Raw genomic sequence first — 576,716 nt, 5'->3', positions numbered from 1 at the left:
GATTTTATTTCCTTGCAGTTGGAATACAAAATTCTAAGTCATGTTAGGTGGAGAGCCCTTCATATAGGTTCCTAGATCGTTGGACTTAATTTTCAGAACTTCTTTATTTGACAGAAGAGAGATTGACAGGCTGAGAAAGCCGATCTCCTTAATAACGTCTTCAAAACACCTTAATTTAAATCCTTATAGGATAGTGTTATTAACTTTAATGGGAATGAAAGCAATAGCATTCTGGAGAAATGAATAGAAGCTACTCCAAAGACCTATGAAATGTACTGGAGATGGGCCTCCTTTCTAGAGAACTTTTAAACAATTTCATAGAATTGAATAGAGAATTATATCTCTGCTGTAGAATCCTAAAGGTTGATTTAAAAATTCTATCAAAAGATTATCATCTATTAAATTCCATAGACCTATCTATCAGGATGGGTGTAGGTGTGCTCCTTTTTTTATACTGTGAAACAAATTAGAGGTCCAATCCTGCTTATGCTTCCTATTAGGTGTAGCACTTATTATTAACCAGCTGAAATCCTGTGCTGTCACACACATGTCATTTGTACAGTCCTATGAAGTGACATGAGAACTTAACCTGGATGGTAACAGACTGCAAATCCCAGGGAGGAATGAACTTGATGTTATGCTAAACAAAAAGAGCTCCTAACAATGCTTGTAGGTGTTTCCATTGTTTCATGCTGACTCAACAGAGATTGTAGGCTTCAGAGTGACACAAAGACAGAGTGACAATCCTGGCGTCTTCTCATAGCAAGTATTTGTATAGCTGGAGCAGCGAGGGGCCCGAGTCATAGACCAGAACCTCATTGTGCTCGGCACTGTACAAACACAGAACAAAAAGACAGTCCCTGCCACAAGGGGCTAACAATCTAAATATAAGACGAAAGACTACAGCTGGCTACAGACAGATGTGGGAGTACAAGTAAACCTTGGGTTCTCAAACTTTTATACTGGTGACCCCTTTCACATAGCAAGCCTCTGAGTGCAACCCCCCCTTTATAAATTAAAAACACTTTTTTATATTTAACACTATTATAAATGCTGGAGGCAAAGCAGGGTTTGGGGTGCAGGCTGACAGCTTGTGACCCCCCCCATGTAATAACCTCACAACCCCCTGAGGGGTCCTGACCCCCAGTTTGAGCACCCCTGAAGTAAACAATGAGATAACATTGGTCAGTATGGTAGGTGGTCTCTTTTTTGTGTAGGGATCATGGAAACAGAGTTTTGAAGAGGTATTTGAAGGTAGCTTGGTAGATGTTTATGGGGAGCACCTCCCAAACGTGGCGGGAGGGGCAGCATGGGAGAAAGCACTAACTTGTTTGAAAATGTAATGAGTGGGCAGTGGACACTGGCATCATGGGCCAATGGGAGGCAAATATCAACAGCTCAGTAGTGAATAAGCAAGAGTTTGCAGGTGTAGGCTCTACGATATTAATTGCACAGAGAGCTAGTTCCTGCATTTGATCCAATCTGCGCCAGGAAAGGGTCACATTTCTTCAAAGACGTGTCAGCTGAAAATATATTATTTTCTGAATGTTAAGTGTACCTAAGTAGCTGGTCCTGCAACCTTTATTAACATGGACACCCAGTGCTTCTGTGAGTAAGATCTGCAGAATTGATCCCTGGATAAATATTTCCCCAATTAATTAAGTCTCTACTCAAAACTAATGTTTTTTTCTTTGGAGTTTTAGGTTATTCCTCACATCTTCCTAAAGGAGCCCGAGTTTATTTTTGAATCCTGATCATTTAGTGAATAAAGCAGGGTAGGCAACCTATGGCACAGGTGCCGAAGGCGGCACGCGAGCTGGTTTTCAGTGGCACTCACACTGCCTGGGTCCTGGCCACCAGTCCGGGAGGCTCTGCATTTTAATTTAATTTTAAATGAAGCTTCTTAAACGTTTTAAAAGCCTTATTTACTTTACATACAACAATAGTTTAGTTATATATTATAGACTTATAGAAAGACACCTTCTAAAAATGTTAAAATTTATTATTGGCAAGTGAAACCTTAAATTAGAGTGAATAAATGAAGATTCGGCACACCACTTCAGAAAGGTTTGGAATAAAGCAAAACTTTAAGTGATTCATTTTATAAACAGTATTTTACAACGAAATCTTCTAACAGCTATCAGATTCTGATTCTGACAGCTGCTTTTCACCAACAATAAATATCCCCATTTGTGTTTGTCTATTCATTAATATCAAGCAATATCTGACAAGATCAGATTTCTAGCTCCCATCCTGCCTTGTTGTTCCCTCCTCTGTGATAATTTTGGACAGGCCCCTTCCATCATAGTTTTCATGTCATACATCTTCTATTAAAAAAAAAAGTGGTTGGTTCTATTATTGTAACATTGGCACATTTTGATCTCCCAACCAAGAAGAGTAACAAAGGCCCCTATGTACCAGAGCTTTTAAGCACATGCTTAATTGAAACACACGAGTAGTCCCCTTGGTTTTAACAGGACTCCTCACATACTTTAATTGAAGCACCCTCATTATTTTTATTCTCTACGTTATCTGAAATTCGTATCTAGTCCCACATCCTAAATTCATACAGCAACTGACAATCATCTTTATGATTTTATGAAACCCCAGTTGTACTTAGGATTGGTATGGCACCAAGAGCTTTGCAAAATGGAGTTGTAGCACTAATGCTAAATCAGGACTGTTAATTGGTTTTATGTTCTGAGTTTTTTCAAATTTAACTCCCACTTTATTCCTTTGGCTTTGTAATTACATTAAGGAACCCCTCCTCCCCATACACCTACAACAGGCCAACTTCTCCTTTCCAGTATATAAAGGCAATTGCCACTGAAGTCAATTGAAGGGATCATGACAATGCTTGTAGAATTTGTTCCTCTCATTGGATACTCTTAAACGACCACTTTTGAGGATGATTTTTCACCCCAGCAGTCAGAGTAGTTCAGAAAGGCGATCATTTTGTCTAGGACATGCACAAGATTGTATTAAATGGTAGTTATTGTCAAAGTATGATCACAAGGGATGATAATCATGGATCCTCATTACAGGCTTTATTCTCTCCCATTCATGCAAATGACTCAGTGAAGCTCAGTTACCCATTATCCCTCCCTGGTTTTGTTTGGTTTGGCCATCTATTAGGTATGATCTTAATTTAAGAGCAGATCCCATTCACATAAGTTAAGCACATGGGTAAATGTTTGCAGACTCTGCGAGCTCTTTAACAGACATGATTCATCAGTTGCCTCTTCAATGCATGTTCTCTCATAGGGCTTCATCTGAGGTCTAGGCTAATTTTCAAAACAACACTATTTACATACAGCATGGACAGCCTCTTCTGATGGTGTCAGGAACACAAGTACTGTATCTCCTCTGTGGTGGTAGGTGGTGGTGATAGCAGCTGCTGTGGCTCAGTAGCTAGTTGAAGGCAGTTTATTAGCAAGCTAGCCAAAAGTCAGCACCAAAAACTCAAACCACTGTCCTAGGAATTGGGTAGCAGTGCAATGTTCTCAGCAAATATCCCAGGGAAGATTTGGGATGCTTTAAGAATCAGATTTTGTTAAAGTTTAACTTTAAATTTGACATTTGAACTTTTGTGGATAGGAATTGTGGGTAGGGAGGCCAGGGTTGCTAATTATACAATAGCAAAAGTAATACAGTGGTTGAACGTTTGAATACTCCCTAAGTTACTCCGTTAACTTTTAAAGTACTTTCTTTTAAATAAAGGCTTTAATTGCTTTATTATGTTTTGGGATTTGTATATCACCCCTTTTTAGCATTAGGTTTTTTTAAGTTTTGCAGACATGTTTCGAGTTGGAGGAGTTAGGGTTTGATTTATATGATGAGGCTAATGGGACACAATCAAAGCTGTGAGGCTTAAAATTAGACAGCTGGGCTTTGCTTTGGTTTGTAGGTGACTGAACGTCCCACCATCTGATCAGCTTTGCCTTGGGAAATGGTGGCAAGTTGTCTGAAATGCAGAAGCATTTTGCTCTTGAGGATTTTGTGCATTTCATTCCCCTGTTGGCTCCTAGGGGACCTGAGCAAGACAAGCAGTGCCCTGAGTAGCACTGACAGGTACTGGAGGTAGCCAAGTCTGGGCGGTTGGTCAAAAGAAAAGTCATCCTGGGGTATTTTAGAGTCAGGGAGAGGAAAAGTAGGGAAATGCCAAAGAATCCCTCTCCCTCAAAACTAACTCATTAAAAAAAATAAAATAAAAATGGAGTAGGCATAGTGGAAAGATATAGTAACATGTATGTTATGCAAATACACTGTATTGCCCTGGCTTTATTTCTGATTGGTCACCCAGTTGAGTAGTTACTTTTAGCATGTTGCAACGTGCATGGTAAAGGCTGGTAGATTTTCTAGCCCTTCTTCCCCTCAACCTGGTAGAAATTTAAATGTTTTGAAGATAAACTTGACATTAGTCAAACTCGAGTGTCCCTTTTAAGTTCTAAAATCATTGTGTTGAACTAGCTTTGGAATTAAATGATTAGAATGAAAGGACACAGACATAGAATATTGGTCATTTTAAAAGTTCTTGCTTATTGATAAATAACCCCTTAGAAGCGTAAAACTGAAATCACCTTACTAAAAATGTTCCCTTTCCTTGTGCACAAGCTGTTTTGTTATTGTAGGGCCACATTTGTTTTTATGAGGGAAATGGCATCATAGAATTATCAGGACTTTGCAAATGGATGTAGAAAAACAGACAAGCCATTGCACTGATGTAAAGAATGCAAACACAAACAAGAAGAATGTCAGCTCTTCCCAGTGTCGCTTTGGAGGTCTAATCCTGCTCTCATTTAAATCAGTTGAAGTTTTGCCATTGTCGTCAATAGGAGCAAGGGTAAACCCCAATTCAACAAAAGATATAAGTATATACTTAACTTAAAGCTTAAATTATTTGCTAAATTGAGGCCTCAATTATAATTATATTTAAAATGTCACTTGTGGGTTAAAATATATTTGTTAAAAATCCACATTTCCTTACTAGAGTTTAAAATTCTTTTGCTTTTAATGATCTAGTATTATTAAAATCCAAATTATTTTCCGATGTTTGAAGTTCCTGTACTTCATCTTGGACAACAAAAACAGGCTAGTCACTTTCACTTTTGGATCTAGTTGCTCTTATTTTTGGTTCCTGTGCACTGTAATTAATACAATTCTGCTGTGTTTGGGTTGAAAATATTGGAGGAGATTACTTAAATCCAAACTAAAAATGGTTTTCAGTGAAATAAAAAAATCATAAATTCCATATTAGGTTTTGTAATTTTAGTTTGAACAAAACACAACGTTTGGGCCTAAAATATATGCATATACTTTTGTTAATATTCATTATGCATCAGGATGCCTACAGCTTGGTATAGATTCCCCCCACCATTATTTAAATAAAATAAAGTAAATAAATAAAACATTCAGTATTAGGGTTTGATTCAAAGGTAAGATTTTAAGGGAGTAGTTTATAGTTGTATTTCTAATTTTATGTAATCATTACGCAAAGTGGTATATGCCTGTCACACTCTGTATGGCACGTAGAGCTTTCTGACATAATAGCTATTTTAAAAATTTTAAATAGATTTCAACACAACTCTGCAGATGTTGTAACATGGGGCAGCTGCTCCTGAGCTGTGCTAACAATGTGAATGAGGAAGATTCCAAAAAAGTGAGTTTTTAAGTGTCTCATTTGAATATATATATATATATATATATATAATGTAAATACATTAAAATGAATCGCACATGCAAAAGTCTTTCCTCCTCCTTCCGTCAAAGGGCATAATCTTTCACCAATGAATTTGTGAGTTTTATCACTGTTGTCAAAGGTGCAGAATCAGTCAGAAATGGGTGAGAGACTTGAGGGAGAAAACCTGGGTTACATTTTGCAAAAGGCAAAATGAGGAATAATCATCAATGTTGCTTTTTTTTTTAATGGCAAAACATGCACATCAGAAATTTAATATTTAAAAAAGGAAAAAACAGAGCACCACAGGTACTGGAACTAGGGGTGCTGAAGATGCTGCTGCACCTGCTGGCTTGAAGTGGTTTCCATCATATACAGGGTTAACAGTTTGGTTCAATAGCTCTCAGCACCCTCCACTACACAAATTGTTCCAGCACCCCTGCATAGCACCACTATTTACATGTAATATTAATATGTTTGCCCTGAGAAATGATGAGAAAAGTCATGCTCTAGTAGGGTGACCAGACAGCAAATGTGAAAAATCGGGACAGGGGGTGGGATGTAATAGGAGCCTATATAAGAAAAAGACCCCAAAATCAGGACTGTCCCTATAAAATCAGGACATCTGGTCACCCTATGTTCTAGCTATAGAAAAAAGACAAAGGTCACAAATATATACATGAAAAATAGGAAGTAATTTAAAACAAAATATCTATTATTTTACCAAAAAAAAGCTTTAAGCCATATAATAATTATTTACTAATAGTTTAAATCTATTAAAAACTTCACACTCCTGTGCTATGACTATGGCTCTTTGGCACTATGATACAAGTAATAATAACAACAACAACTGGACAATTGTAGAGCCACATTTGTAGTAAAAGCCATGGAGGAATGGAGTCCTTTTGTCGAATCTGGTTCAGTCATGGGCTCACCTGTCTGACAAAGCCAAACCTCTAAATTCCCCAGAATGTTTATCACGGAAGTTGGGGCCAGAACAAACATACTGCCAGACCTGACCAACCTCTCACTTGTGGATTGAGATTTTGGCATGTGGGGAATTTCTCAAAACTGTCTCCAAAATCTTGGACTTTTGGTCGTGGTGCTGAGGTTACAGGTGCTGTGCAGAGGATGTATCCAGATTCAAATGTGAAATAGACTAAAGCAGAGGTTCCCAAAGTGTGGATCTGAGAAAACCAAGTGATCAGAGTATTTACTTAACTTTCCTATTATTACTTTCTAATGTAAGCAATTGCTTATAACAATCTCTATTAAAATATGGTCCATTTTGCACAAAAGTTTGGGAACCCTGGGCCAGAGGTGCAAGAAGGCAGCTGAGTTCCTGTCTAGCCAGGCCCAAAGACCTCACTATTGTCTTTTTAAAAAAGGGGGCAGATATTATTTTAGACAGTTCAAAAAGTTCTGACATTATCAATTCTTTTTCAAAGGAAAGTGAGCAAATTGGGAGTAGCCGGCCAAAGGGTACCAGTGGTGGCTGGTTCCTCAATGGGAAAACCTCAGGCTTTTCAGTTTCTCATTGTAGGCAGGTATCCAGAGAACCTCGGCAATCCCAAGTATTTCACTTGAAAGGTAAGCAAAATCCTCCCGCACAGGCAGCAGTGAGATTCCTTTACCGCATAAACAAACCCCACAACACACAAAAACCCACACTGAAGTGAGTCGTGAGTGAGCGTGACATTTGGCAGAAGATCTCCCAAGTAACTTGCAGAGGAAAGATTTGCAGCACCTGGCACCGTTCCCCCCACCGGGTACAGCACAGCAGCAGCACTCATTATTGTGATTCTATTTGCTACAATCTCCTCCTACTCCATTGAGAGGGGGCGGGGAGTGGGTTGTTTGTGTGAAGTCATCGCCACCGTCACAATGGGCCGCACCACCCCCTCCTCCCGGGCTTCCCGCGCGGGCCTTTCTCCCTTAAAAGGACAATGGGGCGCGTATGCAAAAGAACTCGATTGAGTAGAAATGAGCCGTGGGAACGACGCTTGCGCAGAGAGAGGGGGAGGAAAGTGAGCTATGCAAATGAGAATTGACTCTAGGAGCAGTTGCATGAAGACCTGGGGAGCTACACAACGAGGTTGCGCACTCCGCAGAGGAGGGGGGAGCTCATCGCACACAACACACCACGCTATTGATTTGTTGGGGGCTGCAGTTCGGAGGTAAGTGATTTCATGTTTTTCTCCGCTTGTGAATTTTTTTTACTAAACCAAAAAGTGCGAAACCTCTTTGATAAAAGCAAAACAAACCTGAAACCAATCAGCCGTTCTAGTCAATAAAACAAGTTATTTTTGGAGGCTGCCTTTTGCTGCAGGGAAAACACTTTCCTGTCTGAAACAGTTTTGACACGCACCGCCCTGTGTGCGGCATCGATTTTTCTTTCTTTTTGTGAAAGAATAACTTGAGAACTATCATTTTAAAAGCTAACAGTGTCGTGAACATGCCGATTGCATTGTTCCATATCCAGCTTCGCACTGGGACTTTCTTAAACTGAAATCAAAATGTTCTCTCCAAAGAGAGAGGTCGAGTTAATTCCTGAAGATATCACTGGACAAATGAACCCAGGCAACTCCGTTGGTTAGAGAAACTGTGTACCCAGTTCAAGGTGTTACCGGGAAATATCAGTTTAAGGGACCGTCGCTTAGTGAATGTTTTGCGTGGCTCGAGAACCTTTTCTTGGTGCTCTTTGTAAAGAGGTGGAAGCTGGAAGATGTAATGTTCCTTCCCGTCTGTAGATTCCAGTTAAGTGATTTTGAAAGAAGAACGTGGGCTTGTTTGGTTTATGGGGAGAGGGGGGAGATAGTGGGGCTGAGATTAGCTTGGCCTGTTGTTGGTGCTGCTTCCCAGGTCCGTTGCGGCCCGTTACTGTATGCACGCGGTTTGGCATTATTTGCTCAGCTTGGGCGAGAGATGCGGATGCGATAATGAGAACAAGAAGGAACCCGGACGCCTAAATCGTTCGGGATTCCAGAACCCGTTGGGGCTTTGGAATGGTTACGAGAGAAACGTTCCATTTTCGAAAGTTCTCCAGGACCTTGTACATTGATGTTACTAATTATACACCTGTAGCTTTATTTTGGAGCGCACAGAAGTTGTTGCGTCGTGAGTGGCAGGAGGCAATCATTGCAGTGTCAATGTACGTTTTCTCTCTTTTTTTTTTTTTTTTTGGTTGGGGGAGAAGAATGGGGAAATTGTTCTCTTGACCTGGCTTGTTTTTAGAAGGGTTGTCGGGTTTAGCACTCAAGTGACCTGAAATGGACAGAGAGTGTGTGTGTGGAATCTGACATGACACGTGCTACTAGGTGCGCAGGTTACAGGCTTTTTTTAACCTCTTCTTTGGAAAAGCCTTGTTATCGATCAGAGTGGTGTCCTGATAGCGTCAGGACAGTGTGACTTTATGGTGATGGCGTCTTACCACTTTCAAAGCAGAGTACGAGTGAAAGTAACTGCTTTTCTTGTCTCCTCTTTGTAGTTAAACTGTTTCCATGTAGAACGCAACGAAGTTTAACTTGTAGTTACATTCTCCATTTCGTGGGCGCTTGTTTTTTCTGGTCGATCACGAATCTTACTAGTTAGCAGGATCTTTAAATCTCTTGATGCATTCCGCAAAACAGTCGACATATCCTTGATGCTGCACGTAGGCAAAACCAGGCTGAAGGGAAAACAAAGGGCTTGCATGTGCTGCAGGCAGTGCTAGCTCTACAACTGCGTGTCTGCAATCCAGTCTGCTCACCGAAACACGGACTGTTATTGAACAGGGAGAGGACGGCTGGCGGGGGAGCTAGGGGGGAATTGGTGCGACAGATTCGTGTCTTGGGGAAGTTTTGAGCTTGACTTTTTGTGTCTGGAAGACTTCTGGGGGAGTTAAAGTTTAGGTGCGTGCACGCTCCTGTAAGGTTACCACGCTGTGTGCAGGGAGGAGGCGGCGGCGGCGGCGTGTTTGTGTGTCTAAAAGCATGCAGGAGAGGAAGCGCCTTTCACTTTTCTGTGTAAAAACTGCAGATTATTCAAAGCACGGAATTGCTGCTGCGCCGGTACCGAACGCCGCTTCATGCGGGGGGTTGGTGCGGACTCTTTAAAGGGCTCTTTGCAGCGGTTCCTCGGCTGTGTGTGCGTGTGTTTATGGGAGGTCTGTAGGTTTCCCTTTGAAGTCGAACTGTTGCCATGTTTGAATTACGTCAGGGTGAAGCCATGAGGAACCAGCTCCAGCCTCTCCGCAGCTTTAGCAGCAAGCGGCAGCAGCTCAGTGTAGGATGAGGTGAGTGAAGGGCCCTGTTGGACACCACGAGCTGTGTGTGTGGGGGGGTGGTGTGTGCAATATTCAGGAAGTGCTGCCGAGCTCGATGGTGGCGCGCGGCTGGAGGGGGGGGGGCGCGTTTTCGCCCCTTTTGTTCTGGCGGAAAACACTGTAGAGTAACTTTCACTCGAGGGCTTGGCCGGCGGGTGCAATCTTGCCCGCGGCCGTCACGCACCTTTTCCCCTGCCAAGGGCGCAGCCGCTAATGCACCTTTTCCACGCAGCCTGCGCCGTGGAAGACCTCAGCAAAGTAGCGTGAGAGAGGAAAGTGCGTGACTGCACCCTGCGTCTCACTTCTCCGTGCGTGTGTGTGGCTGGCTTCGGAAAATCACTGCCGGCGACTGTGACCCGATTTCTCCCCACCTAGACTGCAGCCAGCACTCGGGAGATTAGGAGATGGCTCGTGGAAATGCCCCCTTTCCCAAACCGCTTTGTCATGGCAATCCTTCCCCTCACCCCCGGTCCCTGCCTCCAAACACTGCTAGTCCTGAGGAGGACTCTTTTAAAAAGCCTAGTTAAAGGCTAGTTAAATTGCATCTACCGACTTTGCAGATAAAGAGTTAAAAGGTTGGGGCTGCGTGTTTAAATATCCAGCAGACGTTGCTGGGGTCTGATTCCAATTTCTGTGCTTGCCTGCTAGTGTTTGTTTAAATTTTGCCCCAGTCCTGAACAATTCTGAATGGTGCCTCTCCCTTATTAAATGGCAAGCCTAGGCATTTTACTGAGTCCTCGTGACAGTGACTGTGTTTTGCAATGTGTTCTCAGGAGCAGACGGCTCTTCCCGCAGCATACCTTAGCACACTTGATTTTCTCCTTTTTTAAAATCCTCTTGTTTACCTCTGAAAAGGACTTGGTCACGTTGGGACTCCTATGCCCGTGTGTGCCTCTGCCTCTCATGTTTGTTGTCTACCTGATCATCATGGCCTCTTTGAAAAGTAGGTCGTCCTTGCTGAGGTGACTGGGGGTGGCTGGTCTTTGTTCCAGCAGGCAGTGCTTGTAGTGAGCTGCTTTGCACTGGTGCTGAATGTCCTGCTGATATTTTTTGTTTTGTTTTCCTTTCCTCTTCACCTTAACTCTAGTTCTTCCCTGTTTGGGGCATGGCTGAAAGACAAAACTTTGCCTGGGTGTTCCTTTTGGTATCGCTGCGGGTTAAACATCTGCAGTGAAATCCTGGCCTCACTGATATCAGTGGGAGGTCTGCCATTGATTGCAGTGGAACTAGGATTTCAGTCCTGATGAAGGTTTTTTGTTTTTGTTTTTTTTCATCTAATTTTGATGGCTAGGTCATCTTCACATTATGTGATTTAGTACTCTGCGTTAACTGACAGTGTTGGTCCAATAACTATATAGTTTTCCATTTTGCTGCCTATGTGTTCTATCATGAGATTTGGAGTGACTCTTTACTGTAAGGATTTTTTTTGGCAGCAAAATTCTTGCAGTAAAGAGACACTCCAAATCTCATGATAGTTTTCCATTTTGCCGCCTATGTGTTCTAACTGTAGAACTCCGTTTTTGTGATACCCTGCTTTATCATGCCCGTTACAAATCTCTCTCTTCAGGGGGTTACCAGTTTAGTTGTGGGTTAAAAGCTGAAACAGAACTTCAAATTAAACCGATTTGTTTAATTCAAAAAATTACAAAAAAGTGTGTTAATTTGGACAGGCAGTAGCCTTTCCAGACAAACCTACTTATGTCATTTGTCATAAATGTCTATCTTCATTTCTTAGTATGTTCATCCCCCCCTTATATTTCTGACGTGGCTCTTCTTGCTTGCTTTTTTGCTGTACCATCTAGTTCAGCATAGTACATTGGTAGTATAAGCAGTGACTAAATCCTGAATTCCTTCTGTATCCAAAGCTTCCCCTGACTGTCTCACTCTTTGTGGGGAGTGTTTTTCCCCCTCTAGATTTTCCTCTATATGGAGCTTTCCAGTTCTAGGAGATATGGATAAGGTCTTTGAGTCCAGCCCCCTGCCTTCACTAGCAGGACCAAGCCACTGATCTTGCCCTAGATTCCTAAGTGGCCCCTTCAAGGATTGAACTCACAACCTTGGGTTTAACAGGTCAATGCTCAAACCACTGAGATATCTCTCCCCTACAGATTGGTAGCCCTCTGGGTGCAAGTTATGTGATATTTGTTATGACTGCAAATGAAGAAAACTTTCTAGTCTCACTGATTTAACATAGTTTGTCAAGCAATTGATCTATAACATGATCCAATTGCTTTGAGGATATTAAACAGTTTAAACCAGCTGACATATGAAGTGTTGGAAGATAGTTGTATATGCTTTATAGCATTTCATAAGCGAGTTTATTACATATGTAATATGGGTAGCGTGATCTCAGACTTGTAAGTTTTTTGCATGTATAGAATGTCTTTCATATAGTTTCTAGGTGCATTTCCAGTAAATATCTGGGGAGTGGGTGAGAAGAACCATTAAATGTTACGAGACCAGACTTTCAAAATTGCTCAGGTGTTTAGCATCCACAGCAGGAGCCAAAGAGTATACTAAAAACTATACAGCCAGAAATGTGTTTTTTCTTTGAGTGCTGGTGAACGGTTATAGGATGACACCCGTGGAGCTTACTGTTTATCCATACCCCAAGCACAGCCCAAGCAGTGGCAGTGCTGCTACATACAGTGCTCCCTTTGAAAGGTGGGAGGCTGTATGTAGAGCATATGCAGAGGTATTGTGGCTTGTGCATAGCTAGACCTACTGTACAAGGTCTTATGGGTTTTTTAAATAGTCAGAGCAGATTTCATGAGATCCAGAGTACAGTGGGTGCATGAGTTTCCTGACTAACTTCAGTAATGTTGAGAGGATTTGGGGCCTGATCCAAAGCCTATCGGAGTAAATGGGGGGGGGGGGGGGGAAGGAGAGAAAAAGACTCCCAACTTCTGAGAGCACTGGGTTAAGTCTTTGCCACCTAGATAGGGCCCAATTGTCCTTTCATTAAAGCCAATGGCAAAACTACTTTTTAAAGTTAGTGGTGCAGGATTAGGCTTTAGGTGACAAGTGGTGGAATTTTCAAAAGCACCTAAGGACAGTAGACCCCCAGCTCCCACTGAACATCTGTGGGACTTGTGCTCTGAAGTCCCTCTGTTGCTTCTGAAAATCCCCCTCAAGTGTTAGTTGGCAGATGACTGTCACTTGAGAGCCTGCAGCCTAACGTTTATGGGGTTTTACAGATAAAAATCCGTTTGTTATTTACTAGACGACTGTGTGTGAAAATGTAACTAAAATTCATGTGAATTAAAACAAACTAACAGATAACAAAACCACCTTTTAAAACCGTGGCAGTCTGGGGCCTTTTATGGTACATGCTGATGTTGAGCAGTTCCCCCTCTGTCACCAAACTGTTAGCAGGCAGGCAAGGGGGTGGGTTCCCATATGCAATATAATCATTCATTTTTATCAGCACTCTGTGACTTAACACATTGTTACACTGGATGAGATTAATAGTTCTTAATATTGCCAGTTTCCTTTAAGTCTGAAGCAACAGTTGTTCGTGAGACTTTTCACTGTTGGAAAACAGGTGCCAGAAGAAACAATAAGTATGTGGTTGGAAGAGGTGGTTTGAAAATTGAGGGGATAACCGGAATGGAGGGGTGGGACTCCATTTCACAACTCTCAAGACTGGTTCTCAGATTACCAGATCAAACACCAACATATTATCTATCAGCACAAAGTCCAAATGGGGGGGAGGTCCGATTTCTCAACTAAAAAGGCGTTTGTATCATAAGTAAAGCTCTTTACACTTTTTAACACAGTAATAAAAATCTTCACTGTTAGTGTACTGCTCCTGCTAAAGTAGCCATGCGATATTTAACGATCACAAGTGCTCGTGACACTGATTTTCAAATCTCATGTAAAAGACTGCACCTCAGAAAGCACATGGCCCCAGACAGTGCTGAGCCATTGGTTTGGTACTGACTCAGATGAGCTTCAGTAACTGAATCACCAGCACCACTCATACAGTACCTCATGTTTTCCTTGGAGATCTCCTATTCAAGGTTTCAGAGTAGCAGCCGTGTTAGTCTGTATCCGCAAAAAAAACAGGAGTACTTGTGGCACCTTAAAGACTAACAAATTTATTGTAGCATGAGCTGAGCTAAAAAGCTCTTTTTTTCTTGCGCATAGAATGGAACACACAGACAGGAGATATTTATACATACAGAGAACATGAAAAGGTGGAAGTATGCATACCAACAGGCAGAGTCTAATCAATTGAGATGAGCTAAAAACTTTTGAAGTGATAATTAAGATGGCCCATAGAAGGTGTGAGGAGAACTTAACATAGGGAAATAGAATCAATTGGTGTAATGACCCAACCATTCCCAGTCTTTATTTAGACCACAGTTAATGGTATCTAGTTTGCATATTAATTCAAGTTCAGCAGTCTCTCTTTGGAGTCTGTTTTTGAAGTTTTTTTGTTGCAAAATTGCCACCTTCAAGTCTGTCACTGAGTGGTTAGGAAGGTTGAAGTGTTCTCCCACTGGTTTTTGAATGTTATGATTCCTGATGTCAGATTTGTGTCCATTTATTCTTTTGCGTAGAGACTGTCCGGTTTGGCCAATGTTTTCATGTTCTCTGTATGTATAAATATCTCCTGTCTGTGTGTTCCATTCTATGCATCCGAAGAAGTGAGCTTTAGCTCACGAAAGCTCATGCTACAATAAATTTGTTAGTCTTTAAGGTGCCACAAGTACTCCTGTTTTTTTTCCTATTCAAGGGTTGACTGGATCTGACCCTGGTTAGGTTATAGGAGGTAATAAGATCATGGCTCAAGTTGGAATGGCTGCAGATGGAACACCCCCACCACTACATTTTTTTTCCCTCTGAAAATCCTGTTTTTGTGCTTTGCACAGCCCACGCCAGCTTTCCTGTAGTAGCAACTTTTTACAAAAGCACCAAAGTGACTTAGGCACTAAGTTGCGTTTTCAAAATAGTCTAAATAATTTAAGTGCCTGTGTCCCACTGAAAATCAATGAGATAGAGACATCTAGGTGACTTTTTTTTTTTTTTAAATTTTACCCACAATAGTTTTGACACAGCCAATATACTACATGTGGCTCAACCACAGTAAAGAAATGTCAACCAGTCTAATTTCATGACATTGGTTTGCCATTTGTATTTGGTACATGTTAAAATTTCATTGAGTTCTGTGGAACATCATAAGCACGGCACTGTTGCAGGGGACTAGCTGCACAGGAGTTAGCGTACATGTTCTTGAAGGTAAAAACATTCCAGGTGATCTAGTTTTAACTTTCCCTGGGCCTCATTGATCATCAAGAACAACATTCACAGGGTGAAGTTTCATTATAAAGTGTCGATACAGTTCTGACTGCAGAGTACCCTTGAAAGATTTCTTGATCTCTTCAACGCATATTGTGCGGGGGGTGGGTTTGTTTTTTTTGTTTTGTTTTGGGAGGTGTGGTGGGTAGGTGGGCAGATATTAAAGGAATTTATAGTGTGTGTGCATATATGGAGTTTCAAGGTTGCACACTTCAGATCCTAGTCTCCTCATTTTGCACTGGAACACTTTTACACTGGTATCTCTCTTTATGTGAAGATGAAAGTAGCATTTTCAGTTGACACTAGTTTTCTTGTTTATTTCCTTGGAGCCTTTCCACTTCAGACACATTAAAATACAACTGGTTAAGGCCCAGTTTTAACTTTACAACTTTGTAGTGAAGGTCTCCCTTTGGACAACACGCCTTTTCAGGGTGAGTTATTTCTTTATCAAAGATTCAAAGGCAGATCCTCAGCTGGTGGAAATGGACATAATGCCGTTGATTTCAGTGGGACTATACCAGTTTAGTCCAGCCAAGGGAGAGGCCTGAAGTATTTACTAGGGAGGCTGGCAACCCCGCTCGTGGCATCATAGGCTGTTTTGGAGGAAGTTATTGTTCTCATGTGCAGGTGTGCATTCCAGGGCTTATGGTCTTTCCTTTATTTCAGTGTCTTTTAAGAAAATACTCTTGAATATTTCTCTGCTTTATCCATGTGCAGTAGAAATCAGCGTTGTGAGATTTTGCTGACAGGAGCAGTCTGCATCAATATGTATGGGCCAGATCCTCAGCTGGTGTCAACCAGCATGACTCCACTGACTTCAGGGCAATTACGCTGCTTTACACCAGCCAAGAATATAGACCATTGTTGTGGGTCAGAGGAAGAAATCAGGTTAACAGCATGGTTCCTTCTTACTCCTCTCTGCCCTTCCAAGTGAAGAATTTGGGCTGCACAAAGGGTGAATGAGTTCAGGGCTAGAGCAGGGAGGCAGGAATAGAGCAGGTGCCGAGTGTTTGGAATGTCATCCCTCTGCTTTTCAGATAAGCTGCTTTCTTTGTGAAACAGCCATGGAATGTTTTTCTCTAAGTGTCACAAATTTCAGGTGTGTTTCTTTGTTTGTTTAGGTATAAAAATGGAATTATATACATCTTTGAGTTAGTCTTTTCTATTTTGGAGGTGTTTTTCCCTTCAACCTCTGTGGTCAGGAAGAATGCAGAAGGAATCAGCCACCTTTTTTTTTTTTTTTTTTTTTTTTTTTTAGAAGGCAACCAACTGAACAACAATAAATCCCTGAAAGTTAGCTTCTCCTTCCCTTGGAAAGATTAGAGTTCAGGATTCACCGTTTATTTCCAAGTTGAGAGGATTTCATGCACATCTGACACAGCAAGCATTTCTCTGTCTTCCTGCTTCTCATGCAGATGTTTGGGTCAGCATCAACTTTTGCAGAGGGAACTCTTATGAGCCAGTCAGGACAAGAATTGGGGATCAAAGAGGAAATAACTTTGTGTGTGGTGTAGGCTAGCTTTGTGCCCAGCCATGCATAGATGTGCAAGGAGTCTTTTCTTCCCACCTTCCTGTATCTCATGGACTGACCCCAGATCTCTTAGGCAGAAGGGGCTCTGCTTCCTGAAAGTGTTTCTGATGATGCTAGCCTTCTGCAAAGGGGTGGGGTGTTGGCCCTGTATCCCCCCTTATCCCTTCCAGCTCAGCTGGCAAAATTGCAGAGGAGAGTGCACCCTGCATCCTTTCAGATTGTGGCAGAGTTGCTGCTGAGCAAGAATTCAAGTAGATGAGAGTAAGGGGGAGTGCAACTCCATCTGCTTTGCTAAAAGCAAAGGAGGAAACTCCCACAGGTCCCCCTCCTGTGTGGCTGGTACAGTGAGCGTTCCCACACCTGCTTCAGTCTACTTCAACCACTGCTCCTGGAGTACAAGTGTGGTTCCCAAGATCCAGGAGGAATCCTGTCTTGCCTCTGCTGGAATTCATTGCTGCATAGCATCCCCTTCTGACTCTCACGTGGCTGGTAGTTTTAAAAGATATGATCTGATGATGTATACGTGGATTTAAATATAACAGGCCAAATCCTCAGCTGGTGAAAACTGATGCAACTCCCCTGAAGTTAAAGGAGCGACACCCGCTTACAGCAGCCAAATATCTATCATTCAGTATGGATGCATTTCAGTCTGCACGTTCAAGGCCAGATCCTCAGCCAGAGTGTAGATGCTGTGCTGATTTGCACTAGCTGAAGATCTAACCCAAAGTTTCTGATTTGGGATCTTAAGATACAAAACTTAACAAGATAAAAAAATGTTTAAGGTCCTAGTTATGCAGTTTTTAAGCATGCCTCACTCCCATAGAAACTAGGTGTCCAATGACTGGGCACATAATAACGGCTTAGAATGGAAAAGCAGACACTGCTTTAAGTATAGCAATGCTGGTCAGCGCCCGTAAACTCCAATGCGATCTATGTTAGCTATTAAATTCATCAGCTGACAGTATGTTTAGTGTATAGTGTTCAAATGGCAACTGTGTGGATTAAATGTGACTCTGCCTGACGCCTTCCATTTATAACACTGCATTTGGACACAGTTGTCAAAGAGAAATCTGTTATACTTGTGGTTTCTCTAGTAACTTTTTCTCAATCCAAGAATGACGTATGGTGATGCTGTTGCTGTCCATTCATCAGCTGGGAAACAGATGGCACTAGTTTTCCTTCTATTGAAATTTGGTGCTGAAAGGCTGTGCCTGTGAGAATGGAAGCAACAATCCCACAACAGAATATTTACTATAAATATCTGACGCCAATCCTTGTTCAAGTGTTAATTGTAAAATGGTGATTCTTGTCCCACTACAGTATAAATACTTGGTGGTAGCTGAGACATCCCCCATTTCCCAGAGACTCAAGCTTAGAAATGTTCCCCAAGTGAACAATCAAGACAAGTTTCCAAGACCAGTTCCATGCCTCTCCTGTAAAGATAAAAACCTTTATTACATGGGTTATTGGGTTCACCAGTGAGACAGAAGTACCAGCAGCTAGTACCAGACTGTGTAAAGTAAAGGACACCAAGCTGGAGGCTAAACATTGAGTTGCCGTAAACAAAACCTAAAATAACTGTTACAAACTCCCAGGTGAATATGATTGCTGACCATCTCAAAAAGCTTGGTAAATACCATACTGTCAAGAGACTTTTGAAGGGGCACATTGAATGGTAACATAATATATAAGCAGACATGCAGAATATATAACTCCTTAGTGCCTGGAGTCATGTGTGTGTTTTTTGTTTCTTTTTTGTGTGTGTTTTTTTTTTTCTTCACAAGATGCATCTTGTTAATCAGGGGAGACTAACTGGACCATACTTGGCCGTGTATAATGCCCAGTGGCGCTACATTGTCATAGTGGGAAGACAGCCTAAATCTTTCTTTGTGTTTGTCTTGCTGCCCTTCTTAGCTTCCCAACTCACATTTCATTGAACCAGATTTTCCTCCTTTCTTTGCCAGAAATTACCCAGTACTTCAACAGGCTAAATGCCACTGGAGATGTTTTTGTGAAAGAGCAAAGTAATTGTTTTGAGTTTAACCAACCCTTGACATGCCACTCAGGTCACTGGCCAGAACACTTGCCCAGTTTCCCACAGGCCTTAATTCATCAAAGTCCTCCTGGATGGTGGATGGCCCTCTTGGCAGTGAACCTGGGTGGCTCAGGAGTGGTGGGGCAGGATTTTGGGGAGCCTTTGCTGAAGATGTGCACATCTGTGAATGGCAGAGCCCAGCTCCTCCCATGGTAGCTCCTGTGCCACATTAGCACACCAGAATCTGAGGACAAGTCTGGTGGATCAGCTGCTTCTCTTCTTCCTTCATAGAAGTGAGTGAATGTCTCAAAGCCAAGTGAAGCCCTGAGGCTAGAGTGATGGCTGTGCAATGGGCTGGGTTGAGTGGAGAGAGCAGTGGAGACTGCTTTTGTTCTAACCCTGGCGGAATTCCTCAGCTTGCCTGCTTGGGCTGTGAACAGGAACCAGGATTTGGGCCTTAGGCAATTTCAGGCTGTCTGCCTGCAGAGTTAAGAAGGCAATGCTTTGTAAGTCACATTTGAGGACTTACCTCCTGGAGTGTAAGGGCTTGAAACCTCATCTTTGCTGAAAATGAATGCTTGGATTCTGTAGGATCGAATGGTGAAGTCCCTGAGACCTGGCAAGGAGTTGCCCATTCATCAGTGGCAAGGAGAAAGTGGTTTTGTCATACCCAGCTCTTTGGAGCCTAGATTCTGTCTTCCTATGTGTTTGTACAGCACCTAGTACAGACAAGACCTGAGTCTGATTGGTGGCGTGGGGTGCTACTGCAGCAGAAATAATTAACTGGTTTAATGAAGTACACCAAAATATAAACCACTTTGTTTGAGTTTAAGCTGCTAAAAAAACAGTTACTGTTTAGGCAGCTTGTGGTGAGAGTGTTTGCTTTATACAAGACTCCAAATTCTGGCCTTCTCCATTGAGGTCTTGAAGTGCTGTTGGTTAGCTTAAACCCTACTGTGATGCCTTCCTCCAGATCCTTTAAAGAGAGAGCCCTAAGAGCCTATGTGGGGCTGGAACTACTTACAGTGGGGTGAAATTCACCTGTGTGTAGAGGGCTAACACCAGGTCTAGGCTGGTTTGCAGCTTTTCAGTGGCACCTGTTAATTTGCCTGGTTTCTCCCAAAAATCTTCTGGTTTATGATGGAGTCTCTGACAACGTAATCACCTGGTCTCTTGGTTTGATGATAAAAACCAAAAACTCTCAGACCTTATCTTATTTGTGTCACCTTTTTTTCTTTTTTTTGGGTCTATAAATTGATATCTGTTGCAGCTTGAGAGATCCTGCCTGTTGAACCTTCCTGCTACTAAGCAGCTATTCCTTTTCTGTGTAGTTTGGCTGCTTGTAGTCCTTGATGATCAGCAGCAGAGGGCAAACCTTGCTCACTAAACTGGGTTGTATAAGCCAAAGTTATAACACTATTAGTTTAAAAGAGAACTTTTTTTTTTATGGGAACAGTACCTCTGTGTTTATGATAGAGACTACTTACAATTTTTGGATGGCCTGTAAAAACTTGTTTTGCATTAAGGGCTTGAGTCAGATAATAGCTACTCAGATGTTTAAAGTCATCATGCATGTGCATGTTCTTAAGTGCTTTGCCATATCAGGGCCTATGTACAGTTCCACTCTGGAAAGTAACTGGGGGATGAGGGCAACAACATCTTGGGGCTCCCCTTTTATTGTTTTTCAGGGACTCCAAAAATTGAGTTTAGACATAAAAAGTTGTTTTCTAACCGGAGGCTAACAAATACCTCCATTGCACATTAACTGCATCCATAATGTATTTCAGGATTACTGGTTGTGGTATGCAAGCCAGAGAGCCACAGCTTAGTTTGACGAGATGAGCAGTTAGGAAAAACTTGTGAACTGAATATTTGCTATGGAGTCGCTGAGCATCAGTAAACAGAGAACCCCCACCATGTCATTTCTAAAGTGGCTCTTAAACAATTTTTTAGGTGACCTTGTCACATGTCTGGGTTTGCTTAATACCTCTGCTTTGGGGTGCAAGAGACATCAACTATCTGTGCTTGACAAAGGAAGCATATTCTGAACACCCGTCCTCCTAAGAGGCACTGCGAAATCATGACAGTGCATACCTTAGCACAGTGGTCCCCAACCTTTTCGTCTGGCAGGTGCCAGACCAAGGACCATGGTGGCGGTGGAGCACCCGCCGAAATGCTGCCGAATTTCTGCGGCATTTCAGCGGCGACGCCTCTCGATGTCACTTGTTGGCGGCAAGCAGCGTCATCGAGAGGTGTCGCCGCCGAAATGCCACAGAAATTCAGCGGCATTTTGGTAGATGCTCCACCACCGGCCAGGACCCGCGGGCACCGCGTTGGGGACCTCCTGCCTTAGCAATTCCCGCTGAGTGTTGTCTGTACTGGACTGCGGTGTAACATCAATTTGCAAAGTTGCACATGAAGCTGCTCCTCCCTTTAAATTATCCTTGAGCTGTATCTTAAAGTGATAATGACTGTTTCTGCTTGTTCTACAGGCTCCAGCAGAGAAGAAAAGATGTTTGGTTTCCATAAACCAAAGATGTACCGGAGTATAGAGGGTTGCTGTATCTGCAGAGCAAAGTCTTCCAGCTCTCGTTTCACTGATAGTAAACGTTATGAGAGAGACTTCCAGAATTGCTTTGGGTAAGATCACATGCTATTCAAAATTGGGTTTACATTTTAGTTAGTCAGGATTTCTGTCTCAAAGCATGAAAAGTTACCAGCCTCACTCAAAGTGAGGTACTGAAGGCTCTGACCAGAATCAGGCCTAGTGTAGTCTTCAGCTGCCTCATACTTCTACCGCGAGCGGCAGGCAACATTGGGCCAGATCCTCAGTTGGTGTAAATCAGCACAGCGCCATTGCCTTTAGTCAACCTCAGCTGAGGACCTATGCCATTTGGTTCTCTATTGCAAAGTGCTGTCTAATCAGAGTGGAAACACTTTGCACTCCCTTTTTACAGGTGTCAATTGCTGTACAAGGTGTAAAAGAATGCAGAGGCCAGGCCCATGGGAGTCTTTCTGAGGTGTAAAACCTTAGATAGGGAAGAAATAAAAGTATTTATTTAGCTAGTAAATATCTTTAAAAGTCCAAACAGGTTTCGTAAGTAGTTAGGATTATCCAGAACAACCACATCAATCTGTGGGAATGTTGCCCCTCTCAGTGGAGGGGAGGGGTCTACTATCTTAGTAGAAGTTTTCCAGCCCTGTGCTGTGTAAAATAAGCCTGAAGAATTAGCTTTCCTATTAAAAAGCATTGGAAATTAGGCAGTTTCAAAGCCCTGGTGAGGGCCATTGTATAATTTTAAAAATAATTCAACAGTAGGTTTAACAACTCTCTTTAGCATTTTGGAACTACCTTACAAGACCGTTGAAACTCTTTCTGTCTTACTTTGTCTTACCAAATTGTAAAAGAAGCGAGTTCCTGCTTGACAGCTCCTAATTCTTTCTTTTATTACATTTAAAACTTTTACTTTGTAATTAGCCATAGCAATTAGTGCAACAAGATTGAGATTCCAACTTCCCATAAAAGTGTTTTTATTCTGGAGAAATGTCCACTTTGTCATATTTCTCCAACTTCCCCTTCTTAACCCACTTTGCTTAGCTATTGTGAAATTGTAGGCCACAATCCTGGGAAGACTTACGCCTATGATTAGTTTTACACACAATTAGTCTCATTGGCAACACTGGCAGTACTGACGTGTTAAAAATTATTCACTTGAGTGATTCTTTGTAGGATCAGGCCTCTCTTTGCCTTTCTTGTATTTCTCTTTGTCAAGAAATGATTTTTCCCATGAGTCTTTATATTGACTTATACTGACTGCTGGTGGTGGTTTTATTTTTATTTTTTTTAATGTAAAGCTGCACCTATCTGCATGCTTGCTTGCTGCTGACCTTGGCTAAAGGAAGGCTGTGCTACAGTCCACCACATTTTTATTTAAACTGGAGTTTTGAAGCTTGCTGTAGGCTTTATTCAGTATGGTTGGTAAGGTGGAACCTGCAGTCTTACACTGGGTCATCAAAGAATGACTTCTCTAACCCAGACACGTCATTCACTTCTACAGTATTTCAAAGTCCTTTTACTTAACTAGCCAATAAAAAAAAAAAATCCATAATCTATCTCCTTTGAATCATTCCAAAAAGATTTAACTGTAAGGGAAACATTTTTAATAGGCTTATTGAAAGCAAACAAGTGCAGTCTTCATGTCAATGTTTACAAGTTGTTGGGCTGTGCACAGAGCATCTATAGAGTTCAGCAGGAGTGCAGCGCATGGAACTCTTACAGGATCAGAGCTTTTATTTGAAATGTATATGAAAAGTTCAAGAGCTGAATGGCGTGTTCATCAGATCAACTGGGATTACTTAAAAATGAACTTTAAATGGATGAGGTTTGTTCTAATACAGCTAGGCCAAGATTCTCCAAAGTGTTGAGCACTTTTCTGTAGGGTAAGCACTTTTAAGGTGTCTCAAGTTGGACATTTAAAAATAAGTGAGGTACCAAAAATCACTAGTCTCTTTGGAAAAATCTTTGCCTGAGAATCTATTGTCTCTTTATATTAATTGGGTTGATTACAAGAGGTTAAATAATAAACAAGGTCTTCTCTTGTCAGGCTCCATGAAGTCCGCTCAGGAGATATCTGCAATGCGTGTGTCCTTTTGGTGAAAAGATGGAAAAAGTTGCCAGCAGGATCAAAGAAAAACTGGAATCACGTTAGTTGGCTATTTTTTCCCCTCTGTAATTCATGTTCCCCTTCTGTCCACTCCACTAGAGAGAGACCATCAAGTGTTTTCTCTTCACTCCTCAGCACCTGTAAAAGCTGCTCTGAACTTTCTGATACAAGATGCAAGTGATTGTTGGAGACAGTTCTCTTCTTACCCCCTCATTTTTCACATGCTCCTAAATTTCTCCAGAATTCTCCCTTGAGACTAAACATTCCAGACTTGGCCTCATCCCAAAGATGAATTCTTTTTTTGGAAAGTTTGAACAAGCAAGGTGACTTGCTGAAGTAACATATAAATCAGCTTGGCTGAGTGAAATACTTAAAATGACTGTGTGTCACAATCATTCCCACTCTCTGATTTGATATATTAATCTGCTTTGGGCCTGCGGTTGAAAAAAGAGCCATTTTCGTGGGGAGGGGGGGGAATTGGTCATCAATCTTTCCAGGAGAGTTTTTGACAGCAACAAGGGAGCTAAACATGCCGTTCATTGCTTCGGGCATGCCTAAACACAGAAGTTAGCATAAATTGATTTAAAAACCAGTGCAAACCCAGTGTGGACACTCTCGTCTGTTGGTTTAAATGGCCTTAAATAAAGGGGCGAGCTAAACTGAAGCCTTTTATGCACAAGAAAGTTGCAGTTGTTTAACTAAAGCTGTTATTTTAAACCAGTTTTACTTTCTCATGTAGACTAGGGGCATGGCTACACTTGCAGATGTAGAGCGCTTTGAGTTAAGCCAGCCTTTGGAGAACGCAATAGGGAAAGCGCTGCAGTCTGTCCACATTGACAGCTGCAAACACACTGGAGTGGCCACATTTGCGGCACTTGCAGTGGCATTGGGAGCAGTGCATTATGGACAGCTATCCCACAGAACACCTCTTCCCATTCTGGCACTGTGGCTTGTGGGAAGGGGGCGGGAGTTCGGGGCATTCTGGGTCCTGTCCCAACGCTCTGTGATGCATCAGTTCGCATCCCAGCAATCCCTGTGCTGCTGTCCACATTTGGCGCCATCTTTCAACATTTTTTGTGCTGCGCGCTCTGTCTTCCCTTTCGATCTGTGGGAATGGAGCCCAAACTGCTGAGGAATATGCTGATGAGTCTTGCCAGCACGTCACGTTTGGCAGTCAAGTTATTCCATAAGATCCAAACTGACAGTGAGGACTCCGATGATATCGACTCGAGTAATGCATACGACACAAGATTGCTTGTGGCATTTACGGACATGCTCACCACTGTGGAATGCTGCTTTTGGGCTCGGGGAAACAAGCACTGAGTGGTGGGATCACATCGTCATGCAAGTCTGGGATGATGAGCAGTGGCTGCAGAACTTTCGGATGAGAAAAGCCACTTTCATGGGACACTGTGAGGAGCTCATCCCCATCCTGCAGTGCAAGGACACAAGATTGAGAGCTGCCCTGCCAGTGGAGAAGTGGGTGGTTATTGCAGTCTGGAAGCTGGCAACTCCAGACAGCTACCAATCGGTCACCAACCAGTTTGGAGTGGGAAAGTCGACCGTTGGAATTGTGTTGATGCAAGTTTGCAGGGCCATTAATCGCATCCTGCTCAGAAGAACTGAGACTCTGGGTTACATGCATGATGTTGTGGCTGGCTTTGGCTTTGAACAAATGGGTTTCCTAACGGTGGAGGGGCGATGGATGGAACGCATATTCCAAATCTGGCACCAGCCCACCTAGCCTCCGAGTACATTAATTGGAAGGGGTATTTCTCTGTGGTTCTCCAAGCACTTGTGGATCACCGTGGGCATTTAATTGACATTAAAAAGGTAATAAAGGTGATAATTGGAGATATACCAATCTCCGAGAACTGGAAGGGACCTCGAAAGGTCATCAAGTCCAGCCCCCTGCCTTCACTAGCAGGACCAAGTACTGATTTTGCCCCAGATCCCTAAGTGGCCCCCTCAAGGATTGAATTCACAACCCTGGGTTTAGCAGGCCAATGCTCAAACCACTGAGCTACCCCTCCCCATTAACACAGACTGGCCCGGAAGGGTGCATGATGCACACACCTTTTGAAACACTGGCCTGTTCAGGAAGCTGCAAGCTGGGAGTTTTTTCACAGAACAGAAGATCACTGTAGGGGAAGTCGAAATGCCCATTGTGATCCTTGGAGACCCCGCTTACTCGTTAATGCCGTGGCTTACGAAATCCTACACAGGGAGCCTTGACAGCAGCAAGGAACGGTTCAACAACAGGCTGAGCCGGTGCAGAATGACTGTGGAGTGCCCTTTTGGACTTATAAAGGGCCGCTGGCCCTCTCTGTATGGGAAGCTGGACCTGGCCGATGACCGCATCCCTGCAGTTATATCTGTGTGCTGTAGCCTCCATAACATTTGTGAAGGGAAGGGTGAAAGATTCACTCAGGCATGGAACTTGGAGGCTCAACGCCTGGAGGCTGAATTTGAACAGCCAGAGAGCAGGGCTATTAGAGGGGCCCAGCGTGGGGCTGCAAGAATTAGGGATGCCTTGAGAGAGCAATTTGAGGCTGAAAGCCACCAGTAATGTCTGGTGCCCTGCATGGGAGTGAAGTGCAGTAGTTCCAATGTTAGTAGGAATCTGTGTTTGCTCTGCTGACTTGCAGTGCCTGTTTCTTTCCTGGGCTAAGGTATCTTTTACTTTATGCAAATAATAAAGACTGTTTTCAAAGCCAAAAAATCCATTTATTGAAAAGGAAAATACATTTGTTGAAAAACACAACTGCTTGGGAAACAGAAAGGGCAAAGGGGTGGGGTGGGGATTGGTACAATCAGATTTGCGTATGTCCTGTCTGGAGTGCTGTGCAATGAGTGCTGCACTTCAGGGTGGCTCTAATGCATGGTGATGGGAGTTGAGTGCAGTGGGTAAGGGTCTTGGTTTTCAGGGCTTGGTGGTGAAGCTACAGGTGTTGGAGGCAGCTGGTGGTGATAAGAACCCAGATAGAACCAGTAGAGTTTTCCAAGGGGAAAAGTGGGTTGGAGGTGACATGGGGGCACAAGGGAAAGAGTGTTGGGACAAGGGCTGCGGGGGGGCAGGGAGGGCGGGTGCGGTAGTACTCTGCCTGCATGGCTACGAGAGCCTGGATCGAGTCCACTTGGTGCTCCATGATGCTTATCAGCTGCTCCATGCTTCGTGGAGCTCCGTGCTTTTGTGCCAGCACTCCTCGTTCTGCTGGTGGATTCTCCTTTCACTTTCCCACCACTTCTTCACTTTTTGATTTTCATTCAGGGTCTGCTGCATTACTTCATGCAGCATGTCTTCTTTGCTTCTATGTGGCCTCTTCCTAATTTGTTGGAGTCCTTCGGCTGATGATAACACAGACGGCTGAGATCTCAAGGTTGCATCTGTAAAGGCAAAATGAACACTTAACAGAGGCAGCATTGTTCACACCAGACAGAGCAATGATTCCCTCATACTTAAGGGCAAGCACAGTCTACACAATAGCATAATTTGCCCATTCAAAAGTGAGTGCACATAACCCACAGGAGCCCCAAAATGGTGAGTAAGCACAGGGTCATGATCCTTTCATGGCTGTACTGTCCTCTGAGTTTCTGTGCCTTGGGGAGAGCCAACAGCTTCAGGGGGCCCCTATACTGAACACCGTCATCACATTTTCCACAGGAGTTTGTCCTGGAAGATCCCTTGCTGCTGAGGGTGACCTGGGAAGCAAGGGAGGGTCTTCTACTACAATGCGGCTTCCGGCCTGTGCCATATGCTTTTTGCCTGTGTGCAGCAATAGTCTGTGCCACGTTGCTGTGGGGGGCAGGGGGACATGTTAGCCTGACTGGGACAAGGACCACAGTGGCTCTCCCAAGAAACCTGCGCAAGCGCATTGCCCAACTTCTGGATGAGACCTTTGAAGAGATCGCTGAGGCTGATTACTGTGATGTGAGAGAGCACATCAACGCCCGCTTCCGCATCTAGGCATGCATGCAGCCCTAAACCTTCTCGCCCCAAGAGCCCGCACCGAATAACTTCCTTCCCAAAATAAAAGCCACTTACCAGGAACTTCCTCTGGTGTTTTGTCCTTCCCCAAGCACTGGCCGCCGTGACTGGCTACCTTCCTCCTGGCTTGAGAACAGCTCCTGGCTGCATGCATCTAGGGATGCCGGGGTGTCTTCCTATTCCTTAGCACCCTCGCTCCCGCTTTCCTCCTCCTCCTTCTCCAGAGCCCAGTTCAACAAGGCAGAAGAAGTGTCCATGGTAGTACTTGGAGTGGAGGTGGGGTTGCCCCCAAGTATTGCATCCAGCTCTTTGTAGAACTGGCAGGTTGTAGGGGCAGCACTGGAGCGGAGGTTTGCCTCATGGGCTTTGCAGTAGGCATTCTGCAGCTTCTTCACTTTAACCCTGCACTGCATCCTGGTCATGGCCCCTTTCCATCATGTCCCTTGATATCTGCCCGAAGGTATCGTAATTCCTACAGCTGGAGCGCAGTTGGGACTGGACAGCTTCCTCCCCCCCAAACACTGAGGTCCAGCATGTCGCCGTTGCTCCATATTGGGGATCGCCTGGCGCGTGAAAGCATGGCCATCTGGAAGGATTTGCTGAGAGCATTCCACGCCTGGCTGAGCAAACAGGAAGGAGATTTTCAAAATTCCCAGAGAATTTAAAGGGCAGGTCTGACGGTTGGTCACCTGAGGGCAAGGCAGTAGAGTTCCAAGTGATGAGCAGTGTGTCTAGAACAGGCATTGTGGGACACTTCTGGAGGCCGATCAGACCAGGACGTCCACACTGGCGCTGCAGCGCTCCAGTGGGGGCACATCAAATGTTGTTCCAAATGTTGTTACCAGGAGCACTCTAGCTGCGGAGTCCAGGCACTCTACATACCTTGCCAGTGTGGACGCATCGTGAGTTAGAGCGCACAAGGCTGCTTTAATGCACTCCATCTCGCAAGTGTAGCCTTGCCTTAGGCCTGATATAAGCCCAGCTGAAATGAGTGTCAACACACACAGTTGCACAAGTGAACTAAATTGGTTTAAAATATCTTGAATTAGACCAGAGCGGCTTTATCTGTAGATCAGGCCCTAGTTCTGATACAGAATTGTGGGCAGAGGGAATTAAATGTATCCATGCTGTCTTTCAGGTGGTGGATGCAAGGGCTGGACCCAGTCTTAAAACAACACTGAAACCAAAGAAAATGAAAACTCTCTCTGGAAGCAGGATAAAGAGCAATCAAATCAGCAAACTGCAAAAGGAATTCAAACGGCACAGTAAGTAGACAGTTTTAGGAAGGCAGTTTATTGCCAAAGTAGTTAATTGTTAACTGGTCTAATTAGATACTGTCCAGTGCAGTCAGTGGTTAAATGAGAAAATGTTTATGCAACCCTTTCATCCTTGAATTATTTGAGGGTGGAATTAGGAGGGGTTTGTGTGTGCGGGGGTAGATGATGTACATCTGAGCTCAGGGTGGGGAAGTTGCAGATGCCAGGAGATGAGTTGAATTGAGGGAGAAAGCACTTTTATTCTAAGCCCCTGATTTCAGTGATTTGAAACTGTCCCAGAAAATAACTTCTTGCGCAGAAGTTTCATAGATGCTAAATACTGAAAAGACCTTGTTAAGTTATCTTTTTTTTATTTTATTTTTTTTAATGCTTTGTGTAGTGTAATTTTAAGTGTCTCAAAGGATGGACTTCAGCCTCTTTTAGGCAACAATCATGTCAGCCCCATTGTGCTATTCACTGTATATATACGCAGTCAGAAACAACCCTTGCAGTCCAGTGCCCAAATTGTGCAAAAACTTACCTGCACACCTAACTTTGCACATTGTGAGTAGTCTCATTGGTAAGAGTAAGTCTTTGCAGGATCAGAGTCCAAATGGATAAGAGAAATGCAGGGTGATGGGAAGGAAGTATTATCCCCATTTTACAGATGGAGAAACTGAGTCACAGAGGGCCAAATCCAGGCCCTATGAAAAATCAGTTTTTTCCCATTGACTGCAATGGGTCCTGGATTTCACCCAGGAGATTGAAGTGACTTGCCCAGGGTCACACCAGAAATGTGTGGTGGCTCTAGGAACTGAATCCAGAGCCTTCTGAGTCCCACTTTGTCTTACCCCAAGATCCTCCTCCTTCATGAAACGTTTCCATAATGTTGACAAATGATCATCTCTGAAACTTTGAAAGTGCCAACAGAGAGCAGCAATTGTCAGCTTTTTTTAATATTCTCACTGGCCATAATAGTGCTGCTTGCATCAGACTTTTCCACGGTCTGAGGGAAGGAAAGAAGCTAGTTACACCCAATTAATTCTTCAGTTGTTTTTTTTCCCCCTATAGACTCTGATGCCCACAGCACCACCTCAAGTGCCTCCCCCGCTCAGTCTCCCTGTTACAGTAACCAATCTGATGATGGCTCCGACACCGAGATGAGCCCTGGGTCCAGCAGAACACCAGTCTTCTCCTTTTTAGATCTCTCATACTGGAAAAGGTAAAAAGCAACCAAACACACATCCGTGCAGCCAGCAATTCATTTTAATTACAAGGCTTTCTGTTCTGTTTCCTCAGCAATAAAACAGCATTCGCAAACAGCTGGTGACAAGCATGGCGTTTTAAGGATGTGGCATAAGTAATTTAACAGTACAGAAAGTATGGATTTGGGCTTGGAGAGAAATAATTGTTTGGCCATCTATTTTATTTTTGGTCTCTGCGTACCTAATGTTAGATGCAGTTAGTTCATAATGTCTTGTTGACAGACATTTTATAACGGACCCATGATCATGGTCAGAAGAAACTTGGGGGTTGGAGAAACTGTAAGGTATTGCCCAATTTTGCAGAGACTTTTATGATTTTGCTAGACACTATAAATGCAGCAATCCCTTGTTCAGCTGCCTTTCAAATTGAAATGGCTGTGATTTCATTGCCTAGCTAAATTCATGGAGGCTAGGGCCATCAATGGCCATTAGCCAGGATGGGCCGGGATGGTGTCCCTAGCCTCTGTTTGCCAGAAGCTGGGAATGGGCGACAGGTGATGGATCACTTGATGATCACCTGTTCTCTTCATTCCCTCTGGGGCACCTGGCATTGGTCACTGTCAGAAGACAGGATACTAGGCTAGGTGGACATTTGGTCTGACCCAGTATGGCTGTTTTTATGTTCTTTAAGTTGGCCTCTTACAGGTACATTTAGTCAAATACAGTTCAGCAAAGAAGCAGCTGTGTTTGTGTGTTGCTACTGGCAAAGTGGTAGACCTACACTTAGGCTGAGAATTTTTTTTTAATTAAAGCTGTCTAGTCGATTTTCGCACTCATGATTTTGTTTATTTGTTCTTAGTGGGCTTTTTACTTTGTGCGTGTAATTTCCCACCCTCCCACCCCCCTTATTGTTTTATGATGGAAGGAAACTTCCCCCAGAACTGAAATGAGTCTGAATCTCTTAGGCCCCATAAAAATGCTTATCACCATGATATCCAAGTGGCCCTGGAGGTTGTAAACTGTAGTGTCCTGGTGCTATTAAATTAACTTACTTACTTCTGGGTGTCTATGTATGTTTATATATAAAATTGTGTCTGCATCTCTCTTCCTACCCCACCCTTTCCTTCCCCTAGGCAAAAAGTTTGCTGTGGAATAATTTACAAAGGGCGTTTCGGGGAAGTCCTTATAGACACTCATCTCTTCAAACCTTGCTGTAGCAATAAGAAGTCAGCAACTGAGAAGCCTGAACAACAGGGACCCCAATCTCCAGCCATCTCCAACCAGGAAGGATGGTGACTTCCTTGGCTAACTGTAGGAAGGTGTATACGGAGCCTCTTATTGTCTGGAAAATGCTAGAAAGTGACCCTTTGTTCACTATGGACACCTGCTATGCTGCCAAAAGACGACTATTCCTTAGAACTGTTTTGGTGTTTTTACTGCTACAATTCCACAAACTCTCAAGCCGGTTTGTATCTTTTCAGAAATACTACATAATATTTAAGATACCATGGAACACTTAGCAAAGCTGAATGCTGCTGCGAGGTTGTCTTTAAGGGTTTTTTGTTTTTGTTTTTATCTTTTCCCCTACCCATCCCTTCCATGAATGAACTTTTGAGGGTGGGTTTTCTTGTATAATAAAGTGTATGTAGTTAATATTCCTGTACTGAGAGAAGCAGTGGTTGTGTTCGGCATTTTTTAAGTTGCTAAACCCCCTCCCCAACCAGAGAAATAATTTCATTTGATATGTGATTCAGTGACATGGACTTATACATAGAAATTTTTAACTCTTTACAATATTTTCATTTGTATGTATTTTAAAAGGTGTGGAGAGCTAAACCTGTACTACTGACATTTTAACCAAGACAAATAGTTTCATCATTCCTGTATGGCAAAGCCAGGTAATGTGAGCAATGCTAGTGCAAGAAGACCTAAATGTTCAATATTCACAAAGAGTGGAGGCACGCTGTGTCTAGACACCTGTATAGAACCTCCCAGTTCCTCCTGAATACAAGTGACCAGTAAACCAATAAATGACAACCCAAAAGCAAGCACTGGGGCTTGTGCAGTACTGCACATGATTAGATTGAGAGAGGAACCATGGAAGCCGCCTGGGGTCCAGGTTAGGTGCAGCTTCGGGGTTGGAATTGTTGAATTCTCACAGGAGGATCTCATAAATTTTCTGCCATTTCTAGGCACCTTCCTGGTTCTGAACATGACACAGAACCAAAGCCGTACTGTGTGGGGCCAGCTTTCTGCCCCAGGAATTGAAACAAAACAATCCAAGCATGAAATTCAGTGGGGTTACGATTCCTGTTTTGGACCCTTCCAGTCCTGTGAACTGTATGCATGTTTATACTGCAATCCCAGGGCGTGATTTAATCCAGCTAGCTCTGCTACCAGAGCAGTGAAGCTGTGGCAGCGTGACGCCACAGGTTGTCCAACTGAGTAATTACCCAGGATTGTGGGCAGCCTTGTACAGCCCTCACTGATGCCCATGCTGCCATGGCTACACTGCTATTGGTACCCGAGTTAGCTAGAGCAAAGCTAGCTGGGTGCGTCCATGAGCTGCAGTCACACCCTGTCATTGCAGTATAGACATGTCTTCTGTTACAGACACGCACACACCAAAGCAACACTTCCGTGCACACTGGACCTATTGTAAATTCTGTAAGTGCTGTTAAAAATTACTCCATTCTAAATAGAGGCAGCTCTGTGTGCATGTTGTTGGCAAAACAAATCCTATGCACATTCCTGGTAAAACTTGTGCACAAATGATTGTGGCATTCCTTTATGCTCCAGATTTGTCTTTAGGGTAAAAACCGCTTTCTCACTGAGTGTGCAGCAGTTTTAGCTCCTGGTTGTTCCATGTTACCTTTATGAAGATTTAACTTGCACAGTGTGGGAAGTGGACACTTGTTTAAAAAAAAAAAAAATCTTTGGGGATATTCTGCAATGGGCTGCTAGAAACTTGAGTTTTCTTCTGTTTGGCTTTACTATTAAATTTTTGGTGGGAAGACTGAGGGTTGGTTTATAGAGAAATTTTCAATGCAAGCTCACTTTCTGAAAGGCAAACATTCAGGGGATGAAAAGAGAGCGACAAAAATATTTTGCCCCCATCCTCCCTCACCCTCAAAGCAGAAAGTTAGTTTTGGGTTTTGGTTTCTTGGTTTTCCCCTTCTATTAAATAAATAAAATTTCTTAGTGGGATGTCAGAGAAAATGGAGATTATAGTCCCCCCTATTTGTGGTGGTTTCTCCCCCCCCCCCCCCCGAATACATTGACTAAATTCTAATGGGAGGATAAAACTACGTAGTGTACCTTCACCTGCAATCAAATGGATAGTTAGACTGGCTGCTTTGCTAAGTCTGTCTCCAAAGACTCATGCAAGAGTCTCAGCCAGCTGTATCTACACACCAACTTACATTTGAGTTAGTCTCCATGATTTTCTGTACTTATGGCTGCAGTACTGGTGGTAGGATGTGCTATAATGTGGATCATCTCTACTTCTGTATTTATTTATTTATTGCTAGACTTCAACCATAGACTGCTTCCCCTCCTCCTCCCATCTCTTCCTTTCCCTGTAGTAATGCAAGATGAACTGTCTGTAGTCATGCACTTTGTATTAATGTATTAGAAATCTATGGAACCTGTTTTGTACTTTTTATACTGTCCATACACTTGTAATCCAAACTTTTTTTTACTAGGGTGATGAATAAATTTAGACTTATTTAGAAAAATAAAGCATTTTTCTTCTGGATTTGTTTGAACTCTGCCCTGTAATGAGATTTCCTGACATGGCACAGCTAGTGCATGGTTCATGTTAAGCAAGCTTACCAGAGAAGAGACTGAAAGATAATTCTCTCTCTGCTCTGAAACAAGGAAACTCTTATTGAACTTTAGAAGAAAAAAGTGGGTTAGGGAAAGGATGCAGTGTCTAGACAGGTTCAGTTGGCTCAGTGCTTGATGGCAGAACTTCCCTTCAGGGTCAGGTTTGTACTTAGTAGGAATCCCTGTGCTGGAAACTGGTGGAGTTGATGATGCTTTTGAGTTCCTAGTATGCTTGCAATCTGTATTGCTCACCAGGACTCAGGCCAGCTGGAACAGTATTCAAGGTTTGAAGCTAAGGCCCAGGTCTTCAAAGGTGTTTAGGCACCTAACTCATATAAGTTTCAGTGAGCATTAAGCATCTAACTAAGTACACTTGAGGACCATTTGCAAAACTCTTGAAACCTGGAATGTGATGTTCACTTGTTTTGTGGGAGGAGAATTGGGAGGAGACCCTCAGTTGGTATGAATCATCATGGTGCCATTTTCTTCAGTAGATGTACACTGAGGGTCTGGCCATTTTGTGTTCTATAAAAAAGAGAATGATGAAAGTGAAACATTTGAGTGAAAGTTCTTTGGACTTGTTTGGTATCCCTAAGTAATCCCAAGGAGATGAAGATCCTTGGGGCATATACATGTGAATTTCAGAAAGAAATAAGTTGATTATCTAAGACTAATTCTTACTGTTAACTATATTGTCAAATTAGAATTGGTAGACAAAGGGCCCAGAAGCTAATCCCCTAGTGGACGTGTGTCTGGGCAAAGGTAGAAGCCATTTCAGTGAGGGGGGGAGAAGGGGAAGACAAGGCAGCAGTAAAGACACAATGCCAAAGCGGGCCTTTGGAATGAAAGGTGAAGGAGCGAGACCGCATGCAAGACTAGATTTCTTGTTAAACGCCCTGGGGAAAGGGCTTTGAGATCTGAACAGTTACAGCTATCACAATGCAAATGGAAAGCCTATTCAAACACTATCCAATACAATGGTTATACAAAACAAAAAGCCCCAAACCCAAAAACACACTTTCAGGAAAGAGCCCTTGATTCTTACAAAATAAGGCCCTACCCTCTGGCAAGTATATGTTCTGGTGGTGGTAATGCTATTACTGATTTACAATTCACTACAAATTAACACCCTGCTCTTACTTAGTACTTTTCTCAATAGATCTCATAGTGTTTTTTTCCAAAGGAACTCAGTATCCCTCTTCCCATTTTACAGAGGGGCAAGCTGAGACAGCGAGAGGTGCCGTGACTTGACCCGACGTCACCCAGCTGCCCAGTGCCACAACTGGGAATAGAACCCAAGTCTCCTGAGTCTCAGTCCACCCACTGGGCCGCACTGCCAATGGAAGGAAAGAAAGTCATACATTTTTGTATAATGATGCACACAGAGCTAGTTATTCTGGTTCATATGCTGCAAAGATGTTTAGATGCTAGTTACAGTACTGAGCCTGGAGCATGCTTTCAGGTTAGAATGCATTTATCGTGGTGTGATCCCATCCACACTGACGGGGTCGCCGTGTTAAAACCAGTCTATTCAGAAGTGCTTTAAAATCCTATTTCAATATGCGTTAGGAAATGGGTTGAGGGCTCAATATAAATGAGTCCCATGGTGAGTAAACTGATCGCCGCATTAAGCGTATCTAAAACGTGTATTACAGTTGACACCCTTGAGTTCTGCTGATGCTATGAAGGTAGATATACTAGGTAAATCTACTGTTTGCATGATATATGAAGAGTAGATGTTAATAGGGGACATATCTTGATATATAAAGCAGTTGCATTTTTATGAATGTTTAATATATATGTACAGCATGACAATAACATTTGATACAATTTATAGTGAGGTTTTTTAACCCACTATATTTAATTATGGGGTTTACTTTGGGGATTTTTATTTTTTATTTTTTTAAGATATCAACTAGTTGCCATTAATAACAAACAACTAAGAAAATCACCACTCATTAGCACTGTGTGAACTTCATTGGCTGAAACTTTTTATTCCCCACAAAATGCAGGCTTGGGTCAACTGAAACATTTGTCAAATTCATGTTGAATTCACTAGATTGTGTACATTGAAAAACACCAAAAACCCAAAAATAAATATGAAAAAAATCAATGCTTTGTTTTGACATTTTTTAAACAAATATTTTGGTTTTATAATTCAAAACAACTTTATTTTGAAATTACTTCAATTTTATCATTTTTAAAAAAGATTAAAAAGCTCAAAATGAGAGAAATGTTTGACTTCAAGCAATTTTTTGTTTCAGTTTGCTGAAAGTTTTGAAACGCATTGTTTCAGATCACCCCAAATTATTATTTTTTTGGAACAGCCAACAACCACAAAAATCAGTTATTCTCATAGCTCTGCTCTTTACCCCCTTTCTTTTATTCTCCTGCTCACTAATAGCGGTGTTGGGATGCAGTGGCAATACCTGGCTATATTTAGCTGTGAATTCTGAATAAAAAAGGTCAAGTAGCTGATACTCATTTGCACTAAGGCCCCTTTATGCTATCCTAGCAGTACATTTACACCCAGTTTAAGGCACCCCTACACTATTAGAGCAGTGTAAATGACAATTCTTTCCTGTCATCATCGCTGCATCAAAACTGGGTAAAGAAATGGCAGAACCTACCGCTGGAATTTCATCTATAGGCTTGGCAAGTTGCACACTTTTTAAAAAACCAAGCACTTTCTCTTGGCAGGCTTTTCACTGGGACTCGGACATTTTGGATGTTCAGTGTTTTCAAAATGAATTCAATTATTACTGATTTTCACATAATTGGAAGTACTCTTCTACTGGAGAAAACTATAACATGTATGGAGAAGATTTTGTGTGTCAGAGTATTTCAGAATATAAGCAAAGTGCAGGTTACTAAATAATTGACATATAAGGTAAGAGCAATAACCTCCCAGTGTGAATGGGGGCTCTTGGTGCCATCAGTTTTCTCCCTGCAAAAATTAATTACAAACCTGTCCTGGCCTAATGTCATCCATTTTCATAACTTTTAGGTCCAGAAGGGACATTAGGATGATTTGGCCACATCTGTTTCATAACACAGACCATAGAGCTTCACCCAGTGGCTTCTGCATCAAGTGTAGAATTTCTGGGAACTTTTACTGGAATGGCTAAATCACTTAATCCTTTACTGTGTAGTTCTCTGAAGCCAGTATATAGATGTTCTCAATATAAAACTGCTTGCTTGGTTGGGAGGTAAATTGATAACGCTTCATTGTATGAGGAACAAAAGTGTGCGGGGGGGAGAAGAGGTGTGAAGAAGAGGGCTTTAACTATGTACATATAGCTATTACATATTTTCACTGTTTGAAAATCCCATCCGTGAACATTAGATACCATAAACTGGTTATTGGTGCAGTTCTGCTAAAGACCACAAGGTGGTGCTGTTCTCATAGGATCCCCAAAGTCCACCAGGGCTTTTTATTTTTCTCTACTAATTTCAGCGAATTCCCAAGTGCTTTGCCACAAGGTTGTTTTTCCCCTAAAACAGAATGACGTGAAAAGTTTGAAATCAGGGTTTCTCAAACTATTAATTCCTGCATGGAGCTTTAGAAAAATAAATAGGATCCGGCTAATGCAATGTGTCTATACAGGAAAGTGTAGGCTAGGGGGAAGGGTTTTACACATACTGACATACCCTGACTGCCCAAAAGACACAGCATATTTTGGAAGTATATTTTAAACATGGGGACAGGACAGCCAGCCTGTTAATTGTTCTTTCTGGGCCATGACTCATTTGCACTCAGGACTTTGCAAAAGCTGTGAGTCATCTGTTGAATATTCAGTACTATATATTCTGCTTTCAGTAAACAGTTCTGCTTCTGAATGAGTGAGAAATAAAACCTTCCTTTTTTTCTGCCTGTCTTTTTCCTGAGCTTGCCTCCCAAGGAAGCAGATTGAGCAACATTGTATTAAAGAGCAGATATTGCAAATGACGCACATTTCAGAGTCAGAACCGCATATTCCTTCTGAATAGCCAGCCAGCTCAGATGGTCAGTGTATATGGAGCCAGAGCTATGGCCCCACCTGCTCCTCTCCCCTCTCTGTCATCTTGCCAGATCTGCTTCCCAAAGGCCCCAATTCCGGCTAGCATTCCTATGCAAGAAAGAATTTAAGCACATGCTTAAATCCCATTGAAGTCAAGTGCTTTTCGGAATAAGGATGGACATAAGCATGTGCTTAAGTGTCTGCCTGAATCAGTGCCAAAGCGATTCACCAGATGGAAAATGGAAATAAAGCTTCAAGTCTCAATCCTTTTAAAGCCCTTTCCTTCGGGCTTGCTCGTTATCCATCAAACAATAATTTTTAAAAAACCCCAGTCAACTGACAAACACTGGTAAATAATTCCCAGAAACCTTCCCTCCACTTTAGCCACCTCACAAAAGAGACAACACACCCTTTTCCTTTGAGCTAGCTTCTCCTTACTTTCATACTCCTACCAGTCAGCCAGGTGACCAGCCTGGACCTGTTAACCCTTTCTAGGCTGCAGTGTCTTTCTCCTGTTACAGGGAGCAACTTGAGCATAGCCTTCCTCACTCCCCTGAACCCAGGAGTTGTGATTGTGATCAGCCATTATGCAGGTGGCTCAAGAGGCCGTGGGAGTTGTTCCTCTCTTTCACACCACCTCTTGCATGGCCACGTAAGGGCTAACTACAGTCTATCCCTTCAAGTGTGAAAGATCCAGAGATGAAAGATACTGCAAAAATACAAAGGACTATTTTATTTTTATGAAGATGGAAGGGCTAGGGGCATTAGTATAAAATAGTAATAATGACATTTTTTAAAGCACATTATTGTATAACATTCCATGTACAGCATCAAGCCATCGCCCCCAGGGCCTGTACATCTCATTAGTAGAGCAGGTCAAAAGTGAGACTGCAGAAGCCGTATTATTATAGCAATGCCCCATAGCACCACGTTAATTAAAGGGCTTTTTGGTGTTTCTATATAAATGCCTACGTCCAGATTTTATAACTGCTGTAAAATTCACCTCTTTGCTGACACTGGGCACTTAAGGTCTCAGACTAGTAGCGTTTATGTCACTCAGCTCTTTGATTAAAGTAGAATTTTAAAAATCTCCCCATATTTTCTGTTTTTAAAAACACTGTTTTAACATTTTCAGTGCTTTAAGATGCTGAATGATGGGTGCTCTGTAAAGTGGGAAGTAGTCACATCTTCTGAGTTAAATACAAAACAGCTAAGATATTTGAATTTGAAAATGGCTACAGTGAAAGGAATCAAATATGTTTTGCTTTGTTTGTTACCACTCCCGCATTAAAAAATGTCTTTGCTGATAAAGGGTCAGATCCTGACTGATGCTGAGGCTCTGCAGCTTCCACTCATTTTTAATGGGTTGGAGGGATATTCCTGGGCCCCCACAGGGTTGCTTTACCCCAGCACAAAGGAGCCATTGAGTAGTAACCAAGAATCAGGCTCACTGGGAGGAAGGGCTATCAGCAGAGGGTGAAGCATAGCTAGGTAATGATCCGTTGCCAAGTCAGGGGGCGTACTCATATTGATTGACAGACCGAGACCCTTTGGACAAGCCTTTCTGTTACCTCCCTCTAAGACGCATGCCATACAGTGCTCGCAGCTTATCAAGGGAGCCAGGATTGTGGTGAACATCTTCTACCATGTGATGCAGAAACCAAGCAGTTATTTCAGCTGTTTTTTCCCAGCTTATGGGCAAGACCAGCCAGAATTTGGCTATTGAGTTTATTAACAGAAAGTGAAAAGTTAAAAAACAAAAAACAAGGAAGAGCCTGTGTAAGTAACTCCATGTATAGACCTGCGTTCTCAGTTATACTAGGCCTGCTTACACAGTGCCAGATGTAAATTACATGTACATTCACTTTAAGGACCCTGCACGTTGCCAGAGTGGTATAAAGCACCGTTAGCGTAACAGTGAATCAGGCCCAGAGCAAATTTAAACTGGAAAGAGTAAATCATCCTAAAAAGCTCATTGTTTTATATATTGTCCCAATCCCGCATTGCTTGACCACAGTGGGACTTTTGGTTGTACAAGCGATAAAACATTATACTCAAGTATGGCTTTACACACACTTATACCCAAGTATGACTTTACACACACACACACACACACACATAATTTTATTGCAGTCAATACCAATTTGCACCAGCTGAGGATCTGGCCCACTGAGAATAGTTGGAGACTCTGAAAGAGACATTAATGCCAGTAGGAACTTTTAGAAGGGAAGGAAGCTTAGTAGTTGATGCTCTTGCCTGTGTTTTCTAATTCCTGCTAGAGAGTGATTGTGCTGTATGTATGGTCATGGTAACAGAGACCCATGTCATATTTTGTTCTCAGTCATGGCTCTGGTACAACTTTGCAAAACCAGCAGTCCATTTGGCAGGCCTCTATTGTACATGCAGTAAAATAGCAAACTGTGATACAGAGGACCATTGGTGATTCAATACTGTTAGCAACTCTTGGCAGGCTTGACATACTCATTACATCTAATACACTGTTGTCATGATATATAAGTTGGCATGTAATATATCACTAGAAAGGAAATAATTCACTGATCATTAATGTACTTGCATGATGTATATACGGGGTATGTACAAAGAGGTATTGATATGTGTTAAAATTGTGTTCTTAAAATGTATGTAAGCAATGCATAAGCACAGTCTGCCTTAGACAAAAGAACATCTATTTGTTTGTAGGACCAGCCTGGTCATCATGCAGAGACAATGAAGGCACATGTGCATAAAAGGGAAATGAAATAATCAACCTAGTGAATGAAGGAGAAAAACCTCTTAACTATGAAGAAGATCTGAACCTTAAATGATAAGTAATTGGATCAAATGAGTGTATTCAATATTACTGTATTATAAAAGTGTATCAAGTAAGGTCTTTTCTTATATAATTAAGATTAAAATAATCTGAAATGTATGTATTAACACTATCTGAGAAAATATAGATAATTATATTTATGCTTTAAAGGCTGTGACCAAACTCAGGGAGAAACAGGTTTTCTTTCAGATAGGAGGGAAAGCAGATATTTACTTGTCTTTAGTGAAATTAAGCAAGGTGTGACCAAAAACAATCGAAGGCCCATTTACTTACAAATCCACAGGCAGGGAAGAACTGTGTGAGGTCATCCTGAGTCTGGGGACAAAACAGTGCATTTAGGAAGATATAAGGAGAAAGAAGAAAGAATCTTGGACTCCATGGATAGGCTGAAGGGGACAGATCTCTTGCAAACTGAAAAGAATGGTGTGATGGGGCGTTTGCCCCACACTGGCAGGGAATCGGTTAATAGAGCCCTAGGGAGGCTGCATGGGAAGCAGTCAATAGGAGAGAGGCTGCAAGGAGCAGCCAATCAGGGCCCAGTGGGCTCACATAAAAGGAGCTGCAGGGGCAAAGTCACTCAGTTACTGTTAGGTGCTTGAGGAAAGAAGATTGTGTCCTGAGTAGACTGCAGCCTTGTAGCACCTTGGACAGAGCAGTGTAGGCAGGGATCTGCAGAGTAGAGAAGGTGGGCTGCTGAGAGTGAGTAGGGACCTGTGCCTGTGGGGAAGTGGCCCAGGGAAATGCAGCAGTACTTGAAGCAAAGAAACATAGTAGGCAACTGGTTCAGAGGGTCCCTGGGCCAGGACCTGGAGCAGTGTACAGGCTGGGTCCCGCTCTTCCCCCCACCCCTGCCCCACACTTGCTATGGGGGAAGTGGCTGGACAGCTGATGGCAGATCCTCTGGAAAGGGGGGGCAGAGATGGTGACATGGCTGGAGGGCTGCATCATGAAGAGACTGCAGTGGTTCCTGGAGTGATGTGGGTCCAAAAGCAGCTGTGATGGTGGGTGAGGTACTGTCAGGAAAGGGTGTACTGACCTGTGAAGCTAATCCCCAAGACAGCCAGCAGGAGATGCCACTGTGGTGAGTCACACCCCATCACAGATGGGCCCTTCAACTGAGGGTGCTGAAGTTTCTGAGAACTGAATATAAGTGGGAAAACCTGCTTATCCAAAGATCTTTCACCTTGGAAGACAAGGGAAACTAGGACCTTGTACTTTTGTGGAAGGTCTTGAATGAGAGACAGTCAGCCATGGCTGGAAAGAAAAAGATTAGTAAGAAATCTATCTTGAACCAAGGCTGTTGCCTCTTGAATTAATTCTTAACCACTAAAAAGTGTCTTTTTACTGTTGGTTACCTGTTCTACCTTCAATCCCTTTTACTTAGTATCACTTAACCTGTCATTTTGTTAATAATAAACTTGTTTTGTTTTTTACTCAGTGTTATGTTTGAATTGAAAGGCTTGTTAATGCCAGTTAAAGTGGTGAACTGTACTTTTGTCTCTTTAAAGGAGCGATAAACCTTTATTACTTCCCTGAGTGTTCCAGGAGAGGGTTAGACACTACAAAATTTCCCCAAAACCATCTGCCCTGGACTGGCAATGTAATAAATAAAGTGAATGACTAGCTCCCTTTGATAGACATCTAGCCAGTTAGCTGTAAAATCCCTCTTGGTAGCTGTTCTTGACTTGCTTTACCTGTAAAGGGTTTAAAAAGTCCCCCAGGTAAAGAGGAAAAAAGTGGGCACCTGACCAAAAGAGCCAATGGGAAGGCTAGAACTTTTTTAAAATGGGGAAGAAACTTCCCTTTGATCTGTTGTCTCTCCAGGAAAGAGAGGAACAGAGGGCAGCAGGCGTGCTGTGTAAGGCTTGAACCAGGTATGAAAATTCATCAGATCACACCTAGAATTATTGATTTGAAACCCCCCAAATGTGGAAGTAAATTAGGAATGTTTAGGAAGATGTGATCAGGTTTATTTCTGTTTATTTTTAAGGCCTGTGAATCGCCTCTGTGCTAACCCCAGATGTTTTTGTTTGCTTGTAACCTTTAAGCTGAACCCTCAAGAAAGCTATTTTGGGTGCTTAATTTTTGCAGTTGTTTCTTTTTAAGATCTAGCAAAAAGCCTAAGTTCCAGATGTATTTTTTCCTTTTTGTTTTTAATAAAATTTATGTTTAAGAACAGGATTGGATTTTTGGTGTCATAAGATGTTTGTGCATGTTTGATTAGCTGGTGGCCACAGCTAATTTCCTTTGTTTTCTTTCTGAGCTCTTCCCCGTGAGTGTGTGTGTGGGGGGCAGCTTGAGGGTACCCCACAGGGAGGAATTCCCAAGTGCTCCTTTCTGGGTTCAAAGGGGGTTTTTTGCATTTGAGTGGTGGCAGCATTTGCCAAGACAAGGTCAGAGAAGCTGTAACCTTGGGAGTTTAATACAAGTCTGGAATGGCAAGGATTAATCCTTGTGGGCCCCCCACCTTCTGCACTCGAAGTGACAGCATGGGGATTTGGCCTTGATGGGGTGTGTTTCACTTCCTCACTAGGAGGGTGGTGAAGCACTGGAATGGGTTACCTAGGGAGGTGGTGGAATCTCCTTCCTTAAGGTTTTAAGGTCAGGATTGACACATCCCTGGCTGGGGTGATTTAATTGGGGTTTGGTCCTACTTTGAGCAGGGGATTGGACTAGATGACCTCCTGAGGTCCCTCCAACCCTGATATTCTATGTGTTGGGGTCACCCTGCAAATAGTAACCAAGGCTGGTGGAGACCAGGGTGGGGCTGTTGCATCATAGGCAGACAGTTGGGGTCAGCATGGTAAAACTGGGCTGTGCCACACACAGACAGTCCTGGAACTGCATGCTTGTCTGCGTCTTCTGTGTCCGGGCTGTGAGCCACAGCGGCAGAGCATTTAGGGCAACCAGGATTACAGGATAGGTGGTGACACAACCCTTCACTGGTCTGGGCTGAATCCCAAAACTTTACACAGTCAAAGCCAGAGTTGCTTGGAGGGGGGCAGAAGGGTCAGTTTGCTCTAGGCCCCCTATTTGGGGCCCCCAAAAATGATGGCAGAGTGGCTGGGCCAAATTTGGGTGAGAGCTATTGTGACCTGGCACAAGGGGTCACAACACCATTCATGTTCGGCAGCTGCCATCAATAATATGGGAAGCAACTTGCCAGGCCACGATCCTGCTGCTGCTGGAATAATTGTCCTAGACCCAAGTGACCTGCCATGCTGAGAGCTCGGTAAGACAGGGTCAGGGTACCACTCCCACCAGCAGCAGGGGCAGAGCCAGAGCTCAGGGAGATGCAGGACCAGGACTGCCCCCTTAACACATGCAGGGCATAGTCCTTCTTCCCCCTGTGAGGAGAGGGGTGACACCACAGGCCTGGGCCCTCTCTGACCTTTCCCCACCTTTTAAACTCTTTAGTCTTTGTAGTAATTTATTTATTTTTGGAAGAGTGGGGTTGTAGTTTGCCCCAGACCCCAAAAATCTCTGTGCCACCCTGCATAAAAATGTTACACGTCAGTCAGCTTTCTTGGTAGTTGGCAAAGAGATGTCAGATATGTTTCTGCTGCCAGGTCTGTCCTCAGATGTTTCCTTTGACACAATGCCTGATATTCTCTCCTAATGGGGGACTAATTTAATGAACTAGAACGTGTGCCGTGTTCTCTATGGGCTTAGTCATGAGATCCTTACTCACATTACTGAGTTCTGACTCTTGCAAGGAGTCCCACTGACTTCATCTATGTAAATGCTCACTGAAATAGGTAAGGTGGCACTAAGCATCCACTTACACTAGGAAAAATGACCTGTTGCTGACAGTGGTCTCCTCTGCCCCTCTCCACCCCCAATTAGTGTGGCACATGGACCATGGTCTCCACTGTGGCTTCAGTAACAGGGACAACAACAGTTTTTATTTATAGCCATTTTCAACTCCATTTCTGGGAGATGTGAGGGGTTACCAGATGCTGACAATCAAATAGAACATTGGGTCAGTAGATGCGGGGGGCCTTGTTGCTAGATGAAAGTATTGAGTTGGGAATATCCTGGCTTCTCCCTAATCTGATCACAGCCAGTGGGTTATTTCCTGATTTTTACTGATGTCCGTGTGCTTCACATCAACACATCTGGATGTGGAGACAGTTGTGGGAGCCTGCAGGAATCATGCTTGCTGGGATCAGCAGGCGCCTGCCAGCAAAGCAAAAGCAAAAGACATTCATGTGGATGTCCCCTGCCTCCTGCAAACCCTTCAAAGATTCAGATCCTGCCCAAGCATGCAGGTCATCCTGTTAACTTCAAAAAGAGTTCCCATACTTGCATCTAAACAGATATTGTGCATGGAATACAGAAGTAGGTTTATCTGGCAGGTTCTTAATGTTCTATAGCTATTTTTCATGCACTCCAAACTCTGCCCAATGGTATAAATAATATCATCCAGACAGAGAGGAATAAATTTAGTTATATCTGAGATTTTTGTAAGTCCTCTCCAAATAGGGGAACACAGCTATATTTTGTATAGAATTGGTAATCCCTCTATCTGCCTTATAAAATATATTAGCATCTGAGTTGTAGAATTGTTAGCAAAGGTGAGTAGCTGCTTGATCCAATCTGTTACTCATGCCTTCTAGTGAGGCTTGCTTTTAACTGCAAGATCAATTTGAGAGGATTTGAAGAGCCCTGAGAAAAGCCAGGCAAACTCACTAAAAGCATACGTTCAAAAGATCTATTTAATAAAAATGGTAAAGAATAACTTTTCAGCAGTGATGTTTTAAAAAAAAACACACACACAAAAAACAGATGACTGGTTTTGAATGTACTTTCCTTCTTATTTCCAAATCTTCAACCACTAAAGTCTGGATACCTGGATGCACTTTACTGCTGTGGTAGCACAGGTGTCCTAGAACCCATCTAGAAGGAATCAGTGGTTTTTCTCTTAAACCTACTATTTAATATCCTAAAAGAGCATCATATTTGATCATCTTCTCTTAATTTGGAGTAAGATAAAGTCAGAGGTGTAGGAACCTACATTGTTGCTGATGCCTGTTTCCAAAATTTAGGAAGAAAGAGTTTTCAGTGCTTGAAACTTAAAATTAAGCATGAGCAGAGGTCTAGATACTTTAGGGGAAAAAACTGAATCAGCATCGTGTTTGAAGGATTAAACTTGTCAAACAGCACTAAAAATATACATAAGATCACATTTACAAACATCTTAATGGGCAATAACTAAAACGAACAGTTAATCCTTCACCTCACCCACAGCCCTTATTGATTATGTAGCACTGGGGAACTATCTGAATCCCTGACTTTTTAATTTCACTTTTTTTTAAGATTGGAATTTTTTGTAAAGAAAATGTAACATTTGTTAGCTGACTCCACTGGAAAAAACTTCCAATCCTAGCTTTTTTTTTTTTAAATCAAGTTGTTTGTGTGGGTATAAAGTATTAAGCTACTTTTGAAGATTGTTAACTAATGATCATACACAAGTAAAATTTTGATTTTTCTACATTGTTGTTCGGACACTTTTTTTTCATGAGCCCTTAATTTAAAATGTTGTTTTTAGACTACTTGCCCTAACATAATTTATTTCCTAAACAAGATTTTCATTTTCACTTTAACTGGTCCTAGTATCTAGATAACAATAGGAATTTTAAAACTATTCAATGTGCAGTATATTCATACAGTAATTATAGACATCCGCTGGTCTACAGATACTTTAAAAAAAATTAAATGTACCACTGATAGCCTAGTGACTGTGCAACCAAATAAGCAATTTGCCTGCAACTTACACAATTTCTAAGCATGCACGTTAGTGCAATGTTCTCTATCTAGTTAGAAATCACTGTCATAACTCTTATTAACATATGATGTAGAAAATAAGATTACAATAATTTCAATCAACCCAATAATTTTCAAAAACATTGCTTTTAAGCTCTCTGTTATATACAAATTGATAAATGACTCCTTTGCTTAAAAATGGTTTTACGTGTTACCATCAGCATCATAAATAGTTCATTGTTAAACAGCTCTAAGAATAACACACTTGACACCCTTTCCCCATCTTTCTATCCTATCTGCAGACTACACATTTCAGACTGTGCGGTAATTTGATAAAAGTAGTAAGTAGATACTCCTTGTTAGTACATAGGACTAGCATAGATGGGAAACTGATTCCGTTATCTTCCCATATGGACAATGGGATATAACAAGGGTCGGAACCTTTCAGAAGTGGTGTGCCGAGTCTTCATTTATTCACTCTGATTTAAGGTTTCGCATGCTAGTAATACATTTTAACATTTTTAGAAGGTTTCTTTCTATAAGTCTATAATAGATAACTAAATTATTGTATGTAAAGTAAGGTTTTCAAAATGTTTAAGAAGCTTCATTTAAAATTAAATTTAAAATGCAAAGCCCCACGGACTGGTGGCCAGGACCTGGGCAGTGTGAGTGCCACTGAAAATCAGCTCGCATGCTGCAGGTTGCCTACCCCTGGGATATAATGATGGCAAATAGAAAGGGAGACAACAAAAATTAATCAGTGATAACCTATATCTTCTTAACGTCACTCTTTAATCCATGTGATACATTTTGCTCTCCCTACATGTGGGAAACTTCTGTTGACAAGCAGGGGAATTCCATGCAGTTAGGGAGAGAAAAATAACAACATAAAAATCCACCATATGGATTTTGCTCTTAGAGGCCCCAATTCAGCAAGATAATTAAGCATGTTTGTCTTTTGGCATGTGAGTAGATTGAAGTCAGTGCAACTACTCATGCACATAGAGTTAGGAACGTTTAGTAGCTTGCTGAACGGGGGTCATAATAGCTATATAAAATGTAATCTGCCAAGCAACCTACTCATATTTGTTCTTGGTCTACCAATGAAGAGAGTTTATGCAACAAGGAAAAACACAACCTTAGTCTCAGATTTCCCCCCCTTCCTGCCCCCCAGAAACTTATGCCCTGTACTGTTCAGTTCTCTGCTGGACAATACAAATCTTTTGAGTCCATTATTGCTCTCAGGGAACAATATGCACATAATTTATCACCCCAAATGGAGTTACCCAGACACTTCAACTTGAACATACTGGATTAGATAAAACCAGTTTATTAACTACAGAGAGATTTTAAGTACAAGTAATAAGGCATAAAAGTCAGAAATGGTTACAAGAAAAATAAAGCTAAGATGTTTACTAATACCTAACTTAACAAACTATATCTGTTTCAAGCAAAGTTTCTCACCACATGCTTTCAGCGGTCATACTAACCAAACCCTGTAGGTCAGGACCCCTTCTCCCAGAGTCCAACAAATGCTTCCTTTGTCACTTCATGTGCAGTGAATGAGAGAGGCAGAGGTAGAGAGTGAGAATTCCTTGGGGGTGTTTGCCCCTCTTTTTTTATAGTTTCAGTCCCTCTCTTGAGAAGCATTTCCAGCTGGGCACTAGACAAACAGTCTATGTGGAAGGATGTTCCCTGCTGCTTTTTTCTCACCTATTTGAGCTTTCTTTGTTTCGCTCCTTGTTTGAGTCTGTTTAGTGCTTAAATGCAAACTAAGCAGAGCACAAATTCCTTTGTTTACAACAGACCTGTTTTCCAATCTCTGTTTGGGAAGTGCTGTGGGTTTTGAAATGTGTTAATAACATACAGTGGAATCTTATAACTTCACATACAGTGTTGCCACACATTTTTTTAGGACTATACTGACCAGCAAATCATGAGTTTTCAAATGATACCTTACAAGACATGCCTGGTACAAAATGTATTACAATAGTGTATAGGTTGTGAACATGAGTATATTTCTGTCATGGGGTGGACCCAGGTTCCCCTATTAGCCATTGAGAAAATGGCACATGACCTGGAGATGTGGCATGGAAGACTGTCTGAGAGTGTCCAGACAGCTTGTCCACTGTGACTCTGTTACCCCAGAAAGTGGAACTATATAATGACCTGAGGGACAAGTCACAAAGAGGGCATCATGGAGAGAGAGATTGGGGCCACAGCATGAGCAACCAATGGAAGTGGGGGGCAGATGGGTTAAGAGCTAGTTCCCAGACCCAGCTACAAAGAGGCACACCTGCCTTGGGCAGCCCCTTTAACAAAGTGCTTTACATCTTCATAGTGCTACATAAACACCAATTAATCTTTGATTAGGATATGTAGCTCGAGCTCTGTCTATAACTTTTAAAAATTGATATAATATCAATAGAACCGTACAAAAAAATTTCAAAAATCTTAATGAAAGTGTTCTACCACCTTTTTCCCATTAGCATACAGCTACTACAGTGGGAAGCTGTCAAGGCCCTTGACCCAGCAAAACTCTTAAGCCTGTGTTTAATTTTCTGCACGAGTGGTCCCCTTGAAGCCATAATTTCTAGGGGGGAGGGGAGGCTAAAAGCCATGTTTCCCAAAGAGAAACAGTATTAACTTACAATAAAAACAAAAATGGTGTAAGGAGGTATCCTTAATAAAGTCAATGGAATCATTCAACTGCTTAAAGTTAAACAAATGCTTTGCTGGATCAGGGCCTAGAACAGCAGCCTGTGGGACCAAATGCCATCCACACCTATTGTGGTTCCTGAATGCAATGAAATTCCAGCCCTTGTACTCCTCTGACAATCATCAGTTTCAAACTCAAAGTTCTTAAACAAAATATTGCATTTCAAGATTGCATACTGTGGCAAAACCAATTAATACTCCAAGAAAAAAAAATCAGATTAGTTTCTACTCAAAGAGAGATTGTAAGAGAGCCTTTGAACTTCTACTCCCAATAGATGCTGCCAGGAAGTGAAAATAGGGGCGGGGAGGGGAGAAGACAATTAAAATAACATCCATTGCATTTATTTTAATAGCTCAGAAAAATGTAAAGAACCAAGTTCTGCTTTCATGTACTGCAGTTACACAGATCCCATTCACCCCACTGGGAGTTGTGTGTATTGAAGGGCAGAATGCAGCCCTAACAATTTAGAATTGTATTAGTATTTTTATTCATGATCTATTTAAATGATTTATTTAAAGGACAATGTTAGATTAAGTAACAACTTCATTACAGCTTTGATTTTCTTACACCAAGAATTAATGGATATTCCTAGACTCAATATAGAAAGCCCTTCATATTTTGAATCCTACAATGAGTCTTTGGTGATCTCAAGAAACACAGGCCCTGATCCTACAAATACATGCATATGCTTAATTTCCTGCATATAAGTAGTACTATTGAACTTCATGGGACTACACTCATGCATAAAGTTGAGCCTAAATGTTTTTAAGATCAAGACCATAGACATCTGTGATCCTATTAAGTAGCTTAATTTGATGTGCATCACATCTGACCTCTTCTCTACTCCTGCTATACCAACCCCAGAACCTTTGGGAACTTCTTGCTAATTTCTTCCAGAATTTTACTTCCAGTGACAATGATTCAACTAGATAAAGAGGATGGATTGACAGAGGGGAGGAGAAGGGTTGGTTTGGAGGCTTTTAAAAATCTCTCTGTACAGATATTGGAAAATAAAAATGAGAGAAGGGGACAAATAAAATATTTTTCAGTGCAATGATAAAATAAAGCTCAAAATATGGCCTCATATTATTTTAAAAGCTTAAATAGTTGAAAGCAAGCAGGTAGGTGAATGATAATTCTAAAACTCTGGTTATGTTCAGGAGGGGAGTATTGTCCTTTTAGTAAAAATTACAACCTCAAAGAACTCACAACTATGCGATGGTCAGATACGCCCAGCTCCATAAATTTTATTGCAGTTGTCAAAGAACTGCAGAGGACTCTGTTTTATTGTTTTGCTTATGACCAGTAGCTTACTCACTGGTCCTTTATTTTAGATTCACATTTAGCTCTGTCCCACATAAATATAGCGCTATTTCATGTATATTGTTATAAATTATTTACATGATAAATATAGAGTCATGAAACAGATTGTAGAAGATGCTCTTTATAATAAAAATCCTGCATTGTTCAAGCTTTCTGCACTAATAATTGTGCTTTAATCTCTCATTAGGACTTTAGGTCACAAGATCTGACAATGTATTCACTAAAACAGCTTTCCTTTATACAGTAGGTATTTGAGTGGTTTATCACATTTTGCACCTGGAATTGCTTGGATATTCATTAAAGCAATGACCTTGCACACACCTTTGTGTGTAAATTAGTTTAGATGCGTGCATAGTCCCATGTGCATAAAATTACTCAGGTGTATAACTGTTTGCAGGATTGCGGGTATCTGGAATTGTGATAACACAGTATTTCAACTAGCTGTGTCAACTTTTTGTTTATCCTCCTATGGAGATGGGAGGGAACATTGAGTGGGTTCTCAACCTGGGAGTCACAAGCAGGTCCAGGGCATGGCAACCACCCTCCCTTTCTTTGCGGTTAGATGGGAAAAGAGGGTTCTGGATTTTTTTCAGTTGTAGCCTTGGGTGATAGTATGGAAAAAGGTTCATGGACTACAGAGATGACTGAGGTATGGTCTGGAAGAATCATTGTTAAAATGAATCAGAACTGAGTCTGAGAGGGTAGCTGGGACCTCACTTAGATTGAAGTGGGGACACAAACAAGGATACTTTCTCCAGGCCCATGTGAAGGTCCCAGAAGATCAAAGCTGAGTGGGTAGTAATAAAAAGGAAAATGGATGTGACATTAGCATTTTCCCTGGGAATAATAAAAATCCTATCAGCTTCTTTGGAGGAGAGAGAATAGTGGCAGCATCTAGGTAGCCAAGTGGAGAGGGAAAGCGACCTCAGTTGTCATAGTGGAAGGTTTCTTTTTACTTTCATGTTCTTTGGGCAGTGCTTTAGGAGTTTCCATACCCATAGCAATGAGGATATGGAGAGTCCAGACTGGGAGATACTGGAAGATCATCTATAGGGGTCAGTTCCACAGGGGGATCAGGATTGTGAATCTGATCATATAGAAGAGCATTGGAACCCTGGATATCCTCCTTAAATCAGACTCTCAGAGGGAAAAGAAATGTTCAGGTGGGGGCTGCATTGGGGAAGATAGGTAGAATGGGTCCCAGCCAGGGCAACCCCTCATCTGCCCTCAGTCTTCTCATTTCAGCTTTACTCCATACCTGCCCCTCCTACTCTCTCCTCTCCTGCCCTATCCCTCTCACTTCCTTCCCTTTTCTTTCCATCTAGCTGATACCCCCTATCTGAACCCACCCTCCTAACTAAACCCAGCCCAAAATAAATATATATAAAAATAAATCATGGTTCCAATATGCCCTTTGCTGCCATAAGACTGTTCACTCTGCTTGTGTGTTCTACCCCTTCCCGCACCCCATGTCTGTCTTGTCGATTTAGATTGGAAGCTGCTTGGGGCAGGGACCATTTACTATTCTGTGTTTGTACAGTGCCTTGCACAATGGAGCCCCATTCTTGGCTGGCCTTTAGGCAATGCCATAATAAATATGATTAATAATAATGAGGCCCAAAGGGAAGGAACTTGAAGCTTAGGAATATAGTAGTTAATACTGCTTTAATGGAGGGCTCCAGATAGCCCTGAGAGAGAAAGGGGGAAGCATTGGGATCCCCTTGGAAGGGGAGAAGAAAGGAGGGGCCACATGTGCAGTGGTTGCAGGAGCCTGCCAGGGAAGCTGGAAATAGTGAAGGAGAAATCAGAGAGGAAAGAGGGGCTGCCAGAGTGGGTCTTTCCACAGTCAGAAGAGGAGCTGTGGAGCAAACTCAGTCTCAGGCACATCTGCATCTGGTGATACTGCTATAAAGCATTGGAAGTGGAGGCAGGGAGATGCTGGCTGGGCAGCAAGACAGGTTATTTCATCTTCTCCTGTTCTTTACCTTTTTGTTTCATCATTGTACTTTGTCCTTCTTTATCTTTTATTTTCTCTAGATTTTTTTTTAAAGGAGGCGAGCTGTGAGCAAGGTGAGCCTCCCCACCTAGTAGTAAGAGTCTGTGGTAGTGGCACCACCTAACGGTCTGGGAACCTGAGCACTTCCACTCCACTGGGTTCTGACCCAGCGGCCCTCATGAGCACCATAATGCAGGTGTCTGCTACGTGGGGGTCCAGCTAATGTTTTCCCTGGGTCTCTTCCTACTGTTCTGTCTCCTACTCCCCGGACATATCATGGCTTGCAGTTGTCCTTAGCAATCTGCTCTATGGGTCTAAGCAAGTTAGTGAGTCCTGGATCTATGCTGCAGACCGCACTCCTGGTGTAGTCCCTTTGCAGCAATGAGTGCAGATCTGTCTCTCTCCACCCACCACCCTGCTGTGCTGAAGACTCCCTTTTGAGTCCCTCCTCCAGCTGGAGCATGCCCAACAGGCTTGTGGGGTCAGGTCTTCCCAGGCCCAGAGTTGTTCCTGACCTCTTAACTCCACAGTGTGGGTTTGTCCACCTCTTCACACACGGACAGCAGAGGGACTGAAACAAAGGTTCCATGCTTCTGAGCGAAAAAATAAAACTGGAGAAGGACAGGGGATGGACGCAAGCCTACACAAATAGAGCCAGGGTCTCAGAATTCTTTTGCCTCCTTGCTTCTCAAAAGGTGGCAGTATAACGCTGACTGTTCTGCCTTCTCTGCGATATGATGGAAGAAGAGGGATGAATGACAATACTTACCATGCCTGCCTTGCTGCAGTGTTGTGAGAAAAATTTAGCTAACGGCTGTATGGAATTTTGAACACGTGAAGCACTAACGTTGTTATTAGTACTAAACTCTTCAGGGTAGGGACTGTGCCTTTTATATTTTGGAAGAACCTAGCACATTTTGGGCAATACCAAAAGTTAATTAATAAATAATTAATAACATAAATAAAGATGTGATGTGGAAAGAAATCAGTTGGTTTTATATTGATTCAATAAATAAACTGGGCAGTTTACTGAACTACACGCAAAAGCTATGTTAAAAGAACAATAAGGATGCAAAGTCAAGCACTCAAATTAGGAAACACCAGAATTAAGGTTGCCCATGCAACCATAATTTGTCCCCATTACAGTCTTTAATTATGTAATTATATTCCATTTTTCCACTGGATTTCTGCTTCATTCACTGCACAGGGTGGATGGTGCCCATTGAATAAGCAGTTAGTCAATATTTTGGTTTCTCATTACTGTTCAGTGGGGGACCCAGGCCTTATTTACTACACAATAGTAAACCCTATTCTAAATACAAAACTATTAATTGCTGGATGGACTTTTCTATGGTGCTCATCACTATAGCAAATACTTCAAACATTAATGAATTTATCTTCACAACACCCCTGTGAGGTGAGGAGGGGGTGCTATTATCCTGATTTTATAGATGGGGAACTGAGGCACAGAGAGGTCAAGAGTCCACTAATTTTAGGTGTCTAATTGAGATGCTTACGTCCTGATTTTTCAGAATATGTTCAATTGCATACCAATTTATATGTTCAAAGCACAGATCCCATTGACTTCAGTTGCAACTCTGAGTGCTCAGCACTTGTGCAGATCAGACCCCCAAGGTCTCGGGGGCCAGTGGGGGAGGGAGGAGGGCGGTCACCTTGAAAATGAGGAACACACAATTAACCACCTGTGACAAGTTTGGTTTAAGGGATTTACCAAACATCACACAGGAATGCTGTGGTATACATAGGGATAAATCCAGTCAGAGGTGAAAGTAAGCAGGTACGGGCCGGTATGGAGGACCGATAAGAAAAGGAGACTGCCTGAGGGAGGGAGAAGCCTGCCCCCTGCATAAGAATAGTTTAAACTCAGCTGTTCCCTGAGTGGTTCAGCTCTCGGGGTTAGGAGCAGTTTCTGGCATTCTTGTTAATTTCACTCACAGTAGCTGGGGGGAGTGGGGAGGATGTATTTGACCATAGCTGGGGCAGTCCTTGTCTGCCCCCGGGAAGAGAAGATCTCTCTCCAATACTAATATACACAACAAATATAAGCATTTGGCTGCACAGCTTAAATCCAGAGCTAATAAAAGCAGGTGGAAGGGAAAACTCACTATCACATTGGTTTCTCGTCTCCTCCCTCTCCCTCCTCCAGCGAGGCTGCAGACAAGGCTCTGCATTCCTTCCCCCCTTCTCACTCCCCAGCAGGGGTTCTCCTCTAGGCTCTAGCTTGCAGTAGGGACACTGGCTGAGATGCCTGCTGCTGTTGCCTGCATAAGAACAGTTTAAACTCAGCTGTTCCCTGCGCAGTTCAGCCTCCAGGGTTAGAAGCCCTTTCTGGCATCCTTGTTAATTTCACTCCCAGTTGTTGGGGGGGGTGGGCGAGGGTGTGTGTGACCATGGCAGGGACAGTTCTTTTCTGCCTCCGGGATGAGGGGATCGCCTATACACAAAAAACACAATCAAAATAAGGACCATTTTCAAGTTCAAATCTATCCCATTTTCTCCCCAGCAGAATATCATGGTTGTGATGTCCAAACTTCTTGCAGATCCTCTTTGAAATGTTACTGAACCGCACAGGGAACAGCTGAGTTTAAACTTTTCTTATGCAGGAGGCAGGCTTCTCCCTCCCTCAGCCAGTCTCCCTGCTGCAAGCTAGAGGGAAGCCCCTGCAGCTGGTAGCTCCGGGGGTGATTTAAAGGGCCCGGCTCCTAGCTTCAGCTGAATCCCCGAGCCCTTTAAATCATGATTTAAAAGCCTGGGGATTTAAAGGCCCCACCTCTTCCGAAAGAGGCCACGCCTCTTCCGGTTGAGGCCCCTCCCCCTCCACAGAACTCTGGAGTACTGGCAAGTCGTTAAAGTTACTTTCACCCCTGAATCCAGTCCCCAAAGGCAGCATTCAACTGCCTTAAACATGAGACTGTCTTTTGTGTTCCTGAAATGGCCTGTCTCACTCACTACAGCCTTCCAACTTCTGCAACAAATAAGGAAGGGATCATACAGACAACAGCCTCCTTCACTGCACAACCTTGTTCAACCCTGGGGCAGGTCTCTCCTGTGCACTGAATGACACAGGGATCCTGTGGGAAAATAACATAAGATCATGTAGTTAAAAGCTGTATAATAATGCATATGCACTAGAAAGCTGAATAAGGTTGGTTGCACAAGCAATCTTAATTCTGGCATTTCCTATTTTTTTAATGTTTTGGCAAATTTCAGCCAAAATATGTTTTTGCCTGTGTTAAAATTTTCAGAAGTTTTCTTTGAAATGCTCTAGCACCCCTATACTTGGGAGCAAGGATGTGAAATTTGGCAGGGGGTTGGCCCTTGCACTAAGGATGTACCTATTTCTGTCCCCATGAAAATCTGCCTAAATCTTGCCAAGTTATAAACCTTTGAAAAAAAAATCAGTTTGCACAAGTAGACACAGACACTTTGATTTCAGCAGCTAAAATCTCTGAAGAGTGCATCGGGTCAGAAGATTGCTCCATTCCTGCACTGCTGTGTAACCAAACTGCATGTGCTCTACCTACAGAGTGACTGAGCATGCTTCCTCCAGCCCAGTGCCACAGGGGTGAAGGTGGATGTGACCGGAGTCCTAGGGGAGCCAACTGAGGTCACTCAATTAGGGTGAACTGCAAAGAATGGGGCAGACAATCCCCAAAGCTGGTGGATATTCCAGTACTTAGATTTACCAAGCCAGCACAAAACAGCTTCATAATACCTCTCTGGTTACCCAGAAGCCAACAACACCGTTCCCTTAAAGCAACCCAGACTTAGGCCTCCACTCAGACACCCAAGTCAAATATGATGAGGATTACTGAAAATCTTATTCATCATATAAAAAAGTTCTACCAAACCCAAAGGATCGGACACATTACCTCCCAGGTTAATGAATATTCCAGATCTTACCCAAATACAAGCTTACTGCCAATTCTTATTAATTAAACAAAAATGTACTTAAAAAGAAAAGACAGAGAGAGTATTGGTTAAAAGATCATTATACATACAGACATGAGTATAATACTTAGTAGAGATGGTAAGCTTTGTAGTTGCAAAGAATTTTTCCAGAATTAGTTCATAGGTTATAGTCCAATGTTCATATTCACGGTGATTCCAGATTAGGACTGGAGATCTCAGTTTTGGGCTTAAGCTTCCCCTGCATGAAGCATCAAGCAGATCTGAGATAAAAAGGATCAGGACCCCAGACATTCTTATACAGTTTCAGGTCGTCTTTGACAGCTTGGAATCCTCAGGCTAATAATAGGCAATTATGGAGTCTTTGAAATAGATCTATTTCCTAAGCTTTGCCAGTAATTATCTACACAGATTAACATAAGGCAATTGCCCAGTTTCCATCATTCTCAGATAATTTGCTATATATTTCAAAGAGAGACAAACACAGTGATATCCTATGTTTACAGTTCATCTAAATGTTAATGTGTCCTTTTGATCTTGGAATCAATAGCTAGTGACAGACAGGAACTGTCTGTTTACATGGCTAACATTTAACAAGATGTAAGTACACACATACAATTAACATCACCTCCAATTTTCTAACAATATAGGTTTGCATTCTAGCATGGAGTGGCCCTAATTACCATTCACATACTTTTCTAATGTCTCTAATGGTTGACTTTGGGTTATTTATCCTGCAGGATGCTTAACCCTTTCTGGCCATGCATCACACTTTGTATAAGATTCATTGCAATTATATAACAGTGGTAGCCACAATGATTTGCATGGTCATATTTTAATCAGATAACATCACAGTGGACTTTTCCTATAATAACTGGTCTCAACTATTCTGGGCTGGAGGGGTGGGTATTGCAATTGAGAGCAAGAAGTCTATCTCTCCTGTGCACTCTATGACCTCCCTGCTGGCACCCAGGCAGCATGGAGAAGGAAGTTATCTGGTTTGGATGTAGAGGGGAGAAAAGCAGGTCTGGAGGAAGGAAAAGGAATAGCTTGGAAGTCTGGTGAGATGGGGACTGGAAGGGTGGGGTGAGAGAACTGTGACTGAGAGATGGAGGAGAGAGACTGGAACAGGCTGCAGAAGGAGATTGGGAGCCAAGGGGAAGTGCAGGCTGGGACTGGGAGCTGGAGACGGGGGAGACTGTGAATAGGAAATGGGGGACTGGAAGGCAATTAGTTGAGGGGAGGGGCATTGAGATTGAATGAGTAGGTGAGAGACTGGGGAAGACTGGGACTAGGAACCAATAGGGAGAGGGGTGCAGTAGATCAGATGAGAGGGGGACTGTGACTGGCTGAATATGAAGACTAGGCTAGGTCTGGGGAGGAGGCCAGACTGACAATCAGAGGTGGAGTGAGACTCAGACAGTGAGCCCAGAGGGGGAGGTTGGGGTCAGGTCTACACTACAGACCTACATCAGTATAACTATGTAACTCAGGGGTGTGAAAATCCACAACCCTGAGCTTCTCCCATTGACATAGCTTCTGCCTCTCAGGGAAGTGGATTAACTATGCCAACAGGAGTAGCATCTTCACTAAAGTGCTACAGCAGTGCTGCTACTGGCCAACAGGGCCTGTGCCAAGGGCCCCAGCCAATTGGGGGGCCCCAGGAAAATGGGCACCTCTGCACCCCAACCTGCTTTGCCTGCCTGGTGCTCCTGCTGGGGAGAGGGTGAGGGGGACTGCAGGTGGAAGGGGTGGGGAGGGGCCCCCCCACTTGCTCCGGCCCGGGAGCCCCACAAGACCCTAATCCGCTCTTGGCTGTAGTGCTGCACGTGAAGACAAGCCCTAAGACAGGCTGGGGAAGGAGACTGGAATGAGAAGCCTGAGAAGTGGAGACTAGGGATGGGTAGGCAAGGAGAATAGGACTGGGAAAAGGAGCCAGGGGCAGGGAAGAGACAAGATTGGAACAGACAGGTTGGAAGGGATAGGTTAGATGGCTTCAAGTTTGGAAGGAAATGGGCAGAACAGCCTGTGTCCAATGGAGCACACTCCCCTCCAGAGCCTGGAGTGGAATCCAAGACTCCTGAGTCTTGTGCACTGAATGAGGTCGGAGTCTTGTGAAACAAATAGCATGCAATTATGTAATTAAGGGCTGTATCATAATATATACATACCAAGGGTCCCAGTTAAGGTCGCCTAGGCAATTCTGACCTTTCCTAACTTTTGAGTACTTGACTTGGCAACCTTAATAATGTTCTTGTAATACAGTTTTTTTGTGCTCAATATTATAAAGACTAAATATATGCACTTTAAATTCACAAAGAGTCTCAACCTCAAATAACCTGTTTGCTCTCCATTCATTTCAGAATGAAGTTCAAAACATATCATTGGTTTTAAAATCCGGCATGGACTTATACCAGTCTTCCTCACAGATCTTTTTTCTCTTTTGTGCAATTTCCCAACTTCAAAAGTTCATTATAGACTATTTTTTCCACCCATCCTTACAATTTCTAGGCTCATTCCTGTTGCCTTCCTCTGTATTAATTATTATTGTTATTGTATTATTTGAGAATTAATTTTATAATTACATTGCAGGGCTTTGGACCCTTTGTGCTAGATTCTGTACAAACATATGCAAAGAAGTAGTCTCTTCCCTAAAGAGATTGCAATCTAAGGCCTAGCTTACATTTAAAACTTAATTTGACATCACCTATGTCACTCAGGGGGTATGGAAAATCTGCACCCCTGAGTTCTGTAGGAATGCCGCCTTAACGTCTGGTGTAGATGCAGCTAGCTTGATGGAAGAATGCTTAGGGAGGTGGTATTCCTACAGCAACAGAAAACCTCCTTCCATCACTTTAGGCTGCATCAGTTATGTCAACATAGCGACGACATTATAGCTATGCCGCAATAGACCCATAGTGTAGACATGGCGTAAGTCTCTGAGCCTAGAAAGATGTGCCAGCTCATTTTTGTGCACCCTACATGAAATCCTGGCCCCACTGAAGTCAATAGCTAAACTCCTATTAACTGCAGTGGGGCCAGATTTCACGCTGTGCATAGTTAAGACTGATCATGGTGTAAAAACTTAAGCATGCCTGTAATTCTTTGCAAGACCAAGAAAATCATATAGTGCTCACTGCCAGAGGGAACAAGACTGAATGCTGGTCTTATCCAGAAAGGAAAATCTTAAGGCATGGATCCAGTATTGCCGACCCCAAACATTCAAAAATCTTGATTCAGGCTCCCCAAAATAATGAGATTGGCTTAAAAATCATGAGATTTCTAAAAGTGGGGAAAAAAAGGGGGATCTTTTTATGGATCGTGTCATATTTTCAAGCTTTTCTCCACAAACATGAAGGATAGATATTTGCTTTTTATTTAAATGACCACTGAGATTCTCATGTAATCATTTGACTCCGGGAGCTTGGGCTCTAAGAAAAAAAGCACCAAATATACAAGACGTGATAAAATTGTAAGAGTTGGCAACTCTGCAGATCCTTCCATTGGATCTGTATGAGCGGACCTCTTTCCAGGATTGGGATCTATGTTTTCTATTCTCCTACTCTCTCTCTGATCATCCAGCACCAACCTCCTACTTCTCTACACAGTCTCTCAGTTGTGTGATAGCCTCCTTTTCTGCAGTTCCTCTATATTAGAGAAACAAAGTGCCACCTGTCCAACATAATATCTGAAAGACCGGTCTGGAAAAACCTCCTTGAATCCTTATTGACTCTCCATCTTTTTAAAACAAATCTCTTGTTTATACTTCTTTATTTCACCCTTTCTGTGCGTACTATTCATTACTTTTTCAAGTGGTGCTGACAAGAAGTGAACCACAGAGAATGTAACTTCAACTTATCCCTCTGGGCTTCCCAGAGTGTTGTCTTCTTCATTTTAACTTGTCTATTCCATTGCAAGACTGCAAACTATATGAGGTAGACGTTGGATTTTTATCCATTGTACAGAGATTAACAAATGAATGTTATTTAACTTTGTGACTTTTATTAATTATTTTCAATTTTAATTTACTTGGTGGGGCTACTCACAATAATAAGCACCGCTTCAACTAATTAGTGCTTGTATGATTGGGTCATATGTATATAAGACACATCTATCCTTCCCATATAGATGATCAGCAACAGTAAAAGTTTCACTATGAGGCTCCATTCTGACCTGGATCAATCTCTCCTTGGTAGGAAAGCAATGTAGCTGCCATTAGAAATGGGCATTAGGCAAAATCCCAAATTCAAAGGCCCTCAGAGAGGAACTTTGTGCCTGGTCCCAACATTGTAATAGGCTGAACTTGTGTAGAAAGGACACCTCCATTTCATATTTGAGCCTTTATAGAACAGAATTGGAGTATATGTCATAATCTCCTGATCTAAGTTGCTATGCACATGGACTGTGCTATAGGGAAGGAGCCACTTGGACTCACACGAGAGTCATGAGTCCTATTCATTGCATGACATTCAATTGTTACTTTTCTTCCCTGTGGAAGAAGTCATGGAGCTAAGGTCCTTTTCTGCACTGCACAGTCCGTCTGTCCTTGACACTCTGCTGAGGCTGCTGCCAGCTAAGGGGCCAAGCGTGCTGATTTGTGCAATACTGGGTGCAGGCTGAGACCCACCCAACTCATTACATCCAGCTCCCACCAGCTGGCAGGGAGCAGAGCCAGGCGCTGTAGCCCCGCCCCCCACTACCCCATAGGAGATGCAGGGGAACGAAAAAGGTGGTGGGGGCCATGCCCCTCCCCCCGCCCCCCAATAACGGTCCACCCGTCACGTGGGGGGCGGGGAAGGGCGCGTGGTGGGGGCCGGAGGGACGGGCGAGAGGAGCCGGCGATTGGAAGGAGGGCGGTGACCTCACATGAAGGCTCCGCCCCTTCCCTCGTTCCTCCCGGCCGGCGGGGCGGGAGGCGGGTATATAAGGGGGGAGGCGGGCAGCAGGGCGGGCCGGAGCCTGTTCGGCTAGTGAGGTGAGGGGCCGCGGGGAGGGAGGGGTTTATAGCGGCGCCGCCGCCGCCGCCGCGTCCTCCTCAGCCCCGCGGTGGCCGCAGCGGACTCAGGCGGCGGCGCTGCTGAATCCCGGAGCCAGCTGCAGCGGCCGGTGCCTGGCGCTATGGGTGGGGATGGCGGCGGCTGCAGCATCTTCTCTGCCCCCCCCCCCCCCGGGCGATCCCGGGGCTCCTCTCCCCGGCCCCCCGCGCGCTCCTTCGCAGCCCCCCGGGCGTTGGGTGTCGCCCGCCCCGCGCCCACAGGGGCTGCTGGAGCTCGGCTCTGCCCGCCCCGCACCAGGGATGCGGCGGGGCGTCCTGCAGCTGTTCCTTGCGCTCAAGTTCCCCGTTCCAGGGAAGGGCTCCGTGGGGTCCCGTGTGTTGATGATGATGGGGGTGGGGGTGGCGCCGGCTATCGAGGCTTCCTCTCTCCTTCTCCTCTAGTGTTGTGGGATGGGTGTGAGCCCAGGGCTGGGGGGACAGAGCAACCCCCTTCAAACTGCCCCTCCCTTGGCACCCTTTCGTGGCAGGCGCTGGCAACAAGCGCATGGACGATTGCAAGTTTCCTTCTTAGCTCTGTAGATCATCATGAGGGGGAGCAGTGGTGCTTAATAACAGCTGGTACTTTGCACGCCCAACTCTATTGCAGGTGGCTTGAGAAGGGAGTGAAAAGGGAAGGGGAATCTGCTACTGTCCCTATAAATTCAGTTTGGGGTTCCTGTGTGAGGCCCTTCCCTTACCAGGGCTTGGCCTGGTGGTTACAAGCAAAGTTAAGAATAAGCCTGATCGGTCATTACTAAAGACCTGTAGGTTGTGAATGTTGTATAGAAATGCCTACTGCTTTCAAGGTTAAATCCCTTTCCCTCCCCCGACACTTGTTTTCTTGTTGCAGCCTAAAGATATTCTTGGGCAGTGGATGTAGGCTGATTCTTTCTCAAGGATGTTGCTGCTGCTTTGGCTTTAGGGCTAAAGCTTTCTTTTTACTAGGCAACTCTTCTGCCTCTAATCAGTTGGATTTTAAAATGTGCATTGTTTTATCCAAATGTTTTCTTGGGTTGCTTATAAGGTCATGAAGGTAAGGAGAGAATTGCATCAAACCACTTTAATAGGAGTTGGGAGGGACGAGACTGAATCCTCAGTTACACCAGTTAAATGCATGTTGGGGCTGGCAGGTGGGAGTGGAATCTGCAGTTGCTTACATGCAGTTTTTTCCTCTGAGTGTGGGGCATTGGCCTAGTTTTACATGGACACTCGTGTTTCTGGAATCATCCCGCTGCACTGCCTAATACTGCCTGTGTGAAGGATTTCTGCTGTCTGGATGGGTGGGGAGATTTATACCATGTAATGTTTTCCCTGGTTTGAAATTCCTGCTTCTGATATTCTCAAGGGAATGAGGGAGAAGAGATGGGGAAGATTCTATGCTTATTTTTATATGGGTCTTTATTTCATGTTTTAAGGTTTATTAGTGTAAATACTTACTGTAGTTCTAGGAAAGGGGAAGAGAGCTAAACAACCCATTTTTTTTGGCAGGCCCATCCGTTTCAATGGTGCAGCTTTCCCAATCCCCTTTCCGTTGCCCGTCGCCTTCAGGCCACTCGGAAGGGGGGGAGGACAAGAGCATGAAGCCGGCCAAGCAGCAGGTGACCCCTGGCCAACCTGGGGAGAACCAGCCTCCCCTGAGCCCCCTGCAGTCTTCTCTGAATTCTTCTGCCACTCCTTCACAGGCATATGAGACTTACATTGATAATGGACTTATCTGTCTCAAACACAAGATCAGGAATATTGAGAAAAAGAAGGTAACTTATTTCTTTGCTATTCTGAAGAAATTGATAACTTAAACTTGATATTTTAATTAAGCTCCTCAATAGTAAACTTTAAATCCTGCTATAAGAATCTATCTTTATGTTTTGCATACCTATAGCGTATATAACATAATGGGTTTGCTGCAGCTAGTATAAAAATCAATAAAACCAGTTCATATTCAGCAGCAGTTCTCAATAAGGTGTCCTCTGTTTGGAATTTTATCAGAGGAATATCTAGCACTGTTGATTTTTGTACATTTTAGGTTTTGTTTAGATATTTGAAAAGAGGAATCAGATTAGTTGTGTTTAAAATTCATATGTTTGTAATGTTGCTGTCTCAAATATGGAAGCAGAGTAAATGTATGTAGATGGCTAGATAAGTCAACTTCAAACCTCATTTGTTTTCTGCAGTAGTTGGTTTTGCTGTACAGCTATTGTAGTTTTCAAAGCTTGAATAGTGTGCAAGACAATGTGTCTTTAATGGATTAAATTGGATTTACAAGTAGAATTAGTTTGATTATGGGTTAGATTTTAACTAGACTTGTGGAAAACTTTGTATTCCACTTGTATTGATTATAGGCATCTAATATTAAAATCCAGTGATGCATTTAAAAGAACAGATTAATAAAATTGCTTCCTCTGACTCATAAGTGCAAGGTCATATTAAATATGTATTGAATTTCACTTTTTATAGACTTTGAGGCCTGGTCTTCACAGGCATGTAGAATCTTGCAAAAAATTATTCAGCTTTTCATCTGTCATTTTGATTTTAAAATTTTTGAAGGCTCTATTAAAAAGCTTAGCAGTCTGTAAAGGAGCTATCACTTTGAAGGACTCAAGAGGTGCACTTTTTTGTGGCTTAGTGTAGGTGAATGTCAGACAAATCTTAAATTAGGAATTCAGACAACTGGATAATTCATAGCATTGCAACTGAAATGTTTGTTTGAGATGGCGCTTGCATTGTCAAACTGTTTTAACATGTAACTTTCAAACACTTGGGAAGAATCTTTTTCTATAAGTTCATTGAAAATCAGCTTGATTTTTTGTTTGCACCAGAGTGCAAACTTTTCATATTTTTGTGCTCTAAAATACCTTTTACTTCAAACCTGTATTTGGCTAAATAACATGGGATATGCATAGCTCATGTGTTAGGCAGCAGCCTAGTGCTCTTCCTTCTGTTAGAGTTTTTACTCCAGTAGCTTTAATTTTTTTAAAGCAATTCCACATACTTTACAGTGGTATTCCAAGGTTAAATTTATTTGTGCGGATGGTATTTCCCTGGTATCCTTGATTCTTCCTACTGTAATGCACATGCAAGGGGCCTCTCATAGTCATGCGAAAATCAGTGTAAATTAATATTCAAATAGTTAAGAGGATGCATTCTTTTCCTTAGCTGCTTATGCTTATAGTATTGGTACATATCAATAATTAACATTTTATTTGCCTGCATACCCTCAAGGGGTAGTATTCGTTACTGTGGTTCATAGTGCTGAATTTCTTAACTTGTGCAAGTCTTAAGGTTGCAAAACTTATTAAGGCTAACTAAAAAGGAATCTTTGTAGCTTTTAGTATATAATGAATTAGTCAGGAATTTAGCAGAAATAATGTGTAGTCCCTGCACTGAATATCTTTCTAAGCTAAACTGGATACACAGGTAATCATGAGGGAGGAAAGGGCAGGATGAGGATTATAAAAAAGATTTTAAATATACTGCATATAGAACCTTGAAAGATCTTTGGGTTTTTTGGTCTGAGAATAAGGTAGCCAGAATAGGAGCCTATACTGGAGTGTAGTTCAGCTATGGAGAGCTAGACAAAAATGTCACTCTGAAAGGAGGTATTGGAAGGAGTCAAGGCACCTATGTTACAGATAAAGGAAGCTAGTTAAAGGCCTAGGAAGCAATATGAAAGGCATGACAGTGCAAGTGAGACCAGGGAGACAACAAGATAAGAAGAAATGGCAGGTCAGAAAGTAGGTAGTAATGGCTTAAATATAGGCAGAGTTGTGCAGTGCCTTGAAAGAGAAGCTTGAATTTGATGGGGGGGCGGGGGAAATGGACAGAACCGGTGACATTATTTTTAGCTGCAGCATGTCAACTTAAGCACAGGATATACATGGAAAAGCTGAATTTCTTTCCATGATGTATGAATAATCAGTATATAACAGATGACTGATTGTAAATCTTTTCTTTATAGCTCAAACTTGAAGACTACAGGGATCGCCTGAAGAAGGGAGAAGCCCTCAATCAGGACCAGTTGGTGAGTTTGCTTACCTGTCTTGGTAAATAGTTATGTAGGGTAATATTTGAAAGCTTCAAACATGTTGAAGATGAGGGTGAAGTTGTTGAGGAATCCTATTGCAGAACTATTGTGGCAACTTCTATAAAGCTAGCATTGCTAAGCACCACCATAAAGCTTGCATAATGGTATTCACAAAGCAAAATGAAATAAGCTTGCTTGTTGTAGACAAGCTGAAAAGTGACAGTTGTGGATTGCCCTAAAAATTTATCGTGTTTTAACATTCAAATTGGGTATTGAGGTAAACAAAGATCATTCCAGAGCAGGTGTCAAGTTCCATTTCTTTAAGCACATGATCTCCACCTGTCACTAAGTGCCTGTTATGCTTTCAGCCTGTCATCTGCAATCTTTGGGGTGGTATCCATAAAGGGTTTGTCCACATTGGGGAAATTACATCATGTTAAAACATAACCCTCAGTTGTGGTAACTAACACATGATAAATATGGCTTAGCATTTGGTGTAGACAGGGACACTGATGTTAACTGTGATCCAACTGACAATAGCTGGTCATGGCTAACCTTAAATTAAGCCTAGTGTTAAAGTAATCCTAATGTCTTGTTTTCTGAACTCTTCAAGGTTGTGTTGTAACATGGTATAACTTCAGTGTAGACAAGTCCCCTGAGGCAGCAAAGCATTCCTGAGGCAGCCCATATAGCCTTGGCAGCAGAATTCTCCCAAGGTGGCCTATTGGCCTAAAGGTCAGGAGCAGAGTTATGGGTGGTTGTCCCAGTGTGATCAGTGAATATCTTCCATTGGCAGAGATGAATCCAGGTGGAGCCTTCATTGATGCAGCTGGACTGTTGCACCCCAACAGTTAACGCCTTTATATAGGAAGCCTGCTGAGTTACTATCTAATGGAGAACATAAATAGTGCCGCAAAGGGAAACGGGACACAATCATAGAAGACTGAGAAATACAACCCTCGGCATATATTTTTTAATTGTCCCATGTTAAATGCTGTTGGTATTTTTCTGATCAAAATGGATGGCAGCATGCTGACATGTAGAATGTCAGATCAAAAGTTACACTAAGAAATGTAATGGGAACACTGAGTTAGTTAGGGATGACCTAGTTCAGGAAACTAGCTTTAATTTATTTAGTAGAAATATTATGTTGCCTCTTTTAAAAGGCAAACCTTCTTTGGTTAGTGTGTAGTGCCATTTTCACTGCTCTGCCCTCAATAAGATTGATTTTTAGAACTTGTGTAACTAGTTCCAAAATTCCTAAAAGCATGCATTCTTTTGTTAATCTCCTTAATTGGCTAGTTCAGTTTTCTATGATATAGGGAGTGTAGACAAGTAAAGGGAGAGGGGAAAAAATCAAAATTGAGGGCTTGTTAAACTAGACCCTTTGGTTTATCACTTTGACCATCTGAATAGTCAATTTAGAATGTATGTAGTACATAACAATCCCTCTTTAAAGTTATGGCTAAAAGATATTTAGCAAACTTGTGACAAAGGTACCAGAATTCATTCTTCATGGCAGTGCTTATTAAACTTCTGCTTCTTGGGTTATGTATCAAATACCACATCTGACTCTTAGCCCTAGTGTATCAGTGCAGCAGCTTCAGATAAGCATTACTGAAATACAAGTATTGTTTACTATATACTGTCAACAAAAGACAGTTCCTGTCCTGAATTGCTTGCAATTGAAAACAAGTGATAAAGGACAAAACATACAATGTTTCTTTTAAGTCAGTGGTTTTGAAACCCTGGGTTGCAACCTGGGACTGGGCTGTGGCAGCTCTGGTCAGCACTGCCCACCGGGCCTTTAAAAGTCCCATTGGCAGTGCTGCCCAGTGAAGGCAGACTAGTCCCTATGTGTTCCGACATTGCACTGTGCTCCAGAAGGCGCCAGTAGTGTGTCTGGCTCCTAGGCGGGTGGGCCATGGGGCTCCACACGTTGCCCCCACCCGAACACTGGCTCTGCACTCCCATTGGCTGGTTCCCAGCCAATGTGAGCTGGGATGGGCAGTGCCTGCAGGCAAGAGCCGCCTCCGCCTAGAAGCCACTTCCGGTCTGCGGTTCCAGGGCAGGCGGGAAGCCTGCCCCTGCACCCCAGCTGTGCCACTGACTGGGAGCTGCCAGAGGTAACCCTGTGCCCCAATCCCCTGCCCCAGCCCTGAGCCCCCCAAACCCAGAACCCCTTCCTGTACCCCAAATCCCTCATCCCTGGCCCCACCCCAGAGCCCTGACTCCCTCCTGCGTACCCCAACGCCCTGCCCAGAGCCGCCTCCCACACCCTGAATCACTCATTACTGGCCCCAACCCTGAGCCCCTCCCACACTCCAAACCTCTCATCCCCCTGCTCTGTTGAGTCATGGGCATCAACAATTTTCTTCAACTGGGTTGCCAGATAAGTTTGAAAACCACTGTTAAGTAATAAATACATGCAAATAATTTTATGGTACAAAGCCTGCTAGAATGAAGACCATTCTGCAATTAATTATCATTACTAAATACATTTAATCTTTCTAACCCCTTTTATTCTAAAAATATACTGAAATGGAATAGGTGAGATTTCATTGTCTGAAGTGAAAAGTAGACCTCTTATGTCTATCAAATTGTTCCAGTTACACTTGGAGTTGTGTGGGCTAGAGCCTGCTGTTAATGTAAGATTAGAGTTGCTGAGCACTCTGTTTCCATTGAGATTAATTGGAGTTGAGGCTATTGAGCAGGATTGGGCTCTTGAGGAACCGCTTCTACTCTTCCTGTTTTCTTTAGGATTCAGTAGCCAAACCTATTTTGAGGGTGGTTCTGGAAACACTTAAGGGGCTGTTTCTAGATAGAAAATTTAGGCTGTGGAATGAAGGAAGGGAACATATAGCGCTCCTAATAGTAGTACCATAACACCTAATATGTAAATAATCCCCTTGAATTATTTGCAATTTGCACATTGCAACACTGAATCTGAAAATGACTAGACAAGTGAAACTAAAACCACTGACTTTCGTTTTTCAATCTGAGATGCAATTATAGTGATGTCAACATTTTAAAAGTTACTGTTAACCTAACGTTAGCTTAGAAGTGGCTTTTTTAACACTTTCAGTAATTTAAAAATGAGAATTTAAAAAATTCGGTCTCACTATAGGTTGTTAATAGACAACTAAAAACCAGAAGACTAAGATGACTGAAATACTGGGAAAGCCCGTATCAAATGCAATAGCATTTTGTGTAACAAGCTTTAACCACAGTGTAATTTTTTTATATTAAATGTAAAAAGTTGTTCTACACCAACCTCATGCAACTTTCCCTTCCAGGGAAAAAATTTTTCTCCCCTGCAGCAAGAGGACTGAGAGAAGCTCACATATGAGTTTCTAGAATGGAATTTTCATAAATACTAATATTGTGTGTGAGTGCTCCTCTTTCATCCTGGCTACTCCACCTCTGGAGGAGAACAGCTTTTACAGTCAGCCATGCATCACCCCAATATTGTATACCCTAAGGGACCAATCAGGTTCATTTAAGGATCTGCCATGCCCCCCACTTTCTTAACAAGTGTGCATATGATGATCAGCTTGTTTCACCAGAGACTGTTACTTTCAAATTCATCTCTTCTGTTATTCATGGGCCAAGTCTGTAATTTCTGAAATGAAACATGCATTTAGTATTCACTAGTTTGGGAAGACTGAGCCCTAATGTGTGGGGAAAATTCACTCCAGGTGGTGATCTATAGCTCCCTATGGATCAAAAGTTTGTGGTTGCCTGTACCTTAACTGCTCTGTGGGCTGAACAGACTTTCAATGCTGCCATTCTAGCTTTTTATCTCTTAAATACGCAGATTACATTTAATCTAGTTTTCAGGAGACCTCAAATGTTAGCTCCCAGTATATTAAACAAGAAATTATCCATGTTAAACTTACTTTTCTAATGACTCTAGTATGATTTCTCAGTAAGAAAGATGTGGAGCCACTTATTGACTACAAATTAGCCTGAAGTACTGTAAGCTGTTCAGTCTGGTGTCTTGTACGCTTCTACATGACTAGGGCTCCGAGGTGCTATGGTAATAAGAGTAATATGATTAACATTTCAGTTTCTTGTATTTCTTGTGCGACCTATATTAAAACTTGTTTCTCTCTTCCTCATAGCTAATGTTTGCATGTGTCTCTAATGTATCAGATTAGGGCAGGAGGTAAAATTTACATTGCAACTTCTATGTTCAAATTCTATTATTTGTTACAAAATTAATTTGAGACAGTCATGATGGAGGCTAGTTTCAAAACAAACTTTCTCAAACTTGAGTTCAAGAGCTCTACTTCGTGCTGAGTGGAAACCAAGTAGGGGCATCAGTGTTAAATTAACTGGTATTTGCTTGGAGAACTCACTTCTGTCCAATGCAAGCACTATTATATTGTAGTAATATCTTTTCAAAAAGATTAAGTGATTAAGGATTCACTTAAAATCATATTTCTAATTGGAAATTGGCTATTCTATCTGAGCATGACATCGATATAATATGATCAGATTTGGCCTATTAGGGCCTGGTCTTAAGTCTTGCCTTAAGTGAAGTCATTAGAATTAAACAGTTGCTAACATACAGTGACATCTCTTTAAAATATTATGGGCAGAAATACACATAGTTTATCTGTGCTCTGTTTTAAATTGTTGAACACAATTAAACAGGTGCATAAAAGTAAGCAGTCTTTTCCTTTTTAGGCAAGTACAATTGATGGCTGTATACTAGCTCTTCTAATTCTAAATGCTTCTTGCCTTGGTAAATATCTGACCCAAGTCTAACCAACCCTTAATATTTTACTCTTCTACATATTTTCTTGAAGTTAACTGAACTCTGAGATTGTAAAGAATACAAAACACAGGCTCCCCATTGAGGTGCTCTACAACTGACTTAACAGCATCCCTTTAATCCAACTTTAAAGCTTCACATTATACATTACCAATAGTCTACACTACCTGCTTTCACTCTGGATCTCATATAATAGCAAAACACTGTAATCTTTAATTTAGAAATACTGAAGATACTACTACCTCCAAAGCACTTATGGAACTTAATAAAACTTGACAATTCACACTATTGGGGTTGCAGTAAACAAGTTTCATGAAACATAGACTTGGGAGTTCAACAACCAGAGAGTGTACAGTAAGAGTGATTATTTCAGAGAGGCTCCATTATCTGGTCTTGAATGAGAACTAAACTTTGATTAGAGGTGTTAGAGAAGCAGACAGGAATTCCTTTTCCAGGCATGACTTCTATAAGTAGACTAATTTCCAAAAGCATTCTATGAACATGAAGTTAGCTATATTGTACACCTTTTTAAAGGGACATAACTTGAGTTAATTTGAAGTTAAAGTAGCTTCAGATACTGTTCCCTTGTGAACTTCTGTGGTTATAAAATTGCTTTTGTATCTTGATGCATTTTCTCTCACTCCTCTGACATAGTTGCTCTAATATGAACTAAAGGGAAAGATGAATAATACAAATTCACGGTAGTGCACAAACTTTCCAATCAGGATAAGATAGCATTGAACTAAGAGTCCTATAAACCTGTAGGAAGGGACAGTCCCAGCCCTGGAGAGTTTACAGTTAAGAATATGGGGAAATGGTGAAAGTGTCTATACAATAGCCAATCCAAAAAAGTTTCTTACTAACCTCAGGTATGGCAATCTTGAATGTTACAAGTAACATTCGGAAACACTTTCATGTGACGTTACTTAAAAGTTGATGTTCTTATAAACAAAATTGAACCTGTAATAAAAGCTGTATAATTTAGCCTAATAGTTGAAATAAAGTTTACTATGAGAATCGTTAGGATTTAGCCACAGACTAAACATATATGATAAATGCACTGCTAGTTTGATATCTGCCTATTTCAGGAGGCAGTGGAGAAATATGATGAAGTGGTACACAACTTGGAGTTTGCCAAGGAGCTTCAAAAGACTTTTTCTGGACTTAGCCAAGATGTAAGTAAAACCTACTCTTTTGTGCTCTAAACCTCTGTAAAACAATCAGATACAGGATTACACAAAGCTTCTGAACTTTTGTCTAAGGTACTAATCTAAAAAGATGGAGCTGGTAGTCATGACTTACAGATAGTCAGTCCTCATTTTCTAGAATGCAGAGCTTGGATTTCTAGCCTTTTAATTTTGATTTTATGGCTAGGTAACATTAACACGTAGAACAGCAGGGTAGTCTCAATTTAATAAACTGTAAAACTGAAATTTTGTCTTGAGTGGTGAAAACGTGGTCAGGGTATAGATCACTGTAGATATTTGCACATACTGTAGCTAGAACATGAAGGCCTGTGATTTAAGAGCATCTAGTCTCATAAAACTACTGCTCAAATATGTATCCCAAGTGCAGTCAACTTTAGATGATTCCAGGATGTTCTGGTTCAAGTGGACAAGGATCAACTTTTTGGCGGTCTGAGTTTCAGGACTGAATTCTCAATTCTTAGTGGGCCAAGTGCAGTTCACTGCAGAAGCTAGATCAGCGGTCAGCAACCTTTCAGAAGCGGTGTACCGAGTTTTCATTTATTCACTCTAATTTAAGGTTTCGCGTGCTGGTAATACATTTTAATGTTTTTAGGTCTTTCTCTAAGTCTATAATATATAACTAAACTATTGTTTGTCTTGTGTCAATACAGGAAAATCAAGCGAGTATTTGTGGGTTTCTGGTGTGTTATGACAACTAGGAACTTCTGTACTGAAGTATTCTTTCAGTAGTAAATAGGAGTAATGATTTCCTTGCATTTTTGACCATTTTTGAATTCACTGTAGCATATTCATAATTACATATTTTAACATGTAATTACAGTAATGTAAAATCTAGCTGAGAAGGGCAAAATGCCACTGATTCATGATTTCAACTGTATCATGAATTCCATATTCTGCTATGGAAAATTACATCATGTTTTTTATTAGCACTCAAAGTAATTTTAACTTCACAGCTTGCAAACCTCAAATACATCACTGGCTTATTATAGATTTCCTCTTTGGCCTAGACTAAAACAAAGTAGTTGGCATCAAGTGAAGGGTTAGAAACAAAGGGTCAGATTTGCAAAGGTATTTAGGCACCTAAAGATTCAGAAACATGCTTAGTGTGACTTACAAAAGTGCCTAAATATGAGTTAGATGCTTTTGTAAATCCCAGTAACACTTGACTGCATCTTTAGGTGCCTAACTACCTTTGTAAATCTGGTCCTCCAGTTTCTAATTTGCAGTCCAGCACCCAATCAGTTATCATACTCTGTCTAGTGGGCCAACTCACTCTTGTATTCTAACAGCTGCTGAAAGCACAGAGGAAGGCTCAGAGACGGGAGACTGTAATGAAGCTTGAAGCAGAGAAGAAAAAGCTGCGTACAATACTGCAAGTCCAGTATGTGCTGCAGAACTTCACTCAAGAGCATGTTCAGAAAGATTTCAAAGGTGGCTTGAATGGTGCAATCTATTTGCCTTCTAAAGAACTAGACTACCTCATTAGATTTGCAAAACTGACATGCCCAGAAAGAAATGAGGGCCTGAGGTAAGTTGCCTTTTTTCTCACTAATCAGTCTCCCATGTCATATAATAGAATACTTGTGTAACAACTATCACAATGTATAGCATGTTCTAAAAAACTTTAAACCCAACAGTTTATTGGAACAGCAATTTGGGATCTGGCACATAGTGGGATTATCACTTTATTTGCACATGTGCCATTAACTCTTGGTGTCTGTGTGCCCCGTGCATATAGTGGTCAGACTTTTTCCTTCTGCAGTGCTTGTTGGGCAGCTTGAGCTTCCCATGTTATGTGCCACTGCATGCAGATATAAAGGGCAGAGCTGTCCCTAAGCCTTTCTTGCCACCTGAAACTGTCATTGGAACCCTGTTCAGTTCGTGTTCTCTCTCTCAGCTTTTGTATATAATATAGTTAGGTGATTTAGTCTGGTTAGTATAATAACTCTTAGCTATGATTAAAAAAAATAATCTTTTTTGGACTGGTGGTTTCTTTGCATTTCCAGGTTTCTTCTGTGTACAGTACTGAGGTATGCCCCATGACTGATTCAAGCTGTGCTTCTTGTTTGAAGCCTGTGCCAGTGAGTGACCCAAACAATAGCTGCCTGAATTGCTTGGGTGAGGCACATAAGACCAGTGCCAGATTTGCAGGGAGTTCAAGCCTATAATGAAGGAGGATAGGCTGAAATTCTTCTGATGAAGGCAGGGCTCAGGCCACCCTCAGCCGTCCTAGTTTGACTTTGAGTGCTGGAACTTGAGTGAGCAGCATACCTCCACCTTTAGCTGACTCCCAGCACTGATCTCCCTTGCCACTACTGAGGAAAAAATAAGACTTACAAAGAAGCCCCAGTCAGGGAAGCATCTTCACCCTCTAAGTCTGTGACAAGGCATGAGAAGGAGTTGAGGAGAGTGCACTCGAGAAACCCAAGCTGAAGTATTCAGCCACCAATTTAGAGAAGTTGGCTCCAGTGCTGCAAAGAGCACTGTCAAACCCCATACCAAAGCACAGATTTAATCGTCCACATCGCAGACAACTATCTCAGTGACTACTCTGGAGGTGTTTGGGGGCCAAGAATCTGCTCTGCTGGTCAGTGCTAGTGTCCATTACCACATGAGTTGGATCCTTCAGTGACATTACTGCATTCAGCATGGGCAATTCAACCTTTGGTTCTGCAGGAGCCTGCTTCCTGCATAGGCAGCCCTTTGGTACTGTCCAAGGGGAAACCTGTAATGATGGTGACGCTCCTATGGTCAGCAGGTTTTCAGCACCAGTCCCTGGCACAAACTGGGTCAGTCCCTCATAGTCAGAGGAAGGGGAGTCTTCCTCATCACTCAAAGATGGGATAGTATGTCTCAAAGCCCAAAGCAGGACCTGCTGGTCTCCTCACAGATCCTCTCTCCCAGCCTGCCACGGCAACCCATCAATGGGAACTGCCATGGGAATGTGGCCAGGCTAGTAGGGTCTGGCCTCATATCACTGGCCAGTTTGGAACATTTTGGGGTTCCCCCAGCTTCCAGATCTTCCCCTCACAGTCTGTACTTGGTGCCTTTGTCTAGACAGGTGGAGTCTCTGCACTAGGTAGCTCAGTCTCCAGAGTCTGGTACTAGGCCTGATACTGAGCATCAAGAACAGGTCCTAGAGCCAGAGCAACAGCTGGTAGAAGAGATTCTATTACTTCCAGTCATGGCTTCCTATTCATCTTCTCCAGATAAAGCTGTTTCATCATGGGCAACTTTTCTCTTCTTCCTCCTGATGATGATTTTAAAATTTATCAGGAGTTGTTGAAGAGTGTCTTCAGACCTGAGTGTCCAGGTCAGGGAGTTCTCGCATCACATGGTTGACATTTTATCATCTATGGGTGGCTCTGCCAGTTAATGAGGCAGTACTAGAGCCTATAAAGACACTATGGAAGACTCCATCCTCATTGCCTCCCATCTCAAAAAGGGCCAAAAGAAAATACTTTGTACCCTCCCAAGGTTTTGAGTACCTCTGTAATCACTCATGATTGGGCTCATTGGTCATGATAGCTGCTAATGAGAGAGACAAGGCCACATCAAAAGATGCTAAAAGGCTGGACTTATTTGGCAGAAAGATTTCTTAGATGGGGGTTTGAAGGCTCTGCTGGGATGGGATGGTTTTAATTTATGGGGCTCCATGGAGAAGTTGAGAGCTGCTTCTGAGGAATGTGAGGCAGGAGTTCTACTCTCATTGCCCAGGGAAGAAACTAGTCACAAGCACATCACTTCAGGTGCAACTGGATACAACGGACTTAGTAGCTAGAACCATGGCTTTTGCAGTTGCCAAGCACAGATCTGGTTGCAGTCTTCTGTTTCCTATGAAGTCCAGAATACTATCCAGGACTTACTGTTTGAGGGTCCTTCACTAGTTTCAAACCAGATAGACAGCAAGCTCTGTGAGCTTAAGGACTCTAAAGCCACTTTTAAGTCCTTAGGCTTGTGCACACCTGCCCCGGTTAGACAGCACTATCAGCCTCAGCAGATACACTGGTATTCTGCTCAATCTCCTCAACAGGACTTGGGCATCAGCCTTCCTATCCTGCTGCTTTGGCTCCACCTCAGTCCCTTCAAGACACCCGGGAAGTATAAAGCCGTCATTTTTGATGGGCTGTTCGAGGTTGTCAATCAGTCTCCATCTCTCCAGACCCAAACTCCTTCACCTTCTTAAACTGTTTTGCCCATATTCTACCAAAAGAAGAGTGTTTGCATACCTTTTGCACATCAGGAAACATCTAACTTTCTATCTAGAACAAACCAGGCACTTCTGTAAATCCTTAGCTATTTGTAGCAGTGGCAGACAGAATAAGACAGCAATCTGTTTCTACCCAGAGAATTTCTTCCTGGATTGCCTCCTATATATGCATGTGCTGTCACTCCACTTAGCAGTCACAGCTTATTAGATGAGGTTGCAATCTGTCTCGGTGGTCTTTCTGGCACATGTTTTGGTTGCAGACACTTGTAGAGCAGCATCTTGGTCCTTGGTCCACATGTTTACCTCCCCTTTTGTGGTGGCTCCAGACTCCAGAGATGAAGCCGGAATTGGATGGGTGGTTCTCCAGTCTTTATTAAAATAGCCTCCGATTACACTGCCTTTTATGGCTTGTGACTGGGTGCCTGGGATGGGCCACACTGAGAATACCACACTCAGGGCAGACTGCAAGAAATACGGCATCCCAAACTGGTGGTTTATTCTAGAATTAGATTCACCAGGCCAGTAACAAAAGAGCTTCTGTAATACCACACTGGTTAACAAGAAGCCAAACACCGTCCCATTCAGGCATTCCAGCCTTTGGCTCCCATTCAGACAACCAAGTCAATATAGTGGGAGGTTACTGAAAACCTATTCACCATATTTAAAGTTCTACCAATCTCAAAGGATCAGACATTTACCCTCAGATCAACATATGTCTCAGATCTTGCCCAGATATCACACTGTCAGCCAATCCTTAAACTAAAGATTTATTAATAAAGTTATTGAATGGTTAAGAAATCATATACCTACAAGTTTTTTCCCAGTGTTGATAGCTTAGGATCATAACATTTATAGCTGCTGGCTTGTAAGTCTCTCCAAAATTATCCCAAAGGTCAGAATCCAAATGCAGCTTAGATGTAAAGTCTGATAGTCTTTCTGTACATTTTCCAGGGTATTCCAGATAACTATTTGGAAGATCAGTCCTTCAGCTCAAACTTCCCCTGTTCAAAAGTTCAGCAGACTACAGATGAAAGGGTCAGGCCTGAGTCTTCTCTTTTATAACTCAAGGAGGCTGACAATATGCCTCTCAAATTTTCACAGCAGGGATTTCTTCCAAGGAAGAATAGGCAATGCAGATAGTTTGTGGACCTTTGCTCTGACGCTAATCTTGTATTTCCCTATGCATATACAAGTTAACTAGTTACACTTACTTACGTAAGACAATTAGCCGTCCTCCATTATAACATAGTTAAGCTGAAGACAATGTAGATAACTTCCTGCAGTGTCTCATCTTTGGTCTTGACGCTAACTGAACACAGTTGCATACATAATGTTAGGCAATTAATGTTAGTTGTATTGTTAAACTTCTAACAGGATATAGGTAAACAAATACATTTGGTTTCTATTACCACAAATGAATGGGATAATGATTGCTGGTCTAGTTCATCTCTTTGAAATTCACATAAATGAATTGTCCTGATACAATTGCAATGCATGTTAAATTAGGGTCATACACAACTTGGCTGGTCTGCCAGTGTTACAGCTTGAGTCACCAATAGTGTAATGCACAAGTGCAATCACTTTAGCTGTTAAATTGTTTGGTAACAGTTCTTCAAGATGTGGTGCACATGTCCCTTAAATGACACACCTGCCTATCCCTCTACATTGGAGTTCCAATAAAGATCTGAGGTGAAGCTAGGGCCAGCATTGCCCTTTATACCTGCACTCAGTGATGTGTGGCAGCAGGGGGAGCTTGAGCCATACAACAGGTATGGCTGGAAAACATTTCTGATGACTGGGTGTACAGACACCCAGAGTGGAATGGACATGTACAACCCACCTTGGAGAATAAGTTACTCCACAGGTTAGTGATTTTTTTTTTTCCCCGCAGGGCTCAAAGTTTAAGTTGACAAATTGCTGAAGAGGTGCATGCATTCTGATCCCCAGTGGTGCAAGTTGCTTGTAACTGGTCCTACTACACCATGCCCTTCAGTCTTTCCAGTCTGACAGTACGATGAAGTGCTAATATTGGGAGTACTTCCCACTGTAATATACTTTCACCAAGCAGGCCAGGTGGTGGTTCTGAGTGGCACTTCTGCCCCTTTTCTTCAGGAAGAAGTGCACAAGTGTCATAAATGTGTGTTCCCTGAGGAAGGGAATGGTGTTCCCTTCTGTATTCGTGGAATGAGGCAGTAGATCTTTGTTCCATGAAGCCCAAAGAGGTATTAAGGGCCCAAAATTATTGGCTTTATCTTCGGTATCAGCGCTGGTTATCAGCTGCAAATGCAAGCAGCAGGCTAAAGAATGTGGTTGCTGCTTTGGCATTAAAATCATTAATCCAGGTACACCAAGGTCTGACATTTTAGTATTTGAAGGCCACAAGGCTATTTCTGGCCTCCTTTATTCACTGTCTAGAGCACTGACCAATATTGACATTATGCCACTTTATCTATTAGTATGGTCCTGCTACATATTTGGCTGACCTTAGCACAATACTACCTATGCAGTTTTGTAAGGGGCCCAGTCCTTATTGTACTGTACAGCTGGAAGTGATGCTACTCTTGCTGCTGCTTACTCAGATAGCAAGTTCACCAAAAATCTTGCTGATCAAAATGTGCAGTTTGTATTTAGGCTACTGAATTCTTTAAGTACTTTCACAGTTAAAATAGGCTTCTTTCAGCAAGAGACTAAACCTATTCTGTGGCTTTTCATACTAATTTGTTTACCTTAATGGGATGGTGGGTATAGAATGACTAGAATCTTTCGAAACAGTTACTATTAAAACTAATTGTCAGATTACACTTAGAAATTTAATATACTTTTGTATCTTAATGTCAGACTAAACCAACTGATTGGTTAAGTGCTAGGTTAGTGCTAAATATTGAGAATGTAACGTGAGCCTTTTGAAGGCATTATATCTTAACTTCAAGGTCTCTAGCCCATACTTTGATATGAGGTAGGGAGAAAATATCTTCTTACAAACCTGCTTCAAATGACTTTGTTCATATAAACCTAAACGTGGCTGGCCACAGGTCTATAAGATGTACCTTAAGAATAATCTGCAGCAATATTTTGGATAAAGCAACTCCTTATCATAAACGCTTTATGCGTTCCACATCTTGAATTCACAGAACACATACTCATCTGGTCAAATGGCTAAATATTGAATGAAACGATTGTTTGGGCTTGAGTCTTGTCAAGTGGATTATAGAGGTTTCAAACTACTGTTGACCGTTAGTGGCAAAATGCTAAACTAAAACCATATCCAGGGTCCTAAAACCACCAACAGAAGTGTTTAGAGTTGTCCAACTTTGTAACATTGTACTAACGGAAGAGAGCTTATTGAAATAAAGAATTCTGTTAGTGGGGCTGCTGTCCTAGGTAAACCATGCATAGTACCCCTTTTAAAATTAAAAGGCACTAATGGTGATTGCATTAAAAGAATGGCCCTGACTTTAACCTTGTTCCTAAAGAAAAGAAACAGAACTGCTGGAGACTACAAATTATCATAGGCAGAAAAATGCTAAAACATTTCTCTGGTCTTAACTTTTCCTTTTTGGCTTCAAGTGTTGAAGACCAGATGGAGCAATCATCACTCTACTTTTGGGATCTTCTAGAAGGCAGTGAGAAAGCTGTGGTTGGAACAACATGTAAGTTCTTGGCTATTTGGGTGGGGAGATAGATGACATTGATTTCTACACTTATTCCCATGTAAACATATAATGTAACATACTTAGCATTTTGTAAGATGCTGTACAAATGAACATACTTGAAGGTCTCATACTGAGTACTGTGCATACTTCCCTGGAATGCTTCATCTTAAAGGACTGAGATTTGTAATGATCAGTTAATCTGTATATTAAGTGTAGGGCCAGTTCATACAACATAGTGGCATGCTTTCTACTGGAGAAGAGGACCATTTTCTCAGTACTGATGGTTTAAAAGCTGTGGCTTGTATGCATGTTGGCTTTATTTTAGAATATTATGCAATAGTAGCCATGCATCACTTCTGAAGTAATCTAGCAGACAGAACTAAACCCTTCAGTCTGATAACACTTGCATTTTTATTGCAAAGGAGATTGATCAGTGAGTTAATTCTGGAACCCTAACCCCAAACTCTTCTGGATTGGGTGTAATTGCACTTCCACTGGCCCCCGCATGCTTGGTGAAGATCCACTGCTGAAGACTTGCAGCATAGGGATGTAAGCAGATAAGGAGAGAAACTTTTAACATTTTATCAAAGTAAAGTTTAGCCTTTCCCTTTCTTGTCAGAATAATTATTAGCACATGCTGTAGCTGATATCAACACCTTCAAAAGTGCTGTTTCATCTCTGACGTCTTGAAATTTCCTCAATCTGTGGATGCATTGAAGGCTGCAAAATCTAATTCTTTGAGTGATTGCATAGTCTGACTGGTGCCGGAGCATTTTCTCTAGCGGTATCCATCTGATTGGCCACGTATGGCCCCTGCTTTTCTTCATGCCTGGAGTCAAGAGTATAAAGGATGAAGCCTCCCTGCTCTCGTTCAGTTTCTTCTTACTGTTGGCAGTCAGCTTGTTGCTGTAATTAAGTACAGTTGAGCCTTTAAATTTGTACGTAATTAGTATATAACTGTACATAGTGGTACTCATTTTTCATTCAGTTTGACGTTTGTTATTTTTCAGTCCAATATCTTTTAATTCTCAAATCCAGATGGGGTGTCAGGCCCATTCTAGACTTTAAGACACTAAACAGATGCAGCAAAAAGTTGAAGTTCCATATGGATTTTCTTGTCAGTTATCCGTGCTCTAGATCTGGGAGAATGGAGTGCTGCTCTTAACTTACAGGATGCTTACTTCCATGTGGCACTCTACCTGGGTCACAGAAGGTTTCTAAAGTTCATGGTAGGAGAAGGTCATTACCAGTTCGCCATACTCCCTTTCAGGCGATTGTTGGCATTTAGGGTTTTCATGTAGTGCAGGGGTCAGCCAAAGGCGGCACGCAAGCTGATTTACCGTGGTCCCCCAGCTGCCGGCCTGGGATCCCCTAGCTGCCGGCCCCACTCAGCCTGATGCCAGTCTGGGTTTCCATCTGCTGGCCTCTGTAAATGTAAAAGTGGCATGCGAAACCTTAAATTACTGAAAATAAATGAAGACTTGGCACACTACTTCTGAAAGGTTGCCGACCCCTGATGTAGTGCATGGTGGTAGTGGCACTTACCTCTGGATTTGGGACATCCCATTATATCCATACCCAGGTGATTGGTTCAAATGGGACCACTCCAGTCAGCAAGTGGAGAGCAACATTCATCAAATCCTCCATTTCTTCAGCTGCTTAGACTTGATGATCCAGCAGGGAAATAATTCATTGACCATCCTAGATTCTCCTTCGGCCAGGGTATACCTGCCCCAAACTCAGTTTTTTGACGCTCTAGGACCCTTTTGTGGCTACTTGAAGGCTACACGGTACGGAACAGCCTCAGGCTCTTGGGGGAATATGGTTGCTTTTATGTATGTGATAAAAATGTCAGGTTCCATCTCTGATGTATGCGGATGTGGGTAAAGTGAGTTTATCACCTGAACATTTTTGTATGCATCCCAGCCAGTGTGGTGGTGGTCCTGGGTTGATGGATGAATCAGGACTGTGGCGGGTGGGCCTATTCTCACCAACTCTCCCTTTTATGACTTTAGTAGCAAATGCTTCTGCTGTGGGGTGGGAAGCATATGTGGGAGAGCTGCAACCTCAGGACATTTGGTCGGTTCAAGAACATTTGTGTAACCTGGCCTCCTGAACTGCATGCAGTTTTCCAAATGTCAGCAGTTCCTACTACATTCATGGCGAGGCCATACAGGTGCTCAGACATGGCAGCTGTTTTATGTAAGTGAGTAGGGGGATACAGGTCAAAGACTGCCTCCTGACACAGGTTAAGCAGTGGAATTTCTGCATAAGGAATTGTATAATTCTCAAGGCTTCACATGTTTTAGGAAATCAGAGTAGCCTGGCAGATCATCTAGGTAGATTGTTCAGTCTAGATCACAAGTGGTCTCTCAAGCCAAGAATGTTAAGGTCTCTTTTGAATGGGGGTGGAATTTCTATGGTGGATCTGTTTGCAAAACAGCAGAACAGGAAAATGCCTCCATTTCTATTGCAGAACAGATCAGTCAGGCTTCCATCTCAGATGCTTGTGTTTCCATGGAATGATGATCTTCTGTATGCTTACCTACCAATACCTCTTATTTCCAGAGTGGTATTAACTCAAACAAGATTGAGGCAGGGGGATCCTCAGAGCCCAGCCTGGGAAGAACAACCCTGGTACTTGAGTTTGTGCAGGCAGTCTATCAAAGCTCCCTTACTTTTGCTGCTAGCCAGGGACTTTATCTTCTAGAATCGTGGTCAGGTGTTGCATCTGAACCCACAAGTGCTTTACTTCATGACTGGTTTCTCTCTGACTAATCCCAGAAGGAGCATACTGTTCAGCAGCAGTCTGGAATATTCTGCTTAATAGTAAAAAAACCTTCCACGAGCTACTTGCTTTAGAAAGTGGAAATGTCTACATCTGGGCCGCTCACCACAATGTGTCCTACAGTTTGCAATCCAGAAAATATTGGGCTAAGTCTGGCACAGTGGTTCTTAAACTCTTGTATTGGTGACTTTTCACACCGCAAGTCTGAGTGCAACCCCCGTTGTAAATTAAAAACACATTTTTTTAAATACTCAATATTATAAATGTTGGAGGCAAAGCGGACTTTGGGGTGGAGGCTGACAGCCTGCAATCCCCAAGTAATAACCTTGCAACCCCTTCAGGGATCACAGTCCCCAGTTTGAGAACCCCTGGTCTAGCAGTCAGTTCAGTCAAAATGTATTCGGTTTCAATTTTTGCATTTCACCCTTGCATTGCTAGAAGGACTGTTTCCACTGATCCCATGGCAACCAGATTCCTGAGGATTGGCTATCTGGATCCAACTCTGTCATGTGACATGAGTTTAGTTTTTTTAGCTCTTTTATAGGGCCTCTATTTGAGCATTTATCTTGTTTGATTTGCATATTTTGGATAAGGTGGCTGCCTTAGTAGCCATTACATCAGGAGTGGGGGAATTGCATGCTATGGTTACTGAGCCTCCACAAGGGCAAGGCACAGCTTAGGTCTCACTCCAAATTCGTATCCAAAGCTTTTTTTCCTTGGACATCCATCTCACTCAGTATAGCTCTGGCTTTTTATCTGAATAGGAAGCAGCGCCGAAAAGAAATCTGAAAGGGTTTTGTTCTTGGTAGAGAGAATAAGACATCCTGAAGACATCAACCTTTTTTTAATGGGTTACCAGCCACATTTCCATGTCTTGCACTTCCAAAGATCTGAGCACTCCTGAAATATTTATTGCATTGAACTGAGCACATGCAATATTTACTGCATGTGTGGGAAATGTTCCTATTGACACTTGAGGGTAGCAACCCAGACCTCCGTATGTACTTTTGCGAGACATTTACATAATTACGACTGCATCAAGAGACAAAATGAATGTAGGGAAAGTAGTCCTACAGTAATTCTTCAGATGCGACTCCTGGCCCCACCTCCATCAAAAACCACTTGGAGTCACAGTGGAATGGACATATATGCAGTTACTTGGAGAAAAATTTACCCTCTAGTAACTGTTCTTTGGGATGTTACATATGCCCATTCTGCAACCCACCCTTTGATGCTTTCTTGGGGTGTCCAGAACTGTATGTCACTTGGTTCCTGCTCTGCCTCAGAGAGAGAGAGGTTTGTTGATGCTAAACTGCTTGTGACTGCTTACCTGACACTCCAGTCTGTTAGCCAGACAAACTTCTCAGGACTCTGCCAGCCTTTACTTGGCCTTGCTGGTAACACTTGGTGCACTTCATTCCCAACCCCCACCCCCTTGAAGAGTGTTGTCCTGCATTATGCAGCCCATCACTGCACACTCACAAATTTCCAAATCTGTAGTATGCACACCAGCCTATTAGCTCATCTGAGGATTCACACTTTAATATATTCTGTGCTGAGATTAACTTGCAATACAACCAATAAGTTATTAATAAAGAATGGATTGAAGTGATAATAGAAACAGACTGGATGTTTACAAATAAAACACAAGTATAACATGCTTTCTATTGACTAAAACATAAGCTACAATCTTTGTCTGTCAACTTCTTACTGAAAACCTCCTCAGCATTGTGCCCTAAGAGCCAGGATTCCGCTACCATAGATACAAAAAGCATTGCTTGTTATGCTCCCTCAGTGAGGGATAATCTCAATGCCTTTCCCCCTCTTATAGTCCAGTAAACCTTTGAAATGTATCCCTTTGAAGTATACCACCAGACAAAGTTCCTCTCCCCTGCTGTTCTTTGGGGTGCAGATGCCACCTTGTCTGCTGCTCTTGTTATCCTTCTGTTAACTTGCATTTTCTGTTGACTCAGTATGCAAATATAATTCCCATTGTCTCTGGCTAACCCTGTGCCATTTGCATTCAAGACTTGAAGAGACGGGCAAGTCAATATTCCTTTGCCTGGGAAACCCTTATTAACCCTGCCTGGCTTACACATCTCATCCATGTATATCACAATGATCATGACCAGCATGATAGTTTTTTGTTGTTGTTGATATATTACATGACCACCTTTGTCAAATACCATAACAATGTGTTAAGAGATGTCATTACATGCTAGTGAACCCTCTTCCTGGAGGGCATTGAGGGCTCTTAAGGTCATACCCTTTACCTCTGCATTGTAGTCTTATCGTATTAGAAGTGAGGAAAGATATCTTCTGTTTATTACTTAAACTCTAATAACTTTCCACACATTTTTATTCTTTTCCTGAAGTTGCTGTGTCCATTAATCATACAATCCTAGACGAAGTGCAAGCTGGATTTTGATCTGCCAACAGACTCTTGCATAGTTTACATTGTTGAAGCTGGCAGCTCCTCCTCCTCATTCTTGCCGACACTAGAGCACAGAATCCTCTTGGACTTACTTTATGCAGGTTGCTCTGGCTCTCCTGTCAGTGTCACTTATTTCATCACTTGTTGTCTGACTGCTGTGCACCAAGACCCCCTCCTGAGGTTCAGTTCTTGACACTTGGCTTTTCTGTGTTCTTGGTCACTATCTTGGCTCATAGCCTCACCTAATGTATTGTTATATAGATAAATCTAACTGTTATCCAAGGACCTCTTGATGCAACTAGCAGAGGGCACAGGTATACATGGAGGTTCAGAGATCCCTTGGATTGCCCAAAAGGGGTTTATATAAGCTCTATGCTGAAAGCAAATTATGCTGGTTGTCATAATTGCAAGATAACTTCAGATATCTTCTGTACATTTGTCTTTATACTGAAAATTATATTCTCTAGGACTTGTAGTTAAAGGTAGCATGTATTAGACAAACTTCTCCAGGCAAGAGGTGTGGGAGAGACGCATCTCCTTGGTGGGCCATTATGTATTATGTCTCAAAATAGAAATCTCTTAGCGTATCAGGTCAAATGCTAATGAAGAGTTTCTGAAGACTTCAGAAAACTACCCAGAAGAGGTAAGCAGTGGCGGGAGGGTAGGGAGGACCTTATTTTGCAAGTGAAGATTAAAAGGCCTGGTCTGGTATATTTAGGGTACAGATTCACCCCCAGGTACCCTTCAGTCTGTGAGGGCAAGCTGCCAGTGGGCTTGATCTTATGAAAGCAGATCTCAACTGACCTGGCTGAAAATTTATGGGAAAAGGACTGTATGGATAAGCTATCCTGTAGGAAATAGGAATGTCTTGTGAGTTAAGTTTAGGCTCTAGACATTTATGTAACTTCAATATTTACTGTCATTTGAATCTCTGTTCTTTGATAAACTTATTCTTGTTTTCACTATATATGTGTAGTATGTTAAGTGGAAGGGTAATTCTGAGTTTGAACTATTTCTTTGAGAGTAGTGAATCTGCAAGTTCTTTGAGAATTCAGTGGCACAGGAGCTGGGCAATGCAGAGGAATACCTGGTGTGCCTATTGTTACCTTGTACGCAGAGAATGAGGTCTACAGAGGCCTGGGAAGGTAGTGCTTGTGTTGCCAGAAGCTGGTGGAGTCACGGAGCTAATCTACAGCTCACACAGACTAGACTTTCTCACACGATGAATAGGGGGTAGCAAGGTGCCTCACAACCTTGTGTATCCCTGTGAAGCATCACACTAGGGCCACAGGCTTGACTAAGAAGCTTTCTCAGCTTCATCTAAATGTCTAGGCAGAGAAGCATTTGTGTGAGTGCTCCTTTTGACTACATGATCTCCAGCTCCTCCTTGGAACTTACTTGCCTCCTGTCCATTACTATTGTCATTGACTCTGAGCTTTCCTTATGACGACCTGCCTCTTGCCACTTCCACAGTGTTGCCTGTGAATGTTGCCTTAATTCCCAACTCTTCTGAAACCCTTTCTCATACATGTCTCTCTTGATTTTTGTGTAAGAAAGCAAATGGCACAATTCTACAAACTAGAGTAGAGAGGGCTGAGACTTCAAAGCAACACACTATGCATCTTTTTTCCCCTGTTGGAGCTTTCCTTCATGATCGTGTTAACGTTTGTCTTGACTTCAAAAAACTACAGCCTAATATACCTGTGCTCTTCTCATTGCTATTCCTTTTTCTTGTCTAGTACTCATCTTCACTTCTCACTCTTACCACTACTAGACTTGCAGAGAAATCTTTACCTGCTACACTGTCTAAAACATCCTAATAAATGGCATCATTCTGAATACCATCTGAAAATATCTTCTCCTTTACCTACATGTAACTTCTGTGACTCAGTAATGTATTAGTTTTGCGCAATTTGTGATGACTCTTCTAAAAGACTATAGAAGTTTTTGCCTTTGGGATTGGGTTAGACCAGTGGTCACCAACCAGCAGATCACGATCAACTGGTCAATCCTAGAGCTTCTGCCAGTCAATTGCAATCTCTGTTTGCTAAAAGTCCAGCAGTTCCAAGGCAGGCTCCCTGCTTGCCCTGGCCCCATGCTGCTCCCGGAAGCGGCTGGCATGTCTGTGCCCCTGGGGGGCAGCAGCAGCACCAGGTGGCTCTGCACTGCTGCTGCCCTGTCCCCCCAGTGCAGACTCTACAGCTCCCATTGGCTAGGAGCTGCAGGGATGGGGGCAGCTGGGTCATCATTCCCGGCCACTGGGAGCTGTGGAGTAGGCGCTGGGAGGGTGGGCGGGGAGCTGGGGCAGCAATAGCATGCAGAGCCGCCTCTCCCCCCCCCCCCAGGCTGCAGAGACATGCCAGCCACTTCTGGAAGTGGCGTGGGGTCAGAGCAGGCAGGGAGCCTTCCTTACCCTGCTGCACCGCCGCCTGTGGTGAGCACCTCCCGGCTGGAGCTTGCACCCTCTTCTGCACCCCAGCCCAGAGCCCCCACCTGCACCCAAACTCCCTTCGAGAGCTTGCACTCCTCACTCCCTCCTGCACCCCAACCCCCTGCCCCAGTCTCAGCCAAGAGCCTCCACACTCCAAGCCCCTCAGCCCAGAGCCTACCCCCAACCCTCTGCCACAGCCCAATGAAAGTGAGTGAGGGTGGGGGAGAGTGAGTGACAGAGGGAGGGGGGAATGGAGTGGGCAGGACCTTGGGATAGGGAGAGGGTAAATCCTGGGTTGGTTTTAAATTCAAAAAGTGATCTTAGGCATAAAGATTGGAGACCACTGGGTTTAGACACTGCCGTTTAATTATAAAGAAGCTTCCAAGGACATATCTTCAGACTGTAAGATGTGAATACTTTTTTTAACCTGTGACTTGCCTATCAAACACTTTCTTTTATCTCTTCAGATAAACATATGAAGGAGCTGTTATCCAAACTCTTAAACTCTGGATATTTTGAAAATATTCCTGTGCCTCGCAACATGCAAATAAAAGAGGAATTGGAAGAGGAAGTAATAAGAAAATCTGAGAGAACAAGACCATTGCCAAAAGGAGAGTCTGTCAAAGAGCCAGGTTGAGTATATGTTTCCAAGTGTAATTCCTGATCCATGTTAAGATAAGCTTCTCAAAAAATTGAGTGTCTAGATACCTTGAATAGCTTAGTTCTATAAACTTAATCATACTGCAAGCATGCAGAAGCTTAACTGAGTGGGGTTTATTATATTTTATTTATTTATTTTGGACAACACTACAGCTAAATTCAGTTGGTATATCAGCAACTGAAATATACCATACAAAACTTGCAACAGTATATGTTGGTTTGAACACCCTCTAACACCAGTAAAGAAATGGTTTCACTGATAGTGGTATTGCCTGGGATCAAAAATTCAGTTGAATCTATTTTTCATATCTAACGTAAGCTGTCTGTGCTTTTTGACTACCTCATTGGTGAAGCTGTGGGAAATGCCTGTTGTAGGAAACGTGACTTTTGAGTGCACTATTACAGTGCTTAGGTTATAGATAACTGCAAGGGAATGTTTTTCTGAATCTTTCCTTTTTAACTTGTACTTTTGTTACATTTAACATTTTTACAAAACTGAAGTTTGGAAAGACCTAAGTTTCATGTCATTTCATGTAGAACATAAAATATGATTTTCTAAAACATTTATTCAGATCAGCAATTAATGACTTAACTAATTCATTGTTAAATCAGTAATATTTTTAAGGGACTTTGTTGGGACACTGAAAGGTTTCATGTTTATCTCTGTAATAATCTGAAGCAAATTAATATTATTCTTTTTCCTAGAACCCCTTATGAAGCTTTTGCAGTCTGAGATACAGCCACAAGAGGTAAAATACTGAATTATTTTAACTATTTGATAGAATACATTTTAATTGTGTTAAGTAGTTATGCCTCTGAGTGGTAACTTAATTCTGATATTATAGGAGTCTTAAAATTTATTCTACAAAAGTTGTGAAACACTAGTAAGAAGTTTACCAAAAACTGTTGTCCAGTAAAATTTTAGCCAAGATCTTAGAACCGAAAACCAAACAATGGTCTAGATGTGCTGCTTCCAAAGTAGGAAAAATTAAACTTAAAGCTCTAACTTTTTTTAGTCTTAATCGAAAGGAACATTAACATTCAAGGAATATATGGGGGTAGAATGTAACCCTGTCTGCTAGGGGTTAAGATTGAACAGGAATGGTTTAATACATTTGTTGACTCTTTGGAGCATTTTTATAAATTCAGTGGAAAAACCAAAGCATCCGATTGTGTAGATTCAACTACTTATATCTTTATTCCTGTTTCCAGAAGATGGATTCTCTAGTGCTGCTGCATCAGACAATACACAATTACAAATAAAGGCGCCTTCTAAAGTATTAGGCTCATAATTTTTGTTATCTAGATTTAAAACTATGGCAGAGTTAAGAATGGTGTTCTGGCTATAACAAACTAAAGTAGGGGTCCCTAGATATTGGCTTGGCTATATTAATAGTTAATTGATACAGTAAAATTACTACAGAGTTTGGCCTAACAGACTGTAGACCACAAATGTCCTTTAAATCTGCTTCAGAACTACTAGGCTACTCATACATTTAAATAAGCAGCAGCATCAAGCAGAAACTTTTTTGATATTTAATCCTGAAAAGGGAACCTTTTTGGCAGTTTGTAACCAAGCAACTGGAAATATCAAAGCTTATGCAATGTCTTTGTATCCCAACCTCCCAAACATCTCACCAGAGGGAGTATAACAAATAAAGCAGATTTTTGATAGTATACTAAAACTAAAATTTAGTCTTCTAGACTCCTAATTCTGTGCTGTAACTGGTTAAGCGGACAGAACACAGCCAGTAAGTAGTCATCTTTTTCACATCCAGTTTTTTACTGGCTCGTAGGCCTACAATAGCATAGCTACTATAAGCCTCTGCAAGCTACTTCCAGTTATCTAACTTCCTGGATCTGAGTAGGAATGCACTGAGACTTGTTCTGGTGATTCAAATATATTGTCTCTAGGATTGGGTCATTAGCTATGATCTGAACTTCCAGTAAATAAGAGGTAGTTTATTATGAGCTTTCAAGGGGTCAAGTAAGCCAAAAGAGCAAGATCCTTCATTTTCTTGTTCTTTAATGGAAGAAATAGTATTCACACTGTTCACATCAGGGTGTTTTAGGTGCGATACAGGATGAGGTCAATGCCCTGCAGAAACTACAATTGAATTTTAAACATGGCATGATCATGGATAACAAATAGAGAAACCATGGAATGAGGAAGGACAAGGGTAAGAGCAATAAGATTGTATGGCTACTCAATTTGGGCATGTTCCTAGATGTTTTAGTGTTCAATTGTATTTCATTGTGCTGCTCCTTTCCAACATGCTGGAAAGAGTAACTATTCAGTGTCCACAATATTATAGGATAAAACCATGTCTCTTTGTATTGAAACAAAACAATTCTTCAACTGGCTGCCTGTGTTCTGTCTGTTTTCATTAGGTCACTCAACTACAGAAAGCTTTTTTCCTAACTTAAAAACTGAGCTAAACTCTGGCACCAATGTTTTTTTGAGCCACTAAATTTCTTTGGTCTGTGTAGTTTCTCAACAGGCGCTATTTGCCGGAAGCAGAACGCTCTGTCAAGAAGCCTGAAGAATGTAAACCTTGGGAAGCAGAGTACACCAGAAAGCAAGAACCTCCAAAATCCTGGGAAATGCTTGTTGATTTAGAAGAACAAGAACAGAAGAAGCAGAAGCAGGAATCTCTAAAGCCTTGGGAATCTTGTGGTAGGCATCAGGAACAGAAGAAGCAGGAATCTCCAAAGCTCTGGGAAGCTTGTGTCAGGGAAGAAGAGGGACAGAAGCAGGAGTCTTCGAAGCCCTGGGAAACTAGTGTTAGGGAGGAAGAACAGAAAAAGCAGGAGACTCCAAAGCCTTGGGTAATGCACGTTAGGGAGGAACAGGATTCTCCAAAACCTTGGATAGCAAAAGTTAGGGAAGAGCAGGAACAGAGGAAGCAGGAATCTCCCAGACTATGGGCTGCAAAAGTTCGGGAAGAGCAGGAACAAAGGAAGCAGGACTCTCCAAGACCTTGGGCAACAAAAGTTCAGGAAGAGCCAGACCAAAAGCCAGAATCCCAAAGACCTTGGGTAACCCAAACTAGGGAGGAACCAGAACAAAAAAAGCAGGAACCTGTGAAGCCTTGGGGAACACGTGTTAGGGAGGAACCAGAACAGAAGAAGCAGGAACCTGTGAAGCCTTGGGGAATGCATGGTAGGGAGGAACCAGAACAGAAGAAGCAGGAACCTGTGAAGCCTTGGGTAACCCAAACTAGGGAGGAACCAGAACAAAAGAAGCAGGAACCTGTGAAATCCTGGGAAACACGTGTTAGGGAGGAATCAGAACAAAAGAAGCAGGAACCTGTGAAGTCCTGGGAAGCACGTGTTAGGGAGGAATCAGAACAAAAGAAGCAGGAACCTGTGAAGTCCTGGGAAGCACGTGTTAGGGAGGAATCAGAACGAAAGAAGCAGGACTCTCCAAAAGCTTGGGAAACATCTGACAGGCAGCAGCCAGTATCATCGCAGCAGTTACAGAATACTCCCAAGTCCTGGGGAGCTGCAAGTCTTGTGCCAAAGGAGCAGGTTGGGCCAAAGAAGTTTGATGTGGAACCCAAAGATGTGAGTTGGCATAGGTAGTATTAACTCTCATTAAGTTTATTATAATGTGAGTATTTCAGACTAAAGCAATACAGCAGTCAGGATTTGTAAGAGTTGCATTGTGGAGTTCTGGACTCAGATTTCCATGTCACTCCTGAGTGGGTGAAGTCAGATTTTAACTGATATAGCAAAAATTGGTGCATCTGGAAAGCAAAATGCTCTCCTTGCTGCTTGTATCAACCCCAGTAATACTGCAGTTAGGCCTCAAATTAAAATTACATTTTTGCATAAGGCAGAATAGACTTCATTTAGCTCTTCTGCAGCTGATAGCTCTGTAAATGTCCACTTCCGTTAACACTACAAATCAGCTATGACTCACTCAGACAAGGATCAAATACTTAAAGTACTATGTACAAATAGCATGTCAATACTTTTTTTTAGGCTTTTAACAAAATAACCTTTAAATCTGGGTATTTTTACTTGATCTAGAAGTTAACCAACTTGATGCTTAAGTATGTATTTCCAGATGAATGAATATGCTAAACTACTGTTCTGGAATGTTTTGGAAACTCTAACAAAGTGGTTTGGTTTAGTAATATAGAAAATGCAAGGTTGTGAGGGATCCAACAACATTCCAGCTTAATTTTACATTTCTTCTTCCTCTTCCTCAACTGTGTTCACAAGTAGCAACTTTAACAGCATGGAGAAATCGATACAGTGAATAGATCAGTATCTGGGGAGGCGTACTTCCAAAGTAATATTTAGGCTTGATCTAAATTTTAGTAAGACCATAGATGGAAAATAAAGCGCAACTGAAGTGGCTTGTGCACAGGTATTGTCCAAGTCTACGTCATTCTTTTTAAAGCTGTTGGTGTTTCAATAAATGACTAGATTAAATGGACAAGATCAATGTAAGATCCACACTTTTTTTTTGAAAAGTGGATATTCTTGTATCTAGAGACGGGATCGCAGACAGAAGCATGAATCTGAAGTGAAACGAGTGGGTAACGTAAAACAGTGGGTGATAAAGAATGGGAGTAAGGTTATTTAGCAAATCTTATACACTTATAGTTAAGTTGGTCTTCATAAACACTTTTCACTGTGGTATATTGTAAAGTTGCATGCTTCCACTGGTATGGCTAGTATGGGAGGGGAAAGGCTGACTTTTCCCAGCTGGTAAATCTTTTTAAACATAATGGCATTAATGTTCATAGCTATGTGCATAACTTGACATTGTACTAAAAATAATTCAGAGCAATGTAGCCACTGTAAAGTACTCAAATGTTCTTAGCACTTTAAGATTCATTGGAATGTCTAGTGTTGGTTTAGTTTCTAAAGCTTGTTTGAGATGCTTCCTAATGAGATGGGCCTCTTATTTTATATAGGATGGAAAAACAGATGGATTAAGTGGTGGACATGGCTTTGATGCAGTAAGAAAAAAGGAGGCCCTCCAATCAGTCGGGGAGAGTTTTAAACTACCTAGGAGTCTCCAAAGCAATGTACAGGTGTGCTAGTCAGCCATATCAAACTAAAATGACAGTCCAATATTTAGAGTATACAGAAACTGGGATGTCTTTATAAAGCAGCTGAATGTTTGGTGCACTGCATTAAATGCAGCATACTTCTGTCTAGTTCTTCAAAATCTTGACCTGTGGAGGAGGGAGATGTGTTAACTGCCACATCACTTTAGCCTTATGTACTGGAACTTCAACAGACTTGCAGCTTACTGTCAGACTGCATTACAAAAGAACAGTGATTTAACAGATAAAATGCTGATTCTAAGTTGACAGCATTTCACTAGTAAAATTAATACACTTAAAACAGTGGTCTCAATTCCATAAAGTAAGGATATGAGCATAATATCTGGCATTTATCTGGCTCACAGTGTGAACACTGTATACAAGCTGATCTCTAACCAACACCTGAGGATGAATCAGATAAAATAGAAAGGTGTGGCTTGTGTGCCTATGGTTTAGAAATTAAGTTTTATTCAAGCTTTTTAGAGCATTTGAGAAAATGATCTTTGTTATGAGTTGCTAAGCCAAGAATGAAGAAAACTTGCTTTATAACTAGGGTCTTCCAGGTAGTCGAGAGAAGCCACTACACAAAATTAGCTTGTACAGGTTTTGTATGCTAGCGACATTATAGAAAGAATCTTGTCATTCCCTTGTACACACAAAGAATAAGTTTGACTTAATTCCCCAACTTTTCTGTTTCAGAATATGGATGCTTTGCCAGTGGAGTCATGTAGGTTCATGGAATATAGTTGTAAGCTCTAAGGACTAGATGCATAAATAAAATGGGGGGGGGGGCGGTATAAAGTCCATGAACTATCAGGTTGGGACTGTGGAACTTAAGCACAAAGTCTTAGGCCTAGTTAACATACAGAGTTGTGCAGGTTCAGAGGTATTGGTGTTAAACCATTTCAATTATTGATGCAACTTTGTATGGACACTCTTAAATTGATTTTCGGTTTGATGTGTTGGTTTAACCTGCACTTGTAAACTTACCCTAAATATAAGTCAGATGACCACCTGTATGTCTACACAGTGGCTGGAAGGGTACTTTGCAGTGTGTGTTGGCAGACGTGCTCGCTTTGCTCAATCTGGCGTGCTAAAAATACCAATATGGCTGCAGGAATTTAGGCTAGCTGCCTGAGTGCAGTCACACTGGAACCCCTGGATATGTAGTGGGCTGCCAGTTAAGCTGCCACTTGTGCCACCACAGCTGCTCCTATTTCTAGCATGCTGGCCTGAGTGAAGCTAGCACATCTGTCTACCTATGTTGGGAAGCGCGCTCTCAGCTGGTGTGAAGGCATGCCCTTAATCTGAACATTGTATAGGCTGAATGGACAAATACTGAGGATGAATATTACTTGTGTAGGCATGCACTTAGTGTTGGCAAAATATTGAAAGCTTTAACTGAAAAATAAGTAATTTAGGTATACCAAAGGCTAAACTAGGATTGTGTTCTGGATCCAAGTGCTTAAGTTGTAAAATAGGAGGTCTTCAGTAAAAGCAAAACTGACTTGAAGTTTTTTTAAAAGGAAAACAAACTTAAAACCCTTTGTTTTAATTGAAATAAGCTGTCTTCACATCAAACTCTCCTCTGACTAAGAATACATATGAAACTTCAAGTCAAAACAAGTTTTTATTCAACATTTGAGAGCAGGTGGTAAAATCAGACTTACAGTCGAAATTATTTCAGCTTCAGTTATGGCTTTCACTACTGCTTGCTGAAGAACACATAGTAAGTCCACTAGTCAGTCCCATAATGCCAGATGCCATGTCTAATCCCAAATCAGGAAGTAAACGTAGTTTAGAATCAATCTCAAGCATACACTTTGACCAATAGCATCACTTGGATGTATAGGCATATCTCCTTCTACCCATTGACTGCTCTTGAAGTACTGCATCATCACCTGTACAAATCTAAAAACATGTTTAGAAAAGGCACCATGCAGCATGTGAGATGCTAAATAGTGTGGTACCTTCAAAATATCCTAGTCTGTAGGTATTCTCATCTCCTCTAGTTTGAAATGCTGAGGAATGACAAGCAGTGAACGTTGTGGGCTATCTTTCCTACTATGTAAATCATCATCCAGTTGGTATGCAGAACTGTGCTGTATGATCATGCATTCAAATATTCTTAAATGTATGCAGTTATGGGAAATATCTAATATACTATTGCACTGTGAAGGTAGTTTTTATGTCTGTAAGACAAGACTGGAATACTGGATGGTACAGTTCCTTGTGCCATGAATTATGTATGATCTGGCATAGATCATTGTTTGTTTTTGGTGCTTAATCCCTGAAGCTTGAGTTTTCAGATATTTTTGTTTTTTAATGAAATTTACTACATCTTTTAAAAGAAGAATCCTTTGATTGCAAAGTCCTTAGACAAGGGGTTGGTCTGTGCTCACATTGCTAAGGCAATTGGTTGGTATTTTATTCTCAAGCCTCTCCAGAAAAGGGGATGAAGAGGCTTGGGGTGGGGATAAGGATTCCAAGTGACCCTTCCCTGAATATTTGTGAAAATCACTTGGTGGTGGCAGCAATATCTGTTTTAACCTAAGCTGGTAGAAGATAAGCGTAGGGGTCTTTCATGTGGGTCCCCACATCGATATCTGAGTTCAGATTTGAGGGGGTATAGCAACTGCCAGGGTATCAACCAAGGCTGGATTTAAACAAGTGATTTTAAAGGTGAAAGAATCAGTATTCAACCACCATGAGCATGCTGTGGTGGTTCTGTGTATTTGCATTTTAGTAGGAATAGCTGGAGTGTGGCAGGGAAGGAACATGCTTTTAACCAATCAGCTGTTGCATCCAATAGTGAATTTATTGTTTTGCACTATTTGCTTTTGTAACTGGTCTGTTTAATAGCCCTCTTGATTGTCAGAGGACCTAAAAGCAACCTGTAGGTACCTGCAGCTTCCTAATCAGATCTTGGACTGAAAATTGAACAGGGTATTGGTTTCAGAATGGGAATTAAATAAGCTTCAGTGTAATAAAGACCTGAGTTTTCATTAACAGGCCACTTGTTAGATTTGGATCTGGTGTTTAGTTCAGCTACAAATTAACAGGAAAGTTCCCAGTTAGTATTGCTGGCCATTTGGAGAGCAATAGTGAGAGTTAAAGATCCTGGGGAAGCCGTTTCTTCAAAAACGGCAGGCTTTTACTACATTACTTTAAAGTGAGGCTAGGCACAAAGAGTAGTAGGTCTTAAAGTCTGAACTGTCAGAACTCCTGTATCTTCAGGGGAAGGTACATGAGGCCTCTTTCTAGGGGTATATAGCAGTACATAGCTAGTCTAAACTCTTGAGCATATTGGAGACATAGTTGGGCTGCAGCATTCAAAGTACTTTTCTCTAGTGCTTAGACTCCGATGCTCATGTTATAACCTTGAGACTTTTCTAATGAAATGTTAGTGACTAGTTTAGTAGTGTTCAAAGAAGAAACACAAGTAAGATAGCTGTGAACATTTGTGGTCTGGGGAAGGAGCCCCACTTTGTAAGCTAAAGGAGCCTGTGAAAATTGATAGGCACAACTTAAACTTAGTTTTTTGATGGCAGACTGGACAAATTGCAATCACATGGGGACCAAATTTCCTTCTGGAGTGAATCATCCTAGCCGCTTCTGTAGTGGTATTCTGGAGCACTGCTTATGCTCAGTTTATTACTACAAAAAGTGATTAATAGGCTGTAGCATCAGAATTGTGAATACACACTTGCCTTCATGAGGTGCAAACCACATGACCATGTAGGATCTTTTAATGCCTGTCTTGTCACTTGAATTGATATACATTTTACTTAACTTTGCTAACCACCATATCATTTACACCTAAGACGAAAGAAGCCTGGTATATTCTGGAGGAAGTTGTTCCTCAGGCAGATTACATCTGACAATAAAGACAACTTTGTAAAAGGAACATGCAAGGACTGACTTCATTTTTATTTATTTTTACTTTTATTTTTTATATATGAAATGAAGTCACAGTCGGGGGGGGTGTACATACACATACACACACTTAAACTAGATTTAAATCAACTTCATCTCCTCCTCCATTGGCATTCAGTATCAGAGGAAACACATTATTGCAGCATAATATAAGACTATATCCTGACAAGTATAAGCAAGAGTGCAAAAATGGTGGTTGATATTGTACATTCCAAGTTCATGGCGCTACTTAAAAGCTAACTATAATTGCCAAAAGCTTTTCAGCTACTGTTTTATTAGACCACTTAAATTGAAGTCTTGTCTTGAAGTAGCTCAAAGTATTTGCAAACAATTTACTGTAAAAGTTTTTATAATCTCCATTTCAGTTGGCATGGTAGTACTGCAACAATCTGGAACTTTACTACAAACTTTTTTGAGGTGGGGGAAGGGGGAGAGGGGAAGCTTTTTAGAAAACCTCTTGCAACCTCCCTCATAGTCCTCCAAAACATGAAGGCAAACTGGTAGCTTCATCTTTGAAGTCTCAGCCTCCTAGAATGCAAGAGTCTTAGGACTGGAAGGGACCTCAAGAGGGCTTTTAATCCAGTCTCCTGCACTCATGGCACCATCCCTGACAGGTGTTTGTCTAACTTGCTCTTAAAAATCTCCAATGACTGAGACCCCAGAACCTCCCTAGGCAATTTATTCCAGTGCTTAACCACCCCGACAGGAAGTTTTCCTAATGTCCCACCTAAATTGCCCTTGCTGCAATTTAAGCCCATTGCTTCCTGTCCTATCCTCAAAGGTTAAGGAGAATGTTTTTGTTTTTTCTCCTTCCTCCTTGTAAGAAGCTTTTATGTACTTAAAAACTGTTCTGTCACTCCTCCATTTTCTCCAGACTAAACAGACCCAATTTTTTCAGTCTTCCCTCATAAGTCATGTTTTCTAGACCTCTCATAATTTGTTGCTCCTCTCTGGACTTTCTCCAGTTTATCCACATCTTTCTTGAAATGTGATGCCCAGAATTAGACACGAGTCTCCAGTTGAGGCCTAATCAGTATGGAATAGAGCAGAAGAATTACTACTCCTGCTAATGCAGCCCAGAATGACACTTGATATTTTTTTATTTTGGCAACAGTGTTACACTGACGCATCTAGCTTGTGATCCACTGATCCCTCGGATCCCTTTCTGTAGTACTCTTTCCTAGGTAGTCATTTCCCATTTTGTATGTGTGCAACTGATTGTTCCTTCCTAAGTGGAGTACTTTGCATTTCTCCTTATTAAATTTCATCCTATTTACTTCAGAGCATTTCTCCAGGGCATTTTGAATTTTAATTCTATCCTCCAAAGCACTTGTGACCCTTCCAAGATTGGTATTTGCAAACTTTATAAGAATACTCTCTATGCCAGAGGTACTCAAACTGTGGTCTGTGAGCTCCATTCAGGTGGTCTGCAGATGGTTCCCTCTAAGGTGCATGCCTGGGCAGCTGCACACAAGAGAATGAAGGGCTGCCTACCTAACTTTGTCAGTTCCATATTGTGGGGCTGTCGTGGCAGGAGAGAGAGGGAGAGACCCCCCCCTTTCCCAGCCCCATTTTAGGGGCTGCTGCAGTGGGGGAGAGAGCACATCATCGCATTAGAAAGGTAAGACTACTGATATTAAAATGAGTTGTGCTTTAATTTGTAGAACAAAATTAAGGTTTTTTTTATATAGCACTTTTATCCAAAGCACTTTACAATAGTTAGCTAATGGTACAAACAACATTTGGAAAGATCATTAAGTGTTCCACTGAGACCCTCAGTAATTTTCAAGTGGTCCACAAAAGAGTTTGAGATCCACTGCTCCATGCCATAATGTAATTCATTGATGAAGATATTGAACACAACTGGACCCAGGACTGATCCCTGTTGGACCCCAATTGATATGCCCTTCCATGTTGAATGTGAACCACTGATAACTACTTTCTGGGAACGGTTTTCCAGCCAGTTATGCACCCACCTTATAGTAGCTCCATCTAGGTTGTATTTCCCAAGTTTGTTTATGAGAAGGTCATGCAAGACAGTATCAAAAGCCTTACTAAAGTCTACATATACCATATGTACCGCTTCCCCCCCCGCTTGTCCACAAGGCTTGTTACCCTATCAAAAAAAGCTATTAGGTTGGTTTGACACAATTTGCTCTTGGAAAAACCCATGCTGTTACTTATCACCTAGGTGTCTGCAAATTAATTGCTTAATTTGCTCCATTATTTTTCCAGGTAGTGAAGTCTAGCTGACTGGTCTGTAATTCCCCAGGTTGTCCTTATTTCCCTTTTTATAGATTGGCAGTATATTTGCCCTTTTTCCAGTCCTCTGGAATCACTCCTGACTTTTTGAAGATAATTACTAATAGCTCCGATATCTCCTCAGTCAGCTCCTTGAGTATTCTAGGATGTATTTCATCAGGCCCTTGTGACTTGAAGATATTTAATTTGCCTAAGTAACTTTTAACTTGTTTCCCTATTTTAGGCTCTGATCCTACCACTGGCATTCATGAGTTTAGAGGTCCAATTGCTACTAAACTTTTTGGTGAAAACAAATTCATCTAGCACTTCTGCCACTTCCACATTCTGTTTTTCTCTCTCTCCTCCCCCTAACCCCACTGAGTAATGGGCCTTCCTGTCCTTGGTCTTCCTCTTGCTTTGAATGTATTTGTAGAGTGTTTTTCTTGTTACCCTTTTGTCTCTAGCTAGTTTAATTTCATTTTGTGCCTTGGCCTTTCTAATTTTGCCCCTGCATACTTGTGGTGTTTTATATTCATCCTTTGTAATTGGACCTAGTTTCTACTTTTTGATGTTTGAGAATGGAGAAAAAGCAACCTGGCATTCCATATTGCCTAACAATTTCATTTGGTCACAGCTTTGTCTGCAGCAAAAGCTTATGCCAGGGGTTGGCAATTTTTCAGAAGTGGTGTGCCGAGTCTTCATTTATTCACTCTAATTTAAGATTTCGTGTGCCAGTAATACATTTTAACGTTTTTAGAAGGTCTCTTTCTATAAGTCTAATATATAACTAAACTCTTCTTGTATGTAAAGTAAATAAGGTTTTTTAAATGTTTAAGAAGCTTCATTTAAAATTAAATTAAAATGCAGAGCCTCCCGGACCGGTGGCCAGGACCGGGGCAGTGTGAGTGCCACTGAAAATCAGCTAGTGTGCCGCCTTCGGCACCCGTGCCATAGGCTGCCTATCCCTGGCTTATGCAATATCTTTTTTGTATTCAAACATCATAATAGCTTGCCCTCTCAGTAGGCAAAAACTTGTTACTATAGACTAGTGTCCTGATATTGAGAAGTGCTGAGCACTTGCAGCCTCATATTATTTCAACAGGACTTTTGGCTGACCAGCACTTCTGAAAATTAGGCCAAAGTCTTGTGCTTACTCTTTTTCACTTAAACTTAGTGTAATGCTGGAAGTCAAGTTTCAGTAACACTCAACACTGAAGTTACTGTAAATAAAATTGCAACTAATATCTGAAAATAGATACAATAGAATCTCTTTGGTATGTGTGCGCACACTAATTTGTAGGACTGACATTCACTTAAACACACCAAAGTAAAACTGTTTTTTAAAAGCTTTTGTTGGCTCTGTAAAGAGCGACATAATTTCAGATCTTTTCAGCAATGTGAATAAGGTTGAGGTTATTACACGTATAGAGGCACTAGCTCATGCTAATTCTATACCCACCACTAATTAACTACCTTCAGGAGCTGTATATTGAGAAGAAAAAGTAACTTTAAATGGAGGACTTCAGAATTACTTTTGGGTTCTCTTGTACGCTGCAGTTATGCTTTTTGTATAATTGTGGGAGAAAAGATTTTCACATCTGATATGTGAAAGCATGAAAAGCCCTTTTTAGCCAAAAGTCTACAACTTGAATAAGGAGAATAGTCCTTTTTGAAAATGCTTGTCAGGAGTGATGAAGAAATCTGTACATGTATGGGTAAGAGGGAAGGATTGAGTAGAGAGCTGTAGGTGACCAAAGGTGGATGGATGTAATAGTGTGCATGTGTGGGGGGATGAATGTAAAAAATGGCCATAATTCTCCAGGGTGTGAGAAGGCTAACAATGGCCTTGAGCTCTACACAGGAATAACTCCAGGCCCCAGTCCTGTGCTTGACTAATATAGATACTGATAAGCCAACATGTACATATAGCTGCTGAGTTAGACGTCCCCGTATTGTTCGTGAGTCGGAATACCTCCCTACTAATTGTGTAGCCATGGCATTACTGTGACTTATGTAGTGCTCACACTTATATGATTGAAGAGTAGGAAACTAAAGTTCATTGTTCCTGCATAACTTGGACAAAAATTGATCTTCTCCACATAAGGGTATCCTATGTTTAATTGGCATTGTACATTCATAAAACTGAAGTAATGTGGCTGCTCTTCTTCATCCCTGATGGTGCAGCTGTCTAGCTACACAAACTAGAGAGCAGTGTGCCTTTGGAATCTCATCATGTAGGAATGTAGAATTGTTCACTTTCACTGTTTCCCATTTAAATGACACTCTCCTTTTTCTAACTCTTCCACTTTTGAGTTTACCTGGGCAGTAAATAAACATGCAGAACTCTGCAAGAGCACACTGTAACCTAGACATGGCATGGAGCATGTAACTAACTGGGGAATGCTTGCAGAAGGTACTGAGTAGCATGCAAATAAGACTATACAAAGCTTTGGATGTTTAGCCAGTCTTATGATGATCGTTACTAGTGACTCTTGAATGCCTGTAGACTCTTCAGTAGTCTTCCATTTCTGTCTGACCCGATACCTTGATCTGTCCCATCTAATGTAATTGGAATCAGGCCTACTTCCTTCCTGTGGCATCTTTTTCCATCAAACTTGTCTTTCAAAAGATCTACTACATCATCTAGTCACTCAGTGCTAATACTGGATTGTTTCTTACAGTGCATTGTTTAGTTCTAAAAGTAACAGCGGTTCTGCATGTAACCAATCTTTTTTCAACTGAAAATTTCCCCTACCCCTTTCTTGGAATGATCCCCATTGTGGGGGAAACAACCACTCTACAGATATTGGAACAAGCCAGAATGGGTTCTGTGGATTGGTTTGAGTATGTGACAAAGCTAAAAGACCAACTAAAGTCTGAAATGATGCACAAAAAGCTGCATTCAAAACCCTTTTTCTTGAGGACTGGGGTATATGTGTATTTCATGCCCAATTCTGAACTTGTGCTAATGCAACAGTTTTGTAGGAAATGCCACACTTGAAGCTTCAGACTGTAAAGGGCAAGTTTTTGAGATGTTAGAGCTACAAACAAGATTGCTTGGCACTACCTACTATTAGCTGCTGTTTCTTTAAAACATCTGGCAATGCCACCTCAAAAAAGACATGTACTCAGTATTCTATCACTCATGACTCTAATTGGCTGGGGTAGGAGGTATACTTCAAAAATCTTTGAGAATTGTGCAGCTTAGTTTAAAAACTCAATTCCTATCCAAGTTTAAGTTTAAAACTGCTAAGAGAAAGTGTTTAGCTAGGCAGTCCTAAATGCTGAGTGTTACTTGTTTGGCTGAATAAATATACCTAATTTTGTCTTGAACAAAGTTCTGCATACGTGGAAAAACCATAGTGAATAATGCAATGAGCTTAATCGAGTGACGTCAGTAAACTGATTTCTGAAGTCAGGGGCGGCTCCAGACCCCCGCACGCCAAGCGTGTGCTTGGGGCGGCACGCCGCGGGGGGCGCTCTGCCGGTCGCCGGGAGGGCGGCAGGTGGCTCCAGTGAACCTCCCGCAGGCGTACCTGCGGAGGGTCCATTGGAGCCGCAGGACCTGCGACCGGCAGAGCGCCCCCCGCAGCGTGCCGCCCTGCTTGGGGCAGCGAAATGTCTAGAGCCGCCCCTGTCTGAAGTGAACAAAGTGTGAACTTGTACATCAAGTTTTATTCAGGAGATGCCAGTAACCAGTTTAGCACTTCCTATTCTGTGGTACTTGATTCTTAAACATCTTTTCTTGTGAAGACACTTGTCAGACTACTTACTGCAGGTTTTCCTCCTGCACCCGTTTATATAATCTTTCATTACATATTAGGTGCCTAAACCTGGACATCTGTCAGCTGCAGAATTTTGCTCTACTTCTACTCTTCCAAAGGATCCTATACTAAGGAGGGAAAAACTGCAGGATTTGATGACGCAGATACAAGGGACTTACAACTTCATGCAGGTATGTCTCTAGTTTATCCTGCAGTAACACCTACAGGGCTTGGGTCCCCATTGTGCCAGTGGTAATATTGTGGCAAATTTGTAGTAACTTGCTTTGTTACTGGAGTGGAGCTACTACTATTGACTAAATTAAATGAAAGTTTTTGGCAGAATATAGAATATTTAAATTCTGTGGGTTTTTTTTGATCTGAACAATCCTAATTTTTTCCTATTTCATGAACTTGGTAATCTTTCTAAGGAGTCCATCCTGGATGTTGATAAAGCTTCACCAAGTGCTATTTGTTCATCACAGCCACCTTCAGTAACTCCAGCAGGTAGCCCTTTAGGTAGGTAAACTCTTTTAAATAGAATCCGAGTTCTTGAAGTTGAATGGAGCAATGTTTCACTTGCACTGTGCATCACCAATAGCCATAATGGAGAGAAAATTATCTGTCTAGAATCTGACCATCTCCTTCACAATGTCTAAATCTAATGGCTAACATTTCATTAAATGGCCAACAGAATAACTTACAGCAACACTTAAATATGCATTAAGCTGCAGGGTTGTGGAACAATTGTCTTGCAACTTGAGACTTATACATGGTCAAGTTCTTATAGCTCAGCCTCTCACCTAGGATTCAGTCCTTCAGATTGTACTTGTGTACCTATCTACGACACAGAATGTTTTATAATAGAACTCTAACAACCTATGGAATTCTTACACATACCCATTGCCTCTGGTGCAACAGTTAATACTAAACTGTCTCTAGTTATGCTGGTGCTATTAAGGTTTGAAGGGTAACAGGACTGTTTTTTAAAATGTATGAAGAAATTGTGTATTACAAAACAAGAAAAGAAGTCAGTCGTAATGGGTTTTGGGGAATGAAAGAAAATATAAATGTTCATTATTTTACCTCTGAAACTTTGAGTAAATTTGTCTTGAATCATTCAAGTAATCTTACTGAAATAGCTGTTCCATACGTAAGTCTTTCTGTTGTTGGAGACTGCTTTGACTTTTAACTTCAAGATGAAACTACACTTCCTAAATGTGAGGTGACTTAATTTAGGTTTTAATTTACTCAGCTTTCTGGTGTGCCTACTTTGTGATGTATAGTAAGGGCAATGTAGCTGCCCAAATTTAAGATTTAAAAACAAACAAACAGGTCTTTGAATTATGCTGAGATGTTGTAGTTAAATTTAAGGCAAATATGTTGCTTGACTAAACCCTTACTCTTATTTTTACAAAGCTTCTAAAGAACTGAAACTGCCAAGTCAAAATGACTTTCTTCAACAGCCACCACAGGTAAACTTAAAATAAGGGTACTGCTCTGTAGAATTAGACAATTGTGATTTTTAATAAGATTTCTGTATTGTGCTTTCAGAAATAACTCAGGAATTGTATAAGGAAATTGTCAAAATATTGCTGTCATGAGACAGACCAAATTTTATTTAGTCTATCAAATTAAAACAGTATAGAACTTTAAAATCAAGTTGTAGTTTTTATAATCTCTTCAAAGCTAACTCCCACTAGATAAAGCTCATATACTCCAGGCTATATGTCAAAAAAGCATTGTATGCCATCTTAACTTCAGTGTAATAGCAGATGAGTGAAAATAATGTAAGCTCCATTTCACAGTATGGAAGATGTATTTGGATTTAGCTTTCAATTGCCAGCACAACTAGTTGAGAGAGAGAGAAGGTGGGTAGGACCAACTTCTTTTGGTGGAAGAGAAGCTTTTGAGCTCCAGAGTTCCTCTTCAAATCTGGAAAAGAACCAGAGTTTTGCAGCTAAATACAAGATGAGACAAATAGTTAAGCATAAGGGGTTAATACAGCTGGCAAGAAACCACTTAAAATGAAGTGAGTGATTAACACCTCTGCAGTCATAAGACCAAGGAATGTTAGTAGGTTTTGAATTGTTGTAATGAGCCATAAAACCAGTGTCTGAGACCATGACTTTTAGTGTCTGGCAGAGTTATGAATTCAAGTTCCCAGGCTCATCTTCTGAAGATGGTGTTGTGTAGGTTTGCTTTGAGGATGAGGACTGATAGGTCAGATATGGAGTGATCACTTTGAAAAGTGTTGGCTCACATGCGGTAGGATGTCTTGACTTGTCTTTTCATTTTTCTGAGTGAGTTCATTTGAGTGTGTGGATATTTGTCTGTCTGGTTTTGCCCACACAGTTGAGGCATTTGATGGACTGGATGAGGTATGTCCCATGTTCTGAATAGGCACATGTAGGATCTGCACTAATCTAGGTAATATGCAAAAATCAAGAGAATTGTTTGCATTGCCTACCAGGAGATGCAGTTGACCTTGACTTGTCAGTGTGCCTATTGCAATATTATCTGAAGAGTAATCAAGCATCGTCCTCCAATAATGGTATAAAGAAGAAATTTCCATTTCACTCATTTCAGACCACTAGCACTTGAGTTTTAAATAACTGTTCAAGTGGCTCAGCTAATGTATTAAAAAGCAAATATAAGAGCAACTTGAAGAAAAATTAGGATGAATTTTCAAAAATACTGGATGGCAAGTGTCCTCTTTAGAGCAATATCTAAATGTCAGGAACAGTATATAATGGCCTATAGGCAGACGCAACTGTTAGCGAAATTCCAAACATTGGCATGAAACTGCAAATTTATAAACTAAAGCATGCACTTCTGAAAAGCCTTCTGGCACAGGTTTGAACTACTAGGTTTGAGGGCTGTTATCTCCAATTAACTTTATCTGAAGTACTTTCTCCTCCTGCCAGGCTGCTGCTTCTCCCATGATCCTGCATGGCTCAAATACTTCCTTAGCATCTGCTGATCACACTCTTTCTGGTTCCGAAACAGATGATCTTATGACACCACAGACACCACAGGTAAGATATCAAGACAGCATTGACACTTCCCACTGGAGTTTCGTTGGCCTTCATTGTGTTCCACGTGATAACTACGTTCTTGCAGAAACTATTTGGTGGGGCCTTCTTTAAAGACATGGACTTCATTTAACTGTTTAGAGGTACTGCTGCTGAGTAACAACTGTTTTCTCTCCCTGTGTATTGTCTTGATTCCAGGAACCAAACAAGTCTCCCACACAGAAAAGCAATATTTCTAAGCCATTACACCAACTTCTGTTTTAAGGCCTGGTCTACACTAGGGGAGGGCGGGGGTCGAACTAAGGTACGGAACTTCAGCTACGCAAATAGCGTAGCTGAAGTCAAACTACCTTAGTTCGAACTACTTACCTGTTCTCACGGCGCGAGATCGAAGTCTGCGGCTCCCCCGTTGACTCCGCCACCGCCATCCGCGGTGGTGGAGTTCCGGAGTCGACGGGAGCGTGTTCGGAGTTCGATATATCGCGTCTAGATGACACGATATATCTAACTCCGAGAAGTCGATTGCTACCTGCCGGGTAGTATGGACGTACCCTTAGGGAGTTTAGAATAGCACTAGCAAATACCTACATAGTATTGTGCAAATGTGTTTGGGTTGTAAAGTACTAACAGCATAAAAGGAAATTGGGAGGTGGGGTGTATGTCAATTCTTGTAAGCGGTAAAAAAAAATGATCTCCTTTGTAGTGACTTGAAAATACTGTCTTCAAGCCTGTAACTCTGTTCAGTGTGATACAGATATTTTGATTAAAAAGTAACCTATGAGGAAATGATTGAATAGGACAGTCTTGCTTTTTGAGGACAAATTATCAATTTTTCTGGGTAATAACTGGCTGAAGCAAACTGAGAAGGCCATGCTACACATGTAGTTTTGTAAGAGATGTAGATCAAAGTAAACACAGTGGATCCAAAGTGAATGCATCAACACACTATCTTTTATTACTATAAAACTTTTTTCAAATTATAAATTTCCCTATTTCTGCAACATTCTACTGGTAATTAAGTTACATCTGGTTAAAGCTTTTGTCCTTTCAGACATCAGAACCACTTTCTCAAGAGACTGAGAATTATACTTCATCTCCGCCACCTTATCAGACAAGCCCCTGCACCTCTGAGCCAGTAATATCCAAAAAGATTGAAATTGCCCAAGTGAGTAACTGCTTTTCACATATGGTTAAATCTCTGCTCATAAACTTAACTTGAACAACTCAGTCAAAATTAACAATGTAAATCTGAGTGACTAGATGCTTCAGATCTAAATTAGGTTTTCTGTTTTACTTAGTATGCTAAATATCTGATCTTGATAGTGCATCTCAGAAAGCTGGAAGCCTTCCTTTTTGTTAACCCTCTGCTTAGGGTGAATGTTAAATTAGTTTTTCTTATCTGCAGTGCTCTGATATGCTGCCAAAGCATTTTGCACTGATTGCAGCACACTTCATTTTAGCATTGGAAGGGACAAGTGTGGAAGCTTAAACAGCATTAATGTACTTGCACATAGGCATTGACTTGGTACTGCGTTGACCAAGCAAACTGTTTTAGCACTACAGTGCTGATCACTTTGGTAATTAAACATTGAACCTTTCTGGTAGGAAAGAGGTCACCATACTACTTTGTCTCTGGGATCAAGGAACTACCTTCTACATTTTGAGGCATACACCGCTACCTCAATATAACGCCACCCGATATAACATCAATTTGGATATAACATGGTAAAGCAGTGCTCGGGGGGGCGGGCTGCGCACTCCGGTGAATCAAAGCAAGTTCAATATAACATAGTTTCACCTATAACACGGTAAGATTTTTTTGGCTCCCAAGGACCGCATTATATTGAGGGAGAGGTGTACTTCAAAATATCTTTCAGTTGTGGAAAAAGCTGTTTGTCCATGTTGTAGTTCCTTTTGTAGGAAATTATGATGGTTGGTATGTTTAGTACTCCATGGACATTCTTTCACTTAATCAATAGACTGCAATAGAAGTACTGATTGCTGAGGATGCACAGCAAGATTTGAAATTGTAAGCAAAAGCTATTCTGTTGCTTTTGCTATGTCCAAATGTCAACCTGCAGAAACTGCTGACTTTCTACAGTTTGTTCTAATGCCTAGACTAACTACTTGTGTTATTGCCTGATACATGGTGAGGTCACTTAATAGTTATTTTTGTTCCTTCCTCAGGCAACTATTCCCCTGCCAAGAGAGCCACAGTCACCACTGCCTACTTCAAGCACCTCTATGTCACCAGTGTCACAGGGGCAAACCTTTCAATCTCCTCCAGCAAGCAGCAGTTCTGTTACCATAAATGCAGCTCCCTTTCAGGCTATGCAGACTGTAAGTATATCCTCTTGTAGAGGATAAACAGAAAAGCACTCATGACAAGAATGCTTAAATTACTTCAGCATTAAAACTATTAAATGCACTGTCCAGGTTTCAGTGCAAAACTGGATAACAATACTATAACTGAGGACCCCTCAATGTCAGTCTAGTCATAAATTTTGGTTGCTCCTGCCTTTCCTTCTGTGCTTCATTAGTAGGATATTTCCATGAGCTGAGAAGCTCTTCTGCAGCCATTGTGTAGGTCAAAATCAAGCACTACACCTTGTTAATGGTCAAACTTTATTTATAATAGGCCAGCAGTTGCAGGTGACTGAATGGCTAATATGCTAATTTTCTAATCTACTCTGTTAATGAAATCTTCATTCCTGTTAGTCAGGACCCCTTGTTTGTAAACCTTTTCACAGCTGAGACATGCTAGATGTGTCTTTGAGCCAATTAACTTCTGAAAGTACGAGTGGGGGTTACTACATAGCAAAATAAGGCATTGCTTTCAAATCATGGGGCTGGCATGTTCTCTACTCAAGTTAAAACCTAAATTTTTGACCAACCAGTGATGGTAGTGGTTTTATAGTTCACTGAGCTATGTCCAACCATGCCTAAAGATTAAAGATTTGGCCCTGTTTTCAGATGACTGAGTCTAGTCTGTGCATTGCTGGGAAAGACATGCAACTAAACCATATGAGGGGAAGGAAAACTGGAGACGCCTGTTGAAAGGCATGCTTCTTCAAATGATCACATGGATTCCTCCATGTTCCTGAGAGAACATGTTCTCTTGGCCAGCAGTGTTAGCTGGAGCTGTCCTTGTGACACTCCATCCGAGGGCATAAAGGGTGGAACAAGCCCAACCATTCCTCAATTCCTTCTTGCCAGCTATGGCAGTGGTATAGAACTCCTGCCATTTTGTCATTCTGCATCGTGGTGGTGGTGGTGGTGGTGGTGTTACATTTTCTTATTTATTTTTTTGCCAGTTGGCAGGAGACTGTCATACTTTTAGGCTAGATGCTCCCTACCCTGCAGAGGCTCTATATGGCAGACACGAAATCCTTGAATCAAAATTTGCCCCCTGTCTGAAGTTGATACCGCTTAATGATAAGGTGCCTATTTTGCCTAGAAGACTAATGTATTCCTTGAGTGACCTTTTTTCCATGTATCATGCCTTCTCTAAACAGTCAGTGCTGGAGAAGCTTGCCTAAAATTGTTGCTGCTGGAGCACTCTATGCAAGCTGCCTCAAATATCAAAAGGCAGGATGTAGCTAGATATAATTCCTTCCCTTCATCCCCCATTGAGATATGATAGGGAATCATCTCCTACCACATACTTCCTGCTCCCCCCTCCATTTGGGTAGCAGAGTGGGAGTTGACTAGGCATTCAGGAGAGGACTCAGTCAGCAGGAAACTACCTTGGGCTAACAGGAAAAAACCTCTCTCCTACTACCCATTATGTGCCCCATCCCCCAAATACTTATATTTCTATTAGTCCTGGATGCTCTGGTGTGTACAGCCATATTCATTCAAGCCTACATTTTCTGCCACTTCCAGGGTTAGATCCCCCTGCTGAAAGAGGCAGTATAGCTCAACCCAGTCAGGTCAGCTAGTACAGGCTCAGATTCTGGAAAGGCAATGAGAAGATCCTCCTAGCTTCTTTTCTCTCAATTTCCAGGGAGGTCCAAACTACAATCGAGGATCTTCCCTTTGAGGGTAAATGATCTTTTTAATTCTAAAATGAATGAGGTCCTCCATTCCCTAAAGGACTCCAGGGTGACTCTCTGCATTTTTTTAGAACTGTGCATTCCAACCCTAAGAAGGAAATAAGACCAGTCTTCCTTCAGGTAGCATCCCCTTGCCCATTACTATTATCAGCCTCTGGACTTCAGAGCCACTGAGAGAAGCATGAGAACCGTAAACACTTCGCGCAGCCTGAATTTGGGTGCCCAAGATAATGACTCATCCATGAGATGGCTTTAGATTTCACATTGCTTTATCCTCATGAACTTGTGGTTGGTTTCTGGTGGCTGGGAATCTCTGCCATCCCAACAGCTTGTGGAAATAGAAGTAATCTATAAAATAGCCTTGCTCTTTTCCCCTGGATTATTATACCTTATTTGCAAATGATAGTTATTTTTATTTCTAATAGTCTGTCCTAGCCCCAAAGAAGTTCAAATTGCATAATCTCAATATAGTGACAGAACTTCATATAGATGGCAGAGTAGTTTGCTTTCTCACACAGATTGCCTGCTTGCCTTTAACAATTCATGCTGTCTCCCCATATTTCATAGTATATCTGTCACTGTACCATAGGATAGATGGCTACCTTAGTATGTGATTTGCAGTTAAAGGTAGAAGCTGAAGTGCTTGCCTGGTTGGGTACAATTTTGAATTTCTTGTCTCTCACTGAAGGGAACAAAGGTCCTTGTGCTGCCCAGCCACTTTACGAGACACTAGTAATGGTTCCACTACTAGTATTTCTAAAGGCCAAACAAATATTCCACTTAAGATTCTGAACTTGTCCCTGCATCATTCTTAAAACACTCCCAAAAGCATTTTTAGGACTGACACTAAGCATCAAACAGCTTGTGTTGTGGCAGCTATTCTTCAGAAAAGGACAGCCTCAGAGAACTGCCTCTGCTTGGTTAGTATATGTGTGTAGTAAAAATGAAAGCAGAAAAGCCGCATGCATGTGGTTAGCTGCCAAGAACCTGTTTCCCAACTGAAAATCTCTAACTCAGCTGGTGATGGAAATCCCAGTAGCGAGACCATTCACTGAGGTTGTACTACATCTCTGGACCGGGGTTTGGGTTTCAGTGAGTTTGGTAAAAGCAGGCTATTGCCAGCAATAACTCAACATTAGAGTAAGAACTTTAAAAGTTAATTGTCTGGTATTTGGAAAAAGGTGAGGGGTAGAGGTCTTGGGTAGGGCACTGGACTAGGGCTTGGAGATCTGAACTGAAGTCAAGACAGACTGACCTGGTGGTGGAGGGCTAGTCACTGTGCCTCCAGTCCCTGTATCTAAACTAGGGTTAACTCCCACATTTAGTCTAAATAGACTAGATATTCTTCAGGGCATGAACTCTAACCTGCTATGAGACATGTAGAGGGTGTAGCACAATTAGGCCCTGAACTGAGTCTTTAGGTGCTACTGTTGTTGTATAAATAGTGAAGTATTAATCAACAGTTAAGCTTTTGAATCAATAAAACATACTTTTTCCAGGTATTTAAGGTGAATGCACCCCTGCCTCCACGTAAAGAGCAGGAAATAAAAGATGACTCCTCATACTCTGCAGGATATAACCAGAGTTTTTCTACAGCAAGTACACAAACTCCTCCTCAATGCCAATTACAGTCCACTCATGTTGCAGAGCAAAACACTCTCTCACAAGAAACTTTGCCAACAGGTGAGGAAAATTCTTCTTTGTACATGGCTGTATCTTTTAAGTGACACTCTAGACTGACGTGACTATCAGACTGACACTTGAATCTGTTAATCTGCTCCTGAACTTCTACTGCTTTTAATCCAGTAATCCCCTGCAGGTGCAATACAGGTAAAATGGAGTTCAGCTTTTATTCAGTTAAGTCTGTGCAGTTGAAAGTGTAGTTACATAGGTATTGCTGCTGTTAATAACCAGTCCAGATTGCTCTCACTGTGTGAAGAGTACCCAGCCTGACTTTCAATCCTAATTGGAGTTTGCAGGGATAGCAGTCTGAAACTAGTTACTTGTAAACAAAGTAAATTTGCCCAAATCAAATGAGAGCAAATGATCATTTTGACAGTCACTACTTGGAGTAGAATTGTAATTCAAGGTGACCTGTTTACTGAGTGTTTTTGCTGAAGTGTACTATTTTGAAACCTGAGTTTTAAATTACTAACCTGGTGAAAAGGGATGTTCTAAACAGTACATGTGCATGCACTGGTGGCTGATGTAATTTGATCTTGCTTTGATGGTGTGTAATTCCCAGTAAGGAGATTTAGTCACCAAGGAATGGTATTTATTTGCACTGAACAAAGATTTAATTTTGTGTGATAGTGGTGAACTGTTTCAGTTAGGACTAGTCTGTCTGGAATCTCCAGTATTAGACAAATCACTGAGCTATCCATCCCCCCCTAAGTATTAGACAGTAACCTTTTTGTAAGTTGTCTGTTGCAGTATTTTTCTAACTTTGAAATGTCTTAAACTACTTTTGTGCAGGAATAAGTACTGTACAGATGGTATATTGGTATTATTAAAGGTAACAAATTAGTGTTACATGATTTTTCATCTATCCTCAGAATTTGCTTTTATCTCTAATCCTGAAGATAGAAGCCTCTATCTTAAACTTGTATTTTCAATTTTCTTGTTTTTGGGGGAAAAGCTGGTTTTATTTTTGACTCTTGTAGCGTGCTTGTTTTGGGAACTCTTCTACATAACTTGTTAGCTGGAAAGGTCCTGGGAATAGAGGTAATGGCAGCAAGTGAGGGGAGAACTATTTTTCACTGAGGACCAAATACTGAATGTACGTCCTAATGATATTAGAGGAGGTAAACAGGAAAGCCTTCTAAGAACTCCTAACTTAAATGTTGCTACCTTTGCCACCATTTTCATGGATAAACAAAATACTTGATACACAATGTAAAAGCTGTTTGTTACTGAAAATCTCCCCCCATAAATATAAGGTTGTGTCTCCATAGAGAGAAAAATACCAAGTTTCTCTGTATTTTGTGTTTAAGGACTGATTAAGAGGGAGGTTCTTAAGACATGGTAGGATGTTCTTGCAAGTCACAATCCAGACTGAGGCAAATCTGAGCTGGAAGATTTTTAAGTTTCAAATGTAAACAGAAGCAAAGTTCAAAGGCAAATCAGGAGTCTGTTGCATATGAAATTGATACTGCTGACTTGTCAGTTATAAATAAGTCATTCAAACTCTGCCCTCAGATAAATATTTGCAATTGCCTTTGACCTCTGAGATCCTATGTGCAACGAAGGACAGAGCTTTGTTCTGAAACATGGATTGCACAAACTGTCTTTCCTGTTTTGACAAGTAGAAATCTTGACAAATGTCTTGGTTTTTATACAAAAAACAAAAAGGGCATCTCTGAAGGCACTCCTGCTATATATCACAAAAAGTAAAATTAAAGAGCATAAAACTCCCTCCCCCATAAATCTGATTCCCTTTAGAAGCCCATGTCCACCGTAGCCTGCACAGATCCAAGAAAACTCCATAGGTAGCCTTACGTAGAGCACCTTCTCAAATAATGCAATGTTGAGGTGACAGACATGGACCACTGTAGCAAGGGCTGGATCTTAAGTCAATCTTGTGGCCAGGCACAATGATGGGCATTGCTGGGCACTGTAATGTTGGTTGGGGTTGTTGGATTCCCTAGCTGCAAAGATTGGGAACACAATCTTGATCAGAGGAGATTGGGCTCATCATATCTGGTTGTGTCTGCTAATCTTAGCAGCATCACCTCACTCTGACCTGGACTGAGCATCAGCCAACTAGCTTTAATTTATTGCCAAAAATATTCATGGTGTACTGTGGCTGCCAGACTCTGTATGCTAAACTTACTATTTTAGTTATCCTATGACCTAACAGGAGGACAGTGCTAGCTTAAAACAATGAATAAACTCTTAAATGTCTATATATGGACTCAATTTGTCATGGCTTGTCACAGGAGAAATGTGTAGCAAGACACTCTGTCAACAGATCTCACTTGAATCTGTCCAGAATGGGTTCAACCAGATTCTTCTGTGAAGTAAGGGGCTTGAATAGCGGTACTTGTTTGTAACAATTTTATGCCTTGTGCATCAGTTCTGTTCAATGGTGAAAAGTATGGTTCAAAAACTTTGTGTGGGACTAATGGGAGAAACATTTCTTATAATGCAGGAAATAAATGCTGTAAACATACTGGATTTAGAGCTTTCATCCAACATTGATTTCAATGCTGAAATAACTTAGAGGTATAGTAATTCACTAATTTCTTTTATTTTTTTTCCCTTTCTTAAACAGTTAATTACCAACCCGATGGAGCTGTTCCTGTAAGCAATGGTAGCCTTGCCTTTTATCCAGCACAGACTGTTTTCACCAGACCCACTCAGCCTTATCTCAATAGTCGTGGATCTGTTAGAGGATCTGCCAGAGGTGGGAGATCACTGACCAATTCATATCGTTCCCCTGGTGGATACAAAGGTATACTTTCACTTGCTTCACCACCTCCCTGTGAAGGGATCAATTCTAGCTGTAGTAGGGGATATAGGTCTAGAACCAGATACTTCTGCGCATTAGTCCTAAAAGCTAATAGCATTGAAATTAAGAAAGTAACATACCGTATATGAAACATGAGCATTTTATAGTAATTGGCAGAGCAGTATTAAAGAGCCCGGAGGGGTAAGAGGGGCTCAACTGCCTGTGCTTCAGCAGGCATGAGCTTGCTCCTCAACTTTCCTCTGGACCCCTCTGGACTAGTAGTAAACAAGATTTCTGGATTACTTTGAAGAGAGGGATAGGGGGAGCTGGAAGGAGAGGCGCTTGGGGTCCAGTTCTGGCCTATGGGTCACATGTTTGATTTTGTTGTGGAGTATGGTCCTACAGTTTGTGATTACATGGACTTTGACAGATTAAACAAAGTATAAATGGGTTACACTTTATCAATTTGAGGGTCTGAATCCTCATTTTCTATGAAGGAACCTCGTTAGTTGCTGGTACTGCGTTGGTTTTGCTGGTACTAGTAGCTTACTATGCTCATATGAGAGTAGTTCACTTTATAACTACAACTAGCCTCGTGTTGTAGCAGTACCTAAAAGGCATAAGAACTTGTCACCAGCTTATGATTACAGTAGTTCTTCATTTTGGCAAAATACAGCATCTGGGCTTAAATCTGCCTTGTCTGAAGGGCATTGCTTTAAAATCCTGCATCTTATGCAAGTCCAATGTACTCAATCACTTCAATGGCAGAGGCAATTTAAATAATACTTATGAGTACACTCTTGTGTCTGGGTGCTGTTTTTGTAAGTTAAATTACGTTAATGTAATTGAGACTCTTGCGGACTAGATGGACCATGTTCAGAATAAATGAGTTCTAATAAAATGCTGTTATGAGTTTTAATTTTGACATCAATGATTATGCCATGCGTTTGACTTCCACACAGAGCTACTCTGAAATATGGAATAAATTGTGCATTCACACATTTTGTAAACTGTTTTTTAAAAAATTGATGCTGACAGTCCCTAAAGGAAAATTCTTATTTGAATGTTGGTAACATAAACTGACTCTGGCATTTTAATTTTATATTTTGAGCAGGTTTTGATGCTTATAGAGGATCCCCATCAATACCTAATGGCAACTACAGCCAGCTGCAGTTTGCTGGTAGAGATTATCCTGGAATTCCATATTCTCAAAGGGTAAGGATTTACTTTTTCTTGTAGCTTTCATGTGTCCCTACATTTTTGCAGGAAGTTAATGAGGTTTGGCTGCAAACTAGAAAGTGAGTTCAAATTTCATAATACAGATTTTTTTGGTACAATACACAATGCTATTTTTAAATTTACTATTGTTTCAGATACCTGTTCTGCTAAGTGCTTTTGTAAAATAATCTGATCTCTACCTACTAACCTTGGCTGACAACTAGGTTTAGACCTGAGGCTTGCCTTCCTGACAAAGTGCAAACAGGATGTTGAACTGGAGGAATTCTTTCAGGACCCCTTGTAGTTTGATTTTTAGACTGAGGATAGTATAGAGCAGGGTTCGGCAACCTTTCAGAAGTGGTGTGCTGAGTCTTCATTTATTCACTCTAATTTAAGGTTTTGTGTGCCAGTAATACATTTTAACGTTTTTAGACGGTCTCTTTCTATAAGTCCATAATATATAACTAAACTATTCTTGTATTTAAAGTAAATAAGTTTTCTTAAAATGTTTAAGAAGCTTCATTTAAACTTTAAATCAAAATGCAGAGCCCCCTGGACCGGTGGCCAGGACCTGGGCAGTGTGAGTGCTACTGAAAATCAGCTTGCGTGCTGCCTTCGGCACCTGTGCCATAGGTTGCCTACCCCTGGTATAAAGTGACTGATCTGAGTTCTCTCCTAGCAGGTTAGATGCTGTTGGCATCAGAAAACTGACAAATATATTAGGCAATTTGCCTGCACATCCTTCAGGGAAAAACAAAATTGCTTATTTCCATTTTTCAGAAGGCTGCATTAGACAGACAACTATTATGCTCATCTACCACAGGTTTCTATTGTCATTTTGTGCTCTATATGGGGCACAGGAAAACAATACAGTTTGGATTGTAAGACCCTTCATGCCATCTTAATTCCAGTTTGAATGGAATGGTATTTTTCCTAATGCCAACTTGCTTTCCCACTCTAGAGTAGGAAAGCAAGTTGGCTGAAGTTCAAAGTGCGTAAGACTGGTAGATTTAAAACATGCATCTGCTCCCAGTGTTGGGAGGTATGCCTACCCCTAGCATTCTTCTCTGCTTCTGGGTTCCTATGAGCACCAGTAGCCAATATGGTCTTGATTTGCACATAGCTACCGAGGTTCCTCTTGGTAACAGACTGCCAAATTATTTATGCCTTGTTATCTTGAGATGGATTGATTGTAATGTACTGTACCAGGGGCTACCATTGACTGACAGGTCATCTTAAATAGCACTACTCATATGGAACTGTGTTCAAATGTCACTAATGTCTGACTTGCACTGAATTGCAAATGGAAATACTGTATTGACTTTAAATCCCCACATGGTTTGGGTCCTGGTTATATTGAACATGGTTCCAACTCCTGATGTCTGGGATGCACAGGCTAACATGCCAAGGGTTCTTCTCTGAAGTTTAAGGAGCTGAAGGTGCATAGTAGTAGACAGGAGGATGCTCTGCTGTGAAATCTGTTCCTCTTCACTGGTTCAACAGAGCTTGTATTAAGTTTCAAGAACACTGCAGTACCTAAGAGGGTAGACTGAATGGCTGGAGTTTCGCAAATAGGAAGTTGATCTGTGAATATTGACTTAGCCTCTGGACATAGGGAAAGCAATTTATGATCCTGTGTATTTTGTATGTCAAAAATAATCCCCAAGCATATACTGATTGCATTTCTAAGCAAATGAAGTGTACTTAGAGTTAACTGTCTATGCTACAGAATGCTAACTTTCTAGTTGATGATCTCATTCTTAAGAGAGTTAGGAATACTAACTAATACTTTTGTTCCTTCTAGGATGTTAATTACCAGCAATGCTATAAAAGAGGAGGAGTAACCAGTGGTCCTCGATCAAACTCAAGAGGTAAGGCTAACATGATATCCCCAACCATGTGCATAAAATATTAAAATGCAATTATATTCTGAATAGTAATCCTAAAAAAGGCATAGGGGTCACAAATATAACTTCTGTTGTTCCAGAGTAAAAATCCTGTTCAAAGTAAGCATTAAACTTTGTCTGGGATCTCCAGTCTAGCAGTCCTCCCTGGCTAATAAATCATTGGAAGTACTAAAGATTTTGCAACTAGAACAGTTTACTTCTGACAGATCTAATGGTCTCCCATATCTCCATGTCTGCAGTGTGAATAGAAGTAGAAAATTTTCTTTAAGATTAGAAATATTCACAGGGTGCCAGTTTAGCATCCTGTAGCTGATAAGATTAGCTATTTCACTCAAGTTTTGGTTGGCCAGCTAAGTGTGTGTGCGTGTGTGTGTGCAGGGCTTTGGAGCTGTGCTCTGGCTCCGCTCCAGCTCCAGGCAAAAACCTGCAGCTCCACTGCTTTGGAGCTGCTCCGCGGTCCAGCTCCGGGCTCTGCTCCAAAGCCCTGTGTGTGTATATCTATATCTAATCTTACCTATATCTCTCTAAGCATTATGGGGTGGGGGGGAGAGAGTGATTTTTTTTTTATTTATATCTCTATATAATACCTACAGACAGGTGTTAAGATAGTAAGCTGTCTAGCAAATATGGATCCCAAAAACTTGGGCAAGGTTACATGTATATGAGAAATAGCTTTCAGTGTGAAGCTGTCATATTTTAGATGCAGCATAACTTCTCTCCAGGTTGGAATATAAACACTAAACAAATAGATTTTGAGACTCAACCTTACTGATCCTGAAATCTTTGAGTACTAATAGGATATTCTGTATCTGAAAAAAATTGCAGACTAAAACATTATTGGCAGAGGGGCGGGAGGAAATGAGCCTGCTGGGAGTGAAGGGGGGAGATCCCTGCTTTTTATTGCTGGGCATGGAATAAGTGAGGGAGTGGGCTGCAGACCAAAATCTTAATTGCTTACTTTTAAAACCAAAATTTTGTTTTTAAAGTTTTAGGAAAGCTAGTTTTACCAGATCAGCAACTTTAGTACCAAGATCTGATCATGAAATCCTTAAAGTTCTTGTTTTAGGTTACAGACGAGAAAATAGACAGGAAGAAGATTGCTCATCAGGTAGAACTCATGGTAGAGAGTACTTCAGAAGAAGGGAATTGAGGAAACCAGATGACTAAAAGAGAGAAGCAGAGATTCTAAAACAATCGTGTAGCAGAGGACTGAGACAGATATTACTTCAGTTAGTGTTACTAATGAAGTTGATATAACTTTGGTTTTTCCTATACTAAATAAACTAACATTTTAAGTTATCTTTGTAGGAAAACCAGAACTTGCCTTGAACGTTGAGGTGACTTATGTTTACGAACCCGACCTAGTATTACATGCATGTCATGTTCTATCAGTGTACTGCATCTTAAAACTTTGTTACTTGAATGAACAGCTAATGTAGTTTATCTTTTTGGTGGGGTGCAGAAAGTTGCTTGAAAATGGTTTGTTTCAGATTAAGACACTTCTTATATCCATGACAGTGGTACTGCATTCCTTATTTGTCTAGAGTAAGCCATCAGGACTGACTTCAGATTATCAAACTAATTTAGCTTCTATATCTCCTGAAAGCTTACAAGAAGAGTTGCTTCTGAAACTTAATCCTCCAATTGGTCACCATAAGACCTTGAGCTAATCAGTAAAAAATAAACATCCCATACTCTGAGAATCTTCAACAGTTGGTGTACACTACTTTAGGATTAAATCACATGGCATTATTTCTGCTAAAACTGTATTTGTAGCTGCTATCATATCCTTTAGGGTGTGGAGAAAGAATAGTGAGCAATGAACAGTCTTTTGTTTAGCAAGATAGTTTTGACAGTGAATAAAGTTGTTTGTTCTCACAAGGCTCCTTTGACTATTTATTATTGTAATTGCAATATGTTTATATATACAGTAAACATGCATGCAAAAATACCCATAAACTTTCAAGTCTTAATCTTAAACCTGCACTTTGAAAATTATCCTTCTGTCCAATTTTAAGAATCATTTACCATTGCTAATGATTTTTAACAGCAGGATGGAGTGATTCTTCTCAGGTGAGCAGTCCAGAAAGAGACAATGAAACCTTTAATAGTGGGGACTCTGGGCAGGGAGACTCCCGCAGCATCACCCCTGTTGACATGCCAGTGACAAGCCAAGCTGCCACCATACTACCAGTGCACGTTTATCCCCTCCCACAGCAGATGAGAGTTGCCTTTTCTGCTGCAAGAACATCTAACTTGGCCCCTGGAACTCTAGATCAGCCCATTGCATTTGACCTTCTGCTGAATAACCTTGGAGAAACTTTTGATATTCAGCTTGGTAGGTTTAATTGTCCAGTGAATGGCACCTATGTCTTCATCTTCCACATGCTGAAGCTGGCTGTGAATGTTCCACTGTATGTAAACCTTATGAAGAATGAAGAAGTCCTAGTGTCTGCATATGCCAATGATGGGGCTCCAGACCATGAAACAGCTAGCAACCATGCTGTCCTACAGCTTTTCCAAGGAGACCAGATCTGGTTACGTCTGCATCGGGGCGCTATCTATGGAAGTAGCTGGAAATATTCTACCTTTTCAGGGTACCTCCTGTATCAAGACTGAAATCAGTGTAATGTTTACAAAAAAGCTGCTCCAAACAAATTGGTGGAGGGGGGGAACTAGCTTTGCACTTAATACCGATTTCATAGAAATATGGTTCCATTATCTGGGAGATGGTAGTCCTGTTTTGCAAGGTGAAATCCTGGATTGGGTTACTGAATCAGCACTAATCTGGCACTTTATCAATTGTGATGTAGCCTTGCTAGTTAAGCTGTGAATGTATATTGTTTGCACTTATCCTTTAACTGTATTGATGTCCAGCTTACTACACTACTGATATAATTGCCTCAAGTATGGGCTATTCACAATGCCTTGTTGTGCCTCAATAAAACAAATTAATATGCATTTTAGTATTTATTTTTATAGTGTTTTTTATTATACAACTCTACCTAAAAACCTGGTCCACTAGCTTGTGGTGTGAAGTATATTGTATTTTTAATAATGAAAATTAGTCTTCACCCTGAATTTTAGGAAACTGCTTGAATTGTTGAAATTTTTTAGATGGAGACTACTAGCTCATTGTTTCTCTCCCCGCCAATGCTGTATGTTCTCCAGAGCTGTCCTTTCCAGTGCTAAATGAATCAAAGTAATGGCTTGCACACTACTGTTGCTGGTATTAACTTCTAGCTCTTTCAATTAAGAAATTGCTCCTGATTCAATCTAAGTGTTTCATTTTTCTTATTTTTATCTTATTTTAGATGTCCCAGGTAATCTAGTTATATCCCTCTACATTTTTCCAGGGATGTTCACTTCAGCTTCCCTTTAGTCCTCACATAGCCAGTTAATATGCTTCATAGTCTTAAACTTAAAACGGTTCCTCTAGACCCCTAATCATTTGTTCTGTATATTCCTTTCATTCTGATGTTCCTTGTATTGAATTCCAGAATTGAAACCAGTGTTAAGTGCTATATAGAGGGTGTAAAACTCCACTGTGGTGTATGTAACCCAAAATCACACTTGAAGAAAGCCCAAACATGATGTAAACTCCTAAGCTGTTGACTGTCCCAAGTCTGTTTGGTAAAATTGCTTTGAAATCTTGCTAAATGGACTTGAGTGTTTTCAGTTTTCACTTTCTATCTGCAAAAAGAACAGGAGTACTTGTGGCACCTTAGAGACTAACAAATTTATTTCAGCATAAGCTTTCGTGGGCTACAGCTCACTTCTTCAGATGCATAGAATGGAACACAGACAGGGGATATTTATACATACAGAGAACATGAAAAGGTGGAAGTACGCATACCAACTGGAAGAGTCTAATCAATTGAGATGAGCTATCGTCTATCTGAACTCTAAGGTGTATCAGAATATTTCTCACTCCCATCTAAACTTTCACAATATTGTTTAATATGCAGATCTCGTTAACTTCCTCTTTAGTTAGCTTAAGCGAATCGGGTCTCACTTACCCCTAGCAATTAATTAGACAGCTCTTCAGTGTAAAATTACCATATAGCAAAGTTCTTCAACCAGTGTTCCATCCATGTTGGCTGCTCAGGTCAAGTTAACTGGAATATTTAAGTACAGCTTTAAGACACTGAAATGCAGTGCTTCAAGTACAATGTAAAATGTCGTCATTCTGTGGTTTCATATGTCTCAATTACTTAATATGGTATTTATCCGAAGAAGGGAGGAGGGTCATATGCAAAGATCTGTTTTAACTGAAGCTTCATGGTCTGTTTATTTCTAGTTGCAGTTAGTATCCCTGACCCAACTGAGGTATTTAGAATAGAATATTCAGCTTGATGCGTATTTCTGGGGGTAAGTTCTACAATTGATAGAGCAAGAAAAGCAGCTCAGTAGCCAATTCTTTATTGGCTCTACAACAGTAAAATGGAAGTTCAGTAAGCAACTATAACACAATACATCAGATCTGAAGGAAAAAGTTGCCATTTTAGGCAGTTTTGATTACCCTACTTATAGAGAGCAGATGTACACTCAAACTACACTACCTTCATCTGCTAATCATGTAATTCTGTCCAAACTATCAATTCCATGGCCAGGAAGGACCATGCTGATTATCTAATCTAACCAGTAGAACACATGCCATAGAACTTCCCTGAAACAATTGCTGTTCAAACTAGAGTGGGTCTTTTTAGAAATATAGTCTTGACTTTAAAAATGTCCAGTGATGGTAAATTGTCAAATGGCTACTTACTATCACTGCTGAAAATTTACGCCTTTATTTCCCACCGAACTTGTCTAATTTAATCTTAAATCTAGCAGATAAAACCCAAAGGCTAGAAGAGCCCACTATCAAATATTTTCCCTGTGTAGGAACTTAGACTAAAAGCCACCCCTTAACCTTCACTTTATTAAGCTAAACCAGGGGTGGCGCCCGCAGGAGCATCTAAATGTGCCTGTGTCCTGGCTGGCGGTCGAGTATCTGCCAAAATGCTGCCGAATTTCAGTGGCATTTTGGCAGATGCTCGACCGCCACCACGGTCCTTCATCTGGCGCCCACCAGATGAAAAAGGTTGGGGACCACTGAGCTAAACCAAGTTGTCTGGCAAGATTTCTATAAAGACGCTGAGTATCCATGGTTCTGTTATCCCTTAAGAATACAGATTTTTCTCCAATTGTACTCAGGTTAATTACCAAGTGATAACTGCAAAGATCACTTTTTGAAGACTTTATTTGCTTGTCTTAATCCTCTGATTTCTCCCCACTTTTCTATGGCTCTTCAAAAATTGCCCATAGTTGAGTGAATTTGCTAATATCCCTAACACTTTGGTAGGTTGATCATTCAGAGCTGTGTTTAATTTGTGAATACCTCAGTAACATTAATCCCACTCAGTTGTGTAAGCATAGTGTAAACGTGCTAGTTTTGACTCTCTCCACAGTAAAGTGTCCATTAGGATGGCTTGTTCCCTATCAATAGAAATTAGATGGTATGGAGGCTATGAAAGTCCTAACTATTTTCTTTCTTTGAAGCTTTCTGGTTTTCAAGAAATGTTCACTTGCACATTAGTTTCTTTTGTTAGACAAACTTGCACCAAGTAATCAGGTATTAATTTTTTTCTCTGCATCAAGGTAAACCAGAGATACAGCCTGTAGAGGTTTTTTGTTTTTCTCTTCTCTTCTCTCTTCCCCCCCCCCCCCTTTACAGGCAGAAATAGGCAAACTCTCAAACCTGTGTGAAATTTGACAGGATACAAACTTCTCCTCTAAGCTGCCACCTGTTCTGGATTTAATCAACACATTTTTGAACACATAAATGAGCATTCTTGACATAATTTAGGAGATCATGTGCTCTTCATACATTTGTCCTGGCACCATCCTATTGCTTCACTGAGATGCTGTTTATGCCACCTCTTGAGTTCCTTTATGCCTGGTGGCTCACTGCTTCAATTGAACCACCAGTACTCTCATTTCAGTTGCTGGTCAAGCTTACAGACCCATGTCAGTCTAATAAATTTATCAACAGTCAAAAGCCTATAACTGCTGCCTGACTTCATACTGTTTGCTTTTAAAATTCCTTAATCCACATCTTACCCAAAAACTTTGACTCCCTTCCTGCATGATCATTTCACTTTAGCTTGCCTGGATCTTAGTAGCTGTTAAAACCCTTACACATTCTTCTCCAGCTTCCAGTTCCATATGTTGATACTAATCTAATGCAAATATAGAAATGATTCAAGGTAGGAGACACAGCTGCTAGTAATTGCATATCCCACTTGACCATGCTCCTTCAAGTGAATTTTGTAGCTAAAACATGACTGCATTTAAGTGCAACTCCTCTTATCTCTTAAATGCTGAGATGTCTTCACCAATCCACACTTTTATAACTGGCTCAGCTTTACTCATTAACATGCACACAAGCACCTATATGTTTGCAAACTATGTGGAGAGTGAACAGATTTCCAAATCAGCCTTTTTCAACTATTCAAAATACATACTCTGGACTGTAATAGTAATAGCTCATTCTATGCAAGTGAAAAGCATGAAGATATGCTAAAGTATATTAGTTGAAACAAATTTTTACCAGTATACAATTACCTTGCTAGTTAAGGTTATAAACAGAATAGATTATGGATGGCTGTAGTAAAGAATGTCATAGTTCATAATTTTTTATCACAACTTGAAAGGTTGTGGTTTATGCAATTTCAGCTGTTAAAAGATTTAGACAATTTTACACAAACTCTTAATTCTACCCTACATTGTTTTTTTATCAAAGCTACAACTATTACAAGAAATTAGTGTAAGACACAAGACTGTACTTCAAATGACTGTCTTCCTGTTTACAGTTCCTGTATTAACTACCAGCAAATCCTCTCTCAACACTAAAGATTTTAACAGTGATAGTCCTAGACTAGATGGAGTTCTAGTGGTTTCCAATATTCTCACCATAGTGTCATCAAAATCTAGGCAGCAGAGTAGACACAGAAGACTAGTACTCTAAACAAAAACAGTAGCAGCACGCAAGGTTCAAGAAAGCACCCAAAACCCAGTGGAAAACAGTCTGAGTTTTGATCAGGTGTTTGTTTAGGTCATTCATAAGCACATAGTATATCTGAAAACTGCAAAGTGCACAAATACAAGTAGATGTTGCACAATCTCAGTTTAGTATAGTTGCCTAACCCTAGACTGGTTGAAGCCCTGGTCCTTGCTTTCATCCCATGCCTAAACACCTACACTGGGGCAGTCTTTGGAAATACTCTGTGTAAATGATTCTCTTTAAACTCCATGTTTTAATCTAACTAGCTTCAGACTAAAGCAAGACCTAGATTTATATTGATCTTTTGGGGAAAGCATTTAAGCTGATAAATCTCAATGCCTTTTGAAAATGTTTAAGTAAAATTGTGGATGTGGTATATAGGGTTAATGTAGACCTTTTCTGCACACTTAACTTTTTCCCCTTTCATCACTCTTTACTCTTGTGTTGCTTTTTGAATATCTGCACTGCTAACACATCTATGCAGGATTCAAATTTAAATTGTAGGTTTCATAAATCTGTGGAAAAGAGGACACAGCACTACTCAGTTCTTGGTAAATCTTTACTGGGCTAAGTCTTAAAATATGATAGTATCATAATTATCTTACAATGGCTGCTGGAGACAACTTGTCTCCTGGCTGCAATGTAAGATGATTAGCATTAAGTTTTGTTTCAAATTCTGTTGAATGAAAAGCCTGTTTTATAGTATACTGTAAAACAAGTTTCCTTAACTGTGGATTAATTTAATGGAATAGTGGAATAAACTTGAAATGGCTGTGTTGAAGCTGATTTAAGATTTTTGCTTTTTCAGGCCACAAGTGTATTGAGGCAGAGATACAAATAATCTGCCAGAATTGTCGCATTTGACATAATTTTGTAGTTAAAGAAATCCACATCCTGCTGTGCTAAGATGCAATAATTTCATTACTTATCCCAGTAATGTCACCTTAGCTTTGCTATTTACCTCTTCCTCCTAGACCACCTTTAATACAATGGACTACAGTTATTCTGCCAATAAAATAGGTAATAGATGAGACTAGTTCAGAACTCTGACAGTCAAAGCTTTATGACTGTGGGCCACCACAAATAGCTTTTGATCTGCTGCAGATTTGCCTTCCTAATCATACTAGTATCAAATCCTGATATTTGCCTTTCCATATTTGACAAATGGAGAAATGGCCTTGTAGAACTAACCATGTTGTTGGAACTAGATAAAACTAGTTCATCTTGCATAGACATTTGTGAACAAGTCTTTATCCTTAAGTGTTGAACTTGAAATATGCTTAGCCACCATGAATTTATCCAGTCCCCTTTTAAACATTGTGAAGGCTAGGACTATAACAATGTTTAAAAGGGGACTGGATAAATTCATGGTGGCTAAGTCCATAAATGGCTATTAGCTAGGATAGGTAAGAATGGTGTCCCTAGCCTCTGTTCGTCAGAGGATGGAGATGGATGGCAGGAGAGAGATCACTTGATCATTGCTTGTTAGGTTCACTCCCTCAGGGGCACCTGGCATTGGCCACTGTCGGTAGACAGATACTGGGCTAGATGGACCTTTGGTCTGACCCGGTATGGCCTTTCTTATGTTCTTATGCTTTCTAACTGCAAGCAGTATATGTGTTTGTATTTACTGTCTGAATCATTTGCTGAAGGATGAGAAGATCCAGGTGGGACGTTCCCCTCTGGTTTTATCTGGACTGGTGTTCTGCTAGATCACCCTAAGCCTTGACTCTGAGAGCCAGCCTTACCCTGCTCTGCTGTGAGAACCCCCCACTCCTGGGCTGTTCACGCACAGCCTCTGGCATATTAGCTGCTCCCAGCTACTTGCAGCTGAATGATACTAGCCAATATCTCTGGTCCCAGACACAACCCTAGGAACCTCCAACTTGCAGTGTCTAGTTATGCCTGCTGGATGCTACAAGCTCATATGAGTTCATCAAGAGGAGCCTCTGATTCACTGCAAATCAAATGCACTGCTTCAGGTACAATAAAGAAACAAATTTATTAACTTTAAAGATCTTAAGTGATTATAAGTCAAAGCATAACAAGTCAGATTTGGTTAAATGAAATAAAAGCAAAACGCATTCTAAGCTGCTCTTAACACTTTCAATGTCCTTACAAACTTAGTCAGCCTGGGGTGAGAAGCATCTGCTTACTTTTCAGTCAGGCTCTCTCCTTTGATCAGCACTTCAGTCACTGAGTGGTGGTGGTGTCTGTAGATGGAAGAGAGAGCATGGCAAAATATCTCTCCCTTTTATCATGTCCTTTCTTTCCTCTTAGCTCCCCTCCCGCTCCCAATCCCCTTTCAGACTCAGGTGAGCATTACCTCATCGCAGTCCCAAACTGCAAACCAAAAGACTGGTACAGTCTAAGTCAATACCAAGTACTTCATCTCATGTAGGAACAACCCCTACTCTAGGGCACCGCTCCTCTACCTTCAGATACATGTGATGGAAGGACCTGAAGCTGTCTGCTATTTGGAGGGTTACATTCACCTGTGATGTGGGATATGAGAATTTTCCCCACACCAACTTTCCCTCCCTGCCTGTAAGACTGCATCTCTCTCTCATCATTCCTGTCTCAACTGTCCATCTCTTATGAGTGTAAAAGTTTATTCTTCATCAGCCAGTAGTGGTGATTTGCCCACATGCTCCTATAGCTCCCTCCCCAGATTTTGAATCGGAAAGGGAGTCTAAGCTATCCTATTGCTCTAAATATATAGACCATCAGGCTCCAATGTCATGGTACCCATCTTCCTGATTCTCCACTTCCTTATGGTGCCCTATTGTGGCAACAGTAAAACCCCTGGGGGCTTTTAAGGGAATACTATCCTCATGCACCCTCTCATACTAAGTAAGTCAGGCAACAGCCCACACCACCTCAAGCTTCTCCAGTTCAAGTCCAACAACTGGAAGAACTACCCATATCAGCACTCTCAGCAATCTCTCTTGTATCATGTCTGGCTGACAGCTACTCTTTTTATGAGTTCTTGAGGCACTCTAGATTCTACCTGAAGTTCCTCTGTCATAAGCAGATAGTTAAGGGTTAAGGTCTCTTTTACCTGTAAAGGGTTAACAAGCTCAGTAACCTGACGGACACCTGACCAGAGGACCAATCAAGGGACAAGATAATTTCAACTCTCTGTAGAGGGAAGTCTTTGTCTGTGTTCTTTGTTTGGGGGTTGTTCTCTCTTTGGATCTAAGAGGGGCCAGACGTATTTCCAGGCTCTCCAAGTTTCCTGAAGTATTCTCTTCTATTCAGTATAGTGAGTATTAGAAAGGCAGATTAGTCTTCTAATTAATTTCTGTATTTGCAAATGTGTGTTTGCTGGAACCCTATTTTATTTTCTTTTTTGGTTGCTGTATTTGTCCTGATGCTAGCTCTCTAGTTTCATAAGTTATACCCTGTAACATTTCCATCCTGGTGTTACATAGTGTACTTTCTTTCTTTCTTTTAATAAAATCCTTTTCTTTTTAGAATTTGATTGATTTCTTCCCTTGTTTGGATTTTCAGGGGAAGGGGAGGGGGGAAAAGTGAATCCCTCTTTGTTTTGATTCAAGGAGTTTGAATCACGGTGATCTCTCCCAACGACTAGGGGAGGGGGAGGAGGTGGGGGAATGGTTTATTTCCCTTTGTGTTAAGATCCAAGGAAGTTGGGATCTGTGTTCCCCAGGGAAAGTTTGGGGGAACAGGGAGTGTGCTAGACACTGGAATTTCTAGCTGGTGGCAGCTTTACCAGATCTAAACTAGGATTTAAGTTTAGAGGAGCCTATGCAGGTCCCCATCTTGTGAAGGCTAAAGTTCAAAGTGGGGAATAAACCTATGACATCCTCAAACTATTAGTCTTATATGCTTCCATGTCAGGACAAGATGCCTCCCAATTCAGGCCCTCTTATAGCCTGCAAGAAACATGTGACACATTCCTGCAACCAGTTCCCTGACTGATAAAATGACAGAAAATAGTAATGGGAGCAGAATATCTATGCTCCCCCAAAGGTGGCAGCTACAAATGAAAGGAATAGGCAACCCTGCTCTAAGATGACCCCACCTTAAGCATCTCAACCCCAATCGCTGAGACTTCTGTCTTTAAAATGTGTTTTAATCCCCTTTCCCACACATCCATGCTAGATAACCAGCAATGTAAGGAGAAGAATAATGCTGCTATTACATATAGATGTGACTTTAAAACACTGAAAAACCTAATTACTTTTGGGTCCAATAGTAGGCTAAACTGTTGAAATGCTTGGAAGCTGTTACTGGACCATAGACTTAGTTTACTGACTCATGTAAGTGAAAACCTGAGAACAAAGAATACTATACGTCTTGACTTTTTTTTTTTAACCTCAACACAGCATCCTCTCTTCATTGTTACCATCCTTCTTATAAAAGATGGAACACTACATAAACTCACTTATTTGTACAAGAAATGAGGAAATACTGAACGAAGTGTCATGAAGGACAATATCAATTTCTTATTGAAAATGCCAGATTTGCTGTAATGGGGGTGAATATAGGACAGCAAGGTACTTAAACATAGCAGAAGACCACATAAGCAGAAACAATATCCCTGATAAGGGGTGGTGTGAAGGTTTTTGATGCAAGGGGCTGCATAGCCAAGACATTGGTAAGGGTATATACTGCATTTTACATCTAGGTTACTAGTTCCATTCTAGGCCAGTTGTGTACTGACAGAATAGTATTACAATGTGACCTATGTGACATGACTTTAGAGAAATGCTAAAGTTACTCTCCAATTTAGGGGGGATAATGTAGAGCAGTGGTTCTCAACTTACTTACCATTGTGTTATGGAGGCTGTGGGTTGAGAGCCACTGCACCAGATACATACTGGCCTATCTAGTTCTTTGCTGCCAACCTGCCCCTTCCCCTGGGGGCCAGACCCATACCATGCACTGCACCAATCCCCTGCCCAGAGACACCCCACCCCAACCCCAGACTCCTATAGCCAGCACCCCCTGCGGCTGCAGGGCCAGGAGCAGAGCCCCAAGTAAAACCTGGGGGTGCTGCAGCACTCCCTGTGCACCCCTAGTTCCTGGGCCTACGCTGCCCTTCATACCCCTCCTCCCCCACTGCCCAGAGCCTACCCAGTGACCCACTCTCTCGCACCCTGCTCCCCTGCCGCAGTCACCAACCCCACTGATGACAGGAGTGCTCCAGCAGGGCTGCAGACACCTCTCCCCCCTCAGCTGGCCCCACCCCCTGCCAGACAGAGCAGCAAATCTTGATTTTTTATTTTTATTTATTTATTTATTTATTAGCACACACTGGAGCTGCAGCAGTGTGCTAATTGGACTGCATGTGGCCTGTGGGTTGAGAAACACTGGTTTATAGAAACTCGTACTGTAGCTGCTTTCAGGAGAAGAGAGTTCAAGCAGCTGGGTAGGCAACTTGGTAGTCTTAGGGCTCCAACTATTGGTCCAGGCTGTTGCCTAGAATATTTTCTTCACCCTACCCTCCAAGGACAGTCACTAGTGAATACTTACCTCTTGCATGGAACTGAAAATCTGTATGCTCCTTAACAATTAAAATTGTCCAATTTAAGGAAAACACAAGTTAGGCTGCCCCATTTCCTTTTCTTTCTCTCCCTGCCCACAATTGAATTATCCTACATATTGATGTATGAGAGTAGATTTATGTATCCTGGGAATATGGCTAACCTGCAGAGATGAAAGTAAGCCGGTATGCCCTGGTATGCTGTACCAGACTGGCTTCCCCAGGCGGCCATTTAAAGGGTTGAGCTCCAGCTGCCACTACCACAGTGGAGCTCTGGCCCCTTTAAATAAACACCTGAGCCCTGCTGCCACTACCCCAGGGCTCTGGCAGCAGGGCTTAGGCTGTGATTTAAATGGCCTGGGGCTCTGGCCGCTGCTACTGCCCTGGGCCCTTTAAATTGCTGCCGGAGCCCTGCCGCCGCTACCCCAGGGCTCTGGCAGCAATTTAAAAGGCCTGGGGCTCCGGCTTCCGCTACCACCCTGGGCCCTTTAAATTGCCGCTAGAGCCCCACTGCCAGAGCTGGCAGAGATTTAAAAGGCCCAGGGTGGTAGCGGCGGCCCAATCCCCGCTGCCAGCGCCCTGGGGTAGCGGTGGCAGCCAGGATCCCCGGGGCTCCATCGGCAATGTAAAGAGCCCGGGGCTTCACTGCGGTAGTGGTGGCTGGGAGCCCCTGGCCCTTTAAATCACCACCAGCACCCTCTGCCACTGCTACTACTCCGGGGCTCCGGGAACAGGGCTCAGGTGCTGATTTAAAGGGCCCGGGACTCACTGTGATAGTGGCGGCTGGAGCCGCAAGTCCTTTACATGGCCCCCTGGGGCTTCCAGCCACCTCTTCAGCTGGTAGCTCTGGCAGTGATTTAAAGGGCCCCGGGTTCCCATCCGCCGCTATTGCAGCCAGAGCCCGGGGCCCTTTAAATCTTGATTTAAAGGGCCTGGGGCTCTAAAGGCCCCACCTCTTCCAGTTGAGACCATGCCCCTTCTGGTTGACGCCCCACCCCCTGCTCAGGACTCTGGTGTACCGGTAAATCCTTTAAATTACTTTCAACTCTGCTAACCTGACTTCACTGAAGTTATGCCAGATTAACATCAATATAGCTGAGTAAAATTTGGCCTTATAAATAAACAAAGTAAAATTTACAACTATGCTAACTTGATGAAGTAAATATTACCCATGTAAAGGGATTGATTACCTGCCAAGAATTCAGAGGCACAACCAGAATTTTCCTAAGAAGGGGGCCCGAAGTGGAAGACATGGAGGAGGCAGCATGAAGAGATAGCATGCCAGGATTCAGGGAAGCAGGGAGCTGGGTCTGGGGGAGTCCTACGGCTACAGCTCCAAGAAGAGCTACTGCCTGCCTGTGCACCCTCCGCCGTGCTGGGCACTGACAGCTGCAGTCACCACTTCTTCCAGGACCAGTCCCAGCTGAGGACCTCTTATCCCACCCATCCACTGGAGAGACCAGGACTAGCTAGGACCTCTTCCTCCACTTCTCTCCTACCAGAGAGATGAGGAGAGACTGAATTTGTGGTAGCATCTATGGCCAAGACTCCTACCCCGCATCTGCCTCCCATTGCACCCTTTTAAGAAACTGAAGGAATTTCCGTCACCCTACCCTCCTATCGTATTTGCATAATTGATCAGGAGCATTTTCAAGGCTCTTTTACCTCTCTTTGGAAGGTTAGTATTGGTCCCTGGAACTAGTTAACTGCATGATATAAATGTCAAACAAGTGCCTGTGGGGCTCTGGCCGCTGCCAGACTAGCTTGATGTATGTATTTGGCCAGCAGGGTAGATACAGATTCTTTGCAATGTAAGCTTACATTTTAAAAAGTGAGTTTCTAGTCCTCATCGTTGTGAAGAATTCCAAATGTGAATGGAATACAATTGATGCAGTGCTGTCTTCCTGAATCTGCAGATACCATGAAATTTTCTCAGTGTAGACAAAGCCTCAGCGTGTTTCTTCAGCTGCAAAATGACAATGATAATAATACTTAATCACTACACCAGGATTATGTGACGCTAAATTCACTGTTAATAAAGCACTTCTAGATCCTGTGATGGAAAGGTCTCGTGAAGAAACTATTTATTACGTGAAAGAAAATGTGGCCTAATCTTTGTTGATAGAAAGAAACATGACTGCTAAAATGTGGTTGAAATCAGATGCTACAACTATGGGGTGTTATAAAAGAAATAACTATACTTATCAGGGTGAAGGGGTGAGGTAATACTAATTAAAATTTCAAATTTTCAAAGTCCATTGGTTATACCTACACTGTCTCTAGTTAAACTGGGTCATATGCGCTTGAGAAATGCAATTGTGGAACAAGCAAATACTTTTCTATTATGTAAATAATTCAGGTATCTTGTCACTTGGGAACTTGTAAATGTTTAGGGCTAGACTATCAATGGCCTTTATTTTTGTACCTCTCAAGATATTTCTGTTTTGGTAAAATTGCCAGTATGACCCTCTTATTTAAAACCAGCTGAATTAATCTCTGAATTATTAGGTGGGGGCAATCACTGATAGGTAGGGCCCTACCAAATTCATGGCTATTAAATCTGGTCTTTTGTGTGCTTTTACCTTATACTATACAGATTTCACAGGGGGAGACCACCATTTCTCAAATGGGGGATCCTGACCCAAAAGGGAGTTGCAGGGGATTGCAAGGTTATTTTAGGGGGAATCACTGTATTGCCACCCTTATTTCTGCACTGCCTTCAGAGTTGGGCAGCCGGAGAGTGGCGGCTGTTGGCCGGGTGCCCAGCTCTGAAGGCAGCACCCTGCCAGCAGCAGTGCAGAAGTAAGGGTGGCAATACCATAACAGGACACAGAGAAGGCTATTGTCTTCCACACTGAATAGTTCCTCACACTTTGGGAAGGGCCAAGACCTGTTAACCTGTAAAATCCAAAGCCCTTTTTAGGGCACCACGCTGAGTAAGACACTGGCCTAAAAGCACAATGGATTAATTTAAATCCAAGTGGATAGCCTCAATTTAAATCAGATTATAATCAACTTTTCTATTTGTACTTCAATTATATACTAAAGAAAGGGGCATTCTCATTGGTTGATATAACCATTAAAACGTATTGATTTTCAACTAACTAGAACCTTTACACTAGATTTGATATATCTTTTTGCTAGTAGGGTACACAGTAACTATAAGCAATTATTTCTTACGCTCACTTTTTAGAGAAGGAACAAAGTAGAGCCACCAATCTTGGCCTCTGAGGAATCCATACCTTTCAAATAGAGAATCCCTGCTCCACTAGCAAGGCAAGCCGTGGGGGCATCTTGAAGAAAAGACACTGATTGCTGCAGCCAGCATCCACCCCTTCTAAACAAATCTATCAGCTGGAGGGGCTGGAGCAAGGATCACCTCTACAAGCTGTGGGGGGAGGGGACAGAAACACCTAAACCAGGGGTTCTCAAACTGGGGGTCTGGACCCCTCAGGGGGTCATGAGGTTATTACTTGGTGGGGTCATGAGCTGTCAGCCTCCACCTCAGACCCTGCTTTACATCCAGCACTTATAATGGTGTTATACATTTTAAAAAGTTTGTATCTATTTAAGGGGGGGGGGTGTCACACTCAGAGGCTTGCTGTGTGAAAGGGGTCACCTCACCAGTACAAAAGTTTGAGACCCACTGACCTAAACCCTCCAGACACCTTCAAGCTGCTGAGTGGAGCAGCTTTGGCCCCCTCCCCACAGACAACCCCCCTGAACAGTTTCCAGGGGAACAATCCCTTTCTCCCCTGGCCAGGAAAAAGCTGGAGGGAGCCCCTGTGGCTATGCTCCCCCCCCCTCCCCGGGGGAGGTGCAGCCGCCCGCCATCCCTCCACCCACTTAAGCAAAACTCCCGCTGGGCGGCGACCGGGGGCACCTGTCACCCTCCCGTCAAACGGTAATGACAGGACCAGCTGCGCCGGGAGGGCGGTCAAGGAGACAAGTTTCCGTACCACAGCATGGCCGCCCCCATGGGGGACAGGGCGCGCTGTGGCAGCCGCCGTAAAGCAGCTCTACAATGCCACTGTCCCTTTCCGTACAGCAGTATGGTGGCCTCCGTTCCCTTGCCCCGGCCGCAAGAAGCTGAAGGAGGCGCGGTGGCCGTAAAGCAGCCCCCGTTTCCCGACGCCTGGCTGTCGCGCGCACCGGTGTGAATGGCCGCGGGGAGCGGAGCGGGCTGGTGACTGCGGGGCTGGGGGCGGCGAGGCGCTGCCTCCCGGCGCGGGGCGCGACATGGATCCCAACAGGATCATCCAGGCCCTCAAGGGCACCATCGACCCCAAGCTGCGCATCGCGGCCGAGAACGAGCTCAATCAGGTGAGGGGGCCGGGACCAGGCCCCGGCCCGGCGCGGCGAGACCCGGCGATTCCCCTCCCGGCGCTGGGGGCGTCTCCGCCCCGCCCTGCCCTGCCCTGCCCGTCCCTCGCCCTCTTCCCCGCGCGCGGCCCGGGGCCGGGGGCTGCTGGCCCCTCCAGCGCAGCGTGGGGGGGGGTCCCCGGCCCTCGGGGGCCGCCCTGTGGCTCTTCCCCGGATTCCCCCTGTGCCCTGCCAGCCCCCTTCGCTCGCGGCAGGGTGAAGTGGGGGCGGCAGAGGGGTCAAGAAAACCCCCGAGGGAGCCCGGGCAGCCCCGAAGCATCCTGCCCGGAGCTTCTGCTTCATGGCTGCCCCGGCCAGCAGCTGCCGCGCGTCAGGCGGCCTGCGGGCGCTGGGCCTCCAGGCGCTGCTCTCAGCCCTTCGCTGGACCCCAGGGATGATGGTGCTCATCTCTGCTGGGCGTGAAGGCGGGGTGGGGGGCAGTGAGGGGGACCTAAAGAGCACCCTCATTACCCCTCCCCCTTCCCCTGAGCTGTGTCTATTGAGCCTGTTCATCCTACCTGTGCGGATGGGGGAATCTGTCACTTTCAGCATCTGACAGCTGGTTTTGTAGTCTCTGTGGAGTGGTGATAAGGGCAGAGCCAGCTTGGTCCTAGGCACCAGTGGTCTCTAACTACAGGCAGCTCCTAAATGGAAACAATGCTTAAAGGGATTGTCAGCTGAAATTTAAAATGGTATAAACCTGAAGTACAATAGAAATGTTGCCACAATTAACAGGGAAATCTGATGAGACACTTTGTTGTGAAAAAAATATTCCCCTGCAGTGTTTGAAAGCTACTGGCTGCAACTGGCTGTGGATGAACAGACTTCTGTGCCGCTGTGGAGTTCCACTGACTTCACTGGGAACCTGTGTGGTTATAGAGGTCTGCCCATCTGGCACCAGTTTCAGGATCAGTGCCTTCACTTTCTTAACTAAGTTTGTGTGCTTAAAGATATGAGTCAGGAACTGTCAAAGTAAAGGTTGCACTGAATTCTTAATTTGGTGGTCTTGTACGTGCGCATTAGACTTGAAATACATGATTGTGTACTAGTTTTTCAAGTAATACATATAATATACAATACTTCAGTACATGGTATGTGCAGGTTGCAATGCTCGTGTGCCACACATCATTCAGTATGAATATTGTACATTGACTCTCATGGATTCCTGATATATACATTAGACATTGTGCAGTGTTTGTGTATATAAGGTTCTGGAAAAACTGTGATACTCTTTCTCAGATATCACATTATATCAGGTGGTCATGTAGTTAGACTGTACTATAATGGCACAAGGGTATACAGTTAAGTTTATGCCTGCAATCATAATTTTGACACTTCCTGAGTTTTGGTTTGTCATACAATCTTAACATTCTCCTATCATAGGTATTTTGATGGAATATAGAAGAATAACTTCAGTTTTGAACTTATTTTGAAGAGACTCACCTTTCTGGGTCTTCAATATGTTAATTGAAATGATTAATAAGGCTTCGCAGGATTCAGTTTCAGTTTAGAAATTTGTCCTTATTCTAATTTTCCACACTTGCAATTTAAAACCACTCCTGAATTAGTTATATCTAACACTCTCACTTTTAGTGGTGGCAAGTTCTGTTCACTGTTGATTGATAATGGGCATTTGAAATGCTGTGTGGGGTGGTTATATCAAAATGTGGCCACCTTCTTTATTTTACAAAGTCCATATTTATTTAAAAAACACAAAAACAAATGTATCAGTGCTTGTTTTACCTTAATTAAAAACAACATATGGGAGCAAAACTACATTAACAAACTGCTATATGTTTGGTAAGGTTAGAGCAATAGAATGATTGTCTGGATTCCTGGATCCTGTTCCTGAGTGTGTCATTGATTTGTTGCACATCAGTGTTATAAAGCTTAAAGAAAGTTTTGAAGATTGTTGGGATTATCAGATGAAAGATGTGATGACTGCAGATTACTAGCAATATAGTTGTTATTCGGGATTCTGGTTCAGTTTCAAGGTTGCAGGGGTACTTAATGTTTTTAAAAGCATGTATTTTTTTTAAGGAAAGATGACAGGATTTTTTAATCTGGTTTAAAAAGTGATTCCTGGAATTAAGAGAAATGTGTAATATTTTTGGTGGCCTCCTGTTAGACTCATAGACTTTAAGGTCAGAAGAGACCATTATGATCATCTAGTTTCCTCCTGCACAACGCAGGCCACAGAACCTCACATACCCACTCCTGTATCAAATCTGTGTCTGAGCCATTGAAGTCCTCAAATCATGGTTTAAAGACTTCAAGGTGCAGAGAATCTTCCAGCAAGTGACCCGTGCTCCACGCTGCAGAGGAAGGCGAAACCCCCCCAGGGCTTCTGCCAATCTGCCCTGGAGGAAAATTCCTTCCCGACCCCAAATATGGCAACCAGCTAAACCCTGAACATGTGGGCAAGACCCACCAGCCAGACACCTAGGAAAGAATTCTCTGTAGTAACGCAGATCCCACCCCATCTAACATCCCATCACAAGCCATTAGGCATATTTACCGCTAGTAGTCAAAGACGAATTAATTGCCAAAATTAGGCTATCCCATCATACCATCCCCTCCATAAACTTATCAAGCTTAGTCTTGAAGCCAGATATGTCTTTTGCCCCCACTATTCCCCTTGGAAGGCTGTTCCAGAACTTCACTCCTCTGATGGTTAGAAACTGTCATCTAATTTCAAGTCTAAACTTCCTGATAGCCAGTTTATATCCATTTGTTCGTGTGTCCACATTGTTACTGAGCTTAAATAATTCCTCTCCCTCCCTGTTATTTATTCCTCTGATATATTTATAGAGAGCAATCATATCTCCCCATAGCCTTCTTTTGGTTAGGCTAAACAAGCCAAGCTCTTTGAGTCTCCTTTCATATGACAGGTTTTCCATTCCTCGGATCATCCTAGTAGCCCTTCTCTGAACCTGTTCCAGTTTGAATTCATTTTTCCTAAACATGGGAGACGGAATTGCACACAGTATTCCAGATGAGGTCTCACCAGTGCCTTGTATAACGGCACTAACACCTCCTTATCTCTACTGGAAATACCTCGCCTGATGCATCCCAAGACCTTTTTGTTGACCAGGCCTATGTCACTTTTGATGAAACTGGCAACCTTTTATGAGTGTAATATTTAATTTAAAAAGAAATGTAAATAAAACTAATAGTCCACACACACAGTTTTTTAACCAGTGTTTTTTCCTTTAAGAACATTCTGTTAATCCTCTAGTATCCCTTCTTACTTCCTCTTCCACCTCCGGAAAGCCTTTCTCTGGTGAGGAGACCTTGAAGCATTTATCTTGCGCCTTATCACCAACCTACCTTCAATTAGCCAGAGGCAATTTGTGGCGATTTATGCTTTGCCTTCCTGACTTCCAGGGCAGAATATGCTGCCTTCCCAGAGACTCCAGGCCCTAGGTCTAGAGATAGAAAGATGGAGTTTGGGACCCAATATGTTACAATTTCACTATAAGCACCTGACTTGCACAAATTTATTTTTCAAAACATAACAGATAAATGTGTATTATAACTTGTAAATAGATTACATTGTTTCTTCTGCGGCTTACTGAATTTTTATATCTGTAGAGAGGGAACTGATGAAGAGAATACTTTGTACTGATACATCCATTTTTATTTGAGATCCCAAATTACTTTACAAAGATTAAGCCTCCAAGCACAAAGCAGGTTAGAATCAAACCAGTTTTGCAGATGAGTAAACTGAGAGCCAGGAAGTTAAGTGATTTGGCAAAGGTGTTGCAGTGACAGAACTATTAATTGAACCTACAGCAGGAATCTTGATTCACCTTTAGTTGGTGAAGAATTGTGAGGCTGGACAGAGAGCTAATGATTTCTCTCCATTGCTTTGAATCCAGCCCAGTGTATCATGTGTGATCCAAATTGTATTTGTTTTGGAGTTTAGGCAGTGACTCATTCATAGTGCTACTATCTCTTTTTTTTATATAAGCCTCAGTTTTGAGAATTACTCATTTCCCCCTCCCCCCTTTTCCCCCACCAATCCCTGGTCTGTCCAGATCCAATCCCCTTGGATCTAAAAACAAGGAAAAATCAATCAGGTTCTTTAATTAAAAGCCTTTTTTTTTTTCTTTTTTTTTTAAGAAAAGAAAGGTTAAAAGAACCCAAAAAACCTCTGGGAGAGATTAGCATACCAGCTACTCTCACAGACAACAGATTCAAAACACAGAGGATGTTCCCCTGGGCAAAAACTTAATACACAAAAGAATCCCCAATTTCATTATCCCTCTAATGCAAAAAGACAAAGTCACAAAAGAAAATAAACATAAACCTATTTATTTCTGATAAGAGGCTGGTTCCTTGATCTTTTCCACTCCGGCCAAAACTGAAACTGACTAAGACAAAGGGAACTTCCCTCCTTCCTTTTGAAACACCCTGTCCCCCCATTGGTTCCTCTGGTCAGGTGTCAGCTAGGCTAGGTGAACTTCTTAACCCTTTACAGGTAAAAGAGGCAGTAACCCTTAACTATCTGTTTATGACAGAAGCACTAAAGCTGTGGAACTGGTGCGTTTCCCACACTGTTACAATATCAGTGGCTTACCTACTAGGCATACACAACATGACAGTGGACAGTCTCAGCCACAAATTCCCCCACAATCATGAGTGGGAGATACTCAGTGGTACTCTGCGATATATTCCAATGGTGGGGGACACAGATAGTAGATTTCTTCGCTACTTCTCAGAACAAGAAACGCCCATGGTACTGCTCCAGAATGGGCATTAGCCAGCACTCCATGGGGGACTCTCTCCTCCTCTCATGTGAGAAGGGCCTTCTTTATGCCTTTTCCCCCACTCCCTCTATTGCTGAAAGTCCTGGTTGAAAGTAAAAAGAGAAAAACCAAATATAATATTGATCGCTCCCACCTGGCCAAGATAGACGTGGTACCCTTACCTGTCACAACTGGCACTGTGTCTACCGATGACTCTTCCAATCACTCCTTACTGCCTCTTGCAGAGTGAGAGATGCACTCTTAATCACCAACCTACAGATACTACAGGTCAAAGCCTGGCTCCTTCATGGTTGCAGCACTTAGAAACATCATGTTCTGAAGAGGTACAAGAAGTGTTATTAAAGTGGCTATCCATTACACTTGCCTACAGAAGTGGTCCAGGTTCTGGATCTGCTGCCAGTCCAACAGGGTCACACCAGATACCACCACTCTACCCATAGTCCAGTGGCTCTCAACTTTTCCAGACTACTGTACTCCTTTCAGGAGTCTGATTTATCTTGCATACCCCCAAGTTTCACCTCACTTAAAAACTACTTGCTTACAAAATCAGGCATAAAAATACAAAAATGTCACAGCACACTATTACTGAAAAATTGCTTACTTTCTAATTTTTAACATATAATTATAAAATAAATCAATTGGAATATAAATATTGTACTTACATGTAGAGCAGTATAACAAGTCATTGTATGAAATTTTAGTGTGTACTGCTAGTGCTTTTTATGTAGCCTGTTGTAAAAGTAGGCAAATATCTGGATGAGTTGATGTACCTCCTGGAAGACCGTTGCATACCCCCAGGGGTATGCATACTCCTGGTTGAGACCACTGTCCAAGACTGTTTGTTGGATCTCAAGTAATGGGGACTTTCATTAGCTTGTTAAAAGTACACTTAGCAGCAATAGCAACCTTCCACCAAAAGGTGGAAGGGTACTCAGTTTTTCCCCACCCGACTATGAAGAGGTTTCTCAAAGACATAGTGAACCTCTTTCCCCAACCCAAACTTCATACCCCAGAATGGGACCTCAGTGTAGTATTAAAAGGACTGACTAGACCACCCTTTGAACTCGTGGCCACTTGTTCTTTAACTCCCCTTTCCTGATCGCCATTACAAGAGGATGGGGAGATGCACTATCAGTGCCGCTATCTGGTAGCGCATCTCCCCTTCACAGTGTTCTTCCGTGACAAAGTTCCACTTAGACCGCATCCAAAGTTCATCCCAAATTGATTTCTGCATTTCACATGAATCAACTCATTCACTTTCCAATGTTTTATCCCAAGCTTTATCAGGATAATAGGGAAGCCATCCTCCATACGCTTGACATAAGGAGAACCATGGCCTTTTATTTGGACAGGACAAGAATTTTAGAAAATCTCCGAGACTCTTCCTCGCCGTTGCGGACAGGTTTAGAGGTACAGCGATTTCAGCTCAAAGACTCTCTAAATGGGTCTTGAACTGTATCAAACTCTATCAGATTTGCAACTTAGCACCCCTATCTACAATCTGCACACATTCTGTGAGATCGGTTTCCTCATCCGTTGCATTCTCCAAGGGTATCCCTGTATCAGAAATCTGCAGAGCAGCTATCTGGGCATCTGCACATACCTTTGCAGAACACTATGCCATCCTGGGGGACTCTGCTGCAGACACCAGATTCGGTGCCACGGTACACACATCCATAACAGACTCGACTCAGAAGCCCCAACCTCCAGTGGGGGGATACTTCTTGGGAGTCACATACAGTGGAGCACACATAGCGACACTACTCGAAGAAGAAGTTACTCACCTTGTGCAGTAATGATGTTTATCCCTATGGGTGATCCATGACGTACCCTCTTCTTCGGAGTTCTCATCATAAACTCTGTGGCAGAGAAGAAACTGAGGAGGGTTTACCTGCACACCGTTGGTTAGCCTCATAGCAGATGATGAGGGGTGAGGGAGGCAACGCATGCGTGGACTGAGTGGACGCTGCTACCAATATTCTATGGTCAGCAGCACAGGGACGCAGATACATCTACAGTGGAGCACCCATAGGGAAATTACTCAAGAACCATCGTTACTGTACAAGGTGAGTAACTTCTTCCTTCTCTGAAATTTTGTGTGTTTGAGGGCTTTTCTGAGCCTTCTTATAACCAGCCCTCCCAGGGTATAGTGTCAAGATGGAAATCCTTACCTGGTTTGCTGAAAAACCTGGTGGGAAACAAATAGACTCTGATCTTTCTGCTCAGAGTTGGCAAAAGTGACCTGCAAGTTTGTGCATGATGGTGTGTATCCAAGACCAATGATCTAGATTCCTTGAGGCTGTATCAGTCTCCAGAAGCTCTTGCATATTTGTTGTGTTGCTAGCTGTTACTGCTGTGGCATCATGTCAGGCTATGTTGACACTACAGCTTATATCAGTGTAACTTATGTTGTGAACGACAATATAAGTTACACCAACACAAGCGCCGGTGTGGACTCATTTCGTTATGGAAATTATCATTATCTCATTATTGAAATGCTAGATCAAGACATCCGGGCCATGAGAAAGAGACCTAATCTTGTATTTCTGAGCAGTTGAATGAGGTATAGTCCAAGAAATGATGTAGTGTAGTTGTGTTCAATTTTTAGTTAAAGTTCTTTCCTTTCAGCTAGGAAAACCATCAAAACCACTAGAGCTGCCAGATGTAAGTTATCTGAAGAGTATTGATAAAGCCCTTCCAGAGGAGATGAAATAAAGAGAGCTGCTGTCATGCAGACACTGGGAAAAAGCTCTCTTTGAAACATCTATTGTCTGGAGCGGAGAGAAAAGAGATCATAACTGACTAATAACTACAGATGTTGCTGAGGCTGAAAAGTCACTGAACCATGCAGAGTTCCCTATTCCTCATGCAGGAGGATGCTGATTGAATTGTGGCAGTATACTGCTATCATATTTTCACCTTTTAATCTGGCATGCTTTGCTCAGAAGTTCACTAAAAGCAGTGTTTCCACTTAGAAGTTCTTCAGATGTTCTGAAAATGGAGTGTCTGAAAAGTTCCCAGAAAATACACAAAGCTTGTGGCTTTGAAATCTAATCTGTCTGCACTTGATTTTAATTATGTATGGCTAGTCCAGTAGGTTTTCCAGATTTTTAACTTTTCTCTTATGTTACTATAAATTTAATCCAGCAGTTATACTGCATATAACAAAAGCATTTGCCAAATATACTTTTATGTAATGTAAACGATTTACTGATTTAAAAGGGAGTGTGGTAGCATTTCCATTAAACTCTGAAGTATTTCTCACAGGAGTGCTGTGTATCTGTGAAGCAAATCAATATGCATTTCTCTTTTAGGGTATTTTTTTTTTAAATAATTCAGGCACTTTCTATTATTTGTAATCAGTTTTGTCTAAGTATTTAATATCTCAGAAGCTCCAAGAAAGTGCCTTTGTCACATCAAAAATGCCACTTCCTTGCCTATATGTGCTCAGTTTTATAAATAATTATTTATGGTGCTGGAGGGGGTGAATTCGACAGAAGTAAACTTCCATTCAAACTTCCCGTGGAAAGTCTCAGAACACGTTAGTAACTCTTTCAAAAATGATCATCCTAATTTTCTTACTCATTTGGCAATGCAATATTTTAAATTTTTTTAAAAACACAACTTTAACTATGGGTTGTTTTTGTGTAAATTTCAGTCGTACAAGATCATAAATTTTGCTCCAAGTCTACTACAAATCATAGTTTCGGATCAAGTTGAATTTCCAGTACGTCAAGCAGGTGAGCTAACTCCTTGTTTAATTTTCTTCCTATTGTAAAAAGTCAATAAGATAGTAAAACAAAGTGGTGAGCTATTGTCATGTCATTAAAATTGACTCTATTTTGGCCTTTGAATTAATATAGGTCAGTGAAGGAGCCAGAATGACTTGGTGATTCACTTTCCGATGTAGGGTGAAATCTGGTTATGGTACACCAAATCTTCTCCTTTACTTTCTTGTGTTTGTAGTGGTCTCTCTTAGATAGTTTGATTGCTCTGCCTTTCTGGGCAAAATTTGGATATACAGGAGGGCATGAGGAGGTCAGATTTTTTCTTATGAGGAGAGATGGAGCCCACATGAAGAGGTTATGTGGAGATCGGGGATCTTATCTGAATGGGTCTGTCACTGTTTTGAATCCTTAGCTTAGAGAAATAGAAGTCCTTATTAACATGGCCAGAGTCAATGCTAGATACTTACAGACCCTTCCCCCAAAAACTGATCTTAAGAAAGTTTCCTTAGATAAGTTATGGGTATATAGCTAGCTAAATGCATCTTGAAGAGATTCCTTATATGCATGTGATACCAGGTGTGTGGTATAGTTAATATTAAGCACGTGTGTAACTCTTTGCAGGATCAGGACCTAAATTGTTTGTTTATAAAACATGTTGATTAATCCTGTACAATAAGTGGCTAAATGTGAACCTTTAATTAGAACAGCGAGTATTCTACTTTTCCAAGAAGAGTTTGATGGGCGTTTTTCACTCACAGTTCTTTCTAGCATATGAAATAGAATTTTCCATAGAAGGTGGGGGAGGGGGTTGAATTTTTGAGGGAGGGAGTTAAAAAGACCAGTTAATCCCCTGAATGCATTGGGGCATGCTGATGTATGCTGTTCATCTTATTTGGCCTGTATATTATGGTAGATAATCCAACTGTGAATGGCATTGTTAGGACCATGTTGGCATAAAGGGAGGCACTTCATTCAGCTGTCACTTAATTCATATGGTCATTTTAATAAAGTAGACTCTTATTTTAATTTGTCAGAACAAAACAAATGTATGTGTGGAGCATATTTCAGTATTTTTTGGAGGGAAGGAGGTGGGGAATGAAAAGACAGTAAATTTATACCAAATTGCTAAATCAACAGAATGCTACAGTTGCTGTGAGAGCAAGAATTTATTCAAAATCACAATCCATGTAGAACGCACATGTCCTGGTGTGACCTCAGTGTGTTAAGCTATTGTATTGGTCGTTCTGGTCCGGTTTTTGTCTGAATACTCTGGTCTGTCTGAAAAACAAGTTTTTTAATTTCTGACATCTGCTTGACCCTTTTAACATGCTTTGCACGCAAACTACAGAATTTGGTTAATACTCTTCAATCTGTCAAAATTGAGAAAAATATTCCACTCAAATGTGCCTGATTCATGCTTTAAAATCCCAATCGGGAATTAACTAAAAGGAAAATAGTGAAATGATTAGTATTCTAAAGGTTTATGAAGAACTTTCTGCTAATATTATGTCTGAAAGAATAGTTACAGGCGTTCTTTAGGAGTAAGTGATATTTTCAGCTAAGGATTACCAGATACCACTTTTTAATGACCTTTCATTAAAGGCGATAGGGACCATCTCTGTGGAATTACAGAGAATTTTAATGATGAGATAAGCCTTGGGGACGTTACAGTGGACCTTTTTGCTGGAATAAAAGGTATGCGCCATGCCAGTTCGATACCAGGCAGTTCCCCCAAGTAGAACGTACTGGCCATGCATACAGTTATGCTTTGTTTTAAGTCAGCCCTGCAAAACTCTACTTACTGAGGGTGAGTAGGTTATTTTAAAATTGAGTGAAATATTGTAATTTCCATTCATTATAACTATGACAAATGACAGATGAGTAGCTTTTGTGCCTAGGCTGGTAAATTGTTGTGACAGTTTTGCAAAGCTGGTTGTAATAAAGAATACTGCCCAGTAAAGGCTGGCTGAAATAATCCCATATTCTGTATAGGACCACACATTTGACCCTGATGTTTCTAGTGATGAAAAGCTTGGGTTCGTTGACTAAGATCTCCCACAACAACTTTTGCTAAATTATCTATTTGATCTTGTATTTAGCCGTGACACTCTTCTTCAGATCTGGGAAAGATACTGAGGCCTTGGCTACACTTGCAAATTTGCAGCGCTGCAGCAGGGTGTGAAAACACACCCTCTCCAGCGCTGCAAATTGCGGCGCTGCAAAGCGCCAGTGTGGTCAAAGTCCCAGCACTGGGAGTGCGGCTCCCAGCGCTGTACGTTATTCCCCACAGGGAGGTGGAGTACGGATAGCACTGGGAGAGCTCTCTCCCAGCGCTGGCGCTTTGACTACACTTAGCGCTTCAAAGCGCTGCAGCGGCAGCGCTGCCACAGCAGCGCTTTGAAGTGCAAGTGTAGCCATAGCCTAAGAGCTCTGTGTTGCTTGAAAGCTTCTCTCTGTCACCAGCATATATTGGTCCAATAAAAGATACTGTTTTACCCATCTTGTCTCTCTAATATTTGCCAAAGGACAGATATTCAGGAGTTCTTAGCCTTCTGCCCTGTTTTGTTGTTCAGCATCACTTTGTGCCACTTCCAGTTGTAATCCACATTGAATGGTAGAGACTTTGTTACAGAACTGAATTTAAGTAATCCTTTCCATACTGCTATATTAAGATTTTTTTCTGTAACTTAGCTGCCATTTACCTGAAGAACATGGTGACACAGTACTGGCCAGATCGGGAACCGCCACCAGGAGAAGCAGTATTTCCATTCAACATTCATGAAAATGATCGCCAGCAGATTCGGGATAACATTGTGGAAGGAATTATTCGGTCTCCTGATTTAGTGAGGTACGTTATACTGTGTATATGTTGACAAAGGGCTTGACTTTCAGAGGTGCTCAGCTTCCGCAACTCCTTTAATTTGTCTCATTAGATTGGACTGTTTTTAACTTGAGAGTGTCTTCTGCTCACAATAAGAGATTTACTACAAAGCGTAGAAAGTTCAAAGTAACTCCTGGAACTTGGCCTAGTCACTTTCTGTTTATTTTACTAAGTCAGAGGAGATCGGTGCATGGGGCTGTCATGGTAGTTATTTCAGCCTGCCACTGACCCTCAATTCCAGATAAATACCATTCACATCATAGCCTGAAAATATATTTTTTTGGTGCAAAGTCCGTTACTCAGCTGCTTTCATTACTTTTATACATGTTGGAAGAACTTATTTCCATTAATGTTTTCAGTACCAATGTTTTACAGACCTTAGGAAAGCTAAGATATGCTTCTCTACTTTTGAGGACAGTGGTCTAATTCATAGGTTTATTACTAGTTATGACTGTTCATTGGCCTAAGTAAAATTAGTTTGATAGTATGCATCAGGTTTCTAGCGGATGGGTATCCCCATTTAAAAAAACAAGAAGAAACCATTTTCCTTCACAAATGTCAACAGATGGGTTCCTTGTTGGTAAATTATCAGAAAGGTACTTGTGGGGGAATTCTGCACCAAAAAATAAAAAATTCTGCACACAATATTTTAAAATTCTGCATATTTTATTTGTCAAAATAACACAATATAATCACACCAGTTTCATTTATTTTGGTACTTTATTTCAAAATACCTGTCAGCAAGTATGTCTGTAACAATACAGACAACAATAAAGACTTCAGAAATGTTTTTTGACAAGTAGATTCCTTACTAGCCATATTAATATAGAAGTTTGAGTAATAATTCATTTATACTACAATATAGAAACTTGTTTCCTGCACCCCTCAGAAGCAGTGCAAAGGCTTGGGAGAGTCAGGGGTAACGAGGAGCTGAGGGAGAGGGAAGTAATTGCAGGGAACCTGGGCGTGAACCTGGAGGGTTGTTGAGTGTGGGTGGGAATTGGGTTGGGTTTTTTTTTTTTTTTGGAAGGAGGGATTATTAGGGAGTTGGGGAGCAGCCTCCCCAGTGCAGACCTGGCTGACCCCTAGCCTCTCCCATTCATTCAGGCACATCTGTCCCCATCTTTCCCTGCACCCTCACGCCCCATCCCCATGTGTCCTTGCACTCCACTCCCATTCAGCCATTGGCTCTTTACTGTCACCCCACTAGCTCCTGTGCCCCTGCCTCACTCTTCCCCCCCCACTAGCCCTTCTGAACCCCATTCTGTGACCCTCCCAGCAGCCGTGTGTGCCCCGCTCTATCCGTCCCCCCATACACCATCCCCCCCCTCATTTGGCCCCACAAGCATGTCACTGTAAGGAAAAGCAGCCTTTTCTCCTTTCCTCTCCTTGGCTGGCTGCTCCAGCTGGTGAGCCAGCTGCCCTCTCTTCTGATGCCACAGCAGAGGAAAAAAAATCTGCAGGGGACATGAATTCTGCATGTGTGCAGTGGCACAGAATTCACCCAGGAGTAAGAAAGGCAAGGGATTGAATGGCCACAGTGACTGAATAGTATCGCAGACACTTCAATTCTCATGTCTGAATTGTGAGACTCTCACATTTGAACCCTTTCTTTCACTCACGTTTATATCTGAAATCTCACTGAACGGAGCTCAGGACTGGGAGCAGGAGGCCATGTATTGAGTAACAAAGCCACTCAAATATGGCCCGGTCGTCCCTCCATCATGTGAGCAGGGAAGGGTCTCCATTATTACAACACCCAGCTCTGGTTATTTCCTCCATGTTGATGGAGTGTGCCCTGCCTCCATCCGCTGCTGATGGAGCCTGGCCAGAACCTTATTGGCTCTCAGCTCCCAAACAGTCAGCCAGTGGGGAGGCAGTAACTGGAATTGTGTGGGATGGGTTAGTCAGAGCCTGTGTTGATGGGGCAAGCAGAGCGTAGCATAGTGGAGTGGTATGAAGCAACAACTTCACTAAAAGACTGAACCCATCAGAAACACAACTGAATCTTTAAAAAGAACTTTTTCTGGAGCTGTGACACTTCTAATGACACTACTAATACAACTAATGTTGTATTAGTATTCAGAAAATCACATGCATTACAGCTTTTCCAACTTGGGATCTCTGGTGCTGGTGACTAGAGTTTCTATTAAAAGCAGTGGTCTCTCCAGGCCAAGGTTGTAGCACAGTGTAGGTACCCTTGCCCTGCTGTTACCTGTACTGTTACTGTTTAATGGGTAAATAGAGTCCTACAGTCTCCCCTGGCATTGTTCCAGAACCGCAGTCAGCACTAAGTTTGGTTATGTCTACCCTACACAGCTTTTAGTGACACAGCTATGCCGCTACAGCCATGCTGCTAAAAGGCTCGCAGTGTAGCCGCTGTTTGTCGTCAGGAGAGACCGACGACAAAAATCTTCCATCCCCAACGAGTGGCAGTAGCTTTGTTGGCAGGAGAGCACTCCTCCTGACAAAGTGCTGTTCATACCAGCACTTTTCCTCGACAAAACTTTTGTCTTTCAGGTGGGGGAAGGGGGGCTTAATGCCTCTGAACGACAAAAGTTTTGTCGTTCACTTGCCAGTGTAGACAAAGCCTTAATCTGAAAAGCACAAAAAAGAAGTTTGACAGGCTTTTGACATATTTTAATTGGTGAAATGTCCAAAATATTTTGATGTTGACCAAAACAATCACATCTGAAAACCAGTTGTTTAAAAGTCTTTAGGAAACAATCACCGGGGGTAATGCTTTTAACTTGCATAAAGTAGAGGTGTTCTGTCAGTGCCAAGTAGTACTGTGGTGATTTGCTAGAAGGGTAAAAAGAAGCAAGGTCAAACAAACTTTATTATAAGTAGAGCAATGCTGTGGAGGGTATCACCTTTTGCTTGCCAGAGCAATGGTAGGAGGGTGTAGATACAGAAAGATGGAGTTGTGAAGCACAAACTGCAAAGGGATGAGAGGGAGGGGGAAATTGAGGCAAAGCTAAAATAATTAAAAGATTGAGAGCCCCTTGCTGAATAATGACATCCCTCCATGGAGTGCCTGTATGGAGAATTGCAAAGAAGATTCTCTACAATAGAATATTAGGTAAAGAGAAAATATTTTTGCAGAATTGTTTCCTCCCTTGGCAGAGTCAAGAACATTGATTTCTAGATGATCCACGGGAAATCATAATTTGGTGAGGAAACTTCAGGCTGGATCACACACAAGACAGTTTCATTTTATAAAAATTTGCAAGCTTACGTTTTTGTTGTTGTTCCTTTTAATTTAAAAACGCCTACAGATTAATTTTCAAGGGGTAGTGCTAGTGGCTTTCATAAAGAAATTGTATGTAACACTTGGTAGTTGTGGAGAGTGAAAAGGACGGGGAAAAAAGCAGCTAAAAAAGCCTGAAGTTGGATGAAGAGGGAGTTCCCTTAACATTAACTTCAAGTCTTCTTTGTTCTTCCTTTCTCATCTCCTGGCCCTCTCCTCTCAAACTCTTCCAGTGTTCTCAAAGTATGTATAATCCAGTACATTGTATCCATTAAATAATGAGAGTTCAGGCTCAGGCCTTTAATATAAACTGTTCTCTGTTAACATATTTATCTTCTTATAACATATTGCTTTTTCTTCCTTTTTTAGGGCCCAGTTGACAATGTGCCTCCGTGCTATCATTAAGCATGACTTTCCTGGCCATTGGACAGCAGTTGTAGACAAGATAGGCTATTACTTGCAGTCTCAGAACAGTGGGAGCTGGCTTGGTAGTCTGCTGTGTTTGTATCAGCTGGTGAAAACTTATGAGTAAGTGGATTTCCATCAGTGGAATAGAAATCAGTGTTGTTATCTCAGCTGATTTCTTTACTTGGAAAGAAAGAGCGGAAAGAGTATTGACAATTCTGTAGGGAATTCAGATGAAGGATGAGAATTTCTGATGCCCATATGCTTGCTTTCTTCTGTGTAAATGAGAACTATTCATCACGTCTATATTGACAGCAATTTGAGAGCAGAAAATATCTTAAAACTCTGACTGCTGCTGTATGTCTATGCTGCAGAGAAAAACCCATGGTGCAGAGTCTCAGAGCCTAGGTCAGTTGGCTCAGGTTGCAGGGCTAAAAATAGCAGTGTAGATCAGTGTTTCTCAAAGCTGGTCCTCCACTTGTTCAGGGAAAGCCCCTGGTGGTCCGTGCTGGTTTGTTTACCTGCCACGACTGCAGGTTCGGCCATTCGCGGCTCCCACTGGCCACGGTTCGCCATTCCAGGCCAATGGGGGCTGCGGGAAGTGGCGTGGTGATGTGCTGGCTGCCCTTCCTGCAGCCCCCATTGGCCTGGAGCGGCAAACCATGGCCAGTGGGAGCTACAATCAGCCAAACTTGCGGATGCGGCAGGTAAACAAAGTGGGCCAGACCTCCAGGAGCTTTCCCTGAACAAGCGGCGGCCCGACTTTGAGAAGCACTGGTGTAGATGTTCCTGCTCGGGCTGGAAACCAGGCTCTGCAACCCAGTGGGGAAGCAAGGGGGTCTCAGAGCCCAGGCTCAAGCCTGACTGAAAATGTCTACACTGCTATTTTTAGCCCTCTGAGCCTGAGTCAGTTTTCCCAGGCTCTGAGACTTGGCACTGTGGGTTTTTCTTTGCAGTGTAGACATACGCTTGGTGATTTTCCCCCCACCCCTCCATCTAACTTTTTTTTTCCCTTGAGTTTCTACCTTGCTTATTTTACTGGCGTAGAACTATTTGTGAATAACTAACCTAAATGTATGTAACAACTTTGCTGTAAGACTCCCGGAATGTTTTATGCACCACACACAAGAATCATGATCTTTATGTTCTGGTAGTGCCCAAAATGTGCTATGCACTGTCCACACACAAGAAAACATAATCTCTACCCCAAAGTGTGTCCAGTTTAATCAGACAAGCAACATAGGAAGAGGGATTCTCTCAAATACATACATTTTACAGTGTAACTAAATATCAACTCTCTTTATTGTTGTGTCACTGAAAGTGCAGCCTACTTGGATCAGAAATTATAGCCAGATAGCTAATCTACACAAAACAGTGTGGTGCTGGGGAGAAGGAAACTTTAAGTCACTACCATAATCTGTATACTAACATGAAATGCCATGGGACCTTTTGGGTCAGCCAGAACTTGCCTGACATGCTGGATTGCAAAGTACAATAAATATATCTTTGAACCTGTTTCATGAGGCAGAACCTGAAAAACACACACACTGCTTTTTTTTTTTTAAATGGGATAACTCTGGTTTTTAGGACTTGCCTTCCTTTTGACTGAGCTTATGGAAGTGGGGAGAGGAAGAGGAAGTATGAAAAGAGAATCTAGGAGTGATATTGATACACACAATATCTAGTGCCTAACAATCCATCAGTGTGTGGGTCTATGCCAAGATAAAGTCTTGAAATATTTTATCCCCGCTTCTTATGTAGGGATGTCTGTGGTCAACCCATGCTCTTTCATGTAGAGGAGCCTCTTGCAGTGAAGTCCTCACCTTTGTCCAAGCTGGCCTATCCTTTCTTGTTTCTAAAAGAGCTGTTTTGTGTAAAATGGGAGAATTTGGGGAAGGGGGGGGGGGAGGGCAAAGTAGCTTTGGATTGTAATGTTGCTCAACTAATCTGTCAGCCGCAAGGCTTAATAGTCAGTAATAGCCTTGCTCAGTATGGAATCCATGTGGACTTAGAAAGTATTGAAATGTAAAGTTAAGTCTAAAACTGAAGCTACACTCTGTTTTCCTTGGCATCCAACTTTTGTAACTGTATTCAGGGACCAGGATGTGTAAACCACACAGGTAGCAGTTTGCACAGATGCACCATGACACTTAGAATTTCTCAAGAGTTGCTGCCTCTTTACAGTGCTTTCTGGCACTGCCAAGAACTGAGAGAATGATTAATTCTTGGCCACTGCCAAAACATGGAAGTCCACACTGAAGGCTAAAGTACTTTTTTCTTTGTGAAGGAATAGAGCCATCTGATGGCCCTTAGTTATTGTAATTCCTTTGTACACATTTGGAGAAACAGCTATAATTTACTGGATAACAGATGTGACAAAGTTCTTCCTCTACCTTGGTGGGTCCTGCACTTATTGGCGGATTTGCTCGCCTCACAGATTCACCATGTGGGTCGGGAAACAGCCCAGAGACCTTCCCGTCTGGTAGAAGCCACAGTCCAGGTCAATTCCTCCTGTGTCTGATCAGGAGTTGGGAGGTTTGGGGGGAACCCGGGCCCGCCCTCTACTCCGGGTTCCAGCCCAGGACCCTGTGGATTGCAGCTGTCTATAGTGCCTCCTGGTACAGCTGCATGACAGCTACAACTCCCTGGGCTACTTCCCCACGGCCTCCTCCCAACACCTTCTTTATCCTCACCACAGGACCTTTCTCCTGGTGCCTGATAATGCTTGTACTCAGTCTTCCAGCAATATGTCTTCTTACTCTCAGCTCCTTGGACCTCTTGCTCCCAGTTCCTCGCATGCACGCCACAAACTGAAGTGAGGTCCTTTTTAAACTTAGGTGCCCTGATTAGCTAGCCTGTCCTAATTGATTCTAGCAGTTTCTTAATTGGTCCAAGTGTCTTAATTATCCTGCCTGTCTTAATTGGTTCTAGCAGGTTCCTGATTACTCTAGTGCAGCCCTGTCATAGGTCTCACCCCCACTTAGAGCTGTTGGGTTCCAAGATGGGGACCTGCATGGACTCCCCTAAACTAAAATCCTAGTTTAGATCTGGTAAAAGCTGCCACCACCCAATAATGTACGTGTATTGGGACACAGTCCTTCCGCAAAATCCTTGGGGATCCCAAGAGCCCCAAATCCATGGAGTTCTTACACCTAGGAGAAGTAAACCATTCTCCCCTGCTTCCTCCCCCCTCCCTTCTCCTAGGAGAGATACTAGGATTCAACTACAGAGGGATGCCTTCCTCCTCCCTCCTCCCCTTTCCCTGAGAATTCACCCAAGGAAAGATCAACCAAGTCCTTAACAGAAAAGATTTATTAAAGAATAAAAAGAAAGTAAACTGTCTCTGTAATACCAAGATGGAACAATACACAGGGTCTAAACTTATCAATCTCTGGAGAGAATCCCCCCCTCCTTTCTTTCTCAGTAAAAGCAATAACAGTACAGAATTAAAGAAATTCTATAGCAAAACACACAATTGCAAATACAGAAATAACAATATAAAAATACTAGTTCCCTTTCTAATACTCACTAGCTTGAATAGAAGAAATTATTACAGAACTCTGAGAGGATTTGATTAAGACGTCTGGACTCCTTTAATTCCAACGAGCGAGTCACTCAAAAAAAAAAAACCTTCCCTCCACAGGGATTTTAAATTATCTTGTCCCTGATTGGTCCTCTAGTCAGGTGTTCACAGGTAGAAAAAAAACCTTAACCCTGAACTAACTGTTTATGACAAGCCCTTCTCTGGTCATTCAGGGAACAGAAAACTACTCATCCAGTGACCAGTATATTTGCCCTTTACCAGACTCCTGTACCCCACTGGTCTGGGTCTGTCACACAGGATACATCTTATTTTCTAGCTGTGCTTCCAAAGAAAATGCTGAATTGTGAATATGGAATCTGCTTTGTTGTATTGTTGTTCAATACTATATATAACCTGGGCCTGATTTTTCAGAGGTGCCAAACACACTCTACTTCCTCTGACATCAGCTGGAGCCACAAGCATGTGGCATCACTGAAAATTAGTCCCATTCATTATAAATTTTTTTGACCAGTTATTTATATTTATAAAAACACAAACATATAAATGTTAAAAAGAACCCAAAAGCCTAGCCAATCAAAAGAGCTTTCACTACCTGTAAAGGCTATTCACTTATTTACTGAGCACCAGCAGTGAGCTTGGTACTCCAAGAACATATAAAAAGTCCTAGTCCCTGGTCCAAGAAGCTTACAGTCTAGTCACAAGGAAAATAGGATTTATTATTTGTGTTACTGTAACACCTAGGAGCCCTAGTCATAACCCAGAACTCCAGTGTGCTAGTTGTTGTACAAATACAGAACACAAAGGTGGTTCCTGCCCCAAGGAGCTTACAGTCTGGGGGCTTGGCTACACTTACAAATTTGCAGCGCTGCAGCAGGGTGTGAAAACACACCCTCTCCAGTGCTGCAAATTGCGGCGCTGCAAAGCGCCAGTGTGGTCAAAGCCCCAGCGCTGGGAGCGCGGCTCCCAGCGCTGTACGTTATTCCCCACACGGAGGTGGAGTACGGACAGCGCTGGGAGAGCTTTCTCCCAGCGCTGGCGCTTTGACTACACTTAGCGCTTTGAAGTGTAAGTGTAGCCAAAGCCTAAGTAAGATTAGTCCTGCCTATAGTGGCATTAATGTTGACTTAACCTTTATTTTGACATTGTTCCATCTGCTGGTAGAAGGGTTAGCATGCATTGTGTGGGCTGTCAGATGGAGGCTGGAGGAGGGGAGAAATGTATAAACACTGCACTCATGAATGTCAGGGTTTTTTTTTTTTTTTTTTAAAGGTAAAATAATTGGATTGTGGGGAAGGAGTAGGCATTAGAACTGGGAACACTCAGACCCTTGACATCTATGTTTGTTCTCTTTTGCAGATACAAGAAAGCAGAGGAGCGAGATCCTCTCATAGCAGCAATGCAAATATTCTTGCCTCGGATTCAGCAGCAGATGATCCAACTTCTTCCTGATAACTCCCATTACTCTGTACTGCTTCAGAAACAGATCTTAAAAATCTTCTATGCACTTGTGCAGGTAGGTTTCTGTGCACCGAGAGCGATGTGGAATTGTAGATTGCTGGGGACAACAGCTCACTTGCACACACAAAGCCAGTTTGATAAGATACTGCTGATTCTGTACATGTATATAATTAACCAGCTAGCAATTCAGAACAACAAAATGTGTTGCATTTACCTAAAAATGCTATCCACCATGCTCAGAGGGTTCCACAAGCCTTAGCACATACAATCTTTGCAATGTGCCTTAAAAGTTAATAGATTCAAGCCATTGTGGAGTAAGAAGAAGGAACAAGTCACAGGGCTGGTCTAGACAAACAGTTAGTGCACAGCAAACTGGGGTGTAAATCTACCTTGCACTAGCCGGCCACATACTCACTGGCTATGTGGACCCTGCTGCCATGTTCTAAGTTCTTCTTCAAGATGTGTTGCACGTGTCCATTCCACTGTTGGTGTCTGTGTTTCCCAGAGTATGGCCATTGGAAACTTTTCCCTCAGCAGTACCTGCCCGGGTGGCTTGAGCGGCCTCTGCTGTTGCATGACATCATGCAGTTATAAAGGGCAGAGCCACCCTCTTCCCCCCTCAGTTCTTCTTACTGCCCATGACAGTCATTGGAACTGCTTTCTATTGCTTTGGCAATACTCGTCATCCTTTGTGTAGATAGTTTTATGTTTAGTTGTAAATAGTTTTGCAATTTTTAATAGCTTAAAAAAAATTCTGTTGCTGTTTCCTGTTTGGAGTGCTGTGGCCGGTGCTGGAGTATGCCCCTGTCACCAGGCTTCAAGGCCTGTGCTTCCTGCACAAAATCTTTGCGTGTGAGTGATCCGCACGACTCATGTCTGAAGTGCCTGGGCAAGACTCACTTAAAAAGACCAGTGCCAAATTTTTTGGGACTTTAAGCCTAGGACAAAGGAGGACAGGGAAGGTAGGCTGAAGTTCCTGCTAGTGGAAGAGGCACTGAGATCACCCTGGGAGCTATCCCAGTCTGAGTTGATATCGAGTGCTGCAGCTTCAATCAGAAGTGTGCCTTTGCGACTATCCAAATCCCAGCACTGGTCTCCTTCTCTGGTGCTTGGGAAGAGGTATAAACCTTCCAGAGGGGCATCAAATCAAGGAAGATCTCTACCCTCCAAGCCAGCTAAGGAGGAAGGAAAGAAGTCGAGTAGAGTGCATTCAAGTTCAAAGTACTCCTCCTCCAAGTATGTGGCAATAATGGCACTGTCGACTCCAGTGCCAGTACAGGCTCCGAGTCTGGAACCACAAATGGTACTGTTGACTTCAGTGGCATTGCATCAGTCGGAGATGATCTTGGTGCTGGCTATGCCATAGGGGTTTGCTGCAGCAAAACATCTAAGTCTGTCAGTACTGGTGTTTCCAGTGATACAGGAAATAGTTCTCCCAGTGCCATAAGATCACCCAGAACTGACTCTTGTGGTGCAGCATTCAGTACCGCACCACTCTTCAGTTTACAAATCAGCCTACCTGTCGGTACTGTTGGTGGGGAAGCTGACAATGATGGCTTTTCTTCAGCATTTGGGGTCTCTGCACCATTCTCCTGTACCAACAGGCAGCCTTCCATGGTTGGTGGAAAGAGAGTCCTGTTCTTCAGAATCTGACGCAGAATTATATGTCTCTCAGCCTTGGGCCAAGACTTGCCATTCCACCCTTGACCCTACCACCACCCAGGATACCTTTGGGATCCTGCCTCAGGGCTTGCTTCGGTAATGTGGCCAGGAGGCCCTTGGGGCCCAGTTCCTTATCAGCTGTCTTTTTGGAACCCTTGGGGGTCTTCTCCAGCCTTCCGGTCATCCCCACACCCTTTCTACTTAGTATTTTGATCCAGGTGAGGCGAATCATTGCACTGAGTTGAACCTGCTCCTGTGTCCAGTACTGGGCCTGATACTGAGCAGCCGGCAGAAGAGGTTCAGCAGAATCCTGAGTTGACTTCATCCTCATCCTCTCCAAATGAGGTAGCTTCCTCTGGGACAACATCATCCCCTCCTGAAGACTATAAGGCGTATCAGGAGTTACTATAGATGGTGTCTTTGGACCTGGACATTCAGGTCAAGATTTCAGGGAGCCCCTCATTGCCTAATTTTGTCTATAATAAGTTCATCTTGAGTGGTTTTGCCAATCAGTGAGGCTATTTTGGAGCCTAAAAAATCCCTGCAGCAGACCCTCATCATCGTTGCCTCCCACATGAAAGCATGCGGAGCGCAAATATTGTGTGTCCTCCCAGGGGTTTGACTGCCTGTAATCCCATCCTCCTCTAGGGTTGCTAGTACTTGCAGCCACTAATGAGAGGAAATGCCAGGGTCCTCAAGCTGCCACCCCTGAATTCAAAGATGTAAAAAAGCTGGATTTATGTGGTAGAAAATGATATTTGACCGGGGTGGGGGGAGAGGGGAGGGGTTGCAACTTAGAATGGCCAACCAGCAGGCTCTGGTGGGATGTTTTAATTGTAGCTTGTGCAGTTCTGTGGCTAAACTTAAGGACCTGCTGCCTGAGAATGCTAGGCAGAAGTTCTTCTCATTGTGTTTGAGGGCAGGTGAGTGGCGAGGACTTTGCTTCAGGCCAGGTTAGGTTCTGCAGACTTGGCTGCTAGGTCCATAGCATCTGCAGTCTATGAGAAGGTGCTCTTGGCTATGGTCTTCCGGTTTACCCCATGAAGTCCAGCAAACTATCCTTGATTTTCCCTTCAAAGGTCCTTTGTTGTTCTTGGAGCAAACAGATAGCAAGCTCCATGGACTCAAGGGCAACTTTGAAATCTTTGGTTTTGTATACACCTGCCCCAGCAAGAAAGCTCTATCAGCCTCAACAGTTGTGCTGGTGTATGGCTCTGGTTCCTCGTAAGGACCTGTCGAGGAAGAAGAGCAGGGTTTTTAGGCTTAGTCCTGCCCCTCCTTCAGCTTCTGCATCAGCCCCTGGCCCTTCTAGATACCCAGGGAGTGCTAAGTAAACATTTTGGTGGCTCAGTTGAGAACATCATGCCAGTCACCACAATTCCAGATCCTGTTTTGCAAATTTTCTCCTACTTCCTCAGTGCTTGGTCTTGAATTACTTCAGACCAATTATCAGAGGGGTAGCCATGTTAGTCTGGATCTATAAAAAGCAACAAAGAGTCCTATGGCACCTTATAGACTAACAGACATATTGGAGCATGAGCTTTCGTGGGTGAATATCCACTTCGTCTGACAAAGTGGGTATGCACCCACGAAAGCTCATGCTCCAATACGTCTGTTAGTCTATAAGGTGCCACAGGACTCTTTGTTGCTTTTTTCATACCAATTGGTCTTGAGCACTGTGGAAGTGGGATATACCTTCCAATTTGTTTCTACCCCTCCCTCCCTTTTCAGGGACCTCTCTCACAAGGATCTCATCCTGCAGGAAGTTCAAGCTCTCCTTTGGATGGGTGCCATAAAGTTTCAGAGGGACGGTGATTATTCTGCTATTTCCTAATCCCAAAAGCAAAGTGTGCGTGTGTTTGTCTCAGACCGATCTTGGACTTGTGTCTTCTTAACAAGTTTAAAAAAAAAATAGTCTTGCATGGTCACCCTAGCTTAAGTTATCCCCTCCCTGGATGCCGCCCTCAACTTGAAAGATGCCTACTTCCATGTGGTGATCAATCAACATTACAGGAAATATCTCAGATTTCTGGTAAATAAGAATCATTGCCAGTTCACTATACAATTGTTTGGTCTATCAGCAGCTCCCTGACCTGAACAACTCAGTGTAAACTCTCAGAAAGCTTTTCTCTCTCTCACCAACAGAATATGGTCAAATAAAAGATATTGCCTCACCCACCTTAGCAGCTCCCAGTGTTTTTACAGAGGTGTTAGCGGGTATGGCAGCATTCCTCAGAAGATCAGGAGTGTAAGGTTATCCCTGCCTGAATGATTGGCTGGTGAGAGGCCAATCCAGGATTCAGATGTTGTTCAGTGTATCTCTAATCCAGTCAACTTTCAGTGCAGTGGGTCTGTTAGTCAACGCAGAGAAATCTCTCTTCTTCCTGGTCCAGAGGATATAGTTGATAAAGGACAGTGCTGGACTCATCTTAAGCCAGAGCTTTCCTTCCAGACTGTATGTTTCAGACAACTTGGACCATTGTTATGGATCTCAAGTCTCACCCAGACATAACAGTACAAAACTTTTTGAGGCTCCTGGGGCATATGGCATTGTGCACATATGTGTTCCAATATGGCAGACTGGGCCTAAGAATTCTCTGTTGTTGGCTGGCGTCAGTTTACTCACTGAACTATTTTCCTTTAAATTCAGTAGCGAGGGTGCCCTCTCAGGATCTTGCCTCCCTAGATTGGTGGACAAGTCTGGACAATGTATGGTGGGTTGTCCTCTTTGCCCACCCTCATCTGACCCTCATATTAGTGATAGATGCATCTGCACTCGGCTGCAGGACCCATCTTGGTGCTCTTCAGACTCAGGGACTATGGTCTTCAGGAGACCTGTCTTTACATATAAGTGTCAGGGAACTGAAAGCTATCAGGCTAGCATGTTAGGTGTTCGTTCCGCAGGTCAAGGGGAAGGGCTTATTAGTTCTCACAGACAACACAGCATCAATGTTTTACCTCAATAGGCAGGGAGAATCCTGTTCTTTCCTGCTCTGCCAAGAGGCAGATTGACTTTGGGACTTCTGCATTGCCAACTTGGTTGATCTTAAATCATCTTACCTTCTGAGGTGCAGAACGATCTTTCAGAGCATCTCAGCATATCATTTACTAGTCACCATGAGTGGATCTTCACCTGGATTTGCCCAGACATAACTTCAAGTGGTGGGAATCTCCCCAAGTGGACCAGTTCGCCATGAGAGTTGAGAGAAAATGTCAGCAATTCTGTTCCCTGCAAAGTCACAGCCAGGGTTTCCTGACAGACATGTTCTTGCTTCCTTGGTCAAGCAGGCTACTCTATGCTTCCTGCCCATACTGGTTATTCACACAGTACTGCTGAAGATAAGACGGGACCAGGCCAGAGTCATGCTCATAGCCCCAGCATAGGCCTGCCACCACTGGTTCTCTGCTCTCCTGGATCTGTCAGTGAAGCCTCTGATTTCCCTTGGACTTGGAACTAATTTCCCAAGACCATGGTTGACTGCTCCACCTGAACCTACAAGCTCTTCATTTAACCCCATGGATGCTCCATGGTTAGATGATAGAGAAGAGTCTTGTTCAGAAAAGGTGCAGGATGCCCAGCTAAACAGTTGAAAGCTATCTACTAGGGTTACTTAATTTTCTAAGTGGAGATGTTTTTTCATTATAGGATTTCGCCTTCCTGTTCCTCGATCCAGCATGTTCTAGAATACCTATTGCATCTGAAATACCAATGGTTGGCTGTTAGTTTGATCAAGGCACACCTAACGGCTATTTCTGTGTTCCACCCTAAAATGGATAATGATCTGGGTTGTTGTTTTTTCTGACATCAGTGAGGTTTCTGAGAGGCTTGGACAAGTTGTACCTTAGGTGCATAATCCTGTTTTCCCCGTGGGACCTGAACATAATGTTATTAAGGTTTATGGGTCCTCTGTTTGAGCTGTTGGCTGCTTGCTGTCTACTACATCTATCAATGAAGGTGGCATTTTTGGTAGCCATCACCTTTGCAAGAAGGGTAGGAGAGCTGTGTATGCTAATGTCTGGGCCTCCCTATACAATCTTCTTTAAGGACAGGGTTTACCTTCACCCTCATTAGAGATTTGTCCCAAAGGTGGTGTCCATGTTCCATGTCAAGCAGCTTATTTGCCTAGCTTTCTTCCCAAAACCACACTTGAAGAGGAACATTTTCACACTCTAGACATAAGAGTGCTGGCATTCCACCTGGATAGATCTATCTTCTTAATTGTTCATGGCAATAATGGACAAAATGAAAGGTCAACCAATCTCTACTCAAATAATTTCTTTTTGGATAGCCTTATGTAACAACACGTGCTAAGATCTGGCTAATAGCACCCCGCCAAATAGGATCACAGCTCATTTGACAAGATGGCAAGTGGCCTTGGCTGCTTTTCTGGCAAATGTTCTCATTTTGGACATTGGTAGAGCAGCAACCAACCTGTCCTCATTTCACTTGTTTGTTTCCGATTATGCCATCAAGCAGGATTTAAGAGATGATGCTAGAGTTGGATGCGCTGTCCTCCAGTATTTATTAAGATAAACTGTGATCCCACCTCCTCTTTCACGGCTTGTGAGTCACCACCAGTGGAATGCACGTGTGCAATCCCTCAGCAAAGAGAAAACGGTTACTAATCTGTTCCATAGCTGCTGTTCTTTGAGATGTATTGCACATATCTATTCCATGACCCACCTTCCTACCCCTTGGAATCAGAGTTCTGTCAAGAAGGAACTGAGTGGGGAAGGGAGCAGCTCTCCCCTTTTATACCTGCATGCAGTGATGTGCACAGCAGAGGGTGCTCAAGCCACCCAGATGGGCACCACTGAGGGAAAAACTGCTGGGTGCACAGATACGAAAAGTGGAACAGACAAGTGCAATTCGTTTTGAAGAACTACAGTTAGGAACAGGTTAGTAACCATTATTTTTCCTAATGTGCTTTTCTGTTTGGGATGGATTATTGGGTGTCACCATTTTAGGCCTCATCAGGACGATGGGTGATGGTGACATGGGGGTATGTTATAAGCTGGGTGAAACCTGGCTATGGGGTGAGTTAAAACCTCATTGAAATCGATGTGTGAGTGCGCCCTTCTCTTAAGATAGTTGTGAGACAGTTAAGGGGCCATATCGAAAACAAGGCCTTATAGAGCCTCCCTGAAATTTTTGGATTGTGTGGGTGGAGGGACTTTTGCTGAGTATTGTTTTGGGTAGGGGTGTGTGTGCATGTGGAAAGGCAGAACAGGCAAAAAATGGGTAAAGACTGAAGAAGCAGCTGAAAGCATGGTGGCTGATCATAAAAGAAACTTGGAAAGAGATTTTTGGGTCCAGGGTGTAAGCTAAAAAGAGTGCTGTTGGTGCTGTGAGCAAAAGAAGCCGTTTCTTGCTGTTTGATTTCTTTTGTGTTCAGAAACACAGGACTTTGATGCAGTTTTGTGTATTTATAAAGAATATACAAAGAAGAAATACCTGACTATCACCAAATTCTCTCCTGCTAACTGAAACACCCTGATAGATCCCAAATTTTTGGCTAGCCACTTGGCTCAAAAAGGATAATGTTCAAAGTGCACTAGAGAATTTATTGCATGGCAGCAGGCTCTGTGTGGCCATTTATTGTACAGCAGGCTAGCAAGAGGTAAATTACACCCCTGATTGCCACATACTAACAGTTCATCTAGACAAGGGGCTCTCACAAAGAATGTCTTGTCCTCGACCCCTTGCTTATCTACTAAGGAGGATCTAGCTCGAGTGCCTCACATAACAACACACTTACCTCACAAATGTCATTTAGAAGAGCCACTATGATCCCTGCCATTTCCTCCATCTGCTTTTCCCAGCTTCCCATCACCAATTTTATCTGGATGGACCTATAAGAAGCTTGCAAGTTGCTCTCATCTATGTGCCAGTCTCAGATATTGTTTGAGGCACTTGACTACATCTTCTAACTCACACAGAACAGAGAGTATCAGAGGGGTAGCCGTGTTAGTCTGGATCTGTAAAAGCAGCAAAGAGTCCTGTGGCACCTTATAGACTAACAGATGTTTAGGAGCATGAGCTTTCGTGGGTGAATACTCACTTCGTCGGATGCATGTAGTGGAAATCTCCAGGGGCAGGTATATATATGCAAGCAAGAAGCAGGCTAGAGATAACGAGGTTAGTTCAATCAGGGAGGATGAGGCCCTCTTCTAGCAGCTGAAGGACTGTCTGGATATGTGGACTCTCTACTCAGACCCTATGCCACCAGCACTCCCAGCTATCTCCATGACACCACTGATTTCCTGAGGAAACTACAATGCATTGGTGACCTTCCAGAAAACACCATCCTAGCCACCATGGATGTAGAGGCTCTCTACACAAACATCCCACACACAGATGGAATACAAGCTCTCAGGAACAGTATCCCTGATGATGCCACAGCACAACTGGTTGCTGAGCTCTGTGCCTTTATCCTCACACACAACTATTTCAAATTTGATGACAATATATATCTCCAGATCAGTGGCACCGCTATGGGCACCCGCATGGCCCCACAATATGCCAACATTTTTATGGCTGACCTGGAACAACGCTTCCTCAGCTCTCATCCACTCACGCCCCTTCTCTACCTACACTACATTGATGACATCTTCATCATCTGGACCTATGGGAAGGAGACTCTGGAAAAATTCCACCACGATTTCAACAGCTTCCACTCCACCATCAACCTCAGCCTGGACCAATCTACACGGGAGGTCCACTTCCTAGACACCACGGTGCAAATAAGCGATGGTCACATCAACACCACCCTATGCCAAAAACCTACCGACCGCTATGCCTACCTTCATGCTTCCAGCTTCCATCCTGGGCACACCACACGATCCATTGTCTACAGCCAAGCACTGAGGTACAACTGCATCTGCTCTAACCCCTCAGACAGAGACCAACACCTACAAAATCTCCACCAAGCATTCTCAAAACTACAATACCTGCATGAGGAAATAAGGAAACAGATCAACAGAGCCAGACGTGTACCCAGAAGTCTCCTACTGCAAGACAAACCCAAGAAAGAAACCAACAGGACTCCACTGGCCATCACATACAGTCCCCAGCTAAAACCCCTCCAACGCATCATCAGGGATCTACAACCCATCCTGGACAATGATCCCACACTTTCACAGGCCTTGGGTGGCAGGCCAGTCCTCGCCCACAGACAGCCTGCCAACCTGAAGCATATTCTCACCAGCAACTGCACACCGCACCATAGTAACACTAGCTCAGGAACCAATCCATGCAACAAACCTTGATGCCAACTCTGCCCACATATCTACACCAGCGACACCATCACAGGACCTAACCAGATCAGCCACACCATCACCGGTTCATTCACCTGCACGTCCACCAATGTAATATACGCCATCATATGCCAGCAACGCCCCTCTGCTATGTACATCGGCCTAACTGGACAGTCTCTAAGGAAAAGGATAAATGGACTCAAATCAGATATTAGGAATGGCAATATACAAAAACCTGTAGGAGAACACTTCAACCTCCCTGGCCACACCATAGCAGATCTAAGGCTGTGGCTACACTTAGCACTTCAAAGCGCTGCCGCGGTAGCGCTGCCGCGGCAGCGCTTTGAAGCGCTAAGTGTAGTCAAAGCGCCAGCGCTGGGGGAAAGCTCTCCCAGCGCTGTCCATACTCCACCTCCCTGTGGGGAATAACGGACAGCGCTGAGAGCGCGGCTCCCAGCGCTGGGGCTTTGACTACACTGGCGCTTTGTAGCGCCACAATTTGCAGCGCTGCAGAGGGTGTGTTTTCACACCCTGCTGCAGCGCTGCAAATTTGTAAGTGTAGCCAAGCCCTTAAGGTGGCCATCTTGCAGCAAAAAAACTTCAGGACCAGACTTCAAAGAGAAACTGCTGAGCTTCAGTTCATCTGCAAATCTGACACCATCAGCTCAGGATTAAACAAAGACTGTGAATGGCTTGCCAACTACAAAACCAGTTTCTCCTCCCTTGGTTTTCACATCTCAGCTGCTAGAAGAGGGCCTCATCCTCCCTGATTGAACTAACCTCGTTATTTCTAGCCTGCTTCTTGCTTGCATATATATACCTGCCCCTGGAGATTTCCACTACATGCATCCGATGAAGTGGGTATTCACCCATGAAAGCTCATGCTCCTAAACATCTGTTAGTCTATAAGGTGCCACAGGACTCTTTGCTGCTTTTACAGAACAGAAAGAGAAAGAAGGGTGTCTTTCATGTATTGAACATACTGCATGTTAATTCCTAGGCAGCTTATCTTACATTTCTCACTCTGTTCACTGCTTCTCTAGAATCAACAGTATTTCAGCTTGATTGACCACTTATCTTTTAATTAGTCTGTTTTGTTGGCTTGATATGTTTTCCCTTAAATTTTTTCACACTAAGCCTTAGAGGTGTAAATTTGCAATTTTGCACTATAATAAATAAAACTTGTTTAAAGAGAAGCTACAGTTTCCTTGAGAAGTGTAAATAATGTAGAAATGCCTTATGTTCCTTTGAAGAAAATTAACTTCATTTATCCTTATGTTTTCTTCTTCCCCTGTTTCAGTATGCATTGCCGCTCCAGTTGGTGAATAACCAGACCATGACTCAGTGGATGGAGATTTTCCGTACTATCATCGATAGAAATGTGCCTGCTGTAAGGTTTACTTCACTGGAGAGAGACTCACATTGATTTCTTTAGGGTGGGAAAATGGGGATGGTCCATGTGGAGAGATTATTGAACTATTCCCTAAAGATACCCTCCAGGCAGGAGTCTCGCTCTTAGGACTAGTGTCTCTGATACAAGTCATGCAGGCAATTCAAGTAGCTCTTAAGATTTTTGACTATTTGAGGTAGCTGTACTGTTTATACTCCAATTTTGGGTACTTCAGAGACTCCAAAACGTTTTAGCCAGTTTGTTTCAGAAACAGGAAGGAAAAGCTCAACACGAACATATAGATATGCAATGTCCACTCCATGAACATATAGTGTAAACACACAATCTGTATCTGTTCCAGCCCTCCTTCCTTTTTCCTCATAAAAGACATAAATAATTCCAAAGGAACGGGTTTAAGAACAGCATCAACAGGATGAACCCATATAATTTAAACCCTCAAACTCTGAAAGAAGATGGATGGGTAAGAGTCAGTTTTCCAAGATGTGTTCAGAGAAGCAGAATTACTAGGTATGGTAATACTCCCTCCTGAAAATACCTTCTGTACAAAATTCTCATTCATAGAGATTAAGTAGCCTTGGGGAAAATAGCACCAATAAACACTTTCTCATGTCTGTTTCAGGCAAATATGAGCAAGGAATTAGGAAGGGTTACTAAATTTGACACACACACATTAGGGAGGAAATAAATTCTCACAGAGGGTTTGGATTCTCATGTTCTGGAAGCAGAATCATAGATCTGTAAGACTGAGGCTGGAAACCTGCCAAGAGACTGAATAGAAGCAGTAGTTTACTGTCTACTTCTGGGGGCATTCTGCGCCAAAAAATTAAAATTCTGCAAATTTTATTTGTCAAAATAACACTACATAATCATTCCAGTTTAAATTATTTTGGTAATTTATTCCAGAATATCTGTCAGCAATACAATACAGATGCACACAAAAATTTCCCCAGGAGTAGAGAGTTAAAGAAACCCTATGACGACCCAGTTCCTGTTTCTCTGCCCCCTTCCTCCCTCACCCAATACACCTAAACCGCCTCCCCCCAGGCCTCAGGGCATACTACTCAGAGCATGCTGGGAACTGCAGCTGCCAGGAACCCTCTAGCTCAGTGGTTCTCAAACTGTGGTCCGTGGACCACCAGTGATCTGCGAGCTCCATTCAGGTGGTCCGCGGATAGTTCCCTCTACGGGGGTGGGTGAAGGGCTAATTAGGTGCCTGGAACCTGGAGAAGACGCACATGTAAGGTGAAATAGTGGCCTTGGGAGGGGAGTAGGGGTTATGTGGGAAGGGGCAGTAGGGTGAGAAGAGGGGATGGGGGGAAATTAGGATGTGCATGACTGCGATGGCCAGAGAAAGAGGCGAGTTTCCCCAGCTCCAGGTCTGTGGTTGCCAGGGAGAGATGGCCTTCCTCCCCAGCCTCAGCTCTGTGACTGCTGTGACAGGGGAGCGGCCCCCCTCTTTCCCAGCCCCAGCTCTGGAGCTACTGCGGTGGGGGAGAGAGGAAGAGACACCCCGCCCCCTTCCCAGGCCCAGCTTGAGGGCTACTGCGGTGTGGAAGGGAGGGCACATCCATCACATTAGAAAGGTAAGACTGTTGATATTAAAATATGAATTATGTGCTTTTATTTGTAGAACAAAAACCATTTATTATTGTATATAATATAGTGCTTTTATCCAAAGCGCTTTACAATAGTTAGCTAATGGTACAACCAACATTTGGAAAAATCATTAAGTGGTCCGCCGAGACCCTCAGAAATTTTCAAGTGGTCCATGGAAAAATAAAAGTTTGAGAACCACTGCCCTAGCTCTTTCTCCCTTCCCCCAGCAGTGTCTTCTGTGTGTGAGCTGGGCTCTGCTGGATCCAGTGGCCCCTCATGGCAGCTAGCAGCACTGCAGCCCGTTTCTGTTGGGGAAAGGAAATTCTGTGCACACAATGTTAATTTCTGCAAAATTCTGCATTGTACAGTGGTGTAAAATTCCCCCAGGAGTATTTAGAGCGTGGCCATGTAGTCAATATACATATCTACGTAACTGAGTAACCTGAGCCCAGCAGTGATATGGAGTTCTGTAATTAGATTGTATTTCAATGCATACGCAAAGGGATACACAGTTAGGGGTGCTTGTGCGACCTTAACTTTGGCATTTCCTAATTTCTGAGTGCTTCACTTCACAATCTTATTCTATTAACATCTTTTGTATGAATGTATGGTATATGCATATACACGTGATTATTTTATATTATATCTAAGAGTGCAAACATAAATACAGTATATACAGCTTTTTTAGATGGGTCGTTTTCAACATAATAGTACATTTGGAGGATCACATCAAAAGAAAAAAATCCTATCATGTTTTATTCTGGTAGCTAATATTATCACTATTAATAAAATCAAAACATTAATGTTTGTATCTGAATTTGTATTAATCCACTCAGTAGGAGGGGTTTTTTTTAAAATTAATTTTTGTATGCTTTGGCTGATTGATTTATTTATTTGTAGGAGACATTACAGATTGATGAAGATGATAGGCCAGAGCTGGTGTGGTGGAAATGTAAGAAGTGGGCATTGCATATCGTAGCTCGTCTTTTTGAACGGTAATATAGTGATTAAAAACTAATGTGGCATAAAAATGTTAATTTTTACTTAGCTATCTTGTGTGGATATTGTTATGCAGAATATATATCCTATATTCATACTGCACAGGCACTATATATTTATGATGTATGTATGTGCAGGTATTCTGAGAGATAATATACTAGTGGTAAAAGCTGGGGACTGGGAATCCAGATTTCTGGATTCTGATCTTAACTCTGACACTCACATTATATGTGACTACCTAGGACAAATAATGGAATTTCTCTGTGTCTCAGTATGCCCGTCTGTGAAACTGAGCTAATGCTTAACTACCTCACAGGGGCATTGCAAGCTTAATTGTGAAATGCTTGGATGAAAAACACTGTAGAAGCACAAATGATTTATTTCTATTTTTTTGTCTGCTCTTCCTGGGAACTTTTTAGAATCATTTTTTGTCTTGTCCTTTGCCTGGTGGAATGCTGAAATAAAACCTTGGTCATAAGTTTTTCTTCATATGCAGCATATCATTTGCAGATTTTTTTTTTACTAGTTTGAGACATTTTTAGGCTGATTTAGACTTGAAAAAAAAAGATTCCAAGATATATATTTGTGTGTATATTAGTGTCTTTAATCCTAAAGATTCTCAAACTCTTTACAGTTTATTGCATATAACTTTTAATGGAACAGCGGGGAAAAAAGGAAAATCTCTGGCAAAGGACTCCAGGGGAAATACATTTCCAAAAGATGCCATGGCATCTTTGTCTAGTAGATCAGACATTACCTCTAATTTAAGGTTTCATCCAGAAGACTGAGTGACAATAATTTACCTGCCCTTCCATTTTGATTTGGAAAGATGAAGGGCTAGGATTTGGGATTTGGGATTTGAGCTGGGATTTGAACCTTTAGTTCCAGGGAGTTAGGATGTTCAAAATTGGTTCTTTAATAGTTGAACCATCCGCTCTGGGTAACATGGTAACTGTTTAACAAAATTAAGATTAATTCTGTTGAATCCTGAAAGATATCTCCAAACAAACAAAATGCAGATTGCGTTAAGGTTGGAAATATATACGTATGTGTCTTAAATTAAAAAAATATTTAGAACAAAGGTGGGCAAACCTTTTGGCCTGAGGGCCACATCGGGTTTCGGAAATTGTATGGAGGGCCAGTTAAGCATGGCCCAGCCCTTTCCCCCGCATCCAACCCCCCCCTCTTCTCGCCCCCTGATGCCTCCCTCAGGACTTCTGCCCCATCCACCCCCCCCTGTTCCCTGATGTCCTCCTCCCCCCCTCCCGGGTCCCCTGCCCCATCCACCACCACCCCGCTCCCTGTCCTCTGACCTCTCCCGGACTCCCACCCCTGACTACCCCCCCTCCTTCCTGACTGCCCCCTGGTATCCCTGCACCCATTCAACCCCCCCATTCCCCACCTTCTGACTGTCCCGACCCCTATCCACACCCTGAACTCCCCTGCCCTCTATCCAAACCCCCTGCTCCCTGCCCCCTTACCGTGCTGCCTGGAGCACTGGTGGCTGGCGGCACTACAGCTGCGCCGCCCGGCTGGAGCCAGCCATGCCACAGCACAGCACACCAGGTCAGGCTGGGCTCTGCAGCTGCGCTGCCTGGCCACCCAGAGCATTGCACTGGTGGCACAGCGCACTGAGTCTGCGGCGGAGGGGGAACAGCAGGGGAGGGGCCCTAGCCTCCCAGGCCAGGAGCTCAGGGGCTGGGCAGGAGGGTCCCATGGGCCGGTTATGGCCCACGGGCCGTAGTTTGTCCACCTCTGATTTAGAAACTAGAAACTCCAAGTTAGGGCTTTTTGTGGAAGCCTAACACTTTCTATCCCTGTCCACCATCCTTCTGTTATTAGGAATGCATTTACAATCATGAATATTAGAGCAGCTTAGAAACTTTTCACATCAACTAAACATTTAAAATAGAATATATTTTATACGTGTGATGGCTCTTGTTTTTCCTCTTTGAGGAATGAACATTTTTATATGCATGCTATTATTTTAAACATCAATTTCCATTTGAGTGTTTCATCTGACAGTCTGTAAGCATAATACTATTGTTACCCTGCTTAGTGAAGGGTGCAGTGACGTTTTTGAGGAACCTTGGGCTGGCAGGAGCTGAGATTGCTTCGAAGGTGGTGCAAGCTAGTGCTTTGCTACCATTATCTTTCATAAATAAAGCTATTAGTTTGTTACAGTAAATCAAAGTGATGCTCTGATTATGGAGAAAGGCAAACATCACAAATTTATAGTTTTTAATTTAAAAAACTCAAGTTGCAGTATTTTAAGCAAAATATGCTTTTCCAATAAAACTGTTAAAAACCATATAATTGATAAAACTGGTGTTCTAATGCCTATTGGTCCGATTCTGAATGTGGATCTGATACCATGTGACAAACCAGTAGCTCTAATTTGAGTTCCTGCTCTCCCAGGCTTCAGTACAGTCCGGTTTCACTTGCTAGTTCTCAGTGCTTCCAGTAAAATTCATTCAGCTTTTCATCACTGCATCTGCCTGCCCGTGCTTAAATTCCGAAATATCAACGCATGAATATTAAAAACAAAACAAAAAACACTATGGAATTCATATATCCTGTGACAAAAATGCAACTTTAGTTATTGGTTACAAAACAACATTGTACTTTGTGCATAGGTAAGAAAAATGGGGAAATGGATCATTGTGTGGGATATAATGGCCTAGAATGATGTTTGTGGAAAGAGATTATTCAGTGTATATATCTCTGGTGAAAGATGAGTTCTGCTTTAATGACTTTTGTATGTTTGCAAGCTTAATCAAGGACTATGTTGTCCTGGTAAACAGAAAACTTTGCTTCAAAAGTGTAAATACCTGTTTTCTTTTTTTGTTTAAAGGTATGGAAGTCCTGGAAATGTAACAAAAGAATATTTTGAATTTTCAGAGTTCTTCTTAAAAACCTACGCTGTGGGAATCCAACAGGTAAAGATGTTGTTTCTTGTTTCTGAATTAGGATAACTTCTACAGAACAACCATGTTACCTTCCTGTAGCGTCTTCATATAAGACATAGGACGCTTTAAAGAAACCACAAAAAAATGGTTAAATACACATCGTAATCAATGAGAAATGGCTTGGAACTCTTGTTAGTAATGATATTTCCATCTTGGGAGAAATAATCCAAATTGCAGTGATGCAAAAGGAGGGAAAAATCTGAAAATCTGCAATGCTACAAAAAACATAAGAGCAATAGGCAGGAAATGCTAGTAAAAAGACTGATGCAATTTGGGCTGGTTACATAGAGGCATCACAGCGAAGAAGGTCTTATTTCCAGGTCATGCTTCCTGCATGGTTCTGCTGCAACTAACCCTGCAATACTGAAATCTGTTCTGGATGTGTCATTACCAGGAAGACATAGGCAGATTGGAGGGAGTTAGGAGCTGATCGGAAATACTCAGACGGAATGATTTTCCATTGGAGAATGCAGGGAGGTTTGATGGTTTGATTTTTGACAAAGTTGCAATGGAAAAACATGCAAATTTTGAAACTGTCACTCTCCCTAGTGTACTGTCAGCTCAGCAGCTGAAGGTTCTGGGCTTCCAGCTCTTTGCCAGCCTGCCTGAAGAGCTGACAAGGTGTGAGCAACCAGCTCAGCTAGGGCTTTTAGGCTCCTGGCTCCTTCACAGCTTGCCAGGAGGACTGCAGAGGAGCTGGAAGCCCTGAGATCTATGACTCCCAAATTCCGAGGCTCCCAGCTCAGTCAAGGCTTCCAGACTCCCAGCTCACCTTTGGCCCACCAGGCGAGAGTACAGGGAATTCAGAGCCTGGGAGTCCCAGCTCACAGCTCCTCAGCAACCTGGCCTTCCAGCGTTTGCATCTCTGGTGCTTCCTGCCAGGCAGACTGCCCCAGAGTCTGGGCTGCCTTCGCTTTTATAGAGAACTTTAAAAGCTTTGGTCAAAATCAGAATGAAACCAAATATTGAAATCTCTGTGAAATGTAATTGCCTTTCTCTGCACAAAAAAGGTTGAGATTAAATGTGTAAGCTTGGCTAAAAAGCCCAGTAGAGAGAGGACATGATAATTCTATGTACATTTGAAAGAGCTAAACATCAAAGGAGATAAATTATTTCGGAGGTACAATTCGAAGTAATGGATGAAACTGAAAGAGAAACTGTCCTGTCACTTGAAATACTTAAAACTTAGACTCTCTAAAAGACTAGGAAGTGTACCTTAGGGAACAATTTGCCTTCTAAGGCAAATGGTCTAGTTGATCTACATAGGTCTTTTCCATTTCTAGCTTTTAAGTTCATGATTCACCACGCTTCTCAGATGTATTGAGGCTGTAGTGAAACCATAGTGCTAAGTATTCATTATATATTTATTGCTTGTTAAGTGCTAACATTGTGTCAGTGACTGTATGAGATACAGACAGTTCCTGCCCCAAAGAGCACGTAGTAGAAATGACAAATATAAGACCCAGCTCCCAGGGAGCCCTAGAGGAAGGTATATGTTACAAAATATGCTACAGTGTGTTTACTACTCTACTAGGAAGAATTATTATGAAACAAAACTACCCTTTTGAAAATAAATGACCAGAGAATATTTTGTGATTTGTGTACTTGCCAGTTCTCCATCCTTGTTAACTCATAATAGGTGTCCTGTCATTATAGTGACCTACTGTAAATATTTTCTTGCTTGCAATATACACAGAAACCTCCTATTTATAGAAGAATACTGTAGAATGAAAGGTCCCAGTTGTTGCAATGGATTGCTGTTCTAATCAAAGAGAATGCATGTGATCTGGTATGGTGTTTTTCAGAGTTTGGGTCGCAACCCAGTACTGGGTCGCGGCATGTAAGGCACTGGGTCACCTTGCTCAGCATCCTAGTGGCTCCGGTCAGCACCGCCGACCGGGTTGTTAAAAGTCCTGTCAGCGGTGCTGCCCAGCTAAGGGAGGCTAGTGCCTACCTGTTCTGACACTGCGCTGCAACCTTAGTGAAGTCACTTAGAGCTCAGTTTTAAAATTTGGATTTCTCAAAATTTGTCACCTAAATTTTAGTGACCTAAATCCTTTGTATAGATGTAGGTCCTACCTTCAGTTACTGAAGTTTGAACATATAGCCCTTAACATCTGTGCTTTACTTTTCCCCATCTGTAGAAATGAAGGCATAACTTACTCCACTGAGTGCTGAGACTTTTTATGCCCCAATCATGCAAACACTTATGCATGTGTTGAATCTCACTACTGCTAGTAATTCTGTTGTGGGAGAATTCCTGGTAGTAAAGGTTTGTGGTCTCAGAACTTCAATGTTTAAATTATTACTGATGTTTGGATAATACAGGAGCTTCTACTTAAATGAAATTGACCTGTCAAAATGTCTTCACTATAAAATGGTTACATTGTTTGTTAAAATCTTCATGCTTCATTAAAAATAAATACATTTACTATTCCCTTAGGTTCTCTTAAAAATCTTAGACCAGTACAGGCAAAAAGAATATATTGCTCCTCGTGTCCTTCAGCAAATCTTAAACTATCTGAACCAAGGGGTCAGTCATTCTGTAACTTGGAAGCAGATGAAGCCACACATACAGGTCAGTGCAAGAACACAGTCATAAACATTTAAATAACATTATTGGCATGAGCTGTAGTTAAGACTTCCGCTTTTATGAAGGGGCTTGGAGAATCTCTCTCACTGCAGTCAGTCTGGAAAAATAGTTTTCACAGAGGTGTACTTGTTTGTTACTTTATTTTTCTGTTTACCTTTTGCCTTTGTTGTAGATATTTGCATTTGAATAAGAGCTTTTTACCTCCCAGAACAGCTTTTTATTTTTCTTGATCCTGCAATGAAGTCATAATCTTATGTTTTTGATTACTCAGTCTTTTGCCTTTTGGTATGATTCCTGGAAAGATACTGGAACAAATTATTAAACAATCCATTTGTAAGCACCTAGAGGATGAGAGGGTTATAAGGAATAGCCAGCACGGAGGGTTATAAGGAATAGCCAGCACGGATTTGTCAAGGACAAATCATGCCAGACTAACCTAATTTCCTTTTTGACAGGGTTAATCACCTAGTCGATGGAAGGGACACTGTAGAACTGATATATCTTGATTTTAGTAAGGCTTTCTACACAGTCCCACATGACAGTCTCATAAGCAAACTGGGGAAATGGAGTCTAGATGAAATTACTGTAAGTGGGTGCACAACTGGTTGAAAGACCATCCTCAGAGCGTAGTTATCAATGGGACTCAGTCAAATTGGGAGGGTATGTCTAGTGGGGTGCCACTAGACACATCCTAGCAGGGATCAGTACAGTATTAGTCAATATTTTCATTAATTACTTGGATAACAGAATGGAGAGCATGCTTATCAAATTTGTATATGACACCAAGCTGGGAGGAGTTGCAAGGACGTTGGAGAACAGGACTAGAATTCAAAAGGATCTTGACAAATTTGAAAATTTAATCTGAAATCAACAGGATGAAATTCAAATGAAGACTAGTGCAAAGTATTTCACTTAGGAAGGAAATATCAAATGCACAACTATGAAGTGGGGAATAACTGGCTAGGTGGTAGTACTGCTGAAAAGGATCTGGAGATTATAGTGGATCACATATTGAATATGAGCCCACAATGTGATGCACCTGTGAAAAATGCTAGTATCCTTCTGAGGTGTATTAACAGGAGAGTTGTATATAAGACATGGGAGGTCATTGTCCCAGTTGACACTGGTGAGGCCTCAGCTGGAGTACTGTGTTCAGTTTTAGGCACCCCGCTTGAGGAAAGATGGGAATAAATTGGAGGGAGTCCAGAGAAGGGCAACAAAAATGATAAAGATTTAAAAAGCCTGAACTAGGAAGAACGCTTAAAAAACTTGGCCATGCTGAGTCTTGAGTAAACAAGACTGAGAGGAAGCCTGAGAACTGTTTTTCAAATATGTTAAGGGCTGTTATAAACAGGATGGTGGCAATTGTTCTTCATGCCCACTGAAAGTAGGGTAAGAAGGAATGGACTTAATCCGCAGTAAGGGAGATCTATGTTAGATATTAGAAAAAACTTTCTAACTATAAGAGTAGTTAAACTCTGGAATAGTCTTTGAAGGGAGGTTGTGGAATCCCCATCACTGGAGGTTTTTAAGAACAGGTCAGATAAACACCTGCCTGGGATGCTCTAGGTTTACTTGGTCCTGCCTCAGCGCATGGGGATAGGCTTGATGACTTCTCGGGATCCTTCCCAGTCTTACATTTCTATGATTCTATGATTGTAACTATGGATATTGAACATTTTCTGCACTGTAAGATAAAGGAAGGGAAGACAAAACTGAGAGAATGAGCTCTTGTTTAACCACTTCTTTTGTCATTAGAACACGTGGAAAAAGCTAAAGAAAATGATTTTCATCTCCATATTTTGTTTTCCTATCATAAAGTCCCCATGTTTAGTCAACTTATCAGAAGATCAATCCCATGAGTATTAGGAAGATGAGGGGAAAGTAAAAGATCTACTCTCATCTTAGTGCCACATTGTGAAATCCTCCACAGAATGATATGTTCTGCTATTATTAGATTGTGCCCTGCGGTATATTTTTTGTGTTGTACTGGAGTATGGTGGAGTCAAATTTATTGCTGCCTTCTGAGTCCTTTGAAAAACACGATGTGTGTATTGTAAGATTATCCCAGTCAGTAAAAATAGTTTAAGAGGATTAGTTAAACTAACTTTATGAAAAGGTACAATGCAGTAGACCTTTTGAGTGGGGGGAAGCTATACTTGAAATATGTTCTGCGCACTTGAACATATTTGATTTCTCTGCTTTTAGAGTATATCTGAAGAAGTGATTTTCTCCCTAATGTGTTATAAAGATGAGGATGAAGAGCTGTGGCAAGAGGATCCATATGAGTACATTCGCATGAAATTTGGTAAATGTTTGTGCTTGGTGTTTGCTCCCTGTTTTTGCTGTAATTGTGCGTTATAGATCCCTGAATTACAAAACTGTATTCGCCACTATGCCACTGTAGTTGTATCTTCACCAGAGTTCGAGGGAGACTCTAAAAGTGAAGTGAATTGTTCTTTAAAGCCTAAGTGGGAATAAGCTAGTTTTGTCCATTTAAATAATGTGTTATATTTGTAAGATTGGCTCTAGAAAGGTTTCTTACCCCTTCAGACCAAGCTTGATTGTTCACTTTATTCCTGCCTTCCTCCCCTTGCTGCTTAGGCATCTGATGCATGTTTTCTTAGGGCTAGTCTACACTTACCAGCCGGGTCGACGCGGTGAGTTCGACTTCTCGGAGTTCGAACTATCGCGTCTAATCTGGACGCGATAGTTCGAACTCCGGAAGCGCCGCGGTCGACTCCGGTACTCCACCACTGCAAACGGCGGTGGCGGAGTCGACCTTGGAGCCACGGACTTCGATTCCGCGGCGTCTGGACGGGTGAGTAGTTCGAACTAGGGTACTTCGAAATCAGCTACGCTATTCACGTAGCTGAATTTGCGTATCCTAGTTCGACCCCGCTTCTTAGTGTGGACCAGCCCTTAGATTCCTCCATTTTGCTCACTTAAACGCACCTTTAAAGCCCAGTACTGAATCACTGTTATGCTTAGACATGAGACCCTATTGTAAGGCAGTGCAAACTCTAGTTGACCAAAGGGGGCTTGACATACTCCATCCCTGTTGAAGATCGGTACATTTTGAGTGCCACTTATTTGTATTAACATTTTTGAAATAATTAGAAATATGCATTCTTTCAAAAGACAAATGTAGGAATTAAAGTATAAATCGCATTGGGCCATATTATAAATCCCTTATTCCCCTTTCAGGAGTAGTCCTACTGGAGAATAGTTTTTTTGTTTGTTTGTTTTGTTTTTTAATAGTATAGGAAATCCTGTTGGAAAAATCCCCAAAACTAAGCATCACAGAGGGAATTAAGGTTTAAAAAAAAAAAGGTTAACTTTTGGCTAGCATTTTATTAAAAAAAGTGTCCTTTAGATTTTCTTGGAATAGTAGAAAATAAAACCTAGAAAGAGGTACTGTAGAACAATGAGGCATCATAAGATATTAATATTCAGGGAGCAGAGGTGTAGCCAAGACTTGAGCATCTGAATCCAATTCTTCATGGACAGGCATTTAGTTCTGATTTTTTTCTTATGTAGCTATGGCACTTAGACTTTGCATTTTTCATTTGTAAAAGGAAAAAAGAATGAAGTTTAGGGAGAAATACTCAGGGTGGGAAATTCAGTTCTGACGGTATATTTAATATTCTTCATCTGTTATGACTTACTTGGGCGATACCAGGAAAAATAGGAATTGCCTTCTTATTTCTAGACCTCATTGATTATCCCATCTGTTATCTGATGCTGCAAATGTAGCAATACTTTGCAAAATAGAAGAATTTTATAGGGTATACAATACACTTACAGTGTGTTTCGAGGAGGATTAATTACAATCAAGGATGTAAAAAAAAATTCAGCTTTTTTTAGTTCTTTGGTATAGCCATAGATTCAAGAGTACCCTAAATTCAAATACATTTAGATTTAATGAAGTTTTTCATAAGGTCTGTAACTTTTTTTCTTTTTAGTGCCATGAAACCATAATGGACTTCACCAGTATACACATGGCACTGCAGCATATTGGTGCTGCTACTGTAAATGTCATCATTACAAATTTTTCCGCCATTTACTACACTGTGATATCTTAGATACCACAGAAAAAATAAGTCTCTCAAAAAGAGTGATTGATATTTGGTATATTGGGAAGATAGTTGACAAAATAAACACTGGTCAAAGGTGATCGAAACTCAGTTATCATAGTCCAGAGCATGAAGAAGAACATGAATAAATGTAATGTTCTTTTGTCACCCTGGTTCTGTGACATCCATCCAAAGCTCTTGCTCTAGATATATTTGAAAATGATCTGTGAGAATTTTATTATTAAATTGTACTCAGTGACTGAAAACACTTTCTTTAAACATTGTTAGATGTGTTTGAGGATTATGCATCCCCTACAACAGCAGCCCAGAATCTCCTCTACACTGCAGCAAAGAAGCGAAAAGAGGTACTGAATTATTCTTTTTTAAAAAATTATTCTTTCTTTAAAAGGGCATCTGTCTATCTCAAATGGTTCTGTATTATCCTCAAGCCTTGAAGAATCTACCCTGCAATGAATGAGTGCTATCAACTTCCATGTAATCAAAACTTCAATTTCTATTTTTAAACTAAGTTTCTAGTCATTATGGTTGCAAAGATTCACCTTCCAGATGTGAACTGAGTGTGAACAGATGCAGTTAATGTCTTCCCAAGTCTGCAGGCAGACAGCCCCAAGGTCTCTGGGGCTCAGAGCTTCCTAAGCTACAGCAAAGGGAGAAGTGGACCTGGTTCACGTTAGTTTTTCACTGTTGCTATTTAGAATCCTGTGGGCAGCAGTGAAACTGATGAGAATCAAGTTGGTTTCAGTCTGCTGTTCCTTGGGAAAGCTGTGGACAGGAGCAGAAGAAACAGGCATGAGAATTATTCACTGGGGAGGAAGACCCCAGACAGTAGGAGAGACCCCTGTACACCATCACCGTGCAGCAGCCAGGAATGCTCTTGGGTAGCAAGAGAGAATACTTCTCCTTTCCAGCAGCGAGAATCGAGGGATTCAAATGTATTATTTACCTACTAGCCAGAGGTAAATATGGCAGACTGTTCTTAGAGCTTGCTTACAGGTAGCACCTTGGTAGGAATTCCAACATCCTCCCCGTCCCAACAGCTGGGTGGTGGGTTGATTTCTCACCTAAATGTTGCTTCTGAACAGCAAGAGTGTTCCCCTATTTTCATATCAGTCTTTGGCTAAGCAGTTTAGTCTTTTGGCTACAAGATATGTGGTCATGTTCTCAACACTGTGTGAGAGAGTGGGGTAGCAGCAGATGAAGGGAGTGGATAGAAGAGAGCTTGATGATATATTAAAAAAAATGCTATATTTAGAAAGAAGTTGGTGGGAGAGCTAACAATTTATAGAAGAGAAGGTAGGGAACACAGTGTATGGAAAAAGACACTGAAGACAGCCAAGGAAGGATAGACCATGAATTTTTATAGGGAGGGAGAGAAGGGGGGATGGAAAAATAGCATGAAACCTGGAAAGGATAGAAGGTATGAGGAAAGCAAGAGAGATGGAGTAAGTTGCATTTTAAAGTGTATTAAGTTGATTGGCAGTGATGTTCACTATGGTGCATGATAAACAGTATAAGACTATTTATATTCCCTTAAATGGCAAGGGTTATGGTTTTATGCGGTATAACAGGGCAAGTATTTTCCTGGCCAAGTACTCTGGTCTTTCAAGCTGATAGGTGTATGAGTAAATTTTTCAAGCTCTTACTATCTTTCTAGAACAGTTGGCTGGAAATGGATATGAAACTTTTCTTTGCCCACAACCTATTTCTTTAAAAAACAAAAAACAAAAACAAAAAAACCCACCTTTTAAGGCAACATTAAGACTAAAAGTTTTAAACATAAATCAAGAAATTCAAATGCAAAGCATCTCGGAGACGGGTATACTTTCTCATGTTGCACAGATGCATTTTTCATTGTTAGTTAATTTGTTAAATATATCTCTTACCAGGCAAAAAACTTCACTGAGTTTCAGTTAAGGTTGTAAATATCTGTCAGTTAGGTAACGAAAAAGCCTTTGAGACAATGTTGTAGTTTTCTTAAAGAACACAGGTATTATCCTGAAAAGTCTGTTTAGGTTAGACTGCAAAAAATCAAGAATTAAAAAACGTAAAGATGCAGTATTAAGGATAGACAACCAACTTTGTCTCTGACCCTTCCTCTGACCTACCTTTTTGTGTAAGATCAAACAATTTGAGTTTTTGATATATACTTCAGTGTGCACTTTTGCTCTGAAAAGTGACAGCAAAAATGCCTGTGGATCTGCTTGTTTTGTTTATTCAGAATTCTCTCTTCTGACTTTAATGACTAAAGTACACAGCTAAGATGAAGTGAGCTAAATTTGATTCCTTTGTCTGCATGTTTGTTAGAATTATTTACTAAGTTCTGAACAGTTGAAAGGGAAGGGGGTGCAAAAGTTTAAATGAGGACCTAACTTTCCAGCAGAAGTTCCATTATTTTTGGTGACGTGTGAGAAGGACATAAGCCAGCCTGGCCCTGAATGCCCAACTTGACTTTGCAGGGCTAGTAGTTAGAACAAAGCACATTTGATACTGGAAGTCATTTGAGACACAATAAATATGAAGCGTCTGGCTGCTGTTTCTATAGTCAAACCAAGTCTGCAGCTCTGAACACGCAAAATCTACTTTCTTATATAGACTATGATCTTTCCCCTCACCTGCCCCAACGTGGTTCCTTGCCTGCCACCATCCCCATTGTAGGAGTCTGCATTGGGGTCTTTATTTCATGAAGTCTGCAAGCATATAATATATGTGAAACCACATTAAATGAACGATTCTGCCAATAGACCTTTCCAAGTCTTGTAAAAACCAATAGATTGGTTGTAATCTGGAGTTTCTAGACCTCGCTGTTCTGGAATTTATATAGAACGAGTCAGAAAAGAAATTGGGAAGATATTTAATAAGTGAGATTACTGCCTTGTGTGAACCCCTGTATCTCCAAATCACCTCTTGTACATTTTTTTTGACACTTCAAAGAAAATTAGCTCACTTATGATTCGTAATGTGAAATTTCTGGTAGATGCATCTATTTTTGACAAATTTGAGGGTTGTGATTAAAAAGAGGCTTATAATAGGGCTTTCCACATTAACTGGAAAGAGATTGCCATAATACATTATGGACAATGTGGGTTAGTTCACATTGGTACTATATGAAAGCTCTAAGTTCTTGAGTTTTCAAACTTTAAAAGAAAGATGTTAATAAACAGATTTAAATAGTTCACTGACACCACATCCTCCATTTTCTGTTTGTATCTTACTATATTTAGGTATTACCGAAGATGATGGCATTTTGCTATCAGATCCTCACAGAACCAAACATTGACCCTAGAAAGAAAGACGGAGCATTGCACGTGATGGGATCTCTAGCAGATATTTTACTAAAGGTAAATGGATGAGGGCATACAGTATGTGTATGATCAGAATCTGTTATCAACTGTCCTTTTTAATTCAAAATGTTAATTTTTAAAGTGTGGCTAGCCCGGAAGCACACTTATGAAGTCTGTGAAGTGATTTTTGCTGTAAAATACCAATCTGAAGTTCTTCTTAAAAAAAATAAATTAAAATTACTTCAACCACTTCTTTCTCTTCCCATTTTACAATCAGCCCTTTCTGTCAGACTACCTGCCTTGTTACAGAACAGTTCCTTGTGCTGTCCTGCTTTACTGATGAAATGGGACCATGTTACAAAATATGTTCCAGCAACAATTGGAACCTTGGACACACTGATTACCATGACACCTGTCCATAGCAAAAAACAGCTCCTGCACTTATAGGCTTCTTCTGGTTCTGTAAATAATGTTTAAAGTGTTCCAGCAATATGTTGTGTAGCCTGCCAGCCTCCTATTCTTCAATATGTGCCTCTTGCTCCCACATCAAAATGCCATCTAGAAATTATTCTACATATATTAATGGGATAGAAATAATTCATGTGAAGGCAGAGAATGGTTTTATTAGTCCGGATTTTACAGTTAATATGGGTTACTGAATAATACAGTATATCCAAAAATAAAGACTGCTCCAAACTTAATTTTTTGTTTATTTCAACAGAAGAGTGTATTCAAGGATCAGATGGAGCTGATGCTACAGAATCATGTATTTCCATTGTTCATGTCTAACCTGGGGTATCTCAGAGCAAGAGTAAGTTCACCAAAGTTTATAGACTGCAATATGTGTCAGATTATTTTCTTTTCAGGTTTATTTCACTCTGAATAACAGACTGAAATGTAGCAGTTCCCACATGTCTCAAACAATAATTTACTTCTCAATTTTATCTGAAATGATAGGCAGTAAAACTTATTTATAGACATTTGAAATTCTAGGTGATCCATTTCTGTATGGCTCACTTTCAACTCACTATTTTGATCAAATTGGGAAACTTGAGCACTGGAAATATGGTAACCTCTGGAGGTCCTTATATGATCATTATGTCCAGTTTTGGGCACAACACTTCTAAGAAAGATGTGGATAAAGTGGAGAGACTCCAGAGGAGAGCAACAAAAATAATAAAAGGTTTAGGAAACCTGACCTGTGAGGATATGTTAAAAACTGGGCATGTTTAGTCTTGAGAAGAGAAGTGTGAGGGGGGAACTGATAAGCCTTCATATAAGTTAAGGGCTGTTAAATCTGGATTGTTCTCTATATCCACTGAAGGTAGGACAAGAAGTAATGGGCTTAATCTGCACAAGGGACATTTAGATTAGCTATTAGGAAAATCTTTCTAACTATAAGGATAGTTAAGAACTGGAATAGGTTACCAAGTGAGGTTGTGGAATCTCCATCACGGGAGGTGTTTAAGAACAGGTTAGGCACGCCTGTCAAGGATGGTCTAAACCAAGGTGGGCAAACTTTTTGTCCCAAGGGCCACATTTGGGTGGGGAAATTGCATGCAGGGCCATGAATGTAGGGAATGGGGCAGGGTGTTGGGGTGCGGGAGGGAGTGCAGGGTGTGGGAGGGGGTGCAGTGTGCAGGAAGGGGCTTGGGGCAAGGGGTTGGGGCGGAGGAGGGGTGCGGGGTGTACGAGGAGGCTCAGGCAGGGGGTTGGGATGCAGGAGGGGTGTGGGGTGCGGCAGAGGGCTCAGGACAGGGGTTCGAGGTGCAGCAAGGGACTCAGAGCAGGAGTTCAGGGTGCCAGGAGGGGGATCAGGGCAGGGAGTTGGGGTGCAGGAGGGGTGCGGGGTGTGGCAGGGGGATCAGGGCAGGGGATTGGGATGTGGGGTGCAGAAGGGGTGCGGGCTCCGGCCCGGCACCGCTTACCTGGAGCGGCTCCGGGGTGGCAGAGGCGCTGTGCCGCTAAGGCAGGCTCCCTGCCTGCCCGGGCCAATGGGAGCTTCGGGTGTGGAACCCACAGGCGAGGGCAGCACGCAGAGCGCGCACACACACACACACACACCCAGGGGCCGCAAGGACATGGTGCCGGCCACTTCCAGGAGCGGCACGGCACCACGGAGATGGCAATCCCACAGGCTGGATCCAAAGCCCTGAGGGGTCAGATCTGGCCCGTGGGCCATAGTTTGCCCACCCCTGGTCTAAGCATACTTGGTCCTGTCTCAGCACAGGGTGATGGACTAGATGACCTCTCAAGGTTCCTTTCAGCCCTAAGGAAGTTTTCAGAGAGCAGTTAATGCCTCTTTGAGGATGGGCTGGGTTTAATCCCTAAGCTCTTCCCCCCTGTGCCCACATCAATCAATAATGCGTGATTAATTTTCCTGCTAAGTGTACATCTCGTTGCCTAGGAAGAAAACTTTTAAAAAGTAAATCCCAAGCTCTCTTGTTCCTGATAGAAGTTTAGTATAACAATTACAGTTATATATTGAATCTATAGATGTTTGGGGAAAGGAGCAGAAGAACCACTGTAGTGTGAAACCTGCAGGGTATGTAGTATTGCATGTATACTCTGTAAATGTGCAAACAAAAGAGCAACAATTTAAAACAGATTAAGAACTGTTAGCATGTAACTGAAATTCTTTAAAGAATTCTATAACTATAGTAGCTCCTGACTTGCTTTCTTCTTGTACGACAGTCCTGTTGGGTTCTTCATTCATTCAGCACTTTGAAATTCCACAATGAACTCAACCTAAGGAATGCAGTAGAGCTGGCAAAGAAGAGCTTGATTGATGACAAGGAAATGCCTGTCAAAGTAGAAGCTGCCATAGCTCTTCAGGCATTAATAAGCAATCAGGAGCAAGGTATGCTACAACGGTTCATTGAAGTACATACTGATTATTTTCCCTGCCTAGATGACATGTTGCTATAATTTGCTGTGGATGTCCATAAACAGTTTCTTGCATTTAGAGATATAGATCCCTGGAACACTTAATCACATTTAGACAAGTTAATTTGCCCATTAGCTACAATGTACATCATGAAACATTGGCTACAGATTTTTCTGACAGGTTTCTGAACAAAAGGAAACTGAATCAACACAATTCAGTTAACAAACCGAATGGCATCTTATTTTTTAACATTGAATTGAAACAATGGGTATGTTTAGGGCCAGATACTAGATGTGCATGTCTCTCATGGAAGTAGATCTTTTCTGTGGACAGAATTCTAAGTGGTGGGAGATGTCTAAGTATATATATTATGTAATATGTTTGCATCTAAAAAGTACACGCTATTAGACTGACTCAACTTTTACTTGAAATGAATTGTTTGAAGTGTTTTTGCTTAAGAGAACAGTAAGGGTCCTGATAACTGAGACAGATGGTATATTTGTTTTTATGGAAAGTTGATTTTTCCTAATTTTGTTTTGTTGTCTTATTAGCAAAGGAATATGTAAAGCCGTATGTCAGGCCCGTTATGCAGGAGCTGTTACACATCGTTAGAGAGACAGAAAATGATGATCTTACTAATGTTATCCAGAAGATGATCTGTGAGTACAATCAGGAAGTAGCTACCATCGCTGTTGACATGACACAACACCTGGTAAGAGACAGTAGAACAATATTGTAGTCACAGTTATAGGCCTAGCTTATTAAACATTGTTGCAAGCTTGTTTGTTTTTTTTTTAAAGGGACACTGTCAGGTTTAAAATCATAATTTTAAAAAATTCCCACCTATTGCTTTCAGCTTTTTTGATTATTTAAAATAAAGACTCTTTAAAATCTGATTAGCTTTTCACTGTTTATTCTGTCTCCTTTTGGATTTCAGCTTGGATGATGAAACTACACACGTCATCTAGTTTGTTCTGTTTCAATTCTAGTCTGTTTCACCCTGTGCCTATTCATGCAGTAGCATGATGGCATCAAATTCTGATCTGCATACACTGCATGTGTTAGCTCCCACATAAGCTGTTTTCACTGATGTTTTTAAAACACTTTACTGAAAACCCATCTATCAATAGTAGCTCTTGTAAACCACCCCTCGCCCCCTCCCCCATGTAAATTTTGGGGTTAAACTACCTGACAGTTTCTCTTCAAAAAGTTAAACCTTAGTCCTTAAAATTACAGTAGTTTTGACTGTTTTGATAGCTGTTGTTGTTCTAAAGAAGCCAGGATATTTAATAGCTTTGATTATTTAACTTAAGTGACTTGCCACAGTTAGGTTTATCAGAGGAGGGAGGAGAAGGTTTTTTCAATGTTCCAAACTTCCCCAGTTCCCTTACAGAAGTATCAGGCATGCCTCTCACCACTGGTGGCTTCATCACAGATGTTTTAATAATTTGAGGACACCGCAGCCACTTCGTTATCAGTCAAAGGACAATCCCTAGTTTCCTATGAGGCAAGCTGGAAGTATGAGTTACCTCTAGAATATCTGTCTGTTTACTCTTTTCTCTTCTTCTTTTTTCTTTTTTAAGGCTGAGATATTTGGTAAAGTTCTTCAGAGTGAAGAATATGAGGAAGTGGAGGACAAGACAGTGATGGCAATGGGAATCTTACACACCATTGACACTATTCTAACAGTTGTGGAAGATCACAAAGAGGTGAGATGACTCTCAGTTCACATCTAGTCTTCTCTCATTTTATTCATCACAACAAGCAGTTTTATGTATATATTAAATAGCTTGATTTGAAAAGAGCATGTAATAGTTATGTAGCTTGGTGTATTAGGATCAAGTGACCCTCTCAGTAAACATGAATGTAAAGCTCAATGTAAAATGCTAATTTTCAGTTGTCCAGTACTCATCTTTAAGAGATAATTGACATTTTTGAGGAAATAACACTTAAGCCTTTACTACAGCAAATCTATTACTAGAAAATGTTACAGACTGTTACAAATACATTTTAAGCTAAATTCTCCCCTGAGAATGTTTGTTATAATTCACAGTAACTGCAGTATGATTATTATTGGTAATGGCAACTTTGATGTTGAACTCAGCAGTTACCTGGATGGAATTGATGGATCAACATATTATTGTACTGCAGGATGAGTTCTAGACTTTATATATTCATGAGCTATCTGCAGGAGGAACTTTTTTCCTAAAGCTCAGCTTAGGGTTGCCTTCTGCTTTTTTCTGATTTTACAACTGTGTCCATTGAGGTACAAAGGAGGTCAGTTGACTTGCCCCAATGTCACACAGTTGTTGGGTAGTTCTGAGCTTAGCTGGTATTACCGCACGAAGATGTTTTGTCCTTGATCTGTGGTTTTCAAACTGGGGTATGCATACCCATGGGGTATGTGAGCTCTTGTCAGTGGGTAAGCAAGAAAAATCTTGAAATGGTGGACAATGCATTTTATTTAGTACAGAGGATTTCAAACTGTGGGGTACGTCACCCTAAGGGGGCATGAAGGGACATTGGGGTGGGGACAGCTCTGCACAGCTGGGCTCGGGGACGGAGTGCCACCTCCACCCCATGACTTGCTTGTGGCAGGTCTTGGGGAGGAAGTGCTGCCTCCACCCCCTGATTCACCTCAGGCCAAACCCCACTTTGAATTACAATTTTTGGTTGTGCCCCCCCAACCCTGGGGTGGCCCATTGAGGTGAGTCGGGGGTGGAGGTGGCGCTCCCTCCCTGAGCCCTGCTGCACAGGGCCTGACACCCCCCAGTGTTCCTCTAGGTTTTTTTGAATGTTTGAAAACATGACCCTGCGTGCCTCTCACCACTTGTCACCTGTGCGTGTCTCAGATGGGGTAGACCAGGGGTAGATACGGTAGACCAGGGGTCGGCAACCTCTGGCACGCGCCTCGCTAGGGTAAGCACCCTGGCAGGCCAGGCCAGTTTGTTTACCTGCCACATTGGCAGGTTCAGCGGACCACGGCTCCCACTGGCCGCGGTTCGCCGTCCCAGGCCAATGGGGGCGGCGGGAAGCGCCGCGGGCCAAGGTTGCCGACCCCTGCAGTAGACTATTCGGAAAGGGGAACACAGCCTAAAACGTTTGAAAACCACTGTCCTAGATCATGCTGCTTCCTTGGTTATACAAGTTCTCATCATAAGAAGTAAACCTATTTTTGAGACATATCAGTCATCTGACAAGAAATGTCTGAAAAGATTTTCTTGGTGACCACTGCATTTCATCTAAGATTTCAAAGCATCTTCAGTTTTTCATAAAAGAGCTTTTTCCATCTTTTAAGAAATAGAATGGAAACTAGGATCTAAAATGAGCTTTAATACTGGTAGCTTGAAATACTGTTCTTTGGGGTTTGTTCAGCTTTTAGTCTAGTGGGCATCTATGTTAAGTTAGTCTTTTTGTGAGAAATTAGCAGCTCATTGTTTTGTAGTATGCAGCACAAGATAATGCTTAACACTTTATCTCAGGATCTTTTACACATACATGAACGCTACAATTTAATGCCTTTTAATGGAAATAGGCTATGGCCAAGATTTGAAAAAGAACCTAAAATTAGACTCTTAAATCTGTATTTAGGCACCTAAAGAATTGGCCTGACTTTCAAAAGCACAAGATGCTCCATGGGACTACCTGTGCTTAAAGCTGAGCATATGCTCAAGAGCTTTGCTAGACTGGGGGCAGAGTGTTCCACACATTGCAGGCGTGAGTCCTTAATGAATGTGTCTGTTAATAAAATTAAATGTCCATGTTTGTTGGTTTTATGTAGGCTTCTAATGTGGACCTACACTTCTCTTTTGTGACTCTGACAGTTTTCACCCCTAAAAACATTCTCCTTGCCCAACAACAATAAAATAGCTACTCACAGTAAAACCTGCTCATTCCAGCAAATGGCGCCCTTTTCCCCAACACAATCATATACTGTCTTCTGGGAAGTTCGGTATGGGCCACAGGCAGGAACATCTTTTCTTTTTTTCTTGCTCTTTTTCCCTTCACCCCATTCCTTTTCTTCCCTCCTATATGTTTTTTGTGCAGAGGTCTGTCTTCAGACCCTTTGGATGCAGCAGCTGGAACAAGGGGCTGCTCTTCAAGTGTGACAGAGCTTTCAGCTAGTGTATGGGTAGCAACTATTAGTTAGAAAGTATTACAATGATGATCAGTCTGTTAAGTAAGCAGTTCTAAGAACGATATTCGGGAAAACTAATTTTTAAAATAGCTGAGTACTTATAACTGAGTGTGTCCCTGTAACATTCTGATGATAGTTGAAAGCGTTTAAACCAGGATGGAAACTCTCTTTTCCTTGAAAGAACTGCGTAGTCAAACTGAATTAATCAAGTGGATGGATCCAGTTACTCTGATTGTAGCTTTTTAAATAAACTGTCTTATTTTTATTTCAGATAACTCAACAGTTGGAGAGCATTTGTTTACAGATCATTGGCCTCGTTTTGCAGAAACACGTAATAGGTATATGCAGAAGCTGGCTTTTTGAAGTATCCAGTTTGTTTTATATGGCAGAAAAAAGTTACTAATGAAATATTTTTAAATCTAACAGAGCAAATAGTACTGTCTTCCTGCCAAGTACTTTGTCAGGATTTAAGCTCAGGCTTGAATAAGCCACTTCTCTCAGGACTAAAGGAAGTTCATTTTTGGTTCTTATTTGTGTATCCTGAGCTCCTGTTTTCATGTTACTAAAACTACTACATTCAATTGCATTCGTTTCTGTGTATTGGAGCACTGAAAAGCATCAAACTCAGTTCCCTATAAAATTTTAACTTGATTTGAAATTAAGGGGAAGTGACCTTTGGTTACATTTATGCTCCCAGCAGTTCCATATATTAAAAAGCTTTAGAGTTTTATGGCAAAGCCTGTAAATTAGAACAAATCCTTAGAGAATGGAAAAAAGTGTGAACATGTTTTAGAAACAATTTCTTTAGTTCATTGGTAATGCATTTTTTCAATGCTTATAAGAAACTAAATACAGTGTGATGCCTCTTTTTTTGGAATTTTTCAGTCCATATTCTTCAGTCTCTTACTATATAACATTTTACCTTTCCAAAGCTGTCTGCTCATTGCTGTATGGCCTGAGGGCATGTGTTTGAGAGATTATGGTATTTGCAAGCAAAACTTCTCTTTTACAGACCCCTACCTCAAATTTTCTTCTCTTCAGAGTTTTATGAAGAAATTCTCTCCTTGGCATACAGTTTGACGTGCCAGATGATTTCCCCCCAAATGTGGCAGCTTTTAGGCGTTCTATTTGAAGTTTTCCAGCAGGATTGCTTTGAATACTTCGCAGGTATGACTGTTCCCCAGGCTGTAGTGCATTGTAACTGTTAGCTTTTTGAAGTTGCATCCGCAATCTTATGGAGTTACTTCCTTTTAGTCTGTATTAGTGAAAAGAGTACGTGCTTGAGCCTTGTTGTGAACACCCCAGTCCAACATGGTGAGCTAATGCCACTGTTCTTTGCTTGGAGAAATGTGGCCGAATAAGTCAATTTTACACATTGTAGTAAGTCCACAGCTCAAAGGAAAATCCTAAAAATTATGGAACGATCAATTCGTTAGCTAAAATGTAGTTATGTCTGTTCTAATTCTTTTTCTCTATCTATATTTAAAAATCCCATCTTGCAAAGCCATCTGCTAGCACAGATAGCTGTATGCAGAAGCTTTAGGACTCCTGTCATGTTCAGGGGTCCAAACTAGTAGATCCCATTGCCGGGTCAGGGCCTTAATGGTTAGAGTTTTGGGGGGTTTGGTTTTATATAAAATCTTTTCTTGTTTTTTTTAGATATGATGCCTCTCATGCACAATTATGTGACCATCGACACTGATACTTTACTGTCTAATCCAAAACATTTAGAAATCATTTACACTATGTGTAAAAAGGTAAGACTTGTATTCCTTGTCATAGTCCTCACCCTTGATATTTGAGCACCAAATATTCAAAATAAGAGTGACCAAAGCTTGCCAGTTGGTGGTTGTTGATTGATCAAGGTGAAAAGATAAGCCTTAGCTCGGTTCCCAGTGGACACATCACATAAACCATTTCCACAATTGTAACTGATCTCCTCCTCAGAGAGGCCACGGTTTAAATGGACATGGGAATTGAATTCCCCCTTTCATCCATGAAGCATGTGGATAGACCATTATGGAAGAAACTTGCCATGCTGTTGCTCATGTTGTACCTGTTCTGTGTAAAACAGGATTTCACTTTGCCAGACTATTAATCTGCCATTATTCACCAAAACTGAAATCACATAGCAGAAAATACCAATTATCAAGGATACTCATAATAACTTTTAAAATAATGTTTTCTTCAAGAAAAGGACAAGCACTGAAATAACATAATGGAAAAATGTTAATATTTGTAAAGAATTATATGGATTTTGCAAACTCTAAGGTCACAGTTTGAATTTTCCAGTCTTGTGCTCCTTCACCATGGTTTCTTATATATACATCTCTCCATACACATGCTCTCTCGTGTGTCTATGTGTATTTTCACAGCAGATTGCATACAATGTTGTTGGGCTGAATTATCATTCTTGTTGTTAGGTATTAACTGGAGATGCAGGAGAAGATGCAGAGTGTCATGCAGCCAAACTTTTAGAAGTAATTGTTCTTCAGTGCAAAGGGCGGTGTATTGACCAGGTAATATATTACAAACAGCCTTTTATAGATTTGATGCTGTGTAAACGCTTCAATATAAATGCAACCAGATTCATAGGAGTTTAGTAGATGAAAAATGTAGATTTAAGGAACAAATGTAGGAAATCAGATATTCTAAATGGAATTGTCCTCCAGCACACTGACTGTGCAGAGTGTAAATGAGTTCAAGAGATTTTTTTGGATTTGTTTCTCATGGAGGAGATTAAAGGACATGGCATCTTGAAAAAGCAAGAAAATAGGATTAAAACTGAACAATAAAAAACTGGTACCTTGGGTAGGATTCTCTTTCTGTTTCCTAAATTTTGTCCTGATAGCATTGCTTTGTTGCGAATTGAATGAGAAATTTTAATACATTGCTATGATTTAGAATTTAATCATGCAAGTCAAACTACTGGAGTTGTTTCCTACAGCAATATGAACTCAGATTTTTTTTATTATTAGTGCTGCATTTTGAATTGCCGTATATGCTGTAAAATCTATAACTTAGTATTTGCAGTATGTATGGATTGTGGTTGCTGTGAGTACCGTAACTATAAATTTCCTGGATCTTTGTCTACACATTTTCAACCACTATCTGGAGCAGTGTATTTTTCACATTAAGGGCTAAATTCTTCTTTGTTATTTTTGTGTAAAGCCCCAGCTCTGCACAGCAAGAACAGATTGTGTCCATTTGTTCCTGGACCCTTACATTTACTGGATAATTCTGGAGTTAATTTAATTGAAATTAGTAGAATTCCACTCATGTAAATCTGGAGTAATTGAAGGGAAAATTTTGCTCGGAATTTTTTTTTAAATGAGAAATCTGAAAGGGGTGGAATTAAATCACATACATTTTCAATGAAATTAATGTGTAAAAGCGCCACATCTTTGCTAATGAAATGATTGCACATTGAAATCAAAACTTTCTCCCTTGCTCATAAAGATGGGATATACCTGCACCTTCTTATAGGGAACTGTTTATTTCATAATCTAGCCATACAAACTTGTGCAATGCAAATATCTGAATAACCATACTCTTTGCAGACTTTTGTAAGAAGTTTTTCACCATACTTTGTTACAATTTGGCAGAATATATATTTCTTGCTGAGGCTTATGTACATGCCTAGTGAAGCTTTAAAACTAAGAAGTTTTTGATTTATCTTAGGACAAGAATATATTTGAGCTCTTATCCCAAAGCTTGAAAATGCCTTTTATACACTCTAAAACAAATCCTACCAAATTTCCCCAAAATATTTTACCTTGGTGTTGAGATTAGCCATAACTTTTAGTCCAAAGGGTAATTGTTTTAGAAAGCTTTATAAGCACGCAAACAGAGTCTTAAGGTGAAGGTATACTCTTGCTTTTATATTGGGAAATGAATATACTGTACTATTATGAGCTACAAGCAGATTTCCAGTTGACTCTTTGTCTTCAGCAGGTTCGAGACTGATAAGTGCTTTTAAATTGTCATGCAAACTGGCAGTGTTTTTAACATTTAATTTTTTCCCCTCCTGTGTCCCCAGTGTATCCCACTCTTTGTAGAAGCTGTGCTAGAGCGATTAACTCGAGGAGTTAAAACAAGTGAGCTTCGTACCATGTGTCTTCAGGTTGCCATAGCTGCCCTTTACTACAATCCTGACCTACTTCTGCACACGTTAGAGAACATCAGATTTCCACACAACCCTGAGCCCATCACAGCGCAGTTCATAAACCAATGGATGAATGACACAGATTGTTTTCTTGGGCAAGTATTAAGTCTTTTTCTTAAAATCCTTGTTTATCATTTCTTGGCAGCAGATTTCTGAGCTTGTTTTGAATCCCTAGTCACATTGATTCAAGAAATTAAATTCCAAAGCTAAGTTTAAATAACAGTAACCCACACCAAAAAAATCTAAGTGCTGTGGTGCAGTTAAAGGTTACCTGCACGTATTAAGTATTTCTTTTCTGTTACATGCTGAGTAGTATCCTGCATAGCAAGTATAAGATGGTATTGAGCACTTAATCAATTTTAGCCTCTCAGGTGCCTGAGGTTACAGAACATCTGCCTCTGCATGAGACTGCCCAGTATGCACTGTGCTGGGGATCTCAGTCACTGAAGTATAGAACCAACCCAGCAGGATTTCAGGGAAATGATTGGGTTTTTTCTGAGTATGTGGAGTGTTTATACAACTTCTTTCTATTCTAAATTTTTAAAGTGCGCTGAATGTAGTGTGAGATTTTTTTTATTTTTATTTTTTTAAAATAACCCAAACCATCCCCAACCAAAAAAATCCTCTACTCTGTTCCTAGTCATGCTCCCCCCGCCCCCTCAAAAAAGAGGCTGGCTGGCTTCATGAGTCAAAAGGGACTCCACGGTTGACATTGCCAACATAGTGCGTACTGTGGCATCTCAGCGAGCTGTAGGTATCTGCAATCATTTGTGGCCCAAAAAGGCAAAGTCTAACATCCATTACATGCTGAATGGCTTGCGCCCTTAATTCAGGACATTTAGCACATAATATTTTTGAAAGATAATGTTTTTTCTAAAGTTTGTTGAAGCAGTGGTTTGTGTGGAGCCGATTGTTTTTCTTAGGCAGTTATTGGCTAAATGTTGGGCAGCATCTCACCATGAAAGTCATTCCGATCCAAGACTGGAGATATAATTAGCTTTCTGAGCCAATTCGTTACAACAGTGTAGTAAAGTCTTAGTACCATATGTAGTCTGGAAAAATTACTTAGTTTTGGGGGTGTCCTCTAGGACCCCACACTCATTCTTCCTCCTTTTACTTGGAGTTTTTCCCCAAGGTCCTTGCATTGCTTTGACCCTCTCTCCTAGCTGAAACTCTTTAGCGCTGCTGTCAGCTTCAGCCAGAGAATGTGTGCATTATTGGCTGCAGTGGCTGAGCTGGTGCAGGGTGTGTTGAGACAAACAACACAAACAGTTTTGATTAACACAATACATATTGCACGTGGGTTACTTTGGTAGAGGCAGGTGGGGCATAACCAAAAAACAACTGAGAGGTAAAATGTCTCTTGACATTCCGGATGCTTGAAAGGCATATGCCACATGCGTAGAGTAGGTAGGTTTATCTCTCTCTTCCTCTTCTTTACTTTTTAAAATGTATTACTTAAAGGACACAGTTGGGAAGGGGAACAGTTTGTAGGCTGCAGCAAAGCGGGGAAACCCAACATTTCTCAGAGGTTTTGGTGAACTTCCAGGTCCTGTGTGCACATTTTGCCAATTGAACCAACACTGCCAGCATAGCAATGTGGCAGAGAGGCCAGTTGCTGCAGTATAATTTGGCTATAGACAGGTGCCCAATGGAAAATCTCATCCTAGTATTGTCTGTTAGGTAATGGTTTAGTTAGGATTGGTTGGGGAAAGTAATATAGCTTGAAAGAAATGTGAAGTGTGTCACTTACAAAGGTTGCTTGAACTGATGATTGAAAAGTAGGGCGGATATTTTTTGACGATGTTGGCAATCTCGTATTAAGGAATTCATATACATTTCTTATACATGGCCAAACACTTCTGTATGTCAGTTTGGAAAGTTGAGAATCTCCTCTGTCCAATGGTATAAAGCTCCAGTTTCTTGCTGTGCTGGATTACAAGGCATTGGAGCTGAAGCCTCACTGCTCTAAAGCCTTGACTGCCAAGGGGGAGGGATGGAGAGTGAATTCCGTACTTCAAGAGAAAAGATGGATAGGTCTCTTCTTCACGTATCTGTCCACATGGATCCCATTTCTGGTTTGCACATGTCCTGGATGCAGGAGGGAGATTGGGTTCTTCTGGCCAGCAATGTCCACACCAGCACCCTGGATGCTCTCACTCCCCTTCCTTAACCAAGGACATAAGGGGCAGAGCAGTTCCAACCATCCCTCTGTTCCTTCAAACAGCTCTTGCTATGTCTCCTTTTATTGTGCTCTATACAACTTAAATCTCTTTCGTATGTATAGTTAGTATATTATAGATAGCATAAATTGTTAGTTTTTCTGGTTATTTTTATGCCTGTTGGCTTAAAACCCCCTAAAGCATGACTTGTTAATGTTAGGGACTTCCCCAGTACTGGATCTAGCTTCTGTGGCTGAAGCAAAGTCTGTGGGGTTCAAAACTTGCCCCTCCTTGTGATGCTCTAATTCCACTGAAGGATGGTCAAATGAAATGCCTCTTTTGCCTTGAGGGAGTGGGTAGCTCAACAGATGTTGAATTTTATCATTCCTTTTTAAAAAGAATTCAGAAGGCAAAAGAGCCTTAAACTCCTCCTCCTAGAGCATTCAATGGGAGCCTCCTTAGAACTGGAGGAAAAAGGCTCTAATAGGCTTCATCCCTGAGTGCTCCTGTTAGCCATGTTAAATTCCAAGTCATCAAAGGCTTATCTCCCGTAAGAAAGATTCCAGACCACAGTGGACCTTGTCAACCACCAGCAGGCTCATTCAAAGACATTCGTAAAAGCATGGCTCATGCTTCTGAGTCATATGACTTTCTATGCCTACATGATGTAGTTTGCTAGACTTCAGCTATGCTTCATGCAAGGATGGTTAAAATCAGTGTATTTGCCAAGCAAACATCACATGGCCATGCAGGAAACAATCCCACAAGAAGTTGTGTCCCCATTAAACTGGAGGAAAGACGCATTACAGGTGTTTAAGGGAGTACCCTTCTCCTCCCCTCTGCCAACCAAGGCTCTGCTCAGGGATGAGCAGCTCATTTAGAGCACTTACAGGCTCTGGGCGTGTGGTCTCAGCAAGTAGCTCATCTGTATGTAACTGTTCTGGAACTCGGAGCATGCAGAGCGTTCCTTTCCTCTCTTCAGGGATCTGCAGTCCAAGTGCTGACAGACAACATCACAGAGGGCGGAGCAAGTCATCTCTGCTCTGGCAGGAAGCTGTTCGGCTTTGGACTTGGTGTATTACTGTAAAGAAAGTAACTGTTCTTTTAGGTTTATTTAAAAATACGGTGACTCTTTGGAGCTGCTAGTGACTTGGAGTGCTAGAACTAATCTGTGGGGGTGCAGGGGTTGAGCTAGATTAGACTGCCCTGTATAGATGAAGCATAAATAGAGTGTATCCCCTGGATATTGCACATTTGTGGGTACATATTTGTACGTATATAATGTGCTTTGTTTGGATTGTTTCATGTAGACTGAAATATGTATTGTGTAGTTATTTAAGATTGAATTAGAGTGAGGGTGCTGAAGAGACCTGTAAAACCCTGTGTACGTGTGTTATTTGCCATCTTTTCCTCCATGGTCTGAAATTTGAATGAGCCATATTTTGCATGCTCAGTGTTTACTCTTCCTAGTAAAGATTCTTCTACAGAAACTAAAGTGAAAAGGAAAACTTAATTTTGGTTTGGACATGTGATAAATCAATAGTTGAATTCTCTAAAAGCTGAATAAGAATGTTTAGTTGATGAATAGGAATCAAAAGAGCTAGGATTTCACTCATAATCTTTTAAAAACTGATGATTTGTATTTATTTAAGCAGAAGATCTGATATAGGAAATTCAGGCTGGTCCAAACTCTGTAACCTAAAGGAAATGGCTAATTAGCTGCAACTCCGAAAGGAAATGCATTGATGTGACTGAAAGAAAATTGATTCTTAACACGACAGAGGCAGCTAATTAGTATAAGAAAGTCTTGCTGGTTTCTCTTTGAATTTCCTAGGATTCAATTTAAAGTAGAAAAGATCCTTTAGCTCCTTCTGTTTATTACTGAAACAAGCATTTGTGGGCTACAGAAGGGCTTGCAGATTACGAAGACTGCACACAACATGTTAAAAATAGACTTGCCTTATGGTAGTATGTTGTGCTTCCATTTGGGGAACAGTCTGGATCCTTAGCACTCCAGGCTGAGAGTGCTGTTCAGGTAGCAAGGAAAGTGCATGTGTGGTGGAAGAGTGTTTTACATTGCTGACCAAGTGACTCAGGATCAACACTAGCGAACACCTCAGGGAATTTTGTCTAGGCCACCTCATGCAGGTGGAAGGATTGCTTCAGTCTGGGCCTGTGGTGGGGAGAGACTAGATGGATGCTGGAGCTTCCTTCCCCACTACAAAAAATATCCTATTTGGTTTGTTAAATCTTCTTGATACTTGATACAGACTCAGCATAACAGACTGCTGAACTTTGAGTAAGATGATGACTAATTCTGCTATTCATCTGTGGCTGACAGGAAGAAGAAGCAGTTCTTCCTTTGTCTCAAATTCACTAAAATTGGCCTGGTGCCTGAGTTTCAACTATCCTTCTGGGACCTCTAACACCACAATATATTTCAAGAGCACACATTCCTTCTTGCAACTGCTCATTTAAATGCTTGAAAACATAGGGAAAGACGTATTCTATATTTGTGAAAGTGTTTGGGTTAGCTCCTAAGTATTACCATTTAAAATGGATTTATTCTTGAGTCCTCTAGTCTCCTTTATTGTCCAAGAAGGGGAATTTACTAGGAAGTGGAGGCACTAATTACTATGGCTTCTTGAATTTTTGCAATGTTCTATTTTGGAGTTGGCATTACATGACTGTAAGGCATTGACACATACACCTCTACCCTGATATAACGTGGGATCGCATACAACGTGGTAAAGCTCTGACATGCTGCTCTGAGCAGCGTGTTAAGGGTGCCGGGCTAGGCCGGGGCCGAGGGGTTCGATAAGGGGCAGAGGTTCTCGGTGGTGGTCAGGGGCTCCCCCCCTTCCAGGGTATGGGGGGCAGGAGCTGTGGGAGGGCACTTTTTGGGGGCCCTGCAGTCCCAGAGTGGCCCGAGAGATTAGCAGGGGGCCGGGAGCAGCCTGCTCTGCTTCCCTCGCCCCGACCCCGGCTGTGTTGCTTGGGGGAAGGGATCCTCCCCTCCCCCCCCGCACTCACCGGCAGCGGGAAGCGGAGTGCCACAGCTGGGAGGTGGCAGATGGAGCGGACTGAGGCCGCATCACTCCACTTCCCACCGCCAGTGAGTGCGGAGGGTGTCCTTTCCCCAACCTCCCTGCATTCACCGGTGGTGGGAAGTGGAGCAGCCCAGCCCCAGCCAGCTCCACTCCGCCAGCTCCCAGCCGTGACGCTTCACTTCCCGCTGCCGGTGAGTGCAGGACCTTTCCCCAGCCGTCTCCCAGCAACACGGCTGGGGCCGGGGCAAGGAAAGTGGAGCGGGCTGGGGCCACGTCGCTCCGCTTCCCGCTGCAGGTGAGTGCGGGGGGGCATCCTTTCCCCAAACTCCCCACACTCACTGATGGTGGGAAGTGGAGCGACATGGCTGGGAGCTGGCAGGATGGAGCAGACTGGGGCCGGGCTGCTCCGCTTCCTGCCGCTGCCGGTGAGTGCCTGTCAGGGGGCGGGGTGGTAGTGGATAGGGGTTGGAGCAGTCAGAGGACAGGGGGGTTGGGTAGGGGGTGGGGTCCTGGGGGGTGATTAGGGATGGGGGTCTCTGGAGGGGGCGGTCAGGGAACAAGGAAGGCGGGGGGCAAAGCAAGTTTGATATAACGCGGTCTCACCTATAACATGGTGAGATTTTTTGTCTCTCAAGGACCATGTTATATCGGGGTAGAGGTGTATTATAAGATTATTCACTGTTCTGTTGCACGTATAGTAAAATTAGTTCATTGCACTGTAGGGACTTTAAGAAATTTCAAGGCTTCCAGTGTCAAGCTACAGAACGTGTATGGATTTTGGGGCTATAAGGGGCTGCTATCATAGAAAGGAGCTGCAGGAGACAGGTGTGCAAGGATCAAAATTCAGTTTTTCTCTCTGGTCTTACAAAATTCATCTTGGTGATCTCCTTGTACATTTGCTTTGCACATATACAGCACCTTTAATCTAATAATATCAAAGGGCTTTACAAATATCAAGCCTTACAACATTATGGTGTGCGTAACTGGTGGTGGTAAGCCTGTATTAGTGATGGGTAAACTGAGGCACCGAGCAATTACATTTTTTTCCCCTGGTTGCAAAACTGGAAATAGAATTCCTGAATTCTATCACTCTCCTGATTTCAGGTGTGTGTGTGTGTGTGTGTGTGTGTGTGTGTGTGTGTGTGTGTGTGTGTGTGTGTGTGTGTGTGTGTGTGAAATCCTAAGAGTTAGAGAAAGAGAGGATATCCTTCATGCCTGGTTGCAGTTAATAAATTTCTCAAGGCAATAAATGAGGGAGATTGCAAACACCACGTAGGCAAAACACACAGCTTGATATGCTGGTTGACTTTGCTTTCCCTTGGATGGACTATTGTAGCCAGAAGGCTGTGCTTGCTCTTTTTAAGTAGCTTATTCTATTGTGCATCACTCAGAAAACAGAACTGCTTTGCTAAGCCCAGTTGGGACTAACATACTCAGAGGCCTAATGCAATTTCTAAAAATCCCCATTCCTGTGTAAGCCCCTATTTATTACATCTTTGTAACCATTTGGTTTGCTTGATGCCTGTCTCAGATCAGGTTGGGCACCCCCTGTGTGCCACTCACCAAACTGCTCTAAGAGGAGCCTCTGGATCCCTGGGTATTCTAAGCCTCTGGATCCCTAGGTGTTCTAAGCCTCTGGTGTCTGAATAGAGCTCAGTCACTGCCCCAGTCTTGGTGCCCTGACCCTTTGTCTAGAGCCCATTCCTGAGATCTGGAACCCACAGTTCAGCTGCCTTCCCCCTGGGCTCAGTGCTGACTGCTCAGATTCCTCTGGTAGCTTAAATACACTGTTACTTAAAGGTTTGGGGCGGGGGTGTTAATAAGATGTCAAGTAATCACAGTGAACCAAATCCATGAGTGTTAGAGATCAGTCAGCACAAATACAGAAAGATACGGGTTAAATCCTTCCATTGATCAGGGGATACAACCAGCAGCATGGACTGGTCCAGAAATATAACTCACTGCTGAGTAGTATATATACCTTAGGTTGTTACCATCAATGCAAACTCCCAAAAAGTAGTTTGTGTCATTCTTACCCTAATATTTCCATTGCCATGCACTTGCTATCCAAGGTTGTTGGAAATTTATGCCTAGTTTCTAGCAACAATTATAACAGTTGCTTATTGTTGTCAGAAACTTCGGCAAAATGCTACTTTCAATGTGCGCTCCAAAAACAAAAGCTTACACACACTTTTTACTATCATAGAATCATAGAATATCAGGGTTGGAAGAACCTCCAGAGGTCATCTAGTCCAACCCCTTGCTCAAAGCAGGACCAATCCCCAACTAAATCATCCCAGACAAAGCCCTTAAAAACCTCTAAGGAAGGAGATTCCACCACCTCCCTAGGTAACCCATTCCAGTGCTTCATCACCCTCCTAGTGAAAAAGTTTTTCCTAATATATAACCTAGACCTCCCCCACTGCAACTTGAGACCATTGCTCCTTGTTCTGTCATCTGGTACCACTGAGAACAGTCTAGATCCATCCTCTTTGGAACCCCCTTTCGGGTAGTTGAAAGCAACTATCAAATCCCCCCTCATTCTTTTCTTCTGCAGACTAAACAATCCCAGTTCCCTCAGTCTCTCCTCGTAAGTCATGTGCTCCAGCCCCCTAATCATTTTTGTTGCCCTCTGCTGGACCCTTTCCAATTTTTCCACATCCTTCTTGTAGTGTGGGGCTCAAAACTGGACACAGTACTCCAGATGAGGCCTCACCAATGTCGAATAGAGGGAAATGATCCTACTTATACAGTCCAAAATGCCGTCAGCCTTCTTGGCAACAAGGGCACACTGTTGCCTCATATCCAGCTTCTCGTCTGCTGTAACCTCTAGGTCCTTTTCTGCAGAACTGCTGTCTAGCCATTCGGTCCCTAGTCTGTAGCAGTGCATCGGATTCTTCCGTCCTAAGTGCAGGACTCTGCACTTATCCTTGTTGAACCTCATCAGATTTCTTTTGGCTCAATCCTCTAATTTGTCTAGGTCCCTCTGTATCCTATCCCTACCCTCCAGAGTACCTACTACTCCTCCCAATTTAGTGTCATCTGCAAATTTGCTGAGAGTGCAGTCCACGCCATCCTCCAGATCATTAATGATCCTATATTTCAGGATAGAGGATGCTGTGAAAAGTGGTTCACTTTAGCATAAGTATGGATTCTATTAAAAATGTATAATATTAGCTAAATAATTTTGGTAACACCCTTACCCAGAACTCCACTCAAAAGTGTAAATCTTCTGGTAACGCTCCAAAGGGCCACATGGAAGGTGCAGCACATAACACGTGTAGACTTTGCACACAACATTGTTCTTTAATAGCAGGAGAATTACACAGATCTGCACAAAAGCAATAAACCCTATACTAATTTCTCCTCCCTCTGGCTCACCCTTTCTTTGCGGGACCATCTGTATTCAGGTAGGCAAGGTTCTTCTCCCCTTGGCTCATCCAACTCCTGCAGCAATTTCCCTCATCTTAAGCTGGTGAAAATTGCCAAAAAGAGCCAAAAGATCAGCTTTGGTCTTTCAAAACCTTCCAGTCCCTCTGTCAGATGACTCCTGCATCAGGAGGATGATCATAGACACTTACAGGTGACTTCATTGTTGGGTGTCCTGTCCCGTGATAAACTGTTCTCCTGGCTGGTAGCCAGTCTGTTGTCAAGAACTGTTTAACTTCAGTGGGAGAGCACTTAAAGTCAATGGCACTTGTATTAAGCTTTTGCCACTACTCCTGTTGGAATTTAGGTCCAACATGGAGGTAATGGACAATAGAGAGAGCAAAGCATGCATATTCAGAATGGAGTTTGCAGCTTGGTAAACATACATACAGAGAATTTATAAATTGTGCAGATTCCTTGAATCGTCAAATGCCCCCTATGTCTTAATACCATGGTATGTGTGGCCTTTGACTAGGAATGAAATTGTAGGAGTTTTTTTAATGGTTAAAACTGGGGGGCTCCCTAGAAGTTTTATTGCAGACCTTGCTATTACAATATTGTTTTAAATGTGCATCCTGTTAGTTTCTCCAGTCTCTACATGCATTGACCCATCCTTCTAGTTCTAAGAAATACTAACTCTGCAACAAAAGTGTCTCCCAAGAGCCTTTGTTTTGTTAGATGCCATAACTTGCATGGCCACACCATATGAGAAATGTAACCATGGTGAGACTATGGAAAATGGCTGGTTTGTTACCAGTTGAAAACTTCTTATGATCAGACAGCTAAAAAGAGATTTCTACCCCTTTTATCCTTTCCTCTTTCCCACCCGTTACAGTCTTGTTAGCAGTAACATTCTGGAATGGATCCAGGAAACTGGATAGGGCTGCTATGTTGCTTGGAGGAGCAAGGGAATGAGAACCTGCCAGCCAGGTTGGCAGAACATCTTTTATGGTAGCTCAGGGGAAATTATCTTTCCTGTAGGATATTTCTTGTCCTATTTGGAGTTCTGCACAAAAGCTGTCAATAACTGAGAATTTTTAAAGAAGAGTTTCTTTAATAGCGAAATGCCATCTAGTCAGAAACACAGTTGAACGGTATTTCTAGTACTACCCAGTATTCGAAGTGCAGACTAAAGAGTGTCAGAAGTAGATAAGGATTTACCCCTGTTCTGATGGTGGTTGTGATACTTTTGCTTATGCAGCCCAAAAGCACTTTTAAAAAAAAGTGATTGCATTATAAGTGCTTATCTAATTTCCTGCATACGGTCAGTATTAGGGATCTTTCAGCTACCACTTTCCAACCAACTCCCTCCCATAGAATATCTTTGGGTTACTTTTCCCCAGGTGTGTTAGTTTGCATTTTTCCTGATTAAATCTCCTGGTCCATTATTCTGGATGCCTTTGAAAAATTATTTCTTTCATCTCATTGATATTTGCAACGTCTCTGAATTAAATTTAATCTACAAATTTAATGTACAATTTGGACTGTTTAAATCAGGGGTTCTCAAACTTCATTGCACTGCGACCAAAAATTACTTGGACCCCAGAGGGGGAACCAAAGCCTGAGCCTGCCCAAGCCCCACTGCCCCAGGTTGGGGGTGGGGGTGGGGCAAAGCCCACTGCTCTGGGTAGGGGGGGCAAAGCTGAAGCTCAAGGGCTTCAGCCCCAGGAAGGGGGTCTGCAACGTGAGTCCTGCTGCCCAGGGTTAAAGTCCTTGGCCTTTGGCTTCGGCCCCGGGCAGTGGGGCTCAGGCTTCAGCCCCAGGCCCCAGCAAGTCTAAGCCAGTCCTGGCGACCACATTTAAAGGGAGTTGCAGCCCACTTTGGGGTCCTGACCCACAGTTTGAGAATCCCTGGTTTAAATAAAACCAGCCCCTGTGGCACTCCATCAGATAACCGCCCTGCCCCCCCAATTCAGTACATTACTGTTGTCATTGCTCCTTTGCTTATGGTCCTTTCTTACCGGTTTTCAATCCATATGACAGTACTCCTATTTAAACCAATTCAAATAGATTTTCCAGTCCAGTTTAGTGATGTACTGTGTCCAACAGATAAATTACACCATTAACCATGTTTATTTAGCATTACATTTCTTTGTATTTGAGAATCCTAATCAACAGCTCTAGGAAGTTAGCCAGTGTGTGATAGGTGATCAATCAGTTATTACATGCAATACTTGCTATTGGGAATTTTGCATTTAAAAACCTAGTGGAAGAATATATTTAGGAGCTGTTGCTTAGTACTGTAATTCTCATGTAACATATTTGTATTGCTTTAGACTTCATGACAGAAAGATGTGTATAATAGGACTGAGCATCCTAATGGAATTGCAAAACCGACCTCCTGCGGTAGATGCTGTGGCTGCGCAGATTGTTCCTTCAATCCTGCTCCTGTTTCTGGGATTAAAACAAGTATGTGCTACACGAGAATTTACGGAACAGGAAGACCAGGCTAAAGACGAAAAACACGATGCAGAAGATAATGGTAAAATCTCCCATTTCCACATTCTGGATTGAATTTTAAATGTGTTTGAAATTACAGTTGATTTTAAGACTCATCAGCCTTTCTGCTGAATTGGTCTGGTTTATTGGATGCTTGGAAAAATCCTCTTGTGAATTGGTCATTCCTCTTAAAATTAATGCTAAAGCCCTTTTGGGGCGTATCTATGTCACTTCTCCTGCAAGGGCAGTTTTGTTTTAAAAATAATAAAACCTGCAAATCCATGGTGCCCAATCACAAATGTGTTCTGTAAACCAGCATGCAGGAGACTCCTGACTAATAGGCCAGCAGAAATTGGGCAGTGCTGTGGAGGCAGCATTCTTGGTCCCTGGGAAAAAAAATGTCCCCAATAGCTACCTCTTCAACTAATTAAAAAAGTAATGATAATGGGCTTGGAAGGGATCCCTGGCATGTCGTCTTCTCCCAGATGGAGGGTGGCAAAAGGAAAGATGGATTAAAAAATTACTTTTTTCAAAAAGAACTGATATTTTAATTTAAAGGGGAGTTTTTTATTTAAATAACATAGGTTTATTTTTAAATGAAAATTTATTTACAATTAATTTTACATTGTAAGGAAAGTCAAACCACTGAACTAGTGAAGTCATTGGCTTGCCACCTGGAACCAGAGTTTGTTGAAGTGCTAAACCAGCTTTTGACAGCAGAAGCTTCTTCTGCAGGAGCAGAAAATATTTTCTTCATTTCAGTTTAATCAGCTAGTTCAGTTCAATGATTAGTTCATTCAAAGTTAAGAAACCAATTGTGAGTTGAAGAAAGCAGAAAAGCTTATTTTCCTCTGCTAATCTATGAATAAAAACTAGGTGTGAGAAGATGAGATCTACTAGTTCTAAAAACTTGAAGGGTGGAAACAATCAGTTTAATTCACTAACTACAGATAATGCTTCCTTTGTTTGATAAATCCATTTTAAATGGAAAACCGTGTTTTGATGAACTCCATTCTGTTGTATCCAGCATATTTAAGGTAGTTTTGTTTAATAAAGCAACTTTAAAAGTGCTCTTTTTGTGCACTTTTAATTGAATTCCAAATTCCAATCTTAATAGAGATTGACACAAATCTTGAGTAAAAAAGAAAATCCTCTAGTAAATAAATGCATCCTTTACCATTTTCTAACATCATAAAATATAAAAAATAAGAATGTGAATGAATGTAAATTAATCTATATAATTGCTTAAATAACTGTGTATAGATAGTTTATGCTCCTGGTTAGCAAAATGTACCAAATTTAGTGGAAAGGCAATATTTTGTTGCAAATCAACATGCTTTAATGGTTTACCAGTCAATGAGAATCAGTCTTTCTTTAGGAAAATAATAAACAAAAGCAAAACGAGATTAAAATCAATTCTTTATATAAAAGTTTCCTGCTTACTGCTTTAAATCATGATCAGACTCAATGATGTAAATTGCTTTGGTTTAAATCAATCCACCCTGGCACAAAGAGCCTTCAGAACAGGTTTACAAAGCAGGAATTGAGATGATCATGATTCCTGTGGCAGAGAGGCCTCCTCTCAATCTATCAGGCAAAAAGGAAAAAAAATCCAGAGAATTTGCTGCACTGGAGAGTGTATATTACACAGCATTAATGACAGATTATTTTATTGTCTGGATATCTAATTTGCAGTATGAGATAAAACCATTGTAGGCTCTAATACTTAAGATGGGTACAAATGAAATGCTTTTAAGAGATGCAAATTTCAGACATAATTGTAATTAAATTGAGTTGCCTCTACTTAATGAGCATAAGAACGTGGTACAGTAGCTACACAATCATTTCAGTAGCCATGTGCTGCTCAGATCTCTGCACTGTGATTTGCCTAAAACTCCAGTCCCACCCATTCCAGACTGCTGTCCATAAGCCCGTAGTAGATATAACCAATTCCACTCATTTTATCCAGCTGACAAAAGAAAAACTTGAAATGCTGTTTTTAGCCCCCATTATATTCTTGAAAATATTTCATAGATATTTTGGCATAGTAACTTGAGACCTTGCTTAAGTCAGAAATAGCCATGTTTGGAACTTACATTTCGGGTTTTTGGTTCAGGATATGATGGCTGTTTCATAAATACGAAGCTGGGTAAAACAACCAAGGGAAGTTGTTTTAAGTGTGTGCAGTTAAGAGAGCTCTCTAAAGGTTGGTAGGCAATAAATTTGACAAAAAGTCTTAACTGTATATGGTATCTCTTAGTAAAGTCCAAGTAAGTCTTTATTTGCTGTATTTTATTAAAAAGCAAATTGACAGGCAATTTATATTACCGTATATACTTGATCATAAGCCGGCTTGTTTATAAGCTGACTCCCCAAGATGGATAAGTAAAAATGGAAATTTTTTATAACCCATTCATAAGCCAACCCTATAATTTGGGGGTCAGAAAACTTTGGCTCCCGGGCCATCAGGATAAGCCAAGATGGTTTGTTTACCTCGAGCATCCGCAGGCACAGAGGTAAACCTAAGAAAACAAAGTGTCCCGGCGCACCAGCTGCTAACCCTGATGGGCCGGGACAGCAACTGGTGGGGAAATTTTGGGGGGGGAGAAGCTGGGAGTCAGGGGACTAACCCCTGTGACCACCCCCCACATGACCCCAACCCTAGCCTGGGACCCCCACACTCTCCCCATCCCATCCCTTCCCACCTTATCTGGGGAAGGCCAGGGGAGGATGTCTCTGGCCTGGCTGGAGCTGCTCCGGCAGGCTGAGCAGCGCGGCTGCAGCCTGCTCCGGCAGGTCAGACCAGGCGGCGTGGCCACAGCATGTTCTAGCGGGCTGGGCCGGGTGACTGGGGGCGGGGCCGAGTGGCACGGCTGCAGCCTGCCATCCCTGGAGCTGTAGCTGCTTCGGAATCTGAGGGAGAGCAGCGTGGCCAGAAGCAGAGAGACTCTGGCCCTGCCTCTTCCCTTCTGGCTGTGCTGCCTCTCCTTGCTCCCTCTATTGGAGGAAGGGGCTGTGTCCCACCTCTCCCTGTCTATACCCATTCATAAACTGACCCCCTTCTCTGGTGCTTCCCTTTATTACTAAAAAAATTCAGCTTATGAATGAGTATATATGGTAATTGAAAAGAGAAAAGTTGCTGTTTTGCTCCTACAGCAGTCTTTTACTCATAAACTAATTGGGTACATGTGAGAGCAAATTTCAGTTTCACACTTCCAAGGTGTTATTAGAAACAGAGCATAACTGTGTTCTAAAATGTATGAAATATTTTGATGGCTTCCTTTTTCACATCTTCAAGTTTGTTTGTTTTTAAAATGTGGTCCCTTTTTTGGCTAAAAATGTATGTATATATGTTTTGTCCCTTAATATTTTTAATTACTGAAGGCATATGATGATTTTAAAAAGAAAAATGTTGATATGTTTGCAGAAGAGATCCCAAGTGACGAAGAGGAGACAAATGAAGTGAGTCAGGCAATGCAAGAGAATCATGGAGGAGGTGGTGGTGGAGGTGAAGATGAAGATGAGGATGATGACGATGATGACTGGGATGAAGATGCATTGGAAGAAACTGCTCTGGAAGGATTCAGCACTCCCCTTGACCTTGAAGGTGGTGTGGATGAATATCAGTTTTTTACACACGCACTGTTAAGTACGTACATGCCTGTCTGCATAATTCTTTAATATGATAGTTCAGAGACACTTACGTTAATCATTGTTTTAAATCCTTATCTGTGGTAATAGTAACCTCTTGCACTATTGAAACTGAAAAATAACCTAAGATCTTTTTTATATGTTTGCTTCACCATTTATGCTGATTTACCTCCGTTTGGATTTTTGAAAAATTTCCCCCTTTCTACTAATGAGTTTCACTTTCTGATTCTCCTGTTCTAACATAACCATGAAATCTGTGGCTAGCACACACCCAAGGATACATCTAAAGCTGAACAAGGGTTCTAACTGAAAAGGTCCTGAAATCATTTCTGTTCATACTATCTCTATTGCAATTTTTCAAACAAAACCTGAATTATAGGGCCTAAACTACTTCAGTGTCCTTTGAGTGCTCAGATAGAAGTATTTCTCATTTTCTAAATTGTCAAAACCCTAAAGGAAAAAGCATTTTTCTCCTGTCCAGAAGTTTTAACAACTATTGTTTTATTTTTAACTTTTGAAATGAGTCTAATTTTCAGCATAGTGGATGCATTTTGACTGTGAAATTGAACATGGCTGTGAATATTGGGCACACTTTGAAACATTAAGTCCCTGTTTCCAGAAAGCTCTTAAGCACATGCTCAATTTTAAGCCCCTCAAAACCCAGTCCCTTTTGGAAATAGGCCAACTTCATCTGTGTTCTGAGAAGCTGACAGAGGTGCTAAACCAGTGTTGAGGTGTGAGGTCTGTGTTTTTTAACCACAAACCCAGATCTTCTTTCTCTCTGTCTTTTTCATCTTGTCCTTCTGAAATAGCCTTAAAACACAAGCTGATAATCACTTTGCATCCATTCCTTGTTTTGACAGCGGTTCAGATCCGGGATGCAGTCTGGTACCACTCACTGACAGCACCACTGAGCGATGATCAGAAGAAACAATTGCAGGAAATTTACACATTAGCAGAACACCGGCGAAGTGCTGCAGGTCAGTCATTTCTCTGAGGCTGTTATGTGTTGTTGGGACTCTGGAACAGAATATGCCTCTGGTGGTGCAGTGGGCCAACATGAGTCCCTGTGCACTACTTGACCTGGGTCTGAGAGGAGGTTTAAGCGGTGCATAGGAGCATAAGCGGTGCATAGGGCCTTATGCTGTCTCTGCACTGTGATGAATCTCACCTAGAGATTAGCATTGCCTCTAATTTGTAGACTCCTATCTGGCAGATTGAAACAACTATATAGGGACTGAGCTAGATTTTCAGATGGATTTTGCACATAAAGAGTAAATTAATGGGTGACAGCCATTCATTTGATCAAGACTGTTATAGATCGGTGTGTGTTTTACAGCTGTTTAATTTTTTTACCACTAAAATTACTTTTCACAGTAAATATAAGCATTTGAACATTTAAAAAGGGGTCTGCATTGATAGAAATAAGTTCATTAAACCGAGGAGCCTGCAGTGCAATGTCATGTATAATTATTTCATAATAAATTAATCTTTCAAGTTCTGTCCTAGAGAGGGGTGTGGAATGTTACTTTTAAAAAAAAATCAAATCTACTGCAATTTATCACTGCCATGGCAGATCTGAGAATGAAATCTTGGTCAATAGAGTTCATTCCACAAGCCTCCTCTTTCGCACAGGACTATGTAGATCAGACAGAATTGCTCTCTACTTTTATACCCCTTTTCTTTCCCTTCTGTGAATTCTAGAGACTAAGACGATAGAACAACAAAGTGGCTACACATTTGACAACAAAGGACTGATCACAGCATTTAACTTTGGTGGAAATGCTCCTGGAGGCAACTGAAGGAGAAATTGCAAAGGACTCTGGGAATGGCTTCATCATTACATTTTATTATAAAACAGTCATGACTTCTGAGTGTGTGGGGGAGGGTAATCTGATGTTCCAGATGGTTTCCCCTGGGAGACAGCAGTGTGTTTTCCTCACCAGACTGCTCTTTCTAGCCAGCTACTGTAATGTTCAAATTCTTGTGGTGTTTTTATAATTTGATGGACTGAAAAGAAAACATCTGCCCTCAAGGAAACTGAATGACTGAGAGGGGCTAGGTTGAATCTAGTTGAGTTGCACTTCTCAGGTTTTTGCTGTGCAGAATTGGTGGATTCATATGGATAACAGTGCCTTCTGTTGTATATGGATTATCTGAACAAATGAATTTGAGTGTATCGTAATTTTTTTAAGTGTAAGGATTCTTCTAGATGCACTGTAAGCCTCGGTTCCGTGTTTTCCTACTGTCTGTCTTTTACTACATGACTTAGTTGTTTGTTAATTGCATATACATTGCTGGTTTCAAAAACATCATCTCAACTTCCCTCCTTGGTGTAGACCTTTGTATGTTGGGCATTCTTTTGGAATTATAAAGCATACTCTGGGGCTTTCAAGGGTTCTTATAAAAAAAAAAAAAAAGCAGGTTTTTCCCTTGATGCAACGGCCACCTCAGCCTATGTCCTTGAGATCTCTCCATTAAAAGACAACCCACTTGAGTTGTAATGGCACTCATGCCCTGGCACGTTCAGATCAAAACAGACACTGGTACCAAATAATTTCCATCTCCATAAGTGTGTGAGTGATCAATCTCTGGCCCTTGCGAGTAGATGAGCTACATGACAACTTGTCTCCTTTATTGCTGAATATTGGGTTTTATTTTGGGACCCTATAAATTCTTTTCCTTTAGTGATTCATTATCATTCCAGCTGTAGTACTGAAAAATGGGGGGCCATAACATTTTAAAGCAATAATTTATCTTAGTGGAGGGGAAAGTAGCTCCAAATCTTGCTTTTTTTATGTCTGAATTTCTACTCTGCATCCCATCTGGCTCCTATTCCCAGTGCTGTAATTTAGTCCTGTTTAATTTTCCCATGTTTAAAAGGACAGTCTCTTATACTCAAATATACACAAATACGTGATTGTATGTGTGTTCGTAGAGTGAAACTTGTCTTAAGCAGACACCCAGCTAAATACTGATATGCACAGAAATCCTTCTTCTATAACTAAGGGGTTAACAAAGTTATAGTGGAAATGATGGGGATACATTAAAATGGTTAAATATTTTAAAATGAGGATTGAAGGTAGAATCTTTAATCCATGTTTCATGTCTTTTTTTGTGTCTGATCACTTGAAAGTGTTTACTAGACAACTGTTACCCCCAGACTGACATGAAAGGTGAAAAGCCCTTTGCCTGGGGTGGTACCCAATTGAAAAAGCTCAACTCTTCCTTCCTTCCCCATCACCTCTTCAGCTACTGCAAAGGGGGAGGGGTGGTGTCCTTGGACGCTGCTCAGGGCTCTCATCTTTTATACTAACCTCTGTCTCTCCCACTGCCCAGCTGTGAAAATACCTCTCTCCTGTTTTCCCCTCCTCCTACCCCAGAATCTTCTGCCTGCTAGAACTGCTGGGTGGAGAGAGGTCCTCTGCTGCTTTAGCCCTCTTCAGCCTTCCTACCTCCTGCTGTGGGGGTCATGTGTCTGCTACTTTACCCCTCCCTCAGCCTCAGTGTTAGGTCCTCTCCAGTGGCCTTCTCTGCCACTGTTTATAGATTTTTTTTTCCTTCAAAGCAGCCCCAGAATGAAATTGACTTGGTTTTTGTTAGTTTTCACTGCTGCTATTCAAAACCCTGGGTGCAGCAGTGAAAAACTATCATGTCTCTTAGATCTGCTTTCATTCCGCTAAAGCCTGAGAAAGCTTTGAACACTTGAAAATTCAGGCCCCAGTGCCTTTGCTAATAAGGTGATTGGTGATTTTGGATGTCCAATATGAGACCCTTCAAAGAGGGCAGAGGCCTCTGTACTTTTTGAAAATCAGGCCCCAAAGTCATTGGTCACTTTCAGAGATTTAGGGCTGGAGATGTCTCCCTAACACTCTAGATGGATAACACTACATACTACATCACTTTACTTTCAGTTTACAGTTGGGATTTCTTTACAACAATAAAAAGCTAGAAACTTGTTCACAGTTCTAAACAAAAGTTATTCAGAAGTCGGTGGCATTGATTTTTCCACACATACTTGGCAATGGAAGCTTCCTTTTTGCCATTGGGTATCTGGCAAATGGAGGTTTTAAGCTCTGTGTTCATTTATGTATAAAATGTTGATTGTCAGTCAGTGGGATTTCCTTCAAAGCCTCTCCTCCCACCAGAACTAAGAACAAAAGGATTTTTTTTCTTCCACTAATGAAGGTCATTGCATAATCAAAAGGTAGTTTTCAGGAGTTAACATGTTCAAGCAGGAATCTACCACTGTATAGCACTATCCTTGTGTCCACCCTTCTGAGTCATAGTTGTTCCCTTAATGCTGCTGCTTGTATACTTTTCAAATGAACTGCCAAGATTTCATCCAGATGTTTCTGACAATGGATTTGAATTGCTATTTGGTATCTTACAGTTGTGGTCAGAGGGGAGATTTTAGGAGGTGGTGCACAAAAGGGTGACTAGCTTTTTCCTTCCCAGCAGATTGAGCAAATGTTTCTACTGGCAAAAAACAAACATAAATTTATACTCTTTTTGAAAAGGTATTCAATTAAAGAAAAAGTCCCAAGATTTCCTGGGCTCCAAACTCCCCTTTTACATGTGGTTCTCTTTTAATGTGATAAATATTCATTCATACACAATCATAATAGGCAAGGGATTGTAGGGATTTCTTCTTGAGATGTCTCCAGCTTGTACTACATTTAGTACAAATGTGCATTACTTTCTCAGTTGAAGCCAGGGTAATCGTGGAACGTCAGATACCAGCAACATTGAACTGAGCAAGATGTAGTCGCCCTTGGAAATGCAGACTTATGAATGTATTGTCAAATAAAACAAAGGCTGATAAAAGTAACCTTTGCTGCCCTGTGCCAGCATTCACTACGTGTGAAGGTGACTGTATGGACGCTATGGGTGCTTAAGTATGAAATTAGATTTGTGTAGGTTATAATTATAGCAAGTGTTAACTTATGTGGTAAAACATCTTTTTCAGATAAATTAACCGGTCCTGGGTGTGAAATTTCAAATGCTGTTTTGTCGTTCTTAAACTTCTGGCGACTCTTATTATTCTTTTGGTTTCCTCTTTTTGCTTTGGCTGAGTCTTTCTGTGAAGCGGGAAGAGTACAGTCTGTTTTTGCAACAAAGCAAACTCTACAACCAAAGTGGCTAGCTCCAGGAAGAAAGCAGAATACCAAACTGAAGAAAACCTGCACTGATTAAAATTGACATGCTTTGGCAGTGGCTGGGTCAAAATATGTAAACCATGTTCTGCAGAGTGCCATAGTAAGATTCTTTGCTTCAGTAGGAAAAGGGCGTTTTGGGGGTGGGAATTGTGGGAGAGGAGGTATGGAAATAAGTGATTTTACGACTTCAGAATCTGCCATTTGTCCAGGTGGAGAAATTTAGTCTTTACTGAAGGTTAGATTACATCACAAGTTAGTAGACAGGAGCAGCCATCGGAACGGTAGGATTTTGAAGCCCATCAGGCAATACAATACCATGCACAGCTGCCGGCAGCACAGCTGTCTTCAGAGTTGGACGCCCAGCTAGCTGCTGCTTTCTGGCCGCCCAGCTCTGTAAGCAGCGCAGAAGTAAGGGTGGCAATACCGCAACCTCCCCTACAGTAGCTTTGCGACCCCTTTTTGTGTTAGGACCTCCAGTTTGATAAACTCTCATTTAAGGGCTCTTCATGTTTATATTTTACCATTTAAAGGTACATATTGTGATAGAGCAGGACCTGGGAGCAGTGGCAGAGTGGTCAAGGGGAGGTATATAAGCCCTAGGCTAATTAAGGCATGGTTCCCTGTAGACTAGGGAAGGTTACTACAGGTTAATTGGAGCACCTGTAGCCAATCAGGAACCCCCCCCCCCAAAAAAAAAGCTGCTTTAGGCAGACTGGGTGGAGAGAGGACTGGAGTTTGGAGGTGTGTTGCTGAGAATTGAAAGACCAGAGAACTGGAGGAAGGGAGACCCTGCCCTAGCAGAGCAGGGAGATTCCCTTCCTAAGCATCAAGAGGGTAAGAAGCCCGCAGGGGTTGAGAGGGGCTGGGGCTCAGAGTGAGGAGCAAACCCAGACCCCTTCCCCACTTCCCTCCTCTACCACCTTCCTGGGCCACTAACGGGGCCCTCGGCTCCCAAAGAGCAAGGGTAAGGGGGTCGCATCCTAGCCCCCCTGCCAAGAAAAGTGCGGGACCCACCATCCCAACGTCGGTCATTTTGTCGCAATATTCATACTTTGTTACAACACCATGAAATTGAAGATTTAAATATCTGAAACCATGAAATTCAAGATTTTTTAAATGCTATGACTGTGACATTTATAAAAATGGACCATGAATTTGGTAGGGTGCTATCCATGACACAGGTGGAGCTAACATAAATGAATGGTTGGTGCATAGAACTTGATCTTTATCAGAAAGAAGGAAAAAGTTACGTCTTCTAGTTAAGGTTCTGTGCCATCTCTTGTTAAAGTCAGCCAGCACTGTGGGCAACTCCCCATGTCTCTGCTTCTTCAATCATTCTTAGTCCAGGAGGTTTTGTTGCTCTTCAGGTTGGCAGAGAATCATATTTCCCCAATCCCAGCAAAGCACATAACACAGGTACCTTAACAGCTGCTTGACTGAGCAGAAAAACACTTTATACAGGTGTAGACAACATTCTCCTTGAAATGTTACATGTGATCGAAGCAAGTGGGGTGTAGTCATTTACAAAAATAGCAAAGGTCCTGAGACCCTATTTCAGGAAGAGATCAGAAAGCCTTAGATATAGAGAGAATATATAGACCGGTTCAGTTGCCTGCTTAATATATCTCCTCCAATGCCATTACTGGTGAAAACAAAATATAAAGGAAGGTAGATCTAAATAAGTCTTTTGCTTTGAACAGGCAGAGACATCCCTGGTCCATGCATCTAATCGGGATGCTCTCTGCAGACATACTCCTATGCCTTTTAAGACAGGATCAGCTGAGCCAGTGTGCAGTCTCGCTCTGGACAGCTGGAGACTCAATTTGACAGCCTGACAAGTGAGAGATCAAGTCAAAATTTGGCTGTCTGTGTTGGGGGGTACTCTTCACACAGGCTCTGAGAGGGCTGAATTAGGCCACATGGGCCCAATCAACCAATTAGGCTGCAAAGGGGGGAGACTTAAGATGGGGGAAGCTAATTAGAAGGAGGCTCATCTGTGAGGGAACAGATTGTGCTTCTACAAAGCAAGGAAGCTGGCAACAGTGTGAAGACAGCAGGAAGGAAGCCTGCAGTTCCCCTCCAGGAGGCCAGGGAGAAGAAGCCTGGTAGGAAGGAGTCCAGGGGGGAGAGCAGTAAGGTGGTGGAGATGCACACCTTACCTGTTCACTACAGGGCCTGGACTGGAACCCAGAGTAGAGGGTGAGCCTGGGTGTTGTACTTAAAGTACTGCACAGGATCTTTTCAGGGGGGATAAGGCAAAGTGCCACATTTATTGGTAATACATGTATCAATCAACACTGTATCATATGCATATGATATATGTTACACTCATGCACTCATGTGTACACACACAAGCACACTTGTTTTTGTTACTAGTTGCTCCCCTTAACTTCACTGGCCAGGTGAGTGGATCCAAATCGATGCTCCGATGTTGACAAGACGAGACCCGGGGTCCTCTGCAAGATTTCTCACATTTATAGCAGCTTCCCTCTCATGCAAATCTATACCAGATGCAAAATCTGTGTCAGTGTCAGTTGGTCATCTGTGACGCTTCCTTTTGGGTGTTGTCTTAATGCTGCCACATTTATTTTCAAAGATGGTGTTTTCAAAAGAAGGTTCTCGCTTCTTAACTTAGGGGCTCAATACAAAGTTTCTACATAAGGATTTGATACAAAGTTCCTCTATCAAAGGACTTGATAAAAAGTTGTATGAAAATAGAGGTTATATATGGAAAGACTTAATACAAGGTTATATGAGGAGGTATAATACAAAGTCATATGAAAATGACACACAGTTATGCAAAGATGCTTAATGCAGAGATTTATCTACATGGGTTCCCCTACCAACCACCGCAGAGTGGTACTGTTTGGGGGCAGACTACCTGAGTTACTTGTTGGAGTGACAGGATCAGGGCAGTGGACATGTGGACTGCCTGGTGACATGTGGACAGAAAAGACAGACCACTGCGGAAGGGCTGTGTCAAAAAGAGACTGGAGCAGCTCTTGGAGTGTGAGAGGGGCTGCAGACAGAGAGAGAGATGGAGCATAAAGGTGGGAAGGGGAATCAACCATGCAGAACTAACCCCCAGAACAACCAGGAGCAGGCGACAGCTCTGGTAAGTAGAGCCCCTCTTCTCCCCCAACTCCTCCCGGTCACACACTGTCTACCAGGTAATAGATGTGACTCTTTTCTCAAAACCATTTAACAAACTCACTCTAGACTCAGAGGGGTAGCCATGTTAGCCTGGATCTGTAAAAGCAGCAAAGAGTCCTGTGGCACCTTATAGACTAACAGATGTATTGGAGCATGAGCTTTCATGGGTGAGTACCCACTTCGTTGGGTAGCTGTAGCTGAATGATTATCACTAGTGTTTTGCAAAGGGTGTTCAATCCCACTGTATCCTTTCCTCAAGATTGTGGGTGTCTGCAGTAGAGGACCTTAACTAAATTTAGCATTCCAAGGATTGCAGCCAACTGACCAGCCTTTATGTGACAGGTTTTTGGGAACAGCAATTCAGAAAATTCCCCATGGAATTTAAATATGTGGTGGGATGGGCATTAAGAGTGTCCATTTGAACTAATAAGATCAATTTCTCTGTATGTTTTAGATCATATACACTGTTCTTAATTTTGGTTAGCTCTGTTAGATACGTAACCAAGGAACAGCTCTATGTATTTGGAGAAATTACAAGCAGAATATTTTCCTAACATGGGGAATGTACCGTATACTTTTTAATCTCCCAAATCATTTTAAATATTAATGTTATTGGTTAGGTTCAGTGCTACATGTGTTGTACATTTGCTTGGTAGGAATAACACTAAAAAAAAATTTCTTCTTGTGGAACATGCCATAAACCAGGGAACCTAATCTCATTTGTAGTCTCTCTTCATACTGCTTTTAAAAATCTACTTGCAAAAATAGCCAGGAATTACATTTTTCACAAATTCAGAGTTAATATTTTCTTTCACACGGATTGTAGCAATATGTGTCTGTTTCCTTGCTGAAATGGTTATGCTATCCCATGGATTTACAGAAGCATGTAGCAGCTGTTGGTTTCAGGTGAGAACATAAAAGATCACTTGATCATTGCCTGTTAGGTTCACTCCCTCAGGGGCACCTGGCATTGGCCACTGTTGGTAGACAGATACTGGGCTAGATGGACCTTTGGTCTGACCCGCTACTGCCTTTCTTATGTTCTTATGTTCTTAATGCAAAGACATTTCTTCATTTTACTGAGCCTGCCTGTCTTGCATTTCAGCAAAGCAGCTTCGTAGAATCACTTACTGCTGGAGCTTGGACCAGCCTCCCTATGTTTGAGATGTTTCAGACTTTATGCCAATTTTATATTAGAATTATATGATTTTACAGAACTTCCAGAGATCCAGCACCTAATCCTGCTGCCCACGCGCAGACAAATAAATCTTGTATACATTTTTTTATTGACATCCATGGGAAATTTGCCTGAGGCGAGGACTGCAGATATGGACTTGATAATTGATTGCAGCATTTAATAATCCTTAGCACTTGTCTTTGAAATGCTTTACAAACATTAAATAAACATATCAGCACCCCTTGGAGAGGAATATTGGCCCTGTTTTACAATTGAGGAAACTGAATTAGTGACCTGTGCAAGGCCGAAGAAGTGTGCTCTCTGTCAGAACTGGCATTAGAGATTGGGCGGGGGTGGGAAATCCTGGCTTCAATTAAGTTACTAGCAAAATTCCCATCTGATTTCAGCGGAGCCAGGATTTCACCCAAGGAGATGCGTGAGTTCTCTGCCCTGTGCTTGGACCATGGGATTCTATTTTCCTTTTTCTGAAACACTTCTGGAAAATATTTCATTATGGAATTCTTTAACAACAATGGAATCTTGTGTTTAAAATGCCATTTTAATATATCTAGTGATGACATCAGTTAATTTTATTCTCTCAGGTTGCTTAGTCCAAAAGAGCTTTTGTGTGGGGGGAATAAATGGGTCCAGACTATGGTGAAGAATCACTGAAATGGAGGACTGGAAGGTACCTCAAGATGTCATCTTTTCAGTCCCCTGTGCTGAGGCAGGAACAAGTACAGACCAGCCCTGACACATATTTGCCTAACCTAGGGTTTCTCAAACAGGGGTCGCTGCTTGTTCAGGGAAAGCCCCTGGTGGGCTGGACTGGTGTGTTTGCCTGCCCCGTCCACAGGTCCGGCCAATCGCGGCTCCCACTGGCCGCGGATCGCTGCTCTGGGTCAATGGGAGTTGCTGGAAGTGGCAGCCAGCATGTCCCTCGGCCCGCGCCGCTTCCAGCAGCTCTCATTGGCTCAGAGCAGCAAACCACGGCCAGTGGGAGCTACGATTGGCCGGACCTGCGGACGGGGCAGGTAAACAAACCGGCCTGGCCCACCAGGGGCTTTCCCTACAGAAGTGGCGACCCTTGTTTGAGAAACTCTGGCCTAACCTGTTCTTAAAAACTTTCAAAGACAGGCATTCCATAACCTCCCTTGGAAGGCTTTTCCAATACTTAACTATCCTTCTGCACAGCAACATAGTGACTCCCAGTGGCAAAGAGGGGCAGTTGCAGGGAAACTGCTGCTCAGCCCCTGTAGCCCTCACCCAGAGTATGACTGGTTGCTCTATGGGGATGGCACCTGCACGTTGGCGCTTAGGAGCTGTGTGGGGATAGAACATGCTCAGTGCAGATGGGATCTTCAGGGAATAATGATGCCAGCTCTAACAAACGTCTGCTGAGCATGTATGAACTGCAATTTTTATAAATAATAAATTTAATATAAATTAGCTAAATTTAGATAGATTTTCATGGAGAAAGCAAAAAGTACATTCGTAGTACCAGGGTAACCATCTTGCAAAATTTCAGATTCTTGCTTCGAAGCATGAAAGCACTAGAGCTTCTCAATGAAACAGTTAACAGGAAAAAATACATTGTTTGATCCATAACCTCAGTCTCGAAAATGCCACCAAAATAAATAAATAAATAAATAAATTAAATAAAACCCCCAAAATATTTAGCCCGAGGCAGACACTTGGCATGGAAAATTTCAGACCAGATAGTTAAATTGGAAAAGTTTTATAAGCAACTGAAAACAAAGTCTTATAATTAGACTTGGCTGAATTCAATTTTTTTAAAATAATTTTGCCACATAATATTGATATTTATTTTGAAGCTTTTTAATTTTTTTTCCAAGTTAAATTTTCACAGTTGTGCAAAATTGTGGGTTCATCAGTCAGTAATCATTTAATGACAGTAGGCAGCTTCAAATAATTAAAGCTTTATAACCATTAAAACAAATTGTCAACATCACGTCAAAATATACAGAGTAAATATCCTTAAATCAAACTCTAAGTTCTCAAGCAGCGTTTGTCTTACTTTGCCTATCTGTATTTTCAGTTACTATTGATGAAAATATTTTTTTAGTCAGTTTGTGTGGGTACAGTGATATTCAATGATTACCGACATTTATCAGTAAAAATTAGAGTTGTCAATTCATCGCAGTTAACTCACGCGATTAACTCAAAAAATTAATATTGATTAAAAAATTAATCACTATTAATCACAGTTTTAATTGCACTGTTAAACAATAAAATACCAATTAAAATTTATTAAATATTTTTGTTTTTCTGTATTTCATATATATTCGGTGTTGTAATTGAAATCAAAGTGTATATTTTTATTACAAATATTTGCACTGTAAAAATGATAAACAAAAGAAATAGTATTTTTCAGTTCACCTCATACAAGTACTGTAGTACAATCTCTGCTGTGAAAGTGCAACTTACAAATGTAGATTTTTTTTTGTTACATAACTACACACAAACAAAACAATGTAAAACTTCAGAGCCTACAAGTCCACTCAGTCCTCCTACTTGTTCAGCCAATTGCCAAGACAAACAAGTTTATTTACAGATACAGGAGACAATGCTGCCCTCTTCTGTTTTATCCACATTCGGCCATATATTTCCTGTTACAGCAATCTCGGATGATGACCCAGCACAGGTTGTTCATTTTAAGAACACTTTTACTGCCGATTTCACAAAACACAAAGAAGGTACCAATGTGAGATTTCTAAAGATAGCTACAGCACTCTACCCAAGGTTTAAGAATCTGAAGTGCCATCCAAAATCTGAAAGAGACGAGGTGTGGATTATGCTTTCAGAAGTCTTAAAAGAGCAACACTCCGATGCGGAAAATACAGAACCAGAATCACCAAAAGAGAAAATCAACCTTCTGCTGATGGCATCTGACTCAGATAATGAAAATGAACATGCGTCGGTCCGCACTGCTTTGGATTGTAATCAAACATATTTGTAATAAAAAATAGATATAAAGTGAGCACTGTACACTTTATATTCTATGTTGTAATTGAAATTAATATATTTGAAAATGTAGAAACATCCAAAACTATTTAAATAAATGGTTTTTCTATTATTGTTTAACAGTGCGATTAATCGCGATTAATTTTTTTAATTGCTTGATAGCCCTAATAAAAATCTAATCCTTCCAAGCCTGCTTCCGATGGAAAGTGTTAGGTATCCTTAATTAATTGTGTGTGTGTCTGTGTTTGTTTATAATGTATCCTCTCCATTACCCCAGTTTTATTCTGGTATAACTCTCTGAAGTCAATGGAATTACAATAATATAAATCTGGAGGAACATGGTGGAGAGGTAGGCCCTGTGTGTGTTTTGTATCAATCTATTCACTGTGTGTGTGTGTGTATATGTGTTTATATATATATATATATATAATGTATAAAACTAGTGGGGAACTGAGAAAAACAAGTTGCTTGTGCGTCATGTAAAAATGACTTTTATATTGTGTGTGGAGAGAAACATGGTGACAAGTTTGTCAGAAACACTGGTTGGAATGAAGCTGCTGATCTAAACAGCCTCATCATTCTAAGGCCTAAGCAAAAATGAGAAATCCCAATGGCATGGGGCATGGTAACATTACTTTTATTTTTTATTCTATTCAGATGTTGGTTGTGTTTGCAATCATTTACAATCAATCCTGGCAGACAGACTCTATTAGCACTGCCAAAACTGATCATCTAACCCCCCCAGATCCGATCATATTTCTGAGACCAGTCTGGGATTTTACTTGGGCCTGGGATAAATTGTCTTTTTTTCAGCATTAGCTCATCTTGCAGTTTCTGCATCTGCATGAGGCTCTATGTCCGTTTTATTGGGCCCCAGTCTTTCTCTTGTATCCTTGAGGGTAGCTCTAGTTTGAAGGTCTAGTGAAGTTAGTGACTCCACATAGGTGCTGGCAGAGGTGCCAGAATAGAGGGAACCAAAGACCCATGGCCCTCCCACTTTTGAAAGAGTACAGGTTTGGCCCATCCACTTTTCACCACAGGCCTGGCCCCCAGCCTCCTCCTTCCCCTCCCCCGCTCAAGGCCCAGCCCCTGGCCAGGCCGGAAGCTGGAGCCCAGCCCAGGCAGCTGTGGGGAGCCACAGACCCTTGACCTGCCCAGGGCCTGAGAACAATCCCTGGCCCATGTCCCTGCCCCCCAGGTCCGCTGCCCAGGGCTTATATAATGTATGCATTGCAGAGATTTGCAAAGCTGCCTGTTGTAGCTCTAGTCAGACAGCCTCCTCAGTCCTGTTCCTGTGTGGTTTGCACTGCTGATTGATCCCTCCCAAGTGCACGTGTGATGCAGATGAAGAGCAAGGAAGAAGGAGAAAAGGTAGTTCTTCAGTTATCTTCCAGTATGATGCTGCTGCTGCAAACTTCTCTCTCTCTCTCCCCTCTCCCTATAGAATTAGTGGAAAAAACTGAGGGCAATTAAGGCCTTTTTATAGCGTTGGATTCAGATGCTCACATCCATGAGGAGTGGTTGTGTGGCCCCAACAGGCACTGCTGTTCTAGATGGTTCTGAGCCCTACAGGATGGTGGGCTTTTGCCAAGAAATACAATTCCTAGTGTATAAACTTTATCTTTCTCTTTTGCAAAATGACTTTTCTCGCTGTTTTGGTCTTACAAGCAGCTTCCAGTTGTTGTTTTTATATAAATGGTATCATTTACTGCCTCCTCTCTCTTCCGGTGTTTACCTTCCTCTGCCTCCTCTTTTTCCTCTTCCTGTTCCTGTGCTGTAGAACGTCAATGAGTGAGGCAGCAACTTGCTTCAAAAGACCCAAAATCTCATTAGAGATGGAGTTCTCCTAAAATTCCCGGACCGTAAAGCAGGAGAAATTGCTTTTTGTCAGTACGAAGTGTAAACCCAGAAGTGAAACACTCATTATCAACCAGGAAGCAGCTTATGTTCCACCATCAGGTACAAGACCGATCTTTGTTGGCTTGTGATTCTGAACCCAGTAGACTTGAATAGGTTTGGAATTGGGCAAAATGTGGTTGCCCATCCCTAGTACCTACTCTTGGAGACTTTTGTAGCTGAGTTCCCTCCAACTCAGATTTCTTGTTCCACTGTTTTTTTCTTTCCTCTCTAGCTTTTATTTTGAGCACCACTGTTTAGGAGGCTGGAGGGTGGGTAACCTTGGCCAAGCCAAGGCTAATATCTCTGACTGTTGGAAGGAAAGAGGTATGCAACAATGATCAGCCAAGACAGATCTCCTCTTGAGCCCCAACACAAAATGCATTGAAATCAATGGACAGATTTTCATTGACTTTTAACAACTCTCCAGACAAAAACAGTTGCAGTCCCTGTCTAGCCGATGGCCTATTCTTGACTGCTTGGTGCCCTGTCTCTTGGTTGTCCGTCCCCCCTCCCCTTCTGTTCCTTTTTACATCATCCTGTTTTTTGAAGAGTAGGGAATTGTTCCCTCTGGGATGGTTTGCCTGGATGGTCATTGTTTTTCTCTCATTTTCTTTGTAGTCTTTGTGTTTCTCCTAACTCTCTCTGGGTCTGCCTGGCCATGCAATTGAGCTTGTTGGTTCTTTTAAATTGATTTAGAATGTTTTACACCTTGGTTTTATTGCACAGTGCTTAAATATGCAGTGATAGGTTTCCTGAATGGGTTAAATACAAGTTATTGCTGTGTGGGAAGGAAAGAATGCAGGAAGAAGACACAGACATTACTATCTGCATAGTTCATGGACAGAAGCCATTTTCTCCCTCTCATTTAGAGTAAAAGGAAATTAGGATTGACATGACTAAGAACACACCATCCCCTTGTGTCTCACTAGCTACTTCTTGGCCGTTGCCCTTTTATTTTGATCAGTCAGGAGCTTTGAAGAGAAAATGTATGAGTTCTCTCTGTGAATTAGCCTGTGCATAGGAGAGCAATGGTGCTTCAGGCCTTTTATTAATGGATTTTATTTTAAGATGCCCCTTCATTGCCCCCCTACCTCTGTGCATTGTCTTGACCGCTGAGGCTGGACTAAGGTCATGGGAAAGTGCATCATTTTTTCCCAAACCTAGATGTGTCTAATGCTCTGGGATGCTTGTAATACTCCATCTTGATCTCCAGAATCAGGGAAGGAGGAAAAAAGTACCTTCAGTCTAATAGTCCTTGCTAATTCTTCTTATAGGAATTCTGTAAACTATGTCTGCATTATGTAAGATCATCCTTCATATTCAGCTTCATAAATAAGATTATTGACTATTCAATGAAGGACGGCAAGTTGGGGTATACTGTATCAGCAGGGATGCTTAGCACATGGATATTCAGCCCTAATATGTTCTTCTAGATATTCTTAACAGAACTTGGCTTAATGCTTAAATCTTTTGTTATGCTGGTTTCAATTGCTTTCTTCTGTGATCTTCATTTCTAAGGTATTCACTTGCCCATCATATTTCTGTCTCTGTAATAATTTACTATTATTAATGATTATTTATATAGCAATGTGGGTGTGCATAGCACATAGCAATATTCCCGACCCAAAACACTTGCAGTCTCAGTGTTGTGACCTTCTATAGTAGCTAGTCGACATAGAACTAACAGAGTAACTCCATTAGCTGGTAGCAATAGTCGGGGCTTGGTATGGTGGATGCTGACATTCCCAGTGCTATCCTCATTGATGATACATGGTGGATGTTGTCTGAGGTTTCCCTCATTCCTGGTCCTTACCTTACAAATAACAAGGTTCTTCAATGGGAAGCAAAGGAACAGAATCAGGAATAGGAAGTGCATGGACTCTGCTACTTTTTCTGTCCTTTATAGTGTTGAATGAAGTCACTGAAGAGTGGACAGGACCAACTTTGATGTCTTTTAATGCCTTTGAGAAAGAAAGACATAGGGTGAAGTTAGGAATAATCTGTCATTGTACCTCCTCTGCTGCTCATTTGCAGAAAAAAGACACAGATTTTATACTCACGCTGCACATTAATTTTCTGTTAGCTCTTTCTATTCTAATAGATGAAGTATTTAAAGAAAGCATTTTCCAGTAAATTGAGAACATTAAAAAATAGACTTCTAATTCCTTGGTATTCTTGTAATTTAGATACTACTTTAATTGAGGACATTTGTGAAAAAGCTATAATTGCATGATATGAATGAAACACCATGGCACTTTTATATAAAACTTCTTGTAAATCATTACTTTATCCTTCTGCTGAGCAGCTGTTGCACAGAAGTGCCTTTGTTGCCTGAGAGTAACATGATACCCGGACACACTGACGCTCCTCTAAATTTCACATGCAATCGTATCTATTTTTCTTGCCCCCCACATAATTCTAGGCGAGAGGTACACTGGCACATCATAGCTTCAGGGAAATGAGACATGGATTCAAGATACCTATTTGTTTAGTTGAGGGAACGTTTTAATAGAATGAAAGGTAAAGTATAGGGCACCAGTGTATAATGCCCTTAACCCCCCCAGTCTCATAAATGTGGACAGCTAATTAGCAATATTATTAATCTGTATATTTTAACTGAAGTCTGGATCCCTGAGTGCAAGCCATTTGAATGCTGTACTGTATCTTTCAAGTAATTTCAGTTTAAAGGTTAATTTTCATGTTAATTTTCTCACTTGCATGTCTAAAGATGAGCGCACAGAGCAATGCAAAATAGGTCCATGATTCAATTCATTTTGAATTGGAGGCCAACATTGGAGGTCAATTTAAAGATTATCCTTCCCGTTACCATCTGATGCTTTTGAAGTGAAGAGGAAGAGTCCTCTTCCCCTTTTAAAGAAGAGTTTCTTAGAGCCACTCATGGAGTGGGACCCTCTTCAGATGAGAGAGCTGAAATGGCCTGTTCTTAAAGATACAATTATCAGAGGGGTAGCCGTGTTAGTCTGGATCTGTAAAAGCAGCAAAGAATCCTGTGGCACCTTATAGACTAACAGACATTTTGCAGCATGAGCTTTCGTGGGTGAATACCCACTTCGTCGGATGCAAGTAGTGGAAATTTCCAGGGGCAGGTATATATATGCAAGCAAGAAGTAAGCTAGAGATAACGAGGTTAGTTCAATCAGGGAGGATGAGGCCCTGTTCTAGCAGTTGAGGTGTGAAAACCAAGGGAGGAGAAACTGGTTCTGTAGTTGGCAAGCCATTCACAGTCTTTGTTTAATCCTGAGCTGATGGTGTCAAATTTGCAGATGAACTGAAGCTCAGCAGTTTCTCTTTGAAGTCTGGTCCTGAAGTTTTTTTGCTGTAGGATGGCCACCTTAAGATCTGCTATTGTGTGGCCAGGGAGGTTGAAGTGTTCTTCTACAGGTTTTTGTATATTGCCATTCCTAATATCTGATTTGTGTCCATTAATCCTTTTCCTTAGAGACTGTCCAGTTTGGCCGATGTACATAGCAGAGGGGCATTGCTGGCATATGATGGCATATATTACATTGGTGGACGTGCAGGTGAATGAACCGGTGATGGTGTGGCTGATCTGGTTAGGTCCTGTGATGGTGTTGCTGGTGTAGATATGTGGGCAGAGTTGGCATCGAGGTTTGTTGCATGGATTGGTTCCTGAGCTAGAGTTACTATGGTGTGGTGTGCAGTTACTGGTGAGAATATGCTTCAGGTTGGCAGGTTGTCTGTGGGCGAGGACTGGCCTGCCACCCATTGTAAAGATGCAATGTTAAACTTTCTCAATCCCTGCACCGCCATCCAATTTGTCTACTCTTTCATTTCCCCCATTGGCATTTTGTTTGATTCTATATTCCTTGGAGCAATCCCATTATTTCCAAACATAAAAATTTTCTGGGATTTTGTTTAATGTAACTAGGCTAAGCGATACAATACAAAATTAAACTCCACTGCTTAAAACTCGGAGTGAGGACTCCTGGGGTTCTATTTCTGGTTGTGTCAACTATTTCCTATATGGCTATCAGCCAAGTAAATCGGAGCAGTAGCAGCCAGGATGGACTTACAGGGGCTGGGCTTTGGAAAAGTCCTGGCTCTGAGCCCCTCCAAGCTCCATCCTCTAGTCTACAGGACTCAAAGGATCTGGGCAGAATTCCAGTTCTGAGAAGCTTTTTATAAATAAGGCAGCTCACATATTGCCTGTCCAATTAGTAAAGAAAAATGTGAGTATGTGGGTACTGGCAGCCACTCAGGGGTGAATTGTGTGTGAGTTTATGTACATGTGTAAATAAAATATTGGCAAATGAGGGAGGAAACTGTCATGGCTCAGAACAACCCCTCCACTTGGTTTTCTCTGTTGTTTGATTTATGGATGGTCCAGGAATGAAATGTTGTTCCCTTGAACAGCCTGGCAGATCCTGGGGCAGCACAACTACGTGCTGCACCTTGCTCAGGGCTTCTGGCAAAGCTACAGTTTAGCCTGAGTTGGCTCTGATCTTAGGGGAAAGTTGGTTTTGTGCCCATGGACTAGGTTGTTGTGTTTTGTGGTAGGTCCTCCAGTGTGCTTGGCACTGCCATAACAGAAAGAGATACAGACCCGGTCCCAAAGAGCTCACAGCTGGAAGAGACAAGTGATGAAGAAAGGGAAAAGACTAAAATACAACATCAAGGAGGCATTTAAATAAATATCAACTATTGCCAGGGGGACCTCTACTGAGCCAGTGAGCTAATTTATTGCCAGCATCATGGTAGAAGTGGATCTTGAGGAGGGATATGAAGGAAGAGAGGGTGGTGACCTTACTAGTCACATGAGGGAAGGGGCAAGATGGAAAATGGTGCAGAGACATTTGCTGAGAAGACAATGAAAGCTGATTGAGGCTGGCAGCACGGCAAGGTGAGGGATACATAATGAGGCAAGAGTGAATAAGTAGGAATGGGCAGAGTTATTAAGGGATTTGAAGGTGAGGACAAGAAAGGAGACCTTGAAAAGGTTAAAAATGAGGAGCTAAAAGAGGGATTAAAAATGGGGGGAATATGCTCAGGCTGACAGGCAAGGAAGATTATTTTAACAGCTAAATAAAACAATGGCTACCCAGTAAAGAAGGCTAATAATGGAATGATGCAGATTTTATTGCAGAAATGTGTAGCAAAATAATTTCATTCCAGGCATGATTTATTTAAAGGATCTGGGCAGAGTCCCAGTTCTGAGAAGCTTTTTATAAATGAGGCAGCTCACATATTGCCTGTCCAATTAGCAAAGAGAAATTTGAGGACATACAGTATGTGGGTACTGGCAGCCACTTGGGAGTGAACTGTGTTTGTGTTTATGTATATGTGTAAATAAAATATTGGCAAATGAGGGAGGAAACTGCCTTGGCTCATAACGATCCCTCCACCTGGTTTTCTCTGTTCTTTGATTTACAAATAGTCCAAGAATGAAATGTTGCCTCCTTTAACAGCTGTCCTGCTTTGATGCCTTGTCGTGCTGGGAACTTCATCGGTATTCATAAGGACCCGAGGGGAAACAAATTCCAGTAAACAGAGGCCACTGGATGGCTTGGAGTCAACACTCGTATTGGCAGCAAGGCCATCTCCTTTGCCGCTTGGAGTCAACACTCGTATTGGCAGCAAGGCCATCTCCTTTGCCGCTTGGAGTCAACACTCGTATTGGCAGCAAGGCCATCTCCTTTGCCGCTTGGAGTCAACGCTCGTATTGGCAGCAAGGCCATCTCCTTTGCCGCTTGGAGTCACACTTGATGCTATGGCAGGAAATCTGCACTGCCACTGAAGTGCCTAATTCTGTACTTAGCAGGAATGCCGATAGCTGAAGGGATTCAGCTGAGATGCTGTGACCAAACTTATCACCTCAAAACAGGAGCAAAAGAAGCTCGACACCTTGGCTTGGCTTGTTTAGTCCAACCAAAAGAAGGCTGAGGGAGATATATAATATCTCTCTGATCTATTTATAGAGAGCAAATTATCATGGAGAGAGAGGAATTATTTAAGTTAAGCTCCAATGTGGACACAGATCCAAATGGCTATAAACTGGCCATCAACAAGTTTAGGGTCAAATTAGGTGAAGGTTTCTAACCATCAGAGGAGTGAAATTCTGGAACAGCCTTCCAAGGGGAGCAGTGGGGACAAAAAACCTGACTGGCTTCAAGACTGAGCTTGATAAGTTTGTGGACGGGATGGTATGATGGGACTGCCTACACTGGCATGTGGCAGATCTCTGTCTGACTGCTATTAGCAAATATTCTCAGTGGCTGGTGATGGGACACTAGATGTGGAGGGCTTCAAGTTACTACAGAGAATTCTTTCCCAGGTGTCTGGGTGGTGTCTTGCCCACGTGCTCAGGGTCTAACAAACTGATCACCATATTTGGGGTTGGGAAGGAATTTTCCCTCAGGTCACATGTGGGGGCGGGGAGGGGGGTTGTCTTCCTTTGCAGCATGGGGCACATGTCAGTTGCAGATTTAAACTAGTGTAAATGGTGAATTCTCTTAACTTGAAGTCCTATAAACCATGATTTGAGGACTTCAGTAACTCAGCCAGAGGTTATGGTCTATTACAGGAGCAGGTGGGTTCTGTGGCCTGCAATGTGCAGAAGGTCAGACTAGATGAACACGATGGTCTCTTCTGGTCTTAAAGTCTATGAGATGCTTCTCAGGGTTTTCATGCTTGCAGGGTAATGGAATCTGCTGGAAACGGAGAATTGCTGTGAATAGTATACTGATATGTCTGGTTCCTTGGAGGTGGAAACTTTACAAAGTTATGTGAATGTAATGTTTTTGCAAGATGCTAGCTTGACAAGACTGATTGTCATTTACACTAAGGCCCCTTTACACTGTGCTGGCTCCATAAAGTGGCCTTATAGTTGGTATAAATTAAATTATATTTACTCCTATTTTAAGGCATATTTTTATTGCCAGAATGGGGTAAAGAGGCCTTAGTGCAAATGAGAAGAGCTGAAATCCTATTTTTTAAAGGACCTAAGTCACACAGGCTCCTTCAATGAGATTTAGGGTTTCAAGTCTTAAGTCTTCTGTTCACCACCACTGGCCAAGAAAGGAGCAGTGCCAGTTCCCTCTGCACTACCTTGTCACTGCGCATGAGTATTGATTTGGAGTAACTGCTATTAGGTTAGGCTCCTATTCAGTCCTTAGCCTTTCTGCTGATTGCCAGAAAGGATGACATTGGTGGTAGTGGATTTTGTGATGCTGGGTTGAGACCACCAACTCATCTCACACAGACTAACACCTGGTCATCAGACATTGGTGACCCCTGATCACTATTGCAAATCAGTAGAGTTCCACCCTTAGGTGGAACTGTAGGACAGAGCATTCACCAGATAACCAGACCAGAGGTAAAACCTCAGAGGTAAAACCTATGATTAAGCCAAGAGCAGGAGTGAGAATTGACAGTTCTGAATGCTTTATATTCAAAAGCAGCATTGAATATTCTCCGGCCGTGTGGCTAAGATAGACAAAAACACCCCAGCCCACCATGATTTCAAACTCTATTGATACACAAAGGGGTGCACACCCTGAACCTACCTGATGTCATCTGTGGGGCCACCCCAGAGATTGGTGGATTCACAGGAGTGAGCAAGATCTGGGAACTTCACTACACATCTGCTGTGATGCCATCAGCTGTGGTCACTCTGGCTAGTTCAATGGTCTTTAGTAGACTATGCATGTTTGATGGTGATTAATGTTTCTCTAATCCACATACCATGAGAAGGTACAGTTATGGCAGGTTCTTTAGATGAGTAAATACTTACCTAGCTGGATTCAAACCACTAACAGGTTCTGCATGGTACTGCTAATATCCTAAGCAATCTAATTCCCTTTAGTTCAATATTCAACCAGAATGGACTTGTATTTCCATAAATGTGGAGAGAAAAAATGGAAATGAAAAGCAAAAAGGAGGAATGGATGGATTTGCTGTATTTTCTTATCCAGAGCTATGAGATACTCAACAGTTTCATTTTGCAGGTTGTGAAAGCTTTTTCTTCTTCTTCTTCTTCTCCCCAGTTTTAATCTGAATGAGGTTTGTCTCTTTCAATGCCTCAAGCCCAAGCCTTGCTTAGAGTTTTGGGTTTAAAGTGAAACTGAATCAAAGCTGTTGAGTTTTACCAGATTTCATGTTGTATATTTGGCCTGGTTTTGATGTGTAATCAATCACAAACTGGCCCAAGTTCACTCAAAAGTTTAGCAAACATTTCTGTGAGCCTTGTTTATATTTAAAATTTGTAGTGACACCTGAAACCATGTGCTTGCTATGGTGTCCTGGGGTTTGTAATTAATTGTCAACACAGCTTTATTTTTATGGGGCCTCTTGTATTGTTTTCTCAAAAGTACTAGACATTGTGTATTGGCAGGTTCCCCCAGACACGTAAGAAGGGGATACCAGGAACTGCTCTTCTTCTGTATGTGCCTGATCTAGTTCCCACTGAAATCTATGGGCGTCTTTCCACTGATTTCAGTAAAGTTGGATTATGCCTGTACAAAGGATAGCGATCTGGTGTTATAATGATGATAACAAATTAGTTATGGGCTTAATGCAGGAATCACTTGGTGAAATTCTGAGGCCTGGGTTATGCAGGCAGTCAGGCCAGATGATCATAATGACTCCTTCTGGCCTTAAAATCTATGCATCTATGAAAAATCCAGATGCATAGCTAGCCAAGTATTTCAGATCAAGAAGGGGAATGACTTGTTTTAAAGAGGTTTGTGAGTGTGCAAAGAAACAACACTTCTGCTTTAGGTTCTTGTTCCTAAATAACCAACATACAGATTCTGAATTTTGTTATGTTGGAAAAAATTACCAATTATGAATCCATTGCCACAAATTTTTTTAATGGCAAAAATAAAGGGAAAAGGGGGAGAAAACTTTGTATTTTTTATAGAAAAATAGATGATATTTTTCAGATTTTATAAGTGTAGCCCCAACTGTGCAGGCAATAATTACATGCCTGATATTTTTGCTTTTACCAAGAATGATTGCTTTATTATTTAGCTGAAATGCTACTATAATATAAAATGAAAGACCAATTAATTTTTTCATGATTGACCTAATTGAAACAGTATTCCTGTTGCTTGCGGCTTATGTTCTTTTCTTCTTGTAATTATTGTCAGTTACTAAAAATACGGCATCCCAACAATTGGAGTATAGGGGATGAAGGACAGCAGTGGGAGGAGAAAAATCTGCTGAGGATCCATCTAAAAGCAACATATTTAAACTTTGGCCTTGTTAGCTTTTGCAAGAAGTTCAACACCAAAAACCTGCAGTCATTAAAGGTGGGCAGCCTTGCCTGGTGTGGGATCCCTTGCCTTTTAAAACACATTCAGATAATTATTCCATCTTCATTAATTTTCTGCTAGTACAATAACTCTGCAGAAAGCCAGCCTGGAAAATGCAGAGCTTTGTGGCGGTTAGGTTTCAACTATGGCATTGTTTACATTACTTGCAATGTTAAAGCTCAATGTCCACAAGCAATATACCATAATAGCAAAACACCATTACAGACTATGGTGCATTTTATAAGGATTCCTAATGGTCTCTTGTAATAATTTCATGTAATCTCAGTTTGCCCATTTGTTAATCATCGTTCTCCCTCTATGACATCCAATGAGAACTGAGCAGAATCTTTGTTTGTACTAACCTTAGTGAACTCATCACTAACGTTGAAAAAATAAATCACCAATACAAAGTTTTATGCAAAAATAATGTATTATTTTTCCAGGGCCACAATTGAAGCTACGTAACTGCTAATTAAAATGTTATGGTCTCCATTTTAGAAGGAAAGGAGTTCTGTCTGCCTTTGTATATCACTCACTTTGTAGGTATGTATGTATGTATGTATTTATTATGGGTGATCCAACCCAAGGTGATGGGATAAGGGGAAGAAAAAGAAGGTACGTGGGTAAAATACTAGCGGCTGTAACTTGCTGTTCATTTGACCAAATATTGCATGGCTGGGTTGGGTTGTTTCAGGATGACCCAGATGTTGTGATTCTCCTTGGAGTTGTATTCAGTGTAATTGTTAGTTCTCATTTTTTCCCATGGATTTTAGTGGCAAAGTGCAGATATCTTATCATGCGTGCAAAACAGGAGCCACTTTATAAGTGCAGAGAAAGTCATTTTAAAAAGCAGATTCAGAAAGATAAGTGGAAATGAATGGAATCCTGCTCCATTCTTTTGAAACCTTTGAGTATAGTATTGATTTAGGATTTAATTATGTTTAATTAGCCCTTTGCACGTTACACATTAAAACTGGGTACATACAAGATGCAACCTGGTTCTTCTGTTGGTAAATATACATATAAATATTTATCTTGATGAATTATGCATATGTGGTACCTTATTCCTGAAGTGCAATATTAAAACTGGACACTAGAGAGCTCCTTGTACCAACTACATGTCACCAGTGCGTGGACAGAATCCTTCAGATGTGAATTTCACACATTCCTCTTTCACTTAAACAGCCAAAATGGCTTTACTTTTTTATTATTTTTATATAAGAAAAATTAATATTCTGGGGGAAGCCACATTTTTATGGTCAGATGAATAGTTGCAGTTATAAGAAAACTGTGCAGTTTTACAAGAGTCATAATCTGATAATTCATTAGATAATTTGAGAGAGAGCACTGAGGAAATCAAATATACTGTGGCTGCCAGTCTGGAAATTTATAATTAGGTTTTATCATACATATATACACACACACACTGTGATTTATTATTATTATATGTTTATACACATATATGGGGGTCACATGTATAATCTTGTACTCTCAATGTGTTTGTTTAAATTGTCAGGTTATAGCTACAGATGCAGGGTGAATTCTAAATAGCTTCTTTGCAGTCACTTTGCTGATAACCTTATGCCTTACAACACATAAGCTATTGCTAAACATTACTCTATTAGCAACTGATATAACAAGATGAATACTGGGCCTGTATTTTTCAGTAGCTGTGTTTGCACTAATAAATCCTCCAGCTGCTTTTAGATGATCAATCATTTATATAAAAACCAAACAAGATCTCCTATGCTGTCACCATGAGGGCATTAATATCTGCTTCTCAAACACTGGTATGTGCAGCACCAGTTGGGTTGCTAGATGCTTTAGTGATTTAACTGTCTGGTTTTCTCATTTAGGGATCTTATTTTAGGGATTGTCTGGGGACAGTCATATCTTGTGCTCCATAGAGGGAGGAAAGGTATAAAGATTATTCCCACCCCTTCCTTCTTTTGCTCCTGCACCGAGACCAGCCAAAAAGACTGGGAGAGTCTAGCATTGCTAGAAACCCCAAATTGATTGGGGAAAGCCCTGGGCCCACTCTCCTCCTGTACCACCTAGTGAGAAATATGCTGCCTCCAGTTAAAGAGTGTAACAGTGGCTGCTGCTGAATGCACTCCCACAAGTGCTGTGCCTACCCCTGGCACATTGCCTGCAGAATTAGTCACCAGGGCTGCACACCTGTAGGCATATGCACGCGCACACACGCACCCCCACCTGCCCCAGTGTGCACTGTGACGTAAAAGCCGCAAAGTAATTCATAATGGATAACTTCTGTGATGTTCACAGTGCTGCCCCTCACCAGCACAGTCGTATATGCTCAGAGGAAGGATGGCCTCATGGTTAGGGAAAAGCACTCAGGAAATCTGGTTTCAGTTTCTGGCTGTATCACAGATTTCCCATGGCAAGTCACTTAATATCTCTCTGCCTCAGGTCCCCATCAGTAAAATGGAGATAATAATCCTTCCTTTTTCCCACCCTTTGTCTGTGGTGTCCATTTAGATAGACTAAGCTTTTTGGGGCAAACGATTCTATCTTACTATGTGTAGTTATAATGTCTAGCACAATGGGGCTCTAATATCAGCGGGAGCATCTACATATTTCAGGAATACAATTAATAATAAGAATAAGACTGGAACCTGGCGCACCCAAGTTCCATTGTAGCATGTGCACCATTGAAAAGGAGGCAACAGGACTGGTTGGTATAGCTGAGGTCTTAGTCTGGTGAACTGGCATAGTTACCAGAAAAGGTTGACAATGATTCATTTATACTGATATTCTAGTATCTCAGTGATACTTTCAGCTGGATGGATCTGGATATGCTAGAGACAGGGCTAACACGGATCTTAGAAAACCTTGGCTTTTCCAAGCAGCAAGCTCTTGGAAAATTTCAATTTTATTGTTTCCAGGCACTGGAGGTTTGTATTACCCCAGGACAAATCTGGAAACATATTATCCATCCATCCATCAGTTAGTTTTACAGCATGATAATAGTCTGAGACATTAGAAGCAATGTAAACACATTGAAAATTTAACAGAATTCTCTAACTCCATTCTCAGAATGCCTGTTGAAGGGGATGGTGTGAGGCCCCCAGAAAGGCAAGGCGGGAGAAATGTGGATCACAAGATTTTACAAAGGAAATTAAAACACACCTGTCAAGTCACTTCGCATAAGCCATTCTTTTTGCCTCAGCATTTGAGACCATGTGACACACTGAAGAATTAAAATGCTAGCTATGGCAGTGGACTAGGGTGTTTTTGGTTCCCTTACTAACTACATTTCAGTTCATCTGTCCAGAGAGTAAATCATTTGGAAAGTATCCAAGGCCTTAACATCTGAATAACTTTCTCTGGAAACTACCCATGTAAATATAATAGCACTGCCCATTTAGCTGACAGATGTAGTTATTTCAGCGAGACAGTGCCATGGAGTCTTCTGGCCCACCCTTCCCCAACTCCCCCTGCTATTGCTTTATTTATCTCCCCAAAATATATTGGGGTGTGAATTTAGGGAAAATGTCTCATTTAATCTCTCTTTTATTTATCTTTATCTAACGGGTCTTGATCTATGGACTATTCTTTTCACCAAGACATAATCCACTGTCAAGTCTGACTAATAACAGTTTATGGACTGGTAGTGAACATAAACAGTCTCAGTGACATGAATACAAACTCAGCAGTTTAGTTTACTACAATTGAGAACGGATTAATTTCCCATGGCAGACACCAGCCTCATGCCATGAAGACTAACCCAGTCTTTACGACTTCATGTTCCTAGCAATGGTTAGACTTCCTAAATATGGAGTTAATAAGAGATGGATCCATCCTGCAAAGCACAGATTTGGACCTGAACTTCCCTAAAGATTGAGGGTGTTTGAATCATTTTTTGTTAAACCCATCTCCAGCACTAACACATGAAATAATTTGAGAAAGACCCTATGTTATTCTACAAAGGCTCTTATACTGTGCGCATCACTGTTGCAGCCAAACACATTTCAATAGTGCATTAAGTGGGTTAATAACATCTCTCACATGTTGTTCATTCTTTCTCTCATCCTCTCCTCTGGGGGAGAATTGTGTGCAATGGTGTGTCTTTATTTGGAAGAGTTATATTATTTTTCAGTGTACATGTTGCGCTGTGTTTCTATGAGACATGGCTGGTCAAAGAAGTGCACTATGCACTCAGAATGGAAGGTGGTGAGGTTTGTTTTGGTCCTTTGTGCGGGAATTTGTTCCCCAATCTGGATGCTCCCAAGAAAGCTCTGTCTCATGCACACACATGAGCTTTACCCTTGTGGTAGAAAGTTCTGTTGTGCCTGAGGAGTGGAGTTGTCAACCATGGTCCTTATCCCGGAGCTTTAGATGGCCCTTTAGGTATCCTGGGCCCAGGCCATTGAGAACCTTGAAGATAAGGACCAAGACCTTGCCCTTGATTTGACATTTTATGGGAAGCCAGTGTAGAGAGCAGAAGATGAGTCTGATGTGCTTGTGGTAGCCCATGTTGTGGAGGAAATGTGCTGCGTGTTCTGTACTAGTTGGAGTTTCCTAAGCACTGATGGCTTCATGCCCAGGTATGCATTGCTACAATCCAAAAGGGAGGTAATGAGTATAATCAAGACCAGGTCATCATCTACCCGGATGGGATGGTGTCTCCTAACCAAACAGAGATGGTAGAAAGTATTATTCATAGATGCTGCTATATGAGAGCTTAGTGTCCATGAGGAACCTAGGAGTACTGCTAAGCTATGGACTGAACTGACCAATTATGTTCTTTAGTTTTCCAGAGATCTTCCAGGTCCCTACCCTAATGACTTGTGTGTACCCTGAGGATATTTCAGGTTAACCTTGGCTGATTTTTGGGTTTGGGCACAAGCTGTAGGAATTTTTATGGGTTTGAAACCAGACAAATCTTAGTAATTTTGGGGTTTAATTTGTTTGAACTCAGGATGAAATTCAGAGGGTGTGAACTCTTACAGACTGAAACTGGGGGAAATTGGTTTGACAGGAAATGAAGTGGGGTAAGATACTTGAATGGAGGAGGGTCAGACAGAGTAGATGTGAGAGACTGACCAACTTGTCTAGTGATTGTGTCTCCAAGTCCAGGACCAACCTTGGTCACTCAGCCCCTATTAGCAGGTAGAATCAAAATGCGGAACTCCTAAGCATGTACTGAGCCCTGGAGAAAAAATTGTGGAAGACCTTATGTATCTCTGGGTACATTTACACTGGAACAACAAAAACAAAACCATGGGTGTGGGCTCGAGCTGTGGGGCTCCAAATAGCAGTGTAGACGTTTGGTCTCATGCTGGAGCCTGGGCTCCAAGATCCTCCCTCCTTACCAGGTTTCTGAGGCTGCAATCCAGGCTAAGCCTGAAACTCTACACCTCTCTCTTTTGCTTGGCAGCATGAGCCCAAGTCAGTTGACCCAGGCTCTGAGACTCATTGCTGCTGGGTGTTCGGTGTTTTTTTTTTTTTTGCTGTGTAGAAGTACCCTCTCAGGCCAAATGAGGGCTTGTCCATACTAGGATAAAAGGTTGTAAGACAGTGTTAGTCAATGCTATTTCTAGCTCTAGTATACCCACAGAGCAAATTGTATTGTCATATGTGCTTTCTGGTCAATGTAAACCCTAGTGGAGTATGGATAAGCCTTGAAGGGCCAGCATCATTGAATTATAGAGGAAGCCCCACTTATCTTGGCTCAGCCAGAAAGAGAGTTACTATGATGTATGGCCTGTGGGGCCCAGGTAGAGAGAAAATTGTCAGGCTCTCAGAAGACATCCAACTTCTTCCTTCTGCTCCTATGCTCCCTAATCCACTGAACTGGAATACATTGTGCTGAATAAAATTGATTTCTTATATATTGCAAATTTCATTTTGGCTCAATGTACAACTCCCCAGATAAATTACATGCATAACTGTATACAACGGCTGGGTTGCAATTTTGATGCACATATAGTTGTTTAATCTTAGATGCTGTATGAAGAACTTTATTGCTTTAATTTTAACTGATCTATTGGCTTCCAGCAAATCTCTCAATTACTTTGTGAAAACAAGCAGCAGCACGGGGTAATGTTTGCAGAGGGAAAGCAGACACAAATAACAGCTCTCCAACTAATGTAGCATTGGAATAGGGTTCAGCTGTTGTAATTGTGCCTGAACACTTTTTTTAAATCTTTGTTTTGGCTGTGATTGATGTGCTCTGTGCATGTTGGTGTCAGAGAACTTGCAGCAAGGATCATATGGTGAAGCAGAGAGGCTGGCTGATCAGGTGTACCTGGGATGTTTGCACAACATAAACAGTGGAGACAGAGTTGTAAAGTAAGACCATGTATGCTTGCAATAATAAAAGCTAAAAAAAGAAAGGAATAGGAAAAGAAATATACCATGTTCCTTGCTCAGTAGCTTTTATGGAAAGATTTACCTTACTCATATTACAATGATTCTATATAGCTTATTCTGCACTGTAAGTCTTAGTATTTTTACTAAAATTTACTCCAGCTGTTATCACACAGATGTGAATAACCTTTACATTAAGAAGTGTATGGTAGAAAGACCAGACTGCCTTTGGTGCTGATTTGTTCATTAATAATGTTATGACATACAAATATATATATTTTTTGAAACTTGCATCATTGATAGTTGATTGAGTGATATATTTTACTGTGATAACATTGTGCTTCCTTGATAACCAGAGAATAAATGTACACCATCTCTGTAGGCTTCAGTTCAATAGCAGCTATGGATGATGCAAGATCTTATGTGTAATTCAAAACAACTTCTGAAGAGAGAACTGTTACCAAGTTCCAAGTCAAAGATGCCTGCACAACAAAACCGACTAAGTCCAAGTAGATAAGATCAGGGTTTTTGCCTCCCTACTTAATTCAAGGGACACATTTACAAGTGGATGCTTGTGTTGGGGAAAGTATAGCCTGCTCTGAAGCTTAAATATCAAGGAAAGTTAAACAGATCCAGATCCTGTCTCCAGCTGAAAAAAGAGTCTCCTTTTGTCTCAAAAAATCAGATTCTTCTTGAGACTCTAATTGCTGATGTTCTCCAGACAGAGAGTGCCAACCACCTATTAGATATCGATCAGATGTGGACATGCTCTACCTCAACCATGTGTTTTTTACTGTGCTTTTGACAAAATGTCCTTAGCAGTCCAAAGTCTGACTTTAGAGCTCTATAGCAGTTAACTTTGTTCTTGAACAAACATGTAAGGGACATGTTTGCAAAAGCACAAAATGCAGTGAGAAGCCTACCTCTCATTGACTTGCAGTAAGAATTAGGCACCTAACTACCATTTGTGCTTTTCATTTTTCTATAGGAGTGATGTCTCCTGAGGATTACAGGGTCAGAGAAACAGTCACAAGGTTACTGATGCTGAGAAGTTGTTTTTCCCCCTCTTGTAATTTTGCTGGTAACTTGGAAACAACGGAAAGAGAAACCAAGAAAATATGAACTTCCACACAGCTTGAATTAGACTTTGACAAAGATAAACCTTCTGTGGCTTACTCAGACCTAGACACAATCCTGGCTGATGACAAAAAAAGGATCATGACTAGGATTTCTATAGCCTTACCCAGTGAAATGTTGAATTGAGAAGGACAGCTGTGCTCTGTCCCTTATTCAGGACTCTTGTTAACTCCACAGTCTGAGTTCTACTCAGCTAGATAGATGAAATTGGCCCTGATTTACTTAGTTGAGCTGGCGAACACAGAGTGCACTCAGTGTCTTTCCACGTCTCTTCCAAGGTAGAAAAAAGATGCACAGGAGCACCCTGGGTAAAGACAAACCCTTAAAATTCAGATCTAGATAAACTCCTCCTATCCTTTAATAGCTGAGGGAGTTTGGTAGCTGGCTGTTGTTTTGATACTTTAACTCTTATGCAGCTAAGGTGCTGCATGATCTGTTAATCAAAAGATTACACATGTGAGACACATAGAGCCTGATGCCATTTAAATGAATTGCAAAACACCCAGTGACTTAAATTGTAAGAAATAATTTGAATAATTAGTTCATTTAAATGTCAATGCAATGCAAAAATATTTTTCTAGACACCGAGAGCCCATAGTCAAATTGACTCGTGCACTCTTACCATTCACTTATTGATTTAACACTATTTATAAGGTACCTGGATGAAACTTGTTCAAACACAGGTAAACAGACAGTCAAGTAATGGTAGTGCTTAAGCTACATACAGGAGTCTGTAACTCAGGTACATTTTTTTGAGAAATAATTCATTGCATGGATAACTATATATAAAATACATCTATAACAGTTATCATACTTAACAGTTTAAAACTGGTGTTAAATGGTGTGACAGAATACACCCCTGTGTTCACACCATACTGACTATTGTAATAAACTTTGCCCAAGGTATGCCTTGTGAGGTATCATTTGACCTCATAACTTGCTGATCATGGTAAAGTACACATAGCAATATTATATGTAAAGTTATGAACATAAGCTGAACTCATGACTGAAGTATGTTTCCCAGATAACACTGGGGAGTGGTTAAACTAGTTTCTCAAAGACAAAGGGCAAGCTGATGCCTCAGCCAGGTGTAAACAAAGCTAATGGGCAATTACCTGCTAAGTGGCCATTCTTTGGCAAGAAATGGGTGTATGGTCAAAGAGATCTGCATCTTAGCAAAGAGACAGCATGGAGTCTCCTTCCTCCAGTAGACTGACTGTCTCCTCGTTCTCAGCTGGAAATACTTTTCAAAAAGGAACTAAAAACTATAAAAAGGAGGGGGTAAGCATTCTAAGACACCTCTCTCTCTGGCATCGCACCTAAGAAGACAAAGGAAAACAACTGGTGGAGTTTAGGGGAAAAGGTCTTAACCTAAAGAGTTTGGTCAGCAATGCAGTTGGAACTAGGGGGTGAGAAACTTTGCTTAAACTCTAATATAGTTTGTTAAGTTAGGCACTAGAAAGTGTCTTATCTTTGTTTTTCTTGTAATCATTTCTGACTTTTATGCCCATTACTTGTACTTAAAACCTCTCTTTGTAGTTAACAAACTTGTGTTATTGTTTCATCTAATCCAGTGTGTTTAAAGTGTCTGGGTAACTTCATTTATCATTGTAATAACCAACTTAATATTTCTGGACTGTCTGGGAGAGGGCTGGACAGTGCAGAACATACATTTCTGGGGACAGTCTGCATTTGGGAGTGTGTTGGGGTCACCCTGTAGTAGTAACCAAGGCTGGGGAGAGCCGAGGTGTGGTTGGCAGGCTGCAGTACACACACAAGCATTTGGGTGTGACTGGCATGTTAGTGGTTGTTTGAGAAAAGCCCAAGTTGGAGACTACAGAAGCAAGACACTCCAGGTTACAGGACTGGGGTGACATAGCAGCTCACTGGTCTGGATTGTACCCTGGAATGTGTCAGATGTACATTCCTTAGGTCTATGAAATCTCCTGCTTTGTTGATAGACATTTGGGATTTTGAGAAATAGACAGACTCTTCAGTTCAAGATGTCATGAAGGCTATAGACTTGTAATGAAAGTGGTTTTCTCTCCCCATGGACTGAAAGAGAGAGACAGAGAGTGCTGAAGGATGACTATTTTCCCACAGGTCTTTGTGTTATCCACAAGAGGGCTTCATTTGTGGCTGACTCTTTAGTTACTCGATCTCTTCAGTGGTTATTTAAGAAAAGAATGTTTTAAGGCCAGATAGGCACTTTTATTCAGAGCTGAGGAGTGCTGCTTACTATGATTTCACAAGGTTCTTTTATAGGAGACCATGTAAAAGGCATACTTTGCTGAATCCAATGAGAAAACAGGACAGACATATATGAGGGCATAGAAGAGGTGGTTCCCCTTTGCAGAGGCGGCTCTAGACATTTTGCCGCCCCAAGCATGGAGGGTCCACTGGTCCCGCGGCTTCGGTGGACCTCCCGCAGGCAGGTTCACCAAAGCCGCGAGACCTGCGGACCCTCTGCAGGCAAGCCGCCGAAGGCACCCTGCCTGCCGTCCTTGTAGCGACTGGCAGAGCGCCCCCAGTGGCTTGCCACCCCAGGCACGTGCTTGGAGCGCTGGTGCCTGGAGCTGCCCCTGCCCCTTTGGAAGGTCCCAATTTTCATGTCCTATGCAAGTGTGATGGGACATCTACCTCACACTGACCCTGCAGTGTTTAATGCAGTCCAGATGGACCAATTAACCAATTAGGCAGCTAATGAAGGAAGTCCAACTGGGCAGAAATAGGTGGGGCCTATAAAGCCCAGGAGCTGAAAGCAGAACAGGCTGCTAGGAAATGGCAGACACTCGCAGGAGAAAGGGAGGAGTAAGTGGAGGTTGCAGCCACTCCCTGGGAGGAGGTTTTAGGAAGTGGTAGGCCCAGGAAGATCAAGGGAACCAGTTGTTGGAAGCGGCCCAGGGATAGAGAAGTAGGGCCCGAGAGAGAGAGGGCCCAGACTGCTAAGCTGAGTGTCCTTGGACTGGAACCTGAAGAAGAAGGGGCTTGGGTTCCCTGACTAGCCACTAGGTGAGTGGCACAGAGGCAGTGAGTGAGAAGACTGAAGTTTAACTTTTTTAAGTTGTAGATTTTTTTTTTTTTAAATAAAGTAAGTTAGGGTATTTTAGTGTTAAGATGGATTCTACTGGAACATGCAGTCTTAATTTTTTTAAACAATATTTTTGTGAATTGTCCCATTTCTTAATAAGTGTCAAAAGTTTAACTCTGGTGTAAAAGGTCCTAAATCCATTTTTAGGTACCCCAATAAATAGCTTCCTGAGATGCTGAACACCCATTGATTTCAATAGTTCTGCACCTCTGACAATTCGGCCATTTCTTCTTAGGCTCCTAAATCCATGTCAGCATCTAAGTGTAGGTACCCAGTCTCAAGAGTATTGATCATAATAAATACCAATAAGCAATAATAAATAAGGTGCTGTCAGGAGCTGCAGGGAGCCCTTTGTTAAAATTCCATCACCAATTTGAAGGGAAGGTTTGGATGATGCCCCTCTTGCTGATAGTGTTTTCCTCTCTTCTGGGTGGAGTTAGAGTTAACTATTGCTCCCCAGGCTCATAAATGCACCAGTGAGACAGAGTGCTGGGCAACAGCAGCTGTACCAGTACTCTGATCATTGTTTCACCAATTAAATTGCCCCAGAGTAAACCTGACAGGCAAAACTCTCCCTAATTGATGGATTGGAATGGTCTGGGGAGAGCAAGTGCTAATTAGCACATTAGCTCAGGGAGAAGACAATACAGGAAGGAAGTGGAAGAGGGGCAAGAGAGAGAGGATGAGGCAAGCTTTGAGAGTCAGAGCCAAGACAGAACTTGGAGGGAAAGAGCTCCTACCTCTCCTGTCATCGGTTTAAATGGCTGAGGAATTCTATGTTATAGCTAAGGTGCTGCATGATGGTGTAAAGATGAGGGGTGCCGGGGGGAGAGAGACACTGTAAATAAACCATATGTGGTGTTTACAAGCAAAAAGTCTCCAAGCAGACTGTGTGCACAGAAGATAGTTGGAGCAGAGGGGGTGCCAAGTTACACTTAGGTTCCTGCCTGGGGTCTTGCCTTGATCCAGGCAGAGGGAGAACCACTCAGGGACGGGGGTGTGTGAAGGACAATGGTAGAGACCCTGCATGGTTGATGGAAGAATAAAAGGAGATGCAGAAGACCTATAGCTTCCAGCAGTCACACCACCTGGAGAGGCAGGTGTAACCCCTTTGGGGTTTTAGAGAGTACGGCCCCTTTAAATCTTTTTCCTAGGGGGGAGGGGGAGCAGTGAGAGAAAGGAGGGAAACCTGAGATGGTGGGGCTGGCTCTGGAGCTCTGGGGGAGAGAAGGGATGCAGACTTCCCCAAAGTGAAGCAGCAGAGAACATATCGGGGACACCCCAGGACAGAACCCAGGAGGAGCACTGTGCCTGGGAGGAATCACTTGAGAAGGACAGGCTGGAGCTGGACTCGGTATCACGGCTGCCCAAAGCTGCATGGGGCTGTGAGTACTGGGGCTTGTGACTCTGCATTGGGAATAAGGAGGGAGGCTGCTAGCTAGTTAAATGGGCAGGTGGTTGCTCTATGTGGCTTTGCAGAGAGCAGCAGAAGAGGGCACTGGAGGGGTTTGTTGGGGGAAAGTTCACTGGCGCCAAAGATGACCAGGAGCACCCAAGACTCAGCACTGGACTGGAACTTTGTGTAAGGGGACTGTTGCCCCCTTACTAACATTCAGTGGGGGTGTTTTGGCTGCTAGCTCCCAGCACTAAAAGGGGAGGGATCGATGGCAAATCAGGACCCTGAGACTGACAGTCCCCAGGAACAATGGCAAGAGGCCAATGCTCCAGGTCAGCCTGATTGACAGGGCAGGCCGGCTAATCAGGGAGACAGAAGGCCAGTGTGGGTCCCGTCCTCCGTGTGTGAGCAGGAATGTGCCGGAGTCAGACAGAGTGGGGCCGAGCTAAGGAGGAAGCAGGGGCCCAAGCTGAGCTGGAGAACAGAGCCAGGCCAGATCCAGAGGGGCCAGAGCTGCAGCCAGAGAGCCAGAGGCACAGCCCAGAGAGAGCAGATCCTGTGCTGGGAGCGGAGCTGCAGCCAGAGAGCCAGAGTCACAGCCCAGAGAGAGCAGATCCTGTGCTGGGAGCAGAACTGCAGCCAGAGAGCCAGAGGCACAGCCCAGAGAGAGCAGATCCTGTGCTGGGAGCAGAGCTGCAGCCAGAGAGCCAGAGGCACAGCGCAGAGAGAGAGCAGATCCTGTGCTGGGAGCGGAGCTAGAGCCAGAGGCACATCCCAGGGAGAGCAGTTCCTGTGCTGGGAGCAGAGCTGCAGCCAGAGAGCCAGAGTGTGGTGAGCAACTGGGGCCAGCCAAGGGGGGGAACCTTGGTAAAAGGGCCCAGCGCAGAAAGACACTCCAGCCAAGGGTCCATGCAGGCCAGGCTGGGAGGGGGACCTTAACCTGCCGGGGGGCTGGCACTGGAAAGAAGGATCCCACCACCCAAAGTCCGGAGGTGTGTGGTCACCACCATTTCAAGTGTCCCACCCGCAGCATTCCTGCAGCACAGCCAGGGCCTGAGAAGGAGGCCTGGGGCCTACAAGGAACAGACTGCAAAGTGCTTTGATGTCCAGAGACATTGTTTGTAATGTTCCCTGCCACAGAGCAGGGTGATGTGTTTCCCTGTAACCGTTCCCATTTATTCTTATTCTTTTCTTTAAATCGATTGTTAAGTAAACAACTTGTATTTGCTTTAAATTGTATGGAATAATCAGTGGGTCAGGGAGGTGCCCAGTGCAGAGAGGGTACCCCGGAGTGGGGACACCTTAGCCCCTGTCCTAGGTGGCCACAGCAGGGTTGGGGGTTGAGCCCCCCAGGAATCCTGGGCCCAGTCTTGTTGGGGCTACGAGAACTCTGCCAAACAGGAGAGTCCTCAAGGGCAGGGAGGCCTCTGGGTAAAGGAAGTGGGAGCGAGGACTCAGATCCTTTCGCTAGCCCACTTCACCGGGGTACACAGAAGCCAGGAAAGTTCCCCACAATAGCGGGACCATTCCCCCGCTTACATTTGCTCAGGACTCCTGAACTCTGTGTGCAGACACATTGCTCGGTGTCTGCCCTTCCAGACTGTGCTACTACTGGGCCTTGGTTTGGATGCAACCCTGTTCTACTGCTCTCCCTGTATTTCCCCTTGTTGTATTTCTCCTCTCTTCCCTCTGTAAATAAATATCTCCCTTTGTTATATCCATTATACTTTTCCTGTGGGTGTGTGTGTTCACTCTGGGGGGTTTGGAACAGGTGCCCCTGGGGAGGAAGGGATTATTCCTGTGCGCGCCTTCTCTTGGCCAGAGCTGCCTGCAGAGCAGACTCCATGTTGGTCACAAGGGTGCTAAAGTTACACAGGCATCACTCAGCGGAGTAGCTGAAGAGTCTGCAGGACTTTAAACAAGAGCAAGCAAATGTACAGCAGCAAGTAGAAGACAATATTTGGGGGGGCAGAGTTTGAGAGCCAGAGGCAAGAGAAAGCTGGGAGTGAGAGAGCTTCTCCCTCATCTATCACTGCTCCAAGGGGCTGAAGACTTGCATTTAAGGTGCTGCACAGTGGTGTAAAGGTGATGGAGGAACACTGTAAGTAAACCACCTGTGGTGTTTGAGTAGAATCTGCAAGTAGTCTGTGTGCACAGAGGATGACAGAAGTGCAGGGAGCACCCTGTTACAGCCAGATAGCACCAAATGTCAAGTATTAGTGCAAAAATAAATAAATAAATCCTGCAGAAGGGTAGTTCTGGAAGGCTGAGCAAAATCTCTTAATTCCTCCTCCACACATGCGCACACATTTCAAATTATACAAATTGAATGCTGTGGTATAGTCATATGTTTTTCAGTAACAAAAGCTTAAATATGTCCATGCATTTAATTTAACTTTGTTTTGCTACCTGGTATTGTATGATAGGAAAAGTGCTTTTGGTTAAATAAGAAAACAAATTAATAATTACTAGTCTTTTTGCTTTGTGTGTGTCTGTCTCAGAAACTAAGTGGGGAAAATTTTAATAGGACCCCATCTTAAAATATTGTCAGCATATCACTGGTCTATTGAAAGAGTGCATATGTTCTATAGGATGACAATTAAAAAAAATATGGCAGGAGTTTTTTAGATTTTTGAAATAGAAGAGATTTTGTCAATAGAGGTGGCTTTGGAACAAATTGATAAATAGTAATATATATCTGTGACTAGATGGCATTCACCCAAGTGTTCTGAAGGAACTCAAATGAAATGACATACCATTTAATAATTCTGCAACGTGTTGCTTAAATCAGCCTCTGTACCCAATGCCTGGAGGATAGCTAATATAATGCTGATTTTTAAGAGTGTCCAGAGGCCATTCTGCCAATTACAGGCCCATAAGACTAACTTCAGACCCAGGCAAATTGGCAGAAATGGCAGTAAATAACAGAATTATCAGAGACTTAGATAAACACAATAGGTTGGGGAAGAATCAACATGGCTTTTGTAAAGGGAAATTGTGCCTCACCAATCTACTAGAATTATTTGGGGGTGTCAACAAGCATATGGACAAGGGTGATCCAGTTGATAGTGTACACAGACTTTCACAAGGTCCCACATCAAAGGTTCTTAAGGAAAGTAAGCAGTTGTGGGATCAGTAACTGGTTAAAAGATAAGCAACAAAGGGTAGGAATAAATGGTCAGCTTTCACAGTGGAGAGAAGTACATAGTGGGTCCCCTAAGGATCTGTACAATGTATTCATAAATGATCTGGAAAAGGGGGTTAAGAGTGAGATGACTAAACCTGCAGATAGAAAATTACTCAAGATAGTTAAGTACAAAGATGACTGCAAAGAATTACTGAAGTGGGTGACTTGGCAAGAACTGGCAGATGAAATTCAGTGTTGATAAGAGCAAAGCAATACATGTTGGAAAACCTAATCCCAACTAAACATACATAATGATGTGGTCTAATTTAGCTGTTACCACTCAAAGAGATCTTGGAGTCAGTGTGAAGAGTTCTCTGAAAACATCAGTGTGCAGCAACAGTTAAGCTAACAGTGTGAGGAACCTTTAGGAAAGGGATAGATAAAACAGAAAATATGCCACTATATAAATTCAGAGTATATCTACACTTTGAATGCAGTGCTGGTCACCCCATCTTAAAAAAATATATAGTAGAACTGGCAAAAGGACAGAGAAGGGTAACAATGATTAAAGGTATGGAACAACTTCCATAGGAGGAGAGGTTAAAACGACTGGGATTGTTCATCTTAGAAAGAGATAACTAAGTATGGGGGGGAAGGCTATGGAAGTCTATAAAATCATGAATGGTGTGGAAAAAGTGAGTAAGGAAATATGATTCATCCTGTCATGTACCACAAGAACCAGGGGTAACAATGAAATTAATAGGCAGCAGATTTAAAACACAAATAAGGAAGTACTTCTTCACACAACACACGTTCAATCTGTGGAACTTGTTGCCATGGGATGGTGTGAAGGCGAAAAGTGTAACTGGGTTTGACAAATAATTAGCTAAGTTCATGGAGGATAGATCCATCAATGGCTATGGTCAGGGATGCATCCCCATCATGCTCTGGATGTCTCTAAACCTACAACTGAAGAAGCAGGGACTGAACAACAGGGGATGGATCATTCGATAATTGCTCTGTTTTGTTCATTCCCTCTGAACCATCTGGTACTGGCCGCTCTCAGAAGACAGGATACTGGGATAGATGGAGCATTGGTCTCAACTAGTAGGGCCATTCTTATGTTCAGAGGGATGGGCTGAAGCAGATGTCCAGTGAAAGCAAGCTCCATATGCTAGAAGCTATCACAACAGAAGATCATTCATCTGCCAACAAGAAACTATGGTGGAATTCCTTAAAAGGCAGATGGTGTCACAATGCAAATACCAGTCTACAAGGAGACTTTGTATGTTGTTGTTCTTTAGTCAGGAGAAATTAGAAGAAATCCAACTAGCAGAAAATGCAGTGGAAAATGACGCTTATCCCAGGCTGGGATACAACATGGCATAGTCATGACATAAAGAAAGGACCTCAGCAGCAGAGGAGGCTCTTGACATTGAAAAGTGTGAATTCAAGTATGCCCCAATGTAAGTGGGCCTTTTAAAGTGATGGATGTTGAAACACAAACTTATTGGCAGTATCCCATTGTACCTGTTACTGTGGTGTTGAGCTGGCTTGTGTAATTATACAAAAGAACCTAATATTTTCTGATAGCCAATAGGGAGGGAGAATGGTGGGATCTCACATTTGACATGTTACCTTACAGGTTTCAAGCTCTGGGGCTCTGTTCTTGTCCCAGGTGCTGAAAAGGTTAGATAACTGATGCATGCCTTGCCTTTTGATACCTTCACCCTCTCATGTATCTTGCAGCTTGTTTGGTTTAAGGGAGACATGAATATGCCAGCTGAGGAAGCTGATATCCAGACAGTGCTGTGCCTCGGTGCAGGTAGGGAGAGGGGAGAAGATACCTATAGAGATAGGTAAAGTAATAAAAAGATCAAGATGTGGGCAGTATTTCTAAAGGTTAGGGGACTAGGACTAGAGGATGGGACTAGGTGGTATCTGAGGCAGGTTCTAGTCCCAGCTCTGCTGACTTGCTGTGTGACCATGGTCCCTGTCCCAGGCCATGTCTCAGTTTCCCCATCAATAAAATGGGGGTAAGGATAGGAAGGTGCTGCACGGAGCACCGTGTGAGAAGCTCAAACGTTGTCTTCCTCCCCACACAGGGCGGGCAGGCAGGCTGAGGCCGCTGCTTTTCCTTGGCAGGTAGAGGCCGCTTCCCCTCCGCTCCAGAGAGGGGTGCAGCGGGCAGATGAGCTCCGGGCCGCTCCCCGCAGAACTCGGGTGCAGGGCTGGGGGTGGGGGGAGCGCAGCAAGGAGCATGCGTGCTGGGACGGGGGGAGGAGGGACGGCGAGGGGAGGCGGCGGCTGTTTATGTGCAGCTGGGCAGGCGGAGCAGCGGCAGAGCGCGAGCAGCCAGCAGCGGCTCGGGCTCCTGCCTGCCCCGGCGGCACCATGCTGGCGCCGCTGCCTGCCCGCGCCCGGCAGGAGGAGGATGCCCCGCGCCCGCGAGGAGCCCGCCCGGCAGGATGGTGACAGCCTCCGCCAGCGGCAGGAGCCGGGACCGAGCGCTGCTGCCGCCTCCTTCTCCTCTCCCCGCAGCCTGGGCTGCCGCTGCTGCTCCAGCCCGGCCCGGCTCCGGCAGCTGCGTGGCGGCGGCCGCGGCGCTGCTGCTGGCCGGGCTGTGCGCCCTGTGCTACGGCAACTCTCTGCGGGGCGAGTTCGTGCACGACGACGTGTGGGCGATCGTGAACAACCCGGACGTGCGGGCGGCGGCCCCCTGGGCGGGCGTCTTCGCCAACGACTTCTGGGGCAAGGGCATGGCCGAGAACACCAGCCACAAGTCCTACCGCCCCCTCTGCGTCCTCACCTTCAAGTAAGTGCCCCGGCCCAGCCGGGCGCCCGTGCCCAGCTGCAGCCTGGCGCCTCCTGCTGGCTCCCGGGGGGGGGCGCGCAGGGGAGCCCCGCGGAGCCATGGCCCCGCCCCCGGCGAGCCCCGGGCAAGGGGGTGGGCAGAGGCGCACCCGGGGTTAAATTAACCCCGCGGGCGTTGAGAAGGGGGGCGGGATATGGAGGGCGGCTGCTTTAGCCCTGGGGGGCGCCAGCGGGGTGGGAGCAGGCGGGTTAGCCGCGCATCCCCTGGCAGTAGCAGCACCTGTGAGCGCCCCCTTCCTACGCAGCCGCCAGGGCGCCCCGAGGGGAGGGCGGGCTGGTGGGTGCACCCAGCCGGCGGGTTTCCCGGGGGGGGGGTTACTTGGCGGCTGGGGCAGCGCGGGGGCGCCTGTGGGTCCGCACTGGGAGGAGGAGGAGGAAGCAAAGGGCTTTTCGGGGCTTGCACCCCAGCGAGCCAGCCGCGGGCTCCGCGTGCCCCTCCTGGCTGCGGTGCTCCCCGCGGCGCTGGCCCGAGGGCGCGGGGCGGTCGAAGCCCGCCGTGCCCCGTGGGGCAGAGGGCGAGGCGGGGTTCTGGGGCGCCAGCGCTGCCCGCCCTGGCCCGGGCATGTTTGGAGCTGGGGCTGGGGCTGGGAGGCGAGCTCCGTGAGTCAGCGTTTCTGAAGGGCGCGTGTGAGCAGTCCAGAGCCCGGGGAGGCGCGGAGAGCGGAGGCGAGCTCGAGTCGAAGCCTTGCGGGCTGCCTCCCCCTGAGCACCGGGGCCAGGTTGGCGAGGCTTGTGCAGCCCTTATGCCCGGGGCTGTGGTGTTTCCAATCCGCCTGGGGAGGGAGCGCTGAGGGGGGGAACGCTGGGTTGGCATCAGAATCAGTTTGGGCTGAGGGGACTCGCTCTCTCGGAAAGGCAGGCAGCTCGGGGCAAACAGCTTTCGCGGGAACTTCGGGGCTTCTTGGCAGGTGCACCAGCTCCGTGGCTGGCTGGTTCCGCAGCATCGGCACAGCCCCACCGTTATTCCTTCTTTGTTGGCTTTGTGTCCATTCAAGAAGAAAAGAACAAAAACAGCTTAGAAAGTGCTTCGTCTCTGAAATGATCATTTAAATGTTTTAATTCCTGTTCAACCCTTCCACCCCCTCTTAAAGAAACCAAACAAACGCCAGTGCCTTTCTGAAATCTCCTTCTGCAGTAAGAAAAGGAACATGACAGTTGTCTGCTGATCACTTTCAGTTACACTTCTGAGAGAAATATATTAGCAACACTGTTTAAAAGAACCCTATTTAAAGGGTCTGCCTTAAATACTACATTTCTTACTGTCTGACAGCTGCAACTCTCATGTCAGTCACTGAATGCAGACTCAGACAGCTATTCTGCATTAGATGGCCCTTATGCATCATATGCAGAATAGGCAGGGAACATTTTCTGTTACAAAAGAAAAGACAAGTTGGGCAGCAGCAAAGGAACTGACGGTTGTGCCCCACTAATCCGGAAGGGAAAACTGTCCCACTTTTTTTAAAAAGGGCAGCAGATAGAGTTAGTATCAGTGCATGTAATTAATCAATGTCCTTCTGGTTATCTTATTCCTTTTTTTACTGTTTTGATAAAACTCTTGATAATATAAAATATTTGATATATTGTAATAAAACACATTTTAAAATTGAGGGTCACGAACTCAGTATTGCTATGAGAAGACTTATGGTTATACTTATGGTCACACTTTAAGGTTATGTTTATAAATAATAGATTTATAAGCATGTTACAGACAAGCAGTATGTGCTATAGATGACTATAAGCACATCCGTGGAAGGTTTTATAAAAATGCTTATCATCAATTTATTAAACCTGTTGGACTCTAACAAATAACCATTAATTAAATCAGTTAATAATCATTTATAAAAACTAGTTGAAAATGGTACCTTTAATATAAAGTGAAACCCATTAATGAAAACAAAATTTCTTATTTTTATTTGTAAAAAGCTGGAAGTGTTCTTGGTATTTTACAGGCAGGTCTGAAGACAAGAACCTTGCCTTAAAGAGGTGCACTAGCTTTGCATAGGCAAAACCACTTCTACATGGAGCCCCATTGACTTAATTGCTGCCAGGATCAGCATGCTTGGATCTGATGCCTAAATTATATGAGATGATTAGTGAAGTGCTTTTGAACTTTAACAGGGTATCTAAAAATAAATGTTTCAGTATGCATTTTTTGTCTTTGAATCTGAACCAGCATTTGCCGATACTGTTTAATTAAAAACATATTTAGGATGAAATCATGCTTGATTTACCTATGCAGGTAGTTCTTTTGATAGTTAGTTGGACTAGATTTGTTCGTGGGATTTGATCCTGAAGTATATTCATTTCAAAGAGTTTACTATATAGTTTTAATTTGATCAGTCCCTGGGCTGGGTGTTGGACAAGGAAGGAATCATTTTACTTTTTTAATACCTGGCTGCAGAGTGAAGAATAATTCAGCTCAAAGGCCTAAGAAGCCTCTGTGGGACCTTTGTGTTTTTTTTCCTCCTCACCTTTGCCAGCAGCAGGGAGGCGGAGGATGACGGGATCTGAGCAGAAGTGGGTCCTCTGGCCCCACTTCCTGAGAATTGGGCATAAGGGGCTCTCTCCAAGTGGTACTCCACTCCATGTGCATGCTTCCTGCATAAACATCCAGTCTCCCTCTTGCTCAGCAGAACATCACTGGTTCCACTGTGTAGAGACACACTTTCCCTCTGGTGGATTTACCCTATTGGCAATAAAAAGCTTAAAAGAAATGGACCTTTTTAGCAAAATTGAAATAAAAATAGCATCCTAATACACTTTCCAGAGATGAGAGCATCCATTTAGGATGCTTAAGAAAATGGTGCATTGTGTGTATTTGCAGATTAGATTGAAGTTGGAATGTAATGGCTGAGCTACCCATTCAGCCATGCTATGTTGTCTAAAGATCAAGGGGTTTTAACAGTAGCAAGCTCCTGTGTGAGGCACCATTCATTATCCTCCTCTGGAATAAATTTATAATTTCAGCCATGGAATTTGTTCTATGCACATAATTCAGAGACCGTATGGATTTTGGATCATACTATAGCAAGATTCAAAAGAAATCTTTTGGGATTATATCTGCAACTCTCATTTTAGTCTCTCTCTTATTTATTCTTTAATAGCCATGCCCTTATTGTAACTATGAAATCAAGAGGAACAATTTGGGATGCCCTTTAGACTTTGAATTGACACTGAAACAAAGTCTATGACAGCAACTGCCATGTTCTGAAAATGATTTTGCTTGAAAAACAACCTCCCCCCCCCATCCATTAGAAGAATTTTAAAAGGACAGTCCTTAATACATTGGACTCAAGTGTTAAAACCAAGCAGTTAAAAACTTCAAAAAGTTATTTGACTTAATTCATATTATAGCAGAAAGACTAAAATAAAACTTTTAAATAAAAATCTTTAATTTCAGGATACAGTTAAGTTACAGATTAATAAATACATATCATGGATATAATTTATTCTGTGTATGCTCTCAATATGAACAATAAGAGGAGAGTTGAACGGCCTACATTACTGGAACCTTGAGCTAAAAATAAAATAATCACACTCTGGGTGCATTTTTTTGTGTGTCTGGACATCAGCAAGCCAACCCCTCCCCCCCCAACCCAAGAAAAAAACAACCACCAAGGTGCGTCCCCCTACCCCATCCTCAATGTAAGTTCTTGGCTTTTTAAAAAAAAAAAAAGTTAGTGTATTTGATCTTCTACAGTTCATTCTCTCTTCCTTACAAACAAACAAACAAGTAAAATGTGTTCAAATAAGTGTGTGTGGGTGTGTATAATTTCCTAACAGCCAGTCCTTTGATTCCTCCTGGTCTCTTAGAAGGCACCCTGCTTAAATATATCTTGTGCATTGTCACTGGTAACAGAGGTTCTGTAGACCAGTTATGTCCTCAGTGGCACTTAGGTTACACACCCTTGCTTCTCATGGATTTGCACAACGTTGCTGATTTGGAACTTAGTAAACAATACTGTTGATGCAAAAGACAAAATAAAATCCTCAGCTCACACTCTCTTAACTGTTTGTTCTGCAAAACTAGTAACCAAAAAACAGTAAAACGTGCTTTTGTCACTCAAATGGGATATGACTGAGACAGCAAATCTGTGGAGTGATTAAGTAGCACTTTGATATAGTCATCAGAGTAGAACTGCGCTTTAAGGAGCAGCACTACCAGGCTTGGAGAGACATCTCTTCTAAATTCAAAGAATTAACAAAAAAAACAAGTTTCAAAGGACATTAAACAGATGTCATCCTGTTTTAACTTTGGTTTGGTGAACACAGCCTGTAAAGAAAATGAAAGGCATGCTCCTAAAGCCCCTTTGAGATCCCATCAATCCAACAAAAGGCTCACCCTCTCACAAGATGGAGAGGGACACAGAAGTCAACAGATTATTTGGGACAAAAGATGGGGGGAAAAAAGGGATTGGAAGTGCAGTTCACAGCCCCCCCCCCAAAAAAAAAATGGATCCAGAGAGGGACACCCAGCAGAGAAACCTCAAAACACCATTTCTCTTAGAAGGAGTTAGTGGAACTCTTCTCAGATGTGTGAAGGGAACAGAAAAAGGCCTTGCAACTGCAGACAACCCCCTGTCCTGCTTCCTCTTCCTGTCCATCTTGGCTTATGCCAGGAGGAGATGGACGAGGAAGTCACGGGACTTTCTGGATCTATGGATGAGGAGATAGACAGCTTTGGAGACTGAAGTTCTCTTCCCACAGAACTGGTGTAGAAGAAGGCAGTAGTGCATGCTTCCTTCACACTAACATGCCTTCTTAGGTGGAAGAGCAGTTAAATCTTTGGTCATTCATACACTGGTCTTTCTGCTGAGGTACACCAACAAAAAGGCTAATAGTGTTGGCTTTTGGGACATGGACACTTGGGAGTTAGACTGAGAACATCATCTCTTTTCACAAAGAGCACTGTATTGCTGTCAGCAGTAGCTTGGAGGGTGTGATCCAAGGCCCACTGAAGTCAATAAAAAGACTCCCATTGACTACAATTTCCTTTGGATCAGACCTTTAGCAACTGTGAACCTCTGGGTTAGATTTAAACAACAGCCAAGAGGTAAGATGTTAAGTAATCCATTACCAGCCATCCAAACTGTCCAGTCATCTACAGGTAAACCCTTCTGATTTCCAGGTGGATGGGTGGGGACAATGGCAGTGGAGTGGACTTTAATGTTAGGGAGTTAAAAATAAAATAAAAATGGAGTCCCCAGATTTGATTTGTTTTACTTTTGTAACAATGTATTATTGTGTTACAGTTTGACACCACACAGTAACACAGTGAGCTGTAATTTATAAGGCTAAATACTCAGGCTCCCAGGTATTATGACTTGCTGTACAATCATTTCATAGCAGCGCTACTACACTTAGGATTATGTCCATGTTCTCCTTACACATCCTATTTTGGTTGTTTTAAATTTGACTATAAAAATCAGTCTCTATACTGAAACTTATTATACATGACCTGAAACTGATGCACATTTTAAACTGTTGTTCACCAAATGCATATATATATTTAAGAACGGCCATACTGAGTCAGATCAAAGGTCCATCTAGCCCAGTATCCTGTCTTCCAACAGTGGCCAATGCCAGGAGCCCCAGAGGGAATGAACAGAACAGGTCATCATCAAGGGATCCATCCCCTGTTGTCCATTCCCAGCTTCTGGCAAACAGAGGCTAGGGGCACCATTCCTTCCCATCCTGGCTAAGAGCCACTAACAGACCTATCCTCCATGAACTTATCTAGTTCTTTTTGGTACCCTGTTATAGTTTTGGCCTTCACAACATCCTCTGGCAAAGAGTTCCACAGGTTGACTGTGTGTTGTGTGAAGAAATACTTCCTTTTGTTTGCTTTAAACCTGCTGCCTATTAATTTCATTTGGTGACCAGTGTTTCCTCTAATTTTTCCCACACATGTGCGGAATGAATTTTGTTATGTGCACCAATATGGAGGTGATGTGTGACACATCACTTTCATATTGGTGCACATAACAAAATTAATATGGTGGGGGTGGGGCTGAGGGGTTCAGAGTGTGGGAAGGAGCTCAGGGCTGGGGCAGAGGGTTGGGGTGTGTGTGTGTGTCTGGGGAGGGTGAGGGTGAGGGCTGGGGGTGTGGGATCTGGGGTGGGGCTGGGGATGAGGTGTTTGGGGTGCAGCAGGATACTCTGGGGCTACGGCGGGGAGAGAAATGTACTCTGGGGCTCCAGCTCTCTCTTCCTGCAGCAGCACCTGGGCTGGGGGGGAGAGGCACCTCTCCCACTGTGGCAGCTCTGGGGTGGGAGCCATGGGATAGGTGCCCCTCCCCCGGCCGTGGCAGGTCCCAGCCAGGCAGGTTCTCTGAGTGCTTGCACAGCGCTAAATAGGCTGCTGCATGGCCATGCAGCTTACAGGGAACTTGGTGACCCCTAGTTCTTGTGTTCTGAGAAGAAAGTGAACCAGAGTGGAATGTTTAATATTTAGTAGCACATATTTGGTGCTGTCTTCATTGGTGTGTTTTCTGTTTAGCTTTATTTTTCAGGTGTTTTCTCTGACCTCCCTGTCATTCCATTCCTTTCATACCAATTTCACCCATTATTTCCCTCTTCCTTCCTTTCCTTATAAAGTTGAGCTTTGGACCAGCCTTTTCTCCCAGCTGGAGGAGCCTTGTCAATGCTTTTTGAGTACATTAAAATGAATTACGATTGGTGCTGTGATTGTCTAGTGGCATTTTTTTGCGTTCGGCCTCCTGTGTTTTGGACTCTTATGCCAGGGCTTCTTTTCCCCCTTTTAGTTTGTCTGGTTCTCACTTGTTACACTCTCACCAACAGGCTGAGACTGGAAGTCAGAGCTGAAAGATTATGTAATAAGTTACTCCAAATTCAGTTAAAAATTCTAACATCCATCTGGTTTGAAATCTACCCTTGATCATGCAGAATAACTCCAGTGTAATCTTCACTAGTACTGTCTGCTGATGACTGATCACTGTGACTGTGTCCTTTGAATACGTTTTGATCCTGGTCCTCTTTCAAGTGAGTAGACAAGTAGTCTGATGGGGCTGGAAAGCATCTACTTTTGGAAATCTCTCTACCAGTGCAGTGATATTTCCTGAAAGATAGAGAGCCTTTTGGTTAACAGCTTTGCTATACATGAATTTGCTATACATTTGTTGTGGTTTTAACCTTATTTGAGAATAATTTTAGAGGTAGCCTCTGATGTGTGTTGCCCTCTTCTTCATTATTCAACACCTCTATAAAGTGTTCTACTATATTGTCAATTTGTACATACAGTGGGTCAATTTTTTTTTTAATTGCTAGGCCACTATGTGGAGTCAGAACCTGAAACCATGTGAATCTTGGTTGCATTAGTTTGTTGAATATCAAAAACAGTCCAAATTTTCTGCTGTTTTTGCCTGTGAAGACCCATAAATATTGCACATTCATATTTGTCACTCCTGATGAACCATACCTCCATAGAAACTTCTGTTCTTCTCTACAACAGAGCAGAGGTAAAGGGGAATGTGTTGTTTTCGTTGGAGTACAAACGTCAGTACCTGTCTGGTACATGGTAGCTGTTACATTCCAAGAGGATTAGTGTGACTGCCTCCAGTTATAAAAGACTGAAAATGTGGTGGTGAAGAAGTCCTTTGGGGCTTACACTCCACTACACTCAAAGTGGAGTAGCACTAAAGAATTACCAATACAGAGTGTTCTACACTTGAAAAATGATACCTATCTTCCAATAATAGTGCAACTGCATCAGTGCTAGCCACAGTGTAAATCAGGGGCGGGCAAACTTTTTGGCCTGAAGGCCACATCGGGTTTTGTAAATTGTCTGAGGGCCGGTTAGGGGAGAGGGTCATGGCCCGGCCCCCACCTCCTATCTGCGCCCCCCCCCGGGAATCCTGTCCCATCCAACCCCCCCCTGTTCCCTGACAGCCCCTCTGGGACCCCTGCCCCATCCACATACCCCTGTCCCCTGACGCCTGACCACCCCCAGACCCTCGCCGCCCCATCCAACCCCTCCTCTCATTCCTGACGGCCCCCCTGAGACTCCTGACTCATCCAACCCCCTGTTCTTCCCCCAACCACCCCGACCCCCTATCCACACCCCTGCCCCCTGATCACCACCCTGAACCCCCCTGCCCTTTATCCAACCCCCGCCCCACTCCCTTACCGCGCTGCTTGGAGCACCGGTGGCTGGTGACGCAAGAGCCGTGCCACCCAGCTGGAGCCAGGCCACGCTGCCGCCACCATGCAACACAGAGCACCGGGTCAGGCCAGGCTCTGCAGCTGCGCTGCCCTAGGAGCTCGCAGCTCCGCCACCCAGAGCATTGCACCAGCAGTGGAGCGAGTGAGCTGAGGCTGTGGGGAAGGAGGACAGCAGGGGAAGGGCCAGGGGTGAGCCTCCCGGGCCAGGAGCTCAGGGGCCGGGCAGGATGGTCCCGCGAGCCGGAAGTGGCCCACGGGCCGTAGTTTGCCCACCTCTGGTGTAAATCCTAGTAGGGCTTGGGCATTTTTTGGTTACTATGGGTTTTCATGGTATGCTGAAGGAAAATATTTGAACCTTGTCTATTTAACACTTTTACAGCTGTTAGCACTAGTGCAGCTAGACCACTGTCAGAACACAGGTGCACATTTTTTTTAGCATATGGTAGATGCATTCTTAGAGTTCATTGTAAGCAGACTCCACTTTATAGTACAGTATAGTGAAATCTTGCACTGGCATACCTAGTTGGCCATTTTCAGATATTATTTCATGATTTATGTGAAAATGTAAAGAAAATGGAAAACCAGAAGAAGCTTAATTGCTCAGTTGGCATCCCCTATTACATTAATTTGTACAGATATATAAAAGCCTGCATTTAAATCTCCATCTCTCCAAGATGTGTAATGAGCGTTGGGATCCTATAAGTGAGAATTTTCATTAGGAATTATTTGCTGCAACAAATTATCATCATTATGCTATGCATTTCCACTTCATACTGTGTTGTATTTTTGTCAGTCTGTTGAAAATAATAAAACAGATTAAACTAAACACAAGCTGTCCAGGGAAAATAACAAGGTCCATAAAAACACAAACTCTCCAATTATGGTTTACAATATTTTTAAATCATGAGAATTTAAAAAAAAGAAAAGGCTGAGTGGGTATTTGTGTGTGTCTAAATGGATGAAAAGCACTATATAAGTGCCAAATGGTGTTGGTGCTTATATATGACATAACTAGCTTTCTTAAACAAATTCCATTTTTAAGTCACTCTCAAGTTTCTATTAGTTCTGTGTCCAAAAAAAAAAGCTAATCTGCTGAATTCTATTTAACTTGGCAATGTTTCATAGAGATCAAGGCTGAACACTGGGGTCAAAAGTTATGAGCAGTAGAGGGTTATGCAAATTTTTCTGTTTTCACCCACGAAGGAAGGAGATGAACATTAGGATTCATGTGCTTTCATCATTCTGCATGGGAAAGAATACCTTTTCCCGAGGGCAAGATTGTGCTCTTACCAATTCAGCTGGACAGGGCCATAAGGAGAAAGGTCCATCCTACACCACACAGTAACATGGCGAGCTGTAACTTACCAGGCTCACTTACATGATAAGGGATCCTTTGGAAACTGTCCCCAAACCAAAGGGATACACCCTCTCTAATGTTGTTCTTGAACAGATTTTATTACACTAACAAATCAAGAAATTTCAAGATTAAATGCTGCTTTTTCTTTTCAGTCTGTGTATGGGTTTGGCAATGGTTTCTGAGCAGTGTGTGACGCTATGAACTATATGTGCTGCAATACTTAGACACAAAGGGATGAGTTGAGGCCAGAGTCTCTGCTTCAGCATGGAATTATCTTGGAGCTCAGTTCTCCTTGGTGGGGGAGTACCCACACCAGAGAGTTCTACTCATGAATTTTCCAGTGAGTTCTCTCATTCTGTATGGGGTGGGTGGCCATTTCCCCCTAGAAGATTCTAGCAGTTACACCTCCTCGTGCTTGTGGATTCTCTTCCTCCCTCCCCCAGCCCCGCAATCTCCTGGAGGCCCTTTGTTCTTGAACTGCTGTTCACCAGTACCTGGATGGCATAATCCCCCACCTAACAGTCTCCCTTGAACCTCCTCTTCCATGAGGGGTACACAGGTGTATTTCCGAATTGCAGAATGGGTAGCAGTGTAAACTATTGCAGTCTTCAGCTGTGACTCTGCTTCCATTTAGTAGACTGGCAAAGCACCATTGACTTCAGTAGTGAAAGATCAAGCTCTATGTTGCCAGTAACTTCCAGTGGGTTCTCCTATGTATTTCTTCAAGAGGGGCGAAGGATTAGTCAGAGCTTTGCCAGATGAGATGCTCTACTCCAGAGCCACAGGGTCAGGTAGTCACAGAGATGCTACACAGGGTCTTTTGCAGGGTGGGAGGGATGATACCATGGTGGTGGTACTCTTTTTGTGTACCCTCTTCATCCAGCCTATATCATTCGAATGCTATTAGGGGACACCTTTCTTGGCTGATAAGGAGGAAAGATTGAAAGGGTCTGGTTAGCCCGAAGACACAGCTTCCTTATTGGAGTTCCCTTACAGAGCTCAGCCAAGGAGAAGACAGGGTTGGAGATATATCTTTCTAAAATATATGCTTTAGCTCAACCATAAACGTTATGGTCTTGATGTAGGAATTCTACTGAGTCAGGTTCTGTGGCTTGTGATGTGCAGGATGGTCAGACTCTTAAACCCTAACGGTCTTTCCTAGCTTAAAAACATTACAAAAATATGACATGAAATCAAAGGTTTCTCAGTTGAAGGCCAGTCTACAATTGGATAAGTCAGAGAGAAAACCTCGCACACTTATATGCTACTCCTGAATGGGGGCATTCCAGATGCTTCTTTCCATTAAGCTGGGGTTTGAGAGGCCTTCATTTCAACTGGAAGTTAATTTCAAAGGACTACAAGGATCTGTCTCCTTATTTTAACCCTCCCACCCCTTTTCTCTCCCACTTACTGAGCTATGCACAGTGGATACTTAATAGTATAATAATGCCCAATGCCAAAAGTGAAGAGAGGACTGGACCCAGACTAGGGCTTGGTGGGTTGGGAGGGGAGGCGCTTTTGTCAACTTCCCCATTCCTACTCTGCAGCACTCTGCTGTGGAGTTTTTTGGCTTTACGTAGGAGGCTGCCCTTTCCCTTGGACAGTAGGTGACCCTACTGTGTAGCCTTGTGAAGCTTGTATAGCTTGGAAGGCCATGGATGGATTTTTGGCTGATTGAAGTGCTATATTTGTGCGCACATACTGTGTATAACAATCGCAACCACTATCAACATTTCAAAAGATTTCTAGTGAGATTGTTTCAGGACAAAAGAATGTTTCCTTCACCATTTGGCCTAATTTGTTATGACAAATAATATCCTTAGCAGAAATGAAACAACCCCTGCACATTTTCACATTTAATGTTCATGGACCACCAAAGACGGCAAATTATATATAATACGTGCACACACACATGTGCATACTCCTACTCAGATTTTACAGTTTAATGGAAGACTTATCTTAGTAGTGTTTTGTTTTTTAAAAAAAGGAATAGCCAGACTATTAGGTTATTGCTATTTCATACGTAGCAGCTACTCTAAAGAAACAACATTAGGTAAATCTCTCCTATTGTAGGCCAGTGATGCTTGGCCCTTTGCTGGGCATTCAGTGGAATGGATTCAAGGAGCATTCCCTCCCCAATGTGTTCTCTGCCTAATGATCAGGTGCTGGTGTACTGTCCTTGGACTGAGAGGAGTGCAAAGACTACATTACCTACTCCCTTGGAGGCACATTGTTCCCACCACCAGCACTGTATCATCGAGTGGGAATGACAGATGGGGGTGGGGGACAAATACCTCCCCATGAAGGCACTCAAAGCAGGCTTGGGGATTTCAAGAAGATTGCCACTCTACAACAGAATGGTCCCTTGGGCCAGGGCAGGACTGCCCCTCACTCTGCCCTGTGCATTGCAAGTACCATTTAGCCCTGCAGGGCATGATGCTACTGTATATTTTAGACTGAAATTTGGTTTGAATGTATTGTTTACTTTTTTCTCATTTTGTGATGGGTGGGAGGGCAGCTTGTACCAGAGGTGAAGCTCAGGGTGGACATATCTCACAGGGGAGAAAAAAGGCTTCATTCAAGATTTTTTGATCATTCATATGAATTGAAGTCCTGTCAAAATATAGCTGCATAAAGCATTACTTCAAAGTCCAGGGTTAGGTAATGCCAAAGTTGTATTTTTCCCAAACTCCTTTAGCTCAGTGACTACCTCCAAAGTGTTCCTGTGGGAACAAAAATGGAAGACACAAGTAAGACTCCTTCCCTGTTAAAGTTAGATTGACTGGTCAAAATGCAGCCTAGGGTAGATAAAGTTCTATCAATTGTAAGCTGTAGAAAGTATTTATAAAAAAACAGATGATGTTTGGGCTTCACAAACTCGCCAATTCTCATCTGATTCAGAAAAACCAAGGTGTTTACATAGTAATAACAAGTCAAGGGCATTGCTCTCAAGCCATGGGGAACTGCAGTCTGACCCTTAGTAAAAGCAAATGTAGGGATTGCTGCCCCTTAATGTGTGGTTTAGTCTACATGCAAAATATTTGAACTGATTTTATTGGGTGTCATTTCTTTTGTCATCTTTTTAAAAATTTCCTTTAACATTTTAATTCCAACTCTTTCTTGTTTGTATGTGGCATCTAGGTCAGTGTTTCTTAACCTTTTTGATACCAGGGACTGGCTTGCTGCCTTCCTAAACTGTGTCAGAGAGATCTCAGGGACACCGGTCCATGAACCAGTCGTTGAAACGCTGATCTAGAAGACATAACCAAATGGACAAATATGGTTAATTCTAATTAATTTGATTCTATTTTCAACTGTATGTAAAACAAATCCTGTTAAAAACTGTTAAATAAGTTGGCAGTGAGGAGACAAGTTTATGAATATCTTGTGAAAAGAAATTCTTAGCAGTTAGTCACTATTTCCTTTTGTGGCAGTCACAAATAATGAGTAGTGCTGTTGTCTCATCAGCAGAGAACCTGAAGGGATAGCAACTAATGTGTCTTGTCACTGAACAGTCTGCAAAAACAATTTCTGATGGTAGAGTGGTTCCTATTGCATCTGGATTCCTGGTGTAGACCCAGGAATCATGGCTTTAATTGGTCACAAGCGAAGATACCAGTTCTTCTTTCGAGTGCTTGCTCATATCAATTCCAGTTAGGGGTGTGCATGTGCCGCGTGCACGGATGTTGAAAACTTTTTCCCTAGCAGCTACCTGTTGGGCCGGCTGGGGAGCCCCCTGGAGTGGCGCCGATATGGCACTCTATATAAGATCCTGCCAGCCCCACCCCCTTCAGTTCCTTCTTACCACCCGTGATGGTTGTTGGAACAATGGTCTCTTGTTATCAAGTGTTCCGCTAATCCCTAGCTTTCTTTTATCTTAGTAGTTACCTTTGTTAGTTAATTGTTGATAGTTATCTTAGTGCTAAGTGTAGTTTAGTAGTTGGGTGCAGTTCTGCCCTTCAACAACTGCCCTGCAGGGCTCTGGGGCATGCCATCCCAGGGCTTCAAACCCTGCAGTTCTTGAACAAGCCCATGCCCATGGGTGATCCCCATGACTCCTGCCTTAGGTGTCTGGGGGAGGCCCATCAGGCTGACAAGTATAAGATTTGCAAAGCATTCAAGCCCCGAACAAGAAAAGAGAGGGAATCCGCCTCAAGCAACTCCTCATGGAGTCCCCATTGTGTCCCTCCCAAGATGCGGGACCAAGCGCCTTGGTGCGCAGTGCTCCCCCAACGGTACTGGCCACGGCACCACAGAAGATCCTGTGCCTGCCTCGGGACTGACAATCTCCCAAGCCCCAAAGTTGTCCACCTTGGCACCGCTCCCACTCCCCGGTCTCTCGAAAAAAGCAAGCCTTGGGAGGACCCTCCGTTCGGCCCGAAGCGGTCGCTGCGGCCCCAACTGAGCAATCTTCGGACCAGGCCTCTAAACCTGACAAAGCCGGTAGGCCCCGGTCTGCTCAAGCCAGTCCCATGCCACAAGGGACCTTACAAGTGATGGAGGTTACACTGCCTTCCACTCCAGATACCTTTGAGGCTGCCAGAGGGCTTATTGAAATGACGTCATCGGTGTCCCTGATTCAAGCACCATCTCCAGCCTGAGTCCCGGTACCGTCTAGGGTAAACCGGCGATGTTTGTACTGTCAGCTCCCAGACCAGCATCTCCATGCTGCTCTGAGTTCCGGCATCGTTCGGGATCCCAGCACCACTCCACATACTGGTCTGACTCATGACACCAGTTAGACTTGTGGCGCTGGTCCCGTAGCCTCGACCTTCGGAGCCGCTCACGCTCAAGTTCGCTGTTGATTGCCAGAACATGGTTCTGCTTGAGGTCCAGATCTCACTCAGCAACCTTGTGGCACTGTTCGGACCGGTACCTTTCGGGGCACCAATCCCCGCACCGGCTGTTGCCACGGCACTGACCCAGGACTCGTCGCCGATCCTCTTCGCAGCACCAGTCTCCATGGCGGCACCGTGCTCCCTCATGGCACCATGCTCCCTGGCGTGGCACCGGTCTCCACCGTGGCACTGGTCGCGATCACAGTCAACGTTACAACACCGATCACCATACAACCCTCGTCTGCCAAGGGACACGGTGCCCCACTCGTTCCATTTGCGCACCGCTCCCCCTTGACCGTCACACTCCCAATCCCCTTCCAGTAGATCGGGGAGAGCTTCAGGGGCTTCGGACATTCCGCAGTTGGGCCCAGGAAGCCTTGGTCACAACCCCTCAGTGTCCCACTGGCTACCCCCTGGGGCATATCAAGCCCAGAGCGCCCCTTCTGTTGCCCGCTCGTTGACACAATCAGGCGCCCAGCCTCCTGAGGCGACCCTCAGCCACCCTCCTTCAGACCCGGAGCAACCCATGGAGTCAGCCCCTGTGGTAGAAGCTACCCCAGGCGCTCAGGAAGATCTGGCCACAGCAGACCAAGGGGCCACTTCCAATCCCACTCCCCCAGTGGTGTCATCCTCGTCTTCCCCTGACAAGGCTGTGGCTGGCACGTCCACCTCTGGCCCATCTCCCCTGGACTTTAGAGTCCTGCAAGAACTACTTAGGCGTGTAGCCCTAAATATGAACCTCCAAGTTGAGGAGGTTGTGGAGGAGGAGGAGGATCCTATGGTGGACCTCTTAGGCCCAGAAGGACCTTCCAGGATGTCCCTCCCCATGAACAAAACCATCCAAACCAATGCCAAAGCTCTCTGGCAAACTCTGGCCTCCATCCTCCCCACAGCCAAAGGGGTGGAAAGAAAGTACTTTTTCCCCACCAGGGGATACAAATACCTTTTTACCCACCCTGCCCCATGTTTGCTTGTGGTAGATGCGGTGAACGCAAAAGAGTGACCGGGCCAACAAGGGCCCACCTCCAAATCAAAGGACGCCAAGCGGCTGGACCTTTTCAGAAGAAAAGTTTACTGGTGGCCTTTCGTTATGGATTGCGAACCAGCTTGCAATCCTCAGTAGATAGAATTTCAACTCGTGGTCCTTAAGTTCCAAGACTTCCAGCGGAGGTTCGTATGGAACTGGGGGCCATTGCCAAGGAGAGCAAGTTGGTAGCTCGAACCTCCTTTCAGGGTTCCCTCAATGCCGCGGATGCGGTTGCACGCACTCTGGCATCCGGCGTCGCCATACCTCGAAACGCCTGGCTCCAGTCATCAGGTCTTCCGCCTGAGGTGCAACACGCCATACAAGATCTCCCCTTTGATGGTCAGGGCCTGTTTGCAGAGCAAACTGATTCCCGCCTGCATACCCTGAAGGACACAAGAAATACTATTAAATCCTTGGGCATGCATACCCCAGCTACTCAAAGGAAGCCGTTTAAACCCCAGACCACCCAACAACACCCCTTCCCACTTAGACTCAGGCAGGACTTCTCCCGTCGGAGAAGCAGGTACCCTTGATGTAGACCATCATGTCCCCCCCCTGGCAGGGTCAAGGACAATCCAAGCCACCTCCGGGCCCAGCTCTTACCACGGACAGTTATCCTTTTTTGAACCATCTATCCGTTTCTACCATGCCTGGTCCCTTATTACATCGGACCGTTGGGTCCTCCGCACGGTAGAGGCGGGATATTCTATCCATTTCCATTCCACCCTGCCCTCCCACCCTCCTTTCCCATCCCTCTTCAGGGACCTTTCTCATGAGCAACTCCTCATCCAGGAGGTACAATCCCTCCTGGCCCTAGGGGCAGTGGAGGAAGTGCCTTGAAAGCTCAAGGGCAAGGGTTTCTACTCCCACTACTTCCTCATCCCCAAGGCAAAAGGAGGCCTAAGGCCCATCTTGGACCTCAGGGAGTTCAACAAGCACATCGTCAACCTGAAGTTCTTCATGGTCTCTTTGGCCACAATTATCCCCTCACTGGACCCGAGAGACTGGTATGTCACCCTTGATATGAAAGACGCTTACTTTCACATTTCAATTACCCCACCCCACAGGCGTTTTCTTTGTTTTGTGGTGAACAAGACACACTATCAGTTCACAGCCCTCCCGTTTGGCTTGTGCACAGCCCCTCGCGTCTTCACCAAGTGCATGGCGGTTGTGGCAGCTTTTCTTCGCCGACATCACATGCACATCTTCCCATACCTCAACGACTGGCTTATACGGGGCCGATCTCACCAACAAGTTTGGTCTCAAGTGCAACTGGTCATGGACATGTTCAGTCGCTTGGGCATCATGCTGAACGTCAGCAAATCTGTCCTCTTCCCTACCCAGACAATAGAGTTCATCAGGGCAGTCCTGGACGCAAACCAAGCGCGGGCTTTCCTCCGCCTGGCTCTAGCAAACATAATAACCAACCTCTGCAGGTTTCCCACCACCACAGTGAGGCAGTGCCTCAGGTTGCTACATGGTGCAACACGCCAGACTAAGAGCAGGCCTCTCCAGATGTGGCTAGCATTGGTATATCAACCAGACCGCGACAATCTAGATATGGTGCTCACGTCTCAAGCCGCACACTCGACTCCCTAGGTTGGTGGCTGGATCCCTAGGTTGGTGGCTGGTATGGTGGGTGCCGGGGTCCTGTTCCACCCCCTCAACCCACCCTGACCCTGGTTACAGACACATCTGCACTGGGATGGGGGGCACACCTTGGGATCCTGACAACGCAGGGTTTATGGCACGAAAACGAGCTGTCCCTGCACATCAATATCAAGGAGCTCAGGGTGATTCCCTTGTGTGCCAAGCATTCCTTCCCTGCTTACAAGACCATTGTGTAGCAGTCCTAACAGACAACACCAAGGCCATGTTCTATCTGAACAAACAAGACAGAGCCCGGTCATTGCCGCTCTGCCAGGAAGCCCTTCTTCTGTGAGAATTCTGTTTAGCCCACTCCATCACCCTTCAAGCCTCATACCTGCCGGGTGTCCAGAACGTATTGGCAGACAACTTGAGCGGGCGTTTTCTCACGCATGAATGGTCGCTTCGCCTGGACATCATTCACTCTGTTTTCCACATCTGGGGGTTTCCCCAAATCAACTTGTTCGCTTCATGGGCCAACAGGAAGTGCCCAGCCTTCTACTCTTTCCAGGGTCACAGCCTGGGCTCGATCGCAGACGCCTTCCTGATCACGTGGTCGGACCAACTACTTTACGCCTTCCCACCATTTCTGCTGGTCCACAAGGTGCTCCTCGAGGTCCGCCGGGACAAGGTGGACTTCAGTGTTGGTACCCTATCCTGCTGGACCTGTCAATTCGGGTTTCCCTACGTCTACTTCTCAGCCCCGACCTCATCTCTCAGAACCACGGTTGTCTCCTACACCTGGATCTTCAGTTGCTCCACCTCACAGTCTGGAGGATCCGTGGTTGAACCAGGCTAAGCGTGCCTGTTTAGACTCGGTAAAGCGGGTGCTCCTGGAAAGTCGCAAGCCTTCGACTAGACTTATTTACAAAGCTAAATGAAAAAGGTTTTCCAGCTGGTGCGTTCAGCGACTGGTGCCCCCGCTCCAGGCTTCAATCCTGTGCATCCTAGACTACCTGATGTTTTTGAAGGACCAGCACCTAGCCTTTGGATCCCTTAAGGTTCACTCACAGCCATTTCTGCGTTCCACCCAGGAGCGGCTGGGCGTTCGGTGTTTGCACACCCAGTCGTGCAGCCTTTCCTCAAAGGCTTGGAAAAAATCCATCCTCGAGCAAAGCAGCCTGTGCCTACATGGGACCTTAACTTGGTTCTTTCCTGCCTTATGGGCCCTCCTTTCGAGCCGCTGGCTTCCTGCTCACTCCTCTATCTTTCCTGGAAGGTCGTCTTCCACATGGCCATCACTTCGACATGTCGGGTGTCTGAGCTACGGGCTCTTGTGTGAACTGCCTTATACCATATTCCATAAAGATAAAGTTCAGCTGAGACTTCACCCAGCTTTCCTGCCAAAAGTGGTGTCCCGCTTCCATGTAAGTCAGGACATTTTTCTACTGTGTTTTTTTACCCAAAACCACACGCCGACTTTTGGGAACAACTCCTCCATTCGCTGGATGTTAGGAGGGCGCTCGCCTTCTATATAGACCGAACAAAGCCATTCCATAAGACAACCCAGTTGTTCGTCGCCATCATGGAGTGGATGAAAGGCACACCGGTCTCCTCCCAGCAGATATCTTCGTGGATCACCATGTGTATCCGTACCTGGTACAACTTGGCAAATGTCCCTCCGCCTGCTGTCACGGCTCACTGCACGAGAGCTCAGGCATCATCATCAGCCTTTCTGGCAAACGTTCCCCTTCAGGAAATCTGCAAGGCTGCCACGTGGGCCTCGGTGCACACCTTCATGTCCCACTATGCCATTGTCCAGCACTCTCGTGATATTGCGGCCTTTGGCAGAGCGATTCTTCAGTCTGCGGTTTCCCCACCTCCGAGGTAAGGCTTGGGAGTCACCTAACTGGAACTGATATGAGCAAGCACTCGAAGAAGAAAAAACAGTTACTCACCTTTCTGTAACTGTTCTTCGAGATGTGTTGCTCATATCTATGCCATTCCCCCCCACCTTCCCCTCTGTCGGAGTAGCCGGCAAGAAGGAACTGAATGGGGGTCAGGCCGGCAGGGTCTTGTATAGAACACCATATCAGCGCCACTCCAGGGGGCTCCCCAGCCGGCCCGACGGGTAGCTGCTAGGGAAAAAGTTTCCAGCATCCGTGCACACGGCGCGCGCGCACACACCTAACGAATTGATGGGAGCAACACATCTCGAAGAGCAACAGTTACAGAAAGGTGAGTAACCGTTTTTTTCCTCCAAAAAATCAATCTTAATGGATCCATATCATAAAACTACCACATAGCTTGGACTTGTGTGGAAAGATTCAGTGTTGAAAGGGCACAAATATCACAGCTTTCATGTTGAAGTGCACGATTTACCCTAAAGCACCTATCTATGAGCTGCTTAGCTCAAGTCTGTGGTGTTAGCCTCTTACTTCATTTGCAGTGAAACTTGCCAAATTCAACCACACATTTCAAAAGGCAGTGGTGGGAGGAGGCTGCAGCAGGGAGTGGTTTCTTTTTATCAAGATTAACCAGATGTTTTGAGCAATTTTACCCCAATTAATTTAACAGCCTATACCCTAAATTACGTATTTCGTCTGGTTTTAATGGGTGTGAATGATGTTCTGCCATTGCAAGGATTCCATGGCCTAATTATATTTATTATGGTTCTGTTTTGTTTTCTTACAGGCTAAACATATTGTTGGCTGGTATGAACCCATTCTATTTCCATGCAGTGAATGTAATTTTACACTGTCTAGTGACTCTTGTCCTGATGTATACGTGTGACAAAGCTGTATTCAAGGATGGTCGACTAGCTTTTGTCACGGCTCTCTTCTTTGCTGTGCATCCTATTCACAGTGAGGCTGTAAGTATATATGTAAAACTGAGATAGTACCTAAAAGAAATACATGTTTATAACTTAAAAAACAAACAAACCTTTAATACAAAACATACCATTTGCTGTGACTCAATGTGGTGCTTGCTTTGAAGGGTCAACAGTAAAAAAACAAAAAACAAAGGAACCTCAAACCTTTTGCATTCAAAATAACAACATACATTAAGAATAAACTTCATAGTTGCTGTCTTTCCACTTAATACTATCTGTAATTCCAATTAGCCGTCCTAACCAGCAATGCTAAATATAATTACACAATGTTTCAGTTGAAGAAAATGTGGATCCCCACTGTCTCTCAAAACCAGAAAACTTTGTGAGGCATCTGTCCTGCTGAGACATTGTTCTGTTTCTTAAATCTTTTTTCCAGAGTCTTCAATTTCTAAACAGAAAAGGGTCCCTGTAATTCATAATGTAACTTGGTGTGCATTCTGGACAAGATAATAGGAAAATGCTGATACAGGTTGTAGGTCTATATTGACCCATGAATTTACTCACATAGCTCTTAATTAGAAACTATGGATTTTTTTTTAACCTAGGAAAAAAGCTGCTTTGAGTACACTTCATGGCAAAGTTGCAGTATATAAGCTTATGCTGCTTTTCTACTAATCACAGGAAAATGCAAGATATCAAAATATACAGATAACTTGTTTTAAAATGACGGCTATTTTAATTCCCATGTAGATAAAATGGTTGTGTGTTTTCTTTCAAATGGGGATGCAGTTTCTTCTGTTTCCACGTAGACAACAAGTGTATGTCTAGTTAAGATATTGTCAGCATCGTATTTTGTTGTTATGAACTATTGCAAACTAGTGAGAGTGAAACGACTGCCAGTGCTGAGATCTTTTGAGGAGAGTGTGCCTTAATAACAAAAGAGCCATGAGCTTTACAGTTACCTCTTGTGTTGTCTCTGTAAGCTTATCAGCCAGGCTCCTTTACTTAATGCTGCTTTATAATATAGGCGAGGCTTTAGAGGAGGCTGGCTTTGAATTTACTCTTGTCTAGATCAGAATTTGGGGAGTTTAAAGCAAATGCCAAAGCATTGAAGAGTACATAATTAAGTTATCTTAAAACAGCAAAAGCTTCAAAGGGTCTTTAATTTCCTTTATGTGCAGTTTCTGAATCTTTATTAAGTGGAATGCTGAAATATTTTGTAATTTGAATAATTATAAAGAAACTTACCAATTAGAATTTGAAAAACTCTCATACGTACTAAGTTAGCAGTTGCAATTTGTTGTCTGTCTGAACTGATTATTAACTAACATTTGAGTAATAAGCTTTCTTATTATGTAGGAGTGACTTTTAGTCTTTGGGGAGGATTCTTATCTAAAATCAGTTCTCACGGTATTAAAGAATATGACTAAACTTCACAGTTTAGTGAATCAGGCATACATTTCTCTTTTTGATCCCCATTTTAATTATTTCATAAAAATCCCGACCACAGTTATGTTTTTATTTTCTGAGCTGCTTCTATAAATGCTTTTAAAAATAATTTAACTTAGTTTTAGTCAGTCTGTATACTGTTATTATTACACAAAATAGCTTAATTACTCCATATCTATATCTGTATTAGAAAAATACCCAAATTCCTACTGATTAGAGTGCCAGGATGTGGGGAAGAAGAGAGAGACAGAAAGGAAAGGAGGGGAAAAACCCATAAAGCAAAGGCAATTGGTACGGGTCATTGAAACAGTATCTAAAGGGTTTTTTTTAAAGTGTAATTTTCATGTCTTTCTTTTTTTCTTCCTCTTAGGTAACAGGTATTGTAGGCAGAGCAGATGTCTTAGCCTGTCTACTGTTTCTGTTGGCTTTTCTCTCCTATAATAGGTATGGATCTTTAATATTAAATGTTATGAGATGTTGTGAGACATGAGTTTTTTTGCGGGGAGGAATCCATATAAAATCCTAACTATTGTACCCAAGTATGTGTTCGCAGCACTGGGTCCATGGTTATTGAGAATATTTTTTAATGTTTTAAAAATGATGGACATGCACTTGGAAAATGTTTAATGAACTAATTAATAAATATGAAAATAACTTAAATTAAAATCTCTATATCAAATCTATTTTGCAGGAGTGTGGATCATTTTTATGTTGGGGAACATTTCCCTCCCACTGCCTCTCCATTCTTCTTGCTGCTTAGTTTATTTCTTGGGACCTGTGCAATGCTGGTGAAGGAAACTGGAGTCACTGTGTTTGGTGTGTGCTTGGTTTATGACTTGCTTTTCCTGTCCTACAATAGACTTAGACTGTAAGTAACTTAATATATTCTTCAAACCTTGACACCATTTATGTGCATAATATACAGTATGATGTATGGAATTCTGTCCCCATTGAAGTTAATTGGAAACTCCCATTGACTCCAGTAAAGCTAGGATTTCATCCTATATTTTATTTTATGTTTTGCTTGATCCTGTTGCTGGGTGGGTAGCTAGCAAACAGTGAAGAAATGATCTACAGAAACACAACTCAGTTATAGCTAACTTTGAAAGAGTTTGATTTTTATTTGTGTGTGAATTTTGACTGGTAGTATCAATGGTATTTAAAACTTATTGGCTTAATTTCTGCAGTAGCAGCAAACTAAAACCCCATAACTGTTCAAAATGTGATGACATGTGAAGTTAAGTTTTATATCAGATTTAGTAATAAAATCAGATTTGTTCATTCATTTCTTAATATTTTATTTGTAACATGAATGATGCTTACATCGGAATTCTTATGAGCCCTCAAGCAATATCTTTAAATGTTTTTTTCTTTTTTCCCCTCTGTAAATCTAAATTTGTTACATTGGAAATATTTTTTTCATCTGTTTTTGGGTGGCTCAAGAATTCCACAGCTGGAGAATTCAGCGGTTGTCAACACTTAGTTCAGAAAAATCAAATCCATTCAAGGGGACTTATCACAGTCTTAGTTCTGCCAGTAGCTATATGGCTCCTTACTTATAGTGTTAAGTTCTTCTCTTTTTGATAGGCACTAACAATGTGTAGAGCCTGTTACGTCCATCTCTCCCCCAAACATTCAGTGTTTTTAGACTTTCTACATCCTTGTCCCCTCTCAAATGTTTTATCTCTTTCCGTTGACTTTAACGGGACTTAAATAAGGCCCTATGAAAAAATCCCTCCCTCCACAAGTAGTACTAATCCGTGGTAAGCTATGATACGTCACTAGAGTATTTCTTCTGTCTTGATTCTAATACATAACCTCACAAATGGTCTGCCAGTGGCAAGCTATGGACTTCTTTGGGGTTGGCAATCAGAATTCTTGTAGTGTGTACATTTACGATGGATTGTGTGGAGTTGCAGGAACTCTGTGACTAAGGATGGCAGAAATATTTAATTATTCACAGGAAAACCCATGCACTTATTTTATATCCCTCTTTTCCTTGGGTTCATGTTCCAGCAGTCTCTGAACATTCAGTTTCCTTGCTTCAGTGACATTAAATAATGGTCATGCCTGGGCCAGAGACCTTACAGTAATGAGAGGCTCTGTGGCCCAGATGTGATGCATTTTAATATTCATTCTAATTTATTGTGCACTAGTGTAGCAGTTTATGGTGCTCAGAATTTTGTCTGTGTGTTTTGCTTGATTTTAAGGGATAGGAGAGAACCTGCAGCCAAATGCTGCTGAGACTCCTTCCCGCACCCTCCCTGGTTGTTTGAACCAGACCTTCTTTCTTTTTTTTTAACAAGTGAGCTGCCACAAAGGATAATTGTCTAATGAAATATACTATGCAATTTCTCCCTCCTGACTCCCCATCATTCTCACCGCTGTAAGCTCTCTTGAGGCCTGTAAGAAAGATTAGACTAATAATATTCTGTGAGGTTCTTTTACATATTTTTAATACTGTAGTTTGTACAATAGCTGAGAATCCATTTATGCCCAGTAGCAGTGAAGTAAATGCCAGATCTTTGCATGGAGAACTGAAGGAAATGTCATGTATTGTATTAAGATAGCAGTTTGGGATAACTTTCCAATACTCTTTTTTTTTTTTTTTTAAATGAAGTAAACGTGAAACAAAAGAACCATCGCTTAAAAGGCCTCTTTCTCCCCCCGCATCCCCTCCCCTTGTGCTTCTCAATTCAATGAGTAATTAGGAGAAATGGAGGGGTGCATCAGAGGTTCGCACGGCAGCCTGCGGCTTCTCCATCTGCTTCGCTGCAGATTCCTCCATCCAGCAGGGAGAATGGGAAGCACCGGTTTGCTCACAAAGGGACCTGGAACTCATGCCACCCTGCATCACCTGAAGAGCAACGGAGCAGCAGCCTTTCTGTCTCAAACAATGCCATGTGGGCTATTCTTAGGTACTGTACAACCACAAGTGGTTCTGATTTTTTTTCTTTTTTTCTCAACAGGTTGATTTATATCTTTGTATATTTTTAATGACAAGAATCACTACTTTCTTTAAACATTTTTATTAAAAAAAAAACAACTATAATTGTTGAGTGAGGAAAAAACAGGGTGGGGGGCCAGGATAGATTAAATAAGTACATTTCTGCTGCTTGAGGAGAAGAAGAAAGGACTGAAGTCACTTCACAGCTGAGAAGAATCGGTATTTTTAGAGAAGGCCAGACATTAGAGAGGGGGCTTTGTCCCCCCGCCATCTTATCCGGTGGGATGGAGTGCTTCCTTGTGTTTCTTATCCTCCCCTTCCTCTTCCAGAGTTAGAAGATGGGGTTGTGATGTTGGTTTGAGAGGGGAGGCACAGACCCTTTTACCTCTAAAACCTGGTGGTGAGCACAGGTGCATAGTTTGGAGCAGAGCTGCCATTTATAAACAATCTAAATATTAACTGCCAATTTTTGCCCTGCCTTGTGCCCAAGATTATATATAGGCTTGGCAGAATTCTATTTTTATTTTTTATAATTTCAAAAAGTAGTATCAGTTTTATTTGTAAGTATCTACTTAAATTTTCACAGTTTAGGAAAATTATGGGGGCAGGGGTCAGACAATAATTATGTAATGACCAGTAAATGTTGAGATTCAAGTAGCTGAACCATTAAAACACAAATTGTCGTCACATGTACAAAATATCCTTAAATCAAAGGCTAATAATTTGTCAAGCAGCATTTTTCTTTCTTAGCCTGTCTGTAAATTTTGATTTTTACCAGCTGAAATATTTTTTCAATGGTTTGAGTCTGTGTATGTTGAAATCAACCTTTACAGAAATTTAACAATTAAAAATCTAATCCTTCCAAGCCTAATGATACATGGAGAAAGCAGGGGTGGTGGAATGATGGAACAGTTTTATATCCAGCACTAAGTGAGGTGGTCAGTGCACTCTCAGTGGACCTCTTCTGCAAGCCAAGCAGCTCCCTTTAAGGCTGAACCGCACTCTGACCTAGGGCCAGAGTCTGACATCCTTTGAATGGCAGTTAGTCAGTAAGAGGGTATAGCAAGATGCATCTCAACGTCCTCTCTTAAATACGTAAGTGTGTCATTTTCTAAATGTCCCAGTCTCTAATAGCATTTAGAAACTTGTTTAATGGCTTTTCCTCCTTAGTAGGATACTGATACTGCCCAGCCATAGTTTTTTCTGATGTTATTACATGCTGCATCACTGGTTTTAAGAATAATGTAGACGAGGTAATGTAGTAATGTTTATTTTCAGGCACATGAAACTCCAAATCTGAAAATCTGAATAAACAGGGAGCCAGGCAATGGTTTACTTTTGAAAGGAGTTTTTTCCTGAATACAATTGTTTGAAGTGGTCTTTTTTTTCTTTTTCCTCAAAACTGAACAGATGATGACTTCTGCAGTACGTTTTAATTGCAATCTTCTAAGGCAGAATGGCTTTTTAAAAAAAGTCTGCTATAAAAAACAGCTGCTTTTAGAAGCAGTATGTTGTGATTCTTGCTTTAATTGCAAAATATTCTCTGGGTTTTAAAATAAAAGGGAAAAATAATTAGCAATTTATGCTTTTTAAACAAAGGATAAAATTTTCAGAAGAGACTCGGTGACCTAGCTACCTGAGTGCCATCCAAAGTCAATGGGAGTTAGGCTGTTTTTGATACAGTACCCAAAAGCTTGAGACACAGGTAAGGCTTTTTGGTAGTACTTAGACCAGCAAGGGCCAGCCAGACTCTTCCAGCAGACAGTTCCTACATCAGATCATATGCCATCTAAGTCCTTTTTGGCAGCTTGTGTGCAAGCAATATTTCATAATTATGAAATGGCCCCAGAAAACAGGACACTAATGGAGGCTTATGTTTGGCTGTCAGCAATATGTAAATCCTGTCAGCAGTGCTCATTAATTGTATAGTCCACAACTATGTTGTTTATATTTATTTGCAAATTCCATTTCTTAATAGCTAAAATAGACTCCAGGTTATATGACCCCATAAGGGGGGCGGAGGAAGTATTGTCAGGTCAGGTGATCAGTCTTTGCCCTTCATCTTGTGCCTTATAGTACCATTTATGTCCAGCTATAATTGCCCAAAAATACTCTGCCTGGATTACTAGAGGGTCTTATTGTTTGAAGATGATGTGTAAATGTCTGTCTTTTTTTGGTATTCTATACATTTCTAGTGTAATAGTGCCTAGAGACCCCAATCAGAATCAGGAATCCCTACGGGGTAAACACTTAGTAAGACACAATCTGTGCTGCAAAGAGCCTACAATTAATTAATTATTTTTAATTAATGTATATGTAATTTTAATTAATGGATAACATTAATGTATTTTTCCATTTGCTTGATGCTACAGATGGAAAGAACTAAAGGTGCATTCAACAAATACATTATTTTAAAATTACCTTTCCACCCCACTTGCCACTATGTTGCCCAGAATGTCCTGGCTCCCTAGTTTACACTCAGAGGCATTGATAGAGCCACAACTCGCGTATCTGGACTTCTGGGGAGGAGGATACATTTTAAAATAATTTTTGTATGGCATGCCCCTTTAATCCTTTCCTGCTTTGAGAATTCAATACAAATATATTTTGTCCACATGAACAAAATTACAGGTCACTTTAATTTGTACCCTATGCTGATCCAGATTATCAACTGGCGTAAATTGTTTTAGCTCCACTGAAGTCAATGGAGCGATGCTGATCTTTTCTTGGCTGAGGATCTGACCCTTTGAATGTAGCCCCTAACAACAAGTGAAGAATCATGACCCAACACACACACACTCAGCCGCTTGACTGATTCACTTGCAGGAGAAAGCTTGTGTACCTGTGTCATAGGTTTATTCCCCACTTTGAACTTTAGTGTTCACAAGATGGGGACCTGCATGAGCTCCTCTAAACTAATCCTAGTCTAGATCTGGTCCTGCTGCCACCAGTTACGTTTAAAGTGGATAACATACTGCCTGTTCCCCCAAAACTCTCCCTGGGGAACACAGATTCAATCTCCCTGAATCTCAACACAAAGGGAAGCAGCCCACTTCCCCTCTCCCTCTCTCTCCTAGCCTACTCCGGAGAGAGACACACCGATTCAACTCCGTGAATCAAACCCAGGAGGAACTCACTCTTCCCCCCTCCCCTTCCCCTGAATTTCCACACGAGAAGGAATTAACCAAGTCCAAAGAAAAGAAAAGAATTTATTAAAAGAACAAAAAGAAAGTACACTATCTCTGTCATACCAGGATGGAACAATACACAGAGTCTAACCTATAAACCTGGAGAGAATTCCCCCTCCCCCTTTCTTTCTCAGTAAAAGCAAAGTAACAGCAATAGAAATAAAGAGATTCCTTCAGCAAAACACACAATTGCAAAATGTAGAAATAAACTTATAATACTAGTACGCCTTTCTAATACTCACTAGACTGAATAGATGAAAAGTACTGCAGAAACCTGGGAGGACTTGATTAAGATGTCTGGACTCCCTTAACTCCCAAGAGAGACTCAACTCAAAACAAAGAACCCAGAAAAAAAACCTTCCCTCCACAGAGATTTGAAATTATCTTGTTCCTGATTGGTCCTCTGGTCAGGTGTTCTTCAGGTACTGCTTGTTAACCCTTTACAGGTAAAAGAGACCTTAACCCTTAACTAACTGTTTATGACAACCTGAAATTTAAATAATTGATAGTGTTGTGTGAAGGACAATAGTAGAATGAAGATGAATTATTAAAGCAGTCTTGCAATACAGTGTGGTACACCTGGATTGTGAAACCCTGCTGACTAGAAGTGATGATGGGTTGGGATGGAAGTCCTGTGTGGACCATTTGTTGGAGAGAGTTTTGTGGAGTCACTGCTGGCTTTTATGTTCTGCCCCCCTAAACTAGCTAGAAATTTTCTCTCCCAGTCCTTCAGTCACTAAACAGTTTGCTGCCACTGGCCACTGATCTGTATTTAGGGCAGAACTGATTCCATATAGAGGTTTCTGAAGCCTGTAAGAGAGGATACTGTTCATGGTGTCTCTCGTTGGGCATCCCTTATTAGCCAGTTCATTAAGCATCATTGACTTTTTTTTCTTGAGTGTTGTGTCAATATCCACTGTAAGTACAGGCTATTATATGCAAATCATTGACATGACAGTCCATGGTACCTCTGTGTCACTAATCAATAGGGTAAATGGTCCCATACTAGAGAACTTATAGGATGCTGGTCGAAACAGAGTCCTGATGGTCTACCTTGACAATGTGAATTTGCCTGTGGTTGTGTTTTGCTTTAAAGGGGGCCAGGGTTTGGTAATCTTGCATTTATGAAAACTAGTTAATTTCTTCCTTCTATCAAGTGGAGATGCTCTGAATCCCAGTTTCACTTAGCACTGATCTTTCATGTGACAAAACCACAAAATAAATTAGTGCAGTTGGCCAGTCTCTGCTATTTCTGATCTGGCCATCTCTAGAGAAGAGGAGTTGCAGGAAAATAGAACTGTGAGGAAGACTCCAGGATTTTTGGGAAAGATGAGGGTAAATGTTGGCCAGGTGCTTTAAGGGACAGAGAATGTTGGTGGTGGGAAACTGCCTACAAAATTGGTTGATAAATTTAGGTTTTTTGCTGCATCCCAAAAGGTCTAGAACAACTAGTAAGCCCAGGTGACCATAATGTCTTATGATATGGCAGTCTGATGGGCTGCTCAAATACACACTCTGATATCCTGTCTTGGGACCGCCACTCTTTTTATCCTCTGATTTCTCCTTTTTTTTTTGATCTGTCTTCTCCATCTGTGTTTGTCTGTATTTCATCCTTTCTCTGTCAGATACTATGGTGAAAGCCACCAATGTAAGAAACCAGATAGATTTATTTCTCTCTCTCCTCTGTTTTGCTTTCTTCCCTCATTTCTTTATTCCCTGTGTTCTGTTTTTCTCTTTTGCTTCAACCTTTCTTGAACTCCAACTACCTCTCCCCTCCCACAAAACATCCTTTTTAGAACATTTTCCCTTCCATATGGGGGAAGCCTCCATTTTTCTCTTTCTCTGCAGAGGCAGCTGCACAAGTCAAGTGGTGGTGCTCTGCATAGAGAATGGATGCAGAGGGAGTCTGTCCAGTATGCTAATTAGCATCAGTTTCCCTTAGCTGCCTTTCTGAGTGTTTTAAAGTGTTTCTGTGCATAATGAATCAAGCTCTATGTACATAATCATTTTAATGGAAAAACAGCTCTGATTGCGTGACCCTTGCCAGCTTCCCTTTTTAGCCGGCTGTGTATAAAGCTCTCAGGAGCTGACGCACAGTTTTGACCACTGAGGATGGCCAGTCATCTGCTGCTCATGGTACAGCCAGCCTGGTAGCTGAAAGCCTTATAGGATGCGTTTGTGTGGTAGATCTGTTATCTAAGAACTTTGGGAGGATGCACTGGAGGGGTCGGTGTAAGCTACTTTGATTCAATACATCCTAACATTTTATTGTGAATTCCCCCATTCCCCTAAAACACCTGTACACACCTAATCCTGAGCTTTCCCCCTCCATGTCACTTTGATACGTTACGTGAAGAGGCTCGTTTGCCCGCGACGCCAGCTATAGTCAGCTGTCCTACATGGGCAGTTTGGTATACCAAGGGCCTAATTTCTCTTGCCTTGCACCTTTGTTAATTTTACACCAGTGCAAAGTGAGTGTAAAATGTTGCTAAATCAGATTGACAACATTTACATCCACTTTGCATTGACTATGCACTGGAGTTAATGACTGCACCACATTCAAGGCAAGGAGGGTCAGACTTTTTGTGTTTACTGTACCTCCCCACTTCTGCATGGTGCTCTGTACAATTTGGGATGTCTGTGTATAGGATTTGCTAAATACTTCGGAATGCAGAGTTGAAAATCATATTAGTGTTTCTTACTCATTAGTTTCTAATCTTGCTGCTGGGGCTGGGCCAGGCTTCGTGCTATCATATCAGTAGTTGAAGAATTATCTAGATTTGTTTATCATAAAGCTTATTGGAAATTACTCTGGTGCTTTAAGTGACTACATAAACTGAGCCATGTCAGAGAGAAAAATAAAATACTTCAATATAAGCCTTTTATGCTTTCATTCAAAATTAGCAATACTGCCTTACTCCAAAGTAGTAACCTTTTTAAAAGGTTTAAAATGTGTCTGGTATACTCTCTGCTGTCTTCTTTGTCGATCTTGCCCTTGCTCCAAATTCTGGGTTCATCCAGGGTAGCATAAAGGTAGATTTGTTGTTATGAGAGTGACTATGCTAATGAGATGATATAATACAATATTAGATCAATTTACCCAACACCTGCATGTCTGAGATCTAAGGCTTCCAGTCACAGTGGAAAAATAAATGTGCTGCTATATTCCCAAAACTAGAATCCCAGAGAGACTGTCAATTATTAATCACATTGAAAAGTGTTTACCTATTACTGTTACTTGTAAGTGCCAATAAGATGATTCTCAGTCTGTGGTTCATGAAACTCTGGTGGTCTGTAGAGAGCTGGCCAGTCACATGGTACCAACCTTTCTCTTTCTTGTTTCCAGTTGCTAAATCCCATTAAAAAGAAGATAATATGCATGAAATACTTCTCCATATAAGCAATTTTTCTTTAGTTGCCATAGGTACATTACATGACCATGAATAGGGAGGTGTCCATGAGACAGTGTATTAAAATGTTGTCTACACTGTGGAAAACATTGAAAATCCCTGTTATAATTTAAAAAGATTTGAGGAATAAATTAGCCTTGTGCTTTTGACAGCACTCAGCATATAACCAGTTTCCTTGTTTCTCCTGTAGAGTCATTGTCTGCTTTGGTTTGAATGGGTCTTTCACACAACAACAGGGAGAAGGAAAAGATTGTTGTTTTTAGTTGTGAAAAACAGAAAAATTGTCAAGGGGAATTGGGCATAGATGTGGCACCTGAAGTTATTTTTAATTTATTTTTCAAAATGGGCTAGGTTTCTAGTTAATGGCCTTTTCATGGAATAAAACAGCTTTGCACTGCTTATTGTGTACTGTATTTAACTATACATCAGTCAACTTTCTGTTAATAGCTTTATCATGTATATTACTGCTAGAGCTGACTGAAAAATGCAGAAAAATTTTAGTGGTGAAATTTATGGGCAAAAGTATAAGTAGCAATAACTAGAGCTAGTTATGTAAATCTCAGCTATCACAGTGGTTTTAAAACTGATTTGATCGTGCTCCCCCTTCTTTTTGTCTGTAATAGTTTACGCTTCCCCTCCCCGGCACCCAGTCAGCAGCCACTGCTCTCTGGCTGCCCAGCTCTGAAGGCAGAGTGGAGAATGGTGGGTGTTGGCCGAGTGCCCAGCTCTGAAGACAGCGCCACTGCCAGCAGCAGCAAAGTAAGGGTGGCGTGGCATGGCATTGCCACCCTTTTTTCTCCACTGATGCTGGTCTCGGTGCTGCCTTCAGAGCTGGGCACCCAGCCAGCAGCCACTGCTCTCCAGCTGCCCAGCTCTGAATGTGCACAGTAAGTTTGTTCCCCCCGGCCAAAGCTTCTCCCGATCCCCCTCCCGCCCCCCAAAATACATTCCATGCCCAGGACTGGCCTTAGGGTTAGGTGACCACTGAGGGTGCCATGGTTGGGAGGCGGGGGTGCTGTCCAAGTGCTGCAAACTGGTGGGCCTGAGCTGCCGGAGTGGAGGTGAATGCTGGTGAGCATGGGGCTAGAGCCCTGCCCGGCCAGCTGGGTGGAAGGCAGGCAATACCAGCCTGGTAGAGAGGCACAGGCAGTAGGGCTCATCCCTGCGGAGACAGTGGGCCAGTTCCTGGGTCGCCCCCTTCCCACGGGCATAGCGGTCAGGTGATGTATGGCTGGGGGAGCCCCTGGGCTCAGAAAGTCTTCCTTGTGCATGCTGCCGTGGGCGGCTGGAGAGCATACCATGCCACCCTTGCATCTGCACTGCTGCTGGTGGCCACTCTGCCTTCAGAGCTGGGTGGCCGGAGAGTGGCAGCTGCTGCCTGGGAGCCCGTGCAGGAGCTAGGAACCTCTAGGCTTGGCAATTCATATCCCCAGCACCTCAGTGCTCCAAGGTTGGTCAAACTTAGGATCAGACAGATAGTGTTCATTTAGAGTTGCTGAATATGTGTGCTTTAGCTCACTTCTCAGTGCTGAAGGATCCAGGAACAAAAAAGATGGATCCAAATTCAATTAAGTCAATATGATTACTCCAGAGACGCATTGGAGCTAATAAATAAACTGTCAGCAGTGTTGTTCGCTCTTGCGGTACCATGTAAGCAAACTGGGAACAGGCTTTAGTGTATTGTGTATACCAGGCAGTGTTAGTGTATCAATCAGCAGTCCGACCTATCAAGAAAAGTATGATGAGGTCATACTGTATTTTCCTTTATAGCCCAGTGAAGCTCGCAGATTCTATTTCAATTCAAACAGATGCCGATCTCCAGCATGCAGCAAGAAGGAAGAGAGAGGGAAACCAGTGACAGTGCAGGTAAAGGTGTATCAGTTGCTTGTGGTTATTTTGGCCTTTCCTAATTGGGTACAAAAGTGGTATTTCTCTTTGCAGTTCATATGTAGCCATAGTTCATCTCAAGTAAGACTCTATAACATGTTTCTACTTAAACATAAAATTCTTGCTTACATTCATTTTGAAAAATAGAAACCTCACTTACTATTCAGTATTTTATTACTTGCATTGAAAACCAGTGTTGCAATTAGAGCTGTGAGAATAAGTGATTTTTCAGTTTGCTGGCAATTCCAAAAATTGGAGGGGGGGAGGGGCGAGGGGAATGGTTCAGACTGAACCAAAACCAAGATTTTTCTGAATTTTTCATGAATTGAAAAAGTTGGGAAAATTTTGTTTCAGATTGACCAGAATGAAATGTTTTATTTCCAGGCATTTTTTTTAACTGCTCTTGCAATTTTTTTAATTTCTTACAAAAGGAATTTCATTTTTAATGTCAGAAAGCAATTTTATAGCAAGGTTTGGATTAGAACGTCTGACTGTCATGTTTTAGCACAAGCAGATGGGACCATAAAATAGCCCATATTGATCAATGAATAGTGATTATGAAAGTGCTTGGAATATAATTACTGCTAGGCTCCCTTTTATATAAAATTATATCTGTTTTATAGTTCTCCCCTCCCTGCCCTCCTCCCTCCCCCCGATTCCACTGAGTTCAGTGAGAGCAAATGGGATTTGGTTATTTTAGTTTACGTGATGAGATGCACTATACACTGTGCTTTTTTTATTTAAACTGTTCATTGTTTTTGGTGCCCAGCATACAACTAAAAAGAAAAACCCAAATGTGTGACTCTACCCTTGAAAGCATTTTGGGTTTTTGCCCATGCAACAACAAAATAGTAGAGGAGGGAATTGAAAATGATATGGAAAGTATGTAACTAAGTACATGTACGTAAGTAGCTATACAGCTGCATATTTTTCTATAACTGAGGCTTCAAGATTCAGCATTTCTTGTGAAATACCAATCTGCCATAACTGTAAGTTATGGGAATAATAACAATCTTGTATGAAGCAAAGGTCCTAGCTCTTAAGTGAATACATTTGGGAGAGGTGTTGCCAGAGTGTTATTCATGATAACTTGTTCCTAGTGCCCTTGCTACAGTGATTATACGATATTTTCGTGGATGTTTAACTACAAAAATACCTAGACAGTTTAAAGAGACCCTGTCAAGGTTGTTGGGTTCAAATTTTAACTTTTTATAGGCCCAGATGACAGATGTTTTCCTAATCCATGTGGATCAAATTCTGGGAGTGAGGCCTATCGCAGTAACTGATTTATGTCCTAATACAGGACATTTTTATATAAGAAAATAAAACTGAAAAAACAACATAGATATTGAACCTGCCAAACACTTATGAACACTCATAACTTTGTTCCCCTCAATAGTCCCACTGAAGTCAATTGAATTATTCATGTGAGCCAAGTTTTGCATGTGTTAAATGCTTTGCAGGAGCAGGGTCATAGTATACAATGGCTGTTGTTCATTTTAGCCCACTGTCTGTAAAGTTACATGGGGCTCAGGGATAGCTGTATAAAAGTAAATTGTGCCTCTGCCCTATACTTGGCTTCAACAAGTTTATGCATTGTGATGGACATAGAGCTGCTATGTAATCCAAGTAATGAGATAATTTTATGAATACTGTATATGACCTGGTCAGCGAGATGAAGTTACTGTATGAAATATACTGCTCCAGTTTAATAGGGGGGCTAAATGAAAAACAGGAAAAGCAACATGATGGATCTAGTTAAGAAACATCTGAGCGAACACTTGGGAGAGTGGGGGGAATCAATTACAGAACAAGGCCCTATTTTTAGGCCCCAGCCCAAAGTGACACAGCTGTTTTGCCAGGTTAAGAGCCTAATGATCAAAAGGACATTCAACAATTAAAAAGCCACTCCTCCAGAGAAAAAGGGGAGTCCATTATCAGGTGCTCTCCAGGTGGGACAGTTTGACCTAGAGAGAAGCTCTGCAGAGAGAGTTTGAGTCTCCCTTCACCAGACCCAGGGAATGGTAAGCCTCAGGGAGAGGCAACCATACATATACACTGGCTTATTGTTTTGAGATCAGTTTTCTCCTGGATGGTTTAACTCTAAATAAATAATACACCTCTACCCCGATATAATGCTGTCCTCGGGAGCCAAAAAATCTTACTGCGTTATAGGTGAAACCGCGTTATATCGAATTTGCTTTGATCCGCTGGAGTGCGCAGCCCTCCCACCGAGCACTGCTTTACCGCGTTATATCCAAATTCGTGTTATATTGGGTTGCGTTATATTGGGGTAGAGGTGTACTTTGCTTAACAAAGGCTGTTTGGTTACTGTTTACCACTGTCATTACTCCCAGCTGGAGCAGAACTGCAGGCACTGAAGGTAAGTCAGGCCTGCTTAGGTGATCACAGTTGATCATAGGGGACTGCAGACCTAGATCCGGTCTGAGAGTGGGAGAATGGCCTGATTCCACCCCAGGAGAGGTGATGGCTTGAGGGCCAAGACCAGAGGGGGGATGCCCTCAGAGGTCAGAAATGCAATTAGCCTTGAAATCATGACGTTTCCCCTGTTTGTTATGTAATCCTCTTACAGTAGCTAGGTTGCAGTAGCACTGCTCTTCTTTCCATTTTAGTGACTGCTGAGGGCTTGCCTACATGGAGATATAGCGCACAGCAAACTGGTGTGTAAATCTATAGTGCACTAGCTTGCTGCACGCTAACTGGCCATGCGGACCCCGCTCCCCCTCACTAAGCGTTCTGTGCTTTGACCTACTGCTGTTTGAAATAGCAATAGGCTGAAGAGCACTGCAGAACTTTTAGTGTGCAATAACTGAGTCCACACAGTGACTTAGTGCATTGGTGATTTATACCCTGGCTTGCCAGGCACTTACTCAGGCTCTGAGTCAGGTTCAACCTCCCTCAGTGAGAGGCATCTTATTGGGAAAACAATCTCTATGTGAATCTCTTCACTGACCCTGGCTACTGGCACCACACCTGATCTGTCTTTTTATAGTCAATATTCAGGAAGGAATGTTGCACTAGGAATAACATCTCAATCTAGTACTCATTTTTTTGCCCTTCAAAAAATGTCTGTTTTTATCCTTGTTATGCTGAGACAGTAGAAAGGATTGAGCTTTACCATAGTCTAGAAAGATGAGATGAAGGATGATTTTATGATTAAAGTGTAGGATTGGGACTCTGAGAACTGGACTCAATTGCTGGCTCTGCCACAGACGCTCTTTGTGACTTGGACAAGTCAGTTCCCGCTCTGTAAAGTGGGAATAATATAATAATTCCTTTCTCCTACCATTTGTCTTGTGTTTTTTAAGACTAACTACTTCTGTCTTGCTATCTGAATGTACAGTATATAGCACAATGGGTGTTGATCTTTGGAGCCTCCAGTTGCTACTTCAGTACAACTAATAATGAAATAATTGATTTGCTAATTAAAGTTTGCCAAAAATAATACTAATGTCTGGAAACCTAGATAAGCAATCTTTTGTTGTTTCAGTATTTTCAGTATGAAGATGAGATATTTTAGACAAAACAAGTGCATTAAAAGAATACTATTGAAGTTGCAACATCAGCAGTCAAAAGTTAGGAAATGCCAGAAATGAGGTTTCCGGTACAACCTTAATTTGTCCCTCTTGTGTGTACACATTATGTATGTAGGGTAACCAGATGTCCCGATTTTATAGGGACAGTCCTGATTTTTGTTTTTCTTATATAGGCTCCTATTACCCTCCACCCCGTCCCAATTTTTCACACTTGATGTCTGGTCACCCTAACATTATGGTACAGTGTTAATTACACAGTCACATTCTATTTATTCCACAAGACCCCTGCTTCTTTCAATCCATGAGATGCATGATGCTTACTTAATGAGCAGCTATTCAATATTTTGATTTTTTCCTCATTGTTCAGTTTGTGGCCCCAGGCCTACTATTCAAACTCTGCTCTGAAGACAGGCATATTAATTTTCTCCTGAAGTTTTCTGTTCACTGCCAGCCTTAATTCTAGTATTTCCTAACTTTTGGACGCTCGACTTTGCAACCTTAATAACGCTCCTTTAATGGATGTGTTTGTGTGTAATTTCCTAGCTTTTTCAAAAAGCCTGACCACCTCCCTGAAATTCCATCATAGAATATCAGGCTTGGAAGGGACCTCAGGAGGTCATCTAGTCCAACCCCCTGCTCAAAGCAGGACCAGTCCCCAGACAGATTTTTGCCCCAGAGCTGTCAATGGCCCCCTCAAGGATTGAACTCACAACCCTGAGTTTAGCAGGCCAAGCTATCCCTCCCCCCATTGAATCCCAATGGTTCTTCATCAGGGTCGGTATCTTTAGATCCACAGCATATACCTCTGCCACTTGGGCTTTGCAGTAGGTTGTTATAGTGTATGTGAACCAGCACTAAGGGGGATGACACACAGTTTGTTAGTAGGTTTCACGAGTATTAAGCAGGGGAATAGTGAGACTTAGGAGCCTTGGCTTCCATTCCAGGCTCAGGAGGGGAGTGTGCTCTAGTGGACACAGACTGTTCTGCCCTGGCCTACCCTTGTCTCTTCCTCATGCCAGAATCCCCATCCCACTCCCATTCTTCTCACTTAGCCAGTCTTATTCTCCACTTCTCAAGATTTTTCATTTCAGTCTTAACTGCCCTGCCCAGCAAGTCCTAGTCTTATCCCTCCAGACTTCGCACCCATTCGTTTGTCCGCCCCGTCCCCATCTCAGTCTCCTTGCCCAGACAGCCCAGCTCCTCCTCTGATTTGTCTCTCTTCACCCTCCTACTCTCCAGTCATTTCTATGCCTTAGCCAGTGGGGATGGGGAACATGTCTCTCAGTCCCAGTCTCCCTCTCTGAGCTTCTCCAATTTATGTGCCCCTGCCTCTTTGTCTCTGGCTCTTTGCCAAGCCAGTCCCCATTCTTCTCTTGCACTCGGCTCATCATCGGGTCTGTCTTCCTTCTACCCATCCCACTGGTACCTGGTCCCAGCCATTCCCAGTCTCTCCCCTTGTTCTTCATCTCATCTGTCTGTTCCCACCCTGGTTTCACTCTCAGCTCTAATTTATTTGCACGGCCAGCCCCAGACTTAGATTCCCACTCCCCTGCTTTCCCCAGGCTCTTTGTCCCAATCTATCCCCCCCGGGCCAGGCTCTTGTCCCTTCTGCTTTTGAATCAGGCAGCTTCCTCCTCCCAGCTGCCTGGGTATAGGGGGAGGGGTGTTTATTGAGAGCCCAGGACAGACAGATGCTTTGCTCTCAGTTCTGATGCTTGTCCCCAGCCTGGCGCACAGCAGCCCAGAGACTGAATCAGAGCCTTGGTAAAGATCTTACAATCATAGGCCTGGTCTACACTGTGGGGAGGATCGAGCTATGTTACACAACTTCAGCTATATGAATAACGTAGCTGAAGTCGACGTACTTAGACCTACTCACTGTGGTGTCTACACTGCGGTGAGTCGACTGCTGCCGATCTCTAATCGACTCTGCCTGCACCTCTTGCGGCGCTGGAGTACGGGAGTCGACGGGAGAGCACTTGGGCCTTGATTTATTGCGTCTAGACTAGACACGATAAATTGATCCCTGCTGGATCGATCACTGCCCACCAATCCAGCGGGTAGTGTAGACATACGCTGAGGCTTGATGCTTCACTGTCTTCCACTGTTTTTATGTTGATGTAACACCAGTAGGGTATCAAAACTGGTTTAACAGGGCCATAGCTTTTCTGTGCTCTTAAGGAATGGGAGCTATATCAGTATCACAGTTTAAAAAGAGACCAGCATAACTATAGTTATTTCACTGTTTTATTGGCTATTTTTAATACTGGCAGTTTATTTTAATTAGAAACAGAGCAGGTAAATCCTGCCCTAAGCATGACAGCTATAATATTATTAACATCAACAGCCAAAATCTGTTGTTGATGGAATTCTCTCTTCTACTTTTGCTCCTCTTGGCCATGCATATGCTCAGGCAGTTTACAGTAATTGCACATTTGGATTTGAATTGCTAACCCAATTGGCCTATTTACGTGCACAAATCCAAGAACTTGTGCAAGCAAATGTTCCAGCATAAGGAATTCAATGAAAATGTGCCCCTCTAGTGCTAGGTAATTTGTATTGGCTTTTAGGATAATTATTGCAGAGATTAAAACTTTTTTTTTTTTCAGGAAGAGGTGGAAAGTAAATAACATACTCATTGGTCAGCCATGAGTGACAGGGTCCAGAGGCCCTGTTTTTTTCCAGTTAGCAGCAAGTGAACTAATCAGTTAGGCCTCACACAGGTGTATATGCCAGGATAACAGGGAAGCACTGGGACTGGTATTAGTTTACCTACCTGTTGAAGGTTCATTAGCTAACTTTTAAAATATCAATACACTCAAAGAATCAAAATCTAGGGCAAAGCCTCATGTTGAACAAAATGGCATAAGAAGGCAAAGGTAGTCACGTGTAGGGAATTTTTTCTTTCCCCCTCCTGAAGGATGTTGATCACCTAGGGTAAAATTCACTGCATTCAGAGGACCAATGCAAGTCCTGTACGCCACTGAAGTCCCACTTAAAACCTTGAGTTGCAGGCATTTACTGTACAATGTTACTAAGTGAAAATCTCTAACGTGTAAGTACAGTCTGTGTTTTCCAGTGTTGATTTGTGGGAGGCTGTATGTATTCCATTCACTTCACAGCACTGCCTGCCTTTTCATTGTACATGATAGTCTCATTAAATTGATATGGAAATAGATTCAATGTCCATTTTCATTGGGCTTCATTAGAAGTACTGAAATTCAGTGTCAAGGAATGAATGGTGTCTGAGAAATATAAATGCTTGAATAGCATAGACAGAGGAGTTATCTTTTGAATGAACTGGGCCAGTTTTGTGTAGGGGTTAAAGTAAGGATTGGAGAGGACTGTCCCCCTCTCTCAGAAAATAAAGACCCAAAAGGGATAAGTGGCACCCAAATTATTATGGGCTACATCTCTGTTTCTATTCAAGTTGTCCAACTTTGCCTTTCCATGCTTGTCTATTAGCCACCTTTTTGTTAAAGCTTTGGGACACCTGGCAAAAACATTGGCAAAAACGTTGGTCTTCACTAGACCTGCTAAACTGATCCCTGCTGCATTGATTACAGCAGCATTGATCCCTGGTAAGTGTAGACATGGCCTGAGACTTTAAATGTATTATACAAAGGCAAAATCTATTAGTGTGCCTAATGCCTCTCCCATCTTTTTCTGTATGATTTTTACAAGGTACATAGATTCTCCCTTTGGCTATACATTTAATTTGCATCTTGACTTGAGGAGAAAGAACAGTAAACCCAATTTCAGATTTCTAATTCAGTTGCACCAATATCCTCTTCCAACTAATGTATTAAAAGCCTTAATCTTATGTGGTCTTTGAAAATGTTGGAAGACCAATTTAACTCTCAACAGTAGACACTTGAAATGAAGCTTTTGTGACTGAATGGCCAGAAGGCTGGAGTGCAGAAGGGAATCTGGTAAATGCATTCCACGTTCCCAAACATCTGCATGGAAATTCAGATAATGACCTAAGTGAGCCTTGAAAGACAACATTTGGGCTCATGCTGTTGGAACACTACTATCAATTGTTTGCGCTCCAAGTCTGACAGGTCTCCTAGCATCTGGCAACACTTTGCTTTGCCTTATGAATTCTCATTACCTGTCACAACTGATCACCAAACAGCTTAAAAAAAGCAGTGTATTAAAATATGTTGTAATTAATTTTTAACCTCCCCTTTTATGCTAGGTTAAACAGTTTCAGAAAAGCGGCATCACTTATCATCTGAACAATACAGAGTTCCCTCTGTATAAAGCTACCACTATAAGGTCATTTTATGATGTTTGCTATAGAGCCTCCATTCTGTGGCTGTGTGTTAAAATCTACTAAAATCTCTCCTTTTATGAGCTGTTAATTCCCTGTCTTTGCAAACCAGCTGTGGAGTTAAGGGCATATTAAACCCAGACTGTATTCTCTAATGAAATGGGATTATCCGTTAATTGCCCTAGTACAGAATATATGAAAAAAACACTTCCCTCTATTCTTTAAAAGATGGCCAACAAACCTCTCAGGCACTGGCTTTGGAAAGAGAATATAAGGAGCAGGTCCGTCTATTTTCTTTTTCTTTTTTTAAACAGGAACATAAAATACAGGGAGAGAATAATTATCAGTCAGTGGGGAACAAAATGTTGGCATTTTTTTCCATTCAGTATTGCTTTGATCAGGCAACACCACTACATATATCGTACTTGGTAAACTATGCAAGGAATTTCTGCAAAGACAGAGTTGCTGTTAAGTTATGTCCTATGGTTCCCTTACCATATTTTGACACTGTTTGATTTTAACTGCATTTAACACTAATCTCTGCATGGTAGCAGTTTATATTCCTGATGTGCCCAGTGATACATTTGGAATGTTGTGAAGTAGAGTTGTTTCTTCTGTATTTTGTTAATAAATTCAGTTCAATATTGTTGTCTCCTCTCCACCCCAATCCCCTTTCCAGAGCTAATTACAAGTCATATAGATTCTTCTACAAGATACATCGGTGTAAAGAGCAAATTTTATTTGATAGGAGGGGAAGGGATTTTCATCTTTTAGAAAGCTTTTTATCTGGCCTGTGATGTCTTAAATGGCTTTCAGTGCCAGTCTTTCTAGTCAAAACGAGGAGTCCTTGTGGCACCTTAGAGAATAATACATTTATTTGGGCATAAGCTTTCGTGGGCTATAACCCACGCATCTGATGCAGTGGGTTATAGCCCATGCAAGCTTATGCCCAAATAAATTTGTTAGGCTCTAAGGTGCCACAAGGACTCCTCGTTGTTTTTGCTGATACACGGTTACCCCTCTGAAATCTTTCTAGTCAATTATAGATTAGCAGTTTTTCTGTCTTTGGGCCCTGATGACTTCCTGCAGATTTCCTACCAGTCCCTTTAAAGAACACACATTGTGTCTCCTTCTTGGCTGTGTGGAACACTGAAGGCCATATCCACTGCACATATAAACCCCTGCATTTGCTTAGGCAGATCAGGTAACTGCACACTCAAATTTGCATTTGCAATGCATCTGATCTAGTGGCATGTACAAACACAGAAATTTTTGCATGCTACTACAGCAGTATAAAGGGCTCTTTCAAAAAATTTTCCCTCGCATGATCATTGAATGGGTGTTTTCAATAATTCATTTTAATTCATGCTTCATCTTTTTTCTTTGCAATAAGATTTGTCCATTAAATATTTTTACACAAGTATAACAGGCCAGATTGTTAACTGGTATGTGTTGGCATAGTTCCATTAACAGTGATCTTTCATTTAATTTTCAATGGAGCTATACCAGTTTTATACCACTTGAGAATTTGCCTCTGCATTTTTTTTTTTTGGTCCTGAATGCAAGCACGTGGATGCTGGCTTTGGCTGAAGAATGCCATTTGGGGTGGCTAGTCTCTTGGGCCTCAGCTTCAGGGAAGGAGCTGGAAGAGAGGCTGACCGGCCTTGAAATGTGCACTTCAAGGCTGATATTAGCAGAGCCAAAGAGAACCATTGAGCTGATATTGTACCTGGTGCCTGTTGTCCATTTAACAAATACATGGAGAAAGATTGTACACACTTTTTAAATAGCCAAATTTTGTGGTAAGTGTTCCAATGCTGAGGCAGTCTGTTCACTTAATGCAAGGCCCTGACCAGTAAGGATGGAGTCCAGAGGCTTTTGCCCACTGTTTTGTTAGGTTGCTCTTCTTCCCCGGCAAAAATGTCACCCTCTTCGTTAACATAAGAGCGGCCGTACTGGATCAGACCAAAGGTCCATCTAGCCCAGTGTTTTGTCTTCCGATAGTGGCCAATACCAGGTGCCCCAGAGGGAATGATCAAGGTAATCATCAAGTGATCCATCCCCTGTCGCCCTTTCCCAGCTTCTGGCAAACAGAGGCTAGGGACACTATCCCTGCCCATTCTGGCTAGTAGCTGCTGATGGACCTATTCTCCAGAAGCAGCTATGATTGCTGTGGTCATTTTGTGCTCTCTCCGTCATACTTATGACCCCATTACCATAGTATCTGAGTATCAAACAGTTGTGAATGTATTTATCCTCAGAACATGTCTGTGAGATAGGGAAGTGCTATTATCCCCATTTACAGACAAGGAACTAAAGAAGCAAAGAGAGACCGAGGGACTTGCCCAAGGTTACACAGGAAGTCTGTCATGGAGCAGGAACTTGAATTCAGATTTCCAAGCTCTCGCTAGAGTGCTTAACCACTGGACCATCCTTCCTTAGGACCTCAGAAGAGGCACTGACTGCAACATTCCTCCCTAAACAGCTGCTAGAAATGCAGAAACCCAGTGCATGCTGTGTCTTTCCCCAGAAGCTGAGCGCTTCACCAACCCTCATGTTTTAGCACATCAATCCAGATAACTCAAGCCATGATAATCTTTAGCTCCTTCCTTATCCCAGGTCTTTCACATAATAGCTGGTTACATTATTTACTGTGATCTGACTTGATCTTTGTTCTCCAGAAAAAACAGCTTTTCAATGTGAATTAGTTAAAAGAACAGTGTTTACTTCCTTTAACTGCACATTTAGGAACCTTTTAAAAAAAAAAAAAGTTCCCACGAAGCAATCTAGCAATCAAGAGGTGAGATGCTTTTCTTGAAAATTGTACTTTTAAAATAGTCCAGAGATACTCTGTACCTTTCTTTTCCCTTTGGAAATCCATTTTATTACAATTCTGATGGCTGTAAAATGCCAGACTCCAATAAGAACCCTCAGCCACCCAGGACCACATGAACAGCTTTCTAATAATAAAGAAAAATGTAATACTGCAACATCCTGTCTCTGTATGGTAGTCAGTGATGAGGTGTGAATACAGAATATAGCAGTTTTCTGAGCTTGCTGATCCATAAACAAGATTATTGCCTAATAGTCCTTCTGCTCTCTGCCATTATTACATGACAATATTCAACCTTAAAATTAAAAATGACCAAATTTTAAAGTTTCTTTTTCAAGTAATGTCCCTATGAGTGCTCCACTGTAGGTGTATGTGCGCCCCTGCACCTCTAATCGGAGATTTTTGGTAGCAGTGTCCGTTGAGCTTGCACATGTGCTCTCCCTCCCTCATGGTCTGCCTTGAGGCTATCTAGCACTGCGCGGGCGAACCCTGCTCACTACCTTCTCAGCCACCTTTGGCCTCAAATGGAGCGAGCAGTCCCCTCCCCCCCATCACAAGGTGATGATTTTAAGAACTTTCTGGATCTTACCAAGAGAGTGACAAATGAGCTGCAGATTCCCCTACAGGACGTGGCAGATACACATCACAAGTTGGTGGATATTCTGCAAACCTCCTCCTCATCCAGAGTTGCCCTCCCAATTAATGAGGTAATTCTAGATCCTACCAAACTCATCTGGCAGACACCAGCCGCCATCGCACCAACCAGCAACAGAGCCAAAAATAAATAAATAAAAATACTACATCCCTACCAAAGAGGCAGACTTTGATTCAACATCCGCAACCCAACTCCGTCATAGTGGATGTGGTTAACGCACAAAGCAAGCAACAAATACAGTTTTATTAATTATGGGGAAACTCAGTGTGTTTTAGAACATTTACTGGAGACACAAAAGGAACAGTTTCAGACCTCAAGAGGTCAAAACTCTCACTCAGCTCCCTTAAGATACATCTTGCAGTGAAAACTATTTTCCACTGCCAGGTAGACGGATACTTGGTGTTTGCTGACACGTAGATTCCTTAAGGGCATCGGGAATCTCTTCCCGCATGTGACACCACCCGCTCCAGCCTGGAACCTTAATCTAGTTCTCAGGGCTTTGACTAGACCTCCCATTGAGTCCATGGCAACTTGCTCTCTCTTACACCTGTCCATGAAGACAGCATTTCTAATTGCCATCATCTCAGCTAGGCACATAGGAGAAATAGCAGTCGTGGTGGCCACCCACCATTCATGTCCTTTTTAAAATTATTATTATTATTTTAAAAAAGACAAAGTAACTCTAAAGCAGGGGTGGGCAAACTATGGCCTGGGGGCCATATCTGGCCCTCCATCCTGTTTAATCTGGCCCTTGAGCTCTTGCTGGGGAGTGGGGTCTAGGGCTTGCCCTATTCCCATGCTCCAGCTAGGGAGCAGGCTTGGAGGCTGCTCGGAGCATGCGTGCCAAGGGTCCCTGAAGCAGCAGTATGTCCTCCCTCTGGCTCCTACGTTTAAGGGTAGCCGGGGGGCTCTGTGCACTGCCCCGGCCCCAAATGCCACCCCTGCAGCTCCCATTGGCTGGGAGCTGCAGGGGCAGCGCCTGCGGATGGGGCAGCATGCGCAGAGCCGCTTGGCCAAACCTCCGCATAGGAGCCAGATGGAGGACATGCCACTGCTTCCAAGAGCTGCTTGAGGTAAGCGCTGCCAAGAGTCTTCACCCCTGACCCCCTCCCATGCCCCAACTCCCTGCCCCAGCCCTGATCCCTCTCCCACACCCCAACCCCCTGCCCAGTCTGGAGCCTCCTCCCATACCCTGAACTCCTCATTTCTGGCCCAACCCCAGAGCTTGCACCCCCAGCCAGAGCCCTCACCCCCTCCTTCACCCCCAACCCCAATTTCATAAGTATTCATGGCCCACCATACAATTTCTATACCCAGATGTGGCCCTCAGGCTAAAAAGTTTGCCCACCCCACTCTAAAGCCATATCCCAAGTTTCTCCATACTTTCTCTGCACTTTCCATATGAATCAACAGATCCATCTTCCATTTTTTCCCCCCAAAGCCACATTGCGACAACAGGAAGACAATTCTGCATATGCTAGCTGTTTAGGACACTAGCATTCTACTTGGACAGGACTAAGGACTTTAGGAAATCCCCTAAACCCTTCCTTTCGTCCACCACAGAAAGATCCAAAAGCCCTGTGATATCGGCTCAAAGACTATCCAAATGAGTCTCTGATTGCATTAATCACTGTTATCAAGGGCACAATCTGCTTCCGTCCAGAGTCCATACGCACTTCACGAGGTCCATTTCTACCTCGGTCACATTCCTTAAAGATATCCCTCTCAGTAATCTGTAGCGCCTCAGCCCATACTTCCGCAGAACATTATGCCATCACTGAAGATTTGGCCCCTAACACCGTCTTTGACTCCACAGTACTCTCTGTAGTAACAATCTCCATTCTGAAGTCCTGGCCGCCAGTGGTGGGTACTGCTCGGGAGTCACAGTGGAGTCATCCATAGGGACACTACTCGAAGAAGAAGAAGAAGAGGAAGTTACTCACCTAGTGCAGCAATGAGGGTTCTTTGAGATGTGTGTCCTGATTGGAAATAATAAAGTCAAATATGAGGGGAAATTTGAGAAGGCAGAATCTAGTTCTCAGAGATGGTGTTTGGATAGAACATGATCCCTATTCCTGTGAACACTGTCATGGAATCTTTAATGACTGCAAGTGTTCAGTGCCTCCATTTGATTTTTCAAAGACTGCACCTTCGCCTGCACAGTGCCTCCTAACATCCTATTTGACCCTCATTGACTAAAATAGAGCCTGAGAAGATAGGGATGGAAAAGTCCTGCTAGATCATCTAGTCCATTTCCTCTCCAATATAGGATTGTTCCCCATGGTACATTTTCTAGGTTGTCATCAGCCGAGTTTTAAAAACAGCGACGGATGTGGCTTGGTAGCCTATATTTTCACATTGTAATGGATCTCCTTATCAGGAAGTACCGTCTCAGAGGAAAGAAAATCATGTCCTGAATCACAAGCAGCACTCACTAGAATATCTAAATGGTCCTTGGGAGTCTCTCATCCAAATATTGACTTAACTCAGCCTTGCTTAGTTTTGTGAGCTCTTACTGGATCATAGCACAAGGAAGTATGTCTGTAACTTTAGTTACAGCTTTAATGAAGTTTTTTTTTAAAGTATGTTTTTGGACAGCCTGGGCCAAATCCTTCCCTGGTGTAAAATGGCATAACTCAACTTAAGCTGATTTACACCAGGTAGGGATCTGGCTCAATTAACCGACTGCTTTGTCAGCAGTGTAATATTTCCTGTAACAGGTTTCACTTAATTGCATTTCTTTTTATATCATTACCTCCTCGTAAACCCCTTACAAATTTGAGGTGCAATTTGCAAAACTGAGGAGAGCAATTGTTGTTCCATTACCGACTAATGAAGTGTAAGTTTATGGAAAGAATTATAAATCCAAATATGATAAAACATAGTGAGAATCTCAGAATAATTGCAAAAGAAGTACCTGTGACTTGTAAAATTATAGTTAATAGATGGCAAATCTTATTGCTAATGCCTTGTTTAAAAATGTAGGGCAAGAAAACAAAATTAACTCTTAAAGGTGATCAGTGTGTTTTTCAAATCTGAGGTAGGTGTTCAGCACCATAAACCACAAAAAACTTGCCATCATCATCACCGCTCAATGTGGGGTGTCATTGGCTCCTGCTCTCATAATACCATTGTTATGTCATCAACTGTCAGGTAGTCCTGCTTAGGGCATGGAGCAGGCTTCGGGGAAGGTGGCAAGTCAGGTAAGTCCAGGGTTTTTAGTTTATTGTATTATCTCCCTCCCCACCCCCCCAAGTTACTTTAGAATAGTGCCAAAAAAGTCCAGTGATTTGGGATGACTCAGGTTTTTGGTTTTAGTTTTTATGCTCAGCCTAATGCCTGATTTTCAGAGGTTCTGAGTGCCAGCAGCTCCCATTAAAGCTGTGTGGAGTTATGGGTGCTTAGCACCTCTGAAAACCAGGCCCTGTATATCTTAAGTTGGGCACCTAAAAATTGAAGTGCCCAAAAAGAACGTTTTTTTCTGAACATTGGAGGCTAATTTTTTAATGCCCTTTGAGTATGACTAACCTTATGATCATGATCTGGCTTTAGTAGAGTTCCATAGTAACAGGGACACATCATCATGGTGCATTGCAACAGAGCAGGGATCAGAGCCTCAGCTGGTGTGAATTGTCATAGTTCCATTGAAGTCAATGCAGCTGTAAAGATCTATGCCCATGAGACGGTCACTTGCAAATTTATGGAAAAAGGAAGGATAATACTAAAGTTTTAATTATTCATGATCTGGATTCCCCCATGCTTAGTCTGATTCGGGGTATTCAGCAGATAAAGGTTGAAATGTAATTTTTTTATTTAACTTTAAATTGTTGTTTTGGTTTTTATATTATTAAACATTGATGTAAAAATTGTTTTTCAGTGCATTTGAGGTATATCCTCTTCCTCAGCTCATGCAATGAGAGTTTATGTGCATGTACAAGAGGCGATTTATACTGTCCAAATTATAATATAATATATTTGGAAAATAAGCTACAGTGGTGACTTTTAAAAGTAGTGTTTCTGTCCACATGTCAGAGCATGTCTCATTCGTGTGTGTGTGTGTGTGTGTGTGTGTGTGTGTAAATAAATACACTCTCTTGGTAAGAGAATCAAGCCAGATGTAAAAGTCATGTTAAAGCATCAGAATTTAGCAGTAAGTCTTTGTGATATTTTCTTACATACGTTATTGTAAAAGTAAATAATTCAGTGACTGGTTATGGCAATTCTCTAATATTTTTCTTGTTACCATTTCATTAAAGGCCTGACTGCATCTCATTTTAAAAGGGCGGAGCCTCTCAAGAGAAGGTTCTTTGCAGTTTGCCAGCTGGAAAAGGGTATTGTTTGAAGAATTTTTGCACCAAATAATACCACAAGAATTACAGCCTCTCCAGTATAACTTTTATGCTTTGCCTTCTGACCCAGAGCCTTTATAGAAAGCAGTGAAGACTGGAATCTAAAATATCTGCAATCCTAATTATATAGCAGTTAAAAATGTCCCCATTCAATGTATTTTAAGTTCTATCAATGGAAAGATCTAGATTTCTCTACTGAAGGAAGAGTGTAGGGCTGGATTTTGCTCTCTCACACCAGTGCAAACACAGTGTGAGACCAGAATAAGGCCTCTAACCCTCATTCCAGAATTCTAAGATTTTCCTCAACTATTTTATGTTTTCAAGTCAAGATACTTCCTTGCTTTTGTTCCCTTTCCACCTCTAATCCCCAGAGGTATTTATTTACCACAATGCCAAACCTTTCAGAGATTACAATTCTTCTTTTAATGAGGGTGCCGTAGGCTTGGCTTTGCTTATTCATGGAATGCTTTTTATCCATTGCCTCTAAGACTTGATATTGGTGTGAAAGTGATTTGCTTTGTAGGTAGATTATAGAAATTACAGGTGGAAAAGGCCTATTAGGTCATCTTCTTCCCCTCCCCCCATGGCATGAAACAGCATGGTAAAGACAGACTGGCATGAAGTCAAATAGACGCTGTGCCTGGGCCCAGCATGACTTATAAGGATCTTGCTGTTTTGCTAAATGTCTTAGAGGATTTTTACAATCTCTGGCAAAATGGTGTAGACCTCCACCATTCCTCTCAGTTCCTGTTAGAACTCTGGGAATCCTTTCCCTCCTTGTGGCTTGATATGCTGCCATTTTAGAGGTCCTGAACTGTGGCTACTGTTTTTTCAGCTAAGAGTATGTCTACACTGCAGTGAAAAACCTGTGGCTGACCTGTGCCAGCTGACTTGGGTTTGCAGGGCTCTGGTTGCAAGGCTGTTTCATTGTTGTATAGACACATGGGCAATTAAACAGCCCTGCAGCCCAAGCCCTGTTACTCAGAATCAGCTGGCACGGGCCAGCCATGGGTGTCCAATTGCAGTGTAGACAAACCCTGAGGAAGAAGAGGTGTCATTTCTCTTTAGTGTCCATCAAAGTTGGTTGTTAATAGGCTATAGCCTAGGCTGCTACTGAATGAGAAAAGGCACTTCCCTTGCTGTAGGGGCCCATATGTTGCCACTGTAGTGTTTCCAACTCCTGCCATCCAGGGAAGCAAAAGACTGGTAGGAGTAGCTGCGAAACATGAGTCTCACTTGGCAGTGCAGAGCATTAATTGCTCAGCCACTGTGCTGGACACCTTTTTAAAAAATAAAATAACTTTGGTGTTGTATAAGTTAATACCCTTAAGGGCTACAATCCAGAGGGGAGACACTATGTTTCCTTCAAGAACCTGATGCTGAGCCCCTTCAACATTCTTTGACTCAAGTGAGAACTGGAAGTGCTCAGCACCTTGCAGGATTGGGGCCCGTGAGGAGATGTGGCTTCTCAGCAACTCCCAGGCCTGTAACCATAATTTCCCGGGGGGGAGGAAGGGGGAAGGGAAGGTTGTTTCCTCTCCCTCCCTCCTTGGCAAACTTTTGTAAAAGGAACTTCTCTTTTAGAAAGGAAATTGGATCTTTAAAATGAGTTTTGAAAGGTTCTTTTTCATAACAAAAAGAGGTGATATGGTAGAACCTTGTGTGCCCGTGGCGTTAGTAGATAAGGGGCTCCATGCGTATTATGCTAGTGACTCAAGGTGGGATCCATTTTGTCCTGAATAGCGGTTACTGGTAAAATACCCTGCCAGTTCATGTGTCAGGATTCAGCCAAGCTGGAAATGCATGAGTGAATGGTTTCAGACTGTTATCTTTAGCTTTCTACTTTCCCAGTTCCATGGAAGTATTATACAATTTTCCATTATGGTAAGCAAGAGGGACAGATGGGGGCTTACGTGGGTTAAGGCAAGCTATGGATTTATGCTTCCTTATCTACTCTGAGCTCCTTCTTTCTCTCACTTACAGGCAGTTGTATGCCTCCAGACTGTTCAGATCAGAACGATCTTTCCTCAAAACATTTGTCACACTTGTAAAGAAAACTTCTTGTAAAGATAAGCATTGTGCTCTGTATCATGAATCTAAGCTATTTGTAACTTTCAAGGGCCTTCCTGTTGAATGGGTTGAAATACTGTCACTCTCTCTTCTCCCTGTCCGTAAAGTAGTGTTCCCCTAGTACTGAAGCCAGAGCTTTTCAGATGTTTTTTTTCCATTTCTAAAATCTTGATCGATTGACGCTTTTAATTGCAATGTGCCTTTTGTTGCGGGTATTTTTTAATCGATGTAACTATGTCTAAAAAGAGTAAGCATGTCCTCTTTGAATATTAGTGCCTCATTTTTACTCTTTAGCCTTGCCACTTGATTTGTCTCAAAAGTTCACCTGGATAGGATATGCTTTTTATGTTGCTATTTAGCAGAAATTAAATTGGCGATGCAGTTCCCTGTTCGGGTTCCTAGACCCAGTAAACAAAAGGATGTAGTTTATGCATGGTATGCCCAAAGTAAGGAAATGTTCTCAAAGGATTGTAAAAAAATGATGTCTACGCTACCACATACGTCGGCAAAACTTTTGTCACTCAGGAGTGTGGAAAAAAACACCCCTCTGTGCAATATAAGTTCTGCTGGCATAAGCGCTCATGTGCACAACGCTGTGTTGAAGGGGAGACACTCTCCCACCAACATAGCTACCACCGCTCGTTGAGCTGGTTTTATTATGTCGATGGGAGAGCTCTCTCCCTTCGGCATACCACGACTACACGAGCACTCTTACAGCTGTATCAGTACAGCTGTGCTGCTGGCCGCTTGTAAGTGTAGACACATATAGACTGCATTACAAATAGCATTTTAAGAGCTCCATAACTATTGCCTTCACTTTCCCACAACTGAGTGGGAAACCATGCTGGGAAACCAGTGAAAATAATTATTCTAGCATAAATAGACATACAAATGAAACACCCTGATAACCAGGTACAGCAATTAGTAACAGCTTTGTTTAGAGCAAGGCTGATGGTATGCGGCTTAGCCACTTTGATGTGGTGCTAATGTAGATGTGTTGTGGGAGGCCCAGAACTGGGAGAATTGGCTTCTAGATCTCCCTGCTTTAAGGAGTTGATAGTCTAATCCTGAAAAGCATTGCACAGTAGATGTGTTGTCTTGGTGGTTATGGCATGGAATGGGAGTTGGTATTACTGAGTTTTGTTCCTGACTCTCCTACTGATTTGGGGCGAGTTACTGAACCTCCTTTTGTTGTTTGTTTCCTTATCTATAAAATGGGGATAAGCACTTGCCTGCCTCTCGTTGGTGGTGTGAGGTTTGCGCAATGTTTTTGTAACATGTTAAGGTCCTGGGAGGTAGGGCACTATAAAAGTGCAAACTTTATTATTATTTATTACAGTGATCCAATCTCCTAGGGGAAAGGCTTACACTCTATAGAGTCTACAAGCATCAGAGCATAATAGATTTGACATAAAAGTATTTAACGGTGCAAGAGATTTCCCCCCCCCCAAACAAAAATACATTTCTGTGAAACCTGTACTCTGAGGTTCTAGATACAGAACCGTATCACTTAAATAAATGGGGTGTTTTTCCCCATAGTTGGTAATCATCCAAATCCCTATTGAGTCCTGAGAACCATCTTCATTTTAGCACTGCTTTCGCTCCCACCCAACCCCAGCCCTGGTTGCCTCACAGGGTATGTCTACACTGCAGTTCAGCACCCGCGGCTGGCTTGGGCAGCGGGGCTGTTTAATTGAGGTGTAGACGTTCGGGCTCATGCTGGAACCCAGGTTCTAGGACCTTGCGAGGTGGAAGGGTCCCAGAGCTCGGTCTGCAGTGCAAGCTGCAATGTCTACACCACAATTAAACAGCCCCAACAGCCCGAGCCCCATGTGCCCGTGTCGGCTGGCATAGGTTTTTAATTGCAGTGTGCCTTTCAGTTTTATTGATAAGGGCTGGAAAAGTCTTCCCTTTAAAGCTTGTCAGTCGTGTTCCTGAGTTGGCCAGAAGTCATCCTTCTTAAGTAATCAAAGGCACTCCCTCCACAGGACTAGCATGATGCCTCTGGAGCACTGTCAACCCAAGATGGAAAAAGATGCAAAAATTGACCCAACTATCATGTGAGAGTACGGGGCTAGACATCTAGAGTAGGCCTCTTATCTTTTTTCCCTCATGGACGTGTTACCGTTACTAAACAGTCCTTCCCTTCAAAGATTCCACCACTGTGGTGAGTATATTCAATTGTTATATCAAAACCAGAAATCACCACCAGTTTTTGTGATTAAACAATCCAGATTTACAAAAAGGGTTAAATTGCACAACCAGTGAGTGATTGGAATGTCCTGGAATTTCAGAAAGCAGAGGCTGCTGCAATCTCACAGCCAAAAAATAACCTTGGTAATGTGAGTGCAGGACAATGCAGCAATGTCACTACAGTAGGGAGAAAAAACTAAATAGTTATCTATTGTTGCAGGATTCTGTAATATTAATCTTAAAAATTCTGTGCAAATGAATGTATAGACAGCTGGATCTTGGAGAAATGTTATCTGTTGTGGTGCAGTTTTTTTCAGAAGCTTTTCATTTATCTGGTGAAATTATGTTCACTACCTGAATTTTTTTGACTTGAATCAATTTTTAGGGGCAGAGGTGCCGCCTAAAAAATATACTTGTGACAGGTTGGATCACAGAATCCCCCTTGGGAGCTGCCACCTGATGTGCCCAGACTACTTGTGCCTCTGCTTTCCTGCCCTGTCAACTTAGGACTTCAGTGCCCTGCCTGGTTTGAGCTAGACTTGCTACCCTGCTGCAAACCCAGACCCAGGTCTGAATCATGTCCCCTAAGAGCCGTAGGCTTGCCTGAAAGCAGCTTACAGAAGTGTTCCTGCCTTTAACACTCAGATGCCCAACTCCCAATGGGGTCTAAACCCAAATAAATCCGTTTTACCCTGTATAAAGGTTATAAATTGTTCGCCCTCTGTAACACTGATAGAGAGAGATGCACAGCTGTTTGCCCACCCAGGTATTAAGCCTGAGTTAATTAATAAGTAAAAAGTGATTTTATTAAATACAGAAAGTAGGATTTAAGTGGTTCCAAGTAGTAACAGACAGAACAAAGTAATTCACCAAGCAAAATAAAATAAAACACGCAAAGCTATGTCTAATCAAACTGAATACAGATAAGCTCCTCACCTGTTCCAGAATGCTTCCTTTTACAGACTAATCTCCTGTTAGTCTGGGTCCAGCAATCACTCACACTCCTTTGTTCCAGTTTCTTTCAGGTATCTTTGGGGGGTGGAGAGGCTCTCTCTTTAGCCAGCTAAAGACAAAATGGAGGGGTCTCCCCTGGGTTTAAATAGACTTTCTCTTGTGGGTGGAGACCCCCTCCTCTCTCCTATGCAAAGTCCAGCTACAAAATGGAGTTTTGGAGTCACCTGGGCAAGTCACATGTCCATGCGTGACTGAGTTCCTTACCAGCCAAGCCACATTCCTGGAAAGGCCCAGATGTGGATTGGTGTCTCCAAGTTCATTGTTGGCTTAAGTGTTTCTTGATCAGGCACTTACTGAGAATAGTTTTTCTCAGGAAGCTGACCAACTGCTTCACTACAGCCTACTTAGAATCAAACAAGTATGCAGCCAATATTCATAACTTCGAATACAAAAACGATACATGCATACAAATAGGATTAATAGATTCAGTAGATCATGACCTTTACAGAGATATGTTACATGGCATATGTAGCATATATAAGTATATTTCCATAAAGCCGTATAGGTGGCACCATCACAATACTCATGCAAGAGAGCAAAATAATTAGAGGAGTCAAATATTAGGGGTCAGATTCTCAACTAGTGTCAATTTGGCGTAGCTCCATTGACACTAATTAGAGCTCTGTCCCCAGATGCCATATTTGCTGCAAAAACTGGCTGTGAAGCAGCAGAGATATTCTTGTGTCCATGACTCATCTAGTGAAGTGTGAGGTTTTTGAAAATGGGGGAAGTCACTTGGGACAGAAGGCTTTATATTGTAGTTAAATAAAATGTTAATGTATGTTGGGAAAGGTTCACTGTCTGTCCCAAACCTAATCACCGTTAAAGAAGTGTGAGGAAGTTTGCATCACAGATATTTCCTCCCCACTCCCAGCATTGATGCCACTGGCAAATTATTATGTGTTGGGCAGATAAATGCATTACTATGAATTTATTGGTAGAGTGGATTAAATCTTTCCAGAGGCCAGGTTGTTGACACTTCTGATGAAGGGTGTATGATCATGGTGTGAGTCCACAGAGATCCATCCATCTGATGATTACCTTTTCCTGCAGGGCACAAGGCTTGACTATACATTAAGGGATATTGATAAATGCTTATCTCAAAATTTTTGTCTTCAAGAAAAAGCCTTTGTTCAGTGGTGATTAGATAGAAATGAGTCTCCTAATGAAATTCTGTAGCTGGGAATAGCTGGGACCTCTTGTCTCATGCCTGAGTTGCTCAATATAGCAATGCCTCATGAGCTGTATCTGTCTAAATTCAACTTCACAGTAACTCTTGGTATTTGGGCTCCTGCTAGAGTAGATGAGTGATGCAGGGCTTCGTGTGAGTGAGGCACATGGACAGTCACAAAGCAGATGTCCCTACCTTGTTTTCCCACTGAGTGCCTTTGTCTAAGTGCCCTAAGTCAATGGGCAATTCAGTCTCTGAATTAACTCTACCATGGCTTTCTCCTCGGTGGCCTTAAACAAGCATTACTGTAGCAACGTTATTGGTAGTGCCCTTTTTCAGACAGAGGCAAGCGGTCCACATACAGCAGTGGCAAGATTACAGATTCCATTATATTGAAGAGTTTGGATCCACCTTGACCTACGGGCAACAAATGAAAGGACTGGCCCTTTTGTTTCCTGAGCCCATCCAACACTCCTGTCAATCAAAGCCAACATCGACTACTTTCTACTGAAGGGCAGGATTGTTTCTGGATGACCGTGTCCTGTACTTGCCGTACCCTTCTGCCCAGAAAATACCGGACACAGAAGGAGGTGTACTTCATGCCACCAGCACTGTTTTCTTTAATAGCCAGTGAAGCTTATCCCTATGCTGTAGTTGTTAAGGACAGGAGCTATGGAAATACTCGAGTGGTTTCAAGTTCTTTATTTTAATAAAGTGGAAAGAGAATCTGTCAGATTTACAGATATCCATTATACATGTGATGCACGTATATGCAAAGAGTAAGGGAGGTGTGGAACAAAATATACCCCAAGTTGTTTTTTTTATTGATGTGAACTTACTTGATATGAACAGTGAGTTTCAAGAAGGCAGTTGAAACAAGCAGAGAATGGGCACCTGACACTCTGGAGTTCCAAAGTGTCTTTGTGTACATCCGTTCTCTTTCTGGCTGTGATTATTTGAGGGTAATACAGTTGTCCTCACGCTACACATTGACAAAGGTACACCTACAGGACCCCAATCAGTCATGCGTGTGTTCACGTTATCTGATGGAAACTATGGACTCAATCATGAGTTTTGCTGTATGCCCATGCAGAGAGGCTCCCTTGCTACAGACGCTGCTGTAGCAATAGTTGCTGCTTCTGCAGACTGTTAATCTTGTTCTTGTGCTGATCACCAGGCAGTGGTTGGAGGCTTAGTTCTGTCCCCCTTCAGTGTGCCAGCTAGCACACAAGATCTGGCTAACAGGGGGAGGTAATCTGTGTCAGCCGAAGAACTAGTGCCAATTACTTCCCTCTGATCCCAGAACAAAGGCGAACAGGGACCAGATTGTAATGTTCAGAATTGCCATCTGCTTCCTGCTCTGCTCCTGAGGCTGCACACTATGTGCTGCCCTTCCTGGGGCTGGATCACAGGGTTAAAATCCAGCCCTAGATGGTGAAATAGAAATTTATTTTTTCTTTTTTTAACGAAGCTGCTGAAACTCCCCATCTTCCTCAGAGGAGTAAGGGCACAGCCAGAGCTGTGACAAATGAAACCAAGCACAATTCTATTCCAAGACCACAGAACTTATGAACATAAGTGCAGCCATACTGGGTCAGACTAGCCCAGTATCCTGTCTTCCGACAACGGCCAGCAACAGATGCTTCAGAGGGAATGAACAGAATAGGGCAATTATCAAGTGATCCATCCGCTGTTATCCAGTCTAGCATCTGGCAGTCAAGAGGGTTAGGTATCAGAGGGGTAGCCGTGTTAGTCTGGTTCTGTAGAAGCAGCAAAGAATCCTGTGGCACCTTATAGACTAACAGACGTTGTGTAGCATGAGCTTTCGTGGGTGAACACCCACTTCTTCGGATGCAAGCAGTGGAAATTTCCAGGGGCAGGTGTGTATATATAAGCAAGCAAGAAGCAAGCTAGAGATAACGAGGTTAGATCAATCAGGGAGGATGGGGCCCTGTTCCAGCAGCTGAGGTGTGAAAACCAAGGGAGGAGAAACTGGTTCTGTAATTGGCAAGCCATTCACAGTCTTTGTTTAGTCCTAAACTGATGGTGTTAAATTTGCAGATGAACTGGAGCTCAGCAGTTTCTCTCTGGAGTCTGGTCCTAAAGTTTTTTTGCTGGAGGATGGCCACCTTAAAATCTGGTTAGGGACACCCAGAGATGGCATTGCATCCTTGACCATCTTAGCTAATAGCCATTGATGGAGCTATCCTCCATGAGCTGTTCTAGTTCTTTTTTGAACAAGTTATAGTTTTGGCATTCAAAGCATCCTCTGGCAGTGAGTTCCACAGTTTGTGCGTTGTGTGGATTAGTATTTCCTTATGTTTCTTTTAAATCTGCTACCTATTAATTTCATTTCGTGAATCTTGCTTCTTGTGTTGTGTATTCACTTTTGCCACACCATTCATGATTTTATAGATCTCTATCATCTCTGTCATGCCTTAGTCATCTCTTTTCCAAGATGTACAATCCCAGTCTTTTTAACCTCTCCTCATATGAAAGCTATTTCATACCCTTAATCTTTTTTGTTGTTGCCTTTCTCTGTTCTTTTTCCATTTCTAATATATCTTTTGAGATTGGGCAACCAGAATAGCACGCGGTATTCAAGATGTGGGCACACCGTAGATTTATATAGTGGCATTATGACTGTTACTGTCTTCTTATCTATCCCTTTCCTAATGGTTAGCTTTTATAGAACAGATGTTTTCAGAGAACTATCCACGACTCCAAGATCTCTTTCCTGAGTGGTAACTGTTAATGTAAACCCCATCATTTTGTATGTATATTTGGGATTTTGTTTTCTAATATGCATTACTTTGCATTTATCCACATTGAATTTCATCTACCATTGTATTGCCCAATCACCCAGTTTTGTGAAATCCTGTTGTAACTATTGGCAGTCTGATTTGCACTTAACTAACTTGAGTAATTTTGTCTCCTCTGCAAACTTTGCCACTGCATTGGTTACCCCTTTTTTCCGGATCATTTACAAATACGTTGAACAGCACTGGTCCCACTACAGATCCTTAGGGAACACCAACCATTTATTCCTACCCTTTGTTTCCTGTCTTTTAACCAATTACTGATCCATGAAAGGATCCCTCTTATCCCATGACAGCTTAGTTTGCTTAAGAGCCTTTGGTAAGGAACCTGATCAATGGCTTTTGAAAGTCCAAGTACACTATATCCCTTGGATCACCCTTGTCCACTTGCTTGTTGACACCCTCAGATAATTCAAATAGGTTGGTGAGGCGTGATTTCCCTTTTTACAAAAGCCATGTTGACCTTTCCCCCAAACAAATTGTGTTAATCAATGTGTCTGATAATTCTGTTCATTACTAGTTTCAAAAAGATCTCCCATCTTGATACTGAAGTTAGGTTTACCAGCCTATAATTGCCAAGATTGCCTCTGGAGCCTTTATTAAAAATTGGCATCCCATTAGCTATTCTCCAGTCATCCGGTACAGAAGCTGATTGAAATGATAGAGGAAGTGTATTATGTAACCTATTTGGGAAGTGTATTATGTAACCTAAGGCCCTGATTCAGGAAAGCACTTCAGCATATCCTGAAGTGACTTCATGAATGAGAATGGTTCCCTGAATTGGGTGCTAAATGAGCAAATTATGCCTTCGCAGTGTACAAGTCATAGGAGACTTAAAATAATAGCCAGAAAAGACTTTGTATTCATACCTTTAATCAGTGCTTAATTACGTATGCAATAAAATATCCCCTCCAAAAGTAATGTGTTTGGGAATAAACTGGGATTTCTACTTCATACATTGTAGCATTTATGGCCAGATCTTCAGGATCCCTCCTCCTCCTTCCCCCAACCCTGGTAGTGCTGGTAAGAAAGCCAAAGCATTTAAAATGACTGCAAGATCCTCCAACTGCTACAGTTCTCTAATTGCTTCCCTCCAAACTTGTAAAACTGGTTCTCTCCAGTTTTCTTCCAGCCCCTTTCATTACAGATTGAGAGACGGAAAAAAAAATAAAAGATCTTCAAAGACCATATGCTTCCCAACTCCTAGAGATGGATTGGATCAGTTTGCCTCAGCATGTTTCAAAGCCTCCATCCTTATCCTGGAGACACTCTTTCTGGCATGCTGTCTGGGAACTGTTTTTAAAGGGCTCTCAAGAAATGGAGACTTCTGAGTCTGATCAGGTTATTAAAATAAGCTCATTAGAGGTGGAAAAGTTGTGGATTACTAGACTATGATAGGTGCCATTCAATTTGGCAGTTTCTTTTTACCTGAGGCATACAGCCTATAGGGGTAATGTAGCATGTATGGTTCATTAAGGGTTTTAAGCTTATGTAGAGGATTTGCAGTTTGTTAATGTTCCCTGAGGCACAGCATGTTCACCATCATTTTTCTTTTGGTGCATGGCAACTATTCAAAACATGCTTTCTGGGTCTGTGGATTGTCTGTGCACTTCCTGAAAACTGCCCTCTCTGTTATATCCCCGAGTGATCAGCTTAAAAGCAAAAGAAGTAAGAGTCGAGAATGCCAGAGGGAAGTAGACTTGCTTAGTAAATTGCACCTGCACAAGCTCAGTCTCTCTGTAGGAAGCTTCTGTCTGAGCAGCACCACTTATGTGGATTTTCACTCTACTATTTCACTGTTCTTTGTAAAGTATCATTATATTAGCCCCTGCACTGAGGACACTTTATCAGCAAACTATGTAACTTTGTTTTAGAAGCTGCCAGTCCTGAACAAGAGCAGCTTCTAAAACAATTTCATTTAGTAACTGTCTTTACCGTAAAAACCCCAGAAGGAGAGGGACGACCTAAACGTAACAGAAGTTGCTATTGTTTTTTAAGTCATTCCTCATTTAAAGTCACAGGGATTAATAATTTAAACTTAATTGAAACCCTGGTTTATATATAAAGGTGTATGATGGGTCCTCTTCCAAAATGGAGGCTTCCATTCTTTAATGGGTGAGACTTGCTGTACATGGTACAGGACATGCTACATTGCCTGATTGTGGCATCCAGACCCACTATTGTATGTAGGGTCCACTATCTTACATACCATTACCTTCCAAAAGTCCCACTTTGTTCCTGTATCGCTGTTGCTTCTACCAAAGGTTGGACATTCTCAGAAATGCTGACATTTCCTGGTGAGCATGCAGTATTCACTGCTTTTGTTGATAGGATTGTTGTAGAACCTCAGTTATGAACACCAGAGTTATGAACTGACCAGTCAACCACACACCTCATTGGAACCAGAAGTACGCAATCAGGCAGCAGAGACCAAAAAAAAAAAAAAGTGTAACGTACTGTGTACGTAAACTACTTTAAAAAGGCGAAATTTAAAAAGAGAGGGTTGATAAGGTAAGGAAACTGTTTCTGTGCATGTTTAATTTAAATTAAGATGGTTAAAAGAAGCATTTTTCTTCTGCAGAATAAAATTTCAAAGCTGTATTAAGTCACTGTTCAACTGTAAATTTTTGAAAAACCCACCATAACATTTTGTTCAGAGTTATGAACATTTCCGAGGTATTCGTAACTGTGAGGTTCTACTGTACTGTCATTTCTGGTGATCATTCTTGTGGGACTACTCAACAAGTAGAAATGATTGATATTTTTCTTAATCTCTACATTTTTCACAAAAATTTTCATTTCATTTCTTTTTTTTTTGTGTTCAAAAATTTTCCTCCACCCACCAACGCTTCCTTTTTCCATTTTGCCACTGAAACAGAGAAAACCAAGAACTAAATGTTTTGGCGGTGGGAGGTGTTGGAAACAAAATCAGCACATTTTGGGAAAAATGAAAAATTTCACAAACATTTCTGATTTTGAAAAAAAGGCCTTTTGTATAAGCAAACATTCGAAAAATGTTGACCAGCTTTACAAACAAGCAGCCCATACTGACACTTTCATGTCAAATTATAGTTTGATATATTGTCTCTACTGTCTCCCCACAGTTCAGGTTGCTATAATTTATTTTTGTTTGGCTTGTGGGTATATTGGATGCTTTTCTTGTTTAATTGCGTTTAAACCACTACAGGATATATGAGTGGCACTTGGACTAAGCAAGGCTTTATTTCTCCAAGAATGTTAATGGAATAGCAACTCACATCACTACTTCACAGATGTAACACTTCATCAATAACTCAACAGCTGTCTGTTTCCAATCCTAGCTGGACATGTAGCCTACTGTGGTTGACTTTCATTATTCAGCCTGCAAGGGCCCATAAAATAAGGCTCCTTAGAAACTCAATACAATAATATGCACAAATGCACTTTGTAGTTAACAAGATATTGTCAGCCCATTTATTTCATACTAGCATTAAAAATGGCAAAGTACAAATATTTAGATCATCCATCTTTTTTTTTTTACATTGGTCTATCTTTGGTGTAAAATTTAATAGGAATATGTGCAATGCCTTTGGATCACACTTTTTAGCCTGTTATACAGTGGGCACAGTGTAGAACCCATGTGTGCAGGGATACCTTTACAACTAAATTTGGTAGAAACAAGTGCAATTCATTTTTTTAAAAACTGACTGGATTGAATTGCTATGAAACTGTGGGACAAATAGTACTTGCTGCAGTGGAGTATAATGAGGACAAGCATTCTGCAAACTTCAGCCACATATCTCTGCCAATCTGCCTCATGCCACATGCAGAAGAGAGGCTGCCAGTTATGCAAAGCTGTGTGTTCATGTGGAAAAATGTTTGCTAAAAGGAATCCCAGCTCCTCTATCTGTGATCTTCCCGTAATTGGTTTGGTGTCCTCAGAGGATGCCCTACAGAAGGGATTTTTTGTCAAGATCCAAATTTCTTGGTCAAGGTATAGTTAAGGTCCAGACTCAGAGAAAATTTTTTCACACCACAATAACAATAATGATGGTAATAACAAAATAAAAAGATTTCGGGGTCTGTCCAAAAGCATCTGGCAGGCCAGATTTGACCCCTGGTCTGGCTGTTGATTACCCCTGCCCTGCCGGCTGTTTACTAAATCCCCAAACCAGAAAATATACTTTTTGATTTGTATGATTTCAAACGTGTGTGGTAAGCTTTTGTGGGGCTAGATGTGCAGGCTCCTTCATGTCTGTCGTACGGTTAAATGTCAGAATTCAAACTCAGATTCACTGAGGTGCAAGACTACCTTGATGATCCACTGGCTTTTCTCCCTCTGATTCTTGGACTATACTAATCTGAGATCATGAACAGTAATGTTTTTATTCATGAAATAATATGCAGATTCAAAAGGAAGATTTCAAAAAGATCTTACTCACTTTAGACAATATTGGAGGATTTGTGGCTTTGCTTCTCTGACAAAGGATGAGACTGAACTATGGTCAAAACAGGAAAAGTGTAATTATTTTTAGGGTTTTTTTTAATGTAACCCAGTTTTTTAATTATTCTTTTTTGATGTTGCTGTTGTCTTTACCATATATTATCTATTTAGGTGATTATATAGAGGATGGCTTTGTAAATAAAATAATCGAAAGCGAGCTCTAATCTTTTACCTGTCATTGCAGATTCTAGTTTATAATTTTTAAAAGTTACCCTGTCATAATGAAACTATGATTAACTGTGATGAAAGAAGTGGTACTCTTTTAAATCGGAGAACTTGGGGATCTGTGTGTGTGTGTGTGTGTGTGTGAGAGAGAGAGAGAGAGAAACCGTTGTTGGAAATGTATTGTTTGGTTCTTCATTCAAAACTAACAGCACAAATAGAATTGACTCAAAGTGCTGCTGATAAAAGGCCAATTTTTGGATTGTTTTCTTTCAGCTCAGTTGTTACCATGTTTCAGTGTAACATTGGTGCAGGGCTGTATTTTATTGTAAATATAGAAAAGCTTCAGTGAAAAGATACAATCTCTTTACCAAGAAATAATAATTGTTACAACTCTGTTGGCAATCTGGGAAGTGTTATCTGTCATTTAAAAGAGAATAAGCCATTACTGAGACTCTGTTAAAAATAGCACAGAACTTCCAAACAAGAAAGAGAGAGGAAACTTGTTACTCTTTATTTTTGCATTTAGACATTGCTGTGGAGTGTCCATGGGCTGCTTTATTTAACCTGACAGAAACAAGGGATCTAGGAGCACAGTAGATCAGAATGTCAGATTAGGATTTTTCTGGAGAGGAAATAACTTTTCCTCATGGGTTTAACATTGGCATTAATTTAACTACTTTTGAAATGACTTGTAGGTGGGTATTATTTTGATAAAGGAAATGTTTGTGGAAAACAGGCAGGCCCTTCATTTTAAACAATACAAGTGAATGTGGGGCCACTACTACTTTTGTTGGTCATTTTTAGCAGTCATGTCTGGAACCAAACAATGTGTTTTCACCCTCGCTCCCCTGAATGTAAATCTGATGACATCCTTTGATGCGGCAATGTTTCATTTGACTTAAACATTGTTCAGGAGAATTCACACAAACTTTTCTGCATTTCACATTGGATTTTTTTTAAATAAACAAATGAATATTAGAAGCAGCAAAGAATCCTGTGGCACCTTATAGACTAACAGATGTTTTGCAGCATGAGCTTTCGTGCAAAACATCTGTTAGTCTATAAGGTGCCACAGGATTCTTTGCTGCTTCTACAGAACCAGACTAACAGACTAACAGACTAACACGGCTACCCCTCTGATAAATGAATATTACTATTTTATCAGTGCTGAGTGGTCACTGCTATGGCATTAGTAGTTGGAATATTGGGTCCAGTTGGGGACAAATTGGTGAAAGTCCAGAGGAGAGCAACAAAAATGATTAAAGGTCTAGAAAACATGACCTATGAGGAAAGATTGAAAAAACTGGGTTTGTTTAGTCTGGAGAAGAGACAACTGAGGGGGGAAATGATAACAGTCTTCAAGTACATAAAAGGTTGTTATAAAGAGGAGGGTGATAAATTGTTCTCCTTAACCACTGAGAACAGGACAAGAAGCAATGGGCATAAATTGCAGCAAGGAGATTTAGATTAGATCTTAGGAAAAACTTCCTAACTGTGAGAGTAGTTAAGCACTAAAATGAATTACCAGAGGAGGTTGTGGAATCTCTGTCATTGAAGGCTTTTAAGAACAGGTTAGACAAACACTTTTCAGGGATGGTCTAGAGCAGGGGCGCCCAGAGGAGGTTGTGGAATCTCTGTCATTGAAGGCTTTTAAGAACAGGTTAGGCAAACACTTGTTTTGCTGGTGCCTAGAGCCGCCCCTGGTCTAGAGATGATACTTAGTCCTGCCTCAGTGCAGGGAACTGGACTAGATGACCTATTGAAGTTCCTTCCTGTCCTACATTTCTATGATTCTATGAAATGCACTGGCTACTGCACAGATGTATTTGTACAATGCCTAGCACAATGGGGCCTCAATCTTGGCTGGGCCCAGGGCTGTTACTGTAATACTAATAGTCATAATATAATATAGAAAGACATAGTCCTGTCCTGCAGAGCTTGCCATCTACAAAGACAGAAGAGGAGGGAAGGAAATACAATAGACAAATGAATGCACACCTACCCCTCTAGTTAACCGTTGCTTGTTGGTTTGTTTGTGGGTACTATTTTATTGTTACTTGTTTTCAATTCCTGCCTGGTTTTTGTTTTTTTTAATTATACCTGTTGCCAACTTTGAATTGTTAAGTAAATTTTAACTCTTGCCTATTAAGCCTTGTGAAGTTCACTTTACACACACTTCCCTCTTATTGTTTACCCAGGAAGCTCAACCTACTTGCTGCTCTGGGATAACTGCTCCTCTCTCCACCCTGCCCAGCCACATAAAAGATTCAGGGTATGGCTACACTTGAGAGTTGCAGCGCTGGATGTGCCCTGCAGGTGTGGACAGTTACTAATTGCAGTGCTGGAAAGCCTCCACCAGCGCTGCAACTCTCAAGTGTAGCCATACCCTCAGACTCAGTGGTGAGGCAATGGGCTGAAATTCTCTGTGCCAGAGCTGAGCTTCATACAGGGGTCCAATGTGTGGACTGGAATATGCAAAGTTTGCAGATCAGGATTAATGCACACTGATGGAAAGGACTTTATGGGGGAAGCTTGTAGAATAACCATTGTGGTTAGGCATTTAAAAATAGTCTCTCTACTTATGAACAGCTAGCCTAGTCTCCTACTTTCTGTAAATATTTAGGAGTATATTTTCTGGTCACGCACAGCGCTACCATTACTGTGAATGGAATTTATGTAGGTGCCGCTACTGTGAGACAACTCTCCAACTAAATATTTATAAACAAGATAAATAGAACTGAAAATGTCTGGGCTTACTGCATTTGTTTTTTGTTGCTTTTCATGAAGTCCACAAAGTACTGTGACTGAATCAAGCCATTGGATCATATTCTGCCCTCTTTTACGCACAGGTAACCCCAAGGACTTAAAAGCAAGTAGTCGGCATTTGGTTAATAATGGATTTTGGTATTTCCCCCCCCCCCCCCATCTCAGATCCAAACAGGCAAAGCTTTTTTTAAAAAATGCCTATAGAGAAACTTGTGGTTGTTTCAGCATGGGGGGAATCCCCTCCTCAACAGTCTGAAATGCCATAATAAAGCTACCAAAATCAGTGGCTGTGAAGGCTTAGTGTAAGAGAGGAAAGATATAGTGGTATAAATAGGAAATAATACATTAAATCTCTAATAGCACTTAACCATCCAGGATATAAATTGAGTGCCACAAAAGAATGGGAGGGGAAAAAATCTGTCATATTTCAACAGCCTGCTTATTCCTATGGACAAATAAATGGTGCTGTGCAGGCACCACTTCTCTTGCATGCAGAACCATTTTGGGTGGGGACTGAGTGAATAGTAACCCATTCCATCAATAAATACATCTAGCAAAGGAAGGCTCCTTAATAACTCAATCCATGGGTAGGAGAGGGAGTGTGTGCGCACATGCACATCAGGAGCGGCTAGAAACCACAGGGAGCAGATGAGGCCATGCAGGTCCCCTGCCCTACCAAACCCAGGGAGCCCCATGAGAGAAAAGAATCTCTGCCTTCCGCCACAGATTGAGCATAGCTATTTGCTGACAGCAGAGGAGTGTAGAGACTTGGGGATCCTGAGTTCAATTTCAAGTTCTGGAGGGGAGTGGGCTCTAGTGGTTATAGGCCCTTCTTCCCTTGTCTCTGTCCCTCTCTGCTCCTGCCCTCCTCTTCCTATTCACCCCACCCTTCCTGGCTCCCCATTGCTCCTTTCCTACACCGCACCCCCTGGACCCTGCTTCCCACTCACTCCTCCAGCTCCTGACCCCTCCCTCCTTTTTTAGTTCCAAAACACCCCGCCCCATCCTTTGGATACTACCCCTTCTGCTCCTCCGCACCTTCTGGCTCCTGCACCCTACTCTCCCCCTCCCCACCCCATAATTTCTCAGCTCTCTGCCCTCCAGTCTGGCAACTTCCTTCATCTCCTCTACGCTGCCTGGGTGCCAGCAGGGGAACACAGAGCACAGGAGACAATCTCCCTGCTCTCCGGTCCTGTGCCTAGTGCAGTGCCACAGTGGCCCCGAGTAGCCAGGAGCAGCAATTGTAGTGAAAGCCCTGCTCAGCCCCTCCAGACCCAAGTTAGAGCATGCTCACAGCACATGGAATCTTTGGAGGATTTATCTGCCAAACTCTAAGTCTCTACTGAGCATGTGTGAACTGAGATTTTGTCAGAGGCTTGTAACTTGACCAAAGTTAGGTGAATTTTCTTGGGAACAGTCAAAGGCGCATCCATGATGCCCTAGGCAACCTCCCTGCCAAATTTCAAGTTTCTGCTCCAAAAACTGGAGGTACTAGAGTGGCTCAGCCAAATGGTTCCAAGAATTATTTTAGCATGGGCGAAACAATGTATTTTCCCCAAATCTGTTCTTGGAAATGGCTGAATAGTTTTAACTGAAACATTAAAAAAAATCAAAAATAAAAATTCAGTTAGAGACAGACATCCAACATGGAAAAATGTCAGCCCAAATGATCAAAGTTTGATAAAGTTGTAAGTAACTGGAAACTGGGACTACTTATGGAAAATGTCAGACAGCCTCAACTATAGGCAACACTACCTGTGCCACCTATAATCCACACATTTTAAATTTTTTTAAGAACCCTTAATTGTCCTGTGACAAGGGATCACCAGTTCTTAATGGATGCTAGTAGATTTCCTCTCTTCAGTGGAGTATAAGTGTCTGTGTTTATCTTTCCTCTGAACTATGCTCCTTCTTGTCTACTTATGTCTATGATATGTCTGGTATGAAGGGAACTTCTTATTCATATTCTACACATCTTTGGCTTATATGTCTCTGTCTCTCTCTCTGTCTCTCCCCCCCCGCTTCAAATCTCCTTCCTTCCCCTTCTTCCATACACACCCTGAGGGCCTTTGCAAGAAATGGAATTTATACAAAATATCATAGAATAGTCATGGGTAAAGGGGGATAGTCTCCATGTGGCAATGCAGTTTGTTTTCAGACCTTGTGCGAGGGCTGTTTTGGATGTCTTCTATTTGCTGTAGCTGCAGAGCTCTAGTTTGAACCTGTGTTATGTGAGTAGCTGGAGGAGAGCGAGTATGTGCAGTGCTGAAGAGCAGCCTACTGGTCAGGACGTTTCCAGGTGATGTAGGCACTGGTGGCTTGATTTCCAGAGGTTTTGAGAACCCCCAAATCTCTGAGATGCCATTGGCAATTGGAAGTGCTCAGTGTCCTTGTATATCAGGACATGTTTAGTTTTCATGGATTGTTTTTTTTTAACTTGTCTATTAATATTAGATGTTAAGAGAGTTATTTGCAATGTTTTCAAGAATTAAAAATAAATCAGTGGTAAGTTTTCAAACTTTAAAAGGTTCTCTTTCAATATTGACATCCCAAAGATTGCATTAGTGAATGAGAGTCACCAGTAAAAGTTAAACAGAAACTGTAACGGACAAGTTTCATTTTGCAAGCTGAGTTAAGATGCAATTTTGAAAGGGCCTGATTTTCAGAAAGTGCTGAGCACCTACCCTCTAAAAATCACAGCTCTTTATGGTGTCTCTCACTGAGGACCCCAGAATCGAGGCACCCAGAATCACTAGTAACTTCTGAAAATTGAGTTCTAACTGTTAGTAAGACAACGGAGGAAAAATAATTGTGAATTTTTTAAAAGCTGACCATGTCCCTTTAAATTGCCAACAATGACTTTCTGTGTACCTGCCTCTGTGTGTGTGTGTGTGGTGGTGATGATTGGGGTTTAACAGTCTCCAGAGAGGTAAGGAGCAGGGATACAACACATGTGCTGCAAGGAATGTCAAGTCTAAAGAGGAAAGCAGGAGACCTTTCTTTTCCCCCTCATTAAATTTGTAGCTGTGATTGATATTTTATTTCCCGGCACTGACAGGTATTTTAAGTGAGTTGAAAACCTGCAGGCGTCTGGAATGTGTTTGTTTATTTTTCAACTTCACTCTGTGTCTGTGTTTGGTTCTTGTTTTCTCACTGGAATGTCATTTACAGCCTGTCCCACAATGGCTCTCTTCATACAGGAAAAATAAGCCAGACTAGGGTGCAAAGTTACTTCTTGAATACAAAATTCAGTTGGCTGGATAGATTATGATGAAGATGTGAGTAGGTAGAAAAGTAGACAGTGTTTTTTTTTACTGAAGGAATCTTGACCATCCCCTCAAGAAAACTGCATTTTGAAAGGATGGATTTGTCACTGGATATAAACTTCTCACCCATTTCCTAATAGTGCTCTTATTTTGCTCTTTGGTATATGTGGGTTTTCATAGTGTTGTCATTGTTTTGCCTCCCCCGCAATTGGGCGAGATGGGGTTTGGTTTGACAGAGAGGCTGTGGGAATGGAAATGGAAAACAGTGTTCTTCTGGGGATGGGTCTCCTCTCTCTCCAGCTCTAGAAGAATAAGACACTAAAGAGGGTGTGTGTGTGTGTGTGTGTGTGTGTGTGTGTGTGTGTGTGTGTGTGTGTGTGTGTGTGTGTGTGTGTGTGTGTGTGTGTGTGTGTGTGTGTGTGTGTGTGTGTGTGTGTAGCAATGTGTTCTCACTTCATTCCTTCTGGGATCCCTGATGTTACAGTATTTTTTAACGTTCTAACTGTTTGCTGTATTTCTGTAATGCCCAGTGTGATGGGGAGGAGAGAAGGAGTTGATGTTTTATACAGAAAATAATTACTTTACAGATTGGGGCTGATCCTCAGCTGGTGTCAATTGTCATAGTGTCATGACAACTTGGGATGCCTCAAATGTTAAAGGAAAAGAAAAAAGGTCTGTTTCTTAGCGAACTTTGTTTTGATTAACACAAAGTCCATCTGGTACCAGCAATTTTGACGTTGCTATAAACTGTACGGTTTTGCGTTTTACTAGGCTACCTACCCTGCTGTCCTCGGTTATAAAATCTCTGAATGCTGTGATAATGTAATTTATTTGGGGATGAGCTGTACTTTTCAGGAAGCCAAAGCTGCCAAATATCTGTCTTGGCCTCTGTTCGAAGTGTGTAAGAGAAATCCTCACATTATTAAGCATTTTTCTATTTATTGTGTGTTTGTGTTGCTTCAGGGAGTATTTCTCTCAGGCTTTTAAAAGACAGCAAGTAGCCAGTTATGCAGTGGATTTTGCTATGTGGGAGTTGGCATGAAGGCAAGTTGAAACCTCTGTCCAAATGTTCTTTTTTCACACTTGGTTAGCAGAATTGGCAATCTGGATTTCCTGCTCCAATTTGCTCTGTTCATTAAAATCAGTGAGATCTACATCTTGAAATGTTTACCATATTGTTATGATGAGGCACTAATATTTTGTGAGATCATTCTTTTTGTTGCACAGGGGCTACTGGCGATATACAGTTTTCTTCTTCTCTGCGTCCCACCCTGACTCCAGTATGGGGTGTGCATGAGCACTGAGGATCTGTGTTCTTGTGCATATGTGGATGGAGCTGATGATGGGGCGTGATCCTTCTGAACAGAGAAGTGTCTTAGGGTATGTCTACACTGCTGTTAAAAACCCAAGGCTGGCATGTGCCTGCTGACTTGGGCTCGTGGAGCTGTTTAACTGGGGTGTAGATGCTCAGGCTGGAGCCCAGGCTCTTGGACCTTGCGAGGTGGACAGATCCCACAGGTCGGGCTGCAGCCCAAGCCGGAACATCTACTCCTCAGTTAAACAGCCTCTTAGCCACAGCTCCAAAAGCCCAAGTCAACTGGCATGGGCCAGCCGTGGGTGTCTAATTGCAGTGCAGACATACTCTTAGATGTTTGACGGGGCTGTGTGGCTTGCAAATGAACAGAATTCTGATCTGTGACTGACTCAGTATAAAAGGCAGTTGTTTTTATAAAGGTACAAAACAGTGAAACCTTGCAAAAGTGCAAAGTAATTACATTTATTACGTTAAATATCCTGGTTAGCTTACCAAATAAGAATCATTAGCAACTTACAAACCGAACAAGCAAGCTGCACTAGAAAAACACACCTGATCCAAGTTGTGTCTCTAAGCTTGAATTTTACCTTGTATATGTTGCAAGCTGTGTATGACTACTATTTAGAAAATATACTTTTCCTGCTCTATCTGCAGCTCAGCGGAATTTGAGACAGGAGCGCTGAATTGTCCTTTGCTCACATTGGCCACATGTAAGATGTCGTCCTAGTTAGTCTTTCTGAGACCAGTAATACCACTCATAAGACATCCAGAATATACCAGGGTTCTGGCAAAACAACATTTTGATGAGCTGAGTTACCCATATGGTTACCCATGGGTTTGTATTTCATATATGCAGGGGAGGCTCTAGGAATTTTGCCGCCCCAAGCACGGCAGGCAGGCTGCCTTCCGCGGCTTGTCTGCGGAGGGTCCTCCGAAGCTGCGAGACCAGCGGACACTCCGCAGACACGTCGCCGAGGGCAGCCTGCCTGCCGCCCTCATGGCGCCGGCAGAGTGCCCCCTGCGGCTTGCCTCCCCAAGCACGCGCTTGGCGTGCTGGGGCCTGGAGCCGCCCCTGCATATATGCCACCTCTCTAGCTTGGATGGATTGGATGACCAGGACAGCTGGATCAACAAGCAGAGTATGATGTTATCTTTCATGGTTTTCCTTGTAGATTTCATAGCACAAGCTCTTTTTAAGTCAGAAAAACATGTTTCCTAATGGAATCTGCATGAAAAGAAAATTTCTCTGCCTCCGTTGTAAAATGCCAAAAACATTTGGAAAAGAGATTATGAAGTTCAGAAACCCTTGAACATCTCTGGGTTTGCCCATCCCCAGTTGTCCCTCTCATCCCTTCTGGTGCATCCTGGCTTGATGCTAAATCTGTTCTGCAGATTACAGTGCTGACCACAACCAGGCTCAATACATAGGTTACTTTTCTTTGGGTGTGTTAGTGCTGAATGACTTAAATGCTGCATGAAGGCACATCAGGAAGATGGGGTTTGGTAAAATGCCATGATAAGGCTTGCTCTGTGGTGGGCTGGGCCTCTCATAACGTTGTGGGACACTTGTAATTAATTCCTGCTTTTAAACAGTGATGCATTGACACAACACTGGATAAAATGTTTGATTATGCTTGGCATGATGAAGATGGGAATGAGAGTGTGGGTTGTAAAGTGCATTTTAATTATACATGTTACAGGCCAAAATGTCAAAATCAATAAGCTTAAAAAGTATGTGGGATATCTTGAAAGGAGAAGAAAGGAGCTTTAAACCATCAGTACTAGATAGAAGTAGGATTTGGGCCCTCCAGCATGGGACAGATCAAGCACTTTTCATTTTCTTCCATCTTACTATGATCATCTTAAAACACATCCAGAATATTATAGAAGTAAACAGACTAACGTACTCCTTTCAAAAAAGTAGAATCATTGTTATACTCAGCAGACTCCCATTCTGTGTACCTTGGAACATCCACCACCAGAAAGGGACCAATAATCAAAGACAACTGTCACCTTCCTTGAAATGTCAGGATCTAGTTCCTTTTTTAAAATATTTATCCTTGGACTGTAACTGAGACAGAACAAATGGATGGTAGGTGGTGGTGCAGCTAAAGACCTTGATAAGGACCATATTGTATTAGGCACTGAAGAAACAACACAAAAACAGCACTTGCTCCAGACAATTCACAGTCCAAGATTAGGTTATGCTTTTCCTTGTTTTTACTTAGTATATTGTTTCTAAGGCCATGTCTACAGTACAGATGCTACAGTGGCACAGCAACAGCATTGCAGCTATGCTGCTGTAGAGCCAATGGATAGATGTTTTCCGCGGCAACAGAAGGGGCCTTTCTGTCAGTGCAGGTAATCCACTCTCCAAGCCGCGGTAGCTAGGTCAATAGAAGAATTCTTCCATCGGCTTAGCTACTGTGATCGGGGGCATGAATTTTTCACACCTCTGGCATGGCAACTTAACTTTTAAGTGCAGATCACGCCTAATAGTTATTCCAGACTGGAGCATGCATAGTGTAGATGGAATCTTTGGAGATCAGGAGATTTTTATCAGGTAGACTCTAAATAGTCTCTACTGAGCATGTGCCAACTGTGATCCCACCCCCACCGAAGATTTATAACTTGGTCAAATTTGGTTGGATTTTCATGGGGACAACAAAAGGCACATCCCTAATACAAAGACCCCCTTTTTGCTGTATTTCAATTTCCTGCTTCAGAAGCTGGTGGTGCTTGAGCTTTTGAGAGAAAAGGTCACCAGAATTTTTTAAATGGATAAAACAACATTTTTTTCTCTAGTTTCATTCTCAGAAACAGCTGAACCATTTTGGCTGACATTTCCCAGAAAAAATATCAGTCTAAAGCAGACACTGGGCATGGAAAACTTCAACCTAAATGGTTAAAGTCTGTCAAAATTATAAGCAAGTGTAAACAGGCTCTTATAATGGGAAGTATTAGGCGACCTTAATAGTAGGCTGCGCTACCGGCCCTGTCTATAATAATGTAAACAAAATACAACCAACCACTTCTGTTACTTACTAAAAAGCATAAGAGGTTTGAATTTCATGAGACATTCCAACTGGCACAAAAGTCCAGCAGCTGATCCAAACCCCGGTGAAGTCACTGGGAGTCTTTCCCTTGGCTTCAGTGGGCCTTGAATCAGGGCCATAGTGAAAACTTGAAGGCCAGTCTGACCTTTCATGAAGTATAAAACCTGAAGACTAGTCTGAGCTTCCTTGTTCTGGGAAGTTGGGGCCTGATTAAAATCAGTGGGCGTTCAGAAATCTTTTCACCTTGCAGGATTGGGGTCTTGAAGGCCAGTCTGACATTTAAGTCACCTCTTACTCTTAAATGTCAACATTTATAAATAAGTAGATGACAAGGGCCTGAGGTTATCCAGCTTTCTCTACCGAACATAGTTTGGGTTACTGTGTTTTAGGTACAATGCTTACAGAAGATTTTTTAAAGAGATTGCATTTTCTAGAGTGCATCCAGCTGCACTCACTTTTCTTTGTTGTTGTCAAACTCTAATTCCTTCTCATACTGGTTTTGGTTCTGTTGCTTTTGTCAGGAGTGAAAGCTTTTCTTCATATTTCAAAGGTGCCTATCACTAACTTCCTGCTATCGAAAAGTTGAACAAAAAGCCGCAAATTAAGAATCTCCTTTTCTTGACGAAGTGTTGTGACCTCATTTTTACAGTGACTTGAAGGGCTAAAGGTAGTTAGAGGATCCTGTGTATTGAGAGATTTGGAGAGGAAATCAAAAATAAATTTCTGTACTAGACGTTCACAGGAAAAAGTGTGACTCTTTCCTTGCATGGAGTGTTGACTTGAATACAAGCATTATAACCTGTTTCATAATCTTCGGAGAATGTATAAACTGAATTTTTTTTATTACTTCTTTTTAACACGTTCTCAAAAGCTCAACAATAATGTTTCTTCTATTTTCTCCAAGTTAAAAACATTCTTCACCTCCTACATACTTGTCCCCCTCAACTATCTTCTATGTTTTACTTGTTTTTCTTCCTCAGAAAAACAAAAAAGTTTTAGGGTCCTAGATGAGCATATTTGGTATTTAGTTACTTTAGTGCCATAGTGACAGTCATTAATTATTTTAAAATGGGTATTAGAATTTGGAGAACACTTTACTGTATTAGAATAATTTAGAGAGATCAAGTTTTTGAGCTTTATAATGCTTGACCTCAAGCCTTTAATTTTACCTGCCTGTGGAGCAGGGAGGGTTTGCACAGACAAAGGGCATCCTATACATTTGACGCACTTCCATTAATCATAACAAACTAGTCAAGTGACTTGTAATAGAAGTGGAGTATGTGAACTCTACTTAAAAAGAGAGATGCTTTAAAGAAGCTCAATTTTTCCTGACTATGCCTCCCTCTCTAGTTTTTGAGCACAGAATTGGATTAAGGAACTTCTGAGTTTTAATCATGGCCTGATAGTGACTTCTTCTGTGCTGCAAAAGTCATACATGGAGATTTGTGAGCATTAAGTAGTTGGTCGTTGTAAATAGAGCTGGTTGGGGAAACAATTATGATAATTTCTGCAATTTTTTTCATTTGAAATTTTGTTAAATTTTAGAAATAAAATGTTGACTAATTCTAATGAGAAAATGCTTTGAAAATGGAAAATGATACAAATGCTTATCATTATAGCTTTAATGTTAACACATTAATAGACATAGGATGGTTAGAGCATTGTGCCAGTGATTTTTCAGTGTGAAAAACAAGCTACTTTCCACTAAGTATTTAAACAAGTGTTTGTTCATTTGCATTTCAGCTACCTGACGGCAAGTAACAACCAGAATTTCTTGTATACTGCAAGGCCATTTTTGAAGAGGGCTGCTTTAGTAATAAGTTATGTAAGTATGAGTGATTTTAAAAATGTGGTGGTGTACATCTAAATAATATTAACAATAATGTTGCTGAACAGTATCACCAACAGAGCTAGAAAGCTGAAAATGCTGCTGAAATTCTATTTTAAGTGGTTTGACTAGATGGTATTAACTCACAGTTAATCTTGAAAGATAGTCCAATAAAATTTCAGCTGGACAGTTAGATGAAAATGCTGCTCTTTTCCACCTCAAATTCTCTTTTAGTTTACATAGGTCGTCATTTAAAAATTAACATTTGCAAATATCCCACAGTTGATCCTTTTCTAAATAGTGAGGAAATATACGGAGTAAAATATACCACTGTGGGTTAACTGGAAAATACTGACTTTTCAATGGCAGTCACTGCAAGTGTAAAGAATGAACCCCATCTCCAGAAAGCAGTTCACCACGCTGCTCCAACCAGCAGGACTGGTAGTAAGAAGAAATCAAAAGGTTGCTCATTTTAAAGCATAACTTCCCTGCTGCCCCCTACAGGCCAGATCCTGTTTCCCTTGCCTGGAACAGTAGTTAATGACCCTAGTAATCCCTTTGAAACCAGCTCAAAAATAAATCAGTGGAACTCTCTCAGCATGAGGAAAGGTATTAACACCTTCATACTCACAAACATTATCTCTGTTTTGAGAAGGCTTAATATCCCATACAGTCCATGGCAGTAGTACACACTTCCACTGTGGCAGGACACTCTGACAGAAAAGGGTAGAAAATTGTCCAGATAAATATTTGTGAAATTTCTTTTATGTATATTCATAACGTGGTTTATTTTTTAGTGGATGTTCAAGGATTAACACCCTGCTATACCACTGATGCTAATAGGAATTGATTCGATAATTGCCCTGGAAATTGATTCGACATCAAGCCCTAGTTTGTGTTGATTTCCCTGCATTGTTTGCTAAATCTTATAGAGCCATCTTAAAGAAAAATTTAAAAAATTAAGAGTCTGCAAGTTAAAGATTTGGATTTCCATGTACGGTATAATATTGCTCAAATGGTGGTAACCATTTCAATAGATGTTGTTCTTCTCTGAAGGTGATTCTTGTTTTATATTTCCGTTTCTGGATAATGGGAGGTTCCATGCCAATGTTTTCAGAACAGGACAATCCAGCTTCATTCTCACCTTACTTACTTACAAGGTACAGTACCAATAACTGCACAAACTTATTAACTACATGTAGTTTTCTTGAACGAAAATGTTTTAGTCAGGGAACAAACAGATCTTTGTTTTGTTGGTTAACTTCTACACATAACTGCGTTTCCTTATCGCTCTCCCAAGATTAGAAAACAGTTGGCATTATTTGAATCACTGAAGCATGCAGCAATGCCTGTGGTATTATGCTGCTGCTGTTGTTGTTTATGCCTTTTTGTTGAAACCAATGAGCTTATCTTTGTAAGGGTAAGGTTTGTAGCCTAGTGGTTTGAGCACAGTAGTGGGAGTCCAGGTATTCCAGTTCTGATGCTAACTTTTTCTGTGATGTGGGGCAAATCACTTGACCTTTTTGTCTCAGATGCAGAGTCTGTAAACTGAAAATAATGATACCTAATAATCCCTCTGGCGTGCTAATGAGCAGTTAGCACTTTGAAGATATAAGGCAAGATAGGGGTATCGGGTATTATTCTTTTTGCACTTACAAAGATATATATCTCTAGGTGGGCCTGGCTGCCAGGGATTAATTAAAAGTAATGGTCTGAAACTTGCAATTTATGTTATCATTAGATTGATTGGTGAAATAGCATAAAGAAGCTGATCTAGCAGCAATGATGTTTCATTGCCCCCACAGTCAAACCAAGCCTGGGGTGTTGTCACTTTCCACAACCTAAGTTGGGTCAAGTCAGTACTTGGATTTGAGGTCACACTGGAGCTTCAGGAAGTATTGTTATGATGCAGAAAATGACATTCTTCCCTCTGAGTCTGACCAAACCAGTATTTTAGGATGATGATGGGGAGCTGATATATATTCAGGGGCTTTGCTTTAATTGATAGAACAAGGAACATGCATGGCTTGATAATGCAAGAAGGATCATAGTTGTGGGGATGTTGTTTTGAAGAGAGGATGTGAAACTAATTGAAAGGTTTTTGTTCCAATGTCCCTATTGATTCCAAGTGAAAGGGGTAGCAGTCCTGTTTGATACCATAATTCTGGAATGCTGATTTGTTGTTTTTAAAGACTAAAGCTCAAACACAGCTGAGACTAGCAGACTGAGATCAAGAAGCTGTTGTTCAACATCTGGAGCAAAATTGAACTGGATCTCATTTGAGAAACTACTCTAATAATGTGCCAAGAGCTTCCTATTACTAGCAATACTAAAATTGCTTCCAGGGAACATGCTAGCTAATTTGGAAAGTTCTAAATTGTTACATATGATACATGTTTAGAATTTACCTTGAAGTGTCTAATAATAACATATTTCTTAAATCATAGTATAAAAGACACAGCTGTTTGTTCCTCTATTTAATGTTTATCCTAAGAGTGAAGTTATATAATATAAACCAACCCAGTATGACTCCAGTTATTTATTATTCTGTAACTGAAAATGTTTTATTCTATTTGCAATTAACATTTTACATTTTTTGCAATGACTGGGATAGCTTTTAAAAGAAAAACTAAATTATTGGGTATAAGAGTGAATATTTACCTGATAATAGCACAGGGTTTTTTTTAGTGTCATGCTTCTGAAAGGAAAGTAATCAATAGCACTGCAGACTGAGCTCCTCTTTATCTGAAGGACAGGTAGGGTGACCAGATGTCCAGTCTCAATATTTGGGGCTTTTTCTTATATAGGCGCCTATTATCCCCCACACTCTGTCCCGATTTTTCATACTTGTTATCTGGGCAACCTAAGGACAGGTATGATACAGAGAGCAGGCCTACCTTCCCTGTGCTGTCCCACTGATGTGTGTCAGCCCTGACTTGAAGTAACTATCTTTAGAAGGAAAGAAGAGTTCATTGTCCAGGGCCCATTCTGTTCTTAGCCTATGCTATAGCTGCCAACAAGTGTACCCGTTGTAAACATGTTTTGTTTGTAGAGCTGTGCAAGAACCAGAATTTCATTCCCACGGAAAATTTTGTGTTTCAGATTTTTTCACCTGCACTGCAAATCAGAAATACACAATTTTTTGTGGGATGGAATTTTTTTTTAAATGTCTAGATTGACAAGCCGGCTTCCCAGCTGGGGAGCCAAGCAGACCGCTTGCTTGTTCTGGAGCCCATCAGTCTGGAGCCCAGAGAGCCAGCCAGCCTGCCTGTCTGGTTTCCACCTAAAGTTTTGTTGCAATCAACACATTCTTATGGAACATTTTCAATATTTGAATCAGCGTTTTCCAATGGAAGATTTCCATTGGAAAATTTTTGTTCAGCTCTGGATTTTTGTAGTGGATCCACTGTGAGCGGGACATGGACCATAAACTAATTCAGTAGAGCCTAATATTTATTGTGTGACTGGTATGGCTTTCCTAGTCTTCAATAACACAAGCATGTGCATTAACCTCAGTTAAAAATATATTTCCACATTTCATAACCATCAGAGGTAGATGAATCCTGTAATTGTGACAATTTGAAATCTTTTAAAAATGAATCCGTTGTTTGTTCAACCTCCTAATAAAATTTCTGCAATTCTGTTGCACGTGCAGGGGTACAAACAAGTAGTTCAAAGGTCAGAGTATGGGCGTCTCTATGTGGTAATCTACAGTGCCCCACCTTGCTGTGCACTAACTCGCCGTTTGGAGCCTGCTACAGGGCAGGAAAAGTCCCGGAGTGCAGCTTACCATACTGCTCTTTGAAGCAGTATTACTCTAAATCACACTCTGGGTCTTTCACTGCACTGTATCACTGCCCACATGGGACATTACTGCACAGAAAACTGGTGCACAGTAGATTCTCACCCTGGCTTGCCACATAGTAACTTGCTATGTAGACAAGTCCTATGAATTCTTTAATTGGCAGACCCTGCTGTACAGTCCGTCTTCCAGTGTCACCAAAAGAATTTAAACTTGCAGTGAGATCTGCAGCATGCTCCATTATGATGGCCTGTGCCTCTAAACAATGGCCTCCAGTAGAAGTAACGCTAGAATGACAGAATAGGCCTGTTATGTTATCGAGTCCATCTTTCAGCCAAGGCAGAAAATAAAAGGTACTGGAAATCCTACTCTTCTTGAAGACTCACTAGAGATGGGAAATGGGACCTCTTGTATCCCACACAAGGAACCCGGGTCTAATGAACCACTGGTTATAAAATTCATAAACTTGCGTTCAAGTCGGTGCAAGTTGCTGTCACAAGTTGTGCTATGGATAAGCAACTGCAGCACAATGAACCTCAGCCAAGCTTCTGTGACAACATGCTTAATGGGATTAGGATGAAATGGAGGAAAGATGTAATAATTATAAAGGTATTGAGCGATACAAAGCTTGATGTAAACATTTTACTGAAGTGCAGTTAGTTTTAGCAGGACATTCAGCAGTAGGCTTGTTATGCTTCAGACATTCTGCACAATGTTTCTTTATTCTGCTGTTCTTGAGGGAAAATATTTCAGTCCTCTGAATAACAATGAGTACATATTGTGTTACGAACACCTTGTTAAGACTGAGGAAAAATATCCAACATATAGTATGTCTCACAGATAGTGTAAGAGACAGATAGCAGCAGCCTTACCAGTAAGTTCCAAATACAAATATTTTAAAAAATAAGTCTCTCTCCAAGTGTAACTGTATATTAACCATTGCTGGCATTGGTTGTGTGACAGCCACAAATCCATCTATTGAAGCCATGAATGAGCTCTAATTGTGTCTTTTAATTTGCTTTACAATATGACTGCTTTGATAGCATTTTTTATGTGGTCAAACTATTCCTTTTGTAATTTGGCTTTTGTGTGTGTTAAGTGTTTCAATCAGGTATATGAGAATTCAACACAGTGGAAATTCGAAAACCCGAAGAAACACACATCCACCAAAGTTTACTTCTTTTACGCTTCATTTGGATTTATGTTTGTTTTCTAAGTGATGCATTTAATTGTGACTGTTGTGGCTTCAAAAGGAATAGAGCTATTGAGCTCAAGGGGCAAACCTCTGCGGTGGAAGCAGATCGCTGCGCCAGCTAGATCTGGCAAGGCAAGGGAAGTCAGTTGCAACAACCCCTGTGGGATTTGCACTAGACCCTAGGCTAGTAAAGCAGTATTGAAACCAACCTCTGTAATATACCAGCTCGTTAATTAGCCATCCAGAGCATTCTGATTCTTGGCCACACTTTCTGAGTTTAGGAGCTCTTGCTGCTTTCTCAGTGTGTTTCATTTCATCTGCATTTCAGTGTAATATGTACAGTAGACTTTTTATTTCAGTGCTCACTTCTGGGTAAGGCAGGAAAATGCAGAGACAGCAAGAAGTCCTGACTTACTAACATGGGGACCCCCCAGTCCATATACTAAATTTTGAAATATATTTTCATTTCAAAAAGGGGGGGAGGAACCCTAAAGGTAAAATTACAAAGCACAGGTCTCTCTCCTGAAGTGGTAACCTGCCTACCCCATGCCAAAGAGTTGAGCATGTCTCTTACTTAATCTTATATGGTTTAATGAGCAAACCCTGATAAATGTTGCTATCCTGAAATATTGGTTGTTAACAGGTATTTATAATGGGGCTGTGGAACCTATTACAAACACTGCTTGTGAAACAGAATATCCTGTGAATGCAAATACCTGGCACCCAAAGGTAGCTTTGGGAAAAGAGGCACAGCTTAAACATTATCATCAGACATTTATTCCTCTGAGCCATGTGTGTTTCACTTTTTAAACCCATTGCTAACACAGGGCTGGAGATAGTAGCTTGACCCCTTGAGGCAACCAGCCAGTATCCTTTTGGTATTCATTCCACTTTCTGTTGGCACTGGATAGGGAAAGATAAGCCTGTTTTCTCTGGGGTCACATGAACTTTTTAGACCATTTTAGAATTTCTATCTTGACTGATTTCCAAGAGATCTGATTTTAACTTCCTGGGGAGCAGTAATCCATATGTCAGTCATTGCCCAGGTACTCACCATTTTCCCCCTACAGTAAACCTTGGTTGAAGCCCTGGTGTGTAGCCACCAACCTGTTAGATTGGCGTAGGGTGCCCCTTGGAATCCATTGCTACCATTTTTTAGCTAGGAAAATGGATCACATTTGAACACAAAACTCTCAGGGACTTACAGGTGAGGGGAGAACAAGAACAGCCCCAGGGTTTTGCGTATTGCAACATTATCAGGATGATCTCCAAGAGCTCAGATTTTATTGGCAGGTCAGTTTGTTTGAATGTCTCATTTGAATGTGCCTCATTCTTAAAAATCTGATATTTTCAACTACATAGCAGCAAATTTTAGGAGGAGACTCGGAAACAGACCTACTGGATTCAGGAATAGAAAGATCAGTACAGTTTATACAGCATCCTTGTCATAAACAGTTAGTTAAGGGTTAAGGTTTTTGTCTACCTGTAAAGAGTTAACAAGCAGTACCTGTGGACACCTGACCACAGGACCAATGAGGGACAAGATATTTTCAAATCCCTGTGGAGGGAAGTTTTTTTCCTGTTCTTTGTTTTAGAGAGTCTCTCTTGGGAATTAAGAGAGTCCAGACATCTTAATCAAGTCCTCCCAGGTTTCTGCAATAAATTCTTCTATTCAAGCTAGTGAGTATTAGCAAGGAACTAGTATTCTTATACTTTTATTTCTGTATTTGCAATTCTGTGTTTTGCTATAGAATTTCTTTAATTCTGTACTGTTATTGCTTTTACTGAGAAAGAAAGGAGGGGGGATTCTCTCCAGAGATTGATAACTTTAGACCCTGTATATTGTTCCATCTTGGTTACAGAAACAGTGACTTTCTTTTTAATTCTTTAATAAATTCTTTTCTATTAAGGACTTGGTTGACCTTTCCTTGGGTGGATTCTCAGGGAAAGGGGAGGAGGGAGGAGGGAGGCATTCCTCTGTAGTTAGATCCCGGTATCTCTCCTAGGAAAAGGGAGGGGGGAGGAAGCAGGGGGGAATGGTTTATTTCTCCTGGGTGTAAGAACTCCATAGATTTGGGGTTCTTGGGATCCCCAAGGATTTTGCGGAAGGACTGTGTCCCAATCCACGTACCTGATTGGGTGGTGGCAGCTTTTACCAGATCTAAACTAGGATTTTTTAGTTTAGAGGGAAACCAGTGCAGGTCCCCATTTTGAAACCCAACAGCTCTAAGTGGGGGTGAGACCTATGACAATCCTCCTTCACCTTGTAGTAGAAGATACATCTTACTATTCAGCAACTGCTTGCATAGCTCTGTATTTCTGTACTCTGTGTACCCAGCACTGTATTAATAGGCAGCTTTTCTTTTAGTTGCCCCAGCTCTGTGATGATGAAAGGGAATATATGGAGCCATTATATTTTTTGCAGTTGAGAGGGCTTTCCCCCCTCCATTAATGTTTATGCTGACATTTGGATCTTGTCTTCTACTGATGATGTGAAATTGGACTTTGTGAGACCAATCTATCATTTTATTTATTTAAACAAATGTGATTTTTCTCTATGTACACAGAATGTACTGGGCAGAGAAAGAACATATTATTTTATGATTATCGTAAGAAAATGGCATAGGCTGACAAGATACAAGTAAATTCCTGCAGAAGATATGACTGGACTGATAAGCTGCTTGAGATATGTGCCTTAGAGGATATGCAAATAAACATAACTAAAATACAATACCCTTAAATAACATCACCTGGTTCTAATTGCAGCAGCATGTGTTTTACAACATTATCATGAAGTGGCTCATTATCCACGCTTGATTTAGGGCTTTGCAAACGGTGGAAAGAGCCTAGAGCTGAAGTAAGTTCTGCTGTTAATATGTGAGTGAGAAACTCTTCTCCTAATAAAGGACATAAATGAATTCTTGTCACCATTAGAAAGAACTAAAACCCCCTTGAGTACCAGGCAAAGCGCATGGGTTATTTAAACAAGGGAGTGATGAGCTACAGGGTTCCCTGAAATGGCAGCAACCCTCCTCTGTGCTTCTGTTTTCTACACCGTCCCTTCCCTGAGAGCCTCTTATTTTTTTCTTTCCCCGACCCCAGGTTCATCTGAGATGATATAAAAATAAACAATTATTTATTGCCAGTCTTCCAGACATTTCCCATTTTTGGTGCCCTTTATGAGACCATTTCTCCTCCAACCCTTCTGCTAAAATGTAGGTATAAAGGGTACTAGGCACCCAGGCCCAACAGCTTCTGGGAGCCATAACAAAAGTAACCCGTAGGATTAAATTGTGCCATTTAACAATGTTCCAGTTTGTTACACCATCCCTTTGAGGGAATAAGCTGCACAACCCTATGTGACAAAAAGAAGGGGGGGGGTCATGCCCTACCTTCTTCCCACACCCTCTGTAGGGGGGTGCCTGGAGGGAGCAATCCTTGCATTTTCCAACTGCAGGCATGGAGATTGTCCCTGGCCTTCATGCACTGCCTGCAATAGTGGGCGAGGCTGTAGGGAGCGGGACAGCTACAATTGGAAACACGCCTGAGTGAACTTCAGAGGAGTCAAGTCAGAGGGGCAGAAATCAACAAAATTTACAAACAGAAGAAATCCTGAGCCTAGCCTAGGGTTGCCAACTGTCTAATCCAGGGGTCGGCAACCTTTCAGCAGTGGTGTGCTGAGTCTTCATGTATACACTCTAATTTGAGACTTCACGTGCCAGTAATACATGTTAACATTTTTTAGAAGGTCTCTCTATAAGTCTATAATATATAACCAAACTACTGTTATATGTAAAGTAAACAAGGTTTTCAAAATGTTTCAGAAGCTTTATTTAAAATTAAATTAAAATGCAGATCTTATCAGTTTAGTGTGATCCCTGCCCTTGCTTTTCCTTGCTGAGTTTTCCAATGTCTGGCACGTATTTGGATACTTTAAGCTGCACACAGGCTTCTGAGTGATCAGTTGTTAACCGGCTGTCAAGGGGCCAGCAGCTGGAACCCCAGAGTGGGGGCGGGCTGAGTGGCTCAGCCCACCGCTGTGTGCCATCAAAAATCGGCTTGCGTGCCACCTTTGGCGCGCATGCCGTAGGTTGCCGACCCCTGGTCTAATCACATAAACCCAAATATCCTTGCCCTGCCCTGCCCTGCCCTGCCTCTCCTCCGGGACCCTGCCACGCTCCATCCCCCCTCCCTCCGTCACTTGCTCTCCCCCACCCTCACTCACTTTTACTGGGCTGGGGCAGAGTGTTGGGGTGTAGGAGGGAGTGTGGGCTCCGGGAGGGGGCTCCGGGCTGGGGTAGAGGATTGGGGAGGGGAGAGGATGAGAAGTGCAGGCTCTGGGAAGGAGTTTGAGTGCAGGAGGGGGCTCAGGGCTGTGTCGGGGTTGGTGTGCAGGAGGGGGTTTGAGGTGCTGGCTGTGGGAGGGGGCTCAGGCTGGGGCAGAGGGTCGGGGTGTTGGCTCGGCTAGGCTGCGCTCACCTCAGGGCAGGGAGCCTGCCTGAGCCCTGCTGCACTGTCGGACTTTTAGTGGTTTGGCTTCAGTAGCCTCCAGGAAATAGAGCCCAGTTCCGGGAGACTTCTGGCAAAACCAGGAGGGTTGGCAACTCTAGCCTAACCCCATGGGTGTTGTTGGGTGTCCTTTTGCGTCTGTAGGGGAGAGGAGAGCATTCAAGTGCAGCAGGCTCTTAGCAGAGAAGGCCTTCTCAGGATTCAGGGTTGCCAACTCTCACAATTTTATCATCTCTCACAATATTTGGTGTTTTTCTTAAAGCCACACCTGACTAGGCAAGGAGAGCAGCCTTCTCTCTCTCTCTCTCTCTTTTTTTTTTAATGAAAGTCATTGTTGCAAAGAAAAGCCTGAAAACTTGAACCCTTGAGGTTCAGAAACCAGTCCAGAAGGCAGATTACACACACCCACACATGATTTTTTTTAGCAGACTCAGTGATTTCTGAATGGTTGGGGTTGGCAATACTGAGATTGTGACTTTTCCATTCTAAATCATTCTCAACTACTGCCTGGGGTAACAGACGATTCTTCAAGTATTTATGTCCTATATTGTTTGAGTTTAAACAGTGGCCTAAAATAACACTCTCTGCACTAAAGGCAACCAGTTCAGATAGCAGAATCATACTCCTGTTTTCTGCAGCAGATGCAATAAGTGTTGTGCCAAATAAAGCACATGACATTAAATCTAGCCTTAGAGGATTTGAAAGTATGGGTCACCATGACGACGTCTAAGAGCTAAAGAAAGCTTGCAACTTCTGAATATTTCAGAGACCGGGGGACTGGGAAAGCCACATTTGACAACTGCTGAAACTTGTATTTCCATGTTCAATGCGCAATTAAAAATTGATCTCCACTGCAATGCAAACCCAGGTAACTGGCTTGGTGAAGGTGGGAGGGATATGTCAATTGACACTAAGTGATGCCAATTAAGAAGCAAATTCTTCCAGTTGTCTCCTCACCATGACAAGTTACCCTGTTATCTGGACTGAAATGCAGCAGGCCTGACAGAAAGAAATGTTTTAAGCACTGTACATTTTTCCCCTCTTGAAATTCCAGCAGAAATGAGTAGTAATACAGGGACGATGATTAATTTAAAATGTAATTTATTGTCAGTCAGCTAATTAAAAGGAAATACTTTAGTTGCTGACTATAGCTAGGCCCCTAAAATGTAACTAGCTCTTGGACTAATTCCAGGTGGTTTCATTTCTGTTTAAAATTGCAAATTATTTCTATCCTATGTCAGCTTTTGAAATAATGTTTTTGAAAGGTTATGCCTGCACTGAACTTTTACCTAGCATGCTTGAATAAAGAAAAGAGCTGCAATGCTGGATTTACAGGAAATCATATGGGGTGCCTGAATGTGGCTCCTGCCCACCCCCTCTATTTTTTGCTTCCATTATTTAAATATAAGAAAATTCAAAGTCAGTTCAAGAGATTTATATTTTATCTAAAACCTGTAGTATATTTAGTCCCTACCTTCCAATACAATTTGCAGGGGTACAGGTTCATACATTATAAAATTTGCTTGCTTGACATAACAGAGAATGCTGCACCATTCCTTTCTATCTCGATAATTCTCTTGCCTCATTGGTCTGTCTGCAGGCATTGGAGAAAAGTTTTGAATCCTACATTGCTCTTACAGAAACATTTGCTTTATCAGTCTGAGAGATCACATTGAAGTATAGATGGTAAAACAGCTATCCACTATTTGTGGAAAACAAATCTTTTAGGCCCGGATATTCTGCAGGGTTACATGCATATTCATGCAGGGTTTTCATGCATATTCTGCAGTTTTGCAAAAACTGTGTAAATTTTCCAGTTTTGATATAAAAATTGAAAACCACCAACATTTTTAGGTACACAACTGACAGAACATTCAAGATTACCAAAATTGAAAGACTGTCCAAATTGTTGGTGATAAGAAACATCACTTGTAGAATTTTTACAATTTGAAAAGGCCTGCTGGAAAATCAATCAGTTTTTTTCTGTTTTGCCATTCTGGGATACGTGGTGCATGCATTCTAAACCAAGTAAGTTAAGTGAGAACTCTCAGGATTGACATCAGGAGAAATGGCCAACGGCTTTCTATTCTGATGTACAGAGATGTGCACCAGTCAACTATGTATGGTACATAATGTTTTTTATAGGCTTTGAAATAGTTCACTGCTATTGGCAGATTGCAATTAAGGAACCTGAGTGTTGCCATAACTGAACGGAATAATGGTCTGCCTACTTTGGTAACCTGCCTCCAGAAGTGGACTGTGCCTGAGGTTTATGGGGAAGGCAAAAACACTTCAGTGAGGGGGGAAATAGATCCATTCACAAAACCCATCATCATCAGCACTGAACTAACTTCCCAGCAGAGTATGGAGCTTTGTATTACACTTGCCTATATATGTATTTGGAATTCCTTTTTAAATCACGTTACATTGATTCAATTTGCTGTAACAACAAATTCCACATATTTGTTACATGCTGCATAAAGTTTTATCACCTCTTGTATCCTGGAGAGTGGATGTTGAAAGCCAACCTGTCTGTTATCTAAACCCTTTAGCATTTCGCTCGTTTGTATCGAGTCGTTTCTCTCTTCCTCTCTGGAAGATAAATAGTCAAAGTGTGATGAGGCTTCAGAATTGCCTGGTAATTTGATGCATCTTCCATCTGGGATGACTGTTGAGATGCTTTTTGAACATACCAATACACAAGTTGCACTAAGGGCCCTTTTATTAACTCAGTAACTCATCTTCTGAAAATTTAAGACGTTTCAAGTTGGATACCCAAAATTACTCTTCACTTTTGAAAATCTTAGCCATGTTTCTAACAGTATTACAGCCTGACACTATTCACTGAGTGATGTGAATGGTTTTCATTTGGAAATATGGCAAGTCATGCCATATGACATTTGTGCTGTATAAACCCATCAGCTCCCGCATGCTGATCAAAGCTGAGCTACATAATTTTTTGAACTGGTGAATCTCTGAGGAATCCCCATATACTGCAGGAAGTGATTTTGCTGGCTTAGAAGGTGGCATTCCTCATTTAGAGTAATGAGGCAATGGCCCAGTGTGATGATGGGTAGAACTGATCAAAATTTTTTATTCAAAACTTTTTCAGATGAGAAACTGGCTTTTTCAGGGTTTTTTTCCTATGGGAGGAAAAAAATCCCCTTCCTTATACTCTTTTCCTTTCCTTTTCTTTCCCTTTACAATGGCAAAATGAAAAAAGGAGGAAAACAATTGGGGAAAAACCTAAAAATTGTGGGATTTACAATTTTTATATCAAAATTGGAAAAACTACTTTGAAAAACTATCCTGAAAAGGAAATTTTCCCAGTGAAACAGCCTTACAACTTTTTGATCAGCTCAGGTGTTGGGACATTATGCTGCTGGAGATGGTGTCTTTGGGATGAGAAGTAAAATCAAGATTCCAACCACTTGTGGTTATTAAAAAAAATTTCCACACAAAAGTTAGGGTTGTTAGTCCCTGTGTCTTAGCCAAATTCCAATATGAGTAATTCTATACTGCCTGCCTAAAGTCATTGTTACTTTGTTCTGTACCTCCTGTCCTAAAATTCTGTGTAGTGTTCTGCATACTGCTGAGTAATTGCACTGTTTTCACAGTAAGTGGTGGATGAAATGATCTTTTATATATGTTTGTACATGTCTTGGGAGTCCTTTGGGATCACTTTAATAAATCTGTAAGCTACCAGAGTGTAATATACAAAAACTGAGGCAGACACAGATGAAAAAGTGCTATATTGTATAAATGTATTATTTATATGCAAGTCTCTGTGCTTTCTGGTTCTATATATTTGCCTTTGTTTTTTTTTTTAAAACCAATGAAAGTTTATAGTCTATGAATCTCACAGTTCCCCTCAATGGACTTTGTGAGCACTCGACCAATTTCAGCAGCTCACAGAGAAATGTATTTAAACTCTTCTGTAAACATGGTTCGAGAGAGCAGCTTTCAGGTTTGAAAATAAGTAGCTGCCAAGTGGCTAAGGGTCAAATTATTTACACTTAGATGCATTCATATTGCTCCTGTTCCAGTCCATAGACGCTTTCACGTGTCCCAAAAGGTAGCATGTTTCCCATGTGCCCACCTCCCAATCCCCTCTGCATTACAAATACCAAATTATAAAGTTAGAAGTCTCTCTCTCCCCCTCCACTTTTGCAACCTCCCTCATGCCAACTGCTCATGCCCCCCAAGGGCTATGATGGGAGCCAGGAATCACCAACTTTGATCTGGGCTTCTTGCCCCCTCTGCTAGAGAGCAGGGAAGGGGTCTGATGTAGGGACTGCTACAGCAGCTCTAAGCTACCCATGAATTCCTCTGCACAGAGGGAATCTTCAAATGGCTGGTTAAGCCAGAATTAGGATTGCTTTGCATCACAGGATTCCAGCAATACTGCTGTAAGAGACTGATTGGTGGGTCTCTCTTATATATATAATTTTAACTTTTAATTACTTTTTTTGTAGGAATAAAACATTACATAGAATTAAAGCAGGTAAAAAAATAATTAATCACCTCAAAAATATAACATTCCAGTACTATACGCAGAACAGTCAAGCCACTCAAAAGTTGATGTACAATTCTCATATAGAGATAATTGGTTTAAAGTTTTATGGTGTTTATAAATAACACATGTTGAAGACATATTTATAGAGCAGTGTGTTGCTATCTTCATATATATATATATTTTTTTCTTTAGTATAAGGGACAATAATTGACTATATCCTGGATCAGCATGAACTCACTGTGCTCTCAACATAAGAAGAAACTTACATGGAATCGAGAACATTCTAAGTATTGTATTTCCATTTCATCTTTCAGATTTCTAACTTATTCGTACCTCCTGGCCTTCAATTCCTGGCTTCTGCTAGCACCAATTACTCTGTGCTATGACTGGCAGGTTGGGAGTATTCCTTTAATTGAGTCGATATGGGATGTGAGGAATTTAGCTACAGTTCTCCTGGTGGTGGTTATGATATTACTCAGCTTACATTGCATAACAGCATTCAAGGTAATTTTAAAAAAGTACACTACAATCTTATCGTTTATATGCTATTTTTGTTACCTAATCTTTGAGGAAATGACCAATAAAAACAATTGAGGGTTTGTTTGTTTTTTTCAAACAGAATAGACAGTAAGAGGAAAAATTCTTCCCTATAACTCTCACAGGTAAATCCAAAAGGCTAAATTCTGCCATCAGATGTATGCATGCTGCTCCCATTCATTTGGTCTGAAACCAGAATTTAGCCAAAAGTGCTGTATTAAATTACTATTAATGACCAAAAGCCCATTGAAGTCAATTGAAAAGCTCTCCTTGATTTCTATGAGCTTTGGATCATGATCCAAGGGCCCAATTCAATTACCATTAGTCAATGGGATCTTTGCCATTGGCTTCGTCAGTCACTAGCTTTTGAGGGTTAAGTTTATGTTTTTATCTATTCCTCTAAACCAACTAAAACATATATATGAGACACAATAAGAGGAACAAATTTGAGTGTAATAAGTTGAAAATGATCTGGGAATCATTATTTAGCATACATGACATGTTGTTTAGGGCTAGTCTACACTTACCTGCCGGGTCGACGCGGTGAGTTCGACTTCTCGGAGTTCAAACTATCGCGTCTAATCTGGACGCGATAGTTCGAACTCCCCGCGCACTCCAGTCGACTCCGGTACTCCACCACTGCAAACAGCAGTGGCGGAGTCGACCTTGGAGCCGCGGACTTTGATCCCGCGGTGTCTGGACGGGTGAGTAGTTCGAACTAGGGTACTTCGAGTTCAGCTACGCTATTCACGTAGCTGAACTTGCATACCCTAGTTTGACCCCCGCCCTTAGTGTAGACCTGCCCTTAGATACAAGTTGGTCCAATAAAAGATGTTATCTCACCACTGTCTCTCTAATATCCTGGGACAACATGACCACAACCATACTGTGGACAATGTTATTTAAATCCACTTTCACAGATCAGTATTGGAGATGCACGTTACTTGCACTGCAAATGTGTAAATGAGATTATACTGGATTTGTGTGGGACAGAGATGAAATAAATGTCTAAAATAAGAGGCATCCCCATTAATAAGGGGTAGTTACAACCAGTGAAGTAATATCTTGTGATTAAAAGTGAGAAGAAATAATTACCGAGTGGTTTGTTGATCATTTTTAAAAGAGTTCCTTCCTTAAGGATAACTAAGCCAAAAAAACATTATATGGTAACAGACAGCTCTTGAATTATGCTAAAAAGTGCAGGTCCTGCTCATACTGCCTGAATGCCCAGAGTTATGTATGTGCTCTTGATAGGAGGATAAAAATGACAAAGACTTTTGGACTGTTGAGTCCTTAATTTGGATTCTTTAAAATGTCAATTGATGCCATATGGAAAACATGAGAAATCAGTCTATTTAGCGATGCTGTAGTTCTGCCTACAGGTCATATGTCTTGTGTATTTTTTATTGTTAGATACTTTGATGTAAAATCAGAATCTTTGGAGAGGATTTTCCAAAGGGGTCTGCTTTGATCTAACTCTGCTCCAATTGAAAGCAATAATAAAATTTCCCATTTGCTCAACACTGAGCACTTCTGAAATCCCACCCTTTATTCCTTGAGGTTTCACTAGCTTCTTATCTTTTCCCAGTTGTCAAAATTAGGGTTGTGCGCAATGCAGGGATTTAATTTCCCAGGATTTGCTTGTTTGCTACTTTGAGCCTTGTGTAGTTGGTCCCCCCACAATTTTTGCTTGGAGTTCCTGGTTCAAATGAACAACAAAACACAAAGTAAAATGCATCTCAAACTATCTGGTTTCATGTCCAACCCTGTTAAACCATAAATGTCAGAGTTTTGACATGGAACAAGGTTTACCAGTCTTATAGCAAACCTGCTCTGAACTTGGCATTAGTAATGAATCCTGGATTAAGGGGCACCACATGGGAATTTGTTTTATTGTGAATGCTTCACACAGTTCTAGTCAGACTTAGAGAGGGCTGAAATATTCTGAATTTCAGTAAGAAAAAAAGGATTTTTTGATAAACAATTTTCCCATTTTTTTTATTGGCTTTTGCAGTAATTTGCATCATTACATGCTGTGGAGAGGATTATGATGTCCTAAGCAGTAAGAGTTAGGGTGGGGAACAAACAATAAGAGTAGATGAATTTTGTAGAAACAAATTATCCTGTTTTCATTTGTATGTTACTATTTATAAAGGCAAAGGAGGGGAAAGGAGTACAGAGAGCATGACTTGCAGGTGCAATTCTTTAAAAAATCGCATTTCTAAATGAGAAATCAGTGACATTTTAAGATGACACTACTCACTTGTAAAGGCAAAGACCATCGTTCTACCAGACAAATGGCAGGCTGTCCTGGCTAGTTTACTTATGCTATTTAGAATGAGGCATATCAAGTTATTTCACATTGAATCAAATCTTTGGTTTTCTTTTTGAAATAGTTCCATGAATTCACATTTTAATTTTCTGTTGCCCTTTCTCCTCTTCCCATAACACAGTATAACCTGGAAGTGATAATTTACAATTTTGCTAAGGAATGAGTTTAACGTTAATAAGGCAAGGATTATATATATGCTCTATTAATCTCTAGAAAGACAAGGTGGGCGAGGTAATATGTTTTATTAGATCAACTTCTGTTGGTGAAAAATACAAGCTTTCAAGCTTACACAGAGCTCTTCTTCAGGTCTCCGTGTAAGCTCAAAAGCTTGTCTTTTTCACCAACAGAAATTGACCCAATAAAAGATAGTACCTCACCCACCTTGTCTCTCTAATATCTTGGGACCAACACGGCTACAACAATGCTGCAAGCTGCTATTCTGTATCACATGTGCAAACACACATGTATACACTCTGGTTGCCAGTAGCATTTTCTGTTCTGTGGTACTAAGAATAGAAAATCCTGTGTGCAAATGACTGTGGCAAAATCAAAGATATTAGCACAGTAAATGTTGAATTGTTTTCCATGGTGGTGGTGGGGTGTGTATGTAGGGATGTGTGCTCATGTGGCATGTACACACAGAGAATTATAGAATATATTACATGGACTGTAATTACAGAATGTGTGTGTTGGATGGATGGCTTTGTTGCCACTACATTTTAAACAGGACTAATTTGTTGTTGATGCTTGTGATTAGGGTAATCACACTGTTGGAATATATGTGCACTGCTGATAAAGGACATCCAAGCCATGATGGTTGGTTGATCCATTTAATTTTATGAATGCTCTATATTTATACCCCAGAAAGAACATAGACTGATAGCTCTGAGGTTTCTTCTCACTAGTTTTGCATATGCCAAGCTTGGAACAGGGCCACATATTTCATTGGAGAGAGTTTTACCCTGAAAACTGCACGAATTGGAAAGGCAGCTGTCCAGTTTTTGATTGTTTAGTAGAATGAGTGTCACTGCTTCTTTCTCTTTCCCTTTGCTCCTGTTGGTTTCAACTTTGCTACTCTTTTTGCATAGCAAGGAAATGCATCAGTAAACTCTATTTCCTAATAACCTGTTTAGTAGCCTTGATTAAATGGGTTCACAGAAGGTCTCCTGTTTTCTGCACATCTGTAACCTACTGGTGACTCTGTTACACATTGACCATAGTTCCTCTTTCTGGAAAGCATGCTGTTTAGGCCTCCAAGGACAGAAAGAACTGCACCACCACCTGAGTAAGACTTGCCATTCCATCTATACCCTTTATATCTGCAGGCTCATTTTTCAGCTGCCACAATCTGTCCCGTTACACTCAGCTGCCAATGACTGTAGTAAATAATGCCTGATGGGATTTAATAGGCTTGTCTCCTGTAGTATTTCTAGATTCCCCTGTACTGCAAATGAAGAAAGACTCAGCTACAATCGCAGGCTAAGGTTTTCAATAGTGACTAGTGATTTGAGGTACATCCCAGATTGAGACTGCTTAATGAGACCTAGTTTTCAGAAGGGAGGTGGTTAACTTTTTCTGAAAATCTGGCTCTTTTCAGGTATCTCAAACTGGACACTCCAGATTGCTAGTCACTATTGAAAATCTTGGCCCTAAATTCCAGTCCCCAATGTGGAAGTGTCCTGTGTGGCTGTTAGAGGGAAGAACTTTCCATAAACAACCAGATTAATTAAAAAAGGTATTGAAACTGATTGAGGTCTGTGTGTATGGGAAGGGGAGGAGAGGCAGAGGGGAAGGATAGAGAGACAGAAACCCTATTGTTAACTCCTACATTTTATATAAAACTTAATCAAAAGAGACAGGAGCAGGAATAGAACACGGTAAACCCAACCTTAGCGACAAAGAAAGGAGCTGCTATATTTTCTAGATTTGGGGCTAGGTGAATTACAAGAGAGTCACTGAAAGTAATTATCCAGTTTTAAATTCTGGCTACCAACTAAATCAGTCAAAGCATCTACTGTCCCTCTGATGCTAGAAATTGTCAGTAGCAAAAGCAACTACTTACAGTTCTTCTTCGAGTGATTGCTCCTATGCATTCCAGTTAGGTGTGCGCGTGCACGGCTCTTCGGAACATTTTTAGCCTAGCAACTCCGGCGAGCCGGCTGGGCGCCCCCTGGAGTGGCGCCGCTATGGCGCTAGATATATACCCCAGCCGGCCCGTCCGCTCCTCAGTTCCTTCTTACCGCCCGTGACGGCCAGTTGGAACAGTGGAGTGCTCCCTTACCTCCACAGCCCTAGCGTTTCTCCATTTCTTCAGTGTACATAGTTGGTTAACTTAGTTTAGTTGTTAGATTAGTTGAACAAGTTTAGTTAGATATAGTATAGTAAGGGAATTAGGAGAGTTTAGCCCCTCTTCTTCCACAACCGGTGCAGGCTCATGCCCAAGGCACCGGGGTTTAAGCCCTGTGCGGCTTGCCAGCGGCACATGCCCGTCGGGGACCCGCACGACTCCTGCCTCCGCTGCCTCGGGGAATCCCACAGAACAGACAAGTGCCCAATCTGCACGGCGTTTAAGCCGCGCACTAGAAAGGAGCGGGACTCTCGCCTGAAGCAGCTCCTTACGGAGGTGGCACTTCAACCTCCCGCGCCGTCCCCAGCGGCACCGAAATCGTCCTCGGCGCACAGCGCACCAGCGGCACCGAGCCGCCCCGGTACTGACACTGCTCGGGCTTCGCAGCCGGCACCAACGTCCCGGCACCGTTCCCTCTCTCCACCGAGGAAATGGAAGACGGCGCACTCGGCTTCTAAGCCTCATGCTCCGGGACAGCTTACCCAGCCATCACCGGCACCTCCGGCACCGGCTGTGGTAGTGCACAAGCCGTGCACGGTTCCGTTGACTCCGGCACCTCAAGAGCCGTCGAGTCCGGTACCTCCCTGCTCCCCGGTGCCAACCGCGGTCAAGCTACATCTCCCGTCCACGCCCGAGACCTTCTCGACGGCGAGAGAGCTCATCGAGCTCACAGAGGCACCGAGCCTCCGGCTCCCGGCACCGCCGGTGCGGGCTGTTCAGTCGGTGGGCAAGCCGGCGATGATGCGGCCCCCGACCCCTGACAGACGGGATAGACGGCGCTCCAAGTCTCGGTCCCGGTCCCGATCCCGGAAACGGCCGCCGCCACGCCGATCCCGATCCCGGCACCGATCAATGTCTTGGTACCGCTCCCCGTCTCGGCACCGGTCGCAGTCCCGGTACTGCTCAGCATCGCGGTACCGGTTGCACTCCCGGCGATGCTCCCGGTCTCAGTCACCGGACCGCCGGTACCGTAGGAGGTCCGGCTCCTGGTACCGTTCTCAGCACCGCGACTCCCGAAGCCGCTCCCGTCACCGTCGATCGAGATCGCGGTCATGCTCCCGGTACTGAGGCAGTCGACGGTCCTGATCTCCATCCTGGCACCGCGACGGTCGGCACCGATCCTCGGCACCGTCCGGGGACAAGCTGCCAACTTCCACAGCGCACTCCATCAGCGCCTCTGCCTCCCCGTGGTCTTCGCGTCAGCCATCAGTCGCCTCTCAGGTGGGCAGCGGGAGAGATCTCCGGGCGGGCACCCAGAACCAGGACCTTGGACCACAGCAGTGGGGTTTTTGGGTCCCCTGGGCCTACCACGAGCCCCAAGGGCTCCCTTTCCCCCTGCGTCCCACGGGTGCTGAACACAGGGTGCCAGAAGCCACAGTGAGCAGGCCTCCCCCATCACCACCGGGTGAGGCCCTGTTGCCACCTGGTCCCACAGAGCATCCGGGGCACGACACGGCTTCCCACCCTCCGGAGCAACCACCGGCAGATGTGGTGGTCCAGACTCTATCCTCATCTTCCTCACCGGATGAGGCGGTGGCGGGGGCTTCCACGGCGGACCCCCCTCCGATTGACTTGCGGGCCCACCAGGACCTTCTTCGCAGGGTGGCAAAGGCTATTGACCTCCCGGTGGCAGAGGTCCCAGAGGATGACGACCTGGTGACCAGGGTGATCGGAGCTGAGGCCCCGCTGCGGGTGGCCCTCCCGTTCATCCGGACTATCCAGAAGAATGCCACTACCATCTGGCAGTCACCGGCGTCCGTCCCTCCTACCGCACGGGGTGTCGAATGAAAGTACTCAGTTCCCCCCACCGGCTACGAGTATTTGTACACCCACCCCACTCCAGACTCCCTCGTGGTGCAGTCTGTTAATGACCGTGAGAGGCATGGGCAGCCAGCCCCGGCGCCAAAGTCTAAGGACGCCAGGCGCATGGACCTGTTGGGCCGGAAGGTGTATTCGGCAGGGGGTCTCCAGCTCCGGATTGCCAACCAGTTGGCCCTCCTAGCTCGTTACACCTTTGACATTTTCGGGTCCCTGACTAAGTTCTCGGAGCTGATCCCGACGGCTTCCCGACAGGAGTTCTCCGCTCTCATCGAAGAGGGCAGGAAAGCTTCCCGGTCCTCCATCCAGGCTGCTCTGGACTCGGCGGACTCAGGGGCCAGAACTCTGGCCTCAGGAGTGACCATGCGGCACATCTCCTGGCTGCAGTCCTCTACCTTGCCGCCGGAGGTGCAATATACTCTACAGGACCTCCCCTTTGAGACTCACGGTCTGTTCTCGGAGAAAACGGACTCCAGGATTCAGACCCTCAAGGATGGTCGTATCACTATTCGCACCTTGTGTATGCACACACCGGCTACCCAGAGGAGGTCATTCCGGCAGCAGCAGCCATACCGGCCATTTACCCAGGCCAAGTCGCAGCCGTATAATAGTCGGCGAAGCAGCCTAAACCGCCGTAGGCCATCCGGCAACAAGCGCAACCAGGCCCAGGCGTCGTCCAAGGCCCCGCAAGGGCCCAAGCAGGCGTTTTGACGAGACGCCCGAGGACGGCCCATCAGTCTCTTCCCCGGATCCTTCCCGTTTATTTTGCAACCGCCTTTCTCACTTCCTCCCGGCGTGGTCCCAAATAACGACGGACAACTGGGTACTTCATACTATCCAGTACGGGTACCACCGTCAGTTTGTTTCGCCCCCTCCCCGTCCCTCTTCAGGGACCCCTCTCACGAGCAATTCCTCTTACAAGAGGTCGAGACTCTGTTGAGCTTGGGTGCCATAGAGGAGGTGCCGCACGATATGCGAGGCAGGGGATTCTATTCCCGTTATTTTCTCATCCCCAAGGCGAAAGGAGGTCTCCGTCCTATACTAGACCTCCAGGAGCTCAACAGCTACCTGCTCAAGCTCAAATTTCGTATGGTAACCCTGGGGACCATTATTCCCTCCCTGGATCTGGGAGACTGGTTTGCCGCCCTCGATATGAAGGACGCATACTTCCACATCGCGATTTACCCACCCCATCGATGCTACCTGCGTTTCGTGGTCAACAGCGCGCACTACCAGTTTGCGGTGCTACCCTTCGGCCTGTCCACCGTGCCGACGGTCTTCACCAAGTGCATGGCAGTAGTAGCTGCAGCCCTCCGCCGTCGTCGCATACACATCTACCCGTATCTCGATGACTGGCTGGTTCGCGGGCCATCCCGACAACTGGTAGCAGATCAAATGTCCGAAATACTATCCCTGTTTTGGGTACTGGGCCTTCTCATCAATGCCAAGAAGTCCTCTTTGACTCCATCGCAAAGAGTGGAGTTCATCGGAGCGGTCCTCGACTCCACGGTGGCCAGGGCCTGCCTCCCTCGACCTCAGCACCAGACGATGGTCTCCATCATTTGGGACCTGCACGCCTTTCCCACTACAACAGTTCGGTCCTGCCTATGCCTCCTGGGTCACATGGCATCCTGCACGTTCGTGACCGCGTACGCGAGACTGCGCCTTCGCCCATTTCAATCCTGGCTAGCGTCAGTGTACCGCCCGCACCGAGACTCAATAGACATGGTGGTCACAGTCACGAAACCAACCCTCGACTCCCTCAACTGGTGGCTGGACCCAGAGAGTGTGTGTGCAGGAGTTCCGTTCCGCCCCCCTCACCCATCCGTCACCCTCACCACGGATGCCTCGGCGTTGGGATGGGGGGCTCACCTGGGCGACCTTCACACCCAGGGTCTCTGGTTGCCCCAGGAGCTCTCCCTCCACATCAACGTCAGGGAGCTGCGAGCAATCCGCTTGGCGTGCCACACCTTTCGTGCCCGTCTGCAAGGCCGATGCGTGGCGGTGTTCACGGACAACATGACGGCGATGTTCTATGTGAACAAGCAGGGCGGAGCCTGCTCCTCCCCACTCTGCAAGGAAGCGATGCTCCTGTGGGACTTCTGCGTGACCCACTCGATTCGCCTGGAAGCGTCCTTTCTTCCAGGAGTGCAGAACACACTGGCCGACCATCTCAGCAGGTTGTTCCTCTCCCACGAGTGGTCCCTCCGCCCAGATGTGGTGCACACAATTTTCCAGAGGTGGGGGTTTCCCCAGATAGACCTGTTTGCCTCCAGGGAGAACAGAAAGTGTCACCAGTTTTGTTCGTACCAGGGTCGCTCTCCAGGCTCCCTGTCGGACGCTTTCCTGTGCTCCTGGATGGATCACCTTCTCTACGCCTTCCCTCCATTCCCGCTCATACACCGGGTGCTGCTCAAGCTTCGGAGGGACAGGGCCCGCCTTATACTCGTTGCTCCGGCCTGGCCGAGACAGCATTGGTACACCCTGCTGCTCGAGCTCTCCGTTCGGGATCCCATGACCCTTCCGTTGTGGCCGGACCTCATCACGCAGGACTTCGGCAGACTCCGCCATCCGAACCTGCAGTCCCTCCATCTTACAGCTTGGTGCCTACGTGGTTGACCCACGCGGAGAGGGACTGTTCGGTGGCAGTACAGCAAGTCCTGCTAGAGAGCAGAAAGCCTTCCACTCGCTCCACCTACCTCGCGAAATGGAAGCGTTTCGCGCTCTGGTGTGACCAACGCGGCCTCAATCCCTGCGTAGTTCCTATCCCTACAATCCTGGACTACCTCTGGTACCTTAAGGAACAAGGTCTTGCGGTCTCCTCCTTGAAGGTGCACCTGGCAGCAGTGTCCGCCTTTCGCCCATCCATGGGAGGTCGGTCCATCTTCTCCAACCAGATGGTTTCCCGCTTCCTTAAAGGCCTGGACCGCTTGTACCCGCCGGTGTGGCGCCCTACCCCGACCTGGGATTTAAATCTCGTTCTGGCCAAGCTTATGGGACCGCCCTTCGAGCCCCTGGCCACGTGCTCTCTACTCTACCTCTCCTGGAAGACAGCCTTCCTAGTCGCAATTACATCGGCAAGATGAGTTTCTGAGCTCCGTGCATTAACGGTTAGTCCACCATACACCGTATTCCACGGAGACAAGGTCCAGCTTCGGCCACACCCGGCCTTCCTCCCTAAGGTGGTGTCGGCCTTTCACCTCAATCAGGAGATCTTCCTTCCGGTCTTCTTCCCGAAGCCGCACGCCTCACCTCGTGAGCAACAGCTTCACACCCTGGACGTCCGCAGGGCCCTCGCTTTTTATATCGAGCGCACGAAGCCCTTCCGGCGTTCGTCACAGCTGTTTGTAGCAGTTGCCGACCGCATGAAAGGTGAGCCGGTCTCCTCGCAGCGGATTTCCTCCTGGATGACGGCATGCATCCGGACATGCTACGAGCTTGCTCGCGTGCCACCATGCCGCCTCACCGCTCACTCGACGAGGGCGCAAGCCTCGTCGGCCGCCTTCCTGGCCCATGTCCCTATCCAGGACATCTGTAGAGCGGCGACCTGGTCTTCTGTCCACACCTTCGCTTCCCATTACGCGTTGGTGCAGCAATCCAGAGACGATGCAGCCTTCGGCTCAGCAGTCTTACACTCTGCCACGTCTCACTCCGACCCCACCGCCTAGGTAAGGCTTGGGAATCACCTAACTGGAATGCATAGGAACAATCACTTGAAGAAGAAAAGACGGTTACTCACCGTAGTAACTGTTGTCCTTCGAGATGTGTTGCTCCTATCCATTCCAGACCCGCCCTCCTTCCCCACTGTCGGAGTAGCCGGCAAGAAGGAACTGAGGAGCGGATGGGCCGGCTGGGGTATATATCTAGCGCCATAGCGGCACCACTCCAGGGGGCGCCCAGCCGGCCCGCCGGAGTTGCTAGGCTAAAAATGTTCCGAAGAGCCGTGCACGTGCGGCGCGCACACCTAACTGGAATGGATAGGAGCAACACATCTCGAAGAACAACAGTTACTATGGTGAGTAACCGTCTTTTCCTGGTTTTCCATGCAGAAGGGAACTGTACCTGCTGAGACAGTGGAAAGAAAGGATGCCTGGCATACTGTCAGGATGACAACTTTTTCATTGGTGTATCACAATGATTCAGGGAGCATGAAAGGAATACCCTTTAAATGGTTGATCTGCCACTCTCCTTGGCATTTTTAGGCCATTGCTTTATCAGTAGTATGATTAAATTGCAACTTGTCCTCTACTTCTAGCTGTAAAATTTGCAGAGCATACAATGGGTCAGATTCCATGCTCCCTATGCAAGCAAAACTCTTTGTGTGCTTAGCCTGAATAAAGTTTAGGATTGGGCCTATGTTGGTATGGGGGAAGAACTGGGTAGGGGTGTCATTCACAAAATGAATGTGGACAGCAGAATCACAAAACTGAGGATACCATACCTGAAAGAGTTGGAGGTCATTTTAGGGTGAATTTAACGTGCCTTGTCACTGACTTTATTCCCTCTGCCTTACCACTGAATTCTCCTTGGCCTTTGTACTCATGACCAACATTGCTAAAGCACCTTATGGCAGTTTCTGCTGCAAACAAGCATAAAGTGTTATAAATATTAGCTAAAGAGTAAACCCCCTTTTTTTGTGCCTGGCTGAGAAGGAGGCATTATTTATGTTTTTAAAACCTAAACATCTCTCATGGTCTATGTGTTGCTTTTAGAATATTTGAAGTGCTGCTATATGTAATATAGCTACATATGATGCAGGCGGGTTTGATGCTTTTCAGATTATAAGTACTATATGCAATTAAGGCAAAGTATTATTATCAAACCATTTTCTTATATATAGTTGTGCAGTGGCTTTTACTTCACATTTAATCTTAAAATAGAGCTGGTTCTCACATTTCTGTATGTATGTTCCTTAGTTATGGCAAGATACTGAATACAGAATTATTTATTTCTTCCAGTAAATTGCATGATATTGCTCTTTACATGGTGGTTTATAGGTAGGGAGAAAAGCCAGGGAGATTCCTCAGTCATCCCACAAACTATGAATTCCCTTGCTCTAAATGTTTAATAACTTCATATTTTATATATATATATATATATATTCTGTGGTTTTCACCGGTACTTGTTGAGTATATTCTGTTGTGCTATTTATCTTAGTCTACAGGTTTTGAGGCTTTTGCATGGTTTCCCATGCTTGGCATCTCATTAGTAAATCACTGTCTGCAGACCTTTCTCAGAGCAATTACCTTTTAAAATATCCTCTAATGCTAACAGCACAGTCTTTGAAAGTATGTCTAGCAAAATTCTTCTGCCTCAACCCTCCAGAACAATGCTTTTGTCCCCAAGTGCTTCAAAGACACTGCAAGGTGAATAAGGCTATTTATCGACTGCATATATCTGACTAGCTGGAAACCACAGTCATTTTCATAAAAGGTCCATTTAAAATAAATCCTGCTTTCACTTTCCTGAGGGTCCCCATGAATTCCTAACACCAAGTTAAGGTCAGTACTGATGTTCTTAATGTTTAGCAGTGAGGTTTTCTGTGCCTCATCTGTTGTTAACGTTTGCTTCAGGGAGGGAGCAATAAGCCATAAAGACCCTGCTTAGCTAAAAATGAAGGAAAGGGAAGAAAAAAAGCACTTGGAGGAACTCTGCATCTCTTGCTGGCTGACTTCTAGGAGTATGGAAAAGCTGCAGGCTGATCAGCTAAGTATCCTTGCTGTTGATGGAAAATACCACAGAACCCTTCCTGAGGTTATAGGTATGTCAACCAGAAAATGCAAGCAAAAGAAGAAAATGACTGTAATCTCTCTGTATGCAGCTGCCAAACTTGTAAAAATACTTTCTGTCCGTGTTCTTTTATGCATGGCAGTAGTTTTAGTTGAAAGGAAAAGCAGGCTTGACATGTGCTACGTAGATAGAGCCCAAATTAATTTTCATACATATGAGCATACTCGGCATGTCACAGCACAGAATCCTTAGTTCCTGCAGGATTTTTTCATGCATGTAAATAGTTTTGGCATTTCCATCCTTTTTTGCACTGAAGAATTATGTTTTGGGGTCTCCTCTTTGTTTATTAACCTGAAGAAAAAAAATTTAGACTGTCAAGGCCCATTTAAAGTGACTGGAAAGACTACTCTTGACTTCTGTGGGCCTTGGATCAGGGCCTCAGACAGTGAATGAAATGAATAAAACAGATGGATTAATGATTAAGAAATGTCCAGGCTAATGGGATAATGTTTCCCCGTTTTGAGTTGGTTTGCGATATACAGTAGGGTTTCAAGGTCTGTCTCATTATTTTTATTGGGATCCCCAATAAAACCATTCAATCCTATATTGAGAACAGTGTCCGTTCTCCAAACCAGATTACCTGTATACATAGAACAAGCACTGTCTAGGCTAAGTTTTACCTTCCTTCTTTCTTCATGTACTATATAGCAACTTGGGGTCTGAATTAAAAAATAAATTCATAAAGGTCAAGGTTTATTTTTTTTATTTATTTTTTTAAAATTCCTTGAGCCAAATTCTTTTGTATTTCCTTTCAGAATGCTCCAGGCTATTTAAAGGATGTACACCCTCTTGCATCCTGTTCTAAGTGTGCAACTAGAGCAGTGGTCCCCAGCATTTTTCATCTGGTGGGCGCCGGACGATGAGCCATCGAGGACCGTGGCTAGCGGACAAGCATCCACTGAAATGCTGCCGAAAAGTGGCAACGTCAAGAGGCGTCGCCGCCGAAATGTCACCGAAAATCAGTAGCATTTTGGTGGCGACGCCTCTTGATGTTGCCGCTTTTCGGCGGCATTTTGGCGGATCCTTGTCCTCCTGCCATTACGCAGGCGCAGATAGATGCCCCGGTGGGCACCATGGCGCCCACGGGCACTACATTGGGGACCACTGAACTAGAGGATATAGGGGTTGAGGCAGATAAAATGAACGCATTGCTTCTGAGAGCCATTGGAAGACTTAATAATGAAGACTCAGATGTGATGGATTGCCTTGAGTTTGAACGTGCCTTATAGTTAGCTATAAGAAAACATATTTGGCTGTGTAAAAATGGAAGGGAAGCTGATAGATATAGCCTACTGGGGGGAAAAAAACAATATTAAAATAAAAAGAAATCTCAGTAAGTTAAATTTCTGCCTCTTTGTTGGGTCATTGAATTGTGAATGCGTTGCATACTGTTTTGTTCTATATTGAAGAGCCTGACTTTCAGAGTTGCTATGGATTCACATCTCCCATTTGCTTCAGTAGCAGTTGTAGTTACTTAGCACTTCTGAAAATCCAGTCCTAGTTTCCATTATGGCGTATTAATTCCCTTTTCTTAAAGAAGAAAGTGAATCGCAATAGACTAGTTCCCAGTGATTGTGATCAGTGCTGAAGATTTCCTGAGGGGCACTCCCTGGTCAAGTAGCCAATGACGCTTGATCGATTCCAGCCTTGTGTGTGTACTTGATCTGCTGAAGAACAGGGAAGTCATTTTTTGGTGCTGCTGAATGCTACTGAATGCTAGGAACAGGGACAGACACTTCTAGGCAGTTAAAGTTCACTGAATAGCGACTGTAAAAAGACAACTGTGTGGCTCCATACATATGGAGGTTCTGTGGTTCCTTGTCAGATTTGCCCACATCTAGTCAATAAAAATATTGATGTTTTTATCAGTACTTAGAAGGGAGATAGTCAGAGAGAGCCTAATTATTGAAGGAAGGTGTTGCTAGTGACTTGCTGAACCCAGGCCTGGTATTTAAGGGGCATTGTGCTCTTTGGATGGAAAGTAAAACAGAGTTCCTGACCGGAGATTAAAGAACTCGTGCTGCTTTCTGTAAATGTAGGGCTGTTAGAACTTGGCTAGGACACCAAGCTTAACTTGGGTGACTACATTCTCACTGAAAATTATACTATTTTCTTTACTGTTGCGTATGGAAGGTGCAGTTAGACATTTGCAAATCTTGCCCCCTTGCAATATGCAAGCTGATGAAATGTTAAGGAGTGTCATGTTGACAGTGACTTGGCATAGGCCTGGTGAATAGTGAAATTAAAAGATGGTTGAGAATTGTGATGAGCAACCGGTATTGTAAGCACATGTCAAGTTACCTTCTGAGTTTGTATATGGTTTAGAGGTCTAAACACATCCATGGGTGCCAAAAATAAACTGCAGAGTTGTAATCCTGTCCTGTCTTTGACAGATTCCTTTTGTGGTCACTTAACCTCTCAGTACCTCACTCTCCTCATAGATAGATTATTTACTTACCTCCTAGGATTGTAAGCGCTTTGAAGATGAATAGCATTTATTGCTACAATCATATGCATCCATCCTCCTAATGGTACTAACTTCTCTGTGCCTGAAGTCAAATGCTTGAAACATGGGCCACCTGAGACTCACTGACAGGGAATTATTCAGGTCTTTGTTACGAAGGCGCCCCTTAATCTATTGAGATAGTTCAAAAGGAGGAGAGATGGTTCTTGTCTTGTCCCTGTAATGGAGTGGAGAAAGAGACATCCATTTAATAGCCACAGGCAAATCTTGAGTTTCAAATAAGCAAACATGGGTAAGCAACTCAGGAAATGTTCAAAGAAAGAAAGAAAGAAAGGAAAACCTCTTGCAGTTGCTAACCAGCCGCTCTCTTATTGCCAACTCTAGCTGTGCATGCCCAGAAAGGGTTTCTAAAGAGTTTTCTCAGTGAAGGGATGTGGACTTTCAAAGTGCAATACTTAGGACAGGTAGCTCAAGCTCAGTTTAGAGAGACTCTACTTTTTTCCTCTGAGGTCTCGCTTTGAGAAGAGTATTGTGATTTAATAGCTCAGGAATCTGAGGATACAGAGTATGTCCTTCTGGAAGTTCAGTCTCAGGAGTAAACCTAGTAGTTTCAACCCCTCCCTCTTTTATTTTTTTTTTTAAAGTTGCCCGACTAGCAATTTAATAAACTTATTTCTCTTTTCATATATTTTGGCCTCAGAATGAGTCAGAGAATTCTCTTCAATTGTGTTTAATATAGTGTGACTAATTCTTGTCCCGCTTATACGAAAAGAACTTAAATCTTTTGAATCTTTGATAAGAGAGTGAAACTTTGCAGATTTTTAAAATCCTTCTTTGTTGATTTTTGATTAAAGGAGACCAAACCTTCAAGTAGCAATAATAGGCAGACATATGAATAATAATAAAAAAATTACATTGGATAAATGATATTACTTTCATTCAAAGAAATCTGGCATGTTGTCAACAAACCAGGGAGTTTTAAGGTTAATTCAAAGGTCTCTTCCATGCAAATGACAGAACAAGGAGTAATTGTCTCAAGTTGCAGAGGGGGAGGTTTAGGTTGGACATTAGGAAAAACTTTTTCACTAGTAGGGTGGTGAAGAACTGGAATGGGTTACCTAGGGAGGTGGTGGAATCTCCTTCCTTAGAGGTTTTTAAGGTCAGGCTTGACAAAGCCCTGGCTGGGATGATTTAGTTAGGTTTGGTCCTGCTTTGAGCAGGGGGTTGGACTAGATGACCTCCTGAGGTCCCTTCCAACCCTGAGACTCTATGATTCTATGAAATAAAGTCATTTGGAGTGCCTATAAAGACCTCAGCATTATATTTCCAAAAGAATGAAATGTCTTTATCCAGGCAGAAAGAGTTGGCTCTTGTTAGAACGAAGTGATTGCTAATGTCCAGCCCAAAGTTTGCATTTTAAGAAAACAGGAAAAATAGATTTCAGAGTAGCAGCCGTGTTAGTCTGTATCCGCAAAAAGAACAGGAGTACTTGTGGCACCTTAAAGACTAACAAATTTATTTAAGCATGAGCTTTCGTGAGCTACAGCTCACTTCTTCGGATGCATAGAATGGAACACACAGACAGGGAATATTTATACATACAGAGAACATGAAAAGGTGGAAGTATGCATACCAACAGGCAGAGTCTAATCAATTGAGATGAGCTATCGTTAGCAGGAGGAAAAAACTTTTTGAAGTGATAATTAAGATGGCCCATAGAAGGTGTGAGGAGAACTTAACATAGGGAAATAGATTCAATTGGTGTAATGACCCAACCATTCCCAGTCTTTGTTTAGGCCACAGTTAATTGTATCTAGTTTGCATATTAATTCAAGTTCAGCAGTTTCTCTTTGGAGTCTGTTTTTGAAGTTTTTTTGTTGCAAAATTGCCACCTTCAAGTCTGTCACTGAGTGGTTAGAGAGGTTGAAGTGTTCTCCCACTGGTTTTTGAATGTTATGATTCCTGATGTCAGATTTGTGTCCATTTATTCTTTTGCGTAGAGACTGTCCGGTTTGGCCAATGTACATGGCAGAGGGGCATTGCTGGCACATGATGGCATATATCACGTTGGTAGATGTGCAGGTGTACGAGCCCCTGATGGCGTGTCTGATGTGATTAGGTCCTATGATGGTGTCACTTGAATGGATATGTGGACAGAGCTGGCATCGGGCTTTGTTGCAAGGATAGGTTCCTGGGTTAGTGTTTATGTTGTATGGTGTGCGGTTGCTGGTGAGTATTTGCTTCAGGTTGGGAGGCTGTCTATAAGCGAGGACTGGCTTGTCTCCCAAGATCTGTGAGAGTGAGGGATCATCTCTAAGGATAGGTTGTAAATCTTTGATGATGCACTGGAGAGGTTTTAGTTGGGGGCTGTAGGTGATGCAAACTAGGTACAATTAACTGTGGCCTAAACAAAGACTGGGAATGGTTGGGTCATTACACCAATTGAATCTATTTCCCTATGTTAAGTTCTCCTCACACCTTCTATGGGCCATCTTAATTATCACTTCAAAAAGTTTTTTCCTCCTGCTAACGATAGCTCATCTCAATTGATTAGACTCTGCCTGTTGGTATGCATACTTCCACCTTTTCATGTTCTCTGTATGTATAAATATCCCCTGTCTGTGTGTTCCATTCTATGCATCCGAAGAAGTGAGCTGTAGCTCACGAAAGCTCATGCTTAAATAAATTTGTTAGTCTTTAAGGTGCCACAAGTACTCCTGTTTTTTTTGAGGAAAAATAGAGAATCACATATCTGCCCTTTTCTGAAGCTTCAAATAGTGCTCTAGGGACGTGGGTGAAGCTGGGGGTTCTACCATGTTCTGCAGCCCAGCTTGTCCCTAAATTGGCCCATACTACAGAATAATAAAAACGGTGTGTTCTAAACAAACTGTCAGCCAAATAAATGGTATAAATATCTGAAGTATCCCACCTGAGAAATGTAACAAATGCCTTGTTCTTTTGCAATTAATTATGTTTTGGGGGCAATTTCTTAAGAACTCTTCTTGAAATAAGGTCCCTCTCTTCCCACTTTCTAAAGATCTGCAGTGTTGGTTTCTGAATCCTCTGACTCAGTTCTGTCTTCAGTTGTTGATTCACCAATAAATCTGGCAGCCTCTCCTGAGGAAGACAGGTTAACAGTTAGGCATACTAAATAAACTTGCTTGGAAAAAAGAGAGAGGCTGGAATTCTGGCCCTGTTGAAATCAATGAGAGTTTTCCAATTAACTTCATTAGGGCCAGAAATATCACCCATAGTACATAAGCTCCTTTCAAGGTCTTTAGCTATTTATTGTCTTCCTTCTCTTTCTCTTTCCTCTTTCATTTTTCCTTAAGTCTGTAAGAGAATTTTAGTGCTCATTAAAGTCATCTAAAGAAACCTAAATTCTCAGCTTTTAAATAGTGAGTTTGTTTTAAGATAGACCGAGTACAGCCAGGCAATTAGTCCTGTGCTTAGCCCACACAAAGCTAACGCATGTCAAATGACTTGCAGCCGCACCAACTATTCCAATATTTGGCAATCTATATTCTAGACAGGACCATCACATCAAACTTTGGACCCTGATTCAGGATTTGAACCAAAATTTCCGAAAGTGAAAACCCCGTGCTGTAACCCATTAGACCACCTCGAGTCTACTCTGACTTATCCCTCTTATTTGTTGTTGTTGTTTTTTTTAAATTAGTGCCATGCTGACAGGTAAAAATGTTCTTCGGTTCCTCTGCAGAAAAGTAGACTGATTCATTACTGCCTTTGGGGTGTTATTCTACAACGCTAGGGTAAAACAAGTGAGTAGAAGAGTTTAAAAGAGTTTTGACCCTTGTAAACAAGATTTGCCTTGTAAAGAGGGAGTTTGGATGGAGTCAAATAACAAACATTGACTCTAATACTTTCAGATCTAAAGGCCTTCAGGAACCAGCCTCTCAATGAACTCTTCAGCCTGAGCTGACTTCCTTAAAAAAGGCACTGTCAGCTGTCAAATAATGTTATTGATTTTAGAAGTAATTAGCATCATGGTGTTTTCACGATATTGATGCTAGTGTCACTGGGCTCTTTTGCACATGTGCTGTGCCCCTCTGTGATGGTAGATGCTTGTTGTGCCACTCTTTGTGAACCCTGCCAGAGGGATTGAATGACCAAGGCTCCGTGGCATCTGGATAGTGCTGTGATACTTTATACAGAGAAGTGAGGAGATTAGATCCCCCACTTCAGCCTAACCGATTTATGTATCTTACCCTTTTCGGTTCAACATACGTTTAATTTATTTGTTTTCTTCTTCCTGTAGTTTGAATGGAATTTGATTGTTCTTGTAATTCCATGTCCTTACAATACATCTCTTTGTTCATCAACTTTATGGACTGATCTCACTCTGAGCTCTGTGAACAGTGTATCTTACTTTGCTGCTGTGGCTGCAAAGAAAATTCCTAATGTTTTATTGTGGGCCCTATGCAAAGTTCTTGCAGGATGATGGTGGTGTCTGTTTAAGTGTATTAAAGAGAGGGCAAGATGAGTGTTTACTCTGTGTCTTATCTGTTCAATGAGAATAACAAGATTTCCCTTCTCTGCAATGAAGTTGTGAACCTTAATTCAATAGTTCTCGAACGTTTTTCATAATTGAAAAATCTTGATGGAGAGGTTCTCATGGACCACCTTCCATTCTGTGGACAACTGCACAGACCACTTCCCCTCCCATTTGTGATTGTACAACATCCTTGTGGCAACTGCTGCTGGTTGGCATTTTCCAATCAAAGTTTTATTGTTGGTAAATGGACTTTTTTCTAATATGAAAAATTTTACCAAAAAAGTGATTATTTTTTTTAGAAAAAGTAGTGATATTGTACTGCTTTCTCTTGCATCTGTGGCAAGGAAAAGTCTGTAATTCAGACTCCTCATCTTCCTCTTGGTTACTTATTTAGACAGTGTTTATTTTTTCCCTCCTGCATTGCACAATGCATACTAGTCCTGTGGGGGTTCTTTCTTCAGAGATTTCTCACCAGTTTTGCGAAGTGTGGTAACTGCAAATTTCATTCTGCAGCATGAGCTTTCGTGGGTGAATACCCACTTCTTCAGATGCAAGTGGGTATTCACCCACTTGCATCTGAAGAAGTGGGTATTCACCCACGAAAGCTCATGCTGCAGAACGTCTGTTAGTCTATAAGGTGCCACAGGACTCTTTGTTGCTTTTACAGATCCAGACTAACACGGCTACCCCTCTGATGCAAATTTCATGAATCTAAATTTTTTGTAAAAGGTAAAGTTTGTGGGAAGTGTAATCAGTATTGTGCTTGACGGGGTGTTTACTTCTACTTGCTAGTATTGCTGTATATGGGAGTGTAGACGGGCCGGACTCACCCCTGCGGTGCCTCCTGCTGGTGACTCCAGGAATTAGCTTGTTCCAGTGTCCAGAGCACCCTCTGCAGGCTGGTGATCCACCTGTCCTCTGGCCCCCATGTCCCTCCCTGGACCCAGTGCCCTTTTACATGGGGTGCTGCCCCCTGGCAGTAACCCCTTTCTCTCTGGGTCTCCCCTCCCCAGGGAACCCCCACCCTCTATCCCCACCTTGCCTCACTATATGGCTACTGCCAGTCAGTGTCTAGCCCCACATCCTGGGGCAGACTGCAGTATCAGCCTACTCATCACTGGCAAGGAGGGTTTGGACCTGCTGCCTTGGCCTACCTCTGAGCTGCCCTGTGCAACCCCCAGTACCTGTTAGCCCAATGCTAGGCCGCAGCCTGGGACTTTCCAGGCTGGAGCTCCCCAGCTCCTCTGCCTTTCCCCAGCCCTGCTTCACTCAGGTACCTTACATCCAGTTCCCTACAGCCAGGCCCATCTCCCTCTATAGCTAGAGAGAGACTCCTTGGGCTTCTGGCTCACAGCCTCTTATAGGGGCCAGCTGGGCCTGATTGGGGCGTGGCCCAGCTGCAGCCACTTCCCAATCAGCCCAGCTTAAAAGCTGCTTTCTCCAGCCACAGCCCTCTCCCAGGGCTGTTTTTAACCCTTCAGGGCAGGAGCAAGGGTCCACCCTGCTACAGGGAGCTTAGGCACTTAACATAAGGAACCGTTGCAGTCAATTTATTTATAGCACTTGAAGTGTTATACACTCAATAAACATAATGCATATGTGATGAAATCTAGCAATTACTGTTATGCTGTGGGCCAATGTCTGTTACACCAGTGCATTGCCAAAGCAGATTGCACTGGTGTAAGTGAGAGCAGAGTTTGGCCTTATGTCTTTTGCTGGGCTGCATGCTGCTACTGTTGTGTATTTGGTTGTCATGGTTTTGTTGCTATGGCAACTGAGTTAGATTATTATGGGTTAGCTCAACCGGTTCCAACCGGTTGAGGAGCTCTCTGTATATATGTAAATAAAATGGAGGTTTTGGTTAGCTGCCTGCTCTCTGGCCTCAAGTGATTGCTTCCTACACCGGCTGCCCCAAGGATATAACACTGGCGACGAGGGTGAGACTCCGGTGCTGCTCCAGTAACAGAAGGAAGTAGAAGTCAAGGTAAAGACCAAACAAAGGAAAAAAGCTGCTTCTTTGCACTGACTGTGAAAGTGAAACTAAAAATCATGGCTACTCTGACCAGGCCCCTGGAGCCTTTTGATGAGAATACAGAGCAGTGGCATGTGTATACTGAGCGTTTTGAGCTTTTTGGTATTGCAAATGACATTACAGAAGCGAAGAAGGTGCCAATATTCTTAACTGTTGTAGGGGCTAAAACCTACTCTCTGCTACGCAGCTTACTACACCCTGTTAAGCCTGAGACTAAATCTTACAGTGACATTGTGGAAATCCTGGGGTCTCATTTCTCCCCAAAACCACTGGTAATTGCTGAAAGATATAGGTTCCACAAAAGAGACCAAAAGGAAGATGAAACAGTTGTACAATTTGTAGCCATTTTAAAAAAGCTAGCAGAACACTGTGAATTTAAAGAAATGTTACATGATGCCCTGCGTGACAGGTTAGTGTGTGGCCTGTACAGTGAAGCTATACGGAAGCGCCTACTGACAGAGGCTCAGCTTACCTTACAGAAGGCTGTTGATATTGCTGTCTCCATGGAACTGGCTACAAGGGAGGCACAATACATCGGTGCACCCCCTAGGGTGCAAAAAGTGTCACAAGAACCGACCCACAAAACTGTGCAGAGTCAAGAATGTTACCGTGTGGTAGTAGCTGGGTCACCAGGCATCAGAATGCTGGTGTAAGGACCTGGTGTGTCGACACTGTGGCAAAAGGACACATTGAGTGTGCCTGTAAACAAAAGAAAAAGAGGCCTGTGGTCTGGCCGACAAAAAGAGGAACCCTGCATACCCTAGAGCAGACTCAGGATGATCAAGGTGACACCTCATCGCAAGAGGAAGTGCCACTGCATGTTTTGTCTTTGGCAATGGGCTCACATGAATACTGGGTAACCCGTTATTGGATGGCAAACGATACGCATGGAACTGGACACGGTGCAGCCGTCTCACTGATCTCCGAGACTGTGTATAAAGAAAAGCTACAGCATCTTCCGCTTAAGGCAACAAAAACTGTTCTGAAGACGTATACGGGAGAAGCTGTGCCTATGCTGGGCACTATTGATGTTAAGGTGGAGCTCAATGGACAGGTGGCTAAATTGCCACTGTTTGTGAGAGGTAACTACCCAGCCTTAATGGGTAGGTCTTGGCTTGGGAAGATTCAACTGAACTGGGCAGAAGTGCACCGGATGACTAAAGAAGAAACCAGTCTAACCCCTATACTAAGGAAACATGCTGCTGTTTTTGGAGATGATTTGGGAAGTATGAAGGGAATCACTGTGACATTGAACATTAAACCTGGCAGTCCACCAAAATATCTGAAAGCCCGAACTGTGCCATATGCCATCAGGCCAAAAGTTGAAGTAGACCTGGAGCGCCTGGTCACCAATGGAGTCCTAATTCCAGTTACCCATAGCTCATGGGCCACTCCTATCGTTCCAATCGTGAAGAAAGATGGCTCTCTCCGGATTTGCGGTGATTTTAAAGTCACTGTCAACCCAGTGTTGTGTGCAGAGCAATACCCACTTCCCCGCATCGATGACCTCTTCGCAGGCCTGGCTGGGGGACAAAAGTTCAGTAAGATTGATCTGAGTCAAGCATATTTACAGATGCACGTCGATGAAAAGTCCCAAGAGCTGTTGACTATTGTGACTCATAAGGGGCTTTATCGATACTGTCGTCTACCCTTCGGAATAACATCTGCTCCCGCCCTGTTCCAGAGGGCTATGGACCAGATCTTGTGTGGCTTGTCAGGAGTTCAGTGCTATCTGGATGATATCCTGGTCACTGGAAGAAATGAAGAGGATCACTTAAACAATTTAGAGGCTACCCTACAAAGACTGGAAGAGTATGGCCTACGAGTTCGCAAAGACAAGTGTGAATTCTTCAAGCCCTCTGTTGAATATTTGGGACACATCATTGATTCTGCAGGTCTTCATAAGGCCCCTGCAAAAGTTAAAGCTATTGTGGAGGCTCCCCCACCTCGAAATGTAAGCCAGCTGCGCTCATTTCTAGGACTCCTGAACTATTATGGAAAGTTCATCTCACAGTTAGCCACACTGCTAAAACCACTTCATGAGCTCCTTGGGCAGAACAAGGCCTGGAAGTGGACTGAAGCCTGTGATGTTGCGTTTAACAAAGCTAAGGATGCATTGCTAAATTCTGAAGTTCTAACGCACTTTGATCCATCCTTACCACTGCAATTGGCCTGCGATGCCTCCCCTTATGGAGTGGGAGCAGTCGTGTCACATATTATGCCTTCAGGAGAAGAGAGACCTATTGCTTTTGCTTCACGCACTCTAAGCAAAGCAGAAACTAACTACGCCCAAATGGAACGTGAGGCATTAGGAATTGTTTTTGGAATTCGGAAGTTTCATCAGTACCTGTTTGGGCGAAAATTTACTCTTCTCACAGACCATCGACCTCTGACATCAATTTTCGGACCTTACACAGGCATTCCCCCATTAGCTGCTAGTCGTATGCAACGTTGGGCATTGTTACTTTCAGCACACACATATGAAATCAAATATCGGAAATCCACTCTACACGGCAATGCAGATGGCCTCTCAAGGTTGCCTTTGCCGGTCAAACACCACGATAGTGCCCACAAGGAAATCTTCTACTTTGAACAGGTAGAGAATACACCCATCACTGCTACTCAGATAAAGAAGGCAACTCGCGTTGACCCAGTATTGTCCCACGTTATGGACCTGGTGATGCATGGAACATCTCGACAAACCTCTCCGGTCTCATCCGACCTTGTTCCCTACATGTCCAAGCGGACGGAGTTATCGGTCCAATCTGGTTGTTTGTTGTGGGGGAGACGTGTCATTATTCCACCACCACTGAGATCACAGATGTTAGAACAGCTACATTCCGGTCACTGTGGAATAGTGCGCATGAAGGAAATTGCACGAAGCTATTTTTGGTGGCCTGGACTGGACAGCGCTATTGAAGAGAAGGCAAAAGCTTGTATGTCATGTCAGGGTGTGAGGAATGCACCCCAGTGGGCACCCCTACACCCATGGGACTGGCCTGAAAACCCGTGGCAACGTATTCACGTTGACTTTGCTGGCCCCCTTGAAGGAAGCATGTTCTTGGTGGCAATAGATGCCCATTCTAAATGGCCAGAAGTCTCTATAATGCAGTCCACTTCTGCAGAGAGTACTATCCAAAAACTACGAGGACTCTTTAGTCGTTTTGGTCTGTGAGCGACAACGGACCGCAGTTCGTTTCTCAGGAGTTTCAAAATTTTATGAAAGCAAATGGGATACACCACATCACGTCAGCACCATATCATCCGTCCACCAACGGATTAGCTGAAAGATTTGTGCAGACAATGAAAAACGCTTTGAAATCAGCAAGGGGACATCACTCCATTCAAAAGCGTCTGGATACCTTTTTACTTTCCTACAGAAACACACCTCATGCTACGACCCACGCATCTCCGGCCTTTCTAATGATGGGACGACAGCTGCGCACTTGCTTTGATCTGCTGAAACCTTCGGAACCCCGACAAATTGTGCAACATCAGCAGCAATATCAAGTCATCAGACGGGCACCCAGAGCAAAAGACCGAACCTTTAGCCCGGGACAGCCAGTTTTGGCTCGGAATTATACTTCCAGAGCTAAATGGGTTCCGGCCACAGTCATCACTCAAACAGGACCTGTTTCCTACACAGTCCGGACTGCAGAGAATCTTACCTGGCGGCGACATGTAGATCAGCTGTTGCCAGGTCATGCCAGTCCTCAGGACCCATCTGCAGTTGAGGGGTCTGACTTCACCTCTTCTGGTGAGGGATCGAATCACGAGTCACCTGTTTCTGACTGTTCTCCTCCATTACTGCCGGCGGCTGAGATACCCCTTTGCCCAGCACGAGCTGATACCCCCTCCTCACCTGTTCGTGCTGCGGACCCTGAGCCCCTAGTGCTTTCGGGTGCAACAACACCAGTAGTTCGCCGTAATCCACCTAGAGACAGAAGACCTCCTCATCGGCTGGATCTTTAGCTAGGGCGAACCCACGGTTATGGGGCAAAATAATCCCCAGGGTTTAGCCGGGAATGGAGGCAGTCTACCCTCCTTCTCTAGTCTAGTGTGTGTTTTATTTAGGGGATGTTCTTATTAGGGGGGGAGGAATATGTTGTGTATTTGGTTGTCATGGTTTTGTTGCTATGGCAACTGAGTTAGATTATTATGGGTTAGCTCAACCGGTTCCAACCGGTTGAGGAGCTCTCTGTATATATGTAAATAAAATGGAGGTTTTGGTTAGCTGCCTGCTCTCTGGCCTCAAGTGATTGCTTCCTACACCGGCTGCCCCAAGGATATAACAGCTACCTATGCCTTGTTTGATATTTCCATTTTTAGATCCCTTCATGTAAAGCTTTGTAAGGCAAATAAGCTCTCCAGCACTGAGAAATAGACCAAAATGATTAGAAAAGCCGAAAAGATTAAGTGAGTCAATTTGCATCTGCCTTTAAATGTTACAAAGCTAGACCTCTCAAAATGAATTGCCCATCATTTAGGCATGGTACAACAACAGCTGATTAAACTAGGGTATTATTGGCCAGCACAAGAAAGCACAAATGTCTAGGCTGGGTGATTTAACAAACTAAATGCTGTTCTTTCATCTAAAGAAACCTAAATTCTCAGGTTTTAAATAGTGAATTTGATTACCTTAATTTGTAGTGAGCAACAGCAGACATTACAAATTGATTCATCCAGTTGGACTGGAGCTAGTAGAGAAATGGAATTAGCTTTCATCTCTAAAGGCTGTGGTCTCTCCAAATCAGGACTGAGGCCTTTGCAGTCTGGCAATATTTGGAGCAGCTGTGCAAATCACAATAGTTTTGACAAAATCACGTAACAATTTCATTTCTCCTCTCATAGCAAGCAAACATTATAAACAGCAATATGGACCAAAGACAGGGACGGCTCCAGACCCCAGCACACCAAGCGTGTGCTTGGGGCGGCATGCCACGGGGGGCGCTCTACCAGTCACCGGGAGGGCGGCAGGCGGCTCCGGTGGACCTCCCGCAGGCGTGCCTGCAGAGGGTCCGGTGGAGCCGCGGGACCAGCGGACCCTCCGCAGGCACGCCTGCGGGAGGTCCACCTGAGCCGCGGGACCGGTGACCAGCAGAGCGCCCCCCGCGGCATGCTGCCCTGCTTGGGGTGGCGAAATGTCTAGAGCCGCCCCTGACCAAAGACATTAATATTAATGTACAGAATGCCTCAAATGTTGAACACTGTATTGGACATAAGTATCTTGTGTGATAAAATATAATTTAAATTTTAGATATTTTCTACAAAGGGATAAAAAGACTATATTAATATGCAGTTTTTAGTTAATTTTCTTCATATAGAACATCACAGATTTAGCTGCTGCTTCTTAATTGTAAAGACTTGAGACTGAACATAGACGTGTGTCTGTGTGTACATCCACACTATTTTTATATATAATACTTCAGTTGCAGATAGTTATAACCTTAAGTATCTATGTACAGTAAAACTGACCTAAAAAAAGTTGCCAAGAGTAATACACTCTGTGTTGTATCTGATGTTTGTGTAATTCCAACAATAAACATGTGTTATGGGTGTGTCAGAGGTACAATAAACAAACAATATGTAAATGCAGAGGAACTGCAGTGTGGAATAATTCCTGTTTTCAGTGCAGTATATTGATCAATCATTAATCTGATGAATTTATTTCATTAATAAAAATCTGAAAATGGAAGAGGAGCAACTTAATGTTGATAGGAAGTTGGATTTCTTTTTCATTCACATGCGTTTCACTATTGTGTTGTTGCAGAAACTGGAACATAGAGAAGTTTTAGTTGGCTTGTTGTTCCTGGTTTTCCCATTTATCCCAGCCAGCAACCTCTTCTTCAGGGTGGGGTTTGTGGTGGCAGAGCGAGTCCTTTACATGCCAAGGTAATTATTGCAATTGAATTCCTTTATAATGAGACCCTCTCACCCGTTTTGTAAAAGCAGGTAAGATTTTTTTATTTTTTGCCTATTATTGTGATTCAGACATTATTTTTTATGTATTTTTCATCCAGACACAATATGCCTTTGAATTTTTGAGCAGCAACATCAGAAAATGTGTAGGCTGTCAAGGCAGGCTACTTGGCAGAATCAAAGCTAGTTCCATTCCATTGTTATGAATTTTTTTGAATGTGGTTGAAAGTATCTGTATAAAGGGAAGCAGCGTGTTGTTTCTTGTACGTTGTCCTTTCATGTTTGTACGAATCTTGCTGTTTCCCTAAGCAATATTGTCAATGTAAATTGTCCATGTTCTCTAAGCAAATAATAGGGTTAACCATTATTATTACTGTTTATCTATTATTAATAGCCAAGGGGGGGTCCATTGTGCTAGATTCAGTACAAATCACAAAGGAAGACAAGGTCCATCTCCTAAAAAGTTGACAAGTCTCTGATTCTGCAAGTGGACTGTTTCACCCACACAGTGCATGGGCAATGGGACTATCAATTGCAGGATCAAGGCCTATGAAAGAGTTTATAGTCTAGTTGGTGGGGGTGGGGAAAGACTCCCACACCTTCCTCAACTGTAACTCTAAATTTGAATTCACCCTAGTTTCCACCTAGATACCATTTACATTCTGAACTGACTAGCTGCTAGGGGGTTCTAGTGCTTCTTGCTGCTCTTGCAAGCAGCATAGTTTTGAACTGCTCCTTGTATCTCCATCATATCCAGATCTAAGGCTGAAGCAGTAGGAAAGGCCAACCACCCAAGATGCAACTGGTGATTGCCTGCTTGATCCACCCATAAATATCATTACATTTCATAGCATTGTAGCCATGTTTCCATTCTAAGAACTCAGTTTTGCCATCAGGTGCATACTCAGTTCCCATTATCTTTCATGGTGATTGAACTTAGAGCTGATGGCCCTAAGCTTCACCCCAAATTGCTTTATGCTGTCTGAAATAACTGCTCTATTCCCTCTACTTTTTAAAATTAGATTGCCGAAAAAGCAAACAAAACCAGAAAACCTAGAAAAATGTTCTCTGTAGTCCTGATGCTGCAAAGGCTCATGTTTCTACTTAATTTTATGCCTCTAAGTAGTCCCATGGACTTCAATAGGCCTACTCTCTGGTCTTCGCTAGACTGGGACCAGAGTCTATAGTTTTACATAGCTGAGATGTATTCCTGTCTCCTATTATATCAGTTTATGGGCCAGATCCTGCTTACCTTATTCACAGAAGTAACCCCCTTGAGTTCTGTGAGACTGTTCACGTGAGTAAAGTGGGTGAGATTTGGTCCTCTGAGTTATTCTGGGACTCATCACCACAGCTTGTGATTCTCATTACTGTCCGTCATTTTAAATGGAGAAACACATCAAAGCTGTTTAAAATAGATATTGAGAAACAGCCAGCCCAGCTTCTAACACACTGCTGTGCTGTTCTCTCACTTTTCTGGCTGTGGAAAGAGCAAGAGCTTGGAGTGCTGCAGACGCCAGCATCTAGCTCTTCTCCAGATGAGATTACTGATATCACGACGTGCCTTTTGAAGTTGGTGGTAATGAAGGAGGAAAATGGGCAATGCTCCAGGAGGTCTTTATGGAAGGAATATTAACATATTTAATATGTGCACAGGAACACTGCTTATATAATGTTTTTCCTCCTTTTATGGGCTTTACAAACATACAACCTGTGAAGTAGGTAATTAAAGTGACTCCCTTTTTTAGGAGGAGATACTGAGGTGGAGAGATTAAATGCTAAACGCTAGGGGCTTGGCTACACTGGAGAGTTACAGTGCTGCAACTTAGTAACTGTTCACACCTGCAAGGCACTTCCAGCGCTGCAACTCCCTGGCTGCAGCGCTGGCTGTACACCTGGTCTGCTTGGGGTATAACGAGTGCAGCGCTGGTGATGCTGCTCGTCAAGTGTGGCCACACACCAGCGCTGTTATTGGCCTCCAGGGTATTAGGAGATATCCCAGAATGCTTTTAACTAAATTACTCTCTTTGTTTTGTTGTGAACTCGGGGCTCCGGGAGCTGCTTATCTAAAAAACAAACAAAGCTCTTGTTTGCTGTAATCAATCTGTAACTGACTGTGAACAATCAATTGAGATAACCCACTACTTTGCTGTGAATGAGGCAGGCAGGGGGATGAATGTCTACAGCTTAGTGTTTGCTTGAGGAGAGAAACAGCGGGGGGAGGGGGAGAAAGGGAGTCCGTTGGAGCAGCTGCTTATCTGGTCTGCAGGCTATTTGCAGTTAAGAGTGAATGAGGGGTCGAGGAAATTTTCAGATTTTGCAAGGCAGGGAGCTGACCCACAGTGTCGGCTCCAAAAATCCACTCTCTCTCTCCCCCCCGCTCCCTGTCACACTCCACCCCACCTCCCTCTTTTGAAAAGCACGTTGCTGCCACTTGAACGCTGGGATAGCTGCACATAATGCACCACTCCCAACAGCTGGTAGCTGTGAGTGTGGCCACACACCAGCACTTTCCCTATACAGCTGTACGAACACAGCTGTAACTCCCAGCGCTGCACATCTGCAAGTGTAGCCAAGCCCTAAGAGTGAGTATGTGTCAGAGTCCCTGGGTCCTGTTTTGTTTTCAGACCACTAGACCATTCATTTCCTAATTCATGACCTTTTTTCACCCCAAGGTGGCAGGCCACTGAACTGAAATTTAAAATGAAAAACTAACATGGCCATTAATTCTCATGTCAAAGAAAGAGTGTGGACAGCTCTCACTCTCTGTCACCAGATTCTTTGTAGGAGAAGGAGGGATGCTCAAAAACTTGTATACACAAGAGTGTTGAGAACTAAATTTACTGCTTGCAAAGTTATTGAATACCAATGAGCACTCTTTCTGTCTCTCTCTATAAAACAGATTGGTGGGGGAGTGTTAGCCTTCCATGAGCATTCATAACTATCGTGAAACCACAGTAACATCTCTCTGTTCCCCCCCCAACCCCACCCCCCTGAGGAACTTGGCACATAATATTGAGGATATAAGAGAAAGAGGGGCAGTGTTCTTTATTTGGAACATTCTTTAGCAACTGTTTCATTGCCTGCATTTTGCCAAATGCAATATACTTTTCTTGAGTTTTGTTCTATTTTTGCTCTAACATCAATTACTAAATTGGAATATTTCACCCCATTTGAAAGATTTTTTTTGAGGTGAGAAAGCTGACTCATTGTGTGGAAAACACATTGATGACTGTATTAGTCTTGATTATATTTAAAGGTGCTCTTCCACCCCCTTTTGAAATGAAAGCCTTTTATAAATATTTGTGTGTGTGTCACAGTTGTGCACATTGCAATGTGTGGATCACATCCTGAACACCTTACTCCATTTTATTCAGTCCTTACATGGGCAAAATTTCAAGTGTAGTGAATAAAGACCTGAGGATTTAAATAAAAGGTTTGTAAACCAAAAAGGAAATGTTTGAGGATTTTTACCCCCACGTTAATTTAATTTGTCTTAGAAAAATAGGGACTTGTACAACCTTTTGATCATGCACTAGTTGTAGAGCTTGACCCTGCCTGCCAGGACTTTGTGTACCTCTTCAAAAGTCTGAAAAAAAATCAGAAAGATTTTTTTAAAATTTTTGTTAAAATTTTTCACAGGATAATAGTTTCCCAACCAGCTGTAAACATAAGTGGAGATTGGGGCAGGATAGAATTCATAGGACAGATTTTCAAAAGGGCTCCGCTCCCATTTAGGCACCAAAATAAGTGACCAGATTCTCAGAAGATTCAGGACACTGAATGCTGTAACCTCTTTTTGAAATCTGGCTTTAACTGCAAGTGCTGGCCACTTTGAAAATCTGGTCCTTTTAGTGCATAACATCACAGTTGCATTTAAAATGAAAAGAACAGTTAATCTTATTATTCCTAGTCATGAAGAACGTAATTAAACATAACCTGGATCTTTAGCTCCTGACTGCAATTGCTTCTCAGGGGAACAATTGGACACACACAGTGTGACAGTGAACACCTCTGATGCAATGCTAAACACTCTGACCTCCCATTGACTGTAATGGGAGTTGGGGGTTCTCTGGACCTCTCAGGACTGGGCCCTTATTGTAGGAGCTATTCCTCTGGTTTGCTCAACTTTTTACACAACTCCTATTTCAGTGGCTCCTGGTTGTTGGTTTGTTTGTTCATTTGTTTACCATGCATTCGTTTTCTAATTTGCTTCAAGATTTTTAGAGAACCGCCCTGCTAAAAGTAGCCAACCACTTGAGCCTGCTAAGTGCATGTACAGTTTCCGGATCAAGTGCCTGTGTGTTAAATATTACAATGTTTAAACTCCAGAAGGAAAGAGTTATTCTTCCTGGCTCAGATAGTTATGTGTCTACTTATTTTTACCAGCCACGAGAACCTTCCCAGTTTAACAGTCCATGGAGTTTGCAACCATTGTTTTGCAACAAAGATGAAATTAAATGAACGTGTTGAAAGTTGCACATATTTATTGCAGAGAGTGTGATATGATCAACTCCAGTGTCAGTCAGGTCACCACTAGTTCCTGTGTATGTGCTTTGTTTTCAGACATATAGTTGCAGAAATTTTAAGTGATGAAAGTTCTGTTAGAAGTAAACCATATAGCCAGTCAGGAGGAATGCAGATGATAGGACAGGAAACTGACCTTTTACATCAAAGGGGGAAGTCCTGTGACCTGATGCATCAATTACAATAACAGTGTCCTGTGTGCCAATTTTGATTACATCACTGATTCAGTACATTCCCAGGCGCAGAGTCCTATGTGTTGGGGTCTTAGGGAGCCCAAGATGAAAATAAAAGCTGCTCTCCAGTGGTTGAACCCCGGCAGCACAGTGGCAGAATTACTGCCATCTGACTATGCATCCCTCTATGCGTCCCTCCATCCATTGCAACTACCACCTTAGGCCCAGCAGGGCGTAAACTGTACCCCCTTATCCCTGCAGCGGCGAATCAATATGATGCTGTCTGTTAAAGAGCAGCACACTCTGCCTTGCAAGTTGCATGATTCTGCCAGAGCCTGTGCATTGCTTTTAGCCACGGTTGTTTAGTGAATCAGAAGTACACCATGGTAAGTTGTAAGATCAATACTTGCAAATGTCTCTGCCACCTTACTAGATTTCTAAATAGGAATCAGTAAGAAAGTCAATATCTAGACAAAATGGTCTAGGTTTCTCAAAAGGATCAGTCTCTTTGTATCAGCTTCTTCTTAAAAATTCTTATAAGACCAAGTGCCCCATGAAACTTTTGTTTTGACACGCTGTACTTTAAACAACAAAACAGCAAATTGCTGCCTATCCTTGCTAATGTGTCCACTTCACTTAGTATAAACCCATCCATTAACATTTGCAATATACTAATTAAACACTAGAAACTGATCCATATTATGGTAATGAAGTTTGTGCAATTTTCATGAGATTGTGACCCTGAATAATTCTGAAGAGAACTTACCTTCCCCCACAGAGTAATAATTTGAAGATAGGGTTTTATAATATGCCTGCCTTTGGCATTATTCTCTTCCTTTATTCATTTTTCACTGGATGTAATGTTATGCATTTTCACTCCCCCTGGCACCCTTTTTCACTTTTTTTAAACCTATATGTCAATCAAGCTTGAGGATCTGAATTCCCACTTACCTGTCTCGCATTCCTTTAATAGTAGATCAGATACTGTGGGTGTTGATATAACTTCTGCTAATAGAAGATCCCCTTTTCCCCCCAATTAGAGTCAAATCCTGGCCCCAGTGAAATCAGTGGCAAAATTCCCATTAACTTCAATGCGGCCAGAGTTTCACCCAACTCATTCAGCAAAGCAGTTAAGCATTTCAGTGCCTAAAGTGAAACAAACGGATGTGTGCTTTGCTGAGTCAGAGGGCACGTCTTCACTACAGAGCTAAATCAGTGCTGCTCCAATCAATGCGGTGGTCTGGTGAAGACGTGGAGCGTGCTCGCCCATTGATTTCTGTACTCCACCTCCCTGAGAAGCGTAAGGTAAGTCGGCAGGAGAGCATCTCCCATCAACACAGCGCAGTGTAGACACCGCGGTAAGTGGATCTAGCTATGTCGACTTCAGCTATGTTGTTCATGTAACTGGAGTAGCGTAGCTTTAATCAGTTTACCGCGGTAGTGAAGGCCTGGCCAGAGTCTGTGTATGTGTATTCCCAACTGTATCTGTTTAATTTACTTACTAAAAAAAATTTTTTTAATGCTTTTATGCTCCTGTTAGCTGTACAGAGCTGATAAAGTTAAGAGGGAGTGAGCTGGATTCTATTCCTTGTGATTCATAAGAACATAAGAAAGGCCGTACCGGGTCAGACCAAAGGTCCATCTAGCCCAGTATCTGTCTACCGACAGTGGCCAATGCCAGGTGCCCCTGAGGGAGTGAACCTAACAGGCAGATCATGATCTCTCTCTCTCTCCCCCATCCCATCCCTCTCCCCAACAGCAGGGAGGGGGACACCACACCATTCCCATCCTGGCTAATTATGGACTTATTATGGACTTAGCCATCAGTCCCCTTTCCTTTTAATATTTATTTATAGTCCTTCTCCTCCTCCCTCAGGTAAGGGGAGTTTGTGACTGTGTGTTGCGTGAAGAAAGAACTTCTTTTTTTTTTTTTTTACCTTTTGCCTATTAATTTCATTTGGTGACCCCTAGTTCTTTTATTGTATTAATAAGTAAAAAACTTTTTTTTATCCACTTTTCTCATCATCCATCATGATTTTTTATATATCTATCTATCCTCTCCCTTCTCTCTTCTTTTCTTCCAAACTGAGAGTCCTAGCCTCTTTAATCTTTCCTCATATGGACCCTCTCTCTCCTAAATAATTTTTTTTTTTGCTTTTTTTTTTTTTTTTTTTCTTTTTAGTTCTTTTTTATCATCTATCAACATGATTACAAGGGCCAGTCAGATACACCTCTCTATACCCTGTGAAGGCAGTGGCATTGCACAGGTGTCCCTGACAGCAGGTAATCTGAAAATGGGCCAGATCCTCAGTCTCATTTGGTGTATCTCCATTGACTTTAATGGAGCAATGCTAACCGCTCCAGGATTTCAGCGGAGGCTGTGATCTGGAGGAATAAGCACAGGGTTGGGCTTTTGGTGGTCCTGAATTCTAATCCTGACTCTGCCAGTGACTCTGTATGTAGCTGTGGGGAAGTCACTCCAGCTTTCTTTCTCATTTTCCCCATCTGTCAGACGTCGATAATACTTACCCATCTCCCTCAAAAGGGTGTTGTATTAATTACTTCACATCTTTACAGTGCTTTGGGTGAATAAGGTGCTATAAAATGCTAAATATTGTAAGCATTCAACCTTTCAGATGTGTATCCAAACCTGGACTCCTAACTTTTGGGGGTTTTCCCATTACTATTAAACACTCTGAAGAGAAATCAAAATAACACAAGCAAGAAATGATGAGATGCTAGTGCCAAATATTTTGGTGAAAGCCAATAAATATATAGGAATAAGAGCCAAGTACTTTTGCAAAGATGAAAAAGATTAGCTCATGGTGCTTTTGGTCTAGACTGCAGTCTTAGCTGCGTTAACTGAATATGAAACATGCCTTTGAAAAACACATTGCACTTCGGCCGCACACAGATGGTTTCAGGGAAAGGCTGAACTTACTATGATTACTACCACTTGCATGTTAACTTTAATGGGAAAGCTAAAAAGCTTTATTTTATTATTGTGCTAAATTAAGTTAAAGAAACAAATCTTTAAAAAAACATTTATTGTGATCAAAGATGATTTTTAAATAAAATAATCTGGAGGTCCAAATTATGTATGGAAATCTTATCTGAAGTGGAAAAAAAATCAGAAATTTTTAAAAAAGTGTAATTTAATAGAAATAATCCACTCAGGGCTTGTCTACACGTATAGTGCTGCAGCGGCGCAGCTGCACCAATGCATCCGTGCTGCTGCAGTGCTTCTGGTGAAGACACTCTATGCCAGGGGTGGGCAAAAATTTTTGCCCGAGGGCCACAGCGGGGAATAGAAATTGTATGGTGGGCCATGAATTCTCACAAAATTGGGGTTGGGATTTGGCTGGGGAAGAGGAGTTTGGGGTGTAGGAGGGTGCTCTGGGCTGGGACTGAGGGGTTTGGAGGACAGGAGGGGGATCAGGGCTGGGGCAGGGGTTTGGGGTGCAGGACGGGGTGCAGGTTCTGGCTGGGGGTGTGAGTTGTGGGGTGGGGCTGGGGATGAGAGGTTTGGGGTGCAGGAGGGTGCTCCGGGCTGGGATCGAGGGGTTTGGAGGACGGGAGGGGGATCAGCACTGGGGCAGGGGGTTGGGGCGTGGCGAGAGGCTCAGGGGATGCAGGCTCCAAGCGGCGCTTACCTCAAGTGGCTCCCAGAAGCAGTGGCATGTCCCTTCTCCAGCTCCTATGCCAGGCGGCTCTGCACGCTGCCCCATCCGCAGGCACCGCCCCTGCAGCTCCCATTGGAGCATGTAGGAGCTGGAGCAGGGCCATGCTGCGGCTTCCAGGAGCCACATGGTGCAGCCCCAGCCCAGCCCCCTGGCTGTAGCAGGGCCCGGCCGCGTGGTGCAGCCCCTGACCCTGTGCCCGTCCAGAGTGGGGCCCAGCCTCGTGATCCGGCCCCCGGCCGGAGTGCCAGAGCACGGCCAAGCCTCATAGTGCAGCTCGCAGGCCGGCTTAAAGCAGCTCGGCCCACAGGCTGTAGTTTGCCCACCCCTGCTCTATGCTGATATGTGAGAGCTCTCCTGTCAGCATAATAAAACCATCTCTGCAAGAGGTGGTAGGTATGTCAGCAGGAAAAGCTCTTTCACCAATATAGCGCTGTCCACACCAGCACGTATGTTGGTGTAACTTGTTTCGCTTTGGGGGTGGTTTATTTACACCCCTGAGCGATATAGGCTGTAGTGTAAACATAGTCTCAGTCAAATTGATTGGAATTGGAATTTTTATTTGTAAAGGAATATAAAATTAATATAGAATGATCTCCATTTTGTTTCTTTTGAACCTTCTTATAACATTTAATGTAAAATTATATCCTTACTATAGAATTCTACAAGGTGGTTATAAAACAAAACCCCTATAGAAATAATAATTACCTGCCAAATTATGTAATATTTTAGAGCAATTTCTATGAAACCCTGTTGATTTAATCTCTATTAAATTCTGTAGGACTTTTTTCTTTACAATGCTAAATAATAAACACATAACTGTTTCCTTTCCAAAATATCTGTAATAAAGGCATGCAAAAGTCCATATTATCTGGAAGCACTTCAGATAGGAATCTGCTCAAAATGAAGTCTTGGAATCAAAAAGTGTAATGAAGTGAATCTGTACAGTACATTATTTTTATGTCGACAGCACGGGAGAGAAGGAAAATGGACCCAAATGTTAACCAACCATTGAATGATTGGCTGAATCACTTCTTTCAAAGTTAACACATTTTCTGTCAAAGAAAATAGAGTTTTTGAGCTCATTAAATTTTATCTAGTTGTCTCATATTGTGAATAGAGAACCAGATGCTTAGCTAATGTAAATCGGCTTAGCTCATAAACCTGACCCAGTGCCTTTGGGGGTCCCTTAATGTAGCCTGAAATTAGAAACCAGCTTTTCATTTGGAAATAAAGACCAATTATGTCATCAATCATCTGCTCACAAGGTCCCTTTTCAAATTAGGTCTGTCCTGCTAGAGTTTGGGATTCTCTACTATTCCCTGCAGTTCTTACTCAGGAACTGCTCCTTTTGACTTCAAAGGAAAAACTCTTTGTGAAAACATATTGGCTTTGAACTTGAATCAGTCAGAAAAGTTTCTCATATCCAGGATGGGATTTTTGGTCAACATTAGGGAGAGTGATACACACATGCATGTGTGCCAAGTGGTTAGGACAAGCTGGAATGTAGGAGACCCATATTCAAGTCCCTACTCTCCCTGATTCAGAGCAGGGACTTGAACCTGGCTGTCCTACATCCCAAGTGAGTGCCCTAACTACCAGGCTATTGGCTCTTCTGGGCTGGGTCTCTTTCTCACACATTGTTTGTGGAAAAAATTCAAAACGTCAAGTTTTGGTCTGACGTAAAATGAAAACAAATTTTAAAACCTCATTTTTTTCCCCCCACAAAATGGAACTCTGGTTTTTCCAGCCCACCCTTCTGCTCATGACAATTCAGCAACCCAGGCCTGGTCTACACTAAAAATGTAGATTGATATAACTACGTTGCTCAAGGGTGTTGATAATTCAGACCCCCGAGTGCCAAAACTGTGCCATACTAACCCCAATGTAGACGCAGCTAAGTTGATGGAAGAATGTTTCTGTCAACCTAGTGACCTTTGCTCAGGGAGTTCCTACAGCGATGGAAAAACCCTTCCCATCACCATAGGATGTGTCTACACTGTGGGGTTACAGCGTGCTGCTGTAGCCCCTGTAGTACAGACATGCTCCCAATCAGGTGTTTTCAAAACTTCTCTAGCAGAGTGAATCCATTTTTGGGGCTTGTCTACACTTAAAATGCGACAGCTGCATTGCTGTAGCACTTCACTGTAGACAGTACCTACGCCAATGAGAGGGGTTCTCCCGTCGGCATAGGTAATCCGCCTCCCCGAGAGGTGGTAGCTAGGTTGACGGAAGAATACCTCCATTCACCTAGTGGTGTCTGCACTGGGGGTTAGATCAGTATAGCTGTGCCTTCCAAGGGTGTGGATTTTTAACTAAACAGATATAAAATCCTAGTGTAGACCAGGCCTTGGTGTGCTTCTGTTTCCCAGTCCTTCCACCTCCTGTGTCTGAATTAGTGCATACTGAAGGAGAAGTAGTTCAAAAGACATGCCAAGCCCTCTTTCTACAATCAGTTGCTTCCCATTAGAAAAGTGATAGTACAGCCATTTATGTCAATAGGGATGAAGTGACTTTAAGCTTCCCCCCCCCCCACCCCAGGGTGACCAGACAGCAAATGTGAAAAATTGGGATGGGGTGGGGGGTAATAGGAGCCTATATAAGAAAAAGACCCCAAAATCGGGACCGTCCCTATAAAATCGGGACATCTGGTCACCCTACCACCCCACCACACACACAGCTGCTGTGCCTGAGAACAGAGTGTTTTAAATCATTTTGATTCTTCCTGTCACTGTGTGTTACATAGAATGTCAGCTCAGGCTCTAGAACTAGGAGAGGAGTTTGTCTGTGTTGTACTTGGAATAGCAAAGAGTTTTTTTCAAGGGCGGGGTTGATGGACCATGGCTCAAATGTAGGTTTGCTGTCCATGCTCAAGTCTGTTAGGCCCTGATCCAGCAAAGCACTTTAAGTCTTTGACTGGTCTCCTTGATCTCAGTGGCACCATTCCCCAGGTACCACTGGGGAATGGTGGTACCTGCAAAGACAAACCTGCAGCACTGACTCTCAGAGCCCGGGTCAATTGACTCAGGTTTGCAGGGTGCAGTCTAAAAATAGCAGTGCTACATGACCCTCCTTCTTCGCTGGATTTGAGAGCCCAGGCTCCAGCCAGAGCAGGAACATCTGCACGGCTGTTTTTAGCCCTGCAGCCTGTCTTTTTTTTTTTTTTTTCACCATTTTTTCTTTGCAGTGTAAGCATCCCAAAGGCTTTAGGTTAAGCACACACTAAAGCATGGGTCAGCAACCTATGGCACGCGTGCCAAAGACGCTGCTCCCGGCGGAGGCAGAGAAGAAGTGGGGGCAGGGCCTTGGGGAAGGGGAGTGGGTGGAATAGGGGCATATCCCCTCCAGCCCCCTGCCCTGACCTCCCCTCACACACACCCAGCCCTCTGCCCTGAGCCCCGCAGCCCCCCACACACCCCAGGCCCTGAGCCCTGTGCCCTGCACACACCCCAGACCCCTGTCCTGAGCCCTGTACCCCCCCATCATACATACACAGCCCTCTGCTTGACTCCTTCACCCCCCTCACCACTCCAGCACTGACTCTCGCACCCCCACACATACCCAGCCCCCCTGCCCTGACACCTGCACCCCTCTCACATGCCCCCAGCCCTCTGCCCTGACTCTTGCACCCCCCCACATACCCAGCCCCACACCCCATGCACCCCCCACATCCTGACTCTTGCACTCCCCCCATTCCCACCTGCACCCCTCGCACCAAATGGGAGCTGCCCAGGTAAGTGCCCCAACCCTGAGCCCCCTCCTTCATTCTAGCTCCTGGCCAGACCCTTTACCCCCAGCCCTGTGCTCAGTGCACTCCCACCCTCAGCTCAGTGCAGAGAGAGGAAGAGAATGGTCCAGAACCAGGGAGAAGGTAGGTACCCACTGTATGTGGGCAGGGCCAGGACCCCAGACTGGCAGCAGGCTGAGCGGTTCTGGCAGCCGGGATCCCGGCTGGCAGAAGCCGGTGGATGGAACCCCTGAGTGGCAGTGGGCTGAGCCCACTGCCAGTCTGGGGTTCTGGCTGCTGGACCCCTGCCAGCTGGGGTCCCGGCCGCAGGCCCCACTCAGCCCACTGCTGGCCTAGGTGAACAGAACCCCAGAGCAGCAGCGGGCTGAGTGGGTCGGTGACGTAAGATCAACATTTTAATTTAATTTTAAATGAAGCTTCTTAAACATTTTGAAAACCTTGTTTATTTTACAATACAACATTAGTTTAGTTATATAATATAGAGACTTATAGAGAAAGACCTTCTAAAAACATTAAAATGTATGACCGGCACGCGAAACCTTAAATTAAAGTAAATAAATGAAGACTCAGCACACTACTTCTGAAAGGTTGCCAACCCCTGCACTAAAGTGCTTTATTGGATTTTGGGCCTTGTTCCTTAGGCTGGGCAGGCCATGTGAGTGCTTGAGGTTTGGGGGACTTTTTGGAGGACTGATGTGTGCAGCCTGTTTATTTAAAATAAAATATAATGTATATGTACAGCACCTTCATGCATGTTACAGGTGCTTAATAAAAATCTAATAAAACTGCAATAATCTCAAATAACTAGAAAATCTGAAAACATATGTTGCCTAGCAACAAATATGTGCAGCTGAGACTTGGAAACTTGTAATAAGTTTTTAAATGCAGAGAATTGCGCATGCTCATGTTGTCAGTCAATACTGACCTCAGACTCCATCCTTTCACAATGCTATTCTCACTACTCTCTGAAGGGTAGCAAAATAAAAATGTGTAGTTACTTGATGTGATGCACAAAGTGGTTAAACTTAATTTGGAGTAGCTTCAGAGCAAGGTTTAATAGAACAAAATGGAGTCATCTAAACTAAGTGCTGAAAATCAGCAAGGTTAGTAGCCATAGACAGGGCCGGCTCTAGACCCCAGCGCGCCAAGTGCGCTCTTGGGGCGGCGTGCTGCCGGGAGGGCAGCACGCGGCTCCGGTGGACCTCCCACAAGCATGCCTGCGGAGGGTCCGCTGGTCCCGCGGCTCGGGTGGACCTCCCGCAGGCATGGCGGAGCCGCAGGACTAGCGGACTCTCTGCAGGCATGTCTGCAGGAGGTCCACCGGAGCCGCGGGACTGGCGACCGCCAGAGCGCCCCCCGCGGCGTGCAGCCCTGCTTGGGGCGGCGCAATTGCTAGAGCCGCCCCTGGCCATAGAAAAATCCTCCTGGGTGAAATGTCACTGTTAACTGCAGTTTCTGTTCTCAATATGTTTTTAAAATAATCCCTTTGTTCTGCTTATAGCAATAGGTCTCAAACTTTTTTACTGGCAACCCCTTTCACACAGCAAGCTTCTGAGTGCGACCCCCCTGATAAATTAAACACACTTTTTAATATATTTAACACCATTATAAATGCTGGAGGCAAGTGGGGTTTGGGATGGAGGTTGACAGCTCGCGACTCCCCATGTAATAGCCTCGCGACCCCCTGAGGAATTCCAACCCCCAGTTTGAGAACCCCTGGTTTATAGACACTATACTGATATAGTAGCGTTCACATGTCCTGACATACTGTTTTCAGATGGAACTTTTCCTAATTAATATGTATGGATCAAAATTCTTATCTCAGTTCCACTGGTTTACATCTGGAGTAACTCCATTGAAATTCAATTGAGTTACTCCAGAATTACACCTATGTAATCTAGATTAGAATCCACAGGAAAAGAAACACAACGATTTTAAGATCCTGAAAATTCTTTCAAAAAAAATTTGGGGGGGGGTCATCTTTCACAGATAGTTTCTTCCACTCAGTTTACAACCCAGCCTCCACTGGTTAAAAGCATATCAATACTTCTCCTAGATTGTTCAGAAAGATGGGACTTGCCTACCCCTGCCCCACGTTTTTTTATTTTGTGTCCCAAATAGTTCTAATATTAATGGAACCACCTTTGACCAATGTGCCGAGACTAAATATCTAGCTCTTTAGATCAGTATATCTCAATGTGCTTTACAGAGGAGGTAACTCGTACAGGGTACTCACAAATGTGCAGCTTGCTATAACAGAATGTAATGAGGCTCTAGCGTTGGGGTGGGGCAATAGCTACCCTGTCTCAAAGGAAGCAATGTAATCAAGAAACCAGTGCAGCAAAACCCCTCCTAATGTTTGATGTAAACTGGTGCAGTGTGATGCCAGACATAGGGGGAAAGTCTTTTAAACGTTTTCAGTAATAAGTAGCCCTGGCTTCTGAAATTAGACACAATGGTTAAAGAAAAGACTGTGAGTTACTAGATATAATTACTGAACACTGAATAAGTAGGCTGCAAATATTACATATCTGCACTCTGGTTCTTATTTAAACCCTGCAATTTGTCTGTTACACCCTGGGAAATGTGGCCTTCCTGTCATCTCATTCCTCTCTTGTTTGTGCCTCACTGCAATGCACTTGCTCACAAGGGAAGTGCTGTTAACAAATTGCAGAAATTATAGAAGAAAATCATTCATCCCACAACCCTCTGAGTGAATTCTGCCAAAATACACATGTGAATGGTGCACAATGGTTGCCTACAGAGTGTAGCCCTGACTTCATTATAATTCAGGATATTCCTAAAATATTACTTTTGTACAGCAAGAGACCACAACGCTAGGAGTCAGGAAACTGTCAACATGTTGACGCATGTGCCAAATAGGAAGCTCGTATGTATACCCCCCTGCAGGGCTGAGGAATTTGTGTAGCTGCTGGTTCTCCCATAATGAGTGTTCTCATCCTGAACCTGTGGAAAAGCTATTAAGCATTAAATTGTGTTCCTACTCAGAGGGCTGCTTCACATCTGAGTCTGTGTGCAGGATTGTGGTGGGGCTTTAACAGTTGGAAATGGTCACTGTTCCATTATCCCAAAGAGAAAGCAAAATCTGTTTTGATTTGGTTTTTAAATAATCTGATTGGAAACTAGGGCTGTTTGGGAGAAGAGAAATTAACTTCAAAATAAAAACAGCTGGTGCTTTTCTCTTAAATAACTGTTTTGAAAAAACACAGTTTGATCCAAATGATTATGGTCATCACAAAGATCCATTAAGATAAAGACAAAAGCTGGCAAAAAACATTCGAATGGCGGTGAGGGGTGGATCCTACCTGTACATGTATGCATGGCAAGAGAGAGAGAGAGATTTTTTTTCTTCAGAAGCGGGAATACTAAAAAAAAATTCTGCCCTTTTTTTTTTTATGGAAAATGGCTTTTTGAGGAAACAGAGATTTTTGTGAAAAGTCCATTTCTTCCTCAAAACATTTTGTGAGGGAGGAAAAAATATTCCCAACCAGCTTTAATGTTCAGGGCATTTCAGTCACCGCATAGACTGGATGTTTTAGCTCAATAGAAGCACCAGATATTCAGTTTGTATCTGCAAATGTCTTTTTGCAATTAGTGCAAACAGAAATAGTGTCAATTCAATAAACGTAGCACAAAAAGTTTATGGAAAATGCAACTAAGAAAAGTAACAGTAATGTATTGCAACTAATTAGAAGCATAAACTAAGCATTCAAATCCACCTCTGAAAAGGGTAGGTATAATAAAAATATTGTATCCAAGGTATACTTGAATGCTAATATTGCAGCTGGCATTCTTTTTGTTTTTATTTGTTTTGCAATGGTTGTGCAGAGCTATTGCAGTGCTTTTGGGAGGTACTTCCTCCCTCCCCCCCCCCCCCCCCGCCCTTTTCTCTCAGTTTCTGAAAAAAGTTGCATTGTGAATTTCAATGCTGAATATTCTGTTTTCTAAATTCTTTTCCAGGGTTTTTCACTTTCCTAAATTCTTTTCCAGGGTTTTTCACTTTTTAAGTTTGACATTTTAAAAGCTATTTTAGCAAACTTCTATGTAATTTTATTTCAGAAGTGAATTTTTGGAAAAAAAATTGTTGCAGTTGCTAACAGTCTGATTCTGAAGATTTTATTACTCGCAATGCTACAGGTTAAATTATATCTGGAGACCTGGCTATAATGCATTTGTCCATTCTCAGACACAGTTAAAGCATCTTTCTAATTTGTTACATAGAAAGGATCTTAACCATGTTTACAAACCATGCTAAAGTCTCCATTCTGGAACGTGGGACGTTCATATCTGTGCAGTAAGGCTTGAATTCTGCAGACAGTGAACATATGCATAATTTTAAGCTCTAAAGTAATCCCACTGAGGCCAAACTTCAATTTAAGCATGTGTCTAAATGTTGGCAGCACCAAGGTAAATTGGAACAATCACATTGTAATTGTATCCCCTACCACAGTTATGCTTGTAGTGTAGACAAGCCCATAGTCATGTTAATGGGTCTACGCACATAAGTAAGCATTACTGATATGGCATGGGCACCTCTGTACTAAAAGCCCTAGCAGTGTAAGTTGGCATAATGAGGAGTGTCTATTTTGAGATTTTTTTTGTTTGTACCCATAGCCCACAGCACTGTTCCGTAACAATGATCCAGGGATACATTGGCGGGGGGGAAGCAGGAGAGAGGCAAACACTTGTATCTTCTGAGTGCTGATGAGGCAAACTTGCTTCACCCACTGGAGATGCCAAAAAACCAAGAGAAGAGCAGAGAGGGCCCTCCACATCCTGTAAAAAGCAGAATTCAGATAGCACAGCCCCCTGGGCATTCAAGCCTCACTAAAAGGGAACTAAGTGAAAGAACCCAGCAGAGCTCTTACGTATATCCAAATCCCACAGAAAGGGAGCCAAGTCCACAGAGCTCAGCAGATCCCACGTAGTCATATTTAGGACATCTTCATGATGTATGGTGCCTGGCATCTCAAGAGGGAAGAGCTTGAGAAATCTGAAATGAAACACATTAGGAACTTCTCAGAAAGCTGCATGTTCCATTCTGATTTATATATTGATGTTTGCCATCCTATTTCTTCCAATGGGATTACAAGGGAAGAATTTTTATGTGATTTTCCGCACCACAAAGCAGTTTAAAAGAGATGCTCCTTTCCTCTTAAGCATTCTAAGCACAATCCATGTCAGTATGTAGTTATCGCTCTCTGTGCTACCTGGAAAACAAGAAGGGGAGAGTTCTCAGAGTTGTAGTTTTCCTGTGTTCCCAGGTAAACATACTTAAATGTGATGGGTGAGTGAGATGATGTGGTAGCTACTGGGAACAGCTTTACTTCCCTTTATGGATAGACTATAACTATAGTTCCAGAATGCTCTACTTTGTTTTCTCTTCTGAGAAGCTACATGGGCTTGGACAGAGTAGAGGGCTCTTCATTATTAAATTATTTCTTTTCATGTGTCATTTACATGTGCAGGTCCATGAATGTATGTAGGGGGAAAAAAATTCTGAAAATTCTGTGTAATCACCAGAATGTTAAGAAAGCAATTAAAGATGCTCCATTCCCAGCTCAGAAATATATAGCATAATAGAGTCTAATTGCATACTTAAGTACTTGAATCAGTTTGGTAGTACACAGGAATAAGGGTTCACTTGAAAATATGGGAGTTATTTGACCATTGCATATACAAATCCATGTAAGCACACAGGAAAGTGAACCTGAACATTCCATGAGATAGCGGTGGTCAGGCAATTCAAAGATATTATTGTATAAACTATGTAATTAAACTTCAGAGTCTCGGATTTTATAGTAAATAAGTGTATCAAAAAGTATATCTTCGTAGTTGTTACATTAGTGTTACCATGGAGTTTGTGTACCAGGATTCTTTAAAAAATGAGTGTTAATTACATGTAAAAAATGAGAACTGTACAGTAAATACAGTGTAACCACACTGTACTTAATATATGTGCATGATGAAGCGTATCTCACATCTCTGCTTTTGCAATTAGCACTTTTTTTTTAGCAATTCTATACATTCTGGGCCCAGTTATTATCATTATTTGTGTTATGGTAGCATGAAGAGGCTGCAGTCAAGATTGGGGCACTATTGTGCTAGGGGCTATACAAACACATAGTAAGAGACAGTCTTTGCCTTCAGGTTCTGCCACCTTTAGGCTGAATAGCACCTTACTTAGGGCTTGTCTACACTGGCAATTTACAGCACTGCAACTTTCTCACTCGGGTGTGAAAAAACTCTCCCCTGAGCGCAGCAAGTTTCAGCGCTGTAAAGCACCAGTGTAGACAGTGCGCCAGCGCTGGGAGCCACGCCCCTCATGAAGGTGGGTTTTTCTCAGAGTGCTGTGCTGCGACCACACAAGGCATGTTAAAGCGCTGCTGCGGCAGCGCTTTAGCCTTGCCAGTGTAGACTAGCCCTGAGTTACTCTGATTCTTACAGAGCAAGATACTACTTAAGGCTTTGTCTATACTACAGGGCTAAGTCGACCTCAATTACGCTATCACATAGCTGGAGTCGACGTAGCTTAGGTCGACATACTGCAGTGTCTACGCCACGCTCTCCCATTGACTTACCTTACTCTTCTAATTCCAGTGGAGTACCAGAGTCTATCAGAGAGCGTTCTGCGGTCAAAATTGACTTCTGCTGCATCAATCGCAGCAATGTCGATCCCTGGTAAGTGTAGACATGGCCTTAGTGAGAGTGAAGGTGGCAGCATGGGCTTTATATATGTTGTTGTTCTCAATTTCAGCCATAATCTGGTATCATTAATGTTACAGCAGTCTTATGGTATCACTCACATTATACATCTGTAATTTATGTAAGCTTCCAAAATAATAATTATATTTAAATTCCTACATGTAAGAGGGGAATAATCTCTGCACAGGACCTAAAAACTGTGAACTCCTGATTTCTATTCCTGCAGTGGCCTTGGATAAATTACAATCTCTCTTGCTCAATTTTCCCCAACTGTAAAAAGGACATGAAAAAAGCTACCTAGCAGAGGTGTTTTGAGAATTCATTAGTTTGTGAAGCACTTTTCAGTTGTAATTGGCTGTATTCTTGCTGAGTATTATTATGTTATGCTTTCTTAGATTTTTGGTTAAGAAAAATAACCTGCCTTTCACATATAGTGTCATGTACACATATGTACTGTTATGCTATGTGGTACTACGTTTACTACTATATTTATAGTAGATGGGTGTGTAATTTAGAGCTTGTCAATTCATAGAAGCTGTAAATTGATTTCGGGGGGGAGGGGGAGGGGAAGAGTTTGAATTTGTTTACCTGAAAAATGAAGTTAGCTTAAAAACTATTATTGTGCTAGAGATAAAAATGGTGAAATAATCTTGTACATGAAGTACAATACTGGAAATAGCAACTTTTTCCCCCTCCTGTTTGTTTTTCCAGTATGGGGTACTGTATCCTTTTTGTCCATGGTTTGAAAAAGCTCTGTGCCTGGTTAAATAGATGGGGAGCTACTGCCCTGACCCTCTCTGCTTTGCTGCTGCTGCTGCTGTTCTCTTGGAAAACTGTGAAACAGAATGAAATCTGGTTGTCAAGAGAATCCCTCTTCAGGTATGATCAGCCACAGGAAAATATTTGCTATATCTTTGTCTTTTAATTTATTTGTAAAGAAACAAGAAACACATGGCATGTTATTGTTGCATGGAACAAATCATTTTTATTAAGTAAAAGGAATAATTCTACTATTATTGTATTATTATGTTGTGGCTTGCCATTATATAGTGCCAAAAAGTGCATGCTTTTTTATAGGGAGAAGGAAGACAAGGTTCCTGCCCTGAGGAACAGTAGTTCAGATTATACATTTTAAATAGCATAATATGTGTTTAAAAGAGAAGGGTGGATAGAGGAATTTTACATAAAACTAACATAAAGAGCAATATTTTAATGAAATTATTACCAACAAAAAAAGTCAAAGCCATTTTTGTGGGTAGATAGATTTGAACATTCCCCTTCAGCACCATGCCCCAAATTGGATTATGTTAAAGCAGAGGTTCTAAACCAGGTCTGGGAGGTGTGTGTCATGAAACTTTTTTCAGTTATGAGGTTGCAGTCCGGAAGATATTTAGAACCACTGTGCTACAGTGTGAGAACCAGAAAGTGAAACTGCCTGGAAATAAAAGTGACATGAACTCTTCAAGCTGAGTGAAATGCAAAATGTAAACAAAAGGAATACTGAGAAGGAAATGTGATCTTTAACATTCTTTCTGGTTAAGTAGGCTACATTTCTATTAGTAAGGCAGGTAAAGAAATATGTCCTTGTGGGATTGTTTCGGTTTTGTTTCTCAAATAAAGTAAATGGAACACTGCTGAGGAGACTGAAAGGTTTTATAAAATATAAAAGGAAGAAAATGACTTAATAATTGTCTCTCCTGATATCTGAAATCATTGTGCAAACACTGATACCAACACTATCTGCATATGAACAAACTTTGATTTTGGCAATATGACTATTTTTTTTTTAGAAGTTTTAGTTAAAAAAAAACAACCGAACAAAATCTTTGACTCAATGATAATTATTGCTGTGCCTTTATTTAAAAAATACTATCCTATTCCATAGGTATGGTTCAAAACATGGTAGTAGCACAATTGGAAAGATGTAGAATGTATTTTAGCAACATTTTTATAATGGTAGAAACTAGGGTTGTCAATTTAATTGCAATTAACTCACTCAATTAACTCTAAAAAATTAATCATGATTTAAAAAATTAATCGCAATTAATCACAGTTTTAATTGCACTGTTAAACAATAGAATACCAATTGAAATTTATTAAATATTTTTGGATGTTTCTCTACATTTTCAAATATATTGATTTCAATTACAACAGTATACAAAGTAGACAGTGCTCACTTTATATTGTTAATTTTTATTACAAATATTTGCACTGTCAAAATGATAAACAAAAGATATAGTATTTTTCAATTCACCTCATACAAATACTGTAGTGCAATCTCTTTATGGTGAAAGTGCAGCTTACAAGTGTAGATTTTTTTTTGTTACATAACTGCACTCAAACACCAAACAGTGTAAAAATGTATTGCCTACAAGTCCACTCAGTTCTACTTCTTGTTCAGCCAATCGCTAAGACAAACAAGTTTGTTTACATTTACGGGAGACAATGCTGCCTGCTTCTTATTTACAATGTCACCTGAAAGTGAGAACAGGTGTTCGCATGGCACTTTTGTAGCTGGCATTGCAAGGTATTTACATGCCAGATATGCTAAACATCTGTATGCCCCTTCATGCTTTGGCCACCATTCTAGAGGACATGCTTCCATGCTGATTGATGATACTCGTTTAAAAAAAATACGTTAATTAAATTTGTGGCCGAACTCCTTGAGGGAGAATTGTATGTCACCTGTTCTATTTTACCCGCATTCAGCCATATATTTCATGTTGTAGCAGTCTCGGATGATGACCCAATACATGTTGTTCCTTTTAAGAACCCTTTCACTGCAGATTTGACAAAATGCAAAGAAGGTACCCATGTGTGATTTCTAAAGATAGCTACAGCACTCAACCCAAGATTTAAGCATCTGAAGTGCCTTCCAAAATCTGAGAGGGACGAGGTGTAGAGCATGCTTTTAGAAGTCTTAAAAGAGCAACACTCCAATGCGGAAACTACAGAACCCGAACCACCAAAAAAGAAAATCAGCCTTCTGCTGCTGACATCTGACTAAGATGATGAAAATACATGTGTCGGTCTGCACTCCTTTGGATCGTTATCGAGCAGAACCCATCATCAGCATGGATGCATGTCCTCTGGAATGGTGGTTTAAGCATGAAGGGACATATGAATCTTTAGCACATCTGGCACATAAATATCTTGTGATGCTGGCTACAACAGTGCCATGCGAATGCCTGTTCTCACTTTCAAGTGACATTGTAAACAAGGAGCAGGCAGCATTATCTCCTGCAAATGTAAACAAACTTGTTTGTCTGAGTGATTGGCTGAACAAGAAGTAGGACGGAGCGGATTTGTATGACATGAAGTGTAAAAGACTTAATGTTCTACTTGACTACTGTTTGCGAATCTGTCTCTTTTACAGCCTCATGTATATATTTTTCATTGAAACAGACCAGTTTGTATTCAGTTTGGTTGGCAAACTTATTAAATTTACTTCCTGATGCTTTTTCAACAATTGTCTAGTTGAGGTCGTCAGGGTAATGCAGGTGATTTATACATCAATTGTTTAACTTGATTTTCAAAGCTATTCACCAAAGCAAAGTTTCCTTTTCTCATTATTAATGCTAAGCCTTTTTATATATGCCTTTATATAAGCAGTCCCATGCTATAGAAGTAGATGGAGCTCTGGTAGAGAGAGATTTTTGAAAAATATGGAATAGGAGTTGCTTCAGTATAACACAATTCATTGCCTATCTCCTAAAACATGTTTACTTCTTAAACAATGGAAACCATGGTGATGAGATCCTGGGCTCAGATGCCAACTCATTTTAAGAGCTGGATTTCAGTCCAAACCTTCCAGGGTTAATGCCAACAATTCAAAAGAAAGCCCTGGCCTTGCAGTTTGGAAGACTCCCTTCCTTTTGAAGGGGGAAGAGACTGTAACTGTTTGTTTGGTGTTCATAAAATCACTTGGTAGCAACTGCACATGAGATGGATTCAAGAGATATTGTTGACTGGATAGACAGATTCCCCCCCACCCCCTTTCTGAAAAATAAAGAACTCCTGGACTATTTCATATGCAGAATTAATGAGCTGAATTCATTCCTAGTTTAACTAGTTTGAACTCATTGGGGTTACATTAGCATTGAGACATCTATTCCTGCCTGACAGCCTTCCAGTTTGTAATATTTGCTCATAGAACACATGCACCATCCTATCAGTGTGGCTTCAGCAGCCCAATGACTTGTGGTTTATATACTCGCTCTTCAAAACTGCACTGTTCCAATCTGCTGAGTAGACCGTGGTGCACATGCTCCTGGCATCTGCACCCCTTTGAGTGGAAATTCAAACATGAGTTTCGGCTTTTCTTTCATTGTGATCATGAGTATGACCATATGTGCAGAGATGGCTGGTCCTGGAGAGACACTGTCAACCTTGATTTGGGTGCCAAAGCAGATCTACCATTGGCAGCATTTGGAAGAGGCAAAGAAAACCAGAAGAACTTAAGATAATGGGGACCTGGCCCCCTACCACCTTATTCTCAAAGAAAATGCTGTTTTAGTAGTCTGAGAAGGTGGAAGTTCAAGTCTCCTGCTTCCTAAATTCTTGTGATTTATGTTGCCTCTTTCCCTTGCTCTCAGTGGCCTAGGGAGCAGGCTTAGTGCCTCTTCCTCCCTGTTGAACCTTTAGGCCAGCATGAGCAAGCCCTAAAGCAAGTAGGTTTGAGACAACAAAGGCTCCCTCCCTGCTGCCTGCCAGAACTCCTCTGTCATCTCCCTTCATGCTGTGGGTGGCCATCTTATGGATGTGGGGGCTACTCTGGGGCTGGAGGTGTTTGATACCTGCTCCCTGGGGTACTGGAGGGATATCTTTGTGCTGAGGCTTGGTGAGCAGGAGCACACAGTAGCATTAATAGGGAATGGGACTCTGGGATAAGAGTTCAGATTGGGCTTTTAGGGAGCAGGCACTGGGAGGGACGTGAGAAAGGTGCATTGACAGGAAAATTCTGTCCTAGGAGAAAGCGGGGAAAGGACTCTTGACTAGGGTGGGTGAAGGGGAGACTGTGGCTGGCGGAGCCCTCTGGGAATGGACCGCAGGGGAGCTTCCCAGCACACAGCCCCTAAATACCCCCTTTCTTGCACACAGCCCCTGGCTACCCTGTCTACGCCCTGAGCTACCCCCTGCCTGCACACAGACCCAGCGACCTGCCCTCCTGGCACCTTGAGCTACCCCTCTGCCAGCAAACAGCCCCTAGCCATCCCCTCTTTGCACCCTAAGCTGTTTTCAAACTTTTTGAGCTAAGCCCCCCACCATTGAGTTATAATTTTTGGTTGCACACCACCGCCCCAAACTGCAGACAGGCTGGGTGGCCTGCTGAGGTGAGTCAGGTGGTGGAGTGGCTCTCTCTCTCTGGACCCCACCATGTGGAGTTGGCGCAAACCCCACTGGCCCCTGCCCCCCACAAATAGAAGTCAAACTACATCTATGCCCAAGGCCCCTGTCCCGAGTCTCCCCTGGACCCTGGAGTTTTTATAGCATGTCGAGGGGGGCCTCAGAGAGAGAAAGGTTGAGAACCCCTGCTCTATAAAGTGTTTCCACATCATCCACAACTTGGGACAGTGCTTTAAATTGCAGGTCTACCCTGAAAAGCATCTATGTAAAAATGGCACTTTTTTTTTTCACAAGCAAATCTTTGTCCTGAGTCATTGATTTAAATCTTTAAATCACTTTAGTCAGGTAAAAAAGAGGAAGAAGGACAAAGCAATTCCTACGTTTTACTCCTGTTAATTCTGCAAAGAGTGAGTTGGCTTCTGTTCCATTTGTGCATCATCAATTGCATGTTTTAAGTTCCAAGCATTTACACTTGTGAAAATCAATGGGCTAGGTCTGCACATGTGTCACTGAGGGAATAATTGGCCTGGAGATCCTTTATGAGTGGTGGTGATTCACAAAGCAGAAAGAACACAGCACAGCTTGCCTCCCAAAGCCCAGGTTGGGTATGTAGGACTGATAGTAGAAAATCTTTTTGCTTATAAACTGAGCACAATTGATGTGAGCATCACTGAAAAGCATTAAAATGGTGCCCCAGAGAGACTGACTTGTAAGAATAGAACCTGTGCTTTAGGACACAATGGAGGGTACTGAGAGGAGGTTGTTTCCAAGCATTGGCCAAGTAGGATTTGGCTAACGATAATATTTGAAGTTGGGAGTGCTTCTGGTAGTTAAAAGGATGTTGTATCCCACCAGGATGACTTATAGCTTTATATCAGAGAGGAAATATGTGCAAAATGGCTTGCATACATTTATCTTTTATTTATGACAGTTAAAGGTACCAGAGTAGTCAGTAGGGAAGAAAATCCTCCTGAGAAGTGATTTTCATGCTCAGTGGATCTGTTTCTTTCTGGAGTTGGATTGGTTACAATAAATTTTGAGAAGGGAAAAAAAAAGTGTGTGTGTTTGGAAATGCATATTGGAAAAATGTGTGTGCAGTGGTGGGAGAGGGGCTTGGTGGGAACAGAAATGGAAAAACATTGTGTGCTGCTTTGTTATTTATACTCCACCCTTTCCCACTTGGCTTTGGTTATGAACATAATTGTTTCCTCTTTCAGTTAGAGAACAGTGTCCTGTTCTAATCAAGAACCATGTTTCAGAAGTGTTATTTATTTACCTAGGCACTCATCCTACAAGTACCTGATGTAGTGTCTGTCCTTGAGGCATTCAGTGAAACTACTTATACTGTGTCATAAGCTTTTGCAGGATCAGCCCATCAGTTTCTATATAAGAAGAATAAATAGGTCAACAAGAATTATTGGCTGAGCACAGAGGAATAAAGAACAAAAAAGTAGCACCAATACAAATATCCTTCCTGTTCAACACACACAGAGAGAAAGAGAGAGTTTATCTAGGGAGGTCTTAATAAATGGAACCATAGTGATTGATTAATTATGCTTAAAGGGAAACTGTCAAAAGAAAAATACTATTTAAAAATGCCTGTCTAATAAAACTGTGGTTCATTAGAATTGAAATATAGACTATCAGGGTTGGAAGGGACCTCAGGAGGTCATCTAGTCCAACCTACTGCTCAAAGCAGGACCAATCCCCTGACAGATTTTTACCCCAGTTCCCTAAATGGCCCCTTCAAGGATTGAACTTGCAATCCTGGGTTTAGCAGGCTAATGCTCAAACCACTGAACTATCCTTCCCCTTCTCCCCCCATATGTAATGTACTTCTCACCACTTACTCATTTTGTTGTGTTCAGGCCAGGACTAGAATGAGATCAACCACTCATTAGAGTTAGGCCACTGAATAGCTCTGAGATGGTAACAGTTTTGAGTCACTACCTATGTTTTCACATAAAACATAGTCATTGATGTAATGATACAATTACCATAGAAGAATTAATATTCCAGTAATGCCCAGAAGGTTGTAAGTGAGTAGTTAATAGCTCTCAAGGCTAATGGAAATTAATGCAGCCATAGCATTCACACATTACTTGCTGCTGGTGTGCAATATCTTTGTAAAAATTAATATAGAGAATCATTCTCTTAAGAATAGCATCAATTAACTGATTTAGCTCAACAATTAGTCACAGAATGGCTTGTGCCGTAGTGCCTCCTGAAAAATAATTTAGAAATACCTTATGGTTAGGAAACCAAACAAGTAGTCATTTTTAACTCCTATAGGCAAAGCACAGATCTGTTGTGCTGAGCAGTAACTTATGGTGGATAAACCTAGGGAAGGGTTCTCCTTCCTACGATGCACGCACATCCGTCTGCCTTTCCTTCTCTCACCTCCACACACGCTGGTGTCATACTGCCGCATCCTCATTCCCACCAAGGCCCAATATGTCGTCTTCCCTTTCTTATCTAGGCCTCCTATGAGACATCTACATCTGCTCCTCTCCCAGTCCCATCCTGGCCTAATCCCATTACCCTTTAAAGCAGTGTGGGTCTCAGAAGTAGCTCTTTAGTCTCTCAGATGGGCCAAGACTTGGCTTCTTCTTTGGAAACTAATGTCAGCATGCTGTTAAGATTGGAAAGGAGGAACAAGCCAAAGCCTGGCAGAAAGGCTGGAAATGTGCTGATCTGTGCAATTGCTTACTATAGATAGGAGGGTCTGATCCAGTGGATGAGAAGGAGAAAGCAACAGTGAAACAAGTGTACCTTAACCAAATTGTGTGAAAAGAAATAGGGCTGAGGTTTGAGCCAGTTCTTATTCTTTATGACATGAACCAATTCACCCATCTCTACTCCGAATAACCCTTAGAGATCCTCTGGATATCTGGAAGCTGTGTTTCTCTGCTTTATGTAACAACAAGAGAATGCCTAAGTCTCTAGCTCTTTGTAGGAGAAATGATCTATGATGCATCTTCTGCTATTTTTTTTTTAGTGTCCAGCATTATTACAGCATTTCTCTTAGGGCATGTCTCCACTTACCAGGGGATTGAAGCACAGCGATCAATCCACCGGGGATCGATTTAGCAGGCCTAGTTAAGACCTGCTAAATCGACCGTCGATTGCTCACCCGTCAACTCCAGTACTTCACTGGAACAAAAAGCGTAAAGTCAACAGGAGAGTTTCTCCTGTCGACCCAGTGCAGTGTAGACACCGCAATAAATCGACTTAAGGTACATTGACTCCAGCTACGTTATTCATGTAGCTGGAGTTGGGTAACTTAGGTCGACTTATTCCTGTAGTGTAGACCTAGCCTTAGAGTAGCACAGTTTTGCACTCTCTTATATAAATCTGGTCATCAAACTACTGAGTCATGCATTTTATTGATTTGGTAATGGATGGGCATTTGTGTGTGTTTTTCTTCCTGTGTTCTAAGTGATAATGCCAATAGTCCAGCTCCTTTTCAGCCCCATGTACCTTCCATTCAGTTTTTCTGCTATTTATAAATACCTGTGTAACCTACTGTGCAGTGTGCATCATGCATCCCCCGCTAGTGGCTGATTCAGACAGACTAGCTACCTACTGCCACTTCCAGTTAATGGACTTAAGTCAAGATGTTTAAAAGCAACTAGTGATTTTGGTGCCTCGGTCTTTGGGTGCCCAACTTGAGAAGCCTTAAAGGGGCCCAATTTTCAAAAGTTGCTAAGTGCCTGCCTTCTGCAATTCAGGCCGCTTCAGATGCTATAAATTGGTGCACCTAAAATCACTAGTCATTTTTGAAAATGTAAGCATTAATCCTTCAGCTCCAGCAGCAGAGGTCTTTGGTGCTAGAAACCCCATGCTCAATCCCTGGTACTAGCCTGTGATGAAGGTGTTGCATGTACACGTTGATGTCTATACAAAACTGTGACTGATTTGAAGCTCTGAATCCAAGGGGACCTGTCTTAACAGTTAACCTCTTTCCATTTTTTGTTTCTCATTTGTAGCTCAGGTGTGCAGACTCTGCCCCATAATGCCAAGGTGCACTACAACTATGCCAATTTTCTGAAAGACCAGGGTCGTAACAGTGAAGCCATCTATCACTACAAAACTGCCCTCAAGTAAGTTCCTTGAAACACCTATTAAGACTGTTTCCTCTTCTGGCACATGAAGTGTTCTGTTTTCTCTTTTCCTAACAATAGACAGCTCCCTGGTAGCAGTTATAGCTTAACTTGAAAGCTCTTTGGCTTAGTGTTTCTCTGTCATTAAATGAGGTAATTTGGCATCTCTCCCACTGTGTGTGTGTTAGTTAAGTATGTGGCATTCAAAAGTTTCCATAGCTACACATTGAGCAGTGAGGTGTCATTTATTCGGCTGAATGTACACTGGTAAATGGGAGGGAGTTGCCATAGCTGTATTTGCAGGTGCTCAGGCCATTTATATTAATAAATTATTAATTGTGCATGTATGAAAAATATCAAGTCTGTAACCAACAAGGTAGAATAGCGATAATACTTAATACTTATACAAAGTTTTACATCTTCAAAGCACCATACAAACACTCACTATTAATTTATCCTCAGAACATCCCAGCCTGATAGGTGGATAAATAGTATTATCCCCATTTTACAGATGGAGAAACTAAAACAGCAAGGTGAGTTGGCCAAAGCCACATAGTAAGTTTGTATCAGAGCCAGGATTATAACCCATGGCCTCGTGATGCCCAATCCAACACTTACTCCTACAGACCACGCTGCCCCTCGGTATGGGTGCAGCAGCGCAGCAGCATTGTGGTTTAGGTTGCATCCTGAGTTCTGTTTAAAGATTGATCTTTCTAAGTCCTCTAAAACTGGCATGCTTGATCAGATTCCTTTGAAATATGGTGTGCCTCAGCATCATGGCCGGGCCATGGGTGTCCAGACCTAGTAGTCGGAGCCAGACTCTGCAGTCACAAGACAGGAGTCAGGTGGGTCAAGATACCAGGAGGTTAGAAGTAGGAGACAAACTGGAGATCACGACAAGTCAGATGCCAGGAGTGAAGCCGGAGCAGGTAGCAGGACTTGGGGAAGGAGCAGAAGGCACACAGAGCAACGTGGAGCCCAGCTATTCAGACATCTTCCTGTTCCTGCTGCCGGCTTAAGTAGAGTCAGCAGGCCAATCAGCTGCTTTGGGATTCCACCAGTTGGACCTCACTGTTGTTAGTGCTCTAAAATCTGAATGGTTACTTGGATTGCTCGGAAATTTGTTGTGCCCTGTGGAGGCCTGGGGCAGTGTTCGTGATCCAAGTTTGAGGTCAATTGATCAATGGGTTCCTGAATTTCAGAACTCCCCAAAACAATTTCTTTCTGTTGCCTTGTGCAGCCTGGCCCCACAGCTCAATGAACAGGCACCCTTGCAGCATGTAGCCTCCTTCTGAGTTGTAGAAATGGGGAAGGAGAGCCTCTCCTAGAGGAGCGAACACAAGAAAAAGAACAACAATAAAAGACCGAGAGAAAAACAGAAAGCAAAAGCCAAAGATATTTAAAAAAAAATCAAAATCACACCAGAGAGGAAAGAGACAGACAGAAAAAGAGAAAAGATGGACAGAAAAAAGGGACAGAAGAAAGGCATGTAGGACATAGCTTGATGCAAGGGAACATGTGCATATAGGGGTATCATCCCTTGCAAACTAGGGCTTCTGACAGAAAAATGGCTGGGAACCTTTTCTTATTGATCTGCAGCTCGCTTTTCCCTAAATGTGGGGGAAGGACAGAAATTACCTCAGTCCAATTAGACTGTGTCTGTGCTAATGCCCTCTGACCAACTAAGGAATAATATTGATGGCTCTGAAACCGAGCCCAACCCAGTCATGATTAGCTGAAAGGTTGGTGTTTGCTGCTACCCACCATGTCTGGAAAATGGATGTGAAAGGCACAGGACAACATTTTGGCTATGAACAGGGATACTGAGGACATCACAGGTTTTTTTTTTTTTTTAAGTATTAGCAAATGCTACCCATCTCTAAAAGTGAGCTTACTAGTACCCACGGCTGCTTAGCCACTCCCTCCTCCCCATGTTGCCACTGCCACTAGTGCAGGCATCTGCTTGTGTGTTACTCAGAGTTTATAGTATTTGCTGACTAGATTTTGCTCAGCTGTGTCTCTAGCTCAGTAGCACCCATTTATCATAATTATGGTGCTGTCTTCTGCTCTGCAGTATTTCAATTATACAGGAGGCTATTTAAGAATTGATTGCAGGCCATGTTTATTAAACTTTATTAGATATGTAGCCTGTGATGATGATGATATCTGTAGTGTTTGTGCCATGTAAAAGACTGGATTTTCAAAGGAGCTGGGTAGCTTCAGCTCCCTTTGACTTCAGTGGGAGCTGGGGTTGCTTGGCACCTTAGAAAATCAAGCTGCAGGTGTTCATCCTGAGGAGTTAACATTCTAATCCTGCCAAATAAGATACATAGGGAAACAAGTGTTGTCTAGTGCTTGGAGCTCAAACTAAGAGTAGGCTCTCATAGGTTCTGCTTCTGATTTTGCCACTGACTAGAGATGTGACCTTGATCAAATCATTTAATCTCTCTGTGCCTCAGGTTTCCACATCTGTAAAATGGGGATATTAATATTTATCTATATAGTGCACTCCTACTCCACTTCTCTGTCCATCTTCTCTCTTCTCCTAGCTCTTTTTCCTCCATGTTGTCTCTTCTGCCCCAGCACCCGCTCCCTGACTGTATGTCACAGAATGTTGGGGCCTATATACTAAAATATAAAGCAGTGTAGGTACAAAATTGTAAATCTACTTCCACCAAGAATGCCATACTATAAATTCTGCACAATCACTCCCAGTTGTGAAAAGTCCTGCATCAGTAGGTAGGTATTGCACCATGCATTGAAATTCAACAAATTCCAGCTCTGTTGAACCAGTGGAAAAGGTAAGTAAATAACATAGTGATGGATGCAGTATAGGATCCTAGATATATGCCATAGATGCACGTAAATTCCAGCGCCAGGCTTCCTCTAGTGAGTATTACCTGCTCCCCAAGGTTCCAGCGTAGAGAAATGTTAGCAAAAGCACCCAAGCTGATCCCAGCTATGGCACCAGCACTTTCTCGCAATGTGACTGTAATACTAATGATATTGGGGCGAATTCTCTGTTGGTTTAAGTTATTGGAGTCCCATGGAGGCCAGTGAATTTCTTACAATTGACATTGGCAGAGAATTGGGACCATTAATGTTATGTTTGGCAATCTAGTGGTAATCCACTGTCCTGCCACGTATGGATCTAAATTTATCTACTGATCTTTTGTCTCCGTGGGACCACTGTACTCAGAAAGTACCGGTAATTTACACCACTTTAAAATAATCTCCTTTAAGAGCAACATTGAGGGGTTTAGAAAGGAGCCTCATTGAACCATCCTCCACTAAAAGGGAAGATTGCTGTACCACAGAGTGTGTGAAAGTGGGGTGAAGGAGGCTTAAGTGGAAGAATTAGAGAGGCTATCATGGGACTTCAGTGACACTCCCAAAATGACAGAGGAGACTGGTGGTAGCACAGAAGGCTACTATATAAAGAGTGAGAGATCAGCAATCATGGTCCCTTCCTCCTGTGTCAGCGATGGTGGGGAGCACTACAAAGGTCATGTATGCAGTTGTTTGGAGGTAGGAAAAGGAGAGCCTCACCTCACTGCACAGCAGCTCCTTTGCGTAAGGAGCAGTGTTGATGGCCCTTTGATCATTTTAGCTTCCTTTCAAAGTTTTATGGCAAATTGTAATTGATGTAGTTTTTGTTGCATTTTAATGACTATGAGATTAAGTATAAAAATTGCTAAGCAAAAATTATCATGATGTCACAGTGTACTTGGATGTCTTAATTACTCATAACATTACTATTAATAATAATAATAATAATAAAACCTGGCACTTACAACACCTTTCAGCCAATGCCTAATTACTGTGCAACCATTTAGTTAAGTACCATAATACCCCTGTGAAGTAAGTAATATTATAACTGTTATACAGATGAGTAGATTGAAGGGCACCTGGGTCACACAGTAAATTGATGACAAAGACTAGGTCTCAGGAATCCTAGCTCTCCGTGCTTTAACCATTTGTTTACATTCCTATTATTCCCAGATCCTCAGCTGGCATAAATTGGAGTTGCTCCATTGATTTCAATGCAACTAATCAATGACCCAGAAGAATATATTTTCCGATAATAAATTTCCAGAACAATATATTTCCAAAGGACAGAAGTCCCATTGATCACCTCTTAAAATGAATGTTTGTTTGAAATGGTGGCAGATCACCCTTTAGAAAACTCATTAAGCACTCGGTATGGAGGACCCAATCATGAAATGTTCTGGTTTATCTTGGCTTGTGAATTAGTGTGTAGCCTAATTACATACAGTGCTATGGCTGGGGAACATGAAAACTGAGACCTAATGTAAAAATGTAGAGGAACATGATCATTTTAAAGAAAAGCTTAACTCTGTCTGTGCACAAGTGTGCAAAAGTCTCTCCTTTATGTCAGGTTTGGAAATGAACATTCAATCTAACCTGGAAGCACAGCCCTTTGGGGATGCAAACTAAAATATGTATAAACCAGATTTCATGAATAGTTGGCATTCTGGAATTGTAGTAATGGGTTATAATAAACCTTTTAGCTGACCTGCAATGGAACAAGAAACACATCACTGTAATCGACCTCTTCGGTAGTTCCTCAGTCATGCTGTAGTGGCCCCAGAAGAAACTTGTTGCTTCACAAAATAAAAAAAATTAAGGTAATAAAAATGCTATATGGTAATAGAGTAGAAAAAATTATCTCTTAAGGCTAGTCTAAAGACTTGCTGCTGTTGCAGATTGTCTACTTCTGCTAGTTCTGCTTGAGACCCCCTGTTGACAGAGATAAAAAAATATTAGTCTTACATTAAATAAATCTTGTCTTATCACCTGTGTGAGAGAGAGAGAATATCAGGACACTCAATTTCATGCTGATCTGATGAATATTTACAGTGTGCTAATGAATATTTCTTGTTGTTGATCGCTGTTGAATTTTGGTGTTTTTCCATTCTTCCTAAGCCTTATGTTGCTCAGGAAACCTTTTTATTATTCATCAGGAATGAATGTAAGCTGATGTGCATGGATGAATATAGCAGAGTTTTAAAAATCTATTCCAGCAAAGTGGTATTATCACTTTAATATGCGTTCTGGCAACAAAGGAAAAAATGCAAACTTGAAAAATTGTGGTAATTCAAAACTAAATTTTCAAAGTGGCTTTATCCCACCCTCTGTATTTCCAGGGCTAAAGTGGTAAACACAAGTTTTTAGGCATGAAGTTTTTCTTGGCTGAATTTTGCCTCCCCTGAATCTTCGGTTTGTGTGTATCAACACATTTGTGTTAAGGAATTGTCATGTAATTAGAGGCTTTGCATTTTGTGCAGCCCAAGCTAAGTTCTGAGGTAGGCAAAAATTTTGGCACCCAAAATTGAACACCAAAATTTTGGGGCATTCAAATTTGGAGGCTGTCTCTGAAATTTGGTGCTTACCCTTTTTTAACAGAGTATATTGTTGTTTTCAAATTAAGTTAAAGGCACAGGAGAGAGTTAGCTTTGGGTCAGAGATGATACAATGATCTGGAAATGGACAAAAATACTTTATTTATAACTGAATGCATTATTTATAACTGATTTTTGCTGCTGGGTGAATACTCACAAAAATGAAATGGGGGAAGAAAATGAGGAGGGCAGGGGAGGGAGGGACAGAGATGATATTAGCAGGCATAGGGAGTTAGGCATCCTGAAGCAATACAGAGCTGCTATCTCCCATGCAAAATGTGGACAAAGAAGTGAATTGGTTCCTGTTTCCAATCTGAACTTTAATTTTATATATATGTATGTATGTATATGAAATATTTTGTATTTGATATTATATAATACAACATAACAAGGGTGGCCAAACTTACTAGCCCTCCAAGCTGCATCTGACAATCTTCAGAAGTTTGAGAGCCAGGGCACACCTGCCAGAGGCCAGGGCTCAGGGCGTCAGCCCCGCAGGAGGCACCTGATGGGGCTTGGGGCTTTAGCCCAGCTCCTGCCGAAGCCCTGAAACCCCCTTCTCCACTGGGCAAATGCCCTTACCCCACTGCCCTGCTGAAGGACAGAGGTCCTGAGCCTCCCCTCCAGTCTGATAGGTGAGGGGCGGGGGGGACTCGGCGAGCCACAGTTTGGCCACCCCTGCAATATAAAGTATTCATATCTATATACATATAGTGTGTGTGTGTGTGTGTATACAATAATTATTTTTGTCCATTTGCAGATCATTGTATCGTCTCTGACCCAGAGATAACTCTCTCCTGTGTCTATAACTTAATTTGAAAACAAATATATACACAGTAGAACCTCAGAGTTACAGACCCCTCGGGAATGGAGGTTGTTCATAACTCTGAATAAGGCACAGTTTGGACTCCAGATCCAGAAGCTGACACTCCAGGCCATGCGTCAGCAGCAGCTGAGCTGCTCCCTACTGAGCCCTGGCATTAGTTTTCAAGCTTGTCTCCCTCCTGGGAAGGGTGTGTTTGTATACATAAATGTAAAATGAGGAATATACACACATTCACATATGTTGTGTGTGTGTGTGTGTGTGAGAGAGAGAGAGAGGCAGACAGCCCTTTTGGGCTTTCTTTTCTGACCTCCTCCCACCAAGTGGAGCACCTAGGGAACATCTGGGGAGCAAAGAGGATTCCTGAGGCAGTTGTCCCATAGGCCTCTGGGAGAACGTCTGCCCCAGGGTGGAGAGTTCCCAGTGGAGGAAGAGCTAGGAGGCAATCAGGCTGGTTTACTGGTTGGAAATACTAGTATTGCAGGGGAGGAAAAATCTGGGTGTTGCAGAACACAAGTTCAGTCACTTAGAGTTTCAGTCACATAATGGAAGCTGGAAGTTTCAGTGGAAATACTGACTTGCATTACCATGACATGTCATGAGATCTTGCAGGAGAAAAGCTCAAACAATGGAGACATAGGTATATGTGCCATAGCCACATTTCCTGCTGCCCCATGTTGAGAAAAAGCTGTGCCATAACATCATTTGTGATGGCTTGGACATTAACCAGTCACACCACTCTATTCCCTCCCCCACTTAAAAATAAAACCCTAGGGAGTGTTAATGACACTGTTTTTTTGCTAAGCTTTCCCACAGTCTTACCCACTGACTTTTTATATATTTTAAATCAACAGTATCTGGGGTTGTTTAAACAGTGTTTAAATTGCACTCTATGTATTAAAACAAAATCTTGTTCACATGACCTTTTATTTTAAATATACTATGTATATAGAAGAACTCCTTTCAGCACAAACTGCAGGTGGCCTGGAACACCAGCTGCGCTTTATTTTTGGAATGATTTACAATACCAACACCATTTGTTAGCTTGTTTTTATGAGTTAGAATTTATGCTGCTACCCTGTTATAGACATGGTTGCGTTCACTCCTGATGCTTTGAATGTCCTTATGACATCCAGAGTAGTCACTTGCGGTGATCCCTGTAGTTTGGAGTTTGATGAAGCCATATTTGGAAAGAATAAATGAATAGACTGCATTAGTAAATGTAGATAACTTGAGATAACTGCTGACTGATGTAATAACGTTTGCTGGCTGAAAAGGATGCCTGATAAAAACCTGAACCCTAGACTTAACGGATGTCACAATAAAGTGCAATGGAGCATTAGGCACATTGCTTTAACCAAGGGAGTTTATTTTAAAATGTATTTTGTGGAAAGCATGCACTACAGTATATTCCACCCCCACACTCTTGCTCTGCTTCATACTGGCCAAGTATCAAGCAAGGCCATAGTTTTATTTATTCAAAACAAAGGGATATACATGGGACCATGAACAACAACACAAAAGATCCTTCTGCAGGGCCCTGTAAGAGGATATGTAGCATTCCAAACACCTCTGCTATGGCAAGGCCCCACCTGGTACAGGAATGGCCTGTTGCCTTGTGGCAGTGCAATAAAAACTAAAATGTCACTGCTCTATTGATTTTATTTTCAATGGAGTAAACATCTCTACATAATAGGACTCGGTGCTTAAAGACCATTCCATTCTCCTAGTATTATAAACAGTCTCTCTCTCTGTGCAATAATTTGATTTTAAATACAAGGTGCAGACAATGGGAAATAAGAGAATCATTGAAATGTGGGGCTGAAAGGGACCTCAGGAGGTCATCTAGTCCATGCCCCTGCTGTGAGGCATGACCAAGTATACCTAGACCATCCCTGACAGTGATGGTGGATTCCACAACCTCCCTTGGAAACCTATTCCAGTATTTAACTATCCTTGTGGTTAGAAAGTTTTTTCCTAAATCTCCCTTTCTGCAGATTATGCCAATTGCTTCTTGTCCTATCTAATTAGATATAGAGAACTATTGAACCCCATTGTTTTTATGACAACACATATCATATTAGAAGACGGTTTTCAGGTCCTCCTTCTGTCATCGTTTTTCAAGACTAATGTCCAGTTTTTTTAACTTTCCTCATAGGTCAGATTTTCTAAACCTTTTATCGTTTTTGTTGCTCTCTTCTGGACTGTCTCCAATTTATCCACATCTTTCTTAAAGTGTGGTGCCCAGAACTAGAGAGAATACTCCAGCTGAGGCCTCACCAGTGCTGAATAGAGTGGGACAATTGCCTCTCAGGGCATAGATGAGACACTCCTGTTAATGCACCTTAGAATGATATTAGCCTTTTTTGCAACTGGATCACATTGTTGGCTCATATTCAATTTCTGATCCACTATACCCCCACATCCTTTTCAGAAGTACTACCACTTTGCCAGTTATTCCCCATTTTGTATTTGTGCATTTGATTTTTTTCTTCCCACATGTAGTAGTTTGCACTTGTCTTTATTGAATTTCATCTTGTTGAGTTCAGACCAATTCTCCAATTTATTAAGGTCCTTTTGAATTCTAATCCTGTCCTCCAAAATGCTTACAACACCTCTCAGGTTGGTGGTGTTCACAGATTTTTGTAAGCATCTCTGCACTCCATTATCCAAGTCATTAATTAGTGCTGGACTCAAGATAGACTCCTGCGGGCCCCGCTGGGTATGTCCCCCCATCTTGAAAGCGAACCATTGATAACTACTATTTCAGTACGGTCTTTTAACTTGTTGTAAGTTATTTCATAATTACTTATAGTAATTTCGTCTGGACCATATTTCCCTAGTTTGCTTATAAGAACGTCATGTGGGACTGTATCAAAAGCCTTACTAAAATCAAGATAAATCACGTCTACAGCTTCCCCATCATACACTAGGCCCAATAAGCCTGTCAAAGAAGGAAATGACGTTGATTTGGCACAATTTGTTTTTGACAAATCTATGTTGGTTATTACTTATCACCCTATTATCCATTAGGTGCTTACAAATTAATTGTTTAATAATTTGTTCCAGTATCTTTCTATGTATTGAAATTAGGCTGACTGATTTATAATCCCCAGGGTTCTCTTTGTTCCTCTTTTTAAGGATAGGATGTTTGTCCTTCTCTGGTCCTCTGAAACAACACCTGTTATCCATGAGTTCTTGAAGATTATTGCCAGTGGATAACAATTATTTTGGAGAGAGACAAGTTAATTTGTGATTTTGGGTTCACATGTGTTTCCCCTGCTCCTCACAACCATATTTCCCCCTCTCAACAATCCATGAGACTTCTGTGCTTTACCTTATGAAGTTTTTTGGATCACTCCCAGTAACATCTTTGAGTGGACCACTCCCTCTTCAGGAGTCACTGGGTGGCCATGGCTTCATACTGTATGATCACAGAAGATGTTTGCTTCCTCCAATCTTACCAAGGCTCCTCTAAGGACAATGGAAGACTTGCTTCCTGTCCAGCTTTTGTCTTGTGAGGACATGGGGTCAGGACTTTCTGAACACTGTTGGCAGTATTAAGCAGATACTTGGCCCAGTCAGCAACCCTGGCTATTTCTAGGTTAGGGTTACAGTCTCATGGAGATGTATGTATCATAGAGTAGCCCCAGGGCTGCTCCAACATATTCTAACTTATGCTAAGGGCTGTGGAGGACCCCAGTCAGCCCCAGAATATGGGAAGATGCATAAGTGGCTTACCTTTCTGTCTTCTTCCTTCCTCTTCTGTTCCAACACTGACTGTAGGCTGGCCAGAACAGATAGGCAGGACCACTTTACTGTCAGACCACTTCTCTGGCAAGTTGAACTGATTCTGTGTATAGGATTCCTACCCCATTGGTCTGTTTGGTGTAAGAGCTGGACCAGTGCCGGATAGGTTGGATGCCCACACTAATGCCACAGAGATGAAGTGGGTGCAGAATAACTGATAGAATAGGAGTGTGGGTGGGACTACGCTATGTTCTAACCAAAGTTACAAAAGTGTGCTACAGTCCAAGTCTTTCCAGGACTTCATCACATAAAGTCACATGAGTTTCATAACACGACAGTCATGATTTGGTTGTGTCTACACAGGCAAGATGCAAGGAGCTAGATTTAGAAAACCATTAATGCACTGTGGTTAAAGAGACAGAAGATAGGTTACATACCACAATTTGTATAATTATCATTTAAATCAGCTGACTGGAGGATAGCTAATGTAAAGCCAATTTTTAAAAAGGCTCCAGAGGTGATCCTGATATTACAGGCTGGTAAGCCTAACTTCAGTACCAGGCAACTTGGCTGAAACTATAGTAAAGAACAGAATTGTCAGACACATAGATAAACATTATTTGTTGGGGAAGAGTCAATATGATTTTTGTAAAGGGAAATCATGCCTCACCAATCTACTAGAATTCTTTGAGGGGGTCAACAAGCATGTGGATGATGGTGATCCAGTGGATATAGTGTACTTAATTTTTAAGAAAGCCTTTGACAAGGTCCCTCACCAAAAGCTCTTAAGCAAAGTAAGCTGTCATGGGATAAGAGGGAAAGTCCTCTCATGGATCAGTAACTGGTTATAAGATAGGAAACAAAGGGTAGGAATAAATGGTCAGTTTTCAGAATGGAGAGAGGTAAATAGTGGCATTCCCCCAGGGGTCAGTACTGGGACCGGTCCTATTCAACATATTCATAAATAATCTGAAAAAAAAAATAGGGTAAACAGTGAGGTTGCAAAAGTTGCAGATGATACAAAACTACTCAAGATAGTTAAGTCCAAAGTAGACTGTGAAGAGTTACAAAGGGATCTCACAAAACTAGGTGACTGGGCAAAAAAATGGCAGATGTAATTCAATGTATATAAATGCAAAGTAATGCATATTGGAAAACATAATCCCAACTATACATACAAAATGATGGGGTATACATTAGCTGTTACTGCTCAAGAAAGAGATCTTGGAGTCATTGTGAATAGTTCTCTGAAAACATCCACTCAATGTGCAGCGGCAGTCAAAAAAGCTAACAATGTTGAGAATCATTAGGAAAGAAATAATAAGACAGAAAATATCATATTGCCTCTATATAAATCCATGGTACACCCACATCTTGAATACTGCATGCAGATATGGATGCCCCATCTCAAAAATGGTATATTGGAATGCGAAAAGGTACAGAGAAGGGCAACAAAAATGAGTAGGGAAATGGAACAGCTTCCATATGAGGAGTGATTAAGAAGATTGGGACTTTTCAGCTTGGAAAAAAAATAACTAAGGGAAGATATGATAGATGTCTATAAAATCATGACTGGTGTGGAGAAAGTAAATAAGAAAGTGTTATTTACTCTTTCTCATAACAAAAGAACTAGGGGTCACCCAATGAAATGACTAGGCATCAGATTTAAAACAAACAAAAGGAAGTATTTCTTCACACAACACACAGTCAACCTGTGGAACTCTTTGCCAGAGGACGTTGTGAAGGCCAAGACTATAACAGGGTTAAGAAATGAACTAGACACATTCATGAAGGACAAGTCCATCAACGACTATTAGCCAACATGGGCAGGGATGGTGTCCCTAGCCTCTGTTTGCCAGAAGCTGGGAATGGACAACAGGGGATGGATCACTTGATGATCACCTGTTCTGTTCATTCCCTCTGGGGCACCTGGCATTGGTCACTGTCAGAAGGCAGGATACTGGGCTAGATGCATCATTGTTCTGACCCAGTATAGCCGTTCTTATGTTTTGTTATATAGTCCCCAATAGTTTGGCTGTGTAGCTGAGCCTATAACGTCCTGCACTTCGTTGTATTCGTATAGTTTTCTTGGATTACATAGTGATACCTAACCTGTTCTCTGTTTGTATTAGGCATATCATGGCTGCACAGCCTTTTGTTGGAGCTCAATTTTTTAGAAGCTCTGTATGGATTCTTCAGAAGCTGGAAATGATCAAAAATGCATTTTCATTCTTTTAGTGGATTACTTTGTTTAAAAGTGGGGCTAGAAAAAAGTTAGACGTGCTCCAAGGATTTTCAGTGGGAAAGTATAATGTGTATGCATTCTTGTCATTTATGTACAAATGAGAGGACCCGAAGAACTGTTCTTATTACAGCACGTGCCTAATAGCTCAGCGTCACTGGGAACTTAGAGTTTAGCAAATTAGTTTTTATTTTTAGCCTCAATACTGTTTGACGTAAAATCCTTCTTTTTTATCTCCTCTATACTCAGTCTGCAAGTTCTTTTTCCCCAGCAGGTTCTTAGAATGTCATGAAAATTCATAAAGTGAAATGGGGTTTAGTGTAGTACAAACTTGTTTGTGTAATTTAATGCTCTTGGATATGCTTTTCATGGATGCCAAGCTTAAGAATCATGCTGCTTCTGCCTACTTTAGATTACATATATTTTACTTTTCTGTTCTTCTCTTTTCTTTCTTTTGGGGAAAACATTCCCCTGGATATTGGGGTGCAGTATGGCTGTTCTGTGCTGGCTGCTGGCAGGCTCTGCCAATAAACGTGGTATAGCCAGACATGAAAGGATCACTCCAGGAAAAGAAGAATTTTCTAGTGGCATAGAAAAATGTGAAAAATCGGGATGGGGTTGGGGGGTAATAGGAGCCTATATAAGAAAAAGACCCAAAAATTGGGACTGTCTTTATAAAATTGGGACATCTGGTCACCCTGTCTGGCTACCATGTTGGCACTTTATTAAATTTAACACAACCGCACATAGAAATCCCAACTGCTATCAGAATCCCATTGTGTTGGACACTGTACAATACACAGACAATCCCTGCCCTGAAGAGCTTGAACTCTACATAGAGAGACAAAAGGTGGGAGAAAGATGAGGAGCCAAGACAGAAAGTAATGATTTATCCAAGGTCACACAGGAAACCTGTGGCAGTTGAACAGAGATCTGCAGTGGCTGAGTTCAGTTCCTTACCTACCGAGCCTTTTTCCCTTGCAACTACTAGCGGCTGGTGTAACTTACACCTGAGAATGGACCAGTGCGTGGCTTAGGAGCAGGCAAGCAGACAAGCCACCTTTGCACACACAGCTGCTGAGCTGGGCTGGGCTGTGTGCTGCTTGGCTGCAGCCGAGGATCTGACAGATTTAATACATCCACTGAAAAGGACTATGGTTGGAATTTCCAAATGAGTCTAAGTGTGTTAGACACCTAGCTAACAATAATCTCCAGTGAGGTTTGCGTGCCTAATTCCCTTAGGTTCCTTTGAGAATACTGGTCTGCAGTGATTTTTTTTTTTAAAGCTGGAAGGAACTAGATTTGGAAAACCATTAATGCACTGTGGTTAAAGAGACAGAAGATACCTCTGAATATTTCAAATTTATGCCTTTGTCCTTTACAAAAATATTAAAACGTTCCTAGAAGACAAATTTGGAAAAGACCCTGATCCTGTGAGTTGCAAATCTCTGTGCCCATAGTACACAGTCTGTTGGGTTGAGACCATACTGGTGTTAGGTCATACTTAAGGCTGCGATTTAGTCATTGAGGTTGTGGAAGCCATGGAAGCCATGCCTTCCAGTGACCTCCGTGATTTCAGCCTGCGGAGGTCGGGAGCTGCAGGGTCCCCCCACCGCCAGCAGGGGCTGGGAGCTGTCAGGTATCCCCGCTGCTTCTGGTGGACCCACAGCTCCCGGCACCTGCAGTCAGAGGGGGCACCACACCACACAACTCCCAGGCACCATGGGGAGACCCAGCATTTCCTGGCCCTTGTGGCTGGTGGGGGACCTCTGGAGCTGTGGGCAGCAGGGGCCCCCGCATCTCCCAGCCGTGGGCAGCAGGGGACCCTGGAGCTCCAACACCCAACCTGCGATGGGGGCTCCCGGAGCTCCTAGTTACCCCCCAGTTGCCCTGCTGCAGGCTGTGTGGGAACCTGCAGATCCCCATTTTGTCACAGATATTTTTAGTAAAAGTCATGGACAGGCCACGGCTTCCATTAATTTTTCTTTATTGCCCACAACATGTCTGTGACTTTTCCTAAAAATATTTGTGACCAAATCTTAGCCTTAGTCATACAGCATCACCTTGCCAGAGCAGGATTGTTCCATGTAGTACCCTTGCTCCTCAGATTTTATTCAGTATAGTTTTAAATCAATCTGTCGCACAGTTTTAATAAGAAATTACTTAGGTGCATGGAAGTGAATCTGATGTAATAGAATCGGTTTGAAATAATACGCTGGTGTGTATATAAATGTGTAATGTAAAAATTTGGCATGAATGATATATTAATGTATCATTCTTACTTTTGTTGGCACAATGATGTCAATAAAATATTAAGGTGAGTACAGGGAGGAGGGGGGAAGCATGTCTAAAAAGACTTGCCATCCTCCCAGCAAATGTTTTTGCTTATTTAACTAGGGCCTGATTCTACCACACCAAAGCACATTGAAGTCAGTGGTACTCCCTCCATTCTTACTTGTGCTGAGTGTTGACTTCAAGGAGGTTTTGTGTGGAATGGAAGAATCCAGTCCAGTGAATTGGGAGAGAAGATACAAAGGGACATCCTGCAAATCTAAGGCATGACCTGCCACTGGCTGTCTCTTAAACTCTGCCTCAGTTTCCCTATCTGTAAAATAAGGGTAATAATACTTAGTTACCTCGCAAGAGTGTTGTGGTGATCCATTAATCATGGCTGGTTTGAAGAGGAAAAGTTCAGGTTTTTGCGAAGTTCCTTAGTCAAAAGGAGCATATAAAACAAGGCAACCCAGAATTAGCCAGTGAAATTAGTTGCTGATTTCTCCCATTGCCTGTCATGATAAATGGCTGAATCTGAAATCCACTGAAATATTTTTTGTGACAACACAAATAGGCTTCACACAATCACCAGTGCTCTACAGCAGTGGTGGGCAACCTGCGGCCCGTGGGTAATCCACTGGCGGGCCTTGAGACAATGTTTACATTGACCATCCGCAGGCATGGCCGCCCGCAGCTCCCAGTGGCCACGGTTTGCCATTCCCGGCCAATGGGAGCCGCGGGAAGTGGTGGCCAGCACGTCCCTGTGATCCACGCTGCTTTCTGCAATGTAAACGCTGTCTCACAGCCCACCAGCGGATTACCCTGAGGGGCCGCAGGTTGCCCACCACTGCTCTAGAGTCACCTGTAGGCTCATCAGGTCCATGACGGCCAACCATTTGAAATGTTTTCAAGAAATATTTTTTGTAAATAAGTTGGTAAATGGAAAAGCACTAGGACTCCAGGTGCCCCAGACGGTTTTCTGTGAACTCAATTGAATTTTATCTTGGGGGGGGGCAGTTAGATATTGAAAGGAAAGGGTGGAACCTAGGTTCTCCACAGGACTATCAGCAGGTGCTTCTGAAGAAAGCTGAGATGGCCAGCAGAGAGGTATGGCTAGAGTTGCAGCTGAAAGACACTTAACTAGGTAGTTGGGACCACTGATCGCCTGGAAAAGGCACTGCAGTCCCCTATTGCAACAGCCTTGCAGGGCCATGGCATTGTTTGGGACTGAAATTATCTTAGACTCTGATCTCCTATGACAAGTCTCTTTGTCATACTTGAGGCCACTGGCAGCTGTGAGATCATTGAGACCCTTGTACTTCCGCCTTACCATTCCCCTAGCTGCCCTTAACTCATTGTCTGTTTCCTTGGGCAATTGTGAATAGTCACATTTCCTTTTGTTTTCTGCCCTTTCAGGCTTATGGCCCTGGAAAAATATAAAGAACTCAGTAAAAGCGGGTAGGGAGTTGTCAAGCTAATGCCCTTTCCCCCTTTAATACCTTTGGTGCCAGATCAAGAGCCCTTTAAATGCAGTACCATGAACAGGACTTGTCATTTGTTTAACTGGTTTCCCAATATTTGAATTAAAAGTTAAATTAAAATTCTTGGTGGATTATAGATTGTATCCATGATAACATTCCATTTTCCCCCCATTCCCTTTCAGAACTGCCTTTTACCACAGAAATAAGTGAGCCACTGAACAGCTTTTACTAATATGCTAGGTAATAACTACATGAAATCAAAATTAAATGGTCATTGGTATTTAAAGATTGAAAATCTGTTTGCATTTTATGCTCTGTGTCTTCTGTGTGAAAGTAGAAATCTCTTGTCTGTGCCAGTCAATGAGGCTTTTGTTCGACTGTATTAGAGGGAATATTGCTAGCCTAAAAGAACTGGAGGATAATTACTAACAGGAGTTTTATGTAGTGTATACCTGTAATAGTTAAAGGCATGGCTGCTTAAATTTATTCCGACAATTGCAGCAGCAGCACTGGAGGAGCTATCTGAATTATTCATTTTGCCACAAGAAAACATCCTACTTGTTTTTTCTACAGAAATCAAAGTCCAACCTTATTTAAAGAATACTTTTATGGGGAAGGTTTCAAGTGAATTTTGCTGTTTCAGGACTTCTGCTGTAATTGCCAACGAAAGCAGATTCTCAAAGAAAATACTTAGGTTTTCTAAAAGAAGGGGGAAATTGATTTTTCACATGAGCTGCTTGTTGTAGGGAGAAGTTTAATGAAATTCAGCTTTCTTTCATAAATAATGCAGCACTTACAGTTGATTATGTGAAGCCTAGAGGAATTTCTGCCTAATCAGATACATCGCAAGAGGGATGTTGCCTGCAGACTGTTACCATTACAGATGACATGTGGTTGAAGGGGTCCATCCAGATGGAACACTCCGTTTCATAAAAGAAGCTACAGGACAGTGTGTAAATTTGAACAGTTGACTCTCTGCATCTCAAACTGCGATAGTTATTTATAAAACAAAGTCCGTGTTCTGTGCATTATTATTACTAATACTGGAGCACTGAGAGGCCCCAACTGAGAGTAGGCACCGTACAACCATTGTAGGCCTTGTATAAACACCTGGGATGAGAAAGCCCCTGCCATGCAGAACTTACATTCTAAACAAGACAGACAGACAAAGGGTGACACTGGGCTACATTTTTTAAATTTTCTTTTTTAAGAAATGCAAAATGTGCAGGTGTGTCAGTTTAATTTAAAAAAACAACACCCCAACCTAGAACCCTTTTGTACATGCAAATGATTTGCAAACTTTGTGGGAATGTTTTTAGAGGCCTTTAATCGATTAAGCCATAAGGTGTAACCTGAGTGCAGGCTTACTGTGTTCTGTCATTCTAGTTCAGGGCTATGTTCTAACCTCATTTTTACTCCCCTAACATTGATACTGACAACATTGGAGTTCATGCACAGAAGTCCAATGGAGTGAGACCATGGTCCCCTTAGGGCCTGATTGTGTCCCTCCCTGCCCCTTATTGCATTGAGTAGCACCTTACTCCTTGACTTCAATAGCACTACTTGCAGAGTAAGGCATTCAACATAACTAAGAGTGGCAGGATCAGACCCTTTCTCATGAACCCATTGAATACCATGTCATCTCACTACACATTGGCTTTTCTCTACTGCTGTCTTTTCTCCTAATGTTTGTTTGGATGTGGTGTGTGTGAAAGTTCTTGTTTTCTATTGCTGGTAAAATTACAAATGGCTTTGACAAAGGTGCTTTAAATTTAGGACCAAATCCTCAGCTGGTATAAATTGGTAAAGCTCCATTGACTTTAATGGGACTAAATCAATTCACACTGGTTCAGGAGCTGGTCCTCAGGGTATATTATTTTTTGTAAAGGGCCATATGACCATAAGTAAATCTAAAGCACATGAAGTACAGCACAGAACAGCTGGAAGAAGTGTCTGCATACTGTAATTTACTTCATTTGATGGCAGAGGCTTTAACGCAGAGTTCAAGTCCTTTATTTATGGAGCCGCTGGTAGGAGTTAAAGAGTTTAAAGATGAAACCAGCTCTGTATTTTCAACTTAGGTTTTCATTCCCTTTTAAATTTCCCCAGAAAATTCCCTTGGGGCTAAAATTTCATGTGAACACTCATAGGCCAGAGGAGAATTTATTTCTGAAAGTTTGAGGGAAAAACACTAGTTAAAGGGCTGTAAAATGTTAATATATTTCTGACTTTTCCAATAATTGTCTTAAATGCTTTTGCCCACTCATAACTCAAACACAACTTGGTGTCAGGTGTTAAAACCGCCTCATGCTTTGTGAGTACTGACTATAAAGTAATGCACAGATTTGTTTTGAAGCAGAAATAGAAAAAAAAATTGACCCTGAAAGTCCCTGAACTTTTTTCCAATGAAATCAGTGGCAAAATTCCCATGGACCAGTATGGAAACAAAACTGAGCTCTAAAATGGCTACCTTGAACCTTATCCCAGAGCCCCCTGTATGGAATGGAAACATAGCTGTGCCATCCCTGAAGCAACCCAAAAAAATTGCTGTGACTTGATTCATCCCTACTACCCCATAGTTCCTGGTATGAGGAATTTCCTACAGCATCTATCATCTTGTGTCCATTCAGTTCTGCTGGCCAGTGCATTTGGGGATGGACTCGGGGCTTCACTCATTTCCCCCCCCCATCCCTGCCCACTTGCTCCTGGGGTGGATGTGGCAGCTCAGTGGAGCCTGCCCTTCCTCCCACACCCAGAGGGGGACTTCAGGCTGGTTGTGTGGGGAGATGATGGGCTTCCATGCCCCAGTGCAGCTGTTTTAGGGCCAGCCACAATTAGGTCCTTCATTTATAACTCATTGTTATATGTTGGAAAAAGCCAACTGAATGAGAGGTAAATAATTGTACTGTTGGTGAATGGTGGTGCCGATGGACTGTTTAGCTGTGCAAGATAAGGGCTTATACATCCACAAACTGTCAAGTAAACTTTCGCAAATGAGTAGTTGCAGCAAGCAAAGTCTCTCATGGATGAACACAAGATGCTGATCCGAACATGAGGAATGTTGACAGAATATTTAGCCATCAATTATAGTCGGCGGCAGTTCAATGACAGACTACATTTTTAAAATGCATATGGTTAGAGGTCAATTACACAGCTATTAGTACCTGTACATTAGGGATTGTGGTGGAGGAATAAAATGATTTTGAGACATTTGATCATGCTTATTCATAGAAAGTTACCTGTGTTTTCCACCAGAACCGCATCCCTAGTTGTCTGAGTTCCCTCATACCTTTCCAGATCCTCCCACAAACAGGCCCCTTGCCAGAACTGTTCATATGCCACAGACTCAGAAAAAGACTGGTGTAAAAATCAGTGACAAAATACAAAAATGTTCCTGGTACTTAAGAAAAGAAAATCCCTGGGCTGTCATTCATGACATTGTGAGAAAACATGGGGAGAAAAATAGGGAAATTCCCAGATAAAGTTTTAAACTTTGTTAGCATTCTGTTTATCTAAGGCACTATATGGCCCCCATTACTATGGTATCTGAGCACCTACATCTTTAATGTATTTATCTTCACAGCACTCCTGTGAAGTTAGAGAGTAGTATTACCCTTATTTTACAGATAGGGAACTGAGTCACAAAGAGACTAACCACTGTGCCCAAGGTCATGTTGGAAGTCTGTGGTGGAACTTAGAATTTGAGCTGGGTCCCAGGCCAGCATCCTCACCCTTGGACCATCCTTCCTCCTTAGGGTTCATAACAGGGTTACCATATGTCCGGGTTTTCCCTGATATGATATCTTTTGGGGTTCTCTGATCTCCATCCAGGAGAATTTTTGAAACATGAACAAATGTCTGTGATTTTGAGCTGGGTGGCTGGAGAGCAGTGTCTGCTGGCAAGCCACCCAGATCTGAAGGCAGCACCACTGCCAGCAGCAGCGCAGAAGTAATGGTGGCATGGTATGGTACTGCTGTACCTTCTCCTTTCCCGCTCACCCTCCCTCCAGCAGCGTCCTCTATTTGGGAACTTGAAATATGAAAACCTGGTTCATAAGTGATACCCCACTAGCAAAATCAGTTGCGAAGGAACTAGAGAGGGCAGGGCTGGAGAAGCAGCTGCGCATTGTTTAAACTAAACTTCAGTTTATCTGGATTAAAGCTCCCAAATAAAATTCTTATGAATTCAGACAAAAAGGTGAGAGGAGGTAGGCAGAAAAAGCAGTCAGAGATGAGAGGCTAAAGAGAGAGGAAAAAACTATCTGGAAGCACCGTGCGCAGCACAATAGGGCCCTGAAGTTGATTGGGGCCTCTGAGTATTTGTTTATTTCATCATAATAATAATAATAATAATAATAATAATAATAATGATAATAAATTTACACCATCATCTTCTCTCTCTAGGAACCTGCATTTCAGATCCCTCACTTTTGACCACTTATTTCTCACTTTTTAGGGAAACAAACAAACCAAAATACTGACTTAGGAGCCCAATTTCAATTGAGAGTTGAGATTAGTGTTGGTCCACAAACTGCTGTGAATTCAGTGGAATTACACCACAGATGAATTTGACATGTTGTGCAATATTATTGCAACACAGAAAGGCTGAGTTAAGGCTCTATTTTGAACCACTAATATTTTACCATTCAGTTTATATATTAACTAGATGTTAAGGAGAATTCATACTCACAGGCAACTGTAAAAGCGTATTTCCAAAGTTTGATCATTTTGTTTTGTCTGGATAATGTTCTTCTACAGCTGATTTTGTAAGTGGGAAATGACTTCAGTGAAGTGTTTTGTTTTGAGATTGTCCTGGAATTTTATTTCAACTTATTGGTGAAAATGGAAAAATGTTAGAAAGGGTTTTTTTGGGTTTTTGATGGAAACAAATGGGGAAAAAAAATCAGAAACGAATGTTTCCCATGGAAATTTCAATTTGATGGAAAAAAATGTGTCAGAAAAATTTTGACCAGATGTAACCACTCTGTCTTCTGCTAGCTTAGTTTATTACAAGCTACGTAATAAACATCCTCCTTCACCCCAACTGCCAGGAGATCTATAAGAATAGGTCTGATTTGCATTTTTCTCTGGAGGCTGAGCTCATTTCGCCCCATCCCTTCTTTAGAATGACTATCTCACACATGATGTTTTTGGTCCAAGACTCCCAACTCTTTCTCAGCTGCTGCAGGGGAGGAGAAATACATCAGCATGGTTCAGAGGTTTATTTTCACGTACAGAAAGAAGAATAACTGCAATAGCCTCATCTGGTGTTGGGAAGAGAGAGTATTAAAGCTGATAGCTTTGTTTGTCAGTATCTGAATGACTTTGATTTGAAATGTCCCCTTTCCCAGATTGTATCCTCGTCATGCGAGTGCCCTGAACAACCTCGGCACGTTGACCAAAGACTTGGTGGAAGCAAAGGAATACTACAGAAGAGCTCTTCAGTTAAACCCACAGCATAATCGAGCTCTCTTCAATCTTGGAAATCTGCTCAAGTAAGTTGAACATTGAGGTCAAATGGCTTCAATAAAATTAAAATACTTCCCCCCCTGCTCTCCCTACTGCCCTGTTACAGCAGCAGATTGTCTACCCAATGGTAGTGAAGAGTGATGTTAAGTTCTCACCGGCAGGCAGGACCTCTTTGGGTTTTAGGGCAGGGGTGGTGGCTGTTTTTTGGTTCTGATGTGCTCTTCGTTACTTTCTTTTGCTAGCTGCGAGTTTACTTTTTGGGAAGACACGCCACTTTGGCTCAGACAGTCTTGCAAAGAAGCTAGCCAAAGAAAGTAAGTTAGCGATATTAGGCCAGATCCTCAGCCCCGTTAAGATGCCTTTACACCAGCCTGCTGGCCTAGAGGTGCTGGAAACCCAGTGTCTCCATCCATCGGCAGGATCCTCTGGTGACAAAGAGTGAGAGTAGTGATCTGTATGTCACTCAGTCCCCCCACTCCCATCCTTGTGGTCAGCAAGTTGTGGGGGACATGACTGATGAGAGGAGGCATGGTTGGGACATCCTTGGCTGCTGGGGCAGCTCAGTAGGGCTATCAGCTGCTTGTACAACTTAATACAGCCCTTAGGCTGTTCTAAATTGCACCAGGGAACTGGGGGTCCAGAATCAAGGGAGCAAAGTTGGCTTAAGGCCATTTTTTTGCCCCATTTGTTGCACCAAATGCTCCTCAGCCACAGCTCAGGGTCTGGCCCCTTGTTATGTTTTACATTAGAACATAGGCTAAGAACAAAGAGGCCAACACTAGAAACTTTTGCTAATATAGTAATGTCAGTTAATAGTGTGACTCTTTTTTAACAGCATCTCTATACCAGCAAAAGCTCTAGTGTAACTGTTGTTTATACTAGCAGAAAAGCGCTTTTGTCAAATAGCTTGTGTCACTTGGAGAACCAGTATAAACTATAGTGGCAAAAGCATTATTTTTTCCCCTGCGTAAGTTGCATCTACTGTATGAGGGTTTGCCAGTATAGCTATACCAGCAAACCTTTTCTAGTGTAGACCTGGCCTTAGTATTGGGTTGGTTACAAAACAACATCATCTTACCAAAACTTACTTTAGCTGTACTGTTCTAAATGTTGCTTTGAATAAGGCTCTGTATCAAAGGTAACAAAAGGCTACAGTACGTAAATTCTGCCTTGTACCGTGGTGCTACACGTTATTGGTAATGGAGAATTCACTATGATAACCTTACCAGTCAGTGCTATTGGTTTGGACTGATATATGGAGAACAAGTCATTCCTGAGAAATAAAAGAATAGGTCAATATTATATCAAACCATACAAAGCACAAATTTGATCCAAAAGGCATTTGATCCAACGTTCTTGCATTATTCATTACAGTTGGCTGAAGTGCTCCTGAACTTCTCTGATCCCCAATTAGTGGGGACCATTCCTAAACATCCTAACATACAGAAGCACAAATCAGCCTCTAAGATCAAGGGGGTGCATAAAGCCACATTTGCCCCCCCCTCAAATGCCCTACGTCAGCCCATTATCTCCTATATCCTGACCAAGTTCTAACATGGGTAATTACATTCTTTCTGTTGTGGTTCACGTCCCCTCTTAAAAACCATTGGACAATGCGGCTGTTAAACAGGTGCTGTGTTCCATCCCAAAGGCAGCTGCTTTAAAGCAGTGGCTGTGTGAGTTCTGTAAAGTGCTTTTGAATCCTTCAGGTTAAGAAGTGTTATAAAAAGACAATTATAACTAAGACCATAGCCTTAGAGATATTGCAGCCTGTAATAAAGTTGAACTTAGATACACAGACTGATTCTCTGCTGCCTTGCACAAAGTACAGACATTTAAACCTGTGCAAAGTGAGTACAAAACTCTGCCATTGGTGTAATGGAGAATTCAGATTTGATAACATTTTGTGCCCATTTTGCACAGGCATAAATGACTACACCAGGGAAAATCAATGGAGAACCCGGCGTGCAATATTTAAAACATGGCCGTTAATAGTATTATTTCCACTAGGACATTTGAAAAATGATTCTGGGGGAAGTTGGAGTCAATTCTGCAAAGTTCCTTGCGTTTATATCTACTTGTTCTGGAGGAATCCTGCTGTGCACTTCATTAGATTGCGCTCCCGCTGGAGTTTTGAGAAAAGGGAACTTCAGCATTTTGGAGGAATAAATTTGCTGTTAACATGTGGGAATCTGCCTCCCCTTCCCCTTTGGAAATAACCTGTCTATCCAGACAGCTGTTCCTAGTGACCTGGGCTTGAGTAAATTTGTTTTGGAATCCACAAGATGGAATCTTTTGGTTTTTCACAGTAGTCCCATTTAAAAAAAAAAACTTTCCATTTTCCGTTTTGGCCAGAAGATGAATTTTCACAGGAAGCACTGCATGATATCAATGAGTTAATGAACCCCTGGCTTTGTTTACATACTCTAAAAGAAACTTGAATGGCATTATTTTCTTGCCTTGTATAAATATCAGACAGAGGATAGCTAAACCGTGCAAACAGTTTTCTCAGTAAAAAAGCAATCACTAATAGACTCCCCTCCAATGAAAAATCACATCCCCATCCTTTTGTAGCTCAAAATGCCTCTTCCTTTGGGTTTAATATTTCTTTTAAAGCTCTGCATTATGTAAATATTTAACTCGTGTCTATGGATTCAGAACTGGTGAGATTTAACTTGAAAAATCAGAATAATATGGATTATTCATACCAGAATTTCTTATACAGATTTTATGAAGAATTCAGATAAAAAAGGATATACAATTTGGTAAATATATCAGAGAAGTGAATATGCATGAACACACATGTGCACACATAACCTGATTTTGTTGCAGCAGGAAGAATAGGAGAGATAGTCCTCTTTGCTGCATCCCTTCAAATGTAAGGATTTATAACAGGCAGTATGGCACTTCTGTCTAATAAACACTTCCATACTCTGTGCACTGTAAGTATGTTATGGCTACACTTTCAAAGAAAAGATTGAATGCCTTGAGGCCTGTTAACTGAAATCTAATGTTTATTCCCAGGTCAGACTACACAGTACATAGAGGAGCATACAAGATGTCTAGTACAGTTATTGCAATGATTTAGCTCAGGTTTGACAAGACCACCTATCCTGAGGAGGGAGAGATGTCAGTCTGCCCTCTCTTCTGAACTTCTCAGATTCAGACTATGGGGCATAAGTGTGAATGTGCTGAAATAGCCCTGTGTGTTTGTCTGAAAGAGGCAGAGAGTATCATGGAAAAGTAAAACTCATCAGAAACTTTGCAATATTAATACCTTTTGGAGACTAAAACATTTCCCCTACCCACCAAACAACCAAACCAAATGCTGCTACATGTTAGGGACATCAGTCCAGAGTTTGGGTAAGGTCTCTGATTTGAAACTCCACATTATACATAGTGCTGACATTATAACCATGCTTCTTGAACCAAGTCTCATATATCACTTGTTGGCTGCAGTACTGCGTACATAGTTTTACCCCTTTCAGAAAAATGTCTCTATATTAAAACTGGAAACAGGAAGATTCTCTATTGTAGATGGATGCCAAAGGAGTAAGTTGTCCATATTCATTTTAACATACATCGTCCAATTTGTTTAGTTATTTATTTACAGATGAAGACAGCCAGAGACAGTAAATGTCTTTTGCTTATGATGCTAAACCAAGATCCTTTCTCCTGGCTTTTGGTAGCTATACAAGTAGAAGTTAAAAGATTCTGTGGCATTTTGTTGGTGAGAAGAGGAAAACCCCTGTGGCTTGGCTGGTAAATTTTCTATTGAGGAAAACCGGTTACTCTGTTAAGGTTGTGTGTGAGCCCCTACTGAGCAGACAATGGATCCAGTGTTTGTGCAGACATTGTTCTACCAGTATCTAATGCTTTACTTTATAAAGTCATTTGGGATATTTTGAAAGTAAAAAGTGCTATAGAAGACCAAACCCTATGCTATTCTTTTCTCTGACAGTGAAATTTATCCCAGTGCAGAGACCCCTCACAAAGCCCTATGAATCACTTACCCTCCATCTTAGGGACTTAAGTGGTACCTCGGCCGCTGCGTGGGATGAATTTCACCCTCTCTGTATAGCAGTGAAGGTGTCCATTCATCTGGCTTTTGCCATGATAGATTACGAATGCATAGAAAATAAGCATATAAAAAAATCCTCCCTTTGCAGCATACAATATGAGATTAAAAAGATCATTTTTAAAAGTAAAAAACTTGTATGGCCTCCATCCTGTAAGAGGCTGAGCACTTTGGCTCTGATCCAGGAAAGCATTTCAAGACATCATTGACTTTCTACTCATGTGCTTAAAGTTAAGCATGTGTAAATTCTTGGCTACATCGGAGCCAGAGTACTCTGCATCCTGCAGGGTTGAGCCCTGTTAGAGGTTGTTGTATCTGTTCTTTTAATATAATTCAGTCTGTCACAACAAAAAGATTTTGTAATCTTTTCCTCCTCCCCTTTAAGGAGACACATTGTTCGGGGCTCAAACAAAAAAGGGCTATTCAAAAAAAAAAAAGAGTAATTAGAAGTGCATGCTTGTGGTTAATGGGGACTTTTACTGCTGTCGAGTGGATCACTTAATCCTTTTATTTCTGTATCTGGCATTTCCTACATTCCTGCCAAACTGTTGATAACTTTACAAAGCAGTCATCTGTTTTCAATTTATATAAATGTGTCACGAAACTCCAGCCAAAGAATCCAAAAGTTTTCTAAATTGACAAACTACCTAGCCTTTAATTAGTAAGAGGGAAAGTGGTTCTTTATTTGTTTTTGCTTATTTGGGTAATTTAGATTGAGTACTGCTGTAAGAAGGAAAAGACTAGCCCAACTGTTTTTACTTAACTTAAAGCACAGGGAAAATATTCTCTCAGTTATATAACTAGAAGGGGGAAAAAATCTGAAAATCCACAAATACTGTCAGCTGAAATGTGCACCTTATAAACAAGATCTGGTTTCTTGGCCATGTCGCCCAGATGAAATCCAAGGCTAAAGTTGCAAGCTTTTCACATATTTCCCATACTTCAGAGTCCTTTGTTTCTTTTCAAAGGCTATGATGTTCATATTACTTTGTGCACCCAACACAAAAAAAGCTTGTTTGCTCAGTCCATATAAACATCCATAGCCACTCACCCAGGGAAACTGCTCCCTTTTCCAAGGCGAGAAATATAGTAAACCCCTCCACTGCAACTGGAGCTCACCACATTAGGCTTTCCACAACCATCTCTGGCCATTCCCTTCCTAGGAGCAGAGTCAGGGACTCTCCCCAGCCCAGCAATGGTCAAGATGCTTGAGAATGGAGTTAGTGATACTGGGTCATCAAAAACATGAAAATATATTCCACTTAAAATGTATACGTTGTTTAATTAAATTGTGACACTGTGCCCATATAACACATTTTTATCTAAGGATCTCAAAGCACAAACAGCTTTAAGGTTCGTAAAGCCCTTATGGAGTATATATGTTTTATTGTCCCCATTTTGTGGAAAACAGAAGCAGAGAGAGGTTTTCCATAGGTGACCTATTCCAGGTGAGTCAGCGACAGACATGGGAATAGATCCCAAGAGTCCTGACTAGCAGCCCACTGTTCTAACCCTAGACATTTCTTCCCATAAGGCAAGTGACTTCCTAATGGCTTCTGTGGGAGAATCCCATGTCAGGGGAGTGCATTGTGCTCTGATGAAATTTTCATTAGCTTGCCTTTGACTTATATCTAACTCATGACCAGGGTTCTGCTGGATGAGTCAGAGTTTCACAAATTTGTCCTCTTCATAGGCTCCAGAATTAAAGACAAATGTGGCTGGAGATCCATAATTTTATAAACAATTATGTTTGTAGTTTTGCAAGCTGAGAATATGGCACGTGCTGATCACTGTGTAGACAGGGTGAAATGTTTTCATGCCATGTAGAGTACTGCAGAGTTGGCTATGTGCATTATGACTTACCTGTTTTGCCTTCATCTGAAGCATCAGATAATGGCCACCACTGTAAGCCGACCACCACAGTAATGGAGCCAAATGCCTGATCCATTAAGGAAAATCCTGTTGGCTCCAAACTCCCTTATATGAGAATAACCTGCATCAGAGAGCGGAGACGCTGTGAGTTGAAACTCTCAGAATTTCCGGGAATATTTTTGTCCATAGTGGGCAGATTTTCTGCTCCCACAGAAGAAACCAGAGGTTGAGTTCCCTTAACCTAAAGATCTTGAGACATACACATGATGTAAAGGATATCTGAGTGGATGTCTCTTGCCTCCCCTCTACCACATGGCCTCACTGGCCCGTTGGCCCTTAGAGAGCTGACTCCTGAAGAGTCAAAGTCGTGTTTTGCGTGCCTTCCTCAATCATGGCTGGTTCTAGAACCTTCCCTGGCCACCCCACCTAAAGAGAGAAGAAGGCGGTTTTATACCATGGAAGGGGAACCAGCACAAATTAACAAAACATCATGCTGTATTTGGTTTACTCCACACCTATCAAAAGGGGAATTACCAGCGGAGCTCAGCAAGCTCTCATGCCCCTCCCTGCCAGCTCCAGAGCTGGAATGCTGCAAGAGTTGCCAGTGAAGGGCTGCTGCAGAGGTGAGACCCTATATTTCCATTTCTTAAAGGGATTCTCTTATCTCTTCTCAAATCACTCAGAGTTTCCTGGTAGGTTGTCCAGTTGATGTCAGCAATAACTGTGAAAACAGGCCCTACTAAAGGCAGCATGTACGGGTCATCTCCCCCCTTCTCCCCTGCCTCCCCGCACTCCAAATATATAGAGAAGTGCTGTAGGCGGAGAAGAATCTTTGTGTTGAACTTGTATATTTCCCAGAAAGCTATAGAAATCCATACAAGGAATCTGAAGGTGCCAAGGTACAAACTTACCGTGTAACCAATAACTTCAGTTCTTCACTTCTTCTCCTCCCGCTGACAGAGAGGCTATGGAATTCTATATTGCCTCGGGAGATTCTGGTTACCTAGACTGTGGCTAGAAGCCAGAGTTAATTAGTTAGTCTTTGTTGAAAAGAACAAGACAGGGACTTTCAAGTCTCTTTAAAGTATTTAATCAATAGGTGACCTAAACATGTTGTTAAAAGAACTTTGTTTCTTTTATGACTTGCAGGTCCCAAGGGAAGAAAGAGGAAGCTGTGTTCTTATTGAGAGATTCCATTAAATACGGTCCAGAGTTTGCAGATGCTTACTCAAGCCTTGCTTCCCTGTTGGCTGAACAGGTAACCAGTAATATTTAGACTTGGGTAGCTAATTCCTTCTGTGCACGATGCATTGATGTTACCTTTTGACATGTCTAATTCTCCTCTGAATACAATAAAAACTCTCTCACCAATACATAAGAACGGCCATTCTGGGTCAGACCAATGGTCCATCCAGCCCAGCATCCTGTCTTCTGACGGTGGTCAATGCCAGATGCTTCAGAGGGAATGAACAGAACAGGGCAATTTCAAATGAAATTTGAAATCTGTCATCCTGTCCCAGATTCTGGCAGCTGAAGGTTTAGGGAGATCCAGAGCATGGGGTTGCATCCCTGACCTGTCCCCATCCCTATCATATATCTATTTTTTAAAAATGTAATTCTATGACTGTCTGGGTATGACAGCTGGTGTATTCTAGAATAAATTACTTCAGTATGGCAAACCCGCTTTGAGGTAGTAATTTGATTGAGCTGATTTGAGGTTATGATAGTACAATGTGAAGTCTTCTAATGTAATTTGAAAGCTTTCCAAGTTATTGAAGTTATAGAGAAATCATGATCTATTACATAGTGCACCTAGAGTGTGGTAATAGGCAAACTATATAATACATTCAATACAAAAAAAAACGGTGTTTAAAAGAACATTATTAAGGTTGCAAAGTCAAGCACTCAAAAGTTAGGAACTCCCAGAATTAAGGTTGCCTTAACCATGAGCCTGTCCTTTGTCTTCCTACAATCCCCTGCCTCATACACCTTCCAACTTTTGCAACAAATAAGGCAAGGGTCCAACAGACAACAATTTCCTTCTCTCTACAGTCCTCATTCATCCCTAGGACAGGTCCATCCTGTGCACTGAATAAAGCAGGGTCCTGTGGAAAAAGTAGCTTGTGACCGTGCAGTTAAAGACTATATCATAACGCGTACAGAAAAGGGGGCCAAATTAAGGTTGAAAGGGCAGCCTTAATTCAGGCATTTCCTGACTTTTGAGTGATTGACTTTTCGGACTTAATGATGTTCTTTTAACAGAGCCTTTTGTGTGTAATTTTCAAGTTTTGTTTTGTTTTTTAAAGCAAACTGAAAAAAAAAAACAAAAATTCTATCATGTGGCATCATATTGACACCCACCTAGATCATCATTGTTGGAAACTTTAGATCCACAGAACAGAGTTCTGCCATCTGAGTTAATGGAGTAACTGATAGCAGTAGTATATTGTTGTCCTCTATGTGGACCAAGACTAGAGGGAAATGAAACACACACTTTGTCAGTGGGTTTTGCAGAGGTTTGCTGACAGCAGAGGAATGGTGAGACTCAGGAATCTTGGGTTCTGTTCCTCTCTGGAAGGAAGCGTTCTCTAGTGGGCACAGACTCGGCTGCTCATTCTCTCCGAGCTTGACCCAGTCTGCTCCGTTCCCTCTAGCCTTGCCCAGCCTTGCCCAGCCATTCCCACCCACCAGGACCTTGTCCCCAGTCTCTTTGCCCGTCCAGGCCAGTTCACCCCCTCCAGGCTCTTATCTGATCTGTCTCTTCCCCCTGTCTCAGGTCTTCAGTTGCCCTCCCCACATCCTCACTGATTGCCAGCCCCAGTCTCCTTCCCTGGGATGCTCGTCCAGTCTCCTCTCCGTGCCCCCTGCTCCCGTTTCCCACCAGCTCTATCTCCTAGTCTCTTTGCCCAGTCAGACCCAGCTCTGTCCCCCACAACCGCACAAGCTTCTCATCAGATTTGTCCCCTCCCTCCATTAGTGTCCCCTCTCCTCCCCAATTGGTTCCCAGTTCTAGTCTCCCACACCAGCTCCTTTCCTGGTTCTTCTCTCCCTCTCTCCCCCTCACTTTTCCCTCTCTTTCTCCCAGTGCTGGTCTCCTTTGAGGTCAGACTAGATGATCCAATGGTCACTTCTGGTGTTAAAATCTCTGAGTCTATAAAAATCCTCCCCTGTGTCCTGGCTCCCAGTCTCCACACACACACCCCAGATCCCAGCCTCTGCCTTCTTGCCCAGCCACTCCCCACTCCCTCCCACCCCACAGCTCTCAGACCCAGTTGTTCCCCTCTCCCCTTGCCCTGGCAGCCTCCAGTTCCAGTCATGTCTCCTCCAGGCTCTTTGACCCAATCTACTCCACCTGCATCCCTCCCCCAGGATTGGCTCTTGTCCTCTCTGCATTTGAATCAGGCAACTTCCTCCTCCACATTACCTGGGCTTGGGCGGGACGGGGGGGGGGGAGGAATCACTGAGAGCACAGGAGATATAAATTCCCTTTTCTCGGTTCCAGTGCCCTGCCTCAGCCTGTCCCACAGCGGCCCAGAGCTGCAATTGCAGGGAAAGTCCTACTCAGCCCTCTGCAGATACAAGCAGCAGCATGTTGTGAGCATCTGCAAACTGTTTTTACAGAGGCTTATAACTTGGACAAATTTGGGAGGATTTTCTTGGGCACAGCACAAGGCACATCCTTGACACAAAAGCAACCCCGTGCCAAATTTCAAGTCCCTGTGACAAAGCATGGGGGTGCTACAGCTTTTCGAAGAAAAGATCATCCAAAAATTTTTAACATGGGCCAAAAAATATATTTTTCACTAGTTTTGTTCTTGAAAGCATCTGAACCATTTTAGCTGAAATTTTTCCAAAAAGAATCATCTTGAGGCAGACATCCAGCATGGAAGATTTCAGCCCAAATGGTTAAAGTTTGAAAGTTAACAGCAAATAAAAAGAGGGTCTTATAATGGGAAGGGTCAGGCAGTCTTAATATGTGCTGTTACCAGCCCTGTCTGTAATAAATATCAGTTGCTAAAATGTATTTTGCTATTTTATTTTCTTCTCCTTTCGTCTATGGATGAGAGTAAAATGTTACCAGATCTGTTCAAGTAGATGAAAATCTCTATTATGTCTGATATGATAGGAATTTCAAGGCATGGCCTTTAGATTTCTATCAGCAATATATTTGCACATACACACTATGATAGACCCAGGCCAGCTGGGTACAGCAGAATAGCAGAAGGCAGATATACTGGCCACTGGATTAATAGTCTTCTGTTCCCTGACTGACCAGAGCCGGGGCTGCTCCAGGCTAATGAGAACACCTGACTCTAATTAACCTGCAAAGAGTCGGGTGAGGCCATTAAGCTAATGTGACCATCTGACTCTAATTAAGGCCCTGCTGATACTATAAAACGAGCTCACTCCAGTCAGGCAGAGGAGAGCCAGGGAGCCAGAGGAGAGGAAGTGCGGCTGAAGAGCTGGTTAATAGAGACGTCCTCAAACCATTGGTAAGGGAGCCCTAAGGTAAGGGTGAAGAAGGGAGAAGCAGGAGACCTGTGGGGAAATGGCCCAGGGAAATGTAGCAACACTGGCAGTGAAATGTTGGCTGCCAAGAGCTGCTACCATTAGGGTCCCTGGGCCGGAACCCGGAGTAGAGGGCGGGCCCGGGTTCCCCCCAACCCACCACTACAGGAACATCTCCTGGGAAGGGAAGTCAGGCCCCTGTCAGGACTTGAGGCTAAACTGTTCTGAAATAAGCTCCCAGGGACAACAGAGACTGTGGGAGTTCTCTCACCAACCTCCTTGCTGGCCTAAGATGAAAAGGGCTCAGTAGACTGTAACCCTGGCCCTAGAGAGAAAAGGGCTACGTGGAGGGTCACAGGGAGCCACTGAGGCTAGCATAAACTGCCTGGAAGCGCAGGACCCATGGGGGGCAAGGTCAGAGCTCTGCCACAACACATACAGTGGGTTTGTTGCATTGAAACTGTGTTTTGGATAAGCCCCTCAATGGACACAAGAGCAAACTATCCCACTGCATAGGAAAAATAGGAAGTATGGCAAGAGACCACCCTGGCTTAACTAGGAGATCTTCAATGATCTGAAACTCAAAAAAGAGTCCTACAAAAAGTGGAAACTAGATCAAATTACAAAGGATGAATATAAACAAATAACACAAGTATTTAGGGACAAAAGTAGAAGGGCCAAGACACAAAATGAGATTAAACTAGCTAGAGACATAAAGGGTAACAAGAAAACATTCTACAAATACATTAGAAATAAGAGGAAGGCCAAGGACAGGGTAGGTCCATTACTCAATGAGGGCAGAAAAACAATAACAAGAATATGTGGAAATGGCAGAAGTGCTAAATGACGTTTTTCTTTTAGTTTTCACTGAAAAGGTTAGTAGTGATTGGCCATTTAATATAGTGAATGCCAGTAAAAATGAGGTAGGATCAGAAGCTAAAATAGGGAAAGAACAAGTTAAAAATTACTTGGACAAGTTAGGTGTCTTCAAGTCACCAGGGCCTGATGAAATGCATCCTAGAATACTCAGTGAGCTGACTGAAGAGATATCTGAGCCATTATTGATTATCTTTGAAAAGTCATGGAAGATGGGAGAGATTTCAGAGGACTCGGAAAGGGAAAATATAGTGCCAATCTATAAAAGGGGGAATAAGAACAACCTGGGGAATTACAGACCAGTCAGCTTAACTTCAGTACGCAGAAAGATAATGGAGCAAACAATTGAGCAATCAATTTGCAAATATCTAGAAGATAATAAGGTGATAAGTAACAGTCAGCATGGATTTATCAAGAGCAAATCATATCAAACCAACCTAATAGCTTCTTAGACAGGGTAACAAGCCTTGTGCATAGAGAGGGAGTGGAAGATGTAGTATATCTTGACTTTAGTAAGGCTTTTGATACTGTCTTGCTTGGCCTTCTCATAAACATATTAGGGAAATACAACCTAGATGGAGCTACAATAAGGTAGGTGCATAACTGGTTAGAAAACCATTTGCAGAGAGTAGTTATCAATGGTTCACAGTCAAGCACAAGGAAGGGAACATCAAAAGAGGTCCTAGAGGGATCAGTTCTGGGTCTGGTTCTGTACAATATCTTCATCAATAAGAACATAAGAATGGCCATACTAGGTCAGACCAAAGGTCCATCCAGCCCAGTATCCTGTCTATCAACAATGGCCAATGCCAAGTGCCCCAGAGGGAGTGAACCTAACAGGTAATGATCAAGTGATCTCTCTCTGCCATCCATCTCCACCCTCTGACAAACAGAGGCTAGGGACACCATTCCTTACCCATCCTGGCTAATAGCCATTAATGGACTTAACCTCCATTAATTTATCTAGTTCTCTTTTAAACCCTGTTATAGTCCTAGCCTTCACAATCTCCTCAGGCAAGGAGTTCCACAGGTTGACTGTGTGCTGTGTGAAGAAGAACTTCCTTTTATTTGTTTTAAACCTGCTGCCCATTAATTTCATTTGGTGGTCCTTAGTTCTTATACACCTCTACCCCACTATAACGCAACCCGATATAACATGGATTCACGTATAGCGCAGTAGCAGTGAGGCTCCGGCGGCGCTTTAAAAGGTCTGGGGCTCCAGCTGCTGTGGGGAGCCCCAAGCCCTTTAAATCCTACTGGAGCCCTGCTGCTGCTACCCCGGGGCTGTGGCAGCAGGGCTCGGCTGGCAATTTAAAGGGCCTGGGGCTCCCCACAGTGGCTGGAGCCTGGAGCTCTTTAAATCACCGCCAGAGCCCTGCCACCCCTACCCTGATATAACGGGGTTTCAGCTATAACGTGGTAGGGATTTTTGGCTCCCCAAGACCGCGTTATAGTGGGGTAGAGGTGTATTATGGGAACAAGTAAATAACTTTTCCTTATTCACTTTCTCCACACCACTCATGATTTTTTATACCTCTATCATATCCGCCCCCCCTAGTCTCCTCTTTTCCAAGCTGAAAAGTCCTAGTCTCTTTAATTTCTCCTCATAGGGGACCCGTTCCAAACCCTTAATCATTTTAGTTGCCCTTTTCTGAACTTTTTCTAATGCCAGTATATCTTTTTTGAGATGAGGAGACCACATCTGTACTCAATATTCAAGATGTGGGCATACCATGGATCATAGAATATCAGGGTCGGAAGGGACGTCAGGAGGTCATCTAGTCCAACCCCCTGTTCAAAGCAGGACCAATCCCCAACTAAATCATCCCAGCCAGGGCTTTGTCAAGCCTGACCTTAAAAACCTCTAAGGAAGGAGATTCCACCACCTCCTAGGTAACCCATTCCAGTGCTTCACCACCCTCCTAGTGAAAAATTTTGTCCTAATATCCAACCTAAACCTCCCCCACTGCAACTTGAGACCATTACTCCTTGTTCTGTCATCTGGTACCACTGAGAACAGTCTAGATCCATCCTCTTTGGAATCTCCTTTCAGGTAGTTGAAAGCAGCTATCAAATCCCCCCTCATTCTTCTCTTCTGCAGACTAAACAATTCCAGTTTCCTCAGCCTCTCCTCATAAGTCATGTGCTCCAGCCCCCTAATCATTTTTGTTGCCCTCCGCTAGACTCTCTCCAATTTTTCCACATCCTTCTTGTAGTGTGGTGCCCAAAACTGGACACAGTACTCCAGATGAGTCCTCACCAATGTCAAATAGAGGGGAATGATCACGTCCCTCAATCTACTGGCTTATATAAGGGCAATAAGATATTCTTTGTCTTATTCGCTATTCCTTTTTTAATGATTCCTAATATCTTGTTTCCTTTTTTGACTGCCGCTGTACACTGCGTGGACATCTCCAGAGAACTATCCATGATGACTCCAAGATCTCTTTCCTGATTAGTTGTAGCGAAATTAGCCCCCATCATATTGTATGTATAGTTGAGGTTATTTTTTCCAATGTTCATTACTTTATATTTATCCACATTAAATTTCATTTGCCATTTTGTTGCCCAATCACTTAGTTTTGTGAGATCTTTTTGAAGTTCTTCACAGTCTGCTTTGGTCTTAACTATCTTGAGCAGTTTAGTATCATCTGCAAACTTTGCCACCTCACTGTTTACCCCTTTCTCCAGATCATTTATGAATAAGTTGAATAGGATTGGTCCTAGGACTGACCCGTGGGGAACACCACTACTTACCCCTCTCCATTCTGAAAATTTACCATTTATTCCATTTATTTACCATTTATTCCTACCCTTTGTTCCCTGTTTTTTAACCAGTTCTCAGGCCATGAAAGGATCTTCTCTCTTATCCCATTACAACTTAATTTACATAAGAGCCTTTGGTGAGAGATCTTGTCAAAGGCTTTCTGGAAATCTAAGTAGACTATATCCACTGGATCGCCCTTGTCCACATGTTTGTTGACCCCTTCAAAGAACTCTAGTAGATTAGTAAGACATGATTTCCCCTTACAGAAACCATGTTGACTTTTGCCCAACAAGTTATGTTCTTCTCTGTGTCTGACAATTTTATTCTTTACTATTGTTTCAACTGATTTGCCCGGTACTGACATTAGATTTACCAGTCTGTAATTGCTGGGATCACCTCTAGAGCCCTTTTTAAATATTGGCATTACATTAGCTATCTTCCAGTCATTGGGTACAGAAGCTGATTTAAAGGACAGGTTACAAAACCGCAATTTCACATTTTGAGTTCTTTCAGAACTCTTGGGTGAATGCCATCTGGTCCCGGTGACTTGTTACTGTTAAGTTTATCGATTAATTCCAAAACCTCCTCTAGTGACACTTCAATCTGTGACAATTCCTCAGATTTGTCACCTACAAAGGACGGCTTATGTTTGGTAATCTCCCTAACATCCTCAACCATGAAGACTGAAGCAAAGAATTCATTTAGTTTCTCCGCAATTACTTTATCGGCATTAAGTGCCTCTTTTGTATCTCAATCGGTCAGGAGCCCCACTGGTTGTTTAGCAGGCTTCCTACTTCTGATGTACTTAAAAACATTCTGTTATTACCTTTTGAGGTAATGATTTACATAATGGCATAGAGAGTACACTTTAAAAGTTTGTAGATGATACCAAGGTGAGAGGGGTTGCAAATGCTTTGGAGGATAGGATTAAAATTCAAAATGATCTGGACAAACTGAAGAAATGGTCTGAAGTAAATAGGATGAAATTCAATAAGGACAAATGCAAAGTATTCCACTTAGGAAGAAACAATGAGTTGCACACATACAAAATGGGAAATGACTGCCTAGGAAGGAGTACTGCAGAAAGGGGTCCGCAGGTCATAGTGGATCACAAGCTAAATATGAGTGAAACAGTGTAACACTGTTGCCCCCCCCCCCAAAGGAAACATCATTCTGGGATATATTAACAGGAATGTTGTAAGCAAGACACAAGAAGTAATGCTTCGGCTCCACTTCACGCTGATTAAGCCTCAACTGGAGTATTGGGTCCAGTTCTGGACACCACATTTCAGGAAAGATGTGGACAAATTGGAGAAAGTCCAGAGAAGAGCAACAAAAATGATTTAAGGGTCTAGAAAACATGACCTATGAGGGAAGATTGAAAACAATTGGTTTGTTTAGACTAGAGAAGACTGAGAGGGGGCATAACAGTTTTCAAGTACATGAAAGGTTCTTACAAGGAGGAGGGAGAAAAATTGTTCTCCTTAACCTCTGAGGATAGGACAAGAAGCAATTGGCCTAAATTGCAGCAAGGGCTGTTTACGTTGGACATTAGGAAAGAATTCCTACCTGTCAGGTTAGTTAGACACTGGAATAGCTTGCCTAGGGAGGTTGTGAAATCTCTATCATTGGAGATTTTTAAGAGCAGGTTAAACAAACAACTGTCAGGGATGATCTAGATAATACGTAGTCCTGCCTTGAGTGCAGGGAACTGGACTAGATGACCTCTCAAGGTCCCTTCCAGTCCTATGAGTCTATGGTGATAGCTGGTTTTAATATTAATTAATTTTCAATAATTAGAAGTACTGGTCATAAGATTGTCAGGACAATTAAACAGTATAGTGGTGTAAGGCCATATATCCAAAGGAAATGTCCTTAGCTGTAGTTCTCTTGACGTAGAAATGCCAAGTCCACTAATAATTGATCTACTCCACACACAGTTTGTCCATCCTCTTCTGAATTGACTAAGTGGAGGGGGAAAAAGTGGTCGATACAGTTTCCCCAGATGGTAAGAACTTCTTTTAGCTTTTTAACACCTCCACATTTCAAACCACACAAGATTAATAGTTGACTCTGCAACCCTTGTACTGCGTACCACTTACACAAACAGACCTGTTGACTTCCATGGGACCACTCATGCAAGTAAGCACTATTCCATATGATTAAGGGCTGCAGAGCCAGATCCTAAATGTGCAAAGCTCCTTGAGGAATACATTACAGGAAATTCTGCCAGCATTGGCCTGATGATATATGTGTGGGAAGGAGAAATTAGATCTCATTTTTCAGTTGCAGTCTGATTTCTTCCTTTTAAAGAAGTGTATTATTTGTAGTTCTTAAAAGGAATTAAGTTCATGGCCTTTGTTCTTTCTATTTGGAGCATAGTTTGGATCACACATTTTTGCACTGTTGGATACTTTTAACACACAATATTCAAAACTTATCCCAGTAACAATTTAAAAAAAAAACTGTGTAGCTGTTGGGGAGGAAGTATTTCAAGAATTTTATCTCGCACATGTCTGAAAAGGGGGCTGGAGTTGCTAGAAGTTGCACACTTAATTAGCTCTGATGAAGTTACCATGCTTATGACAAACTGCTGTGTCTGAGGTTGTGTGTGATGGCTAAAGAAGGAGAGAGCAGGTGGGAGTGACACGATGAGATGGCATCTTGATTGCCTTGGTCTTACACAGTATGTTCCCCAGTAATTTGAGAGCTATGAATCTGAAATAGGGCTTAAAGTTCCTTCGCTCCTGGCTTTGTAAAAGATGCTGTTAAGAAGAAAGTCTCATGCTCAAGGGAATTAGTACAAACTGCTGTAATTCAATGTCTTCTAGTCCCCTTGCAAGGTGACTTTCAAATCAGAGCAGCCTCAATAAGAGAACACTTATACAATGCACAGTTTCACTCAGTCAAAGCTTCCTATGTTCCCTTTGCTGTTTATGAAGATATTTGCACCTGTAAGCAAGGATGCCTCTCTCATTGGGAGCCCAACTCCTCCCTCTGCTTGGTCTCAGTTGCAGCTCAGTGTTTGTGCCATGATAATATGTTGCCAATTTGCCATGGAAATGGTTGTGATATCAAAATGTGTGATATCGCCAGTTTTACAGTGATGCAACTCTACTGCTTTCACTGCAGTTTGTCCTGATTTACTCCAGTCTGAGCACAGTTGCCATCTCTCGTGGTGTCATCCCATGACTCATGATATTTGGTGTTTCTTCTTCAAACTTCAGCTTCCGGAGTCAAGTTGTTTTGTGAGAATCTCAGCTTTTATCTTTTTACAAGGAGATTTCTAGCTCTCATGGTTGCAGAGAAAAGCCAGAAAATGTGACCTGAACACACCCTAAAGGCTCAGAAGACAAATAAAAAGATCCCAGAATTTTTTTGTTTAAATCTCATAAAAATCTTGACAAATTGATCAGTTAATCTCGCCTTGTGATTTTTGAAGGGTTGGGCTTGGCAATATGGAGTGCAATAGGACAATCAGGCTCTTGTGACTGCACTGCAGTACCATTTAGGAGAAGATAAGAGGTGTAGGAGAAAGTTCTGCATTATGCCCTCAACATACCCTTCCATATTCCTGACCAGGACTTTGGAACTGCCAAAGAGGTCTCACCAGAGAACTGTGCAGTGAACCCAGTGCATGCTGGGACAGGACTCTCTGACTTGTCAATGCTTTATGGATACCTGTGAAATACAGACATGATAACATCCCATAGTCGTATATGTCATTGAGTTTGATTTGATTATGAAAAAATCTTTAAACTGACCTAAATTCCTGTGCAGACAGTGCTAGGTCAGTAGAAGAATTTGCCTCTTGGGAGGAAGTGGATTACCTGTGCCGCCGGAGAATCGCTCCCATCGGCGTAAGGAGTGTCTATACTGAAGCACTGCAGCAGAGCAGCTGTGCTGCTGTAGAGTTTTAAGGGTAGACAAGCCCTGACACAGGATTTTCTCCAAAAGTTGTCCTTTGTTTTAGTTAAGAATTCGTGATGCTAACTGTACTCCTTATTTTCCCTGGTAGACTACAAGGGGGTGGTAATTCCATATAGGGTATGCAAACTGTCCAAACTGAACATTTTTAAGAGTGTTTGTGTGTTATCACACCCTATCTTTTCTGCTGGCTGACCTTTATCATGTAAAGGTGAAAGCACTTAACCATGACAGTCATTTGCTTTCATCAAGTCATATTTTTTCAAATGCCATTAATTTCAGCGTCCCATTTCTTAAATGAATATGAAGAGGAGAGCTGGTGCATTTAAAAAAAAATTAATGGGACATATTCTACTCTCAGTTACACTACTTTAGATCCAGAGTAAGTCCAGTGAATAAGCTCTGGGATTCACTGGTGTTATGACTGAGAGCAGAATTTGAATCTGTGTTAAGAAGCAAAACCATTCTGGTCCACTCCAAGTATTAGGAAATTCCTCTGTAAAAAGATACTACAGCCAACATTTTTCAGTGCCCAGCTTGGCACTCTACAGCGGACTCATTTTGAAAAGTCCTGTGAACCCAAAATCAGGTCCCTTTTAGAGTGTGTCAGCTGGGGCACCCAAAATGGCTGGTCACTTATGAGTATCTTGGTTTAAAGATCCTTGTAACAAAGCATAATCAGTTATTTGCAATATATATATAAAATTGATTGGGACTAAAGTGGTGCAGTGGGTTAATAGCTTTTTGCTATTTTAAACTTGGATTCAAATCTTGGTTGTGAAAATCCCTCTTGGTGGTCTCACAAGATTATCAAACAGCTGATCTCATTTGGGAGTCTCAGGAAGAGGCCGTGGTTCTGTCATTGCAGTGTTGTTTCAGATCATTAAGGGGCAGGAACAGCAACAGAGCTGGGTGGTAGAAATTTGCACAGCATCTGCCTGCTCCATTTTTTGCTCTCACCATTAAAATGCCTCCCTTTCACAAGCATTAAATAATATCACCCACAGCAAATGTATGAACTGAGAGGGGCGAGAAAAAACAGTAATTCTTTAACACTCTTATGTATAAGCAAGCAGGTAGTTTTCTCATGCCAGCTGGACTGCTATGGGAAGTGGAAAATCTTATAATTGCTGTTCAATCAGAATTAAAGACCTTATTCTCCTCATAGTGTCTGGCTGCATACTCATGAAATTCATACTAGCTAGAATGTGGGCAATAAAGTGCCTTTCATATGCAGGATGTCGCCAGGTGCATTACAAAACAAAGAGTTATAGCCTGATTTTCCAGAAGTGCTGAATACCCACAGATCCCATTGAAATCTATGAGGAGCTGCAAACACTCCTTCAGGTCATTTCATAGAATCATAGAATCGTAAAATCTCAGGGTTGGAAGGGACCTCAGGAGGTCATCTAGTCCACTCCCCTGCTCAAAGCAGGACCAATTCCCAACTAAATCATCCCAGCCAGGGCTTTGTCAGGCCTGACCTTAAAAACCTCTAAGGAAGGAGATTCCACCACCTCCTAGGTAACCCATTCCAGTGCTTCACCACCCTCCTAGTGGAATAATGTTTCCTAATATCCAACCTAAACCTCCCCCACTGCAACTTGAGACCATTACTCCTTGTTCTGACATCAGGTACCACTGAGAACAGTCTAGATCCATCCTCTTTGGAACCCCCTTTCAGGTAGTTGAAAGCAGCTATCAAATACCCCCCTCATTCTTCTCTTCTGCAAACTAAACAATCCCGGTTCCCTCAGCCTCTCCTCATAAGTCATGTGCTCCAGCCCCCTAATCATTTTTGTTGCCCTCCGCTGGACTCTTTCCAATTTTTCCACATCCTTCTTGAAGTGTGAGGCCCAAAACTGGACACTACTCCAGATGAGGCCTCACCAGTGCTGAATAGAGGGGAATGATCACGTCCCTTGATCTGCTGGCAATGCCCCTATTTATACAGCCCAAAATGTCGTTAGCCTTCTTGGCAACAAGGGCACACTGTTGACTCATATCCAGCTTTTCGTCCACTGTAACCCCTAGGTCCTTTTCTGCAGAACTGCTTCCTAGCCACTCAGTCCCTAGTCTGTAACCGTGAATGGGATTCTTCCGTCCTAAGTGCAGGACTCTGCACTTGTCCTTGTTGAACCTCATCAGGTTTCTTTTGGCCCAATCCTCTAATTTGTCTAGGTCCCTCTGTATCCTATCCCTACCCTCCAGCGTATCTACCACTCCTCTCAGTTTAGTGTCATCTGCAAACTTGCTGAGAGTGCAGTCCACGCCATCCTCCAGTTCATTAATGAAGATATTGAACAAAACCGGCCCCAGGACTGACCCTTGGGGCACTCCACTTGAAACCGTCTGCCAACTAGACATGGCACCGTTGATCACTACCCGTTGACCCAGACGATCTAGCCAGCTTTCTATCCACCTTATAGTCCATTCATCCAGCCCATACTTCTTTAACTTGCTGGCAAGAATACTGTGGGAGACCGTATCAAAACCTTTGCTAAAGTCAAGGAATAACACATCCACTGCTTTCCCCTCATCCACAGAGCCAGTTATCTCCTCATAGAAGGCAATTAGGTTAGTCAGGCATTACTTGCCCTTGGTGAATCCATGCTGACTGTTCCTGATCACTTTCCTCTCCTCTAAGTGCTTCAAAATTGATTCCTTGAGGACATGCTCCATGATTTTTCCAGGGACTGAGGTGAGGCTGACTGGCCTGTAGTTTCCTGAATCCTCCTCCTTCCCTTTTTAAAAGATGGGCACTACAGTAGCCTTTTTCCAGTTATCCGAGACCTCCCCCGTTCGCCATGAGTTTTCAAAGATAATGGCCAATGGCTCTGCACTCACATCTGCTGACTCCTTTAGCACCCTCGGATGCAGCGCATCCGGCCCCATGGACTTGTGCTCGTCCAGTTTTTCTAAATAGTCCTGAACCACTTCTTTCTCCACAGAGGGCTGGTCATCTTCTGCCCATATTGTGCTGCCCACTGCAGCAGTCTGGGAGCTGACCCCGACTGGTAATGTAATTACAGGATAAGTGATACTGGTAATGTAGTTACAGGGATGTGCAGACGGAATAGCAGCATGTATTCAACAATAACTTAGAGCAGCCTTAGGGTGTGTCTGCCTACAATGCAGAGGCTGCAGCAGAGCAGCTACGGTGCTCTGGTTGTGCCACTATAGTGCAGACACTTCCTGCATCGATGGAAGGGGTTTTTCAGCTGATGTAGGTAGTCTGACTCTCCTAGAGGCAGTAGCTAGGTTGATGGAAAAATTCTTCCATCGATCTAGCTGCATCTACAGTGGAGGTTAGGTCGACCTCACTACATCACACAGGGTGTGAATTGTTTCACAGCCCTGAGCAATGTAGCTACAGCGACCTAAATTTGAGGCATAGACCATGCCTTAGACTAGTGATACTCAGACTGCGACTCACGGGCCACAATTGGCTCTTTAATGTGTCTCCTGTGGCTCTTTGCAGCACATGATATTAAAACCGTGTGTGATTTAATTATTAACCAGTCTAAGTTATTAACCAACCAGGATGCTTTTACAACGTTATTAACCAATTAAGCTATCAACTTGCACTAAGTTATTCACTTATTTGCTGTGAGAATTCTATCTATGTACAAAAACTAAATATTTCCCCTGTCCTGCTGTTGAAATATGAATTGTACTGTAGTGAATGAATTCACACTATTGTGGCTCTTTGGGGTAATGTTGATCGCTAATTTGTCTCCTGAACCACTGAGGTCTGAGTATCGCTGCCTTAGACCTTGGAACCCATTTTATTCAACAGTCCACACCAGGCACTGCAGCAATTTCCATTTGAATACTTTTGGAGGGGCACGTTAAACACACACAAATGAAAGTTTCATGTGCCCCGCCCCCATTTCTCTGGAGGCCTCTGGCGGGGACACCCAGCAGCAAGGAGATAGCAACTCCCCCTGCAGCTGCAGCCCAGGGAAGGGAGGAAGCAGCAGGGTGGCTGGCTGCAGGGTCCCCCCTCCCCCCTACAGCTGCAGCCTGCGGCTTCTCCTTCCCTACTGCTGGAGTCCCAATGCTACTGCCTGCTTTGCAGGTGATGTGAGTCAAGGGCTGGAGACAGAGGCAACCCCTGGGACTCCCAACAACAGGGAAGGAGAAGCTGTAGCTGTCGGGGGAGGAGGAGCTTCGCTGGCAGTCAGCTGCCCTGTTGCTTCCTTGGGCTGCAGGAACACATGGGGGCAGTGCTCCTGTTCCCCCCCCCCCCCCCGCCCGTCCCTTTGTGCATGCCCCTGGCACCAGGAAACCACTCAGGACTGGAACTGAGTGAATAATTGACTTTTGGCAACATTTACCACAACTACCTCCTGTTATGACTGTATGGGGAAGTGGAGGTAATTGCTAGTACCCCTGTGAGGTAACAGTTGGCAAACATTGACTCTGTGGGTGAAATCCTAGCCCCACTGAAGTCAATGGACTAACTCCCATTGCCTTTTAATAGGGGACAAGAGTTCACCCTATTCACACAGCTCCCTGAATACTGAGATGAAATGACATGGACTGTTGAAGTTCTGTGTGATGATAACAAGGCATTTCCATGCAATATCTGTATGCAGTAACAAAGCTGGTATTACCACTAATAACAAATCTTCATTTGTTTAAGGAACAATTTAAAGAAGCCCAGGAGGTTTATCAGGCTGGGATAGAGAATTGTCCAGAGAGCTCTGATCTGCATAATAACTATGGTGTTTTCTTAGTTGATACTGGTAAGTGAGATGGAGCTAGCAGATTTATGTTGCTGGCTTATTTGCTGTGTTAAGTGGCTCTGGTTTATTTAGTAGGGTATTTTTTTAAAGATTGTCAAGGGCTCCCAGCGCAGAGGATGGACACACTTACATTGTAGTTTGTAAAACTCCAAATAAATAAATACAGACTGTCCCTCTCTCTTGAGACTGCCCACAGTGCTGAGGTTTGAAGAGATTTGTAACAAATGTAACACTGTACAGCAGTGATTCTCAGTGTGTTTCCTGCCACATTTGTCTCACCATACCAGTGTCTGCAGCTATATTCTCGAGGATGCGCAATGCATCACACAGTGGCCTGACAACCATGTGATAATTTCCCCAGGAACTCATGAGCACTCAAAGCCAAAGAGAGACAGACAGACACACCCATGTCACTTTTGTGGCTGTTTGTGACTCTGCTCAGTGACAAAGTTGCTCTATGAGAAGCTGAATGCTACTGCTGTAAAATAAACAAAGCTTTGAAACTACAGTACAATCATTTGGCAAAACAAAAACTTACGACTCTTGTGGGGAGAATGGATTTCTCAGCGGATTGGTAATGGTATACAGAGCCTTTCACGTCTATGCTATTGGTTCAAATCCAGCTTCCATGGCCCCAGGCAGTTCCTAGCATCTACATAATAAAAGTCACCACCCCAACTGGACCTTTTATTGACAGTTTTAGAAGCAAGGCCAAGTTTAGACAGACACAGAAACTAAACTATCCTCTCGCTACTAGAGGTGGTCCCTGCAGAACCAGGTTGAGACATTGGTGAAGTGCTGCAGACTAAGCTGGCATAGCCGATGCCCATCCTGCGCTTCAGGCTATGCTGTTTTCACATCTCAAAGTTAAAGAGGGGCAGACTCAGTTAATACTTGGAAGGGAATCCTTGGAAAGCCAGGATCTGGCAAGAAGTGGTGTTGGTGATTTTTGGCACTCTTCCCTCTGAGTTAGTACTGACCCCTCACCCTCACTCTTGTCTGATGTTAGTGGGCACTGTGCTGCTGCCAGTAGAAAACAAAAGTGCCGAGTATGTGGGGCCATGAAAGAAATCAAGGTGTTAGGTGCAGAAGTAGAGATTTTACCCTTGTGTCTTGGCAAAGTTCAAACTTCCCTTCCAGTCCTAAACTGTTGTGTGAAGCTTCCAAAATGCCCTATTCAATTCTTGAGGTTCCATTTCAATTTAGCATAAATCCATTTCTCTTTACACTTGTTCTTTCTGCCAGGGGAAAGGGTAACTTGTCCCCCTCCCCTCCCAACCACACACAACTTTCAAAATTCAGCCTTTTTTTTTTTCTTAAACTTGAAATGTAAATAATTCTGTTGAGGATATGACCAAGTCTGAAGGCAACTGGACAATTAAGTTATGAATGTTTGTTTGAAAAATGGCTACTGCACTTACACAATGGAAAATTATGTTAAATCACAAGATGTGTTTTCTCTGAGAGTTAATTTGAGCAATCTATCCTCATGTTTACTCCTCTCCAGTCAGCCTACCTTGAGTGAGAGTAGCCAGACTGCAAATAACATGCGAGCTGCATAGAGTGATTGGATTAGTAGCTGATGAGATGCGCTGATTTGAATTCTCCTTCTCCGGCCAGCCAATTCAAATTAGAAGCACCACTGGCCTTAAGCTACAGGTATTTATGTGTGGGTAGGGCTCCAGTTAGGGACAACACTAAAGTTAAAACTCATGTTATCTCTGCAGCGAAGACAAGCCCTCAGTGGGCACACGGATAATGAGATGCACTCCTCCTTCCTGGGTAAGTGTGTGCCTATTAAATGTGCACCTAATATGCAGGCCTGAAAGACTTAAGTTCTCTCACTAGCTGTGGCTTAAGTACTTATGCCACTGTAAATATTAAGGCACTTCAAAGATGGGCATCTGCTCATCAATGAGGGCAGAGTTAGGCCATCACTGAATATTCTACCCTGGAGGGCTGTGTCCTCTTCTGGCTTTGAGGCATTTTAAGTGCTTATGATTCTCACTATGGATTTCTATCTTGCTTTCCTTTAAAAATTCAAGGAAAATTCAACCTGTTTTTTTTTTCTGGCTAAAAATGCAGTTTAATATAGTACTGTTCATTGTGAAATGGTTTGTCATAAAACATGTGAAGGGACAGAGCTTCAGCAGCTGCAAATAGACATAGTTCCCTCTACGGTGATTTACACTAGCTGAGAATCTGGCCCAAGAGATGCAGTCTAGCTGAGTTAACATCTACTGACGTTTTCATATTTGCATTGCTGGGATGTTGGTGATTTCAACTATGCCTATGCTTATTTTGTAGTTAATATGCAGTGTGTATGTGCATAAAGTATGATGAGATCCTTCAGTATGAAAGGCTAGACATAAAATTATTATAAATGGAAATTCACTCCCCAGGACTAGCAATCTGGCACCTTTCTTCAGCACAAAATGAACTTCAGCTTTTTTAAAAAAAAAACACATAAGGCACAAAAGAATTATTGTAGTTTTTCAAGTAACTTGCACAATATTTTGTTTTGTATTTGTGTTTGATCTAGTGGATTTCAGAATCGCATTTGTTATTTTGTGTGTGATAGGTAAAATACAGTGACACAGTGCCACCCAATGGTTCCTCTGAAACATAGACATCCTGATTATATTCTACAAAACAAGCATTTTCTACCAATATATTCTAAACCCTGGAAATAACTGCAGCAGTGTGGGGATTAGTGATCTGTTGGAGTCTGCCTCAGGTGCCTTTTGAGTCCTGAGTGCAAAGGCTGTGCATACCCTCAGCCACCCAAAAGGGAATCAGTAGCCTACCGTTGTTGCAAACTGCGGGGTAGGTTATTGTTATTTGTGCATGGCTGCTGGATTTGAATCTTTTTTGCCAAATATTAAAAATGTGTGTTTGTCCCATGTAGCCTTCACAACAGTAATTCTGAGTGGAAAGAAGCGATAACACTTTAGGGGAAGGATTGAAATACCCTTTCTCTAAGTTTTGACTATATTTATTGTCAAATTAGTTTTTAGTTACTATTTTTCTTTTTCCAGATTACCTGGATTTGAAAGACGACTTCTCTCTGTTTCCATTCTATGAGCCTAACTGTCCTTTCAACTGCTGCTTGTAACCCAGTAGCCGCTTGCTGCTCCCACTTTCTATCACCAAAAAAATATTTCCCGCAGTAGCCAAATTCATTTTAAAGCTGGAGCTGTTTGTCCTGTCTACATTTGTTTGCAGCCTCTGTCTTTTACAGCTGGGTAAATTTGTGCCTAAAGTTAGACTCCTAAATCTCATTTTCCCCTTACTCTTGTTTGAATGGCAATTTCCCTTTGTGCATAATTTCAAGAAGAGATGAGACAGGATTTTTCTCTTATGATGGTTCCCACCTTCCAAGTACACTGAAGGCTGATAAAAGGAGTATTTTGCAACTGATGATGGTGATTCTAAAGAATCAGAAGCCTGATTTAGTGCTGAAACTTTTGAGACTTCCATAAGGCGCCAACTTAACAGCCTTTTGTTTTGCAGGGGCTCCTGAGAGAGCAGTGTCCCACTACCAGCAGGCCATCTGGCTCAGCCCAAACCATTACGTGGCCATGGTGAACCTAGGCAGGCTCTACCGCTCTCTGGGGCAGAACAAAGAGGCTGAAGCTTGGTACAAACGGTAGGTAATAGAAATAGGATGAAACTTAATAGTGCAAAGTGGTCATGCACTTAGGGACTAACAACAGGAATTTTCCCTCTAAGCTGGAGATGTATCAGTTGGAAGCAACAGAGGAGGAGAAAGACCTAGGTGTATTGCGCAATCACAGGATGACTATGAGCTGCCAATATGCTGCGGCCATGAAAAAGGCTAATGCAGTCCTAGGGTGCATCAGGCGAGGTATTTCCAGTAGAGACAGGGAAGTGTTATTGACATAATACAAGGCACTGGTGAGACCTCCTCTGGAATACTGGGTGCAATTCTGGTCTCCCATGTTTATGAAAGATGAGTTCAAAGTGGAGCAGGTGCAGAGAAGGGCTATTAGGATGATCTGAGGAATGGAAAACCTACCTTATGAGAGGAGACTTAAGGAGCTTGGCTTGTTTAGCCTAACCAACCAAAGGCTGAGGGGAGATATGACAGCTCTCTCTAAATAAACATCAAAGGGAAAACACTAGGAAGGGAGAGGAGTTCTTTAAATTAAGAGCCATTTTTGGCACAGGTACAAATGGATATAAATTGGCCGTCAATAAGTTTAGGCTTGAAATTAGATGAAGTTTTTTAACCATCAGGTGAGTGAAATTCTTGAGCAACTTTCCAAGGGGAGCAGTGGGGACAAAAAACCTAACTTGTTTTAAGACTGAGCTTGATAAGTTTATGGAGGGGATGATATGATGAGGTTGCCTAAAATGGCATACAGCTCATCCATGACAGCTATTAGTAAATGTCTCCAATGGTGGGAGATGGAACACTAGAGAGGGAAGGCTGAGTTACTTCAGAGAATTCTTTCCCTGGTGTCTGGTGGTGGGTCTCACCCACATGCTTAGGTTCTAACTGATCACCATATTTGGGGTCAGGAAGTAATTTTCCCTAGGTCAGATTGGCAGAGACCCTGTGGGGGGTTCACCTTCGTCTGCAGCATGGGGCATTTTCTGGTTTGAACTAGAGTAAATGGTGGATTCTCTGTATCTTGAAGTCTTTGAATCAAGCTTTGAGGTCGTCAGTAACTCAGCCAAAGGTTAGGTACCTAGTACAGGAGCGGGTGAGTGAGGTTCTGTGGCCTGTCATGTGCAGGAGGTCAGACTAGATGAATACAATGGCCCCTTCTGTCCTTAAAGTCTATGGGTACATCTGCACTGTGACAAAAGACCTGCAGCATGGCTGCAGCTGGCCCAAGTCAAGTGACTTGGGTTGCGGAGCTATACAATTGCAGTGTAGAGGTTTGAGCTCAGGCTGGAGTCTGGGCTCTGAGACCCCGTGAATGGGGAGGGTCTCAGATCCTGGGCTCCAGCCCAAGCCCTAACATCTACATTGCAATTTTTGGTCCCGCATCCCCAACCCCGCGTGTCCGAACCAGCTGACCCCAGGCTCTAAGACTTGGTGCCACGGGTATTTTATCGCAGTGTAGATGTACCCATTGAGTCCGTGATTCAGGACAGGAGGCTGACTCCTCACTTGTCTCCACCCACATCCAGTCTTTATTACAAGACCTTACGAAGATTTGTTAGCATTTTAATCTTCCAGTGCAGTGTTGGTTCCTCTGTCACTCAGATGGAGGGAGTGAATATGTTCACCATTGTTGCTGTGTCTGGCTGGTTTTTGAGTGTGTGCAGAGCACTATAATTCAGTTGACGATCAGCCGGCCTGGACTGTTCAGCAAGTGCCTTGCTATGCTCCTCTTGAGCGCAGCCCCAGGACATCCTCTGCTACCTTCAGCTGCAGGGGTGTTCTGTTTATGAGCTCAGTGATTTCTGGTTGTTATCAGTAAAACCGTTAGTGCCATTCACATGACACTAAAAGCATTCCAGGGAGGTACTGTCACATCTGTATTAGAGTATGTCACTGCCAGGCAATCCTGAGCCAAGCCCTACACCTCCAGGAATCCAGACTTTCTTCAGGGGATCTCCTGTTCTACAATACAACGCTGCACTGTGTGCTGAACAAACAGCTTCTTTGAGATTTTCCTCTCAATGGGTAAGAGGGGATGGACTTTCTTTTGCCTCCTTGTTGGAGCACCTCCCTTTTCTTACCTGCATTGCCTTCCTCATCCCACAGCCAGTGGTGCTGGAACAATTTTTATAGTGTGGGTGCTGAAGGCAGAAACCATGTATTTGGGTTGATAACACTACTTCAAGCCAGGGGCTCTGGCAGCACTCTTAGTTCCAGCACCATAGCTGCAGATTTCCATTACCTTCAGAGCCTGTCCCTTCTGCTCATTAACAGGCCAGCGGGATTGCTGTTGCGGGCACTCTCTTCTCCCACCAGGGACTATGAATGCCGCCTCTACCGCTTTTTCCTTCTGGGCTGGCTTAGAGCAAAAGGTCAGAATGGGACCAGCCCTCAGGCTCTGGTCTGGCAGTGCAGAGCACTAACCTTTCCAAGGCAAATCCCACAGCCAATCCCACTCTTGTTTTACGCTCTCATCCCAGCATCACCTGAAGGCATTTCGTTCTTCCCAACATGTAGAGCGTTGAAAGTATTGAGGAAGGCGGAAATTCTGTCCCCACTGGGAGCTCTCTACTACAATACGGGGCGGTATGAAGAAGCTTTACAGGTTTACAGGGAAGCCGCAGCACTGCAGCCTTCAAACAAGGAGATTCGACTGGCCCTGGTGAGTGTAGAGAACATTGGTGGCAGGGGTATGTTACTATTTAGAAATATTATCCGAGGCGTGGAGGTTTGAGGGGGTTCAGCCTCAGCCTGGCTCTCTTTCCACATGGATGATAATTACTGTGAGCTTTCCCTAGAGCAGGCAACTGAGCAAGTCTTGGTTTTAATTTTGTCCTGAGGCAGGAAGGGGTCTTCCTCATCTGTGTCAAAGCCCAGAAAATTGGCCTCCAACTCTTTTTTCTTCTCACACTGTTAGGCCTCATATTCTAGCTGAGGAGGACCAGAAGTGACTTGCTCCAGAGCCAGCCAATCATTCCTTCTGTCCTCCAGGTGCTGCTGAACCACTGCCTGTTAGCACTCCTGCCTTGCCAGAAAGCAGGATGCCAGGACTAGACGCTGGGTCCCGGGCTTAGTAGTGCATGATAGCTGGGCACTGTATTGACTCTGATCTTACCAGCCAAGCAGGCTAGCTTAAGTTTTCACAGCTCTTTTGACATCAATGCGTGACAAGAGGGGAGTGTCATACAAAGGGATGAAAACTCTGTTTACCATTGATCTCTAGGCACAGGTTTTAGCAATGATGGGACAAACAAAGGAAGCTGAAAAAATGACTAACCATATTGTGACCGAAGAGGCCGAGTGCCTAGAATGCTACCGCCTTTTATCAGCAATCTACAGCAAGCAGGAGCGTTACAGCAAGGTACTGGGAACTCCGTTTGCTGCTGTCCCCCACACACACAATCAAAGGGTTTGGGATGAATTTTAATCTCTGTACAGCCAAAGGCTAGATCCTGTCCTGAGACATGTGTAGCAAGGGCGTGTAGCCACATCATGACTGATATAGTTTGTGCATGCACAATAGCTGGATTGCTTTATATGATGCTTCCGTTCAGCTAGGTCAGTGTTTCTTAAACTTTTTGATACCAGGGACCAGCTTGCTGCCTTTCTAAACTATGTCAGGAAAATCTCATGGACCAGTGCCAATCCACAGATGGGTTGTTGAGAAACACTGGTCTAGGAAATAGGATTGAAGGCCAAAGGCTTGATTTTTTTTTTCCCAGAGGTGTTGAGTACTCAGTTCCTACTGACTCCAGCTGCTGGGGTCTGGTCAGCATCTCGGAAAATCAGGCTGTGAGGTGCTAGAATTTAGGTTTCTGAATGTGGTAAAAGTCCACGAGCAAACAGAAATTTGGGGAGCAGGGTGGTGATGCTGTGTATTGCTCAGTGCTTCATGTGTTCCAATATCATAGAGATGGGCACAGCATAAGAACTTGGATAGAATAGAATATTGTGTCCTCTCTCTTTCTGCAGGCCCTTGAAGCTATAGATAAAGCTCTGCAGCTAAAACCAAAGGATCCAAAAGTCATATCGGAGCTCTTTTTTACTAAAGGAAATCAGCTAAGAGAACAAAACCTTCTTGACAAGGCTTTTGAGGTATAACAAGTAACCGCTCTAAAGCACATGGCTATGTTTATAGTTCAAGAACTGAGCTCACTAGCTGTAATTAATATTCTGCAGAGAACATATATGGTGCTTGTTCACTTATATAGCTCATCTGGTCACCATATAGGACAGCTGGGATTGTGGAAGGGTAGTAACAATTCCATAGTTAAAGTTACAACAGTGTTCTCTCTGCCTCCTTTCCTTTTTGAAATACTCCTACACAAAAAATCTCCCTCCAATTTGGTAGGTTACTTGTGGAACCAGAGATAGCTCTCTAGCTATTAGAGATCATAAATTTAAGTCCTGAATCATAAGGTTTAACACCCTGTCCAAATATTCTGTTATAATGAATTAGAACTCTGAGTATACTTGTTATCCATATAAATGTCCAGATGCTCTTTGAATCCTCATCTGTTATGATGTCCCAAAAATAGAGGTGTTCCTCAGAGTCCAGAAATTCTTTTAATGATTTCCCGCCCCCTTTGTAGAAGCAAAATAAAGGGGTAGGGGGAAGCTACCTACAGTCCTTGTTAAATCTGCACACAGGTATCCATGTTGTAAGAAAGACTGCAGCCATTCAAATAATAAAACCTTGCCAATGTTCTCTCCCTCCCTGCACATACATGCTGGTGTGGAGTTGTGGAGATGCTTTTCTTATAGGGTAAATGCCGTGTGCAGAAGGTAGCTGTAAAGCGCAGAGCATCCCTGCAGGTCAGGATCAGCAGAAGGTAATGCACTGTCCTGGAAGTTGCCTGGATTCCCTGCAGGACTCTGCAGACAAAGCAAATTCCCCCAAATAGCCCTTCGGGAAAATGGTCACTTCATTCGTCTCCACTTAACACTCTGAAACAATGCACATTTTGTACGTAAGAAAAATCAAGAAGACAACAGTATTTTAAAGGGATTGGTGGGGGGAGTCATTTCCCCCCTAATGTGGCTTTTAGTCAGGGACACAAGCATCTTAACCTGAAGACATGTCATATTTATTTAGAGCTATAAAGTGGCTGTGGAGCTGAATCCAGATCAAGCTCAGGCATGGATGAACATGGGAGGGATTGAGCATATCAAGGTAGGAAAATCTCTAGCTTTTCTGTAGGCTGTCAAGTAAAGGGACTATTTCTGTTCTTCTAATACATTGCTGAACTTGCCCTCAGGCAGCTAAGAAGTGCCTGTTCAGTGTGTCTTTTTTTGTTGCCCGCTGAGTTGGATCCAAAGAGGATGTGAGTCTTTTACAGCCCCAGCTAGAGATCCTGGCTCTAACTCAAGTTGTAGAGATTTGTGCCTTTAACTCTGGAAATCTCTAGTTCAGTCCCTAGTGTATTGGTCAAAATGGCTGTCATCACACAAGTATCCAGTGGATCTAGATACGACATGGGGGGGGAGGGGGCACCTGGAGTGAGCAATAAATCAGAGGCAAAAGCAGCAGCAACATGGAACCCTGAAGGGCTGTCTCCCTTCAGAGAAAGGTTGATAATTCAAGAAGTGGCAGGAAAACATTGGAGGTGGAAAGGCTGGGAGCATAGTCTGTCTTTTGAAAGGGATGCTCCTTCATTAGTGAAGCTGTGCTTAGCACATAATCTACAATGTGTGTTTTTAAACTGTTGGATAAGTGTTCCCAGTCTATGCAGTTGAGAATCAGCCCTTTAAATTCCGCCTTACCTAATCCACTTGATGATAGTGTCTAATGCATAATACTGACACCAGTTGGTGAAAATATGTTGACAAGAGCATTTCATGTGATTTCATACTTGATGATTACTGTAGCATATTTTTTCTGAATGTCCTAAAGATATTAGTTTAACTCATATTATACATATCTTCTGCTTGGACATTATAGCCTTGTTTAAATCTGCTTCTTGCCATGTCCCTGTTGATCTAATTTAGACACAGAGTGAGTTCTTCTGAAATACCAGTTGACCAATTTAATAATGAGTGGAGTGTTGCTGTTTCAAAACATGTCAAACACACTTTATAAATTGCTTTCTCCATCCATTATGGAGCTTGCCGGTCTCAGGCAATGATGTTTCAATGTCAGAGAATATGAATGACTCTCTTTCCCCCTTTTATAGGGAGACTACATCAATGCACGTAGCTATTACAAGAAAGCTTTACAGCTGGTTCCAAACAGCAAGCTGTTGAAGGAGAATCTGGCTAAACTGGATCGCTTAGAGAAACGATTGCAGGAAGTCCAGGAGAAAGATCAGACGTAGCTAGTGGAAGGAGCTTCGTGCCCCTTGCAGAAGAAAGAGAAGTGGAAGCCCATTGGCAGAAGTGACACAGGAGGAGCTGTGATGTGACTCAGAATTAAGGAGGGCAAATTTGGGGCGCACATTTGTGCATCACCAAAGTTGCCGGAGACCCTTCATTTCTATAGGGTATGCTGAAGAATGAGTGAAAACCCTGTTTTAATCAAGATTTATGTTTGGGTTGGATGCATATCACTTGCCATTAGTGCTGTAAGTGGGAGATGCACCTTTGATGTCCTGGTCTCTCACTTCCCAAGCTGGGTGGGCTGTAGAGGCAAAGTTCTCATCCACTGGCAAGGGATGGAGCAGTGCCTCTTGTTAGTCAACATTCACCCACTTAAGGAGTACTATTAATAGTCTCTAAAGCATTCCCCATAAAGTCCTCCTCAGCCAGGACAATGGTGACAATTATCAGCAGAGAGCATCAAAAGTCGTTACAAGGTTAAAGCTGGGAGAAATGGTGGCCATTTTTAGGTCTCCAACAATGACTTGAAAATGACCCCAAGGAAATGGAGAATTATGTCTGGACATGGCTGTCTCTGAAAGTGATGATTCTCTGACTAGGGCTGTTTTTGAGGAAAAACCTCAGTTGAATGTTTTACTCGGAAGATAATCATTTTTGTAACTATTCAAATTCATGATATCACAGAATTGTCAGAAATCACATGACTTTTTTCACCCAATCAGAATTATAATTTCTATGAAGAAATTGGAACTGTCCAATGGAAATGTGGAATTCTTTAATGGGTCCACCTCCCTCCCTTCCTCCCTCTCCCCCTTCCCCCCCCCAAAATCTATATTTTTAAATATTGAGTGGAAGGGCAAGTTTGCTTCAGAATATGGACATTTATTTTTGAGCGTTATTTATTTTTAACTTATAATAAAATGTTTAATATATTTTACTCTGTTTATAAGAGTTGGACAACATCCCTCACAGCTAGCAATGTGGCCTGTGATTGTTGCTTTTATTGTATAAAGTTAGAAAATACGGCACCACAAGGCTGTGTTTGAATAATTGTCCCTGCTGATATTTCTAAAGCAATTGGATGTTGGACCAAATTTTCATTACAGCAGTGCCACGCCCATTGATATGTAGGGTTGCACCAGTTCAGCTGAGATGAGCATTTGATCTGTTGTTATAGTAGAGGTATCTGAGAAGGTTAGATGGGGCAGTGTAGTGATATTCTGCCCTTTCACTCTGGACAGCAGCTCATCTCACAAGTTTATTGTTTTCATCTTAGCCCCCATCATGAAACCATCATACAGTTTTTTTCAGCCTGATTGCCATGTCTTTGCTGAAGAGAAGCCCAGGTCATGGAATTAATAGCGGGTGGTTCAGGTTGGGACTGAAGTGCATTGATACAGCTCGGTCAGGGAAATCTTGCATGGCAATGGCACATGGCTTTAACCAGTGCTAATAGGGTGTCACTATCGTGAGCTCTAAATGCACTCAGGAGTAAATTAAAGAAGTTTCCATAGTTAAGCATAATCATGTGATGATGTGGGTCTGTCTGCTTTATTTAGGAGGTTTGATTTCTAATTGCCACTTTTTGTAGGTAAAATCACAGACATGAAATAAGAGTTTAGAAATCAACAGGGTACCACCCAAGCACAGGGCGGGTTCAGTGGATCCAATGGTAGGATTGAAGCATAACCACATAGGGATCTGTTCAGTACCGAGGTGATGCTGAAGAGTATTAATTTGGCTCCTGCACATAGCCAGGTGATTCTTTTTTGAGTTCTTGCTCATATATGTTCCACGTAAGATTTTTCCCTCAGTGGTATCTGTTGGGCCAGCTCGAGTGCCCTTTGGTGCCACACCCTCTCAGTTCCTTCTTATCACCCATGATGGTTGCTGGAACAACTCCTCTTGCTTCGGCAAGGCATTTTTCAATGGTTTCTTCTCTGTATCCTTGTTTATTAGTCTTAGTATAGTTGTAGTGTAAATAATACTAATGTAGATAGTTAGAACTGCTCCTTTATCATTGAGGGGCTCCCTTTGCCACAGAGCATGCCCCTGTCCTTGGGTTTCAAACCTTGTGCCTCCTGTGGAAAGCCTATGCCTGTGAGAAACCCACACTCCAGTTGTCTGAAGTGTCTGGGAGAGGCTCAGATAAGAGATTTGTCAGAATCTTAAGCCTTGTAAGAAAAAAGACAGGCTAGACTGAGGACTATCCTAATGGAAGCTGTTCTAAGACCGGCTTTGGAGCCAAGCTGCTCAGATTCGGCACTATCCACTTTGGCCTTGGTGCTGTGTGTATCCTGGCAACATTCTCCATCTCCGGTGTCAAAGAAGAAACATAAAAAGCAGTGCTCCAAGAGAGGGTGTTTGCCAACACCAAAGAAAGCCAAGCAAGGAGAAGGCAGTGGAGTGTGACCCAGGTCGGGCCACTCCTCCACCCCCGGTTCCATGGCAGAACCATCAACTCTGCGCAGAACATTGAGTCTAGTACGGGACTCTCTGCCGACACCAAGAAGTCATTATGGCACCAGCAGAATCACAGAGCCTTCAACCCAGGAGGCCTTTGCAGCGGCCAGGGACTTATCATTCCCAGTACCGCTGACTCTGATGGGACAACCACTGGCAACCAAATGAGCATGAGCCAGAAAAAGTATAGTGATCTGAGCTCCTTCCCAGCACTGGGAGCTTCCATACCTTCCATGGGCAAACTGACCATGTTTTCTTCTACAAGGTCATCCCTATCCGGCACTGGTCCCCAGATACTCGACACTGATTGACAGAAGCGAGGGGTACCACTTTCCCATGGTCACCTTGGCAGGACTCTTTGTCTGAGTTCAAGGTGGAGCCCTACATCCATCCCAAGAACCACCACTGGTATCCATCTTACATGCCACCAGATCCTGGTGCGGGTCCCCTCACTGGTGCCTGGTCAGGTGGACAGTGGCCTAAGCAATGGCTGTTATGGAACCCGTGGGGGCTTCCCCTGGTACCGGGTCCATCATCCCACTGGTCATAGTCAGTTGCTTCTGAAAAGAGGGCCCCTGCACCGCTCCACTCAGCACTGGACCCTGAGTCCAATACCGAACGTGGTATCGATACACAGGATGTGGGCCCCATGTAGGTAATTGAGGCTGAAGAAGAGGAAGAAGCCCCCCACCCCCAGTACAAGCCTCTTCCTCCTCTGCCCCAGACGAGGCTGTCTCAGGACTGAGCGGCTTGCTGCCATGTGATGGCTTTAGAGCCCATCAGAAGCTTCTAAAGAGGATAGCGGCTAACCTGGGATTAGGGGTTGAGGAGTTCAAGGAATTGTCCTACAGCCTCATTGACATTCTGGCTGCAGCAGCACAATCTCAGGTGGTCCTACCCATTAATGAGGCTGTATTAGGTTGGTCAGAGCCCTGTGCAGACCCCATCTTCTCTCCCTCCCACTTCAAAGCGGGCATAGAATAAATACTCTTTGCCAGCCAAACTGTACGAGTACTTATACTTTCTCACACACCCCTTCTGGGTCCCTAGTTTTATTGGCGGCCAACGAGAGGGATAGATAGGGCCAAGCAAGTGCTACCCCCAAACAGAAGGACTCACAGAAACCGGATCTGTTGGAAGAAAAATGTATTCAAACCAGCAAACCACTTGGGCTCCTTGTCCACATTTAAAGACTCCGTGCCTCAGGACTTAAGGCAGGAATTCTCTGCCCTCTTAGAAGAGGGAAAGAAAATTGTCAGAGCCTCACTCCAGCCGGCACTGGATGCAGCCAGTGTGGCGGTTGGGACAATGGCCTTTGCAATGGCCATGAGGCAATGCTCTTGGCTGCAGTCCTTGAGGCTACCTCAGGAGGTCCAGCAGTCAATTCAGGACCTCCCTTTCAAAGGCTCCTTGTTTTTTTCAGAGCAAATCGACACAAAGCTCGATGGCCTGAATGACTCAAGGGCTACCCTCAGGTCGCAGGGCCTCTATGTTACGTCTACTTCAAGAAAGCATTTCAGGCCTCAACAGCCAGTCCACTTTTTTGTTCCACCACCAAGATACAGGACGTGTTCAAATGAAGAAACAGAGGTTACAAGTGCCATCAACTGCTTTCATTCATTTCAACCTCAATACCAAGGCTGCATAGGTACTCCAGTTCACCCAAGCAGGCCTTTTGAAGGTGTGCCCGAGGGCGCTATACCAGTTCCCGCTTCGGATCCTTCCTACCCTTTGTTTTTGGACTGACTTTCCAACTTCAGCCCAGCGTGATCCCACATCACATCAGATCGGTGGGTGTTAAATACATTGGTGTATGGTTAGACACTTCAGTTTTCATCCACCGTTCCTTCCCGCCCCCTATCCTGTCCCTCTTCAGGGACCATTCTCACAAGCAACTCCTAGACCAGGAGGTGCAGATCCTCCTACGGGTGAGGGCTGTGGAAGAGAGACCTCAAAAATTGAGAGGGAAAGGGTTTTACTCCCAATATTTGTTAATCCCAAAGGCCAAAGGGGGCCTTCGTCCCATCCTGGACCTGCGTCGCCTCAACAATTATCTCAAGAAACTGAGGTTCCACATGGTCTGCCTGACCTCCATCATCCCCTTCTTGGATTCAGGGGACTGGTATGCTCCCCTCGACTTAAAAAAAGATGCTTACTTTCACATTTCCTTCTTCCTTGGCCTCAGAAAATTCCTCAGGTGCATATTTAGGCCATTTGATCAAGAGGTTCCCAATATATGTCCTTCCCCTGCATTATAAGCTTCTTTTAATTTTCATAGTACTCTAAAATCCACATGCATAATGAGATTATCTAAGATATTGGTACGCCACAACAGGGGCAATGGTGCAAGTTTGGAGTAATTTGGTTCAGGCGTTACTCAGATACTATCTCCTTTCCCCCCAATAAGAAGATTTTAATATTCCAGTTGCTCTAAAACTGACATGCATAGTGAGATTACCTTGAATAATGGTATTCCACAACTGAAACTGAGGTAGAGGGGAACTCCCATTGAGAGGAATGGATCATTTCACACCACCCAGAGCTATTGTGTTAGACTGTTCATCTCTTTGGAGAATCCTAATTCATCTGAGTATACCCCACTGAGGTGAATGGTCCATTCCACACATGAACAGTACTCCTGTACTGCAGAGAGCTGTGCAGAGCCCCTTCGTTTACACTAGCTCCCTGAAGTAGATACAAAGTCTGGGGCTCCCTGCTATTCCTCTTGCTGCCTCCAGCTAGTAGATGTGCTCCTCACAGCCCATCAGTTACCATCCTCCTTTCTTTCCATGTCCCTTCCAGCCATACTGGGGGCATGGTGGGGCCAGGAGAGCTGGCAGCTAAAGTGGCAGATCATTCCCCTCCCACAGGTGCCCTCCAATCATGCCCCCTCACTAACACCTCTTCCTCAAGAAACAAGGGAAATGAACAGCCCAAAAACATGGTTAATGCAGGCCTTGTTTACACTACAGTGCCTTTGCCAGTATAGCTATGTCAGCTAGACTCACCCCTGCTTAGTACCCTCTTCAATTCAAGAAGTGTGTTTCAGATTCTTACTGGCACTGCCAGTCTGACGTGCCTTCCCTGGCTTGTCAGAGTGGGTTTACATCTGCTGGTGAACACAGCGCCACTCATTAGACTGCTTCCCAGGCTGGTGACCCACCTGTGGTTCATTAATTTTATACCAATGTAACTCCACTGATTTCATTGGCGTCGCTCCTGATTTACACTGCTACAAGTGCGGAGACAATCAAGTGAGGCACTGACTCCAAGCACCCATGGAAAAAAATAGTGGGGATGGTCAGCACCCACCAACCAATCTGTTTTTGTGGATACAGATTAACACGGCTATCCCCTCTGATACTTGATCCCACTATACTGTCACCCAACAGACTTGAGATGACACCAAGTTTGGGAGAGCAATGTTACAGAATGCATGTCCATGAACTCCGAGCCCACCTCCTTGGGTTCTGCTTGTGAGTCATCTAACGTGGAATGGACATGAGCAAGCACTCAAAGAAGAAAAAACAGCTACTGATCTTCCGTAACTGTTGTTCTTCGAGATATGTTGCTCATGTCTGTTCCACAATCCACCTTACTACCCCAGCACCAAATGGTGCTAGAGCCCACTGAGGGAAAAATCTCTGGCAACAGTACATGTGGTGCATGCAAACAGCTAACATGTAATGGACATGAGTAACACATCTCGAAGAACAACAGTTACAGAAGGTCAGTAAGCGTTTTTTTTTTCCCCAGGAGCTCAGTCGGACTGTGGAGATGTCCAGGGGCTTGCCTCTAACAGCTGGATGGGGACTGATGGAGACTTTGCATTCCTGTGCTTCTCCCTCCTGATCATTTTCACTTTATAAAGTGAACAGTTCAAACCAGGGCCAAGTAAACTGCAAGTGTGTGTCTGGGTTCACATTTGGGGACCCATTCACACCTGGTAATAATATAATTTTGCCATTCTATCTCCTCTACCTGTGTTCTTGCTCATACTTGTCTTTTAGGGACAGATCAGCAGCAGTTCTCTTGTCACTCATCCTTGGATGATTCTGCTCCCCAGCCTGGTCATGGCTGTAGACTCATTTAGTGACTTCTGGGTTTCCCCCAAGACATCTTCCACTCGGTTCCCCAAGAATTCAGTCTGACTCCAGTCTTGTCATTCAGGTTTCTTTATTTGGCAGCAAAGCTATGCTGAGTTGATCAGACTCAAGCGTATGACATGGGTATAGGACATACCACACATCCAATAAGTTACACAGCAAGCCTCTTCCTTTATATACATTTACTATACATTGCATCACACATTTTGGGATTGGCTTAGTCACTTTGTAGGAACCAGTCCCTGTACAACCAAGCTCTGTCCATGCATGACTGACTCTACCTAATCTTCCAGGTTTATCTTGCCCATTGTAGATGATTCCCTAGGTGTTGCCCCTTATCTTAGCTAGTACGGACATTCTGCTTCCATCCTGCTGATCGATTTACCTCCCTAATCCTGTTTCCCAAGAAATGAGGCCTCACCCATGTCCAGTTACTCACATCAAGGCATGCCTACATGGTGGATTCCTAGTGAAATTGTTATTCTGAGGCTATTTGCATGAAGTAGCTACAGGCTGTCAGGCTTTCCCTAACATAGCGAAGGGATTGCCAGGCTCTCCGACTTAGGGTTGCCATAGGGCAGCCAAAATTTTTGGTACAGAGTCAGAATTGGCCTGCCTGGGAGTCAGGCTGGCAAAGCCCCATAGAAGGCTATGCAGGCAAAGTGAGTGCTAAAGTGGTCTTTGAGGCTTACCAGTTCTCCCACAGTAGAATTTTAGTTAGTTCATAACAAAGTTTCAGAGCTCAGACAACGTGCATATACCCATAGAAGTCCAGAGCACTTTAAACCATTGGAAGACCAACGTTTAGTGAGAACCACAGGTTTTCCATCAATATGTACCATGGAGGGAGTGACTCCATTATAGTGGGGGTATGTGAAAGGGTTGAACAGGAGGCATCATACAGGTGAAGCTCTCTCCCTTTTGCTCTGCAGAACCTAATTTCTTGGCACCAGCACCAAGGTTTCCCGTTAGAAGTACAACTTTTCAAAGCAGAGCACGGAGATTAACCCACTCAACTCCCCTTCAAGCTCAATCACGCCCTGATCCTGCAAAGGGCAGATCCTTAAAAGAAACGACTAAGGGGGGAAATTATAGCGGTCTATAAAATCACGACTGATGTGGAAAGTAAATAAGGAAGTGTTATTTACTCCTTCTCATAACACAAAAACTAGGGGTCACCCAATGAAATTAATAGGCAGCAGGTTTAAAACAAACAAAAGGAAGTATTTTATCACACAACACACAGTCAACCTGTGGAACTCCTTGCCAAAGGATGTTGTGAAGGCCAAGACTATAACAGGGTTCCAAAAAGAACTAGATAAGTTCATGGAGGATAGGTCCATCAATGGCTATTAGCCAGGATGGACAGGGATGGTGTCCCTAACCTCTGTTTACCAGAAGCTGGGAATGGGTGACAGGGGATGGATCACTTGATGATTCCCTGTTCTGTTCATTCCCTCTGGGGCACCTGGCATTGGCCACTGTTAGAAGACAGGATACTGGGCTAGATGGACCATTGGTCTGACCCAGTACTTCCGTTCTTATGCCCACACAGAGACTCACTGAAGTCATCTGGGGCTCAAGATGGGAGGCAACAGGCTGCTGTGTGGATAACTTTATAGAACTGGGGCTTTAGCGCCCAATCCTGTGAGGTGTTTGGCACCCTCAATTAACTTCCACTGAGATTAAGGAGGGTGCTCAGCATCTCACAGGAAGGGTACTTTGCGCATGGCATGGTAGGGTCCTGAGTGAGAAAGATACTATTGAACAGTATCACGTACTGCACATTGGCAGAGCTATTGTTTATAAAGATGCTTGTACCAGTGCCGCAAGCTATCCCATGAGCCATAGTTTTCTGAGATGAGTTTCCTGTAGCCCAACAGCACTTTGAGACCTAGCCGAAGACAGCTGAGAATGCACACGTGTGGCTTTAAAATGTGACCAATTATATTATTTTTCAAATGGAAAAAAAAAGTTTATTTTTTTAAACAATACATTGAGAGGGGAAGAGAGTTTGTTTAGCTAAAAGTTTTGTGTGTCCTTTCTGGCTGACCTAATAGGAGGGCTGAATCATTATCACAATAGCATTCAATCAAGGCCATCCCATCCTACTAAAACTTGTACTTGTGTAAATGTAGAAGAGATTTCTCATGTCCCTCCCTGATCCAGGAAAAGATATTGGTCCTGACCAATAGGAGACATGCAGTACTGTTACAATGCTAGCTTCTCAGATGGGCAACCCAGGGAAACCAGCCCAGCGTGAGATGGTTGGTTTGGCTAGAGGGCATGTTTGTGCTCATTGTATTGTCATCGCTGCCTGTCTTCGGTCTTGTAAATTTCAGTTGTCTGCCAACGCACAAGAATGAACATTTGGCTGGCAACATGTTGATATGCAAAGTGGTTTAACCCCAGCCTATCACAGCTATGAAAGGTTGTGTCATAAAACAGGTTTAAGACAACCTTTGGGAGAGGAGGAACTCATTTAAATAATCCCTCTTTCCCTAACCAGCACTTTATGGCCCAAACCCATGCCAAATAATAGTGTAGAAACTGTGTATTCTGCATCCTGTCAGAGTTCTTTGGGAATTGACTAAAGCCCTGATGCTGCAAAGCAGTTAAGCATGTGTGTAGCTCTAAGCCCACGAGTAATCCTATTGGCTTCAATGAGACTACTTCCGTAAAGTGCTTTGCTGGATCAAGGCATGTATCTTGATCAAGGCATTACTGTAGGTAAGGAACAATAATGGCCCAATAATATGCAATAGGTTACCTCAGCCAAAAGGAAATTTTACTGTGAAGACAAATAGAGCAAGCTAACCTGTGATGAAATGGATCTTACTCGACTTAATGGTAGAAAACATCCTCCCCCTTTGGTTTTATATAGTTCATAAAATAAACTATGAATACTTTGGTTTCTGCCTATTGCAGTACTCAGCATGCTTACTACAAATTATGAATGCATATTTTGCTGAAAACCTTAACAGGTGGTGGCTAGCTCTTTCCCTTATGAAGTAGCATTATCTAAACACACCTCTAAAGATGCACATCAGCTTAATCCAAAGTGGAGAATTAACCCAGAGCTGGAAAGATAGGACTTTTGTGCTAACTACATTTCAATCTCAAATGGCAAACTAAAAAGCTGTCATTCTGTTTTGTTGGGGAGGGATGGGGGGGGGGGGTTGGTTGTATTTTCTCACCCAGAATAATGTTCTGAACTAATGGGTCTTTTGGAAGTTTGGGGTTTTTTTATTACATTTTACTTATTTAAAATCCAACACTCTTTGCTCCTCCCCTACTGCCATCTCTCAAAAGAAAGGATTTAGGAAGGACACTTTTTTATATTTCACTTGGACATTTTGGGCTAGATTTTTATAAAAATGTGTAAGCAAGTCATTTTGGCCAAGCAACACGTATGTGCATCAGATAAAATGGCTTTAATTTCAGACTGAAATAAACCACAAATAAAAGATGAGAGAGCAAGGGAACACACAGACGCCCACGCAAAGTCATGCCTGCTCTCATGCATATAAACTCTAATGTTCAGAGATTCTGAGCACCTACAACTCTACCTAAAATGAACAGGAACTGTAGCTGCTCAGCACCTTTGAAAATCAGGCCAATATTGTGTAAACTATTTTTCTCGTGATTTAAGACACAGGTTTTAGTTACTAGCTCATACTTTGAGCTGTTCTGTATATGCTCCATAAGCCCCTGGTTCAGCAAAGCACTTAGTGCATGCCTAAATTCTATTGAAGTCAATGTGTGTGTTTGCACCTGCTTGGAATTTCTGTGTGTTTTATTGCACACCCTATTCCTGCTTTTCACGTGTGAAGATGACAGCCTTTTGAAAATCTAGCCCTAAGGGATTTTTGCTTTATGGGGACTCATGCAGTAGTTTTATAATGTAGGAGTTTTCTTTCATGTACACTTCAATGGAAGCAGCAAAAAGAAAAATTGCTTGGTCTACAATAGTGTTTTAACGTGGCAAAGCTGCATAAGGTGACCTTTATAACTTTGTCCAAAAATTCCTTGCCATGTTTATACTGACTTGCTGAAAACTTCTTTCTTCTGGGAAATTTTCCCCGGCATCATCCTCTGCAAAAGTTACAGCTTCTACAAATTTATTACTATAGAAATCTCTTTGCCTGAAGTGGCTGTCATGCTGCTTTCTCCTTCTGTCATGTGGGAGTTATTTGCATTGACTGTTGTTCATATGGTTCTTGTTTCCGTACCTCTGTTTGTATCAATTATGCATATCTTATTTTTAAAAGCCCACCAATTAGAAATGTTTAAAAATTAAATTCACACTTTTAAGCAGCTGGATGTATGTCAGTAGTAAAGTATTTTGAAAAACCTTTGCTTTTTCACTGTGGGATACATTTTTGCCTAATGGAGTTATGATCGGAGAAGTTTTTCCAAAAGAAAATGTATGTAAATGTCTATTTTATATAAAAGTGAGAAAACAAACTGTGTCTAGTTTTGTTCTATCAGGTGTGGGGTTCGCCTACATCCTACGATAAACCACCAATGGATTCTTTTACTTAGGATCGTGTTCTACCCCCTTACTCTGCTGAGTAGCACCTTATTGCACAAATAGTACCATTAACTTCAATGGGACTGCTTATAGAGGAGTGTGCTCTTCAGTAGAAGTATCAGAAACTGGTCCATAATAAATAGCAAATGGGACAACAATCAAAGGCTGCATGTGGGGAAATGGCAACAGCTGGTATATACTTAAGCAACATCATCAACAATTAATCAGTTAATAAACACATTACTACAGTGATAGGTTCTATGTATTAGGAGATACCTGGAGGAAATGTGTCCGATTGGCTTAGGGCTACAGAATAGAAAGAAAAAGAGATGGAGGAGGGAAAAACAGGAAATAGAATCTCATCTCATCTAAACTTCTTGCCTGAGGTTGTCACCTTTTTCAGGGCAATGGCCAGGCCATTGCATATGTTTGTAGAGTACCTAGTACTATGGGACCCCTTGCTAACCAGCACCTCTGGGCACTATCACAGTACAGATGTCAGTAGGCATCTTTGCTGAAAGCCTATTTCCAATCAGCCCAAAAACCTAAAGCCATGTACACAAGTTATGCTGTGTTCTGCCCTCATTGTATGTCTGAATCCCCTTTAGGGAACTTGCGTGTGCGTTGTGAAGTTGGAATGTACCCCTTAACATTCTTCAGTCCTTAGGTGGCAAAATATTTATTAATAGAGCTTGTTGGCTAAACCACTCAAGAGGTCAACGTTGTGCCTATAGAGGTTCCTGGCACACTGCACAGCACTACACTTCAGAGAAAACATGGTCCAGATCCTCCCAAGTGGATCTTTGTGTGGCTTTCCCCCTTTAGCACAGGAATGTCTTCCCTCTGTTGTCTGACAAGGGTCTGAGGCTCCATAGACTTCAGGTGGCAAAACCAGAGTGGGAGGACATTGAAAAGGGCACAGAGTTGTTTCCCCTTTGTATTCCCTTCATGGCCATGGCAGAGAAGTCACTGATGAATCCATCCAGTGGTATTGCTGCTTCTGCTGATGTCATACCACCACAGATGGAAGGAGTTCGGGGGAGTACTAAAGCAACAGCCATCTTGCCAGGATTGCTCCTGTCCCTTCACGCAGAACTGCTGGGCTGAGGGGCATGGCCTCCAAAATCCACAGCCCCCTTAACTCCTCCCACCAAAGGGGACACTTCCAGGTAAAACTCCACAAGAGTAACTTCTGAGAATTTTTCCACAGAATGTTCAAGCTCCATGTGCAAGTCTAAATATATAATTCCTACTCTGCTGAGTGGTAGCAGATGTTGGGGCCTTGTAGATTGACTGCCTCTTGGAGACATGAGTGATGTGGAGTATAGGTATATTTTTAATGCAGTTTATTTTATGCTAACTACATTAGTCCTGGAACAGAGATGGTCACAGACAGCATGCACACAAACTCTCCTTTCAAGAATCTCAGCCCAAATGTGAATGCCCAGTTCACAGAGAATGACTCTCTCCCCAGAATTGGCTCCAGTTAGAGATTGAAGAAGAAAACAAAACTCCCTTGCTGCTTGCCATAGCCCACCTCAGAAGAAACTACATCACAAAACTAATAATTCACACATTTCCTCAACAAGTGTATACTGCTGACATGCTAAGGCACGCATATATAACAGCATTCCCTGGTGACTGCTACCATAACTAATAGGCCACTTCCTTCCCCTCCCCCTTTACTAATGTTGAAGTAGTACCTTACTCTGCAAGTACCCCAGTGAAATCAAGGATACTATTTAGCAGGAGGAGTGAGAATGGTAGCAGAATCCAGCCCAATTAGAACAGAACGTATTTTCTTTGTCCTTTAAATGCTTATTGTAGGACCGATGAGCATTTCAAAGCCCCCTACTTTTGCAGCTCCTCTTTGTAAAGGTGCCTCAGCACATAAACTAGGGGAGCCAAAGGCTTCCGGGATGGGTAAGCCAATGCTGGGGAAGCACATGTTATTTCTGGATAATGAGCTGCAGGTGTGTCTCTATGCTGACTAACCTACACTAATTTCTAGATTTACTATGCACAACTATGGACAGATTATATCTGAATCCCAGGGCACTGTGCAGTTAGGTCTGTTATTTGTTGCTATCCCAGAGCTATTATCCAAAACAGCTAATTGACTCGCCACACCTGCACAATATATTATTTTCTTTCTACATACATTGTTGCTTAAGGCATGAGATTATTAGTCTCACGACGATAGTTGTTCTGACATGGGCAGATAAAATACAGCAGGTATTTCCATAGTCTGGAAAGTTTACTCAGAGCCCGAGATAATAGGTCCTAACTACCAGACTCTCCCAAGGGTTGGGTATGATGGGATCCAGATCCAACCCATGCCTGCTCTTGATTTATTTAACACAAATCAAAGCCAGCTCTAGCATTCTCTCTCTGTCTGCTGAAGCAATGCATTTTTAATCTGCAGTTACACAGAGGGGTGACAAGATGGGATTTTCAAATAAAGAAACATGCAAGTGAAACAGCATTGTAAATCTCACAGACTCAAATGAATTAGGAACTATAAATCTGAAAATGGCCCAGGAGGGAAACTGAATCAATTTTCTGACTCCATCAAGTCTGGGGAGGTGGGGGTGTCAGTGTCACTGTGGTGTTAACATGTGGGTTGTCTCTGGTACAACCAGGGACAAGATGTTAATAAACCCCCTGTTCACTGTTACAACTGTTAAATGGTTTAGTGTGGTCTGGGTTTTATGTTATCACTGGCTTACTTTGATTGTAACAGCCACCATTCCAAATCTATTAACCTTTTTATTAAATACACAAAAATAGATTTAAAGCATTTGAAATGTATTAAGTAAGGCATTCATTTTAACACTATCCCCTATTCCCTTTAGTCATGTAGTGTCTTTGCAGGGGAACAGCCTCCCCGCCCCCAGTTTCACAGGTTTTTAGATGGTATTAAAGATGGCCTTTAATGTACACTTCATGTATTACCTGGCCTTTTATGGAGAGGAAAGAGAAAAAGTTAGTTGCGCTGGCCTGGAGCTGATGTGGTCGTTGTATCCTATTTTCTTTAAGCCAAAATGAGGCAAACGCACACAAGGGGAGGGAAAAGAATAGCAAAATTAGAAAGTGCAGCGTCTGTGGCTTGTGCTTTCACTTGCAGCATCACTGCTGGAGACACACAGGCCCAGCACACAATCGTATCAGCGCAGCAGACCTGGCAGACTTTTATCAGTATTGGGCTGTTTAAGGCATTACCTTGAATGCCTTTCTGGTCACAGGCTCACAGCAGAACTTCAAAGGTTGTCTTGGCCAGGTAAGCCAGACTCTTCTTAGACAGAAGACAAAAGGACCGAGATAGGCAAGAGAAGAAATAAGTTCTCGAAGGAAAACAACATGGGGGAAGGCTTATGACCTATGGCTCACATCCTGGATGTTGTTCAGAATTTAGCTGAAGCCAATGGAGGTGGTGATATTAGCTGGTTCCCTCTTGCTGGCCTGGTCTGGTAAGGATGCCTTTCAGGATCAGAATAATGAAGGCCCAAGGGTGTCATGGTGAATCCTTGTTTTCCAGGAGACCGTGCATGTGCAGCCTTTATTGTAAAGCTTGCCTCTTCCAGCCCAAACATCCCATTTAGTGACACCTGGCATGCGTCTGACAAAGTGGGTATTCACCCACGAAAGCTTATACTCCAATACATTTGTTAGTCTATAAGGTGCCACAGGACTCTTTGTTGCTGGACAAACAGTGTCAAAGAAGAGAGGGGACAATCTCAGCCCATTAAAAGGAACCAATCAAACTACATTTTGCTGACTTTAACTCTAAACATTTCTTCCCATTTCTAGAACTGTTCAGCTTATTTGTTATGCCAGCCAATGATTGTATCAGGGGCCTTGAATAGCCCTTATCACAGGTTCGTCTAACTTAAACAGTCTAGCTTGCCCCAGTCTGATTGTTTCCAACATTCACCGACTTTCATAAACAATGCTATGGAAGCTGAGCTGGCTTTTTGTTACCCTCTCGCCTCTGCACAATAACGACAGACAGACACCCACATAAAATTATAGGGCCCGATCTTTAGCAGGTGTAAACTGACATAGCTCCATTAAATTAGCAGAGTGGAGGGAGGTTACTAGTGGAGTTCCTTAGTGATCAGTCTTGGAATCACTCTTACTCCACGTTTTGATTAATGACCTTGGCACAACAAGTAGGAGGGTGCTAATGAAATTTGCTGATGATACTAAGTTGGGGAAGCATCATCAAAACAGAGGAGAAGCAGAACATTACACTGGAAGAGCTGGCTGGCCTTGAAGACTGGAGTGACAGAAATGGGATGAAATGCAATAGTTCAAAGTCTATTGGGGTCAATAATAAGAATTTCCAAGCTGAGGATTCACCAGCTGGCAGTGACAGGAGGAGGAGAGAGAACTAGGGGTATGGGATGATCACAGGATGATTCTGGGCTACCTACGCGATGCGGCTGTGAAAAAGGTCAATACGATCCTAGGATGTATCAGGGCGAGGCATTTCCAGTAGTGAAGCATTAATGCCATTGTGCAAGGTACTGGTAAGACCTTGTCTGGCATCCTGTGTACAGTTCTGGTCACCCATGTTCAATGATGAATTTAAACCAGAACAGATGCAGAGAAGAGCTATTATAATGATCAGAGGAATGGAGGGCCTGTCTTCTGAGAGGAGACTAGAAGAGCTTGGCTTGTTTAGTCTAGCAAAAAGCAGGCTGAGAGTGGATAGCAATAAATTAGGGTGATAAATACCAGGGAGGGTGAAGAGCTATTTAAGCTAAGGGCCAAATGAGAACAAATGGATCTAAGCTGGCCATGAACAAATCCAGGATGGACATTAGACAAAGGTTTCTAAGGCTGAGGGTCTGGAACAGCCTCCCAGTAGGCATTCTGGGAGTAAACAACTCAGTTTTAAGAGCAAGCTGGAAAAATGTATGAGTACAGTTGTCTAATGGTGGTGTATCTGATGGTAGGGGGCAGGGCTCAATACCCCTGTGGCTCACTATTATGTTCTGTAACCCACACTTCAGGGTTTCAGCCAACCACCATCCAGGGAAAGAAAGAGATTTTCCCCCTGGGTATTCTGGGAGGGTTTTTAAAAAAATCTCCTTCCTCTGACACCACAGCGATGGCCATGGTTGGAGATGGGACAATGAGGGGAGGGCCAGAGATCCGAGATGGTACCAAGCATTATCTGTCTCTCTGAGGTGCTTGGCTGGTTGGTTCTTGCTCACATGCTCAGGGTCTAACTGAAAGTCATAGAGGGGGTTGGGAAGGAATTTCCCCCCAGGTCAGATTGGCAGGGACCTTGGGGTGTTTTCACCTCCCTCTGCAGCATGTAGGTGCTAGTCACTTGCCAGGATTATCTGGGTACATCTCACTTCATCATTTCCCTGCCATTGCAGGGGCCTCGAGCACCTTGGTCTCTCCTATTCTCTGCCCATGGCACATCATGGTCTCATCTCCTGTAGGGCTGTAATACTTTGGTCTCATTTTGGGTGCTAGGTGGTAGTCTTGGCCTGTTGCTATATAGGAGGTCAGAGTAGATGAGCTAGTGATCCTGTCTAGCTTTAAGCTTTTTGACTCTGTGATTTAAATGGAACTGTTTAGATTGAAGCTTGATGCAGATTAGGCCCATAGTGCTACTGTGCTTCATGAGGGGGAGAGGAGGTGAGGGGTTGAAAGTGTTTGCTTCTATTTTCTTTGCTTGCTGCTTCTCTAGGCATTCACCTCCTCCCAGACTCATGTGGAAGGAGGTAAATGCCTAGAGACAGGCAGCCTTGCGAGGCTACCTGGCAATCCTGATTAACACGCTGTTGGACACCATCCTCCACCTTCAGTCCAATTTAAGCCAGTGGAAGATGGGTACAGCGAAGGGCAGCTGAGGTGAAGATGAGACTCTGATGACAGCCTCCCAGACTCTGCAATTGGAGTTAGGAGCCTAAATATCTTTGAGGATCTGGGGATGATGGTGTTTCTACAGCAGTAGCACCCAGATGACCAAGGTGTGTCAGGCTGGATGCTGTACAAACACATAACAAGAATAGTCCCTGCACTGCATGCCTCTGTTTCCCCTGTAAAAGGTGGATAGTTATGCCCACCTTTATACAACCCTTAATGATTCTGTTCAACACCATCCTCAGAGCTGGAATTCAAAAACTGCCCATGGAGCTCTTAATTTGTGTCATGAACAGGTAAATTGTGTAAAAAGGTTAGTTTTCAAAAAGATCATGTCCTGTTCTCCCAGAAGGGCAGGCTAAAGCCACCCCGATGCCTTCATACTTCCCAGGTAGCTGTGAGTAAAGTAGGCAACACCCCCACTCTGCATCGCTGCCCCATACCCCTTCCCACCAAGCGAATGGTGACTAGTGTCATAACAGGATTAGGGCACAGGGTTACTGGAATCCTGGGAGCTAAATTCTTTCTCAGTCAGCTACTTAGCATGAAAAGGTAAAGAATGGGCATATTTCAAAATAGGAAGGCTAGAGCCTGGGGGTGATAATGACAGGGAGAAAGAGGGGGACAGATGCAGAAAGCAGTCGCTACTGCTTACAGTGCAATCTCTGTAGAGGGGCAGAGATCCTGCAGGAGTATTCTGCTACTGCTAATGGGGTCACCTATTTAATAGAGCTCCCCAGGAGGCCTAACAGAGAGGGAGAAATGGTGCAGGCCTGAGAGAGGGGGTGGAGTCTAGATAGAAATTGATTGGGACCCTCTCTACAGGTGGCTGGTTTGCAGCCCTGTGACTCCACCTGCTGAGGCTGATTCAGCCCATCATCTATTAAGGGATCCTGGCAGTGGAGCTACAGCTGTGGGAAGGTTTGGACTTTTTATAGGGGGCAATGAAAAGCAAAGCAGTGTAGAGGGGAAAGGCTAGTTGTGTTAGAGGTTCTTTTTCTAACCCTCCCCTCCCTTGGTTTTTGCTGGATGGGGGTGTCAGTTTGACGTTAGTGTACTTTCATATGGCCATGGGAGCATCTGTGCAATCCCTCCTGTTTGTTTTTCTCTCCGCTCAATGTGGTAAGTGAGTCCCTCCCTGTTCCAGCTCAAGGGTATGAAAGCAGAGACTGTAAGAAGCCTCGGTGCTGGGTTAGGCAGAGCTCTGCCCAGGAGGCTGGGCTAGAATTCTCACTGAGCCCCTGCATAAGGCCGGAAGGGAGCTGAAGGATTTGAGAGAGTTACTTTCTTAGTCTAGAGAAGAGGCAAGAACCCCAGCCCCTCTGCATGGACCAATTTATGCCTCAGAACACAGGGTTGTGCCATGTGACTTTATAACTTGCGAGCCAAGTTCCAAATGAAGTGAGAAACTTGGTCAAAGCTTAAAGTTTGTGCTATCAAATGTCAGACCATGAAGCAGACACCACATAAAAATTCCCTCTGGGTGGTTTGCTTCACAATTGTTCCCCTTTCCCTGCCCCTTATAATTTTGTCTCTTGGTGGCTGATATCTGTGATGAAATGTAGTCAAGTGTAATAGGAGTGGTCTGTATACTATGTGTCGTCTTGGCATCTCAACCACATCAGTCCCTGATCTCCATGTGCAATGGTTAACTAGTTCAGGGGTTCTCAAACTTCATTGCACTGCAACCCCCTTCTGACAACAGAAATTACTACATGACCCCAGGAGGGGAGACCAAGGCCTGAGCTTGCCTGTGCCCCGCTGTCCTGGTGGTGGGGCCCAAGCCCCAAGGACTTCAGCCCCAGGCAGGAGGCCTGTAACCTGAGCCTTACCACCCAGGACTGAAGCCCTCAGGCTTTGGCCCTGAGGGGTGGGGCTTGGGTTTCAACTTTTGCCCCAGCAACTCTAAGCCAGCCCTGGAGACTCCATTAAAATGGAGCTGTGACCCACTTTGGGGTCCCGACCCACAGTTTGAGAACTGCTGAACTAGAGAAGTTCTGTATGATCAATTATATAAACTGCTGTAAATTGAATAGGAGCAGCTGTTACCCCTTCCCTGTACTACCTATCTGCTACAACACCTGTTCTTTTTCTTCTTTCTCCAGGAGAGAGCCCCAGTCACGCTAAACTGTAATGTGTACAAATGATGATAAATAGGCTGAATCCACTAAACTTAAACTGGTGACCTAAGAAAGCACTGAACAAGCTGGGGCTCAGAGCAATGTTCTTCAGCTGATATTGTTTGTGTTCATAAAGCCTTCCTACGTGTCCTCCTTTATTAACATACTAATGAATATATGCCTTGACCCCCAAGACCTTCACTAGATTATAAGGGACTCTTCTTCCCAGAAATGCTTGCGGGGGAAAGGGGTAAAATGGTGCATGTTGGAAGCACAGTAAATTCTTCAGAGCAGAGGATGTCAGGCAGGTAACATTGTACAGGGGACTCCCATGGCCCTCAGAGCAACTTACAAATGTTTTTCATGTGAAGATCACAATAAATAAGCTTGGAAGGATTAGATGTTGGTTTCACTGTACATACACACAAATGATGGAAATATTTTTCACCAACTTAAATTTATGGATAGACAAAGTAAGAAGAATGCTTTTTGAGAACTGAGTTTGATTTGATATTTACTTTGTATATTTTGACATGGGATAATGCCAATGTGTGTTTTTAATGGTCATAAAGCTTTCATTTTTGAATCTTGTCTCCTGTCCTCAAATAATTATCTGATTTCCCTGATAATTTTGGGAAACTGAAAAATTTAAATGGATAAAAATTAAAAATGCTTAAAAATAAACTTTTTTTAAAATGATTTCAAAAGAAAATATCATCTAATTCTGCCAAGCCTAACAATAGAAATCCTGGCTGGAAATGACGTAATTAGCTGTGAGACTGTCTAGCATGGCTAGTTCTCTGCTGTTCCTTCCACTCTGTTATGGTGCGTGCTATTCCTCCCTTGTTAGCATGGTCTCTCTCCCCACCTAGATCAATGGTCATCTCCCATGAAAGCCTGTTTATTTTCCACCGCTTACAACAGTCCTGACATGTTGCTAAGCCAACAGTGCCCTTAGGCATATGCATCCAGGAGTCCCTTATCTATACATCCAACCCACCAAGCATGGGCCTAGTTATAAAGAAGAGGGATTTACCCCAATCAGAAGGCTTTGAATGCTGCTTCCTCTTTCTGAGGTCATTCAGGACCTTTAGACTAGTGGTGGAAGGGAGCGGAAAACATTTTTCTGGTGACTCAGTGGTAACAAAATTCAGTTTAAAAGCAAGAAGAAAATATTTGCTATGCTCTGAGTGGGACTCCAGCTTGTTTCTCTGTAGAAAACATTGACATAAGAGTTCTGTGGGAATGGAAGCTGCTTCTGGAGAGATGCTGGTTCCCAACTATTTACCATCCTAGTCTCAATTCCACAGGACAAGTTCTCTATATGGCTCACCAGGAAAGTAATAGATAAGGAAATGTAGGGCTTTAATTTGGTTTGAACTCATACAAAGCTTTCTAAAACCTCCATGGTGTGATCCTTCGTTTCTGATGCCAATGGCGATTAGCCAAATTAAAGAATGAGCAAACAAAACCCCTTCAGGTTTGTGTGGAACCAAGATAAATATGGGGTCACCAATGAATGACATTCATCCACATTGCAGGGCAGCGTTAGGGCTAAAGGAGTATAGAACCCTGTTCTATAGCAGCTGCTTGTGAAAGAGCCAATGACGTTTAGTAACTAGATTCTGGTCTCTATTGGACCAGTATTGATTGGGAATGACTTCCAAGGAGTTACTTCAGGCTTATGCTAGTGGAAATGAGATCAGAATCCAGCCTTTAAGGTGTGTATATATAAGCACAAAGCTGTGGCAACCTGGCATTCTGTCTAGGGTAGAACTGAACAACTATCCAGTACTTTTAGGTTTCACTGTGCGTATGTTTCATTTGTGGTGTTGGTGGGGAAATTCCACCTGTCAGGTGTTCCTGTGGGAAGTGTGTTGGCCTTGAACTAATGGTGTAGTGCTTACAGCCCTCTTAGGTGCAGGAACAGACCAGCTGAGTGGTGCAGAGGAATTGCTGTTGTCCCACCAGGGGAGAAGCCAGAATGCTGAAGATCTGTCTGTCTCTGAACCATCCAGTCTGGGGATACGGGACCCTGGTATGAGGAGTTACCATACAGTAGCTCTTTTCTTTGTGTCTCAGATCTTTACAATCACTTGTGTATACTGTTAACTGTGATTAATAACTTTCTGCAGTGGATAAGATGAAGAGGGGTTTCTTCAGGCCCCAGCATGTCTTCTGCCAGGTCTGTGAAACAAATACGTTATTTTCTGCTGGGTGATTTTTTTTTTCCCCCCAGAAAACATAAATGAGATTGCAACAGATTTATTTTGAACTTCCTGGCTTATTACAGTACCTAAAAGCAAACCAGACACAACTGGGCACAATCATATTTTCCCTCTGTTTGTCTCTCAAGTTTCAAAGGTACAATCACTTCTCAAATGGATTCAGGGAATGTATGTCTCTTTGGACTGCTTGTCAACCTGAAGCAAAAGATTGCATGCTGAGCCTGTTCAATTCAGCCAGAGAGAGAGGATCTTTCATAACTGACTCTAGCTGACCCCTTTGTGTATTGCACAAGGGGCTTTTTAAACTTGAAAGTAGTAAATATTCAATTAAATATTTAATATTGCAGAGCTCTCTTGGGTACTGAAAAAATAGATTAAACAGGCCAGCACTATATCCCATAGCACTTGTTAGGTAACTTTATAAGTGCCAATAACATTTGATCGGTAATAGTTTTATTGTCTCTATTCTTTCTTCAACTGCTGAGTGAATGAATGGCTTTGATACATTTGATGGCAGCTGAATTAACTATTAAGCACCATCACACTTAAGACAAATTGACTTCAGTCTCTCGCACGTTCTGATTTATTCTCTAGACACACCATTCCTGTGTGCTCTATATATTCTCCACCTGAGTTCACTTCATTTTGGAAGTCAAACTTAGTACAGTAGAGCTTCAGAGTTACGAACACCTCGGGAATGGAGGTTGTTCACAACTCTGAAATGTCTGTAGCTCGGAACAAAACGTTATGGTTTTTTCTTTCAAAAGTTTACAACTGAACATTGACTTAATACAGCTTTGAAACTTTACTGTGCAGAAGAAGAGTGCTGCTTTCCTTTTTTTAAAAAGTAGTTTATATTTAACACATTACTCTACTCTATTTGCTTTTTTGGTCTCTGCTGCTGCCTGATTGCGTACTTCCGGTTCCAAATGAGGTGTGTGGTTGAGTGGTCAGTTCGTAACTCTGGTGTTCATAACTCTGAGGTTCTACTGTTGAAGTCAGTGGTTCTCAACCTTTCCAGACTACTGTTCCCCCCCGATTTGTCTTGTGTACCCCGAAGTTTCACCTCACATAAAAACTACTTGCTTGCAAAATCAGACATAAAAATACAAGTGTCACAGCAGGCTGTTACTGAAAAAGTCTTACTTTCTCATTCTTGCCATATAATTATACAATAAATCAATTGGAATATAAATACTGTACTTACATTTCAGTGAATAGTACATAGAGCAGTATAAACAAGTCATTATCTGTATGAAATTAAAGTTTGTACTGACTTTGCTAGTGCTTTTTATGTAGCCTGCTGTAAATCTAGGCAAATATCTAGATAGGCTGATGTATCCCCAGGGGTGTGTGTACCCCCGGTTGAGAACCACTGGTTTAAGGCTTTGTAATTCAATACTTAAACATGCAATTCCCAGTATTGGCCACTAGGGATTCTGTTAGAGGTTGATTACAAACTCAGCGTTATGTCCTACTGAGACTCCCGAGGCTGTACACTCATATGTATCAATGTTTCAGTGCATAACATTTTCCTTTCTGTCTGGCGTAGGATTGAAATGTGGAGTTCGTCCTGTTGACTTGGAGAACCAGAAAAGTTTCCTGCTGTCTGGGTTCTTTTCTAGAATTGTTGGAGGCAGAAATTCAGTGGCTGGGGGGCAACCCTGGCAGGTCTGTGACACAAATACAGTAACTTCTTGAGGGAGAGGTGATTTTTTTTTTCAAGGCATAGACAATAACTGAGAGGATGTCTTCATTCAGTAAGGAGCCAAATGCCCTTTCTTAACCTGTATCTTAATTTAAAATCCCTTTTCTCCCTTAATCCCTGAAGTTACTAAAGTACAAGTTGCTTACAGTTTTGGCACATACCTTTCACAAAGGATTTGGAAGTAATCTGTGGGGTGGATTAGTCTGAGGGATTTTTTCCCTATAAATGATAACTCTGAGGTTACGTCTGATCTTCAGGGAACAAGTTCCAAACTGTTATGCCTCTAACATACAAAAATTGTCCCATCCATATAAGGAAACTGGCCACATTTTAATAACAGTATTGCATACTGGCCTTCTGTTGGCTGTAAGAGTCCTAAAGTTCATCTGTTCCTTCTTCATAGTAGCTCAAAATGCTGCATTAGCTGTATTTGTGGTGGAGGAATTCTTGCCTAATTGGTTCTCCTGTTGGCAAAGTCAGGGAAGTCTCACTTCACAGAAATGTTCTCTCACTCTGTAAACTTAAATTCATGTAATAAAAGGATTGGGTCACTGCTTCCAGACTTTCATTTTGAAGCAAATTAGCAATTTTTGACACTGTCAGTGGATGCAACATTACTGCTTCCTGTTACTATGGTCCTATCTTCATCCCATGAAACAATTTCTGGTGATACATAACAGTAAGCAGGAAGGACAAAATTCTCCCTCTAGGCATGTCTGCATTTCAGAGAATTCCAAGTTTCGGTCCACACTCTGCTCCTTCAGCTCTTCCCAAATATCTGTGAAATTAGGGATAGCTATCAAGGGTGAGTCCACAGTTTAGACAACATTTCTCTGGACACCAGTCATCTGGGAATTCATGTCTAGAAATGAGTGCGTTCAAAACCTCCTTTTTTTTTTTTTTTTGGAGCACTGCCATCTATTATGATCTGGGGGAGGGTGGAGAACTTCCTCAGATCTTTGGGAGATTTCAGATGATCTTTTGGAGGGCAGTATAACTAGCTTCACCTTAAATGTGTATGACTTTCTTTTTGTAAAGGTATCTCTCAAGTTGGGTCGTTTCCACTTCTGTGGTGGCAGTTTAATACAAGAAGATGTGGTTGTAACTGCAGCTCACTGCGTATTCACCCTTGAGCAGTAAGTTAGAGAATGCTGTTTTTGTCTTTTGCCTTTAAGTTACTTAGTTAAAGCCCCTGTCTATTAGTAAGGAAAGCTCCATAGTGTTAGTATGTGCTGCTTCCCAGCTGGAGAAGAAAATGGTATTAGAATATCTGAAGTAGGGCCGTGCTGTGCTACACTCATGTTCTCTTTGTGGAGCAATAGTGTCTAATCCAGGGGTTCTCAAACTGGGGGTTGCGACCCCTCAGAGGGTTGAAGGGTTATTACACGGGGGGGTCCTGAGCTGTCAGCCTCCACCCCAAACCCCACTTTGCCTCCAGCATTTATAATGGTGTTACAAATTAAAAACTTTTTTTATATATTTAAGGGAGGGTGCCTCACTCGGAGGCTTGCTATCAGAAAGGGATCACCAGTACAAAAGTTTGAGAACCACTGGTCCAATCCAGGGCTGCCCAGAGGATTCCAGGGGTCTGGGGTCTTCAGCAGCAGGGGGCCCTTCCGTTCCGGGACCCATTGCCGAAGCGCCCCAAAGACCCACGGCAGGGGCCCTCCGCCTCCGAATTACCACCGAAGCGGGACCCGCCGCCGAAGTGCAGCCGGGTCTTCAGTGGTAATTTGGCAGTGGGGGGCCCTCGCCGCGGGTCAGCGGGGCACTTCGGTGGCGGGTCCCGGAACGGAAGGGCCCCCCGCTGCTGAATTACTGCCGAAGACCCGGCTGCACTTCAGCGGCGGGTCCCACTTCAGCAGTAATTTGCCGCCGGGGGTCCTTCCACCCCAGAGCAGAAGGACCCTCCACCGGCGAACACCAGGAACGGAAGAAGCTCCGGGGCCCGGGACCCACAAGAGTTTTCCAGGGCCCCTGGAGCGAGTGAAGGACCCCGCTCCAGGGGGCCCCAAAAAACTCTCGTGGGGACCCCTGCAGGGCCCGGGGCCTGGGGCAAATTGCCCCACTTGCCCCCCCCCTCTGGGCGGCCCTGGTCCAATCCATTGGGTTTTTCTGACTGTTTCATTCTGCAAGCTACTTCAGGAGCTTAATGGCTTTTCTCCATGGCTTAATTTGTGCTGGGGCTTGCAAGGGCAGTTCATAGTCCCACCACCTCTGGGCTCATCAAACCTTTTATGAAAATTTAAAAAATTGCTTGAGCCCTGGCACCTCTTCCATTACAAATTAAGCCCTGCTCTTCACCCCTCCCAAAACCCTAGCTGTCCACTCTTTGGTGCTCAGAATATTTCACCTGATTACTGGTGGTTCCCAGATGGCAACTTAAAACCTTCACCATTCTCTACATGGATTAATGGTGGTAGAGCTTACAATGGCTAGGACTCTGACTTTGCTAGCTGAGTCCTGTACTTTGAGTGAACATACTCTGTCCAAAGAAGGAGCTTTTACTGAGGGCTTGTCTATGCTACCCACCAGATCGGCGGGCAGCAATCAATCCAGCAGGGGGCAATTTATCACTGCACCTGATCTGTGACTAAATGGGGGATTTCACTGTCCAGGACTAGAAACCTGGTACCTGTCAGGAGCACTAAATCCACGCAAAATAGGAGGAGGAGAAATGCTGCACTGCAAGGGAAAGCACCTACATAATTAACTGTTGTCTGCTGTACTTCTCTGCTGCACTTTAAAACATTCGTCCATGCCCAAAGTAACTGTAAAATGACAGTTGTTAAAACCTAGCAGAGGGAGAGGGGTTTGAACCCCTTAGTTAACTGTTCTGAAATCCTTCAGCACTGAGTCGGGGGTGGGGATGGGGAGTAGTTAGGAACAACGATAGCTGTAGATATGAGAACTGATGACTGTAGGAAACAATCAACAGTGGAACTCACTGTGGTTTCTCCTTTTTTGCTCACCTATTCAGTATTTGAGCTAGAAATAATTATTTTTGAGCTTCCGAAAAAAAGAACTTTATTTCTGGAGATTGCCTAAAAGATTGGGTGGGGGGAAATTTGTGAAAACATCCTTGATGGGGTTTTTTTCTTTTTTCTTTATTGAAATTGTGACAAATCTCTATCAAACTTGAAATTTAGAAAACTTTAGTCGGCTCTACTTATCTCCCAAGAGAGACGCACAATCTCCATAGTTCTGAATCATTTCTCTGTGGTATTGAGAGACCCATAACATTAGGAAGAGGAAAGGACGTTGTTTGCTCAACCTGCTTATGGGAGACCTGCTGAATACATCAAATCTTGTTCACATGTGTATCTATAAAACAGACATACTGTGGAGTGGGAGAAAGGCAGTATTAGGGTTCCTATGGATAGGTTAAGCAATTCCCCTGAAGTCACACAGGGGATGTCTACGCAGCGAAGAAAACTCCACGGCTGGCCTGAGCCAGTCAACTCATGCTCAGTGGGTTCAGGCTGCAGGGCTATTTCATTGCCGTGTAGACTCCTGGCCTCAGGCTAGAGCCAAGTTCTGGGACCCTCCCATTCCGTAGGGTCCTCCAGCCTGAGCCTGGAAGTCAACTCAGCAGCAGGGGTGGATCAAGACATTTCGCCGCCCCAAGCACGGCGGCATGCTGCGGGGGGCGCTCTGCCGGTCGCCAGTCCCGCGGTTCCGGTGGAAGCCACGGGACCAGCGGACCCTTTGCAGGCAAGCCGCCGAAGGCTGCCTGCCTGCCACCCTCCCAGCAACCGGCAGAGTGCCCCCCCACAGCTTTCTGCCCCAAGCACACGCTTGGCGTGCTGGGGCCTGGAGCCACCTCTGCTCAGCAGTGAAATAGCCCCACAACTGAGCCCAGTGAGCCTGAGTCAGCTGGCGCAAGCCATCTGCGGGTTTTTCTTTGCTGTGTAGACATACCCACAGTGGGAAGTATGTGACGGAGCTGGGGATTGAATCCAGACTTCCAGAGTCTTAGTCCAGTGAAAAGCCATTCTACCCCTCGGTTATAACTTCCTGATCTGTTACCCTCCTGTGCAGACTAGATCCGGTTTGTACACAACTTAGATACTCCTTATCCTTAGTTAGTTAACTAAGGGGTTCAAACCCCTCTCCCTCTGCTGGGTTTTAACAACTGTCATTTTACAGTTACTGTAAGTTTAGTGTACAATAAAGATTAAATGTAGCTTACTAATTAACATGGTAAATGCCAAAAGAAGTAACCCAGTGTGATTGATTGTCCCAGGCAGCACCAAAATGCCTGAGTTCATTAATCACAATGCCACATTGCTGTGTTCATAAACCCCCAAGAGCTATACCAGAAACAGGACTGTTTTCAAATAAATATTAAACATTCGTCTCAAGTATATGTAACCTTCTAAAGCCCTCTCAAAGGTTTTATTCTCGTGAGCAATCCTCCTCCTCCAAATCTCCCCCTTCTCCCAAACATCGTGAATTAAAAACAAGCAGGGGATTTTTTTCAAAGGGCTCTAAAGGACTTAGGCACTCATTTCCCACTGATTTAAGGTGCCTTGGGACTCTCTAAAGATCCTAGTCTAAAGGCTGCAGGTGATCCATTGTTGCAAGCAGAATCCAGGCCCAAGCTTATCAGTCCTTGTATTACTGAGTGGGAGGTAGAACAAAAAGCCAGTCAATTAAGAAATAAAATCTTAACAGTATTCTAGCACTCTGACCCTGAGGCAACATGGCCCCTTAAGGCATGAGGCCAAGTGAAAGTAGCATAGCTGGGAAAAGCCTGCTATTGAAGGCTAGATTCAGGCCCTCAGCAGGGAAGGATGTGGTAAGGTCACATTTTCCATGTGTTGAACTTCCCAGTAATGAGAGAATTGCTTGTACTTAGCTGTTTCTTATAGGAAACTATCAGCCTTGGCTCCAGCGTAACAGGCTGAAGTGTGTTGGCAAACCTCTCTGTCATTAACCTTGCCCTTTGTTTGTCAGGAAACTAGTGAAGAATCTCATTGTGACTGTTGGAGAACATAACCTCAGAAAGACAGACGAGCAAGAACAGAACATTCCTGTCTCACAAGTCATTGTTCACCCTGACTTCAACAGACTTGGCTACATGCATTCTGATATCGCTCTGCTATATCTGAAATACAGAGTAAAGTACGGTAAGGGAGGAGACTGAGTGAAAGTGCTTCAGAGCGGATCCTTGACTATATATAACTTAGCGCAACCTTTTATTCTCCTATCTCTCTGTAATGCTCTTTCCAGCATATAAAACACTCTCCTGGTAGTGTCTTTACTCCTGCCCAAGTAGGTTACCCATGCTAAATCCAGCCTAGTCTTAGTGACCCTGTCCAAATAATTGTCCCTCAAGTCAAGTCTTTGTTCTGGGGCTTCTCATGTCTTGTTCATAGTACTGATCTTTGCAACACTAGAGAGCACAAAAAGTCAAACTGTCTTCTGGTTGTAGTAATTCTATATTTTCTTTACCTCTTGGAAAGTTCTCTCCTCACTAATTAGCTTGCTCCTCTTGTCCACTTCATTCAGCACCCCCAGTCTCCACTGTTTGTGATAGTGGAACTTTTCACTGTAGGAAGAGATGTGATGCCACAAACAGCAGATTGTTCCACTATTGAATGGATCTGGCAAAATGATAAGATGGCTTCAATTTAAATGCACATCACCCTGTTTTAAACACACACCATCCAGTATCTGTCATACTGTGGAAAAGGTGAACACGAGGAATTTTAAAGCCATTTTAAAAGACTTTCTGGAGTGTAGCTTTTTGCATACAGATTCATAGAGGGTCAGGAGACCACATGGGATACATAGATCCTTTCACTGCTTGATCAAATCCCACCCAAGTTGGCCGTGATTAGCTACCTGATGGTAACAATTCCAATCAGTGGCCCTTCTAAAATGACTTTAGTCTTAGTCTAGCTCCCAGTGGACAGGTGTCTGCATCACAAAACCATTGTGATAAATGCCACTAAAGTTGCACCTATTTGCTGCTCTGAGTTGAGAGGATTGAATGGGTATGGAAAATCAAACTACACACGTTAGCCAGGAAGTGATCAGTTAAGGGCTGAGGCCTGTTGTCCGGGCAGTGAGAGGAAGTTTGCTTTACTACTACCTATGTACCTATTTTGTGGATAAAGAAACTTAAGTCTCCAGTCATAATGCTTGAAAACAGCTTTTGAGTCATCTAGATGATCCCTCCAGGAGAAGGTGGGGCTGTCTCCTACACTGGTAAGTGTTCAAGGTTTGTCAATATCTTGAAAATAAATTAATTAGTCCATGACAAGTCAAGTAGTTTTGATCCCTTTCTCCTCTGGTCCCCAAAAAGAAACGTACAAGGGTATTTGCCTAGTTTGAGGACAGAGCTGAGCATTTGAGCTTTGAATGTCCTGTGTAAATCAGAACTCCACTTCTTTTGACATATGGTCAGCATTCTTGTCTTCAGACAATAGAATGCTCAACAGGATCTACAGCTGGACACTATCGCAGGCTGTATGAGAATTGTACATAGGACAGTTCCCTTTTCTGTCCTCCATGCTGCTGCTCCTTTTCCCTCTTTCAAACCCCTCCCAGTCTCTTTCCTCTAGTCTTGTTCTTGCTGCTTACATTTCACTTGAATATGGCTGGCCAAAACATTGTTCACATTATTTTCTCTAAAACAATGTGATGTCTCAAGATTATCTCAGTTTAAAGGTGATTGACTTGACTTATTTTTAGCCATTTGAATTGCTTTAGAAAAATGTCTAGTTCAAAGGACCTTGATCCATTCTGTTCACACAATAAAGGACATTGTTGCTTTTATCTGGCTGGTGCAGAGAGAATCACTTCCGACAGCCTGGAGTTCATGTACTCACATTTGTGTGCACTTTGCTTCTTAGGACGTAGGGTTCAGCCAATCTGCCTTCCCCACAGAGATGATAAATTTGAGGCCGGGACTCTATGTGTTGCTACTGGCTGGGGCAGGGTGTCTGAGGGTAAGTAAAATGCCCGGTTAGTACAATGACAACATTGATGTGTGGGTACTGAGATAAAGAAAAGGGAGCTGCCTTGTTTCTGCAACAGAAATGCAACATCTGCCAAAGGGAAAAGCCAGTCAGTGGTTCTCTATTTTGCTGATACCATGATGAATCATAATGTCTGGAAGAGACCTCCAGAGCACAGCATGTGCAAAGGACCAGTGTGCCAGAAGCACTGTCCTATGCAGAGCCTTGGAATCTCCATACCCGTTATTCTGCAGCTCCATAGTGCTATTCCTCCACCCATCTCACAACTTTTTGTAAACAATTAAGCTCCATAACATGCTTGTGAATTAGAGAAGTATCCTTCCCTCCTCTTTTCCCATCCCAATCATACATATGGGGAAACTGAAGCACAGAGATGACTTGGTGAAGGGCTAGACATAAAACCCAATCTTCTGATGCTCAAGTTCCATGATCTAGCTGTAATCTTTGTGTGTTACATAACCACTAGATGATGCATCTCCACCTTCTTCCTAGTTTTTTTTAAAGATATATAATGGGATCACTTGGGCCTTAATTTACACACACACACTGTTAAAAGAACACTATTAAGGTTGCAAAGTCAAGCACTCAAAAATTAAGCAATGCTAGAAGTAAGGTTGCTTGTGCATAGCAGCATGTAGCCCTTTATATGCTCAAAGCAAAGATCCCATTGACTTCAGCTGCAGCCCAGAGAAACAGGCCTTCTGATCTCAATTCCAGTGCTCAGAATCAACCGTACTCAGGCCAGTTCTAGTGGTGAGTGAGCAGGGCTGTCATCCTGGGTGCCAGCTACCAGGGGGTTCTGTACCAGTGTGCTGCTTGGCTTTTTTGCTCCATTCTCATTGGCTGGCCATTTTTGTTCTGCTGATTGGATGGCCTTTTTTTCTTTTTACTCCGCTGCTTGGGAGCACCAGAAACATTTTCCATCCTGGCCGGCAAAATGGGTAGGGCTGCTCCTGCCCCTACCTGAAGCAGCTATAACAGGAAATGTCTTTCTGAGCCCGCATAGCCTTGGGCTGGAGGGAACATGCTCAGTCACCGTGCATGCATAATCCAGTTGCATGGAGAAGCTGTGAGAGGATGGAGGATGCAATCATCAGGAAGTTTATGTGCAGAAATAAAAAAAAAGTCTCTACTGAGCATTTGGAAGCTGCAGTGTTTTTTCAAAGACTTCTAACAAAAGTAGGCAGACTTTTATGAGGACAGTAAAAGGCACATCCCTGACACCAAGGCCATCCCTCTGCTAAATTACAGGTCCTTGCTCGAAAGCTGGGAGCACCAGAGCAGTTAAGAGAAAATGTCATTAGAATGATTTTACCCGGGAAAATCGGTATATTTTTTTCCCCTAGACTTGTTTGTGGATATGGTTGAACCATTTCGGCTGAAACTTTGCCTCAGGCTGAATTGTTCTGAAGACACCAACATGGAAAATGTTAGCTTAAAGGGTTCTAGTTTGGCAAAATTTTATACAGACCTGAAAACAAGGCCTTTTAACGAGAGGTCTCCGCTAATCTAAATAAGAGGCAGCATTGCCAGTCCTGCCTTTGTAATACTGAATGAAATCATGGTAGCTAGGATGTGGCTATAGATCTGCAGTGTAACTTCCTGCTCTGTGCAGCAAGGAGGGGGGTTCTAGAATGTCTGATGTTGCCTGTTTCCTTCCTTCTGCAGCTGGTGAACTATCTAATGTTCTACAGGAGGTGGAGCTCCCCATCATTGATAGGGGAACCTGCAGTGCCCTGTTAAAGCAAATGAATCTGCCTCCAATAGCAAACTCCATGCTGTGTGCTGGCTTTCCTGATGGTGGGAAGGATGCTTGCAAGGTAAAGGGTCATCATTCAGCAGGGTCTTCCTGTATAGTGAGTTCTGCAAATGGAGGCAGACTCCAATCCTTCCCACCAGCCACTCCTGTATTCTTGCTTACCAGAATGGCCACCTGCCCTAAAGAGGGAAGGGAGGCGGAGGAGGAAAGAAAGGAATCTTGTCCACTACTACTTGTACATTGCTACTGAACTGAGGCCTTAAAAGGAGCTTTAGGCTAATGAAGGCCTTGTCTATCCTAGCCTTTTGGGGGAATTTTCCCACTGGTAGGAGTGCTGCTATAGACAAGGAACTGGTGTGTTTAATCACCTTTTTGTCTAGACCTGGCCTGAATGGGATTAAATGACATGGTGAATAATATGCCTGATCCCTGTCTAAGCTACTGTTGCTACCACTGGTGAAACTGCACAGATGGGAGAACAGTGGCAGCAGGCAGCCCAAGAGGCAACAGGAGACACAGCCTAAGGGGTACGTGATACCACTGTATTGGGAGAGAGGAGGCTGAAGTGAGTTTTTTTGCCTTCTCTTTAGGCTTTAAAAAACATACCTTGACCATTTCTACTTGGTGTATTCATTTCTCTTGTAGTCACCTCTCCTTTCCATACCTATCAAGCTGCTGGCAGCTGTGTTAATCAGAAAACCAGCCTTTCTCTGGTAGAAGGGTGCTTCTACTGCCAGGAGACCAAGTCGCCCCTCCTCCCCCCCCCTGCAGTGTGCACACAGTCCACTGTGCTGCCATTGCGGGAGGGCCAGGTGTAGTCCGCTGGCTGAGGTACTGCTGCAATGCGGATGTTAACATCTTAGCGCAAAGGGGGCAGAAATGGTTAACTGACAGAAAGGTTCGGTGTCACTCTGTCTGTCTTCCAAAGAGCTGCAACTTCTGCTCTGAGAGGTGAAACCATGAGGTGATTCACTGAATCTGTACCATCGCATTTGAACAAATATCTGCTCTTCTTTCCTGTCTCCTCCCCAAACCCATGCTGGGCAAGGGCGATTCTGGAGGTCCTCTCGTGTGTAGAAGAACCAGTGGCATCTGGACTCTGGTCGGCGTCACATCATGGGGAGTTGGCTGTGCAAGAGGCTGGGATGTCCTTGAGAAAAGCATCAGTGAAAGGGGTTCCCCAGGCATCTTTTCCAATGTAGCTGAACTGATGGACTTCATCACCCAGAACATTATCCCTGGTGGGTACATTTACCAGCAATTTTTCTCTTTTCCTGCTTGTTTATCATGAGGTTCTAGAAGATACCTGCCATGTGCCCCACGGTTAGGCTCTAGAATGTTTCCATCAAGGTGCACACAATGTGAAGCATTTCTCATTTTAGAGCAGGAAGTGGGGATATGAAAGTTAAACCAGAACTACCACCTCTCTTGGAACAGCATCTGTATCTAGGCGCCCTCTGCCGTAATGCTTTGAGGACAGCTTTGATCCACATGCCCCACTAAATGGAATGTTGATGGCCAATCTAGCTAGCATTTCCGGGTGCATGTGGTTTTGTTGATTTTGAGAAGCACTTCTCTGGCCTAGAAAACTTGTCCAGTTCTAATAAAATAAATTTTCTAATCCTTGTCAACTGGGAATCTGTAAATTGTTATTGTAGAATCCCTGAAATGTCCACACTATTTATTTGGAGCAGATTTGTGGAATAAACACACGGAGCAGATTTGTGGAATAAACTTGCCATTTTTTTAGTTGATTATCAGGACTACACTTTAAAGCTATAAACAGATCTATGAATTCCCTATAGCCCAACCATACACTTAAAACTACAGTTCAAATAGAACCTATTGAATAGAGGGCATTATTTTTGTCACAGCAATCAAGGTTAAAGTTTCTGACCTACACTTCATCTGTGCTATTACTTATTTGCCACAATATCTTGTTGGGGCTGATATCCTCATAAAGGGAAGAACTAGTCTGCAACCATACAGTGCCTCTTACTCTGGAATAATATTAAGTAGAAGCAGAATAAAAAATGTTCGCATGAACCCTGCAAAGCAGAACTTGGAAGATTCCTGCAACTCAAACTACGAGCACGGTTGGAGAATGAGCAGAGTTAAACTGTAACCCATTGAAATAGCATTAATAAAATAGTGCATTTAGAGCCTCAACTAGTGTAAAACCGTGTAGCTCTATTGACTTTGATTCACATTTGCAAAGGATTTTGGCTCATTTATAAGTAGGACTCTAAGGGAAGGCCTACACTTAATGCACTAATGCAGCTGCGCCTCTGTAGTACTTAAAATGCTCCTATGCGTCTCCTGTCAGTGTAATTAATCCACCTCCCCAAGAGGCAGTAGCTATGTTGATGAGAGAAGCTCTCCGCAAACATAGCATTGTGAACATCAGGGATTAGATCTATATAACGACGTCACTTGGGGCTGTGGATTTTTCACACCGCTGAGCGACAGTTATGCTGATATTAGTCTCTAGTGTTGACCTGGCCTCAGAAGAAGTGTGGCTACCACCTGAGACCCATCTCTGGGTCTTTCTCAAGCACTCAGGGTGTGAAGTGACATTAATCGAATGGTTTCACAAACTGTAGACCTGCTTCTCCCAAACAATGCCAGTGTCAGAATTGTATTTCACCTATTTCTCTTCTCTTTCTAGCTACAGAGCCAGATCACCTTCCCCCGCACTTTCCTGAAGGATGCAGCTCCCATGGAATGCTGGTCTTTGGAGAAAGTGGCCGCATTCAGTATCCCCAACCCAGTGAGAGTAATTACCTAGATAACAGGTATTCACTGTACATCATCAAAAACACCTGCCCTTTTGTGAAGGGCCACTTTTCATGGGGCATTTTGTGTGTGTCTGTAAAGCCAGAAGGGATGACTATCTCCTCTGACCACATGCGTCGCTCTAGCCATAGGACTTCAGCCTGCAAATGCATGAATTCTTACTCCTGAATAGTCAGTGAACACAATCAAGTCAATAGTTTGTGGCTGAACTTGTGGGTATGTGTCAACCTTAAAAAAATAGTATCTAGAGTTAAACATCTCTGTAGTGATGTTTGCTTGTCTGAGATTGGTACTGGGCAACAATAGTTAACCAGAAATAGCACGTTAGAATGAGAAACACAACTCTTGTTGGTCTAGTTCTTATATGAACTGTGCTCATAAAATTGATGCCCTTGGATTAAGCCTGTGAATTAGCTTAATGGTAAAATTCTTAAACTGTTCTAATGTCAGGTTCTGCAACCACTGAAGTCTTTAGGACTTTCAGAGGGAACAGATCCATCCCTTAATGTCTTCTGAAGATGCTTGAGAGCTGGAGATGTGCCAAAAGAAACCTCCAGATGAGATGAGTCTATTGCAGATCCTCCTTGCCTAACAAGGAGATGCCATTTTGTCTCTACTACAGATGCCTGTGTGCCTATCCACATTAGGATAAAAGGTGGTTTTGTTTTAAAAATGTGTGAACTCCAGTATGTACCTGGCAAGTTGTTCTTTAACATGTTTGTGGGTTGAATGAGGTGCTGAAATATAACTTGTTCCGTATACTCTAACGTTTTGAGTTGTTTGCTAACAGATATTAAAGGATCATGTTTTGTCCTAATGCGGATATGCCCTGTAGGTCCCTGTATAAGTTTTAGCTATGCAATGTGGAGGTTGTGCATAGAATGGGCCAAATTCAGTGCCAGAATAACTATTGACTTGATTGGATTTATCCTGGGCATGAATTTAGCCCAGTGAGCCCAGTCACTGGTTGGGGAATGCTAATGGTTAAGGTCTCGGTAACACTGGCCATAGGCGCCAACTTCCCTTCTTTCTAGTGGGTGCTCGAACCAGCCCCCACACCACCCGTTCCACGAGGCCCTGCCCCCATTCCGACTCCTTCCCCAAATCCCTGCCCTGCCCCACCTCCTCCCCTGAGCACGCCACATTCCCACTCCTCCCCCTCCCTCCTGGAGCGTGCTAATGCTGCCAAACAGCTGTTTGGCGGTGGCAGCTGGGCGGGAAGCATTGGAAGGTAGGCAGAGGAGCAGTGACACGGCGCACTCAGGGGAAAGGGAGAAGGTCAGCCGGGGGGTGAGGGGGAGCTTGGCTGCCAGTGGGTGCAGAGCACCCACTAATTTTTCCCTGTGGGTGCTCCTGCCCCGGAGCACTCATGGTGTCAGTGACTGTGACACTGGCCATAAGCTGGTAGAAGCTTTTGCATGTGTGAGTATTTTCCTGGCTTCCTCTCTTGCCATGAATTGCCTGGGCACACAATCCATTTGGCAGCACAGCCACAGATGGAGAAAGAGTATTGTCAACCATCTGAATTTCCCTACGTTAGGGTTGTGGAAACACATCTGGAGTGAGCTGAAGGGCTTTAAGAACACTTAATGCTGAGGTCAGACCAAGTTAAAGTGGGTGGCTAGGTGGTGATGCAGGGCAGAGTGAAGGAGGAAAGTGATAGTTCTGGGAAGAAGCTAAGCTCCTCTCTGATGAAGCATAAACTACTTTGCTTTATGATAATGTGCTCTGTCCTTGGTGTCTTTTACACTCTCTCTGGCACTCCAGCATGCACCCACCCCCATCCCTGCCCCTCGGAGCTGCTTGGGAGGGAAGGGTGCAGTCAGACGAATTTCACTCTAGCCCCAGTTTTGTTGTCTGACTTAATTGTTTCTTTGTTTTGAGCCTGTGCGTGTGGAATATAATTGTGCCAGAAGACAAGATTATATTGATACAGTTCACCAGATTAGACATAGAGAGCCAGATCACATGTGACCATGACTACGTGTCCTTCTATTCGGACAAAAGAGAGCTAATTGGTACGTAGAATGCCTTCATCTCTTATATCAATACTTGGCATGGCGGGCACTCAGCAATCTGAAACGTGAACATTGATGACGTTAGTTAAAAGTTCCTTGATTTGTAATAAGACATAAAAAGGCTCTGTCATCTGCCCTGGCACTGAAGCTGTCAGAGCAAAGCAAGGGAGGTGGAGGGGGGAAGGTAGATATTCATGTCCATTCTGACAGCTAGTGCGTGACTATAGTCTGAAAACTGTCTCTGTGTAAAAGTCTTTCTCCACTGTATTTTTCAAACTCCTATTTCTGTCTTGTATAAAAAACAAGTTTTTACTCCTACTAGCCCCATATACCTGAACTGTGATCTAATTCGCCTCGTACATCAACAAAACTGCCAGCCAGTTTCTGATACTGGAGTCCTTACTGAAGGATGGTCAATGACAATGGTACAAAGCAGAACATGCAAGATAAAGACACAATTCTACCTATCTGAAAAATCTTGTTGACTCAAACTTTTTACTTATACAGCACAATAAATATGTCTGTTGCTTTGTGGATAAATAATGATGGAACTTTTCCCTTGCAGTCTAAATTTATTATCCATTCTTGAGACTGAATTGCTAAAGAATAAATATTTCGTGCAAATCTTTGCTCCTTCTGTACTCTGAACAGTACTAGTGGCTATGTGCCAGTACTAGCCCACCATGAAACCTTGAGCTGAATCGCCTCTGTGGTTGTTTTGGATGCAGTTCTGTCTCCAAACATTTTACCTTATAGGCAACCGAAACTGATGCTGAAATAGTCTTCTCGGAGTCTGCCCTGGAATATGTGACTTTCCAATATTGTATGCAGTTTAGTGAATCTAAAAAAGTAAGCTGTCTGACAAAGTGTGTGTGTGTATATGCTACCACCCTAAACAATAAGTCTAACCTTTTCCCTGTAGGCAAAATCTGTGGGGATGTGTTACCAACCCCCCTGCTGATAGACTCTAACCGAGCAATTGTTACACTTGTTTCTGATGGAAGCAACACTGGCAGTGGCTTTGAATTCACCTTCACAGCTATACATAAGGAATCGGAAGCAGGTGACTTCAGACATACCATTTGTACATACTTCTCTGCCATCTGACCCCCTTTAAAACCAAAGAAACCATCCCTGGTGCCCGTGGTGGTGGTAGTTGGTTTTTTTGTTTTTTGTTTTTGTTTTTTTTTTTAACTTCGCTATTAAATCTGACTTTCTTCTTAACCCAATGTGATAGGTTCTGGTTGTGGAAGTGTTGCAGTGCTGGTGGAAGAAGGAAAGATTGATACTGCTAATTACCCTGGCATGTATCCCAGTAACGTGAAGTGCCATTGGTTCATTGAAGCCCCGGTAGAGAATGTCATAAAGGTAATCATAGAAGATTAGGATTGGAAGAGATCTCAGGAGGTCATCTAGTCCAACCCCCTGCTCAAACAGGGCCAACCCCAACCATCTCCCCAGTGAAAGGAGATTCTGCTCTTAAACCTTTGCCATTGACTGCTCAGGGAAGCAATTCAATAAAATCCTGCTGGAAACATCTACAATGCACAAGCCTGTAAGATGTAAGGTTTTCATCTTAGGCTTCTCGCAGGGTGTGTTTTAACCAATTTAGATGGTGTGTATAGCCCTGTATGGACTGGCATACTGAACTGCTGCAGCTGTAGATGCTTGAAGCTGGTTGGTACCAGCCCTTCCAGTTTAATGTAACTGCATCTTAGGAAAGACAATGCAAGGTTTCAGTAGGGGGATGTGGGGGGAGGAACCTGACCACCTGCCCTCCTTGCTCTCTATCTAGTCCCCTTCTTCCACCAGAGTGTTAAACGTGCAGAAATGGTACTGAGCTAAGCAAGCAGCTTAGCCAAACTGGAACAGCTTAACGGAAGTAAATCGGGGGGCCCGGATAATCTTCATCCTAGAATATTAAGGGAATTGGCGAGGGATATTGCTAGTAATCTTTAATAAATCCCTAAATTCGGGGATTGTACCGACTGACTGGAGATTAGCTAATGTAGTTCCTATATTCAAGAAGGGGAAAAAAAGTGACCCGGGGAATTATAGGCCTGTTAGTCTAACATCTGTAGTATGCAAAGTCATGGAAAAATCTTAAAAGAGAGAGTGGTTCATGAGGCCGATGGCAACTGGGATAGATTACAGCATGGATTTAAGGTAGATCGTGCCAAACCAACTTGATCTCCTTCTTTGAGAGAGTAACAGATTTTTAGACAAGGGAAATGCGGTGGATCTCATATATCTGGATTTCAGTAAGGCGTTTGATACGCATGAAGAATTACTGGTTAAATTGGAAAAGATGGGGATCAAGTGAAAATCCAGAGGTGGATAAGGAGCTGGTTAAAGGGGAGACTGCAGAGGGTAGTATTGAAGGGGAACTGTCCGGTTGGAGGGTTACCAGTGGAGTTCCTCAAGGCTCGGTTTTGGGTCCGATTTTATTCAATCTATTTATTGCTGACCTGGGAACCAAGAGTAGGAGTGGGCTGATAAAGTTTGCGGATGACACCAAGTTGGGGGGTATTGTCAATTCGGAAGAGGATCGATATTCTCCAGGAGATTTAGATGACCTTGTAAACTGGAGTATTAGTAACAGGATGAAATTCAATAGTGAGAAGTGTAAGGTTATGCATTTAGGGATGTCTAACAAGAACTTTAGTTATAAGCTGGGGCGCACCAGTTGGAAGTAACGGAGGAGGAGAAGGACCTAGGAGTCCTGGTTGATCGCAAGATGACTATGAGTAGGCAATGTGATGTGGTCGTTAAAAAAGCTAATGCGGTCTTGGGTTGCATTAGGCGAGGTATTTCTAGTAGGGATAAGGAGGTGCTAGTCCCGTTATATAAGGCGCTGGTGAGACCTCATTTGGAGTATTGTGTGCAGTTTTGGTCTCCCATGTTTAAGAAGGATGAATTCAAACTAGAACAGGTACAAAGAAGGGCCACTAGAATGATCCGAGGAATGGAAGGCCTTTCGTATGAAAGGAGACTTGAGGAGCTCGGTTTGTTTTCCTTAACCAAAAGAAGGATGAGAGGAGATATGATTACACTCTTTAAATATATCAGAGGGATGAATACCAGGAAGGAGAAGAATTATTTCAGCTCAGTGCTAATGTGGACACGAGACGACGGATATAAACTGTCAGTCAGGAAATTCAGGCTTGAAATTAGGGTTTCTAACCATCAGGAGTGCAATACTGGAACAGTCTACCGAGGAAACAGTAAGGACCTCCATGACTTTAAGATTAAGCTAGATAAGTTTATGGAGGGGATGGTATGATAGGATAACGGGCTTAGTCAATAGGTCAATTATGTGCCTGGTATGATATAACCTTTTCCAGAGGGTTTGGCTGGAGAGTCTTGCCCGCATGCTCGAGGTTCAGCTGACCGCCATATTTGGGGTCGGGAAGGAATTTTCCTCCAGGGAAGATTGGCTATGGCCCTGGAGGTTTTTCGCCTTCCTCCGAAGCATGGGGCAGGGTTCACTTGCTAAGGAGTGGGTGGATCGGCTTATGTGGCCTGCATCTTGCAGGAGGTCAGACTAGATGATCATAATGGTCCCTTCTGATCTTGAATTCTATGATTCTATGATTCTATGAAGCAGTAGCTAGGACCGATACATGTGATGACTGTTCCTACTGGGGGTGCTGGAAATGAGATTTTGCTGTTGGGGTTTGATGCCTGCCCTTCCTCCTGTTGTCATTGCAATTGTGCCAGCTAAAGTGAGGTTCCCTGTTGGATTAACTTCGCCTAAAGATAAAAATAAAGCTATGGTATCGTACCATTCAAGGCAATGTCTGTCCTCTGCAGCCTTTTTGTAAAAGCAAAGAATCCATTAAACCCATGTCTGCCTAAGAGCATGCGGGTTTGTTGCTCATGGGCTGGCCTCACACTAATGCTCATGCAGTTCTGTGATCTGCTGTTTGTATTAAGACACTGAACGTACTTTTCCTCTTCACACGCTCAAGGTTTTTATACAGGCAATGCTGTTGTTGCTGTGAGTGTTTCAGAATCCCAACAGCGGCCAACCGTGGTTTGGATTTTTAAAGGGTCATTGTGATAATAATGTGATGGTTTTAAAGAGAAAATGTAGACCTTGATTTAAAAACGTTAAAAAACAAACGACAATTTCTATTTAAACCCACCCCTGTGGTTCAGCCGCCGCAAACTCTTCAGCTTTTTGCTGATCACGGAAAGCAACACTGGCCAGAAAGGGACAAGCTTAGTTCAACTGCATGGTGGGTCAGCTCCACTACAAGAGGTGCTCAAAGTAAACTTTGATAGATTTAAAGAGTCCATGCATCTTTTAACCTTCTTTTGGGGTGCACTAGGAACAGGCTCTTTAGCTGTTACTCAAATCTTGGCAATGGCTAAGACTCAGAGCTAAATTTAGAGTTAATGTTTTGCTTACAAAGGGGGTAAAAAGAGAGACCCCAGTTATTAATTTTTTCTCTCTTCTCTTTCCAGCTGGAGTTTGAAGACTTTGCCGTTGAATTCAGCGAGGGCTGTATCTATGATGCAGTTGTCATTTACAGTGACACACACGATGAGCACCAGCTGGGTAGCCTGAATTAGTTCAATCTCATATGTAGAATCCATTACAGAAATGAAGACTTAAATAGCTACATTAGTGACACTTCAGTGGTAGAATTAAACCACTTTAGTCAGAAAATGCAAAATTAAGGTTCCTCCAACCGCCTTAACTCTGCCTCCTTGCACATCTCAGTACAGCAGGGTATTCCAGTGCCATAGTGATTCCCAAACCATTGGAGTTCTTGCTGGTGGACTGCAGAGATCTGACTGGTCATGTTGGGCTTAATCCTGCCAGGTGCTGAGCACTGTGCTGCTGATCCAGCAAAGCACTGAAGTATGTGCTCCTGTGCTCTGTGGAATGGGGACAGAGTGCTTGGCACCTTGCAGTCCATAGTACTGGTTCTCCACTTTGTTTCTAGCTGCTGTGTTGCATTCAAAGAAGATAAAAATTAAAGGTGGTCAGGAAGACTTTGTTCTGTTGGAATATCGTTCTGGTGGAAAATTTCCAAGCAGCTCTAATTAGCAGCTGGGCAGTAGGGAGACTGAGTGCTTTATATAGGCACAGAGAGAGAAGGGGAGCTGCCAGTTCTGCTCCAGGTCCTCAACATGGTGGATGATGTGTGTGTGCAGATTTAGGAGGCATTGAATGTCCATCATATATAGCTGGCAAATGCAACTCTTTTAAGAGGCTCTCCTGGTGGGAGGCACTTATGCAGCTAACTTGTTTTTTGTTAGTTTAGTTCCTATAGCGGGAAAATTAGGAGGCTGTCTCATTCCTGAAAGTATATAGTAGCTTAACTTAGGCTACTACTTCCTTCTCTTTGGATACCTTTCGATTGGACCTGGCCAACATGTTTGTTTCAAATTTTTATTTTTTTTTAAAATGTCCCCCACAAAATGGTTTTTTGAGCCAAGTGAAAATTACAAGTCCCTGTTTGGTTTTTCCTCCTGTGGACAAAGTTTAGCAAAGCTGGAAGTGAATTTAAAGTGATATTCTGAATTTTAAAGCATGGGGGTTTCCTTGCTTTTTCTTACAGCCAATCTGTGTGGGTTCTCAACCCCCAGCCCAATTCTGAGCCCTGGCAATGAAATGTTGATACATTTTGAAAGCGATGGGGAGAACAACTTCAGAGGGTTTAAGGCCAGATTCACCTTTGTTCCTTCAGGTTGGTAGAAAGACCTTTATTATGTGTTCTGAACTCTTGATCTTAGTTTTGAAATAATCCCCTATCACTATGCTGGGGCAGTTCAAGATGGAACAGTTTCTACTGGGAGAATTCAGCGCTTTCAACAATGGTAAGGAATCAGAATTCCCACACTGGGAACACCAATAGGACACTGACACTTTTTTGATACCTGAAACTTGCAAACTCTGTGGCATTCTGAACTACTTCTAGAAGAATCCCATCCAGGGACTGCAGTCCTATTACAGCAGTGGGCATGGGAAATTGGGGTAACAGTCCCCTGAATGACTGCCGTTGCTTCACTCTCTTATATACCAGCTGCTAACATTGAAGGATCTGGCGTTCACTTGTAGGAGTTCTTCCTACAGGACTGGGGCTTTGGGGGGAGGAGGAGGAGGAAGTGGGGCCATGACTGATGCCTTGAGAGTAAAATAGGTTCCATTTACTCTGTCTTCAGCAGAAGAAGCTGAATCAGTAGTTGCAGAACCAATTGTTCTACAGGCGACCACTCCAGAGAATATCCCCTTAGGTAAGCTGGTAACAAACTCGTTGTAATGGGCTGTGTCAATAGTTCTTCCTGTCTTATAACCAGAGGATCCTTAGGAAATAGACTTCAGTGGTGCAGGTGCACTTGGGCTGTAAGGTATACACAGTAAGGAGGTATAAAGCACATTCAGAGTGAAGAAATGGGGAGAAATGCCCACTTATCTTTCAGGGGTTGTGCCCATCCAGTGCCACATTATCTAGTTTAATCCTTTCTAACCTGGACTGGGGGAGGGAAAACTTGAAATTGATCCATGTATTTATAGGGTGGGAGAAAGATACTAGCATCTATGTCTGGGCCTTATTTGTTCTTTGAGGTGTAATATGGAACCTCTGTCCAGGATTCAAGTTCTCAGCCACCTACATCAAGCTTGCATTTCTTCTGCTCAGAATAAGTGACCACACCCAGCTGCTACCCCTATGAAGGGAGCCTGCTGTACTGCATCTCTTTGGGGTGTAGCTGCTTTATAGTCTTAGTTGCAAACAAAGCTAATGCGATAGATGCAAAGGAAGAGAGAGTCTCGGAAGTCAGTGTGTCACTCACTAGCTTTCTGGCTGTTGTGTTGCAGATGTCTGTGGCTTCCCCCCGTTTAGTCCCCAGTGGCTGTCTGGACGTGTTGTCGGGGGAGAAGAAGCATGTCCCCATTGCTGGCCTTGGCAGGCAGGCTTGCAATTTTTAGGTGACCATCAGTGTGGCGGTGTGGTCATCAGTCCAACATGGGTACTCACAGCAGCCCACTGTATACAGTCGTGAGTAAACCTGTCTGGCAAATGCTTCCCTGTGCTCCTATGTGCACAGATACACTGTCCCCAAAGGAGTATGTCCCCTCCTCTAGGCTAGAGAAACAATGCTGAAAAGTACCCATGCTCCCACTTATAAAACTCTCCTTTGCTTGTTTCCAAGGCTGTATTTTAGCCTTTTCCTGTGGAAAACGTTGGCTCAGTGGGGGAGAGGGGGTTCACATGAAATTTGACCTGGTGTATTTCAGCAACTTCCACTTGTAGAAGACTTTGTCATGGTGAAACTCTGACTTGTCAGTCTGGGGGATAGGTGACTAATTAAACTGGCACTGAAGACCAAGCAAAAGATGGTCAGTGTGCTGAATAAGGAATACATAAGGCTGGTTATACGCAGATCCAGTGCAGTTATTTCTATTTTACAGAACAAACAGACCACTGCATTGGACTGTCATCGTGGGAGACCATGATAGAATCCTGAAGGAGTCAACAGAACAGGTAGAGACTAAACAAAACAATCTAAAATGTGGATTGTGTTGATTCCTCTTCCCTGCTTCTTTGTAATAGATCCATGTACACTAAATAAAACCCAGTGCTAACAAATAAGATGAAATAACCAAAGAAAGGTGGGTGTCTTGGGTGACCAAAGGGAAGAAGAAGAGCATTTGAAACAAAATAGTCTGTGGACTTGCATGGCAAACCTAATCCTTGATGATACCTTTTTTAAGGCTTTCTCTTGTTAGTGTCTTTTTAAGTCTAGTAGTTGGCAAAAAACAAGCTGTAGTGCTTTCAGCATCTTGCTGTCTTAATGTTGGGCAACACATCTTCCTACAGAATCACTTCTTGACCAGTGCCTTTCTATGCATTAAGTTGAGTCAAGGGGGCAAAAGCTTAGGGGTAGTTTATGTTGGTCTTCTGCAAAAACGTATCAGCTTAGATTAGCAACATGAAATACAATCCTCGCTCCTAAATTCAGGGGATTTTAATACAGTCTCTTCCATTTGTGGCCCATCTGTAACCAAGAGTTGGGGGATATACTGAGCTGACCTCCAGAGTCCTGAATCTTCCCTCTTTTAATCTGTTTTGACTCTTCTCCAGCCTGACACTGATTTGTGTCTCATCCAAAATGTACTTTAAACCTATCTCCCTTTAATGTCAATTTTCAGTTGCATCTTCCCTGGTCCAGCCTCTTTGATCTCATCATTTTTGCTTTATTAATGTTTGATTCTGTTTGGTACAGGTGAGAAGGGTGAAAACTATTGTGGCGCACCCTGATTTTGATACAGTGAGCTATGACTCTGATATTGCACTGATCCAACTGGATGTCCCTCTGGAGTATAACACTGTTGTGAGGCCAATATGTTTGCCCAACAGCACACAACCGTTATCTTCCTCTGTTCTGTGCACCATGACTGGCTGGGGGAGCACCCAAGAAGGTATGTAGTATGTTCTTCTCTAACTGGGCAAACAAGATGGAAATGTCTGAAGATTCTACCTCTGTCCTGCATCTCTTAATATCATTGTCGGGTGTGCTGAGCACTCTGCTGGGTGGGGAGTGGATGGCAGGATCCATAGCTCTTCCTACGCACAAGTGATTTTAGCATTTAGGAGTTTTCTGCTATCACTGTGCAAATAGATGTATCTCTTACATGTTGCTTATGGGCTGTCTGATTTGCAGCTGTCTAGCTATAATTAGAATCATGTCCAGGATTGCAGGCCTAGCAGTTGCTCTTAAAGCTCCCGTGCTTTTGCTTTTATGTTCTGGGTCTTACTCTCTGGTTTGTAGGGAGTGGGAAGCCTCACAAACCATGAAAGGGTTAAAATGATCAGGGCACTGAGGAGAGACTCATAAACAAGAGGTATGTTCATTCGGAGACAAACTTGCAGTAGGCTGGGGAGACACTAGCTAAAACCTTGGCTTTTTCCAGCAGGAGCTGTGTTTGAGTCCATTTACTGAACAAAGCCAAATCGAGCATCTACTTCTGCTCTGAAATAGCTATACTGTACTGTTGGCAAAGTGTGACATAGTGTGTACAGGCACCAGCCATATTATTACATAACCAGAAGGTTCAGATAACCTGGAGGAAAGTCCAGTTCCCATACTCAGCTGCCTGGTTGGATCAGAATTGTGGCTGTTAGCAAGGGGACATGAGGAAACGTGTGGTTTTAGCTGACTTCTCTTTCTGTTGGTTTCCGTCTCCAGTTTTGCATTCTCAGCAGGTTCTTTAACCCTGCAAATAGCTTGCAATGTGATAAATGTTTCTCTGCCAATTTCTCCCCCCAGCAGATGGGAGCCTTGCTAGTCGACTGCAGCAGACACAAGTACCCGTACTTGAGAGTGAAGTCTGTGAGAAAAATTACTATTTTAATCACCCCGGAGGGATTACAGCTAGGATGCTTTGTGCTGGTTTTGCTTCCTCTGGAGGGCAGGATTCCTGCCAGGTGAGTTGCTACTAAATGCAAGTACCATTGAAGATGAGTCTTGGTGATTGTTTTTCTGCTGTATTTTAATGTGGTAGAAAGTGTTGGGAAAATGCTGGTAGTCCAAATCCTACCAACAAGGAAGCCGCCCCCGATAACTGTCTACAGCAGGACTGGGCAATGCACAGAGCATCAAAAATACAATAAACACAATTAGCCCAAACTAGAACTGAATTCAAACCATGGAGCTGGAGAAGCTTAGTGGCAAAAACAACCATTGGTGTATTTGGGCTTTCAGCTGTAACTGTGATCAGGCCTGAGTAACTCTGGGTGAGGGGTATCAGACGGGTAGCCGTGTTAGTCTGGATCTGTAAAAGCAGCAAAGAGTTCTGTGGCACCTTATAGACTAACAGATGTATTGGAGCATGAGCTTTTGTGGGTGAATACCCATTTCGCCAGATGCATGAACATCTGGGTGAGGGGATTTTCTTCCTTTTTATGTTTCTTGAATCCTACCCAGTGAATAGATGGTAAAATATTGGGTCACACTTTTTATATTAGTTATATGAGAGAGTAATGTTCAATAATTGTTCTAGAATCCAACCAGTCAATAGGTTGCTTATAACAGTCTGTAACCGCTACTAGTGTGCTTATCTCTAGAATACAAAATATTCATGCCTGTAACACATTTCATTTCTATTTACCTTTATTAACCCTTGATAAACTAGTAGCTGAAGGCCTGTTCTGTTGCATGGTTTTGGTAATTGAGCCAAGTAATATACCAGGGGTAGGCAACCTATGGCACGCATGCCGAAGGCGGCACGCGAGCTGATTTTCAGTGGCACTCACACTGCCCGGGTCCTGGCCACCGGCCTGGGGGGTTCTGCGTTTTAATTTAATTTTAAATGAAGCTTCTTAAACATTTTTAAAACCTTATTTACTTTACATACAACAATAGTTTAGTTATATATTATAGACTTTTAGAAAGACACCTTCTAAAAACATTAAAATGAATTACTGGCACGCGAAACCTTAAATCAGAGTGAATAAATGAAAACTCAGCACACCATTTCGGAAAGGTTGCCGACCCCTGTAATATACTATCTGTGCAGTCTCCCTCGCACAGCCAATGAAATTGATGCATGCAAATTAGCTGTGGCGTAAGGGTGGTGATTGGTTATCTATATCACAGCAGTCTAGGAGTCCTGGCAGGGCATAGATACATGTCTTATGGTAGCTGACACTGCACAGGTGTCATTTGTAAAGTCAGAATGGCTGAGAACTTTAAAAATGGACAGTAACAGACTGCAAAATCCGGTGATGATTGAACCTGGTGGTACTCGAAACAAAGAGCTACAACCATTGTTGTTGCTGTTTACATCACTTCACACTGATTGTACAGGTGTGCTACATTTCAGAGTGACAAGCTTGGAATCTAAAAGAGATTATAAATGGAATATTTATATAAAATGTGACTGAATTTAGTACCTCCTGATTCCCAACCCTGTGTTCAGTCTTCTAGACCACTTTGCCTTACTAACAATTTGATTTATTGAATTAGCCATCCCAGTCCATGACTAAGAAACCAGGAGCATGAGCTGGGCACACTCAGTTCTCATATTCAAACTTTTCCCCTTAGCTATGGTCTGTGACTAAGAGTGTAGAAGACGAATGAAGGAAGTTTCTACTAATATTCTAAGAAGTCCCTCTATTTGTGTGCTTTCAGGGTGATTCTGGTGGCCCATTGGTTTGCCATTATGAAAAAGAGCCCTTTATTCTTTATGGCATCATCAGCTGGGGTGTTGGTTGTGCCAGGCCAAAGAAACCAGGAGTTTATACAAGGGTGAGGGTCTTCCTGGATTGGATCAAATCCACAATAAGAGGTAAATATCTTCTTTCTTCTAAGCAGTGTGTGTCCTAAAGGAAGAGCTTGTTGGAAGCATTCAAAGTATTTTGTGGACAGCAGATAGAAAAATACCATTATTTTTCATGAGAAATGTGGAAAAAAATGTACAAGTGTGTTGTCAGAAATTTCCTGTAATGTTTCTCTTCTCGCCACCCCCCCACCCCTGAAAACTGGAAAAATTTTGGTTTAAAAAGTTTGGGTTTTTTCTAATTTTTTTTGTTGGTTCTAAATCAAATAGTCGTAAAAAAATTTTTTTTGTTTGTTTTTAGATTTAAAATGTTCTATCAGCCCAATTTTAGAGATGCAGAACTTCCGGGATAATCTGCATCTCTACCACCACCGCTTCAGCCTTTGGCGGCAATTCGGCAGCTGGTCCTTCGCTCCGAGAGGGAGTGAGGGACCAGCTGCTGAATTGCTGCCAAAGACCTGAACGTGCCGCCCGTGACTGTTGTCCGCCCCAAGTAGCTGCTTGCTGCGCTGGTGCCTGGAGCCGGCCCTGTGTGTATGGGTACTGTCTGGTTTCCCACAAAGCTGTGTCTCTACAGATTATACATAGCCCAGGACATCTTTATTAAACTGTCCTAGTAATAGACATGTTGTACCTCTCTCTACAGAGATTGAACCAAATGCGCTTCAAGTAAGTAATAATGGACATGAAACCTTAACACAGACACCAGTGAAACGGCCTACAACACCAACAGGAGCTGCATACAGACAAGGTAAAAACTCTCCTGCAGCTACATTCAGTTAATAGTGCTGCTGGTCTGTTTCTTGCATACCCTTGTATCCTGTGGAAGGTGGTGGGCCAAGATTCAGCCTGGTTGTACTGTGCGGGGTGCCAAGCTAGGCAACTGTTGCCAAAGTGTGTAAAGGCCAAAAACTTTGTAATTACAGTGGATTTCTTGGAATTGCCTATTGACAAGAGATCTTAGGGTTAGATACAAATAATCCTCTTTTAACCCAAGACTAGTGCAGACAAGCTAAGAGAATCTATAGTTGTAGGAGTCTAAACTGGGGGCAACAAACAAAACTACTTGTTTTCTTTTTAATTCCATCAACCACAAGCTATTTTCCTCAGTGACTGTTTTTTTCTTTTTTAAAACAAACAAAAACCTTCTGGCTGTTAGTTTTTCTTACATTGCCCCACTCTACAGTCTTAAACCATTTGATACCAGCCACCATGTTCTCGTGCCCTTCCCAGCCCCATACTACTAGCATAACTGCCAATCAGAAAACAATTTTCATCCTCCTTTTAATATTGCTTGAACTGTTGGCCACAGGATTCAATATATTTTGATTGTTGGCTATAGAATAATTCTCCATTGTCTACTTTCATAAGAATTTGGCCCTTAACTAGCAGGTTTTCTCACAGAATTATGACTCGCTTGACTTAAAATATTAATTAACCCTCATCCTTGTAAGTTAGGTAAATGTCAGAATGCCCTTTTCACAAACTGGTAAACTAGGGAGTAACCAGCCCGGCTTGGGCCAAGAGCAGGACTTGAACCTGCTCCTCTCGTAGCTCAAAGGCATGGAATGCGGCCGCTTGAGTTGACTGACCAAGTCCCCTACCTGAAAGTGGTAGCAGACTTTCACAACTCATATATGGACCAGCCTCTACTAGAATGACCAGTTTCTAATGTAGGTTACCTACTTTCCTTAATGGAACTTACTCAGTACTGTAGGTGGTCTGAAAAGTAAGTGACAGCACTGGGACTAACATTTGGCACTCCTGAGTCAGCAAGGATTTCAGAAAGGCCCATCGTAGTTAAGATTTTGGCTCCAAACATTTCCATTTATCCATGGTGCTAAGGGGTATGTTGTACCATCTGCTTTCAGAATGTTCTATTGACTAAACCTTGGACAGCTTTCTTTGAGAGATGAAAAGGACACAATTGAAGTGCATGATTTTAAAGCCCCACCTCTCAGGGTTCTGTACTCAGAGGAGGGGACCACAGGGAGTGCTTGGCTTTATTTTTTTTTTTCTTTTGGAATGGGGTGGATGAGAGCAGACCCAAGCACATCCATAGAAGAAGGATCCTTTTGTGGTGAAGGGACTGGACTAAATCAGAAGAACTGGATTCAGTTCCTGCATCTGCCCCAGATGTCCTGTGTGGTGATAGGCAATTCACTTAATCCTTTCTACCTCAATTCACCATCTGTAAAAGGTGTAATATTTCCTGTCTGCTACCCTTTGTCAGTCTTGTCTATTTAGACTGCAAGCTGTGCAGGGTAGAAACAGTCTCTTTCTGTGCTTATGTACAGCACCTAGGATAACTGGATCCCAATTTTGGCTGGGGCTCAGAGGCTACTGTAATACAAATATGATGATGATAAACAATTTTGGCTCTTGACTCAACCTCTCCCACCTGCCACACACTTAACACACCCAGAAAGGTTTTCTCCCACAGCTGAGCAGACAGCATTGAAGGAAAAGAATGGCGAAAACATGGAGACGAAGCAAAAGAACCCTTAAACAAGACACTAGCTTTGGCAAGGCCCCAAAATCCAGTGTGTTCAGGAGTTAATGCTACCAGCTCAGCTCGTTTGCGCTGTTACCAGAGAACCCAGGCAAGCAATACATGCCTCTAAGCTGTGCTAACTGGCTAGCATCACCAGATAAAGTGTGTGAAATCGGGATGGGGCAGGGGGGTAATAGGTGCCCATATAAGGAAAGCCCCAAATATAGGGACTGTCCATATAAAATTGGGACATTTGGTCACCCTATAACTAGCATCCGTGCTGATAATTTCAACAGAGGTCAGAGATTTGCATGGCCATTGAGACTGAAATATCCCTACTGAATGGTGCCTCCAGGACAGTGTGGGGGAATAAGGGTGGGGATATGATAGAAGTGTATAAAATCATGACTGGTGTTGAGAAAGTGAATAAGGGTGTGTTTACTCCTTCGCATAACACAAGAACTAGGAGGTCACCAAATGAAATTAATAGGCAGCAGGTTTAAAAACAAAAGGAAGTATTTTTTCACACAATGTACAGTCAACCTGTGGAACTCCTTGCCAGAGGATGTTGTGAAGGTGAAGACTATAACAGGGTTCCAAAAAGAACTAGATAAGTTCATGGAGGATCGGTCCATCAATGGCTATTAGCCAGGATGGGCAGGGATGGTGTCCCTCGCCTGTTTGCCAGAAGCTGTGAATGAGCAACAGGGGATGGATCACTTGATGATTACCTGTTCTATTAGTTCCCTCTAGGGCACCTGGCATTGGCCACTGTCAGAAGACAGGATACTGGGCTAGATGGACCTTTGGTCTGATCCATTATGGTCATTCTTATGTAGTGGGTGGGGATGCTCACACAGTTGTTAGCAATGCTGTACCTCTTCCATACAGAGAGCATCAGTTACCAGCATAGCAACCTCCGCATAGGATTCATTTAATTTGCTTACATATAGAATAGAGATGAGGTATACACTCCTTCCTTCGGGTTCCTAGCCTAACCACCCAGCCTACTAAACTGTGAACTGCAGGCTTTTTCCCATTGTCAGCATTCCATGCTCATGCATAATGTGTGGGGCGAGGCGTGGTGAGGTCAATGCTAGCTTTAGCAGGGATTTCAGAAACTTCAGTGGTGGAGGAAATGATTTACAAAGTACTAACGCTATTGCATAGTGATTATGGCTTTTAAAAGATACTGCTGTGGGATGCAAAAAGCCCTATTGTATACAGGATTAAAGGGGGACACAGATCTCGCTAGTAGTTTTGTTTTCTCTCCTCCAGTTTACAACACTCACACAGATGCTTCAAAATATTTCCCTATTGATTTGGTCTCTTTCCACTTGGGAAATGCTGCGTTTGATTCCCCTCTGTGTGCATGGAGCACAAGCCAACACAGCTCTGTTTTTCTTGTGCCCTTATCTGTGTGCTTTCTAAGCAGGGAAAGCATTCTTTGCTTTCCCAGAAAACATCCACTAACTTGCTGAGCCTGTTGCCTAATCCTGGACAGGTTGGTAAGAGACCAGTGTCAGATAAAGAATAAATCTTCACAGTGGAAAATTGTCCAGATCAATGAATATGTGAAAGCTTGAGCTGGATAGCTTTGTGAGCTTTCTCCCCATTGAATACCCAGTTCACTCTGGAACTGTCCTGGGTCATTGGCTGTTTGGATGGGCTGTCAGGCTAGTTTTACGAACTCTTTTTTGGTCTCCCCTCTGGCAGGCCGGGCACTCAGTCACTTTGGGGATGTTGCCCATCTTGCTTCCAGTAGCTGGATTGCTGGGGCTTTCTGCAAAGCACTGTGCTTGCCTTCTAGCACTGGAAACTCATCCTCTGTACTGGAGTATTTCACTTCTATCATTCCAAGCACTTGAGACCTGGGGATTGCTTAAATAATAAATTATGGGAACTATACCATATCTATATTAGGGAGAAGCAAAAGTTTGCCCTTGGTTACACCTATGCATTTCAACTGGCTTCCGAGGACTACACATTTGTAACTGAGGGCAAACTTTTGCTCTTTGTATTACTAGAGAGACATTTAGTGCCCTGGGTCTCAGTGATGACTGAAGCAGTAACATGCAGTACTAACAAGCTATTTCCAATTGGCCATATTGTCCTCTTCAGATCTCTGATCTAAGATGTAATTAATAGGAGTTGTAGAGCAGTAGAAGCTCTTTCCCAATGCTCCTGTGACCAGCATATGCTCTTCTGTGCAGAATGTCCATCGGAAGTGGAGTTAACAGAGCCCAGAGGTTTCTTCTCATCCCCTTGCTCATCAGGCTACCTGGGAAGCTTGAATTGCTCTTGGGTGCTCAGAATGTCCCCCAGAGGCATGGCAAAGCTCACAGTAAAGCATCTATCAATACCAGCCTCACGGAACTGCCAAGTGGAGCTCCTAGGGATATATGAAGAGAGCCAGAGAGGAAGAAAAGTAGTAGGTAATCAATAATCTAACTGAAGCTTTTCAGCACTCTTAGTTTCTCCTCTGTGTGTGGAATCTTTTTTAAAACTGGCCAGTGTCCATAGAGTGACTGTGCCATACTGCAGGCTGGATTTACTTTAAGCTACATTCTCTGCTGAGTGTATATTTGACTTAGTTCTGTTGACATCAGTACATCAGTTTAAAGCAGCAGAGAGTCAGGCCCTTAATTGAATTGTATGAATGGCAAGGGAGGGTGTGTGGAAATCATGGTGTAGTATTTGGATAGATATGCAGGTACTATACATTAGACATTCTGGCCTAAATCAGTTTCTTGACCTTTTTTTCAGGTGATGTATCCCTTACCTGAAGTAAAAACATTTTACAGCCCCCTTACAGGTCACTTTTCAATGATAATGATAGGGTTATATATGTATGGCTTCTGATGATAGTTAACTGATAAAACACTCCTGATTTAAAAACAAAAAAAGCTCAGTGATTTCATTATTCAACAAACATGGGAAATGGCTACCTGTATCTAAAGGTTTGTATATTCTGAGCAGTAAATTACTCCTAGGGGAATTCTGTGCCACTGCATATGTGCAGAATTTATGTCCCCTGAAGATTGATTGATTGATTGATTTTTGCTTCCCTGCAGAAAAATGACTCTCTGATGGGGAAGCAAAAGGAAGCCACAAGATCAGTCATGTGACCCTCCCCAGCAGGAGGGGCGGCTCTAGGAATTTGGCCGCCCCAAGCACGGCAGCACGCAGCGGGGGACATGCTGGCGGTCGCCAGTCCCGCGGCTCTGGGGACCTCTTGCAGACGTGCCTGCGGAGGGTCCGCTGGTCCCGTGGCTCCGGTGGAGCATCCGCAGGCATGCCTGCGGGAGGTCCACTGGAGCCGCTCATTGCTGGGATCCTGCCTTACTGAGCCTGTCTGCCCACACCTGGTGCACCTGGCACAGAGGGGCAGGGCCCTGAGGTGTTTCTGGGGCAGGCCCAGTCCTTGGATTGTCAGAGTTGGGTGCAGTCTTGCCGTTGAGCAGGGCCAGCTCCAGGCACCAGCTAAAGAAGCAGATGCTTGGGGTGGCCAATACCAAGGAGCAGCCCTCTAGCCCCTATTGGGGTGGCAGGTCCAGGTCTTCAGCAGCAATTCAGCGGCGGGTCCCTCACTCCCTCTCGGAGCGAAGGACCAGCTGCCAAATTGCCGCTGAAGAGTGGAGTGGTGTGATTGCACTGCCACGGCTGCTTTTTTTTTTTTTCACCTCTTGGGGCAGCAGAAAACCTGGAGCCGGCCCTGCCGCTGAGTCCATGTCCTGGGGGGAGCGGTGCAGTGATCTCCCACCCCTGTGCAGCCAGTGGCCTGTGCTCCCCAATGCCATGCTGGAGCCTCCATGTTTATTTGACAAAAGATTTGCAGAATTTTAAAATATTGTGTGCAGAATGTTTAATTTTTTGGTGCAGAATGCCCCCAGGAGTAAGGGCAGACTACAGGGATGTGATGTGTGGTGGTTATTCATGTAGACCCACTGGTGCATGCTAAGTTTCCTACTGCACTTCAATGTAGTGCTGTTTGAGGCAGTATTACATGAACATCCATAAGGGAACATTGCAAAGAGATCTCTTGTGTCAGCGTATACTAGTGTAATGAGTAAGACTGTCTACACTGTAAATTACTTCGGTATAACTTACGTCATTCTGGGGTGTAAATAATCCACACCCTGAGCAACGTAAATTACTGACCTGAGCACCAGTATGGACAGCACTATGTCAGCGGGAGAGCTTCTCCCACTGACATAGCTACTGCCTCTCGTGGAGGCAGGAGTTAAGTTGATCGGAGAGCTCTCTCTCATTGACTTAGAGCATCTTCCAGGGCTCCCCAGAGGATTCAGGAGGCCTGGGGCAAAGCAATTTCAGGGGCCCCTTCCATTAAAAAAAGTTGCAGTACTATAGAATACTATATTCTCATGGGGGCCCCTAGGGGCCTGGGGCAAATTGCCCCACTTGCCCCTCCTTCTGGGTGGCCCTGGCATCTTCACCAGAAGTGCTACAGTGGCGTAGCTGTGGTGTACACAGTATAGATTGTCCTATAATATACTGTTACGCTTTTGGCCCAAGCAGCTACTAACTGGTTACAAGATTTTAGCTTTTTAGCCCGCATCCTAACCCAAAAACCTCCCCAGGTTCCTTCCAGGATCCAACCACTGTGCCTTCAGCTGCTCCTTCGGGCAGTCTTCCCCCTCCGTGTGTTCTTGTCTGGCCTCTGATTGTGTGATTTCTTTCCCCATTACCCCTCTCACCACTTACCCAAAAGAATACTCTGCCAAAAGTTCCAGGGTGGGTTCTCACGCACCTCCTTGTCTTAGTTATGTTAATAGAAGGGAGAGCTCACGCCTGCCTTTTCAATGGGATTTTAACTCAACCCATAACAAGGTTTCACCCAGCTCATAACACATTACTCATTACATTATACAAAAAGGACCTATTTTTTGGCATCTACGTAGCTCAAAAATTGCTAAACCTACCCCCCGTCCCAAATTTAATAACCCCCCCCCCCCCAAAAAAAACCCAGAAGACCTAAATATATTTAAGTGGTTGTTTTGAGAGGTTGACAGCCACCCTGGAAGTGTAAGGGAGCATGGGGATGGAAGAGGGAAACTTTTTTTTGCTTTAGATTTTAACACTTTCAATTCCTCATGACCCCACAATTGTCTTTTGCAACCCTCTGCACCCACCGGTTGAGAGAAATGGGTTTAATAAACAAATGAAATAATATTGTGCCTATATTTTGAAATAGGCCGAAACTATGGGATCGGGTTGGAGAGAGGGGTCAAAGAAAGTAAGGTGCCAGCTCCAACATCATCTTACTTATTTCATGCAGATTTACAGATTCGTAGACTTAAACACCATAAGGGACCATCATGATCATCTAGTCTCACCTCCTGCACATTGCAGGCCACAGAACCTCACCCACCCACTTCTATAGTTCAGGTGCACAACATTCTGTACTATACAACCATAAATAAAATAGAACTGGAGCTGCTATGTGCAGAGGAAAAGGGAAAATCAAGATAAGAACCTTGGAATCCCTGTGAGGAAATGGGTGGGGGAATGGCTTTTTCTTCTTTATTTAAAAGTGCTGTGCTGATGGTGGGGTGAGGGGTTAAGAGGAGGCAAATGACTAGCTAGCAGCATGCTCCCGTTGCTGCTTGAATGCCAGCTCCATCCCCAAAGAGCTTTATTAACGTTCTCCTTCCTATTCTGTATGTGCTGTGAGTAGAACAGGAAGTGGAGTGAATTGTAAGTGTTTCAGGAGAGGGCGTGGTGTGCGCTTGGGGAGAAACAAGGCCTTTCTAATTGTTTAAAACAAAACAATGCCCCCCACATAGAATGTTTCTGGGGAAAAGGAGGGGCTAAAAGCCACAAGGAGGAAATAGTAGTAGCAGTTGATGTAGTTAATCATAACAGAACAAGGAGTGCAGGGAAACAGACCTGAGATGGGGGGACTTTCTACTGTCCTTGAGACCTGCAGTTCCCTTGGCAGTTTGCATTCACCATTGGAGGATAGGATTAAAAATCAAAATGATCTGGACAAACTGGAGAAATGGTCTGAAGTAAATAGGATGAAATTCAATAAGGACAAATGCAAAGTACTCCTCTTAGGAAGGAGCAATCAGTTGTACACACACATAATGGGAAATGACTGCCTAGGAAGGAGTACTGCGGAAAGGGATCTGAGGGTATAGTGGCTCAACGTTTTAACACTGTTGCAAAAAAGCAAACATCATTCTGGGACGTATAAGCAGGAGTGTTGTAAGCAAGACATGAGAAGTAATTTTTCCACTCTGCTCTGCGCTGATTAGGCCTCAACTGGAGTATTGTGTCCAGTTCTGGGTGCCACATTTCAGGAAAGATGTGGACAAATTGGGGAAAGTCCAGCAAAGAGCAACAGAAATGATTAAAGGTCTAGAAAACATAAGGGAAAATTGAAAAAATTGGATTTGTTTCGTCTGGAAAAGAGATAACTGAGGGAACATCAGTTTTCAAGTACATAAAATGTTGTTACAAGAAGGAGGAAGAAGAATTGTTGTTCTTAACCTCTAACGATAGGACAAGAAGCAATGGGCTTAAATTTCAGCAAGGGAGGTTTAGGTTGGATGTTAGGAAAAACTTCCTAACTGTCAGGGTGGTTAAGGGCTGGAATAAATTGCCTGGGGAGGTTGTGGAATCTCCATCATTGGGGATTTTTAAGAGCAGGTTGGACAAACACCTGTCAGGGATGGTCTAGATAACACTTAGTCCTGCCATGAGTGCAGGGGACTGGATTAGATGACCTCTCAAGGTCCCTTCCAGCCCTATGATTCAGTGAGTCACACTCATTGTAAACAATGCTCTGCTTCTGATATGCCTAAAGGAAAAGCTATTTTCAGACCTCTATCCAGCTTCTTGCATTGAGCAGGCAGAGCTCAAACATTCCTTTAGCCCTGTCTGCATTTATTTGGAAAAGCTGGAGACAAGGGAAATCAAAAAATTGGGAATCAGAGGATCCAAACAGGACAGAGTGCAACAGGGGTCCTGGAAACAATTTCAGATTCAGAGGCCCACACACAGGGTGTCCCACAGCAGAGGATCATAGTTTAATCCAAACTGACCCTTTAGATGGCAAGCAAACAGTCCATGTGATCTCAACTATCTGTGGGTCATAGGATGACCAACAGTTCTGTTTCCTACCTTGTCCTTAAGTTATTGCATAATAATGGAGTTCTGCTCTATAAATTATATGTAAGCTTGGAAGGATTAGGTTATCAGTAAATATTGATTTTACTGTGTACACACAAACCGACAAAGTATTTCCGTCGATAACGATGAAAATTTACAGATAAGCAAAGTAAGAGAAATGTTGCTTGAGAACTTCTTAGTTCAATTTAAGGATATTTACTTGGTATGTTTTGATGTGATGTTGACAATTTTGTTTTTAATGGCTAATAAAGCTTTAACTCTTGAATTTCCACGTCCGTTGTCATTAGTCTGACCTCTCCATAATTTTCACCCTGTGAACATTTCAATTGATAAAAATTAAAATGCTTAAAAATCCATATCCAAAATTAATTTTAAAAAAATCAGTCAGTAGGCTTGGCAGAAGTTGGGCTTTTTTTATTTTCATCAAGAAAGACACCGAAAAATGCAAACAGATAAATTACTTACAGCCAGTATGTTTCCAAATACTGCATGTATTAGGCTTTATTTCCTCTTCCTCTTAGTTTTTCAACTTCCCCCAGAAAGAGCTGTGTATTAATTTTGTAACTATTATGCAACTAAAAGTTGCACTTCCAGGATTTGTTTCCAGAGCAGTTTCTAATATTTCTCCTTTTGCTTGGGTTTGTTTCTCTCCTAGCTGAACTATGTGGTGTCCTGCAGTCGCCTAGGACCTTTCTGAGTCGTGGCCCTGTGGTGAAAGTGGTGTTCCATTCTCTTACCCCTGCTGCCTTTGGCATTGAGTACATGGTCTTCAGAGTCCAAGGTATGGTAAGGTGACACCCCCACTGCTAGAGAGAGAGAGGGTTGGTCGAGAGTGAGCTGAACCATTTGACCTCCAATTCAAACTAACCTATACAATTTCAGGACTCTGCTTGCTTCCAGAAGGCAGTGTGGTGGATATAGAATAAGGGACTCTCTTCTGGAGGAACCAGTTGAGTTCTTACTGAGCACCAAAATAGAGTTCTTATTTTACTGAGCCCTACATGGGAAATTAGAAAAACACAGAATGAAGAAAGCTGGAATGACCTTAAAATAAGCCTTGATATTTCTTTTTACAGAGAACTTAAATAACAAGCAGAAATGTCTTGAATAATGGAAAATAATCACTATTGGTATCAAATTAGTTGGCGGCCCAACTGTTTTGTTTTCCAGACTAATTTTAATTTTTAAATGAGGCATTTTAATTTTCAGCTTTCTTTAGATGGACTTTAGCCTAGGAACCAACTTCTAGAGGCACTCGTGGTATTGTCTTGGCCATTGGTAGAAGTGTATTTAAAAGACAGTAGCAACTATAATCCCAAATTTTACATCCAGTTTCTTTCTAGGGCCAAAGATTGGAAAGACAGTGAAACGTCCCAAGGATATGAACCAAGAATTGTCACGCTGCCGGGATGTCCTTCTCACAGACCCAGAAGGATTGATCCACTCACCAGGCTATCCCCATGGCTATCCTAATGCCACCAGGTGAGAGTGAACTGGTTTAATCCTGTTTCTTGGAACTCGATTCTACAAAACTGTGGCTGATCTGGGATGAACAAATATGACTTTTTCCACATCTAACTTCTGTATTTCATTTACACATCTTTTGAAAAACTGAACAGGTGCCACAGAAGGCAATTGTGGAACCTGTCTGCCTCTCACATAGAAACATGGTGATCAGAAGGGCCAATGCTGCTACACCCTTTCTAACACTTAGTGGCCAAATCTAGCATTGTTCTGGTAAAATCATTCATCATGTTGTCAGCTGGAATGCTAAAAGAGACTCTCCCTCCCCCTCCTCTGGCATAGAATAACTCAGCAAGGTGGTAAAAAGGGCACTCTTGCTCAGTTTTATCCTCACCCTTTTTGCAAGGCTTGTCTAGTTCCTAGCCCTTTCTTCCCCCCAGCTTTTCCTGCTAAGAGGGAGTGATGAGTAGGAGTGGTTGCTCAGTGAAGTGTTAGGCAGCTAGGAAGCTTCATTGGCATTGGTCCATCTTGTTTCTGAAGAATAAGTGTCATAATTTTATGTACACTTTCATCAACTGGTTGATAGTTCATTTTATTCATAATTTCTATACCAAAATGGATTCAAACCAACATCCCACTCTGGATTAGAAACTCCACGTTGTTGTTTGGGTTTTTTTTTTAAACAGACTCAAATTCTTTTCTTTCCTTGTTCCTTCCACCCCATTTTAGTAATGATCCCGTGGAAATGTGAGCCAGTTGTAGGATGCATGTGATTGATTGGGTGTTAATTTGTTCTTGCCCTGCAGCTGCCACTGGCGAATTGTAGCCCCGTTAAAATCCATTATTCGGCTTGATTTCCTGGCCTTCTGGACTGAAAAGACTCTGTCTGATTGCCATGGACAACTGATGGTGTATGAAGGATTTGAGCCAAGCAAGGAGCTGATAGGTGAGAGATTTGCTTGTGGTTTTGCTGGGAGTGGAAGAGGAAGAGGGAAACTCTTCCAGTTTTCTTAGCAGACCATTGGGCAATTTGCCACATGAAAAGAGGAATTCCATCTTTGTTTCTATTTATACTGACTTTAGGGGAGTGTCTTCTAGCTGGTTCGTCATCATTTCCATTTCTAAGACCATTTCTGTTGATCTATTGTAGAGATGGGTTTGGTTGTTTGTTTCGCTGTTCATGATAAGTTTGCCTTAAAGGCAGATGTCAGTCACCAAATTGGCCATTCAATATCTTAGGAACAAATGCACTTTAGCATGTGGAGTGCTTCCTATGATGCTTCTCTCAACACTGCTGTGCATGACAGTAAGCAAGTGACAGTTGAACTGGAAATAAATTGCAGCAGATACTATTATGGGGCCCTCAAGGAATTTCTACTAATTTATACATTGTCTCAAACAGTTCTGGCCTACAGGGCACTGAAGTGGCTCATTCTCCAATTAACGTGATGCCCTGTGATCAATCCATTGGTCTCCACATAAAAATGTGTCTTATGAAAACTGTGAAACAACAAAATAACTTAAAAAGAGACTGTTCCCTCCCTTGTGTGCAACCCTAACAATCTAAACAGTTAAATAGAAAAGTAACTAAAATCTCATTAGTGCCATAGCATATGACCTCTATGTGGATTGGTTAACTTTCAGCCATCAGAGATGTCGGTCTGAAAGCATTCTCTTCCCCCAACCCAACCACCACACCCTAATGCTTTTAATGGTTACAGTAAGTGTGTTTTTACCTCTTTGATTTTGGTTTGTTTTAGTCAAACTGCACTGTCTCTGTTGTGAGAAGGACACTGTTTTGTTTATAAGAAGTGTGTACAATAACCTTTTGAAATTCTGCTCTATCTTAGCACCAGTCTACACTACAAATGTAGATCAATGTAACTGCATCACTCAGGAATGTGGACTTTCCATACCCCCTGAATGACATAGTTACACCTACCTAACCCTCAGTGTAAACATCACTATGGGTATGGCTACACTGGCGATTTGCAGCGCTGGAAAGCCTCCACCAGCGCTGCAATTAGTAAGTGGCCACACCTGCAGGGCACTTCCAGCGCTGCAACTCCCTGGCTGCAGCACTCAGCATGGGAATAAGGATTCCAGCGCTGGCTGCAGCGCTGGTCATCAAGTGTGGCCACACACCAGCGCTGTGATTGGCCTCCAGGGTATAAGGTGTATCCCAGAATGCTTTTATAAATTACTCTCTTTGTTTTGTTATGCAGCCTCTCTTTGTTTTGTTGTGAGCTCCTGTTTGCTGTGATCATCTGTACCTGGCTGTAAACAATCAAATGAGAGGCAGGCAGGAGAAGTGAGAAAAACAGACGGGAGCGATTGGAGCTCCATTGAACTTCTAAAAAAAAAAAAAAACACTGATCACAGCAAACAGGGCTGTACTGTGTGTGCTGCTGTGAATCAAATGAGAGGCAGGGAAACAGCGTTGGATGCAGGGTTCGCAAACATTTTTGTTTTTTTCCAATCTCTCTCTTCCCGCTCCCCTGTCACACACCACCACACCCCCCCCTCTTTTGAAAAGCACGTTGTTGCACTTGGCTGGGATAGCATATGCATAATGCAGCACAGCAGCGCTGCTACTGCAATACTGCACACACACACACACACACTGGGGCTGTGTGTGTGGCCACACACCACACACACAGCTGGATGGACAGCTGGACCGCCCTGCAAGGTACCAGTACCCTAGCCATAGTCAATGGGAGGGCTTTTCCCGTTGACATAGCTACCGCTTCTCAGGGAGGTGGAGTACCTATGTCAACTGGAGGTCTCCCATCGGCATAGGTAGTGTCTCCACTAAAGCTGCACCAGTGCAGCTGCAGCTCTGTAAGTGTAGACAAGCCCCTCAGTCTGTTAATCGGAGTAGAATGAACTCAAGGTGGCTCAACAGACTGAGGTTTCATTTCTCACTGATACATGAAGGATTTATACAGGTACAGTTTAAGGCTTCATTTTTCTGAGGTGTGGTATAACAGGTCTGGGTAAAATACAATAGCCTAGCATTGTGCCTTTCATGGTTATCAACTGGAATCCTACTACCTGGCAGGTAACTTCTGTGGGGAAATTTCACTCTATCCTTTAAAGTCCGATGGTCCAGTGGTGACGCTGACCTTCATGTCCAGTGCTGAAGTGGTTACAAAAGGGTTTGTTCTGACCTACTCTTTCCATGATCTACAATCTGGTAAGTTGGTTACAGATTCAGTTTGGAGTGGAGGAGTGGGAGTGGAGTATAGAGAAAGGTTATGCAAAATGTAAGAGAAAAATACATATCAAAGTCTCATGACCATTTATAAAAAGAAAACCAACTTAAAGAAGAAGCTTTAATAAATGTTCAGCCAATATCTGGAAGATGTAAAGCACTATGAGAGAGAGAGAGAGAGGGTCTCCCAACCAATCCATTCCAGAGAGGAGGCTTATTGAGCGTCAGAAATCTGGTTCTAACCCAGTCTCTACTATTTACTAGGTATTGAAGCAATTCACCAAACTTCTGCATCTTCTTTTCCCATCTGTGAAATGAAGGTCACTAATTAACAGCCTAACCAATGTACTGTATCTTCCAGTGACCCCACCCATTCTGCTCTGCATAAACTACTAACCCCTATCACCATCTGACTTCTTTCACGACTATTCTTTTCCTTTCCCTCTCTCCTTATGCACTGAACTCCCTCCCTGAGCTAGTATGAAAGTTCATAGCTTTCCGTCCTTCAGACGCCTCCCCGCACCCCCAAGACTCACTTCTGCTGCACCTACAAGAAACCAGCTAACTCATACAGCCATTAAGGTTGGTTAGTTTTTAAAAAATGATAGATTAAAAAAATTGATTTTTTTACTTCATCACTCATCACCTTTCTCTTGTAGCCCTGGATTGGAAACCCTTTGGGGCAGGGACCCTCATCTTTGTGAGGATAACACCTAGCAAACAGTGGGTGCTACTGTCATACTACGAAGTAACTTCTGATACCCTGGGATCAAAGACATCATAGATGTGAAAAATTACCACTTTGTCCCTTAGGATACTACTTCTGTTTTTCATGAAAGCAAATCACTTTGTGACCACAACAACCTAATTCATCAGTCCCCACCACCACCCACCGCTTCGCATTTGTTATGCCACATAAGAAAATAAGCAGAACATTTTGTTCATGTAAAAGGTCTATCCAATATAAATATACTGTCAGTTCTGGTAAATGAGTTTATCCTTGTAAATTAACAAAACACAATCATATCTTTAAAACGTCAGGTTTTTTTGAATATTACATATTTGGAGACCATACAGACCTTACTGTAAATATAGGGGAAACTACCTGTCCCTGTGTCAGAGTGTGGTTCTTAATGCCTAATCTCTCAAGAGTTCGTGTCTACCCATTGAGGCATTCAGAATCCCTAGTTTATTTGTATGGTGAGTTTAACCATTAACAATGAGTATGGTAACTCTCTCATTTTAGGTTTTGCATTAGGAAAATTGAAAACTGCTGAAAAAGGTAAGATCAGTTCTAGCTCTTTCTACCAGCCATGCGGGGAGGGGAGACGCAAACCATCAAACCATAAATAGCTTTTCTAAATGTCTCCTGGATTTTATTTGGAGAAGCCAGGACCAGAGAAGTGCGTTGGTAGCTGGAACATAAAGGAATTCTTAGCTAATCTCAAAGTCAGCCTCAACTCCCTCAGATTTTGAGTGATGGGAAAGGAACTCTATTTGCGTTTCCCCCTTTGTCTGTGCATCCTGGAGTTGTAGCTAAAATGACTAGTCTGTCATGCCATATGTGACACATCTGGGAGAAGGAACACCCTTTTTTTTAAAGCTTGAAAATGTGAACCCTAGTGTGACATCCTGTTTTTCCAGACCCTTCCCCATGTCATTCCCAATAGCCTGCAGTTCTCCCTCCCTCACTGCCCCACCAAATGTACCCAGCGTGCACTATCAGCCCCATGCCCACCTTAGTCTTAATCTAAATGTATGTGATGCCAAATTGCTAGTGGTGAAATAACTGAAAGTGACTCTCCTTTCACAACCTACATAAATGAAATGTACAAGCAAAAGGACTTTGGAGAAGCCTGGAATAAATAAAGAGTAAAATTTATTTAAAAAATAAGTAAATTCCAACCCTGCAGCCTGCTCTACTCTACTAAATAAAACTGAGGAAATACATCCATTGGTTTCAATGGGCTTAGCCCAGATGTTTTTCCAGGTATGAATCTGTCTAATTAGAAATGTTACTCTTATGGCTGAATTGTACTGGTTGTAGGATCTCGGATAGCTTGGCCTTTGGCTCTTCCAGAGTTCAACACACTTCCCAAATGATGGATCCCTTTTCCTTCTTCTAGAACAGCTCTTCTATATTAAATATACCTGTTAAGGGCACTGTATCAAGCTGTGTGGAGAACTATGTTTGCTGTGCAGGTAGATCTTAGTATCAACAGGAGCTTTGTTCAAGCAGAAACCAATAGAATTTAAGTTCCACTCATGGGTCTGCTTGCTTTTGTTGTTAGAAAATCATAGGGGATCAGGATTTTTCCAAAGCTGGGTGGAAATTTTTGGATGAAACTTTTTTTTTTTCACACACTTCCCTCTCCAGCCCACCCCACCCCCCACAAAAGGCAGATTCAGGTTGACTGAGCCCTTTTGTAAATGTGTATAGAATTAACTGAATTGTTTCAGTTGAGGTGGGGGAGGGAGAGAAATGAAAAAAATCAAAGCATTTTGTTTCGACATTGAAAATGACTTCATTTTGAATTTTGGTTCAATTTTTGCTTTTGATATGCCAAACTCAAAGAAAATGTTTTTCCTTTTGGGTCTAACAAAATGCTTCCTTTGACTAATTTTTTTATCTTCACATCTCCCAGTTATGCCAGTGATCCAAAAAAAACCCAGTCAGTTGTTTGTACAGCTCTAGCCTTTTCAGACCGTTTTTAATGGATGTTAGAGAAGACAGATTTCTGTCAGGGCAAAATCTTAACCACTGAAACTCTCATTTTTCTCTTTAAGGGTGTCCAGTCTTGGATTTAATTCCAGTTGGATCTGCTGAGATAACATCTCCTAATTACCCCAACACTTATCCCAACATGCTGAACTGCACCTGGACAGTTTATTCCACTTCAGGAAATAGGTTGAAAGCTGTGATCAGAGACTTGGTAACAGAGAATGCAAGAGGCTGCATTTGGGACTCTTTGAACATCTATGATGGCCCAAATCACTCTTCAGGGCTGCTTGGTAGGTTGATCTCTCTCTGTCTCTCTCTCTCTCTCCCTCCTGCCTTGTCTCAGGGAAGTTGGCCAACATATGATGTGGGGACAATCTCTCTATGTGGGGAACTAAACAAGGTGAGGGAGAGGGAAATCTGAGTTATTGTAGGTTTTCCAAAGGTAATGAGTGCTTCCAGAATTGTTCTACAATTCCTATTGGGTGTGGACTGGGATGGTCTCTGAAGAAATTTGAACTCAGGGACTTCTCTCTTGAACTATTTGGGGCGGGGGTAACAGTAAGAGGGAGCTGGTGTCTCATACTCTTTCTCTTTCCACTGTTCCTTTGCTCAGTCTTTTGTAGCTTATGACCTGCTGCACTATATTCTATTTGTGCATCTGATCTAATATGCAGTTCATGGACAGATACTACTCCTTTGCTTTGAATAGTGATGGTAGTCTTACTGTTTGGGTATAAACAGAGTAGGATTGCTTTCGAATGTAAGTGTCTCCTTTTCTTGAGTATGGCTCTTCTTTTAATTCTGTGGCTTTGACAGAGGACCTTTGAAGGCTGAAGCTGTTAGTTTGATAATTAAGGCAGTACTGTGTCTTATGAAACACAACTACATGGAGGACTTTGTCAAAGCTTTTCTTCAGACAGTTTACTAACAAATGGCCCAGAGCATCTCACAACTGAATATTCTTGGTAGGAGAAAAATATTTTCACCCTCTTCAGGAAGGATATTAAAATACTCCTGTACTTAAAGTATTATCCCCACATGGTGTAGCAGTAGGCTTAGCCCAGAGCTCTCGGACATTGAGTGACTTTGGGCAAATCATTTAAGATCCTAGCAAAGCTAGCAAAAGAGCTGTAAGTGGACCCCTGCCCCAGGGGCATTGTCATTATAATGTTTTGGCCTGGGTTTTATTTTATCTTCAAAAATGTGGCTACCCTAAGAATAAGTTTAGCACAATTTGACAAACAAAATTGCTTTGTCACTCTGTAAGTGCTCACCTCTTTGTAATTTGCAGCTAGTTTATGTGGCCAAAAAAAGTCTCTCAGCCTGTTATCAAGCAGCAGCTACCTGACTCTACATTTCAAGACGGACAGGTCTGTGGGGAACAGAGGCTTTAAAATTCTGTTTGAAGAGGTGAATCAGTGGCCAGCACAGAAAAGTAGGAGTGGCATAGAACTTGAAAGCAAATGTAAGTAATGCTGTAGGTCTTTCTCTCTTCCAGTCCAAATAGCCGCCTTGTGCCTAAATAGTAGTAGAGGTCTCAAGGAAGGGAAACTTGAATGTATACAAGTCTGCTGAGGTGACCTGTCTCCTAAAGGAATCATTCTACACTCAGTTGAGGATGCCATGATGGCCAGTTTTCATTCTCAGCTATGGACTTGGTTGTTAATTGTACTAGAGGTATGTTGCTGGGGTGTTGATTTTCAGGCCTCTGTATAATTCCAGTCATGAGTGGATCAAATAGCAATATTCTTACTGAATTAATGTACAAGGCAGAACACTAGATCATACCTTAGTGGAGGGAGAATGCAGTTAACATACCTAATTGGACTTTTGTATGGTTCTGACCACCGCACCAAAGGCTTAACTGAAAGAATGGTTCTCTAGATGCTGATTGCACCCACAGGAAACCAATAAATTCTTCCATGTCTGCTCATGTCTCTTGACAAGAACTCATCCAACAATTCTTACTAAAAGGATGTGTTGTCTCCTGTGGCTCTGGATGCAGGCCAGAGGTGTCTGTCACAAGGCTGTGTGACACAAGGCACTGTGACCCAGGTGCTGGAACTAGGGGTGCTGGTTTCCATCATATACAGGGTTTTACAGTTTTGTTCAATGGCTTTCAGCACCTCCTCTATAAAAATGGTTCCAGCACTACTGACCTGTGGAATGTTCCAGAATATCTTCCACAGAGCTCCAAAAAGAGGCTCTAATGCACCTTGTCCGTTACTGTTCTTGATAATTTCCTCCACTACACTTGCACTGCCAATGAAAACAGCTTGACAAGGAATTTTTTAACTGACTGTCTTTCCCTTCAATTTCTCACAGGTCCACCTGCTAAGTTAACAGCTTCTGAGGAAAGTAAATATTGTTCATTTAAGGTTTCAACTATCTCTTCTCTCTCACACCAGCCCCTCCCACAGTAAACACCTATTGGAAAATTAATGGTGTGGGAAGCAGATTCACCACCCAGTTTTTCAGGCTCTCCCCTCCTTAATCCTACCAGATGTACTTGGGGATCCTGGAACTCTTGATAGGGTATTTCTTCTGTTTGAGCAAATGTCTGATATTTCACTGTCTGGATTTGTATGCATGTTTAGCTTTGTCAAGCTATGACCAGTAAAATATTACTAACAAAATGAAACCGATTCCAGACAAATGTGGTGTTCCAGTGGTGGATCCATTCCCAGTGGACAAGTCCGAGATGAATGTGAAAGCAGTCGGAGAAGACTCGGGCAAGCCAAGGGTGGTTGGTGGCAGCCCAGCACCTCAAATGTCCTGGCCCTGGCTGATCAGTCTACAGTACGAGAACGAGCACTTCTGCGGAGGCTCTCTGATTGCTGAGAAGTGGGTCCTAACAGCTGGACACTGTAACTTCAGGTGGGCAACGTCGTTAACCCTTCCAACACCACCACAATGGCACATGCTAGCCTGCAGACTTTGGCAGCCTCTAAATCATTGTTGCTCCCTGACAAGCAAAACCACTTCATACTACTACTTGCTTCACAACTGTCCCAGAAGTGTGTATTTACCACCTCCTCCTCCCTGCTGCTACAGCCCTTTTGAAAAACCCCAGACAGACACACATTCCTCCTTCTCCTCAAAATGTACAATTTCCAGGGATCTTCCATCACCCCGTCCCCCTGCCCATCAGTGAAAATATCCTCGTAAAATAACTTCTTCTGGCACTAATAGGTCTCTACACAGGTTTGCTTCTACACATACAATAGTATGGCTAGCCTAGTGTGGTGCCTTTGCCAGCCCAAGCCAAAGAGTTAATTATTACACTATATATGAGGGTTAACTTAACTTGATGTATGCCCTGGTATCTCTTCACTATTCAGTGGTGGTGAGATTGTGGCAGTTGTGCCAGAATTTCATACAAAAGCATTGCGCTGAATTGTCTGACACGGCTCCGTAACAGAGAGAGATGCAGAATGATTCTTGGAAAGGATTGGCACTTAGATGCTAACATAGTCACTAAGTTGGCACTTGTTGTGTGGCCTGAATATTTGTGTCAATGTAAACTTCAGCAAAACTAGAATCCAGTTCCTGCTCTAGTGATTAGTTTCAGAGTAGCAGCCGTTTAGTTTGTATCCGCAAAAAGAACAGGAGCACTTGTGGCACCTTAGAGACTAACAAATTTATTTGAGCATAAGCTTTCATGGGCTATGGCCCACTTCTTCAGATGCATAGTATGAAACATATAGTGAGGAGAGAGATATACATACAGAACATGAAAAGGTGGAAGTAGCCATACCAACTGTAAGAGGCTAATTAAGATAAGCAATTATCAGCAGGAGGAAAAAAACTTTTGTAGTGATAATCAAGATGGCCCATTTAGTGTCACTAAAACTGAGTTTCGAGAATATTGGACTGCCTTGCTTAAAAGTACACATGAACAGTAGTGCATTTTGGAAACTGAAGGTTGGTCTCTACATTTTTTTACAATATGGTAACTTCTGATTGTTTTGGGTAGAATTTTCAAAAGCATCTGTGTGACTTAGTAGCAGAAGTTCCGTTTAAAACCAATCAGATTTATGCTTCAAAGTCATACAGGTGCTTTTGAAAATCTCACCTATCATCTTAAGTAGAATTTTATGCCATTTTTGTATATGGAGATTTTGTTTTCTTAATTGAACTGAAAATGTGTGTTCTGTTTTTCCTTGCCCAGTGCTCAGACAGACAGGATAGTTCTGGGAAAAACATATTTGTTGCCAGACATAAAAGGCAACAACCCTGTCCTTGTGAAAACTGTGCACACGCACTATAACTTCAGTGGATTTCCTTCCAGCAATGATCTCTCTCTCTTGGAACTGGAGAAACCCATCAAACTAGGTACTATCTGGAGTCCAGTTTTTGTACAACTCCTCTAGCTGTGTCTGAGTATATGGTGCGGGATTGGCATGGTCCATTGAAAAGGTTCTGATCCAAGACATGCTGTCTGATAAATATATGTAATAATATAACTCTGTTCTCTTCAGTAGTCATTAGGACACCACTACTATCTGGATAAGCTCATGGGGAGCCTGATCCAAAGCCCAGGGAAGTCAGTGGAAAGACTCACGTATTTAAAATAGTATTTAAAATACTAAATTTAGAAGAACCAAGAGTAGGTACATAATTTCCATTATAAGGCCCTTCCTTTTTCTCACTGCATAAAGATTTGTGTGTATAACTCTCTGGCACTGACAGGCACATACACCTTTTTCTTTTGAAGCGAAGTATATTGCTTTGAACAAGGTATCTTGTTTGACAAAGCAAGTTAGCCGCGTTCAGAATTTAAAGGAATAGTGTGTTTCTTTACCACTCTACCAAATATCATCTTAGCTGTGTATATAGAGACAGTCAGAGAATATCCATCCATGGTTAAACTTAGATTTAATTCATGAGTGTTTGTTCCAAAAAATACTAATGTTACAGCTTGGTCAACATATTGGAGGAATAGAAACGTGGTGTAAATTGAGTTAGTACCCGCTAATATTGAACTTTGAGTGAGTGAACCATGGACATCGCTGTACACCCTCTTTGTGTGCTGTTGCTAATGCAGATCAAACACCTCTTTCCCTCAATCCATTGAATCACTGTGTAGCGAGGGGGAGATTGGTCCACTAGTGAAGGTTTTTTGTGTCTTGCTTGCATGACAGGGTTAATTGTGACTGACTTAGGAGTGTGCACTTGCTTGAGTTCTGCAGGAAGCCTAATTAAAAGTCTCCAACTTGTTTTCTCTGTCAGTGTTTCAGAAGTCTCCCTCCCTCCCACCTTCTTTATCAGACCAAAGTAAAGTGATATCAGCCATATTGTGTTATGGTCACTAGGCCGAGACTTAAATATTATGAAATGTGGGTCTTTCACGTAATTGTGACTCTTTAAAATGGTTCTCTCAGGCATTCAAACAGTCTGTGGGGAAAACCTAAACAATACTAGAGCCCATATGGTGCTCTGATTTGTTTCATGGAATACTCGGTTGTTTGGTTTTGGGGGAAGTGGTGACTAGGAGAAAGGGGGTTAGAAAAACTGGAGATGGCTTAAATAAAAAAGGGAAACTATACCAAATACCGACCTGATTCTTTTCTATTCAGGAGACTCTATAGCAATAATTTGCTTACCAGATAGAGATGAGGAAATAAGCATTGATGCAAGATGCTTAACAGCAGGATGGGGAGCAACAGAACCGGGTAGTAAGTACATGTTACTTTTCTAGTACTAAAGAAAACCTATACAGTCCAGAGCCTTGTGTGAGCTTAGTTGTTTGTTGCCTTCTAAACTCCGTTCACTTTTTGTTTCCAATATTGCCCCAATGTGTAACACATTTTCCAAACAGAAAAGGTGTAGTGACTGTCCCAAAAAGCTCACTCTGTTAAAACATAGGGTAGGGAAAGGGTAACAACAAACTTTAATGTGGTGAGACAACTCTCATGGTATCTAGATACCTCTGATATCCTTGACCCTTGTCAAATGGTACGTTGGTTGTGTTAGATGATCTCCACTTGGGGGTGGAGGAGCTGGTGTTAAACCTCTAATTACTCTTGAATGATAGTACAAGAGGACCAGGAAAGTTTTTTGTTTTTTTGTGGGGGGTTTTCCACTGACTTTTTCCTGGCAAGGGTTTAACAACATACTCACAGTGTTCTGTTGGCTCACTGCATGCATGTGTAACTGAGCTACAGGAGAATGGGGCTTTGTCCCCATTCAACGGCTGGTCCATATAGTGCTTCCAGTGAATGGACTTAATTCCTGCTTTAGCTCAGCTGACCCTCAGCTATAATTTTAGCTCTCTGGGTCCAGGGTTCAAACCCTGCTGATGACACAGGTGCAGTGAGTTATACCTGGCTGTGTGAATGGAGGGGAATTCTTTTTCTCTGAAGACACACATGGAATCTCATTCTATGCAATGTGTTGAATGTGCATATGAAATGATGCAAGGTTCTAAAACTGTGTGTAAATGGAAATAATTTCTGCAATAGTAATCCCCAAATTGTAGTGTCAAGAGATGCCTGGCATGGCTGAAGGGGTTAAAGGATAACTGACATAGTACATGTCTTAAATATGTAACCTCTTATCATCCTGCCTCAATGGCATGTCTCTATGCATTCCTTTGTTTTCACTAGAGGATGAATACTCCATCAGGCTACAGCAGACAAATATACCTCTCCTTTCCAATGAGGCCTGTGTGAGCTACTGGGGACAGGATATTAAAAATACCAACATCTGTGGTGGAGCTGCTGGAGCAACTGCTTGCTCGGTACGGACCTGGAGGGGGGATATGAATACTTCTTTCCAGGCTACTACTGGTGGCAAAAATGTAGCTACATAATGGGATCCTGGGCACTATGGTAATACTACTAATATATCATTGAAGATCAGAGTTTGAAACAGTACCCTTGTAATTCAGCTGATCTAAATATTTGTGAGCTGATTTTAAAAAAACCTTTTTACTCTCTAGTAGCAGCAAGTAACTTTTTTTTTTTTCCTTTTTACAGGGAGATTCTGGAGGGCCACTGATATGCATAATAAATGGGTATTATAAGCTGATCGGCATTGTGAGCTGGGGCAGTGATAATTGCCATCCAAAGTCACCAACGGTTTATACCAGAATTTCTGCCTACAGGGACTGGATTTCCTCAGTCACTAATGGAAAAGTGTGATTCCTGAACTGAACTCTTATTTATTCCTTTTTAAATGGGGAGGAATTTGTGAAATATGCCTGGTAAAAATCCCCAATAAATACGGCAGCATCTGTCACATACCCTGATTTTCTTTAAACAGCTAAAGTGACTGTGTTAATGCTCAATCTCAGCTGTCTCCTTCTAATGGTAAATCTAACACTCTGGCAACTCTAGCATGAAAAAGCCATCTCCCAAAAGGTGTACATATGTGAATACACATCTCTCCTTACATGGTTAGCATTGCCATTATTAGAGCCAAATTCTCTGTTGGTCTAAATTAGTGCAGCTCTTCTGAAGTCAAAAGAGCTGCATTAATGTACAAACAAAATGTGCGTGTTTTAAATATATATATATTTAGCATAGCAATGTTCAGCTGTTGTTCTGTTGACCACTCCCAGAACTTTTAGATCCACTATTCCCAATTAATAGTACAGACCAGCTGATCAGATTCAGTTCAGGATCACCACTGTACTTAACATACTGCACTTAGATCGTCTTATTGAAACTAAGGGCCTTGTCTGGTAGGAGTAAAAGTGCAGATGATGAAGAAGCATCTTGACCTGGGTAAAGGTGCCACAAAAAGGTGGGAAAAGCACAGACATGGAAGCTGCTGACCATGTCCCTTCCCAGTCATGACTATTCATGGGAAGATGATGTAAATGAAAACACTGTAGAAGGTAAACCTCAACAACCCAATGAGCAACTGGAACTAGAACAAGAGTGTGGTGTACCTCCTGCTACTTCTGTTCTTGTCCCCCATGACCTCCCACTTCAGTGGCCATTCTGGGCATGCTGGGTGGTGCAAGGTTGGTCTGGCAATTGGAGGGAATCAGTTGTCAGCAATTGTAACAGGATATGAGGTGCAGCTCTATGGCTGTGTTTGGTTTTTTTAATTCTTCAAGTTGAGAGGATGGGGTGGATCTGCTCCATTTACCAAGGATTTTTTCTCCTTTCATAAACACTTTATAGAGGGGAGGGAAGGGGACTAAGAAAGAATTACCTTGGCAGGAAAGGATCTGTGAAGGAAGAGGATCCAGAGGTCTCTAAAATACAAGGTTCCCCCCTTTCTCTATGTTAAAGGTGAGGATGACTAGCTGGAAGAAATTACTGCAGCTACATAGCATCAAGACACTTCATTTAGCTAACAGGCTTTTGTTTCTGTATTGAGAAGTCTGTTTCTTGCTTTGTTAGTTTTAAGATTGAGTTAAATAGATTCATGAACTCGTGTTCTTGCATCAAACTTGCATCTTCAGAGTGTTTTCTGTGCATGCCTCTTGTCTCTGATAGTGCATCTTCATTACCCCACCCAGTGCTAAATGCTCATCCTGTCGGATGCTTCCAGCCATGCCATACATGCAGCCCTCCCACACCACTTAAAAACAAGTATTAAAAACTACTACAGCTGAAAAGAGTGGTGTGTGAGTAAGACACAACTAGGCCTTTTGTCTGACTGCTGTCTATACCGCCAATGCCAAATATTTAAAAAATCATGAGTCAGACCCTCTCAAAATTATGAGATTGGCTTAAAAAACCCAATACATTTAGGGCTCTTTATTTGCCTTGTGGTTTTTAAGATTCATGTATGTAGCCCTTGCAGTCAGGGAGAAAAGCTTGAAAAAAAATTCCCCTACAAAAGCTGAGATTCTCACAGTAACATGACTCTGGCATTAAGAAAAACCTCCAATAGGAGACTATCTCTACAATCATGAGTAGACCATATTGTGTGCTCAGACACTACTAGAAGTCTCCTGTCTGTAGAGGCAGCTGCCATTTTTGTGTTATAAAAGAAAAATGCCCCGTTCACACGCTCTCATGGAAATCTCCTGGAGACTTGACTTTTCTGTTTTGATTTCTTGTTTTCCCTTTACCTACAATGAAAGTAATTTAGACAAGTTACATGGTTGCTTTGCGTATATCAAAATAACACTGAACTTCAGAAATTTGAGAGAGATTTCTGAATGACCAGTTTAGATTGATGCTTATTGATTCTGAAGTCAGATCGCTTGCTTCCAGATACCAAAACATACATGGAGAGCATGTGATTCTGACAAGGGGTCCATAAAGGACAGCAGCTTACATTCCTTTTTGCACAAAATTTTCAGATGCAAGAGACCTGGTATTAATCACTTCTACTGGGAGGGTATCTAATTTTTCTTTCACTTCAGCATATGACCTGCTCCTTGGATCATAAAGTCATGTGACTTTACAAAAGTCCCTATGAATACTTTCACTAGCTAGGAGGTAAGCCAGCTCTCCTTGGCCAGTGCTGAGCTCAGATGCCGCCTTGGCTGTTATTGGTAGCTGCAGTTTGAGGAAACAAGACACCTAGTATGGTGAGAGACTTCTTAGAAATCCCTAACCAAATAGCTGTTTTCTCCCAAAGAAAGTAAACAGGAACAACTGGAAGCTGTGGAAGTGTCCTACTAGATACTCAAGGTTCCTGCTCAATATTCAGGATCCTGGACCTGTTCCTTTTAATGTTCCAGGTGGCTTGCTGAGAGTGTGTGAGTGTTTGTTTGTAAGACAAAGGCCTTACAAGAGTGACTTTTTTTAAGACTCAGAATAATAGAACACTGTATAGATCTAAAAATTAACAGATTGATATTTTTTTTAAACAAATTACTTGGAAAATAATTTATTCTCTTCCTTACTAGCCAGGACCTGAGCTCAGAACTCTAGATTTCCCCTACTTTAGCTGGTGACGTTACACCTAAAGGAAAGGTAAGGAAGACACACAAATGATCTGATCTTCAGAGATGTTGAGCACCTACCACTCTCATTGAATTCAGTGGGATTATTCGTGTGAGCAACTTTTGGCCAGAAAAGAAGCTAGTGTGCTGAATTGGAAGTTGACATACAAGCGGGAGGTTAGGAGAGAGAACCCTCTTCTGTTTGTGAAAATAGGAAGTTCTTGGTTGAAAGGTTTGGTTTGGTGTCTGTATGTAAGACTGTGCAGGATGTGTGTGTATTTATATATACACATACACACCCATTTCCTCCCTTGTTAATTATATTAGATACACTGTCAAGTTTAGAGCAGAATTGAAAGCTATTCTCTCCGTACAACATCTTTTGAATCCAGCTGACAGACAAGGAATTTTATCTGAAGAAATACTGCAGGCTTACTTATGCTTTCTCTCCTCCAAACCTGCTTGCTGCAGTTTTAATGCCTAGTCATTTCTCCCACTCTTTTAAACAATGCAGTTTTTCACCAAGGCTATTTTCCTGTTACGTTTAGGATAAAAATTTCCAAAACATCTATGTAACTTTGGAGCTTGCACCCCATTTTCAAATGTGACTTTAAATGATGTAGGAGCTGAAGTCACTTCTGAAAATTGGGTTTAAGCTCCAAAGTTGTTTAGATGCTTTTGGATACTTTTACCCTTCCTCTACTGGACAATCGTTTTTAAAATTAGTCGGTGCTGATAGGACTTTGCTGTGGAAGATGTAATAGGGGATTGGTAACTATTCCTGAATCTACAGGGCGTAAGCCACATTACTTGAAAGCATAGCAAAAACTTACTGCTGATTAGCAGGTCTTCAATTTCATGCGCTGCCAGATGTAGTAAAAATATTAAGATATTAGTTTTGGTGGGGATTAACTGAAGCACTGGCTGTATCACTAGGTAAATACTAGTTCTTATTCAGGTGTGACTTGAAAAAACATGGGCACATAAGAACTCTTGGTTTGTCAGCTGCATTCAAAAGAGAAGTTGCACAGAAAGAATAGCTTTTAGTTCCTGCCCCGAATATATGGCAAGTTTCAGAGTAGCAGCCGTGTTAGTCTGTATCCACAAAAAGAACAGGAGTACTTGTGGCACCTTAGAGACTAACACATTTGTTAGTCTCTAAGGTGCCACAAGTACTCCTGTTCATCCTAAAATATATATAATATGACTAGGAAGGAGGGAAATAAAGATATGCATGTGTACATGCAAGGTCTATTCTATATTTAAATATGAACTAATGGCTCATTTAGAGTTTTATGTAAGCTACACAACACTCTGTCCTTCAGTTAGGGTGACCAGATGTCCCAATTTTATAGAGACAGTCCCAATTTTTGGGTCTTTTTTTTATATAGGCTCCTATTACCCCCCCACCCCCTGTCCCGATTTTTCACATTTGCTATCTGGTCACCCTACCTCGAATTCCTATGCCTCAGTGCAGCATATGTCTGCCTTTAGTGCTGGCTCTGGTCCTGGTACATAGTGTCCAGGATTCAAGGGGACGATAGTGGGGTAGGCATTGCAGATAGCGAAGAGGCATGTTGGCTGTGATCTGTGCTTATAGCATTGTATCCTGGCCTGTCACACAGCCAGACCACACCTGGAAAAGGAGGACCAGATCTTGTGTGTGAATGTGTTTTTATTATGGACTCTACTCTAGACAGAAGGAGGGTGGGGGCGGCCTTGGGCGGCATGGCGCTCGGGGGGGGGGGCGCGGGGGCAGCAGTGCTGTTTTTGTTTGTTTGTTTGTTTGTTTTGCTTGGGGCAGCAAAAAAGTTAGAGCTGGCTCTGGTCCTGATTGCTGCCTTACAGTATGGGAAGGGCCAGAAAGTGGTGGTAGCTCACAAGGGATACCTGGGGAAGCCCTAGATGGCTCAGTTCCTTCAAAATGCTGTCAGCTGGCTCAGTATCTCCCCCGAGCAGTGGGGGTTGGGGGTCCACACAACTTGAGGTCTCTCATGGAGATTCTCCCTAGGTCTGGCACTAGAATGCAGCCCTGCTCTGCTATCATGTCCTCACTTGGCGTTTATTGTACAGACGCCTATGATACACAGATGAGGGACCTGATCCACTTTGTAAAGAAAGGTGGGAGGTTGTTCACTGGGGGTCAGGCTTGGCATTGGACCTGTGAGCACAGTCGAGAGAGAGTACGGTTTGATTTCCCTGGGAACCGTGTCACCTGTGTGGCTGACGTGTACTTCACAGCCAGATATGGTGAGAAGAGGATCTTCAACATCTCAGGAACAGTGCCAGCAATTCCTTTGATCACTCGATGAGTATCAGAACCATTCTACACATGTTTAAAGGTATCATTAAAAGTACTGTAAAATATTATGTAGCCCCTCCATAATTAAGGTGGCAATCTGCTTCCATTATAAAGCTCTTTGTTAACATCCTTATAACGTCAATATGGAAAATCTGTTTGGCCTGAAAAATACTGTGCAGTCTCTGAAGGCAATAAATAAATAAAATTTTAAAAATTCCAGTTTGAAGGAAATTGGTGAACCTATTTTCTTAATAACAAGTCATCAAAAATTACCTCGATTTGAGTTTACTTTTCCCCTTTAGCTCAAAAATAGCTGGTTAGCGCCCTCTTCAAATTTTCCATAGTTAGTTCTCCTTAAAGAGTCACCTGCTAGCTATATTTGGGGGAAAATACATTGCAATTATACAAGTAGTTGTACATTCTTGATGGGATAATAAAAGGGGTACAGTCCTGCTCCCACTGATTTTTGCTGTTGATTGCAATGAGTGTAAGATTGCACAGCATGTGCCTTGTTTTCAGAAGACTTCTGAAAAACAGGTTCGAGATAAGTAGGGGGGTGTGTGTGTGTGTGTGTGTGAGAGAGAGAGTGCAGTTGTGGCGTATTGCACATACGGAACCTTCCACAGGTGATGGTTAACAGAGATATTCCTATAGCACAAGTGCTAGAAACATTTTGTTTCTTGCCACTGTAGGACCAGGGTTTGAGTTCTGACTCTGTGTGTGGTTTATTAATGGAGACGTGATGGCCTCTCAATAGCCAAGCTTCTGCCTGAGGTCCCATTCTATGGGCTGGTCTTCACTACAGGGAGATCCGATGCTGCTACAATCAATGCAGCGAGTGTCGATTTAGTGGGTCTAGTGAAGACCCACTAAATTGATGGCAGAGCACTCTCTGGCTGACCCGGTATTCCAGCTCTCCTAGAAGAGTAAGGGAAGTCAACCGGAAAGCGTCTCCCATTGATGGAGCACAGTGAAGACACTGGAGTCAGTCAACCTAAACTACATGGACTCCAGCTACGTTATTCATGTAAGTTGACACCCCCGTTGTGAAGACAAGCCAAATGGCTGATATCAATCCCTAGTGTAACTTGTAATTGCAAGAAATCATGGTGCTTTCACATGTGGAGTTTCGAATGTCAAAACTTTGAAGAAAACTTTTTTAAAAATTAAAAAGTTTATCTTTTTGCTGAAAATGTTAATGGTTTAAGAAAAAAAGAATCCTGACCAGTTGTGTCAGCACAAGAGACCATCACAGAATTTTGAACATAAGTAGATTTTTATCCTGGCTCAAACACAAGGAGTTTTCTAGGGAAGCGGTGGTGAAGGATTTAGAAAGTTCTCATGCTTTGAAAACGATATGTGACTATCTGCCATTGAAGCAAGCGAAGAATAGAGACTATAAATGACTTGCCAAAAGTTGCGTAGGAAACTTCTGGCTGACCTTTTCAATTTTTGCAATAGCACTGCAATTCGCGCTTCTGTGTTTGTGCTCCAAAAATATTTTTATAAAGATCACATTTTAAAAAGTGTAATTCTGGGAATATAACTAAGCCAACTTTACTGCTGTGCTTCAAAGCAATGTGTTTTCAGATATCCGAAGAGCTGAGTTGCTCAGTGAAAAACATATCTCCTGACCCTTCTCATTCCTTTTATCTCTGCTACCATATCAGTCATTTGCATCTCACCAGCTGCTCCCCACATGTGGCCATTTCATATAACAGAAAGTAAAGGGCAAGAATGAATGACATGTTACTGTGCATCATCATGATGTGGCTGTTAAGGGTCAAAAAAGGCAGACTTTGGTTTTTCATAAATGGGGCGGGGGGGAAGGACCAGATTTGCTGTGGAGAAAAGGAATGGATATTTTGGGTGGAATGAGAGAAGGGCCAGCATGGTGCTGGATGTGGATAAGAAAGATGAAGGATTTAGGCACACACTCTTATCAAACATCTCCAGCAGAACTGAGGACTGCTCAGAAGGGCATTACCTTGTCAGGGCTGAACTGGCAGGCTTAGGCAGCCAGGTGACTCTGATTGAAGGATATTTTGATCCTACAATGGGCAGGGTGGATAAACCAGACTCATGTCTCAGCTCAGATGATTCTATGCTAGTCTTGGCATTTCATCTGATGGTGACCTCTTAGTTTTGCAGACATGGGCTAGATCTCTGCAGAAACTTAAAGCTTCTCTTAAGAGGGGTGTCTGAGCTGGACATATTGACGGGTGGCATGCCCTCTCATTTGGTTGCCCATGGGGCTTTGGCCTTCCCCCTGACCATGGATGGCTCCTACCAGTGTTTTCTTGCAGCAGCTCACTATGGCCAGGTCTGTGTAGTAGTACCTATGCATGAGAGCCAAACTTATGTGCTGCAGCTGATGCAGTTCCTTCTCGATGCCATTAAGTGGCTAGGTGCTGGGAAGAAAGGGAGGATTGGCATCAACCCCAACCTAAAGAGCCTCCATGACCTGCTAACTCAGTAGAAGGTGGTGTGCAAGTCAGCTCTGACTGACAACATGAGCATTTACTGCTGCCAGTCCTACAGCAACACAGAGGCCAAGAAGATCCACCTGTGACAGCTGCGGGGCCTGCAGCAGCAGCTCGGAGCTCCAGGGCTGAAGCAGCAAATGTCATGGAGGCCTGTGAAAGTAATGGAATCTGTGACCTCCACGACAAAATCTTATCCTTAATCACAAGTTATCAATATACAATGGGTATTGGGTTAGGTGTAGTCCATTTCCATTCTCTTCCCTCCATCCCTTCCAGAAGCCAGGGTAGACTTTCCCCTACAATCTTGATGGGCAAATACATTTCTAAGAAGTGCCAGTTGCTTGAGTCATTTAGCATTGGACTGGATAAAGCAATGGAGAAGAGGACCTAAGATGTGCCCCTGTGGTGATATGCAAGCACAGCATTGAAGATCGGGAGATGTCTGTCTCTTCTCTCCGGGGTGGCCTCATTTATATCATAGTGCCAAAGGGCAGCCAGTTGGGTGTGAAAAGGGTTATGCAGGCTCCTTTCTTCAGGCTTGGTAAGTACACGGATAAATGCACTGCACAGCTTTCACTAGACAATGTTGCTACAGCTCCTGATTTTGAAGACCTAAACAAAAGCATACCTCTAAGTATCAGTGACTCCACTTGGAACAGTTCTCATTCAGCTGTTCAATGCTTGCAAGTGCTTTTCCACCCTCATCTTTCACCTCTGCTGCCACCAAGTGGCAGCATCATGTTTCTCATTTAACATTAATATTAATTTTGGGGAAGCATAGTTTATATTCTTCCTAGTCCTTTGTGTATTCCTTTCAGTCTTGTTCTTTGTCATGCATCTCTGACCTCAGAGTTGTCCTCTACCTCTGGGTCCCCCTCCACATCCTTGTCCAAGATTTCCTCCATCTGGCTCGATCCGCTTTTGACTGGCACACGAGCCACCGAAGAATCCACAGTGGCCTTTGCAGTGGAGGAGGGGTCGCCACCGAGTATCACGTCCCGCTCTTTGTAGAACTGGCAGCTCATGGGTGCAGCACCGGAGCGGCGGTTTGCCTCCCGCGCCTTGTGGTAGGCGTTCCACAGCTCCTTCACTTTGACCCTGTACTGCAGTGTGTCCCGGTCATGGCCCCTTTCTGTCATGCATCGTGAAATCTGTCCATAATATCATAGTTCCTATGGCTGGAGCACAGCTGGGGCTGGACAATCTCCTCTCCCCAAAGGTTGATGAGTTCCAGCAGCTTGGCATTGTTCCAAGTGGGGGATCGCCTGGTGTGTGGAGCAGACATGGTCACCTGAAAAGATGTGCTGAGACCGATGCATGCGTCACCGAGCAAACAGGAATCATAGAATCATAGAATTCAAGATCAGAAGGGACCACTATGATCATCTAGTCTGACCTCCTGCCAGATGCAGGCCACATAAGCGATCCCACTCCTTTTTTTAGCGACCCCCCCCCCCCCATGCTTCGGGGGGAAAAAAACCTCCAGGGCCACCAATCTTCCTGGAGGAAAATTCTCCCGATGCCAAATATGCAAATATGCAGCTGAACCAGACCCCAGCATGCGGGCAAGACTCTCCAGCCATAAAACTGAAAAATATATATCATTATCATTTTGTACTATTTACCAGTGTGTGGCTTGATTGACACTGACTATTTGACTATCGTTATCATCATATCCATCTATACCATAATCTTAAAGTTATTAATAATCATAAATCCTTGTCCCTTCTTCGCTCCCACTGTTTCCTCCTGTTCACTGGTAGGTTGTTCTCTCCCTAGGTTGTCTAATTCTCTGAATAATCTCTCTGACTTTTCTGACAATTTATATTTTTTTGTCCTCCCTCCATTCCACATTAGCACTGAGCTCCCCTGAATCCTTCCCCCCTGAAATTTATCCTCTCTATTATATATTTTCCTTCATATCTCCTCTTATCCTCTTTTTTCTTAAGTTAAAACCTAAAAAAACCCTCCTCCTTCCTCTCTTCTTCCTACTTCCCTCATTTCCTTCCATCATTCCTTTCTTCCCTTCTTTGTCTTTTCAGTTTTCTTATTCATCCTTCATAAACATGGAAAACAAAAAAACACACTCCAAATGAGGGGGACTTTCAAAATTCCCGAGGAATTTAAGGGGTGAGGCTCATGGTTGGTCACCTGGAGGCAAGGCAGTAGAAGTCAAACTGATGACCAGAGAGGCAAGAACAGACAGTGTGCAACACCTCCTGGAGGTCAATCGCAGCACTGTAATCAACCAGGGTGTCTATACTGGCACCGCAGTGCTGTACCTCCGGTGCAGAAAGCGGTATGCCTCTCATTGAGGTGTTTTTTTTTAATAGCGCTGCAACTGTGCACTAAGTGGCTTGGCAGTGTGTACACCTCGGGAGTTACATCGCAGAAAGCGGCTTTACTGCATAGAAACTTGCCAGTGCAAACAAGGCTGGAGAGAGAATCATTATGGCACATTCTTGTGTATTTTACAAGTCTCCTGCTTCAAGGGCTTAAGGGACGTGAACTCCTATTGACGTGGACAGGAGCCAGGTGTGCATGGAAAGTGTATTTAAGGCCTTGTCTACACTACACAAAGAAGTCTACCTACATTAGGTTGATGTATCACCACCCTAGTAATTACTGCGGTTTTTCATGTTCACACTGCCCTTTTGCCACTGGTGTGTGTTCTCTCCAGGAGCACTTGCAACAACTTAAGTGGGGCAGTGTAGGGAGCTGAGAGCCCAGGTTCTCAGTGCCGGGAGCTGGGCTCCCACACGGTGCTGACAGGCGATATAAGTAATTCAGTGTCTGCATTCACCTCTTGTGGAGGTGGAGTTATTAGGTCGGTGTAGTGGGGGACTTATATTGGCGGCAGTAATGCTGTAGGGTAGACACTTACACAGTTAGGTCGACTAAGGCAGTTTATGTTGACCTAACTCTGTAGTGTAGACCTGGCCTAAGTCTGTAGTGAGTTTGTATGGCTCGCTGAGTAGAGAAAACTCTAAGGCTGTTTGTTTGTGAGACTTCTCATAGGTAGGGGGCTAAACTCAGACCTGTGGCAACATTACCACTGGTATGGAAATACAACTCCACTTAACCCAGGGGAGTGGTGCCTGGGTACATTCATTTGAATTTAGGCCACAGATTAGGATTATTAATAATTTCTGATTTAAAAATTAATTGTGAAGTATTTTCCTACATAATTTTTCTTCTGTTTTGATCTATAAAGCTCATAATTAAACTGACCCATAATCGTCAGTGCTTCTTGTACATAAGGCACAAGCAGCCCTAATGAAAGTAAACCCAATGTCACGGAAATCAGTGAGGTTATATTAGGTATATTTTTGCCCCATAGCCCTTAGAACATCTGCTAGTCTAACAAAACCGATCATCATCAAAAGAATTTGTGAGGCAAAAACCTTAGCTGCGAGTATTCAGACAAATGGAGTAGGGGCTATGTGACAGCAACAGCATTAAATTTTCCCTCTCAGTAAAATGCTGGAGGTGTCATCTACAGGAGGAAAGAGGATTTAACACTTTCCTTCCCCTGAAGTCACAACTCTAATTCCCTTCCCCCTTCACTGTTGCTATTGTCTTTACATGGAAGGTGTTCAGATACAGAGATGAGCAGCAGGATAAAATCCTAAAACAATCTTAATGTTTTGTTTGCTTTTTTTTTTGACTTGCACTAAAGACTAAGCAGTGTTTTTACTGAGCTGTCAGCAGTGACAGCCACTTTTTTTTTTCCTGAGTGGCCGCAGTCAATTTAAAACCCATCAAAACAAATGGTACAATTTTCATAACATTTTGCATGGAATATATGAATTTAAAAACCTAACTGAATCCACACGGCATGGTGGGGGGGTGCAATACAACTGTGTTAATGTTGCTCTGGGAGATCTTCCTTTTGAATTTCCTGATTTAGAATTCAAACAAACCAAAAAAGATACAGCTGAAGTGATATACTCTGCTGTAGATGTTTGGGTTTTAATCTTGTTGCCACACTGCTACAGGAGAGAGACCTCTAAGCACCAATGGCTGACCAATATCTGTCACTATCCTGTTCCATGGTGGGGAACTAGCTACCAAGAACCTCATCTTGACAATGTCTTATGACAGCATTTGCCATATAGACAACCCAGAGCCTTTGTTGACCCTCTGGGAGCAGATAATGGCTGCTGTAGCTAAGCTGGCAGCAGCACCGCAGAAGTTTCCTCGGCCAGAAACGAGTGTAGCAGATGTTCAGATCTCAGCTGGTGAGTATAACCTACTGTCATAAAAGGCAGCTGAGTAGCCCTGTAGTGCAGACAACTGAGCTGGAGACTAGGAGCTCTTACATTCCAGTCTCCCACTGTGTAGCTTTGGGGCAAGTCATTCAACCTTTGTATGCATCCTATGGTTCCTATCAGGGGCGGCTCTAGGAATTCCGCCGCCCCAAGCAGGGCGGCGCGCCGCAGGGGGCGCTCTGGCGGTCGCCGGTCCCGCGGCTCCGGGGGACCTCTTGCAGACATGCCTGCGGAGGGTCCGCTGGTCCCACGGCTCTGGTGGACCTCCCGCAGGCATGCCTGCGGATGCTCCACCGGAGCCGCGGGACCAGCAGACCCTCCGCAGTCATGCCTGCGGGAGGTCTGCCGGAGCCACCTGCCGCCCTCCAGGCAAAATGCCGCCCCAAGCACGCGCTTGGCGCACTGGGGTCTGGAGCCGGCCCTGGTTCCTATGGGCTTGCCTCTGGCTGATCTGACTAAAAGGCAGGGCCGGTAGAATTTGTTGTTGTTACTGATGCTCATAGACCACATTTAAATAGGCTTTATTTCTAGAGTGCACCTCCCACCCACTCAAGCACTTAGGGAGGTAGGTATAATATGGTAAGAAAACACTAGGATTTGTGGTATTCACCTAACCCCAAATATTTTTCCCCACACATTCATTGTAATGTCTTAATGAATTCTATTCTAATACCACCCTCATCACCCTAGTAATCGGGCACCTTCCAGTAGTGCATTGCTAATAGTTGTCACATGTGGCTTGTTCTCGCATCCTCTCCCCCCGGGGAGAATTGGGTGTGCAATGGAGTGTTTTGTTTGGGAGCAGGAGGGGATGTTTAATGTGCATGCTTCTATTATTATTACTTGCATTACTGAGGAGCCCCAGTCATGGACCAGGACCCCAGTGTGCTAGGCACTGTACAAAAACAAAACAAAAGGATGGTCCCTGCTCCAAAGAACTTTTTTTCCTCTGTGTTGAATTCTTTTGTTGTGCTCCTCTCGTTTGCTCGTCTCACTAGTAATAGAGCAAGCGTTACTGGTAAATGCTCACGGGAAAACAAATCTGAGTTGCATGAGCCAGTATTTGTGAAAAGTGAGTTTTTAAGTCCCATGTGCAAGTATTCTCACCAGAAGTGCGCTACTCAGGGGGAGGGGGAGAGAAATAGAAACAAAACCAAGTGACTTACTTGAGCAACATGGAACAGTGTGTGAATGTGGAGCATCAAATACACCAAACCGTGTTTTAAAAATAATTTAACTTATCAAATAAAATGTGAGGAAACCACAATCTGCTTTAGGATAGCTCACAAGCAGCACAAGGGGTTGAATTTGCCAGATGAATTACTTCTTGTGAATTGTTGTATAGCTCTAAAGCCTGCAATAAAGTAACGGTTTTTAAATGAGTTCCCCTCTGGGCTGTTAGCTCCATCTCCTCCTACGAGGCTGGATGCATGCTGGGTTCCCCATCATGTGCCATTTGGATTCAGTGAAGGAGTTAGTGAACATGGAATACATACAAGCCAATGTTCTGTGCAGGGCCGGCTCCAGGGTTTTTGCCGCCCTAAGCGGCGGGCAGGCCGGGGGGAGCCACGATCAGCAACTGCTCCACTGCGCCGCTTTCTTCTTCGGCAATTCAGCAGCAGGTCCTTCCCTCCGAGAGGGACTGAGGGACCCACCACTGAATTGTTGCCGGAGAGCCCGATGTGCTGTCACTTCCCCTGGGCCGCCCCAAGCACCTGCTTGCTGAGCTGGTGCCTGGAACCGGCCCTGGTTCTGTGGGGGTCCCATTCATGAGCTGTGACGCAACCAGCAGTGGGGAAGCTGGGAATTCCCCCCTCACACCACTGAGGCCACCTGAAACCTCTGGTCTGTCTGCGTGCATGAGAAAGTGCTAGGGATTCCCAGACAGAGAGCTCATGAAGAGCTTCACCTGGGGTGCCAGAGGGAGAGGGTCAGATGTTAGCTTGAGAAAGGGGCCTGGCTAAAGGACTGGAGTGTCTGGATTGTGCTGGAGACCTACCTGTAGGTGAGATGGGGAGAATGGAGTCAGACATTCTTATGAAACTGCTTCTACAAAAATGGCTCCCTGATTAGATCTCACGGCTTCCACAAAGTGGTGTTTTATCAGTTTTCTCATCTTTCGGTGGGTGTGAGGCCCTTCCTGGAGAGCTCCATAATGTACTCCTCAGGGAATTCTATGCCAAAATCTTTAAAATTCTACCGCAAAAATTAAAAATTCTGCACAAAATATTTAAAATTCTTCAAAATTCTGCTTATTTTTTGTCAAAATAATGCAATACAGTCCAGCTAGTTTCAATTAGTTTGGTAATTTATTTCAATTACAATACAATGGATGGAGAATGGGAGTGGGGAGCTGTGATAAATAAGGGAGAGTAGCTCCCTTTTATGGACATCCAGCCAGTCCGTAGCTATAGAATCCTCCTTAGCAGCTGTACCCTAATTGCCTTAATGTAAAGGGTTAAGAGAAGCTTAACCCGAGTTGGCACCTGACCAGGGGACTCAACAGGGAAGCTTTACCCTTTCAAATTGGAAAAACTGCGGCTGGGGGGTTCTTTGTCTCTTGGGCTGGAGAGAGGGGACGGCAGCAAGCTGTAAGCTTTAAGCCAGGTATGGGAAATCATCAGCATCATACCCAGAAACTCCTCATTTGGAACCCTAGATATGTAAGTAGCACAGGAAAAGTTAAGATGGATGTGATTAGGAACCTTTTTGGGTGTTTTGGTTTGTGAATTCCTCTGTGCTAACCCCAGGTGCTTTTGTTTCACTTGTAACCTTTAAGCTAAACCCTAAGAACGTTATTTTTGGTGTTTAATCCCTGAAGCCTGAGTTTTCAGATGTTTCTTTTATTTTTAATAAAATTTACCATTTTTTTAAAGAATCCTTTGATTCCAAAGTCCTTAGACAAGGGTTGGTCTGTGCTCACATTGCTAAGGCAACTGGTTGGTATTTTATTCTCAAGCCTCCCCAGGAAAGGGGGCGAAGAGGCTTGGGGGGATTGGGATTCCAAGTGACCCTTTCCTGAGTATTTGTGAAAATCATTTGGTGGTGGCAGCAATATCTGTCCAAGGCAGAAGACTGTGCCTTGGAAAAGTTTTAACCTAAGCTGCTAGAAGATAAGCTTAGGGGGTCTTTCATGTAGGTCCCCACATCTGTACCCCAGAGTTCAGATTTGGTGGGGTATACCCTGGCTAGGAGAACTGAAGGGAATCCCGTAACCCTCTCTATCTAATAATAATAATGTAGCTAGTGTTGACCCTTAACTTCTATTATTAGTCAACAAATATGCAGGCATATTCTCCGTGTTACATCATCGGCAACTGAAGAGCAAGTGAGGGCTGGGGCCTCAAACTCATAATTTATATTGGCTACTGATCATCTCCAGAAAGGTCAGTAGCAAACAGCTCTTGGAGCACATTTTTAATAGGAAATTTTTTCAGTCCAAATATGTAGACCATTTCTAATCACTAAAGCTCCATAAGCATTTATAAGTCCATACTGTCCTTTACCATAAGGCTCCTTTACACCACTCTGGCAATGTAAAGGAGCCTTAAAATTTTTACATCTGTTTTATACTTCTGGGGGAATTCACTAAGAACAATGGGAACAATTCACTAAGCAGGCAGGTGGCTACATTCTCCTCTGCCAGAGGGAATCTACCCACCCTCTACCCAGCCCCTCCCAGGCAGTGATTTATGTCTCTACCAGCTGCTCTGGGTGCCCAAACTGACCTTTCTGCGCTGCCAGGAAGTGGGTGCATGACTGCTCTTGTGGCTTCCCTTTGCTTCCCCATCAGAAGTCATTTTTCCGTGGGTAAGCAAATAAATCTGCAGGGGCCATGAATTCTGCATGCACACAGTGACACAGAATTCCCCCAGGCATAATAATGGGATTTTGAGGAAAGGGGAAAGGAATTGCTTCATGCGGTGCTTTCCAGATGGCTACATTGATTTCCACCCCACCCCTCTTTCAACACTTTGAGTCACGGGATGCCCAGCTGCATGCTCCGTTCAGTAAATTCACTGGCCTAGCAACAGATGAAAAAGAAGAGACCTCTCCCAGCTGAGTACTGAACATCAGATAAAATGAGAATCTGTTCACTGTATGGATTATTTATTATGGGCCTAAGGCCATTAGAGGATGCTATAGTCACATATTTGAGCAATTCTGCCACATTGTTTAATAGAAGGCAGTGATGGCACACACACACCAATCAGCACATTAAAATATGCAAGCTGAAGTGTTTCTCCTCTCTGGAAGGTGACTCATTTGAAAATGGAACCTTCTTACTTCACAGATGTACTGCTCGAGCGTATCCAGCGGCATATTATCGCATAGGCCGACAAATTTGCAGGGGCGGCAAATTTGAGCATCCATGGAGAAGCTCTCCTCCCTGCCCCCCCACTCCAGCTCACTTATGCCTCCGCGTCCTGTTTCTCTCCCCTCCCTCCCAGCACGTGTGCCGTGAAAACAGCTGTTTCATGGGGTGGGGAGGAGGGGGAACACAGCACACTGGGGGAAGAGGCGGGGCCGGGGTGGAGATTTGGGGAAGGGATCCAATAGGGGCAGGGAGGGGGTGGAGTTGGCACGGGGACTTTGGGGAAGGGGTTGGAATGGGGGCAGGGAAAGGGTGGAGTCAGGGTGGGGTTAGGGGCAGGCTGGGCAGCAATTATTTCAGGGCCTAGGGGCGGCAAAATCATTAATCCGCCACTGAGCGTATCTATTCACTTTGGTGAGAAAACTGTTTCCTCCTGTTAGTTCTGCAGAGCCCATCTAGCCAAGAGAACACTAGCTGTTTCCTATACTTCCTTGTGCATCATAAATAGAATTGTTTGACTCACTTACACACACTGAAATCCACTGAAAACAATGGTGTTGCACAGATGTTAGTGGGGGCCTAGTTCAGTCTGCAGAGCCTTTATTACTGCTGATACACAAACAGTTAAGAACCCAGGTGTGTCCCAGATCTCAGGCTGACTTTTCAGGGCTGTTTTTTCAAATAAACCTCATCTTATTTATAAACTGAGCATGCCTGATTTGGAAACTTGTGAGTCACATGAGCTACAGAGACCCAAGATACCATTTTGAGAGTCACTTTTCAGAGTAGAACAGTTTTCAAGGTCCCTCCTGATTATTTAAATCTGAACACTGAAGCTTATTTTCAATAGCTTTACCCCCAAGATGACAGTGACCAAAGAACTAGATACTCAGAGATGTGGTAACCATTGATGTTCATGAGATGTAATTGGAAGCTTGATCATGAATGTTCAGGAGGTGGGATGAGGTGCAATGTCTTTGGTTAACCTTAATTTAGGGGCATAGGCTACAGCTTTAATGCAGCTCCTTGTTGCCTCCTAGCTGCAGGAAGCCTTTGGCTGGGAACCCTTCATTCGGCTCTTCTCAGATGACCAGAAAATGTCTAACATCCCAACAGACAAACCTTCCAAGATGAACTTGTGGGCAGAGAATTTCTCTCAGCAAGTGAAGAAGAATTTGGCCCCTTTCTTTAGGACTTGGGGGTGGAAGTCTCCAAGAAACTGGAATCTCTGCCCAACTGGGATAAGAACCCAGTGAAAAAGATTATGACTTAGTCATGAGAAATATTAGCTGTAATGTAAAGATCTTTGAGAGTTTTATGTTTCCTATAATATAGGAATATTATAAATATAATAAAACTGTATTAGACTCTCCAGGGTATAAATGTACTATCTGTTGCAGACTGTACTATGGTGATGGGTATGGTTTATAAGGACCTAGAGAGAGAGAGGTATTTCCTGGATCTGCTTTCTTGGTCATGTGAGACAAATATCTGTCGTGCACCTGAATTTCCTTCTGAATATGCTGATTCCTTTCTCTTTAAGGAAGCAAACCTAGGTCCTGACTGTGGCATTTAGTGACTGGACTGAACTGGGGATTGTACAGAACTACACATCTTTAGTAGGCACAATACTCACTCCCAGCTTCCTGATGTATGGTGAGCATATATCTGGGGAAATTGAGGGGAAACCTCCATCAGGGCTCCAGTGTATGGTTACATGTTTGTCCTGGAAACAGGACACGTGCAACCAGGGTAACCCCTTAGCATTTTTATGGAAGGAAACCCATTGTATGTACATGACTCCTGCACCAGAGATAAGAGACTGGAAAGAAGCAGTGAGAGAGGGCTAAGGTTGTGGCCAAGAGCAGGTCAGCTTGAGAGAGGGGCAGGAGTAGTGTTGGCTCTGTGACTGCATTTGGGTGGGAGCGGGACTGGAAGAAAGTTATGGGTTTTGTGCATCTGCCAGTATTCTGGGGTGGACGCTCAGCTTTTGTAAACTGTTATAGTTTTTAGGAAGAATGACTGAAATTATGGAGATCACTTTGTAATTGGGTGGACTAGAACGACATTACAAGGGTTGAGCTCCCAGATGATGATGGCTTTCTTGCAGTAGCATTGGCTTGGAAGTAACTGACATAAAAGGAGCCAGGCAGGAGAATACTGGTCGGATCAACGTGTAGCTTCTAAGCTGGATGTTTCATATTAATTTTTGTGTTTTGTTATCATTCTGATATTATATTGTAATGCTAACTTCCAGGGGAATTCACTGCATCAGGGCCTACCATTATGCTTCAGTCTCTGCATTTTATGGGCAGACCAGATTATGCCTTATTGCCCATAAAACAGGGAATTTAATTAGTTCCTGAAGTCTGTCAAATTAAATGGAGGAACAAACTACCCGGTGTTTGAATGAAGGAAGAGGTACTGTACACTGAGTCTTTCAACTGGCACAAGATTTTAATTCATTTTAATAATCTTTTAGAACAGCAGAGAATGCATGAAAGGTTTAATTATCACTCATTTTTCAAACAAACAAGGAAATGTAACACCTATTAAAATGTATCATAAAATACACTGAACAAAAAGGGAAAATCGAGCCCCCTGAATGGTAATACGGTATAACAAAGTGAGTTGGGTAGCTTAGCTCAGAGGAAACTGACTAATCCCAAGCACCCAGGATGTCACTGTAATTTTTTGGCTCAATTAAGAGTGCTAATGCAAGAAGATCTGAGGCTTTCAAGAAGGGAAGGAGGATGTAAGAAGTTCTGTCCTGCATTTCCACTGCTGCTGCAACTTCTCACTGTCTTTGTGTCCTACACTCCATGGGTGCTCAAAATTAGTAATAAATTTTAATGCTACAAAACTTTAACAATTTTAAATCTTGGGGAGAAAATGGCCACGATGGTCTAAAATAGAAGCCCGGAGTTAACCCCCTAAGTCCCTATTTAGGCATCTGCCCAACTTTCAAAATCTTGGTCCAGGTTTTTTTTTTTTAAACTTAGTGAAAACATAACCATCAATAATGTTTTGTTCTAATGTACTGTGTTGAACAACTATTAGCAAACTGACCATCTGGTGAGAGAAGACCCTCTGGAAACCAAATGGACTCCTTTTTCAGGTATGCTGGGAAGCTTTTAGACGCATTCTTACCTAGCACGTTCTCTCTATGCATCCCCATGGGACGGGTTATAGAACAGTTTGTAGGGATCATGGCAGGAAGGAGATGGGGTGTGGGGGATGGAAAGGCTGGTGTGCTGCTCCTGGGAAGGGTTGGGTGTCCTCATCAGTGAAGCTGCATATTCATAGTGAGCATTAACTGCCCCTCTTCCTTGAGCTGTCCATCAATCATCTAGCACCACAGGGTCAGATAAGAGTTTGTAGCTGATCAGGAAGTATGGATAGCATTGGTAGCTATTGAAGATCACATAAATATTTGGACTGGCCACATTATCCACACATGAGTCAAAGCATTCCCTACCAGACTCTAGTTGTGGAGGCTGCCAATAATGCTTTTTCCCGCGTGTACATTTGCCGACCAATACTTTGGCCAAGAACATGTGGCGCAGCCCACCCTTCCCTGCCTGGGAATAGCGGTCAGCCTGGTCTGCGTTCACACTGAAATAGCAACCTCTGCCATACATATGTGATCCTGAGAGGTGAGTGTCAAACTTTATCTGGCAGGTGAACTCCAGGCGTTTGGCTGAGGTGCTGTGGAAGAGGTGCTTCTCTAGCCTCAATTTCTCCTCTGCTGAGAGGCTCTGTGACATTAAATCCTTCTGGCTGAGGAGGGAGCAAAGGAGAAACAAGTGTGGTTAGTTACTGACCTATGGGGAAACTTGTTACTTCCCCAGCACCTCAACCAGGGACCTAATCCCATCTCCACCCTGTGTGTCCATCTTTTTGCTTCCTCAACATGAAGAAAACAAATTGTGGGCTAAATGTTTCTCTCCATTAACCTGGAGTTCAAGTTCAAATAATCTAATCACTCACTCTGAAAAATGGAAGTGGGGCTACAGAAGCTCACCAAACATCTAGATGCTCTAGCCCTCTAAAGCTGGCTAATAAGCACAGTTGTATAGAGCATGGAGTGTTGCTCATGCATTTGCAGTTGTAATTCCTGTACTTCCGTCTGCATCAATCACCCTTCATTTAAGAAATTAAATTTGACCATCTCACTTATTCCTCCCTTCACACAGTGAGGCTTCAGCTTCATCCGAAACCTGAATATCATTTGTGACTCACTGTGTCTTTCTGGCTACCATGGAGGTGGTGACAGAGAGGCAGAGTTAAGGTTGTTTAGGTAACCTTAACTATGTATTTCTGCACTCTAGCCCTCTTTTTAAAGAATACTCACACCACATGTGGAGGCTGGCCATTTAAATCCTACACTGGAATGTAGATACTGACATTGTGCTGGTGCATGGTTCAGATGTTGGAAATGTAAATCCTGGCACTAGTACCATGTGCTGCTGATCCGCACCCTGGGACTTAAGCCCTGAGATTCACAGTCCTTGTTTATATATGCAGCAAGACCCCATAGTGCTCAAACAGGTCTTTCTTCCCATCTCTGAATACAGCAGGATCTGCACAGTGGGGCATTAGCACCTGGATTCACTCATCCACCTACCTACTGCAGGATCCACACACTAGCACATTAGCAATGAGATACAGATTTCCAGTCCTCAGAGGGCTCATGTTTTTGCATCCCAGGCAATGAGAAACACAATCAATACTTCCACTCTGGTCTAACCCTCTTTCTCTCTGAACCCCTCTGGAACAGCATCAATTTTACCTGCAGTATTTTTGCCAGAGAAAGTCATTCCGGATCCTGTGAACTGAGAGCAGAAGAACTTTGGCCTCTGAGAGAGACTTGTGGAAGAGGGTGTAAATGGTTTGGTACGCTGCTTCTGATGGCAACACCTCCTCCTGCGCAAATGGGACACTGCCTTCTGGACGCTTGATCCAGTAAGCAGGATATGGGCCGTTGTAACCATCTGTAGGATCTTCTCCAAGGATGTTAGAAGTGGGAGGATAATGCATTTCCGAGGGGCTGCTTGGAATTGTCCTAAAGTGAGAATAAGACACAATTTAATTCATCCTAGTACCACTTAGATGCCATTAGTGATGGTATCACCTGTGGCGTTCCTTACCACAGCTGTGGCAACATCTGGAGGGGTGAGCGATAAGTGGGCCGGAGCTGGATAGTGTGGCTGTTTCCTGTATTATGGTTGTATATTAGACTTTGCTTGAAGTCCATGGTGTAGAGGTGGCCTCGCAGCTGAAAGATATGCTCTTGTGTGTAGTCTTCAAAGGCAGCAAGGAAATCATGCGAGAGGGGCTGAGAGGGGAGAGAAAGGGAGAGCAGCAGTTACAGTAGGTGGAAGAAGGCCAGTCACTTCCACCACACGTTGCTCCTCATGGTTAGAGCTCACCCTCGCGCTGGAGCAACCTATCTCCTGGCACTAAAAGGAATTCCAAATCCATGTTCATTCAGTCCTTGCCTTTACCACCATACACAGACAGGTCCTCAAAATGGATTTATACACTGAAGAGACAGCCCTCCCCCCAAAAAGGGTGATCTGAGTCCTACTGTTTTTACCCCCTCGTATTTCTTCCAGATGCTGCCATCCTCCCAGTATACTGTCCACTCAGTGGGGAAGTAGGAGTTCTGCTCAGGATGACTGGTGTTGGACAGCCGCCGTATATTACTGAAAGGCCCATGGTGATCTATTTTCAATGTACTCAAGTTGACTTTCCCAGACAACGCCTTCCTAGAAAAGAAGAAAAATTGCTCATCTGTAACTGGAGTTCTGAGAGCAGATTCAGTACAGATCCCCATTTTTGGGATGCTCTTGTGCTGCTTACATCGAGCCTAGAAGCCTCTAAGATATCCTGACTATTGAGGCCTCCACCATGAGCAAAATTGTATCTCCCCTCCTCCTCTTTCCCTATTCTCAGTTCCTTCCACCCTCTCAGGCTCTGAAGAATTGAGGATGAAGGGTGGGTGGTGTGAATTTGTATTCCAGTTACAGGAGCGTAGCTGTTATTTTTCCAGGTATTGTCAGGACAGAGCCACACAGTTGGGAAAGTCACAAGCAATTAGTCCAAGGAGGTAGGGATGAGATTATTCTAATTAATAATTGCAAAACTACTCTCCTGACCTGGAGCCCAGGGCCAGGCTGAGCTCCAAGTAGCAGGTCTACAGCTTTCCACTACTGGCACTTTCTGAAGGCATAACCTAGAAGCTGCTGTGAACCTAATGGAATGCACCTGGCACCTTCAGGCACTGGGATACCTGCAAATCCATGACATGTTTTGATAGAAGCTTTAGTCTACTTCAAACATTTGGAGATATCTTGTTCCCTGACTCTGTCACCATAAACCACAAATAATCTAGGGATTTATGAAGAGGAAACTTTCTAACTCGAGCCTTTCTTTTCTGGAAGGAACTTCTTCCCTATTCCATCATGAATGGAATCTTCAGCCTCTAAGAACTCAAGTCTGTTGCAGGAAGGCCTCTACTCCTGGCCACAGCTCCCCTTTATTTCTGCTTACTGAAAGAGTATTACCTACGCTGTAGGGAAATACTCAACAATTGATAAATAATCCAACTTTTAGAATAATGGGATCATTTAATTTTGTGATTGAATTGTAACTTTTTGTACAGGCTACACTCAGTTTTTGGCCTCCTGATGTGAATATGTCTATGTCTTCTGTTACTCTAATACAGTGGTCCCCAATGCAGTGCCTGTGGGTGCCATGGCGCCCGCCAGGGCATTTATGTGCACCCGCCTAGTGCCCAGCAGGGGAGAGAAGCCATGGCCCCATGCCTGACGAGGACAGAGAACTCAGGCTGTGGGCGCGGTGTTCTCTGTTCCCGGCAGGCAAGGGGCCTGCCTAGTGCCCAGCAGGGGAGAGAAGCCAGGGCCCCACGCCTGGTGGGGACAGAGAACTCCGGGGCTGCGGGCGCCGGTGTTCTCTGTCCTCCTGGCTTCTCTCTGGCTTCTCTCTGGATTAATATATTATGTAATATTAAATATGATGGTTTTTGTATTATTTAATGTACAAATACAAAATAAGCCTTGAAAAATTGTTGGCGCCTGCCACACTCTTCTGAAAACATGAATGTGCTACTGGCCACAAAAAGGTTGGGGACCACTGCTCTAGTAGATGATGAGAATGGGTCACTTTGGGAGAGATATTACTTCCCAAAAAGAAATGATCAAGTAAGCAGTGTTCCTTTCTGATTCAGAACATTGCTGCACTCTGTGATGAAAGATGAGTAGCCAGCAGTAAAGCCACAAATATGGGGATGGAAGAACAGAAATGCAGAAAACGACTGAGACTGAAAGTTCTCTCCCCATAACATAAAATTGTGAAATAATTTATGTGGGAACCACCCCATGCAGCACCTTCCTGCCAAAGGAGGCCTCCACGGAGGATAAGAAATCAACTCTATAGGACCTGATGAAAGTACTCAGGAAACTGCCTGGCTGCTCTGCATATTTCTTCTGCTCATGAAACTGAGCAATCTCATTTTCAAATGTGCTTTGACACCCTCAGGCTTCCATGATGCAGCTTCTGATCCATCTGGCTAGAAAAAGGTTTGGAAGCTCTTAGGCCTAGGCACCTAGTAAGGAGATCATGAGCCCTATTAGTCTCCTGCCTTCCCAAGTCTGACCTTTATATTTAAACATTAGGTGCTCAGTGCCCATACACGTTATGCCACAGTTTTACCATAGGATGCTTTCCTTCACACCAGAAGTAGAATGTGGACCCAATTGCAGAGTAAAACTTGATAGTAGATTCAGGCCTTGAAGTGAGAACTCTCTCTTATTCTACAAGAAGCTGTATGCTTTTCCTTTTGGTGCCCAGGCTGCTATCTGCAAGTAGTTCAAGTTGTGATGCAGAAGGGGCCTCTGATGATAGGAGGTGTGGTCTTTTGGGCAGGTGTCATGTCAACAGGTGGCCCAGATCTCAGCACTAGGACCAACTTGGCCAGTAAAACAGCAGGAGCATTGCTTGTGCCCCCTTCCCCCACCATGATCTTCTGCACTCCTTTCCCTATGCTAGTGGAGGGAAGGCATAGAATATATGGTTTGGATATTTCTGAGCAACGCCATCTTTTCCCAGGAACTAGGGTATCTGCTTCCCTTGTGAAGTAGAGGCAAGTCTTTGCATTCCTCTTGCAGGCAAACGGATCCACTTCAGGTTGGGTGAGATGTTGAATCCTGGTTCAGCAACCATTCCATGTTGGCTGGGCAGAGTTCTCAAGAGAGAATCTGCTTTTTGAAAGAGTGCTTTTTATATGGGATGCTCGAATAGGACGCTCTCTTGCTTCTGAGTGGAGCTTCTAACACCTGGCTCCTTCCTGAGTGGTCAGACCACTACAGTTGTAGTATTGTTGAATTGCACTGGAAAATAATCTCCATTGATCTACAGCTGGACCACCAGAAGAGTCAGCCTACCAGCTCAAAATTTTAGCAAACTGATGCTCTCCTCCTCTGTGGGAACCCATTGGCCTTGTGCTGTCACATTGTACATAAGAACGGCCATACTGGGTTAGACCAAAGGGCCATCTAGCCCAGTATCCTGTTTTCCAACAGTGGCCAGTACCCCAGAGGGAATGAACAGAACAGGTAATCATCAAGTGATCCATCCCTTGTCGCTCATTCCCAGCGTCTGGCAAACAGAAGCTAGGGACACCATCCCTGTCTAAAACTGTTTCCAAATCCTTTGTGGCTGTCTCATTGGTGAGCACCCTTGGGTCTAACAGTCATAGGGGATAGACTGGATGCTAAAGTTCAGGCAGATGGAGCATCAATGTGGTACATTTCTGTCACACATTCATCTTAGGCATTGGGTATGAGGGTCGGAAATTGGGAATTTCAAACTAGAAAATTGGCATTCTTTAATATGAGTCTATTTCTTGTGGACTACCATCTATAAGGGCTACATGTTTCCAGGAATCAAGCTCTCCGGGGGATATAAAATTGCCCTAGTAGGACTACAATTATCTGTCTACATAATATCTAAAATGTATGTACAACTATTCCCACTGGGGGCAAATTAAAAATGGTGAGTGGACTCTCAAGGGGAAAGCCCAGAAACATTCAGCTCTGCTTCTTTTGGCAACTGAAAGTCACTGAAGCGGGAGTTTCGGAGGGGAAAAGGTAGCACATCTCCTTGTATAACCTCACATTGCACCAAGCCATAGAATGCTCTAAGTCCTCACAACTCTAACCTGTCAGAATTTTCTAGAGGGGTGCAGGCTCAGCCCAAGATTGGGTGGTATTGGCAATACTTGAAGGAAAAATGTAGTTCTTAGAGATTCCTGATGGGGAAATACCAGCACTGGAGGAGCTGTAAGCTCCCTATTCTGCCAGCATCAGTGTATTCCCTCTAGTGCTCCCCCCTAGAAGCAGGAGGAGGGAATTGTGAAGCTCAGAGAGGAAATGAGTGCTAATTATTTTCAAATGTAAATCCCTACATTCTTACACTACCTTCTGTTGGGTGAGTGCAGCATCATTGCTGCTAGCCCCTGTTTTCCCTGACAATGGTATTTACCAATCTGACCTCGGAGGGGATCAGGTTGCTTGGAGGCATAACTGAAGCAGCCCAGCAATCTACTCTGGTAGTCAGAGACAGCAAGTTATCTACTATGGTGGCAGAAAATGAGGACCAGAAATGGAGCTCAGTTTCTATCTAAAGGGTAATAATGGATGATCCAGCGTGACGGACACTTGTTGTCCTCACAGGAAAGAACGTGAGGAGCCACTGTAGAGCTTCTGCCAGGCTACATGTGTGCACGACATGTATGCTGCCAGAGCTCTGACCAGCAACCATATTTGATTGGTTATTCTATTTGTTGTCAGTGCATGTGCACCTATGCAGATCTTCATTTGTTAAATAGTATTAAACACTTAAATCACAAACAAAAAATGTAAAAGCAACCACTGGGCTGGTTTGTATCAGTCCTGGTACACAGCTGCAGTATCCCACAGGAAAGCCAGAATGAAGTCATGGTGCTCTCCCTATGGAGTCAGTGTTTCCACAGCCAGATTAGGACTGGAGTTTCTCATCAACTTACTTGTCAATCAGTTTAACATGCACTCTCCCAATGTCACTGTATAGCTTCTCCAGATGTCGCTGAGCTGAGTCGTTCACACTCTGCCAGACCTGGCTATCCTTCCGCTTTATTTGCCAGTGGTAGGGATAGCGAGTGTGGTGGAGCTCACAGATAGACCCATGAGGGCAATTCCCCAAAAGAAAGTGGTCACAGATCTGGATTCCCTCTCTCTGATGAGTGTGGAATTGGATTTCCGTCTCACTCGCTGGCCGCTTTGGAAACTCTCCTTGGTTACATGAGCCAGCTACTTTTGAGCTGCACCTGCGCTTTATGGGCACTGGGGATGGGCTGTGGGGACATGAATTTTCAGAAGCTGATATTGAGGCCAGAGAGGAAGCAGACCTTGGTCTTTTGAAGGAACATGATTCCTGGAAGAAAAGGAGAGGGTGCAATTTAGAAACAAGATGCAGATCGACTTTGGATAGAAGGCCCGGTGGCCTGGCTCCTGCCCTACATGTATTATCTCCCAATGGGAGGTGCCTCTTCTCCTGGGCATCACACACACCACCACCACCACCACCAGGACACTATTCCCCTCAGCTTCGCCTCTCAAAGCACACAAATTAGAATCCTTCCTCTTCTGGGATTCATCCCCCTATGGCATATACAAACACTGCTCCCCTAGTTTACTCTCCCAAGATTTACCCTGTCCCTTAACACTTTTCCCCTACAGGACCCGGGCCCTGCAGATCTCTCTGCTTGCTTCAGGCTGAGAGGGGAATGGAGTTTCTATGCCAGGCCTGGAAAGAATGGGTTTGTCAGTCCACATTTCCTACAAAGACTCCTGATAACATTCCTCACCCTTTGGGCCTGGCTGCAGCAAAGGGAATATTGACTGATTCTATATGAAGGTTATGCTGACGGCATTTGCATAGGATTCTAAGGTTTCTAATCACAGGATTAATTTCTGTTTCACCCAGAAGCTCATCTGAGACAGACTGACCATTGGCCCCCTTCCCCGGCAGTTAATGCTAGGAGGGATTCTCCCAAACACTTTCTGTGTCTTTGCCCATGGCAATTCCAACACATAAGCCAGAGGAGCTGATAATTTTGGAGTGACTGCTGCTCCCTCATTCACTACTGAGGTGTCTGCCCTCAGTTCTCTCCTCTTTTTCCTCCTCACCCTCTGTATCAAGTGGCACCTAACAAAACTGAATTCTTATTGTGCCAACTAATCTGTCTACACTGATGAGTTGCCATTTTACCTCTTCATTTCTGACCTTTCACCCATCCACCCAGTTCTGCAACTTGGCCTGGCTATCTTACTTCTCTTCTGTTATCTGAAGATTAAAATGACCATAACTGAACTCTTTGTCTTCCTTCCCAAACACTCCCTACTAGCTGCTCTCATGGTTGACAATACCACATCCTCCTCATCATTCATTCTGGGTTATCTTTCAAATAGATGCCTCTTTCTCTCTCTCTCTCTTTCCTCACACACCCAATACAGATCCAGCCTCGCCTTCTGCCTTGACGTCTCTAAGATCTGTTCTCCTCTACCTCTGTCTCCACTGCAAAAGGGCTCAGCTAAGCCTTCCTCAGGTCTCATCTTACTTCTCTATCTGTCTTCTGCTCTATCAGCTGCTAAAATAATCTTCCTGGCCTATTGCTCTGAGCAAGACTCACACCTCGTTCTTTGAATATCACCAGTGGTTCCCTCTCAGCCACTGCACAAAATCTAAATTTCTTGTTACTACCTTTACAGGCCTCCTCCCTACTTATCTGCCCTTGAAAAGGTCAAGGCCCAGGTCTAAATATTTGAACAATATTTCTGTAGAACTCGTTTGGTTTCATTCTTAAATTCTATAGGATTTTTTCCATCAGGGCTGACATTTCATAGAGAGGACAGGAAGCACTGGGTGAAACCCAGAACTTTGGAACCAGGGGGCCCAGTGTACAACTGGAAAATGCAAAATCAAATAGGGAATTACTGTGAGTAAAAGCAAGATCAAAAAGGCTATTTCAGCTCCAGTGCAGCAGGGTGAATTTTGTCTGACAGCATCAGTCTGCGACTAGAGAACCAGATACACAACTCCAGAGAGCTACATTGCTGAGCGATGTCAGGAAAAAACTAACTAAGAAGATTTTGGAGGGGGTGAGTTACTGGCAGCTGGAGAACATATTAGGGTGTGCACTCAATTTCCCCAGTCCCTAGCCAGTCCTTCTCCCCTGTCAGAATAAATACACTACAGTGAAGGGTGGTAGTGTGGGAAAAAGTTTATTTACCCTTCACCTTCCTTGAGTGCTTTGCCAGCCTCTCTTGTTTTAATCTTGCTGCCCTGCTCTGAACCTTACCTTATCCCCTGTCTCTTCTATAGCTATATATTCTCCTCCTCCTCCATCTTCTGTAGTTTCCCTATTTTCATGCTTTTTTTCTTGCTTCCGTTCCTTTTTGTCTCTTTGTCCTTCACTCATAAGGGAGGTGGGTTTCAGCCTGTCAACCTCCTGTGTCAAGGGCAGATGACAATACTTCATGATGGAGCTGTTCTTAATGTTGGGCCTGCTCTGAAAGCAGCTGCCCTCATCCCTGCATACTTTGATCCCCCAGAGGAACTAGCTAACACGTACACAAACACACACACTCTCACTCTGCTCCTACAATAGGACACTATTAACCTGGACTTCCTGCCCCAGTACCATACTTCTCCCTTAGTGAAATCCTCTCTGTTTATTAATTATAAATAATTATCAGTTCTAAACAAGCCTATGGTGGTTAGTCCCTGCAAGTTGCGTGGGCCCTTTTTAAAGACACCATAATAGAGGCCCAACTTCAATGTATACCCCAAATTAAGAAAAACTGTAAAAGAACTAAAAAAGAGCCACCGTGGCTTAACCACCACCAAAAAAAAGAAGAAGAAAGAAAAGACTTTTTAAAAAAAAAAGTCAAATGGTCAGTGAGGAGCATAGCAAAAAAAAAAAAGGAGCACAAACGCTGCCAACAAGACTGTAAGAGAGAAAAAGCAAAGAGAGAAGAGTGGCTAGCCAAAAAAAAAAAAAAAATAACAAAAAATTTTTTTGTTTTTCAGAAAGCAGGAAGAAGGCTAAAAGCTAAAGGGGCCCCCGGGTTTGAAAATGAAAAAACAAAAAGGAAGATAAAGATGATAAAGTCATTGAGAAACTAAATGGATTTCTTTTTGCCTCCTTTTCGGCTGGAGGAGATGAGGGAGAGATTCCTGAGCCTGCTTTTTGTTTTGGTGACAAATCTGAGGAAGGATGACATTGAGATATCAGTATAGAGGAAGTTTTAATTGATAAACTCAACATTACATTAACAAAGTCACTGGGACAGATGGCATTCATGTGAAGTTGAACAAAAAAGAACTGTGAATTAACGAACTATTAACTAAGGTTTGTAACCTGTCCTTCCTTGTAAACCGGCTATGACAATGACATGTAGTAATAAACCAATATTTTAAGGTTAAAAGGGGGGGTGAGGGTGAATCACAATTACAGGTCTAAAAGTCTTAACGGGCAAAATAGTAAAAACAATAAAAAATAAAAAAAAAAAAAAAAAATAGAAAAACAAAAAAAAAAAAACATAGCAATAACATATCAACATGGAAAAAGGAAATCGTGTCTTACTAATCTATTAGAGTTCTTTGAAGGGTCAAAACACACAAACAAGGGGGAGGATGGATCCGTGTGTGGTGTAGTTTGATTTCCAAGACAAAGCCAAGCTCAAAGCTCACCAAGCCCTCTCTTAGTAAATTAGGAAAGGAAAGATAAAGGAAAAGGGGGAAATGGATTGAAGAAAGGTAAGGTAGGAGGGGGGTGGGTAAATTATAATAAAAAATTCTCAGAATGGAGAGGGTGTATAGTAGGGTGTGGTCAGGGGGGGTCAGTCCTAGGACCAATCCTATTCAATTTATTCATAGAAAGACAGAAAGTAAAAGGTAACAGTGAGGTGGTGAAGATTAAGATAGATACTAAAGAACTAAGAGAAAATAAGAAAAGATAAAATAAGAAAGAAGAAAAAAAAATTTCAAAAATTGGGGCAACAAATGAAAAAAAAAAAATGAATAAATGGAAAATAAATGTAAAGTAATGCAAAAAAAAAAAAAATAACCCACAACATCATGGAACATGATGAGGGGATAAGCTAGCTAAAGGAAGAGTCAGGAAAAAGATCTGATAGTTGATAGTTCTCTGAAGATGAAGTGTGCCACGATGTGCAGCAAAGGTCAAAAGGAAAAGGATAAAAGGAATCATTAAAAGGGGGATAGAGAATAAGACTGAGAATATATATATTATAATATATATATATGCCTATCATAAAACCATATCGATATACGTGTACAGATGTGGTCAAAAATTAAAGTAAAAAAGATATTCTAGCAGAGAAAAAAGTCAAAAAAAATTAAAAATGATTAGGGGGGAAGAGGGGTTATGATATGAGGATAGATTAAAGAGGATAGGGGAAAAGAGAAAAAAAAGGTGATAGGGGAGAAGGATAGAAAATAATGAAATATATTATGAATGAGAGAAAGTGAAAGTGGAATAGTTAAAAAGTACATACAAGAATATTAAACACCAAATGAAATTAATAGGCAATAGGCAGCAAAATAAAAACAAATAAAAAAACAAAATCTTCTTCATGGCTTGGAGTCACTTACTGGAAGGAGGGTGTGGAGGGAGGGGGAAGAGGAGGTAAGAAAAGAATTATAAATAAAAATGGAAAAAGACTGTTATGGGATGGCTAAAATGGCTATGGGGTAGGATGGGATGGGTAAAGAATGGTGTGGAGCCTCTCTGAGATGGAGAGGATGGAGATGGATGAGAGGATCAGATCTGATGATCATTGCATCATTCACTGTTCTGGGGCAAGATAGTCAATGAGATGCCCTCCCTTAAGCTTTACACACACACACACTTCTACCTTTGCACAACATTCCTCGAAGGGAGCCTGTGTTCTTAGGCGTCACTCTTTCAAGAAAAACACCTACACTCATACATGTTTAGTCCATGTCTAGACTAGGAACCTTCATAGGTGCTGGCACTAGGGGTGCTGCCACACCCCCTGGCTTGAAGTAGTAACAACACAAATACATGGGTTCTGCCTTCAATAGCCCCACTATAAAAATTGTTCCAGCACCAGTGGAAACTGTGTAGAAAAATCCCCAATGGAACCAGTAGTAGCACCTATAGAAGCTCTAGTGTAAATGAGGCTCCTGCTCCCAGTGTAGTTCTTTTAGTGTTAAATTCCACTTCTCTTTTTCGATGTCTAAAGTTCTGCTCTCCTTCAAGATAGGTCTTGGAATGCATGTTACAATCTCTGGCCCATCTGCACTGTTCCAGTCCAAGGAACGTGGAGACAGAGTGTGACCAGATTGTGAAAATGAGATGTTGAGTTCCCTGCTTTGGTGTGCAAGGGCATGTATATGTGCATGTGAGATCTGTTGTTTGAGCGGTTCCTGCTCCTTTCTCCACTTCTGGCCAATCATCTCCCCACCTCCCTTTCAAAAAACTAGAACACATTACAGTACAGTATGGAACAGGGTAGAAATCAGTCTTCACCCCTTAAATCCCCTTTAGCCTAGTCCTGGTTCCTATCCCACCAGACTTTGCTCCCTTTTTCTTTCTCTACACTGCCACCATCCTTCCATGAATCCTGCCTTATTTTTTTCTGCTCCTCCTTCAGCCTCCAGACTGTATGCTTCTTCTTCTCCTTGGCCTTTTCTTCTGAGTTTTTTCTGCTTTTGTCTTAACACGTCTTTCTTTTTCTCACCTGGTCCTTTGCTCAGAAGGGAAGTAAATTTGAGCCTTTTGGAGGGAGGTGTCTCCTGGGAGAAGTGGAGATGAGGATATTTAATAATGAGGTATGGAACCTGAGTGCTTGTCCCTGGGCTTCAACAACGGTCCACCACACACACACCCTCTGTAGTAGGACCTAGCTAATTTGGACTTCACTTCTTAATGCAACAAGGCTCTAAGGGAATTCTCCTGCTAGTAGGCTTTGCAGCTAATACATGCAGTGCTCTCTGAATGGAACCCCCACCCTCTTCTGGGCTTCTTCCCTCACTGCACAGCTCCAATGGGAGACTGGTTTCTTATGCTTCACTCTCTCAACTCTCAGATGTATGTGCCTACAACCTACACATCCCCAACTCCAATGCATAGATTCCATCATCAGTGGGACTCCCCCATCCTCAGTTTCATACACAAACACACACACACACACAGAGGTCACCACATTGGCATCACCCCCTCAACATGCACTGCGCTCTAAAATGAAATGTCATCTTTGCATAAAAAAACCTACCCCAACCCCCTCACTTTTCTTCTCCAGTAGGACGAGCGACACTGCTCTTGGGGAGACTCACTTCCTCTTGGGGTGAGAAGGAAAGCCATACCCATAGTGCCTTGCTCTCTGCTGACCACCACAATGTCCCTCATGAGTCCATAGGTCGAGAGTCTTTCCAATGCGGGCCAGATAAGGGAGTTATAATACTTGTCAGTGCTATGTGCAGAGCAAACCCCACCCCCTTCCCAAGGTAACCATGGCAAAGTGTCGTGGCAACTAAACAGCCAGTCCTAACATTCCACATTATCCCTATACCCCACACCGTGCGTGAGGAGGGGTAATTTGCATAGCGGGATACTGGCTCCACCAGTCGGGGGCCAGATTGGTGTCTTGACTGGCCCAATCTGCATAAAGTAAGGACATTTTATCTGAAGGAGTGGCTACTCTAGGAGTTCAGCAGGCTTCTAGGCTTCCCACACACTGCTCCTGTAATGTGAACCCCCAATCCTTGCCTTCACACCTTCCCCCAAAAACAGACTTCCAGCTCAAAATGACATTCTAGTCTTTGGGGTTTCTTGACCTCACTACACACACTACTTCCTCAGTGGGAAGCTCAGTCCACTCTGACTCTCGTGCACTAGCTCAAACAGAAGCTTGCCTTACCCTGGAGAGATCCCTATAGGTAAAGAAAGGTTGCCTCAAATACTTTAAAAAAAAAAGTATGAGGACAATCTCAGCTGGAAGGAGCGCTGAGAATTATTTTTTATGATGTCAGACTCAGGAAGTGGCACTTAGGTTGATAGTCTGGCTATCAAATCTCTGCTCACCTGTGAGCCATGGCCCCTATTTCCCTGTCCCAGGATGCAGATAATAACCTGCTTTTTACATAGCCAGAGACAGAGAACAGATTTTGAAGTGAGAAACCCAGGACACTCATATGGGAGTGCAGAAAATCTGCAAGAGTGTTTGAATGCAAGTATGTTATTGGGCAGGTAGCTGTATCTTTGCCCTCAACAGCCTTTGTCCTCACAGACACTAAAGCAGTGGAGGAAGAGGAGGAGAATGGGACACACACACCCAACCCTCACCCCTGACCTGCTTCCTTTTTCTTTATCTCTCTCTCCCTTGCCCCTTCTCTTCAACCTGCCTCATTTCTTGCTGTGCTTGCCCCCATGTCTAGCCTCCCTCCTTCATCTTTCCTTGCATTTTTTGCATTGCTCTATCTACAGTGTTTTTTACTCATAGACTTTAAGGTCAGAAGAGACCACTGTGATTATCTAGTCTGACCTCCTGCACATTGCAGGCCATAGAACCTCACCCATCCACTCCTGTAATAGACCCCTAACCTCTGGCTGAGATACTGAAATCCTGAAATCATGGTAAAGGCTTCAAGTTACAGAGATTCCACCATTTACATTAGTTTAAACCTGCAAGTGACCCATGGCCCATACTGCTGAGGAAGGCAGACAAAAAAACCCAGGCTCTCTGCCAGTCTGACCTGGGGAAAAATTCCTTCCTGACCCCAAATATGGCAATCAGATAGATCCTGAGCATGTGGGCAAGACCTACCAGCCAGATACCTGGGAGAGAATTCTTTGTAGTAACTCAGAGCCCTCCCCATGTAGTTTCCCATCTCCTACAGCTGGGTAATAGAATCATAGAATATTTTGTTCATATTTAGTTCCTGTGAAATAGAATCATAGATTATTAGGGTTGGAAGGGACCTCAAGGGATCATCTAGTCCAACCTGCTGCTCAAAGCAGGACCAATCCCCAAATGGTCCCCTCAAGGATTGAACTCACAACCCTGGGTTTAACAGGCCAATGCTCAAACCACTGAGCTATCCCTCCCCCCCAGTATTTTTGTGACAAAGAAGGAAATTGGATTTGGGCCTTTGGAAGGGAGGCAGAGGACTCGACCGGCTTCTCCAGGCTGCCAATTTAAAAGGCCCTGGGCTCCCTGCAGCAGCTGGAGCCCAGGGCCCTTTAAATCACCCCCCGACCCCAGCCACCTCTGCAACTGGTAGCTCCGGGGGTGATTTAAAGGCCCCAGGGCTCCCAGCCACAGCTGATTTAAAGCTGACCTTGATTTAAAGGCCCCGCTTCTTCCAGTTGAGGCCACACCCCTGCCCAGGACTCCGGTGTACCGGTAAGTCCTTTAACTTATTTTCACCCCTGAAGGGAGGTGACTCCTGGAAGAAGAAGAGATACAACAGTTTAATACTGAGATGTGCACTCAGGACTTAAATTCAGCTGGAGCTGTCCGGAGCAGAGCGCTGGTAAATATTTTCAAACCCCCATGGTGTTTTTATAGCATGTTGAGTCCGGGGCAGGGGGCCTCTAGGAAATTTAAGCCCTGTGTGCACTGGTTTCAAATGTAGGACCTGGCACTTCAATTTTCCACTATGATTGCATGCACTGGTTCCCTCAGTAGACTTGCTCCCTTTGTAAAGACACTGCTCCCCGGTGGGAGCTCAACCCACTCGTCTCCACACGAACACACACAGCCCCTGATCATGCCACAACTCAGCAATGGTATGGTTTCACAGGTATGTTAGAGAGGGTTCATTAATGAAAGCCTGTGAAGTGTGTGATGCTGGCAGACTAGGTGCCAGCTCTTGCCAAGGGCTTTAGGCCTCAGCTGAGCTCTGACAAATTCATTGCTGGAAATCAGTCTGTTTCACCTGTGTGCTATTATGGTTAAGATTATATTAGACTTATAACAATGTGTTTAGACCATGAAATGCTTGTAAGTTGCTGCCTGCATTACTCTCACAATATCTTCATCACATGCTACAAGGTACCATTTAAAGTTTTTGCTTTTTTAACTGTAAAAAATGTTTGCTCTGAAATTGAGAACCCAGTCAGGAGGGATCATCTCCTGCCTTTCAAGAAGACCTATCAAAACTAAATGGACCACTGTAAGACATCACAATACAAAGACGTTGTTAATTGGCCCCTCACTCCCATGAAGAGGCTAGATGCAAAAGGGCTTGTCCCATCAGCTTGAATTCTGGAAGAAGGAAATAAAAATAGCTGACAAGAAAACTTTTCATCTTTTGCTTTTGGATGTTCACAGGGCCAGAGCGATGGAACAGAAGCAGAGATCCCCAGGGTCAACATGGGTTAGCCCTAAAAGACATTCAGAGCTGACAGATTACTACAACTCTGCTATGTTTGGGGAGTGTTCGGCTGGGTGAGAATTTGCCTTTAATTGTATTTATTTTGGTTTTATAAGGGTAAATTCCATGTTTCCCTTTGAAGTAAAAAGCTCTCCAGTCTCGAGTCTTCTGTGTCTCTCAAGGTGCGGCTAACAGCCTCCTTCTCACCACAGTGTTCCCTCTTTAGGCCTCTGCAGAGAGGTGTAAGGGATTTTTAAAGTAAGTAATCAGGACCCTGCCATGAGAGTGCAGATAGTCTGTTATGGCAGCAAAGAATCCTGTGGCACCTTATAGACTAACAGATGTTTTGCAGCATGAGCTTTCGTGGGTGAATACCCACTTCTTCGGATGCAAGCATGATGCAAGATGTCTGCTTGCATCCCTCTGATAATAGTCTGTTATGTGTGTGCATGCAAAAGTATTGCTGGCGAGGAAGGGGTTCTGCTCCTTCCCCTCCTGTGGTAACTTCCTCCCCCACTTCTAGACTAAAAATACTGAAAGGAAATTAATAAGGGAATAATTCAATTGTCACCCCTTCACACCTCCTGTGCTGCTTTTCCCAGTTCTAATCTTCCCATGCCCGGGGTGTCTTCATTTTGCCAGCACATGCCCTCTACCCCTTATGTGACTCTTACCTCATTTCTTCTGCCTGACTCTAGTCTCTGTGCATCTCCGCCCCCTTCATTTTCTTGTCTTCTCTGTTTTCTCTGGGTTAGCTCTGTACAGCGTTTCGTTTTCTCATTTTGTGCTATGTCCAGAGCAGAACTGGATTTCAGCCTCTTGGAGGAGCCCAGCTTCTGGAAGAAGTAGACATGATGGTATTTAATAACGAAGCGCCGAGTTGCCATAAGTGGAGGTTGCTGGACTCCAATCCTGCCCCAGCACTTCACGTGCCATTCTACCATATTCCCGTCACTGGTTTCTCCTAGGCTGATTTCTCCCACACCCTGTTTCTTATAATCTCTATATCCTACCATCCTTTCTGCCTTTAATAATAAGGCAAGAAACTGCTTTGAACACCAGGCTTCAGTCCCATCTTTCCTGCCACACTTACACACACTGTCCAATACTTCTCTCATAGTAGCGCCCTGCTGACTTGGTCATTACGCCCTGATACCCATCTCACTTGATGGAACTAATCCTGTTAGGAGTCACACTTAAACATATGCAGAGGACCACTTGCCTTAGGTTTCATCTCTCCACACACACACAACATTTGTACTGCTCTCTGTTCTCTTAGGCCTAACTTTTCCAACACACACTTCTTCTCTAACCAGACCCCACATAGTACAGTCTTCATTAGCAGTAGGACTCTAATTATGTGTACCTACTCTACTGGCCATTACATTCTCCGCTCCCAACATGCACAAACTCGTACCTTGCCATAACTAGAGACTTCATCCCTGGGCTTCAACTGCTCCCCAAGTACATACAGCAAAGAATCCTGTGGCACCTTATGGACTAACAGACGTTTTGCAGCATGAGCTTTCGTGGGTGAATACCCACTTCATCAGATGCACGTAGTGCATCCGGATACAAGTACATACAGTTAATCTCCAGTGAGACCCAACCCTGCAGGTTGCCTTCCACCGGTGGGGCCTGCTCATCTTTCGGTTTAATCTCCCACCCTGCTCCAAATACAACCTTCATTCTTGCTGCTGCTTCCTCTGCGTTTGTCTCTAGCCCATTTTCATCACCTTCCCCGGTATTTTCCGTTCTCCATTTCATGTGTTTGTTCTTTCTCTCCCTTCGCTCATTGCACAGAGGGAAAACAGACTCAGGCCTTTTGGAAAAAGGTGTCTCCTGTTACAAGGGAAGAAGGACCAAACATTATGTAGCACCTCCGGCTTAATTTCTTCCCATGTTCTATCCACATTATTCCCCCAGTGGGAGCTCGACCCACTCTGACCCACACAGTAGAACTACAACCCTGCACTGGAGAGATCCCAGGGGATATATCAATCTGCATTAATAAGCATTTGTAAGGTGTGTCCAGAATCTCCACTGGAGGGTGCTACTTATTCAGTCATATATCAGACTGGATTTGGGAAGGGCAAATTAAGTTTTTGGAGACTTCTCTCTGGGGAGCGCTGTGGTGAGACAGAAGGAGATGTAGCCTTTAATCATTTTAATTTTTCTTTGTTTTTTAGAATTTCATTTCATTTTTTTTTAAGTGGAAAACTGTCTACTTTCACTTGGGAGAGTCTCCTGCCTGCTTGTCTCCAGTAGCCAACAACCGCCTCATTCCCACTTTTAAGTCAAACCCTCTGTTCTCCTTTGGGAGAGTGGCTTGCCTGTGGGTCTGAGGATGCAGGTATCAGCCTCATCCCCACCACAATGTGTATCTACAGGGAGAGTGAGGACAAATTTTGAAAGAGAGAAAGTAGTACAGCTGCCAGGGGAGTGCAAGACATTACCAGTGTGCATGCAGGAATGTGGCAGGGGGGGTGAGCTGCTCATCCTTTCCCCTTCTTCACTTATTTTCTGGCCACACCTCTTGAACTAAAACAGGAATACATTACAGTGAAAGAAGGGGAGGGAGAAATCTGTATATATCCCCCTGCTTCTCTTTTATCCTTTCTCCCGGTTCTAATCCTCTTATACCCTGGCCTCTTTTGCCTTCACTTACCCCTCCTCTCCACTTTCTGTGACTCCTACCTCATTTCTCCCATCTGCTCCTTCTGTCTCTTGACTCTGAAGGTGTAACCCTCCTTTGCTTTGTGTTCCTAATTGTTTGTGCTTCTGCTTTCCCTCCCATTTCTTCCTGTCGCTCTGTCCTTTGCTCAGAGGGGAAGTGGGTTTCAACCATGGAGGGGGAAGCAGCTCCTGGCAGACGGAGAGAGTATGAGAAACGAAGAGTGTGGATGTGTGCAGGTAAGTGTGCTGGGAGGTCCATGCTCTAGCCACATCTAGCCCTGATTCTGCTTCATCTGCTTCTGTCTCCAGACTGTCTTTGTCACCTCCCCCTGTATGTTCTGCTCTTCTCCATTTCCTGTGTTTTTTCTTTTTCTCTCGTTTCTTTTCCTGGCTTTGTCCATTGCTGAGATGGAGAGTGGATTCAGGCCTTTTGAAGGAAGAGGACTTCTGGCAAAAAGAAATACATTGAAATGTAATGATGAGATACGGAGCAGCTCTGAATGCACAGCCTCGGGCTTCACTTCTCCTCTAGCCCTATATACACTGGTCCCTCAGTAGGACCTGTAAGCCTGATTTCCTATACCTCTCACATAACCAGCCTGCTTGGTCTGAATTCCCTATTATCTCATCATATGTTACACCAGGCCCAGGGCTTCCTCTCCTCACAACATCACTACTTTTCCCCAATGGGGCCTGCACCCTACGATAGAGCACATCTCTCTGGAGAAGCAAAATCATTTCCATTATTAGTTGTTATGCTTATTTATTTGTCGTAGTGTCTGCTGTGTGCTAGGTGCTTTCCAGCTCTAGAAAGACTGTTACTGTTCAAAGGCGCTTTTAGACAAGGCTAGACAAGCAGAGGTCAGGGAAAGGGGAAGAACAAGAGAAGATTTATATAGCAGTGAACTAGGCAGAGTGGCTTAGAGAGCTGGAGCTGATTTGGTACTCGTTTTCATGCCTTTTCCACAGGAAGTGCAGAGAGTCCCTTGAGGAGTAATTAGCCTGAGGAAGGCCAACAGGTTCTTGAACTGCACAGCGCTACACACCTTTCATGGAGAGAAGGGAAAGAAAGCTTATCTACCCTTCCACATTGCCGCCATTGTTTTTCCCCAGCTCCTGCTCTTTGCAGTGTTTCATCTCCCATCCTGCTCTAACTAAAACCTCAGTTCTTACTGCTGTTGCTGCTTTGTCTTCTGCTTCTGTTTCTAGACCCTCCTCGTCAGCGTCCCCAGCATTTTCCATTCTCCATTTCCTCTTTTTTTTCTTTTGCTCACTTTGCCAGTTGCTAAGAGGTAAAATAAATTTAGGTCTTTTGAAGGAAGGTGACTCCTGGCAAAAAGAGAGAGCCTGAAATTAAATGATGTGACATGGAGCAGCTGAGAATGTAGGGCTCTGGGATTGGCTTCTTCTCTAGCTCTGCATACACTGCTCTCTAAGCTGGCTTCCTCCCTCAGCAAGGATGCTGCCCCTGGACCAAGAGCTCAAACTATTCTAATCCATGTACACACAATTACCTGGGGACACCACAGTCCTGCACTGGAGGGATCCCAAGGATAAATCTGAAGTTACATTGTTTGGTTTGTAATAGCCTCACTCCTGTTTGCCCTTTAACTTACTGGGCGCATGTGGAAAAGTTGTAACCAGAGAACTGAAATATAACCAGGGGCACTTGCCATAAGGGTCCAGGGAGAGGGAGAGAGAGGGTGTGGGTGTGGGTGGCTATGGGTATGTTGGGGGCTCCGCACTATATCCACATCAACTCTGCTAAAGTCTGTGTTAAATCGCCCCACCCTGAACTGAATATTACCTTAATCCTTGCTGCTGCTGCCGCTGTCTGTAGAGCATCTGCGTCACCTTCCTCTGTATGTCCTGCTCGTCTCCATTTCTTGTGTTTTTTCTTTTGTTTCTTTTCCTCACGTTGGCCATTGCTGAGAGAGAATCTAGATTCAGGCCTTTTGAAAAAAGGTGACTCCTGGCAAAAAGACACTGAAATTTACTGATGAGACATGAAGCAGCTCAGAACATAGGACCCAAGTCTTCTCTTCTCCTTTAGCTCTGCATATTGTACAGTGGTCTCCCAGCAGGTCCTGACTCACTTGGAATTTGTTCTCCATTATCCTACTGTATGGTACAGTTGGTTCTGCACTTCTCCTGCCCTACTATTTCAGTTTCTTCCACAATGGGACCCGATGCAGATACAGCTATAGTGCTGAGCACAGTGGGGCCTTGATCCATGATTTGGACCTCTACGCACTACTGAGATAAAGAATCTATTATTCTTTATTATTTGTAAGTGAGAAATCAAGACACCAGCCATAGGAGTGCAGGAAGCTTGTAGTGTTTACACAAAGAGCAATTTGGTGTACACAGGTGTGGTGATTCCTGCTTTTCTCCTTTCCTCACTAAATTTTTCCCACCCCCTCACTCCCCTCCTTTTGGATTAAAAAGCAGGGATGGATTACACTGCTGGGTTTGTAAACTAACAAAAGGAACCTTGAGACAATATTTATTTAACCATCTGTGTCTGTTTTTCCTGTTCTTCCTTTTTTTTTTTGATCCACTCAGACCCCTAACTTTTTTATTTTCCTCTCTCCTGTATACAATCAGTCCCTTCTATGAATTCTAACTCATTTTTTCTACTGTCTCTAGACTCTGATCTTCTTTATTTTCTATGCTCAGTGGTTTGTGCTGCTGATTTCTGGCTTTTGTCCCCTCTACATTCAATTGAGGCAGCTTCCTCTTCCTCCTTGTCTGGGCATCAGCAGGAATGGCACCGGAGAGGGAGGCTCTCAGGTCCTGTGCCCAGACCTGGCATAGCCACTGAGAACTATAGTTTTGCAGGGAAAATTCTGCTGAGCTCTGAGCTGAAGCATGCTCAGAGTGGCTGCAACCTTAGGGAATTAAGTTACAAAGCTCTAGAAAGTGTCTGAGTATATGCAAACTGTGATTTTTTTTTTTAAAAGGCTTGTAACCATGGCCAAAGTTGAGTGGATTTTCACAGGGACAGCAAAAGGTATGTCCCTGACATAAAGAATATGCCCCTGGCCAAATTTCAAGTCCCTGTTCCAAAGTACGGGAACACTAGAGTTCCTCAAATAAAAGTTATATTTTAACATGGGCAAACCAACATATTTTTCCCTAGCCTCATTCTCAGAAATGACTGACCTGTTTTGGCTGAAATTTTCCAAAAAAAAATATAATCAGTGTGAGACAGATGGCTGGTATGTAAAATTTCAGTCCAAAGGGTTAAAGTTTGGCAAAGTTATAAGCAACTAAAAACAAGATCTAAACATGGGAAATATTGGGCAACCTTAATAATAGATAGTGCTACCAACCCCAGCTATGCCATGTAAAGTTTGACTCCAGAGCTGGGGTTTTGGCAGATAGAAGCTGTTTTGGTTGATTACTAGGGGGCTTTTTGCACATTTGGCTTTAATGCATGAAAAATTCCATTTTTTACTCTGAAATTTAAAATCTCAGGACTCTTTTGGGCTAGTTTTCCTTCCTGTCTCTCTCTGGATGCAGGAAACACCCTCATTCCTACCTTCACTCATTTCCCTGTGGGGACACGGAGAGAATGTGACCATAATCTCAAAGTGGTAAACTGAGATATCTACTACAGGGATGTAGGGAGATTGCAATTATTAATCTCTTCAACATGTCCTGAATATTATTACCATAATTCCTGTTCTTCCTGCTGCTGATGCCTTTGTTTCTTCTGCTTTTGGCTCTAGACCACTGCATTTAATGATTTCCCCTGCATTTAATGCTTTTCTCCATTTCCTGTGGTTTTTCTTTTTCTCTTGTTTCTTTTCCTCACTTTGTTCTTTGCTGTGAAAACGAAACTCAGGCCTTTTGGAGGAAGGTGACTTCGGGCAGAGGGATAGTTTCTGAAATGTAATAATGAGGCATAGAGCAGCACAGAATGTAGGACACAGGATTTCAATACTTCCCCTCTCCCTTTTCAGCATAAATACTGTAAATGCAGAGATGGCAGAAGAAAGTGTATGCCCCTCGGCTTCTCTTTGTGTGTTTTCCCAATCTAGTTTCCCTTTTCCCAAACCTAGGCCCAGTTCTTTTTCGTCTTAACCGCCTCATGCTCTTGTGAGTCCTACCTCATTTCTTGCTCCTTTTCCTTCAGTCTCTAGACTCTTTTTTCCTCCCCTCTGTTCACTGTTTAGTGTCTGAAAAATCAGGATAAACTTTCTCTCTTGTTTCTTTATCACCCCTTGTCCTTTGTACAGAGGAGAAGTGGATTTCAGCCTTTCGAAGGAAGGTTTCTCCTAGGAGGAGAAGAGATGGTGTCACTTAATAATGATGGTTCCATTGCTCTGAAGGCTGGGGCCTGAGCTTCAATACCCTGCTTCCTCCCATCTCCTACATACATTGATCCCATAATAGGACTCCACTTTCCTGGGCTTTGTCTCCCAATGTCGCACGACTCTTTAATGGAATTTTCCCTTTATTTAGGTTTCACCCCAAATGCTTAGTAATAGTATTCCCTAAATGGGAACCCACCCTCCCATGCTTCATTCCTCCTCATCCCTCCACATATGCTCAGGCGCTTCAGTGGAAGTCTGTTCTTGGGCTTCATTCTCCCAACACATCCACAAATTTAGGCTGCACCTCACATGTTGGGATCCATCCCACCCCCTACTAGCCCACATTTCTCCATTAATTGGACTTTCACATCCTGGGCTTGACCCTTCAGCACATACTCTTCCCCCAAGGGACTCACCCTCTGTCTTGGACTTCACTGTCCAAACGCATATGACTCTATCACACGCCTGAGCTTCAGCCTCATCACAGACACACACTCACACTGCTCCCTCCAATGAGAAACCCTCCATGTGAGCTTCACGACAAAACACACTGCTCCTTCAATGGGGGGAGCCCCCTTTCTATGGTCGTGCCCTCCCAGGGACACACAGTACCTGCACCTCCCCTACCAGTGGGGGCTCCCACTCCTTGGTTTCATTCCTCCAACAGGCACCATGCTCCCCCGTAGCCTTACTCTGTTTTTCTGGGCTTCACCCCGCATGACACATACAGCTTTCCTGTCAATCCCCACTGCATCCCCCTCATTGCCTGTTGCCACATTAGCACCCAGCCCTGCCCTACTGGGGACGAGGGGGGTGAAGTCCCAGGGTGGCTTGCTTTCTGTTGGCCACCACTCTGCCTCCCCTAAGAGGCACGGTCCCAGATGCATACCATTGAGTCCAACTGGGGAGTCACACAGGGACCAGCCCAGCGTTGTGTCTCCCTTCTGCCATTGGGGTAAACAACACAAGCCCTCATGACAGTTAAACTGCCCTCCCCGACATTCCAGGCCCCGACACGTATTCCCTGCTTCTCGCCCCCTCTCAGCTCAGGAAGGGCTGTTGCATATTGGCTTGGCCAGTCTGGTGCCTTGCACCAAGTCATTTCTTCATACGCAGGCACTGAATTTTAAATGTTCCTAATCAGTATTAAATTGGTAAAGTTAGGGATGCAATAAATCACACTTAGTTTTGGGGTTCAAATCTCTAAGTCAGTTACAGACAATTTAATTTAGTAGAGGGCCCTGGATGACCCTTTGAATGTGCCAGGAGCTGTACCAACCCCTAGCAGCCCAAGGACAGGGTCATCGCAAGATGCCACAGCCTTCCCGTAGTCCCTGTACCAGGATCTGCACCTGCACGAGTCAGACTTAGAGGCTGGCAGCTGGTGCTAGATACACTGAGGGAGATGCGAGGAGTGTGAAGTGAGCAAAAGTCCATAGGGGCATCGAATGTGAAAGGACGGGGGGGGGGAGCCAACCGAGGGGCCTGGGATGGGGCAAAGTGTGTGTGTGTGTGTGTGTGTGTGTGGAGAGGGAGGGGGGGGGATATTAACAGCAAAAATTTGTGCCAACCCCTAGAGCTCAGGGCTGTTTCTAGTGGCCCTGCTCAAAGCTTTCCGGGTGGCTAGCGGGCTGGGCAGCGGGGCCCAGGCTTGGTGTTGGGGGGTGAACAGCTCAGGGAACTGCCCAGACATTTAGGACACCACAAAGGGTGAGGGGAGGGGGAGGAAGTGTTTATTTTCCTCACATCTGGTAACCTGGGGGTTAAAGCTACAGAGCTGATCAGCCTGTGTGTCCTAGAGAGGAGCAGGAAGTAGCGGGCAGGAGGGTGGGGGGTAGGGAAGGGAGAGGGACCCATGGGTGCCAGCCATCAGGTTTAGTGAAGGATACTGCGCCTCGTAGGAATGTGCTACTGGCAGCACATTCTGATACTTAGCGATGTTAGAAGCTGCTATTGTATTAAGCTGCTACCTGATGTAGCAAAGGCCTACAGGTAGCAGTTTCTTGCACTATATGTTATATGTGAAATTGCTACATGTAGAAATGTGCTATCTGTAGCAGTTAGTGATATATATAGAGAGAGATTGTAAGAAACAGCTTCTGTAAAAAGATGTTACTTTATTTGTACAGTCACTGAATTTTCAGCTAAAAGAAGGCAGGGTTCTGCTGGAAACCTTCCAGAGTCTGTGGCTCTGGGCTTCCAGGGTCCATGGTTCAGAGGCAGCCTGGGAGCCAACTAGCCTGGGAGTCTGGAAGCCTTGGGTTCCCTGACCCCAAGGCAGATGGCATGGTGGGTGTGCCATAGAGCCATGGACACAGGAAGCCCATCCTAAGACTTCCAGGCTCCTGGTTCTGTGACAGGTAACATTGAAGCTCTGAAAGCCCTCATGGTTTCCAGGCTCCTCCCTCCATAGTAGGGAGGCTGGAAGATCTGACAGCTCTGGCAGGACTGCCAGGCTCCTGGCTTTGTGGCAGGGAGATTGTAATCCCTGAAAGCACCAGCCCTAACCCTATAGCAGCCATGAAACTGACAAGAATGCCAGTTTCAGTCAGTGGCTACTGGGATTCAGGGAGCCTATTTTGTTTTGGAAACACCAGGTATCAGTGTTTCTGAAACTTTTTTAAAATTGCCAGTGTGATACTGCACCCAATATTCTTCATAGTGGTATGGTTATGATATGACTATGACATAATTATGCTGCATCTTGAACAATATATGTCTTGTAAGGTGTCATTGAAAAGTTATGATTTGCTGAATGTGATTATCCTATTTGTATGCATGTATCATTTTTGTATCTGGAGTTATGAATATTGATGGTGTATCTGTATTTCAAATGTGCTTACTCTGGAAAACACCCACAGCCAGCTAGCATTTCAGGTAGAACACTGAAGAAGCTAAAAAGTGCTGATGACCCATCAGCAAAGACAATGGACTGTGGCAGAGCTTAGCCATCCTGTAAACATTTCAGCCAGTCTGTAAGTAATGGCTGCTATGACTCAGCACGGGCATGTGACCAGACCACATGATACTGAACTCTATTTTGGATACCTGTATTTTTCCACAAACTGGGCTGGGAACTGTTTTTGGAACCAAGGGTTCCTGATATGTGTAAAAGCTATATAAGGTGGAGTGTGACATCATTTAGGGGCCTCACTTTCTACCCAAGGAGACTCCTGGAAACACCTTAGGAACAAAGATTGAACTGGGGGAAGTGCTGGACCCAGGCTAGAAGGATTTCCATGTATCATCAGCCAGGGTGAGAAATTGCTAATTCATATCCAATCTGTCTAGTATTGTTAGGCTTAGTTTGTGTGTTGTTTATTTGCTAGGTAATCTGCTTTGATCTGTTTGCTATCACTCAAAAATCTATCTTTTGTAGTTAATAAACTTGTTTTTTGCTTTATCTAAACCAGTGTGCCTTTGAGTGAAGTGTCTGGGAGGAAAAATCAGCTTGATTAACACAGGTTTGTTGCATAGCTTTCCCACATCGAGAGGAGAGCGAAATAATTATGAGTTTACATTGTGCAGATCCCTGTGCAGTGCAACTCGGTATAATTTTGGATTTATACTCCAGCGGGGGGTGCAAGCCTGGGGAGCTGGGAAATTGGCTGGTGTCTGCTGTTTGTACTTGGGTTGCGTAAGTACAGCACTCAGGTAGCTCACTTTGGGTGAGTGGCAGCACCTGCTGTCGTGTTGGGTGATGATAGGGCCTGGGGAGGCTGGCTGTGTCTCCAGCTAAGGAAGCAGTGTGAGCAGGGCCAGCCCAGCTGGGTGGTTAGAGGGGTGCAGCGGGTTCCCATAGCTCCCAGACTATGCCCCGTGGGTGACAACCTGTCACAACCAGGTTGCAAGAAATTTCAACAAATTCAACTTTGGTCCAATTTGGAATAAACCCAAATGTTGAAATATCAAAATTTCCCCAAAACTGGAAGTCCTGAGTTTTGGCCAGCTCTATTTATGCAGTCAATTACAAGTGGCATTTTCAAAAGCCACTGGCTCAGAGATACTGCCTGAAACTATGCTATTGAATTCTATTTCGGTTCTTATACCATGTCTGTCACTGTGGTCTCTGAGCACCTGGCTATCATTGAGTTCAGTACAAAGGTGGAATTTCAACATAGCTGATACAAGCTCTTGTACTTCAGTCTCATCTCACTGTCTCTGCAGTGGTCTGGCAGAGACAGAAAGGAGCAGTCATGTATCTGACTTGCCAATGAGCCTTCACTTTAATATGAACTGCTTTGGGATTTTGGAGGTAGGAACATTGTATCCCCCCCATAGCAGGAGATGCCACCACAAAACTCCTCTCCTGATTTACCACTATCTTACAACACAAGCCTTCAAAAGTGGGGCGGGGGGGGGGGGAGAGAAGAGAGCAGATTCCCTTTAAGTTCATGCTCCTCACCATTCTTTCACTGGTATCTCCTCCCTCCCCTCTTTTCCCCCTTCATCCACATACTCCCTCCTCTCCACCCCCACTTAGTCACTCTTTCTTCCATGCCTCACCTCCAAGGGTACAAGAGGGGGAGGCTCAAGGAGCCCAGCCCTCTGACTCCTCTCTTGGCTAGCTCTGAGCAGAGACCCAGCAGCCCCTGTCTCCCATCCTGGACATGCCCAAGACAGCAATGCAGGGAGGCCCCATGGTGCTGATGCCCAGACCCTGAATGTTGAGGAGAAGAAATAGGGGAGCTCCTACTGAAGTCTCAGCACTGCAGGCTGCGGGGGGAGGTCCTGGCACTTTGCTGAGCCCCCTGCTCTTTGCGGGGCAGCAGCAAGGAGGGAGTCTGCCGCCTGGGTGCCAGGGCTTTCCATGGGTAGTGGGGGTGCTGGGCTGGACAGTACTTCTCCCTGCAGTCTCCAGGCTGGGCCCTCCCCTGCCCTAGCATCAGGGGCCTTGGCTTGGCATGTCCCAGCACTTCCTTCTCTGGCTGCAGCCCCAAAGCCCTATCTGCAGCTGGTTCTGCCCTCTCTGAGCCATGTGCCAAGCTGAGCCATGCCCATGGGGGACAGTGTGCCCTGCCATTTTCTCTGCGCCAGGACAGGTGCCTTACTGGAGAGGGCTCCTCTCCCTGGGCCCCTTCCTTAGAGCATTCCAATTGCTCATCTCACTCCCTGGATTTAGCTAGAGCAGGACCCAAGGTCTAACATCTTATGAAGAGTGGGTTATTTGTGACACAGACTTTTCTTCTCTCTGAGATCACCTTTCTCCCAAGCACATGAATGAAGCATTGTCTGGATTCTCTGTGTCTTCTGGTAGATGGCAGGATTGTGAGAGAAAGTGAAGAGGAGGATCCTCATCTGAGGAGACCCTAAACACAGAGCAAACCTATGTATGTACTGAATGTGGGAGAAGCATCAGTGACAGATGAGGACTTTACTCAGCATCAGAGACTTCACACAGGAGCCACACCTCAACATGAGAAAAGGTTCAGCAATAGCTCTCCCTGACTCAACATGCTGTAGGAGTATCTGCATGCAAGGAAGGCTTTTTGACCTACGCAGCACAGTAGACCAATGCTTTTTGTCAATGGTCTTAATTTAGGTCACAGGACTGTATTTAATTTGTCAGCAAATGGGAGTGATGCAATGTTATACCAATATAATAAAAACCAGCAGGATCTTATTAAGATATTAAGAGGGATAAGGCAAAGATGCCACACTTATTGTAAATATAATAGTAAAGCAAATGAATGATTGTGTGAATATATATATATATTCACACAATCATTCATTTAGGTTCTGTATAGGTGTTATGGTTACCAGCCTAGACGTTGCTCATGCCAAGTTACTGGCCAGGTATCTTGGTCATGTGGATGGAGCTGAGTCTGTGTCAGATGCACCTGATGCTCCTGGAGGCTGGCAGCAGAACCATAGACTCAAAGTCCTCAGTCTTCAGAGTCCAGTTTTATAGGAATTTATTCCTATGTCAGTTCATGAGAGTTGCTTCATTCTGCTGTTGCTAAATCAATCAGCAGATGGCCCGCTCCATGTTATCAGATGTTTGTTTTTCCTTCCTTTGAGGTGTGGTGGGGTGGATTCCAGTTTGCCCTCCGGGGGAGGGGGGTCATCTGGTTGATCCCACTTGACACCTTCTTTGGCAGACACCGAATTCTTCAGGCTGCTAACTACCTAACCATTCATTCATTATTTAAACTAGGCACTCATTCACATACATTCTCTATCTTAATCACATCTATTTCACTGTCTTTTTACCTTTCGGGGTGTTACCAATTTAGAGAACAGGCACTTAGAGTCAATTGACGTTTAACAAGTTTTATACAAAGTATTTCTTTGAGCAGGCTTCACACAGACACAGCTGGTGGCTTGCAGATTAGAGGCTAAATGTTGGAAATCACATTTACTTCTAATATAAACCTTCAGTTATAAAGTATCATTTAACAATAAATCATTTTTAACAATAAATCATTTTTCATATAAACCATGTTTAATATAAACCTTCTTTAATATTCCTACAGCAATAGTCTTAACTGATGATGAAAATGGTCAATAACCAAGTGTTATTAAAAGCTAAGAATGCATCAAACATGGAAAGATCCAGCAAATGGGGGAAAAGAGAGAAAATAGATTTGCCTTAGAAGCTGGAGAAATTATTTTTTTAAATCATTAAATTCTAAATCAAATGGTTAGGAACTTCTCAGGAGCTCTGGTGCAACTAGACATTCTGGATGGCAGCCACATACCTCTTCCTACAGGACCACAGAAAGTAAGTAAGTGTGTGTGGGGGAGGGGAGGTGGAAGTCAGAGTCAGATGGGGCAAAGGGGAGCAGTGAGGTGACTGTAGGAGAAACAAATGCCATCTGGAACTGCTAAGCCATGCAGGAGCAAAACTGAAACATTTTTGTCATGGCAAGTGCCTTCCTATGCCATGCAGCTCCCAATTGGGCAGCACATGCTGTGAGGATCTCCTCTCCTAAACCATCTCTGCATGGTCTAGGACCTGAACAGGAGTAGAAGGTGAGTCTTAAGCACTAAGGGATGGCAACTGCATCCCTCTGCTCTTCCACCCTAAGACACTGCTTCAGCTCCATCTCCTGCTCACCCCTTAAGAGCAGCTCTGATAGATCATGTCATTCTTTTCTTGCTGTATTGAGTCACAAAGGATCTCAGTCTCATTGCCTCCCACTCTGTTCTTTTAAGGCAGCAGCATGGAATCAGGCCCAGCTTACCCATCAAACTGCCCCTTGTGAGCAAAACCACAGAAAAAGGCACAGATGTGGAGAAGGGAAGCAACTTGGCGGTCAGATAAAGTGAGGAGCTGGAAAATAGCAGGAGAATTGGAGTTGGTCTATGGGACAGAAATGCAAATTCATACAACATATTTGTAAAAGGATAAACGATATAGCCACTTAAAGAGCTCAAGTGTATGAAGGATGGATGACGGAGATCCTCTTGGGGTGCACTTGAGACTAGACTTTGTGGGCAGAAGGAAAGGGGACGGCTGAGAAAACAGTGGATAGACTGTGTACAGGAGAACAGAGTGGACATGGAGCAAGTGATGGACTGGCAAGTCCAGGAAAGGCTGGGAAAGGGGGGAAAAGAAGACTTAAAGAGCTTATATACCATAGTAATGAACATGTATGAACCTAGTGAAGGAACAATAATCCACACCATGTAGAGTCAAGCGCAGGAGTTTATTATGCACAGCGCTGGCGGAGTGTCACTTTGCTTATTAGGCTCAGAGACGCTGCAGAACAATTAGTTACAATAGATTATATATGGTTCTCATTGGGTGGAGAGAAGCGACAGGGATGGGTTTTCCCAAACCCCTGGATAGGTTCTAACAGCAAGACAAGATGAGCACACTAAGACAATGGTCTAAAAGATTACATAATGGTTCCGCCCATGGCCCAGATTAACATATTGCTGACACACAGGTAATTACCCCCAAATGATGTCTATTAAACTGTATAGGTTAAATCCTAATTTTGGAGTCCAGGGGAATGAGGTAGAAGCTCTCTCAGTTGACCAACAGGTACATTCCTAGAGATTTAAAGCAAAAAAGCAGTAATTAGTACTTAACAATTTCACAAGTTTACCCTTGCATTTCTGTGGGCTAAGACTGGCATACATCTGTGAGGGAAGGGTGTCATAACTCATGTCAATCATATTAGGCCTTTCCCCCGAACTTTGTCTAGGATCTGAGGGGTATTGTTCCACTATCTTCTCCCTGCATTAGGGAGTAACCGTGAGGCCTTTCTCAGCGCTTCAATTACATTCCGAGTTATGCTGACTCTGCTCACTGACTTGAAACAGACAAGGTTATCTGTTTACCCCAGCTTCCTCTGAGCTATGTATTGTTCTCTATTAGCCAGCCCCCATAGCTCAAGCCAAGCTCTGGACTCTGGGCCTATATTGGAAAGTTCTTAGAAGAAACTGTAGATCTTACATCCATAGCTAATGGGTTCTGACCCTTCACCTAGATAGAGAGGATCCTCCCTGTAGCATTGAGAACGCTTTTCATTCTATCCAGTTCAGCTTGTGACTGAACAGACACTTTGGCCCTGGAGTACCTCGATATCTGATTTTTCCCATGTATATTTCCCATCTGTTCAGATTACACCTTCCCTCAGCAGAGAAAGTGTTATATCCTTGGGGGCAGACGGTTTAGGAAGAAATCACTTGAGGCCAGACAGCAGACAGCTAACTAAACTACCATTTTATTTACAGACACAGAGCTCACCCAACCGGCCGAAGCTGGCCGGGCTATCCCCTAATAATCTAACTCAGTTGCCACAGGAACAAAAACCATGACAACCAAATACACAACAGAAAGGTGTTGGTTTGGTGAGTTTAACCATTTTATAGCATGGACAATTAAATAGCTCCAGATCCTCTCCACAGCAGCTTCTTTCCCAGAGCCTGATACAATGACATCAATAATATTATCTCAAGTATCTTATTTCAATGTATTCCATTTAGCTCATTGAATTCCAATGAGTGAGTGATTAATTTCTAAGTATCAGAGGGGTAGCCGTGTTAGTCTGGATCTGTAAAAGCAGCAAAGAGTCCTGTGGCACCTTATAGACTAACAGACGTATTGGAGCATGATTCGATGCATCCGACGAAGTGGGTATTCACCCACGAAAGCTCATGCTCCAAAACGTCTGTTAGTCTATAAGGTAGCACAGGACTCTTTGCTAATTTCTAAGTGTGCAATTAAAAATCTAAATTCACATTTGTTGGTTTGTATTAACCCCCTCCCGCCCCCATAATCTAACTATCCCTCCTTTATTTCTCACCCTACTTGCTCCTGCTTTGGTCTTCCACCCCAACCTCCTGAGCTACGGCAGGCCTCCTAGTGGCCTGCTTTTCACCACATGCAGTAACATACTGCAGAGGGCCAGACCGAGAGAAGGGACACTAGCACATAAAGCAGCTTGCTCTGTGGGATAGAGGTGCAGTGGTCCTATCTCTTGTGGTTTTATCTAGAGTCTCGCAATATTTGGTGTTCTCCTTAAAGCCCTAGCTCCTGAAGCCAAGTGATTACGTGAGAATCTTTTATTTAAAAAGGAAAGGATTTTTGTGGACAAAATCTTGAAAATACGAGCTCTGTGTGCCCTAAAGACTCAAAAACCAGAAGGAATTTTTTTCAAACCCCACCCTAAAATATGACTTTTTAAATTCTTAAGATTTGTAAGTCAGTCTTCTGATTTTGGGTGCCATAACTCATGAGTTTTGAATGCTTGACGCTGGGAACACTGGAGGTAGGAGACCGGAAGTCTGTTGGGGGAAGGAGAGGGGTAGTAGTCTACAATGTAGGGGGGTAGAGACAGGCGACTGCTGGAGACTGAGGTGTGCTAGAAGAGGCGCAGGACTGGGAGGAAGCTGCAGGCAAGTGTCAGAAGCCAGGGGTTTCCGAGGAGGGAATGCTGCACTAAGGAAACAGGAGGAAGGGTGGAGGAAGAGGAAGTGGCTCCCATTTTTGTGTTGGTTTCCGGCTGAATTGCCAGGCAGAGTCCTAGACATAGGAAGCCTCTGACACTTTACCTCTGAGTGCAGAATTCAACTCACAGGCTTTATTTTTTTAAATATTGCCTGATTATTTTGCTGGAGGTTGTTCTCAGATTTTGGGGCGGGGGCCTATTGAAAGGAGGCTGCTAAGGTGCCAGGGGCTGCAGAGAAGAAGTCTCCCACACAGCACTGCGGGCAGTAGTGGGCAGCAGTGTGATGAACCTGCTGAACAGCATGTTCACTCCTGGGCTACCCCTGCCCCCAGGAGTGACCCTGGGGGATCATATTCTGGCAGGGGGAGGGTAACTCCCCTTCCCCCCTAGACACACCTGACCATTGAGAGCAGGCAGGTGGAAACCCTTCTAAAAGGAACAGAAGTAATTGTGGCACCTTAGAGACTAACAAATTTATTTGAACATAAGCTTTAGCCCACAAAAACTTATGCTCAAATAAATTAGTTAGTCTCTAAGGTGCCACAAGTACTCCTGTTCTTTTTGCGGATACAGGCTAAAACGGCTGCTACTCTGAAACCTTCTATAAGGGGCTGCCGCAGCTAGGAGGGGCCTTTCTTGGGGACTGGCCTGGTGCAGGTAAGAGGCCAGCTGGGATTTCCCTGGCAGAGTCACAGAAGCACTGCAGGCCAGAGAAGCAACATCTGGCAGCCTGTGAATGCTGACGGGAGGCTGCTAGCAGCTGTTGCTGGGAGGGAGCAACAATGGGGCTAGGTCTGAGCACAGCCTGTGGGGAAACAACAGGTTGAAGGGCCCTGCTGTGGGTGAAGGGGCCACCTCAGGAGCAGAGGCAGCAGCCCTGCAGGCTTTTTAACCGGCTGCCACGGCTGAGGCTCCCCGCCTTTCTGCTCTGAGCTGGAACGAGCTTTGCAGGGACCTTTCTCACTGCCCTGTCCCCCTGGCCCCAGCGCAGGAGTCTTTTCTGGCTTAGTTTCCCTCTCTCCCATATGTGCTCCCCTTGCAGCTGTTCTGCCTGGTGCTCCCTTCAGGCTCTTCCACCCTTTCAGCTCCTCTCTGCCACCCCTTGTCTCCTGCCTTGTTCCTCCTAGTCACTCCCTGCTTCTATGTGCCATCCCCCTCCCATAACCCCCCAGGCCTTGCCTGCTCTCTCTGCCAGGGTCTCTACCTCCTGTCCAGCACCTACACCCTATTTCCCATGCTCCACTTCCCTTCTGCCCCCTGGCACCTGTTCTCTCTCTGCCCCTTCTCCCCGACCTGGTTCCCTTCCCCCTTCTGCCTATCTAGTACTGATATCTGGTCTTCTGTCCCCACTTTCCTGATGGTGCCAGCGGTGAAGGGATGAGGGAGGAGTGTTAGGCTCCATTTTGGGGCTGTCTTTTACTGGCAGCTCAGGAATGTGGGGGTCAAATGCTCGGTGATTACCTGTAGGAACAGCCCTGGGCTACATGCTAGCTTGTCTGCCTAGGCTCTCAGCCCCACTCGCAGCTCCCCGCTGGGAGCCCAGGTGCTGCCCCAAGGCTCTCAGCCCCCCACTCCCTGCCAGGAGCCCAGGTGCTGCCTGAGGCTCCCCACCCCCTGCTGAGAGCATGGCAGCCACCGGGTGGGGAGCAGAGAGCTGGGGGGCAATCCCCAGGCTTTGGGCAAGAAGGGAGGATCTGGGAGCCTTGGGGCAGCACCCGGGCTCCTGGCAGGGAGCGGGGAGCCTCGGTGCACTAGGGCTACCAGTGGGGTATGGGGAGACAAGAGCCCAGGGCAGCCCATCTGGGAGCAGGGAGCCAGGAACACAGGCAATAGCCTGGTTGGGAGTGGGGAGTCAGGTGGGTGCAGCCTGGCACTGAGTGGGGAGCCTGGCAGGTGCAGCCCGGCTTGGAGTGGGGAAGCTGAGCAGTAGCCTGGCTATAGCTGGAGCCCCCCACCCATGCCGCTTTCTTGTCAATTTCACAGCTCTATCATGGAGCCTGGACAAGGGGGAGGGATAGCTCAGTGGTTTGAGCACTGGCCTGCTAAACCCAGGGTTGTGAGCTCAATCGTTGAGGAGGCCACTTAGGGATCTGGGGCAAAAATTGGTCCTGCTAGTGAAGGCAGGGGGCTGGACTCAATGACCTTTCAAGGTCCCTTCCAGTTCTAGGAGATTGGTATAGCTCCAATGACAAGACTGGTAGCTAACTGCCAAGGTAAGTAATGTGCAGTATCTGCATAGCAGTAACTACATGGACATAAGCCCTTGGCCTCTTATGGGGGTGGTGTTATGATGTCAGTGTAGTAGGTCACTTACATTGGTGGGACAAGGCTGCAGTGTGTACACTATTGCTGCCTTTCAGAAGCCACCCCACATTGACAGTTAAATTGGTGTAAGTGCTCCTGGGGAGTACACACACACTGCTGACACAAGGAGTATACGGTGGAGATGCAAAAGCAATTTAATTACTGCAGTGAGAGTGGCTGTACATCTGTGTAATTTAGGTCAACTAATTTTGTAGTGTAGAGTTGCCCCAAGGCATTTATTTCACTCTCGTGGTTTTCCCGCTAATCTCCTGTCATTTGGTGTTATTTTGGGGTGGGGCGAGGTGTTATGATTTTTGCCCTCTTGGGAGTGGCAGTACAAGATTCCAGGGAGCAGGGGCGAAGCCCCCAGCACCATGCAGTAAGTGGAGAGAACTGGATGGGAGAATATAGCAGGGTAGCTGCTATTAGGGCTTGGCTACACATGGAGTTATTCAGGACCAGCTGAAGCTTCTTTGCTCAAGGTCCTGCAGGGGGTCTGTGGTAGACCAGGGACTTGCAGACAGATCTCGCATGTCCCCCATGCCCTAAGCACTGGACCCTCCTTCAGGTCCAACTATTACTGTGGCTTTGAGCAGTTCTGCGGCACAAGTGCTCCCGTCAGCATCCCCCTCGGCACACCCGATTCTGGGGGCTTACCAAGGGCCAGCTGAGTGATTCGCAACAGCTCAAACCACCCGAAAGGAGACACAGCAGAGCCCCAAATCGGGCCCCATGTGCTTGAACCATTTTCCTGGCTACCGTTGCCCAAAACCAAGAGAGGGAGCAAATCACCCAGGAGCCCCGTGGGAGCTCTGTCCTGAGTGGCAGGGGATGGTGCAGGCCAGGGGGCGGTGAGTGGCCTTTAGCAGGAAAGGAGGCAAAGGAGCAGAACAGAGGGAAAAGGGGACGTTTCTCTCCTGTCCGGGGAAGTGAGGGTTAAAACCAAAGAGCCGGTTCTGGAGGGGAGGACTAGAAAGTCCTGCCCCGGGGGACTTCAGCGACCTGGAACGTCCTGTTCCCTGCAGCCCGCCGTGCACATGGCACCTGGCGCCGCGCAGCTACCGCCCCGCACCCCCGGGCGTTCACACTGAGCGACCCGCTCCTGCGGCTTCCCCTAGCCACGCGGGTGAGCCGGGCAGGGGGGCTCGGTAATGCGGGGGGAGGGGACACAGCAGGGCGGGGGCCCAGGACGGGAAATCACTGCCTGGAGGAAGTGACCGCAACAAAGGTGGAGCCGGAGTCTGGCTTTGGGACTGACTCAGGGAAGGAGAACGAATCAGGGCCCCTTATCCTGAAGGCGCCCAGATCAGGGAGTGCCGCTGCAGGATTTCTCCCCCACCTCCCAGCTGGACAGCTGAGGGACAGCATGGGACGGTGGGGTGTCGCTGAGGATTTCCCCCCAGCTCAGAGGCAGCATGTGGGGAACTGTACAGGGATCCTCAGGCTCGGGCACAGTTGATGATCTTTAGCAAAACCGAGTACTCCGCCTACCAGGATTTCAGAAAAACGTGGAGGGAAGATTGGGGAATGCTAAGGGAGTGGTAAAGGGAGGGAATTTAAAATTAGATTTGGAGGCAGGAGATAATGGGAGAGGGCTGGGATTAAGGGAAGAGATTTATGGTGATGCAAGTACATTTTTTGCAATGGGCACACTTGATATTTTTTTAAACAAAATAAATAAACTGCAAACACCTCCCCCCCTCGTTAAAAACTGTTCTGAAACGCTGCATAAATGGTGGAACTAATCAGAAATTATAAGCCGTTACCAGATCAAAATAAAAAGCAGAAAGTGAGACCTTACATACTGTAACTTAGGGTTTGTCTAAACACAAAAGTTGTGTTGCTTTTAACTACATCCCTATACTGTAGTTTTAAAGTGGCACAACCCCCCAGTGTTATATAAAAATGCTTATGCGGGTATAGCTTATTCCAGTATTGAAAGGCAGAGTGGATAGAAGTTGATTTGTTTTACATTAAAAAAAATGGATTTTTTCATTTAAATATATATATGTTTTTAAAAATAAACCCATTTTAAAATTAAATTTGAATATTATGGCGTTATGTTAAGGCCAAAAGTTGCTAGAAACTATTTAAATAAATATATGTGCTGCATCAGAGAGCTCTCCTCAAATTTGAATGAGTTAAAAGGTGCTGCTTTTTTAATGATGTACATCGTCGGGGGAAACATCTTTAATTTTTGAGGTCAGGACAAGCTTTATAAATATGTAACAAAGTCCTGTACTGCGTTAAGTAAGAACCTGTATCATTTTCCATTTTTACAATGCAATGAAAGTTGGTATTCACATTTTCCCAAATGTTAGTACTTCAGAGGTCTTTGTTCAGAAAAAGTTTTTCCTTCAATTCCTTTTGATTTCAGTTTAGCTAGCCGGTGTAGAGAGAATATTTCCTTCATTTGGACTAGTTCATTCAAAGTTGAGAAACTGCTTGGGATTTGAAAAAGGAGGAAAGTTGGGCTCCTCTTCCAAGCTATGAATAAAAACCACATGCAAGAAGATGATATTTACTCATTCTAAAAACATGAATGCTACTGGACCACTTTTTTCAAAGGTATTTCGGCACCTAAAGATGCATATAAGTGCCTAGTGGGACTTTCAAAAGTGCCTAAGCAGGTGGCTATTATTATTGTTATTATTGTTTGTTTTATCCTGGCACTGAATAAACTCAAAACAAAAAGATGGCCCTTGCCCTGAGCAGCTTGACAGGCAGTGATCTGAGCACATGAACATGGTCACTGTTTTTTGTAGGATCATAGCAAAGGAGAGTTTTGAGGAGAGCTTTGAAGGATGCTTCCAACCTCCAGGACACTCAGTTAAGAGCATGCTGAGAGGCAGGGGTGGGACAGGTGGTAGCTTGCCTGGTGGCTGACTGCCAGCTGAATGTCAATGAGAGTTAGGAACCTAACCTGGGTTCCTAACTCTCATTGACATTGTTAGGCAGTTTTGAAAATTCCTCTAGGCATCTAAATACCTTGTTGGATTTTCATCTGGCTTTGGTCACTGGCCTCTCCCAATTCCTCCTCAAATACTTCCCTATTGTTTTACAGTAATAAATGCCCAGATGTGTGCTGAGCACTTCACAGGAATGTGTAAAAGCCAGGTCCCTGCCTTGAATAGCTCACAGTACTGCACCACCAGTCAGTGGGAGCTCTGTCACTGATCTCAGTGTGTGTAGGATTACACTTCTGGGTCCCAGTCCTGCCAAAGAATCGGCAAGGATGAACCCTGCTGCCTGTGCAGAGTCGTGACTAAGGGTATGTCTATACTTCCCGCTGGATCGGCGGGCAGTGATCGATCCAGCGGGGGTCAATTTATCGCGTCTAGTCTAGATGCGATAAATCAACCCCCGAGCACTCTTCCATTGACTTCTGTACTCCACCGCCGTGAGAGGCACAGGCGGAGTCGAT

The 576,716-nt window shown here is 43.0% G+C and overlaps 6 protein-coding genes, 4 long non-coding RNA genes and 1 pseudogene across 37 annotated transcripts; 7 read left to right on the top strand and 4 right to left on the bottom strand.

The window, feature by feature from the left end:
* The first annotated feature begins 7,431 nt into the window (after positions 1 to 7,431).
* SINHCAF (SIN3-HDAC complex associated factor) lies at positions 7,432 to 40,597 on the top strand. Of its 5 annotated transcripts, XR_005592458.1 has the most exons (8): positions 7,440 to 7,854; positions 21,343 to 21,490; positions 23,455 to 23,554; positions 28,641 to 28,767; positions 29,830 to 29,980; positions 31,097 to 31,428; positions 35,447 to 35,492; positions 40,493 to 40,553. XR_005592458.1 is itself a non-coding variant. In XM_039519187.1 (7 exons), exons 3-7 carry the CDS (start codon positions 21,363 to 21,365, stop codon positions 31,257 to 31,259), a joined length of 669 nt encoding a protein of 222 aa, XP_039375121.1. In that variant the 5' UTR covers positions 7,432 to 7,854; positions 9,875 to 9,950; positions 21,343 to 21,362; the 3' UTR covers positions 31,260 to 33,720. The 5 variants fall into 5 exon arrangements, 2 of the variants coding, with proteins under 2 accessions (XP_039375121.1, XP_039375108.1); XM_039519187.1 differs by lacking the exons at positions 35,447 to 35,492; positions 40,493 to 40,553 and adding an exon at positions 9,875 to 9,950 and having other exon boundaries at positions 7,432 to 7,854; positions 31,097 to 33,720; XR_005592460.1 differs by lacking the exon at positions 35,447 to 35,492 and having other exon boundaries at positions 40,493 to 40,597.
* A 20,603-nt stretch (positions 40,598 to 61,200) lies between these two features.
* On the top strand, positions 61,201 to 120,214 carry CAPRIN2 (caprin family member 2). Of its 8 annotated transcripts, none has more exons than XM_039490809.1 (22): positions 61,201 to 61,331; positions 62,880 to 63,145; positions 65,347 to 65,409; positions 71,281 to 71,367; positions 72,690 to 72,928; positions 79,178 to 79,260; positions 87,384 to 87,548; positions 88,282 to 88,325; positions 90,067 to 91,143; positions 92,081 to 92,122; positions 92,508 to 92,627; positions 102,643 to 102,774; positions 103,012 to 103,099; positions 104,000 to 104,055; positions 105,508 to 105,618; positions 106,667 to 106,780; positions 107,803 to 107,955; positions 111,170 to 111,353; positions 113,944 to 114,123; positions 115,235 to 115,335; positions 117,143 to 117,209; positions 119,296 to 120,214. In XM_039490809.1, exons 2-22 carry the CDS (start codon positions 62,894 to 62,896, stop codon positions 119,862 to 119,864), a joined length of 3,927 nt encoding a protein of 1,308 aa, XP_039346743.1. In that variant the 5' UTR covers positions 61,201 to 61,331; positions 62,880 to 62,893; the 3' UTR covers positions 119,865 to 120,214. The 8 variants fall into 8 exon arrangements, with proteins under 8 accessions (XP_039346743.1, XP_039346734.1, XP_039346723.1 ...); XM_039490800.1 differs by lacking the exon at positions 61,201 to 61,331 and adding an exon at positions 61,460 to 61,478 and having other exon boundaries at positions 119,299 to 120,214; XM_039490789.1 differs by lacking the exon at positions 61,201 to 61,331 and adding an exon at positions 61,460 to 61,478.
* A 6,190-nt stretch (positions 120,215 to 126,404) lies between these two features.
* Positions 126,405 to 133,735, bottom strand: LOC120380255. The gene is made up of 4 exons (XR_005587673.1): positions 133,652 to 133,735; positions 133,048 to 133,193; positions 131,627 to 131,771; positions 126,405 to 126,506 (listed from the first exon to the last, which is right to left on the bottom strand). It is a non-coding gene; the product is annotated as an uncharacterized LOC120380255 (long non-coding RNA).
* A 112-nt stretch (positions 133,736 to 133,847) lies between these two features.
* IPO8 (importin 8) lies at positions 133,848 to 210,994 on the top strand. 3 transcript variants are annotated; one of them, XM_039497785.1, is made up of 25 exons: positions 133,848 to 134,128; positions 142,598 to 142,679; positions 145,359 to 145,515; positions 149,168 to 149,326; positions 154,104 to 154,260; positions 164,425 to 164,514; positions 167,032 to 167,126; positions 169,985 to 170,069; positions 172,543 to 172,677; positions 174,901 to 175,000; positions 177,057 to 177,133; positions 180,011 to 180,127; positions 180,792 to 180,881; positions 182,765 to 182,930; positions 183,509 to 183,669; positions 184,541 to 184,666; positions 187,367 to 187,433; positions 188,137 to 188,262; positions 188,755 to 188,852; positions 189,519 to 189,614; positions 191,135 to 191,355; positions 202,178 to 202,383; positions 205,768 to 205,947; positions 206,855 to 206,971; positions 207,696 to 210,994. In XM_039497785.1, the coding sequence occupies exons 1-25, from the start codon at positions 134,045 to 134,047 to the stop codon at positions 207,791 to 207,793; spliced, it is 3,090 nt and encodes a 1,029-aa protein (XP_039353719.1). In that variant the 5' UTR covers positions 133,848 to 134,044; the 3' UTR covers positions 207,794 to 210,994. The 3 variants fall into 3 exon arrangements, with proteins under 3 accessions (XP_039353719.1, XP_039353711.1, XP_039353728.1); XM_039497777.1 differs by having other exon boundaries at positions 133,851 to 134,128; positions 205,768 to 205,989; XM_039497794.1 differs by lacking the exons at positions 133,848 to 134,128; positions 142,598 to 142,679; positions 145,359 to 145,515; ... (1 more) ...; positions 154,104 to 154,260; positions 164,425 to 164,514 and adding an exon at positions 165,910 to 166,118 and having other exon boundaries at positions 205,768 to 205,989.
* A 27,339-nt stretch (positions 210,995 to 238,333) lies between these two features.
* On the top strand, positions 238,334 to 454,192 carry TMTC1 (transmembrane O-mannosyltransferase targeting cadherins 1). 6 transcript variants are annotated; one of them, XM_039547608.1, is made up of 21 exons: positions 238,334 to 238,536; positions 267,300 to 267,477; positions 269,258 to 269,331; positions 269,579 to 269,755; positions 271,599 to 271,805; positions 322,051 to 322,132; positions 323,192 to 323,295; positions 336,472 to 336,661; positions 363,764 to 363,885; positions 382,662 to 382,742; positions 383,478 to 383,645; positions 392,102 to 392,215; positions 413,560 to 413,703; positions 420,777 to 420,885; positions 436,355 to 436,457; positions 439,971 to 440,106; positions 442,612 to 442,756; positions 443,318 to 443,455; positions 444,067 to 444,189; positions 445,190 to 445,267; positions 446,268 to 446,408. In XM_039547608.1, the coding sequence occupies exons 2-21, from the start codon at positions 267,322 to 267,324 to the stop codon at positions 446,406 to 446,408; spliced, it is 2,592 nt and encodes an 863-aa protein (XP_039403542.1). In that variant the 5' UTR covers positions 238,334 to 238,536; positions 267,300 to 267,321. The 6 variants fall into 6 exon arrangements, with proteins under 6 accessions (XP_039403542.1, XP_039403551.1, XP_039403555.1 ...); XM_039547592.1 differs by lacking the exon at positions 238,334 to 238,536 and adding an exon at positions 247,107 to 247,556 and having other exon boundaries at positions 446,268 to 454,192; XM_039547599.1 differs by lacking the exons at positions 238,334 to 238,536; positions 382,662 to 382,742 and adding an exon at positions 247,264 to 247,556.
* Positions 263,347 to 288,455, bottom strand: LOC120409481. The gene is made up of 3 exons (XR_005601312.1): positions 288,394 to 288,455; positions 278,248 to 278,371; positions 263,347 to 263,401 (listed from the first exon to the last, which is right to left on the bottom strand). It is a non-coding gene; the product is annotated as an uncharacterized LOC120409481 (long non-coding RNA).
* Positions 454,193 to 464,310: 10,118 nt separating the features above from the next.
* Positions 464,311 to 518,627, top strand: OVCH1 (ovochymase 1). 7 transcript variants are annotated; one of them, XM_039508249.1, is made up of 35 exons: positions 464,313 to 464,520; positions 467,428 to 467,556; positions 469,299 to 469,417; positions 470,493 to 470,590; positions 474,414 to 474,586; positions 476,318 to 476,413; positions 478,112 to 478,263; positions 479,251 to 479,443; positions 480,871 to 480,997; positions 482,883 to 483,016; positions 483,939 to 484,079; positions 484,254 to 484,384; positions 487,487 to 487,580; positions 488,590 to 488,718; positions 489,197 to 489,265; positions 489,849 to 490,029; positions 490,443 to 490,515; positions 491,258 to 491,453; positions 492,302 to 492,459; positions 494,165 to 494,321; positions 494,959 to 495,063; positions 499,020 to 499,241; positions 504,620 to 504,745; positions 505,308 to 505,446; positions 506,235 to 506,374; positions 508,490 to 508,624; positions 509,889 to 509,924; positions 511,430 to 511,654; positions 512,656 to 512,829; positions 513,690 to 513,722; positions 514,016 to 514,241; positions 515,536 to 515,699; positions 516,944 to 517,042; positions 517,973 to 518,106; positions 518,345 to 518,627. In XM_039508249.1, exons 1-35 carry the CDS (start codon positions 464,463 to 464,465, stop codon positions 518,507 to 518,509), a joined length of 4,731 nt encoding a protein of 1,576 aa, XP_039364183.1. In that variant the 5' UTR covers positions 464,313 to 464,462; the 3' UTR covers positions 518,510 to 518,627. The 7 variants fall into 7 exon arrangements, with proteins under 7 accessions (XP_039364219.1, XP_039364183.1, XP_039364179.1 ...); XM_039508245.1 differs by having other exon boundaries at positions 489,194 to 489,265; positions 492,305 to 492,459; XM_039508238.1 differs by having other exon boundaries at positions 489,194 to 489,265.
* Positions 518,628 to 530,164: 11,537 nt separating this feature from the next.
* Positions 530,165 to 535,875, top strand: LOC120383111 (annotated as a pseudogene).
* Positions 535,876 to 537,036: 1,161 nt separating this feature from the next.
* Positions 537,037 to 562,109, bottom strand: LOC120382307. 4 transcript variants are annotated; one of them, XM_039500227.1, is made up of 15 exons: positions 561,973 to 562,109; positions 560,877 to 561,044; positions 560,439 to 560,651; positions 558,569 to 558,733; positions 557,935 to 558,090; positions 556,783 to 557,208; positions 555,769 to 555,927; positions 554,760 to 554,921; positions 550,336 to 550,503; positions 547,019 to 547,168; positions 544,685 to 545,091; positions 540,194 to 540,365; positions 539,745 to 539,932; positions 539,387 to 539,659; positions 537,037 to 538,374 (listed from the first exon to the last, which is right to left on the bottom strand). In XM_039500227.1, the coding sequence occupies exons 1-15, from the start codon at positions 562,057 to 562,059 to the stop codon at positions 537,936 to 537,938; spliced, it is 3,333 nt and encodes a 1,110-aa protein (XP_039356161.1). In that variant the 5' UTR covers positions 562,060 to 562,109; the 3' UTR covers positions 537,037 to 537,935. The 4 variants fall into 4 exon arrangements, with proteins under 4 accessions (XP_039356161.1, XP_039356939.1, XP_039357729.1 ...); XM_039501005.1 differs by lacking the exon at positions 547,019 to 547,168; XM_039501795.1 differs by lacking the exon at positions 557,935 to 558,090 and having other exon boundaries at positions 561,973 to 562,108.
* LOC120384457 lies at positions 551,341 to 557,916 on the top strand. The gene is made up of 3 exons (XR_005588978.1): positions 551,341 to 551,377; positions 554,043 to 554,159; positions 557,731 to 557,916. It is a non-coding gene; the product is annotated as an uncharacterized LOC120384457 (long non-coding RNA).
* Positions 562,110 to 568,716: 6,607 nt separating the features above from the next.
* Positions 568,717 to 569,759, bottom strand: LOC120409459. Its single transcript, XR_005601301.1, has 2 exons — positions 569,615 to 569,759; positions 568,717 to 569,084 (listed from the first exon to the last, which is right to left on the bottom strand). It is a non-coding gene; the product is annotated as an uncharacterized LOC120409459 (long non-coding RNA).
* Between the last annotated feature and the right edge of the window lie 6,957 nt (positions 569,760 to 576,716).

The sequence above is a fragment of the Mauremys reevesii genome, linkage group 1, assembly GCF_016161935.1.
Source record: "Mauremys reevesii isolate NIE-2019 linkage group 1, ASM1616193v1, whole genome shotgun sequence".
Taxonomy (NCBI): Eukaryota; Metazoa; Chordata; order Testudines; family Geoemydidae; genus Mauremys; species Mauremys reevesii.
This window is presented reverse-complemented; position numbering and strand designations above follow the sequence as displayed.

Excerpts from the sequence above, each read along its gene's own strand:
- CAPRIN2 (XM_039490789.1), top strand. Across the intron at positions 63,146-65,346 it reads GGAATATTGAGAAAAAGAAG|CTCAAACTTGAAGACTACAG; the intron begins GTAACTTATTTC and ends TTTTCTTTATAG. Across the intron at positions 71,368-72,689 it reads TTTCTGGACTTAGCCAAGAT|CTGCTGAAAGCACAGAGGAA; the intron begins GTAAGTAAAACC and ends GTATTCTAACAG.
- SINHCAF (XM_039519187.1), top strand. The coding sequence starts at position 21,363 with ATGTTTGGTTTCCATAAACCAAAGATGTACCGGAGTATAGAGGGTTGC. Across the intron at positions 23,555-28,640 it reads CAAAGAAAAACTGGAATCAC|GTGGTGGATGCAAGGGCTGG; the intron begins GTTAGTTGGCTA and ends GCTGTCTTTCAG. Across the intron at positions 29,981-31,096 it reads GATCTCTCATACTGGAAAAG|GCAAAAAGTTTGCTGTGGAA; the intron begins GTAAAAAGCAAC and ends TCCTTCCCCTAG.
- LOC120382307 (XM_039500227.1), bottom strand. The coding sequence starts at position 562,059 with ATGAGGGCTTGTGTTGTTTACCCCAATGGCAGAAGGGAGACACAACGC. Across the intron at positions 555,928-556,782 it reads GAGCAGATGGGAGAAATGAG|GAGACACCTTTTTCCAAAAG; the intron begins GTAGGAGTCACA and ends CCCTTGTAACAG. Across the intron at positions 547,169-550,335 it reads GAGGAGCAGAAAAAAATAAG|GAGGTTGACAGGCTGAAACC; the intron begins GCAGGATTCATG and ends CCCTTGACACAG.
- OVCH1 (XM_039508238.1), top strand. The coding sequence starts at position 464,463 with ATGGCCATGGGAGCATCTGTGCAATCCCTCCTGTTTGTTTTTCTCTCC. Across the intron at positions 478,264-479,250 it reads GTGGGAAGGATGCTTGCAAG|GGCGATTCTGGAGGTCCTCT; the intron begins GTAAAGGGTCAT and ends ATGCTGGGCAAG. Across the intron at positions 494,322-494,958 it reads GATCAAATCCACAATAAGAG|AGATTGAACCAAATGCGCTT; the intron begins GTAAATATCTTC and ends CTCTCTCTACAG.
- IPO8 (XM_039497777.1), top strand. The coding sequence starts at position 134,045 with ATGGATCCCAACAGGATCATCCAGGCCCTCAAGGGCACCATCGACCCC. Across the intron at positions 188,263-188,754 it reads TTGCTTTGAATACTTCGCAG|ATATGATGCCTCTCATGCAC; the intron begins GTATGACTGTTC and ends TGTTTTTTTTAG. Across the intron at positions 202,384-205,767 it reads ACACGATGCAGAAGATAATG|AAGAGATCCCAAGTGACGAA; the intron begins GTAAAATCTCCC and ends ATATGTTTGCAG.
- TMTC1 (XM_039547592.1), top strand. The coding sequence starts at position 247,210 with ATGGTGACAGCCTCCGCCAGCGGCAGGAGCCGGGACCGAGCGCTGCTG. Across the intron at positions 336,662-363,763 it reads ATTGCATAACAGCATTCAAG|AAACTGGAACATAGAGAAGT; the intron begins GTAATTTTAAAA and ends GTGTTGTTGCAG. Across the intron at positions 444,190-445,189 it reads TTCTTGACAAGGCTTTTGAG|AGCTATAAAGTGGCTGTGGA; the intron begins GTATAACAAGTA and ends ATATTTATTTAG.